The sequence below is a fragment of the Cygnus atratus genome, chromosome 1 (assembly GCF_013377495.2).
Source record: "Cygnus atratus isolate AKBS03 ecotype Queensland, Australia chromosome 1, CAtr_DNAZoo_HiC_assembly, whole genome shotgun sequence".
In the NCBI taxonomy this organism is placed as follows: Eukaryota; Metazoa; Chordata; class Aves; order Anseriformes; family Anatidae; genus Cygnus; species Cygnus atratus.
In genome coordinates this window covers 55,528,428-56,099,003 of record NC_066362.1, presented here as the reverse complement: position 1 = coordinate 56,099,003, position 570,576 = coordinate 55,528,428, and the positions used below count along the sequence as shown (strand labels likewise).

The 570,576-nt window shown below is 47.6% G+C and overlaps 12 protein-coding genes and 1 long non-coding RNA gene across 35 annotated transcripts; 5 read left to right on the top strand and 8 right to left on the bottom strand.

Moving 5' to 3' along the window:
• The first annotated feature begins 51,458 nt into the window (after window positions 1-51,458).
• HMGXB4 (HMG-box containing 4) lies at window positions 51,459-66,761 on the top strand. 5 transcript variants are annotated; one of them, XR_004779485.2, is made up of 12 exons: window positions 51,459-51,483; window positions 53,594-53,699; window positions 54,348-54,460; window positions 55,804-55,879; window positions 56,876-58,098; window positions 59,330-59,411; window positions 59,906-59,970; window positions 60,261-60,366; window positions 60,908-61,077; window positions 62,299-62,421; window positions 64,421-65,545; window positions 66,242-66,761. XR_004779485.2 is itself a non-coding variant. In XM_050708041.1 (11 exons), the coding sequence occupies exons 2-11, from the start codon at window positions 53,669-53,671 to the stop codon at window positions 66,245-66,247; spliced, it is 1,995 nt and encodes a 664-aa protein (XP_050563998.1). In that variant the 5' UTR covers window positions 51,459-51,483; window positions 53,594-53,668; the 3' UTR covers window positions 66,248-66,761. The 5 variants fall into 5 exon arrangements, 4 of the variants coding, with proteins under 4 accessions (XP_050563998.1, XP_035407695.1, XP_035407697.1 ...); XM_050708041.1 differs by lacking the exon at window positions 64,421-65,545; XM_035551802.2 differs by having other exon boundaries at window positions 64,421-66,761.
• A 66-nt stretch (window positions 66,762-66,827) lies between these two features.
• Window positions 66,828-87,781, top strand: TOM1 (target of myb1 membrane trafficking protein). 3 transcript variants are annotated; one of them, XM_035551913.1, is made up of 15 exons: window positions 66,828-66,966; window positions 73,947-74,031; window positions 75,752-75,830; window positions 75,976-76,125; window positions 76,231-76,365; window positions 76,672-76,818; window positions 77,837-77,953; window positions 78,428-78,561; window positions 79,225-79,258; window positions 79,814-79,922; window positions 80,934-81,054; window positions 83,605-83,680; window positions 85,851-85,910; window positions 86,257-86,293; window positions 86,387-87,781. In XM_035551913.1, the coding sequence occupies exons 1-15, from the start codon at window positions 66,915-66,917 to the stop codon at window positions 86,533-86,535; spliced, it is 1,485 nt and encodes a 494-aa protein (XP_035407806.1). In that variant the 5' UTR covers window positions 66,828-66,914; the 3' UTR covers window positions 86,536-87,781. The 3 variants fall into 3 exon arrangements, with proteins under 3 accessions (XP_035407806.1, XP_035407807.1, XP_050567334.1); XM_050711377.1 differs by lacking the exon at window positions 66,828-66,966 and adding an exon at window positions 71,870-71,887; XM_035551914.2 differs by lacking the exon at window positions 83,605-83,680 and having other exon boundaries at window positions 66,854-66,966.
• A 7,996-nt stretch (window positions 87,782-95,777) lies between these two features.
• On the top strand, window positions 95,778-102,311 carry HMOX1 (heme oxygenase 1). Its single transcript, XM_035551917.2, has 5 exons — window positions 95,778-96,089; window positions 96,406-96,526; window positions 98,907-99,398; window positions 99,999-100,107; window positions 101,550-102,311. Exons 1-5 carry the CDS (start codon window positions 96,058-96,060, stop codon window positions 101,684-101,686), a joined length of 891 nt encoding a protein of 296 aa, XP_035407810.1. The 5' UTR covers window positions 95,778-96,057; the 3' UTR covers window positions 101,687-102,311.
• Window positions 102,312-103,890: 1,579 nt separating this feature from the next.
• On the top strand, window positions 103,891-112,930 carry MCM5 (minichromosome maintenance complex component 5). Its single transcript, XM_035551919.1, has 16 exons — window positions 103,891-104,136; window positions 104,460-104,586; window positions 104,698-104,826; window positions 105,284-105,456; window positions 107,250-107,405; window positions 107,770-107,936; window positions 108,568-108,739; window positions 108,890-109,001; window positions 109,743-109,886; window positions 110,000-110,065; window positions 110,775-110,951; window positions 111,399-111,511; window positions 111,650-111,778; window positions 112,023-112,165; window positions 112,305-112,432; window positions 112,584-112,930. Exons 1-16 carry the CDS (start codon window positions 103,970-103,972, stop codon window positions 112,683-112,685), a joined length of 2,205 nt encoding a protein of 734 aa, XP_035407812.1. The 5' UTR covers window positions 103,891-103,969; the 3' UTR covers window positions 112,686-112,930.
• Window positions 112,931-166,322: 53,392 nt separating this feature from the next.
• Window positions 166,323-168,663, top strand: RASD2 (RASD family member 2). Its single transcript, XM_035551920.1, has 2 exons — window positions 166,323-166,593; window positions 168,134-168,663. Exons 1-2 carry the CDS (start codon window positions 166,323-166,325, stop codon window positions 168,661-168,663), a joined length of 801 nt encoding a protein of 266 aa, XP_035407813.1.
• A 29,105-nt stretch (window positions 168,664-197,768) lies between these two features.
• On the bottom strand, window positions 197,769-223,033 carry MB (myoglobin). Of its 3 annotated transcripts, none has more exons than XM_035551930.2 (3): window positions 222,947-223,033; window positions 199,282-199,504; window positions 197,769-198,585 (listed from the first exon to the last, which is right to left on the bottom strand). In XM_035551930.2, exons 1-3 carry the CDS (start codon window positions 222,961-222,963, stop codon window positions 198,439-198,441), a joined length of 387 nt encoding a protein of 128 aa, XP_035407823.1. In that variant the 5' UTR covers window positions 222,964-223,033; the 3' UTR covers window positions 197,769-198,438. The 3 variants fall into 3 exon arrangements, with proteins under 3 accessions (XP_035407823.1, XP_035407824.1, XP_035407822.1); XM_035551931.2 differs by lacking the exon at window positions 222,947-223,033 and adding an exon at window positions 215,881-217,364; XM_035551929.2 differs by lacking the exon at window positions 222,947-223,033 and adding an exon at window positions 203,073-203,463.
• RBFOX2 (RNA binding fox-1 homolog 2) lies at window positions 218,212-386,301 on the bottom strand. 8 transcript variants are annotated; one of them, XR_007708433.1, is made up of 15 exons: window positions 386,082-386,301; window positions 351,391-351,441; window positions 277,963-278,187; window positions 268,092-268,238; window positions 255,576-255,629; window positions 246,160-246,252; window positions 243,338-243,398; window positions 240,878-240,931; window positions 240,640-240,732; window positions 239,365-239,497; window positions 233,947-233,986; window positions 226,311-226,399; window positions 225,296-225,368; window positions 222,947-224,121; window positions 218,212-218,873 (listed from the first exon to the last, which is right to left on the bottom strand). XR_007708433.1 is itself a non-coding variant. In XM_035551921.2 (14 exons), exons 1-14 carry the CDS (start codon window positions 386,295-386,297, stop codon window positions 224,077-224,079), a joined length of 1,374 nt encoding a protein of 457 aa, XP_035407814.1. In that variant the 5' UTR covers window positions 386,298-386,301; the 3' UTR covers window positions 218,212-224,076. The 8 variants fall into 8 exon arrangements, 7 of the variants coding, with proteins under 7 accessions (XP_035407814.1, XP_050567319.1, XP_035407815.1 ...); XM_035551921.2 differs by having other exon boundaries at window positions 218,212-224,121; XM_050711362.1 differs by lacking the exons at window positions 351,391-351,441; window positions 386,082-386,301 and adding exons at window positions 298,561-298,691; window positions 300,109-300,295 and having other exon boundaries at window positions 218,212-224,121.
• Window positions 386,302-396,757: 10,456 nt separating this feature from the next.
• Window positions 396,758-466,069, bottom strand: MYH9 (myosin heavy chain 9). 7 transcript variants are annotated; one of them, XM_050711342.1, is made up of 42 exons: window positions 465,928-466,063; window positions 461,189-461,452; window positions 450,882-451,234; window positions 445,403-445,559; window positions 435,014-435,041; window positions 434,153-434,246; window positions 428,848-428,940; window positions 428,110-428,173; window positions 427,474-427,572; window positions 426,480-426,623; window positions 424,377-424,472; window positions 423,322-423,440; window positions 422,066-422,218; window positions 420,093-420,266; window positions 419,623-419,796; window positions 418,938-419,052; window positions 416,353-416,546; window positions 416,124-416,245; window positions 415,684-415,753; window positions 414,555-414,715; window positions 413,721-413,829; window positions 412,614-412,745; window positions 411,749-411,955; window positions 411,096-411,233; window positions 410,483-410,606; window positions 409,499-409,670; window positions 408,707-408,919; window positions 408,105-408,249; window positions 407,343-407,549; window positions 406,367-406,471; window positions 404,932-405,084; window positions 404,322-404,570; window positions 403,703-403,915; window positions 402,802-403,014; window positions 402,319-402,480; window positions 401,501-401,629; window positions 401,060-401,148; window positions 400,733-400,856; window positions 399,482-399,690; window positions 398,942-399,050; window positions 398,468-398,640; window positions 396,758-398,294 (listed from the first exon to the last, which is right to left on the bottom strand). In XM_050711342.1, exons 3-42 carry the CDS (start codon window positions 451,212-451,214, stop codon window positions 398,174-398,176), a joined length of 5,886 nt encoding a protein of 1,961 aa, XP_050567299.1. In that variant the 5' UTR covers window positions 451,215-451,234; window positions 461,189-461,452; window positions 465,928-466,063; the 3' UTR covers window positions 396,758-398,173. The 7 variants fall into 7 exon arrangements, with proteins under 7 accessions (XP_050567299.1, XP_035407826.1, XP_035407825.1 ...); XM_035551933.2 differs by lacking the exon at window positions 465,928-466,063 and adding an exon at window positions 465,510-465,651; XM_035551932.2 differs by lacking the exon at window positions 461,189-461,452 and having other exon boundaries at window positions 465,928-466,069.
• A 730-nt stretch (window positions 466,070-466,799) lies between these two features.
• Window positions 466,800-478,116, bottom strand: LOC126913336 (uncharacterized). The gene is made up of 3 exons (XR_007708429.1): window positions 476,905-478,116; window positions 469,531-469,742; window positions 466,800-468,762 (listed from the first exon to the last, which is right to left on the bottom strand). It is a non-coding gene; the product is annotated as an uncharacterized LOC126913336 (long non-coding RNA).
• Window positions 478,117-486,075: 7,959 nt separating this feature from the next.
• On the bottom strand, window positions 486,076-493,849 carry TXN2 (thioredoxin 2). The gene is made up of 4 exons (XM_035551995.2): window positions 493,717-493,849; window positions 493,451-493,611; window positions 492,251-492,374; window positions 486,076-486,828 (listed from the first exon to the last, which is right to left on the bottom strand). Exons 1-4 carry the CDS (start codon window positions 493,810-493,812, stop codon window positions 486,712-486,714), a joined length of 498 nt encoding a protein of 165 aa, XP_035407888.1. The 5' UTR covers window positions 493,813-493,849; the 3' UTR covers window positions 486,076-486,711.
• Window positions 493,850-494,808: 959 nt separating this feature from the next.
• On the bottom strand, window positions 494,809-502,087 carry FOXRED2 (FAD dependent oxidoreductase domain containing 2). The gene is made up of 9 exons (XM_035551951.2): window positions 501,959-502,087; window positions 501,142-501,669; window positions 499,371-499,622; window positions 498,400-498,669; window positions 497,501-497,667; window positions 496,682-496,847; window positions 495,925-496,166; window positions 495,395-495,565; window positions 494,809-495,133 (listed from the first exon to the last, which is right to left on the bottom strand). Exons 2-9 carry the CDS (start codon window positions 501,654-501,656, stop codon window positions 494,883-494,885), a joined length of 2,034 nt encoding a protein of 677 aa, XP_035407844.1. The 5' UTR covers window positions 501,657-501,669; window positions 501,959-502,087; the 3' UTR covers window positions 494,809-494,882.
• A 126-nt stretch (window positions 502,088-502,213) lies between these two features.
• Window positions 502,214-509,837, bottom strand: EIF3D (eukaryotic translation initiation factor 3 subunit D). 2 transcript variants are annotated; one of them, XM_035551958.2, is made up of 15 exons: window positions 509,722-509,837; window positions 509,358-509,492; window positions 509,023-509,068; window positions 508,495-508,631; window positions 508,305-508,390; window positions 507,729-507,801; window positions 507,483-507,598; window positions 507,131-507,263; window positions 506,368-506,515; window positions 505,972-506,102; window positions 505,392-505,477; window positions 505,086-505,215; window positions 504,480-504,622; window positions 503,218-503,498; window positions 502,214-502,335 (listed from the first exon to the last, which is right to left on the bottom strand). In XM_035551958.2, the coding sequence occupies exons 2-15, from the start codon at window positions 509,478-509,480 to the stop codon at window positions 502,322-502,324; spliced, it is 1,647 nt and encodes a 548-aa protein (XP_035407851.1). In that variant the 5' UTR covers window positions 509,481-509,492; window positions 509,722-509,837; the 3' UTR covers window positions 502,214-502,321. The 2 variants fall into 2 exon arrangements, with proteins under 2 accessions (XP_035407851.1, XP_035407852.1); XM_035551959.2 differs by having other exon boundaries at window positions 507,483-507,595.
• Window positions 509,838-522,012: 12,175 nt separating this feature from the next.
• Window positions 522,013-569,491, bottom strand: CACNG2 (calcium voltage-gated channel auxiliary subunit gamma 2). The gene is made up of 4 exons (XM_035551974.1): window positions 569,281-569,491; window positions 526,351-526,434; window positions 522,868-523,008; window positions 522,013-522,548 (listed from the first exon to the last, which is right to left on the bottom strand). The coding sequence occupies exons 1-4, from the start codon at window positions 569,489-569,491 to the stop codon at window positions 522,013-522,015; spliced, it is 972 nt and encodes a 323-aa protein (XP_035407867.1).
• Window positions 569,492-570,576: the final 1,085 nt, after the last annotated feature.

Below are 570,576 nucleotides of genomic sequence, written 5' to 3'. Positions count from 1 at the left end.
CACGCACCTAAGGAGGGGGGTGCAGAGCTGGCAAGTCGCTCTCCGAGGACAGTGTGATTCTCTGAGTCTCAACAACACCAATCAAGCACTGCAGATTTTAATCTTCGCTGTAATTAACTTTATCCAAACGAGCAGCAGGCTGACTGGCTTTGTTTGTGAGTCTTCTGGCAATTTAATGTGTCTTTAAAATGACTTGGCACTTCCAGAGGATGAGGAGAGGGAGAAGAAGATTGATGCAGTGCCAAGCATTTACTCCCACTAATGAAAAGGAATTGCTAGGGCTGTTTGATCGTATATTGTACCCTATTCACTAGGTGCTACTCAAATGGAGCTGTTGTAACCACAGCGTTTTCCAAAGTGCCAGCAAAATACCTTCCTTCCCAGCACACGTGTTGCATGTAGCACAAAGTGAATGGCACAGGTATTTAAAATTGCTTCTGCAGCATGTAAAAAAGTAATGCAGTATGAAATCTGTCTCGCTCAGACTGAGGCAATGGAAATGACAGTCTGCATTTCTGGGCAGCCCTTGGCTCCAAGACTTGCACGATGCCCTGGCCTGACAAGCTGCACGTGTTGACACGCAGAGGCCAATGTCAGGAATGCTTCTCTGTTCATTCAAGCCTTTTGCTTGAGAAGGGGATGTTGTATCCCCTGCTAAACAACTTGCTGTGGCTGCATCAGAGGCAATCTCAGAGCTTGGGGTGGAGCTGAGAGCTCTGGGAAAGGGTGTGAGTTGGTGGACAGGGGGTAGGAGATACTTGATGGCAATGCTTGGCCAGGCAGATGGATTAAATGGTACATACTTCCCTGTGGTCAGTGCTTCCTGGGGCTGTCTCTGACCATGGTCTCACTCCACGCCACAGAAAAATTTCTTAAAGGTCTTCAGAGGTATCATTTTTTTCCCCAATGAGTAGCACAGGAATTTTGATGAAATTTAGACCACCTAAGTGTGAACAAATTTAACATATTTATGAAAACTGCTTTTCTTTCTGCACGTATTTCTTTTCCCAGGAAATACTACGGTGGTACCAGCTCTTGTAAAGGGGGATACATAATGGAGTATGCTGCCTTTTGGATGGGATTTAGTGTCTGTGAGGTCAGGATCTTAACAAAGATCCTGCAATACCTCCTTCTAGTACCAGGACCTCATCCCCTGCATACTGTCCACATGTAAGCTGCTTGGGTGTTCTCGGTGTTTCTGCTGAACCTGGCATTAACTGTTCTCTGATGCTGGTGTTCAGGTCAGCCCTCATGGTGTTGGCTCAGGCCAGCCTGGTGTCATAGAACCATAGAATCATTAAGGTTGAAAAAGACCTCCAAGATCATCTGGTCCAACCATCACCCTACTACCAATGTCACCCACTAAACCATGTCCCTAAGCACCATGTCCAACCTTTCCTTGAACACCCCCAGGGACGGTGACTCCACCACCTCCCTGGGAAAACCGTTCCAATGCCTCACTGCTCTTTCTGAGAAGCAATGTCTCCTCATTTCCAACCTGAACCTCCCCTGGCGCAACTCAAGGCCGTTCCCCCTAGTCCTATCACTAGTTACCTGCAAGAAGAGGCAGTCAGCAATGTAAGAGTGACCTGGAACAAGCCAGAACTGTGCCCAATAAGTCTAACATGTTAACAGGATAGCCAACAATATTCCCACATCCAAGAACATTCCTGGGCACTGCTTAACTTACTACTGTAAATGTAGTCACTCTTTGCCACCCTGCTAAAACCATATTCCCTTGCAAATTATCTTTACTGATACCTCCACCTTCTCCCAAAGTTTTGGCAATAAACAAGCCAATTCACCACCTGTTACAAAGAATGCTAGGCCTGCAAGGATTAACATTAAATATATATATAGTAATGGTGTGTGTCTGAGATGAATGCATGACCAAAAACACAGGAAAAGCCAGAAGTGAGGAGGAAAGAGAAGCCACTGGCACTTTCAACCTGCAGTGTGCTAGGCATTGATGCTGTGGATCCTGTTGTGGTCAGGTGGGGATTGCCACGCTCCCCTGTTTCAAGGCAGATTGCCCATGAGCACAAGTGCTGCTGAGCACCAGGGTGGAGGAGAAATTTCAGTCCCCTTGAAGTCTGTGGAAAACTTCTCTGGGTGTGTTTTTCCAGGTATCCCTGCATACCCCGTTTGGCTCTTTCCTTCCAGCCAGCCACCTATAACACAACTCTCAGTGCACGCACCAGGCTGTTTCATCTACCCAGAGAGAGAGTTTCTGTGATGCTCAGATAGCTTAGCCCTGGGCTGTGGTCTGCAGGCATGACTTTGAAGCTAGTGGGAACCTGAGTGTACTCTCTTGGGCAGACCAACATATATTCGCTCTCCCTAAATCCACATTCCTCACTCTTTAATATAAAGGCTAAGGGATGCATATGCTCATCTGCACTGAGAGCATCACTGTGGGGAAGTCAGGCCTCTTTATTGCTCAACAGCATCTTATTTAGCAACAAGCTCTGCTGAGTTCAGGAGCTTTATCCCAGGGTAAATCACTAATTAAAAACAACATGAATATTGGGAAATCTAGCCCCATTGCTCCACTCTGTTTTACAGTTTATTAACTTAGCTTTGTTTTGTAGACAAATGTAAGGATTAACTCTTATTGTTTGTCTGCTTTGGGGCTTCTTTTTGTTTAAAAATAGAGCATTTATTGAGAAATCATTGACTGAACATAGCCTTGTGCTCCCTGTGAGAATCTGATAACAAGATGAATGCCTGGACTGCTTTGAAATGGACAGATCGATATTACAATATGAAAGTGAGAAAATGATTTAGGGTTAGAGGTGGCAAGCTTGGTTCTGATCTCACACAGGACATAAATCAGATATTATACCACTGGAGTCAATGCCAGTGCCCTGGGGTAGATCTATTAACACAATCCTGAATCAAGCCCAATAATCTTCAGGGTTGTGGAAAGTGAGAAAGGATGGTTAAGTGGGACAAAACAGCAAATGAAATAATGTATGGGGCTATTAGGAGTGTTGAAAGAAAAAGTCAGCTTTCCACTTGCTAAAAATTGAGATGCTGTGGATTTCTGCTGGGGTGTTAGGGGGGGGTAGGAAGGAGGGGGGACAATGGTTTGGAACAGATTTTTGCATTTTTTCTTGAAATGAGATGAAGTGCATCATCACTGTATGTGCACGTAATGCAATCAAAGCTCCACGGAGCAAAAAATGTAAGTTCTGTTTCAGCAGAAATCCTTCCAGTCACCCAGTGGTAGAAGGAGGGGGTTTCAAAGTCTAGCTAGCCTAGAGAAGGAGTCTTTGATGCAGCCTGCCTTTGGCCTGAGGAGCTAACTCACATCCAGCAGATTGCCTTGGGCAGAAGCTTTTGCTGTCTTTAAATATCTCTCTCCACAACAGCCTTAATTGCTCCTTCCAGAAGGAAAGGGTTGGTGACCCCTCAGCATCACCCAGGTGTACAATTGCTACCAGCCATCGAGTGTGTCCACTGCGGCACCAGTAACACAATCCCTGATTTCCAAAGCACTTGTCCTGTCTGTCCTGCTTACAGTATGATTTTTTTAGCTACCTCGTGGCAGACTTTTACCTAGCATCACTGCCCTCCCTTGCTTATTATCTTTTTACCCTCTACCATGCAACGCACACTTCAATGCAGCAGCATCTGGAAGGCTGTCTGTAAAGACAATCCCCTTCCTTCTGTAGACAAGCAACAGCCGTGCCAGGATTAAACTGTTCATTTAAGAGCGATCAAGTTTACATGTGTTGTGTTTTCTTTTATTTTACCAAAGGAAACACATGAGTGAGTGATTAAAGCAGACACTTGGGTCGGTGCAATTCATCGAGACTGCCGTTGTTTGCTTTGATGAGATTCCAGTCCGCAGCAAATTTCCTCCCTGTGATTAGCGTGGTGTGGAATACACAATGCTCGCTCCACTGGCACAAGACCTGGGGAGAGCACAGACAGCATGTTTATGCACTGATGTGCTTGATTATTTATTGCAGCATCATCTCGGCGGGATAGCACAGGTTAACTCAGGGGTTGCAGCTAATCCGCGCCGAAGCTACTGTTGTGCCTTTCATCAGGCACTGTGCGATGGTCCTGGCTGTGGAGACGGTGCCAGCCTTCACTGAGCTCATCACCCCCCTGCACCCCACAAAGGGCCCGTGGCAATTTTTAACCCTATTTGAGGGTCAGAGATTCTCACCACAGGAAAAAAACCAAGGATGAACTGTGACAATATGCGGCTGCCCACTGTGCTTTTCTCCCTCAGTCAGGGATCTCTGCCTGCTGTCACAATTATGCAGAGTTTTGTGGAGGAGGGAAGGGGGATCCTAGAAGAAAGCCCATAGGCCAGGCAAGAGAGAGGACTGGGCTGCTTTATCAGATTAGCAGCCTTCCAGAGAAGAGCATCATTTTGCTCTCCATCCTCTTACACCACTACCAGCCTTTCAGGAGACGTCTGGGTGAATCTGAGCATGACCCAGCCTTTCAACCTTTCCTGTGTGACCAGCCAGTTTTTGTTCAGGCTTGCCATATTTTCTGGGGAAGCCCATGCCTTGGCTGGTTGAGCAGCTCAGTGGTCACCTGCCCAGAGCACGATACTTTATTATTTATACAGATAATCTGTTTTTAAAAGCCAGGGTAGGGATGCACCTGGACTCCCAGGGCACAGGCTACAGCTGCTCTCCCTGGCAGCCTCAGCAGGTTTCCTTTGCTGTTACCTGTGCTGCAGAGTGGTCACTTGGTGAGGGGCACCCACTGTCCTTGGTGACCACACCACTTCCTACAAAGCAATGGGACCAACTCCAGCACTCCAGGAGGTGTAATAGGCTTGCATTTGGCTAGCAGGTCATGCAAAAGCCAAATCATATATAACTCAGATATTAATAATTAAAAAAAAAAAAAAAGGATTAAAAAAAAAAACAACTGCCGAGGATAAGAAAAGCTTTGCCAGCACTAATCTACTGCAGAACAGGCATGCTAAAATGCTGAGTGCATTATGGACTTTGCTCCTAGAGAGAGGGAGAGTTATTTTGATCTGCCATCCTGGATAGCACCACAAGCACCTTCACCTCTTTCTGGCCTCCCAGGAGCGTTGTCTCTGTGTCTAGGTCAGTACAGAGGGAAACCAACAGAGACAATGGCACATGGGGACACCCCAGCCCTGAAAGGGGCTTTCTGTGGTCCTGACCATGCTCACTGCAGTAGTCTGCACATCCTGCCAGGAGAGCTGCACCTCCCCCCCCCCCCCCCAGCAGAAAACAGTCCAGGGCTTGTCTGCTTGCATCCCCTACTTGCTACTCATTGTTTCTCAGCAAAATTTTACAATGGGTTTTGCATGAGCAGGTTTCTGGGTCAGTTCCTCACCACTTTGTTGCTTCTACCCCTGTCTGATCTCCCTCAGCATTCTGTTTATTTTCCATGCTGGAGCTTTTTCTCTTACAGCATTCCTGTTGTAAGCCAAATTAGTCTTGCTGCCCTTCTACAAGCACCTGTGCCCTTCTTTCACCTTCGTGGCTAACATTGCCTTCCATCTGCCTGATTTGCTGCTATACCCTAACCTTTTTGCACACCACAAACCAGCTGCCAATACAGAGTCAGAGGTCACTAAAAGCCCTGACAAGTGGAAGTGAGGGCACCCCTCAGCAGCTCAGAAACCCCTGGGAGCCCTGGTGCATGGCACAGCAGCATTCTGGCTATCCAGCTGCTACTCTGGAGCCAGATATTCCCCTCCTATGCCTTGTGTTGAGCAGAGCCTGGCCACACTGGCTTCATGCAACTGCTTTGTTTGCATGGAGACCCCAGCTTTGCCATGCCAGTGAAATAAGCTTGCAGCTCACCTCTGTATTAGAAACCCAGATCAGCTCCAAGCAAATATCCTGCCTCTGCAACAGCAATTTGGCCCCGCCTGCTCTGTGCCAACAGAGAGATCCTTGTATCCTAAGGGAGCTTCAGTAGAGCTTTATCCCTGGCAAACAAGGCAGGCGAGATAAGGGAGGAAGGCATTCCCTTTGGAAAGCAGGTTCATATAAATAACCAGCCCCTCAGAGTCAGATGGTGCTGCCTTCTCGACAGCATATAGCATGGAGGAAGCTGTGGGAGGGGGATCCTGCACTACAACAGTACCCTTTCCCACGTGCATTTAGCTTAGGCTCTTTCAGGGAGCAATGGGAGACCTCAACTGGACTGGGCTCAGGTTGGTGTTTATGTCTCAGGCACATGGAAAATTACCAGCATTGAAAAGACCCTTCCCTAAAAAGAAACCATTGCAGGGTTTTGGTTCTGCTCGTCTTCTGAGCTAATTTGCTGACAAGTCCTGGCCTTCAGTAAGGATAAAAGGCAGTGAGAACAAAGCCAAACCAATACAAAACAAGACCTGCACATAAAGCTGTCAGTCGTTCTCACTCTAAGATCTATTGTTTAATTTATTTGGCAATTTTATTTTTTCCTATCTCTTTGTAATTACAACATAGTACGGAGTGTAAGATAACATCCAGTCACTGTAAAATAAGATTTAATTATGTCATGATCAGATTCATTAGTTAATATTTGTATAGCACAATGAACATGTAAAGTGGTTAGCAAGTGCTAAGTACTAATATTGCTGCTTCAGAAAACAGAAGGTAATTCACTTTTGGGGGGCAGTAAAATCATGCTAAACATATGACTCTTCAGCTGGAGTACACCAGTGCTAGGTCTTTGCCTGGGCCACCTTTGCGCTTCTGGCAGGAGCCTTGCCCTCCTCTTGGACCATGGTTATAACACAAGGCCCTCAGTGTTGGGGCTCTGATGAAGCACAGGACAGGATCTTTTTCTACCATCATGGTCCGTTGCATTATTGAGCATATCCAGTGCTGGAATGCCTTAACTTCTCCACCTTCCAACTTCCAGGATTTCCATAGCTCCAAAAATAGTGTGAATATATGGTGAAAGGCAATCTCCGCCCCTAACCTAGTGCTTACAGTAGTCGGGATTTCATTTTCTCTGTAAAGGTCTGTGACACCACAAACCTAATTTGAGTGGCTGTATCAGGGATACAGACTATCAGCTTTGCAAATCTTTCGCTGGCTCTGCTTGCACTGTGGCACATTTAGCAAGGCAGGACACTTCTCCATAGAACAAAGAAAAGACAGCAGTCTGAGAGTTGATGGTCTATCGCTGTGCTCTGACATTATTCCTCACCTGCAGCAGTTACTGCTCTGCTATTGCTTTTTCTGTGACCTACAGCACCAAGCGAAATAAAGCCAACCTTAGGTATGTATTGCAGGCCACCAGTTCAGGCATACCAACAACTTTCTTTCTAGGCACTCTGAGACATGCAGAGCAGAAAAACAAGAGGTACTTTGCTCTGCTATCATGAGCCAGACCATTGTCACGCCAGGAGCAAAAGTGGTAGGTCTGGCCCCTGACACTTTTCCTTCAACAGTCTATAGAGAAGCATGGAAGACAGTGCAGAGAGACTGGCTTTTCTTTAGTGGTCCCTCTAGCAATTTCACTTTGGCTACTAAGTATAGCCCCTAGGAAGTAATGAATGTGTAATAAGATCCACCGAGAACTATGCTATGAAAATGTAAAGGCCGTAGGGAAAATGAACTTTTGGGAAGGAACCTATTAATATTTAATAATAAGCGTCTCCTAATGTATACACTGAAGGGACTAACCTAATGTTGTGCAAACTTGACTTATAGGAGCGTGTAGGAAAAAATGCTACATGGTCATGTCACTATTAGCTGACTAGCTGCATCCCAACCCATCATCTCTCTGTTGTATGAAATAGCACGGTTCACCTACTCTGAGAAGCAGCCCTGAGGCTGCAGTCTCCTGAAACTGGCTGCCCTGACCTCCTGGCTTAGCATCAACACTCAGGAGGCTGAAAGATTGCATTGACAGGGCCAGGCAGTACCCCCAGAGGTCTTCTTGACAAAGATATACAAAAGAAAACAGCCCTTAGGACATCAAATGCAGTGGGGTTGTCCCTGTCTGCCACGGGGGAACTTGGTGAGTTCCTCCCTGCATGAGTCCTCCCAAGGTTTGTATGACTGAGCTTGCGTAATTTGTCCCCTTAGATCACAGTCCTTCCTTACAGTTCTGAGAAGAGTGCTGTTACAGGCGTTCACTCATTTACATCCTCCCCATCCTCCCTCAAGCATGCAATGCAGTTTTCTTGCCAGAAGGCTAGTATTCAGCTCTCAGTGCCCAGTCCACCACCTTAGCTGGGTTGCATAAGCCACCAAAGCCATCACGCTGCAGTGTCCCTACCTGTGTGCACTGAGGTGTGCCACATTCTGCAGATTAACCCTCCAGACTCTCCACATTCACTTATTCTACCTTTAGGTACAAGATCGTCATGCACGGACAGACTAAACAGGGATGAAACAGAAGAGGAGTGGATGGTAAATGTCACGCAATGCAGCAGTCCTGTGAACCTTGCTGTGTAAGGCAGCTAACGAGCGAGACCGCACACTGGAATGTTTATTGTTGCTGAAGCACTTTAATTAAGTGGGAAGTGTTGGGAGAGTAAACACGGATGTAAAGCAGCAGCTTCCCGTGCAGAAACACCTCCCTCCACCAGCAAACCTGCCCCTTCTGCCTGCAGAGACACCCTCCCTGCCCTGAGAGAGGTGAGGAGGCAGTAGGCTCGGCACCTCCATGCCAGCAAGGCCTGGGGCTCAGGGAGGCACTACGATGCTGCAGGCTCTTCACAAGCTGAAACTCTCTGACCACAAAATAGCTCATTTTCCCCAGAATTTTTGACTTGCTGGCACAATATATGGATGTAAATGGACATAACAAGGCACCAGGACAGCATGGCAGGCCAGGATTGCCACAGGCTGGTCCCTGCAGCCAAGGCGGGTGGGCTGGTTGTTGTTGTACTCGTTAAGGCACTGGAATGAACAGATGTATTTCTCGAACTGCTGAGCTCAGCAGGAACTCTGCAGTTGCCAGCGTTTCTTGGAATCAGCTTCCTTATGGGGCTGCCTCAATGAGGTGCTTACACACCTCAATTTCAGTTGCAATTTCTTTTCTTTATTTTAATCAACAGCAAGTCATGAAACAACGCACCAGCGAAATGACGGCGCGCCTTCTCCAAAACGCCGAGTCTGCTTCTGGGCTGCCAGCACAAATGTCCCTAAAGGCAGAGCAAATGAGGAACCCAGGGCTTGCTCCTCTCTGAGCTTGCCATCTCCTGAGCTTGCTCAGCCAACACTTCCACCTAGTGGCCTGCCCACGTACGCTGGGACGATGGATGTCCTTGGGTGTACACTGGGATCTGAACTTTCTGCAGAGGAAAGGCAATAATCGTATGAAATAATTGGATTATTCGTCTGCTGGTGAGGGGGTCTGGATGGTGTCGGGCCAGTCACCTTTCCCCTCTAAAGCTTAGGGCTGATTATCATGTAGTGCTGTGCAGCTGCATACGACTAGCATGCACATTACAAAAGTAATCAGTAGTAAATTACTTCTGAGACAATATTCGGTGGCATGTAAATGATTACTTTGGGTAGTCATTTGGAATAGATGAGTTTTGCAAAGTAAGTTTAAACAACGCTAGCGGGGGGCTCTGCTCTCCTGGAAGGGGCAATCTGCACGGCTGAACAGACAGCTCAGAGGCGTGCATGTACCTGGGTTGGTCTGGGTGCTGCTCCCACCCTGCTCCCAGTCCCTTGTGCTTCCTGAAGTTATAACAGGGAGGAGAGGGGAGTCTGTGAGCTAATTACCACTTTACTGTTTTGCACTCTTATTTATAACCCACGCAGAATTCCCTTCAAGGTGATCTCTATTCCCCATGTGACACCGAGCCCATGGACCTCTAGGTCCTCTGCAGGGTAAGAAGCAAGAACATCACAGCCTCAGCAGAAAGCACACACCATACTCTGAAAAAGGGTTAGGCAGCAAGGAAGCTTGCTTTTAGCTTTTTTTTTTTTTAGCTTTTTTCTTAGCAGAAAAAAGAGGGTTTATAATCTTTGGAAAGAAGGGCGGGCCACTGAGGAGGACTACAAGGATGTAGCGAGGCTGTGCAGGGAGAAAATTAGAAAGGCCAAAGCTCATCTGGAGCTCAACCTGGCTACTGCCGTTAAAGACAACAAAAAATCCTTTTACAAATATATCAACGCAAAATGGAGGACTAAGGAGAATCTCCATCCTTTACTGGATGCGAGGGGAAACCTAGTTACTAAGGATGAGGAAAAGGCTGAGGTGCTTAATGCTGCCTTTGCCTCAGTCTTTAGCGGCAATACCGGTTGTTCTCTGGATACCCAGTGCCCTGAGCTGGTGGAAGGGGATGGGGAGCAGGATGTGGCCTTCGCTATTCATGAGGAAATGGTTGGCGACCTGCTAAGGAGCTTGGATGTGCGCAAGTCGATGGGGCCGGATGGGATGCACCCGAGGGTACTGAAAGAACTGGCGGAGGAGCTGGCCGAGCTCCTTTCCATCATTTATCGGCAGTCCTGGCTATCGGGGGAGGTCCCAGTTGACTGGCAGCTAGCCAATGTGACGCCCATCTATAAGAAGGGCCGGAGGGCAGACCCGGGGAACTATAGGCCTGTCAGTTTGACCTCAGTGCCAGGAAAGCTCATGGAGCAGATTATCTTGAGGGTCATCACGCGGCACTTGCAGGGCAAGCAGGCGATCAGGCCCAGTCAGCATGGGTTTATGAAAGGCAGGTCCTGCTTGATGAACCTGATCTCCTTCTATGACAAAGTGACGCGCTTGGTGGATGAGGGAAGGGCTGTGGATGTGGTTTACCTTGACCTCAGTAAGGCTTTTGACACCGTTCCCCACAACATTCTCCTCAAGAAACTGGCTGCTCGGGGCTTGGACTGGCGTACGCTTCGCTGGGTTAGAAACTGGCTGGATAGCCGGGCCCAGAGAGTTGTGGTGAATGGAGTCAAATCTGGTTGGAGGCTGGTCACAAGTGGTGTCCCCCAGGGCTCGGTACTGGGGCCGGTCCTCTTTAATATCTTTATCAATGATCTGGATGAGGGCGTGCAGTGCACCCTCAGTAAGTTTGCAGATGACACCAAGCTAAGTGCGTGTGTTGATCTGCTCGAGGGCAGGAAGGCTCTGCAGGAGGATCTGGATAGGCTGGAGCGATGGGCTGAGGTCAACTGTATGAAGTTCAACAAGGCCAAGTGCCGGGTCCTGCACCTGGGGCGCAACAACCCCAAGCAGAGCTACAGGCTGGGAGATGAGTGGCTGGAAAGCTGCCTGGCCGAGAAGGACCTGGGAGTATTGGTTGATAGTCGGCTGAATATGAGCCAGCAGTGTGCTCAGGTGGCCAAGAAGGCCAACAGCATCCTGGCCTGTATAAGAAGCAGTGTGGCCAGCAGGTCTAGGGAAGTGATTGTGCCCCTGTACTCGGCTCTGGTGAGGCCGCACCTCGAGTACTGTGTTCAGTTTTGGGCCCCTCGCTACAGGAAGGACATGGACGTGCTCGAGCGAGTCCAGAGAAGGGCGACCAAGCTGGTGAGGGGTCTGGAGAACAAGTCTTACGAGGAGCGGCTGAGGGAGCTGGGCTTGTTCAGCCTGGAGAAGAGGAGGCTCAGGGGCGACCTTATCGCTCTCTACAGTTACCTTATAGGAGGCTGTAGCAAGGTGGGGGTTGGTCTGTTCTCCCACGTGCCTGGTGACAGGACGATGGGGAATGGGCGAAAGTTGCGACAGGGGAGTTTTAGGTTGGATGTTAGGAAGTACTTCTTTACCGAAAGGGTTATTAAGCATTGGAACGGGCTGCCCAGGGAGGTGGTGGAGTCACCATCCCTGGAGGTCTTTAAAAGACGTTTAGATGTAGAGCTTAGCGATATGGTTTAGTGGAGTACTTAGTGTTAGGTCGGAGGTTGGACTCGATGATCTTGAGGTCTCTTCCAACCTAGAAATCTGTGTCTGTGTCTGTGTCTGTGTCTGAAGTGGAGGTAACAGTGAACACCCATGGCACAGTCCAGAACGGAAGTGAGGCTGCTGAAGTCTCCATCCAATGCTTTATTTCTTAGGTTATTCTTTCTCCTTCAAACACCTTACTATGGGATAAAGCCTCTGGGCAGCTGCAAGACAAAGCTCTGCTATTATTCTTTCTTTCAGGGCAGAACAGCTCTGCTTAATACATTTTTAAAGACTGTATTCATCTAGGAAGACTATAAATAATTAAAAGAAGAAAACAATATTATTATGGAAATTAAAACACCTCTGGGTCTGTGAAAACATGGTGTTTCCTGGTGACTTATTGGCATCCCCTCCAGCACTGGAACAAGCAGCACGGAGGGCAAGTGACACTGAGATGTTTGTTCCCCAAAGGGGGCCACCCTGCTCAGTCCAGGCTGCTGCACAGGGCTGATGCTCTGTAATGAAAGATACGCTGACAAAGGATTTTTCACAATTTCTTGCATTTTCTTTCCAGTTTGCATTAGGGCAGTGAGAAATCCTTCCTTTTTCTTGTCCTGTCACACCTGCGTCGCTGTCTGGGATGGACCAGCAGGGATCAGTCCTGCTCTGCCACGGTGGGACAGCGAGAGCTGCCAGGCTCTGCACACCTCAATACCCAGGGCTACATCGCTTACAGTGGTGGTAGAAGTGAACATCCTGCTGGGCGTCATATGTTCAACACATTTCACAAATATTAAATGGCCTGCGTTGGACCTGAGAAACTGAGGACAAGCTCTGGTCCGTGTAATTTGCAGGAACCAATCTTAGACATAGGGTCACACACAGTCATGCACACAGACAATGCAGCATATGCGAATACTGCTCCGACAGGAGTTAACTGCGACCTGAAGGAGTCCCTGCCATAAAATTGCTGTAGGCAAGACAGGCCCGGTCCTTCTGGAGATGTCTGTGCTGCAGGCACTAGTGCCTAGCAGAGAGACTTCAGCTGTTTTGGATGCCAGTAGCTGTGTAGCCTTGGCAACACGCGAGTTTCCCAGGGCCTGCCTGGCGTGTACTCACAACTGACTTCACTTTCATTGAGGGCCAGAGTAGTCCCCTGGCACGCTGGGATGTGCAAGTGACAGGAAAAGGCCATCGCTGCTTTGATGCCCGTAAGTGGAGGTTAAATACAGGGAATGGAGCAGTGCCATAGGATGAAACGGCTTACTTCTCTGAATTTCTTAAAAACAGAGAGTTTACTTTGGACTGAGCTAAGTCTGGCAGTAATCATCTAATCTGAGGAGGAAAAAGCTGCCTTATCTCCCAGCAAAAAAACACCTATGACCCAGCACCCCACCACCAGACAGGAGTGGAGGCACCAACAAGCTTTTCCTTCTGTATTTTTTTTTATTTTTTTCCTTCATATCTCCTAATTCCCTCTCCTTTAAAGCAATGGGGAGATGAGCAGTATATCTGCAGTATATAGGTGACAGAGTGGTCACCAGAAATTACAGCTCATCGGCAGATCCAGCATAAATGATAGAGCACAGGCGTTCCTGGCTCAGTCCAGAAGTAAAATATCTCATCTCAGATGACCTCCAGGAAGCCACTGAGCTACATTAACTCACTCGCCTGTGCCCCTGTATTCTGCACAGGTACAGGATTTCAACCTTTACGTATCAGCTCTGCACCTATGGAAACTTTTCCTGGATTCTTCTCTATATTAGGAGCTACAAATAAGTTCTATGAGTTTTTGGTTGAGTTTTAAATGTGGCTCCCTCCTCTCTAAGTGACGCATGTAAGGACAGGTGTGTCAGCTCTTAGGACCTTGTTGCCTTCCAGTGTCTCCAGTAAAAACCAGTGCCCTCAGCTCAGGCTGGTTATGCTACTAGGCAACTCCACTTCCAGCTCAGGCTTGTTTTCCTGAGGGTAAGCAAGAGTTAATGCTATCATACCAGCTTCTCCAGGGTGCACTACGTCTTTATCCCCATGCTCTGTGCTGTATGCTAGAGTGGGTGCTTTATGGTCGATGAGTGGCATCCGCACCAGTCTCAGTGCTGCTTCATTTATTTGCTATCAGAAAGATGAAGAAACAAATTGTGTGCCAATGCCTACCTATTCTTTAGGGTTCATCCTGGAGAGGGAAATCAATGACTCAGGCCCTTCTTGAAGCATCTACATCAAAACAGGGGGAGTGAAGTCTGACATTGTGTGTGTATGTGTGTGTGTGCATGCGCATGTGCTTCAGAATTGCCATTCATCTCCAGTCTCCAAATCAACAATTATCTGGAGTCCCCCAGGAGGGAAATGTGCTCCTCTCATAAGCATGGAGTAATGACTTGGAAGCAGTGGCGTGTAACAGGATCCCCAGTGCTAGGCTTTGCCTGATAACCACATGTACTAATAAAATAACCTGGAGTTGCTTCCAGCCCTTAAAGTTGCCTTATTACTATTCTATGGGGCCTGTGTTGGGAAGAGAAACGCCACTTGCGTGCAAACTAATATCCAGATGCAAGCCGTGCCTGGCTTCTTCACAAGCCCTCATAAATTCGAGCAAGTGTTCGGTGTCTCTTCCATCTCATTGACCTGACAGGATGATCGCTTCCTGCTACTGCGCTGGCTGTGTCCCTTGTCAATATCCCGTGAGGAAAAATTCTACATTGACATATTTCCTGCCTAATTTCTTGACGTGTAACTTTTTTTTAACCTTTTCTCACTTCAATCACACTTGGGAGCAAAGAGCAGTCAGCCTTGAAGGTTTTTTTTTTTCTCCAAACACCAACCCTCTTCTTCCTCAGAAGGGCCAAAGGAAAAATCAAAGCAGGCCAGCACAAGACGTCCATGGAGGACCTTGTAATAAAAATATCTTGGGTTCAGGATGAGGTGGTGCAGTACACCCAAAGGCATAGATCAAAAGCAAATGTTGAAATGCAAATCTAAAACAAACAAACAAACAAAACAACAACAACACAACAGCTATTAAACTATGGGTTGCATCTAACCTTGCTTGACATGGGCATTGCCTTCCAGTACCTCCATGTTCCTCCTATGTGCTGACTCCTTGTGCTTACATGAACAGGGAGAGCAGACACTTGTATATTTATTCTATGATGTTATTGATATTATTGATTATGAACACTTTCCTGTACATAAGTCTGCTTGCCTCCTGACAGAAGTTATAGTTATATATGCCAATTCTTATTTATATATTAAAAGATGTCTGTCTCTCACTCAGGGGACCTTGACATCAATTAAAATTGCAGCCTACACATATGAGAAGAAATCCAGAGCACGAAAGCCACAGCACTCATCTTGTGGACCAATATGCTGTGTATCTTTGTGCCTACGTGCGTATGCATTTCTTTCAGTCAGACCCTGCCTGGATATGATAACAGCAGCAGAAGCCCAGACAGAGACAAGGGTTAAGAAGCAGGCAGAAGCAAAGAACAGACTGTGGGGAAGGTGGGAGGGAGAAGGAAACAAAAAGGCAAAGAATACATTAACATTTACTTCCTCTCATTTAGAGACCACAAAGCTCCCTGCCAAGAAACAATCACCCCCATTTTGCAGGCCCCAAGACTCAGCATGCAGAGCAAAAGCCGTTTTTTCAGGGTCTCTTCCCAGGCAGGAGGCAGAGGGCCAGAGACCCCAGCTCTGGTCCCAAAAGCCCACAATGTGGAAACCAGCACCATGGTGTGGAGGAGAAGAAAGGCAGCATGTAGCAGTGCTGGGAGGAAAGAAGGACCTGTGCTCATGGAAGCCAGGCAAGTGAGAGATCATGGCCAAAGTCCAACTTTCCCAAGTATTTATGATGATGCCAGGGAGTCTGGGGGACATCTTTTAAGCATGGAAGGTGATGGGGAGCAAGAGAAGACAGCCCCATCTTGCCTTGTGCTGCCTTGGCTTCAGCTCCCTGTACTATGAAGGTTAATTTTCCATAACTCATGGAGCAGCAGGGAATTTCCACAGGACTGACAGAAAGTTTGTGTTGAGCTAATATTTTAAAAGGGTAAAGGAGATGACCCAGGTAATTATAGGCTTGTCAGGCTGACATCGATCCCAGGTAAAATAATGGAGCAGCTAATAGGGGGAATATAATTCATGCCCATCAGCAGGGGGTTATGGAAAACAGACCCTGTCAAATGAACTTAATATCTTTCTTTGTCTCAATTACAAGTTTGGTTGATGAAGTTGACAGGGTTGATGAAAAAACACTTTGATTTCTCAAAAGCATTCAGCTTGGTACCACACACCAGTTGGATTTAAATACTAGAACAATACAAAACCAACAGGGCATGTAGTAAATGGATTAAAGTGACCGATGATTCTGAAAATATGATTGAACACAGAGAGCTGTCATTCTGCGGATGTGGTGCGGGTTGGGTCCCATGAGGTCTGGTGTATGGTATGATGGTATTTTACATAAATACCTGTAATCTTCTAAAATCTGTTACTAAAAAATGGGCTACCACTAAGAATGGGTGGGTGGAAAATTGTACTAGAGGTAACTGATAAGGGCACATTTGTAATTTCTTGGTGAACTGGGCAGAAACAAGCATGGTAGAACTGGATAAACGTTTCAGTTGAGTCATATGTGAAGTAAACACACCTAGGAACATAAAATGTAGGCAGTGCCTACAGGACAAGGAACAGGCAGGGAAGTTTGTAAAAAATGAAATAAAATAATAAAAATGAGCTATGGTCCACAATTAGTCAAGCAGAAACATCCAGTGTGACACTGTGACCACAACACCTGATAAAACATTTGATTAGGGGCATCTCTGAGGGCAGCAGGGAGACAATTCCACCTTTTCTTTGAAACTGGTGTAACCATTCTGGAAATTCAGACTGCTGAGCTCAAGAACCACCCTGATGAGTTGGAGATGCTTTAGAGAAGATCCAGGAGAACGTTCCTGGCATGAGCAAACCTGCCTTTCAAGGCATAGCTCCAATAGCCAGCGTTTCCTTTGCCAGTGTGATGGCTGCAGGGGTGATCTGACCACCATCCATTGGCATTCAACAGAGAAGAAGGTTTCTTGTGGTCAACAGCAATAGATAACAATAGCAATCTTTCATTTCAGTGAGCTGGTCCTTGATGCATGATTCTGCTTCCAGTACTTATCTCCTGTGCCTATTGGAAAGTAACATTTACTCGTCCACTGCATCAGGACACTGTGAGAACAACTAAGGTAACAGTCGAAAAGTGCTGCCTTGGTGCCAACTCAATATACAGTTATGTATTTTATTATTGTGTTTACTCAGCACCAAGCAGACTGCAGTTTTCCTTTTACCCCAAATTTTGTTTTGTTTTGTTTTTTTTTTCACTTGAGAGGCACTGGGAAGGGCTCAAGATAGCTGGAGATGCTCTCACAAAACCTTAATGTTAGGAATACTAATGTGCACCACACACTGCTTAATTGCATACCCTGTACAATGACTTAAGCCATGATACCAAGTTGAGCTAGCACAGATGGTTGTGTGTTATTAATTGATTGCTAATAGTAATAAATGGCTCCACAGTGTGGACTTGTAGTCTTATAAATAAAGTCCCCAGCATCTGCATTGAGGTAGGCAGCATGTGGAAATGTTCTGGAGAGAGGTGAGCTCCCAGTCCCTCTGGAATGCAAGCTGCCAACCTGCATCTTAGCTGAGTGACTATTTATTTATTTCTTATTTCATTTAGCAAAGAGATCACCAGACCCTTTGGGGAAAAATAAATAAATAAATAAATAATACGGCTGACCTCTAAGCCCACTCTGGGGCTAGATTTTCATATTTGCTTAACATTTCCCATGTCCAGAAATAGAAGAGATGGGTGACTAATAGACATCTCACTCCTAGGTGAGATGATACTAGTGACTGAAGAATATGCATTAGCTGGCATCAGCACAGCCAGAAAAAGGAGAAATCCACTTAGAGCTGCATCTCCGGTAAGATAAGCCCCAGGTTCATGGAGTGAGATTCCTCCTCCCTGCTGCAGCACTGAATTAAGTTTGTCATTTGTTATTGTGTCTTGCCAGCACGCAAAATAGCAGCCCTGGGCTGTAATCTCCACTCATCTGAGTCTGCACAGTAATTGCTGGCAGCCATGGAAACCAAACTTCCCACAGTCATTTGTAAACTTGACCCTCCTTGCTTCCTTATTGCTGTATTCAGCCAAGCCCTTGATGGGGGTAAGTGAAGAGAGAGGAAATTGTAAACTGCATTTGCAAACTAACGTTTGGCGGCGGAGCACAGAGAACTGGCCAAAAGCCCATCCTGTGAGCAGAAGCCTTTCCAACAACACCTCTAGGCTCTGCAGTGGGCTGCCAGTGGAGAAGATGGAGCAGTGCCATCAGCTGCGATAAGCTCCAGTTAATGACTAACAAGCCTTTATCTGCATCACACGGGACGTGAGGATGGCCTCGTCCCCTCCAGATCCTGCCCCAGGCTTCCTGGGGGCCCTTGGCCATGCCATTGAACTTGCTTTCTTCCTGAGTTCCCCCAGATGGGGATGGCAACAGCCCCCTTTTTCACAGCATCCGATGAAGTTGAAATTAAGAAGGCCTCCAAGCAGCTCTATGATTCGGGCCATAGAAAGCCAAAGTACTCATGTTGTTGTTTTCCTCATGAAATGCTCAAGGGTACAATAAAACTTCCAAGAATATCTCTGGCCCACCTGAGCCTGGAGGACTATTTCTTCTTAATATGCTGCACCACGTTATTCTAACTTGTCATGATGCGTTAAGCCCGGCTGAATTATTTTTAAAATTGTGATACATCTGTAGCAGGTCAGGCATTCAAAGGTGGCCCTTCCTGGCACGGTGAATTAAGTAATCCCCCCTCATTCAATTTTTTCCTTTGGAAGCTAATTAAGGTATGCTAAGCCTGGTCAATTTTTCTTGAAGACAGACCTCCATAACTATTTAAATCTTAGTTAAAAGGAAAAGAATATGTTTTGCTATCATTATTTACCCAGGAGCTGCATGCCAGCCATAAAGTTTGGCTCTATAGTTTAATTTCTCTCATGTTCAGATTTATTCTGAGCCAAGGTTTTTTGCTCGAGCCTAATGCAATGTGTTACAGAGCTGGGAAGGATTTAGTCTCCTTTTTTCCTCTTTTTAAAGTACTGCCTGATGTAATGCATTATTTCAGGTCATAGGAAAAAAAAAACAGCAGCTGCGTAACACTCTTTTCTTTCCCCCAGTCCATGTAGCCCCTAGGTCAGTCCACAACCTCCTTATTTAAATTTTCCACCTCTCTCTGCTCTTAAAGTCTCTCTGGGGCTTGTAAGAGCTTTCGGACATCTGTGCTGTTACATCAGAGACTGAAAATGTAACAGGAGGAGAGTTCAAGCAACAGCATTTGCTGTGCCCGGCTGCATCCACTCAAATTTGGCCTACTAAAGACAGTTGAATATCAACCTTTCCCATCTGTTTTTCCTCTGTAGAGGTTGCTAGTGGCTGGTTACTAAACTTAGTTATGAGAAAAGCTGCAGAGGGCATAAGAAAAAAAAAAAAGAGAGAGAAAAGAAAGAAAAGAAAAAGCGTGTTATCATGTAATTAATGAGTGCACCAAAACGAACTTGCATGAAAGGGCAGGATTGAGCTTGGAGGGAGATCTTTAATTTTTATGTTTTCAGCCTTTGGAGTGTTTGGCTTAACAAGCTAGGTGTACCTTTAGCGTGCTTGGTTTTACAGAGGTACAGAGCTCTTTCTTATTAGGCAAGTCCACTACCCCTGAAGCTCTTACAATAGCCTAGAGTCTGTGCATGAGCTGACCTGCTTCAGCTGCACAAATGCAAATGAAACTTAAGCACCAGAAGTGCATTCATAGCTAGTAGTCTTAGGGGAGAGCACAGGGACAAACAAATTAAACAAATTATAAAAACAAATTATAAACAAACACACAAGGTCAGCAAACATGCTGAAAGCACCTTTTTCACAGGCTCCTGCCCCACCCAAACCCACCCTGTGACCTAGAACATATCAGGTCACCACCAGTGGTGTCCTGTGTGTCCCGGCAGGCAGCTCCATTTGGGATGGTCACTAACACCTGGATGGGCAAGGCACCCTATGATTTACCCCAATGAATTTACCCAGGTTTCAGATACAACACTGAAAGGAACCGAATAAACTTACAGCTTTCTCTGCAGCAGCTTAATTCAGTTGCTGTGATTTCTGTGTATTGACTTGACCTAAATTATTCAATAGGGGAAGTTTATTAACAGAAGCAGCACATACGCTTGCCCTGTTCCTATTCTTCCCCAGGCATCTGCTTATGGCCAATGTTTGGTTGGAGGTGATGAAAGGCTGCTGCTTCTTGTTTGTTTGCTTTGTTTTGTTGTTGTTTCATTTGGTTGTTTGTTGTTTGCTTTCAGGCTGGCACATTTACTAATGACTACAAAAGATGCTTTATGGGTGAGGAGGAGAAAGGCACACCAAAATGTTCCACAGCTGGCAGGGCATAGGACCTAGGTGGGCAGGATTGGCCCCACTCTTTCCCCTTCCTGGTGAGGCCCGTGAAGTTGCTGTCTTGCTGCCAGCCATGCCGGGGGACAGGATGGGTGACACAGTACTGCCACCAGTGCTCTGCAGCATGGTAGCTGCGCACAGGTGGGAGCAGGTCCCTGGGACTGAAGGGAAGCGATATGTCCCCAGACAGACAGAGGGGAGATGGGGGTCAGCGCCCCTGTTGTAGAGTCTCAGGCCTGAACAGCTGGAGCAGGACAGAAAAGGAACATCATCAGACCACAGCATCAAGCCCAGACCCTTGCTACGACATACAGAAAGTATGAGATGTGAAACTCTGAAATTTATCCCCAAAACTTCTTCTGGTAGTCTGCAAACCCACCCCAAACCACCATCCCCTCCCACAAAAGGACTAGCCATGAAAGAATCCTTGCCCACTGGGCTTAGTATAGCATTTGTTAGCTTCACTGCAGCTCTGTTTGGACAGCTAAACATTTTACAGCCAATCTTTTTGTAGTCACCTGCTCTATCTAAAAGCAGGATTCGACTTTTAAAAGCTGTTTCTGGGGGCACATAGCACCCTGGTAGAAAGACCTCCATGAGAGTTTGCTAATGAGCTTCTTCGGAACCTCATCTCTACCCCACAGCGTACCAGGGCTAGGCTGGGCTTCAATGCTGTTCACCCAAAGGATCCAGAGAGATGGGGGAAGATGTGGTGATCCATCTCAACCTACTCTCCAGCAGACAAAAGGAAAGATGCAGGTGGGAAACTGCTAGGTATACTTCCCCTAAAATCTAACTGTGCATGGGAAAATGAGCAGGCAGAGCATGGATTTTTATGTCATGTAGGACTTACGAGTATTAAGACTAATAGCCCCAGCACCAACTAAACAAAGAATTTTAGAAAACAGGGCTGGAAGGTCTCAAACAATATCTTGTCCACCTTGTTTCCATAAGGCACTATCTACTGTATTTATAGTCTGTTCTTCAAAGCCTCTCATGATGGAGATGGCACTGCCTTCCCAGGCAATCTACTCCATCTCTTTATCTGCCATTACCATCAGGTAGGTTTGTCCTAATGCTGAATTTAAATTTCTCTTTCTACAAATTAAGGCCATTATTTCTTTCTTTCACCCCATTCTCCTTACTGTGGCTTTCTGTGTGTTTAAAAATCATTGTCAAGCCTATCTTCATCCATCTCTTCTTTGGGTTAAGCCCAATTCATAGAAACATAGACACTCTTTCCTCACCCACCATGTTTTCCACCCTCTCTGCTCTCTGACCATTACCAGTTGGCTCAGACCTCTCTTGCAGTGCCTGGTGGTTGTCCCCATAGTATTTTACCGGGCCACATTCCCTGTTAGCCATTTCAAATTCTAACCCTGCCTTTGAGACATGTGTAGATCCCCTTTCAGCTCACCGCCATCTGCAGATTTAATAATTCCCTAGTCCATCCAATAAGCTGATAATGAAAACATGGGATTATAGGAGACCCAGAGTACCCACTCAATAAATCTTTACAGTCTGACCGCAAATCATTGAAAACTTATCTTTAGACCTGTTCATCCCTTTTTAGCTACACTATTTTCCAGTTTGCATAGCTTGACGGCTGTAGACAGGAGTCTTGCTGTTGCCACAGTTCATGCAGTTGAAGCACGAGCACTGGAGCAGTGTGAGAGTAACCCTTTCCGAGGGGGTTACTCCAGGTACACCCTCTCAAGAGATGGATTTTTCCATTAGAGGAGCTCTCAGTACAGGAGCACAGCTATAGATGGCTGAGCTCCACTTCTGCTAACTGCAGTAAATGAAAGACCAGGCTCCACAGTGTATTTAAGAAGGGAAACCTTTCCGGAGCCATTAAGTTGCTAACGTCCATGTACGCAGACCTGAAAGAAAGGTGCTGAGTTGATGGATGTACTTGTCATATTTATGGGTTGTAGCAGAGTGATGAATGTGCTTTGTGGTTTATAATGCGATGCTCATTTAACTCTCCTCTTTAAGATCGGGCTGATTTATAGAATCCAGCATCACTACTGCATTTCAGTGGGGTGACAGGGATAATATTATATCACAGAGGTTTGTCAATTAGTCTCATATGACAAAGCCTGGCTCAAAGGGAGGCTTCTGGTTGAGAAGATTTAGCCCTGCCAGAACTGGATTCCTTTTAAGCATGTCTCTGTTGCTGGACTGACCCACTGATTTATACCCTTACCCACCAACTCAGCATATATCAAGGACTGGGTTTAAAATTCTGCTTGGCCATGGAGTATCTTCTGACTTTTTTGGCAAATCTCTTTCTCCATCAGCCTCATCTTTCATGTCTTTTTAAAGCTATAATGGAAGTATGTACCTCAGACAAGTAATAAGCAATTGGACAACACTCTAAAACTACCAGGCACATATGTGTTTTGAACTTTTTCACCCTGGTAGGGAAACAATTGGGAAAATAAACCTAAATGTAACACAGAATAACATCATACTATTTTCGGTGGGATTTTCCATATTCATTTAGCTCAAAATATTTTGTGAGGTTACTGGAAATGCAGTTAGTTATCAAATTAAATATAGCAAAACATCAGAGATGGAGGCAAGAAATTTAGAAAAGTGAAAATGCATGCGGACAGAAAAGTCAAGACGGCCCATTTACGTCAGCCACCACGCCTTATTCTTCGTTTGCCTACTCGGACTCTTTGAATATGTTTACTGCTGCAGCTTTTGCAAGAGGTTCCCCTTGGAAGCCTGTTACACCCTTAGTTTAGTCCCTGGGACAGGGACATTGTAAGTGGCTGGACAACGTGGGAGCCAGAAGCCAGGTGCACCAGTCAGGACAGGCACCTGGAGGTCAGGTTGCAGGAGCACAAAGTGGGGGTAACTTCATTTTGGGAGAGGATCAAGCAAACCCAGAGATGCCATCAGGCAGAGCAAGCAGGGGCAGCAGCGGAGAGGTGCCCAACAATGGAGGGGTCCCGGGGGCACAGCTGGTACAGGGCTGGTGGGAAAAAGATGTGGTGGGGCCTGGGGAGGAACCTGGGCTGTTGGCTCAGACAGAACCCAAATCCCCATGATTTGGATGTTTTGAAGGTCAGTGACAGTGCCCCAGCTCTAGCACCTCCTGAGACAACCCCAGAAAAAATGCTTCCCTATCAATGGAAAATGCTAACAATAAACCATCTGCTGGCGATGATGTAGCAGTCAGGCTCTGTCACAAGAAAGGCCACAAACAGCCTATATATTGCTCTGATGTGGGTCTCCTGCTGGTTAGTTCTCACTGCTATTTTTAGGCAGAGGCACTTTATGCCTCTAACTTTCCCCTTTTTCTTTTTTTTTCCCCACCATCAAATGGCCATGAACTCACTTGCACTTGGCAGGAATTTGTATCCTTCAGCAGTAATAGATCCATCAAGAACAGGCTGAGGTAACTGAATGCAGAAATGCATATTTGAGTTGCTGTTCATTTTAATAAACTACACTGCATGAATGGAATAGATATTGAATTTAACACATACTGGCATGAAATAATTCTTCCTAAGTGGTGCCTGGAGTCGGTTTTCAATCTAATTTCCCCTTTGTAGATTTTGTTATAAATAGATTTTATAACAGATCAGCAAATTAAATTTTTTTAGCATGTAGCACTTTTTACCTATGATGAGGAGGTCGAGTCTGATTAAGCATCCACCTGTACACTTAAGGGACTGAGATTGTTTGTTGGCCCTGATAAGCTGAAATTCATCTGAATGCTCCTCATCAGGGGAAAAAAATATTGAATTTTTCAGAGGTCCAGCAGGCTTTTGGAAAGCTAAGGCTTGTGTCAAGGTTAATTGGGAGATAACATTGGAACGGCACCAAGGTAGCTGGCCCTACAATGAAGACAGAGCCGTCAGGCTGGCCCTCACCCAGCCCTGATGATACTGTTTGCACTGGTGGGGCCAAGAAGGCTCCTTCACATCCCCTGGGGCAAACTGTTGGCTTTGCTAAGCTTAAGGACATCTGTCCAAATTGACCCCTCTCAGCACTTCTGCCCTTTCTCCCCACTGCACCCTTCAAAACAGGGCTCTGGCAAGAGTGTATAAGCTCCATACAGGTGTGGTTTCCTTCCCCAGATCTGTTTTCTTCTTGTATCCCATGAAGTTTGCAGTTACAAAGCTGAGAAGAACATCATGATTATCCAACGTGCCCACAACAGGCAGTGGGAACAGAGGCGGTGTTGATCCCCAAAGCCAGCCTCCATAGATGCCACCCTCAGGCTGTATGCAGAGCAGATAAACACATTCAGTGATTATTTCCTATTACAACAAATAGGAGAAGGACAATATAATATGTCACAGTCATTAAAAAGAGAAAGATGCTGATTTCCCCAAAGGCCTTACTCCAGGGCATCAGCCCAAAGTATCTTGCACTTCATGCCACATGGCCACCATCCAGCACACTATTTCACCCTCTCACTGGAAGAGGAAGACCTTTCTGAGCAAATTCCCCCATTCTGGCTGTTGGTTTCACAATGAAATCTGAGCCAGCCTTTTCCTCCATGACAACATGCTGAATCCAGACCAGCCTCTTAGCAACTAGAGTTGTTGCCATCTGATGGGTGGTTGGGCTCAGTCCAGTTCCTTGCTGAGAAAAAAAAAATATATATATTTATATATAAGCATATATGTATATATATATATATATATAAAATATATATATAAGCATGCTTCACCACAGGCCTTCCCAGTTTTTGGCAGAACTCCCAAGATGGGACAGCATGGAGAGCACCCCCTCATACCCAAGAGATGTACCTCCAGGTCCAGGACACTGCAGGGAGTCAGTGCCCCACTCACCATCCCAGTTCTGTTAATAATCAGTTTTCTTCATAGTCCTGTGTGTAGTGACGGAAAGCTGGGAAGTTCGCATCTACCTACCTTCAGTGAGCAGCTGATCTAGAGACCTGCAGCCACCATCAAAAGGTTAAGTATAAGATAACTCTCAGTCAGTGAAGCGCATACCCATGATGAGTCTTGAACCCAAGCTCATCTGGCTTAAACGTTAAGCACTATCACATCCCATATCCAGGAGCTCACTTGAAGAGTGCCCACAAATATGGCACTCTCATATGAGACCCACACTCTCATTCAGGAGGTTGGGAATGACAGGGGAAAGAGCCAAGCACACCCCAGCTCTTCTTACCAGCAGATATTTCCAGGTGACTTCCTACGAAGAATGGGGACACACTGGTCTTAATCCACAGGTCATAGGACTTGGAGCACACTTAACCTCAACATCGCCTTGGCAAGTCTGAGCAGACTCGAATGGTAAAAAGTACTCTCCACTGCTACAAATTCCCCCAGCTCCAACCCAACCACAAAGCTGTGACAAGTAGCAGAGACCAAGCTGCAGGCATATTATCAAATAACTGCTGTACAGACTGTTTATTGTCCACTTGATGCCAGTCCTTGTCAGCATCAATATCCCAATTTCTCTTGCTACAAACAAAGGTTAAGTGAGTCCAATTACTCTAGTAAGGTAATATCAATAACGTTACTAATTACAGCAATTGCATTATGGATCATTAGTTAGTGATTATGACTTTGTCAAGTGCTTGGCAATTTTATGCAAGAATCACTCACGATGTGTCATGGAAAAGAAATATCTTTTCAGCATCACTAGTTTTTCAGTCTGTATAAATGTTCAGGTGAAGACAGGCAGAAGTTTCTTAGGAAAAGAAATATCTGCCTAGTATTTGTAGTTCTGCAATGCAAAACAGCAAGAGAGTGATGATAAGAGAGGTGTGGAGGGCTCCCACCATAGGAGAGGACTCATTTTGAGTCCTGAAGAGTTTAAGAAAGCAGTATCCCAAACAAAATGTCCCTGGTCTGTATGAGGTGTTGACACTTTTTTCTAATAAGAGACATTATTATCCTTACAGCCTCCCTGGAGAATCTTGGCATGTCTTATTTTATTTGAATAAATAATTAATTTAGTTTAATTAAGATCATCCAACAGCCTGGAGACAGGTTTTACTAATTCAAGATTCATGTGGGGGTCTAAGTATATAGATGGTAACCACAGAGACCATTTTTTTTCTTTAGATTGAATTGAGAGTGGTTAAATGCTCCCTCTGTCCTGTGAATTTTCTTTCTCTGTAGTTCTGCTGCCAAAGCAGTAGTGACCAAAGACCCCATGTTCCAGACCACTGGTAGGAGCCCTCTCTGTGACTCCTTCCTTAATCACACACAAGTGAGTTCCAAGTGTGTCTGGATTGCACTGAGGATCTCTCTGGCTGATTTGAATAGCTTTTCCAGGGCTTTTCACAAGACCCTCTCCACCTAATTGTAACCCATATTCTCCACCCCTTGCTTAGATAAGGAACAATGTCATTCCAATTCAAATTTTATGAAAGATAAATGGAAAATAGAATTTAAAGCCAGAGAAAAGACCATTAAGATCCGTTAATCTCACTCCTGCACTCAACAGAACGTAAATTTCACCCTCCACTTCTTGAACCAAGTAATATGCAGTAGGATTAAAATGCTTCATCTAGAAAAGGTTCTTGTCTGGAAGATGATGAGCTTCCTCAGCTCATCATCCCATTAACAACTTCAAGGACTCTTTAGCATTTTGAAGGATCTTATGAAGGTGTGGAAACCTTATGAAGCTAAGGCAAACAGCTGGAAGCTAGATTGATTGATTCACAGACAATCCCCAGAGTGCTGAAATATCCTTGGAAGATGTACTCACCTTTTCTTCACAGGTCTTGACCTCTATATTGTACTCCTAACCGTCTTTCCGCAGCTGCTGTAAGAGTCAAACTGGTAAAAAAAAAAAAGACCTACCTATGGTGAAATTCCAACGTACAGGAAAGCTATAATCTAACACCACTCAAAATATTTTCAGAAAAGGGGGGAAATCTGTGTGGCTGGACAAGTGGTTCCAAAAGCAAGTAAAATCCAGGGACCACAAAGAGCATGAGACAGTAAATCTGAGCTGAACATGACCGTAGAAAAGTGGTACCCAGCAAATGCAACCTCCCAGACCAATTTCTGTCACTTTCTGTCAAAACAAATCTCAGTAGACACCACCACTCTGTTGGCCATAAAGCTGTACCACAAACAATGATATATTTGTACCGCTTCTGTAGAAGGGTTAGAGCAAGCTGAAGAAGTAGGTGGGAAATCCAGCTCCTCGCATGCATTGAATGTACCACGAAGAAAACTGAGAAGACAAGGGCATGACCTCATTTACTGCCACACAACCCCTCAGACTTAGGGAGGTGGCTTAGGCTGAGCAGAAAGTCATGTTTGGTCTGTAATCATGTGAGATAGCTAACAGAGTGAATGCTTAGCATGATTTTAAATTATCCGTTGGAGGGAACCTTATGCAAGAGACAATATACACAAGCATATTAAACAGGACAGCATTGTGGGTTTTCCTATTCCCTTTTTAATGTAGAAGCAACCAACTAAAGAGAAAAATAAATCTGTAAACTGTTGTAATAATGCAGCTCCCATCCACATCATAGGAATACCGGCTGGAAATATGACAGATAATTCACCTCCATTTTCATTTGACAAGATCAGATTAATTGTGATGGTGTGCAGCTTTGGGTCACGAGTGTAAAATCTGTACTGTTTGTTCTCCACGGTCAGCATTGATTTACCCTCACTTGAACCAAGAGGTTATTTAAGCAGTAATTTCAGCTTCCTGCAACTCAGAAGCAATAAATGGATTCTCTCATGCATTTGAGACATTTTTACTAAGCACATTCATGGGGAGACAACTGTTGATTATACTCCGAGGCATCTGAAATAATAATTACGATAACAAAATGTCACAAGAAAAGCATACCTTCTAATGGCATTTTAGCGCTCTTGCTGCTAGCTTCTCTTTCATCTTCCTGATGCACTCATAAATATCCACCTTCCTCCTCTTCCTTCCTTGGGCTCCAGGCAGAGAGGTAACAGGGTGAGGAGAAGGGAGTGCAATTCAGGCAGTGAGGCTGTTGGTGACATCCCTGGTGACTGGGGTAACTGAGCCTTGTCAGTCATTAGTTTGTGTTCAGCAGCTTCATGGTGACTTCCTGGGAAGTGGTGTCAAACAAAAGCATTGGGAGTTAATTCCTTTTTACCTGTGGGAATTTTTGGCCTGTCCCACACAACAAGCATCCAGCACATTGCTTGGTTTTCCCTGAAGTGGGCCAAGAATCCCCGCCCAAGTCTGAAGTCCCCATTTGCTCCCAGTTTTCACCTGCCTCCAAGAGCACAGAGCAGGGACCACAGCCTAGTCCTGTGCATCAATGTGCCCAAAGTCTATGATGGGTGTCTGGAGACCGCTGCAACCGTGACAGCTGAAAGATGCGCCTCATGTAGCTGAGACAGGGATGTGAAAAGTTGCACAGCTGTCACTCCGTCCCCAGCTGGGACCATGTGCTGCACGAAACAGGACTAAAGGAGGAGGTGCAGCTGTCTGATTCCTGCTTCCTCAGTACATCCATCCTGAGCAAAGCATCCCTTGTTCATAGTGTGCTAGGACTAGTTCCCTGGCTGAATAAAGCACTCCAGGCTGCAGAGCTGTCATTTTGGCACCACTCACCAGCACTAAATTCAATTTTGAAAAGAAGAAAACAAGAGGGAAGAACATATCTGTTGGGTTTTTGGCATTAATCAACGAAAATTACTTCACTTCACTGGTAGCGAATGAAGATAAAGGTAATTGAAATGCAATGGCCAGCAGGCTGACCACCTCAAACTCAATAGCAGTATAGTCTTGTGCCAACTTAAGAATTATTTGGATTTTCTCGGGGGGGTTCATATGTATAATTACATTTGCATATAGAACCCCTGTAATATGCCAAGCCAACAGCCCTAAAGACCACAGTCCTCTGTTTTTAAACAAAACAGATTCAATCCAAAGAGCAGATGCTCCAAATGGCCTTCTCAGGGAATTTCATCCTGTCCATCAGCGATGCAACCAGTTTAGGTTAATGTATAGCGGCTGATCAGCACTGGGACATGTGTTAGGGAAGTTTGAGCAAAGAAGTTTATCACCATACCTGTTCTTTACCGCATCTGGCTTTAATCAGGAGCAGCCAACCTGTGATTCTTGAGCCAAGACTCCTGAGCAATTAAGTGCAGCTCAAATGCAGGACCTATCCCAAAAAAAGAGGCATGTGGGTAACCCACATCCCCAGCTGCAATGGGAAGTGAATCAAACCACCTCAGCCCTATCCTCATGTCTGAGTTAGACACATTGTTCAAACTGCTCATATGGGGGATGCTAGTGTTTCTTGGAGACATGTTCATTTGTCCACAGAGACTGTGTCTATCTTGGCTTTTACAGGGTTTCTGGAGAGATCCTATACATCTTATTTAATGGTGAGGACTGCTGATGTCTCAGGGTCTGTGAAGAAGACAGACATCTCTACAGCCCTTCAGCAAGAGCACCATTCCTATCCAGAACACCTCCCTGTAGCTTCTTCTCTGAATAAAAGCCAAAGCCACAGATGTGGCCCAGCCCTGTCCCCCCACCAGCTGATGGCAGCTGGGACTATTTCACCTCCCAGCCATGGTGCGGCCTAGCACTACATCAATGACTTTCCAACAAAGAGGCCCTGTGTAAAAGAGCCATGATGACTTAGGAAACCACACCACCTCTCCATGACTACAGAGGCTAAAACCACAGATCCCAAACACTCAGACAAGTAGTGGTGCTGGGGTCACTCAGGGCTGGTTCCTCTCCTTCGTGCACATGTGGATGCAGCCTCTTAGGATTTGACCAAACACACCTCAGTGATACCATACATCAGCTCATCTCCGGTGTCTCCCAACCAAGGAACTACTTATCTCACCCCAGAACAGAGCCAGGTGTAGCACAGATGCTGTGTGTAAAATGAGGAAACAAGGACCCAAGGGCTGACTACTGATGCAACAGGCTCATTTCATGAAAACTTACCAATGAGTGCTGCTGGCATTTGGTCTCCTCCAGTCTCCTCTGAGCCTGAGACATGAGAGCTTTTTGATTTCTCATTCTCAGTTCCCCAGACCCAACTTGTCTTGCAGTGAGTCTGCTTTTGAGATTGGGCAGAACGAGAAAAGTAGCTTGCTGAAAAGTAGAAACAGGAAGGTTTAGCTGCAACGAGCATCTCCTGTATCTGTAATTCAGACGTGGAGTGGAGGGTGCCACCGCAGGACATGGCAGAGCATACTGATTATTCTGTCAGGATGCTCAAGCTGGCAAATTTTAAGCTCTTACTTCTGATCATGAAACGCCTGCAAACACATCAAGATTTTAGCACCTGCACTCGTTATTCTGAATTATTTGATGAGCATTTTGTGCAAACATGTTTAACTGCATACAGATCATCCACAAATCATTTGGTGTGACCTTCACTCAAGAGCTCAACACTTGCAGACTGCCGAGGGACCTGCCAACCACGCTGCTCTTTGCAGCCTTGATTTCTTCAGGCTGAAAAGGGGAACTGTTCCCAGGAAGATGGAACTGGAGGGGAAGACAAGCCTAAAAGATCATGGGACGTTTCACTTTTCCATGAGATAAAATATTCCCTCAGACTGTGACGGAAGGGAATTTAGAAATATTTCCATCACTCCCTAACTGAAGAATAAGACGTAAGCCTGATTGATGAGCTGTTTGGAAAACAGCCTCCCGTTTTCTCCACGGGATCTCAAAAAGCAATCGCAATTGTATACGTGCTCTTTGCAGTTGAATCTCTCTCTCCTCGCCTTTCACATCTGCTAATTGCCTTAGCACCGAGGCTCTGGCTAAAGCTATTATGGGCCTGCAGTGTGGTGCAGCCACCTCTGTAATACAGCTCCCAGAGATGCACGCACTCACCTCCCCTCTCTCTGCTTTCTTTTTCTGCTAATTTTCCCCTCTTTCTCCTGCAGCCAGAAAAGGAGGAAAGACACCAGTGATAGTGCCTGATAAAAGGTGCTCCTACACTGTAGTGGTGGGTGAGAGGAACCTGGAGAAAATCAAATTTGACTGACAGCATCAGTGCTAAATCTCTCTCCTGGGGTAGTGGTGTTACGGTGCTGAAGGTCCCATTTCTAACACAATAATATTTCATGTACCTGCCAGGCACACTGATTTGAATGTATTCATCTCCTACTTTCTGTCACCGCCTATCATGGCTCATCACAGTCACCAATGCATTATTAATAACTCTTCCTCTGTGTGGATGTGGATGTTTGTAGCCCAGATGGAAAAGGGCTCCACCTGATCAACAGCAATCTCAGTGGAGGACAACATCTAGGGATTTGGGAAAAATTCACGACAAGTATGCCTTACCATGTCAGTTTGAGGAACAGTCCAACTCTAGTTAAAGTGACCCCTCCAGCTGGCCATGCACAATGCAAGTGAAGGATGGGGTGATGGGGAAGAGAAAAAGGGTTTATATATTGAAATGTCCTTTGAAACAAGAAGCTGGAAGTGATCCTGATAAGAGCAGTATGTGAAGAGTGTGCAGCTGTACATGGTGATTTTACTCCCAAACACTGCAGGAAAGCATAGAAATGACAGGTTTGCCCAGTCATAGTGGTCACTGGGAGGACACCATGCAAGATCCTGCAGCATTTTAGTGAGCTGACAGCATTGTCAGTGGGATGACACTATCCTACGGTTTCTGACTGGTGAGATGGGAAAGCTTACAACCAGTGGCAGAGCAGAGCAATAAAGAGCCCCAGGTATTAGTGATGTCTGCTATCGAGAAGACTAGCCAGAAGACCATTGGCACGAAAATAAACATTGGTGGCACTGACACTTAATGCCTACTCCAGAAAAATACCTGGGAAAGAGCGTCATGTTAAGAGTCCTCTGTTTCTCCTAACACTGGAAATGGCGAATGGCTCTCCAGGTCACCAGAATGTGACCACTGATGTTTTCAGTGTAGACTTCAGTGCTAATAAACTTTTCTAATCCATGTTTTGCTGGAGGACAAGCTCTCTTTCAAACAACTGTACATGTCCTATCAACCACCTTCCTTTGAAAACAGAATTGCAAATGAAACTGAATCCCAGCCCCCAAAAGTAAAAGCCCAGCACACATTATTTTACTCCTGCGTGAGGTATCTGTGGCACATTAAAAGGCTGTAATTTTATCCCTAGGGCCCAGCTGTCAAAATGGCTAGATCTCCATCCTCAGTAGACTCTCCCTGGGACTCACGTCATAGCAGATTTGCAGCCTTACCTGTCCTTTGTTCACTATGTTCCTAAACAGATGGAGTTTCATGGCCAATGAATAATGAAACCATCCCTTTCTAAAGAACAGAACATGATGTTTGCTACCTCGCTAAAGAAAAGACAAGGCCGAGACAAACCTGAGAGCTGAATCCATTCTTCAGTTCTAAGCCCTGTTACTCTTGAGAGCTCTCAAGAGCCACGTGCTGGGTTTGGCATGTATTTATTTCTTTGACACAGAGCTCATCTTGTCAGTGTGACAATAGTGCTTGATTCTCATGAGCACTTCACCAACCAGCACATGCATCATTAATGCCCCTTGGTCAGTTCCAACTTAAGCCAGCTGTGAAGGTGAGTTTTTGTTAAGACACCATCCCAGGAATGAGAGAGGCTGGGCTGAGGCTCGTCATCCCTTCATCTACCTCCACAGTGAGGCAGAAGCTCCTGGCAGAGGAGTGATAAACAGGGGTGGGCATGGATAAGCCTACCCCAGCCACTCGCCAAGCTCTGATAGGGAGGTTTCCATCCTGGCTCAGGAGCACTGAGGTTTTGCCCCAAAGCATGTGATTCAATTCCCATGCTTTTTTTTGCCTTGCCCCAGGTAGCCACAAATGTTGTAAAGGGTTGTGAAATTAGTCCAGCCTCTTTAAAATCTAGCCACAGCCTTTGCCTCCATGACCCCAGGGAGAGGGACAATAAATTCCATGGATAAACTACATGCAGTATTTTCAAAAGAAAAAAAGGTTTCTTTTTATCAGTTCTAAAGCTGCTGCCCTTTAATTTCAGCGAGTGACCTCTTGTTCCCACGTTGCAGGACAGAGGTGGAAAAAAAAAAAAAAAGAAATGAAAGGAAGGAGCAATCAATTTCACTTTCCATCTTTAATCATTGTGAATGTCTCAGACAAGTCTCCCACTAACTAGTCATCATTTCTGGCTAAAAAGACCCTGTGATCTCTCATCATCTGTATATTCAATGGCACTTCTATCTTCATTGACCTTCTCTGGACCTTTCAATATCTCCTATATTTTCCTCACGTGACAAACAATGATTTCTGACCCACAGCTCACAGGTGGCTCAGTCCTTCCTGCTCTCCTCTGGAACAGAGCCTGCTGCAGTATTCAGCCAGTCCCTGCCCAGTGCTTCTTTACTGCTTACTTTAAAGTAGTTTTCAAAGCAATGTCCTTCATTTTAGGCAGATATTCAGCATGAGAAGAAGTTGATAAAACCTCTGTGTAAACCTCAAAAGAAAGCTTTCAAAATTAGTTATCCCCTCATTCCTACTTCTAATGTATATCCAGAGCTGGAACCTGGTATTTCTGTTGACAAGCCTGAAGGGAACAGTGGAGTTTTCATTGCAATGGCATCTCTGGAAGCTGATCGCAGTTTAGCTCTTCTGAGGTTATTTGCCCTTAAAGGAGACTGTTGTTCTTGGGTAAAGCACGTTATAAAATAGAAACACATAGAAAACGTGGTATCTGTTTTTAGTGGAGACTGTGAGCGCACTGCTCTGCGTATTCTCATGCTTCATTGTCCCCCTGTATAAAATAATGAATGATGCTGTTGACCTGCTTTGAACAAAATTGATGGCTGCTAATGAGGAGCACTAAATGAGAACTGGCTGTTATCTCAGTGGCTTTTCCTTATCTTTGGACCAAACTAACCCAGCTTAACTAGTTTCTGCTGCCAGCCCTCCACAGGACAGGTCTCTGATAGCACTGGGATGAGAAGAAAGTCTCTTTGCTATGCCTAGCAGTTGGAAGTGGATGAAAGTGATGATTATCACGGGGATGATGAAGTGATGATTACCCAGGAACCTCCTGGAAATCTGGAGCCATATCCCTTTCATTCTGTGAACCACTGACCTTGAACAGAAAATAATCTGCTATTGAGCAATGTTACGATGGAGCACATGCAGCGTGAGCACCTCTGCTGATATTTGCTGTCTTTGTTTTACTATTTATATCTGTAATCGTCCTGGAGAGAGAAATTAATTACAGCCTGTCTCCCTATCCAGAAATTCTGTTCATATCACAAACCCCTGAAAGCGCAACTCAAGCAGTTTCTGATTATCAGTGAAAGCCTCAGACTGGAATACAAGCTTCTTAATTAATCTCTCTCTCTTTCCCTCTTTTTGACTGATGATTTTATGATGTTTATGGAAAAAAAAAAAAAAAAGAAAGAGAGGATGAAGAAGAAAGCAGCAGTGAGAAATCGAGAGCAGAAAACAATTCTCTTCCATTTAAAAAATTATTGCAGGGAAGAAGCTAGAGGTAGATGCTGGCAGGAGATTTCAGGCATTGTATGTTGCATTCCTCCTCCTGAACAATGATGGAAGTTGGACAAGGAAAACGAAGCATCCCATCTGCATGGTCCTTTACATCCTCAAGGCCCTCAGGAGGCTTCAGTCCATCTAACACTTGCTGAAAAATTAGAGGTTTTGATCCAGATTTTCTAAGGAAACGGTATTCACACAACTATGTTCTTTGTGCAAAGGAGTTAATGCATGTGTGTCTGTCCATTCAGTTGTCTACCTTTCCTTTCCTTCACTCCCCTGAACTCACTGTACAGTTTCAGCTGAATTTCACTGGCATGACAAGCTTAACTTAAATGAAAAAAAAAAAGTCCAGGTAGAGGACAGAGTCTCTGTGGTCTAAATGGTGGAAAATCTGAAGGCTGAACTCACAGGTTATTCAGGTTATTAGGCACAAGAGAGCCCACACCAATGAAGAGCCTTATAAATGTCCCAACCACAGGAAAAGTTTCAATTGGTCTGACAACTGACTGGGAGACAAAACTGTATTCAAACCAGGCCTCATTAGTTCCACTCTTCACAGACTATTTACTTCTTTCTTCTTGCGTCCCTTACAGGCTCCCAGTAGATTTTCACCACCTCCTGGGTCTATCAGCCATGTCCTCTCCGGGCATCAGCTCCTCCCCATCTCTTCTCTCCTTAATGGGGATGGGGAAGAGAATTGTCCCTTCTGCCCAGACCATGTCTACTTGCCCCTCTGGCTGCCTAGGCAGAGCAAAGGCTGTGTTTTCCCTGTTTCTTGTGTAATTATAAAAAACGAGGAGACTATCCTTTGCTCCCACCTTCCCCTAAACTGCCATTAAGGGAGAGGATAACTATTTGCTTTGTGATTGTTACCCCAAAGGTGATTTCCCTCCTACCAGGTCCATCCCCGAACCTGGTGAAATGTGCAGCATGGGCATCTCAGTTCCCGATGCACAACTCCTTTTTGTAAGCTGGCTGAGGAAAGCAGCCCAAAAACCAGGGCAACCACGTTAGGTCCCTCTTCTGTCACTGCTGAGCTGCAGCCAACGCTAGGGCCAGCAGACCAGCCACCCTGCACCAACCAAACCTCACTGTGGGACCTGCAAGAGGGAGGCTGACAGAAAGCCTCAAAATGGATGGCAAGCAGAGATTAACTGCATTACCTTTTCAGCTTGAGAAAATGGGCTTTAATGTAAGGGTTGTACAAAAAGAGGTGAAACAACTTTGCTATCCTACAAGCATTAAAACCCCTAGGTTTCCAGAACAGTGTGTTAGGTAGAGAGCCCTTTTGCAATAGAGAGCACCATGGGCCATTTATGTTCTGCACAGCCAGCCAAAACACAAGCGTATACAACTGGGGATGCTGGCGAAGGCAGCTGTCCTGGAACCACACCTGACAATCACAGTTGTAGAAGTAAGGCAACACAGCAAAGGGAGGGACTGCCTGCATCAAAGCAGTGCCAACAGCCAGGGAATCCTGCTTAAAGCTGCTGGGGCACCTAAGTAGGTTAGTTCAAGCTGTATTGCTGTCTGTTGCTGGGGACTTCACGCTTGACTGCTTGCTTTGGAGGGGAAGCTTGTGATGGAGTGCCTCCTAAGGGGTTCCTGTACAAAGCCCCTGCTCAGCACTCAGATAAGCAGCCTGTATCTGAAGGCAGTGTTTATTTTTGAGTTAATTCTTCTCCCTTAGAGGTTATGGAGGAATTTGAGCAGTTTAGTCCCAGGAGGAAGTAAGGGGGATTCTCTCCCCACAGCATTATACATGGGATGCCCTGAAGGAGGCTGGGTGCTTCTATCCATGCACTTGACTGAGCTTTAGCTAGCAAGACCTGTGCTGCTACAGCTAAGGGAAATTCATCCTCTGGTTTTCAAAGGGAGGGTTGAACTTGCTGTTAATTAAAACAAGAAGTGTAATTGGTTCTGTTGAGATAGTGTACATAGGACCCCACATGAGATCATAGCCTCGTTGCAAGGCGGGTTAGGAAGAAAACAAACAAGCATGTTGGGAAGGCCACTTGGGAAAAGCAAAGCTTTCTTGCTATCACCATTGCCTAGCAGAGTGTCTACAAAGTAGATTGAGACCCACAGGCACATGAGAAGAAACCAGATGCATCAGTATTATAAGCCATTTCTCCTTCACTGGTGGAAAACTCCATGAATCTGTACTTATTACCTTGATTTCCAATAGAAACAAGGCTAATAAAACCATCATTTTTCAATACCCCTGCCCTCTGTGAGTAAGTTCTGAACCTATTGACTGCTGTCAGCCAGGCTGGACAGAGAGGGCCCCAAGCTGTTATGTCCCAACAAGTCCCAACACAAAAGAGAGGATCCATAAGGGAGAGACACCTGAGAATAGCCCAACCATAAGAAGACCTTATGTGGAAGTGGAACTTACCACCACACAAAGCACAGAGCCCTGGGACACTGTCCTGGTGCTTGCAGAGTCCTCCTTCTCGCTGGGGTGCTTTTCCTCCAGCCCAGCCCTTCTGCTCCTGCCTCCTGGGGACCTCTCTTTCCAGCACAGGCCAGGGCCAGAGCCTCAGCACCCTGAAGGTCCAGTCAGCCGCCACCAAAAAAGAAAAACAAAACAAAACAGAAACAAAAAAGCACTGCATTGCACTGCAGTGGAACTTTATGAATGCTTTTCTCACAGATGTTTCTGACAGATGTGCTCAATACACCGTGTCTCACTTAATTTGGCTGCCCTCTCATCTGTTGGCAAGGGATTTTGATGCATGTAAACACTAGCAGATGAGAGCCTTTGGTGTCTGAAGGTGTTTTTCACCTGGCCCTTGGAAGTCTGAGGCTGGACAGATGTTTGATAAGAGACATCAAAAGAGGGAGGCCATGCCACAGCTTCTTAGCTCACCAACCGAGTAAGGCGAGCTGCCTTACCTTGAAACACAGCTCAGAGCACCGCAGCCATTCATGCCAGGAATAATTGTGTCAAGTTTAAATGACACCAAGCAGGGAAGGCAAAGTTGGCTTCTGTAAAAGGCAAACTCTGTGGTGAAAGCTTCAGCAGCTGTGTTACTGGGCAAAACAAGGAAGGCTGTCCAAGCACAGTGGGAAACATAGCAGGATGAAATCATTGGTGCATCACTTATCTTCTCTGAGTTGACATGGAAAAGCAATCCATCCTTCCTCTCTGATTCCACCTGGCAAATAGAAGAAACTGTCTTCTTTGTAGCTATATGATCTGATAAGGACTGAAGCGATGCAATAAACATGGAGCCACGCAGTGAGCTCTTCAAAGCCTGCTTTTCAGAGCAGAACGGCAATTTACGGCAAACCTCATGGAGTTTCACAGACCTGACAATGCAGCTGTTTTAATGCAGTGTGTGATGTTGTCTGTAACGTGCAGCATGGCTGGTTTTTGCAGTATGTGTTGTGTTTCAATGCATTAAATCGCATTGCTAATTGGCTCTGGATTTCTAGCTCTCTGATGGGTGGTCAAACAAGGTAAAATCCAGCTTTATGTATGGTTACTATCAAAAATGCTGTCATGAGCTATTTTTCTATACATTAAGTAAGTTCAGTTGAAGTGGACACAAATCAGTGCTATGATCAAAGCTTTCAGACTTTAAAACTTTATTTAACCATGTTTCCAAGCAGGCTCTTGCTTCCACATCCATAATAAACTGTTATGCTGGGGCCCTGAAGGAGCAGCAATTAGATTTGAAATCACAGCCAGTGTTTTGTTTTTTTTTTCTTCTTGGTGCATATTGTACACTGAGAAGGCTTCAGTTTGCCATGCATGTTGTTCCTCTGCATTTCAACACTCTCTTGTCCAGTGTCGCTCCCTCACCCCTCTTCCAGTTTTGCTTTTTGTTTCCCACAGCCAACTTGGCATCCCATTTCATAAGACTGCACCACAAGATTTCCCTTCCTTTCTGAAATGCTGTTGCACATGCCAATGTTGTCTGCTTACCTGTGTGAATTTGGAAAGACTGTCAAGGGAGCTGAGGTACGCAGAACCTCAGAAAATTTGTCTTTGCTCTCTCACCCCATCAGGTTTCAACTGACGTGCAAGATGGCAGATCCTCAAAGTTATTAATCCTCTGACTCCCTCTGAACCTGGCAGTATTTAAGCAGCTAAATAACAATAAGGGCCAGAAACACTATCTTTTTGCACATTTATAAAGCTTTTTGTATGCTTACTCATGATGCAGGCTATCAGACTCTGTCCTGGATTCTCACCTGTTATAAATCAATAGCCCGTCGGTTTGCACAACCAAAGAACTGAGACAGTGAATCAAACAATTTGATCTTTTTCTTCTTAATCTGAACTCTCTAGTAGAACAAGGAGTCTACACAGACCCCTGCCTGCATCTATTGTAACGCTTTGAAATATTAAGTAAAAAGTCTTTCTAAAGTCAACACTTTTCTTGTCCCCTATTTTCCCTTCAGGCTGAGCTGGAATGTAATACAGCAAAGCCCTGTAAGAGGAGGACTTGGTGCCCAGCAGCTGGATGAGCCTCCAGTCACAGCAAGTTAAGCCCTGAAGCAGAGACAATCAGTTTGACTTTTGAACACAGTCCATCCGTGTTTTATCAATGATTTTGCTAAGCTCACATCTGAAGCATTGCAGGCATTGACAAAGTAGTTGCTCGAAACCACTGGTTTGATCCCAAGGTGTTGACCCAGGAAAAGTTCTGAGCTTACTCTCAGGACTGGTCTTTCCACCGTCCCCATTGTGAGCCATCAGATGGGACTCACACAGGTGCCCCATGTACTCCAGGTGGGTTACCAGGCGGTGGGGGGAACAGGCACTGGCTGTCTGTGGGGTCCAGGGTGCTGCCAGTCCTCCCCCAAGCAGCTCCCACACTGCAGCAAGGACCTACAGCCATGGGAGGTGAGGACGTGGTGCCCACCAGCAGCTGTTTGGGCAAACTGTGTTGGAGGCTTCCAGGTGGTGGGAGGCATGGGCAAAGCTGTGCTGAGAAACATCGTTTCTCATGGGGGGGTCCTCACAGTCCCAAAGCGATGGTCCACATGAGGGCACCCTCCCCTGTTAACCCTGGAAACACTGGGGACACCACTGAGCCAGCAGGGTCGTGACTATGGTGCAGAAGGTGACAGGGGCTTCTATTTGTTCATGGTAATGCCGTGAGATGTGGGATTTTTCTCAACCAGCACTCTTTGGAGCCAGAAAGCTGGCAGATGGGTATCATGCAAACTTCTCATGCCTCTCTTTACCCAGGCTCACTGTCAGGCGTGACAGACCTCACTCTTCCTGTGTTTCACTTCTCCTTCTGTGGCTTGGTTTGTGCAGCTCAGTCCTCAGACATCTTGTCTATTCCAATCTGGCCATCCCTGCTCTGCAGTGACAAAACTCTCAGTTTTGCCATGCTCCCAGCTATCTTCATCCTGAGCAGAGTTTGCCACAGAGTGTTAACAGTGTGTTGCTTTCTCTCCTTCCCCCTGCAAAAACAGGTTATGTTGCAACAGGAAAATGTTCCACCTCAGTTTGAAGATCAGCTTCTTGTCATAAAGGGAATAACCATGGTCACAAGGCAGCTCCCAAGGCCCCGGTTCAGCAGTCCATCTCTGATCAGCAAAGCATTTAAGCACATGTTCACCTGTGGGCTGATAATTATATCCCTTAGCCTTTCCACAGCCATGCTTTTCTGCCGCTGATTTATGGACCCATAGAGGCTCATGAACTACTTCTAAGGGGGGCTGAAAGGCACTTAAGAAAAGCAAGCTTCTCACCATGAGGCTTGTTTGCTACAGAGAAGGTCCAGACTCCTGCTGAAGGAATGAAGAAACTGAGGACCACTGCCTGAGAGAAGACTAGGTCTGACGAAGCCAGCCCATAGGCTCTAACAGGCTGGGACACATTCTCACTTAAGAGGGCTGAGATCCCAACACCTCCAGGTACATCTTTGTTGTACCTTGCAAACCAACCTGAACTTGTTTAGGAACAAATCTGGAAGGATGCAGCCAGCTCCCCACTGAACACAGAGCAGCAGTGGCTGAGTCCAAGCTAATACACCGTGCTGAGAGATGGGCATTAACATGACAGCAAGCTTCTAGGTTGGGGCTTGTGTCCACTGGTTTGGAGCAAAAGCAGAAGATGTTTATGTCTGCCTGCAAAGTAGCACCTGCACTCCTCCTTTGAATGCCATGGAAAGCCTGCTGATTCTCATCTTCTCTGCCACCTAGACACAAATGTCATGAGCTGCTCATTTTTGCCTGGACAAAGCTGTATTAGATTGTTTTCTCACAATGCTGATCATGAAAAGGTGCCTGATTTCAGCCCTGAGGGCATTGTACCCACATCTGCTCCTGCTTCCACCTCCCATGCAACCCCAGCAAAATAAAGAAGTCCGCAAATGGTGGGAGGGACTGTCACCCTGTGACTGTCCCATGTCCCTCTTTTCTCGATCCATCTACAAATGTGCACATGAGAGTAGGTAGTTCGTGCTGAGATTCAGTAAAAATATATATAACTCACCTTGTGTTTTAACTGGCCATTCAAATTACTTTCAGAAATCTATTATGTGCATTATCATTTTTATTTTCAGCACAAAGGGGTGTTTTTTTTTTCCCAGCCAGTTGAGTTGCTGTCTACTTTTATGGAATAAATTGCTATAAATTAAGTTAGCAGCAGTATAAACAGAGGTAATAGATCCCTGTCTCTGTAGTGGCAGCTGACAGCATTATGGAAATGTAGAATGTCTATTTCTGAGTTTATTCTGATGCTGATGAGTTTGCACTGATGTTCATGTCTCTCATTTCTCATTTTATCACCTCTAATGCAGCTTTTTTTTTTCCCCTGTAAGCTTCTCCTTCCTGAGGTTTGATTTAGTCATGAAAATCCTAAAGGCTATTCTAAAAGTGAGCTACAGGAAAATGCTTACAGTTGGCATAGTGGATAACACTTACCCTTTTGTCTGAATAACAAAACTTTGTTGGAAAAAAAAATAAATGTTGCTGCAATTGAATGCATTCAGTCCAATAAAAGCATAATCCACTTTTCCCTTGAAATATGCTCATAATAAACCAGAGCATGTATTTCTGTCTTAAGTCCATTTCAAACTTCCAGCCTCTGCTGGAGGACAGCCTGGCTAAAGTTAAGTAGGAAGGAGAATGAGGAAGTGAATGTTTGCAGCCCTGAACGTGTGTGAGTCTGTGTGTAAATATATATATATAATGCTTTGCTTTTCTTTTCCGTTTACTATTTTTACACATCTCTGGCAATGTAAAAAGGACTTTAAAATGAGTGCAATAGCACTGGTTTGGGGGCTTCTTTCCACTGCCAAATTGTAATGAGGACACCCGTGGGAATAAGAATTGAGCTCTCGAGGAAGGCATGGGAAGAGCTATTGGACCCAGAGAGATTGGTCCCTGGCTGCCAGAGGAAACTTTCTCCTGGTTCTGGCATTAGCATCTAGACAGTTCCTGGAGACTGCTCAATTTCAACGAGTTATCTTGGGAAGGCAGGCAAAAGGACACTGGCATCGCCAGCTGGGCTGCTTTCTAGTCCGTGCACCTATCTCCTTCCCTAGCAGCCCATCCACCAGGCTGGTACGGAGCCTCAGTGTCTAATGGCTGTAGATGGGAAAAAACTTCTGGGGGATTATTCATTTTTATTGGAAATTTCAGACTTTGGAAACTTGAGGATTGTTCCATACCAAAACTATTCTGAATTTTGTAATCCTTCGGGGTAATTCTCTCCTTTCAGCATTATCCTTTTAGCATTTTATTGAGTAAAAACCACCACAATGGTGGAACAATAGAAAACAGAGATTTTAACAAGATTCTTATTAGCCAACTTCATCCCTGAGCCATTGATTCAACCTCTGCTGGTTCTGGAGACTGTCTCTGCTCTTAGCCAAAGCTAGGTTAGTTACTTTGCATTACCCTGACAGTTTACAACATACGATAAGAACACAGCCATTAGCATGTACATATATAGGTGTTTGCAAGCTATAAATAGCAACAACTTTGGAGAAAAATAGGGAACCATCTCTTAAAACTCAGCCTTCATGGAGGCACCAACTGGAGACCATAAATCTCTTGCTGAGAAAGAGGTGGGTATTTTCTCAGTAGGGATAGCTGCCTTTGTATACCCTGGAAACCTTGTTACGGTGGCTATAAAGAGCACCCCAGAGCATGCAGCTGTGACCAGGACAGAAGGAGACGAGAAATGACTCTGCTGCCATCTGGTGATTTTTGTAAGCGTTTGAGGTTAAGGAAAGATGCTGTAAATCTTGGCAGGTAGCACTCGCTAGCAGCACAAGGTAACACATACATAAACTGTGAACTTAGCTGCGGTAAAGAGAGGAATACGGTGAAAAAAATCAGTGCTAGATGTCTTGGGGATGTTGTATAGATCCATGTATAGATCCAGCCATGCCAGCAGATATCGCTGAGGCATTGTTGCTGGCAATGACTGGAGCAGCTGTTTCAGAGGAAGATTTAAGAAACGCTGCAGATGACATTTATGTGATCATTTGTCTCCCAGAAAGCATTTCTTGACAAGTTCTCAAAATCCAAATTTGACTTCTGTTCTCATACACGGTAGGTTCCTGCTTTCCAGAATGGCAGTATTTAAATAAAAATGTGCTTGAAACTACAGTAACTGCACTAGAGTTAGCATAGAAATTTCCACCCTTGTTTAGAGCTGTGCCCAGATCTTGGCCTTCAAGAAAGAGAGGTGTTCACAAAAAATCTGTGACTAGTGGTCACATCTCCTGCTCAGCACCTTGTACGGTCTACATTTCCAAACCCTTTTCTTCTTCACTTCTTTGCTAATGTTTCAATCTTTCTCTCTACAGTTTTTTCCATGTGTAGGCTCATTGTGGTGACTCAACCTCCCTCCCCTCCTCCTCCTCCTGAGGTGATCTAAATCGAACTGAAACTTCTGCTGAAGGCACAGCATCAATTTGTGTAATGGCACTGCAATATCCCACATCCCACACTTTGTGCATTTTGCTTTTCTTTAACCACTAATTTTGTCCATCTACGGAAACTATTCACTTGCTGAATGTGCTGAATATATGCAAACGCCCTTAATAGGAAAGGAAGGATGTTTTTTGCTCTTCTCCTTGTTTGATCTTAGATGCTGTCCTCATCCTCCTACCTATCACAGCTTACAATTTACCAGTCCTATTTCCAGGATAAATGTATCTAACGTGTCTTAAATTTCATCTCAGTAATAGGATTGCTAAATCCAAATATAGAATGATCCAAATAAATATATAGAGGTTTTAGCCCAGCCTTACTCATTTTACTAGAACACTGCTGTGGGGGTGTTTTGAGCTGTGCTAATTTGCAAATTTCTTGGTAATAATCATCTTTTCTTCAGGTTTCTTCACCTGGAAACTAATGCATTTCAAGGAGGAAAATGTGAAGGAAAACAGCAACAACTGAAATAGACTCAGTGGGGGAGGTTTTCAGATTTGCTTTTTATTTGGTCATTTATTTCTTCAGAAAAAGAAAGCAGCTCAACTAAATAAAAAAGAAAACTCCCTTCTTATGAAATCTAGCAGACAATAGAATGGTCTCTCAAGTGATGCGGTAAAAGCTTCCATTACCTGAGACATTTAACCGTGAATTGAATTTAGCACCATAGAACATCCCTTTCTTTTTGCGCTCCAAGTGCCGCACCAATACTCAATATCCTTACCAGGCTGGTAGTGTTAAAAAGAGAATGAGTAATGACAGGGGTGTACACTGATACGATCTTTCTACATCTCTTCCTATGTACACTGAGTGTTGTGTCCTTCAGAGAAACGAACAACAGTGATTTTTCTTGCTGGGGACTCCCTCAGTCTGAAGCTGAAATTATGAAACACCAGATCCTTCTGCAGGTTTCTCACCAATGCAAATGTGTGCTAGACAGGCCTGTGTGGAAAATTTGAGACCAGCACCTCTTGGGAGAGCTATTTATCCTCCCTATACAGCTTTGTCTGCTAGGTGGAAAGTATAGTTAAAACTCATTTCATAAAGGCCTTGCACTCCTACATCTTTCCCAGCATTAACTCAGTGATGGTTCAGACTGCAGACTTCCAACTTAGCTCTCTTGTGCCACCTTGCAGTGCCACAGGTCCGTATTTCTAGGTTCTGCAGTAACCCAGCAAAGTGAGCTTGAGGTAGTATTTATTTCAGCTTGTGGCACAATGAGAGGTGAGCAAGTTTACACTAGTAAAGCAGACACTAGTACAACCCCACAAAAAAAGTCACAGTGTCCCTGACTTATACTTAAGCTATACTTAACCCAAGGCCAAGGACTAATTGCTTTTAGGTAGCTGGGGAAAGGTGTGTTGATAACTCCATGAAGCAGAGTTTCTCTTTCCTTTCCACAACAATTCCAGACAGTGTCAGCACTTCAAGGTCTTTCCACTGTCATATGTACCCTTGCACAGATAAACCAAATGACAAGGAGAAAGATCCTCCCTGTAATAAATGTTATAACCACCTCCCATTTTTCTTACAGCTGTCATTTCATCCTGTGTTCCATTTGTGAATGCAACAAGTCTTGTGATCTGACCCTCTGGCACAATATAACAAAGTTAATTTTTATTTAAGACAGCTTAAACTGGTACCTGAACAGAAATCCAATCATCCCAGTCAGACATGGGTGAAACAGGCTGCTGTCCAGTTCATGGAGAGCAGTAAAAAGTCATAACTATGTGTTCAGTATTCACCTAGGCGCTTTTTCTGATACAGAGGTGACTGAGAGAATACACACTGCCACGCAGAGTATGCAGACTATCAGACTTCATAAGGCATTTTTGAGACACAAGATTTTGAGGTATTTGAGAACAGAGAGAGGACAGGAAAGGCAATGGTGAAGATAACAGAGGCAGCAAAGGTGAAGGACTACACTCCAAGTATGAAACAAGACGTGCTGTTACAATTGCTTCCCTTGCCTCTACCAGTCTGTTTTTCATCACAAATAACTGAAGCTGTACTCCAAGCAATAATATGAGAATGAAGGGTGTGATTGATTGTTTTTTTTCTATTTTTTTTTAGCAGAATTACTGGCCTAATTGCTTTACACCCAGAAGGGGCAGGTAGATAGTGCTGTACTGTCACTTGAAGAAAATGAGTCAGGAGGGGAAAAGGTTTAGGGGCAATTCTTTACAAGTGAACACAGATTCATGTCTGACAGGCACCTTGACTCTTTCTCTCTTTTCCTCAGCAGAAACAGTGGCGCAGGGAGGAAAAGAGAGAAAGAAGATAGGAAGGAGGTACAGCCCAGCAGTATCTAGGGCACACTGGAGAAATGAAGCAGGAGGAATGCCAGCTCCAGCTCTCTCATGATCATCAACCCAAAGCCACCAGCATGATGGTGGTGGCTCACCCTGCAATGTGACACCAGATAGTGCTACCTACCTGAGATGACAGTCCCCCCTCCACATTACATATGCTGCAGTCACTGGGTAACCCTAGGGCTGAATGGACTCCAACCTGGTCTCTGAAAGGCCAGGAATAAGCCATGTTCCTTGTTGCTGTAATGTTCCTTGTTGCTGTATCCCCTTGTAACTACAGGGGAAAGTATAATTAAACTGCCTGTTGCTGCTCTTTTAGTAGTATGTTAAGCTTTACAGGCAACCAGAAACCCACAATTGTTTTCAACATGGTCGCCTTTATGTGTATTTTATCTCTTAATACATTAATGCCATTGTAAAATTCATTAACCTGTAAAATTCATTAACCTGTGAGGATAGGGTGTGAAGGGAGAGGAAGAATCAGAAAGTAGCATTGAAAGTTTTTAAGAAAGTATTTCACCCTCCTACCCTCACAAAAAAAAAGGGGGGGGGGGAAGCATTTCCACTAGAGAAAGGGAAGTATTAGAGGTACTGCATAAGACCTTGATGAGACCTCTGAGCAAACTGTGTCCACAACCTGTCACCCAGCTTCAGGGAGGAATCTGAGGTGGAGCAAGCACAGCACAAGGCTGCTGGCCTGGGGAGAGGAGCGAGCAGCCCGCCAGCTACGAGGAAACTAAGAGAGCATGCCTTGTTTAGCCTAGCAAAATGAGAACTGAGAGGAGGTATGACGGCTCTCTATAAATACATCAGAGCAAAAACAGCAACAGGAGACAATAATTATATTAGCTAAAAGAAAATGTTGGCACAGAAACTAATGGATGCAAGCTAACCATGAATACATTTAGCCTGGTAATCAGAAGACGCCTTCCAACTCTCAGACAGTGACATTCTGGAGCAGCCTCCCAGTGGGAGTTGTGGGGGGAAGAGACTTGATTGCTTTTAAGATAAAGATCGATCAGTTTACAATAGGATTGAATGACAGCATGCCCACAGTAGCAGGAAACGGCCCTGGATGACCCAGAGCATCTTGTCTAGTCCAGTGACCCTGAAAGCATTGCAAATTACCTGCTGTGTGAAGGGCTGCAACACATAAAATGCTCTGCAGCACTACTCCTTGCGCATAGCACTCTGCAATGCAAATGAGAGGACAGGGCACCTTTCTTACTCACCTGGTCCCAGCACCAGTTTGTCTTCTTATTGCCTTTGCCATGCCTCCAGACTTTGGAAGTCTGGAGCTCTTTCCACGTGTCACCTCTTGCCATAGTATCTTTGCAGCAGCTCCGCAGATGCCAACAGCACACTGCAGCCATGAGGTTGGCGCTGGCCCAGTGGGCATCCCGAGTTTTGCAGCCAGCACTGTCCTGTTGCCAGTCTCTCTCTGCACCCTCCACTGCCACTTGGTAGATTTTAAGGGCACAGCCAGGTCTTCTGCTCTTCCCAAAAGTTCTCATCTCCAGCTGAGACATCCATAGCCAGAAGCAGAAGCTATACACATGCTAGGTTCACAGAAATAGCCACAACCCATCTACATTACTGGAAGACAATAGGGGTGTCACTTCTGCCAGTAGGCATCAAATGCAGGTCCCCTCAGCATGTTGCCTTTGGCCATTAAGAGGTATTTCTGCTTTAGTGTCACTGAGGTTGTTCTTATGTTAAGGCGGGGCTGGTAGGACATTTGAGTTACATCTTTGTGACTTGATGTGATTTGGGGACTCCAGGCAGGAATGCAATTGAGGTTAAATACCTGCACACCAATGACAATGCCAGCACAGTTCAGAAAGCCTTCAAAAAAAAAAACTGTGGTTGGCTTTTCTCAAAGTCAACCACAATTTCACAACTACACCCACCAGCCACAAGAGAGCTGGCAGCAGAGATCACTCTCACACGCACTAGCAGCCCATTCGCAACTACTTGCCAGAGCTAGCTGCGTAGCCTTGGAGTTGCAGCAGTCCCCAGTAGCTAACATGCAGGTGGCAGCACTTACTATTGACATGCCAGTCCGGTCTCCCTTAACTGCAGATCCTGGCATCTCTGTTTAAGCTTCCATTCTTAAATCTGGCTGATTCTCTGCATTTAACCTTTTCTCTATGCATATTGCTCAAGTATTGACCCCTTCCCTTCGGCTAACCGCACCGTGGGGCATGCTCTTCCTCTCTGGCCTCCACTACTCCTGCTGTAACACACGGTGTTGTTTCCCCACCAGATGTAGGAGGACACTGCCTTTCCACCTCTCCAGCAGCATGTGAATACAGAGGGTGCAGCACTGGGAGCAGCAGAAGAGGGTGTGTGTCCACTGTGACAGATGCTGTGGCTCCAGGGAATATTCAGGCTGTTGTACTGATGTTACAAATGAGTGGCTTTGTTAACGACTATATTCCCAGCTGAAGAGGCAAGAAAATGAATGCTTCCTGTGGAAACTGAAGACAAATGGGAAGTACTTTAAGTCAATCGGCAACACTGAAACAATGCGGATGACAAATCTTTTGAAGTTTGGCTTCTCCAGGGAAGTAGAGTACAAACAGTACTCGCTAGCCTTGTTTATAAATCAGACTAAGGAAATTATACAGCTGAGGTAATTGGCACCAAATGTCTATTTTACCTGAAGTCCGTTGTAACATTGTAGTCACTTCCTCCATAAGAATATTCATAACCTTTTAAAATGCATTTATTTCTCATAGAACCTATCCAAATGTAACAAGCCATGCTTCCTCAAGGGAGGTTTGATAGCTGGTGACACACAAGTGTTGCAGTGTACACAGAGAAGAGTAGCGGTGGTTGTACAAACCAGATTTTTCATGGAGAAGTAGGGATTGAAGGTTTTAATCCAGGTACCATTCAAGTTAATGCCAAATTGTATTGGAATCTAGGAAAAAAAATACAGAAAAACAAGGCAAGAATGAAAAAAAGGTTTCTGAGTTGCAAACTATGACAGGGAGAAATGTTAATTGTTCATAGAGCTCTGAGTGCTGTATCTAATTTTGTGCATAATTGGGTTGTGTTGTGCATAACTTGTATTCACTTTACTGTTTGTTCCTTTTATACTCGTTGCACCTGAGATTCACTGGGCTAAGTACTAAAAAGGCACGAAACAAAAAGAGGGCTACTGAATCTAGAAACTTGCACCTCAGTGGAGGCAGGAGAAAACAGGCAGACAGGAACAGATGGTGAATATACTGTGGGAAAAGCATGACCATACTGAATGGCTTAATGGGCAGTAGCCCCTAGCACACAACTCATCTCGCATCAAGCATAAGAAAATATATGCACGTCCCAAAATGTTCTGCACTGGCAAGTGCCCTTCATACAATATGTATCTCACTGCCAAGGAGACACCTGACTCTTTCAGCAGTTTCTCTCCCTGGCATGTAGACAAAAGAATGCAAGATGCTCTGAGCAAAAGGAATAAGCAATATTCTCACAACAGTTTGAGACTGACTAATGCTGCACTTCAGGTCTTAAAAACTGTGAGGGCTGTTTGCTTTTCCAATTTCCTCACCATGCACCTTTCCGATTCAAGAGTACAAAGAACGAATTCCGCCAGGTGTGAAGGGGTTGCAACTGTCTTAAATATCCTATCAGCATCCTGACATTTTCCCACCTGACCTGCATAGTCTAGTTATACACTCCGAAAATCCAGGGTCTCTGGATTTTCTAGAAAAGGGAAAGGCTAAATTGTTTGAAAGCAGTTAGTAAATGCCAGTGGCTTGTGCTGGTTGGTTCCCTTTATTAGCTCTGAAAAATGGGAATGATTGAAATGAGTTATTCTGAACATTTTTGCACTGATGAAAAGTGCAGTAGGAAGGACTACATGTTTTCATTGTTATTACTATTGCAATTCCTATTATTATTATTATTATTATTATGTGGGAGGAAAGGTGCATGGATAGATTTCACTGAGGGAAATCTGAATGACTGGTGCTTCAGTGGCTTTATATGCAAGTATCCTGCTATATGCTTATTTTTGCAAATTCGCCTGCAAATTCATTCTCTCTGCTCTACGTGCAGTCACTACCACATTCTAACATCCCTGAAACATCCAGCGCTGAAAACATTAAGCTGCAGGGGAGCTTGAATCCTTTCTCATTCTACGGTGCAGAATATTAAACATACCTTCCCTACACATTTACTAGCTATCATTATCAAATACTTGCCATCATCAAACACCAGGGTAATTTAGGCTTTTGATTTTCAAAGCGATCTCTATCTCTGCTCCTCCAGGCTTCACCTAGCCTCTCCCAGCCATACTAATGCCATTTTGATTTGCTGTCATTCTGTGTCCACCTAACCTGTAGGCTGTCAGGTCATAAATTTGAGAGGCACTTGTCCACTGATGAAGAGTGTAGCTCCTCCTTGGGTTATGGGCTGGAGGGCAAGGAGTGACTTCAGAGAGTTTGACCAGCAGCAGGCATGCACGTACATGTATGACAACATCTGAACAGGTCTTAATACTTATCCTAAGAGCTGGTGAGTTTTACTCTGTTGTGTTACAGCTGCTGCACTTGCAGCATTGATCTGTGTGCACTGCAGTTGGGTAACTGAGGGGCTGTACCCCTCACTTTGGATCACACTATATATTCATGCAGTGTAACAGTCATAAGCTTCTCTCCTCTTCTAATTCCTTTATGTCCTACTATAATGCAAATAATAATTGTCATCATTATGCACTTGTTAGGACACAAAGTCACTGGCAAGACCAGAGGGTGAATGTGCAAGAGCTGGGGAACTGGCATACCTGTGATGGGGCAGGTTTAACCTCAGGCATGGCTGGGAATTGTAGTCTGCAGGCAGCATATGAAGGAGAGCAGCCTCTGACAAAGAGTTATGTGAGTGCCTGCTGGCATCTAAATAAAAAGAAGACTCCTGCATTGGTAGAGATGATGGTCTTTAAGAGTCAGTCGAGGTTTGTTGAACGGGGACCTCTGCAGTGGTCAGAGAGCAGAAAGGTTATTTCTTGAGCATTTTTAGCTCTCTCTTGAATCCCTTCCAGGGGTGAACAAGGAATGAGCTCTTTAGAAGAAGCTGAGGGTAGCTTGCTTTGGCCCTGCCTGCCTGCCACCCTTGGTCAATTGATTAGGAGGGTGTGACAGCAGCATGATGCCTGCTCCTGCAGGAGCCCTGAGCACACTGCTCAGACACGCTTATCTCAGCGCAGCTGGTGGTCCCGACTCCATCTGCACCTCTGAAGCACATCGAGCCAATTCCTCAGGCAATCAGATAGGCTTGGAGGAGATGTGCCCGTTCACGTGTGTGCATGACTAATCACACAGAAGCTCTCTCAATAACAGCATTTCACTCTTTACTATTGATCCCACAGTAGCAGGCACAGCCACCCAAAAACCGAACCCCTGCTGGAAGCACAGCCAGCTCCCAGACTCTGTGAGGACGTGGTGATGAGAGAGGGGCTGTTGCGTCGTGACAGCACAACCACATGCACTGTGAGGAAGCTGCCTCGAAGGCAGGGGTAAGACGGGCACCTGCTCCTCACCAGGCACCCACCGGGTGCCAGTGGCTGTGGCAGTCAGGCTGCGTGTGCCTGAAGGGAACATTGCAGGCAACCCCTGAGCACAACATGGCTCCCCATCCTCCCCGCCCATCGACACTCTCGGCGCTCCCCCCTCCCTCCGCCTTCTCCTCCCCGTCGGAGGCGCTCGGCGCTCGGCCCTTGTCTCCTTCCCCAAGATGGCGGCGGCGGAGGGAGGCGAGGCGGGAAGCGGGGGCGCGGAGTGAGGCGGCCGCGGCGCCTCCTCCCCGTCCCCTGCCCCCGGGGCCGCGTCAAGCCGGGGCCCGCTCGGGTGAGAGGGGGGGACGGGAGGGGGAGCGGGGCGGCCGAAGGCGGCGGGGAGGCCCCGGGGAGCGGCCCGGCTGCACGGTGGGGCGGCGGAGGGGTCGATGGTGGGGTTTGCCCCCCCCCTCTCCGGTCGCCCGTGTGTCTCCTGCGGGTCGTGAAGGCATCGCGATGAGGAGAGAGTCGCGACAGGGCTGTGGAGGAACCTGGGAGTGCCGTGGGGGGCGCGGGGGGGCTTGGTCCCGCAGCCGTGGGCGGTGAGGATGGGGCACGCGTTTATAAATAAATCTTGTTTTCCTCAAATCATCCGTTCGTGAGGGACTGTCAGCGGCTTTGTGGTGCTGAGCAGTGCCTACAGCAGGCCCCAGACCTGAGCACCATGCGGTAGCATCGCCTGTGTTCCCGCTGAACTCCACCAGGCAACAGGGAGCTGAATATCATGAGGTGTTTGCAGGATCTCACTCAGGATTGTAAGCCCACAAGTGGCAAGATAGTTGCTTTTGATTTTTTTATAGTAAAGAGCAGTGCTGTTGCGCACGTACATAAATTCTGCCTACAAATCAATGTGCTTGCCACACACAACGTATAGTAGTCAGAATACTGACTTAAAACATTTTGTGGTGGATGGCTTCCCAAAACCTGAAGAATTCACTTGTATTCTTATGAATTTCAACAGAAACATCTCTGTATTTGTCAGCTTGAATTAGTCGTGAGTTTGTGCTTTCACTTAAGTAACCACCATAAGATGAATGCATTGTACTTTCTCAACCAATTATTTATTAAACTGATGTAAATGCAGAGACATAGCATAAGTTTCCTGCTTTCTAGGTATTCAAATGTAACTTAAATGTGGCGGGATTACTGTGAGAGCTAGAAAGAACAAACTTCATGATCTTCGTGGTTGAACCTTCACGTGTGCATGTGCACACATACACAACAACCACACAAAATCAGTCGGGTGCAGTTGCTTTAATCACTTATGAGAGGAGGTCATCTTTTTCATGCTAACCAGTTCACTGCCTGAAAAACAAAAGCAGTTTTCTCAGAGGAGTGCAGCTATTCCATACCTATTCCTGCATGCTAGCAACTGTGGAATAGACTGACTCAAACGAGACCTGAAATTTGGGAGCTTGCAGGAGCTTGGATGATGCAGAAGTCCTAGGAGAAAGGAGCGCTTTACTCCGTTTCCTTTCCCAGGCTGACATTCAGAATGGCTGCAGCGGTAGTGTCAGGAAACACATCAGAACGGTGTATGCCTTCATTACAAGATGTGCAACCCTTTAGTTCAAAAGATTTGAAATAATTCTTATATAGCACAATGATTCCTGCCTGCTTTCATCTTTTTCCTTCACTTCATCTGAGATTCATGGGTTTGGTACTTCTTTTTAAGTATCCCACTGTTTGCTACAGTGGTTTCTGATGAAACGTGTCTTGGACACAAGTTCGGATGAAGTTTTGTTTGTCATGAAAATCAAACAGCTATATTCTCACCCTCTTTCCGTTTTTGTGAATAAATTATTCTAATGATGCGGAGATTTTACAGTGAATAGGTGGTCTTGTTATATTGTTATATCTTTAAAAACAACAAACAAAAAAAATCTCCAACTTAATAAAAAAAAGAAAAACACCTGTCAAACCCAAAGGGTGAGTAGGAGCTGAAGAGGAGATAGACTTCTTTGTTTTCCCACTGTCTTCCAGAGAATCTTCTTTTGTTTCAGAGGAAGTTTCCCATTTTACATTGTGGTTCTTCTTTATGGGAGCGTTATTTTCATTCTCTGTTTCTCAGACCTTTTCCTTTAGATGGGAACGGGGGAAGGAGCCCAGACGTGGCAACACATTCTCAGGCTCCTGCAGGACCGCCATGGCTTATGATGACTCCAAGAAGAAAGAAGGTATGACTGCTTCATAATCTCGGAGGGAGTAGCCAAAAAAAGGGTGCCCTCTGCAGCCCTTGTCAGGCCACGGTGTCAGAGAGTGGGAAAGGAAGCTAGTCTCCCATGGACCATTGAAGGGTATTGGACCTTAAATTTAATCTGTTCAAGATTTTGCAGGTTCCCAAGCCCTTGACTTCCAGATGCACAGTACTGGGATTAGAGAAGCAGGTGGTATTTCCTAATGCAACCACCATGACTGGGAACTCTGCCACTGCAGCCTTTCTTCTCCCTGGTAGGTCAGTGTGAAATGGGAGACCAGGGGGACTTGAAGATCTTAGAGGCCTTTTCCAACCTAAGCAATTCTAAGATTCTATACAGTAAGTGATGATAACATTTCTAAGTCCAGTTAGGACTTTAGGAAGAAATCAACAAGGATTAGAAACGATATCTTGAGAATTCATGTTATAGCATTAGAGCACTGAGCCCTGTCCCTGCGGTCAGAGATTACAGAATGTTATCTTTCAGTCCCGAGTGCTTTTTGGGTTTTGTGCGTCAATCCATGCCAATGTCCACTCCTGTCTTATTTTGTGCATAGTCAATGTGTCTATTGTTCCTTAATGTGGTATTTCATTTCTTCATTTTTTTCCTCTTTCACATAAATTTTAGAGTTCCTAGAGAGTGACCGAAGTGATGTGGAGCTGGCTACGGTCAGGACACAGCGAGAGAAAAAACGGTCTTACAGGGATCAGCTGCAAGAGGAGGAGAGAATAGCAACACAGGTCAGGAAGCCTTCAGAGAAAAAGTATAAGGTGTAAGAAAGTGTGTAAAGCTTAAGATAAAATGGGATGGAATGTTTCAATGTTCTTTGGTATATAAAAATGCCTGTAGAAAACAGCAAGTACAGGTAATCACGTCCTGAATTGTTCAGTAGCTTTTTTGGGGAAATGGAGGGTGTTAGTCCCAATTTCAAACAATTCTGATTTTTCTGGCCTCAGAAAATAGGGTAGTAGAATCTCATCTTAGCCTTAATATGCAATGGTGTAAGTGCTGAGATAGCATAACTGACTCTTTACACAAAGAAATGGGATTTTTAGAATTTATAGTTGCATTAATAGCCAGCAAGGAATGAATAAAACGTTAACTGATGCACTGTTGTCTTTCTGATTCTGCATACAGCCTGAAACAATAGCTCTTGAGAGGTGTGAACTTGCCCTGTTTGTCTCCTTGGGGCCTTAACTCTGAAATCATGTTGCAACAACTTCATAACTTTCTTCTTTGAGCTAAAATTTCTGCTGTTAGCTCAAAGGTGACCATCTTGTGATTGGTTTTAGTTTTTTAAAATCTGCAAAAGAAGTTCAAGTTTAAAATGGAAATCTTCTGCCATGTAGATGGAATTCTATAGAGGAGCTTCATTTTTAGACCATAAAGCAGTCAAGAAACAAATAATAATAATGGGGTGTCATGAGTTATTTTGGTCAGCTTTCTGGCCCATCGTTTTAATTGTCACTTCTCTGTCCCTTCTTTCACTTCTTTTATCTTCTTCAGCACATTAAATATGAATTGCTTCAAGGCTTGACAGCCTACGCATGCTTAGTTATTTCTTAGCTTTATTAAGAGGTAGTTGTCGATCTTTTATCAACCTATCGGCTGATGTCCGAGTACTGGCTTTCATTGGCCATTTCTTAACAGTTTCAAGAGTGCTTTTTCAAGTTTTCTTGTGTAGTGCTCCTCTCACTGGAGGGGAACTCCTTGTAGAGATTTGTCTTTGAATTTCCTTATAGTCCTGTTGTGCTGCAGCGTCCACAGAAAGCTTGATGCCAGTTAGTTGTCTGATGTGCTGAAACCAATTCTGACTGTTTTTTGTATTCTCCCACCTATCCATAACCTGCTTTTTGTCTCTTACCTTAAATCTACACTGTGGACTTTGGGAACAGACTATGTTTCCTTTGCTGGTTTAGCTCCTAGAATGAGAATCCTGGTTCACACCGAGGGTTCCTTGGCATCGCAGTAGTACAAATGTCTCTTGATATCTCCCAGAAATTATAATCTATGTGACCAGTCCATGTGAACCTCAAATTATTTCCCTGTTGTTTATCAGCAACTTTTTTTGTTCTTATTCTAGGACAGTGAGCTCTTTCCAGGCACAGAACCTCACAAAAAGAAGAAGAAGCACTCCTCCGATGAGTACGGCTCCAGAGGTAAGACGGCAGTCAGGCAGCGGAAGGGGCTGGCAGATCATGACTTTGAGGAAAAGATGCTGTTAAACCAATGTCATCAAACTTTGTGGTTAGCACTTTATGGGAGAGAATTCCTTGTCCTAAGACAGATTGATGTAGTCAGAAACCTGGTTCTGATCAGGTTTCTGCTGCGCCAGGCAGCAAAAGATTAGGGAATGACGTTTTCAAAGTCTAGCATAAAAGTTACTGTTGTTAAGGCAGGGATCTTCCATGTCCCTTCTCATGGACAAGTTTGTTTTCTAACCCATGCCTTCCCTTTTTGTGTTTGCATTGTTTTTTTGCTTATTATATTATGAGCTGTAATTTTATTTGCAGATAATAATTAATTTCTGTAAATTTATAAAAGCAGAATGTGTCAGGTTACACAGTGAATGCTTTTGGGTTCAGTTTAAATACAGAAATACTGTTCTCACAATGAAAAACCTGGCCAGGAAATGACAATTCAGCTCATAAAAGCTTAACAGCAGGTTTAAGATTTATTTTTGTCCCGATTCCAAAAGAAGCCACATCTTTGGAATATCTTTATAAACTGAAATTTTGTCATAAGTCTGTTTTTAGAATGAAAAAGCTCATGTTCTCAATTCATTGGTCTCGGCTAAAAGTGATGTGACAACCTTGCACTTGAGATGTAATATTTCAGGTTCAGTAAGATGTATTTTCATCAAAATATACTGGTTTATGATAGAATACAAAGTTTGATGAAACTTCAAGAACTTTCCCACTCTGTCTTTCTGCATTAAATATTTTGATCAGCTCTGGTGTTACAACTCCCGATCCATATCCATGAGGACACGCTGAGCTGCCTGCAAATTTCAGAGACTTTCTTCTTGAGACAGGATGCAGATCGGTTAGCTGTAATAACAAGTTTTGCAAGGTTCCCACTTTGTTTCTTTTGACTAGCGTAGTAATGTCTTTAAGGGAATCATCTTGATGAACATTTCTCTTGACTTTTTCCAGATCTTTCATCTTTGGATCCACCATCAAAGAAGAAGAAAAAAGCAGTTTCAAGCCCATCCTCAGCTGATAAAAACATGGATGTACTCAAGGCTATCACCTCACCTTTGGCCACAAGCTCCAAGTCTTCAAAGAAGACATCCGAAAAATCATCTTATTCTTCCTCTGGCCATTCTGAAAGCAAAAAGGAGCACCACAAGAAGAAATTGAGTGGAAGCAGTGGGGAGCACTCAGTGGATGATGGCAGCTACCACAAAACTAAAAAAATGAAACCTCTCTATGTGAACACAGAGACCCTTACTCTTCGTGAACCTGATGGCTTGAAGATGAAGCTTATCCTTTCACCAAAAGAGAAAAGTAGTGCTGCAGATGATGATTCTTTCTCCTACTCTTCAGCACCAGCAGCTGCAAAGAAATCTTCCAAAAAATCATCTCGAGATGAGCAGGGCTCATTCCATCTGGGTCATGAAGTGCAGAGCTTCCAGAAGTCATCCCGGAAGAAGCACAAACCTCCTCCAGACTCACGTCCCCCTTCTGAGAGTTTTGGTGCCGACACATCCATGTTTTCGGAAGGCCATGGGAGTGAGTATGAGACTTCGGGTGTGGAGGCACCACCAGAATCTGGTTCCTCTTCTGGTGGGGAGTTGGAGGCTGGAGAGCTAGTGATAGATGATTCCTACCGGGAGATCAAGAAGAAGAAGAAGTCAAAAAAAAGTAAGAAAAAAAAAGACAAGGAGAAACACAGAGAGAAGAAACATTCTAAATCTAAAAAGAGTTCTGGGCACTCTTCTGTGGCAGTAGCAGAAGTAACAGTGTCACCACCACCTCCTTCCAGTACTCCCTATGTTCTTCCTCCACCTCATCCTACTATTTATCACTCAGATGGACAAAGTGAGAGGAGGAGGAAGAAGGAAGAAAAGGAGAAGGAAAAAGCTGAAAAATGGGAAAAAGAAAAAGAAAAGGAACGAGAAAAGGAAAAGGAACGAGAAAAGGAAAAGGAAAGAGAAAGAGAAAAGGAAAAGGAACAAGAAAAGGAAAGAGAAAAGGAACGGGAAAAGGAAAGAGAAAAGGAACGGGAAAAGGAAAAGGAAAGAGAAAAGGAACGAGAAAGAGAAAAGGAACGGGAAAAGGAAAGAGAAAAGGAACGGGAAAAGGAAAGAGAAAAGGAACGGGAAAAGGAAAGAGAAAGAGAAAAGGAACGAGAAAGGGAAAGAGAAAGGGAAAAAGTAAGGAAAATTTGAAGGGAAAATTGAAATTGGGTGATGGGTAATAGTGAATTACACACTTCCTTCCAAAAACTTCTTAAATTGAAGCATAATTAGTAGTAGCATTGATGGTTTCATTGCAGCATGTTTGGCAAAAGTATTTCAGCTACCGTGATTTCTGTTCGTAGTAAAAGAAATATAAAGCATTGGGTTTTTTTTGTGACACAGGCAGTCTTTAGCCAGTAAAGGTCCTTTGAAAAGGTTATACTTAATCTGCTTGGTACAGACCGTGCCACAACTACATTGTTTTCTAAGGTAACTGGTTCTAACTATTACCAGGCAGAATTTTAGTCTTGTCTGGGAGTCATCTAGTCCATCATCACAGTTCCTGTAAAAAAGGAGTTGAACTCTTTAACTTGGAAGAGTGAAGTTATCCACCCATTTATTCCTGTATTAAGATAAAGATCTAATTCTTATAGACTACCACATTCTCACTTTCATCCTGTACTCAGAAATTCGGGTTTCCATGGTTAATGCTCTGAAGTGCAAGTAGGAAAAATTGTAGCTGGAGTGTGTCTGAGATTTCCAGATAACGTAATTATAGCTATGTAAGTGTATAATAGGGTAAAACGGTTTCTGCCAGATAGACAAGAGTTGCTTTGTAACAGGAAATGGGTGGCCATAACCCAGATTTGGTCAGCTCTCACTGTGTCCTGTGTGGTAAGTTTTCTCTGATCACAGTCTGGAAGTTGATTGTGCCTCTGCTATCTTAAACGGTTTGTTTTCCTGCAAATATGAAGTGATCTGTAAGGATGCAAGGAATAGAACAAAACAGAGATATAAAAGAAAAACTGAACTGTTTTGACAGATCCATCGTAGGTACTGTGAATAGTATGACAGGGTTTTTTTGTTATTTTAATCAATTTTAAGTTCTAAAACTGAGATATATGAACAGCATTAAATGTTGATTGTGGATTTAGAATAGCAAAGGTGGTGGTTTATGAATGAATTGTATTGATAGACTTGTTGCAAGATAAGCTTTATGCTAAAACTGATTCTGGCTGGTTCTTGTGCTTTCATACCCACTAAATTCAGCCAGTAAACGTATGTAACACATGTAAAACTGCCATTTTACCTTCTTGATCTAAGTACAGTATCTTTCTTTAAGTCTGATAAATGCAGAATTACTAATGAAATTGAGTAGGTCCCTTTATAACTAAAAATGTTTGTTTCCTTTTCTTCTTCTGACTAGCCAAAGAAGAAAAACATGTCTGCCTATCAAGTGTTCTGTAAGGAGTATCGTACAAATATTGTGTCTGAGCACCCTAGGATAGGTGAGAAAATAATCTAGCCTTCTCTATTCTTGATTATAAATCAGTCTGATTAATTAACAGGACGTACCTTCTCTGTATGATATCAACCTCTTAATCTTTGAGGTAGCAAAAGGACAGAAATGGATTTCATGATTTGCTTTCATTGGATATTAACCAAGCTGTGAATCTGGATTAAGGAACTGCCTGCTCTTCCTGTCTTTTACTTAAAGAGTTGCCTTTGTTGTGTCATTTTTCAGCATGTGTGGTCTTACGGTCTTACATTCCCTGTATCAGGCTGTGGGGTTTTGTTTGTGTTTTTTTTTTTTCTTCATTTTAGACAGTAAGGAAAAAATCATTTTCTGGACAGTGTGGAGAGTTCCAGTGGTGGTTGCTTCCTAAATGTATATGTGTAGGCCAGTTTTTCACACTGTTGACATTCACATAAATTTCCTATGTTCTCACCACAACTTTATTATTTAATTTATTTGAAACATTTTTATTTCTCCTCCTATCAGATTTTGGAGACCTAAGTAAAAAGCTGGCAGAAGTGTGGAAGCAGCTCCCTGAGAAGGATAAACTGGTAAGCATGTGTGAGATATTTTTTTTTTTTAAATGATTTTTGTAAACTGTGTCCTTAGGTCAGAACATGCTAACAGTAATTCCACCATACCTTAAAAAATATTACCTCTGTCCCCAAAGTATGGAAAAGTGTGTTATCTTGCCCTTGTGGTCATAAAAGCATCCGTTTTCTTCTTGTGGCATTGCTTCACCACTTAACTGTGTAACATCATTTTGCCTCCAGGTCTTGGCGTCAGGTATGAAAATTACCTAATACTGTAAATCTCTCTTTTTGTACCGTGGTAACTGCAGGTCTGGAAACAGAAAGCTCAGTATCTGCAGCACAAGCAGAATAAAGCAGAAGCCACCACTGTGAAGCGAAAGGCATCGTCTTCAGATGGTGCTCCAAAAATAAAAGGTAATTGTTGCACTTTATATGCTCTACTTGTTTTTTTTTGGAGTGGGGAAGATGGTGTAGACTGTAAAATAATGAACTTCTTGTTCCTCATTCTTACCTGCTTTTTCACAAGTCTTGACATTTAACTCATAGTATTACTCAACAACAGTGTTCCTTCAGGAGCGAGAATGATGTCAGCACTTTTCTAAAAGATTTCCTTGTCTAATTAGTAAGATGGTATTGGTTTTAGCACTTCAGGGTTTGAAACATAAAGCAAGAAGAAGCAACAGAGAAGTTCTAGTGAGAGTAGCTAGGTGCAAGAGGAAAAAGGGTTGTTCATGGCTTGGCATCTCTGTTTACCAAATCTTCCAAAGCTACCAGATCGCAGACAGCTGAGGTACGTGCTTTGAAGGCAAGTTCTTTCTGTAAAGACAACAGGAGAAGATCCACAGAGCTATTTAAGCATCTCACATCTTTGAGATTTGAACTTTAGAAAGTAAATAGACTTGAAAGTAAAAGAATGAAAGTGGGTAATACGGAATTTTAATTCATGTATTTACAGCTTCTCCACCAGGAGTGATTTCCCCTCAAAAGAAATCCCCCACCAGCACTGTGGTGTTGCCTTCCTCACCAGCCAAAGTCCCTGAGACAGATCCTATAGATGTAGCTGCACATTTACAATTGCTGGGCGAATCTCTGAGCCTCATTGGACACAGACTGCAGGAAACAGAGGTGAGTCTGTAACCAGCAACGTCTCAGTGATGTCATATAATTTACACATAGGATCAGGGGGTTACTATTTTGTTTTACTTAAACAGTTAGGCAATGCTTTTCTACTAGGAAGAGAAATTACAGGTGGTGTGTCATGCTTCTTTGATGCATTGTTGTTTATTTTCAGCGAAATAAAAAGCGTTGTTTCTCAGTAAACAGTAGGCAGCAAAGAAAGACAGGTCCTTCACTTGCAGCTCTGTGTCCTTGAAGGCAATTGTCCTTGTCTCTACAAACCAATCTTTTCTTACTATATGTTCACCTTGCATCTGGTATTTTCTTGCTGTTTTTTATGACCTCTGGCCCAGTTAACACTCTCAAGCCTTCTAAGAAAACCATCAGAGAAGGCCATTACCAAGATGTTTTTGCATGTCCTGTTGTTTTCTGGTGGTGTCATGTTCCCAGTGCTTTAAGTAGTGGCTACTGTTGTTTCAACTTACATGGTAATCTAGAAGATGTAGTATTTTCCAGTGTTTTTCTAGTGTTACGCAGTAGTAATTGTACACACACACACAGAGTTTAGAACTCAGCTTAGCCTGTAAGCAGAACACATACTTGGCTCAAATATCAAATGTCAGTGAGTTTTATGGCTAACATGGTCAGCTCATCCCACTACGCTTGCTTGTTTTATCAGCAAGAAAATGAATCTTACTGCATTTCTGCAGTTTCTGGTATGACCTCATTGAGGTCATTCTTCAGAGGAAAAAGATTTGGAGTAAAAATCTTTCCCTTTACAGAACGACACACAAATACATTCCATTTTTGAAGGTATATTGATAACTAAAGTATTTTTACAGACTTAGTATTTCCTTAGGCTTCAGTAATAAAACAACTATTGCCTTTAGGACTCAGGTAATTGTCATAGTAGATAGTATCAAATGGGGCAAGAAAAACATATTGCAAAAATTGTGGAATTAAGTCATATATAAACCCAACAACTTTCTGACCTTTTATTTTGCTCCCTTTGTTTTTCCTACATCAGTATGTTACCTGTTTAATTCTTTTTTTTTTTTTTTGAGCCATCAGTCTTTCTGTGAACTCTGACATAGTTTTGTTACTGTGTAAGTAATGGAAGTGGTCGCTCAGGCGTGAGGATACAGCATCTGAGTAAGAATCAATATAGTTGTGAAGGAACTGTATTTTCCAGTAATTGTCCCCATCAATTTTTTCTTTCCTTACTTCCAGGGAATGGTGGCTGTTTCAGGAAGTTTGTCAGTACTTCTGGATTCTATCATCTGTGCTTTGGGCCCATTAACATGTCTGACCACACAACTACCTGAGTTGAATGGCTGCCCTAAGCAAGTTTTGGTGAGTTCCTTGTGGCTATTTTCATTGTAGCCTTGTTAATTTCAGCAGAGTCCAGATAGTTTTCCGATGAATCAATTTTACGATGCAATTACAATTCCAGTGCAATAAGAAAATTGTCTTGGTCATACATTGTTATAGAGGGATATTTCTTGAAATTCCTTAAGATGTTAACGCTGTAGGGTATTGTACAATGTTGTGGTTTGTTTGTTTGATTGTTTTTTTCCCAGTAGAAACTGACTTAATATTTGTTCCATTGGTTGCAGCGTGTGTAGGTCCTGTTTTAGGGACTGAATCGACCCATCTGAATCAAATACAAGCACCTGTACATATACAGTTTTTGAAAGTTCTGATTTTCCATTAAAAAAAAAGAAGCAACTTCCAGATTCTTTGTGTTCACACATTGTTTTCTTTTGCAACATAAAAAATAACTTGTGATCTCAGTTAGGATTCCTAATGTGACTGAGTAGGGCCTTTCACATGTGTAACCTCATCCAAGGAAAGGAAAGTAGTCCGTGTTTTAAGGAACTAGATAACTAGAGGTTCTTTTCCACTTTAAATTATACTTGTTATTGAGCCCTGATTTAGTAAGAGCTTGTGACCTCAATGTGGCATGATGTGGACATAGATTAATATGGCAGCAGTAGAAAAGGAATCTGAAGTCATACCTCCAACAGGGGGCGCAAATAGGCAGAGGAGAAGAGGAGCAAAAATGAGTAAGTATATGGTCTGCAAACATCAAGAGATTGCAAACCTATCTGAACGAGAGAACAACAAAAATGGGGTATGAATTGGCATGTTTTTATAGGACATCCCAAATATTGATTCATTCTGAGAAATGACTGTTAACAACAGCAGCAAATTTGGCAGCTTAGGCTGTGAGCTCCAACAAACTGGCTGTCTACACAGAAGCTGAGTCAGTGGGGTGTTCCCATCATAAGCCATGGAAAAACATCCTATGCTTTTCTCTTTGCTTGCCAAGTGCATTCAAAGCAAGTGACACCCCTTTTCCACATGACTAATCGTGCCTATCTTGGAAACTTGATCAACTTATTGTTTGTTACAAGGAGCAATGAAGCTTCAGGTGGATTAAGGCACTTACCATTCACTTCTGAAAACTGGTATCCAGGCTTGATAATAAAGAAACTACTCTGATTTTTACAGTCAGACATGTAAAAACTGGTATTCCAAGATGAGATAAAGTTGCCAGGGGTCGTGTTGCATATAGTATGCAATTTATATTTTCAGTCAGTAGGTGGCATTGTTAAATTTTAAAATCACCATCGTTAACAGATCCAGCTCCTTTGTTTTCAGCAGTTAAAAGGTATTCCTAAGGCCTTCAGCCATCCAGCCACAGATGTGAAGTTACTGAAATGCTGCATTTGAAGAACATAGAGATAGTAAACTGCTGCCTTTTGTTTTCTGATACGCAAAAAAGGACTCCTAGTCTCAGAAGTTTGTTACAAGTAGTAGTGAAAACTGGAAAGCAATTCTTTTTCTCTGACACCCTACGAGTTGGTGTTTTTGAGGGTTCTTCTCTGATATACTGCAGAATTTCTTAAAGGACTTGTGAGTGTAAAGTCAGGTTTAAAGTCAGTTTTGTTGTTGTTGTTTTTACATTCTACAGCGTAGATTGCTTTACGTAAGTCCTTTACCACATCTTCCCAGTGGTTGATGAGATACAGTCCATGTGGCTTCTTTCAAATCCAAAGACGGAGAGTAGGGTTCATTAGGAGGAAGTCACTTGAGGAAAGCCTTGAGCATTTTCTTTATTTCTAGGTGCTTCCAAATACCGAGGCTACCTTTATGTTTAGTTAAGTTTCCAAAAACGTGAAAATAAGTCTAGCTGCCGGGGGGCTAGTGGTGACTAGACAGTTTTGTTGTCGCACAATACAGTAACTTGTAAGACAAATGAATGTGTGTGTAGTACACTCATCTATGTCATTTTTTTAAGGATTCTGAGTCATTACCTGACATTAAAACATTGAATTTCTTTTCCCAGTCAAACACACTAGACAACATCGCCTACATCATGCCTGGACTTTGATGGGAAAAGATCCTGGGATTTACTCAACTTCTGTGTAACTGACCTGTGTACATATGCACTACACCGGCACTCCCAAAGGACTCTGTGTGTAGGGTTTTAAATTTTTTTAACTGTACAGTATACAAATAGGATTGTAACTGTCTTATTTTTTTGAAAAGTTGTGAAGTTAAGGTGAGAGAACAGATCTTCGCCGGTGGATGAAATGTCATCCAATCTAAAAGTATTTGTATGAAGAATTCAGAAAGGTTTTGAGATACTAGCCTTAAATTCAGATCCTTTAGTGGGGGAAGCAGCCAGAGAATGGACTTCTCAATGTAAGGAAGGACACATCACCATGAGAGTAGTCATAGAAACAACCCAGAGAGGTTGTTGAATCTCCATCCTTGATGATATTCAAATACTGAGTGAGCGGCCTTCTGTAGTTGGACTTAATTTAGAAGCAGGGGTTGGACAAGACGACCTCCTGATACCCTTTCCAGTGTAAAGTATTCTTTATAGTCTATGGGCATGTAGAGAAGGTAATGTAGGTTGGACCAAGAAATAGAATTGAACTCTTCACCTGACCTTTTTTTTTTTTTTTTTTTTTTTAATTTAAAATCCGCTTGAGGGGAAAGCTGGAGAGTTGATCAAAGATGCAGAGAGCTCTCCCTCTTGGTCACATCTTCTAACCCCCCCTCTTTGGTCAGTAATAACTAAAAGTTGTCAGTGTCAGCTTACTGGTCTGGTAGCTGGCATTTGTCATGAAGTTGAAGATGACAGAGAATTTAATCTTTTCTTTTCGACTTGCATCCAAATCATCATTAGCACCGATTTATCAACAGACTTCATTGGCTTGAGAGGATGCACCTCCTGCTGATTTTTCCAGGGCATGGTCAGCCTGTTTTGATGGAGAAGAGAGCGATAGCAGATGGGAAAAACTTGGATCGCTTCTGCCCATCTTGCCCCTGGTTTGTGAACAGACAACCTTGGTTTCTGAGTTTGCTGATCCCCCATCCCTTTCACCAGCAGTATTGAAAGAGCCATGGTGCTGCTGTGAGACGTTGACTAATGACCAATTTGAAGCAGTTGCAGCCGACCAAGGTACCTGTGAGTGGATAGGACTTATCCCCCTTCTTTCTAGCCACATACTTGGTGTTTGGCTTTCCGTTCCTCTAGAAGAGGAGCTGCAGGAGAGCATTTGATTTTCATATAGGCGTTTCTGTGTCTGTATGTATGTGTATGTGGTGTGCATATCATATGTATTTAACTTTTACCGATATCTGTAACAGATTTTAATTTATCCTGTATATTACTGTGTACATATATATATATATATACACGTAATTTAAAAGCAAAAATCCCTCCCTCTACCAACGGTGTGTGGAAGATACCAAGTCTGCCTCACCACTTCCTGCAGGAATCAGATGTGTGTACAGTAGTAAGCAGTGGCATTGTATGGGGGAATTACCAGAAAGATTTTGTCTGTAGAAAGTGGTTATCTTGAGAAGCTAGGTAGAACAGATGAAATATAATTTGACTTCAGGATATTCAGCCTTACAGCATAACAAATTTAGAATGACAGAAGAGCATTCATTTTTCCTTCCACGTTGAAGTCTAGATTGCCTTTTTCAGGGCAGTTGAGATTGAACTGACCCTTTTTATGGCTGAGCCCTAGTCTTAAAAAATTAAATCCTCAGGTGTGTGGGAGGATGTTTCTCCCCATTCCTCTTTACTGTATTTTCCCCAGGTGTGCTCGTACAAGGTACTCTGTCTCTTACAGAGCTTTTCTCATTTCAGTGTTAGGCTTTCTCAATCAGTTAGCGGAAGAGGCAGAAGCTTCTCACACCACCATCCACGTTCTCAACCCAAGCCTCAGACCAGAGCATCCGTGTTTTCACAGTATGTGACTAATCCCAGCGAGCCTGGAGTTGGAGAGGGCCCAGGAGGGAGGCGGTCTGCTGCTGCTTCTCATCCTGGCCCCTACCGAAGGATTCTGCTGCAAGGCAACCGGCTCTTCCCAGCCCTCTGCAGCTGAGAGCTTTGGGTACACGGTAAAAATCTGCTCTGCGAGGACCGGAGGGGGATCGGCTTCAGCTTTGTCATCTCTACAGTGGAAAACCTTTCCTCGAAGAGCTTGAAAACCTAACCCACACCCCCCCCCGTCCCGTGTTTGTACGTGAGATTTGTACACTTTGTATCTCGTGCTGTTCAGTACCAGCGGGAAGATTTGCCCGCGCCTCGCCGCTTTTATACTTTTGTGCTCCCGTTCCCAACGGCCCCTTTTTGTACCGTTCCGACAATATATTTTTGTTACACACCCGCAGCGCTGCCGTCCCTTTGCATCTCGCACCGCCCCGGGCACGCGGGGGGGGGGGGGGAGCTCGGCGGGGCCGGGCCGGGCGGCGGCCGCTGGCGTCACGGCGGGGCCCGGCGGTCACGTGACCGGCGCAGTCAGCTGACCGCGGCGGCGATGGACTTTCTGCTGGGGAACCCCTTCAGCTCCCCCGTCGGGCAGCGCATCGGTGAGACCCGCGCGCGCGCGCCCCCGCGCCTCCCCGCGCCCGCGCGCCCTCCCCCCCCCCCCCCAACCCCACCCCGGGTGTGCAGCCCGCTCGCCCGCGGCAGGACCCCTCTCCTCCGGGAAGCGGCCGCCCCCGCCCCCCCTCGGGGTGTCGGCCTATGAGAGGGGAGCTCCGCTCTGACTGGCAGGTGCTCTGGGCCAATAGAGAGCGCGCATCGCGAGGAGGCGCCGCCGGCGGCCAATCGCGGCGCGCAGGGGTCTCGAGGTGGCGAGGCGAAGTTTCCTCGCTTAAAGGGGACGGGGAGCGGGGGTCCGAGCCACGCCCCCCCCCCCGCGGCGCCGAGCTCCCTGATTGGCTCGGGGCCATTCCCGCCTGCACCTCGCCGGGGGTCTTCGCTGGGAGGAGGGCTGCTGATTGGCTGGGCTCCAGCCGCAACGACCTATCAGCACCTGGGCGGGAAGACCCCGTGCCCTGCCCGGGGGGACGGGGCGGCGGCCATTACAGGCCTGGGGGCTACCCGAGGAGGGGGCTTGGGAGGGCTTGGCGCGGCCATCTTGTGGCACGGCTGGTGGGCGCCGTGTGCCTACCCCCAGGGTGACCCCCAGGGGAGGCCGCCAGCCCTGAGCTTCCCACCACGGAGGTCTGAGAGAAAGAATAAGACCACAAACAGCTACACTGGTCTCAAAACAGAGATGCGGTTCTTAAAATGCTTACAATAAAGAATCTTCTCTTCCCATGTTGTATCATCTTAAATGCCTTCAGGTTGCGCTTGCAGTAATATTTTTGATGCTGCCTGTTCAATGTCTCCGTCCCATATAATGGCCGTTTGTACGTTTATGCAAATGCCCGCTCTTGCTTTCCGTCACTTGTGTAGACCTTTGTTCTGTTCCTCCATGAAGCCCCTGATTCATCGCGCTCGCATGGGTGAACAACATGCTGTAGATGGGGCGGGAAGGGAGCAGCCAGCAGCCGCTTTAGGAAACGCTTTTTTTAAGTGCTGCCTATTTCAGAGGCTCTCACTGACCAAAGCGATACCAGGGAAGGTTTGCAGTAAGAAAAAGCTCTAAACTATCTGTAATGCCTCCCCAGATGACAGTCACATGTTTCATCACACTTTCCAGCAGAAGCATTCTCCGGCCCTTTCCAGAATGACTCTCTTTGATTCCTCCAGCCAGCGTATCAGATACGTTGTTATGTTTGGGTACAGGCAAACTGAAGTCATCTTTTGGTGTTGCGGGTTACTACATGCCCTGCAGATCTTCTGATCGGTATAGTAGTCAGATTGTGAGTGGTTTCCTCGCTAGGCTTTACTTCTCTTAAGGGATTTTCAAGCAACAAACCAACAGCAAAGAAGAGGAGGAAAGTATTTCAAGAGTGTTGTCAAACAGGAGTTTAGAGTCCTCTGTATCAGAGGTGTGATAGTAGAGAAATCTTAATGATTGATGTTGATTGGGGTCATTGGAGTCCAATGGGGTGGAGGACTTCCAGCGTACGAGAAAGGAACTGAGGTGTGGAGGACTTAAAAGGGCTGGTGGCTGTAAATATGAATGTTTTCTCCTTTTGAACATTGCCTAACATGCCAGGGATACAGTTAAATGCTATCTTCTCTATTTAATTTGAGACGCGAACATGACTTACTAAAGTTGTTTAGTAGGTCTGTGGCAGCTGCATAGGGAACCTGTGAGTCTGGTCACCAAACCTACACAGTGCTGCTGCTGCAGGCTGTCTGCAGAAAGCTGATATGACATCATTGTAAATTACTTGGACAAAGTCATATGTGTCTGGTACAGCTTATAAAGTCTAAAACAGCTTTAGATCAAGGCTATGGAATAAAAAAATAAAAATAAAAAAAGACTTCTGTGGCACATTGCAGTGATGTTTTCAAATTCCTTCATTAATGAGAATGCAGTAAATCCCATGTATTTTGCTGTCAGGGAAATGGATACTCAGATAATCCCAGTAATTATGAGTCAGTTGCAGAGGAGTAAGTTTACACCTTCTTACTCCCAATCTTGAGATATAGTCATGGAATTTGCCTTTGCCTTATATTCAGACCATAACGTCTCTTCCTAAGTAAGATGAATACAGACTTATTTAATTGAAATAAAGTATTTCTGACCAATGGAGAAAGTTTCAGAGTGCTGAAGCATTGTAGTTTGGATTTTACCCTTGAAAGGGTAACCCACTTGGCCTATATCTAGGAGCTAAAAGAAAAACGGAAATTAAGTAAATGGAGCTAAATAAAGAATGGAAAATCTAACTTCAAGGAGGTGCTCTAGTAGTAACAAGGCGGAGTGAGAGAATGGAGAGGAAACCACCAGTGCTCTCTCCTCAACCCTGAAGCCTAGAATAGCTAGTAATTATAGCAGTACTGAAAGGGACAGAGAGAGATTATTTCAGTGAGTGAAGGCCGGCAAGGGAGAGAAGTGAAGGTATAATACAGAGATGGAGAGGAGATTTTGCTGTTGGGGGGTGAGCTAAGCATGAGAACCAGGGAAAGCTGAGACTGGAAAGAGGGAGCAGGTGAAAGCACATGCCTGTGCTCATGGGTGAGGGAGAGGAGCAGATAAAACACAGTCTGCCAGAAAAATCCCCACAGACATTTGGGTCCCACCTTGCGGATGTCCCTGCACCCTTCTGTGAGCAAGTTGTCTCCTCCGTCTTTGGAGAAGTACAGCAGGGCTGACTGGTGGAATCCCACCTGAGCTGGAGCTAAAGTTTCATTGTGGAAAGTGAAAGCATGAGGCTTAGCAAGGCAACTGTGCCGGATGCTGATTTGGGCCAGGATGCTGAATTGGGCCTATCCGTTGTTACAAATTGAAGGGAGGTTGGGAGAAAGGACTGTTGCATTACTTTCTGCTGTCTTGTGCAACAAAATGCAGGTGCCCTCAAACACCTATTGAAATTGGTGAGAAAGTGCCTGATGCTTTGCCAAGGAATTTAAAGCCAGCGGGATGGAGTGCTGAAGGCATCCTGGTTAAGGGCCTGACTTAGAGCAGGGCACTGGTCTCTGACGAGCTGCAGTGGAGCATGCCAGAGGATATGGCCTTAAGTTGCACCAGGGGAAGTTTAGGTTGGACATAAGGAAAAATTTCTTCATCAAACGGGTTGAGAAGTATTGGAGCAGGCTGCCAAGGGAAGTGGTTGAGTCACCATCCCTGGAGGTCTTCAAAAATCGTGTAGTTGTACACCTTAAGGACATGGTTTAATGGTGGACTTGCCAGTGCTAGGTTAAAGCATGGACCTTAGAGGACTTTTCCAACCTGAATGATTCTGCGAAGGGTTTCTGAACACTGCTTGGCTGGCTATGGATGCTTCAGACCTTTGAAGGAGAACAAAGGGAGCTGGAGCCTGCTTAGTATCGCCCCCAGTAATGGCTGGGTGGGATTGCCAGCCCGGCAGTGGGCTCTCCCTGCCACGAGGGAAGAGGCAGGAGGCTTGTAAAGGAACAATGCCACGAACTTCATCCGTGACACAAAGCAAGGTACAGCTCCGGTGTACCAGTTATGCCGAGTTCAGAATAGTTTCTTATCTCACGGCTACAGATAGCTTTTATGACTTAGTTACAGTCAGCAGGAGTGCATCAGATGCCGGGAAGAAAGAGCCATCGCTTTGCTTCGCTTTGACCCCGTACCACAGCCCTCAGTGGCTGTGGGTTGAGGTGAGCAATTAGCGAGGCAGCACGCTGGAAGCAGACGAACCCCGGTGCTGTCACACCCGGGAAGCCAGCCTGGCTGCCAAAACAACATGGCTTTGAGGCGGGCCCGTGGAGGGCCTCTTGCACTCTGCGTGGTCCACAGCCAGCTGGTGTCAGGCTTTGAAGAAGACAGCATTGATACACTGACGATAACCTCCCCGCCAGGCATACCCTGCAGCAGGTCGGGATAAGCTCGCCACATGCAGAAGCTGCCTGATAAGCCCTGCCAGGCAGTGCTGGGCAGGCAGCCATTCCCTGCTTCCAGTCCTCGCTGTTTTCAGGGACTTGTCAGCGTCCCCAGGCTCAGATTTCGTGAGGAGCAGACGGCTCGTGTGTGAATTACAGCTCATGAAACAGGGCCCGCTGTCCTGATCCTTCACATTGCTAATGAGTAGACTTTGTTTCCTTCCCTTCTGCAGGCTTTAGCAAAAGGGTGAAGTTCAGGATTTTCAGAGAAAACTCCAACATATACTAGGCTTGGGCAGTCCCTTAGTGCTTAGAAGCAAGGAGGATTTAGAGGGCATTAACTCCAGCCCTCCCAAGGCCAGATAGGCCAGGCCTTAATCTCTGCTGGTAAATTCAAGTGCTTCGTCCTTGGAAATGTCGTGTGGTCACGTTCCTGTTTTCCATATGCCCTAGTTCTGCTCTTCCGCCTCCATATTTTCTGATTGCATGTCGCATTTACGGCAGCTGCTCTCCTGCAGCTTTTCACCGACCGCTGTCAGAAGGGAGGTGACGGTCGCGGGATCACAGCACCGCTGTGGGGTGGCTGTGGGGCTGTGTGTCACCTCTGAGGAATCCCCACTTTCCCGTACGGGCCGGCCAGGTGAGGGAGCACACACGGTTTGTTTGCATTCCTTTCTGGAAAGCAAACCTGCTCCCCAGCCTTGGCAGGAGGAGCGCATTTGGAAGGAAAAAGAGGGCAGGGGAGCAGGTTGCAGAGTAGCACCGAGCACAGGGAAGTGTGTTTGCAGTCTGTTCACTCTCATATAGGGCAAAAAGGAGGATGAGAGGGGTTGGGGAGGTTTTTGAACAGTAAAGATTCGAAGGTTAAATTCTGTTTTAATTTCGTCCCTGGTTTCTTTTGTAGCTTGGAGCTTCCCAGCAGGCTCAACCGTGTTCCCAAGCTGTGTTTTTTCCTTCCACGTGCAGTGTTTTTCTTCAGGAGTGTGAAGGATGGATGTGGAATTCCTTTCGGTAGAGCAAAGACCATGCAATTGATTTGTGAGTTTCGTTGCCAGAGGCAACAAACAGTACACAGGAACTTTTGGGGAGGCTGGAGTTTAAACTGAGGTGCATCCTGAGCAGGAGGTGCCCCTCAGCATGCCAGAGGAGAGCGATAGCGAAGTGTGGCTTTGTGACCACATGCACCAAATCCATCAGAGTCCTGATCCCAGGTTTGCCCTGACAGAAAACATTTCCCCTGTGTATTGTATGGTACACCAGACAGTCACCCCTGTAGTCCATGTAGACCACCCTGAATACATTCTTCACCATATCACTCAATGTGATGCTACCTCATGTGCTTCAATGAGGAAGCTTGTATCTGCAGAGGCCAGGATTCCTCTGTGGCGTGAGTGACAGAAAGTTCATCTGAATGACCAAAGTGAGAGAAGTTCACCTGAATCAAGAGGCCTTCAGGATATTGCAGTGGTAGCCAGACCTACAGAAAGGTGGAAAACTCTCCTTGCCACTCTCCTTGCCTTGTTTGCCCTCTTCCATCTGGTTGTGGCCACAATGTAATCAACCTAATCACGGTGTAATCAGTAGGTTTTGCAGTCAACAGAAAAGGTGGCGTCTGCATTATGATAAGATTCATACAGGGCGCTTCATGCTGTGGTGTGCACTCTGTGGGAAGGACGAGTGTACAAGAGAGGCTGTGTTGCAGAGAGCTGTGAACAGCTTTCTGACTGATCCTCAAAAACATAACATCACAAAACATGATGGATGTGCTTACCTAGGCGGGAGTTAGAAATCTTTTTGCCATGTTTTGGCCCCCATCCCATTACCACTGCATGAGTGGGCACTTCGTTTCAGTCCCACAGAGGGATCTTTGGTTATTTGGGTCAGAAGCAGGAAGAGGCAGCTCTGCAGAGGAGGTTCCCTCTGAAGGGCTAGAGGACCCACAGCAGCAAGGGTCAGCTCCAGATTGTGCGGGGACAGCAGTTTTGAAAATGGAGGCATTGGGTCTCCAGAAGAGCACCTGGTAGGTGCTGAACTGGTCTGGCTTCTTTTGTTTGTCTTGTTCCACTGCTGTCAGGAATTTTATAGGATGGGAGAGCTTGGAAAGATGGCTCTTCCCCGCTGCTTGCCTTCTGCTATATCTCAGTGTTTCCCTGCGGTCTGGAGAGTGCCTGGTCCTGCCCACCCCACTGGCGAGTTCTCTTTCCCCCCAGCTGCCGGTGGTGTCCCTAAAGGCATCAGTCAGCCCATGTGGCTGGGGCCAAGAGACAGCTGATTACAGGGTGGAGGCACTGGTGTTCTCTACTAATAGCTGCTTGTTGCCCAAGTCTCTGCCTTGAATAACATCAAGGCTGACTGAGGAATTCCTAATTAAAGGGGGCACAGTCAAAGCTGAAACAATATTGCTTCGACTTCAGCCTGCAGTCCTCTTCTGCTCATATTCCCCAGAGGCCAGAAGTTCAGGGGAAAGAAGCAAATGTTAAACAAGAGAAGGTCCCATTTCGGTTGTTTATGTTTGCTTGTTTATTTTTGTAGAACCCATGTGAAAGCAAGGTGACCCATGTGAAACACCATATCAATGTGGTGATAGGCACTTTATGTATGTACGCAAAGGGACTGATTCATTTGTTTCATTAACCTGATGCAACTAAAAGCAACGCCGCTGACATTCGATCCATGGCAGTGTGAGCAGGCCAAACTCGTGGTTTCCTTTGCTGGCCGTGCAGCAGCAAAGCAAATAAGCCTCCATTTCTCCAGTTGTGGAGCTGAAGTCATGCATTTTCTGCTGAGGCCCTCCCACTTTGTGTGTACACACCAGGGATCATGCGGTGCATGTCTGTGGGTTCGTAGCATGCGTGGTGTGGGCAAAGCTGAGCAACTGCCTGTCCCAACACCAGCCAGCGATGTGCTTTGTGGTGGTGACACCTAGTGGGAAGCACTTGGTGGCTCAGACTTTGCAGCCTGATTCACCTGATTACATTTGATGGTGGAAGCCAGGGAGAAAGAGGCTGGGCTCTGGGGTGCAGTGACAGCTGAACAGCAGCCGTGAGAGTCCCAGGGTCACTCTTAGCATTGTCCTGTCTTGGTTTCTGTTTTCCAGAGAGAGCTACCGATGGATCCCTGCGGAACGAGGACTGGGCTCTCAACATGGAGATCTGCGACATCATTAACGAGACTGAAGAAGGGTAAGGGAGCTGGCAAGGGTTCTCCTCCAGCAGCAGGTCCCAGCACACTCCCTGTAACACTATATCTCTAGGCTACAGTGGTAGCATGCAGTGGTGGAGGTAATAAGCCAGGCTGCCCAGCAGTCCCTTAGATGAGACTCTGCTGGGAGATCTAGAGACACAGCAAAGCTGTCAAGAGCAGCTGTTAGAGGGCTCCCTGTAATCTTTGTGAGCACAGGGAGCCATTCAAACAGGCCTTCAGCGTCCCCAGAGAAACCTAGATCCAAGCCAGGCTGTCTCCCATCTCCCAAAGGCACATTTGCAATACTTTTACTTTGGTTTATTCCTCCTTCACATCCCCCTCTGTCCTCTGGGAATGTAGAAATCTCCAGAGCAGTGACTGTGGAGAGAGGAAAATCTCAGGCTGCTATTCAGTCCCCTGACAGTGCGAGTCCTGCTGGGGTTATGTTCTCAGCTATTTCCATATACAGTCACTAAGAAATGCGCAAAGTGGGTAGGAGAGCCCTTGTCTCCCTCTCCCTGGGGTGGGATGTTCAGAAATCTGCCAGCCGTGTTAATTCTGTACCTGGGGATTTGCCAGTGAATTCAAGAGGGACCGCTCCCTCTCACAGTGGAGATGTCAAGAACAGCATGTAGAAAAAAGAAGGTGATACATAGAGTAGAAGATGTAGGTTTCACTCATGTCCCACCCCACAGTGAAGCTGATAGAGGAGTAGCTAGCCCAATTTTCTGCTTCATAGTTGTATGTTAACAAAGTCAAATGTCTCTAGTTACAGATCTGTCACCCCTTGTTTTCCAGTCCTGCTGTCCCCATGGTGCAGATATGCCTGTCTCTGCTAACAGTTCTCAGTCCTGAGCTGTCACCACTTAGTATTTCAGTTCTGGGTTGCCGCTAACACAGCTGTACCCTCCTGGCGTGGAGGTCTCTCCCATTCTCCTGCTAATACCCATCCATTGCAGCCTTGCTGCCCCCTGATCCGATCCATTCCTGCCCTCCTCATTACCTCAGTGTTTCCATCTCACTCTTGCTCTGCAGCACTGCTGCTCTTCCAGCCCAGTCTCTTTTCCCGTGATCTGCTGGAGCATGTTAGTCCATTCATGCCCTCTCTCAGAACCACAGTGGGCTCAGACCACAGTATTTCTCCCCTCTGAGAGGGGTTAAGGAGGCCCTGCTATGCTGCTTCTCTCTTGTCTACCTGCAGTATATGCAAGATTTTGCCACTGCATCTCCCCTGCTTCTTTTTAGCTTCCTTTCCTCCAGGGAGATTTTGTTTAACAAGCTTCTCTCTAAACATAACAGGAGTTGTTTCATCTCTCTCTCTCTCTCTTCTTCCTGTTTCTAACCCATGCCAAGTTTCTTGTGTTCCTTTCTTGGCATCTCTGCTAAGGGATTTTGCTCTATCCCCAAACAGCACATTTCTATTTTTGTATTTACTCTCCCCTCTGTTTTGTCTATATACCTTGGATTGTTGCAGACAATAATGCAAAAGCCTCCAGTTTCAGCAACAGCACTCACCAGCAGGACCCCGCTCCTGTTGTAGTACCACAGGCAGAAGCCGCTTTACCAGTCATTGCTTCAGGCCACACTGAAAACGTGGTGGGGGAATGGTCACCACTGAGTATGAGATTCTAGATGCCAGTGGCTGTTTTACTTTGCCTCTTTCTCCCTAGGTGAGTCTCAACCTTCTGATGATCTTTCTCCATCTGATTTCTCCTGCAGACCCAAAGATGCCTTCCGAGCCATAAAGAAGAGAATTGTAGGGAATAAGAATTTCCATGAAGTTATGCTGGCTTTGACGGTGAGTGATCAGGTCTCTTTCTCAGCTCTGTGATATCCTGCTGTAAAGCTGAGTCCTTGACTGCAAAGACATGGGTACCCAAAGGCAACAAGGGTAACACATGCAGGCAGGGAAGGCTGTAGCTAGTGCTTCTTTGCCTTCAAAGGTCTTGGAGACATGCGTCAAAAACTGTGGCCATCGCTTCCATGTCCTTGTGGCCAGCCAGGACTTTGTGGAAAGCGTCCTGGTGAGAACAATCCTGCCGAAGAACAATCCACCTGCCATAGTGCACGACAAGGTGCTGACCCTCATCCAGGTGAGCCAAGAAGAGCGAGCATCTGCACCAGTTCAGAGAGTGTTTGCCTTTAGGTGTTTGTGCACTGTCAAATGACGATGGGCTGCACTGTCTCCTTTTCCCCAGTCCTGGGCGGATGCTTTCCGCAGCTCACCGGACTTGACTGGTGTCGTGGCTGTCTATGAAGACCTTAGACGGAAAGGCCTGGAGTTCCCCATGACCGATCTGGACATGCTGTCACCCATCCACACACCACGGAGGGTATGGGAGCATTGCTGAGGAGAAGGAAGCTGGGCTGCTACTGTTCTGGAGCTATGAGGGCACTGCAGCAGCTTTAGAGCGCATTTAGAGGAAATGAGGAGGGAGAAGCTGCAGAAAAGCCTCTTTGCAAGGCTATGGTGGCTACAGCTACAGGGCAAGATATGTGGGGGAGGTAAGGCAGAGAAGCTGGAAGAGCTGTTGAAAGCAGATGGGGAGTTGACATCAATGTTTCTTTCATAATTGCACTACCCTGTCAGCTGGGAGTGTCTAACATCTTTCTGCCACTTTTCCCACCTCTGTCCACAGACTGTGTACAACTCCAACTCTCAGTCCGGACAGAACTCACCTGTGGTCAACTCCCCGCAGCAGATAGAGTCCATCCTCCAACCTGTCACCCTGCCCGCTGGGAGAGAGACATCCAGCGAGGCGCCCATCACACCCACACCAGAGCAGGTGAGTTGGACACAGATCCCGTGGTGCTGCTGACCGTGCCTCCACCTCGGGGCTGTTTCACAAATGCTCTCCTGGGACTGCTGCCCTGGTCCTTCCCCAGCCTCTGTCCTTAAGGAGTTGTTCTAAAACGTCATCCCTCCAGGGCTCACCAGAGCTCCTTTGTGGTCATAGTGATGAGCTGGGATACCACACAGAGTGGTTTTACTTTCCTAAGACAGGGCTGCCAGCAGGTGTAGGGAGGATCTTCTGGCTGCAGGGAAGAGGGGAACTGAGACACACAGGCTTTGAGCGAGCTCTTTGCAGAGCAGTGCAGTGCAGTGTAAGCTTGCTCAGTGCGTGCCTCCTTATCGTCTTTGTTTGTCTTGCCTCACTGCTGAATTTATGTAAATCAACCCTATCTAGTTATGCGGCTTGCAAAGGCCAGGGCTTTCTCAGTTGTTTCCCCATCCTGTTTTCTCCTTCCTCACCCTGACTTCATATGACAGCAGGTTCAGCACTAATCCTCCAGCTGTTGGTAGGTTGCGTCCCCTCACAGAACAGAGGCTAGAAGCTGCTCTCAAGGGGCTCATTAGTAGCCTCTGAAACCAGAGAGAAAAAGCTTCAACTGCACACTTAGCCCAGCCTCACCTTTTGAATGGAAATTCATTTTTTCCCCTCTTCTGCTGCTTCAGAAATGAAACGATTTGAGTGGCTGCCACACAGGAGCCGCTAGCTGGGGAAAGATTGAATTAACAGCATCCTGTGATGGCTGTTGAAATTCGAGGTTAGGCATAGTGGCAGAGGTCCCCGGTGAGAGCCTGGCATCTTTTACCAGCAAATGAATTTGATGGTGAGTAATGGGGCTTCCTTCTGCTGGGAGCTCCCAGGAGCCAAACTAAGCAGTGACAAATGAGTTCTCCAGTGGCCGTTCCCTCTGGCTCTGTGAACACGCACATGCTGTGTGCTGCCATTCAGAGCTACCTTATCTATCCCCCTAGCCTTTTAGGCTGAGCTGTTACGCTTCCCCTCCCTTCTGCAGATCGGGAAGCTGCGCAGCGAGCTGGAAGTGGTGAACGGGAACGTGAAGGTCATGTCGGAGATGCTGACAGAGTTGGTGCCGTCCCAGGCTGAGACTTCCGACCTGGAGCTGCTGCAAGTAAGGAACAGAAGGCAGTGCTGGTGGGCAGAGGGCTGGCACATGGAGCTCAATTTAGGAATGACTTCATACACATGACAGGCATGGGGAACAACTGAAGTGGACAGTTTAGTGTGGGACTTATCGGGGTGTGAAGGGATAAGGGAGACACAGGGGAGGTGGAGTTTAAATGGCCAAGGGAAGTTGCACTGTTGAGGTTGGAGTTGTCTCACATAAGGACCTGTAATCCCTGAGGGCCTTTATTTCTGAATGATATGTTAAACGAGAGGCATGCAATTGTTGTGAGGAGAGAGCAAACCAAAAACCGTAAAGCTCATATTCAGTTTAAATCTCATATCAGTGTCTGTTCCCTCTCTACACTTGCTGATAGGCTCCCATAGGCTCTCGGGTCTGTCTGTCCCAGTCACACTTCCAAATCTGCGAGTGCTCAGCCTTAGTTTGACCTTTGTGGTAACTTTCCCTTGCTGTGAGCAGGAGCTGAATCGTACATGCAGAGCCATGCAACAGCGTGTGTTGGAACTGATTCCTCGTGTCCTCCATGAGCAGCTCACCGAGGAGCTACTCCTCATCAATGACAACCTCAACAACGTGTTTCTACGCCATGAAAGGTACCTGTCTCCCTTCTCTGCCCTGCTCTTCCCCAAGAGTTGACTGCCCTTTGGTTGCCTTCTATTCCACCCTTTTGATCTGCCCATGAATGTAATGCTTAAGGTGTCAGCCTGTACCACCCATCTTTGAAAAAAGAGCCAATTCTTACCTCTTGCTGACTTATTCCTGCCCCTTCTAAGATACCGTATTGTTGGTGGGATGTAAACCCAAACCAGAAGAAGGAAGGAACTGCGTGGAAAGAGACGGTTTTCTAGCTGTGAGGCAGACAGGCACAGAAAGGACTTAACCAGGTGGAATTTGCATCTTCTTTTGTCCTCCATTTCACCAAACTCATCTCTTTTGCTAGAGTGAAGTCTGGAAAATTTGGTCCCTTGAGTCTGTCTGAAGGAGAGCTAGGTTTGAACAATTTTGATTGGAATTAGCTTTGGAGTATCACAAGAAGCTTCCTCAAACCACACCTTTGGAGACATGAACTCTGTGGGCTCCATTGTGGTGTCTTCTGTCTAGGGGGGAGAATTGGGCCCTGAACCATGCTCCCCCTTTCCAAGTATGTAGGAAGAGGCAAACTATGCCAGGCCTTACTGAGAAATCTGTTGGGTTGAGGGTGAACAAGCACACACTACTGTAATTCATCCTGTCACGTCCTGTCATCTTTCTTGCAGGTTTGAGCGTCTTCGGACAGGACAGCCTGTTAAGGTAACTCAGAGCTATTGCCTTCTGTACAGCTCAGTTTGCATCCTGCAGCGCCTGCTGTGTCCTGCTGAGTTGGAAAGGGATCCAGTCTGCCCCACTTGAAAGCTGTAGGCTTTGTTCTTCCTGCTCAGCTGCACCAGACCACACTGGTGTGCAGGACAGTCCAGTTCCCGGTGCTAGCCTCTCCCTCCCTGGCAGTGTGCCCCTTCCCCTCACCCAAAGAATAAGGACAGACCAGTAATAGATGTGTTTTCTGGGTGCTGAGCATTGAGGGGACCAGTTTCCAAAGGAACCTCCCTGTGTCATCACTGCCCTGTTGTCTGAGCAGCACCCAACCTACGGACATCCAGCAGAGCTGGGAGGCTGACTGCCAAGGCGCGTTCTGCCCTGGGACACTATTCCCAGCCAGTTCTCCCATCACTGCCCCCGTTCTCCCAAGATGATATCTTTTGATGGGTACAGAAGGGCTTTCCTCTCCAGTGTTAATGAACTAGAACCAGGGGGTCAAGGTATCCAAACCTAACAAACTCTTCACCATCTTCCATTTTTTCTCCAAAGGCACCAACTGAGGCACAGAACAGCTTGATTGACCTGGGACCCAGTACTCCCTCTGCAGCGAGACAACCTGAAGTCACCAACAACCTCTCCTCCCAGCTGGCTGGAATGAGTATGTTGCCATGTAGTACTCCCCTCAGTCCCTCTCCCGTGCTGCTCTGAGAATCCTTTAATACCCTTGAATCACCTTCTAAAATGAATTAGCTATGTTTATACAGTAACCTAGAGAAACAGGGTATATCATCAACTAATAAACTCATGAAGAAACCTATGTATGTGCCAAGGGACACAAGCATATGTCTCAGCATCCACACCTCAGGTTGTGCAGGAGATGGACATGACTTAAGGAGGACCTCAGCATTAGGCTGTGGCTAAGGACTGGGCTTTCCAGCAGGGAAAGGGAGAAAGATGCTCCCGCTCCTATCCCTAGCAGCAGTGCAGTTGCCTCTTGCTTTGTGGTGTCCGGGAGGAAAAAAGCTGCTGAGCTGTACAGCAAAGGCAGCCATGAGCATCTTGGGCTCAGGACCCAAGTCTTGACAGGTTGTCAAAAAGCCTGGTATGTCCTGATGGCCTTCAGGACATACCAACAGCCTACACAGTGGTGCCTGAAGCTCTCTCACTGGCTCTGAGCACATTCAGTAGAGCTTGGGTGCAGCTACAGAAAATCAGGAAGACCGTATTTACAAACAAGCCAGTGGAGATATTTCTCAAGCCAGGGTTTTTCAGGTGACACTTAAGTGATGAAAATCCACTTGTCTGTCTCAGAGGTGCTTGCCCAGAAGCACAGGTTATTCTCTTCCACAGGTTATGGAGCAATTCCCTGTGTTGTCTTAAATGGTAAGGAACATCTGGCCTTTGGAATCAGCGCAGTAAATCGATGCCGCTGTTGCCAGACTGAGCTAAAAATATCCTGCTGAGCAGGTGAAGAAGAAACTGAGTCTGTCACTTCACTCACAACACTGAACGCATGCATACGCTGTTCTGCTGCCGAGGGGCAGGATTGATGAGTGGGCCTAGAGCAGTTCAGCCTGCTCTGATGCTGGCTTTCCACTTAGTACTCCAAGCACATGGCCTGCCATTCACTGCTGCGTCCTGCCTGCTCACCCTCCTCTGTCTCCCACAGACCTGGGCTCAAGCAGCGTGAGTGCAGGGCTGCACTCCCTCAACACCTCCGGCAAGCTGGAAGAAGAGTTCGACATGTTTGCCATGACCCGGGGCAGCTCGCTGGCTGAGCAGCGCAGAGAGTGAGTGTAGCACCCCTTCTGTTCTTGCCTTCTTGTAAGTGGGGAGCGTGCAGGGGAACGGGGGCTGTGAATTCAGCTAGCAGCAGTTCCTGGGAGGCAGTCGGATGTGACAGAAATGCACTCTCCCTTCACAGTGTCCTGGGCACATGGAAAAGGAAGTGGTCTCTGTGTGTACATGTCCCTGACCGCTGCATGGGGGGCTGCGTGTGCTGGGATGCTCAGTGTCAGGAGATGAAGGTGTGGAGTGGGACTGGCTGAGTTTTCTTGTCTCTCTGTGAACTCAGGAGTTGCTCTGTGCCCTGACTGGGGAGGTGTTGAACTTGGTTATCACTGAATATCGGTGGAGCCTAACGGACAGACTATTTAACTGGAGTGCAGGAAAAACACGATCCACTGTGGCTTGCAAGACAAGGCACTGCTCTGTGCCTCAGTTTCCCTGTTGGTAAATGGGACTGATGTTTGAGACCTCCTTATGGAAAGCAGTAAGAGTTGGGTCTTGTCCCGTCTGGACTGAAGAGGTCTTTGCTCTTCTGCAAAGAGTGGATTCCTGAGTCCTTGTTCTGGGAGGAGCCAACAAGACAGGATCCTTCTGGCTCACTGGATCTGTTTCGCCTGTCAGAATCACCCGCTGTTCTCCACAGGTTACCGAGCAGTAGCGTCCACAGGCACAGGGCTCCCTCCAGCCCTCCAAGACTTGTGCTCTTTATCTCCACTCCTGGAGCGCCTTCCTCTGCAGTTGTACAGTGGCAAATTAAGACCTCATCAGGATGTCTCCTTTTATTCCCTTGTCTCGGGCTGCTTCTAGCAATCCATGGGCAGCACACAGCTTGATTTATTCCTGGTCATCATGTCCAAACACTGAGCTCCTCAAGCCGATTACCCTGCTCTGTCTCCACAAGCCTGGCTGGCCTTGCACCTCCCTCACCACACTGCTGGGCTAGGAGCACGTCAGCGTGTTGGGAAGCCGTGCTTATACACACAGACAGCTCTTTTGGGCTCAGCCTGTTTGCTGAACGTGACTCCCACCACTTGCAGCTCTGAACCACTTCACTCAGGGCTGGGAACCCCTGGGTAGAGGATTGTGTGCAGGGTGCTCCCAGCACACGGTGGAGTGTGCTGCCTCAGGGTAGAGGCATTCCAGGGCAGAAACACTGGTGCCAACAGCCTCCAGTTTGGGGCTGAAATCTGAGCTTCCGGTATGTGCTCAGTGCTGGTGGCAGAGGGAGAGCTGGGCAGGGGTGGAATCGTATCCTCCCCGGCATGGTGCAATCCTTACCACACTGAGACTTGTGATCTTTGCTGTAATGAGGCGTCTTCTATTTATTCCTCTCTGCCTTCCATCTGCCCACATTTGCACCCGTGCCAGGTAGCCTCTTCTCTCACTGGCTCAGGTTTCCCATTTCACTCACCAGCCTCTGCTGTCAGCGTCTCCCTCCCTCTGAACCGAGCCATTTCCCTGCTGCTCCCGGACAAGACGTTCTTGCAGCTGGGGTCTGTTCCTGACTCCCCGTGCTTCATGAGTATCTCTGCGAAGCAGTGCTTGAAACACCTCAAGCCTTTTCTGCCGTTCTTCCTCATCAGTGGCATGATAGCAGCGTTGTACTTCATCCTTGATGCCATCGTCCACAGCGGCCCCTTCACTGATGAGCACTTTTTCGAGAAGTTTGAGCGTCGCTGGCCCAAGCCCCTGGCCCTCAACAAGAACGGATCCACGTGATGGTCTGCTACAGCTGCAAGGAGGGGCCTGGGAGCAGCTGGAGGGGAGACCTGCAGAGAGCTTCTGGGATAGGCTTCGTTCTCCCGGCATGGATGGACTTTTTGTTCCAGCCTGCATGGATCAGATGGTGACGTGTGGCGTTAGTGTGTGTGGTAGCTGCTTAGCGGGGACACAGAAATGAATGGAATAAGGGAGATGCGGGGTGGGACATGTCTGTGTGTGGAAAGAAGTTGCTGTAACGAGGCATTTGGAGACCCTGAAGCAACACCAGGATATTCTGATCATCCAGCCTAACCTCCTACGTGGCATAGGTCTGTGAGTCTTTGCCACCATCAGTTCTTGAGTGGTCTTGGTTAAAGATGTGGTTTTGAGCTGTGCCTGTGAAGGTATATGGGTACACAGGGGCTTCCTTGCTCAAATCTTTTCTGTAGCAACTGTAACCTGCTGGTCAGTCTGTGTTAGTCACCTCTGTTCCGTAGTCAACCCCAGAGAAGATGAGTGGCATGTTCAATGCACCTAGCTCTGTAAGACTGTGTTTTAGTCTGTTGGATGGTTGTTTTCAGACGAAGCCTTGTCATCCTCTTGTTGTATGCCTGGGCTATCCTCTGGTATCCCACAGTGATGTTGCAGTGAGCAGTTTGGTTTGTTTTGTGTGGGCCACGTTCGTCTTTAGTAGGGGTTTTTTTGCATACCTTTCTAGAAGCTCTTGGTAGCAGAGTGACAAGAGATGAAATGTTATGTAGTCAGCAACCCTGAGTATATATTTAGGAGTTCCTGCTCCCCACTCTCAGGCTTTTTATCAACCTGTCTATCATCTAACTTTGTGCTTTCAGGGTAAAGTACGAAGATCCCCAAGCCTCCAAAGGACTCGCTGGTGCCCTGGACGCCCGACAGCAGAACACGGGAGCAGTAAGTGGCCACAGAGCCTTTAGTACATCCCCAGGAGTGGTTGTGTCCTCCTTGCTCAGCAGCGCAATAAATGTGCAGTCTGTTTGGAAAAAAGTCAAGCATTTAACATGACTGATGATAACTCCTCACCTCCACCAACCTGCATTCACCCCCTGGGCTCTCTACCTCATGTTTTAAACCCCGGAGGTGGGGAACTATGGAAAGTCTGGACTTGACTCAGTCGGTAACAGGATAGCCTCCTTACATCTGCAAGGAAATTTCCACTTGGAAATATATGTTCTATTCCGCTTCAGCAGGTCTCCAAGTCCGTTTGCCTCCTCTCTGCAATCAGAGACGTGGGCCACCAGTAACAGCGTGTTCTTTCCACCACCCTAAACCCACTGCCTCCCCTCTCCCCCACCCTCAGCAAGAGCAGTGTTCAGTGCAGACTCTCTCTCGACCAGGGGGAGTTTGGTGCCTCCAGTGATGGAGCCCAGCTGACTAACTGGATGGTGCGGCAAGGAATGGTGAGACTGTGGGACGCCAGCAGGGAGAAAGGAGGCTGGGGCTGCTGAACTAGAGGTGCCACTGGCACGGCACATGAGGATGCACAGCAGACATCAGGAGACTGCAAACTGACATGGCACAGCCCTGCCCTGGAGACCAGGGTTGGGAAGGAAGCAGGCGGAGTGTCAGTCTTCCCTCAAGCATACATAATTGTAGGGAAAAATCCCAGGAGCTTGGAGGCCAAAAGAGCATGTGCTGCTCTTTGAGCTAAGGGATGCCCTGTTACGGGCTGGGTGTCCCAGGAGCAAGGGCACTAACGAGGGTAATAAGGGGAAGTCTGCCGCCATTCATTCCCTCTGCAGCCTCTCCTGCCCAGCATGAGCTGCCCCATTTGGAATAAAACTTATTTTGGCTTTTATCCTGTTGGAGGACTTCTCTTGTAGCTAAAGAGTTCAAGCCTCCGAGCTGTTGAATTTTGTCTTTCGGCAGCAGGAATTCCTGCATTGCACCACCTCAGGCATGCTGAGGTTTTGACACACCCAGGTCTGAAGTTTGCTAGCCTGCCTTCCTAAACTGGACACTGCCTAGGCTGATGTCTGCTCTCGGAAGTTTCCCCACAAGCTGTCCAGCTGGCTTGAACGCACTTCTACTCCAAAGAGTTCCTCTCTGGGTAGACAAAGCCACGTTGCTTTGAAACTTCCTCAATATTACGCATCCTCTTCCATCCCTGCTCACCCCTCTGCCAGCTGTGGTAACTCTCTGAATTTACTACCTGGTTTGGGGAAGTCTGCCTGTCCTTGGTGAGAAGGGGTTGCTCTTCTTCTTGATCTGTTTTCTGAGAGCTATAGGTACCAGGAGACTATTAAAAAGTTCCTGCAGATACCCTCTGGCACTTCTGCTTGTGAAGCCTCTAGCAAGGGCTCAGCTTTGCTTAGCTTTGTTCAGGAGCTTGTGACTGGAGAAAAGGATCCGGGGTTTTGAATTGGTCTTGGCTTCCTTCAAGGATATCTCTGTCCATTAGAAAGTTGTCTCTGCTGCTTAAATTATCCAGGGATGTAAAGTCTTCTGTGCTAGCTTCTTCCCTACTGGAAGTCAAACTTAATTTAACTGCGGAGGACTTTGTCTTTGATGGATCCATTTCTATAGTTTGGTGTGATGCCAGATTCTGCTGTGCTTCATGATCTTACCAGGGAATCAGTTCTTGCCAGGTGCCTTTTCCCCTCAGTGTGGTACCAGTCCTGGCACATTCGTTATCTTCAGCACCACAGGCTTTGATATCAGACCATCACTGTTTCGTGGAAGGGAGGCGGTGTGGAGAAAAACAAGTCTCTTGTTCTCTGGCTGCCTAACACAAGCAACCAGCTTCCACCTAGTGGGTTCTTACCGGAATGGAAAGCCTCATCCTGTACTAATACCCCAAAGCCAAGTACCAAACCCCAGATGCTTTTAATGGCATGCATCCTGGAAGCTATGCGTGCCTGGGTGTGTATGGGGCAGAGGAAGCAGGTGAGCCATGGGTAGCTGGGAGAGCTTTGCAGCTGCAAGTCACCTTTGGAAGGGCCTGAACTGACAGAATGGTGGTGCAAGAGGGTTAGATTTTGAGTTGGGCTTTCCTTTTGCAGAGTGGGTTTTAAGAACATCCTCTCTTCTCTTGGCCTCATTCCTCTTTTTCCTTCTGTCCCAGGTGCCGATTCCCCCAGCCAGTTTCATGGAAGACATCGAAAAGTGGCTCTCCACTGACGTGGTAAGTGAGGGGCTCCTTTCGTGGAGGCAGCAGTCCTGTCAGAGCTGTCTGTGGGGTTGGATCTTAGGCAGTGCACAACAGCACCGGCACTGCTAATGTGTGGCACAGGCTGCTTGGAGGGAGCAGGGGAGGAAAAGTCAAGGGCACAGGGCCTGGGATACTTTATCAGTATAAAAAGCCTTCTGGGAGGCACAGCTAATGAGCTGGGGCTCAGGACCACTTAAACATGTCTGTACTGCTGAAGAGGGGAAGCACTATCTTATTTCCCTCCATGCAGACAGAGAATCACACCTGTGGAGGTACTTTTGCCTACCTCACCTCTAACCTTGCCCTTCTTCTTCCCTAGGGGGAGTCCGAGGATGCAAAAGGTGTCACCAGTGAAGGTAAGAGTCACCAGCCAACCCCCTTCTGCAGCTGGCAGCACTTTGGCTTTTCCACAAACCTCTCTCCTTGCTGACGCTCTGCTCTTGTCCCAGAGTTTGACAAGTTTCTGGAAGAGCGAGCAAAAGTTGCGGACCGACTCCCCAATTTGTCCAGCTCTTCAGCAGGCACGTCTGTCTCCCCTCCTGCCGCCAGCCATCATCGGAAGCAAGCAAAGGAAGATGACGCTATGTTTGCCTTGTGAATGCTACTGACTGGTGTGCTGTGGAGCAAGAGGCTGTGTGTGCTGTTTCGCTCGCCTCTGACCAGGGGCCAGCAGGGGAAGGACTCTGTCCCCTTCCTCCACTCTTCCTGTTTTCTCTTTGAGTTGTTTTTATTTTAAAGCTGCTTTCAGATTCCAGATAACCATTGTTGTGTTTAGGGATGTCGCACTATAGGCTTGTGAAGGGGGTTTTCAAAGCTGCTCGAGAACGTGGAAGGTGTGGGCTTTTGGTTTTGGTACGAGGTGGGCAAAGCAGAAGCAGCTCCCCATCCTCCTCTCCAGGGAGGCAGTCAGAGATCTTGCCCAGGAAACACGAGAGGCTGCAGCCATTTGCTGAAATCGTGCCTGCCTGCTTCTTTCCTAGCCCTCGCAACAGAGTGGGTCCCCGGCCTGCTGCCTGCCACTGTTAGACTGGAAAGCAGCAAGGGTATGTGACATTACAGGTGGCAGAGCAAAAACACTAATGGTAGCGGGGCCCTCTTGCTCTAGCCTCTCTTGCACAAGTGCTTGTGGTATGCAACACCTTCCCACTCACAACCCTTCCTCTTCTCCCCCATCAGTTTATCCAGAGCCCTACCCAAGCCCCCACGTTTCCATTGCATGGCAGCCAGCTGCCAAAGCCCTTGGCTGCACGCAGGGCTCAAGCTGCGAGTGGTACCCAGTCTGCGGGCCGAAGGGGCTGTCTGCCCTGGGGTGGGGTGTGCCTTCAGCAAACTCTCTGCAGTTAATTTAATTCTCCCCGTATTATCCTTTCCTCCCCTCTTTCCCTGATACGATCCCGCCTCCCTCTTGCTGCTTCCGCTGATGCCTTCCACCGTGTCCTGCTGTGGTGTGGGGAGGATCTCGGAGCCTCTGAGCAGCCAGTGCTAGCGACTCCCCGTGTGCTGGGGGCAGAGAGCTGTTCTCCCTAAAGCTGGAGGCTTTAGGCACTGTTACACCACTGAGAATGTGCCGTTGCTGGGGTAGCTTGTTCAGCCGGTGAGCGCAGAGGTGAAGCAAGACTCATCCGACACCAAAAAGCAGCTTTGCAGCAGCCGGGAGCTCCTTTGCACATGGGGAGCAAAACCCTCCCGAGCAAACCGCACACGCTGCCTAATCCTACGGGGCGGCCAGGGAGGAGGGTGCTGAGCCTGGGGCTCCTGCTCGTGGGATTTCTTGTTGAATGTGGGAGAGTTGCCTTTTTTATTGCACATTAAAGGAGCAAACTCTTGAGCCTCCACTGAAGAAATGCCTGTACTGTCTTTGCCGGCGTGGGGAGGGGAAGACCCTGGGGGGGGAGAGGAGGGGTGTGACCATGCGGCCACATTTGCTCTCTGCAGGAAGATGAGGGCAGGGTGGTGCTGGGAGGAGGCAAGGCGTGGGGGCCAAGCGAAGGCAGGTGCTATCTGCTTTAGCATGGTCTCCTGGGGAGGTGGCTCCAGCCCATCTCAAAATAGCAAGAGGGCGAGCTACCTCCTCTCCTTTCCCCCTCTGCCTCGTGATCAGACCCAAATACACCTCACAGTCCATAAATCACTTAAAGACGTGCAAGAAACAGTTGCTGTGAAAGGGCTCCCTGGTGTCCTCAGCTGTCCCTGTGCCACCTCCCAGTGTCCGACTGGGTGGGAGCTTGGAAAAACAAATCACCACTTCCAGCTCCCGCGCACTCCCACGTTGACCTCACCCGCACAGCTCTGCTTCTGGCCTTTGCCGTCGTCCTTGCAGCAAGCCCAGAGCCGAGCTCAGCTGCGCGGGGAAGATCACCTCACGATCCACAGGATCCACCTCGCTGCCCCTGGCATGCCCTGAGCCCACCCCAGGGCGAGGACCCTTCACCCTCACCCTGTTTTCTCCCTCCGGAGCGCAGGGGAATTGGCTCACTGCTATTTCTGTCGGGGAGCGGACAGGTGGGAGTGCGGCTTGGTGGCTGCCAAGCTGACTGGGTTTGACGTGATGGTGGCCAACAGGTGAAAATTCGGAGTGTCGCTTGTGGCCAGCGTGTCTCCTCTCCGCCTCCTCACCACTGAGGCAAAGACTTGTCCCGGAGGGTATCTGTGGCTTTTCTTCAACAACTGAATAACAAGAGAAAACGGGGGTGAAAGGAGGGAAATCTTTCCGTGCCCACATTAATATTTCCATACTTGTTACAGATTATACCAGTAGTACCTTAAATAATTCTGCAAGGTTCCTTTTGAGGAGAAACCCGAAGAAACACCTGTCAGGTGCAAGTACAGATCACGCATTTTGCATTGGCAAAGACTGCTTTATGCAAAACGAAAATGACAGCATCATAAAGAATTCTTTGAAATATGTTTCCCCTTTTCTAAACTCTTTCCTAGCGTTGCTGTTCTCAAAAATAATGCTCGTTCCTGCCCACCAGATGGCTGTCGTCCCCTGCCCGCTCTCAGCCTGAGCTCTGCAAACTGCAGAGGAAACCCTATGGCTTTGCAGTGACCTGCTCAGCAGGCTGTGCACACAGGAAACCAAACAAGCCCAAGTTTTGCCTTATTCTAGGTATTATACTGCAGCCCTTCTGGCACGGACGCACCGGTGGCAGCCCCGAACAGGCACACGGACGCTTGCACCGTGCTGAAGCATCCATTAATAACCACGCTGGGAACGGGATCCTGGCCTGCACGGGCCTTTTGCATGACCCTGGGTGGTTGTTTCTGTGTAAGCTGAAGGAAGGAAGGCATAACTTCCTTGCTCCGGGTCAGATCTGCTCCATATCACTGAAAGTTAAGCACGTATTAAAAGTTCATGAGAATGTCCGTGATGTTAGGGCCGTGCAGTTCTTGGCATACCAGCATCACATTCCTAGCAGCAAAAAACCACAGGCTTCTCTTTCATCTAGTACAGACCTCCAAATAGTATATGAAATTTATTTTTAAAGAACAGCTAACAAATAAGTCTCCTGATTTCCCACAACATCATCGCACAACGGAGCAGAAGTTCTCCGTGCTGGTACGCTGGGAAAGCTGTTCGCCATCCCACAGGACTTTCATGTTGCTCTACCATGCCAAAACTTCCTCAAAGCTTATTTGGGACAAAAAGATTCCCCTTTCCCTTCAAAATGAGAATAAGGCCACTTCCATTTCTCTTCAGAACAGGATAGAAGATAGATAGTTCAGTTGGAAGGGATGTACAAAGACCATCAAGTCCAACAGCCTGACCTCTTCAGGTAACCAAAAGTTCAAGCATATTTTCGAGGGCATTACCCAAATGCCTCTTGAACACTGACAGGCATGGGGCATCTTTAGATCATCCCAACAGGGGAAAATCCTACCTCAGACTCTGCATGCTCCCTGCTTTCAGCTGGAGCAAACCCCCCAGGTGAGCCGAAGGGGTGCCGGGCATGCTGCTGGGCTGGACCAGCCCCCCGGACGAGCGTGGTGCTGCTTCATGGGTTGTATTTCATCCACCCTTGCTGCTCAGGGCAGGTGGAGTTGCTGGGACGATGTGCGGTGGGGACCCCGTGGGCAGCAAAGAGTGGGTTATGAGGAAGGAAAACATCTCTGTAGGGAGCTCCTTTTTATCTGGAGAGGGGTACGAGCAAGTGGAAGCGCAAGAAGTGAGGAAAGACGCAAAAAGGGAAGAAGGATGGGAAAATGTGCAAAAATAGAGGAGGAAAAAGAGGTGCCCCAACACTCGGGAGCAAGGCAGTGGTCACAAAGAGGAGGTGTGTGGCAGTGGCAGTGAAACCTGAGTGAGGGAAAAGGGATTTAGGAGCATGCATTTGCAGGCAAACAGCTTCCTTTTTCTCTCTGCCATCATCCCTGCAAAACCTTGTGTGTGCAGGAACCGCAGCTGACTCAGCCTGTGGCAGCAGTGGGCTCGCTTCCCCCTCCCAGCGGGGTTGGGAGAGGTCACGGAGCTGGGAACAGGGAGAGGGGCAGGATCTGGCACTATGGGTAAGGGAAGTTTTTGGCAGTGTGGGTTCCAGCAGTGTTTCACCACCCTCCCTACTCCAGCTGCCTGCTGCAGGGATCCAGCCCCAGGAGCAGAAGTTTCTTGGGGGGGACGAGTAACTCCCTGAACCAACAAAAAGCCACATGTGCCAGTCTCCAGGTGCTTGATTTTGGGCTGTAGTCTGCAGAAAGAAAATCATTGCTGAGGCACAAGGTGGATTTGATGGAGGGGTGAGGCAAGGATACGGATTTCCTGTGGCTCCCACAAGGACGCTTTTTGTGCAATCGCTCTCCCCATCAACCACCAGCTGCACCAGGGGAGCCCACCCCAGGCTGAGCACCTCTGGTCCCTCTCACCTCTGCCAGACCACACCTGGCAGCTCAGTCTTTAGTTTGAATCCCGCAGCACACTCACGTTGCCCAGGTGTTGCTGTTAATTATTATTTAGCTCAAGAGCCATGGCCAAAGTCCTGAGGGCTCGCCATGCCAAACACTGTGTGCACAAGGGCAAGGATGCTCTCTGCCTCTGGTGACTGGGAAGGCCATGGGAAATTCCCCCTTTTCCCCAAAACAGGGATGTTCTTGCTCCTTTGTACTCGTGCTCCCTAAGCACCACAGTGCACGGGGCTCTCTGAAGCTGAACACACCCTGCCCCTAAATAAAGGGCTTTGAAGAAAACTGGGACTCAAATGTGTGCTCGGTGCCTTCCCTGCTCCATAATTACAGGCATATGCACCAGCTGCCTTCTCGCCTGGGCAACCCATCTGGGGCTCATTCCTCCCCATTAGCATCTAGCCTCCTGCTCATAAACCAAAGCTCTCGCAAACAGCAGCTCGGGTTGGTAAACAGCCTTGCCTGCCTGCCCTGGGGTGATTTTTTTGTACAGAATGAAGAAAAAGGGAGGAGGAAGCGAGGACACAGGCTGTGCCTTGGCTAGCCTCTACAATAAGCTCCTTCCTACCCCCAGTATTTTCTGAAAAAAAACACCAGCAAAGGTGAAGCGGGGCGCTCATCCTGCACCCCACCTGTGCCTCGATTTCCCCCGTAAGGAGCAGGATCTGTCCCGGTCCCAGGGGCTGCAGCATCCCCCTTGCCCTGGGTCAGCCTCCAAACCCCCGGGCAGCCAGGGTGGGGGCCCCCACAAATGCCGACTCGCCCTTTCCCCGGTATGGGCGTTCTGCTGAGTCAGGGTCACACCAGGCCACTCTATCGCTGAGTAATGCTTTCGGGCTGCGGCGGAGGGGCTCTTTTTGCTGAGTCACGGCGCAGCGGGGGCCACGTGAGGCCGGATGTCGGGAGGGCGGCTTCAGGCCAACGTGCTGAGGTTGCAGCTGCTGTTCCTGGCCCCGTGCCCGTTCCTCGGGACGCCTGGAGAAATCTCCAGAAAGAAACCCCCGGCTGGCCACGGCGGAGGACGTGCAGCTCCCGTACCCCGGGGCAGGGGGATGGAAGCCCAGGGGGCAAGGGGGGTTCCCACTGCCTTTGCAGGACTTGGGTTCTGGTTCACCTCCTCCCCTCCCCTGAGAAAGGCGTGCGAGCTGCGGTACAAAGTCCTGCCTGGTGCCCACGTGCGGTTTTTCAAACCCAGCTCCTCACCGTTTGTCCCGTCCCAATCAGGGCGTGCTTTGCTTTATGCAGGGCTGTAGCACGGACACGATGGAGGCGGCTCTTTATCTGTGTGCTGTGGCATGCGTGTATCTGTGCATCTAGAAAAAATATGTATTGTAATCTGTGCTTCCTGTTTCCACCAAGCTGGTTCATTTATGCCTGAGACATGCACGTGCACATCCGTCTCCCTCCACGTCTGTCTCTGGGGTTCCCCTGCGGGGTCGGTGCAGAACCGCACTGTCCGTCTGCAGGACCCTCCCCAAGGCACCCCCACCACCACAGCCCGCGGGAGCCCCTGGGGATTTTCAGTGCCTTGGGCTCACAACCTCCGTGTTTCCACCTGTATCTTTGATCTCGGCTCGGATTGTTCTGTGCTGACGGCAGCGAGCACAATCAGTTCTGCCAGGGCTGGGCAGCCTCCCTTTAGTAAACACAAACTAACCCACAGCACGTCCCATACTCTCCAGCAGCGACTCCCCGCTTCAGGAAGCCACTTCAAGCGGATATTGCAACTTCACGTGTTGGTTTTTTTTTTTGTTGTTCCTTTCCCCATTGCACAGCAAGTCGTGGTTGCTGAGTCAGCCTCCCCTTCCTAGCCAGGCATTGCTGCAGCCTTTTGCTGTGTCACGGTCTCGGGGTGCTCACGGCCCCCCCTTCGCCAGCCGAGCCTGGCTGTCACCAGCCAGTGCCTCCTCATCCCCCTGGGGACCAGGGGCCAGAGCCAAGCGTGGCTCAGGGCTTCCTACGCGGGGCTGGGAGAGCTCTGCTCTCTGTGACTGATAGTGCAAGTGAAGTTTCTGACTGCAAAATCCACAAGGAAAATCTCCCCCACTTCCCTACCCCTGAAGAAAACACTGATTCCTCAACGACTTGTTGTTGTTAACTATTCATCTAACTGATCTCCTGACTTAAATATTTTCTCAGAGGCTGGGACAGGCAGACGGAGGCTTTAAAGCCCAGCAGGAGCTATTACAAATACCTGCCTTAGGCTACTCAATTCATCTTTGCCACAAACCTCCAGGGCAATCTCAGCGGTGCCCAGGCACATCACCTCCACGGCGGGCAGCCCTGGCACCACCCAACCGCTGCTCGGTGGCAGGGTAGGAGATGATGGATGGGACTTCTGGCAGCCGTGGGGGACACCACAGGTCAGGCACTGCCACTATGTACAAGAAAAATGCACTAGTGCCCTGGATGAGGACTGGCTTCTGCTTTCCAGTGGCTCACTGTACCCCAGGTGAGCTGCTCCAGGGGCTGGTTTGCTCTTTTCCACGAAAAGCATGCAGCTTCTTCCCCATCCATCATTCTTAAGTGTCCATTTCTGAGGTTTTCTTCTACGAAGAGCAAACCTCTGCCAGCACACGGGCACACACAGTGCCCTTAAGCTTCCCTACGCTGCACAGCAACAGCAGAGGGGAAGCAACCCAAGTCTGCGCTGCAGAGCACTGGATGGGGCCAGAAAAGCCCGAGGCGAGTGGCTGCAAATTGATGACAGCCCACTTTCAGTTCTCCTTCCATCCTGCTCCAGGGCCTCTGGGCCTTTCCAGAGAGCGGGGCCCAGTTTCACAGCCCCTTCATCCCGAATAACCCTGATCCCAAATAACCCCTGATTCTGGGGCGCAGCTTGCTACCCTGCACCTCTGGAAAAGCTCACAGCAGAGGTGAGCTGCAGGAGGGACCTTGTCTCCTGTGACCAGCCCAGGAGAAGGTGAAGCCCCCAGATTCGGGAGATACACTTGGGGCAACTCAGAGCAAAAAGCTGAGGCCCCATGTCCTGGGACTGCGTGACTGTGAACCAGGACTTCTTCCTGGGAAGAAGTACCCTACCTGGAATGGCAGTGACATGGCTGGGTACCCTCTCTCTTCCCCCCAGTGTCTCACATCCACAGCTACATCAACTCTGGAAGACAGGGAAGGAGGAGGACCTCTTAGATGCATCCCTTAAGTGCTTCTAAGCACACAACTTTTGGAGAGGAGGCAGGGGCAGGGGACAAAAGCACTCCCCTAAATGCAACTGGAAAGCCCTTGGGGAGGAATAGGGTACACTACCAGAGCTGCAGGACAGAGGTGTAAGGAGGAATAGGGCTTGGAGGTGTTTTGCCTTGTTTGTTTCTTTTTTTTTCTTCCCTATATTATTTCTTATTCATAAAATGAATATTATTGTTCATTTTCACATATTTCCTTCTTCCCTCCACCAGAACTGCAGGCTCAATCTGCGTTCCAGCTCAGGAGCTGTTTTGTGTCAAAACAGGACTCACTGAAAACAGCACATGAGCTTCTAGAGAGTGATGTCAGTGGAAAAAATCTCATTTTGGGGCCAGTCCAGTGACAAAAAAAGCATCAACATCTTCAGGCAGTACTGGCCATGCTGCCCTGTGCTCCCCGCTCTGCCAGCAGACCTCTGGGGCTTTGTCACACTTGCTTCGAAGCTTCGGACATCCCGATACGTTTATTTTATAGGAAAATAAGCAGGCCAGCAGCAAGTCATGTGAGAGGGCCTGGGAGTAGGAGAGGAGCTGCCAGTTTTTGCTAGAATGCTCTGTTGCTTTAACGAGAGGAGCCCTACAGGAAAACCCTGGCTGAGTCAGGGTGGAAGCGCTGAGTAATCCTTCCTGAGCCTGCGCTGCTCACCAGATGTCTGCCCCGGTCCCAAAGCAGGCATGGGGGCACGTTTCCTCTGGGACAGTTCTCTAGCCCCCTGCAGCTGGGGTGTAAGTGTAGGGCCAAGGCAGCACGTGAGGTGCACGGCTTGGATGGCAGTGCCCGCTGCTGCAGCGCTGGCTTTGAGTGCCCCGCTCTTTTGGCTTGAACACAAAATTTGTGTTTTCCCAAAGCACAGCTCGACGATGCATCTTCCATCCCGGCTAGCTGTGCTTCCAGCAGAGCTGCAGATGGAAAAGAAGGGCCCCACTTCATCTGTTGGCTGCCTCGTCGACCACCGAACCAGACAAAACAGCAGAGAAGCCAGCTACTGGCAGCAGCACCTTGACCAACTCTCTTTTGCTAAATCAGAAATTATTTGCCTTTGCAAATCTCTGCACGTTTCCTCAGAGTTTACCCCAAGTCTCGCATCACATTTGCAGTCCTCCACTCACAGCAGCTATTTCCAGCCATCTGGGTGTCGAGGAGATGGAGCATTGCCCTCCTGAAACGCCCTGCACACGGTTGAGGTAACAGCAGGGGCCACTTGCCACACAAACACGGTATTTTTGCCATCATACCGGAGAGCAGAAAGGATTTCTCCATGCATTGGTGCAGGCACACCTGTGCTGGCTCTGTGCAAGGAGACAAGGCGAATTCAGCAGGGTCTGGTGCTGTGCAACTGTACTTGTGGCACTTGCAGACTCGAGCTGGCGCACGTGCCACAGCACCTGCATCACCCTGGGTGCCCAGGACTGGTGCAAAGCCCAGCATCCTACTGTGCAGAGCTCCTCATCCCGTGGCCAGCAAGCTCTGTGTTACTTGAGAGGCTATGAAGGTGCTCACTGCCATGGGAAATGAAACATTTGCACCGGAGGCTTGCTAGAGCAGGTTAGGGCAGATGTAGTGTGAGCTCCAGAGGCAGGGCACAGCTGGGACACAGATGGGTGTAGGGAGAGGCGGCTGCCCACCCTGCCACGGGCATTGCCCCCATAAACCCACCCCTCCTTGCCCAACCCCGCAGCCCCAACACCAGGAGCCCCCCGGGGAAGGAGAAGCGGCCGGGCATCCTCTTGTTTGCGCTGAGCTGTCACGAAGCATCGGGTGACTTCCTCCTGCCTTCCGAGGCTGGCCTCCTTCTGGGGGCGAGGCAGGACGACAGCCACACTGGGAAGGGAAGTGCAGTGTGTTGCAAGAAGTTTGTGCTCACACTGAGGTCAGCGGTTCGGCTGCTCACGTGGCTCGTCGGTATAAAGCTGGATGCGGGAGCTGGGCTGCCCAGCTCAGACGCCTCACCGTCCCGGGAGCAGAGGGGAAGGAGAAGGGCAAGCAGGAGAAAACAAACAACAGGGAAACGACGTGGAGAAACATGGAAACTTCCCAGAAACACAGCTCTGAAAGGTGAGAGCAGGGCAAGGGAGAAAGGGTACGTTTTAGCTGAACGAGTAGTGCATTGCTCCTTCTGCTTTTAGGCACGCTGTTCCTGTTTCTGCTCTGCAGGGAGCAGCTTGCTCCTCCTCTCCCCTCTGGACAGAGTCTGTCAGTATTCCCCGCTCCGGACAGCGACTGGGATGCTGGCACCCCAGTCCCCGGCTCTCGGGATCTCTCTGCTCCTTTTCCTGCCGTCTCAGGCTCCCGGCTTTTCCTAGAGAGCTGAGATCTGTTTTTGCTGGAGGGGAGCCACAACTCTGATGTCTGTCCCGCTGCTTTTCCCCAGCATGTCTCAGGACCTGTCGGAGCTCTTGAAGGAAGCCACCAAGGAGGTGCACGAGCAGGCGGAGAACACACCCTTCATGAAGAACTTCCAGAAGGGGCAGGTGTCCCTCCACGAGTTTAAGGTATGATATTAACATCAGAGCAGCATAGCTTGGGTACGGGATTTCCTCACCAGGAAGCACGCTGTTGGATGGGACAGGATGGGTGGGGACTAAAGCAGGGTGGAGGGGGGCAGCATCAGCATCTCCTGTGCAAAACAAACCACAGCACCCTCCTATCCTACCAGCCCCTCCTGCAGGATGCAAGGCAGGGCTGTGCCTTTCGGGATGGGCAGCCGAGCTGAAGCAGGAAAAAAAGACAGTAAGACTGAAGGGATTAATCTAACTGCTTTTATCTGTCTTCATAAATGCCTGCATGTTAATTAGTGGCAAAGGCAGTTAATGGAGATGTAACAATGTGCAGATATGTGAGTGGCTTAAGTGTCAAGAATGGAGCGCGCTAAATTTAGAGCACTCTGAGCAGTTACAGCTAGAAATAATGGTGGGCTAGCGATAAAGTGAGGCTGTGAGATCAAGTCTGGCACCAAACCTTGCAGTGGTTTAGTTGTCACTTGGGTTATAGCAGGCTGAGATCAGGAACAATTGCTCAAAGGCACTGAACTTGAGCAAGCTGTATCTGCTGCTAGCAGGTAGGAGCCTGTTGCTTTTCTTGAAATATTAAGAGTTATTTGCAGTTACTAGTCTGTGTCTAACCTGGCTATAGGGGATGCCTGGGATCTGAGCTACATAACAAAGCCATGAGCCAAACCAAGGCAAACACCTGGGCTAGAAATTCCCGGCAGGCCAGAGGAACTGATGCGTGTGTTTGCAAATAACAGCCAGTAATCCAACCTGTGGCTTAATTACTTTGTTGTTGAATCGCTCCTTCATAAATAAATCCACAAGAATAGGCAAAAGACTACTTATTCCTGACAGGTTGTATTCATGATACTTAGTCAAGCATGAATTCAATCACAGGTGCTGACTTCCTGCTGTTAGGAACGGGGCTTTTGTTAGGCAGTGAATTTGAGACAGGTTGGCATTAACAACAACAACAAAAAAAAAAAAGCCAGAAATAGGCCTCTAAGATTCAGGAGCACAGCTCGGTTTCCCAGAAACTGTTTACACACTGTCAGGGGAAGTGAGACATGACACTGGGCTTTAAAAAGTAATGATAATTTTCCAAAGCCACGTTTCCCACTGACCCACTGGCTGCCACCAAAAACAACGGGTCAAGTTAAATTTTCTTAATTTGTTAGGCAATGTTCCTGTATTTGGTTTCTTTTCCAGTAAGCTGGAAAATGGGTTATCATTTAAAAACCTCTTTTTTTTTGTTTTGTTTACCCTCTTGGCAAACCCATGTATCAGCCCTGATGCATGACTCCCTAGAATTTGAATATCTGTTTCCACAACCAAGTCACTGCCTGTGTGTATATCAAAGTCCTGTTTGCTGACACAGTGGCGTAAAGTTGAAAAACGGCATCTCCTGTCCCGCAGAACCGACAGCTTTGTGGGAGAGTAAGCTGCTTTCTCTCCTGACATCAGTGTAATCCCTCTTCAAACCTGACTCACCTGTACTATGATACCTGCGTGTGTTACCCCTTGCTGTCAATAAGGGATTTCAGTGTAAGCAAGAGGTGTTGTAGGTGTAAATATGAATACAGCTTCTGCAAACAGAATCCCTGGGGAAGGGAAGAACACAGCTAGATTGTCTTATGCCACGTGGGAAAGTTGGCAGACAGAAGAAAATATCGCGTAAGCTGGGAAAAACAACAATAACAATGGTTTCAAAACAGAAGGATGAGCACAGAGCTTCACAGAGATCCTTCACAAAGGCGTTTTTCAGAGGCAGGCTGTGCCTCCAGCACCCTTTTAGCTTGTGTCCTCAGGGTAACCAAGAGGCAACGTCACTTCCAAGACCGAATGGGAGAGCCGGGGTGCCTCCATTCCCGGGCTGGTGGGCTGCCAGCCGGATAAATAGGTTGCAAAATTAGCAGGGTGGGTCGTCATCTCACAGGGCCCCACAAAAGAAAGCCACATCTTGAAGCATTCAGACTCTAACAATGCACCAAACAACGTACCTTTGGGAATGCTCTTCATATTGACTGGGGGAATTAAGAGAATAGACCATTGTATGGTTTCATAAGGCTCTAGTTTCCATTATATCAAGCTGCAAGGACTTTAAGTTGAAGGTGAAAGCAGCAGCTTTTAAGGGCAGGTAAGACCAGTAACTGCTGGAAATGGCTTAGGTCTTACCTGATGCTGCCTAAAGAATGGGAAGGGCTAGATTGGTGTCTCACTGTCCCTTGCAACTCTGTTTGCCACATAGGAAACCTGCACCATAACAGATGTGTGTGATTAATAGTGGGTGTGCACGAGTAACTTATTTCTTGGTGGGATTTGTCCCAAAACCCTGAAGAAGACAGACATACACCTGTACCTCATCCCCTTCCTTCTGTTTCAGCTCGTTACGGCATCCCTGTATTTCATCTACTCTGCTCTGGAGGAAGAGATTGAACGTAACAAGGACAACCCTGCTTACGCCCCAGTTTATTTCCCAGCGGAGCTGCACCGGAAAGCTGCCCTGGAGGAAGACTTGAAGTACTTCTACGGCAGAAACTGGAGGGAAGAGATCCCATGTCCTGAGGCTACTCAGAAATACGTTGAAAGGCTCCACTACGTCGGCAGGAACCATCCAGAGCTCCTGGTGGCCCATGCCTACACTCGCTATTTGGGAGACCTGTCTGGGGGGCAGGTGTTGAAGAAAATTGCCCAAAAGGCTCTCCAGCTGCCCAGCACTGGGGAAGGGCTGGCTTTCTTCACCTTCGATGGAGTCTCCAACGCCACCAAGTTCAAACAGCTCTATCGGTCCCGCATGAATGCCCTTGAGATGGACCTTGCTACTAAGAAAAGAGTCTTGGAGGAGGCCAAGAAAGCATTCCTGTTAAATATACAGGTGAGTAACAACCAGCCAGCCCTGTCTGCCCACACCCTCTCTCAAATAACAGCTACAGGGGTAAAAGGGCAAAGCCGGTATTTCTGCTGTGGAGCCTAAGGGAAGCTGTGGGTTATGGCAACCTAGTCAGAGTTGGATGGCTACGCTTGTCCAGACTGGGAGCCCAGCAAGCAACTGGTCTCTGAGGGGCTCTTCTTCCTCCTCTGGCATTTGAATTCAGGCCCTTCCATGTGCTATTATTCAGATATGAATGAGGGCTTATACCGGGAGTAGAGATCAACACCCTTCTGTCCTTCCTCTGCAGTGCAGCTTGACAGGTCTGTGTATTTTGACTAGCTGCACAGGTACACCTTGCTTTTCTCCCCATCAGAACAGGGACAGTAACCTTCACCTGAGCTGGAAGCTTCAGGGGAAACCTGTAAAGTGAACAGGCAGACCCCACAGGCAGATTGTGTTCTGGGCAAAAAGTACCGGAGACTTGGGTTGGAAGCTTGTAGGTTCCTTTGGTTCCTATAGTGCCTGGGCAGGGGCAAGGGGACCAGTGAAAGCCAAAGAGCAGATAATGAGACCACATAATGAGACACTGTTCCTTCTTCTCAGGTGTTTGAGGCGCTGCAGGAGCTGGTGTCTAAAAGCCAGGAAAATGGTCAGCTTGTGCAGTCAAAGGCAGAGCTTCGTGCTAGGAGCGTTAACAAATCATATGAGCACGGTAAGACATTTTGAAAGGCTGTTGTTTAGCATTGCCCTTGTAGTTTTGTTCTCCTCTGCTTCTGTTTGTAAAAGCCACTGAGAAATATGTGTGAGATGTTTGCCCCATCTCTTCACCAGCAGTCAGTACATAGTGCAATGGCAGGCATCAGTATGGGCAAAGCTTCTTCTAGACATGACTGAGCATGGATGACATACATGGGCTCTCCAGAAATAGTGTCAATGAGGGAGCTGTACAAGAAGACACTCCGCTCTCCTTCTCTAAGGTTTTAGCAATTCAACCACATGAGTTTCAACGGCAGGGAAACCTGGCCTTGAGTTCACTGAAGCAAAGACTGCAGTTTGGGGCCCAGCGTATCAGTTGAGGTGCTGAAAGAGCGTTCTTCCATACACGCAGCCTTGCCCAATGGCCCATCCTTTTGGACTAAATTTTCTCTGGTCATTTTCCTGCCTTTCAGGCATATTTATTCAAGACAGCTCCTGAAAGTGTGCGGGGTTTATAATGAGCATGGTTCTGGATGGTAAACTGTAACCAACTCAGACCTACCTGGTGAAAACAGGCTGTCGCTCAGTTTCGCAAAAAAAAAAAAGCTCCATCTACTGGCAAGTGCTGATCATGAACTGGGTATAGCCTGAGCAACTGAGGCAATCCCTTTTTATGCAGTCAGATTTGCCGACTGAAGTAGGAGCAGGCTCAGATGTTTACAGAAGAGGCTGGTTTCCCTGATAATGTGTGCTTCCCCTAAGAAAGCCCTTATGACCTACCCATTCTGAAACCAAAAGGGAGATTTTTTCAGTGCATACTGGATTGAAGCAGTTTTCCCATGGCAAAGAATGAAAAGCATCCTGGTCTTGCGCATCACCAGACAATGAACCTTAGAGCAAGTTCTATGAGAAGGGCAGTAAAAGTTCCCTGTGAATCTTTGTTGCTCCTTTCCCAATAGGCCTGCAGAGATAAGATTTTCAAAAGCGCTTGGTGTTGGATGAGGTTGTACTGGGACAAGTATTTGTCTGGTGTGCTAAGGACTACCTGTTTAAGGCCATAAAATGCCTAACAAATGGGAAACAGGAGACAAAATGCCTTTTAAAATTCGGTCTTAATTTATTTGTCTGTCTTCTGCACATATCAAGGGTCTGAATGAGTCCCTTGAGGAGCCGGGCAGAGCATTTACAAGTCAGAGAGGAGGCAAGGGAAGAAAGAGGCCAGTATCCAAGTACAGGCAGAGGGGTTGTGAGCCTTGTGATGCCCAAGTCAAGTCGATTGGTTCCCTGGCTCACCTGCCCTGAGAGAGAAGAACCTGCTGCCGCTGTTTCCCCCTGCCTCACAGGGCTCTGGGCCCTCTGCTCCTCCCCTCGATGGCTCCAGCAGGGTCTGCCCCGGCACACCAGCATCAACTTGCCTCAGCCCATCCTCATCTGTGTTATTTTCCCTGCTTGCTCTAGGTCCAGCGCCTGGGAAAGAAAGCGAGAGGACAAGCAGGAGTCAGACAGACCTGGTGGCCACCTCTCCCCTCGTGCGGTGGATCCTCGCGCTCGGCTTCATAGTCACGACAGTCGCTGTGGGCTTGTTTGCTATGTGAAAAAGCAGGACCTTCACCTTCTCTTCGTGCCTTCCCTCACCCTAAACTAATCCATCTTCCCCAGTCCTTTGAGAGAAATTCCCCTCGACTGGGTACTGTGATCTTGGCTCTGCCACTAATATTTGGAGACCTTTCTCCACAGAAAGCAGAGAGTGCTGCACGGGGGTTCAGGCAAAGTCTTTCCTGTGCTTGGTGTGAGCTCTCCTCGGAGACTAACTTTATCACCAGAACCAAGGGCAGGAAAGGCCTAAAAATGATGGCCAAGAATTGTGGTTGCTTTGCAGTGTATCAGCAAAAATCCTACAGGATCAGGATCAGAAATGCAGCTTTGACACCTGTCTTGACTCAGAAATGAGCAGTTCCCTGGAGCTCTGTTTGCTCAATATTTCATACTGCTAGATAATACTGTGATCACTGTTTCTGCGGAGCCGCGCAGCTCCCGTGGGTTATAGACTGTTTTATATGACACTATCAGGTCTTTGTTAAATCTTTTTCCAATCATTTTCTTTTTTTTTCTTTTTTTCTTTTTTTTTTTTTTTAAGCAGATGATGCTTGTTGAAGAGACAGTGTTGTTCTTTTGTCTGATTATATAATTTATATACAGAATAAAATTCAACGTAAAGTCTTTGAGCCTGATGTTTCGTATTGTTAAAGCCTTGCCTGGGAAGAAAGGAGGTGTCTTTCCTTCCTCCCCGTTTTATGTCTTTTGAAGCTGCTGCCTCCACAGACGTGGCAACAGAGGAAAGTGGGAGTTATCAGAGCCAGCCTCTGTTCCCACTCAATTCTAACAATAACCCGTCGTACAAGCTGGGGCAGGTTTCTTCATCTCCTACACGCTGGTCTCCATTTCTAGAAATGGAACGAAATTCTGTGGTTGTACAAAGTATCTTCAAGGGGTGGACACTGGATGTCAGAGCTGGCTGCTGTCCTATTAAGAGAAAAATGTGATGAGACCTTCAGCTGGTCCCAAAAAGGACAGCTCTCCCCAGCCACGGCCAGCTGAGGGCTTCATTAACCTGGCTGCATTTGTGAGAACTTACCCATGAACCAGAAAAGCAAGCATGTTTTTACCACTCGGAAATCAAACGCATGCCAGGCTTTGACCGTACCTGACAGCTAAATGGGGAACAAGCATGCAACAGCATGCCCTCACCTAGGTGAAGTTGCACCAACCCCAGTCACTCCCAGAATTTGGCACACGAGGCGGTGCTAAAGGCCGTCCAGCTAGGTGGCACTGCTGGAGCAGCCTGTGTTTGCAGCTCTCTTTTCCTGCCTTTTGCTGTATGAGGTCTGGAGGCTTGGGTTGGTGGCCAGCCGCCACCCTGCCTGCTTACAAGGGTCTTCAGATCCAGGAGTCACTGCAGGAGGGGCTGTTTTTCAGAGCCAACATGGCCATAACCTCTCAGCTCGGTCCTTTCCTCTCTTCCTGCCTGAAAGCCTCTGTGATCGACCTGTCCCCATGGCGCTGCCTGCTCCAGCGGTGACTTTAATCCCAAAGACATGTAGTCCTGCTGAGCTGCTCTGACGCCCAGCGCAGAACCATGACAGAGGGCAGGTCCTGCTGAGGAGCACCAGCGGGACAGGGGCTGGTGCTGTTCTCACCCACCCCGTATCCTTCCAAAATCCCCGTTACTACTTCTCCCTTTGGACCCGTTTGCCAACTCCTGGTAGGAAAATAAATGGGTAATTCTTAAAACAGGTAGCCAAATATTGAAAAGCAAGAACACAGACAAAAGAACTACTGAAACACAGCCATTTATTGAAATTCATAGAGTTCCACCTATCCAGTGGCCCCAAAGTATCCCACGTAAATCACTATGGTCCTGCCAGGCCTAGGAAGCCTTTGGAGGCTGAAGCTTTGTCCCTCTTTATGACCAAACCTACTTCCCTGCTACCCACCACCGCCCTCCAGCCACCCTCCACACCCCCCTGCCGCCATTACGCGCCCCTCGCCCAAGATGGTTTCACACACCCCCCCCCCACCCCCCCCGCCGGGCCAATGGTCCCGCCCGTCCGCCATTTCGCCTTCCCCCCTCTCCTTTCCCCCTGCCTCTCGCGCCAAAACCTCGCCCGGCAACCGCGGCCAATCGCTTCCCGCCGAGGGCGGGGCGGGAGGGCGCTTTGGACCAATGGGCGGCGGCGCGCCTCGGGCGGGCCAATCGGAGGCCGGGGGCGGGTGCCCGCCAGCTCTCCGCGGCGCGCGCTTTTTTTTTTTTTTTGCCGCGAAATAGCCAAGGCGCGGCGGTACCGCGGGGCGCGGGGGTCCCGGGGCAGGTGGGCGCCATGTCGGGCTTCGACGAGCCCGGCATCTACTACAGCGACAGCTTCGGCGGCGAGCCGGCGGCGGACGAGGGGCAGGTGCGGAAATCCCAGCTGCAGCGGCGCTTCAAGGAGTTCCTGCGGCAGTACCGCGTGGGCACGGACCGGACGGGCTTCACCTTCAAATACAGGTGCTGCCGGCACCCCTGGCGCTCCCCTATAATTATTATTATTTTCATATATATGTGCTTTTTATATGTATATATGGCTTTTTTTAATGAACCAGCGCTGTATCTCACGGTGCCACTGCAAGTGCTGCTGTCCCTGCTCTACTGTCACACTTTAAAGCCTTTAGGGTGAAAGGTTTCCCCAAATCCCTGCAGGCATCCCTTAATTCTCTCCCTATTTTCCCCCCTCTCCCCTCCAAGCGGAAGCCTCCTCAGCAGAGCCCAGGGTCCCTATGGGTTCCTGGTGCTTCCTGCCCCGCAAACTTTTCCTGCTTGCTGCCTTGCAGAGATGAGCTCAAGCGGCATTACAACCTGGGTCAGTACTGGGTGGAGGTGGAGATGGAGGACCTGGCCAGCTTCGATGAAGATCTCGCTGACTACCTGTACAAGCAGCCCGCTGAGCACCTGCAGCTGGTAAGGATGGAGGGAGTGGGCGGCTTGGTGTGCTGACGTTGGCACGTCGTGAGAGCAGCCCTGGCTACACGCCGTGACACCCTCCTAATAGCTGAGCTGTTCCGTTTCTAGCTGGAAGAAGCAGCAAAAGAGGTTGCAGATGAGGTCACCCGTCCTCGTCCTTCGGGGGAGGAAACCCTCCAGGACATCCAGGTCATGCTGAGATCAGACGCCAACGCAGCCAGCATCCGTAGCCTGAAGGTGAGGTGGTTCGCTGCCGCCTGAAGCAGTGGGCAGCGGGTGGCAGGGCTCGCCCCATGGGAGTGTGATTGCAGGGGAAGCCTTTGATGCTTAATTCCATAATTCAGCTTATGGGTTGTACGCTGATTTACAGGCCAAGGATACTTCTGCAGCTTAAATCTGGCTGCAAAGAACTGTTATTTCTAGTCTTGTTATGGGGACATCATTGCTGTTAGTGATGTTCTGCATATAGCGAGTGTCCTTTCCTCTCTTGCTTTAAAATAAGCATAATTTAAGTCATGCAACCACATCATGCTACTATACAGCAAGATATGCTGTCAAGAAACACAGGCTATTTCCTTCTGGCACTGTAAATGTGGGGAGTGTATCTAAGAAAAAAATGTTTCCTTGACATCTTGAGTTCCTTATCCATCTTCCAAGTGTTTTTCTCACTTCCCCTTCACCTTTTCCCTTTCAGTCCGACCAGATGTCCCACCTTGTGAAGATCCCCGGGATCGTAATTTCGGCAACCCCCGTGCGAGCCAAAGCCACCAAAATAGCCATCCAGTGCCGCAGCTGCCGGAACACCATCAACAACATCGCCGTGCGCCCGGGCCTCGAGGGGTATTCTCTCCCTAGGAAATGCAACACGTAAGGAATGGCCTGGGGCTGTGTGTGGCAGGGTGGTGGGGGAAAACTCAGGGGGAAAGGATCCCAGGAGGTCTTTAGTGCAACCTCCTGCTCAAAGCAGGGCCAGCTGTGAGACCAGACTGGTTTCTCAAGGCTTGCTGTCCCAGCGCAGCTGGGTTCCAAGCACAACTTCCGAACCGATCCTATTCGGATAAAATTACCCAGTGGTTCCCTGAAAAAAAAAAAAAAAAAGCAGAGGTTCCGTCGGTAGGTTGTTCCAAAGCATCCTGTGAAGGCTTCCGCATACAGTAATGTGGAGGGTGCCTCTGCCGTCTCGCATGTATGTAAATCTCACTTCAGCACGCTATTTAAGCTGCATCTCTTCCTCCAGTTCCTTTTGCACAGGGTTTTGTTCCTGTCTTGCAGAAGACAAGATCTTTCCTTTATATACTTGCATTTCCAGCGCCTCCAGCATCCCTGTTGCTACAGACACAGAAGCCTGTTTTCTGCTTTCCTTCTTGACCTCTCCCTCGCCCTTTTCACTTTCACACTTTCATCTCTTCCATTAACAAACAAAATGAACAAAAAACCCTCCTGCCTGTCAGGCTCTTGTGCTGGCTTCTGCTTATCACAGGCTTACTGAAGCAGTTTTGGTAGCTGCCGGGAGGTCCCCCTTCCAGATTTCATAGTGGCTTTGTCTTTGCTCTCCACTGAGTGTGGCTGTGCTAAAATCTCCTGTGATGGGGATTGTTTGTTATCACTCCCTAAGCCATCCGCTGCCTAACTTTGCTTTCCCCTATTGCCCTTTGTACCTAAAGTTTTGTTCCTGCCTCTAGTTGCCCCATAATACTGCTTTAAGTTCCTGTCCTGGCTTCCTTAGTAAGTTTTTATCTTACTCAAACTCCTTGCTTCCACGTTCCCCCTCCTGGTGGGCTTTTCATCAAATTCTGTAAGGATGCTTTGCCACTAACTTCCAAATCCTGCTTTACAGCTTTTGATGCCTGCGTGAACCATGAGCATTAGGCTGCTGCTGTGCTGCAGCTCTCACGCTAGCTGAGCCTGAAGGATTGTGCCTTTGAACTCGTGCCTGCCAGTATTTATTTCCTTTGCCTTATCTCTGATGCAGCCTGAGCGGTCTTGGGGATAGGCATCACTCCTGGCTCCCGATCCTTGGCTGCACAAGTGGGTCAGCACAGCTCTGGTGGGGCGGGGCTGACACTCATCAGGTTTTTTCTCCCTTGTGCCATCCCCCCAAAAAGCCCTGCTGCTGCCTGCATGGAGTCGGGCGCTGACAGCAGAATACGGAGGAGCCAGCAGGATGCAGAGGTGCTCCTCGTCCCCGAGAGCTTGTAGCCTCACAAGGCAGCTACGCCGAGCCGGCGTCTCGAGAGACTCAGAGGTTGATGGCAGCCTTGTCATGCTGCTAATTGCTTTCTCACCACGAACCACTTAACGTTTGCCTCGTGTGTGAGGTTATAAAGAAATATGTCCTGTCAAGTCATTGAGTCTATGCTGTTATCTTCTGCGTAATTAGTGAATTAGCTCCCTCCTTGCTTGTAGCTAGCAGGGGAGAGGGAGGTGGCGGGGAGAGTATGCAGGGGAAGCATCGCCGTGTCTTTGGCTTGTTCCGATACTCTGACCTCAGTACCTGCTTTTGGCAACTGCTGGAGGTGAGACAGAGGGTTTGGTGAGCCTTTGCTCTGGTGGCAGTGTCTTTCTGACCTGGGAGAGGTGGGCTGCTCTCGGCTGTGACCGCTGTCCCTTCTACAAGTGCCAGCCCCCAGCTAACTTTCCCGATTGATCTCTCCACACAGAGAACAGGCCGGCCGCCCGAAGTGCCCACTGGACCCCTATTTCATCATGCCAGATAAGTGCAAGTGCGTGGACTTCCAGGTCCTGAAGCTGCAGGAGTCCCCCGACGCCGTGCCACATGGGGAGATGCCCCGCCACCTGCAGCTGTACTGCGACAGGTAACAGCAGGGTCTGCGGGCGGGCTGTGGCCGTGCTGACAATGATCTCAGGGTGATTTTGGTGGCATTGATCTCTGCTTGTTTGCTTCCTCCCGTGGCTGGTGTTTCTCAGCCAGGCTGGATCACGTGTGATGTGACCCCAGCCTCAGATGGGAGCTTCACCAAGAAGGGTCAAGAGCTGTAGACTGGCTTGTCCTTCTCTTGGCATTTCTCAATTTAGCTCTGACTTCTCTTTTGGCAGCCCACATTGCTGAGTGCTGGGCCTCCAGATTCTTCTGGGTTTGGAAAGAGAGGGGCTGATGGTTGTTGGTGGGACCATCCTTTTCCTCACCACCATCCTTTGCTTTCACCTTTCTCCTCTTAGGTACCTGTGTGACAAAGTTGTCCCAGGCAACAGAGTCACTATCATGGGCATTTACTCCATCAAGAAGTCTGCCCAGAGCAAGAACAAGAGCCGGGACAACGTCGGTGTGGGCATCCGAAGCGCTTACATCCGCGTGGTGGGCATCCAGGTGGACATGGAGGGCTCAGGTGAGGGCTGCTTTTGGCACCTGCCTGGTCTTTGGGGATAGCCTGGTGTTGGGAGAACCCCCTTCCTGAACGGGGCAGTCCCTCAGCGAGATGTGTACGAAATCACAGCCTGGGTTCTTCTCTTTTGCTTATATAGTGAAAGGTTCAGTCCTGTCCAGGAGGTCTGGCTTACCCTGGGTGCTGTAAACTCGTGTCCTGTGTGACTTTGTTTCAGAGATATTAAATGAGGAGGCTTCAGCCTGAGTCCTCCAGGGTATTTAAGTACTTTCATCTTATTGATCTCAGTGGGAATTCACTAAGCCATCCCTGAGGATCTGGGCTGAAGTCAATGGTTAAAATTGAGCTATGAATTTAAAACGCGCTCCTGACTGTAATTTCTCCCTCTTGTTCCTTCTAACTGCTTTGCCCAAGATCCTTGCTTTTCTTCTTTCCTTCTCCTTCCTTCACCCAGCCTGGAAGCACAAAGCATGCTTTGCTGGGATAGCAAATGCTTGCTCTTCCCACCCTTCAGACCTGGTGGCATTTGGCATGATGCAAGAAGGGCTTTTGGTGGCAGTGGGTTTGAGGGATACAGTGTCTCTTTCTTTACAACACCCATTTGTTCACTGTCATTCTGTCCTTCCCCACATAGGACACAGTTTTGCTGGCTCGGTGACCCCTCAGGAAGAGGAGGAACTTCGTTGCCTCGCTGCCATGCCCAACATCTATGAGACGATAGCCAAGAGCATCGCGCCCTCCATCTATGGCAGCGCTGACATCAAGAAGGCCATTGCTTGCCTCTTGTTTGGAGGCTCTCGCAAGAGGTGGGGAGAAAAAAGTCATTCAGGGCACAGAGCCCTTGCTCAGTCTTCAGGCAGTGCTATCAGCATCTCGCAACTTGTCACAATGTGTTTTTACTGAAATAAAGGCTCACCATGTCTCCACCATCTCTTCCCTGCACCCTGCTGCTCTAGGCTCCCAGATGGGCTGACCCGCCGAGGAGACATCAACTTGCTGATGCTGGGTGACCCTGGTACGGCCAAATCCCAGCTGCTGAAGTTTGTAGAGAAGTGTTCACCAATTGGGGTAGGTGATTTGAGGTCTCTGCTCATGGTGTAGCTCACTTCTTCCTTCTCTTCCCCACGTAGCACTGAAGACCATGGTCTCAGCAGATACCTGTCCATGCGTCTCCAGCTAGAGCAGCTGGTGGAGGTGTGAACTGCAGCCTCTGGTGCTAGCAGAAGGTGGGGTACAGGACAGGAGATGAGGGAGGGAAGGGGAAACAAGTAATGCCTTTCATTACGATGTGAGCCGGGCTCTTTGCAGACGTCCAAAGATGTGACCGATGCTGCTGTTTGTTTTTGAGCCTTGATCAGCAGAGAGGCTGGCTGGCCAGGACAAATGACGCTGCCTGCATCTCGGGCACAGAGCTCCAGCCTGAGCTCAGGCATGAAATTATATTTTCAGCTGTTTTCTTGTAACCTCCATTAAAGTCAGCCTCTGACTGCGTTGTTTCCTCGGGGGGGGGAAAACACAGCTAATGCAGCAGCCCACCAAACAATGAATCACTCTGTGCTTAATACCTGTATTTGTGTGTCTACAAGCCCTCGAGTGCATCACAACTCCTTAGTCCGAGGCTTGGGACTGCACAGTAATGTTGTTCTGCGTGCTTTTGGCATGCCCTGAGGGGTTTTCCCCCAGGGCTTTGCCCTTCCTCCAGCAGCTCTGGCCATGGTGCGGGGCTGTCTCACTCCCCAGCTGTGGTCGTGGGCTCCCAGGTGCTGTGGTGGCTGATGTGCTGTCCCCTTCCTCGTCCCACACACCCAGGTGTACACCTCGGGGAAAGGCAGCAGTGCTGCCGGCCTGACAGCCTCGGTCATCCGCGACCCGTCCTCAAGGAGCTTCTTCATGGAGGGAGGAGCCATGGTGCTGGCAGACGGCGGAGTGGTGTGCATCGATGAGTTTGACAAGGTAACGTGGGGTGTGTGGGGCCCAGCGCTCAGTTGAAGTTCACCAGAGGTAACTGACAGTGGCTCTTATTTTTATTTTCTCCCCCTGCCTCATTTTCCACCTTGGGTGAGAAGATGCGGGAGGATGACCGTGTGGCCATCCACGAAGCCATGGAGCAGCAGACCATCTCCATTGCCAAGGTGAGAAGCCTTCTACAGAAATTGCCTGGCATCCTGGTGCCAGATCCTCTCTTAAATCAGGGTTTTGGTTCATTTCCACTGTCCAACTTGTTTTCTTGCAGCATCCCTCCCTCCTCTTCCCTCTGGCTCACCCCTGAGCTGTTCAGTCCCTTGTAAGAGAACAGCCACCACAACTTGTTCTTGCTGGTCACGCTTACTTACCACAGAGATGTTCAACTGCTGGATCTCCAGCCACCTCATCCATCAGATCTTCCCTTTGTGAGACCCTTTTATATCTCAGGCACACTCCTACAGCTCTTCTTTCCAGCATCACTTCTGCAAGTCTTGTGGCAGCAATGACCTGGGCACTGCCCCTCAGTGCCCAAGGGCACTCAACCTCAGTTTCTGGCTCCACTTGCAAACTTGAGGGTAGTCTTGTATGTCTTTACCCTTGACGTGAGGTTTTAAATGAAGTGACTCGGTGCTTGGGTCTCAGCAGAAGCCAGTCTTCCTCCAGCTGTGGGTCCAGCCCCATGCAGCTCCTGCGATTACCCTCTTCAACGTGGAACCATTGCAGAGCAATTGGGCCCTGCTTAAAAGGGCTTTATTTAAATGCTTGAGGATGAGTCCTTGCGAACTGCTTCGGAGCTCTTCCTATGAGTTAATAGCCTTCTAGCCCTGCTGTTTTGTGGACGTGACCTTGACCCTGTCCATTTCTCTTTCCCTGCAGGCAGGCATCACAACTACGCTGAACTCCCGCTGCTCGGTGCTTGCAGCTGCCAACTCCGTCTTTGGGCGTTGGGATGAGACCAAAGGCGAGGAGAACATTGACTTTATGCCTACCATCCTGTCCCGATTTGACATGATCTTCATTGTCAAGGATGAGCACAACGAGGAGCGAGATGTGGTGGGTTGGGGAGTGCTGGCTCTTGTGGTGCCATCGGTGTAATGGGATCAGCAGCAGGGCAAGTACGTGGGAACTTACATAGCTGTAGTGTGGGGCTGAGAACCTGGGGAAGAAGCAAAGCAAGGTCTCTGCTTTGTCTGATGCCAGCAAGGCAAGCCTTCAGCCTGCCTTGTGTCTCTCCGCCACCAGAACTGGGCACAGTTGTTGGGTTGGGTCATGGGGATGCTTTATTCAGTGCCAGCAAAGCTTGGTCCCCCTTGCTCCTCTGAAGCACTGTTATCTCCACCTCATGGGGACAGAGCTTCTGAGCCGCTGTGCTCACAGGGCTGCTGCCCTGGCCCTGTGACAAGCCAAGCCAAGCTGCCGCCCTGTTTTTTGGGAGGGTGGCATGCCGTGGTCGGGTCAGAAGAAGGTTGTCTGCTGTCTGACTACCCCCTGCGCTCGTAGACGTTGGCCAAGCACGTGATGTCCTTACACGTCAGTGCCTTGACGCAGACCCAGGCTGTGGAGGGTGAAATCGAACTGAACAAGCTGAAGAAGCTCATCTCCTTCTGCCGCACGTGAGTGACTGGGTCACACCGTGCTGCTCGAGCCCTGCCTCGCAGCGGGGCAGCCAAGCTCCTGGCTCTGGGCACACGAGGGACACCCTGCGCGGGACACCTTCCCAGCAGTGCCACGTCCCCTGTCCCTTCCCGCAGGAAATGTGGCCCCCGGCTGTCGGCGGCAGCGGCGGAGAAGCTGAAGAACCGCTACATCCTGATGCGGAGCGGCAGCCGCCAGCACGAGCAGGAGAGCGACCGTCGCTCCAGCATCCCCATCACCGTCCGGTGAGTGCCCTGGGGCCCGGCCCTACCCGGGGAGGGGAGAGCTGCCATCATCCACCCAAACCGTCGGGGTTGGGTTCGAGTCACTGTCACCTAGGATAACGCTGTGGGGTGTTAGCGGGGTGCTCGTGAGAGCCCCCTGTGAATGGGGCAGCACTGGAGGTGCTTTGAGTGGGGTGGGTGGTGGTGGGAAGAAGACCCCCTGTAGCCCCGGTAGAAAGCAAGGAACATCCCCGTCATCTTGCAGGCAGCTGGAGGCCATCGTGCGCATTGCGGAGTCCCTCAGCAAGATGAAGCTGCAGCCCTTTGCCACCGAGGCAGATGTTGAGGAGGCCTTGAGGCTCTTCCAGGTGTCCACGCTTGATGCAGCCATGTCGGGCAGCCTGTCAGGTGAGGATGGGTGATGCTGCCTTTATTTACAGTTTCCCTAAAGATCTCTGAGACGTGCATGTGTGGTGGGAGACAGGCGCTCTGACGTGGAGAATGATGTCTGGGTGGCGCAGAGAGCTCACACAACCTCTCCCCCCAGGGGCGGAAGGCTTCACGACGCAGGAGGACCAAGAGATGCTGTCCCGCATTGAAAAGCAGCTCAAGCGCCGCTTTGCCATCGGCTCGCAGGTGTCGGAGCACAGCATCGTCCAGGACTTCATGCGGCAGGTGGGACAGGGCTGGGCCGTGAAACCAGGCTCCCCAGGCTGCTGCCCTGGGGAAGACCACAGCCCCGCATTAGCGACTGTGGCAGCTTCCTCCTGGGCTGCAGTGAGCTTTTCCCTGCCAGTTTCTCTCACCCTGCTCTCTCCCTCTGCAGAAATACCCTGAGCATGCCATCTACAAGGTGCTGCAGCTGATGATGCGACGGGGGGAGATCCAGCACCGCATGCAGCGCAAGGTCCTCTACCGCATCAAGTGACCTGACCCTAAGTCCCCCACACAGGAGGGAAGAGACAGTGGTGGCTGCCTGACAAGAGCCCTGTGGGGTTGGTGCTGGTGCCTGGAAGAAGCTTTTCCTTGGGGAGCCAGACAGCCTGGGGCCCCTTTAACCACGGTTTGGGGCAGCCAGGCTTCCCCTTGGATGCCTCACTGTTGTGTCACTTCAGTGTTTCTTTAATCTCCAAAAGCTTTTAGTTTGTATTAAAATAAAAGCTGGTATTGGTACCCTCGCTTCATTGCCTGGAGGGAGAGAGGAAATAAATGTATCCTCAGCCCTTTGTGGGAGGTGTGAAAAGAGGGTGGGTGGTTTATGAGCTGTTCTTTTGTGCTTCAAAGCTGCAGTTTGCTCATCCCTCCTTACTGTCTAACTGTTTCAGGAGGCAAAATGCATTACTCTGCACTGGGGACTTTTGCGCAGCCCTTGAGCCTGCAGAGAAAAAAAACACAACACAAATAACACAAAAATCCAACCCCAGGAGCGCACAACACAGGCTTCCTTAGTGGAATAAATGTTCAGAACCAGCAGAGGGAACTCGTGCCTTGAGGATGCTGGGCTGCACCCTTCAGGGGCTTGACAGCAGCCTTGTGCTCTTTGGTGTGTGTGCTGGGAGAGGCACATCATGTGCTTGGGATGGGGCCAGAGCTGGCTGGGGAGCCAGGTGTCCCTTCTGAGGCTGTAGTGGCCTTTGTGGGGCTGGCTGTGCCCTGGAGCAACAGTCTGCTGCTGCTCTCTATCCTCTGTTTTTTCAGATGGGTCTGACTCTTGCAGAGGATGGGATGGGATGGGAGAGGAGAGTGTCCTAAAGGCTCCATGCAGTGATGGGCCTAGGGAAAGCTCATCCAGGCTGTCCCAATTCCTTGCTGTAGGGCCAAGGGGGCACAATGCTCCCAGCCACCTATGTTTTACCTTGCTTTGCATCCAAGCACAGCTCACGTGGAAGAAATCCTGAGCTTCAATCCCTCGTGGAGGAGGGAGCTGGAAGTGGGAATAACAGGGCTGCATCCTCTCCTGGAGCCCAACGTTCCCCAAACTGCCACTGTCCAGTTGAAAGCATTCTGCCTCCCTCACAAGCTCCCATGGCCCTTTTTAAGCAATGTCTCCCCTCAAATAGCCAACACAGCCCCAAAACAACGTAGTGTCGTGGTTATTTTCCAGCTATGTTCTCTATGTAGCCCATGCAACACCGTAGCAGGTGTGTCCTACACATCCTGCAGCCCCTGCCACCCCTCCCCAGTACCACCACCACTTCTTTGGTGTTGGCAGGTGTGGAGGTTGATCATATATAAATCTTTTTTGTTGTCTTTTTTTTTTGTTGTTTTCATGACGTGATATGGAGCGGGAGATTATTTCTGTGATGGGGATCAGAATGATTGATCTCTTCGTGCTACGAAATGTGTTGATTATATGGTACGAGGTTATGTAAGTGTACATACAGCTTGAAACAACACTATTTAGCAATTAATGTATGCAGCTCCATCACAAGAAGTGGAGCTGGGCTACGCACAACTTTGGCATTATCTTAAAACTCAGGATTGCTGATTAGTAAAGGCTTGTTTTGAATTCACACTGCAGATGGAAACTTTGGGGGTGGGGGGGAGGAATACCAGTTCTCATTTAGGTAGAGTGGTAATTCTTGGAAGTATCTACCTTGATAAGGGATCGGTGGTCCCCCTGGTGAAGAAGACCAGACCTTTCCTCGACTGTTAGCTACTTGATAAAGGACTAGTCACGCTCCTGGTGAAAGTGATTTTTCGTGGTCATCCCTGATGTTCTGGTGCACCGAGACTTGGGACAAAGTCATTGGGTGTCCTTGGATGACCAAAATCCCTGTCCTCCACACCAAGGCCAACAGAGCGAGTAAAACCAGACAAACCTAGCCACCTCATGTCTCAGCAGTGCAGTGTTCCTTCACCTAGCCTACAGAGCTGACTTTGTCCCCTTTGTCCCCCTCTTTGGGCCAGAGGAGCTGTGCCCTAACAGCATGTTTCCTCTCTGTTGACTATGAGAGGAGGCCAGGGCAACCAGCTCGGGTGGGTGTTTCTGCATCATAGGCACCAAACAGGAGGTGTGCAGATCCTCCCTCTCCTGTGCTGCAATGCGGTATCAGAGGAGAAGGGCTTTGTTGAAGGCTTGCTTTGGGCTCCTGGCTCTGGGGCAGCTTTGCTAGGCTTGATTCCCTTTTGTCTTGCACTAAGCTAATCAGAACATTTCTGGGGAAATTGTTGAGCTCCACTACTGTAAAATCCAGCACAGCTGAGTCATCACATCTGCACCACTCAGATCTGCTCCATCTCCGCGTGAGATGAGAGCTGTTGCAATGCAGCCACATAACCTCTGAGCATGTTGTGGGTGTCACTTCCTCCACAAAATAAAACAAAACCCAACTGCAGAGTCCTAGGGGCCATTGCTCAGGGATGTGAGATAAACAGTGGCAAGCACAATATGCTGATATGGGCAACGTGAGAAGCAACCTGACCTGGTCTACCAGGCACTGACCGCAGGCAAGCAAAGACCCCATGGAAAGGCACAGGCGTGTTGTAGCTTGGGCTGCCTGCAATGTGGTCTGATGGGGAGTGTATCATACTACGTTTCAGTCCCTTTTGGAGGTCTGAGTAAGTCTGTGATCCTCTAATGCTGGGCTGGGTTCCCTCAAAATCCCAAACCATTGTCCCACAGCCACAATGTACAAGTACCTGCTACTGCACTTCATCCCATTTTGCCCATCCATTTGCAACATATGCCCCACTCCCTCCTGCACACCTCTGCTCCGAGTCTCTCCCAGCAATGCCAGTTACTCCTTTTTCTCCTCCTCCACCCCACCTCATGCCTCATGCTTGCTCCCACTTTTCTTCTCCATGGCCATCCCCCCCATTCACCTTTCTGGCCATTGTAATCTGTCCCGGGCCACCTTGCAGAGCTCCCAGTGTGTCTCCTGCTTCTGTTTTCAGGTCTGCCAGCTTCAAAGGCAGGCAGGACACTGGGGTAATAATGTCCTGGATCAGCTCTCAGGGCGTTCTGGTAGAAATGGGACACCAAGGGACATGCATCAGAGAATGTCCCCTGGACCATCTGCTGCTTCTTGGCCATTGCTTTCCTCCTGCCCTTCAGCTTTCATCTGGCCAAACTGTTCCATGTCCTCTCCCTGGTCATGATCTTTACCTCACTTCACCAGCCCTATTTGTTAGTAATCTTTTTTTTTTTTTTCTTTTTTCTTTTCTCTGACTGCTGCGTGGGAAATTTGGTAAGAAAGCACACAAATCTCTGGGCAGAAAGGCCAGGAAATACCTGATTTATGTGCCTTTTGCACCACAATTTTGGGCTCTCAGAATTATCTGCCTGTCTTGATCAAAGTACCCGTGAAATACTTGCTCAGTGGAAAGCAGGTCTATCCACAGCTGGCCACATGCTGTGCGCTCATCAGCATCCAGTACCTCTGCGGTATAAATAGACACCTATAAATAGATGTGTAGGCATCTTTCCTGTCTGGAAACCTTCACCTGATGGAATCTGTCAAGTCTCAAGCTGCACCTGGTACTTTGTGGGCTTCAACTGATCTTGAAGTTGAACTTCATAGAATAAAGTTCTATTGACTAAAGAGTTCTCAGTCAATATTCTCTCTATTGACTCCTTAGTCAATAGAAATAAGCAGTTAAATGCACACTGCTTGAGATATTTTTCATTTTTTTAGAGCAACTGTTGATAGGTCATCTAGCATACAGGCAATATCACCATCCTAGACCATCATGTCAGAATAAGGAGCACAATCAAGATTCAGTTACCATCTACTTGTGTTTCGTGCTGAGGAGGTGTCTGATGGTCTGACCAGGATGCCATACCCAAATGCAGTGCAAGAGGCTGTCACCAGTCTGGAGGTTTGCTTTGCCATCTGTATGGGCCCAGACGGTGAAGGGTGATGGCCTGGGCTGGGGAGAAATGAAGGGTATGAAGGGGGAACAGCTTGCCCAGTGCCACACGGCTCTCACAGACTGGTCTGTGGCAGAGTCCTGCATGCCAGATCTTTTGGCAGCAGAGCTGTTGTTATGGGGGAAACTCAATGCCCGAATACCTGGCTTCTTCTGAATCAGGCAATTAAAATATCATGGTTTCCACAGCAACATTGCTACCGCCACGCTGCACCAATATTTTACTGCACTGTGTTCAGGTGCAGATGCAACTTACAGTAATAGGCGTATCACAGGGAAAGAGGGTGAAGCTTTCCCAGCACTGAGATGAACTGAAACTTGAGGTGTTGGGGGTAAAAAGCTTCTTTAGGCCCAGCTCACCTGACCTCCTGCAAGACACAGGCCCCAGAGGTCTGGCCAAGGAGTCCGGCAACTTCAGGGCACCCCATGGGCAAATGCAAATCCTCACTGGCTGCCTTCATCTAATGTACAGCCTTCTTAGTTTGCTTTCCAAGAGGGTGAAAAATAAAGACTCTGAAATGGCCAATAAAGGTTGATGACAACAGAGCTCGGAGTTTTTCCTGATGAACATCACCAATTGGCAGGGAGGCGAAGTAGCAGAAGTCTGCCTATTTGTGGACAGGTCACCACAACACAGCCGTGTGTGGTCCTGCAGAATCAGACAAGGCAGATCCACATCTGTATTTCATGTGACCTGGCAGGCATGTTGCCACAGTGACTCTCCATGGCATGCTATCCAATCTCAGTGGGGAAACCAGGACGTCTGCTCTTTTGTCTTTTGCACTGGACAAAAGGGTAAGATTAGGTCAGAAGACCAGCTCAGAGGGAGAAGCCCAGCATTTAAGTCCCTGCTCTATGAGAAAAAAACAGAAAACCTATTTGTTTGTAGCTCTTTCTGCATGCCCCAAACCCAGAGACACACGATTTACAGTTGTGACCCCTTCACCTTTCTTGCTCCTCAGAGGATAAAATGGTTTCCTGTTTATTCCAATGGGCAGCTGTTGTATCCACAGGGGAGAGCAGCGTTCATGGTTAACATGGCTTAGGTCCAGACACATTTTACAGAAGTTGCTTTTTTTTCTTTTTCTTTTTTTTTTTTTCTGGGCCATCCAACAGCTGAAAGTCATGCCTTTGAGAGCAGGAGACTCCCAGGCAATTCTCAGACGCCTGAACATGGGAGAGGACTCGATCTCCCCATACTGGCATGGGCAAGCAGGGAAGAAGTTCTGAGGGTTTCCTCAGCCCCTGCAGCAAATGTCGTGTGCTACCGTATGTCAGGAGCTATAGGGTCTCCCTCTCCTTCTGCACCTGGTGCAGCTGTGCTCCAGGGATGTTCTGCATCTCCCAGGGGAGAACACAGTGCACTGTCCCAGGATCTCATAACCTTGGCCAAAGCTGCTAGTAATGAGCTGAGATGCCCAAAGCAGTGGGACATCCAGGACTGGTGAGGAAAACCTCCTGTAGTCAAGTTCTCTTGTGCCTGGGCAAAAGAAATCTGTGGACATAAGCAACCCCTGGAAATCATCAGAGAAATATTATCACCATGGGAGTCCCTCCGCAAGCTGCTTTTGCAGTCACTTGGAAAAAGAAAGTGTCCCAGGATGCAGAGGATGCAGCCCCTGGGGAGGTCCTTGCCAGACGTACGATTGCCATAGGCCATTTCTGGTCTTCTCCATCAACATGGAAGGGTCAATTAAATTTCAGTGCCCTTGGGCAAGAAGCATCAAAGACAAATGCAGGAGAAAGACAAAGCCTGCTGCCTCCTGCGTCCATATGTTTCACTTTTGACATCAAGAGTACTTCTCATCTTTGCTTACCATTTTTGCTTCTGCCTGGCAGGGCTGTGTTGGCTGTTTGTATTTTTAAATGCTACAATGACCCAGATTTGAAACAGGCAAGTGGTGATCCAGGCAGCAGGTTTCTATTTGACTCTGCTCATGCAGTCAGCTATGAATTGCTGAAATGGATAGAAATCAAAACCTAATCTCCAGTGACCCATACACGGGCATCAGAGCCATCATTAGTCTGGAAATGGGGCACTGAGACATGGGCTGCAAAGTGGAGACATGGTGAGAGAGCCCAATGAATCAGCCATGCCCTCTGGAAAAGCCATAACTGGTACCAACTCTGACTGTACTCGCTGGCTTTGCTTTTCAGCAGCACCTACAGTGTGAATCTGCAGGTCAGGGAAGATGCTGGCTCACAGGCCATGAATGAACTGAGGGCCTGGGAGAACCCCTATTGAAGCGATAATTTGTTTTTAGCATGTAAGCCAGCTGCTGTTGAGTAAGAAAGGGTGTAAAGGGTTCTGTTCTGGGCCCCACAGCAAGAGGTAGGTGAGTTCTGTACAGCAAAGATTACTCGTAAGGTCTTCTCTCTTAAAGATGCTCTGAAGAGTTTTGCCTGGCTAATCTGCATTTGCTGCTGCTTCAATTATGTCTTCTGAGCAGCTTTAATGAAATTAAAGCTACTTTTCCTGCCTGTGCCATTGATACCAGTTTGTGACAGCGTGGTGTCCCAGGTTCCGCTTTCAGTCCCTGTATCAGCTATGCATACCTCCCATGCTGTTGTCTTACTGCCATCTCTTGTCTGTTTTCATCACTTCTTGTACTCCGTATGCTGCCTCCATTCCCGTGGCACATACATGGCCTTATCCCGTGCATTTGCTCATCATTCACCTTGCCACCCCCTTTGGGGCCTCCTCCACTACTTGTTTTTCAATTTCAGGAAGAGTGTGGATCGGGGCCCTGCTGCCTGGAAAGAAAGGAGTCCCTGCTTCGGTGCATTTCAGGCCAAATACGTTGACAAATAGCAGAGGTGAGGACTGTAATGTGTTAGCTAGAGAAAAAGTGATTGCAGTGCTTCTCTGTTGAAGGTAAATGGGTTTCTATTTAAGCGTAAGTTAAATATCAGAGGAATGATGATCTTACAAATGAAACACAACACCTCCAGGGGCTTATTCCTATATGAGCCACTAATTTACTGTGTGACCTTCAACAGTTCATCCAAACTCTCTCTGCCTCAGTCTCTTCTTGTGTCAAACCATCCCAGTGACAGATTCCTTCCTTGGGGAGGTCTTGTGAGGACTATGCATCTCCACAAGATCCTCGAGGGATACATCAGAGACAAAGCGTTACTTCACCGGGACTGCATTTAATATTCCCCCTGATGTAATGCGGCACATCAGCTCGCCTGTGCTAAGCCTGGAGCCTCCCACTCAGAGACTGTCTCACCTGCCTCGTGCGAAGGCGTGTGTTGCCCCTCTGTAGCCACTTCACAGCACTGTTGCTTCCTCTCGCCCTGCTTTTCCTGGTATCTTTTTAGCCTCCCTAACACCTCCTCTCTTTCTGTAGCCTGCCGGTCTTCAAAGAACAGCCCTTGCCTTGGCACAGAGGGGCACAGCCTATCACTTCCCTTCAAAAAGAGATGTTGCCTCAGCAACCAAAGTTTTGAAGTCAGGCAAAGTTCTGGAAAAAAAAAATACACCAAAAAACAACAATTGCGATGGGAAATGACACTCAGGAACAAATGTACGACGTTGCCATGGCAGCCTGAATACTTGCATGGAACTTGGTGTTTTGAAAATATAAAAAGACTGTGCTTCAAGTGAGTCCAAGTAACTTAATGCCTTTGTCAGGTAGCTGCACAATGCCAAGTGTCTGGTGTTTATATTTTATACCTGGTGTGCGAATGATTCTATTGCTTCTGAAATGGGAGCGACTTCTGCTCTCAGTTCGTTGGAGGACTATTTCAGACTGCAGGCTTTGCTGGGTTGCCTGGCCTGGTATTGATCTGTTGGGGTTATTTCTGTTGTTTGAATTTCATCGGTTCTTGGTTGTCTTGGTTTCCATGTCTGTGTTTTATCTGTTATTTCATTTGATGCACTTATCCGACAACATCTGGGCAAAAAAAAAACAGCAGGTGAATTGTTCAAAAACATGGATCTTCTTCCTAGTCCTGCAATAATCCATGCCTTGCCTCTGGGCCATGAGGTGCATGAGAGGCTTTCAGGGGCCACAGTCTGCTTCATCCAGCTCCTAGAGCAGAAGTGATTTTTCTCTGTTGGACAGGTTTCTTCCCCTATCTGCAGGGAGGAAGAGGAATAAGTAGCCTAGACTGTATTCCAGTGCCTGTTGGATGGATGGTGTTTGCAAACCCAAAGGAGGGAACGAAGGTCACCTGAAGTTCTGCAAGTCTGGAGGACCATCCAGATCTGGAGCTCATCACCTATCTCTAGATAGGCTTGAATCTCCTGGCATTTGACATCTACTTGGTAGGGCTCCCTATGGCCTGGGAAGAGCAGAAAGAGAGAGGGAAACTGCGTTTTAGTGACCCCTTGCTATTACAGAATCACAGAATCGTCTAGGTTGGAAGAGACCTCCAAGATCACCTAGTCCAACCTCTGACCTAACACTAACAAGTCCTTCACTAAACCATATTGTTTTTCACTGTCTCAGGAAGACAGCCCTCTGGTAAAAGCAGTGCAAGTGAGAAAAGTTCTGTGTGATGCAGAACCAGAAAAGGGCTGATATTATGTGGACCAGCCACTGATCCAGTACTGAGAAGTTTAAATCCTACATGATTCACAGGAAAGGGAGGGGTTCTCAGCATCTAACTGAGAAACAACCTGGGACCCTGACACCTCAATTTGTTCCTTGCTGGTAGACCCTTACTGAGAGTTGGGCATGGGGGCAGTTCTCCCAGCAGGTAAAATGCCTTTGGCAGATCCAACCCTCTGCTGTTGGCTGGAAAACAGCCTGGCTGAGGACTCACCATGCTGCGGGTGCCAAGAGGCCAGCAATGGCCCACTGCGTGCCATCCCGGGTTGGGTACGTACACAGAGAACCATGCCATGGGGACTTCCCACTCCAGGCTGGACCACAGCTCAGAGGTAACATTCCACTATCATCAGTGAGGTCTTTTTGTTTTCCCTTGTCTACTGGAGAGTACGTTTCTATTGCCCAATCCACCCTGGCCTTGCATCATCTCTGGTTCTCTCTTTATCTGTGCTAGCCTCCTCCCCATTGCCCTGGGTGGTCTGGTGTTGGCTGCTCTCACTTGCAGGCTGTGCAGGAGGGGTCTAATTTGGAGAGGCTGTGTAAGGAGCATCGGGAGGCCCATAAGAGAGCAGGGATTTCTGTGCAACTTGGCAGGAGCTCAAACCACGTGCCCAACGCCTGCATCTCCTGGGCTCTCTTCCCCAGGCCACCACGCTGAAATTCCCACTCCCCTGGTCCACACGCACATCTCACCCCGCGCTGCTCCTCTCCAATTAGAGCATTAAGGAGATAGTTTATGTCAAGCACTTTGGAGAGGACGTCTCTGTTCTTAACTTAATTATTTGGCGCTACAAAGGTTTCTAGTCTCTCTTTCCCCCTTGACAGTTTTATTATGGAAATATTTTTTACTCTGGGCTCTCTCTTTGTTTCTCTATGGCGTTTACAATAGGGTCTTCTCAGTGCTTGTTTTCAGGTAGCTCAAATGAGAGATCGGTTTCCGACAAAACACGCAGCTGGCTCAGAGGAGAGGAACGGAGAAATGCCGACTGTTTCATAGAGACATGCTGTGCTCAGCTCCAGCACCCCAGCATTCAGTCCCCACACCTTCCTTTTCTTCTCTTGGGCCTGATGCCAGCAGCAGACTCAAGGGAAAGGACCAATCCTGTGCTCTGTGCCAGGTCTCTCTTCACAGCTGTGCCCTCCCCATGCTATTTGGGACCATGGGGCTATGACCTTCATCCCTCGTGGGAATGCCCTGTGGGTATGAGTCTGGATCTGAGCCCTAAGGGCTTCTCCAGAGCCATACCCACCAGCACCGCAGTATGCTGAGCCTCCTCCTAGCAATGCCTGGCTGCTGGCAGGGAGGACACGCCAGCTTTCAGAGCTGTGCTAGTTTCTGCTTCTTACCTACTGTTGGTGCAGAGCCATGCAAATGGCTGGAAAGATGTGGTAGTGACTGGGCAGATGAAGATGGGCTCCAGGCAAGGGTAGGAGGAGAAATGGAAAGTGGGGTCACTTTAAATATTTACTTGAAATGGAGCCCTTGATCTGAGCTTGCTTGATGTCCATGACAGTTTTCCTGGAGATTAATTCCACAGTTATACCATAAAAACTGTATAAAATCCATAATCACCAGCACATTTGGGATTGTGCCACTTTACAAGAAGAACACTCACTTATGCTCAAGCCTACAGTAATTCCATTCAGGAGGCTTATTTTGTGCCATAAGGGTAAAATATGTTTCTGAGACCCATACTGTACAGATTTAGAGGGACAGAAACCACTTCTCAATCTACAGAAGAAAAAAGGAAAAAACTACTTTTGGCAAACTTCATTTACTGAAATTAAAGTATCACCCTGCCCATGATTTTTCCCACTGCTTTTTGTTATTTTACATACAACAGGTTTGGATAAGAGCATCACAGTTTGAAGGACGGTATGAAGGACAGGGCATTAAAAGTAGATGGTGTGGACCATGGCCTGAGCAGGTCACCCTGCCCCAGCAGTGGAAGCTTGAAGGGAGCAGAATTCATGCAGGGCTTTCAGATAAGGAGTGAAGGTCAGTTTCATGTTGGTGTTTTTCCTGAGGTTGTAGTTTCTCTCTGGTTTAAAAGGGATGAGTAAATCTGAATTGGTGGGAATGAAGCAGAAACGGTTTCCTAGAAAAGTCCCAGCGGATCCATGGTGGTTGCTTTGCTAATATTTTATTGCTCAGAGTTGACTCATTCTGTCCAGAGTGGACCTGATCAGCAGTGGCAGAGTTTGCCTTGCAGGACAGAGCCTGGTGACGTGTTTTTTTTCTGGGATGATGGAGATGGCCATGTGCCATTGCCTTTGACAGCTCCTCACAGGACCTGGAAGCAAGGCTTTTACAGGTAGGAGGTGTTGTGTTCCTAAGCAGTTGCCTGCAGTTTTGGTGCATTGTTTCATTGGCTGTGGTTTGATGCATCTAGCATGTGCAAGAGTGCGTGCGTGTGCATGCTTGCACTCATATTTAAGTCATAAATCACCATGCCCCTCAGCCAAAGGAAACTGTAACTCCTCGTTCCCAAATACCCCTGAGATCTGCCAGCTGAAGAGAACACTACCAGCATAAATAACCATGACTTTCAGTTTCCCACATCCCAACATAGGAATATGGCTACAATTTCTCACCATCCTTAATTTTAATTTTATTATTTTTTTTTTTTAAAAAGTACCCATGGTTGAATGAAACCCTGCTTTCTGGTCTCAGCAGCTGGCACAAACCTTTATTTATAGTGTGTGTACAGATGTGCAGAACCAGCTGTCAGCCAGCCCACAGACTCTTGCAACTCCTGGACTGCTGCTAAGCTGGAGCTGTAGAAATTAATTGTAAAGTCAGGGAAGGCAGAGAGGGAGGCTGAAGGTCACACCAGATTTTGGCACCTGTGGGACAGAGGGGAGAGTGGCATCGCTGATAATGCCAAAAAGAAGGAAGGGCAGATTCAAACATTAGGTGTTTGTTAGTGGTTGCCAAAAATTATGCAGGAGGAAATATGAGAAAGGTCATAGGAAACCTAAGTCAAGAAGGAAGATCGGGAAAAGGACATTGCAGAGATGTCAGAGCAAAAGGTGGTAGATAAGGGAAAAAGACCAGGGTTGTAGTGGAGGAAGCAGCCAGTGCAGGTTTTGGGTGAGGGGTGAGGCACGTCCAGCAGACTAAGGCAGGGGTCATTACCATGTGCCAGTAGGCTACTGCAGGGTTATCCCAGCTGTGGACACTCCAGCAGTCCTAGGACAGATGTCAGGACATAGGGCCAGTGCAGGCAGACATATATTTGGAGCCACGGGTCACGAACTGCCTTGGAGCAGCAGGAGGTATCTGGTAGGGCTTGGTATCCAGGCTGGGGAGGTAGAACTAGAAGACACAAGCAGTGACAGAGCAGTGTGAGCAGGGCTGGGTTGGGGCCAAACACAGCTTGCAACCATTATAAGAAATGCAGCTGCACACTCCACTAAACAGATGCCAATTTTGGCCAGCCGCATGGATGGCTGAGTTAGAAAAAGTGCCAGCATGCACTATAATAAGCACACCACCGAACAACATGCCTAGTCCCTGGCCTCCTCTACATCACTGGGTTCATTAGTCCTTAAACACAGGCACACTCTGGCTGCCAGGATATATGGGATCCCACTGGACATTTGGTCTCCACCCAAAATGTGTCTATGCTCCAGCAAGGCAGGATGCAATGCCATGAGGTAGTAGGGCTACATACAGAACAGCTCCTTGCATCTAGGGCACAGCCTTTATGGGTTGGACCTGACGATCTTGGAAGTCTTTTCCAACCTTACTGATTCTATGATTCCTGCTGCGTGCTTATGTTCCTGAGGGCCTCTCATTTGGCACTGTATTGATCTGTGCTTCATTTGCAACCATGTGCTAAAGGCCAGTGTGAGATGCAGTGATAAAGTGGGGTTTCCAGCAACCATTTCCTCAAGAGCTCTCATCCCAGAAGAGAGGCCAGCATCTCCTCTTGGGACTGGTTTGCATCCAGCACTGAGCCCAAAAACACTGTGCAGAGGTGGTGGCACCATAGCTCTCCACATCCAGGAGAACTTGCAGAACATGGCAGGAAAAGACCGAGGCGTGCTGATGAAGTTAACCTGCAGGAAGACCTGAAATCAGACAGGAGGAGGGAAGCATTACTGCTAAGTACCTAAGCCATCAGGATGGACCTGGAGTACAGCAGAGTGGAACAAGTTACGGCAGGTATACTAAAATAAATGACTCAGAAAAAGGTCAGTCATACTTGATTTGCCAGAGCCAATTTGTAGGCTGTGACACACAGCAGTGACCACTTTCAGATGATTCGTTTTGAGGCAACTGTGAATTTATTGTCTTGGGAACCATTGCCCTGAGAGGCTTTCAGGCAGTGACGTCTAACTGTGAGGAGAGTGAATTTCAGTACAAATGGGGTGGAGGGAGCACAGGCAGAGGCCTTTGCCTTGTTGGTAGGTGACCCTGGTCAGCAAATGAAAAATTTCACTGAATGTAAAAATAATTTTTTTTCCCCCCAAACCTTCACATTCCTAATCTTCGCTTTGTAACAGAGAAGAGAAAAATGCTAGGACTTCAGAAAACAAAAGAAAACAAAACAAAACAAAACAAAAAACAACAACCCTTTGTAATTTTCAATATCACATTTTCCACCAAAACCAGGAATGAAAATTGGTGAAGATGGCTATCCATCTTGGCAGGAAGAAAACAGCTCATCTCTAAGCATTTTAAAGGAAAACTCAGGTGGCTTTTCACAACAGTGTTTTACCATGCTGAGTCCCGGGTCTCTCAGCTTGCACGAAGGGTCATTCCGTGAAGACCCACTTAGGACACCCTTTGTTAACAACATCCTCCCAGTAGGGTCTTCCCAGGACAGCCCAGATAACAGAACAAAACATTTCTTCTAAAAACAGCTCTCAGACAGTCTCTGGGCACTCTCAGCCTGGTTATATAAGTGGCTTTTGAGTACAAAATGTGGTTTGGTCATTGCAAACTCCCATCCTTAAAAACAAAAAAAAATTACTTTCGTGCTTCATGGGGAGTGTTTACTCCTGCTTCCCTGAGTTCCAGCCGTCAAACAAATGGGTTTTGCTTAATGAAAAGCACTCCGCAGAACAGCTCCCTTAGCTGGGAGACGGGGGGTGAGGAAAGGAAATAAATAGAGAAAGAAGAGATGTATTTCTTCTTCTCTTTGAACTGCAGATTTGTAGCAGCATCCCCCATTCCGCAAATTTGTTATACATGGAGTTGTTTGACTGCAGAGTTAAAATCCATAAAACAAACTAATTCATTTTAAGCTTCCCACATGGATCTCGAAAAGAACAAGATATTCCTTGTGCGCTGCAGCACAATGGGGAGCCTTTTGTTATTTTTATTTATTTATTTATTTATTTATTCTTACCCTAGCTGTATGGGATGCATTCTGAAGTTTACTGTACCCCTTTCTTGTCTGATCAGGACTCTCTGTTTCATTGTAGAGAGTAAGTCCAGTTGGGTGGATCTGGGACCTTTAGGGAAAAGGGTCATGTTACCAGACAGCAGAAAACCCAGACTTAGCAGAGGGATGGTTAACATCAGAACTGACCGTCTAAATGAACGTTCTCAAATATAAATATAAAAGATTTTAAAAAACACAGGTCTTGACTATTAAATGGAGTCAGACTGTTTAGGAACTGTTCTGAAGATTGATGCTGATGTTGTAGCAACCTCCAGACAATGGTTTCCAGCCCTTTTTGCTGGTCCACTGTGTTTGCTCTGGCTCTATGAATGGTACGGCTCACACAACAGTCTCAGCACAGCCATACTGACAGAACAGTGTTCTCTGAGATCCTACATTCTGAAGACATGAGAGCAATTAATGATTAAAACTACATAAACTGATAAAGAGTGGTTGCATTCAAAGAAGTGAGATTCAAGATGAAAAGAACACCTTTTAGCAGACCCATTCTTCTCTCTCTATGCATCCGGTGTGGTGACAGAAGTCAGAGCCAGGATTTCCAAAGCAAGTTAATGTTATTTGTATTAGAAGAGTTGATGTGAATGTAAGATTGCACCAACAGCTGTAGTGGTGCAAACTGAAGACCCAACTTTCCTTCGTCTTTACCATTGGGCAGTTTTACATGTACATTTACATCCTGAGCTGAGAGGTGCTTCTGGGTGACCACATTTAATAATCACTGGAGAACCCTATAGCTTCCACAACACCTCAGCAAGAAGTTCCACTGTGAAATAGTGAGCATTTTTTGCCAAGACTCAGAGTATTCTTGCTGACATCATTTTAACTATGATTTTATATTTGACAGTCTTGAAAACATTGTAAAACTATAGGAGAGCAAACTGGAAGCTGTTCTGCATGTGTTGGATTGTGAACTGAAATCAGGGTTTCAGTTTAGACACTTTATTGCTAGAGACAAAAATATGCCAGGCTGAATTACCACCCAGAAGCCTGGTGATGAGCAAAAAAGCCTCGCAAACATCAAGGAAACAGAGAAAGCAAGTAACTTCAAATCCTGTTATTGTTACTCATAAATTAGAATATTTTCTAAGATAGAAATAGAATATTAGAATATTTCTAAGAAACAACATGCAAAGATATTTTCATAGGGTGGTTTTGCATAGCACACCAGTCCTTAAGTTTGTTACCAAAAAAGGTGTTTCTTGGTGCTTCTGAAGTGCTTTTCCCAAATCCAGGTAACACAGGATTTTCAAGTGGTCATAAACATTTATTTGGCCAGTAAGTGCACGGGATGCCAGTGTTATGGAGCCATATGACATTCCTACAGCTTTGCCTGGTACTGAGCTTAGCCATGAATGCCCATGAAGGCAGCTGTGGAACTTTCATCTTAGAAAATGTTCCTAGAGAGATGGAAGAAGGAAAGCTTTAAACAGTGTTGAGGAAAGAGGGTCATGTGGGAATGAAATGTTTCACAGGATAAGCAAAATCAAAATAATAAACCAAACATTAGAAATGAACAAAGCAACAGAAAGAAAAACAAGAAATATTTTGAAACAAATAAGTGCATCCTCATGGAGATGCCCTTTATACAACATAGTGCCATTGGTTTTGCTCTTCAGTCACCATTTAAGGAGCTCTTTGCATTATCTGTGCATCATTGCAACATTGATCCTAGTATGCAATGAGTAATTTTGTTTGCTTTCAGTGAAAACCTCCAGCCCCCTAGCTTGGTTACTACAGCCTTGTTCTTGTAACCACTCTTGAGATGGTGCCTGATATTGTTCCACTTATTCATTAATAACATGTGTTGTGGCTTCTTATGATGTAAACATTAGTAAAGCTTTCATGAAGTTTTTAATAAACTTATCCACCACTGCATGCATTAAAATGAAAAATTATCGATGACCCCTTTTGCAAGCCTTTAATGATGACATGCAATTTGGGTGATGAATCACAAGTTTGCTGTAGATTTAGGCTATGTTTGTGTCCGTCTCAGTGGAGTCTGTCCCCTACTTCTCCATGGTAACTGCGCTGTCTTTGACATCACTAGCCAAAATAGAGCATGGAGGTTATAAAATCCTGAGGGGGTGTGGGAAGGGGAATGGTAGAGACAGAATGAAAATACAATTCAATAAAGGAAACTTCTTAACACTTAAGGCACTGGACAATGTCAGGCAAGGGATGTCTGAAGTCTGAGAAATGGGGACATCAGCATTACAGAGCTAGAAGTTTGAGTATGGTTATTGAGACTAATGTGGAAAGTAAAACAATCAGTGACTCCATTTTGAGCGAGTCATGATGCATTCGATCCATATGATTTTCTTTTTTGGCATCAGAAATCCTCTCCATCACAATGAGGGTAGAGGGCCCCATGTTGGGAGTCAAGAAAGCTCTTTGGCAACTCAAGAAAAGACAAGCCGAAAAATCTTAGAATAAGTGCCCTAAAGCAGATACCAGTACTGCTCGATCATTATCATGAATCTGGTGGTCTGGGATGCTGCTGTTCTAAAATTTATACCCCCAGAAACCAGGAGCTAGATGACCATCTCAACTTCAATTAAAAAAAATAAGAAAAACAGGTTGTGTTGGATAGGAGAGACAAATCTGACAAAGACCAACTTACTTGGCAGTTCAAAATCAGAAAGAGAAGAAAATGAACCCAAAGTTGGTTTGGTTCAAAGTTGGTACTGCAATTTGGATGCTGTTGGGCAACAAACAAGCTTAGAAGGTGTAATGTGGGGTGGAGGAGACAGTGGGCACGGGAAAGGGCTGAGAGGATGGGAGGATGTATAGGCTCATCTCTGTTCACTTTATAAAGGCTGTCAGTCTGGGGAGGGTTAAATGTTTCCAGGGGAATGGAAACTCAGCTCCAGCCTTGTCAGAGCTCTGACGTGTCAACACATATAAAATAAACAGACATGGAGCGCTAAGATAATGCACATGCACCAGGTCTGTGCAATGTCGGGATCATTTTGGTTCACTTCACAAAACTATTATCCCTTTTTGACTTGCACGGTAAGCCAATTTAAAATGTCCTGTGGACTGTTTCATTTAGGAGAAAAAAAGCTGATAATTGAGCCCTGTATTTCCTTACTGCAGCCCTGCTTTATTTACAACGAAGGTACATGAAACCCTGTGTCCTTGGACAAAGCAGGAATGAAACAGCAGGAAACAGCTCCTTTGTTCACAATTCTGAGTTAGCATTTAGTCCGAAATCTTTTTCTCTTATGTTCTTTCATTCTTGTGTTTTCCCTTAGCACTATCTGTTTTTTCATAAACCAGATAAAAGTGGAAGTTTTGTTTACTTTTACTTAAAAACAAAAACATCTTCCAGGAAATTTAGGAAGCAAGCTGTCCTATGAACAGCAGAAGGAATGTAATGAGAGTTCCTATAAATTTGTACCCACTGTCCCCGTAGTTATTTCCACTCAGAGCCCAGACAACACAGACACTGAACATCCGCTCGCAGTTTGATGTGATGGTATACCAAACTGGAAAAAAAGCTGTTAAATGCACACTGTGGCATTTTCCTCAGCAAGTTCCTAGCTTGGATGCCTTTGTTTGGTCACTGATTTTCATGAAACTTGGAAGAATTTGTTGTCTTTGTGACTTTCACTGTATAAAGTAGAAACTTCTGGACAGACAGCTTTGTCTCATGCCTTATTTCCTTAGGACAGCTAGATGAAAATGGATGAATAAAAAATAAAACCACCTTTCTTTTTTTTATTATTATTATTTAAATTAGCTAAAGAAACAAAGAAACAATGGAGGGAGGAAGAGAGAAAGAGAGGCACAAATACAGGAAATGAAGGAAAAACTACATTTGATGCCAACATGAGAAGAGAGAAAAAAGCAACTGAAGAGAAATTGAGATGAAGAATCAAAAATAATCTACAGATATAAATTAGGTAAAATAATTTTACTCTGCTTATTTTATAAAATGAATTAAAGCTGCCTTGCAAATAGCGGTGCAATTAAATCACATTTTTCTGTTGAAGTCAAACATAAAAGAATAATAAAATTTAGTTGTGCCATCTGCAGAAACAGCTGTCAAATGTCTGCTATCTCTGTTTATTTTGGTAAAAATGAGCGAGTTGGGGCCATTGTCTGTAAGCACAGCATACATATAATTAGATTAAGAGGAAAGGTGTCATGATGCCATCCTTTCTGGAGCCTATTTTTGCCAGGTGCTTAAATGTTTGTGTTCCAAAAGGGTTTTGGCTGAAAGGATGCATCTCTCGCTGTGGTCAAAGACCCAGTGTCAAGGTTTGCAGCAGGGTCGAAGGCAGTGGCTTTGCCAGGAGCTGTCAGAGAGAGGCATCGGGTCCAGCACAGGTTCTCAGGTCAGCCCCAGCCTGATGGGCTGCGAGGCCAAGGGATCTCCAACCACCTCCGTGGCCCATCTTACTTCTACAAGACCAGGGCCTGCAAGGTCCTCCAGGGTATCTGCTGCCACAGGGCTTTGGATTCAAGAGAGGGAGTGCCACAACTGCTCCGTGGGGTCACAGAAAGCAGCACCTAACAGAGTAAGTGGCACGCCAGTACCTGAAAACCAGGTAGACTTCTAGACCGATCATTGAATGTCGCTGCCCATCTCAAAGGAGAACAGAAGGCTTGTAGCTCATTGGGGTAAGCTGTCTTGTTCCTCTTCAGTGTGGGCTTGACATAAAGCTCTCTTGAAGACACCTGGTTTCTTGCTGATGTGGCTGGTGCACTCATTGCCCGGAGATCTGACCAGCTTCATCAGGTCCCTACGTCCCATAGCAGCCTGAGGAGAAGGAGCTTCCAACTGCTGCTGCCTAAAGTGGCGGAGTCCTCCTTGTCCTGGGTGAAGATGCAGTTATCTCAAGTGATGAACGTGGGTGTGCTCCTGTCATGTGATGGTGAATAAACCCTGGCTGTATGATTCACATCGCTCAGATGCCGTGCGATGAGCGCTGGGATGCAGGGGCTGCTGCGTAGGTCAGAAGAAAGTGGGAGAACCTGCAAACTGGTATCCTCCCTGTCAGGTCAGGACAAGGGTGTTGATTAAAAGACGGTTGGTTTCTCAAGCCCAGTGGCTTCTCCCCTTCTCACTGCCTGTGCCCCCAGGTTTGTGATCTGCTTCATGAGATATGAGGTGATCCAGGTTTCACAGCATTATCACTTGATTTCGTCAGTGAGTGCCAGGCATGTCCTGGTGAGGAAGGTGGGGTGGGATTTGACCTAGTCCTACGTGAACAGCAGAGTTAGACACAAAAAAGGAAATGACAAAGAAGACAGTGAAATGATCTTAACTGTGGCGCTTATGGATTCCCTGGTGATTTTTGTCATCTGTGCTCAATATTCCCCTGAGGCAAAAGCCACGTTTCTGAGCATGGGGTGGAAACTCTGCTGCTGCCTGGCTGGGAGGAAGGCTCTGCGGCTGCTGAGGGCCAGATGCTGCAGCTGGGTTGTGGAGAAGGTGCTTTGGGAGGCAGAGGATGCCCACGAGCTGGTAGGCAGAGGATGTGATATAATAGCGTTACTCTCCGCCATTGGACCTAAGTTGTAGCAATTACTGCAGATAATTACAGGTGTTGCAATTTTATCAGTATGCTTCTTCCAGAACTGTATCTTAGCACATTTCAGAAGAAGCAAGCAACCCACAATCAGCATGTTAATTAGCAGGGAGTGCTGATAAGAAACACTGAAGAGGAGCTGGAGAAAAAAAAATGCTGCAAATATCTCACAGGACTGGGCATCGCTGTTCTCAGCCAAACCCAGGCACTGCGGTTGGTCTCCAGGCTTTGTGAGGTGAGATTGCTAGCCTTCGAAGTAACATTTTCTCTTGACATCCTTGTGTGCTTGCAGATGCACCCATGCTGCGATCTCTGATGTGGCAGAAATGGCTGCAGATAGGCTCACACGAACCATACCTGTGGCAGAGCAGAGCAGAGCCCTGCAGTGCTGCTGTGGCTGTGCTGCTGGCCTTTCAGAGTAGCTTTGAGCAAGGATGTCCTTGGGCAAGCCAGGTCAGGCACACACGACAGGTCCCCGTTGGAAACCTGGCTCCTGGGAATGCCAGGAAGCTCCTGGCTGGTGGACAAGGAACCTGGCTTTGGAAATGATTCACAATTCATGTTCCCATAAACCACACAAAACTTGCCCTTTCTTTTAATTTCTTCTGTTTTCTGGACTCTCTCCCAAATGCTTCCTCAGAATTTCCATGAAAACTAACTCACAGCATAATGGAAACAAAAATTAAAAAGTACATTATATCTTTCACCTCTCCCCCCCTCAGAATCTAGAGGATTTTTTTTTTGCTCACTGCATTTTTTTAAGGTAAGAATGTCATGATGAATGAACGGGGAAGCTCATTTTCATTTTAATATTAAACTGCAATGGAGTGGGGCTCCCACTTTTTTCTCTGAATGAGCCACCATTTGCTGAAAGCTGTTGTCTGTAGTTTTGCCTGTACTAAGAAGTGCATTGAACTAACTTCAAATCTATTCATGGTATAACTAAACTTCTACCAATCTCTAAGTGTGCCTACTGGGTGGATTTGCAAAGTCTAGTGTCAGACTAGCAAAGACTATCCCTCACAAGGAACTGACCTTATAGCCAAAGGACAAAAGCTCTGTTTAAAATGGTGGAAATCAAGGCTCTGACAGAGACTGGGTGAAAGAACATCCTTCTTAGTGTACGCTTTCAACGAGATAAGTACTGACTTTTCACAGTATTAAGGAGGAGGAGAAGTAAAGAGAATTGTCCGGGCCAAACTGAAGGAGAAAGTTTTACATATATTTTTCTTAACAAATAAGATGTAGGAAGATAAAAAATGGTGTTTCAGATCATTCTGCAGGCTTTCTGCTGAGCCCTGGAGGAAACACTTCACTTCTGTGTTGTGTCTTCTGAAACTCTTCCTTTCTTTTTTCTTTCTTCTTCATTTTCTTATTTTTTTTAATTTTCTTATTTTTGTAATTGACAGAGAAGCGAGTCAACAATTCAATCAAAAACAGCTTTGAAATTCAATGGCTGGAATGCTATTTGAATGTCTGAAGTCAGTCTGAAAAATGTTGATGCAATTTAGACTTTTCCAAAATGGAACATCTCATTTTTCACATATCTAAGTGACATCGCCTGACATTTTCAAAATTCCTCCTTCTCTTCACGCTTTTCCTTTCCCAGCCAAACTTATTTGCTGGATTTGACCCAAATTTGCAAGCAGTTCCATTTAGTATTTGCCAGAATTTTTCCAGATGATCTGGTTGTTCCGGCAACCAGAAGATGCCATGGGTTGGAATAACAAGGGCTGTGTGATAAAGGGTGAGCAGCCTGGGTGGTTGACCAAGGGTTGACCACTGCTAAGGGCCCTGGCCACCGTCCTCACTGTGGGTGCTCAAGTTCAGCCAAAGGTGTGTCACAGCATGGACACCTCTTGGGGACAAAGAACTAGGAGGAGAACCCGGAGGGCAGAACGTGCCTGGGGAAGAAATGAGGGAAAAGAGTGAGTTAACTGGGGACAACCAACACAAACAGTGAGTGTATTCTCCAGTGACAGTAAAGCTGTGATAATTTGTCCCAGCTCAGCAAGGAACTGAATGCAGCAGAACTGATCTAAAGCAGACTCAGGGTCTATTAAGATGGTTCACACAAAGGGTTAGGCTCAGCCTGTGGAACAGTATCTTCACCTGAGCTAGCCCAAATGAGCAAGGGGACAGGGTGAAGTCAGAATTGCAGGCTCAGGGATGCTCAGGGATGCAAGCAATGAGAAAAGCTGTGCCCTCTTTGTGGTGCCAGAAGAAGGCATGTAGACGGCACCACTCAAATCTTCCTCCCCTCGGGTAACACCGTGCTTCCTGAAGGTAAAGTCCTTGTATTCAGATACCAGCTGGGTTTCTTCTGACCCTGGGTCTTGGGCCAGCCTTCTGCAGTGAGGAGGCAGTGCCAGCCCCATGGCATGCAGCAGAGCAGGCTCGGGGAGGACAAGAACAGCTGTCTTTGATGGTGGTAAATGAAAGAGGGGCAGGACATCTGAAAAACATAAGGAGTAGAAAATCTAGTAAAGAGTTCCAGGAAAAGGTATCTTAAAAAACAGGCGATGAGTTTCACCCCCTTCCTTTTTTTCTGGCCACTCATCCATCTAAGCCTGCTGTCGAGCTGAAGGGTCGGGATGGGAGCATCTGCTGAGACTACATGGTGCTGGAATGTCACAGCAGCTAGAGACGGGTAAGTCCCCAGGCCCCTGGGACCTGTCCTCCCTCCTCTTATTTATGCATTGGGCTGGCTTCCATGGTAAATGACCGAATCTGTTTCTCTTCACATCGGTGTTGTTCTGTGATATTTAAGCAGAAGAGATTTATCCATGGGAAAAAGGACTCAGCCACAGGGCAGGGGGAAGCCCATATATTTTAAGTATTCTTCAAGGATACAGAAGATATCCAGGGATAAAGAAAGTCTGGCAGCTTTGGATTTGTAAGAGAAGAGGTGGAGCAAAGCAGGTCACCAAAGTCCTGAAACCATGAAATTCACAGCTGCCTCACTTTCCCTTGCTGCAGGACAGGTATCCCATGTACCATGCATAGCGCATGACACTCTGACTTCTCCTTCATCACATCCCTCTTTGTGCCAGGTGGAGCTGGACATCCTGGGTTGCTTCTGGTCCATGGTGCTTAGGATGGGAGAGGCACTGCAGTGCAGCACTGCTGCAGGGAGTACAGCATCTTCACAGCCCCCTCCCCATCCTCCCTGACACAATGGATATGTGCCGAATCACATAACGTGATCCATCAAGCATTACACAGGCCGATGCTCGAGAGATCTGGGCAAGGAAGACAGAGCTTTTACCGAAAGGAGGGGAAAAATGCTATTTGTCTCTTCGGGGTTAATTGGAGAGAGTTTTTGCAAGCTACAGTTTCCTCTTTGTATAGAGGAATAATGGGGCAGATCCTCAGCTGGAGTGAATCAGCATTGCCACACAGCCAAATGAGCATCCAGCACCATGTGCGGTGAGTTGTTTTCATGCAGAGCCTCCTCTGCCAGTAAACCCAAAGCACCCTTCTCGGTTCAACATACAATTAAATCTTTAAATCCCCAATGGTGCCATTGCTCCAGCTCCATATGGTATCCATATGTCCTATGTACAATGTCCTCATTTCCCTGGTCCTCGCAGGTCACTTTTCATTATATGAAAGCCTTTCCAGTGAAAACAACAAAACAAGTAAACAAAGAGCTCTCGGGAATGCTCAGAAGGGAAGAATGACCCCATGGTGAGGGCTACAGTTTGGCCACACCACACTTAAGTTTCTGCTGTAAACTCCCCAGGCAAAGCTTTTATTCCAAGAAAATAACCTCCTGAAAAACAGCAGCTGGAAGCACAAAAGCCCAGTGCTGTGGTACACTGGAGAGTCTCAGTATCTTCACTGAGTTGCCACCTCATCCTACAAGTATTTAAGTGCCGTTCTGCCCTGGCTGCATGGTGCTTCATGCACAGGTAAAGGCACCTTTTGAAGACTCTCACCAGCACCAGCTGAAATAAGGAGCTAGGCTGTGCAGAGATTCATGTTGCACAATGCTCATCTCTTAAGGAGAAGATGCTTGGCCATATGCTTGGCTTAAGGTGAGCACAGAAAACGATGGCCTCAGTAGGAGAAAGAGACAGTAGGGAGCCCAACCTGAACTACAATTGTCTGGAAATGTAGAATTGAAGAAAGACTAAATCATGCTGCATTCTGTATTTATGAGTAGGGAACACCAGGAAAAAAAAAAAAAAAAACCTGGTAGAAGCATGTCAAGGTTAAAATGAAATATCTGAGTGATGTGTTTGTAAACAAAGGACAGAGATCTGGTAGAAAAAGGTAGAAAAGTTTTGTTTCTGAAAAAGCAATGCTGCAATCCAAGCTAGCTACTTGCCTGGGCTAATCCCTTTGGTTAAATTCACAAAAGAGTTTTCTGTCATGACAGCAGCTACAGGCACACAAGCCCAGCATTGTGGTGTGGTGTATGCAAGGAATGCCTTCCACTGAGGGGGAAGTCATGATCCTCTGCAGCCTGTCCCATACAGTTCTGGCATGCATTGAACTTCCTGGTTTGCTAACCTGACTCAATAAATTGGCAGAAAATTGTTTCAGCCACAAAATAAAAATGGTCAATCTGCTGCTGAGGTTCCATACAGGACCTTCATCTGTATGAAGGACATATATTCAATGCTCCCTTCCCGTTCAGCACAAGACCACTGCTGTCCTTCACACATGCCTTCCTCCTCAGGCTGCAGTGCTTGACTTCACGCTATTCTGCTTGGCTTGGTCATGTCCCCTCCTTGTCGTGCCCCCTCCTTGTCATGCTGGGGTTTTTCTGTCAGTAAGGTTACTGGCAAGCATTAAGCCCTATTCTCTCTGGCGGACTGGGAGGATTTTTCTGTCAGCCCCAAACTGCCCATGTGCAGTTGACTCGAGACCTTGACGTGGTGCTTCCCATTCATCCTGCTCGTGCATCTCCTTGACAGTCTCGCTTTCCCTGGAGTAACAAAGAGGTGCTTCTCCCCCGCCTATTGCGTAGAGACACCAGGACAAAGCTTCTCAAACAGAAATGCCCTTAGAGCAGTTACACAAGCTTTTAAACCCAAGGACCACCTTTCCTTTCTGAAAGGGCTCCAAGGACATCTTATGCTGTGTGCCACCAGTGGTTTTCAGTCACGATCCAGGAACAATTAAACCATTACAATTGCTTCTGTTAGCTTTGTTTAGTCCAGCTCTGTGTGTATTTTCCAGCTCCTACAGCGGGAGAATGGTGAGTGGGAGGAGGTTAAAAAATAAGGTGTTTTGCAGTCATTTCCCCGGCCACAGTCTGGTCTTTCTCAAGTACCATCTGAGGATACCATGCTGTGTTTCTCTCTTTCTCTCCACCAACAGCTACCATCTCCTCTCCCCTCCTTCCCAATGGGACTGGGGCTCATCTGATCCTTCAGTATGCTGAATTAGAGACCAAAAGCAGTGGAGAACTAATATATATATATATAATAAATATTTTTTTTTTCAAAATGCTGAACAGCTAGTCTCGCCCATTTGCCAGAAACTGCTGAGGTTCCCTGACATCTTTCTTCCCTCTCTATAGATATTCAGCAAAAACAATCATATTAAAACTGAAGATCTGTCTTTTGAGAACAGTAATAATCAAACCCTCAACAATGCAAGAGATTACAGGTTTAAGAGAGCCCTTACAAAAAAAAAAGGATTGAATTTGGGGACTGCTAATACTTTCCTCTGCCAGCCACTCATTCAAACCCAGCCTTGGTCATTAGCAACTGGAACTGGTTCCTGTTTGAGGGATTTTTCATCGAGCTACATGAAAAGAGGTGGAATGGAGAGGATCCTTAGCCTGATGGCCAGATGCCAACATCACAGCCCCTGATGCCGTTTTCAGCAAAGCTGAATAGATCAAATGGATTATGAACAGCACCTTTTCCACTCGGTCTAAATATTTTCCTCCAGGGTCCTCTCCTGGTGGTGAGTAGCTTGCATCACTGCTACTGCAGCTGCAGCTTTTTTTGTGGATAAATGGAGGATTTCACTCTTCTGGGCTGCCAATTAGGTGGTTTTCGCTAACAGCTAGAGCCAGAGGAACGCTTAAAATGAAGTGCAGCCTTTTGTCCTGTTCTTTGCAAAAGGAACAAGCAGCCGTTCAGTGTGAGACTAGAGACTTCTCCCTCTTCCTGCAAACTGAACGATGGAATAGAATAACTTTCAAAATGTTAGAGATATATATTGATTTTTCACAATTCTTGTCTCCCATTTAAAGAAACTGCTTCTCTTTTTTATATGACCTCTGGCATTTTTATTTGACCGTTTTCCCTTCTTCCTGTACCTCCACTCACAGTATTAGCACAGTTTTAGCCTAGTTCTAACCCACAAAACAGCCATTTCTTTTCCTGTTACTCATTGTAACTGTACAATTTTCAGTTCTCAGAAATGCAATGATATCTTAAATTGGAAACTGACGTACAGGTATCAAAAGACCTTCTAAATTCTGACCAAAAAAATAAAATAAAATAAAAAAAGTATTTATGGTCATTTACAAACAAAAAGCACTTTCTCAAAGAGTAGCTGCCTGCTCATATCCTGACCAGATCCCAGTCTGGTAAACTTGAATTACAGCTTGGGCTGGAATATTCTTTTTCACTCCCAAGCCTAAAGCTTTCTGCAGGCTGTGAAGCAGATGCCACATTTCATACCAGATGTGAATTGCCTCAAGTAGTTCCTGCTGTATACAGAGAAGCTGAATCTAAAGCCTTTGAAGTAAATAGTAAGACCTGCTGTTGACTTTGGATCACATAACTATGGGCTGTAATAAGAAGGCCACGTAGATGCCGAACATTGCTACAGGCCTGTAGAAGAGTCTGTGATTCATTTAAAATGAGAATCTCCTGCCTGGTCTCTTCAATGGGAGATATATTTCAGACTAAATCTGGAGAGTACATGTAGTTTTCCACCCTGAAAAGTTTTTGGAGTTGCGAATGTTCTTCTCCTGCACTGATATAAATCAAAGGCATTTCAAAAGCTTCTGAGGAGAATGTGTGTGTCCCAACATGAGGGACAGCCGAACAGGAGCCCCTTTGCCAACACACAGGCTTTTCTGCCTTGCTTTTCCTGATAAATCTGGTGCCAGAGCCAGCAGGACATAGTGTCAAAAACAAATATTCAGCGAGGTGCTGGACGACAGCTAACTGACCCCAAGGACAGTTTCATCCCAAACAGCATATTCCTGAAACAATTCCCTCATTTTGGTGAATGGACAAGGCAAGATAAAAAGACAAATGCTTTTTTGGAAAATTCCTGACCAGAAGTTTTGTTTACAGACAGTTCTGAGTAGAAGCGACTACTGAGAAGGAGACTCGGAGGTATTTGGCTCCTGCTAGGCATTGTTTCTCGGTTTGATTAAGCTCTTAATCTTGTATTTCCTCCGTGGGTATCAAGCTCCAGGAAACTGCCTTATGATAAAGGATTCAGATGCCTAAAGGGAAATAAAATTCAACTTCAAACAAACAATAATCACCGCTCCATTTTTGATCGTAATCTGGGGGGAAATGTATCATGAAGCACTGCGGTTCAATACCTCCAAAAATCAACTTTGGGAGTCAGAATTTAAGAATCTGTCAAAGCTAATCACTTCAAATAATGCTGCAATAGAAAATCGGACTCGCCACAAGAAGCAATTGCAGCAGGAGATAAAAAGATTACATGCTGAATGATCTGATGTGAATAGGAAAGATGCTATTCTTAAAGCCCCGAGCTCCCATGATGCATTATTTCAGCTTTGGGCTGAAATGGCTAAAGTAGAGCTGTGCACTGATAACGTCAGAGCAATCAGCCGCTGGGATGGGAGGAGAATTCCTACTTCGAAAGCATTTTTTGTTGAATTGGGATTATTAGTATTTAAAACACAGCAGCAACTGGAGTCACTGAATCCAAGCTACATTGCGCTAGGCTTTATTCCATACATTATAATGCACAGCAATCACCCCAAGGATGGATGTGTAAACAGAGAAAGCAGACATATGGTTGGAGGGGACACAGAGAAGAGATGATCTGCCTAATGCTTCATAACAAATCAGTGTCAGGGCCAAAAATGCAATACTGGGTCCTAGTATTCCACCTGCTACAGCCAAGCCTCTCCCAAAGCTGTCTCCCACCGAGCATTCACATTTTACATTAAAGAGATCTCATCATGATGAGACTTAACCTTGGCAGAAAAGGGGAGGGAAATGGCAGCCACCGTGATAAGGTAAATCCCCTGGATTAATTACATGTGAGGCTTTCACCTCTGAAATGATAAAGCCTTTTGGAACAAAAGGCATTCCTAAGGGAATAGGGTTTGAGTCCAAGCCATCCTAGCATATATGTGGGCATCTCTTCAGGAAATTAAAATTGCATTGCAGATGCTCAAACAGCTGAAGGATGGTGGGTATCAGCTGTGGTGAAACCGGAGCTGGCAGGCTGCATGCAACCCTAGTCAAGCCATGTTCAGGGAAGATGAATTCAACGTGTATAGAGAGGAGTTTTGGGGGAAGGTTAGGGAAATGGAAATCCTGTCATGTCAGAAGAGAGCAGAAGAGCCTATCTGTTTAGCCTGGCTCCAGCTAAACACAGCAGGAGGAAAGAACTGGGTTGGGAGAGCAGCTGTTAAAGCTGAAGGATAATGTTAACAAAGCAGCAAATGAGCAGAAGTTTTCCACAAATGAGTTTAACCTTATAGCCATACCCACTGATAGGACTAGTAGGGCTAAAGCTACTACTGCTTTTAAAAATGGAGCTAGGACAGCTTGTGAAATGGGTATTTGATGTACTTTCTATGGAAAAGGAAACGGAGCTAGCTGGTCCTCCCAGGCCTTTTTTTTCTTAGAAGATGCTCCCTTTCTTTGAAAGGTGTGTCTGATATATCTGGGAGTATCTGATAAAGTCTTTGAGAGGCTCTTGTTATCATGAAGACAGTCTTTCTTTTTTTTTTTTCTTCAGCCAGACCTTTCACATTTTCAAGAGTTATACTTTTAAATCCTGAATCCTTTTGGCCAAAAAACACACCACCAACTTTTCCCCAAGTGCAGGAAGCTGAACGAACAACTATCCCCAACTGAAAAGCAAGCCGGTGAACCACAGTTATCCCAGAGTTTGTAATAGACATATTTATAGCAATCTTTTGACCCCCCCTCAAGATGATTCATTTTTTTTTGGAGAAAGTTTGAAGCCTGCCTTTAAAGGATATTTTCACTACCGCATACACCCATATCTGTTGCCTCTCGAAGAAAAAAACATACCTCTATAATACAATGTGTTATACTGGTATATTAATCACACGTATGTGATGATTATTCTTGATAATACAGCTCAACAATACAATGCAGCATTAAGGTAGGGGTCTGATTACTTGTCATTCAGCAAGGGTTGAGCCACTATATTTAGATGCTGACTAATTTGCGTGTATCTATGTTTCTGAGGGATTTCTGTAGCTCCCCTTTCTGAGGCATCTGAAGACTTGACGGTCTCCTGGGGGTTTCGCTCCCAGTGCTCCTGCACAGATGGGAGATGCTGACCTCCCCAGCCTTACACCTGCCTCCCAGGGCTCCCTGCCTCCACAGCTTGCAGGTATCACCCCTTTTCCTGACTTTCCTAGGGGTGACAAAGCCCTGGATGCTTTGCCCTCGCTCACAGGTGTCATCTGGATGCTGCTCTGAGGGCTGAACTGAACGGCACATCCAAGAAAGCTGTGTCTGTGATATTGCAGATCTGATTTCCCTGCTAGGGCATCACCCAGAGGTATGCTTGTACTGTATGTTCTAAAATACTGGTTTGACTTAACTAAGTCTGATTCTCGGCACTTTACTTTTCTCCAGCAGCGTGTGTAGGAGGGGAGGACTAGAGAGCTCTTGAGTGGGTGTAAATGCTTCCATTTACATTCCCTTCACAGTGCCCCAAAGAGTATTTCCAGCCCAGGGCTCTGTGTCTATCTGCATGGCAGTTCTAAGGAGGCAACCTTACAGATCATGAGGTCCCCATGTCCACACTGCTGCTGAGATAGGTTTGCTGGGGGCTGCCAAAACCACTGGTCACAGCTGAGATGAGGAGACAGGGCTGCAAAGCCCTCAGGGATGGGAGAATTCAACTCAAGCAGTTGCTTCCTCAGCCTAAAATATCTCCGTGCTTGGGACAGACCCAGGGACTTGTAGCCAAGGCCTTTTTAGGAGCCCGTGAGCTGACCATGCAGGCAGACCCATCAGCAGCCAAAGCTGGAGGAGGCAGCAAGAGGTCAGCAGGCAGGTTGACACGGAGAGGCTGCGGGAGGGAAGCTAGACCAGGAGAGCCAGGATCCGCTCATCACTCAGCCCAGAGCTATAGCAACGCAAAGAGACAAGACAATCAATCTTTCTAACTTACTTGGCTACACGATCAAGGAACATTAAGCACCACATCATAAGGTTGCTGTACTTGGAAAGGTATTTCAAGTCCACAGTGTACTGAGCAGGGCTGGGTGGGAGATTATTGAGTGCTTCTTACAGAGACAGCTACCTCTTCGGTGCAGCAAGAAAGGACCACACATAAAGATCATGCACACGACCTATGCAGCTCTTATATGCCCGTTTAATCATGCCCCAGGCAGTGAAACACATCTGAATTTCTCTGGCAAGAATGCAACACCACAGAGCCCAAAGACAGCTTGGTGCACACAAGGTTAGAGATGGCTGAGCCAGAGGACACGGGAACTCAATCTCGCTTCAGCACAAGGACCTGTCTGTCCCTGCTTTGTAACAGGTGGAAGACCAAATAACAGGATCATATTTGACAGCTACCCACAGAAATGTCAGGTCGCCACTCACAAGGGCAACTGGGTGAAATGAACGGTATTTTCAAATCACCACCTTTAGCTGGGATTAAAGCTAACAAACAAAAATATGTAATTTATTACTATTACTATTAGTCGTGGTTTTTTTTGCTTTTTTACTGTTAAATTGCTTCTCTGGGAAAAAAAAGAAGTTCCTTCCCTTTGGCTACTAGACAGTCAGATTTGCAGCTTGTTACAACTGGGAGAATAAACAGGATATTTACTTTTGCTAATCAAGAGAATAACCTGTATGCATGTTTAAACGTGTTAATATATTGGAACTGCCATTCATAATTGTCTGAATAGTTACTTTTTTATTATTATTATTCATAATCTATGTAAAGATCATTTTGGATACAGATTAAGAAACAGCTGAGAATCCAGAAAACTGACATTTAAATTGATATTATTAGCTAAGTCAAACGGCATTGCATGGACTACATAAAAGTCACTTATCAAAATATTTTACATTAAAACATACGGTTTGTTCTGCAAAGGAAACATGCTAATGAGAATCAGCTTCCTCTTGGGTTTCACCATGGTGTATAGTTAGTAGATTGCAGTCTGGTTGTTGGTCCTAGCTTGGAAGAAAAAGCAACCTCCCTTTTTCTGATGTCTATTCTGTCTCTTACCTTCAAAAGCACTGACTGCTGGACTGAAGTAAACTGGAAACAAAACAGAGAAAATGTTAGTCAGCTGCAAAGGGGATCTCAGTTGTTAAAGTGATCCACCACTTTGGTAAATTCTCATTCCTGGCAGTTAGCCAGTTCAGCCTTTTTTTCCTTTTTTTTTTTTTTTTTTAAAGTTATTGTTGCTCATATCCCTTGACAACTACCACTTTTAAACCTTGGCCCTTCACCCCTCTTAGCCCCAAGAGGAAACAGCCCAGGTCTCCCAGGCCAACAGCAGCCTTTGCAGCCCATCCCATCTGCATCCCCCACGTATTGCTGGCACCTCTTGTACATGCAGAGGGGAGGGGAAGGAGGCAGAAGATGCTATGGGCAGATGCTGTAGGAGAGGAGGGGACAGCTGCCCAGCTGGCCCACCCTGAGTGTGATTCCCAAGCAATTCATTGGGAGAATTAGGGTTTGCAACTGGTTTCCTCATACACTGAGCAAGATAGTGCCTGAACTAGCCCATACGTGCCTGAAAATTGAGGTACGGATAAATCCAACCCCTGTCAGATGCTTTGCTGACAAAGGGGCTGGCGAAATGCTGCAAAGATCAAGGTGCTCAAATACCACTGCAAGAAGCAGACATGGCCTCACTGCATTCTAAAGCGTGTACGTAACCATGACTTATTTTTGTTCTGAAAGCAACTTATGTTCTTCCCATATGGGTGTTTTTGAACACAGCCCCAAAATAACAACCTCCAGTTGGTTGGAAGTGAGAGTATGAGCAGAACAAGCAGAGATGCAAACAGCCACATTCTCCAGGAAAGTAAGTAACAGTTAGGAGGTCCTACTCAGAGGCTACTTCAGGTCTTTACAGGCACTATTAAACTCCTACAGGAGGAAGTTTGGCTTGGGAACTCCCCATCTCTCTGATTTCCTCTGGCAAGTAAATCTTAAGTGCAAATTACATGGTGTCTCACTACCAAATGTCAGATGCTGGGAAAGCACTGACTGTCAGCTGCTGAGGACATTGGATCAAAAGCAGCTCCTGCAGATTTGGAAGATGGATAAAACTGCTATGGGGACTGGCAAGAGTGCCCAGGGATCACCCCCAGGCTCATAGCAAACGTTCAACTCTCTGGCCAGAGAAAGGGAGCTGCCCATATGAGAGCGGCCTGGCTGCATCTACATGGCATGGCGCTTGGCCTTGAGCATCCTCAGGCACCCATGTGCATTAAAGACACATTTATTACTCCTCTTGTGTTCCCTCTTCCCCAGCCAACCCCTGAGCTTTGGAGTCTGAAATTATACGAGAGCTGTGCTGCGTCCCACCACAGTTTTTTCTTTTTTTTTATAGATCCATGCTGGGTGCATATGTTGCATGCCTTGGAAATTAGGATAAGGGACATGTAAGCACGTAGCGCCTGTGGGGACAATGCCCTTGAGGAAGCCAAGTGTGGTGCAGACACCACCACGCTGCCTGAAGGGCAGAGCTAAATGTCCTTAGAAGGACACCCAGCTTTTGCCTCAGAAGCAGCTGGTTTATCCATTGCAAAAGAGAGGCCAGGAGCGAGCTAACGTACGTGCAGTGTGGAGGATCCCATGGCCAGGACTCTGAAGCAAAGCTGGGAGCTGAGTTACTGCCAGTGCAGACACGCTCTCTGATGTCCTGTCCAGCAGGGTGGAGGGACCTGACCCAGAATCAAACCAGCCCTGTCCCACAGCTGCTCTGTGCTGCAAAAGGGTTGATGGCCAAAGCAGCAGACAGTTCCCCTGCTCAAATCTTGCAGCTTCCTGAAATGCAGCTTAATATTAAAACTTAAATTTTAATATTAAATATGAAATCTCTCCCAGGAAAGCTGCACATTGAAGCACCCTCTGCACAACACTGACTGGGAGATGCCGAGTCCTGTTTCCCCGCACATACATAGGCAGCACTCAGAACCATGCCAGCGCCGAGCAGAGCTGTTCCATCCATCAGCCTCATGTATTTATTTTCATCTGTCAAAAACCATATCCGAGCCTGAAGGCTCCCAGGAAGATCCTGGAATCCGGATCCAGGGTGTGATCAGAAGGAGTAGAACTCACAGGTATTTATATTAACATCCACAGTTTTGTGCATGTGGGAAACATTTTAAGGAAGCCAGAAGTATCAAACATCCAGCAGTTTTTTACTGTATCTTTAGTGTTTAACTCTGCATTTGTGTTCAAGTTCAGGCTATTTAATGTGCTTTGCTCTTTTTTTTTGGTCCCGGTGTTAGAAAAGGCCCTTTCAGTTAAAAAAAAAAAAAAAAAAAAAAAAAAAAAAAAAAAAACAGTCCTGAAAGAATAGTCTGATCTATTAGTGATGAGTACAGAGAGAAGGAATTACAGTTAACAGTCTTTACCAGTGAGGAAGAGATACAAACTGGGGGGGACTGCCTGATCCCCATGTCCTGTTTAGGACTGGTGGCAGGATTCAATCACCTCCAAATTCAAAGTGTAAAAGATAGCCTACCAGAGAGGACTATAAGAAGTGTTTCCATGTATCCGTGATATGTCTCTTCCCAAAAGCGTATGAGCCAGGCCCTGGCAGTGGTGCCAGGCTGCAAGGTTCATACAAGGCTTGCGTCATGGACATTGCTTGTCCTGATGGAAACCACAGCAATCTTTCACCAGTGGGTAGCTAATTCCCCACAGTATATTGGGATGTTTCACAGGTACTTTTGAGGTCAGAACTGGCTTCTGTACATAAACTGTGTCAGTCTGTCCATAAGTCCTGCATCCTGACTCTAAGAGTAAAATGAAAGCCTCTTAGTCCCTTGCAATTAACATCTAGTGTAAACTGTGAATTACAAGACTGCATATGTCTTCCAGGGTAGATTAGCAGGCTCTGACTCTACCTTCTTCTAATTCAGATGGGGATTTGCAGCTGTGTAAATGAAATGAGAACTGCAACCATATCTGTGCCAAGAAAATGTGCTAAATATACAAATAGGCTGAATTGAATATGATTTAATCTTCAAAGCAGACACATTTTGAAGGATTTGATTTCCTTTCATTTCTAAAAGTCAAACTCTTGCTCTGAGCCTGTATCTACAGAAAGAGGCTGTTTGCAGGCATCCATTAGCCCTTCCTTTGGCTTAGGGAGTACCACAACCCATACCCATAGAGAATGGAGCAGTCTCTGTCTCAAGGACCTAATAAAAAATGGGAGGATCTCAGAGGAGCTTGTTGGGCAATTTTATTCCATATCTCACTAAATATCTACCCAGGACCAGGAGCATAAACCAGACTCGCCTCCAGCTAAGGAAAGACACTTACCAGTAGGCTGTAATGATGTTCCCTCTTGCTGGTCATGATGGGAAAAACTGTCATTGCAGTAGTACATGTGCTGTGTTAACAGATGAGCATGTACAGATTTATTTTTTAATAAAATTCAGCTAGCCCTATTGCCCCCCTCTGGATCATAGAGGCAGTATTGGCCCATCAACTGTCAGACAAACTGTCACAGAGAATGGAAGAACCAGCAGGAAGACTTCAAGATCCAGACCCTGGACCTGAGCTAGAGCTGGAAGTAAAAGGGATGATATTACTGGGTTGAGTATAATGCGGAGCAGACTGTGATTATTTAAAACACAGCTCTCCTTGGCCACAGACAGTGATGCCTCTCTACATTCTGTGGTGCCTCTATATGTCCAGTTTGGTTTTGTGCCTCGATCCTTTAAAGGAGCAGAGAGAGAAAGTCTGTGAGACCTTACACAATGCCTGCATAAGTGGAACCTCCTTTTCTTTAGTGGATGTTACCCTGAAAGCTGGTACTAGGAGCCCTGTGGTCATTCAGAGACCTGATATCTTTGAGCAGCTTGCAAACGAGCAACCTACTTGGCTACGCTCTCCAGCCTGCTGTACCAGACAACCTGCCAGTGCCTACTCCAACAGTGATGGAGGAAAGTCAGAGGGAGATGGCATCAGAAGAGGAAAAGGAAGAGGCCTGAGACTGTTCATAAGAAGATGCATACCCAGGGGTAAATTGACAGCTGCCTGCTATCAAACACTGATCTGTGACTTTCCAGTAACATAAAAATCCACCCGGGTTGGATGAGAGACGAAAATCCTTTCAGCAGGTAGCAGAGTGCAAAGGGATGTTGCCAGTTCGGATGTGAACCTGTGACCAAAAGCTCGCAAGATATTATTTCTCAGATGAATCACACAGTGGGACGCTTAGGACAGACGTCGCATGCCTGGCCTGGATTAGCTCTGGTACAAGGATGCCTGTTTCTCTGTATTACAGTGTTTCATTTTCTAGAAGCTGAGGAGGCCGTGGCTCAGTCAGCCATGCTCTCATGCCCTTTCTAGAGACACATCAGAGCTGGGCTTGCGGCCATTCTGGCAGTGTTGGTGGCTTGAGTTAAATCTGTCTCTTTATTAAGGTGGCATTTGCCTAAACATCCTCCAGAGTTCTGCCACCCCTGTCTGCATGGACAGTCTCTTAGCATTTCTTAATTTTTGCTGTCTAACAAAGATTTTTGTTTGAGGATGTCCCCGTTTGGTTGGAGAAGTGGATGGGTGGGCAGGAGAGGGCTGTCACCCACCCACCAAAGTGGATAGGAGGCATTTAGGGGAGCTTCTACTGCATCTGTGTTAACGCTGCTTATGCCTGATAAAGCTTTTAGCTGTGAAATGTCACATTTCTCAAAGCCCAATGAGCCAGTCATGCTCTAGGCTTTAACAGCTGCAACTCTAATTGGACCATGAAAATTAATTGATCTGCAGCACAAAAACACAAGACAGAAAAAAAAAAAAAAGAAAAAAAAAAGAAAACAGACCAACCCTAACTGAGTTTGCATGGTGGGATGGTGTGTGCCATGTGGGTGCTGTCTGTCCCCACTTCATTGCCAGTGTGGCCTCGCCAGCCTCCCCAGCTGACAGCCCACTCTGCCTCCAAAATACTCCAGCCCCTGAGATGCAACAGGAACACCAAGCTTCCCCATAAATATATGCGGTTTGAATTGCTTCTATCAGCCAGCCAGTGAGCAGCAGGACAGCCAGCTTGGCCAGGATGATTTGCCTTCCTGCTGCTGGAAGGGCGCGAGGTCAGTGTCATCGAGGGACACAAACGTTGGCTGACTCCTTCCCACCCTCACCTGGCTGCTGCCTCCTTCCTGGGGAGAAGGGCATGCACCCCTGTGTCCATGCTGACAGCATCACACGTTATCGCTCAGCAAAACCTATCCTCCTGCAATATTCATCTCATGACACCAACGAGAATAGCTCCAGACTTTGGAGCGGGGAGGGAGCTGCACGGGGTCAGGTTTTAGAAGCAAAGAAAATTCTTCCAAGACAGTCAGATGGGCAGCCTTCCATTTTGAGCTGCACATTCCTTATTTATTTATCCTCACCACCACGGACCAAACCTGGAAACCTGTACTGGAGATTCACCCGCAGTGCTGCGTCTGTGGGCTGAGGTGTGCTGCAGGCTGCCCTGGGAGATCTGCTGGGTCCCCATCGTGGGGCTGTCCATCAGAGGCAGAGCTGTGCACGCTCCCTGGTTGTTTAGGGGTCAGGAATGAGTTCATGGCAATGGAGTGTTCTTTCAGAGTCCTAGAGATGGAAGAGGTGCTGAGATGGTAACTCCATGCCAGAAGAGGACTATATGTCCCAGCGTCTCAGTCAGTCAAGATGCAAAAGTGACAAAAAGCGATTTGTCTCTCGCCACTTCCCCTGGAGATTAGTCTGAAGCCAGCCAGCTCCCAGCTCCCAGAGACTGTCATAACATCAGACTAAATGTCCTGCTTTCAGATTCATGGCAAAGAGTTCTCATTTTTCCCTGATGTCTGCATTCTTGGGGTGTTTTTGGACTGTGGTTATATCCTCTATTAATCTGTCTCTCTCAGACACATCCCATGTGTGAAGGTCTTGCCACTTACAAAGGGATAGATTTAGAGCTGTTATGTCTTTTTGAACCAAAGGGGCTGGTTAATCTGGCATCAGGCAAAGAAATTGTTAATGTAGTTGAGGCTTTTTGACACGGTCCTGTATGTTTACCAACAAGGTATGAAATCCTGCTTCTGCACCCACAGCAGGCATTATCAGATGGGTGAGGAGAGCTTCTTTCCTCCTGGGTCCAAAAAATCTTTTAAAGAGCATGTAACACAGGAGCCTCTTTCTCCAGGCTTTCTTCACGGCCATTCTCCCCTCCATTTGTTTAGGCTAATGCCTTCAAATATTGCTGCCTGTTTTTCACTGGCATGCAGACTTGCACAAAACAGTAACAGTCAAAAGCCTCCCTGCTGGCATCTGTCTTTGATTTGGATAGAAGCACCTATCTGTATCTGAGGTAGTGGATGCTATTTTTTTTAATTACTGACTTCATAAAGGAGCTTATCTACTATCTTATAGGCTTTATGGGTGCCTCATATATAAAGCTGCATAATTCCTTGATTTGCTGAGGTATTACAAAGACCTTCATTGGATCCACATGAGCAGCTCAAGAGCTGGCCAGAGAGAAAAAGCAAAAGGAATTGTTCCAGGGTCTGCTGAAGAGCTGCACTGCTCTCAGCAGTACCAGATTTTTCAGAGAGGAGTAGCCCCAGCGGGACCTGGTGGTCTTCAACTCTTGAATTGTCAGGGATGTGAAAGTCAGGTCACAGTCAGAGGTTTGGGTTCAGTCCGTGCTCTAAACAGGGCAAAATGGGGATCTCAAATGGGGGTTTCTCCCTTTGCAGCTTCTTGTGGTGGATTCTGGCAGGGTGTAGCTGAGAGGACAAGGAGATGTGGCCCTCTGTGAGAAGAGGGTGATCTCAGTTGGGCTCCAGGCAAGGAGTCACAAGGCACTCCATCATTCCCCAGGACCTTTTCGGTAAGGGAAAGACCACACATGAGCTCATTTTTCCAACGGATGGCTGGCCAGAGTCATGTAAAGAGAAGGTAATGCCTTTCAAGGCTGTGACAGAAACCAATGTAGGCCAAATTGCTTGTGTTTTGTTTTCTGGCTAACATACATGGCCTGCATAGCCAAGATCAATTTGCTGTCCTTTATTTCTCTCAAGTGGCTCTTTAGCCACTGATGCCTTGCATTTCTCTCTCCCAGGGCTCATCTACGCTTTTTGCTGTTTCCAACAGCTAACATTTTACACAATGTGATCTTACTGTCCTCTCTTACACATACCTCCCCTCTCTAGGCTGCCGATGTAACCGTGGCTGATGCTTTCGAACCTGGATCACTGTGCACATCTCGGGGCTACTTGTGACTGCAGGCTGGGTTTCAGAATCAAGTGCTTTGTTGGGGTCCTTGCTGAGAACTGGAGAAGGGCCAGGTGTGTCCACTTCACCGTGCAGCCATCCATCTCCCCGGAGTTTCATAATAATACCCATCTGTTCTTCAGCTTGCTTACGAGAAAGGATCGTGGGGTTACAGTGGTACCAATTAGCACATCTTGTTGAGACTGTGTTTAAAAATATTCGCTGCCCATCTGTGTAGAGACAAAAATCCATTTCTGTTAATGAGGTTGTTTTTCTTCTGACGCTTGCTGTCTGCAGTACCCAAGTTGGTACAATGAGTCTTGGGAGAAACGGGGAGCCTTGCACCAAGCGAACCAGTGCCTAACTTTGAACGAGACTGGCCAGATCCAGCTCTGGGGCATGAGAGGAAAGTTTAGGGGGAAGGAAAGTGGCAGAAGATCATGAATTAGGGCAAGTATTTGTAATATTCCCCCTCCTCACCCCCAAATCCCACAGGAGACAAAACCTACAAAGGTACGGTGCTGTGCTCGGGGTGTACTATCAAACTGCTAAGTGCACGCTCACTCGCATCCCGCTGACAAAAGAGGGACCATGAAGAGTGGTTTAGTGGTTTTCCAGAACACAAATGCTACACAGACCACAGATTAGGATCTGCTTGTCTTACAGAGGCCCTTAAAGTTCTCATGGCAAGAATGCCAGCCATTCCCCACATCCACTGACTCCAGCTCTGTTGTGCTTGGGCGCTGAATGTATGACCGTCTTTTACTCCCCCTGACAATGGCAGGCTACAGAAAGCAGCAGAGATGTGAAGGAATTTGGCCGTCCTTTCATCTGAGGGCAGCCTTGGCAATCAGGCTAGGCTCAAGAAAATGGCTGGCACAGAGTGCTTGTAAACCACAGCACAAGCAGAGAGGCCTCGGGGAGGCAGCTGGCGGGGAGCAGAACAATGTCTCCGGTGCCTTCCCCCCTCCAGAAACTATTCATCCCTTTTTTAGATATATCCACTGATGGCTTCTTCCTCAGAACTGGAGCTCTCTCCAGCAGCAATGACGCACCATGAAGGCACCGACAGGGCCTCCTGTAAAACCTCTGAATGCCTGGGATTTGGCTTCCTAGTCGCAAACCAGGCTTGGCTGTGTGGTCCATGTCTGCCAGCCAGAAAACTAAACGTAAACTTGGCATACGTTATGCATCAGTGCCTGTCACAGCCCCGTGAAAAGCCACACCTCCTCTTTACAAGAGTCTGTCCTGGATGTCTCCATCGCCATACAGGTGATGTTCCAGTGGGACAGTTAGAGAATGCAAAATGTGTAGCTTAAGCAAGAGTTAAAAACTGGGTTGCTACATATTTCTTGGCTATTTATGACTTGTGTGATCTCAGGGGAGTTGGGAGTGACGTGCTTCAGCCTTCGGTCTGCTTAGCGTCCTTCAGCAACAAGCAGAGGGGAGGTGACAGTGCCTGCCATCTCACTCCTATGGCTATCTGCAGTTTTCTTCTTTGTGTCATAACACGGGCTTGATCGAAAAAGCGAGCTGAATGAAGCTTACAGACCCAAACTACTAAATCTGAGGACCTTTTGGTGCAGGCTGGCCTGCATGCGAGTATTACCTCACCCAGATCCCTTTTTAGGAGTCCTGTGTGCCCCAAGCAGGCTGGCTGTGAGACAGGAGTTGGGCAGAGCGTGTCCCAGGGCCTGGAGCATCTTGCTTTTGTGAGACAAGAGATTGGCTCCAGCCCATCACAGCAACCTATTTGTGATAGTATTCCTTGCATTGCATCTCAAGAGCCTCTTCAGCTGAAATCTCTGCTGGATTCGTGGTCTGCATTTCTGACAGCTGTTAAAGGACATCCAAGGTAGCTTGTGCAACCGTTCCCCTTCCACAGGCTCATATGGATTTATACTGTCAGAATAGCTGGGATGAGCTTGCCGACTCCTTCTGTTACCTCTCCCTACCCCCTCCTCTCCAAAGGATGAGAAATGCCTAGACATACCACACAAAACAAGTGTATGCATTAGCTTTACACCACCAACTATATAACATATGCCCTGAAGCTCAGTGTCTGGAGTGCTAGAAAACTGCACGCTAGCTGCAGGTAATTTTCATAAAGCTGCAGGTAATTTTCATAAAAAAAGCTGTCCAGCCAGAGAGGAGGTAGAGAACAGGCTAAGCTTGGCCCAACCAAATGCTCCTCATGCCCTCTGATGATCCACTGCTTAAAGAAGCTCAGCCAGGTTCATTGCAAAACGTAGCAGGGCATGTTTGGCAGGTGAAGGCACCGAGGGATAGCAAAACAGTACTATCTGAGCAGCCAAGTCTTTATGCTTATGTGGTGGCTACGTAGGAAGTCCTAGCACCTCTGACTAGGTGCTAATGGGACACGGAGGGTGTCTGCAGCCACGTTGGTACTGCCTTGCCAAGCATTTTGAAGCATGAGTCACCTCTCCCAGAATCATGAGACCTGCTTGAAAGTTATTAATATTTATTTTCCAATTGAAAATTAGAAGAACCGATCTTTAATTCCAAATGTTCGAGTTTGTAGGGTTAACTTAAATGACACTTACAGAGTGATGTTTCTGTAAGCACGGAGACTGGTTTGTTGTCTTCTATTGCTTTTCCTGCTTTAAATGAAAGCTGAGATTTCTCTTTCTCATCACACGGACCCAAATCTGGGAGGACTTGCATCCCATCAGCTGTTAGGAGATTTACTATGAAATCACAGGGATTTGCACTGGTTATTGAGCAGCCATATGCTAGGCTCAGAGCAGTGCCCTTTTGCACCTCTGGCCAAGCTGCCTATTTGTCCACTTTAAGCCTCTCCCTGCTGGCAAGGGTTTACACTAGTTCAGACAGAGTGAGGACATCAAATTTATTCTGCATGTGCCCTTTTCAGCATTCTCAAACAAGCATGATAGATACAGTTGCTAGTGGTGTCTAAAAAACTCATAACTGAGGATGCAATGAGCAAAGGCAGCTGATGAAGGAAGATCTCCAATCAACGCCAGAAACAGCTATATGATGGAAGAGCCACTCGGCAATTCATTCCACAAATAAAAGCCCTGGCTTCCTGCCACCTTTCGTACATGGGAGGAGAGAAAAGGTTTTTAGCTCTTCACCTGCAAATGCTTAGTGCCTAAAACCTCCATGCTTCCTAATGGCCACGAGAGCAAAAAGCTGTCATGCACACTCTTCGTCTTTGCACATACACCCTTGGAGCTGCAAAATTGAATTTTTGGGGGGAAAATTGGAGTGCTGGGATTTATAAGGGTGGGTGTGCCGTGGTCCACCAAGTGCTGCAGCAGAGCAATCGGGGTCCTGTCATAAATCCTATTTAGGAGTGCCCTGTGCATCTGAAGCACCCTTGGTGGGCTGCTGGAAGTTGGCAAGAACACAAAGCTGGTAACAAAATTTTCCCAGGTCTGGCTGGACTCTGATGGGCGACAGATGGGCTGAAGGGGGCTTTGGAGGTTCCTGATGTTGCCCAAAGGCTTGTGAAGCCCCCAGAAGAAAACATACAGCAAGGGCAAGACTTTTGGGGAAGCACAAAGCCCTGGCAGGTTGCTGATACCCACTTAGCTGCCCAGGATGTGAAGCACTGGCTGATGAAGCTCACCTTCCCAACCTGCACGCGGTTGCATAAGGCTGAAACCACAGAGCCTGAGGTTGCCATGCCAACTGGCATCCCGAATTCCTCCCATCCATCTCCCCTTCTGAAGGAGCAGGTGCCCACCCTCGAACGATCCAGACACCTTGCCCCATCGGTGGGACAGGACCTGGGAGGTGTATGTCCCTGTCGAGGCCAGCTGGCAGCAGTTCTGCTTCGTTACCTCAAGCGTCTCACCTGTGCTGCCGAACTGAGTTTGCCATCCTCGCCGGCAGCACTGTGCTCTCACTCACCAAAGGAATCACAAGCATGGCATCAATCTGTGTGCCTGGTTTCCTTTCTGCAACATTAAAATAGTGTAAAGTGTCTATCAGAGACAAGGAGGGATTGCTATTTTGGGGTGCTTATGTAAACTGTCTTCAAGTGCGAAGATGAAAAAAAAAGCAAGCTCCTTATGTTCTTCCCCTGCCCCCTCCCTTACAAGGGGAACTATACAGAATTTTACTGTATGTTAAAAGGGTCAAACCCTCGAGGCAGAACAAAAACGCAAGGTGGCTTAGGTCTGTACTGCATGGAAGAAGCTGGCAAACGAAGCAGCTCTGAGGTTTTGCATCCGATCCTAATTAGCAGTGATTTCCAGCAGTGAACGAATTCTTGTAGTTATCCCCTTCCCTTCCCTGCCTTTGTTCAACCTGCCACATAAATCACAAGCCATTTTCTTTGCACTCCGGCACTATCAGGAGTGGGAATCCTGATGGGTGAGTTTGCCACTAATTAAATTTGTCCCTTCTGTTCGTTTCACAGATGTAGTTGCCCTCTGCTTTGAAGCAAAGTGCAGGTCAGAGCCAATGGGAGCCTTTAATAATCTGGTCGTCTCATCCGGTGCTGAAGGCAGAAAGTTTTCTTGCTAATTGGATTGTTGTGCGATTATCTGAGGAGGAACAAGCTCCTCTGGACAGAGGAAGGCTGGGAGCACACGGAGTTGTGGTGAAGGTAATGGGCATATTTATACTCCTGCACACGTCCTCGGAGCTCTCAGCCAGAACAAACACATAGAAAATGCCTTGGGCTTGATTTCCTATGCCTCAGCAGCTTGCTTAGTCATTTGCACCGGAGTAAAAGCGACTTTGATAGGCTTCCATGTCAAAAGGATAGCTTTTTACATCACTAAAAGTGGTGTGCCAGGCTCATATAGTCTGCAGCCTGAGCGTGCTTGCGGCAGGGCCAGGCTGGTGCCACCCCACAGCACCCGTGGGGCAGGGCATCGCCCTGGCCTCTCGACCCCTGTGAAAATACACAAGTTTAGTCCAAGCTCTGATTTTTTTAGTTAACAAGTAAGATACCGCTCCTTTCCGCTGCAGAGAAAAACCTGACCCTGCAGCACCCTGAGGGCTTCGTTCCTTTTTCTTATTTTGTTTTAATCTTGCAGTTTTTTCAGTCCATTTCCTGGTTTTGAGGACCTGATATCCATTCATGGCAAGATTGCAGCAGGCAACACCACCTTCTAAAAGCCAGGCCAAAGCAGCTTTTGCTCTGGTTCCCTCCAAGGGCACGGACAAGGTTATCAACGTATCCATTAACTACACTTCCCGGGGAGGTTTTGGTGTTCCGCAGCCAGCGCTGGCTATGCACATGTCCATGTGTGCCATGCCACCTCCCAGCCCTCCCGCTGGTGCCCGGGAGGAGGAGATGAGGGCTCTATTTCCAGCCTGGAGGCTGTTATCTGCATGGCCCTTTGTAGACAGCCACAACTCATTCTGCTCATGCTCCGGGCTGGCCCAAAGCCATGCGGTCTCTCAGCAGAGCTGATTAGGCTCAGCAGCTCATTAACGGTGGCTGCTCAGTTTCCAGCTCGTTCGGAGTATGGGCAGAGAGAGCTCACGTCTGGAGATGCTCACCTGGGTCACCTGGGACTCGTTGCTAAAATCCTGCATGCATGTTCAGTTTTCTCATCTGTAAACTGCTGAAATATTTATGCTCCTGCTCCACGGGAGGGACAGAGCCTCGCTTCCTTGGTATTTGCAGAGTGTGTGGAGGTATTAGCAGAACTTACACCAAGAGTACGTAGTATTAGCATTATTATTATTGTAATGGATTTCACTTTGGATCTTGAGTACATGATTGCAGTCCTCTGAGAGAGGAAAACTGAACAAGAACAAAAAGAAATATAAAAGAACAACCTGTCATTCTCACCTGTTCTTCACTATGGAATTATTCTCATTCACTGGCTTCCTTTGATTATAAATAAAGGTGTATAATATCTCTTAGATCAAAGGAATAAGACATTTTTCAATCCCCCAAACTTCCTTTTTTTTTTTTTTTTTTTTTAATGAAAGCTGTAGTAAAAAAAGAACAACTACTGTAATTGCTCAGGCTCTAGCACAGGACTGGCCTGCTAGATAGAGGAGGGCAGAGCAACAATTAATCCTGTACAGGGGACACAGTGCCCGAATTCATACTGGTCATAAGCAGGTTGCTGTTGTTCTTCTGCAAGTAACCCCAGTGAAGCCCAGAGCCAAACAAAACCTGCACAGAAGATATAAAGCTGCTTCCACCATGAAGCTCCAGGGGAGGCAACTAAAGAAGACCTCTTCATACTTGCAGAAGCACGTCCCCATAGTTCCTCAAGGGGCAGGTGTAGGTGGAGGGGATGGTGCAATATGAACAGACGTAAGAAACCAGATCCTTAGAGAAGTGATTTTTGCGTGCCACAGATTGCAAAGCGAGGCGGGCTTCTGAATTGGAGTGTTTATATGGACCCAGTTGATCCCAGGTACAGGGGCCAGAGCCAGACTTGTAACTGCCATTTCTGAATGGAGAACAAAACAGAATAACTGGTCACAGGTAGCATCACGTGTGCTGCAGAGGGCTCAGGCTTGTCGGTCTCCATTTCATGCATTTTTCATGCATCTCCTCTTGTTTCTGTGCCATTTGTTTTGTCCTTGTTTTCAGCTGTATCTAATAAGCCTTCGCTGTGCTTCTGATCAGAGGGTTTGCTGTGAAGGCATGCAGGGCTCTCCTCCCCGGGCCTCTTCATCTTCCCCAACTCCTCCTCCCCCTCTGCTTTCTTTTGTATTTTGTATTCCCACCACAGGTAAAAGTCTTCTGGAGACAGTCATCAGCCCTGGTAAGAGGGTCAGGACAGATGAGGGAGAAATAAGGGTATTTCTCAGGGTGCCAAATAGCAGCAGTGAGGGCACAGCCATAGAAAAGTGCCCCAAAGGATCCTTTCTCTATATATTTTGGAAGCACGGTGATGGTGTCATCCAGAGGAGAGCCTTGGGGTCCTGCTGAATGACCCCTTCCTACTAGCATCATTCAGCAGGAGAGACGTGAACGGGCTGGCTCCCAGTTGTGCTGTTATCTGCCCGGACACAGGGTCCAGCAGCACCCGGTGAGACAAGGTGCTGAACGGGGACTGACATCGTGATTTCTCCCTACGCCCACTGCTTCCCAGAAGGCTGACACGGCACCCTGTAGTCATCGTCAGGTGAGTGCACGACTTGTCCTCCAGCACGGGCAGGTGTTGTGGGGTGGCTCTTCCTCCAGCTGGGCCTGGGAGACTGCACGCCAACCCCCTTGGTACTTGCTGAGCATACAGAAATGAATTATTACACTCATCATTATTTTTCCTTGTGTTACAAATAATACTGAATCCTGTTTTGTTGTTTGCTTTTGTTTTTTCCCACCTCTAATCTTGCTTTTTTAAAAGCACATTTCTTAAAGATGGGGAGTTTTAAAAAGTTTCAATGGCAGAATGAAATTGAAAGGGTGTGTGCATGTCTGGTGAGCAAATCTGGACGTGCTGGGTCCTTAGTGGCAAAAGGAAAGAAGGAAGCCCAGAAGTCTTTTCTGAAAAATATTTCATTAAAATGTAATTAAAAAATGATTCATAGCAAATGCAGCAAATAAGAGGTGACTTGGATGTCACCAGCTAAGCAATGCTTTTCCATTTTGCAGGGATCTCAGTAAATATTATTAACCCATTTTGCACCCTGGGATGCTGAGAAATTACAGTCAAACACAGATGCTGTGAAGGGAACAATAATACTAGCCAGACCACCATTTTCTCAAATGCGTGCCTCCTCCAGCTGTATTCTCCTAAGTGTTACTGCTCTCACTCACAACTGATGATCATTACTTATTTTCCTTGTCCCCATAATTCCCCCGGAGAGCACTTCGCTGAGTTTAAATGCCCAGGGGGGTACAGGTAATGCAGGGGCAGTAATATTTTTGTCTGCCCATCTACGTGCTGTTCAGAATATGACTTGGTACCTGCAGCTTACAGGCTCCCGAACACTAACTTTCCAGCATCTCTTGAAGGGAGGAGCACCACGCAGGAGAATTGAATGTGGGAGGGAGGGAGGGAAGGTGAGGGGGTGGAAAAATGAGCCTGCTTTACTGAATAATGAGCAGAGTGAAAATGAATGGGAAAAGAGAGAGAAAAGCTGGTTTAAATATTTAATCTCTGTTGCATTTGCTTTTGAAGAGGAGACAAAAGCCGGAGAACATCTTTTGTCTTGAACTAATTCTGACCAGAGCCGAATGGCATGTGATTGTCACTTCTGTCATTTTCCTTAAGGTGGAGAGAAACAGATTGGTCCTGCTGCATCAGCCCATCACAGCAGTCTCCACCGCCAGCTGCGGCCAGCACCTGGAGCTGCAGAAGTTGTAAATGACTCTGGATGGTGACATCTCAGCCCCAGGAGCCCACGCTGCCCCAGATCCTGGTGTTGGGTGGTCAGCGTGTGTGCCCCCAGGAGCTCACTTCTCATCAGAGGGGAGGGAGCTGTAGCTGCACCAGCAAGGCCATTTGCTTTGAGTTATTTCGTGATATCCAGTTGACGTAACTCATCTGCTACACTTTCTGCTTCTCTTGCCCATCACACAGATGGGAGGACCACACCACTGCCATGCCCCATGCCACCCAGCCAGGCAGATGCAGCCCCCAGTAGTCATGGTGGTTCTCCACAGCCACAGCCTGCAACTCTCTGAGATGGCATTAGCCGCATAAAAAAACTCATCTAGGCTTTCTTTATGTACTGGAGGTGTAGGAGGGAGAAATGCCTCCAGAGCATAATTCATTGTGTGCCTGACTTTTAAATTGGTAAATATCTGTAAGCCCTAAGAAAGGCTGATGGTCCCTGACTAAGCAGAGAAAACCACTGAGATTGGGAACTTTTTCTCTTGTTTTGGCAATGGCTTTGACACTGATTCATTTGTTCCCTTTACAACCCTAGAAGCAATGATTTGCTGCCATCCCTGCTTCTCCAGTGGGGGCAGGTACAGAGAATTAGCCTGACTTCTCCATCAGGGACCCTCAGGAAGTCATGGGAAAAGCATGGATTTTTGAGCCCCAAAGGAAGTCCTGGCCTTTTGTCAGTTCCTGAGCACAGCAGGAAGAAAAAATACCCAACAACAAAGCTACAGCAACATCTCAAGCCTCTGAAGGCTCATAGTAAGCAATTATCTTTCAAAGGCTTACTTCAAAAGTAATTTATTATTTTACTAGCCGATTGCTGAGAGATCAAATAAAGCCAAGGTGCCGAGGTAAGAATGTTCCCATTCTTTTTTGATACAATTTGAGGAAATCAATTGGCTAGTTTAAATGCTGGAGAAGACAGCTGAGTGGGCGTATGGGCTTGGTGAAGCCAGCTAGGCAAGAGTTTTGCATTTGGTTTACAAAAGAGCTTGAGTAGGCTGAGATTCCAGGCTGATGAGATGGTCTCTAGGATGACTACTCTTCTTTCTTTTTGGCAGAGAACTGATACATTTGTGTAAGATATAGGGATGAAAGAGTTTATTTTCTGTAACACTACGGGATTTGACTTCTATGCTAATTTTGCCAGCAGCAATTCCTCCCATGGCAAAGATACCAGCATGCTGATCATTTTGTTTGGATCTAAGCTATGCAAACTGTTGACCGGCCACCAAAGATGACAGCTTTTGGTCCAGGTTTGATGTGAACAAATGATTTAGGGATGAAAAGCATCATATTTTACTTCAAAAAAATTGTCTGAGCCATAAAAATTCTCCTCTACTTTGTACCAAAAAGAAAAGACTCAGGAGCTGACTAAAGAGTCCTGGTGCTGTGGTCTAAAAAGAGCTGGGTTCAGGTCATGCCCCGTTATCAGTTCACTGCCTCTTGGAAGAAGCCGGCAGTATTTCAGCCATGCTGTGCCAAGACGTGCTCTTCCTTCCCAAATTTAAAGCTGTCTATACAAGAAGGAAGCCAGGAGCTGCTGTTTCCCAGAAGTTACGAATCTAAAGAATTCCACCAAAACTGCAGGAATTCTTGTGGTGGGGGGTCTTAAGAAAAAATAGACAATGTAGTTGGAGATTTTTTTTCTTCAAAGAGCAAATATGCTTAAAGAAAAAGTGAGAACGAATTTTGAGAGACTTGAAACTATATTCAGATTTGGGAGATCATGCATCCCTTCTGTTTTTTTTTTTAATTGTCAAAATATCTCGAAAATCTTAGCGTGTTTTTCTTTTCTTTTTTTTTTTTTTTTTTCTGATTAGGAGTTTTAAGTGGGCAGTGCAAAACTACTTCATTTCAAATCTTTCTGAAATCTTTTGAAATAGACTTGCAGATCTAAACTATTACTTAAGCTCAAAAAAGGAGAAAAATTAGAGTCAATGAATGATCATATAAATTGCAAACACCATTTTTCACTGAGGGTAGAGCAAACTGCCTGAATTCAACCTATCTTCTCTTTGTTTCTCTTGTTTGTCTGCCTCAGTCCCCCACACTTTCAGTGTGCTTGACCTTTTTTTTTTTTTACATTTTTATTAGCCATAGCTTATTTAAATATTAATGAAACAGCAGCAGTTGCACATTATCCCTATTTCTTAATCAAACCAGCAATCCCAACACAACGTCATCAAGGTTGAGGGAAGAGGGGACTGTATTCCATACAGCAAAATAATTACAGGAGTGCTGGACAGAAAGCCCCTACTTGGGAAATGAGTCAGTCCACTTCTGCCTAGCAGAAAATATCAGCTCTGAAGTACAGAAGCAGCCTTTAGAAACAGCTTATGAATTTACAGCTTGCAAAGTAACTGAAGTCTGTGCATCTCGTACACGTACACTAACTTGCTCCCCACACAAGCATACATACAGGTCTCTGGTGGGAAGAAGGGGAATGTGCAGTCTGGAATGCATGCGAACTTTCTGCTGAAAGAAGGAAAAAAAAAAAAAAGATTTTTTCAATAGGCACAAAATCCCACCCCCTCAGCACCCCTCCTTCCCCTGTGTCTGACACTGACTTCAAGGGAGGAGTTGAGCCAATTATCTGTGAGTCCTACAGAAGGAAAATCTGCAATTTGCCAGTAGTTGCGAGAGCCAGGGAGAGAAAGGCAGGGAGGGAAGAGGGAAGACTTTAATTGGCAAACGTAAAGAAAAGCCCCTTCCGTCCTGGAAAGAGAACGTTGTAAAAGCGATCTCAGGTCAGAAGAAAAGAAGCTTGTGGGGGGAGAGGGGTTGTGCCAGGCAAGACCTGGGGAAACGTAGGCTCGCCATAGACAACTTCCCTGTCCTCATTCATTTTCCCCATAGGGTCAGAGGTGGCACTGCAGCAGGGTGAGCCAGGTGGATGCCCCCACGCCCCTGCAATACCAAGTGTCTCTCCAGAGAACCCCTGCCCACAGCAGAGCCTGCGAAGCACACCTGGCCAGAAGAGCCAGTGGGAGAGGGAGAGACCCTGCCTTTCCTTTTCTTCAACTGAGGCTGGGAGGAGAAGAGCTCATCTCAGCAAGGGGAAAAGCTGCCACTGGTTTGGAGACTCTTCTTTAGTCCTCGTCGGTCGCCTGATCTAGTCATTGCCATCCATGGGGGGACGTCCTCTGGAGCCCTGCGGTCCCTCCCATTCCTGCTAAGTTCCCAGGAAATACGGGTGAAGAAGTGAGCTCTGAGCAAGCGACGTGGGATCCAGAGAACCACAGCCTTTTACAGCAGCAGCCGCCTCTGATTAAAACTATCAACTTCATTGGACTTCACCAAGACCCAGGACTGCTCCTCCAAGGACAGAGAGGTAAGAAAGCAGCACAGAGTTTGGGATGAAAGTAGGAAACAAACATCCCGCAGGAGTGGTTTTGGTGTGCATGAGAACTGAGGGGGTACTAGCAGTGACTAAGAAGTGACAGGTCTGTTATGCACGATACAGCTTGCATCTGCCTGTGTTCTTTTTAGCTGGATGCAGTGAATTATATTTGGATGGCAAACAGAAACACAGACCATAGCTAAAGACCATGGAGTGCAAGAGAGGTACTTGGGAAGTCTGTTCATGGATGGGGAGTTGTAGGAAGGCTAACCAGATGTCATGCATCCCCTGATGGGAAGCTGGAGAGCTAAGGTGGAAAAGCTGTAGGCAGGTTGAACGAAGACAGTCTTCCTCAGATAGCCCTCTCCAGGTGCTCAGGACCAAATCTGTCAGCACCTCGCTGGAATTCAGACAAGCGCTCTTCAGAGCGTGCAAAAGCAGGTGCCTTGTCATTAGTTCCGATGTGTGCCCACGAAATAGGCAGCAGTGGTGAGCAGTTAGAAGAAGATATAGGGAATCCAAAGAAATGGGGTTTAATGCTGATATTGGACAGCTGTTTCAGCTCTCTATGGGCGTATGAGCCTTTCCCTTTATTAAGTGGAGATAACGCTGCCTGCATTTCTATGACGTTTTGAAATCCCTATGCTCTGTACCACTATAAAATACTAATGCAAAGTTTCTGCCATCAAGCCAGTGCATAAAGCAAAAGGTACCACTGGGAATTAATCTATGTTTAAGCGTTTAATAAACTGGAAGGAAAAGATGTAGATTAAAGCCAGCTGGAGGTTGTTTGTCTCTTCATTCTCTTCTGATTGATTTTGCTTTATTTAGTACATGAACATGTGGTCCCTTTCTATTTCTTTTCTTGTGTCTTTAATCTTTTTTCAATGTATGAGTGCCTGTGCTGGGAGTGAGGGCTGAAGTTTCTTTCCTTCCTGAGGAGGAAAGAAGAAAAATTGCACTGAACCAGGGTCAAAGTGGAGTGGGGGGATAAGAAGAGAGCACGAAACACAAACATAAGCTCCCGGCTCAACAGCATGCTCTGAGTCAGATTTGCAGCAGAGGGGCTGAGATGAGTAGAAACTCCAAGAATCAAAGTGCTGAAAAGCATCTTTAGACTCCTTGTCAAACAAAAGGCAGCCAGGAAAGCACAGGAGTCCTCTTGACCGAATGCCTTGACAGGCAGAGCGAGGACAGCATAGAGTGACTATTTAATCATTAAAATTTGCATGTTCTTACACCCCTTCCTCCTCCTCAGTGCATACACATCCTTGGGGCAGAGCGTCCTGAAACGAGCATGTCTGCAGTTAGGGTTTTGCCTTTGATGCGGGAGGGAGGCAGTGTGATTTAGGGACCAGAGATGCCATGGTGACAATCCCTCCTCCAAGGCATTCGGTGTCCAGTGGCATTAGCTGAGGTCCAAGGCGGTAGTGTTCATTTCCAAGAGGCGGACAGAAGTGCCTTTTGCCCTCAAAGTGCCAAACCAGCCCTCCAAGTAGCTGCAGGGACCCAGTCCCGCTCCCTTGCTGCACGATGGGAGTTTCTCCGATCACCAGCAGCTCGGTGGTTACCTGTCAGACAGGAGGGATTCACACAGGATCGGGTCCCCCGGCGTGCACGTCTGGATGTGGAAGGCACTTGCTTAAAAGTCAAGACCATGCTCACCCTTGATGCCGCCCCACAATGCTGGGTGAGACGTCTCTCCAGCAGGTGCGACCCACCACAGCCTGCCTGCCCTCCACACCAGTTCACCCCAGTCCAAGGAGCTGACTCCTAAGTCCTGAGCCCGGGCTGTAGAGAGCTTTGTGGTTTTTCCCAAAAAATCCATCTCCTTGCTTTTCTCTGTCAGCTAAATATAGCCTGAGAGGGTGAAAGGGATTGCCCCAAGGCAGCTCTGTTTCTGTTAGTCTGGCCCATGGATGCAGGACAGCGTTGGAGTGCTATGTAGGAGAGGACAGAGCCACTGTATGTGGCACTGTTATTTCAGAGATGAAACTTGGCGTTCCTGCAATATTGGAGATGGGTCCCGTTCTAAAGAAAAGTCTGGTCCAAAACAGTGTGCTCCTTGCTGTCACTCGTGCCACAGCGATCCCAACAGCACCGTACCTCTATGTGTGTGTATGTGTGCCCATCCAAAGTTATAATCTGACATTACCGTCTGCCTCTAATGTTGTCCATCCCTGCCCTCTGTATATAATTCAGCCTAAGACACTCTGAGGAAAGCACTGTGTTTTCCTCCATGCTTTATATAGGGATGAATGTGCTGTTAGCGTGCAGCAAATAAGAGCAATAATAATAAATAGCCGTGTTTTGCTGTTGCCTCAGGCTATAACACAGAGCTTGTAATGATGCTGGATCTGAATTCCAGAGACTTCTTTATTTAGCAGTGGCCGTATCTTCACTTCTGCTTTGGTGCTTAGTGCATGTTAAACAAAGTAAAAGATTTTAAGCTCTTGACTGAGATAAGTGTCAGCTGCATAAAAGCTTGGGAGATAAAATTCACTCAAGGGAAAGATAGGAATCCAGATCTGGACCCAGAAATGATCTTTCAGTGTACATAAAGTACTCGAATTGTAATATTAAATAAACAACACCTAAGTTAAATAAACAGCACAGTGGGAACTTGATTATTCTTTAATAAGATCCTAGTAACCAAAATAAACTCTGTCCAAAATGTGCTTTCTTTGCTTTAATGGCTAGCTTTCCCCACACTGGGGTTGTGTTTTTCCTTTCAGCGCACAATGTATTTGAACCGGTACGTGTGAAATGTCTGTGCAACCCTCTTTTTTTTTTTTTCCTATCAAAGTTTCTTGCATCTGGGTGCCACGTCAAAATGGGATCGCCAAGGTCTTAAGACTCATTTTACTTGTCAGGGGTTGGAAATCCTGTCAGACAGTTATTTAAGATGGCTGTCCTTCGTCCTTTTCCCAGCCTGTACTTACATCCTCAATGACTGTGATACCCATAACAGCTGTGTATGTGCAAAACTCCCACGAAATCTGCATTTCTGCAACTCTGTCCATTGCTGGCCATGCTGCTGCAAGGCAGTGATAACTGCAGTGCTGATAGCTTGTTGGTAGGGAGTTCACAAGCCACCAGTCCAACTAGCTAGAATAAATTCTGGTTTCTAAAAGGTCACCGAAGGCACAGATCTTAGAATTTATCACTACTTGATGCTATTTTGTAGCACAAACTCCCTGCATCAGCACTGTAGGCTGTATGGAACAAGCTATTTAAAATTACTGAGATGTCTATCTTCCACGGGTGTCAAGCACGGTTCCTATTTCTCTCTGACTTTCGGCTGATCTCAGAAAATGAATACTGTGAGATGCTCCTATTTAGGCAACCAAACGAAGTGGTCTAGATCCTAATTGGTAGCTGCAATGGATACAGTATATTGGGAAATCTGATGGTAGCCTCAGTGGGTGCAGTATATTGGGAAATCTGACCTCTGATCTCTATGTTTATGCATCTGACAGAGAACCAAGCTCTGCTGAAAAATCTGGTAATGTGTAAGTGACGCAGATGGTGGGAAGGAACCTGGTGTCCAAGTTGAAGTACAGCTGACAAAATTAGCCCGTAATGTTTAAGTGAAATAGCAAATTACAGTTCAAAAATATGCTATCTGCAGTATAAATGCTTTCATTTTGATATGACTTTAAAAGAAAAAAATAAAATAAAAATCACTCCCTGGAAATGTGACTGAAGAAATGAAGCCATTTCCAGTGAGAAGATTTCTGTTCAGGCTGTTGATCTGCTAGCCAGGACCAGATATTCTGCTTTATATCACACACTCATCCAGAGCACTCTGACCAACTTGTGGCACAGAGTTGTGCTTCAACGTCCTTCATCTAGTTTCTGGTCTTTCCTCCAACTCTGCCATTCCCTCTTCCAGGTCCAAGCAATGATGAAGACTATGTCCACTGGAAACTGCAACCTAAATGTGCCAGCCAAGAACTCATACCGCATGGTAGTGCTGGGAGCCTCCAGGGTGGGGAAAAGCTCCATCGTCTCACGCTTTCTGAATGGCCGGTTTGAGGACCAGTACACTCCCACCATAGAGGATTTTCACCGCAAGGTCTACAACATCCGGGGAGATATGTACCAGCTGGACATCCTGGACACCTCAGGGAATCATCCTTTCCCTGCTATGAGGAGGCTTTCCATCCTGACAGGTGAGAAAGTGGGGGGGAAGTTTGCAGAGAGGGAACAGTGCGTGAAAGATCATCATGACAGGCAGTAGCTTGGAAACTGTAGCCTGGATTTGACAGTTTCTTGGGGATAAGATGCATTTGGGAGGTAGCTAAATGGACTGTGGGGTTTTATTGCAAGATGCACTTCTCTAGAGAGATATTTCCTGGATGGTATGCTTCTTACGCTATAGGGAGTGCATTAGCCACAGAGGAGAAGTCCACTGGGTGAAGGTCTGAAATCAAGATTTCCCCCTAGTTTATTTCTCTCCTCTGCTACCTCCCCCTCCTACAACATATTTTCTTACTGCAGTCACAAATGAATGGTTGAATAAAACCTCGTGGGCAATAAAGAGCAGCAAGGGACAAAACAAGAGTGTCATTATAAGGCACAAGCGGTGAAAAGCAAATGTAAAATGTATAGGCAGGGAATTCAAACCAAGAAAAGCTCTTTTTTTTTTCCCCTAAAAGTTCCAGCCTGATTTTCTTGATTTGATATTCCAGTAAAAAATCTCTCTTACCCTTTCTCCTAAGTCTATGGTTAATCAAATGAGTTAAAGAGAGAAAATGGTGCACTCATTTTATACGTCCTCATTGTCAAGCAGTTCCATTTGTGAGCTAAGATGTGTTCTTAACCTATGAAAGTGACAGTTCAGCCACAGCTCACAATAAACCTACCTCCTGGATCTGCTATCTCACCTTCTAGCTAGCCAGTGAAACATGATGTTCACATCAGACCAGGCTAGCATTTTCATTCGCTGAGGTCCTAGGGCCAGTTTCAGGGATGCAGATGTGAGCTTTTGTCCCTGAAATCTCTCTTAGCACTTTTGACATGACTGTCATTCAACAGGCAATGATTTGTGTTATTTTATATTTTGCAAAAGGAATTTTAAGTCAGGAAATGTCAAAAGGAAATGCCAGGGGATCTGTGTCATTTATATATTTCTTTTTTTTCCATGGTCTATTTCTCTTGTGCAACTGAAATGGCAGCAGAGTAGTGAACACGGGGAAACTTCTCATTCCTCTCTTAGTCATTTGGGACTGAGTAGCTATAAATCTTCTGTTCAGGTGTTGCTTCTGTATTGTATAATCAAAAGGCCAAGGTTGAGTGGTTACTAGTTCTCCACTCTTCCTGGTGTCAGAAAAGGCTGTGTTTTACACATATAGATGAAAGGAAGAAAAAGGAAAACAATGGAGCAGAGTTGGATAGAAACTTGTTTACAAAAGAGAGTACAAATGGGCAATAACCTGCAAGTCCAGTGGAACCAAGGAGCACATAATCAGATATGGCTGAAGTAACATCAAAGCCATAAGCCTTTTCCATAGCACTACAGAAAGGAGTGGGGAGTGGGATTAGAAGAACTGGAACTAAAGTACAGCAGAGTGAACAGATTCAAAAGGACTGCACCAAAAAAAAAAAAAATACAGGGAGGAGATGGCAAATAAACCTACTGCTTTTTAAAATTTTCTCCTCCAACACAGGTTGTGATGAACAAACATTTACATTTTCATTTTTCAATTGCAGGGGACGTTTTCATCCTGGTATTCAGCTTGGATAACAGGGAATCCTTTGATGAGGTCAAGAGACTCCAGAAACAGATCCTGGAGGTGAAATCCTGCCTGAAGAACAAGACTAAGGAATCAGCTGACCTCCCCATGGTGATCTGTGGCAACAAAAATGACCACAGTGAAATCTACCGCAAAGTGCGTTCAGATGAAGGCGAGAACCTTGTCTCCAGTGATGAAAACTGTGCTTACTTTGAAGTTTCAGCCAAGAAGAACACCAACGTGGATGAGATGTTCTATGTTCTCTTCAGCATGGCCAAGCTACCTCATGAGATGAGCCCTGCCCTGCACAGGAAAATCTCCATCCAGTATGGCGACACCTTCCAACAGAAGTCCTTCCGGATGCGACGAGTCAAGGACATGGATGCTTACGGTATGATCTCTCCCTTTGCTCGCCGGCCAAGTGTCAACAGCGATCTGAAGTACATCAAATCGAAAGTTCTCAGGGAAGGTCAGTCAAGGGAGAGGGAGAAATGCACTATCCAGTGAAGAAGGTTTGCCCCTTCTGGCAGAAGTCATCATCCGCATGCAGTGCCTTAAAGAAAATGGTCTGTGGAAGCACAAGATGGGCTCACGGGGCTCGTGGAGAACACCCAACACAGAACAAGGACAACTCTTCCTGTGGATTCTGCTGAGTCATGAATGTAAATAACATCATCCTTGTAAACAACTGGGAAAAAAACGTATGTCTGAGAGTGCATTTCTCCGTCTTTGTGAGGTAGTTCATCTGCATTCCCCTTTTGGTCTAAAGAACAGAGACTTGAAAAGTAAAGAAATTTCAACTTCATCTTCACAAAGGAAGTAGGTCAAAAATGCACGGAAGACATTAGCAATTACCCAGTGTGCAGCACTTGCTAAGAGAAAGGAGGTTACGTCTGTGTGTGTGTGTTTTTGTGCGTGTGTCTGTGTGCATGCATGTGAGGAGCACTCCTTTTGAAAAATGGGACTTGCATTTCAAAGGACAACAGTCTTACCAAGGTTTCCCAGATTGGGAGCGGACTCTATGTATGGACACTTTACTGTGCTTCTGAGGGGACCTGCATTAAGAGAGTCTTGATTTTACATTTGCTGGGACAGCTACCATTTGACATTGACATGAATGTTGTTTTTGTATTATAGATTTTGTTTGGGATTTGCTTTTTTTATTGTCTGGGGGTGGGTTCTTAGCAAAATCAGGTGGCAAGTGTGCTTGATATCAAAACAGTGTCTACTTTTTAGAAGTGAAAGTTGTTTCCCATCTGTAAAGCTATGTAATCTGTACATTGATTGAAAGTGAAATTGTTCTGCAAAAAGCCAATACATTTGACTGCTTTGCAAGCCTGGTGTGATAGTTTCTCAAGGCAGCCACACCGACTCCGAGTATTGTAGTACAGACGGCACCCTTTGCCTGCTGGCCACCAGAGCAATGGCTCCTTCCCTCTGCCTCTATCAGCCAAGAGTGACCAGATCCATACGTTGGCTTATACCACTTTAAAGGCAGGACTTGGTTTTCCTCCAGAATTAGGAACTGAATTGTAGGCTCTTGGTCTGGGACCAGCTCCATCACATTTCTTCTGTTAACATACCTCTAATCATTTTGTTCATTGTTTTTCCCTGTTGTCTGATAAAGGTTGCCTTGATGGAAACCTTTGCACTGCAGAAGTCCTCCAGAAGTGAAGCTTTGTGCTGGCTGTCCAAACAGAGCTGAACTGGATAAATCTGAGGCCATCATTCACTTCTTCCCTTCCTCAGCCCAGTCCAGGCTTCCATGTCTTCAGCTCTCTCCCTGTCCTGCTTCTGGCTTTGTTGTTTGACATGTTTCTGTATGCCCTCATAGCCACATGTATTCCTTAGATGGCAGGGCCACTCTCTCTGACTGGAACAAGAGGTGTGCATGCATAACTGTGGGCAAACACGGCCCCAGGAGTGTACACAACAGCAGCGTATGTATGGTTTGTATACCTCAGAATCGCTTTCAGGTACCTGGTCGTTCCCTCCCCCTCAAATTCTGTTCTTGGCTGTGTCTGCCTTGCTGTGCCCTGGTCAGAGCTGTGAGCTAGCTCATGCTGTAATTTGACAGAAAACCAGGAATGATGGTTTTCTGTGAAAATTAGCCGCTGGGACTCAAAATCCCATATTCATTTATCAGCTCCACCCTTCACTGGTACTGTATATTAAGTGGTAAAATACACTGTTCTTTTATCCCCATTGCCAGGACAGCAACTTTCTGACCATGTCTCCCCTCCATCTCTAAATATGTACAATGTTTATGATTAAACCTGTTTTATTTATTAGTTGCGTCCAAGTCCATTTTTACTTTCACCAAGAACGAGGAAGGCCCTATTTTTTTCTTGTGCAGGTGCAGCTGAGCAAGTGAGGAGTGGGTTGAGAGCCCTGATGAGATCTCCAGTAAGTTCTGGAGAAGCCTTTTACATCCTCCACCTCCACCACCAGGGGAATGACACTAGTCTGTCTGGAACAGATGTGTATCTATATCTGTTTTCTTTTTCTTATCTTCTTTCCTTCTCTTTCCTTCCTTCTCTTTCTTCCTTCTCTTTCTTTCTTTCTCTTTCTTTCTTTCTTTCTTTCCTTCTTTCCTTCTTTCCTTCTTTCCTTCCTTCTTTCTTTCCTTTTCTTTCCTTCTTTCTTTCCTTCTTTCTTTCTCTTTCCTTCTTTCCTTCTTTCATTCCCTCCTTCTTTCTTTCTTCCTTCTCTTTCTCTCATTCTCACCAACACCTATACAGATATCCCCTCAAGCAAAAGCAGACAGTCTTCCCAGTGTAGCACTAGAGCACAAACACTCTTTTTCGTGCATGGAGCTGGCATGCTCATCCCTGGTGTGACTTAATGTGGTCTCTGCAGAGACATCACCTTTTCTCCCAGCAGTTTCCCCATCTCACCATCTGCATCTCTCCACTGTATGAGTCTCAGGTCCCCTGAGCACTTGCCTGCCTCCCTACAGTCTCTCCACCCAAGGGCATGACTACTGAACATGCCAGTGATCAAGCTCTGGGACTGATGTGCTGCAAGGACATGGGGGAAGGGTTGAAGATGGAGTGAGAAAGGCATGAGCACTGGAAACTGTCTGAGACGCCAGGGAACTAGAGGAGAACTCACTGGACTATAGCCCACGTGCTGTGTTATTGAGCCTACGTCTGTTCTCCCTCACCTGCTGGATAAAGCTGAGTTTTGTAAGAGCCTTCATAATCATCAAGTCTCTGTCCCTGTCTTACTATTATTTTCCCTACTGTCCTTCCACCTTCACAAAGACCCCTGCTTTTCTAACTCTTCCATGTTTTCCCATTCCTGTCTTTTCTGGCATATTTATGAAGCCACTGGGCATGAAAAAAAATTTGTGGGGACAGCAAAAGCACAAGAGTAAGGGAGGCAAAGGCCAAGGAGAGGCAACTGACAGAGATATGCTGGATCCCACAGGATGGCTAGTGAGCCCCAGCTTCAGTGTCCAGCTCAGTCCACCAATGCTCAGAGTGAGAATCATCTCTGAAACTCATTGGGAATGAAGGTGAAACTGCATTACACTCACCAACAGAAACGAATGACAAAAATCAGGTAATCTTATTAAAGTAATCCCAGTCTTCCCTCTGCATTTTGTTACTGATGGTAATTGCTTTTGAAGTTAGATTATCATGCTCCTGAGGACATTTATTGTTTTGCTTTTATTATATCATTACAGTCATTCTATTAATATTCATATATTATTTGGGCTCTAGAAGTGCTTACTGCCCCTAAGACAGGCAGAATGTGTCTCAGTTGTTTATTCACAGTTAGCAGCCATTATGTTCTGTGAAAAGGGCTCGGGCTGGAAGCAGGGCTACCTGTGCACAGAGGGCACAAGTAAGGCACGAAGAGGAAAGGCAAATTGTTTCATCTGTGCTAGCTGTTTGTACCTGGCTGTAAGATAGATATGGGGAGCTCTATTAAGTATGTGCAGAGACTGTGAGAGCCAGGAATTAGCAAAGAGCAGACCCACAGCCAGGCCGTGAAGGCATTTAAAAGACAGATGATTTTTTTCCCCTTGGGATTCAGGAAACCCGCACAGAACTTAGAGTAACCCAAGAAGTCACCAAATGCACTGGACTAAGGGCAACTCTGGAGGAAGAGATTCATCCTGCAAAGATGCTGCAAGCAGGTGGAGAAGTTTGTTCATAAACCATCTACCCTTAATTGGTCTCACCTAGCATAATTCAGTTGCTTTATTTCAACGCCTACCTTGTTCTACATTGTTGTCTATAAAAACCAGCATTAGTGATCCAAAGCCTCGCTGATGCTTTTTTTGTGTGCTCACTTTCAGGGCAAGGAGCAGGGACATATACCTGACTTAGGATCAATCACAGCCCTGGAACGAGACAGGACTGAGATTTATTTTGTACATTGCTCTACACAGCAAGAAAGTCCTTGTCCTGAAGAAATTACAACTCAACACATTATAGGAGCTCCCATAAATAATGAGGAAAATCTAATTAAGCCACAGGGTCAGCACAAATCAGGAAGGAAATAGTGGCTATGGTGAATTAAGTAAAAAATAAATTGAGGGTTGGAAGGGCAGAGTGAAAGCCTGTTTTGACATCCAGAGGACTAAATTAGGCTTCTGTTCTGAAGGATCCCCAGGAGGACTGCTGCCACCAGGCCAGCCTGATGCTAGAGAAAGGCTTTCAGGGTGCAGTCTCACAAACAGCATAATGTTCTCGAGACCCCAGGATGGAAATAGGAGGTTGGGTAAGTAAGAAGAGAAAAGTTAGGCTGTATGCTACGAAATGTAGTTTTTACCCTTATTTCATCTTTCTCTGCACATAAATGAAATCTGAAGACATTTTACTTAGAGTTTTGTCCTTCAGTGTCACGTAGGACACACAGCCCCACCTCCAATCACACCTTTTGCTGCCTTAGGTTCATCCTCCTGCTATGTTCCATACCTCAGACAATCTTGCTAGCTCTGTCCCAGTGTCTTGGCTAGGGTAGAGGGTTATGGGCAGAAGTGTTTTTGAAATAAGTGATGATGATTGCATTTTATTTCATATCATTGCTACTGCTTTTAGGGTTTTTATTAGCATTATTGTTTCTGTAAAAATACACGGTGGCAGGCTCAGATTAAAGGGTCTCCTTGGAACAAGATATAAAACGTGATAAAATGTACATTTTCCCCACTGGTTTCTATAGCAACAGTCTTCTCTCTGCACTCAGAAAGATCAGAGAATTTGCAGGGGGGAGATGAGTAGCAGCGGAGCTGCCCTAGATCCTTCTCTCCTCCACCTCTGAGTCCCCACAGGAAGTTCTCCTCCCTTCAGTTTCTGTGATGTGGAGAAACAAAAACCACCAGCCAGACCCACACTGTAGGCCACTCGTCATGCCTGGTAAAGCTGGGGGATGGATATGCTACCACATTTAAGTAATTTCCATGATATTATTGCAAACTGGAGCATTGCTTACGGTACAGTACCTGACGTGGGGAATACACATCACAAACTGCTATAAACCCACCTTCTGTACTCAGGTTTGGTGACTATGAGCCTTGCTCAACTTTTCTTTTTCCTGTGTCTTTACAGACTGCCATCTGGTAGAGTCAGAGCCTGAGACTTTCCAGAGAAATATTTCTTTTTGCTCTCATGACAACATCAGCCAAAGACCTTTCCCTGCCCCAACCATCATCAGCCATCCTCAGCATGCAGAGCTGCCCTGAGTCCCAGGCACCACGTTCCTAGAAAGTTATCAACTGTTTGGCAGGAGGCCGAGGACCAGAAAGAATAAGCATTTTATGAGCCTAGGGGGATCGACTTGAGTAAGCCTTAAGGATATGTCTGAAATTCTGCGCCACGTAGGTAAACAAAGTCTGAGAGAGGCTGACTGGAGACCCTGAGATGTGCTGGAAAGGTGGAGATGACAACTGAGACAGCACGATGTTTAGAGTTGGACAGTGGGATATCTCAGTGGGAACAAGAGTATTAAGTGGGAAGTCATAGGCGAAAGAGCAGGGCAGACTTTAGAGCAGAGGAATCTATTGGCAAATTTTCTAAGGGATGTCATGGAAGTCCCGTTAGGAAAACAGTGGGAGAAAAAACACTGAAATCTACATAGCCAATGTGGGTAGCTCGCTGTTGTCAGTGGGGTGGACTGGCTGAGACAGAAGGCTATTTTGACCCCCACAATTCACTTCTGTAATGGAGACAGATCCAAAGTCTCCTTCAAAGCAATTTCCCCAGCCTGCCCATCCTCACTGCACTCTCCCGACCCCCCAAGTGGAGGGTGGGTAGGTCGCTGGTCCCCGCCAGACAGATCACTGACAATAGACTCAGGGCTTCTTACGTCAGACCCGGCTTTTTAGACCATTTCCACAAAGATCCCGAGCTGCTTGCAGCAAAGAGCTCCTTCGGCAAATTATCCCTGAACAGTTTCTTGTGCGCTTGTTTATGGTTCAGATGTGTTTGATGAATGATTTATGCAAACGTGTGCCGTGCTGTGGCTGGGATGGATAACTGAGATTAGTTCAGATTAAACACGGAAACAAGGAGGAATGAGGTCACTGTGTTTCAGGACATTTTGTAGCAAAGTAAAAGAATAAATGAAAAAAAAATCCAACTGGAATATGTGTCCTCACATCACTTTGACCTAGAGGGAAGCAAGCTTCCTTTCTAACCCATTCTTCCTGCCTTTCAGGCTCTTGAAGGAGGGATTTCACATAGAGCATAATTATTCAAGAGTGTCCTCTCACACGCTTTTGACTTTCAGCAGTTAATATAAAACAGCTCACAGCTGAGAGCACTGAATATTTTAGATTGATTTCAGTAATGTCAAGCCCATATTTTTATATTACATTAAAAAGAAAAGAAAAGAGAAAAAAAAGGAAGAAAAATAAGCTCTACAGTTGTGGTGAATAAAAGAAAAAAAAAAAAAGAAAAAAAAAAAGGAAATTTCTGGCTCCAAGAAACAATTCCTTCACACACTGAGTGCTTATCTGGAATATCACACAATTGTATTGAACTGGGACTGGTGGTCTTTCTGGGTTAGACTAGGAACCAAAGCAACACAGAAAAATAAGATACATGCTCCCAGCAGTGGGGCCAGAGCTTGCATTTCAGATCCCATTACAGTCAGGGCTGTGACAGATCCCACCTAGTTCCTCAACGTCTTTGCAAAGCTCTCAAAAGCTCAAGTGTTAAATAAGCTCAAGTTGCTAAAATACCTGGGTGTTAGGTACCGAGGGTTTGTGTTCTGCTCTTTTGGCCAGAGACCTAACAGCCCAGAGGAACAGCCCTACCAATTTCCAATCTCTTTACACAATTCAGCATCTTGGTTTCCCATCCCTGACACGGGGCCAACAGCACTCGTGGGAGAGCTGAGAGAGGATAAACACCTTCTAGATTGTGAGGCACTTGGGTACTGCAGTGATGGATAAACACGTTAAAGGCTGAAGAGGCAGACCAGAAACAAATATCACCTCAATCAGGAGCTGAGCCGTGGCAGTGCCAGCTACACAGGGGAGCAATTACGTTTTGCATAATCCCTGATTTCTGCACTACCTACGGTCTTGTTCTGCTCAGCATCCACTGAGCCGGTGAGTCCCGGGAGCCCCAGGATTAAAATCACATGCTGGCCACCCTCTGCTCTTCAATCACTTCCCACCTGTGTGCTAAACAGTAGCATGCTGCAGAAACACTTTGGCTGAGGGAGCCTCGGATGGATGCACGGCATAAGCTCCCCTTTCACCCTCTCGCTGCTGGAGAAATGAGTGCCTCAGGGACACGCAGCCTTGTTAAATACAGCCTGGGGGGTTAGAGGACAGCACAGGGAAGATCAGTGGCATTGCTTTTGGCTGGTCCAGGGCAGAATGTCTCATCTTTTCTGCCACAAAACAGTTTGTTCCTTGCCGGGTGGCTCGCTGCCAAGGTAGTAAATATAAGATTCTAAAAAGAAATAAAATAAAAAGGAAAAATAAAGACAGAGCAACGACTTGTTCTGCAAATTGACAGGAGACCTGCCTGAGGCAATGGATAAGGGGTGACAGGGACGAAGAGCTCTCTTGCGGTGCCTTATTAGAGAGCAGACCAGAGCTCTTCATAGATACTCTTTATGAGATGTTGCCATCTGGGAGAAATCCAGATTGGCAATTATCAGAGAGAACAATTCCAGCTGGTCACAACACTGCCAAAGCAGAAATTATCCCCTTACACAATGGCACTGACTCAGACTGCTTGCAACTTTCATCAAGTCTGGGGCAGTTACACAAGGTCTGTCATTAGTCAGGGTGGTATTTATTGGTGTTACGGAGCCCTGCCCACAGGACAGGACCTAATTATGCCAGACAACATACAAACACACAACAAAAAGAAAGTCCTGTGTACACAAAAGCAAGGGCAGAATCTTAGTCATTACTTGTATCTGTCATATCCATCCTGTGCTTCACAGCATCTGTCTTATCATGGCTACCTACCCGCATCCTACCAGTAAGCCAAAGTGAAAAGGAGCTGCTGTATGGACTGCTAACCCATCACTTTCTTGATTACCATCTGAGAGCTAACTACCTCTGTAGAGACCTTGTAACTACTACTTTGTGGTAGTAGAAGCACCAAGACCTAGTATAAGTTAGCTGCGCTCTTCCTTCAGCTGGATGCAATGAAACAGAAAGCAGATGTAAGGGTTATGCACTGTTTCCAAAATGTTCAAGGGATGGGAACATTCTTCATTATTCTTGCACTAAGAGGTGATTCTTTGTCATCCTGGTGAGGAGAGATGTCTTAGGTAGAGGCAGATTCTTTGTGCCGTGTAGGTGGTCCTGTGGTTGTTCGAGCTCCAAGCCAGCCATGGCTCATGGGCAGTTGAGACCTGGCTCCAAGTTGTGTCCTGTGACAGTCAGTGGGGCTGCCTGAAACACTGCTGTAATGAAATTTGGATCTGGGCAGGGTGAGGAAGTCAGGTAGCTGTGCTGGCATTGCCAAGTCCTTTAGCCATTGCCTGTCCTTTAGTGACCAGGTGATGCTCCACAGAACATCTGCTTCTCTCCTGCCTGTGAGCTACTGTAGGACTTCTGATAACTCTCAGAAGAAATAAATGGGTCATATACTCCTAGGGGCAGGGTATCTACCCACCTCTGAAATACAAATTGATCTATAGCCTGTAGAACAGGAGGCATTTTTGCCACTCATGAGTTTTAAAGTTGAAAGCAATGAAAAAGCCTGGAGAGGATGGAGACTTTCCTCAGTGAGCCCTTTCTACTGCTGTAGCCCATGCAAGAACATTTACTTGCCCTTCATCTCTAAGACAGCAATAACTCTGGCACAGGCTTTGGCAAAACATTTTGCAGTATCCTAAAACATCCTTTCCTCCCTCCGTAACATGGTGGCTGGAGAAAGATCTACTCTCAAAAGGATGGTAAAACCCTTCCAAAAGATACAAAGCCATGCTGATGCAGAGGACCCCCTGCTGTAGCAGGACACTTCACTGTACTAGACAGTGAGCAGATGAAAAGAAGTGAACACCCTTAATAGTGGGAACAGCCTTAAGGATGGTTTTATCCCTTCTTCATGGGACTGGAGACATCTTCCACACTGCATTTTCTCTTGTCAGACAAGAATTCTGCCAAAGAGGAAGATTTATGAAAGCACCTCATTAATTAAGGAGTCTTGAGTTTTGCTGAATTTTCATAAGACTTTAGACTATGAATTGACTGTTAAAAAGGAGATAAGCTTAGGCTCACTTAAGCACTTTCTCAACTTTATCCAAATTGGTTGCCTGAAGAGGGATCATTTAAGGACTGAGATTTATCAGGAGGAAGCGTTGTTCTGAACCAAAATGCCACTGAAAGAAAACTGAAAAGATAAGTAATTTTGCATGAGAGGTGCTTGAATTGGGAAGGTTTCCTAAGTAAAACAAGAACTGTCTGAGAGGCCCTTCTGCTTTCCCACTAATTTGCATTAGAAAAAAGAGGAATTTGATGTTTCTTAAAAGAACTGAGAAAAGGAACATATTCCAGTGATGTACTGCCACATAGTGAAATGTTTTTGCAGTTTATTTCCCATGGTATTACAGAATCACAGAATGGCTGAGGTCAGAAGGAACCTCTGGAGGCCACCTGGTCCAACCACCCTGCTCAAGCAGAGACACCCAGAGCAGGCTGCCCAAGTCCATGTTCAGGCGAATTTTGAAGATCTCCAAGGACGGAGACCTCATATGCTCTTTGGGCAACCTGGGCCAGTGCTCAGTCACCTGCACAGTGAGAAAGTGTTCAAGTTTGTGTCCTTCACCTCTTGTCCTGGCACTGGGCACCATCAAGAAGAGCCTGGCTCTGTCCTCTCTGTATCCTCTGTTTTTCTCTCACTGGCTAAATGCAATTTTGAAGCAAGAACAGATAAAAGAGATGGTTTGTTTCAGACTAAAGGCATGTGGTGGGCTCCAAGACTTCCAGGCAGTAGGAAGAACAGCATTACTAACTGGGTGGCAAAAATTGTCCAAGCTCTAAGTCTTTGGTCAGCTGCTATTCTCCTCTAGAAAAGGTCCTGTTGTCTTCTGCCCTCCTCCTGCCTTTCACAGAAAGTCCAAACAGGGAGAGAGAGCCTCTGCTATTTCTAGCCCTCCAAAACTTCAGATGAAAACTTGCTGTTCCTTGCCCTTACCCAGAGTCAACAAAAAAAAAAAATCCTCTTTTGAGTTGTGTCAATACTGCCAGATATTCTCCATGTTGCACATCAGCCCTCATCCTCTGACTGTTGTCGAAACCTGCAAAAATGCAGTGCCACATTGGTGCCTTCTTGGTGGCTTTTAGCACATCTCATTCAAGGCTTCTACCAGAGGCTGCATGGATGTAGTTTCCAGAGCCTATTCCCTTCTGGCACTTCTAGGGAGGTGGCTGTGGTGACAAAGACTTTTTGTCTCCACAAGTAGGACACAGTGACTCCTATTGTCACTCTCGCTCTTCTCTGCAACCTATTGTGTCCCATCTCACAACGCCATCAAATGTCATCTCACTCCACGACAGCAACACACAGAATGACAAAAGATTGCCAGAACTGAGTTTCTTGCCCTGGTTTTCCTCCTTGTAAGTACCGGTGACAGGCAAAGCATTAGAAACTGTACTGTAAAGATGTAAATTGAGATTACAGGATTTTTTCTGAATTTCCATGCCAAGGTGCTTCTCCTATCTGTGTCCCATCTCCACATCAGGCACGTGCCAGTCATCCAGACTGTTTTGGTCTGCAGAGACAGGAGACCTGTGAGAATACCCTAAAAGGGATTTGTAGTACGCTTCAAGGGATGCTTGCTGTGTCCAACAAGTGTGTTATGAGCCACAGCCACAGCCCATCCCATAAATACATGTACAACCAGCCAGAATGACCTCACTTTCAGAAACAAGAAGTCAAAATGAGAGCAACCTGGAAGCTTTGTGGTGCTATGCCAGGTCTGTTATGCAAGGCTCACTGAATAAATCGTGCCGCATTCAAACAGCTTGATCCCGGGGTACTTACAGAAAAGCCCATCTGAATCCAGAGCTTGGGGTCAGTAGCCTCAGAGACAACACAGCGTGTTGGCACCACACTATGAAGCTAGCAAGGTGACTTTAAGGACACGCTGCTGTCTGCGTTGGCCCGCTGGAGGGAGACATCCAGTGACCTCGCACAGTCCCGTTCTTTGACATCACGCCAGCAAGACAGCAACCTCAAAAAGGCCCGACGCTTGATAACCCGTCCAACAGATGTCTGCTGTGACAGGAGACATCGAAGTGGCCTATGGCTTGACATGACTCCAGCTGAACATGGGCACATAGCCAGAAGCTGCTCTGTGGTGGGACGTGCTGCTTGCCTGCTTGCCAGGAGGGCCAGAGAGGGAGCGGAGGATTATATTAAACAAGGTAAAGCCAAGGGATGGCAGGAGTCAGTCTCTAGGTTCCGCCAAAACACATAGAGTCCATATATATTCTGGAGCCTGGAAGGGGCAGAGAAGAGAGATTTGAAGGAACAAGCGAAAACAAAAAAAGACAGAGCCGTCACTGGGTGAAGTCTGTCCTGTGGACAGGAAATGTTCCTTTGAGATTGTTTTAAAAGTTCCATTTTCTGCCTCTGCTCCAGAGGCCAGAGACAAGGAGCTTGACTATTTTTAAAGATAAGCCTGACGCACTCGGAAAGAGCTTGTGTGACATGATAGGCTGCTATAGTCAGGAAATGGACACCCTGACCCAGGGGAGGCATTCCAGCGCTGCGCTCCTGAGCTTGGACTCTAGCCGTCTGCAGGCTTCACTGCTTTTTTTCAGGAGGAAATAGGAAAAAAGAAAAGAAAGCCTTTAGTTTCGACCCAGCCTCACTCCTGAGGAAACCAGGAGGCCTGGGGAAGCAAACCCAGATTAACAAAGTGTTAGAAGAGATGAGGATGTCAGACGTCTCCTTTAACAGACTGACTGGTATTGCTGTTCCTGAGGCTTGGGAGTTGACACCCTGCCAGCAGTAGTAGTTGGGCACCCGTGACTTATGACTTGTTGGGTTGACATGAAAGCAACAGCCCACGCTAAGTATCACAGAAGCCTGTGCCTCCAAACTAGCTGTAAGAACATGTTGACAAGGTGAGCCCATACTAGCATGTAATATGATGCAAGCCCAAAAAGCTGGAGGTAGTAATCTTTGAGTGTCAACCAAAGACACTGGAAACTAATACTCCAAAGAATAGCTCTTTTATATCTGATCAAAAATTAAAATAAAATAAATAAAAAATAAAAAATAAAGGGAGTAATGGTTAAAGTGACACATTAACTGTTTGAAGTACAGGTCTCAGCATTGGCTAGATGTCTTGACTTCTCCCCTTAGCCTGGAGAGCACAGCTTCCCAGCTCCTGCCTCCTCACAGAAACAGCAAATGCCCCTTCACACAGGAGGAGACTAAGAAAGAGAAGCCACAAAGAAAGCTGGAGAGGTTCCCACATGGGCAGTTGCAATCTCTTGAGTGTCCTCCTGCAAGGAGGTGAAGCAACACAAGCCTCAGACTGGCAGACAGAGACAGACTGTTTGGGAAACTTCTGGCTGCTGATGGTTTTTGCTGCCCTCCAGCAGGGCATATCCTACCTCTATCTTCCTTCTTCCCTGGTCCACTGTCACCTCCCACCCCAACACAGGGCTTTGAGGTAGAGGTTGTGTTAGAGGGTTTACAAAATCAAATGCTCAAAGGCAAGAGGCATCTTGGACATGACTATATTAATAAATTAAATGGTTCCTAGGTTCTGGAACTGAGTCACCCATTCTGTTAAACTGCAAATTCACTGTCACAGTTTTGGCCCACACCAAGAGGGTTCCCCCAGACAATTTCCTCAAGCCATCTGGAGTTTAGCCCAGGCAAGGAACAATTCTTTATAAGGAGCTTACAGGCAGCCACCCACTTCTGGAGGGTAATGAGGTTTAATAGAGAGTCTGCAGACCCTCCCATTCCACTTGGTTTCACTGCCAGAGAAAGAGCAAGTCTGTAAATACCTCTGCTTTAATCTGCCCATCATGTGAAACACCATCTTCCTTCACACCTCTTCAACAAATAGAGCTGTGGATGCTTTCTTCAGCTCTACCTCTCTTTACAGAATGGTCCACTGGCAAATTCACAGGAAAAAAAAAAAAGACAAAAACAAAAACAACAGCAAAAAAAATACTAGAATAGGCATGAAACTCATCCTTTTGGAAGGGACTGCGGAGAAACAGCAAGTACATTTCTACATCTAGGTCTCTTGACTGGGAAAAGAAAAGTGGTAGGGAGGACGGAAGGAAGAATGCTTAAAAAGAAAACAAGGAGTGAAGGACTAGGCTGCTGACTCTAACCATGCTTCAAGGGTCTCATGCCAATTCACATTACCTTACTGATGCTACCCAAGAAGACTAAATGTAGTTGAACAAGTCAAGTTACAAACTTTCAGCTCCATTCATCTTTTGCATCAGAAATACTTGAAGCACAACAGCAATAAATTAGTGCCAGCCCTCCTGCTGAGATAATTCAAAGTATCTTTCCCTGCCCAGCAGGGCCTGATATTTCATGTCGATTACATATTGTTAATAATATAGAGGCATTTGCTGGGGGGGGGGGGGGGGGGGGAGGCTGACACAACTAAAACCCTCACCAAATAGGGCTTTGGGGGAAAATTTTTCCTTGTTTACTTCTCTCCACTCAGTGAACCACTAATTTCAATGAAGAACTGCAGGCAGCAATAGGCAGTGATACAAACAGATTGATAGAACCACTTTATTTCACACTCACATACCTATTGGGGTACGTGTAAATTCTGAGTGAGGCTTGTCAATCCCCTCAATGCTTGATATTGTCCCTACCTCCCACATCGCTGATTAGTGTCACTCACCAAATGAGCAGGAAGGGCGCGGAGGCAGATTCTGCCAGCAGTAAGAAATTTACTTCAAATCAAGTCTGCGAAATACAGCCTGAGAATTCGTGCCACGTAGGTGGAGGTGGGGGGAGGAGACAAAAACATCTTAGACTCATAGCTGCTTATAGTGCTTGTAAAAAAGAAATGGTCTAATTTACTAAAGGGAAAGAGAGAACATAGGATGACTTTAGGAGCACTGTGTGATGTCTTGGCAATTAAATGGTTCAGGGTCAGGGGGTGGGGATATATACTGGGAAATTATGTTACTTGGGGGGGGGTCCCTGTGAAGGCAGGTGATCAATATCAGTGTGGCAGAGAGAGCTTGGTCGTCTTTATGGGATTAGCTCCACGTGGCAGGAGTCCAAGAGACTCTGCAGTAGAACAGTGAGGCAGGGAAGGAAGGAGAAGGGAGGGGGGAGGCTGATTTTCATGTCTGTGTGTTGACAGCCAACATCTCAGAAACTCAATGCAAGAGGATTTTGCTGAAAGTTGGTCTAAGGAGAGGTGACATCCCATGGCTAGAAATGGTGCTGAGCTGCAGAGATCTGAACTAGAATCTCTCCAAAGCTTGAGTATGCCTGGGATAGGAGCTGTGGTCACCGTCCTGTGAAAGGGCTTATTTAGTTACTGTAGAGTTGGGAGGTGGGCTGTGGGGAGTTCCAAAAGAAACCTGGTTGAAGACAAAAAACAGGATTTTATGCCTCAGACCGGGGTGTGTCAGAAACATCTGTGTTGCTTAGTGGTTATTCAGTGCACTTGAGACAGGACTTTTGCAGCAAGAAGGGGAACGTCCTGTCTGCAACAGGACAGAGATCAATTGTATGGTATGAGTTCCATCTTCTGCAAAACTAGGCTATTAATATTGCTGAGATAATCACTGAAAGGCTTAGAAATGTTTACAAAAGGGTACAGGAGACCCCAAACACCAGTCCCAAGAGATACCTAGATGTCAGACAACAGGGGTTATGCCTGGTGTTAAGAACCCTATGATTGTGTTGGACAGGACTTTTAAAAGATCCCTGTCACTTGAGCCTCCTGAACTTTGCCATCTGTGGGATGGGGAGCCTGGACAGGTCAATTTCACTGTGGAAAGGGAAGAATTAAGGAGAGAGGCAGTGAAATGAGAAGGAAGGTTGGGAGAGAGAGCTCTTAAGGGTCGGGGTAGATGCTCCTACAGTCAGTCAGGGAAAAAAAAAAAAAAAAAAAAAAAAAGCAGTAGGGGCAGGAGCTGTTCTTCCTACCATTAGTCATCACCACCCACACCAAACTTTGGGGGAGCCCCAGCCAGCCTCACCCTCACGGTCAGCAGCAGAGGTGGTGCTGCCTGACATCTCTCCATCAGACTGCTGCTCAAGGCAGCTCTGTTTTGCCTATACCCAGATCCACCTCAACTTGACTTTCCTGTAACATCTGTAAAAGCAACAGATCCTCTGCTATAGATCCCTTTGCAGCACCTGGCACATGGGAGTCCACCCCCTCCTTGGGGCTCTCACTACAACCCACAAAACCTCTGCTACCATTAAAAGGCTATTATCTGATGATATAAAATTAAGCATTACAACAGAGATTGTATCTTCACATTCTGAAATTGCTGACAAAGCCTTGCTAGGGCAGGAGTCCTTTTCAAAGCTGTGATAAGGCTCTCCCACGTGAGATTCACACTTTGAGGAACTGATCATTTCACTGTCAAACAAAAGCCATACGGCTGGATTCTGTACACAAATGACTCCATGCAGAAATAGATGTCCAATTAAGGGAAAATGTTTCCAAAATCATTTTGTCTCCTGCAGTTTATAAACTTTTTTTAATTACTATTCTATTGACTTCTTCTGTCAGTCAATTGTTTTATTCTTAACTGAGTTAGTAAACTCCTATACACCAAAGCCTCTACTTAGAAAGAGCCGTCTCCACTATTTGGTTTTGTTGCTTTTAGTAGCAGAAAAGCTACCATTTTTTTTTCTACTCTATCTCTTGTCCACAAGCCTTTTGTGCTATTGTAATTCAGTGGACGTGAGATCTATTTTTAAGGAAACCTGCAGAGGTTCAGAAAACCTCAAAAGCAGGCCCTGCAAGCTTTCCAGTGCTGTTAAGGATGCTAAAGATAAGCCAAAAGATGAGATAAGCAAAAATTTTAAGATAGGAGGAGATAGTGCAATGATGTAATTTATACCACTTAGAAAGTACAGTCCCTGCATCAAATTTAAATGACTTCTAACGAGGAAAAAATGCTGAGTTTGCAAAGCAGATCTTTTTTCCCAGCAGAGATACCCATATACCTCATACATGAGCATTACTTGGAGGTGGTAAAGGCAACAGGATGCATGGAGAGAGAAAGGCAAAGGTGCTGGGAGCAGATGTGTGCTGGGTAGGTCTGGATGGCTGGGGCGTTCGGGTGCCACATCTTTCTTCTGGGCTTGTCCATCCCAAATACCTGTGTTACTATTCTGCAGTGAGTGCTGAAGTGATGATCCCCATCCTTTCTAGCCCTCGAGCATGACATGCCACATTTAGGCAGCTGCAGCTGACTAGGGTGAGAGGCGGGCACGGACTTTAGCTCATTTTCTTCCAAACACCATGTCCTGTTGCACACGGAAATGTGACATTATTTCACTACATGACATCACACAGTCAAGACAGCTTTACACTGCACAGAAGCATCACCAGTGTTGCAAAAGACCAGGAAGAGACCCAGCCACAGGGCAAGTGTGTGGCAGGACGGGAAATTCAGTGCAGCTTCACCAAGCTGAATATCGGCGTGGCAGCTCAGATGACATCTCTCACAATCTGCCTCTGGAAAAAGAAAAAAAAAAGTAATAAAATAAAAAATGTGATGACAGGCTGTGAAGCCCGCTGGGTGCTGCGGGTCTGCGGGTCGAGCTCTTGCCTGGGCCCGCTGCAGGCCCCTCCGAGGCTGCCATGGCTCCCCCCTCAGCGGCTGAGGCTGTGGCGGGCGGCGAGGCGGCAGGACGCCATCTTGCGGCGCCTCCCCACCTCGGGCGGTGGGCAGGCTCTGTCCGTCTCGTCCCTCTCTCTCCTCGTGAAAATGAACTCTTAGGCTTTGTTCTAAACAGTCCTGAAGTGCAGGAGCAGAACTGAAAGATAGGTCCAGTACATCCATTTCTGAATGAATTGTTCTTGACGATCTTAGTCATTGGACTCGGTGCAATGAATCAAGGCTGAGAGTGGGACTGCCTGTGTTTGAAAGTTTTTCTTCCTAGGGAGTGGTTTAATTCTGTTTGACTTCTCTAGGAATGTGGCAATTCAACCCATCGTATCTACTGAGTGGAAGCAAGTCAGCCGTGATGGTATCAACCAAGAACGCTATGTATGACTAAGCAGCCATGCCCTGGCACCTTTGGTGTACCTTACAAGTGCAGGTGTCTTCTTTGGATTTCCTTTCTAGTCCTTTTCTTCAAAGATGCCGATGTAGTCAAGCCAGAGTTGGCAAACAAATTTATTGTGACTCCGAAATGAACATGAGAGGGGTAATGACCTACGGAAAATAAACTCTTGCATTCAGTTTTCTTTCATCTGTTCTCCTTAGAAGTTTGTTTCAAATTCTTAAGGGAAGGCAAATTCCCTCCTGTCCATATGTTCCTCAGGTGGTGCTGCTGTTTCTGTCTAAGAAAATACTACCTTGTACTGGAAAGCAGCTTGCTATCAAACCATCATCCAAGTCTGGGTTCACATCAGTGCAAACGTATCCTGGACAAATCTTGGTAGGATCTTTTATACAAACGCTTGTGCTTTGTGCTGCATAGTGGACATACATGCACATTCTGGCATAGCTAGGTATGAACCTCATGTCTTAGTATATCACATCTCTTTGGACATGTTTATATTCCTGCATCCCACATCTCATAGTCACATTATCATGTTTTGAAAACATAAGGAGCTGCTCCACATATCCTGCTTTGTCTAAATCCGATGCTTTGTCCCCTTTAGGATAACTCAAATGCCAGTCACTAAGTGCTATAGTGGCACTTCGTGTCTTAAACTAGAACAAACAGGTTGTTTTGTTTTGTTTTGCTTTCTTTAGAAAGCAGTAGAGATCATCTGTAAAGTCTGAGGTCATCTTGTCTGTCCTTCAGTACAGTGTGGCTAAAGAATTTTCCTCCACAAACATTGAGTTGAGCCCTTAATAAACTAATGTTCAATGTGCTATGCTTGGTTTTTTTTGTTTGGTTGTTTTTTTCTTTTTATCAGCAACTGAATACCTGAATTCAGTATTATTGCAATCTTCACGTCCCTTCTTTGGCTGCTTCTTCTAACCACTTCAGGCTGCCTCTTCTGACACCTACCTAGCTGAATCAGTCTTTGAAGTCCTTTGTGTTATGGTGCCTATTCCTACAGATAGTGTTGTCTTTTATGACCACTCAAAGGAGTTGTATGAAGGACGGGCAGATCCATTTGAGTGTATTTTGTGTCTGAATGGTGTTGCTTCTCTACAGTTTAAAGCAATGACAAGTATATGTGGTAATGTAATGAAATAAAGTCACATTACCTTGAGCAACAGGACATAGCATTTGGAAAGAAATGAGCCAAAGTCTGTCTGTCGCTGAAGTGAATGGCCTTTCCTGGAGCACATTACACCTACAAGAGAAATGGTGGAAACCAACACCTGCATTTCAGGCAGTCTGTGCTTACACCCAACTTTCCTAAGGAACATTAGAAGTTGCTTTTCAAAACTGCACATGGCCTTCTGCAGCAGTTTTGTCCATGCAAAAGTGAATGCCCAGCAGAAAGCAGAAGGATAGCTTAGGGAATGACAGTCATGCTCATCTCATTTAATTTTACCTTTTTTCTCGTTTGTGTGGAGTTAAGCCCCTGGAGCATTACTAGCAGATTACTCTTACCTCATTGGGAAAAGGTCATGGTGCAGGCCTCACTGGCAAGAACAAGCTGGCTCAACAAAGTTGTCTTTGTCTCTGTGGAGCAGGGACTGTTTATCCTTTGTGTCTCGTACCTTGTCCAAACACACTGTCAGCCCTCCACTAATTGTATATAATAAAAGCAATTCTTCAAACAAATCAAAGGCCCTTCATTGAGGAGGGATGATGTTTCTTTCCTTGACAGACAAATGATGCCTTGTGGGAGGCTAGAAAAGATGCTGTATAATGAAATTATGCAGCCAGTCATCTGAACGCGGACCTGCATAGCCCTCTGCTATGTCTGTGGTCAAGGAGCAGGTTGAAACGGAAGATCCAAACTTCCTTCCCCTCACCCCGCTTCTCATTCCAGCGTAAGTTCTGGTTTGATGTTTTTGTGCTAGCAGCTGTCTTGGGACGTTGGACAGTAACAGTGGGAGCAAGAATATGAACCAGAAGTCCCATCTTAATAGCTGTCTTGGTTTGAAAAGGACTTTGGGGTTTACCTGGGGGGTCGGGAGCAAGAGGTCCCTTGTACTTAGGCCAAACAGTATCTCCTTCAGTAATGCAGCTGACAACATCCCAAAGAAACAAAGAGAAGAAAGGAGATTTCACTGCCAGAGTTCTTTCTATTTTCATTTATCCTTGCTTAGTGTCCCAGAGGACTGCTTCTTGAGTCAGCTGTGCTGTGGTGCCAGGTGTGACTCAAACTGCTACTTGACTAACGTTTGGTACATCATTCATAAGCTTTCTCTGAAGCTTGGGTGGGCAAATATGTTTCCCATTCCTGTCTCTGTCATAGGCCAAATCCCAATTATTCAGATATATTCTGGGGGAGAAGGGGGAGAAAAACAAACAAACAAACAAAAAACAACAACAAACAAGTGATGCCATGACAACTAGTTCAGGCTGTACTGAGGCATCGTATTAATTACTCAGTAAAAAGGAATTTTCTTAGGAGACAACAGTCTGCAACTCAAGAAGTGGAGCAACACTGGGCATCGTGTGACCTCAGCCTCCCCTCTGAGCACCCCACGATCTTAACCTGTTGTTTGGGAACTGCATGGCCCCCTCTAACACCATGGTGGGCATCATATCCAACAACGTGGCAGCAACAGGACAGCTGGCCCAGGGTGGCACTTCAGTCTGGTTGCATCATACTAACAGGAGCTCATATCTCCAGGCATTAGCCAGATAAAGCTTGGTAAAAGACTGCAGAAGCCCCTTTGGACTAGCAAAACCCAGATACAGAATATACCCTGGGAGGAAAATAGCTATGCTTCTTCCCTGTCGCCTACACCTCTCCCAAACAAAAATACCCTGCTGTTGCTATGGGCTTAAATAGTTGATTCTCAGCCATGCTTTTTTTTCCCTTTGAAAATGTAAAAAGGTCTTCATGGGGTGGATGTGCCTTTCAGGAACCTTTTCTTAGCGAGCATAAATTTTGTTTGTTTTTATAACAGCCATGTCACTATGTGGTCTACAGGAACAAGACTGCAGACGTGATGCGGTGGTACTTTATAGTAGTGTGTATGGTGGTTTAATTCTTTATTTCTTGTTTCCTGTTTGAGAGTGAGATCATTTCATTCATGCAGGCCCTGGTAAGATGGGCAGAGTAGAAAAGCAGAGTGACAAGACAGTGGGGAGAGGAGACACAGTAAGGACAAACCACTGAGGACACCACTCTGCCTTCACAGAGCACATACCTAGTGCCACTTTTGCTCTTTCCTCCATTTGCTCCATTCCCACCCCAATGAGAAAAGCTTAGCAGGCAACAATTCTGATGAACATGAGCCTTGGTTTAAATGGGAATTCGTAGCCAAGCCTTTACTATCCAGAGTTCTTAATAGCTCTCCATGGTATTCTGCCAGGCTATTGTCCAAGCAGAGAAACCCTGCACTTGGCAAGCTCTGACAGCGATCAGTCTAGTGCAGAGGACCAAAGTTAACAAAATGGTTGGTAAAGAAAAAAACAATGAAACGTCTCAGCAGTTTCTCCTATAAAAGGATCTGTCTGAGGCCCTTGGTTTCTTGCAGTATTTACCCACCCGTGCAGCTTTAAAGTTCATGCTTAAGGACCAACTGCTGAGCTGAGAATGAGTTTGCTGGTGTTAACTTAGGGCTCAGGCTGGCAGTCATGCCACGTGGATTTAGCCATGACGTCTCCGAGGATGCAGAGATAGGTCACAAGACCAGAAGCGTCTCCTTCTCCTTGAATGCCCTCTAAGGGGGGGAAGTGAAAGAGAGTGAATGAATATGAAGCAGGGAATATAAATTGCAGCATAAGTTCCCCAAGAAACCTTCCCTCCCTCCAAGCCCCAAACCACCGGAGAAGGAACCAAAACCCATCTTCAAGTGCCAGGAGCTGGGCAACTGTCAGTGACTGCGATGGAGCCTGGCCTTTGAGCAGCAAGACGACGAGTTCATTTTGCCTCCCTTCCATGGGTATCTGCTTCTACTACATCTGCTGCAGGGAATTGCAGTGTGAAGGCTTAGCACTTTAAATAGATCACTGCTATCGCCACAAAAGGCAGTAATAAAAGGGGTTCATACTGCAGCTGATGAATAGATGCAGAGCCGGTTTCCAGCTTTCTACTGCATCATGAGCAGAATGAAATGAGTGGTCCCAAGCCTGTGGCAAAGAATTTGCTGTTAGCATCCTGGTCTCTGAAAGGTCTCACACCCACTGAAATTAATGAATGTTGAGAGGCTGTGTACCTTTGGGGCTGCAGAACAAAACATTTAGTTCTGTGTACTAACTATAGGCTTTGTGCCGTACATACATACACACACCCCCACACGCACTCTCTCATCACAGAATTAATTGTAAGCTAAGCACTCCCAACAGGAATAAAATCAAATGTCCGAAGAAAGATAATACTTTAAATTTATTTCTAAGATGCTCTGCCCTCAAGATACAAGAGATGTATGCTCTCTCTCTCTCTCTCTTAATATATACTCTCAAGTAAATATTATCTCTTATCTCACCAACTCCAGTGCTTGAAAGGATGATGTACTCTGCAGCATTCACTTACTCTGTTTTGGTCTATTTCTAACGTTGAGAGGCCCTAATGCACTTTTTTTCCTCCACAGAAGTAATTAACCCCTTTACTGGTGAGATGGCTGCAGTATCGAGACAAAAGGTTTGTCTATCTCCAAGCTTACTGTAGGTGGAAAAGAAAAAAGCGTTACTTCCATTTCCATCTGTTTTTCCCTACTGCATGCTGCCAGCAGGATTGGTACGGAAATTGTCTCTGTTCTGAGCCACTGTGTGAATGAACGTGGGCATGGTGATGTTATGAGAGGAAATGTTTCTTGACCATTGTGCATGAGATCTGTGACTTCCTTCCAGGCAGGCACAGCTGCAAGCAAGGCTCCGAGCAAAGCAGTAAAGAAAGAAAACGCTCTTCTCCTGTTGCTCTCTTCCATAGAGAACTGTGAGTGCGGGTAGATCCAGATGTTACCGTCAATGAGGTAGGAGGAGAAGTTGCAACGTAGCTCAAACAAACAAACAAACAAAACCTCTCCGAAGGCTACTCCCTCAGAGCCTGAGCATCCCTGGGCTGGAATTCATCACCCATACCTGCTCTCCCAAAGGCAAGCCCTTTTCAACATCGACTGTGAGGCACAGCTCATTCTTAAAAGACCAGAGCTGGCAGAGTGCTCTGTGTGATGAAAGACACACACCTCAGCCTTCTTCACTGACCACACTGCTGGATGGGAGTGGCTGGAACAGCGGTTTTTTTTGGAGGTCAGATGTAGGCAAAGTATGACTGGATTCTGCTAGATTAGGCAGAGGAAGGTCACATCTGAGGATCATAAATGAATTTAGGCAGAAGAACACTGGCTTAGCCCCACCCAAGCTGGTAGAAGATCAGGACATAGCAGAAGCAGAATGTCAGAAACCAACAGGGTTTTTACTGATGAAAATGTAAGCATGTAAAGAATTATGTGGGAGGATTTAAGGTTCATACACTTGGATTTAGGGGCCTCATTTCTGCCAGTAACCTGTTTCAGATATTTAATTCCTTTATGATCTTGGTCCAGGGCCTTTTGCTGTGGAAGTGAGAAGATTAGCAGTGCCCCAAGTGATACCATAGTGCGTTAACCTCCAGAGCACTTCATTCCAAGTTCAGCCCAAAGGACTTTACACTGCTTTGCTTTGTATACAGCATCTGCAATCTGTCTGGGTGTTTGCACCACACCACCGTTTCAGCTGAACATCTACATACAGGATGTCCTTTGTCAGCTGCTGAAAAGACACCACATCAAAGCAAGAACTGCTTTCTGGCATATGGCACAACTTCACATCTCTTCCTACACAAGAAGCTCACCAACATCCTGTGTTGTAGTCTGCAGCCTGGCCTAAAGGACAGCTGAATGACCAAAGCATGAAATAGGGGATGTGCTGGTGCCCAGCTCTGCCTCAGTTTACCCTCTGTAAAATGGGAATAATTGCACAGCACTGTAGATGGAAAGCACAGGTGGGTCTCTATCTAAAGTCTAGGGTGAAGTCAGTATAGAAAATAACACTGACATATTGTTAGAAGTGTTCTTTCATACAGGACATTTTATAGAGTGATAGTTTTAAATTGGATGAAACAGTTCTTAATTAGCATTGAACATCAGAACAGAGTTTGTCCCGGATGACACTCGCAAACAGCCAACAAGTTTCTGATCTAAAACAGACAAGGAAGATACAGGATGGCTGAACTAGAAAAAAAAAACATAGGAGGAAATATGTTGAAGATTATTTTCTAATCATTCATGTTGTTATGAGCTTGCAATTTGTGACTGTTACAAAGAACTCCATTATGGGAGAGAGGATTTCAACTGGAAAGGAATGGTTTTATGCACTGAGGGATCATTTCAGCTGTAGAGGGAACATGCCAGAAGACACAGGGACAAAAGCTTAAACGTGACATGCTGCAATTAGCTGGGGGATTAGCTGGGTTAGCAGTACGTGCCATTATCAAGGCAAAAACAAAGTGCTCAAGAAGTTTTTTCCCCAGGATTTATGGGCCAGCTCTGAGAAAGCATCCTGCGCTAGCACCATGAGAAAACTGTGAGCCCCTCTTTCCTCCCATACAAAAACACACAATTACCAGCTTGTGTTAGGAAACTGCCTCCATCCCACTACAGCAAAGCAGTTGTCAGAATGATGCTATTACTCTTCGGAAGGCACTGACGGCCATAAGCAGCCTTGGGGATTAGGTGTCTGGGCAGGGGGTTGTGCCTCCATCTTCCCACCTGCGTTTCATTTGCCATTCCTCCTCGCAGACCCCGCAGACCCATCTGCCCGCAGAGAGGAGTGGCACATGGCGCACGCTGCCTGCTTTGCCTCTGTCGCTGCACAGCTTGCCTGAGCGTGTCTGGCACAAGCCCTTAGCTCAGTGCAGGCTCTCCCACAGACTCTGCAGGGACACTGGACGGCTGGTTTGTTTGTTTGTTTTTTTCCTCCTTTCTCCCCAACCAACTCACAGTTAATCCATGACACACTACATCCCTCAAAGGGCACCAGACTATTCCTGTATGTGTGTATCCAGCTGAGAGGCGAGTGAGAAGATGCAGACCCGCTTTGACACCATATCAGTTATCTCTCCAGATAACCCCAAAGCTCACCAAGAGTCAAGAGGACAAGACTGCCGTCGTGCAAGCCCTGGGCAGAGCAATGCCAGATCTTAGTGAGGGTATCAGCTCCAGGAATTTTCCACCCTTTTGGTGAGGGTTTGGGTGCTGGAATTTAGCTTGAAGACAGAAACAGATGGACATGTTAGGGAAGACAGAAAAACTTCATTGAATTAAAGCACCATTACTTACACACACTGAAAAGCCACAGGAGATCCACAAGTTAAGCATGGAGATACAGACAATTAAATGCTAGTAATCTAGAAGCTCTTCCAGCCAAAGCTATTCTATCACTGGAACATTTGAATCTGCTGTAAGGAGAATCTAAAATAGGATCAGGCACTCAGAGGCTGCATTCATACCGAGCTTTCCTCAAAGAAGAGGAACAGGCTTCATTTTCTTTATGCTGTTCTCCAGACATAAGGCTGCAGCTATGATATACATGCCAGGATCGGCTTTAAAGGAGCTGTCTGGGATACTAATAACAGCATAGCTATGTGGTCACAGCCCCCTTCTCAGCCCTATAGCCCGGATAAATTCACAAATTCCTAGACAAGGCTGTCTATGTTGTGCTCATTTTTAATACCTGAGGTCGTTACTGTAAAACTGGTTTGGGGCCATGTCTGCTGCTGGGTCGCAGGGCAGCGGTACCAGCAATAGCCTCCTCTCACCAAATTCATCAGGCCAGTCCCACAGCCCCATGGCACTTACCCGAGCCAGGGCCTCAGATGAAGTGGAATAGCTTTGCACCTAGGCTGGCCCCACTGACCTCGCAGCAATTGTGCTTGCATTTGGGCAGGCAAAACCCAAGTGAGCCTGCAGGCAGCTCAGGGCCACTGAACTGCTGCTTGTCTTAGCACGAGCTGCTTTTCTGGGGGCATGGCAGAAGGGGCAGATACTCCAATACCCTCCTCGTCCCAAATACACATTGCCTTGTCCGCCCAGCTTCCAGCCACACTGGTATGCCCTGGAGCAGGGTCTTCCTTGCCCAAGAGAGCCCCCAAGGTGCCCCTGTGTGCCACAGCTTGGCCTCTGCGGGGCTGGGGGTAAGGCAGAGGCTGTCTCTTCTGTCTGTTTGTTTACAGGGGATGGAAGCCAAGCTGGGAAAGGACCTCGGTACAGTGCAGCCAAGTGACTATAAAATAGCGCTTTAAAAAGCCACAAGGTCACCTTTACTGACATTTGGATAAGGATTTTATAGAAGTCACAGGACTGGAGATGGACTTGTCGTGCCTCTGATCACAGGGGAGGGAGAGATCTGTGTGCTGGCTGAGGAGGTTGCATTGTTGTGACTGTCGTGTTCATTAATGCTCATTTATTAGTTTCTTGGATATAAGGGGCTGATTGGGATTTCTCTTCTCTTTTACTTAGTTCCAGCTGGCTTTCCTGACTTTGCCAGCACACCTGCATGAAATTTAACAGTCCTCCCACTTACCTGTACTCTCCAGGTGCCGTGCCCTTGCACAGTCTGTCTTCTCACTTTTCTTGCTCAGACCTTAGCAAACCTTGGTCTTGCTGCCATATTTCATTTAAGCACAAGGTGAGAGCTAACATATATCATCCTCTTAAATGAAGAACCAGTGCACAAGCACGCAGGCATCTGAAGGATTTGGCCAGAGGAGCTTTGCTGATGATGTGTGTTGTGAGCCTGGTGCTCGTGTATAGATGTGTGTGTGTGTCTGTGTGCATGTGTGTGCTCAGTACGAAAAGAAGCACAGACGGTGAGCACTGAGCCCTGCACAGCCCAAACGATCAAGGATGCACCCTTGAGCAAAACTGAAAACAATGAGTCCAGGAAGGAGGAGGACATGCTCGGATCCCATGCACCTTCAGGAAAAAGACATTATAAGGCAGGCAAGTCCACATCAAAGAAACACTGGCTCCACTGCTTTCTGTTCCTCATAACCTACGGGACCGGTTTTGGTTAGCTGGCAGAATAAATGGGACTCGTGACAAAAATACCCCTGGTCTGAAAGCATGTGGTGTGACTATTTGAGTGTCCTTATTAAGCTACAGTGCCACACAGACATTACATACTTAAGACGCTGTCTGTGCTTCAGCCAGTCCCCAGAAAGCAGAGATACCTGTTCCATGACCATGACAGGACTGGAAACTTCTCGTCTCCTTCCTCACACTATCCCCACAGGGAGATGCAAGCATGAAGAGTGCCACAAACTTCATGCGAATGTGCTGAATATTCAACACAATTTGCTGCTGGAGCCCAATCCCTTTCTCCCACCGAGATGACCTAGAGACAGACCACAGGATTAATTGCGTGGTCCCCGGCACTTGCTCCTTGATGCCACTTGGAGCCAGGCAGGATCGGCAGCAGCAGTAAAGACAAGGGGGACAGGCAGCGCAGCCTCAGTATTGCTGCAGTGCATTTGGGGCAGGCTGACCTGTTTGTGAGGTCCTGCTCCCGGCGTCTGAAGCCCTGTTGTGTCTCCGGTGTCTGACACCACGGCCCGAGATAGCTCAGGTCACTGGCTGGGTGCCACGGGGAGCTGTGTCTCGTGATGGAAACGCACTGGGAGAAGAATAGCTTGTCGAGTGCAAAGCAACAGGGATGTTTTTCAACCCAGGTTGGGTGTGTAGCCCGTTTACTGCCAGAAACAGCTTTATTAGCATAAAGGAAATGGCGGGAGTGCATGGAAAGTGTAGGACAGCCACAAGGCTGACCTGGCTGCAGTTGATGTGTACGTGCCGGGGGAAGGAGGCTGGCAGCCGCACAATCTGCGTCCCGTCCTGTGACCGGGAATGTGTATGTGACACCACAGGGTGCTAACGGGGAGGGGGCTGGGCACAAGCCCCTGGGACCCATCCTCCTCGTGTGAAGCTATTCCTGGAAAGGAGGCAGGAGAATTTCTGAGCTTACGCTGATATGGTTTATCTCCACTAAGGGGCTTTGTCCCACACACGGACCAGAAAAGCTACATTTCCTAGTAGCACCATGGAAAGGGTGACTCCAGCGCAGACGCTCAATCAATACAGCATGGAGCCAAAAGATCTCCATCAACCCCTTTCCTCTAGGAAACTTCCCCTGCCCCTTAAGCAGGGGCTGTCACAGGAGCTTTGCAGACTCGCTGTATACATATACATACATCTCTACGTGATGCCGGGACTGCAGCCAAGGGCATGCTCAGGACCCCGAGCAGCAAAGCTGCAGGTGCCTGGATTTCACTGCAAGCATCCCAACCTACGGAGCCTGCCAGAGGTAGGCTGGGCTTGTTCAGCCACCATGCAAGTTTGCACTGATTTTAGACCCACGTTTACTGTTATCTGAACTTGCTCATCTTTACAGGGCCATAGGCACAAGACGTCAGGCCCCATGTCTGACCAGCACAAGTTTTAGGATGGTCCCTAGCAGATTGGCAGAGTGGATAAGGCAGACTGAGCAAAGGGTCAGTGCTCCCAAAGGCCCAACAAACATTCCGGGTACCAAATAACCAGTAGCTAGGCACAACATGTGTGCAAACCCTCCCTCCTCCACCATGCTGCCCTACATAAAAATATCTAGAGATGACTACAGTCCCGCTTGGACTGACAGAGGCAGCTGCCATAGCAGAGCTTTTAATCCCAAAGCAGAGCCTGTTGTCACTGGCAGGAAATCTTATTGTGTTGGACAGGCAATCCTAGACCTTAATTAAATAGGTTGCCCTTCCTGCGAAGCCAGACAGGCTAGACTGGAGTCAGAAGGAGCAAGTTGCTTAAGCCAGGGGCCACCTGGCTGTAACTTCATCTATGTGACACCGTATGCTTTTGTGACCCGCTCTGAAAGGTTGAAACCCCAAGCAAGCTCCCAGAGGTAAAGTGAGGATTTATAAAGAGCAAGAAATCAGAGATGCTCTGTTCTGGGAAGGAATTCATTCCTTCTCCTTTCAGAGGCTGAAATTTTGTGGCCTTTGCCCTGACCAAAGACCCAGCGGATCATGCTGGTTCAGGATTGATTTTTAAGGGAGCTGGCGGCTCCTGCTCTGTCTCCAATGCATGCAGTCCAGCGGGGAATGCTTTGAACCAGACCCTGCTGGTAGCTCCTCATTTTGTGCACCTCATTTTTCTTTCTCATGCTTGTCCTCACGCTGTCTCTGTGAGATAAACCACATTACTTTCTCCATAGCAGAGAAGAGCAGCAGTGTCGACCCCATGCATTTCCCCCTAGCCAGGACCCAGCTGCTCACCTCTGTAGCATCCCATAATGCTAGGGAGACCAAAGCTTGGGTCTTAAGGGCACCCACTGCTGTGGGCAGCTTCCTCCCAGGCTAAGCAACTCTATTGCTTCTTATCTCCTGGAGAGAGCAATGCAGAGTGCTATGGCTCGGATCTGAGGCTGCTTGTGTGTGCAACCTCCCCGTCATTAGCAGGACACAGCAACCGGCTCCCTCCTGCACGCAGAAAAAGGCAGAGCACGTAGGTGGCCAAGGCCATCCCCTCCACATCCCCTCCGCTCAGCAGCAGCCACGGCGTTGAGTCAGGGATCGCTTCTCGTGTGGAACGAAGGATGCTGTTTTGGCACCTTGAAGTCCAGTAACGAGGTCGTGACCCCGTGGTGACACACGAGTGCCCAGGTCCCCCCATGCCACTCAAGCTGTGGGCTGGCACCGCAGCATCAGCGCTGGTGGCCGGGTATGTACGCAAAACACCTCGTCCACTTCCTCCATCTCCCCCACTTCTCGCTGGGGCTCCTACGGAGCAAGGAGCGAACACACGACGCCAGTGCGGGAATTTTTTATTTTCTGAGAAACGCATACTTTACTTCCCAGTGCAACACAACTTCACATGCATAGCAGCAGCTGCCAGAAACCTACGGATCACAGGGTGTACTACTCTTTATAGTTTTGCTAATGTGAGTTCAGCGAGTTGCCAAGCTGGCAGACCCCGGAGACTGACATGCTCCCACCCCCACGAAACAAGGTAACACCAGTGACGGCGCTGAAAGCTCTCCACCGCAACCTGCTAACAGTCTCACCTGGGGGAGGAAAGGAACATGGTGTCCCCACTTCCCACCCTGACATCCCTTTTGCACCACTTGAGTCATTCCTTCACCCTCCTGTTCACTGCACTCCTCAGTACACCCCTTGTTCCTCCACATCCCTTCATGTCCTGCCGTGACATTCTCCTCTCAGATGAGACTGGGTTTTGGGGAGGGGGGAAGAAAAAGGGCATAGGGATAGGCAGAAGCTGACAGATAACCCCTTATATTATTTTTCCTAAGAAAACAGATTATTTCTCTTGTATACGTGAAGCCAGGAAAGGACAACGGTTTATCATGGACATCACTCTGAGTGCCTCTGCTCTGCCTGTGGTGACTCTCGGCCTCTTGTCAAAGCATTCCCACACGTCTTGGATGGCCAATCATGAGATGTCCAAAACAGTGCTGGGGAAGCTTCTCTAAGATGCACGGCCAGGCCTCCGTCGTGGTGTCCCTCTGTGCGTATACGCTAACCCTGGAAACCGAACTCCTTGTACTTGCTGGCCATGTCATTTCGGAACAGCTCCAGGGCCTTCTTCATCGCAGCCTGGGAATCAGCCCCAAAGTCTGCAGAGTGCTTTTCAGCAATGACCTTGATAATAACTTCAGAAATGAACTGTGAGGAAGGAGAGAGAGAGAGAAAAAAAAAAGAGAAAAAAAACAGAAGGGACGCTCAGGGTTTATTTTCAGAAAATCCAGACTAAGAAATAGGTTGCAGAGCCTGGAAATATCTCTGAGCTAATTCAGTAGCCCTTCCCGCAGTCTCTGGAGAGACACTGTGGTCTAGCATGCAAGGAGCCTGGGCTGGGCAGAAGAACTGGGCTCTGTTCCTAGCTCGGACACTATCTGCTTTGTGACCTTGAGTAGACCATGGCCCTTACCACTCTTTGCCTTGTCCATTCAGGCCCAAATTCATGCCTGTGTTTGTGCAACACTTAGTTTTGTGGGTCTTGGTCTCCAGTGGATTCTCCAGGGCTTACTCTAAAATTGTACATCCCTCGTGTCCAGCCACTGACAGTTCTTATGTCATGTAGTTTCCCAGGCATGCAGGGGCTGCATGGGCTGGTTTATTATTGTCAAGAGTGTCTCAGACTGCATATGGTGTTTGGAATGGGAAATCTAAACTTGGAGATTCACATACCATGAGCTGAGCCCTTTCTGTGCCTCTTCTTGCCTGTACACAGAGACCTTGGACTTGAGAGTTCACTGAAGTCCAACTAGACATCACTAACTAAAAGTGCAGCTCTCACGTAGCTGTCCTGCACACATTCATTACACATCAGACACCAAGATTCCCTGCCCTTTTGCATACCTCCAGATATTTGACAGGGATTTTGTGCTTTGTAGCATGGGTTTGAGCCAGGGGCTTCAACTCTGCTTCATGATTACCCTTCTGCTTCAGGATTTTGCCCAGCTGGGTGAGGACGGTAACTCCGTGTTTCTTCAGATCTTCAGAGCCCTTCATCTGATCAGGGGTCTTCAGGCCTTTGAACTTTTCAAAGCGATCCAAAGTCTCAGGGTGGTCCTGAAAGAGTCTGTGGACAGAAGCAGAGGGACTTGTGAGACTTGACAGAGCTGTCATCCAGAACAGAGCTGAGGTCCAGCTGCTCCAGGTGTATATGGACAGGAAAATGTATGATAACCTGCTTCCCCCCACAGAGAAAGCTCTTAGCTAGTCCCTGCTGGAAGCGGGTGCTTTCACCTGGCAATTGTGATGCTTTAGACCCTTTCCGAATTGTCACCATTCACAGTCATTCCATTTAGCGTGTATAGAAAGCCAGAAAAGCAGTTGACCCTATTCTAAATCTGTGTAGGTTGTTCTTCCTCTGGTAGGTTGTTCCACAGCCAGATGACATTCTGTGTGCAGAAGTTTCTTCTACCATCTGTTTTACCCAGGCTGTTTTTTATCATTAGCAAAAGATAAAATGCCTCTTGTCTTTGGAGGGCAGAAGGTCCTGATGTACCTCTCTTTGAATATTGGATCTACTTTAATCCCATCATTTTACACATGTCCTAAGGTGATCACCCCATCTCTTTTCCATTCCCTCTGGCTGAGATAGAGACACTGCCCTAACCATGTGCAATTGGTATCCAAAAAAAAATCCCTTTTAAAATTATTATTATGTTTTATTTTTATAGCTGTCCTAACTCTTTGGCACCAGTCCCTGGGCTATGTCAACTGCATTAGGACAGAGACAAGGGCCGAGACTGGTCATGGCAATGAGAGCTGTGTTCTTGCATTCATCTGAAGGCAAAACAAAACCAAACAAAAACACCTGTCCTACCTGGTTCACTTTCTCACTGAGGAGCTAGCCTGTATTTCCCCCAGCCTGTCTCCCTGTGAGGTACTGTAGACCCCAGACTCTCACCAGGACCCTCTTCCGAGCCCATCTCTGCAATGACCAGGAAAGAGGCCCCAGCCTCATGTCCCTCACTTTCAGGCTTGGGTGTGTTTGAACATCAGCTCAGTGGGAGACGTTACAGTGCCCCCACCCTGTGAACACAGACAGAGGGTTTGAGTTTCTGCCCTTTTCATGCATGCCCCAGCTCAGCGTGGTGCTGGCAGTGTGGCTCCTCCATCTGGAACCATGGCATCTATGAGAGTCCTTGGTAGCAAGTGGGTAAGAAGAGCACAGGGCATCAGGCATGCGGTGCCCTGCCATTCAGTGCTACACATAGGCACTCTGATCCCAAAATGGAAATGAAATCAGGAAGGCAGATAGGTGGCTAAAAGCCAGGCTAGTGCTGTCCCCCACTTCCTCCCTGCCGCATTTCCCAGGAGACAGGATGCTGACACCACTGGCAACCAAACTGGTAGGAAAGTTCATTCTTTTCCCTGCCAGAGTCCTAGAGTCAGGGTGAAAGGGGGACGCAGGCTGTCCTGGTTATTAGGAGCAGTCTAATAATGAGGTGTTGAGAGACATCGGCTCCCTTGCACAAGTTTATTTTCAGGTATTATGCGCTCTGATGGGCATAACCCAACTAGCTGAAGCACCAGAAGTGCAGTGGTTCACATCCATGAAGTAGCTCACTCAGGATGCCCGCTGCAGGGTCTGGACCCTTGGCCCAGGGCTTGCAGCCACCAAACCAGCCTCCTCTCGCAGGACCGTGGTTACTCACTTGCTCTGCCCTTGGGAAGGTGCTGGTCCTGTGATTTCCTAGGGATTGGTCCCATCTGGAACCAAACATGCCTCCTATTAAGTGGCCATTTGGGTGAGAGCCAGACTCTCTGACATATCATGTAAGCATAGGTTAGGCTACATTAACAAATACCTCAGCCATATGCAAAACAGAAGCTGTCCTGCAGCAAAAAGCTTCTATAAATGAGTGACCAGACTTTGCCAACATTTCCCTTCAAACATCTCCTAAGGACTTCTGTACTCTACCAAGTGCTGAGCACAACACACGCCTTCTCTTTTTTTTCCTGTATCTTTCTATGACATGGGTTGTCTCTCACCCGGGGAGATGAGGTTGCCCTATGCAATGGGATGGAGTTATTTCTAAAAGCCTCCCTCCATCGTGTCTGGCTATGGCTGAATCATGTTTGCCAAAAGCAAGATACTCCCGAGACCCTTGAATATTCTTCCACGGAATGTTTTGCTTGTTTGTTTGTTTCCTTTGGAAAACATCCACTTGGGTTGGTATTTTCTAAACATATTCCAGGATATGTCATCTACCTAAGAAGCCTTTAACAACGCAAAAGCAGGCACATTTCTAAACTAAGAGAAGCCTGCTGGGCTTTCCCTGCCTCTCCCCTCCCTCAGAAACCCCTTGAAGGAGCAAGAAATGACCTGCCAGTGTGCTGGCGAGCACCAAGTCACACGGGAGAGGGGTATCACCTTTAATGCCATGGATTGGCATTTAATGCCAATGCTCAGCCTTCAATACCTGAAGGAAAAGCAGTATTACCTGTGCAGTTTGGGAACTGCTTTTGTTGTCTTGTGGCACTTTCAGAGCCACCTCACAGAGGTGGTCAGGTGGGGAGGGCTCAGCCTTCTGCTGCCCACCACCCCAGTATACCTGCTCTGGATCATATAAGCTGAACTGTTCAGAATAAATAAAACAGCCCCCTGGTTTGGCTCACTTTTGGAAAAGCTTTGAATGGACTGTGGATTTGACCATTGGTGTGGGGTCCTCCCTTTAGCTGTGCTTGAGATAAGAAACCCCCTGTGTGAGAGCCACATCCCCACTGCTGTCCACAGCGTCCATACCCTCCTAGCATATGGTGCTGAGCACAAGCTGAGGGGACATCTGGAGAGGGTCTCCTTGACATCTCCAACCCTTCTGGTCTTTAAGGACAGGATAGGATACGATGCTGTTTCCCCCTCCACAGCCCTCAGACCCCTTGCAGGCTGCATTTCTGTGATTTGCTTGTTTCCCGGGGTGTTCCTCTCTCGGGGGGTCAGGAGTGCAAGGACAGTGTAGGGACAGGGGTCCTCTCATATGGGGACATCACGAGCATGCCTTCTCTGACCTTGGAAGGAGGGAAGCACAGGGAACGATGTGTCTCATTTGACACCCAGACCCCAAATTCATCAGCAGGGAATGGACAAGTTTTACTGCCTGGATTTCTGGGGGGTCTGGCCAAAAAGCAGGATGGGCAGGACTCTGCCAGGTGACATCAGGGTGGAGAGAGGGAAACACTCAGGTAATTTATAGTCAATTTTACTGAAATCAGAGATTTCAAGAGAATTGCCAGAGCTGATTTTCTTCCCCTCTCCATCCCCTCCTCCCCACACCATTGCTGCAGAGCACCTGAAGGCCCAGGACACACAGTTTGCTCCAGCATTTCTCACCGCAGTGCCTGGGCAGTGAGCATCCAAAGCAGAGCTTCACCTGCAGGTCAGGTAGAGGGAGCAACAAAGTGCCTCCATCCTTTGAAAGCAGCGCAGGCTTCCTCCTGCACTCACAGATGGAAAGACAGAATCACGGCCCCTTCACACAGTGAGCAATTTTTTAGCCAGAAACCATAGCCATGGAATGCCACCGCCCTACATTAAAAGAAAACAGCCTGCTGAAATGCACACTGCTGAACACGAGTCCCCGTACGCAGCGTTCCTCAGTCTCTCAGTTTTGCTCTTAGGACCAACGCTTCTTGCCTACCTCATCAAAACTGCATGCCCATGGCCGGCGAGGTCGGCCTCCACTTTCCCCCAGATGGTGAGGACGTGCTGCCATTCCTGGTCGCTGAGTCCCATGGTTCACTGGAGGCAGGGGAAGATGGGGGCAGACGGGTCCTGAGCGCTGCCTGCAGCAGTTGCCTTTCCCCAAAAGGGTGGCTGGAGAGCTCACCCGCGGGATTTATAGTCCCTCCTCACAGACCTACACCTGTTAATCGTCAGCTGGACATCTTGCTCTCTTTCAGGCTTGTCTAACCTAATCAGCCTCTCTCTTTTTTTCTAGGAAGCTATTTCGGGTCGGGTGGTATTGTGGGTGCTACTGATGGCATCATTTCTGCTTTTCGTATTGGACTGGCACACGTCCCACTCTCGACAGAAAGGGCACTGCCCAAACGCACTGCCAGGAGCCTGTCCCGGCTTCCCAAGGACAGGCGTCCAAAGATGTGGTGTCAAACTGTGCAGCGGGAGATTCCTGAAGAGCACTGTCATCCGCAAGGCCAGCCCGCCTCCCACGCCCCTGCCTGCCAAAGGCAGGGAGAAGCAAGGCCGGGATGGCTGGTAGCATTGCTCCTCCCCTCCAGAGGCCTCTCCTTTCCCCTGCGGGGGTTGAGGTCTCTCATGCCAAGTATCAGCATCAGGAGGAAAAGCCACCACGAGCCACCGTGGATATGATTTTGGACACCTCCCAGTCTATCTCCTCAGCCTCCCTCAGGACCGATAGCAGCCAGGCATGCCAGCAGGATGATTAATCCCTTCCAAGGGGTGAGTGCAGTCAGAGCACGGCCCGATAGCGAAGCCCAGCCAGCAGCACTGCCCAGATGTGCAGCACCCTGCGGCCTTTCCTAAGGGTAGGAAGGGTGGCCAGAGGCAGGTGGAGGTGTCGGCTGGCCTCCAAGCCCAGAGGCAGGAGAATTTCTCCCGCTGTGCTTAGCAAGCGCCTGTCAGCCAAGCCAACCAGCAGTTCTCTGCTTCTCTCCTCTATGCACCAGTTTGCCTCACATCCAAAAACCTGCCTCCTAAACTCTTCCAGGCCAAGATTTCATCCTGATTTCCCCATGCAAACACCAGGGCACTATCAGTTACCCAAACTAGGCTGAAGTGATGGAGGAGCGCTTGGGAGCCCTCCAGCAGAGATCACATCCCCGCAGCCTCGCTCCTCAAGTCCTTATCACACTAAACAAGCATTTGCGCCGCCCCATGCTCAGCCTTGGGTAGGATCCTGAATGCTGACCTTACAGGTTTACATGCACTTCAGACGCGAGAGAAATGTGTGCTCCTGGTACACGAGAGGCAGCTGCTTATGCACCGAGCTCTGTTGTATTCCCCGTGCTGAAACTGCTCAGTCGCCATAATAACCTCATTTGAGTTTGGTTGACTCTTGTCGCTCTGTAGCTATCCCCAGGGCCGTGAAGCCAACAGTCTTCGTACAGATATTAACAGTGAATGGACAGAGGCCTTAAAAAGGGCAGGGGAGCCCATATTGGTTTTTCCACAAGTGAAACGGCAATGAAATGAAATCATAAGCTCTTCCCCGTGGAGCATAAATAAATACAGCTTGCAAAGTGACTACAAGCCTTACAGCAGCCGTGTGGATGCAGCGCGTGCCTCAGCCCTCTGCTCATCCCCTAGGGCAAGGCCTACAGCTGGCACCACCATCCAGGCAAACGCCAAGTGCCGAGAGCCGACATCGGCCGTCACCTTCACATGGGCAATCGGGTGGCCTTTTCATATGGTCACGCCACACCTGCGCGCCCATGTTCGTACATAAAGCGCTCTTGTTAAACGAGCATTAAATCGTTAATATTTGGGGGCGCAGTGAAGCGAAGCACCAGCAGCCGACGTGCCACCATCACCAGGGGTCTCGCAATGCTCTGGCTGTGCTGTGAGGTCCGCAAAGGGGACGATGGCGATGACCAGGCCCAGACCCCAAAACCCCCCGGTGCTGCTGGGGGAGCCCCCGGTCGCGCTGCAGCAGCCCGGAGCTGTCGGCCAGGGCTTGCTACCATCTAGTGGCCACGGGCGACAGAGCCACGCGGAGGGGAGGCCACATCCCTGTCCCCATGCAGGATCCGCAGGCTGGAGGGGGCCTGTTGCCTTTCCTAGGGGCTGCAGGGGCTGGTGTCTATCCAAAAGGTGCTTAGCAAAGGATCCCCCCTCCCTAAAGGGCAGGGGAAGAGTCTTTTCTGGCAAAACAGCTCCTTCCTTGACGGACGGCAAACCTTGCCATAGGTATCAGTGAATTTAGACCGTGCAGCATCCCTGCAAAGGGAAAAGCTGCTTATTTCCCCTTTTGTGAGCAATCAGAGAGGTTCAGCCCCTGGGATAGCCAGGGGAAGAACGAGGTCTGGCTGCAGGGCACGGCACTAGGAGCAGCAGCCGGTGCCAGTTCCTAACACAGGGCACAGGGAGGGCCGGAGTACCCCGGCGGGAATTGCACGCTGGCAGCAGGGAGGCACCAGTTCCCAGTCTTTTTGGCCAAATTCAGTTTTTCTTAGAGTATCACTGTTGCAGAGAGAGAGAGAAAGCCAGCTGCGGCCTGTAAAACGAATGCCAGAGAGCCCAGCAGTCCCCCACGCTGCCTTGGCAGGTAATGTAGCAATGCTGCAATAATTTCCAGCTCTGTCTTCTCTGCAGCCAGGGCTGCTGCAAGGAGGGAAATGCATGCCTGAGAGACAGGCACTGGTAAGAATCATAGTGACGGTTATTTTCATTTTAAATACGTTTATGAAATGCACTTTCCAGCAGGAGGGAGAGAAGGATGCTCCAAAACCATTCAATTTTAACACCCCAGACCATCTGTGTTTGCACAGCAAAACAACTCAGAGAGGTGAACAGGGTTTTTTTTGACAGCCCCCCCCCCCCTTTTTTTTTTTTCCTTTTCAATGAACCTTTTCCCCATGACATAATTAAAAATAAAAACCCCACCTGGGAGCAGGGGACAGCTTGGGATGACGGCCGCAGCCCCGGCTATGCCATGCCCCTGCGCTGCACAATGCGCAGCCTGATGCCAGCCTGGCATGTGCTGCTCTGCCAGGGGAGAAGTCGGGGGGAGGCCGGCACGCCGAAGAAGCCAGGTGCGTTATGCAACTCCCAATTACATAATTAGGTATTGCATAATGCTGGGGAAAAGGCCCTCTGCAGCCCAGCTTCGGTTTCTATGGCATTTTGCTGATACATGGCTTCTTCTAGGACGGTGCGCCTGCGCTTTGCTTTCGGAGCCTGCGGCGCGGGCTGTGCAGACAGACAGACGGACGGACGGACAGACAGGTGGGATACTGCACTCCCAGCAGCACTAGCCAGAGAGAGAAGAGCAATAGCAAATCCTATAGCCATAGCAAGGCAAGAGCACTGTTTGTTTTATTTTCAGGATCAGAAGGCTGTCAAAGAAGGGCGCTTGCATGCATTGCATGTCCTCTGCCTCTTGCAGGAGACCTGGTGGGGGCTGACTGGTGCTGGCAGCGGCCAAATCCCTTCCAGGCTCTCTCCTCTCTGCCCCTCGCCCTTAAGCCCTATTCTTAGCAGTGCCTCCAGGCAGGGCTCCTGCATACTGATGGATTTCAGCAGCTGGGAGGTGACCCCAGCGCCTGCTTGAAAGGAAGAGGAATGATTAGGAGGAGATGGCAGCACAGGGGCAAGGTTTGGGCTGTAGGTTTGCAGAGCTGTGCTGTGCATGGAGCATCTCAATATGGGGTCAGGCCCTGTACCACCAAGTCAGAGGGCGCTTTACCTTCACTTCAGTACACGCAGGATCTGACCTCTGGTGACTATCAGACAGGCAACTGCATGACGCAGTCATTTTCTGTCCTCAGAGGGAGCACAGGGTGGCACAGAGCCATGGCACGACTGATCCACAGCTCCCATGCCCTCACCTGGGCAGCTGGGCAGTGCCTGGATGAACCACTGAGCTGGGCTAAGTGGGGTGCTCATTGCAGGCTGGCACTTGGATCTGGTGGAAGAGCGAGCAGGGAGGCAGCAGGGCAGTCCAGGACCAGAATATTTGGGCTGCGAAGTAGGAGCCAACAGTGGAAGCTACTTCTGCTCCTGTGGAGCTGCAAGGCTCTCCTTTGGGGCTGGGATACCGGAGTCCAAAAGGGCTGAGGATGTATGTGGGAAAATGCAGGTGCCATTAAAGGAAGGAGGAGGAGGATTAGAAGGCAACAAGCAGCTTTTAAAGCATTGCCTGTTCCGGGAGCAAAGGGAAGAAATGTTTTTTTAGGTAAGAGCATGGGTTATACCAGCAGGAGCCAGGAGACCTCTAGGAATCAGGTGGATTAAAACTCATAACACCATAGTGACACCCAGGGATTTCTGCACTATGTACAGAAATAATAAGAGGGGAATTCCTCCCTCGCTCCTCTCTACCGACACTCAACACCATACTGGCAGCTACAGCCCGCTGAGGGACAGCTGGAAAGGGCAAGGGCCAGAAAACATGTGCGAGGGCACCTTGCAGGGTGCCTCACTTTGCAAGAGGGCTCAGGCACCTGCAAATGAGTGAAATGGTGAAAACTTCCAACGCCAGAGCTGCCTCTTGAGGTAGGGGAACTAACCAGGATACAGCATAGATTGTGGGAGGAATCAGACCCACTTATTCATTCCCCTTGCCTCCAATCCCCTGAGCACGGGGCTTCTGCAAGATGAGAGCCCACGGGGAGGTCCAGATGCACATTTTTGTGCTGATGCTTGCACTTGCCTTTTAATGAGCCCTTGCTTCCAGCTGCCCTTGGCCACTTCCAAAGTTTGTGCCCCATTCTGCATTATCACTCCCACACGAGGAGAGCGACCACAAGATCTTTTTTTCCTTCTTTGGAAGAGCACCCATGTAAGCAGTCCCTAATCCAGCAGTGCTTTCTGCGATCCAGTGCTCTTACGGGGGGGAACCACTCCCTCTGCAGAAAATCCTGGGCAAAAAAATTAAATGTTTTCTTCAAGCAGATCAACACCTGGTGGCAGTGAACACCCTGAGCACAGCACTGGTGGCCTGGCTGCAGGAGCAGGGCATTTATGACTGGATTTGGGATGGGCTTTGTTCTGCAGCTTCTTCCTGTTACTGTCATTCTTGCAGTTTCGCCTGTCTTCATTTCCTGCAGATCTTTTGATTTTTAGTGTCCACGGAGGGGCTTGGTACTGACCACAAGCCTTGCCCAACCAACCAAGCACTAAAGCATCTCACCCGTGCTGAGCAGCCTGGTCCCGTGGTCGTGGTGTAACACAGCATCCCTGTGAAATGCTCAGTCTGCTGAGACAGCTCGGCTCTTTGGAGTCACAGGTGGGTGTCCCAGGCTTTTGGAAAGCTCACCTCTAAACATCTTACACACACAGGATCAGTGGACAGCTAGAAGCTCATCTTGCCTCTTCCCCCAACAGCATCCAGAGGCAGAGGCAGAGTGTAAGGAGCGGGAACAGCCCTACTCTATCACAGCAACCCGAGACTAAGGGATTTCCCAGGGCCGTATTTGCACCCTGTGTTCAACAGCCTTAGGCAGAATTCTCCATGGGTTCATAATTTTTTAATCCTCTTATATGTGCTCCCCCAAAACGTATTTCAGACGTGGTTGCAGCCCTACTGGGAGAAGATGTTAAAAAACCACCAGAGACTTGGTGACTCTGCAACAGATTAGCCAATGCGTAAACCCCAAAATTTGCTACTCGCTTTCCAACCCTTCACAAACAGTTTCAAGGCATGCCCATTTCAAAAGCAATAATGAAAATGGAAAGAGGAAAAAAAAAAGAAAGAAAAAGAAAAGAAAGAGAAAAAGAAAAGGAAAAAGGAAAAGAAAGAAAAAGAGAGAACAGTACCAGGCAAAGTTCCCCATCTTTCCCCATCTTTCCCCATCTTTTGTGCCTTTTCAATTGCAGGTTCCCCAGGCACCAGGCTTTTGTTTTTCATCATTCTCCTTCATCCACATGCCCTGGTGCTGGAGACTCAGCTGATCGGATCCAGCTAGTCTGCAGCAGGATCTGCCCGGAAATTGCTTATCGAAGCCTGGGTCCTTTTCATTCCTTCCCCGTTGGGTGCAGCAGAGGTCTCGCCAGACATGGCAGCTCTCTGCTCCAAGGCAATCCACGCTCCTCTGGGTTTGGCACTGGCATCTTCCAAGGCTTTCTGGTGAATCCAGGAGTTCTGGAGAGCCAGCACATCCCACCAGCCCACCGCAGCCTGCAATAAAGCCATCGGGGGCTGAGGGCTGCTCACCATGCAGGGGAATGTCCACAAGAGGGAGAGTTGGTGCCAGCCTCGGCCCTGGTATCACGGAATCGGCACTTGGCCTCCTGATCGTAGGAGAGCCATTCCTCATGCTTCATTTCCCCAAGCAGAAGTACTTCCTTCCCCTGACAATTAGACTTTCCACATCGTTTTCCCTCCTCCTCTCTCTCCAGCCGAACAGTATTTTGTCTTGCTTGCGTGGGACATGCCGCAGGACCACGACACGCCAGCACTAGATGGTTTTATTGGAAAGGCGCTGTGATTGCGGTGGTTCCTCTGCCCTCACTGCTGCTCTGCTCCTCTTCCCGTTCCTAGCAGCCATCCCTGCTGGGATCTGCACTTGCCAGTCCTCAGATGCCACCAGGACATAGGATTTTTAGTCTATTTTCCAAAAATAGTTGATGGCTACCAGCAACAAGGGCCTAGAGGTCTTGGGACTTCTGCAGGACATAGCATACAAGGAGGAAGCCCCAGAAGACACCAGTGATGCGGCAATGATGCAGGAGGGATGGAGCAGGAGGGGTGAAGCCAAGACACCCAATGGCCAGAAGTTGTTCCTGCATACACACTGATTTGTCTTCCTGGATCCAGGCCTGTGTATGCAGCCACATCCAAAGAGAGAGGGAGCAAGCACCAAGATCACAAGAAATTCACAGTAATGTGAAATTTATTGTACAGCGGGTTATTTTCCAGGGGAAAAAAAAGAAAAAAAGGGCAAGAAAACCAGCAGGGAGCTGATGTGGGAAAATCCAGAGTCCTGGAAGCCACTGTATGGTTTGGGGCTGGTGGGATTTTTTTTATCAGGTTCCCCTGTGGTCCATAAACATTTCAGAAGGCAGCATCAGCTTTATCTATAAGGAGCCCAAGCAGCAAGTGATCCCTTTTTGGAGCTGTTCTTATCTTCTCTTCATTCGTTTTTTTCCAAAAGCTATCCTGGTCAAACATCCATGTTTAGGAATATTTTGTGGTCTCAACCTCAGATCAAGTAGAACAGTCATTTTCTCTCTCCCCTCGTTGCTCCTCCACGTGTGTTTTTCTCCTGTTTTCGTTGCCTTGCCCTTTTGATCTTTTCTCCCCACCTCTCTGGTAACGACTGGAGCTCTGAGGAAGAGTCAGAGCACAGTGAAGCACCCCCACAAACCAACAGTGAGGACATGAACTGGTGGCTGACCACGTGCGGTAGGGATGTGCTCCTCTCCCCTGCACTGTGCAGCCCATCCCGGGGTGAACCTCCAGCCTGAAGGGTCAGTCCCCCGTCCAACTCCTTTTTTTCCCTGCTCCATCCAGCAGGAGGTTCGTGAGATCTTTTCCCCACTGCAGCCTCCGCAGTTGGTGGTCTCCTTAGTGCTGGTGCAGCACAAGCACCAGCAAACTCATCCCAACAACTCCACGAACAGCGTCCCTAAGCCACCAGCTCTGAAACCTTTCAAGATATGTTTCAAGGAGTTTGGCTAGGGATTTAGCAGAAACTTCTAATGCAGCTTCCAGCATTCCCGGGGCTCCTAACCTGCAAGTTTGGAAAACATGTCCAGAGAGACGTCAGACAGGACCAAGTAGATCCATAAGACCCACGTGGCCAGCACCACCACGAAGCCCCCAAGAGTGGCTCCCAGCCCTTTGCTTGTTGCGACGTGGTGGCAGCAGCCACCGGTTCTTCTGCAAGCACATGGGAGAAAATCAGCTCCGGAGGAGAAAGGGACAAAGCAGGGGAGCTGCTGGCAGAGAGGCAATGCCAAGCAGAGCTGGCTGGGTCTCTGGGGAGAGCCTGAGGAGAAAAGCTATGGGTGCACCCAACGCACTCCTTGGCATGGCTGAGACAGGAAAGCGAGCTTATTTACAGAACAGCCGGCGGATGTGTGCCTAGCATACACAGGATAAGAAAAATGAAAGCACCTGCTGCTAAGACAAAGTTATCGTATGTTGAGTGGCATGGTTTCATATTATACAATTACTTCATACAGATTAGGGTAGAAATAATTTTAAAAAGGTTGTGCTCTGAGGCGGAGCTCCCCTGGCACCACATTGAGGTCCATGTGGAAGCTCTCACTCACAGAGGCTCCCAAAACCAAATCCCCAAACTTCAGAGCATTTTCCCTAGCAGCTCAGCTACCCGCCATGCCCTTTGAAGTAAAATTTTAATTTAATTCCTTGTCCTCCTTTCTTACCTTTAGTGTCTCTCCCATTATCCACGCAGCCACGAGTTCCACGACTGCTCACCCTGTCAGTCTGTGACCACCCCTGCTCCGTCTCTCCCCGCACACCGCCGAGTGCCCAGTTTCACCAGTTGCCATCCCAGTGCCTCTCCCACCCAGCTGGGGGCAAAGGGACCACCACCACCACCCCCCCCCCATTGTGCCACCAGGATGCTGGCTGGTTGCTCGCTGCCTGCCCACACCTCTCATTTAGGGAGCAGACAAAGGGGTCAGGGGGGTTTGGGCTTGCCAGGAGCCAAAAAGAAATATTTTCAGGCTGAATGAGATTGACACCAATGTTTTATTTTGCTCTCTCTATTTTTTTTTCCACCTATGAACTCACAAGCAAACCAGAAGCCATGGTTTTTGCCATGTCTGCTCAGGAGTGAAATTACAACAGCAGCAAATGCTTTACAAGTGCCTCAGTGAAGTATGAAACTTGCTCCTTCCTTTCTATCTTTGCCCATGCATGCATGTATCAGCCTCCCCCCACCTCTGCCAGAGCATGACTTCAGGCGCCCTGGCGGCAGAAAAGCATTAACCCACATTTGCCCCAGACCTTCATCATTTTCCACAGCTGCGTGGACCAGGGCTCTGCCACAGGGATGCTCTGGCAGCGTCCCAGTTGTACCCATGTCGGGGGGACCTGGATGGGGATCGACGGCTCCGCGTGGCCGGACACCACACAGGGTCTGCGGGGCGAGGTCCAGCTGGGGACACAGCGCTGAGCAGTCCGGCCACGTAGGGCTGAAGCCTTTTCCCTCACCGCCGTGCACACAGCTGCGATATCCCAGCACATCCTGGCTTAGAAACTGATGGAGATGATTGTCACAGCGAGGGACCCAGGGAAGGAAAGAAGAGAGGGCATTTTGTGAAGGCTAGCTACCCACACCAGCTCCACAGACGTGGTTTGCTCGCCACCCGTGTAGTCACGCCATGCTTAGGCAGCCAAATACTGACTTCTTGTTCATAAATAATAAATAAATAAATAACATTTGAAACAAAACAATCTAATTACAGAAAAAATATTTAGCTTGAAACGAGCAGACAGTCATTCAAAACCACTTTCTGACATGACAGATGATCTGAGAGGAGCCGCGCCGCGGGCATTGTACGCTCCTCAAACCCGATTTAAAAATACACGGCGTGGCAGCAAAAATAGACACGACCCTCAGCGCAAACATCGCCGCTCAGACAAACATCTCCTGTAAAACGCCGTCGGGGATCTGGGTGGCAGCCGGCGCCGGGGACAGCGTCCCCAACTCTGTGATGGACCTGTGCGAACGGCACCGCAACAGCACCCGCTGGCGGGGCTGGGGAATTCGATAACTGAGCAACGCAGCGTCTCCTCAGGTCATCCTGATGTTGTACGACCCCCACGTTTTGATATCAGAAATAGGTAAAACCACAGCGATGGCAATGAAAACGTGAATGTGAATGGCTCCTTGCAGAAGTGATCTCTGGAGCACAAATATTGCTGAAGCCGACTTCCAGCGCGAGGTACTAGCTGTGATTTTTCAGATGGAGGTGAGGAGCAGGAGGCACCGTGTGGGGTTGTGGGCAGGAGGTGATGTCCCCAAACGGAGCCCACAGCTGGTCACCCATCAGCCCTTCCAGCAGAGGGGACCCAGGTGCCTCCACAGTGCCACGCTGCCATGCTACACCATCCCTGCATCTTTCAGTCACCTTTTGACTCTACTTTCAGTGTTAGGACCATGCTGGCAGCCCTTCAGGCCTCCAGATTTCCCACCTGAGGGCTTGTTCTGTTTGCACGAAGCAGCTGTGACCAGGCCACCAGCAGCCAGGTCTTAGCCCTGTTCCTCAGGTCCTGGGCTTGCCGCTCTTCGCTGGTCGGTGACTCTTGTAAGGCTGAAGAGGAGAAGCAGGTCCTGTTCCCGGTATCACCACAGGCCCCCAGCGATGTGGCACAGCTCTGGCTCTGGAAATGGCCATCCTGCACCTGGAGAGCCAGGAGATCCTGGGATACCGCAGCCCCAGGCACCTTACCATGGTGTGGAGAGATGAGGGCTGATAACACCAAGCTCTGGGACCTTTCCAAACTATTTGCAAACTATTAAAGAAGAGACTATTCAAATACCACCAAAATCTCCTGCCTTTGTGCTGCTCCTACCTCAGATCACCAGGTCTTCCCACGCCCCATCGTTCCCATGGGTCATTCCTTTGGGCACACTCACAGAGTGCACTTTCTCTGGCTTGGACTGTGAAATAACCTTTAAAAGTACATCTGGAGTGAAGTCAGGGCCAGAACGAAGCTGATGGAAACACCGCTGATGGCTCTGGGCATGACAGGACTGTGTCCTGTGGGGACAGCCTGGCTGCTGGAGGGTGCACGTGAAGGTTTGGCAAGGACAGCTCCCCCTCTGCAGCCCCAGGCAGTCAGGGCAATGTAGCAGAGCTCCGTGCTTGGGAAATGGCCGTGGGCAGTGCACAAGAGAGGAGATTCACCCCTCGCCTCTGCTGTCCCCACACCAAATGTCCTTGTATTTTGGGCAGGGGTGCTCAGAGCGGGGTAATTGAGAACTACATGGCCCCAGGGGAGCTGTGCAGCTGTAGCCACAGGGAGGCAAGGGGGTGGCTGCACGTGGTCATCAATCCGAGAGGAGCCCAGGCACACCATGGGCACGCAGCCCGTTGGCCCTGGTGGTGTCTGTAAGGATGCTGGCACCCTGCTTCCTCCCTACCTTTGGGGGCCGCTCAGGATCCCCGCTAAAAGCACAAGGACAACAAAGCCGCAGGAATCCACACAAGGGCACTGTGTGGACAATAAGCCTCTCTCCTCTTCTGAAGGAAACCCAAGTGTAGGCCCACCATGCACCTGCCCAGCTTCAAGTCCCTGCTGCCTCGCAGGGACAACCTGGCTCTGCACCATGGCTGCTTAGGACCGTCCCCAGGTGCCATCAGTGGGGAGAGACCTGCAGGCAGGAACAGCCAAAATCCCACCAGGGTGGGAAGTGAATCATCAAAACCTCTCCCACAGCTCTTCTCCTCGATGGCAGGCAGCGAAGAGGACGTGGGGATGCTCCGTGAAAAGCCTCCATCAGGGGCTTGCAAGCAGGACGTGGAGGCACACACACCCCGCTCACCAAGAGTGGGGAAGGTTCCAGAGCGTTCATTTATTTTTCTAAAAGTGGTTTTGTTGCCCACTTGGTGGGGAAGGGGGTTGATCGTCTTTTTTTGCCATTAAGAGAGCCCGGGGGAGGCCTGCCTGCCGCTCACCCCCAGCCGCAACGAAAACCTTCCAAATGTTTCCCCCCCCCGAAACGAGAAACATTTAGAAGTGTGGGCACAGAATGAAAAACAGCGAAGAAAGCTCTCTGTGTGCCAGGGGGTGATTCACCACTGCTGGGAGAAACCCTCCCCGCTCCCCGCTGCAGGGGAATGTCCCCCTGAGACCCCCTGCCCCGGGGGCTGGTGGTGATGCACAGGGAGCGCTGCCTGGGGGCTGGGGAAGGCTCTCGTGGCTCTCTGTGTGGGGTTTGTGTCCCACGTAGCACAAAGACACCCAGGAGAGCTTCCCCCAGCCCCACAGCACTCGGGCAGTGAGGACTGGCAGGACAGTTCCCCAGGCTGGGGGTGGTGGTGGGTCCCAACCCCAGGACCTGCACCAGGGCTGCGCATCGCTCAGTTTGGCCCCCTGGACACCTCCAGGCTCCTCTCCCCAGCACCACTCGTGCCATGGCATTAACAAGCCGGTGCCTCCCACCGCCTGAAGGAATAGGGATGGGATCAGGCCAGGTTTTCCCTTTCCTCCCCCGGGGCAAGCAGAAAGCCCCCAGCCCCAAGCGCTGCAGCAGCCCTTCGCTCTCGCCAACATGAGCCTGGCCAAAACCACGAGCTACTTCTGGAGAGCGCCGTCCCCGCCAGCAGCGGCAGCACAAACGGGGTGCACCGAAGGGGAAAAGCAAAGCCCTGGTGTTTGCACCACGCGGCGAGGTTTCCCAGCCTGCGGGCCGGGGAGGACGGGGGCACCCTTGGCAAATAACGGAGGAGGGCAGTGCTCCGCGGCACAAGGGCTCCGGCTGAACGCGAAGGCTATTTTAGCAGCGATGGAAACACGCAGGGGCTGCTGCTGCTGCTGCTGCAGGGCTCCGTGAAATCGGTGATTTCTGAGCCGAGTTCAGCTGGAGAGCGCTGCTGCTATAAAAAGCAAAGTGACTTTGCGCTTCGACGCTTCCTCCCGACACACACACACACACACACACACACACACACAAGAAGTGATTTGTGATTCAAAAGACGAGGAATTTATCATCAAAAAGAGCCGGGGCAGAGCTTGGTGTTTACACATGGAAGAACAAGACAGGCACCGAGAGCAGATGTATTTATATCCATCCATTAATAAAGAAAAAAAAAAGCCAAGTCAACCATACCTTTGTGCTAAAGTTAGAGCACGGCACTCGGCATGTCCTTAAAAAGGCAAGAAAGTTTCCGCAAAGTGGGACAGCTGCTCCGGGTGCCGGCCCCGCAGGGCTCCTCGCCCGCCCGCAGGCTGCAGCGAGGGAGCCGAGCACCGAGGGGCTTCTTCCCTCTGCTGCAAGGAACCAGGCGAGGGCTCGCTGGGTGCAGCACGCCAAGGCCAGGCTGCAAAGGAGGGCTCCGTTTGTGGGGCTGCCTCCACCAAGCAGCAGAAAAAGGACCGGCAGCGCTCCAGGGTTGGTGGCTGGAGGGTCGCTGCGAGCCCAGGGCGAAGGCCTGGAGCCGGAGCCAGGACCGCGGGTGGTTCACCCGCAGTGAAGGTCGAGGGCTGGCCAGCCTGAGTCTCTGGAGCTCCCGGAGCAGGATGACATTTAGGAATTCTTCGGCAATAACTCATCGCAGCAAGTCCCTCAGTCCATGCATGGGGCTGGTTTTTCTCGCCTCGAGTCCCGAACGCCAGGGTGTGTTACAACCCTAGGAAAGTCAGGTCTTTGCGCCTTGTAAGGTGCTTCCAGAGAGCAGTTAATTATCCTTCTTTTGGGGGAATAAACAGATAGCTCTTTTTATAAGGACAGAAAGGAAGCGTTCAAGTAACCCTCCCTCCCACAGCAGCTGCTAAGGTCTCCCATCAGAGGGATGCTCGGGCTCTCAACCCCGAGGCAGTGCAGGCAACAGGAGGCCAGCAGCAGACCCCCCGAGCACAGGTCAGCCCTGCCGCTGGCCTGGGGATCAGGGCTCCTCCCTGGGCATTAGGATTTTGGGCTTAAACCTTTTCACTGAGCAATCTTGTGACCGCCGGGACCACGGTACCTCCAGCCTTTGCAGACGCTGCCCACGCACGTGAAAACGCGCGCTGCGGCTTGCGCTCAGCCAAAACTGCCTCGTGAATCATCTATTATTTATTGTTATTTACACTTGCAGAAGGGAAACGCTTTAAACGGGCAGCACTCCTTTCCTCAACCAACCTGCAGTCTGTTCAAAGAACCGGTGTCAGCCTCCTTGGGCGAGCTCCGTTCCCAATAAGCCCGCCTTGAGCAATGCGACACCTTTAAGGACTTATTAGTCGATTCCAGGATCAGCCATTTTATTGCTTTGCCTTGAAATGAAGGTACGCTGAGACCTGCAATGCCTTTACTTCACTTTTTAAGATCACCCCTGCCTTACACCTTTGTCCCAGCACAGAGGGGCTTCGTTTCGAGACCTCTCCCAGCTCCCCCGACGCAGAGTCCCTGAACCAGCTCCTTCATGACAATTACCCAGCCCTGACTTCCAGGCGTCTAATTTTAGCAGTTACTGTTGAACATCCTCTCGAGTTATTGTTAGCACGAAATGAGCATCATCTGACAGGAACACATTGCAGCTCCTCGGTAAACACCGAGGAGGAATGCTTAAGGAGCGCGCGCCTCCCTGCAGCGCTACCCACAGTCCTGCCACCCGGGGGCACGCGTTATCCCCTTCCCTTTGCGCCTGGTGTCTCGCATCTCCAAAAAATAAAAAATAAAAAAATAATAATCCTCCGCTGCCCTCAACTGTATTCGGCCTATTCCGCTGTATCATTTCACTCGGCTGTGGTTCCATAATTACTTGCAAATTGCCCACAGGGATTTATTATTTGTTATTTTTAGGATCGTTTCAGCGGAAAAGGCATCTGATTATTTGTATATATATTTGCACGACATCTCTCACTTGAGGATCTCTGAGCACTCCACGGAATACGAATGAAGCTCCGCTCATCTGCCCCGATGCTCCTTTTTCAGGCAGGACAACGGGAGCGGTGATTAAAAGCCACGTCCGAGCTCCCGGAGGAGATTTCTGCCCAACACAAGAACGGCGGCTTCCAGCCGTGCGCGTTAACTATTAATCCCGTGCTAACGCCAACAGCGGGAGCCCGGCTACACAGGCATGAAAGAAAACACTGATACTGCCATTTGAAACGGCCGTGTGTCCTTCCAAGCTAACAGGTCCAAACACAGATTAGGCTTGGGGGGGGGGGGGGAGGGAAAAAAAGGCTCCCTATCACACGGCAAACACATGGCGCTTTCTGCTAACGGGCAGCAGGGATAAGAGTGGGGTTACTGAGAGCTGGGGGCACAAATGCACCAGGCTGAGATTTTGCTGGTGTAGCTTGCCAAGGCTTCACCCTTTCTTGCTGCTACAACATCTCCGGGCTCGTTCCTCAAACCAGCTCCCCCCTTTCTTCGCGTGGTGGCCAGCAGGGAGACGGATGCACCAGCGAAACTCACCTGGGGCACAGCAATACAGACAAGAGGCAGGAGGCAGCAGAGTGGTGTTTCTCTCTTTTATTTAAAAACAGTGCTTCATTACCATTTGCAAAGGGTTAGGAAGGGTTTCCCCCCTTGCTTAGAGTTTATAAAAGCCAGCAACATGATCAATAATTTATACACATGGATAGTAATACAAAAAAAAGGAATAAAAGCTAAAGATCTAACTACTCCGACCTTCACAATTCCAGCTACTTGATAATAATAGGAATAACCCAATGAATACTGTATGGTCTGAAAGCTACTATACAATATGATACTTAACGAGGGAGGGCGGGAAGTTAGAGGCTGTCACAAAGCCCTGGGATGCAGATACTGCTTCTCCAGAGTCGGCAGGGAAATGGGACCCTGGGCAAGCGGCTCGGGCGTCCTAGGAAATGATCCAGGGGAAGGAAACGCGTCCCGCGGGGGGACACGTCCTGCTCCCGGGCGGTACCTGGCAATGGGAGGTGCTGGGGAGACCGCGTGAAGGGGCAAGTCTGTCGCTGCCTTTGGAGGTGCTGCGGCATCTCAGCCTCGCACGGAAAATCTCCAAGTCTCAAGTAGATCAGCCTGTGAGGTCAGTAAAATGCTCCGCCAGCTCCACGTCGCTCTACAGCCCTGGTTCTCGTTCGCTGTCAGCCCCAGGTTTTAGCTCCAGCTATTTACAAGCAGGATTTATCATACTAAAAAAAAAAAAAAAAAAGGAAAAAAAAAAAAAAAAACAAAAGAAACCAAAACAAATCATATCCCCTGGGGTAAGAGAGGATTATTTCGTCACTTGATAACGCAGCCGAACCAAGCTGCCAAAACTACAACATGCGCGCACACACAAAATACTGTGAACAGAAAAATAGAAAAACATGACCAAACCGAGACTGCTCCTGTGGGAGGCCTGATTTCTGACTTCTGTAAGCAATTCGCTCCTCGGGGAAACAACAAGCCCCTCCACCAGCGGAGAGCTGGCAACCTGGCAAGAGACTTATTATTGACCCACTTCAGGGAAGGAAAAAAATTAAAATTAAAAAAAAAAAAATCAAGATTAACTGGCATTTTGCTGACTACCAGCCAAATCACTATTGGGGTGGACGGCTTCAGACACCAGCAATCTCCTGGAGTAATCAGGCGAGGCTCTTGGCTGGCGGGCCCGTGTTCCACCAGGCGCCAAGAGGCGGCGGGGGACGCGGGTCTGCGCTGCCGGTCCCTGCAAGCGCTCAGCCCAGCGCCCAGAGGACCATCGCTGCCAGAGCTTTCTGACACCACAAAGAATTGCCTTCCAGGGTCAGCAGCAGCAACGGAGACGGGAGTTGGGTGTCCCCGGTCCCGTTGAGTCTGCCGCTGATGCGTGTGCTGCAGAGGGACGGGGGCTGTCCTGCAAACTCCTGGCTAGAGGAACGCGTACCAGGGAGAAACCCCAGAGCCTGCTTGGAAAGGGCCCCATTTCGCACTCTGGCCATCAGACTCCTGCTTGCCTCGGTGACTGGAGTTTTCCTTGCAGAAGAGAAGTTTTACTGGGGTTGGAGGGTGGAGAGGGCAACCAGTAAGGTGGGGTGGAGGGAAGAGGCTTTTCAGACATTAACATCACCAAAAATAGTGTTTTATGCAACAAAGAATCAAGTCTCACTGGTGTATACTACAAAATGTTTGACATTTTCCAAGAGCATGACAAAATAAAAACACAAAGAAGTCTACATTGGATGTTCGTCGCGTTCACTAGGTTGGGTTGCTGCTTGTTTTTCCCCCCCCCTCCTATATCAAAACAGTGCAAACAGGTAACACACTTCACACATCACCCCTCTGCACCGAGGACAGCATCCCCCAACCCTGCCAGGCCGGCAGCTGCCTGCGGGCTTCCTTCCCCTTTGGAGCCAGACCCAGAGCTCACCCAGCTCGCCCTCGGTTTTCCCTTTATCCCATTTCTAAGTGCTCCCCCAGACGTGATCTCCTCTGCTCTACTCCTTCAGGGCTGGGTCAGGATGATGTGGATGGGGACGGGCTGGGGACGAACGGGGCAGGGGCTGGGAGGCTCTGCTTTGCGCTCCCCTATGCCAGACAACCCTCCTCAGCTCTCGCCGTGCACTTCCCACCCACAGATCTCAGAAGAGGCAAGGGCAGGAGACAAACGACTGCCTCTCGCTTTAGGGATGGGGAAACAAGCCTCAAGGAGTGACCCGACTGCTCCCACATCATCCTTGAGGATCACCGACAGAGCCCTGAGCAACCCACAGCTCTCCAGCTCCTGAGCAAGCCCTCGCCGGGCAAAGCCTGCAGCTCTCAGGCATTTCAGCAGCTGAGCGGTGGCTGCTTGAAAACGTGGCTTTGTCTACCCGCGCTCACCTCACGGGATCTGCACAACTGCTTTGCCTGGGAGCAGAGGGCTGCAGGAGGCTCGGCCTGGGCTCCCAGCTCTCCTGGTGTCCCCAGGTCCCGGACCCCATGGGGCAGCCTGCCCAGCGCGGGGACGGTCGCAACGGGGTGCAGGGGCGCTGGGCGCTGCTGTAACGCGTTCCTAGCAGAGGACAGTAGAGTTCACCTTTGTACCAGCACAACTATATCCACAAGGAAAGACGGACCAGCATATTAAAAAGAAAAATAAAAAATTAGCACTTCAATCCAAAATTATACCGGTATAATACGGTGTGCTGGCCAGACCTACTGCAAGACAGTACAGACAGCAACACTTAGAGGAACATCTTTTCCTCCACATCGAGAGGAATCCCGGTGCCACCAGACAAGGTCACAAGCAGCAAGCTATTTAACAGCCCGCCTGTGCAGTTTTTCCCTTTGAAAGCCAAGCCCTGGGGACTCGCGCCTGCAGATCCATCTCCGGGACAAGCACTAGCTGCTGTCTGGGCCCAGGTTAACTCGTGAAGAGTCAATCATTTTGCATAGGGAGATATAGGCTTTGTCCTCGCTTCTCCAGAAGACAGGTATATAACCAAGGCTCGGCTGCTCTGAACCCATCTCAAGCCAGTTCGCTACGCGTCTGAGTGAACCCAGAGCTGCTGTTTGCCAAGAAGAAAGCGCGGCGCTGCCGCCGTGGCACAGCATCTCCTCCGGAAACCTCGCTGCAAAGCCTCAGCTGGCGGGCAAGCTTTTGGGAGGCACCGCGCTCCGCAGAGCGAGCCGCCTCCAGCGCCCGGCCGTGCAAGCAGCCCGGCTTCGGCACCACGAGCGGGTGGCCGGGGACGTGGTGGCATGAACTGCGGGGCACGACGGGAGCTGGCCGGGCTCTGGGAGGCCCCAGGCTGGATGGTGTGGAGCAGCTATCACTCGGAGATCCTACAGCAGAGGACTGACTGACTGCGGCCCCCCAAAGGGTGGGCGCTTCCGCACGCAAGCCCTCCGACTCTCAGTAGCCGCGGGTGGGCTGAAGCTGCCGTGCATAGACTCGGCTGGGAGGCAGGGAGGGGGCCGGCCGCCCTGCGCCCGAGAGAGGCAGAGCTGGGGAGGGGGACGATTGCACCGCCAGGGCAAGGGAGGGCACGCGGGGAGGGCGAGCCCAGCTTTTTGGGGAGCCGCAGTCAGAACCAGCTGAACTGAACCGCAGGACGGGGGCAGAGAGGGCGAGCGTGACCGTTTCTACCACAGATCCTCCCTCCCCTCCCTCAGCTCAGCAAAAGCCCCCGCGTGCCCCGATTTCCCCTCATTTCCTAGATTTTGTGAAAGCCCCAACACCCTGTTCCCCCCTCCCTGTTTTCAATCTAACTAAAATATTTATATACAAACAACAAAAAAATTGTCATAACAGCAACAAACCAAACTTTGGCTTGGAAAAAAAAATAAAAACCAACAACAAAACCAGAAAAAAAAAAAAACAACAACAACAAAAGGTGGCCAACAGGCTGGCAGTTTGGTGTCCCCTTTTTCTAGCTATTCCTCCAGAGAATCAATAGCTTTAGGGTCTCTAGCTTAACTCATGGCTTCCCCATCCTTCTCATTTAGGTGCCTCCTCTCTGCTGCGCCCAGAGAGGCTACGTGTTTCGCTGGGGAAGAGCAAAAAATGCGTGGTTGTGCATGGCTGGGCCAGGACACCTCCTCGGGGAGCTCTGCTTGCCGACACCGCTTAGTGTTAAATGCAGGAGGTTTCCTATTCTGCTATCAGCAGTGGGTGGAGAAGGTGTACGGCAGGAGTTGGGAGAGGCTCCACCAACGAACCCATGCTCCAAGCAGCCCTTCTGGGGGTGAAAAGCTCACCCCAGTACCAATTGAGAGAGTCGAGGCAGAGAAGTGCGGTTTTGTTAGGCTAACGCAGGGTTAGAGATAGCACAAGAGCACCTGCCTCTGAGCATCGGGGTTGCTGGGAGCACTCGGGGCCAGCGGCTGAGCGGGGAGGGCTGGAGAGCAGCAGCTCCCTGCCACAGCACTGCTCCTGCAGTCAGCTAAAAAAGCCAGCTCTGTAACCCAGCCAGATCGCTGCTGGTGAGAGCAGAAGGGGGACGGTCTTGGGAGTCGTGGAGTCCTCCCCTGAACAGTCGCCCCACTTCCAAATCTTATCATATGTAGTGTCAATACGGCCCCAGCAGCCCAGGTGCGTTAGCTTTCTATGGCAGGCTGGGCAAAACGGCCCCAGGTCTCCAACGTGGCTCTGTAAGGGCCTTAGATACAGCTTGTGGTGGGAAGTTCCTATGAATTCAGAGCTTGTACAAGCTCCTTCTGCCTCCCCTCAAACTCCTGACCTAAACAAAACTACTTCAGGATCACGTTTGGATATAAAGAACACTCTTCCCCCCCAAGAACCCACATGCGTGACCCTCACCTCAGCAGCTTATACATGACTCGTTTGTCTCACTCGTGTTATTTGGAACAGATTACTTGCAGTAGTGCCTAAGCAGCTCAGGATGAGCAGGAGGAGAGAGACCTTGCAGGCTGGACCTCGGCGTGCCCGAGCACGGCTCTGATGGTTGAGTCTTCAGCCACAGCTTTCTTCGTCATCAAGGCTTCGCCGCCGCAATTGTAACCGCTTGCTGTCCGCAACAGAGGTACTCTGTGTGATGGTGCATTGCATCTGCCACTCCTCGAGGAAGAGAGGGAGGAAAGGGACAGCAAGGGAGAAAGATCTTGAAAAGGAGGATGTGAAACTAAGGTAATTACAGCCACCAGCAATGGACAACAATCAGCTAGAATAAGTTGTGTGTAGGGGGAAGATCATCCTCCTCAAAAACTCCTTTCAAAGTCTTGTCCCCTATACAGCGGGTAACAGCCAAAGTCTTTGGGCAGGTTGAGGAAATCTTCTCTTGCCAAGTCTAAAGTCCTGACACTGCTGAAACTGTCCCAAACCTGTGCGCGTCAGATGGTGATAAAAAACGAGGAAAGTCTCTGCATTTCCCCCTTTTCCACACGTAAATGACTATTTCCCACCAGCATTTAGGTCCCAGCCACAGCCAGAGAGTGCTTCCTTCTGCAGACCAGAAACACAGCAGGTGGAGACTTCTCCCTCACGTCCTCCTGTCTCCCAGGCACCAAGCACCAGACCCAGGGAAGTAACTCTGTCTGTGTGTTCCTGATTAATTGCATGATATTCGGTTTCTAACAGCTTTCCTTAATGCTAATCGCCTTTTCCGTGATTGGTAGGATAAGCTATGCACCAACATACAGACACGGAAATGCATTATTTTTACCACAGTTAAAAAAAAAAAAAAAGAAAACAAACAAAAAATAAAACAACCAAAAAAGCACAATCTTTGGAACAAAAGAATTAAAGGCAGAAATTTAAAGGAAAAAAAATACATATTCAAAGAACATAGTGAGGTATAAAAAAGTATTTTCTCTTTTGTTTTTTGTTTTTCCTCCTCATCTTGCTATAGAGTTCCTCTACTAGTAAATATTGCAATAGCCAGGCCTCATGAACTGGGGGGGCTGTCCCACTTGCAGGGGGCTCACGTCACTTCAGTAGGGGGCAAATCGGCTGTAGCCACCTCGGTATAAACTCGCCTGTAGAAATTAAAGGAGAAGAGAAGAGGTTGTTAGGAAGCGAACCTGGAAGAAACCTTCAGGGACAGTGCCCAAATGCTCTCAGAAGGATTAATGGATGTGTCCTGGCACTGACCCGCGACCATCAGTCCCTCTAAGAAGTAAGAGAGGAGAACCTTGCCTGCAAAAAACAAAAAATGTAGCTCAGGAGGACATGCTCACAGCTGGAAATGAACTTTGGCAAGCCCAAGTCACAGAAGTTCAGTACCAGAGGTGGGACTCACGAGTCTCAACCTCTGGGCCAGCTGTCTAGACTGACTTTTTGGATAGCAGACATGTACTTCCAGGATGCTCTTCACCTCACCTTAAGGTGGAGATCTAAAATAGACACGATGACCTGGTATCCTTGAAATACCTGTTTTTCCTCCACTGACCCTAAAGGGAATCCGCATGATGCGCTGAGGCTCAAAGGGAGGTGCTCCACTGCAGCCATCTATATTTAGGTGTCTTTTCCTCTGCGCACGTTTGCGTTGCAGCCTTTGCAGCAACACAAATACTGCACTGCCTGGAAGCAGATGGGCAAGCATGTGTTTTCAGCAAGCTGTGCCGCTCCCGTCCAATGCCAATATACCTCATCCCTGCCCTTGTGTAACTCCTGCTGGCAGGCAGGATGCCGCATCCTTCTGCTGGTGGAAGAGGGAACCAAGTGGAGCAGCTTTGCTGCAAGATGTCACATGAACAACTTACTCCCTCACTTTTCGTAGGGCTGATTTCTCATCGTGTAACAGAGCTCTAAAGGGCTCTTAATTAAGTTAATGAAAAAGGCAAGAAAGGATGTCCTGCATCTCCAGCCATTGCTGGTTCTTGCTCTATCCATCTCCTTGATACGGTTATACTGATTCAGCAACGACATTCTGGCTCCTGATGGTTCTGGTCATCCTTCAACCACCTCTTTTGTACAGGGAGATGTACAAGACTGAGTCATAACTGGTCTTCTACAACCTGGCTCCTTTCCTAGAGCACACAGACAGACACACGAATGCGGAATGGCTGGGGAGCCAGCACTGCAGCTAAGGACCTCCTCCCTCAGCGGAAAGGTATTTCTGGATAAAGTTTCAGTACCTGATACACACAGTGAACAGCTGATGCCCGTGCTAGGAATGAGAAACAGCACAAGGAAGAAAATCTCACTTACCACAGCGCCAACTCCGTAGCTAGCGGCAGGGGCAAGGGCATGGTAAGGATCTGCTGTGTACACCCTGCCATAACTGAAGAGAGGGAGAAAACATGAAAAAAAAAGTCACTTTGGAGGGGCAGAGAAACAGCCTTCTGACCACAGGTGATGGAAGAAGCAACATGCCCTTCTACACACATGTATGCATACATGCACACACATGCACACAGCCCCTCTCCGCAGAGACCCTATGGGCATGCTGCCATGCACCGTATGAGATGGGCGAGGGACCGGCCTGTGAGGAGGAACGTGGCAGAAGCCATGAGCTCAACCTGTAGGAAAGAGGTCAGCACCTTGACGAGACAGTTAGTGCATCCCTTACCTCGAGTGATGCAATTTGGGAGGAGAGTGGCTGCTGGTGCTAGTGCTACTGGCACGGTAGCAGCTGCTAAATGGAAAGCAGCAAGGGGTTCTCCAGAATGAGGAGGGAGTCTGAACTTTAAAGCTCTGACATGCGCTAAGATTAAAACACAGCCTTACTGCACACGAGATAAAAAGTCTTAAGGCAAGCACTCTGATGATGATAACCCTTTGCATTTACACAGAAAAGCATGTTAAAGCGCCCGAGAGTACTGTACGAGCTGAACCATTCTTACTTTATGGATGGGGAGAGAAATGCACCCAGCGATGGAACAACCTGCTCAGAGTCACAGAGCAAGGAGCCAGCAATGCAAACCAGATCTCTCAACTCTGAGGCCATAAGCACACTGCCTCCTTTGCCCAGAGAACCACCAGGATAAGGAAGAGGCCAGGATTTGTGCCAGCCCACACACACCGGAGGGCAATACTGCCCCAGGAGCAGAGAGACAAGTCGTGCACTCGAATCTTTCATGTTGGGTTGTGCATGCAAGTGTGCACGTGCGAGTGCAAGTAAGACAAAGAAACGGGGAAAGTAGAAGTACTGTAATGGATCAATGCTCCTCGAATCTCCAAGCACAGCAAGCTAGCCCCTGGGGATGCCTCCCCCTTTACATACCCATCGCTGTAAGCTGCTGCAGCGGCTGCAGCGGCCGTGGCTGCTGTTGCAGTAGCAGGCTGTGCATATCTGTAGGCTGCGTATCCACCCTGCAGGAGAGAAGAGAACTGACTTTACAGATACCTGTCCACCCACGCAGAGCCAAAAAAAAAAAAAAAGAAAAAAAAAAGAAAGAAAAAAAGGAATCACACACATCACAAAGAGAGGAAGTGTTTCAAACTGCATCAGCTCCCATGTCTTATCTAGCACAAGCATTGCCCATTAACTCCTACCTTCTTTTGCTCAGAAGGACTAGGGAGACTCTTCCATTTCCCAGTTTAGCAGAAGGAATAAACTGAAGTGAGCCTGAGAATGGTGATATCCCTGTAGGAAACTAAATTTGGCACAGAGGAACGGAAAATCAGAAGAGAGCTGAAATACTGTATGCAATGTAATTTCTATGTCCCCTTCCTTTTACGCTGGGGAAATCAGAGGTGGGCACTTTCTGTGAAGCATGTATTTTAGAAAGGGCATCATTCAGAGGAGCTCCTGTTTTTTTTTTTCTCCTTTGTCTCTTTTCTAAGCCTGGGAGACCCCAAAGGCTAGAATTTCTTTTGGTTCAGATGCATAAAAGCATCAATAGCCAGAGAAGCCAAAAAGCAATCAGTAAAAGAAGGTCAGAGAAGTCAATCTCTGGTGGTCTAAAGGGCTGCCAACAAGCAAATTGACACAGATACCAACCAGAGCATTCTCCTCTCCCTCAGAGTAAGAAAGAAACAGGTTGGGGGAAATTACGTCTGAACAGACAGTACTGCTGCTGCATTTACACCTATGTTACACATCTGTAGTAAAGATCTTTAAAATGCTTACAGTGGTAAGAGATAGATCCTAAATATGTAGTTACAGCTGAGCTGGCAAAACATAAATCCTGGCCCAGAGGAAGACTTGCAAGTGTCCTACCAACAGCTCTCAGGGCAGAGGAAGCCCGGACTCAGCCCCACTGCTCCACGCACCTCGCAGTAACGAGGGACGGACGCCTGCCACCTCTCAGACCAGAGGCTAAGGCTGTGTGGCAGTCACGAAAGAGCTCTGAAGCCCAGGTTAGATCTTTTCTGACTGTATGCTTCTGAACACGTTTCTGTAAACTCTATGGGGGAGCAATGGTAAATGAACCGTGGCTTTGATTTGCCAGAAACACAATGAGCCATAAATAACATCAGAAAACTCCAGATTGCTTCTGGCTTTTTTTTTTTTTCCTTTTAAGTGACATTTCAGAGTTGGAAGGACCAGAAGGCAGACTTATGCTATTTACCTCCAGAATCAGCTCAAAATATCTCTAACACTTTTTCCCCTATAAATCTTATGGCTGTATGTAACTAAGAGTACAAGATCAGCTCTACCGCAGGACACACTCTGTCTTTGCTCAGCAGTGCTGTTTTGGTCTAGACATCCTTTAAAATAGAAGTCATGATTTTAACTTCATTTTGGTTGCCCTTGTGGAACTGCCCCCACGATGGCTTGCGTGCTACCCCAAACATTCCTGGGGATGGTCTCTTACTCTGGAGGAGAGAGACTTGCAGACCCTTTAATCTTCTAGTTAATAGAAGAGAGTCATGCAAATAATCACCTGTGAAACATCACCACGCTGCTTGAAAGAAACGTTGTCATGGTTTTGTCCCTCTTACCTAGTGGTTTCAATCCCTGCACTTCAGATTGATGGTCTGGGGAGGTTTGGCTTCTTTCTGGCATGCTATCGTTGCGCCACCACTACCTCCACCTCCAGAACATGACAGAGACAAGGGGAAGGGGCAATCCAAATGAAACCTTTACCAACCTCACCAAATTAGGAGCTTGTGGCATTTCCTTAAGCTTGTGACCTTCCTGAACTCTTGGCATGGTCTGCCACTTGGGCATGGCGTGGAAGACATTTCCACTTGGCACTGTCCTTCGGCAGGGCAGGCTGCTGCAGCCCACCCCGATTCCCACCCTCCCTCCCACCTACCAGCCACATTTCACATCCAAAGCCGTTTCAAATGTGACTGGCACATGCTCTACACATGGCAGCAAGATGCAGTTTGAAACCAGAAAAGGGTTATCATGTAATTCTCTTTTAACTCACATCTCTTGTAAAGGAAAACAAAACCAAACCGAAACAACAAAAAAAAAAAAAGAAAAAAAGAAAAGAAGGGTTGGAATCAGGTGTGGGAAGGGGGGGAGGGATGGCGTAACATTTATTAATCAAAATTAAAAACTAAGCATGCTGACATCTGGAGCTAGAACAACCAGCAAAGTCACCACGTTCAGACTCATATTGGCTAGTTCTATCCATCCCAGCATTCTCTTGGGACAGCAGTTCGCCCTAGGCTCTACCACAAGCTCAGTGAAGTACACAGCCTCAAGTACTAGAGCGTGCAGCCACAACAACCTGCTATTACGGAAACAGTCAGTCACCACTGGAGTTAACATTCCAACCTCGACGACTCCCCGCAGCCTCCCGCCCTCGCCCCCCGGAATGGCTCCCACCCTAGCCCTGTCCCACACCACGATGTTAATAATTATAACAAGCAATAACCCATCTGTTATATCAGAGAAGGGAACAGAGACTCCACTGAGAGATTTAGAGCGGGATGTTAACATTTCTTCAGTCGACTGCACAACAAACAAAAAAACAAAACAAAACAAAACAAAAAAAAACAGGAGAAATAATTCATTGGAGAAATGAAGTTAAGAAATAGCTGACATGTGTATTGCTTTTTAACCATGCACTGATGCAAAATTGAAGCTACTGTTAATTTTAAAAAATGTCACAGGATACAGGTACACACTCCCGGGCAGGACTGCTCAGCTCAAAGCGGTCTGCAAAGTTTACTCGTGTGTACTTCAAATAAAACCAAAAATGGGGATTATAATGGCCATGGTACATTCCTGTCATAGGAGCAATGAGTGTGGACAGCTGGGGGATTTCTGACACAGCAATGTGTTTAGCATGACCAGCAGGCCCACCGAAACAGGGTGAAGGCAAGAGGAGGAAAGTTGCAGCTAGTACTCCTTCTGATTTCACAAACGCTTTTGCCAAGCTCTGGGAGCAGTACAGAACGAAGGAGATGCTGTGCAGGTCACCTCACCCAGCTGACGCTCCTGTTCTCCTTAACCTGGGACCCACATGGACTTCCTTCAATGCATCTAAAGCCCTACTCAGCTTGTCCAATGCACCAGGTGTTTTCTCCTGCCCTTCCTGCTCACACAAAACTGTAACTTGTATGCAAAGCTCGTCCGTAACCTCAGCTACAAGATCCTACCATCCCTAGTGATTTCTGATGCCACTCTCTTCGGGTACTCTCATAAGTATAAACTGTATCAGAGTAGAGCATCTTCACCAAACATGAGCAATTGTGTTTCCCAATAAAAGAAGAAATCATTTTTAAAAGGCCCTTGGCTAGCTGCACCACACTCCTCCAGACTGCAACAGAAGACACCATCGAGTGGCATTGTGCATGAAACCCAGGACAGCTACGCAACCTTCCCACTCCATCTATTTAAGTGAAGCCATCCCACAGGGACAGGTTTACCCGTCTAGGCTCAGTCTAAAATCTTTAGCCTTGTCTCAAAGGAGATGGATGCGTCTGAGCTTCTTGTGAAGACGTTAGCTCAGAGACATTTCTGTCAATGGGACAGTTTAAAAACAGCCTTGACTACGGAACAGGCTTATGCATTTTTACTGGGCCAGTCAACAACCAAAAGGACTGTCTAAATCAAGACTGGCTCTTTCTGGTACAGTCTTTTGGATTGTATGGGGAACACGTGAGAGAGGTGAACATAATTCTAAATGCTGCTTATCTTAACTCAAGTTCTCTTTCTCTTGTTAACCTGCCAGTGTTGCTGGGGCTGTGCTGAACCCCTTTTCCCATGAGAACGTGTAGAGAGCCTGAGCCTATAGAACTCAATTGGCAAACAACCGGATTTGCTCAGGTGTTCACAGAGCCCAAATTTCAAATGACTCTTCTGTGATATTATCATCCTTGGCTCATCAGTGAAGCAAGAAAACATTTTTTTAATCCCTTCTATAACATTAGATGATAGCATTCTCAATATTGTGTTATTTCAGGGCGTATGAAACAAACCTGGGAAAACAAGATATAGGAAGCTGCAATCCCAATTTAGAGCAGCATTCCAATTACTGAACGTGTTAATGGAAATAAATGAGCATGTAAAGGCTATACAGTTCAGCACAAAACAAGTCCCATCTTCTCTTCCACTCTTTGGGTCCATATTAGCTGACAATGCAATGGGAACATGAGGAAATCCAAACCTACAGCTTACTATGTCAGTGTATCCTATGATCATAAGCCTTCCTTTTCTTCTTTCCTTGCTGCCTTAGGCAGGTGCACAAAGCGTGTTGCTGGCACTCTTTACTCGATGCCACGAGCATCCCCATACCCTCAGAGAAATGTGCAACTCATGGTACCAGTTGGACACATTTGACCACCTGCCAGTTTAGACGGAGAGCCCAGTTTGGGGATCTTTAATTTGTCGTAACTTGAGTGTGTCTTCTCCACCCCCAAAGTGCCCTAGAGCAGAAGTTAAGAAGCAGAAAGGGCCAGAACCGTTTCCAGTATTTTTGTATTAGAAGGGTGGCATACGTGCACCAGGAATGAGCATGAATGAATTAAAAGAGGTGACAGGACAACAGCGTCCATTGCAGCAGGTGCTTCTACATGGTAATGGGACAAGCATGACCTTGTTAACCCTTCCGTTGAATTTACACACATATAGTTTTCGAATGAAATGCCACTCGGTGTGAAATCTGGACGCACGCCGCCCTGCTACGGCGGGGGCTTGGATCACACGGGAGTCTGCGCTGCCCTAAAAAAGCCTCTGTTCCCATCTCTAATGTGGTGCTGGAATGGTTAGTATAATTCAGTTTTTTCCACTGCAATCCACAATCTGATTGGTTGGCAGGTCACACTGGCACTCCTACCTGAGGTATTTTAGCGCTAATGATTGGTTCCTGTAAGACTATTCTATAACAGAACACAGGAAGAGCAGTTCAAAAAAACACAGCTGTGGAAAGAAACAATCATACAAACAGCCCGCGGCGGGGCTCACCAGCCTTTTCTTTCCGGTGGATGCAAGCACGCTTTTCACAGGCAGGAGTGGTCTTCACACAGGTGGGGTGGTTTGCGTTTGTTTTGGTTTTTTGGTTGTTTTTTTCTCGCCCGCCCCCCCCAGATTGACCCCATTGTAGAGGAATGATAACCTTTCTTAGGATCCGAAATGAAGCCCTCTGCAGCCTGGGGCTGGTTGTTTTATGGATTCAGGTGTCCTGCCAGAGTGGGATGCATCCAAAAAGAGATGGAATGCCTTCTTCAGAGAAGGCACGGCTAGCAGGATGGTTGCCCCAGGAAAGAAAAAAGGAGTGAGGAAGAGGAGAAGGAGGAAAACGAGAAATCGGTGCGTAGTACTTATGCAGAAAAAGCAGCCCAAACTTGGGACATTTCCCCTTCGTCTTGCCTACTGCTAGCTACTCCTTCCTAGCTCAGGGTCCTTTCCGCCCTGCCTTGACTCAGAAGCCCTAGGGGAACCTCAGTTTAATTTTCCCCCTAATCCGGCCAGGAAGGGCTAAACCTAACAGAAGACCCCTCTGCCTTCCCTTCCACACGTCCAACCAGACAGACGTAAGCACTCCAGGGATCAGCACTGCACATCAGTGGGGCACGGGGATGCTGCACTCATTCCACGTGTACCAATTAGCAAATTGCTTGGAAGGGTAACTTCACATCAAGATTACAATTTTTGTTTTTCTGAGCTCTGTTGGAGGGCAGTGACAAAACAGGAAAACACAGCACCATCTCCCTGGATGAGCACCCTGTTCTGCCGTACTGCTTTCTCACAGCGAGAACTAGGCCACTGAAAGCAAAGTTGCCAGAAGTTCACCAAGCGGTCCTAAGCTGACTTGGAGGTTTGGTCCTGCGTTACGTGACGCTACCACACTGCAGCACCAAGTTTTATGGTGGATTATGGGGCTTCTTCATTGCTGAAGTCTCTGTCCTTAAAACATGCTAGATAAGCATCTCCTCCCCATCAGCAATGGAAGCTCTGAAGGAGCTTTCTGAAAAGGAACAGGGAGTAACCCCAGCCAGTTTTCCATTTCAACATGACAACCTCTTATACACCATACTCCGAGGGAAGAGGCACTAAGGAGAAGGTATTGCTCGTTTGCTTGCCTGCTGTAGAAAATTCAGTGGGCTGTTGAGCTAGTGTTCTAGCAGTGAGATGAGAAAACCCAGAACTCTTGTGTAGTCCTTGACACCATTTAATAAAGGAACACTTGATTATGCAGATCAAATTTTGAGGGATGTGCAGACACTAACATACGTAAGAATGAAGAAATACACCCAAGATCTCTATGCTTAAAGAGTATGTTTCTGACTGCTGTAAACTACGTTGGGCAAAGTGCCTTTATAAGACCTGACCCTCCATATAAGCCAAGAAAATCCCAAAGCTAATTCCATCCATTATCTTCAGTCTAACCCCTCAGGGTCCTCTTCATAAATGTCAGTAGTAGCAACTTCAAAGGAGCAGGGACGTGAAATCCATGCTGACAACCATGCCACTACCAATACAAAGCATCCCCAGCTCCAGAGAGCTATTACCTATAACTTTGGGAGCTTTGCCAGAGCCAGACAAGGCCACAGGTTGTGATGGCAGTAGTGGACCTGAATATTTTGGCTATGAAGGGCACGCTCCTATCACAGCTGCTCTGCAACAGCTCTCCATTGGAGAGGAAACTGCTTTTCTTACTGGCCAGAGTCCCTTGATCCACGACAGCCACAACTCAGCTGCATATACAGATGCCCTGGAGATCTGCAATACCAACTGGCTGGGTAGGACAAAGGCAATGACAGACAACGTCTCCTGGGGTATCAGAGCTAATTCCCAAACAGGAGGAGGCTGCTGACTTCTCTAACCGAACACCTCCATGTATTTGTACTTTACAATTCCCTGAAGAGGTAAAGAGAATCTAGCCTATTTAGGTACCATTTTGACTAGCAAAATGAGATGTCAGTTTTCACTCTAGCATCTCGGTCTCCATTTTTAATCAGTCCCAGTGTCTTCCCAAAGGGATAATCTCCACGTCCCAGTGGCACATGAACATTTTTAAACATACAGCTTGCACTGTTTAGTGTGGGCTGCACAAATCAAACCTGAAAGGGCCCCAAGAGGGGAGAGAAAGGGGAGGGTGGAGGGGGAGAAGGAAAGGGAAGGTCTGAGGCTAAACCAGTCCTGTTATTTTTATATCCGAATTATGTAAACGAGAGAAGTGTTGAGAGAAATTTTAATTCGCTAATCATCTCTCAGGTTGATTAGTAGCAGTGTGCATGTGGGGGAGAGGACACCCAGTAAACTGACCCTGGCAATGATCAGGAAACCCAAAGGCTTAGGTCTTGCACCCAGGGGCAAGCGCAGTGACAGAGAAGCATGCTTGCATTCCTAAATATATAAATATATATATCCACAAGGAAGAAGAAAATTAAAGTAAATGATATTTAAAAAAAAAAAAACAAACCAAACCAAACCAAACAAACAAACCAAAAAAAAAAAAAAAGGCTGGCTTGTCAGGGGTTGGGGATGAGAAGGCTCCGGTGTGTGTACTTACATAGAGGTCAGCACCGTAAAATCCGTCCTGGTAAACCACACTGCAGAAAATCCACACAAAAACAAAAAAACAAAAAACAAAAAACAAAAGAACAGAAAACACATTCCGGTTATTGAGGACGGCAGCATGCACATGCGTTTTACACAGGCAGGTGATGTATGAATCCACAACCTGGGCTTTTGGCAGGAGCAAATCAGCAAGAGAATGTGTGCGCACGCACGCTAGACGGCTCCAAGTCATCTTCCATGGCATGCAAAGGGGAAGGGGCGGGCAGAAGGGGAGACAGTATGCGAAGGAGAGAGGGAGGGGAACAACCATGTTGTACAATAAAAATAGACTCAAAAAGATCTGATGTCCTGAAGAAGAGAAACAAGGGTTTAGAAACCTCCACTCTGTTTTTTTGTTTTGTTTTGTTTTTTTCTCCTGGAATTAAGTTACCCCCTATACACATGGAGACATTGGCTTCATGAAGTGGGCTTGGAAATCGAGAAGCCCCTCAGAAGGCATCCCACAGGGGCCGGAATCACCTATATCAGAAGCACGTTTCAGAGAGTTGTGTACAATGATTTATTTGAGCTCCACGGGGCTGCTTGACTTTGTTTCTGACATCCATACATCACCTGCTTTTACCCTGCACATTAGACATGCGATAAGATTTGGCTGATCACACAAGCATGCAAAGTATTATTATTCAGCATCTTAAAGAACCGATGCAACACCTCAGGAAAACAAGTCAATCAATTCTGATCAAAGTAAACACAGAGAAATGTAATTGAAAAGAAAAAACCAAAAATACCCACAATGCATTGCTTTCACAAGCAGAGATAATGAGCTAAAAAGGTTAGGTGACTGGTCCAAGGTCCGAGAATTGGAAGGTGCAGTGGGAGTCCCTGGTAGTAACGACATATTCCAGAGCAGAGAGGAGCAACTGGGAGGGTTTCCATGGGATGGTGCCTTTTCTGTTTTAAGCCATTTGTTTTTCTTTCTCTCAGAACTTCAAGCAGAAAAATCGATAAACCAGAGCCTGGGGTTCCCAGAGAGCCACCCTTACCAGAGCATTTGCTGGCGTAGGACTACGCAGCTTGCTTTGGGGATAGGGGTTGGGGAAGGATGAGGAAGGAAGACAGGGTATGCCCCCCACCCGTGTGCGTTCAAGCGTGTCCTTCATACTGAGGAATTTCCTCTTGCTTTGTCCTCTGAACAGCTCCGCACAAACTCACTCAAGGCTTTAAAAAGCGTTAGCCCCACCATCTGCAATATTTGTGGATCTAATGTGCATGACTTACCAGTAGCATTAAGGAAAAAGAAGGCATGGAGTGCTAGCTTCTCTTTTAATTATTATTTTTTACTCATCAGATGGAATGTGAAATGCTGCCAAGAGCCTGCCACCCTCAGACACCCACCTATTGTAAGGCACGCACACACAAAAAAAGCCCAGCATATCTTGCCAAATTCTGCATGCTATTACTAAAAAGAATAAAACTTAAAAAAAAAAAAAATCTGTTGCAGAGTTAGCTACTGCTTGAATAATTTAGTCTCGCTGTCTTCCCCAGGAAAAGTACACTCCATTCCCAATGGACAGAGTTACTGTTGTCTCCAAGAGCGCTGGGAGCAGATATGAAGATAGAGACCCTTGTTAGAGGAAGAGGGGAGCCACTTCAGCAGGGAGAAGCAGGCCATAAGATCATGTTTGTTGAAGCTAAATTTTTACAACCACATAACAAAGAATTTGGCTCCTGGGGCAGTGACTTACATTGCTGGGTTCTCTATCTAGGATCTGGAGTGTTTTAGCAGTGATACTCCACCTGCTCCTGCAGGAAAGGCAAATGCATGACAGAGGAAGTGACTTGGTTTATGAACAGGTTAGCAGTTTTAACAGTTATTCCAAACACAACCAGTTGGATTAATAAAAGCATTACCACGTTGGATCAGGCCACTGTTCGTGTAACTTAGAATCCTGTCAGCAAGAGATGCTAGCATCAGCTCTCCAGAGAAAACTGCAAGGAACACTAGTAACATGTCAGAGTAAGACTTCCTAAGTTCAAGCAACCAAGCACACGTGCATCCTGTCTCTCCTTCAGTTAGGACCTAACTGATACCGACCGCCACCACTGAAATTTAGCAAGGTTTATTTACATGCTAAAACATCCACATCTGTGATTCTTAACGTTGGCAAAAACTTTGCTTGAGAACCACAGAGGCCATTCTGGTTATGTAGACTGACCAGAGGCGTAAAGCAGCCCCATCAAATCTCAGTGGCATCTGTGAAAAGCCCAACAGATGAGCTAAAATATATCCACGAGAACCAGGCATATGCTGATTTTGTAAAGCAGCCATCATATCATTAATCTAGCTGTACCAACAGTTGACTGTGTTGTAAAAGGAACCAAAACCAACCAACCAAAGAAAAAAAAAAAAACACAAAGATCACTACTGCCTTATGTCTAGTCTGACTTTTATCTGCTTCTTTGAGTCAGAGAATCTTCTACGTATTTACACTCCTAGACTAAATTACACTTTACTATAACAGGCCTGCTCTTCATAGATGTACCTAATGAACATGAACAAGCCAACGCCTAACCTATGGCTTGAGAAATAAAATTGATTGAGTTGGAAGAATTTTACAGTAGGCATGTTTGGTTTGGTTCTTTTTTTCAGGCTTTGATTTAATTCTTACAGCGTTCGGTCTGAAGTGCAATTTGTCAGCTTTCGTTTAGAAAGCATGGCCACTGCAAATCAGGGCAATATTCCAGCACTGGCTTTAGTCACGCTATAGACTAAAGGTTATAAAGCCTCCATACTAGTATTGAATGCTGCCTCAGTTATACACTGAAGGTTGCATTTTGTGTTCTGAGGTCAGGCTTGGGTGACTATCTAAATGGCCTGAGCAATTGCTTTCTACCGTATGAATAACCTACCCTGGATAAACATCCATGTCTGTACATAACTGTACGTACCTTTCACATATGTATTAGTAAATCTTAGCTTTAGATCCTGAAAAAAAAGTGTGTATTAAGAATGATACCATCTCTTGCACCTTCCTCTGGAGCATCTAGCACTACAGATGCTGTCAAATATTACACTAACCTGAACAGCCCTCAGGTCTGATCCAGCATGGCAATTCCAACAAGCTTTTATTATTCTACATTCTATATTTTTTTTGGAATTCTGCTAAGCTCACACATTCAGTGATACTGTTACATTTTAAAACGTATTAAAGTATTAAAATATATTTTAAAAGTTTTGTGAAAATCAGTTCCCTCTACCAGGTTTGAGTTAACCTGCAGCTTACTTTACTGTCTTCTTCCACGAGACTCTAAACCTCGCTCATTCATGTGCTGCTGACTGATCTTACGGTGTCAGCTTCCCACTGGCCAGGAAGAAAGCAACTGATGCAGGATAAGGTGTCAGGAATGTGTGACTGCCCTGACTCGGCAGAGGTCAGCAGTGCCCACACAGAGCTGTGGCTGTCCTACAGGTTACTGCGACATAGAACTGAATAGCACAACTTACATCATTCCATAAGGAATCAAATGCCATCTACAAAATAGCACGTAGAGACTCAGACTATGATGACAATAAACACCAGAATTAGTTAACTGCATACCAGTGTTTGGGATGAGGGGCAGCTCTGGGCCATTTCTGAAGGCAATGTGTTTACTGCTGTCCCGCAAATATTTACTGGATAGCACACTGCCCATGAAGACATGAAATCAGTCAGCAGCGTCAGACAAACCCAACATAATGTAAGTAAATAGAGTCACAAGACAGTATTTGGAAGGGACAATCATTGGATCCTGGCCCATATTCCAAACAGAAATAAACCCTTTACAGGGGACTCAGGCTGGTTTTAAATCAAAGACAGGGCTTGAGTCCCTCCTGGTGCAGCCTGGTGACAGCCTCTCCCAGGAATGATCTAGCTGTTATGCCCCCAGTGAAGCATGCGACCCCCCTCCCCGGTGCTAGTGCTGCGTGTCCTCCTAGACGGCAGCACTTAGCTCAGCTTTGCTTCTCTGTTTCACTGTGGAGCATTTCCCAGTCAAACAGGGCTGGGTCATTTTTAGAGCAACAGACAGACAAGCTGCAGGTCAGAGGCTATGGTTAGAGGATGTACAATATGAACTAAGAGCAGCGGCAAAGAGAGGTGGATCTACGAGTCCAGAAGAACTGCTCCATTCAGAAGGCCTGTGTGTTCAGACAGGAGGTTTCATTTTAAGTCTCTGGGTGAATTAAATACAAACATTGCCAGATTTGTCTGAGAGCAAAGCTAGACAGATACGTGACCACTGCAGCTTGCTTCCTTCAGCTCCACTTCAGATATCAAATGGGACTCTAACAAGAAAGGGCTGCAGAAGCTCTCCCCACTTCATCTGCTACAGAAGGCACTGCAAGCTTATCCGGCATACATCAGGCCAGATCCTTACATCATGTGTGGCTTCCTCCTCTCTTTTTAACAAAAGATTTATCATTTATTTTCTTCCCTTTTGGGGCTAGTCTAAGACGGGGGAAATAAAAGGGTCAGTCCATCTTTCTGTGTTGGAGGATTCGTCCCTACTCCTATTCGTTCTGAGAAACTTGCCTGGAAAATATGGCAAACAAAATTCCAACAGGCAATATGAATAAACCAACAAAATCAGAAACAAAAAAGGATGGGATTTGCCGATTTATCTGTCATTCCATCACACTTAAACAAACAAACAAAAAACCCCAAACAAGACCCACATACAAACCTGGTTCCCTGTACTCTGAAGAGCAGAATACTCTTCTGTAACAGAATCTATTCCATTGCATTACTAGTGAAAGGTCAGAGGGCAGAGAAGTGTTCTGAGGCCACGCATTCACCATCGCTTCATACAACAGTTAGAAGAATGCTGCACTTTCATTCTCCCTGTATCCCAAACGCTCCCAACTTCAAATTAATGGACTTGATTAATCTTTGTTTTAAACCTTTTTAAACTGTCTCCAACAAAGAAAGCAAATCCATTGTGGGTAACTGGCTCTTCTGTATCCTACTGTCAGATGGTGAGGCATGAAGGTAATGGATAATATTCCTCATTCGTGGGTAAGAAAACCACAAGGGAGCGCAGAGAGTACAAACTTTTCAGAAATCTTCGACCTCTCTTTGCATCCTTCTCAGCAGCACTACAATGCATTGGGTCAATCGATGACAAATACCAGGCAGACAAATTGAGAAATATGAGAAGGAGTACATCAGCACTTTAGGCTGCTGCAAGAACTGAAAATTGTTTCAGGAAAAATTTAGATTTGCCCCCATTGGATGCCATTGTGTGCAGAACGCTCTTGCACTTGCAATATCCTGCCTCTCACCATCCGGACAATTTTAGTTACGTTTTTGTTAGCCAATCAGCTATTTGACACGGTTGTGCAGAGCACTCCGCTCTTGTGACCAGTGCTTACCCTGGGTAGGCAGGGATGGCTGTGGGAGGTACTGCCCGGACTGCCCCATAAACCGTCCTTCCTCGGCCCCTCAGGTGGGCTCCCCGAAACGCGGCTGCTGTGGTGGCTGCAGTTGGATAGGGGAAGCCTGGAACTGTAAAGACAGACAAGGTGGAGGGTGAAAAGGATCCGAGCTCCTGCCCAGGGAACAACCGCCTGCTTCAAACAAAGTGACACAATAGCTCCACAGCGGTGGGACGTTTTGCATCAATCCTGCAGAGGGGCATGCTTCTATCCCAGCAAGCATCGGATACATACGTCCTGCTACACCATGGCCTTCAGGGGAAGAGGGGTTGCAGAGAGGTTTGGCATGCAAGAGGTTAATGCTTTGGCATGCCTTGCCCACCACAAACAGGGTACAAATCCCCCCCTTCTGACACCGCCATGCAGTCTGGTTAGAGTCCGAGAAGCGCAGAGAGTTACTATCAATACAGCAGGCGGCTCTTCCAAAACTGCAGAGGCTCTTTAAAATAATTTGTCAAGAGGCCCTTAAAGTCAATCAACTTACATCAGTCTCTTCCCTCCTTTCCCCTCCCACTCTTTGCCACCCAATCCTCTGTATGTTCATTTTAAAGCCTGAAAGACAAGATAGCCCATATAACAGCAGCAGAAACTTCCCATAAAGTGCCAGCTTTCTGGGAGCCCCTCTTCACTTAAAAAGCGTGACCAGGACCCGGCCCCACGCCTAGCGGGGCCTGCTTTACTATGCTTTGCGCTGGCATTAACTGGCTCATGATGAAACGATGTAAAGCCCTAGAGGCATCTGCAAATACTGTAAAGAGCAGATGCCCAGAAGGGAGCGAGTCGCCAGGCACGAACCCAACCCAGCGCGCGTCCAGGTGCATGCCACCGGGGGCCCTGCAGACTCGTGGTTTAACAGCGTGTATAATATGTACTTTGTAGGGATTTGTCCGTTTGGTTTCTTTCATTTCAAAGGGGCCGGGGTTGTGGGGGGAGGGGGGCGGGGGGTGAAATCAAGGGAATGGCCTATTCCTCGCACACACCCTCCCCTTGTTCTGCAGCCTCCTTATCGCTCAGAGACCCATTCACCGGCACAGAAACACACTGCAGATGAACAAGTTACGGCCACTGCACGGTAGACTTGGGCTAGAGGTAAACTCCTTCCCAGCGAGACCCATCCTTTCAAGTATATATTATACAGACTGGAGAGAAGGGAAACAGGTCATAGTTAACTCAAGCACAGCAACAATACAGGGGCCAATGGGGGCTACTTACTGATTAAAGGAATGTAAGTGTTAATACCCCCCCTTCCTGACAGGGGCACTGCGGCGTCATTGCCCAGCGAGACATCTGCTTGAAAGCTGGACGCTAATTTAATTTTAGAAAGAATAAAAAAAAAAAAAAAAAAAAAAAAAAGAACGTAAAAAGGTTATAAAGAAACAGCAAATTGAGAACATAAACAAACACCACTGCAGTTAAATGGCAGAAGTGGAAGTGTCTACTTAAGCTCTACCTGCATATAACTCAGGGCCGTACACCGCTCCAACCACAGGACTCAACTTCCAACCTGCAACAACAAAGACTGCAGTGAATGCCAAAATCTACACCAAGAGAAGGAGCAGGCAGCATGGGAACGGGGAACAGTCTCTTGCATGCGCCCCAGCAGCTTCACATGCAGCAGCAGCTCTTTCCCAATTTCAGCTTCACCTCAATCCCCCTTGGTGTAGATGGAGGCCAACTGCCTTTTTCTAATGTCAAGTTCTAGGTACGGGTCGCTGTACTGCAGGGAACAGCCAAACGTCAGCTGATCCTCAGCAGGGCATGCACGCCGTTGAGGGAATGCCAACTACCTTATATGCATGTTTGCCACGAGCACCGTGCGACCCTGAATTCTCGGCGTGACCCTTGCTGTCAGCTCCTCCACGCATTCAGGGGAACGCCGTGGATCTAAAACCTCTCTAAAAGCCAGCGGCCCAGCCTCTCATCCCAGGGAGGTCAATTTACACCCTTAAATCCTCAAATCACCATTCTGTCACGTTTGCTAGAGATCTAAAAAGCGCCGGTGATTGAGATTTCCTCGCTAACTGAATTACACAACTATATCGCACAGAAGCAATTCACTCTATTCGTTTCACATTTGTTCCTCTCCGTGTTATTTTAGTGTTTCCTGCCTTCTTTATGCTTCTTTTCAGATGAAAGCCTTCCCAGAGAACTGGTTTTAATATCGTCTGGATAATTGGCAAGAACTGAAAATCATCAACACAAAAAATACAAGAGAGAACCCTTCAGGTTATTGCTGGCCTGCCACTGTAGAAGGGGTCTGAGGAGAAATATGTTCCCCAGTCAGATCTAGAGACCTGTCATCTCCCCCACCTTTCTCTCTGGGGAGAGAAGATGGATGTAAAGCTAACAACTTGATCTGGGCTGGCCTCCACAGAGCATGGAAAGGGATGGAGAGACCTTATCTGTTCAGCTAGCCATCACACAGGCATTTCTACTGAAATAAATCCATACCCTTCCTCTCTGTCTTGATTAAGGAGTCCTGACACACTCGCTGCACCTTTACCACCCCTACCCAGCCCAGAAACCACAAGAAAAACTTTGTGGGCTGCAGCCCATCAGCACCACCCCTTCACCTGCTGGCAGAGCATCACCGAGAGATGCAACATGCTCCTCCGCAAGACTGGGCATGCTGCCCTGTACTGCCACCTTGCCGGCAAAATACTGATGCAGTGGTGGCAATGACAGGACTGGGATCGGCCCCTGAATTTAACAGCTCTTGTACCACTGCTTATCAGTGTGCCTTAAGCCTGGCCTAATACCGAGCGCCCTTACATAGTTTTAAAGCAGACACTGCTGGCTGCTAAAGCAAAATACTCCTGCCTGTTATCACGTATCACAAGTCATTTGTTGATACCATTAGCCATACACGTTTTCTGTCCCTGTTTTCAAGACAATGTAATATAGCCGTGTTGCCTTTTACTGCAAAATTTCCTAACTCCGCTCAAACACTAAAACTCAGAATCCCAGTCTTTCTGCCTGTCCCTGCTTCCCCAGTTCTGTGACCAAAAAACGATGACATGATTTGCCAAGAGCCTCACGTGCCAGCAAATAAAATTTGAATCTTCTGACTTCTGAGTCTTACGCGGAATCAGAACAGATTCTTGCACTAGCAACTACCTATGCTTAGTTTTCTGCATTCCTGAAGCTGTTCAGGAACATTTTCAGGCCAAGAAGAATTTTTCCTGCCTGGTTCAGAACAAAGACTCAAATTCAGAATGTGTATCAAAGCAGCATTCAGTTCTGTCAGGAGAAGAATGATTTTTTTATGCTATATGTGTCTATGCCATAAAATTACTGCACAGACAGAAGAACCTAGATATCCCAATGAAACAGGATTCTTCATTAACCAAACAACTTGGTCTTTCTCTATTCAGGTTCACTGGAAAATGGCTGAATACCAGACACAGCCTGTAACAACAAGTGAACACATAAACAGTCCAATGCCTCTGCTTTCACAGCTGCTTGGGGACAATCGTACTTTTACTGCTAGAACCTAAACTGAGATATATCCAGCTCCTTGGATTATACTCCATTTGTATTTAGGTATTTAGGTGATGGCCATCCTTCTGCAGACCAGCGCAGCATCACCTTGAAGCGGTGGCAGGTGACACATCAGACCTTGGGCTCATTTTCTAGTTTGGCCACACTGGGCACGTCACTACTCCTCTCTGCCCCAACTTCTCCACCTGAAAAATGGTGTTCCTCCATAAACTTTTAGAGTTATACTGAAGCATAATGGCATAGATTAGGGCTTGGGAGTTGTTTTTTGATTTTGGTGGGGGCTTTTTGTTTTGTTTTTTCCTCCCCTGAGGAGGTCCTGATGAAATACTATGACATTCCCTTCACCAGGAAGCTTTCGTCCTCCTTCTAACCTTTCAGCACAACACTAGTAACAAACAGTCTCTCTTACCATTTGCGTATGGTGTGACCATCTTCTTGTTGGTCATCACTCGCGCTGTGGCATTGTTAACCTAAAAGCAAGAAAGGGGAAGGGGAGGAGAGGGAAGGAAGCAAAGGACATTAGGGAAAATGATGGAAAACTCTCAGCTGTCTCACACACACACACACACACACACTATACTTCTCTGAGCAAAAAAAATTAAATAACTAATTTTACAAAAATGCAGTTATTTAAATTACTTTTAACAATTGCCATTTAATTTTAAACATTACAGCTAAACATGGCATTTAAAAATTATGCATTAAACAAAAGGCCAACAAGAGTAACGTGCAGATTCTCAGACACCCTGCCACCCCTTGGCGCGTGTGGTTTTTCCCAGCTCACCGACCTCAAGGGCAAAACCTTGGTGATTCTGTCCAGGCTCTGTTTGAGTGGCAGCGACCACATCTGCAGCCCAGGACAGGGAAATTGAAGCAGGTGCTGCACAAGCTGACCTGTTCCTCAAGCTCACCACTGGACTGGGGCTCACAGGTCGCAGGCAGGTTGGCGGCTTAGACAGGAAACCTGGAGTCCATCAGCTTTAGATTTGAACTGCCAAGGTTTGAGGAGGTTTTAGGAATGCCACCAAGTGTTTGGACAGTCCTTGTTCACCAATTTCTTCCCCATCACTCTCAAATCTTTTTCAAATTATTTTATCCCCCCCCCCCGAGACACAAATCTCTCGGAGCGAAGAGAAGAAATGCATAATGGAAGAGCCGAGTCTGTTGTTGTTGTTGTTTTATGGTGCCCTCCACCCTCTTTACAGAGCTCTGCATCGTTCCAAGCGGTTTGATTGCTCAAGCAAGTGGGGTGTTACCACAGAGATGGTGCTGATAAAGAAAAGATGGACCAGTTTGGAAGCCAAGTTACTGCAGCCCCGTGTCAGACAGCCTCAAAGTTCTTGCAAGGAGGGTGAAGTTTTATCCAACATCAACAATTTATCAAAGCACATGCCAAATGGGAACCCAGGCTAGGGTTAAGACGAAAAAAATAATAATTACTATAAAAATAAAAGCTGCTCTAGGCCCTTGAGACTTACGGAAAGGTGAGCATACACGGGGTGGGGAATCTGGAACTACATTTACTCTTGCTTCAGCCCCAAAACAATAGAAACATTACACATTTAAAAAAGAAAGAATGGGAAACAACAATGATGAGACTGAGAGCATGCAGTTAAACACACACAGATAAAAGAAAGAAAAAAAAAACACAATTGATTCAGGGGGTGGGGAGGGAGGAGGGAGGAGATAGGGTCTCACAGACAATCATTAAGATGGAGCGAGTGCCTGAAATCAGCTGCTACAGCAAAGTGCAACACAAGCACTTAAAGGAAAAATTGCCAGAACCGATCAGAAACCACCAGTCAGCAAAGAGACCAACAGCTGCATTTAACCGAGTAAAGAAATAAACCGGGGAGGGGAGGGAGAGAGAAAGAAAGAACGGAAAGGAGCGGTAACAGCTACAAACAGGTCTCAGAAAGAGAGAGCGGCAGAAAGAAGGGGCAGGAGAGAGAGAAGAGGAAATGGGTGCATTAATAAAAACCAGCCAAACTGGAGTTCAGTAACTCTGAGTAAGATGTGCAAGGGGAAATCACCATGAAGTCAGTAATCAAACAGCTCAGACTGCTACAAAACGATATGTACATCCAAAGTCCAGGCGGCATTACTCAACAGCATTGAAAATAAAAGGGGGAGAGGGAGGAAGGAGGCGGGTGGGGACAACAAGTCAAATCACATTTTGTAGTGTTAATGTGAGATGGCAGATGGATTTTTTCTTTCTTATTTAATTTCGTTCTTTTTTTTTTTGTAATTTTAAGAAAAATTAAAAAAGAAAAAATAAAAAAAAGCTTCTTCTCTAGCGCTTTCGTTTCACTTACCGCCAACTCGTACCATCGCCAGCATTGTGTATAGTTACCATGGAAAGAGTGAGTCAAGTGGAGGGCCCTAAACCCTAAACCATCGAAAAGGGAAATAAAAAAAACAAAACAAAAAAAAAAAGCAAAATATGCAGACATCTTACTCAAAACGGCGGCTTTTTTTTTTTTTTCGTAATTTTCATACTCGTTCAATATTTGCACTTTTTTTTTTTGTTCGTTTGTTTCAAGAGAGAGGGGAGAGAGGGAAGGGCCAGTTAGCCTTCACCACAGTGGAACACCAAACTGGCCAGCGCCAGGCGTGCCCCGTGGCCAACGCCACCCCTTTAGGATCAAAGCGAGAGCTAGAAACGTTTAAGGACTGGCTCCCACCGTGACCGGAGCGGGGTGCGCAGCGCAGCCCACCCCGCGCCTCCTGCCCCGCCACCCTCCCCGCCCGCCGCAGGCATCGTCTCACACTTGCGTGGAGGAGAACTGGCCTCGGAGGAAAGAGAGGAGACTGGCTGGCCCCCTGCTTTCTGTGCGGACACAGAGTTAGAAGTCGGACAGTACTCTTTCGGTTAGTGTCGTTCAGGCCTGATAACAGGAGATCGGAGCCTCGCAAACTGAAGCAAAGGAAAAAATCAAGACAGCAGAAGGGCAAAAATTTGGAGTGGGTGGGAAAAAAAAAAAAAAAACAAAACAAAAACAACTCAATAAAAGGAAACGGAAAAGAAAAAAATACCCAAAACAACAATAAAAATATTTCGTAAGGGGGGTAAACTTTTATACATTTCAGTGCGGGGAGGTGAAGGACACAGACACAAACACACACGCACACACGAGACTGGGATCCAAATGTGAAATAAGTGAGGCAAGACACAAAAAGAAATCAAAAGAATAAATATAAAGAAGAAATTGAATTACTGAAGACATGCACCTCGATTTTACGGCCCTCTACCACGGTGCCGTGTAATTTCTCCCTGGCCCTGTCTGCATCAGCACTATTCTCGAAAGTTACGAACCCGAATCCCTGCATGCAGCGGGAGAAGGGGGGAAAACATGCACATCGTTATATATTGAAATACTGATCTCTAGGTAAATAGAGAAAAAATATCACAGTATGAAATCGACATCAGCACAACTCAGCAATAACCTCCTAGAGTCACATTGTTGGTTCATGCATGTTTCGTAAATGAAGGAAATTAAAATTCAATAAAATAAAGGAACTGTAATCATAATAAGAATAATAAGAGTAATTAAAAAAAGAAAACATAAAAGCAATTGAGGCCAGACCAAAAAAGAAGTACAAAGTTACTCGAGACAATTTTTTTAAAAGTTTTTTTTTCTTTCTTTTTTTTTTTTTTCTTTTTCAAGCTGGTTCGACCCACGCGGGGCTCCTGCCCTCTCTCTCCCTGACCACGAAGACGCACGCGGTGCCGCCCCCACCGCCCCCCCAAACACGGTACAGGACATCGGCACTGAGCAGCACTTCGTCCTCTTGAGCAACCGCTGCGAGAGAGAGCAGCGAGCTGAGTTCAGGCCTGGCACCAGGAATTCTGCGAAGCTTTGGGCAAATCAAAGACTGAACCTTGCTTTTCCCACCTGTAAAACGGAGACAATAATAATTACCTACCTTGGAGAACGGCTGAGAGGAAGGGCTGTTTGTAAAGCATCCCTTGCAAGCTCTTCAGGGAACAGTTCATGGCTACTTCTACGCCTGTAACCTCCCTAATAACGCGTGGGGCCCTGACAGTAAGGACTTCTAGGTAGCACCAGGAGATGAACATCACTCAACGTGAAGATTTACAATACTATGTATTGTTCTAGTTTCAAATTTTTCCTACCTATAAGCACCATGTTGGTCTTGAGGGTTAATCTGAACACCTAAATACGGATCTATTGGTAAATTATTTTTTTTTCTGACATTTCTACCCTACTGCTGCCTCCCTCAGAGCCTGCCACCCATCTCACTTGGCTTTGTTCTGAGATGGCAACCTATGTGCTGCGGATGACAAATCTCTGCCTAGAAACACTATGAAGGCTGAAAAAAAAATAATGTGCCCTGCTCGGCGCAGCCACAAAAGCTTGGGTACTACCAAAACATCCCTTTATTAGAGGGATTTATGTTTACTGAGCTCATGACGGCACATGCAATGCTCCCATCCCACATGCTCATACTGCTATCGATTCATGCGGTCGCATACGAGGGCAGGGGAAGAGATCATGCTCACTTCCACGGAGGTGAGAGCACTCATGGTCAAGCAGAGCCAACGAGACTAAGGGAACTAGGAATTAGCTGGTAGCAAACGGTATTTTACTATAGACAACCATGAGGAGGTATTCTTCATGCCACTGCAGAGAGCGGAGCCAACCAAAAAACTCAGCTACAGTCTGTTTTTAGGGTACCTTAAGAACAGGAGGAGGAGAACTGGCTCCTGGCTAGAAGGCAAATACCACTTTAATGCACGGACAGCAATCTCCGTTGGCTCAGGAGGAAGGAGAACAAAGCCTGCATTTGATGCAATGGAAACTCCTGATGTTAAGCAGAGCACTAGGTAAGGTGAGCGACCCAAAGCACTGGCATGCTACCCTGGCAGCCCCCTCCATGCAGCTCAGGGTCGGCATGCGTGGACCCCCAAAAAACAGCACCTGGATTTCTAGGCACCGTTAGCAACAAGACACAAGCAAGCTGTCATTATCTAAGTGCTTTTTTTAAAATCTGTAAAATAGTAGTCTTGAAAAGCCCCTTTGTGCATGCTGGCCTTTATCATCCACAGCTAGGTTTCCAGCACAAAACCATTACATATTTGCAAAATGTAGTGTTTTTTCTTTTAATTATTATTTTATTTATTTTTTTTTCTCCAGGAGCAGCAAGAACAAAAACTCCTTAGCTAACCTTACTGTCATGTTGAAATCAACAAGAACTCTCCTTTGGGCACCAGCCCCCTAATCTAAAACTTGGGATAATTTCATTTTGTCAGCTTAAAAAATAAAGGCTATATAAATAACAAACGATTGCCTTTTTCTGAACAACATATATGTTTTCTGCAGAAATCAATTAAAATCGGTGCTACAAGAGACCAGGTCTAATAAGTCAGTCCAACCACATGCAACTGTCAAACAGGCTGCATGGAACTGATGGGGGGGAGTGTAATAGCAAAGCTGATTATGAAGGGACAGTGTATTTTATCTGCTTCAAAGAACACCTACAGAGAAAGGGAAGACTGAGAAATAGAGTAACACGTTTCCCTCTGTTCGATATAATGGGGAAAAAACATCTTTAAAAAGGTTTGGGGAGGAGGGGAGGTAAAGACCGCAGCAGCAATCTCTATTTCCCTCTTCTCTTTTGACATTAAAATTTTTGTTTGTTCTAGACAATCCTGTAGAGCCTGAATGAGATTTATGTCTTCTGTGATGCTGTGAACTGAAAGCTGGAGAGCAGAGGGAAGGTAATTTTTTAGACATTAGCCTGTGCAGACTAGAACCAAACTAAGACTATTTTAATTCACATTTGTTTGCAATTAATGAAGTCTGTATGGGATTTTAAAAACAGATTATTGTCAAACACCTTGAAACTGATTTTGAATTTTCAGTATTTTTAATAAGTTAAATCAAGAAAGGGCACAATCCACACGCAGACTATACAGGAATGATTAACAATGTGAACTAAAACAGAGTTAACTTGATTCTGAACAACTTAACTAATTAACCAGAAGTTTTGTTTTACTGACAGATCAGTCCTTGGCTTATGCAACGCTTTGTTGAAAACCATTTAATGTCAACGCTGAATTAACACTTCACATAGCTGACTATGATAAGAGTCAATATTTGTGTCCACTTGGTTAGTCTTCTTAATGCGACCCTTAGACATTCAAATTTTCAATCAGGAAAAATAGGTGAACCATGCTTGACATTTCTATTATTACTCAGCTTAAAAACTAGCAATTAAATACACATATTTTTGATGTGGGAGAGAAAACAACACATACATATATTTTTAATTCCTTCTCACAGATGACCTGCAAAGAATAGGGATTAATTTGTACCCAAGTACATATACAACAAACAATTCTCAGTTTTCCCTCCCAAGGTTGTCTTGCCCTTAAAGAAAAAAAAATTTTTAAAAAGGAGGCAGATAACCAATATTTGCTAGCTCAGGTCTATAGCAAGTACTGGTTTGCCCCACAGTACTAGGTATGGAGCCAGAGGAAGGGAAGATACAATCCCGGGTTAAAAAAAGACTTAACGTTTCTAGAGTTTAGTTTATACAAATAACTCCCGTTTAATAAGGCTGTTATGATAACAAGGCTGAATTTTTCAACATTTCCCCCTCCACCAACTGCCAGGAACTTCTCCCAGGCAGAAAATAAATTTAAACCTCAACATACCCCACAAACACTAAATAAACCCTGCAAAAAAAATTTAGGACTTATGAGTAATTTGCAGGGCCAGACTAACCCCCTTTTTACCCAAAGGTTTATTCAAAGGGCCTGAAGAGACCGAGTAACTGTCACCCTTTTAGTCTGGCCTCAGACTCTGCAATAAATAACAAGCAACATGATGAGCAGTGTAAAAAATAAATAAATAAATGTATATAGAGAGAGTATTTGAACGTTTCCATCTCTGAAGAATGAGAAAGAAAATTTACCATGTAACCGTAAAGGGAGAAATCAAAAGCAGACGGTTCTCCTGGGTGTGGCCAGAACACAGAAATTAAACAAAAAAAAAAAAACAACAAAAATATAAAATAAAACAAAACAAAAAAAACAAACAGAAAATAAAAACAAAGGAAACTAAACAGAGCCCCTTGAAATCCATGCATTGTTAACCCTTTGTTTGTCATGGAGTTTAGACAGTCACCTCAGCAGCAGCGTTTTTGCCTTGTACCCCTAGAGCACGCAGCCAGCAATGGGCTTTGCCTTCCTCTGCTGCTGTGCTCTTTAGTTGTTGGGTTGTGGTTGGGTTTTTTGTTGTTTTTTTTTTTTTTTCCATTTTTCCCCCCACCTTTGTTTATAAATAAACTTTCAGGAGCCTGAAAAATATGGCCAAGGGGCAGAAGTTTAGGCTACCTGTTTCCAAGGCATTTGAGAGAGGAGGAGGGTTTCGGCTATAATCCACCTGAGATGAGCAGGACTGGGTGCACTGATGGGAACACTGCCCGAAATTCAGAAGCACATGTTATCAGAGTCACACGCGCTCACTTCAAACTGGTGAAGGAAGCGGTGTAAACTGAGGCTGCCATCACTCCATCACTTCAGCAGCCCTTCCAGCTCCCCTGTGCTGCTCTGGGGCATTAGGCGCGGATGGACAAAGCATCCACCCAGCTGCCTACCTGTGCGGTCTAGTGAAACAGATGCAGGAATTACTCTGGCTAAAGAAATCCAAATAAATAAATAAATACATCTTTTTTAAAAAAACAACGCACACCAAAGAGAAAACTCAACAGCGGGGCTATTTTTAAGCTGGATCACTTCCCCGATCCAGCTTGTTGCGTCGCTCCACTGCCAATCCCTCCTACAAAAAACAAGAAGGGGGCAGAGGACGGGGCTGAATGGTGGGATTGCAGCCAGGGCTGCAAGCGCTGGCAGCTCTGGATCAGCTCCAGCCAACTCGGAGCAGAGGTCGCGCAGCCCCACAATTTGCCGGTTGTGCGCTCCTCCTCCTCCCCTTCATCTGACATGGAGTTCACCTTGCTGTGTGGTCAGCGAGTTCGACACGCTAGACCAGCAGAAGATGAGCTCTCGCTTCTCCTTCTGGATTTTTCTTCTCCCTGCTGGATTTTTTTTTCTCCCTTTTTTTCCTTTTTTCTTTTTGATAATTTGGCACCCTAAGTTCAAGTCCCTGCACAATGACATGAGCACCACTAGGAAGGTGCCCCTTCCCACAAGGAGCAGCAAATCAGCTTACACTATCCCTCCATCAACTTCAGCCTTAATTATTCAAATTCAAGTAAACCAGTTCACAGTGTATGGACAAATTTAACTCGTTAACTTATTAGGATCACAGAGTTGAAGGTGACCAAGGCAATTCACCGTTCTTGACTGAACTCGGATAAAAGGTCACGTCTCTTGTAAACCATGAGCATTATAAAGGGATTTGGTGACCTGAGAAAGTGACACTGCTTTATACTTAATTTGTTATTAAGCCTCTTTGTGTTAATAACTTTATCTGAATTTCTGGCTCAACTGATGACATCTGAACAAAAATTATAAAAATAGAATTAAAGTGAAAACAAGCCCTCTGTAACAAGGGAAGGTACCTGTTTCCCTGAGTGGAAACTTAAGTTCAGGACAGCGTGGCTCACTCAAAGCACCTAGTCCACTCCAAGAAGAAATAAATGCACATGGCAAGCATACGGTCTTTTGGGTAGAGTTATTCAAACCTAAATGAGTATTATTAACCTGCGGTTAACTGTAAACATGAAGACTTCAGTGCTTCCATACAGCTTTCTGCACAAGTTTTTTACTTACTTTGGGTTTCTTTATGGACCTCCACTCACTAACGATGGAATTTCCTTGTGAAGACTACACATAAGCCGCTATATAACCAATTTTTCAAGCAAATATGAAGCACTTCTAGACACTTCAGTCCTATACAAAAACCTGTAGACCAACCTCCTTTTTAAGGATCTGGGCTTCCCAAGTGGAAAGCAGAGGGGAAAAACTTACGCTGACCTGAAACCTCAAGCTTGTAATCTGCACTAGTATGAACTCCTACCATCTAGAAATCTACAACGTGCTCCTTCCTCAGCCACGGTTTTGCTGTGTGCTTACTCTTTCTTGGTCTCTGAATGTCACCAAGGGCACATCTCAGAATGCCACCTGGCACGCGGCCGGCAAGCAGAGAGCTTGTATTTCCTTCCCCTGCAGCTTTATGAATGTCACAGGCTTCTTGTTTAAAGTGCTACATGGGCAGACTGCAGTAATTCTGCAAATGTGTCTACCCGGTCAGTTCAGCACAACAGTGTCAAAATATGCATCTGCAGGATGCTTCTCCGCTGACGAGAGGAGCAGGAATCCTATCCCTCGACTTCCTCTGGAGGTGTTTTATTCAGGGTTCAGCAAAGTGCACGGTGAGTTGCAGCCGTGAGCAGGATGTTATTTAAAGGCATTTATTTACATGGGTCAGAACTCGAATTGTTACGGTAAACAGGACAACTGCAGCAAACAGCTAGCTTCCAGGAAGCAAGCAAAAAATAATAAATAAATCAGGGGAAGACAGATGTCGTTCTGTCATACAAGCTAAAGAATAAAACAAAATGAAATTCAAGGGATGTTTAAAGTTTGTACCTTGTTTTTCATAGGTAGCAAAGCAGTATCAGCGTGAAGTCTACCAAGGCCCACATAATCCTACTAAACAGATTGAATCTAGGCAGAAATCGAGTTAGGAGACAAGAACTCACATTGCTTTCAGAGGAGTACCAGCAAAACTCATTATTAGCTGCCTCCTCCTCTGCTGTGATACAGAAAGCCAGCAAATGCCACTTCCTAAGCCAAACACAAGAACCTGAGGCGCGAGGCGGCCGTGACGTACGTACGCTGCTCTTCCTGTGGCCACCAAACTTCCTAAACACGTGGAGATCCCAAACCCGTAGCCTGTCCTCTACAGTTCCCTCGGGTGCAGCGTCAGGGCCTGGTCATCTCAGGTGGATTCAAAAGGAAGAACGCAAACCGCAGGTTTCCTCCAGGCCCTCCTGCCCGCCAGCGCTGGAGCGCTTCCAACAGAAGCTCCTGCCCCAGCCGGGCAGGGAGAAAGCGCTGCTCAACCCCATCGTACGCTGGGTGGGGGCAGGCCCGGGGCAGTGTGGGATTCACCGCTGTAACCTTTTAAATGTTTTCAAAACACATAGACAAAACTCTACACCCTTAGGAACCCAGGGGAGGGAAGGGAGCATTGAGAACACAGCACAAGGCAGGCAGCAGGAGCATCTGCTTTCGGATTCCCAAAAGAGAGGAGGAGGAGAAGAAGAGAGAGAGGTTTCATATCATTAGATTAGAATGGAAACCACAGGGCAGGAAAATGCATTCAGATTTTTTTTTTCCTAAGGTGGAGGAAGAACCCAAGAGTGAGTGAGTGGCCTCCAGAAAGGTCCGTTTCCTTTGCTTCACCATCAGATCACCAAACTGTTGTTTTTCCATTGTTATGTGAATACCAGGTGCTTCGTGCAGCTACACCCCACTCAAACACGGGGGCCTCCCATTTTCATGCTAAGCAGGAATAATCTTGCATTCTTTTTTAAACGTTAATTATTTGGGGTAGAGAAGGATGCAAGGATACCACAAAATTGTTCGTTGGGCGTTTTCTCATTCTGTTCAGATTCTGCCCCATCCCTCACATCGGCTATCAGTTCTGCAACTGCTTTTTGCTCTAAGATGACAAAAAAGCAGCAGAAAACTGCATGGTCAAGGACTCGAAGAACATCTCTTTGGATTGCTTTCGTTTTTCGTACGTTTATTAAGGGTTCAGGACGAGATTGATCAAGAAACTCTTCAGCAACAATTCCTGTTTTAACTGAAAACCAGAAGCCTTGGGCTTTAACAATTGCAGAAGAAAATGGTTTATGACTATGAAAACTAAGTCTTCACAGAAAGTCTCCAATGTTAGTGTTGCCTAGAAGGAAAAGGGCAGCCGTGGGCGTTTAATATAGGGCTGTATGGATGGAAGAGTGAGGGTGAAGTTCGTGTACACTGTGCTGGAAAGCACAAGCAGAGGGAGATGGGAGGATAGAGCTCACCACTTTGTCAGGACAGTTATTTTTGCTCTTTCTTTTGCAACTACGTCCAAAAAAGTAGAGATCTGATAGAGGCCAGAGGCTATTCCCAAAGCCAAATAGAAATGACTAAAATCGGGTCTAATTCGCAGACAGCTCTGGCCTATAAATATCAGAAGAACAGCAGAGAGCAGAATAAATATTTACAAACTCAGCATAGCTGATTGTTCTGGTAAAGCGTATAGATTTTTATCCACAAAGGGAAGTACAGCTCTCTAAGCCACATAGTCATTTACTTGTTCAGACTGTTTTATTAAAAAACAAAACAAAACAAGAAAAACCATGGTAGTAAATCCAAACTAAGGATGGGGAAAGGGCTAAATCTCATTTGTTTTGTATGCAGATCAGCTGCTTTCTGGTTTCCAGATAACACAGAGACTGAAGAAGTTCCGAATGCATCTTGGTGAACACATGCTGAAATTTGCAGAGGGCTCTGAACATGAACAGACCCCAGAAGATATGTTGAAGCAAAGAGGCCACCTTAAGGTTGTGAACCTCAAATTCAGGAGAAAGACATATAGACTCTACACAGAAACTGCTTAGCTGAATTGCAACTTCAAAATCTCTTGTGTGCATGCACACATGTGCACACACGTGTGTGGGGGGAGTAGGGAAATTTTGTTTTAATTGAAAATGGGAATCTTAGCATTGATTAAGTCAAGCAGAGTATAGACATGCACTGTGCAAGCTTCCCCCATAGAGCTTTGGCAATGCACCTCGCTCCTGACCTGCAAAACTCCCTGCTATTCCAGTGCTGAACCTCCTGGGCAGAGAGAGAATCACATCAATTTGTCATTGTGGTGATACTGGTTACGTGATGAGAACCAATTGCCAATTAGGACAAAGATCACTGAATCTCTCTGCAGCTGAACTAAGCAACATCTGAAATCTCACCTCCAGAGAAATAAATTACCATTAGCTCTCAATGAAACCTCCCTCTTAACACGTTTTAAAGACGAAGATAGGTGTGCGAATGCAAATTCAGTGGGGGGAGGTCCACAGGGGCAGGGCAAGGGGAATGAGGATGCTTTTACGAAGCATCAGCTATCTCAAACGTGAAAGGTCAGAATCTCAGAAATACCAGGCAAGTCTGCAAAAGAGAGTAAACAGAATCCTTCCACATTTGAGATATTACACTTTTTTCTCTGGAAGTATTTTAATGCAATGAAGATGTGATTGGGGGGGGTGTGGGGGGGGCGCTGTTAGGCTTCGTTTTTACCAGCTCCCGTCACATGAAGTTGTTTTTACCTTATTCTGCCTTCCCCACAGGGCACCCATTGCTAGTGCAATGAGAAGAGGTTGGTATGAGGGCTCAACTGACTCCCTGTTTGCTCAAAAGGCTGGGGAACCTGATCCCATGTTACAGACAGGAGCGTCTAGGAGCATTCGTACATGCTGCCCAGAAATGACCATGCTCAGAGTCTGGAGTCAGAGGGAACAGGAGACAGTCCTCAAAATAGGTTTTCCCTTCCCCCATCATGCTAATTCCTGCTGATCTCTACAGAGTATATTCTCTAGGCAATGAACTGCCTTTTACTCTGTGCAATCAAAACAAGAGAAGCAGGTACAGAAACAGGACTTACCTTGGAGCCGCGCTCATTAAAGATTATCTCTACATCAAGGATTTTGCCGAATTGCTGCAGAGACAAGGGGAAAGAAGAAAAAGATTTATTTTTGGCAATCAATTTTTCGTACCTTTTAGGTGCTGGCTTAACACAAGAAGGGAGGTGAGAATACTTCCATTTCTAGCATACAGGCAAAAGCATAAAATCCCAGTGACATGACCCAGTTCTCTCAGGTTAGGACATACAAAACCTCTTGGTCACAGACCCCAGGTTTTCTCATGAAAGTCTGAAGGAAGAAAAACAATCTCCAGAAGAGTTTTAGGGATTTGAGCTGGTTTCCCCCTGCTGGCTTCCCCCTCGCCTCTTTTAATCTAAACAGTTCTTTCTTTCCTCATTCTGCTATTTTATCTAAGACATGGTTATATGATTTCATCTAAGACCTCTAACAACAGTTCTCAAATGTAATTCAGCATTTCATCTTCCTTCTGAAGTGGCTATCACAAAGAAACTGAAAGGTGAGGATGTTTCTCTGGAGGGGATAGTCACAAAAGACTCCCAGCCCTAGAAATTCCAAACTCTAAATCTCCTCGTTTTTCCCCTTTACTTTTGGAAACTCAGCCTTCAAAAGAATTAATGGAAGATTCAGAAACTGTGAACACGGCCAAATCACAACAGGTCTTTTTTTTTTTTTTTTTTTCTAAAAAGGATCAATCACTTCAACCTGGGACATACAGGAAGCTGCTGAAAATCCATGTAACTTTGTCATGTATGATGATCCTGATTTCTGCTTTAGCCTGGAGACCCCAGGGGAGAACAGTGCCCCACTGCTCTGTGCTGTTTCAACAACTGGTTCCAAAGATCTCACCACTTAGCACAGAACAAAAAGTGGGAAATGAGGGCTACAAGCTAGAAAGGCAATTTGCCACACCATGGAACCATATATTGATCACATCCCATGCCTGGGAACATATTTTCGTATTTATATTGATCTGGCCAGATTCAAACCAGTATTCTATACATAAAAGTATTAGCACTTCAACAGAGCCCCACAATATTCTGTCAGCTAGAAATATCAGTGTTGTATTTATTTCCAAATTGGAGGTTTGCTCTCCAGAAAGACAGCTCCAAGATCTCATTCTCAGGGACTCACATATATGGAGCCTTCATTCCAGAAATGTCTATTGCTTTCAAATAAAATATGTTTTTGAGTGTGCCTCATACCCTATTCTTTACAAAAGCTTTCATCAACATGGATTTCATCTTACAGCCTGCAGAAGTTTTAAAGGAGGTAGGAAATGAAGGAAGAGGCAACAGGAGAAGAAAGAGTGGTTTCACACTTAGGAAAGATGGCGAACACAACCTCTGGGCATTGGAATTCTACTTTGCCACAGTGCTCTTAATATGATATTTGCCAGTTTTTTTAAATCAACATTTCCATATGTAGTCAAGTAGGTATAATGCTTATTTTCTGGGAGCTCTGCTTGAAAGACTTGTCTCCAGATTTGCAAATGTGGAACATTTGCAACAGTAAGCTATGATGACTGCAGAGAATCTTTGAATATGTAAAGCAGTAAAAAGCTATTAAGTCCCTTCAATCCTCTTTATGCAAACAAAATACTTCCCACAATTTTAGCCATAGTTTCTGTCTGCTCCCATCTTCCATTCTTAAAAAGGAGATAGTTGTATTCTTTTACAAATGCTGGATCACAGATGTTGTTTTTACTGTTCTATTGTTTAAGGACAATACTTGATCTTCTATTCATCTCAAAACAATTGAATTCACAATATCCTACGTTACCCAACGTTTGAATAATGCTAATGTAAACGTGAACAGTGATTGCATCTTCCTTGAAACCTCAACATCTCAACAGCTTAGGTTTGATCCATGCTGGATCCTCTTTTGACCACTGCTGTGCCAATCACAGCTAAAATACATTTTCTATTTCTATCCCACGCTTGGTGTGGGCTTGTCTATAAAGGAGATTAGCTGTTGATTGCTTTTTGTTGTCTTTGTTGTTTGGGCACTGCCATGAAAGAAATCAGTCATGATTGCTTTCTTGGTAGACTATTTCAGTGTAGTTACACGACAGGGGCTGAACCAATTTAACAGCTCATGGCTGCCAAAGGGCTGTCCCTGCTCCTTCATCCTTCCCGCCTGGGCTCCCCAGCTTCCTAAAGCTGGCCCCCATTCTCATTCTCACCCGCAGATAAACTGATACAGCTCATCAATCCCACAAAAAAAAAATAGCCCAACAAATGGAATAAATAATACATTTTTGACGCTTTACTGATCTGAATTGGTTCAAAGGGTCAGGAGAGTGTTAGGGCTCTGGGAAGCAAGGGAGAATGGAAAGCTGCACACTCAGCCCAAGAACAGGATCTGTCCCTGCCAGATCAGCTCAGCTGTCTAGCCTTGCCACACGCGCTGAAACAGCCGGGCTCTTGATAAATGCAAATGCCAAAATTATTTTCAGAATCTTCAGAGCCATCAAAAATCACCGGTTTCTTCTTCATTAGAATCATCTTAAAAGAGAACAAACTGTGCAGCTTCTGGTGCACAATTATGCCTTGCCATCTTCCCCTTTCTCCACACCCAGCTGGGCCTGGATACTCGGGTATTACTGCCAGAGCTGTTTGCCAGCCTCATTCGGCCAAGCTCACTGCTCAGGGTTTCCACACCAACAGGAAATCCTGCCTCGTGTGTTTAATTCCTCAGGAGCACTAAAAAGCTGGTGGTAATGCTGAATGTAAGCGGTCTGACCCAGCTCTGAGACAGGTGGTAGGGCTGTCTCTGTGCCTCGAAGATCAAGGAAATATCTATGTTGTTTCCTCGATCATAATTAAGATCATCAAATCCTACTGCTGCAGCAAGCACCATTTGAAGCCTGCTGCAATGGGCTACAGCCACCTGTGCAATCTGCCCCATCTCTTTTCCACCTAAAAGTTGTGAGGCAGGAGGGAAGAAACTTTTTGAGACAGAAGGGACAACAGCAGCTAACTGCTGAACTGAGGTTTGCTGGGGAGGGATTTCCTGCTCCATGAAATTCCCTGGAAGAAAGCAGTGTGGCTGCAAGGCAGGAGGACGAGTGCTGGACTCTTCAAGACTCTGCCGCGGCTGCTGCCACAGCTGCTCTGGCAGCTCCGAACATCACAGCTCTTGTCCTTACTACTGCAACGGTTACAGCAGGTCCAGGACTGGAGGCACTTTTTTATTTTTTATTTTTTGGTAGCGGAATTTTCCTGAAGAACGAAAGCAGGGGAAAAAAAGAACTAGTTCATTTTTAGCAGTTTATATCTCCTTCAAAGCTGAATCTAATTTAGTGGAACATAAAAAGGCACTTTGTTCTCCGATGGTGCTTCCCCTACCAAATGTCAACAGCTTACTGCAAACAATGGAAGTTTTAAGGGCTCCTTTGCAAGAGGTTACAAATTTTGTATGGAAAACGCTAGGCCGTGTAAATAAAAGGGTCAACACCAAATGCCCTCCTAGTAATTTTTTTAAATCATGTATACAGGCATGTTTGTGTTTTACAGCAGACAGAGGGTCTAGCCAAATAAAACAAGATCCATGCTTAGGTCATCCATGATGGGGACTAACCCTCTAATCTCTAACCTTGAAGACATGAATCACTGTGCTCACAGACCTGACTCTTTCACTCGATGATTACCATGAACATCTATTTACAACGCAGCACAGCAGCAGTGGAAAAAAATCCCAACCAGAGTTCACAGCCTCTGAAGAAAGCATTGTGGAGCTACACATCTCAAATGCTCCCCACCGTGACTTCAACAGCTTACTGTGTGACCAAGGAGCCAGCACGTCCTACTACACGTCAGGTTGTGCAAGAAGCCTCCTCTGTGAACTGGTTGTGCACCAGAACCATATCAATCATATGGCAGGTGGGTATGTACGTGTGGTTTTTTGCTGTTTTGTTCTTTCTGTAAAGCAGGTAAATGAGGATCATCTCCTATATGATAGCAGCAGGGGGTGCTGGAAATAACAGTTTTAAGGGGCATAAAGGTATTAAGAGACATCAGCTATGAACAGAACCCAATTTTCTTGCTTGAACATGACGTACCTTATAATAGATGCAAGGGCATTGTGCAAGAAAGAGCATGCACGCTGTGTGTTTCTTTCTACCCAGATGACATGAAGGCAGCAGACTTTTCCAGCAGAGGCCATAACTACATTACATATAATAAATTTGAGAGATCTGGCACCAGAGAGCTTTTGCCTTCCAAGGCAGTGACAGTTTCATAGGGCCCCTCCTGTCTGCTCCGTTCCAGCTGGCCCTACCTCCTCTCTGTCTAGAGCTTTCAAAAATCAGCTCTAAAACGTGCCAGACAAATAACTTAACCCTAAAGATGCCAGTAACAGGAAGTACAAGGTGAATTCTCTAGAAATTACGGAACAATAAAAGGTAACGTAAGCCACCATCTGACAACCTCACATCCCTACAACAGAACTTTGTATGCCCAAGCAGCTTTGCAATGGCCCTACACAATTCACTTAGAGGCGAGTGCAGTGAACTATCTAAACCTAGAAGATATATAACAGTCCATTTTCAAAGCGGGTCTAAATTCCACTAGAAATTCAGGATTGCCAAGAAATGGATTGCCTATGCAAGAAATAATTTCAGGATCTCAGGCTTGAGGTGCACGAGCAACGGTGCTTTGCCTGCAGGATAGGTCCCTGCTGCAGAGTGCCCTTACCACCCCAGCTCCCAGCTCCACGGGACGTCTTTCATCTGAGAACAGCTGTCTCCATCATAGGACGTATTAGTCAGTGCTTAGTTATGACAGTCTGGGGTCTGCCAGAGCTAAACTGCTATCAAGACATGAACTTCCTCACCTACAGCTGGGTCACTGCTCTTCAAAACAGTGGGGCCAAGCTTGCCGTGCCTTCAGCCAAGCTGCACCAGTATGCTTTGCTGACAGGAAGATAAAAGCAACAAAGATTTGTAAACCAAAGCTCTACCACAGTTTAGCAGCTGAATAGGCAGTAAACAAGCACCACCAAGCCCTTATTAGGATCGACCTGTTGCCCAACACACGTTTTCTAAGAAACCAGGCTTTAAAAGGAAGCCACACAAAGAGCACAGATTTCTAACAGGATTTACAGACTGCAGCCATTGCGGCAAACAAAGTGACAAGGAGCATGGTTTCCTCAGTCATTCATTTTTGTCTGACTCACAAAAGATTTTCACACAAAACAGTGAGATGCAGGTAAACAGTACCACAGGGTACTGCTCCAGAGATCTTAACGGCGGGCTGGCTTCCAGCGCACATTTCCAGCTACTTCTCCCTGCCTTGTGCCATCCCTGGAGATGTGCCTGCACCTCAGCCTGGCGCTGCTGCCACGTGAGAGGTGCTTGGAACCATGCCCACAGACATGGCATAAACTCAAAGCTCGGTTTGGGAGGACAACCCTCACAAGACAGAGGGTCCAACAGCTGGTGACAGCTGAAGTGACACACGTACCTTTGCAGAGAAATACCACGGTCCCCAGCTATTCAGACAAAGCAAGGCTGCTCAAGCAGCACTGAGCGCACCGTTCAGTCACAGAAGGTGAAACATCTGGAAAAACAGCACTGCCTCTTCTGACACTACTCGACAACACCAGCAGGAACAAAGTCCTGCCCTGCCACAGGGCCAGAGCTCTCCCTTACCACAGGAAGAGCGAGGAAAGAGGAGTCCTCACAAACAGCACGCACACCTCGTGTCACAAGTTTTGTTCCCCAATTTGTTCCTCAATTTTTGTTCCCTACACAGTGCTGTGTAGGACTGGCTACACGTGATCAGTGGTCAATACTAGTCAAAGACTAAAGAAGCTAAAACACGTCCTGATATACCGAAGATAGATTTCCTCCTTCACATGTCCAATCCAATTGAAGAGCACACTCCCTTTCCACAACTTTCCTACTATTCTTGGCCTATCGTGTTATTTGCCTGTTTACTTAAACACCTAACGAATAGTTTTCTGACATTTCCAATAGTTGTGTATCATAAATTACTTGTGGATTTACATTCATTTATTGGCAAATACAGGCTTAAAATCCTACCAAAATCTTGGTAGGAAGAGCTGCAGTCTAGTTTGCTATTGCTTCAGCCTCAAAGTGTAGGCCTCACAGAGGTGTTTGGTACTCTCGACACCAGAATGAAATTAGATGAGAAATTATATCCACTGATATATTTTACGAAATGCAATGTACCAAATTGTTTCCCCAGAAGCCAAGACCTTCAGGTTACGAGACCTTCCAAGAATATCCATTATAGAGCTCCCAGAGCTGAGTTGTTTGGATCGTACAAAGCAGTGGTCTACCACAAACATGAAGAGTCTTGCGGCAGAGATAAGAATTATGCTCAGAGAAGGAAAATGATAACATTGCCTTCCTTAAAATCTTATATTTAAAAAAAAATAGTCACTGCTCTGTCACCTTTAATAGGTAAAATTATTAACAACTTAATTAACTAAAGTTAAAAGTAATAAAATGGTCACTTTTATATATAACAGCTACGCATTATTGCTGCTGTAGCTGATAACCCACAAAACTCCTTTATCATCGGGGCTGATGATGCTCCCCATCAGAAGCAATTAACAGCCTAAAGGCAGTAGCCATGAAATGATCTACGTGAAATGTTGCTAAAAAAAATGAAATAAATTTGTAAACCAAATTCTTCTGGCCTCCTTTTGAAGCCAGAGCCTGAGAAGTTTCCCACCCTCTACACTGCTATCCCACCTTCATCTACAATCTTCATCAATGTATTCCTTGTTTTTATCTTATACTTTCTCCTGTTTTAAAAATAAGAGAAGATTTGTAAGCACTTGAGAGTGTTTCACCAAGGTAAATTCTGAGAAAAATCAATTCTGACTACTTGTGCTGTTGCTCTCACAACAGATAAGTAGGATTTAGTACACAGTTGTCCATACGAACCACCAAAGCAAAACTTTGGTTGTTTTTGTGGAGGTAATTCATGATTCTGCCTGCAAATAGACAGATTTTCCTTTTGCAGGCACTCCAACCCAGCCTCCATCTTCCTCAGGAGACTCTGAAGGCCATCAGAACTGACCATATTAACTCAGCCAGTTTTATAGTGGGAGGCAAATTGATTCCTGAGGCCTAAGAGCGAAGGCATCAGTCATGAGATACAACCACAGACACTATCACAGCACAAAGCTGAAAGGATTGGGAACACACTGAGGGGAATGAGCTCTTCTCCTCCATACATAGTCCATTAAGGAAGGAAGACAGCCTACCAGCAGTTAAGGAGAAGACTGCTACCATCATGTGAGAGGCCTTACACAGGTTGTAGAACGTCCCTCAAAAACTGGGTAAGATTTTGAAAAGATGGGCTAACTCGTTTTTAACTCTGAGAGCACTCTTTCACTCCCCCGTAAGATCCTCCATTGTTTAAAATTAGCCTAAATTACTATGACTTTTACCTTTTATTTCAAAGTTAATTGTGAAAATTCTCAGTTTCCAACTGGAAAATCTTGTTACGAGTGTAAACAAGATTTAAAACCCTATTAGAAAAAAACCCTTATCATCAATGCATAAGCACACGGACAGCACAGACTAGTCATCTCCCAACCTCTCTTTGAGAAGCTGAATAAATGAACCCAACACCTTACACACCTAAAAAGCCACTCATCTTCAAAGCTGTAGATTATTTGTATGGTCCTAAATTGAACTCAGAACTGAACAAAACTATGCAATCTTTCCAACGTTGAGCCAAGACGCATCTCTCTCCTTCAACCCAATATTGCCCTTTGCATTGCTGAAGCAACTATCTTCAGTGATCACCAGTACTCTCCCAAATCAGCGTTTTCCAAATAAAATCTTCTATCCTACAAGCACAGCTTGTTCCCAAATTCACATTACTCTGCACTTACCTGTATCAAACACAGCTTTGTTGGTGAACTGATGATAAATCCAATCATCTCAAGTCATTCTCTAACACTAACCTAATCTTCCTCCTCAAACAGGTTTTTTTTTTTCCTTTTTTTTTTTTTTGACTGCAAACCTTACTGGCAAGATTTTAATAGCACTGTTTCCATGGGTTGATGTAGATAGATACTGAAACTGAAACAGATCCCTGGGGAAATCTACACTAGAAGCAGTCTTGATCACTAATGTCTCACCAATAAATACTGCTTTTCATGATCCATCATTAGAGGTATTTAATACAATAACAGAGGTTCTTCTAAAAAATAAAACTCAAACAGAACACGTTAAACAGAATTGGTCACACAAACTAACTCAATTGGCTAAGGGATGTTGAACTTTCCCAATACTGCTTTGTACAATCTTGTCAAAATAGACAAAATGTCTTTGAAAGACGTATTAACTTACACAAAATCATACTGAATGCCACTGAACTCTTTCTTCAGATTCTGATGTTTTTTAAAACTTTCCAAAATTATTTTTATCTTGGATCAACTTATCGATAATTACTTTGTAGCTCTTTGGGTCATTCCCCACCACCACCAATACTGAATCCTGATGGGCAGCATTCCAGTCTTCTCCAATTCCCATAGCTTACATAAATTGGCTAAAAATTAACATTAATGAATAAAAAAGCTCCTTAGTTTGGCTGTTATCCTTGGGCATATCTTATCTAGATCTGCTGGTTGTTTGTTTTTTGTTTTAATATTAGCAAGCACTGCCTCATCCTCCTTTGTTATAAATTATATGCAAAACCATATGGTACAAATACCTTCTGTTACATCAGAAACACAGCAAGTACTAATCAAATATTTGAGGTTTGCTTATTTTTTGTGCTTTGTTTTTTCAATGCAATTTTGAACGCTATTTTATATTGGACCTTAGCCTATATAGGACCTTTTATCTTTGCATGTAAATAATTGACACCTTCTCCTCTGGATTTTCATCATCAATATCTCAGTGATTTAGTACATTTCCTTTCTCACCTGCTTCTTTGTTTAAGTTTGTAATTACATCCACTGCCATTTACTTCATCCTCCCTGCCTGGTGTGCAGATTGCTTTGTGTTTTATTAACACACTTTCTGCGACTGTGGAATCATGCCTTTTGGGCCACTGGTATGATTTTATCAAATATTTCATAGCTTCCATTAACACTTCCCCTTCTAAATGTACCTTCCTGGTTGGTCATCCTTCCAATTGTTTAAACTTGAAGAAACAGACTCTTCTAAAGCTCCTTGCATTACTGACTGATGCCATATTCTGTTTGCACAAAGTAAATACAGACAAATAACAATCACTGGTACCTAGGCAACCGTGGGATTTCAGGTCAGCTATTAACTCTTCTTTATCTGCTAGAACAAGGTCAACTATTGATTTATTCTATGGTGGGTGCAGAACTGTGTGCATTAAAAAATGACCTATTCCTTCTAGAAGCTTTCTTGAAGTCTTTTTATTGGCATCATGAAATGTCAGGTAAATATTACATGTTTTAAGCAGCCTATTTTATTTGCCACCCTATAAGAAGCATATACATAAGGAAATGTTTGTTCCATTGCTGAGGGTATTTCAGGGACCTGTTAGAAACATGTGACAGGTGAGAGATGACTTGAAACCTGAATAACTTCAATTCATCAGGAAATCCTTATGTCTGCAGCTCTCCTGGATGGCAATGGTTTGAAAAGCGTTATGTAATTTCCACTTAATCACACACACAACAACACATCTGTAGTCCACCTCTATTCAATACAGGATGAAAGCATCAGCTAATGTTCTACGCCCCAGGACGGGGCTGACCTCTCGCATGCTGTTGAGTCCTCAAGGGATTTCTTTACTCCCTCCCTACCATCACATTTATTTCTTCCTCCTCTGCTGCTTTGCTGTCTACCCAATTTCTCTCATTGTACAGTAGTTTGGGAAAATCACTCCAGGCAAGGATTTTGAGTCTCTCAGATATGACGTTGAGGAGATGTGACCTGACACACAGAAGGGAAAGGGAGACGATGGGGGTTACAGGCCAGCCACAGCTGAAGACTCAGACAACCATGAGTCCCCTGTAGGAGAAAGGGTTGGTTTCAGAGAGTCACTCAAGGGAAAGCATCCTGATCCTGAAAGAGAAATAGGAGCAAGGGGGAATTGGATAGAAATGCTCTCCTGCTTGAGGCTCTGAACATGCTGAGAGAAGCAGCACAGAGAAAAACAGAGATCTGCAAGAACTACTGATTTTTTTCCTTGGCAAAGCAACAAAGTTTTCCCTTACAGAAAAACATTTTTTTTTTTTAATGCCCCAAAAGATGAATGATCTTCTGGTATGTGTACTTCTCAGCAAAGACAGTGCTAGGTGAACTAGCGAAAGGTTTTACAGGGAACATACCATTTACCTAAGTTAAAATCACATCACTGTGGCAGAACTCAAGATGATGATTAGACTAAAAGTAAAGCTACAACAGATAACCTGGGCAACAATGGTAACCCACTCGTTTAGTGTATAGATGGGGATGGGAAAATGCATAAGTGGCAACGTTTGGGTCACAAAAAAGGGTGGGAAACCTTAATGCAAGCAGTTAGGCTGTATTTTCTACATATCTCATCTCAGGATGGGAGTTCATTCATAATGTCTGGGTCTCTCCACCTGCAAAGCAGGCATAAAATTCACCAGGAGAGGGATGTTCTTGCCATTTCCATCTCATTCCTGCCCCCACACCAGGAGCACAGGGAAGAACAGTGTCAATATGAATGAGTGTGAAAAGGTCCAGTTGTCAAGCACCGGTCCCAAGGGAAGGGGCAGCAGCAACGTGGAACAGTTTATGTAAGTGATGCAGCTCCCAGGAGAGGGGAGCAGCAGCAGCAAAGAGCAGGGTGTGCTAAATACAGACTGTAGCAGGTGGTCCAAGAACTGGCTGTGATTTCAGCAACCGGTTTATCCAAACCGGACGGAACTGCCTACCGCACGGCCCTGCAACAGCAAAAACCAAGCTAAAAAACACAAGCGGAACAGGCGACTGAAGATTCAGCAATCACAGATTGCCAGGAGATGAGTTTCACCCTGAAAACGTTCCCACAGATGTCAAAAGTGCAGCAATCTAATGCATGAACAACAAGAAATGCAAACCCAGGCCTCCAGCAACAGAATCACAGAATCCTAATTTTGGCTGGGACCTATTTCCAGAGGTCATTTAGTTCAACACCTGCTCAGAGCAGGTCTAATGAGATCAGTTTGGCTGGGATGTACGCAGTCAAGCGTTAAACACCTCCAAAGATGGAGGTGTCTGGAGACCTGCTAAGGTCCCTCCGAACATCAACCCTGCCTTCTGGTATTTTGACAGCTTCTCAGTTTGGTCTCATCCACAGAGTATCTTCTTATGGACAAAAACAAACAACCAAAAAAATTTTTCAAGAACAAGCAGTAAAGACATCTCTCAATATATACAATTTAGACTCTTGCTGAAGACCATTAGTGAAAGTTTTAACATCTCTGCACACTTTTTTCACTTCGTATTGTTCAAGTAATGAATAGATAATCCCAATTCTTCTTCTTTCATTTTAAGTTTAATCTTGAAGTCCATGAATTTGACACATTTACAGCACCGTAACACTACTCCCCACAGGTGCGTGCGTAGACACACACAAATGTCTAAAGAGATGCAACAGTTGAAACTACAAAATAGTGCAGAATCTGAGGGAGCAGATGGCTATGCATGTAGGACCAAGGTATACATAGATCCAAAGCAGCATGGTTAAAGGAAACTTTACTTTGGTCTTTCCTGACTTGATTGCTCTGCACTGTATCTCAAACAGGCAGCAACATTTTAAGCCGTTTATACAGAAGAAATATTTATAAAGGCTATAAAACACATCATCTGCCAAGGACGCTAGCATCATACCAACAAGCCACAGATTCCTGACGATGACACACAGCCAACTTCACCTGAAGGTTAGGTCATGAAGTACCCAGCTCATCTCTGTGTCCATATGGAACAAGTCATCATCTATACTCATGTGAACCAACTCTTCGGGGAAGAGTTTATAAATTGAGGAGCACACGAAGGTTACTATTAGGGGAGACAAACTATTCAGTCAAAAGAAACAAAATATATATCATACACGATGCAAAATGCCATCTGACTTGCACCAGCTTTTCCATATGCAATTACTAGTTGGCCAATTCCTTGCAGCAATTTTTCATCACAAAAGTGGATCATGAGGATCAAGACATAAATATTTCAACAAGTTTCTAAGCAACTGAAAAACAGTGCTTTGCAAGGGATATATTAAGTCACTGTTTAATCCTAGTCTTCACTGGGAAATAAGGTGAAGTTTTGTTTTGTTTCGTTTTTTTCCAAGCCAATCGTTAGCTTACCCCAACATCTTGATATGAACAACACAATTACAGTTTTCATGTGTATTTACCAACTGAGGTAAACACTACTAATTGCCTTACTTCTGCAAACATTTTACAGTGTGCTGAGTAAATTAGGGCAGGGGCAAAAGAAGGAGAAGGGCTTTTCCTCCACAGGAATACACCAGCACCACACGTTCCTCCCGTGGTGAAGGAGAGCTGCCATGCCTTGAATGGCTCCAGTAACTTACCCCAAACATCTGTCGAAGGTCCGGATCTCGAAAGCGGAAGGGAATGTTGGACACATGAAGCCGTTTTGGAGTGGATTTGCTCTCGGTGTTCTCACTGCTCTGTGTCTGTGATTGCTGTCCATCTGTCTGTGCCCCTCCTTCTGTCTGCTGAAATCAGAAAGGCAAAATTGTGTTTGTGAATAGAAACCATTCAAATTCCTTTCGCAGGCTTTGCCCATCTCTCTTCATGTATTAGCACTACACTTGTGATTGCAGTATCTGAACACTTGACAATTACTTTGATAAAGCCAGTAACACTTAACAATCGATCTGTTGTTCTTCCCCTCCCTTTCCATGAGTAAACACTAACAAGATCTCGGCTTCCCTCCCCTCATATCACCTTTTAGCTTAGTAGATTTGCCTTTGGTTTTCTTAAATTGCTCTCTTTTCCCCTGCTCTTCCTCACTTCAGCTGCCACTATATGAAAGCTCTAATGAAGAGGCGGATCTTCCGCATCCTGAAGCTGGGAGGTAGTACCGCCACTCTAATCTCATGTGGCAGGATGTTCATGCAATCATCAAAATCCCACAGCTGAAGTGGCAGCTCTTCACCGGGCCAATACCAGAAATGCATCCCCAGGCAAAATGGCATCTGCTCTGTCAAGTTCCCTTCAGAGAAACACCACCCCAGAAGGTCTATAATTAAATGGGAAAAATCCACATAGCAACAGCTTACGGATGTCTTTGATTAACTTTTCTAGTACACTTAAAAGTCAGCCCAGGGACAGGAAACAATCATTACCACTGCTGGGTTTATAAAATCTCCAAGTGCTACTTTCTGCTACTAGCTCCGCAACCAAAATGAGGGAATTCATTCTGGCATTCCTAAACACTGACTGGCACAGCAAAGCCAGGGCAAGGTGTGGGCTTGGGGCACTTGTGCACAGCAAACATACAGCAGGAAGGTGTGTCAGTGGGCCAGAACAGAGAAAATGGGCAGGGAAGAAGAAAGGAAGAGAGCCTCAGCCACCCATGCTGGGCTTAGAGTAAGAAGTGGCAATACCTGAGGCAAGGCACTAAACTTAAAGGCAAGCCACAGCCTGGTTGCAAAATGCCTTGATGAGAAAATAATTGTGTTTTTTTGTACTTTAGTCCAAAAAAATGCCCTCAAACACTCAGAGCTACAGACTAATCTGGTCAGTTTTAATGCTCTGTCCCTTTCCAAGAGCAAGCAGACAGGTGAAGGCGTTCAAAGAGCACGCACCCACCCACCCCCGTCTCCTGTTGCTTGCCCCAGCCTTGTAGGACTACTGCTCTGACACTTGTAAGACGCACTTTGAAGCGTCATTTCATTTCTTTAGATGCCAACCTGACTTCTTCCCTAACCCACTGAGTGAAAAGAAGTTCTATGAGAAGGCAAGGACTGCATAATTGCTAGTCAGCTTTTCAAGGCACCTTCAAGAACATATGTAGGCCTTAAAACTTACGATTGAAGAGTAGGGGGGTTGATTTGGTTTGGGGGGTGCTCTTTTTATTTTTTATATACATAAATTGTCTACCAAAGACAGAAAGAAGTCTCAGGGGAGTTGCCCACGCTGACTCCCCAGCCACCGGCTGGGCATGGCAGACTGCTCTGCACCTCATTTGATATACAGCCCTTCGTGAATGTTTGGAAAGAAACCTCCCTCCACAGATAAACTGACCTGGCAACATCAAGAGCTTCTTCTGGCCAGAAACATCCCTTACAGATATGACCTTGAACTTGCACGCTGCTTATAAAGGACTGACAAGAGCCAGCTAACAGTAAGCACCGGGGCCTTGTCGTGCTGAGCAAAGCAGTGGCAGCTTTCCATTTTATTTTAGTAGGGCAGTGCAGGCAGCACAAAACATGTTTGATCTGATTAATATAAATTAAGCTGTGATAGGAAGAACGGAGATACTGCCCTGCAATTATCTCTACTCCCCAGAGCCACTCAAGTCTCAGGAGAAGCGTAGCAGGATGAAGATTTTTTTATTTGGCTAAGATTCATCCCCCTCCCCCCGCCCCGATATCAAATTTTCAAGAACCACCTCACAAACTTCCCTTTGATCATATCAAAAAAGTTGCATCCCCCCCCCCCCCCCCAAATTCCCTGTCTTCTAGCCTCACCCCTATGACAAAATGCATCTCCAAACACACAGAGTGCACCCTAGGGGAAGAATCGATGCAGCTGGCTTGTGATTAAATCACACCATGCTATTTGGTGGTTTTGTTTTTATTACTCCATCAGAGTCCTTTGCTCCTCAGGGCAAATCCGTCCAAGCAGGACAAAACACAGGGGTAGCCCATCCATCACTGCACACAATGCCTGTTTTGGAGTGAGTGCTCCAAAACAACTCCCCAAAATCATCAACTCTCCTGCTCAAAGGGCACTCACCCCATCCCATTTTCAGGCACATTCTGGAGCTTTGCGAGAGCGATTTGCCAAATCCTAAGTTTCCTTATGGCTGTGGCATGGAATTGGCAAGTGGGCAAATGACACAGGTGCATCCCTAAGCAAACACACCAGCACATCTCCTGCTGGAATTAGGAAAGGCAGAGATTCTGAACAGTGACGACAAAAACATGTTAGTCCCTAAATTCAAATATTGGCTGCCCAGGACTGGATCTGCTGCTTCCACAGGAGACAAAGGCTTGCGCTCCTCTCCCAGCCGTTTGTTCACGAGCAGAGGGCAGAGCTCCTTTCTTTCCAAGGGTGCAATATATCATGTACAGTGGCCTGCCCAAAAACGCTCACAGCTGTTCCTGCATATGGCAGCGTGCTGCCACCACACGGGAGTCAGTTTTCCAGCATGTGAGACGTGTACAATAAGACAAAGGCTTCAAACTGGAGAAGTAAAAGAAAGAACGGGGGGGCTCAGCCCAATCTTACCTTTCTGACTACGCTAACACTCCCTGGATGTTGTGCTGCCTTCCACATTTCCTGATTTTTCAGCAGTAGTTGAACATTAAATACCTTCTCTCTCTCTGGATGCTGCAGCTCCCTCGTTTCCAGCATCCAGGGCCCTACGGTAAGCTCTGAACTTTCAGCTACTATAACATGAGCTCAATACGTTTGTCCACTGCCACACATTCAGCTACAACATAAATGATAGGAATAGTCTCTTCAGGTCTTGCTGCCTTTTTTTTTTTTCCCTCTTCCTTTTATAGTTATTCCTTGTCTCAACTCATTAGGAAGGAGATGAAAGGAAGGGCCTGGAGCCTGTTCTCCGGCAGCACATAATGGAGACTGGCAAAGCGCTGCCCTGCCCGAGCCCGATGATAACAGCCCGCGATTCACCGAGCGCCTGCTCCTCACCCCGACCCCATCTCCTCTCCATGCCAGTTCCAGCTCCTTTTTTCTGGCCTCACGTCAGCACCTCGCAGCTCAGGGCCGACCTCCTCCCTTCGCTACGACAGCGCCGAAGGGAGCTGACGGCTGTCCCCTGGGTCTCGGTGCTTGCGACCGGGGCAAAGACCCCGCGTCTGAAAACAGCATCGGATCCCCGCTACCTCCTCGCCGTAGTCCGGGTAACGCACACTTATGCAGCGATAATGCCATTCGCGCCTGCACACACAAGCTCTGAGCTGTTCAAGGTCACCGGGAAATGGATCGGAGCTCAGCACACGCACGGTATTTGCTTCACTCAACCACTTGCTCGCCGTGCCCCCGTGCCACTTCCTTGCACCCGCCAGCAGTGAAGAAACGCCACGCAACGAGAGGCAGCTGCGAAGGGAGGCGTGCACATGTACCTGTGCGCATGAAAAACTACAACAAAACACACAATAAACCAACCCCCTTGTCCTCCTCCCCCACGAACCAGGTGGTCCGTAAGGCTGTGAATCATAGCGAGGAGGTTAAGATCCATAAGTCACTGCAAAAAAAGAAATATTTACAAACTGTAACTAACAGCTATATTTAAAAGGGGACCTGGGCAGTTCATAGCATCTGGGAGACAGACTGTGCTCACTGCTTCTAGACCAGTGTCAGGTCCATAAAAAAAGGGAAAAAAAACCTTGATTGGATCAAGACCTTGACGATCTGTGTGGAGACAAGGACTGAAAACTGGGGCTGGCAGAAGGCAACCTGCCCACTGCCAAGGAGTGCAGTGATAACAGAAGATCTCTGCACTTGCCAGTGAAAAGCCCGTGTCAAAACAACCAGTCATCCATCAATAGATACCCACTAAGCAGGTTTGGTGGAAAAATGAGTGAAGAATTGGATTTGGGGCACAAAACCCCTCTCCTGCCTCACCATGGACCCCACCAGAGTAGCACGGATCTATACACCTGAGAGCAAAGGGCACAGGAGCTTGTGCTGCTTACACTACACTTGCTTATCACACAGCACAACACAGGGATAACAATCACCTTTCAACAGCAGCAAATTTTATTTTAGCATTGTATCCACGCACTTGATTTTTCAGAGACGCCAAGCATGGTTATATAAAAAAACTGGGCTACGGTACAGCCACAACTAACAATGTGCCCAAGTGCTTTGTATGCCAAAAGTTTCACAAAAAAATGGCTAAGGATGTACCAAACCACTTCTCTGGGCTTTTAACTGTTTCCAATAGCTAGATTAGTTTAGGGCGTATTTCTTCTGACTGGGAGGTACATGTTTTCAGACACGCTAAAACTTAGTCTTTTTGTCCCCTTTCCTTATTGAAGACAAAGACCACCTGGCCAAACAGGGCAAAAGCTCAGTGATGTTCCTCCAGCCTCCCAGCCTCCAGAAAATTGAGCCGGTTCACGTCCTCTTCAGAGCTGCTCGCTGGCAATGAACCTATTGCCCGTGAAATGTTTAGTGAGTTTTATGAGCCTGTTTATACTCTCAACTTCCAAAGCATCCTGTGTACAAGATTTCCACAGTTAAAATCTTCATTATATGGAGGGGAAAAAAACAACAACAAAATGGTTTTCTGGTTTTGTGTTTTGGGGTTGCGTTTTTTTGGTTTTGTTTTGATGCATGCCACTTATTCCCTGTTTGCATCCTAGTAAGTGAAAATGGGAAAGTTCCCTATTTTGTTTCCCATACCTCTCAATATTCTATATACATCATATTCCTTCACTTATCTGTCAGCTCTTCTCCTCTGAAGATTTCATTTCTTCTCGTAAAGAACCTGCTATATCCTTTTCATCATCACTATTATCCTTCTCCGTACTACTTCTAGATCTGCTCTAACCTTTGAGAGAAATGCAGAACTACCACAGCTGCATACTCTAACACAATGGTATTTTCTGATTTATTCCCTATTTCTCTTTTGAAATCATTTTTAAACCTGCCTCACTAGACATGAGTCTGCAAGTGCCGACAAGCAAAATAATCCGCCTCATCCTCAAAGCAAATTTCTGATGTTAGATGTCAGAGTTTGCTACCCCAAGACAGTGATTTCCAAGCTGCTGTACCTAAACAATCAGCAGCTAGATACTTATTTGGAGCTGGTTCCTCCTCACATCTACCTGCTCAGCAGTATCAAAAGATAAGCGAGGATATTCATTAAACATATTCCTCACCTGCAATACCTTACATGAGCAAATGCTTTAATTACCGAAGTGATGAAAAATAATTACAGAGGAAAATTCTGCTATCTCAGACTAGGCAAAGAAATACCCAAGGGAAAGTCATCCTTTTAACATCATCCATGCATTGCAAAAGTAAGTTGAGGAAGCCCTGTGGTGCTGTTGGCTCCCTTCCTCCTAAACCCTTACTAGATGCCTGGGCCACAGCCAGATGACCGAGCAGCTTCCCCCTCCTGCTTCTGAACGTGATAAGCAGGGGTCCCCCACCACAGATGTGTCTTCTTTAAGAAATGTGGAAGTCTGTAGCCCTTTATGGTGCAGCAGTCGAGTTAAATATGCTTCGGTATGGCACGTCAAAATGCCTAGAGACACGCTGCTCTGTAATTAAATAATGCTTTATATTGGTTCACGACAACAACACCAAGGCGACAGCACCTGCCATTTTCATGCAAAGTAATTTACATAAACTTACTCCTCTACTTCCATAGCTCCAGCTGCATTCGGTAATTTATATAGACACACAAATTCTTCCCTCTGACATTAACAAGAGAAACGAGTTGAATAATCAGCTCACAGTATTAAGTGCATTGCATTTACTATCAAGCAAGCTTTTTTAGTTCAGCGGATGATTAATCTCCCCTCTGTGGGTAGAGTACCGGGAGCTGCAGCGAGCTGACAATTGCTCTCGGCTCCTGGCCACGCGCTCCGTGCGCTTACCTTGGGACAACAGCATTTGCTGGAGTCCTCCAAGAGCCCCTCTAATTCATTAACCCAGCAAAGGAATCAGACAGCTTTCTGCCAGGTCAGTGAATTAAAGTGGCTCACGTAAGGAACGCCAGAGCCAGAAAATAGGAGTGCTCGGAGCCAGATCTCTCCTTTCTGACAGCGGTGCACCTTCAGATCAGATCAGCTGCCGGAGGAACCGCAGCCTCATCGGCATCTCCCCTTGGAGCTGTCTGCGCCGGGCGTCTCCATCAGAGAGAAGCACACTAATGTAAACCAAGAAGGGGGAAGAAGCCAGGCGACCCGGCACTATAAAAAGTGAAATGCAGAGCATCAACAGTGTAAGAGACGGGCCGCAACGGGCAGAGCGAGTAGGCCAAATATGGTCCGCTACACCTCAGTCTATTTTTAAGGCAGGTCTTTCAGCTGTGCTTTGGGACAGTATCAAGAGAAAGGACAGATGCTCCGAGATGACGACCGGGAGACCCACACGCCAGACGAGAAACAAAGCCCCACGGATGAGGCCTGATCCTAAAATAAAAAGATTCCAAAATATTAAGCTGTTTGTATTACGCCACCTATGTGCCCGTTCCTTTTCCATGCCCCAGCTCGGAGAGCTCGGAATGCTTTCCACCACACTCAGAGCTCCAGAACCGAGCTCACCCTCAGCTGATGACACCAAGCAGCCACTCCCCTTCGTCTGGGGGTTTTGCACAGCCCAGGGGAGCACTGAGGAAGGTATGGACTTCGACTCCCAAGGTTTATTTGGGACTCAGCCTTCCAGATCACTGTGTATTAACTCGGCAGGCACCGCTGCTAATCTCAAGTCATTCAGGCTGACTTTTCAATGGGATCCAGCCAAGTTCCTATGAAAAGGTGCTCCCACCCTGTGTTACGGGCCCCACTGCAGACCCCATTACACCGCTGTATAACCTGATACCAACCAGATGAAATTCCCCTTTCCACGAGGGATTTTTAAGCCACCTCATGCTCTGTTACTTTTGCATTTCCCCTAAACACTACCAGCCTGAAAAGGCAGAAACCCACGCCATCTGAGCACAGCTTTTGCTATCTCACTCTCTCCTGCCAGCCGGGCAGCAGCAGAGGCCTTGTTCTTAAATGCGAGGAGGGACCTAATCCGCCTGGCTGAAGGAATTTCTGAGTTATCCCATGGGAGCACAGGCTTCAAGTCAGCAGCTAAAAAATCCACCAGCTATTCAGTCTGGGGTATCGCCTTCGCACACATGACAGCAGCTGCGCTTGTCAGTCGCAATAACGGGAGGGGAGGATCACGTATCACCTGCAACGAGCTTTTACTATGTTAAAGTTAGCGCTGTCATTTAAGCAAGACAACAAAATGGTGAAGGGAAAAGGCGCCTTAAAGCACAGCAGCCTAGCTCGCATGGATTGGGTGTGTGCGTCGAGCAAGCAATAACCAGCATACGGGATAGCTGAGATGCTTGACGTTGACGTTCGAGATGAAACAGCCATCCTGTGCTGCTGTATTTCAACAGCATGCTTGAGCTTGAGCAACTGCTGAGCCTTCTTCCTTCCCCTAGTTACTACATCATTAATCAGCGTACTGAGAAAGAAAAGTTGCGGGCAATTACATCCCAAGGCACCCCACAGAATCAAAGTAACTCGATACAGTAGGATTCCTGTACAGAACAGATAAAGGGACCCAGAAGATCCAAAACCCGATGCGTGTAAAGCGTGGGAATGCCCATGCGAGGCGCCTTGCCTCTCCCCCTGGACATCTTCACATGCCACCATCTGGGATGCTCTCAGTCCCAGCCGTAGCAGCAAGAGCCAGGCTGCACCCTTACCCTTTCCTGGCCAGCTGTGGTCTGCGAGCCCGCCTTTGCACGCTCGTCCTGCACATCCTTAACCGCGTTAAACGCTCGGACCAGACGTGCCCACCCGCTCCCGGCAGCCAGCACGACGGCTGCGCGCTCCCCTGCCTGTTTCTCGCATAACCTCTCCCAGTCACGCTCCCTCCTGGCAACACCACCTTCTCCCCGCAGTCTCCCAGCAACACTCCCTCCCACGCACACGGGCTGCTCTTCCCCCTTCCCCGGCTGGCGAGCCGAGCCGTGCCGTGATGCACCGTGCCGTGATGCACCGCACTGCGCCGTGCCGCCCTGCCCTGCACTGCCCTGGCAGCGCGCACATGCGGCGGGCTCCGCGGAGCCGGCGCGCGCTGACGAAAGGCAGAGCTCGGCCCTGCAGCGCCCTGGGGATGGCTCCTAATATGGAAGAGCAGAGGGAGGTTTGGCAGGAGCTTACGGCCGGGGTCAGGGCCCACAGCGTTGCCGTTAGAAAGAAACGCTTCCCAAGCTCTGGGCAAAGATGGGAGCAGCAGAAATACGCGGGGGGAAAGCCGCCGCCGCGTTTTGCTCCCCGTTTCCGTCCTTCTGGTCAACCTAGCTGCTGGGTGGAGACAGGCAGCCCAGATCTTACGGGCTGGAAGGACACAAGGCTGTCTGGTACTGAAATGATGGCTTTCATTTCTGCACGCTGCATCAGCCTTAAGTTTTATTTCCAGCCTGATCTCTCCCTCTCTACATTTACATTTGCCTTAGGCTGAAGAAGTTACTTTTATGCACTGCCAACGTGCTTTCCCGGGCTTGTACTCTTTTCTTCTCCGAGACATCGAAGTTGTGGCGTTGCCAGGATGAACTCAAAGGGACCTTATCAAAGTCATAACCTGCGTTGTCAACCGTGCAGCCACTGTCCAGTGCAGAAAGAGCAGAGCCACACGCTGGGAACCGTGCACACTTGGGCTGGCACTATCGGTTCTTCACATCGTTGGCACTAAATTTACTCTGTACTTACAGGGGGAAAAATAATCTCTGTGAGCCAAACACCCAACTACAAGCAAAACTGAAAGCATTAACAGATTAAATCCGCCCCTGAGCACCGAAGGCTCTCACCATAAGGCTCTTTATTAGGAAGTTAAGTCTTAACAAGTGGCTTAAGGGGTGGATAAAGCTTTTCCTGGGATAATCTGCCAGCATGTTGCCCAGTGCCAGTTCCAGGCCATGGGAAGAAGAAAGCAAGAAAAAAAACTAAGAAGGTGAAAATCTTCGTTTGGTAAATGGATACCTAGTAGCTAAGAGGTCCTCTCCTATCTTTGCCCCTGGAGCTTCCTGCCATCTTCAGAAAGTCAAAGAAAAGTGTTTTTCTACTCTGTTAGCTTCCTGAAAGCAGAAATGTATTGGGACTACACCTACAATACATGTGCTCTCTCTAATCCTCTGTACTGTCAACCTTCCAGAATTTGCCACCATCACGTTCATTTGAACCACTTGCCAACTGACTCAAGGTAACTAATCCTTTTCGAAAGGACCGTCTTTGGACAACGCCACCATGGTGAAACACCACGATTCTCAGGTATGACTCCTCTTTGCAGAGACCTATTTATAAGGAGAAGAACATGAACAAGGGGAAAGACAAGAAGATAGCAACGGATCATCAGAACCTCCGGCCTTTTGTGACTGTCTCCTTTCCAAGCCCACCGCCGATGTGCTGCGTGCTTCAGAAGCCGTCAGCCACCTACTCCGTGGCTGCCTCTTCCAGAAGCACCACCCTGGCCGGAGAGCCCTGCGACCCTGCCCCAGGCACTTACTGCGAGAGATCCGTTCTGCGTGCTGGCCGTGGTCGTGCTCTGCTCTCCATGCGGCTGCGTGCTTCCGTAGAGCGTCAGATTGTGCTCGCTGGTCTGGCCTGCATAGTCCTGAGTGTGTGGCACCCCGTACTCTGTGGGAATCCCGTTCTGTGGGGGTGGCGGAAATGGGATTGTGGTGAATGGCTGCACCATTGCATCAGGAGTTGCTGCTGGCTCCTGGTTACCCTGGAGAAAGGGGAAAGCAGAAGGCGGCTTTACTACACCACGGAAGACAGATGGAAACATCACCCTGAGAAGTTATCCACAAACACGCTCCGCACAGTCCATGTAAACATCCCACCCACTGCCGCTGTAATACTGCACCGTCTCCTATTATCTTCTCTATCAAAAAGAGCACGCCTTGCTCCTCCGAACTATGACACTGGTTTTTAATCTCTTTTGGGCAACTTCCTCGCTGCTGGGTGACATGGAGAACACTATCGGGCTTGCAATTTGCACACCCCTGTAATCTCACAAAATGTTTTGCGCACAGTAAGGCATTACTTGCTAAGGAAAACACAGATACCGACTGCTAAGGACACAGAGGTGCTAACTTTTAATATCCCTTAAAAGCACCACATCTGAGTCCATCTCCTCCAGCCTGACCTTCGCAGCCCTGCACTCGAGCACAGGGTGTGCCTGAGGGCACACTCTCCTCCCTTCTGTTGCAGTGAGAGTAAAGAAGCACGCATCTGGGCACCCATCTGTGCAGCAGCCTCTTCCCTCGCTCTCACTCTGGGTACAGAGCACGGGTCCAGCTTTTAGCGCTGCCTTGCATCCCCAAGAGGGAGCGGATGTCCCACCCTACCTTGTCTTAAGCGTGCCTGCAAGCCCACCAGGAGCAAAGGCCAAAGCCTGCAGGTTGCAGCCACCACAGGGTTCTCACGGAGGGGAGAGGGGGGAGCTGGGGCGACCTTCCCCAGCCCCCTGGGGTGAAGGAGAACAGCCTTGGCATTGAAACCCAACCCTAGGAGGCCCAGCCTCCTGCACCGCTCCTACCGCTTTCACCGCCGCAGCAGCGAAATCCACCGAGAAGATTTATGATAGCGTGGCTGTTTGATTTATGTGCGTGTCAACAGACTAATCCTGATTTTAAATTTTGGCTGCTGTTCCAACCCCAGGTCCTCCCCCACAAAGCCCAGAGGTACTTGAGCCTATTCTGACACCAGCACACTTCAATCAATGGAGGAAAAGGGGAAAGGAGCTTGTCCTGCAGACAAGAGAGGCAGAGGGGGAATTACCGAGCAGCCTTCAGCAGAGAGTGCGCCGGGGCTGCGGGGCCTCCGCTGCAGCTGGACAAACTTCCCAGTCCCTTTATCAGGCTACCTGGGACTTTCCCTTCCTGGCAAAGGGCACAATGACAGCATGCCTCTGGCCAGCACCAGCTCATTCAGATGCTGTCCGAGTCCCAAATCTGCTCGGACATCAGCGTACCTGGCCTGCCGCCCCAGGGCCTCACAGTAGCTTGGCTTTGTCTCCCTCAGATTAGGCTGCAGAGCGCTGCCTTCACGCAGGCAGCGAGCCTCTGCGTGGCTGGGCTCAAGTTAATGAAACCATCCCTTGTTCGGTGTGGGCCAAGGCTCCGCGTTGGCACTGAGCGCCCTGCCCTCTCCTCCTCCCCAGCACGCACGTGGTGGCTTCTCACACAGGGAGCATGTTTTCCAAAGGAGTGGGTTTTTGCCCCAAAACGAGGACTGCTCCCTCTGCTTGTGCTCACTCTGTCGTCATTCCCAGTTTTAGTGGTGTGGGGCTGCTGAGAGCCTCAACCCCGCTGGAGATCTGCAGGGCGAGCTCCAGCTCCACGTTGCCGTCTCTCTAAGCTCTCTGCTCACCACGTTTCGTTATATCCAGCCTCCTGCCTGTTTCCATACAGCTCACGTTGTCAGCCCATTTCTTTTGTTTAACATTGGAGCTAAATATGAAACTGATTTTTTTTTTTTATTTCAAAAATTGGTAAGATAACCCCAGGAAAGACGCCATAGCAGAAACTATTCCTAATTTTCTTTGAACAAACCAGATTCACAAGCCGGTGGTATCCCTGATTGGAGGAAGAGAATGCTAATTAGCCACCAACAAAACCTATTATGCCATCTTCTCAACAGTGCAGAGTTGCTCCCTGAAGGACATACTCTAGCGTTTTGTTTAATCTCACTCTTAGGCTACTTAAAATGCCAGCCCATAAACCTTGTATCGTCTCATTCTCAACATTTCCACCCCCCTCCCACCCCCAGTTAATACTGCTCCTTCTGGTTTAAATGCATTTCAACCTTTTAAATATTTTCTCTCCCTTCTTCAATTATCTACAAATGTCTGAAAGATGAAAAATGCTATCTCTCTCTCCTGCTTCTCATGGTGTTTTGATAATACATATTTATTTGGAGCTTAATCACATCTCACAAGCCAAAATAACCTGGCAACTTTATTTATTACTTCTCTCTGACCTTCCTAAGATTTTTATATAAGGAATTTTTGGTGCAGAATGCAGTGTTTTAATACCATTGTCACTTTGGTTTTTAGTAATCTTACTAACATGCAGAAATCATATTTTTTATTACAAATGTATCTTTAATTTAATGTCTCAGGTTATCTGTAGATCTATCACTATTATGCTTGTCCAGGTTTCATCATCCGAAGGAGTATCTGGATCTCAAATTATTTTCTCTTGATATGATTATGTACACATTTCCCGTCTAAACTTTTTTTTTTAATTTTAATTTCCTTCAGTGCTTTAGAATTACTGGTCCTGTCTCCACTACTGTCTACAAAGAAGAACTCCTGAGGTGTTCTCTGCAGGTTTCATGGCATACTGATATCCTCCTCTTCTGTTACTCTACCTAATTTCAACATTTACCCAACACTTCATATTTTCAAGAACTAACAAAAAAAAAAAATCCCATTTATCTTCAAACACAGAACCTGAACTCCTTTCCCTACCACCAACCCTCAAGGGAAAGTCCTGCAGTCAGATGCATTGCTTTTCCCACTTCCCAGGAGGTCTAATGAGCAGCGAGAAAACCCTTGGTGAAGGTATGCGGGGGGGAGAAGCAACCAGAAGAGCTGAGCTGAAAGTATTTGGTCTGTCCTGTCTCGACAACATACCTCACTGCATCGCCAGTCCTGCCCGGTTTAACTCATGAAGTTCCCCACATCGTGACTCAACATGGACAGACTGAGATGGCTATGCCAAAGAGCGGTCACCGTTCCCAAACGCACGCACAGATGCCATCGCAGGATGGAGAAAGCCCAGCAACATTCCCCCATCAACTACAGCTATTAGCGACTTGCGTGACAGGATGAAATGAACCTGATTGTTCAGGAGCAGACAGACCCTTCCTTCAGCTGCAAGGTAGATGGCAGCCTCAGCTCCCCTGCTCCCACAAAAAGCACTTATCTGCAGGGTTCAGAGCAGCTCCCTGGGGCCGAGCTCTGACACCTGCCCCATCAGCTCACACCACCCAGGGCACCAAAGGGACAGAGGATACAGATATCAGCCTGGGTTCCCAGCTCAGGGCCCTGCGCTCAGCCCCACAGAGCTAAGGCCTTGCCCTCGAGGTGCCAGCTTCCCTTCTCCGGGTGGGGGTTTGGCCTACACAGCTCAGCCCGCGTTTTGTTTGAAAACCAATTTAGCTAAGGCAGTAACCCGCCCCCCCCCGCCCCGAACGGGGACACAACTCCAAGAGGTGATGTGGCGTTAACTTAATTAACGAACAGCTAGGCAGACGAGCAGTAAGCAAGCACGCGTGGCGGCACCTCACAGAGGGGGGGAAGCCTCAACGAGAAGCAACGTGGCTCCGCAAGCGGGATTTAGGGTGAATTCTGTCAGCAGACAGCAGGTGGTGATCCAAGATCGCGGCACCGAGCGCGAGTACCACAACCACACACACAAAGGCCTCCTGCTTCCATAAAACTGTCAGCTAACAAAGGTCGGTTTATTTTGTGAGGGGCCGGTTTTGTTCTGCCTGCTAGAGAAACGGGAGTAAGAGGGATGTGAAAGGAGCCTCAGAGTAAGGCAACCGTCTAACCCTTCTGTAGCAGTATGTCAATATTTGCTTAGATAGCGAAGTGTAACTAAATAAAATTGTAATTCTGGTAAAACTGACCTGGCACAATTTCTATAGACAGCTCCGCGTGAAGTACCACAATTTGTGTGTTGCCCGGTAGCTTATGAAGAGCCATGAGCTTCAGAGAAAGGTGCAAGAAAACGTTACACCACATAAACACGAACCTCTTCAAAGTACCTTTCACTGCTGGTAAACCCCAAAACATTGGGATAGACGTGAGCATATGCCTGCTCAGGGCACGGGGAGGGCCAGCCCGTTGTTGATGGGTAAGCCTTTGCCGTGCCTGTGTTACTAAGGCTGGAAGTAGCTGCCTCCCGGCTAGCTGAAGGCAATTAAGGTGTTTGTGACGACTGGTGTGTTCCCGGCTACGGCTGTTTGCTCTCTGCGCCAGCCTAATCCCTTTCGTAAACAGCAAAAGTGTTCGTAGCTCGGATCTGCAGAGCCCAACGCGACAGCTCAACCTGCCCCGTGCTGCCCCACAGGAGGGATGGCTGCCCCACAGAAGGGATGGTTGTGAAGATGGGGAGGAGAGAACGGCGCCGTCCCCCTCTGACCAGGTCACAGGGGCCCTTGGGGAGGCAAATGTGCCACGTGGCTCCCGCCGAAGAGGCCATGCATGGGTCCTCGTGGAGCAGAGGAAGGGCCACCATACAACCCTGCTGTAGCAGACCAAGAGAGCAGTGACAGGGAACACAGACTGCTTTTTCCCCTTCTCGTCATGAATGCGAATTAAGCTTGCTGCAGCAGGCTCACCTTCCCAGCCCTCCCAAAACAGCCTCCTGGGGCTCCGTGGGTGCTAAGGCTCCAGCTGGAGCTGCTGCCCTCTTACATCCAGCTGCACACCCTGCCCCGACTCCATCACCGTGCTGAGCTGTGTCAGCACGGCTGAGCTTCTTTTCCCAGAAAGAGAGGGGAAAAAAATAAGAAAGACTTTTTATTATCAGGTTAGTTTTGTTCCCAGTTAAGAGCGCTGAAACGGCTTGGCAGAGAGCGAGAGGAGAATGGGAGCCAGATGGGGGGGGGGAGGAAAGGGCTGGGGCACCAGCAGTGGGATGAGCTGGGGTGAGCCGCAGCCTGCGGCACACGTTAACTCTCTCCCAGGCCATCCCAGATTTGCCCGCTGATGATAACGAATGTATCAGGGAGCAATGCTTTGTGAACGGGAATGGGTACAATGCAGCGTGAGGGATGCTGCAAGACCCAGCAGGAACGTGAGTGTGATCCCTTCCAGAAAACCAGGGGCAGGGCTGTCACACCAGGAGTAACCCCAACCTATAGCAGTGGCCCTCACGGCACGTGGAACCACTGCCTTGATTTTCTAAACTGTGCCTTGCTCTTTAGGGTCAGTTTGTGTTGAAGACAGACAAACACGCACCAAAGTGATGCACCGGATGGTGCAGTGATGTGGTTCCAGGTCCCCAGTCCTGCTGAAACTCAGCCACATGAACCCTTCAGGTATCTGGGAACATCATACAAGCCCTTTACCCCAAAACATAGTAATAACACTTTCCACGTCATAGCCATTTCATTATTGACCAGCTTCTGAATGAGAAAAGCTTTAGAACTTAGAACTTCTATTCTAAATCAGTCCTTTAGCACCAGACCCCATAGGTACAAAGCCTATGGAAAGAAAGGTTAGGAATTAAAAGAATATACAAAGCTAAAAGGAAGGGAAAAGACATAAGGAAAGGAAAACAAAAAGACAAAAATTCAAAAATACACGTGGCCTACAAGGCCAACATGCCTTCCCAGCAAGTGTTATTGATTACAAGACCTAGGACAGCACAAGGTAACTTCTGAGTGCAGTTACTATGTCACCAGCTCCTGGCATTCTTCACCTCTGGACTGGGCTGGGTGCACGACCCCAACCTGACACCCACACCTGCAGCCTGCACTACAAAGGCATTTCTGAGACTCCAGAGAGAGAGGCCAGCACGTCTGTCTGTCTGTCGACCCAGACTGATAAAATCAACAATTTTTTTCCTTGATGTGGGTCGATCGTAAAAGCACCTTGAGGAGGATCACAAAAATAAGGGGGTTGGGATTTCACCTCCATGCCTGGAGCTTGCTTTTCATTAGATTTATGATGCAGTGGGGATTTTGACTCTACTACCACGGGCACAACAGCAATGCTTTCTGAACCCCCCCCCCCCCCCAAAAGCAGTGCTCTACCTAGAGGTAGTTTTGCAAGAATTTGGAGTTTTATGCCAGATTCGTTAAGGGAAAGTTTAGAGGCACACTTTTTTCATTGTTACTTATATCGGATGTAATCATTTGAGGACACGCTTTTTCAATTGGCTTAGCTTAAGCCTAAATAAGCTACCCTTCCACCAAAATAGATGTCCAAGCACAGACCTGCACCTAGCTCACCATTTAAAGGCATGTTTTCTTCAACTTCCCGGTGCAACCTTGCACTAGATTATCTAATCTTGTCCTTCCTTCTCCTAGATATGTAAAGCAAGGGAAGAACAAGTTATCTTCCAATATGCGCACTATCACTCCAGGCCACCGAAAACTGTTTGGTAAAAGAAAACAGCTGTCTTTTTTTTTTTTTTTAAAAAAAAAAAAAAAACAGAAGTTCAAGCCCCTCTTTTGTAGGAAAGGAAGAAAGAAAATTACAGTCTTATCTTACCCTTATACACAGGAAGCACTCACTCATCCCCACACTGTCATTATTTCCAGTACTGACCAACATTTGCTCCATCCCTATGTGCAGATGCGGGCTCTCGGCGCTGAACATGCCCTCCTGTAATTAAGAAGCCCCTGGGCAACCTGCAGAGAGGCTCCCTGCTGGATACAGCCAAAGCCTGAGAGTAGCACAACATTAGCAAGGCCCAGAGCCACAGCCTGAAATGTACCTGCCCACTCTCAGATTTTAAGAACACGGATTTCCTCCGCCTGAAATCTACATTATTCCCCTTTCAAAAAAATAAAAAAAAAAGCAGAAGTTAAGTGTTACTGGCAATTAAGGCGTCCCAACAAATGCTTTCAATCAATTCACGCTCTCTGGGGTTGATTAGAAAGAGAATTGTGCTTCATAAGACTCCATCAAGGCTTCAACATCTGTTTCTATTCCGTATTAGGAATGAAACTACTTCTGAAAATTATTGGGGAGAAAGGGGGTTGGGAACAAAGGAAAAAGTCGCCAGGATGGGTGCTTCCTAAGCAAAAAAAGCCAACACGAATGAAAGGCCAGGCTCAAATTTCTGTTCAAAACCAATCTTTAGCACCTACCCTGGTGGTGTTCTCAGCTCTGCAATACTCCACGTGAATACTTTCCACTTTGCATTCATAGTCAAATGTTCTTGGGAGAGAGATTTCCATAAGACAGCTAGCTTTTACCAGATTGGTATGAAAATAAAGCCTCAAAATACAGTGAATCTAGTCACACACTAATTCAACAGGCACCCGGAGTGGCAGAAGCATCCCCCATACAAGTGAGATTACTTCGCTGTTGGGTGAAGAGGGTTAAGTTTCTTCTTCTGGACCAGAATTCAAATGAATCACAGCTAAGACTCAGTGCACTGCAGATGTGTCACGTATGTTTAATCCAAGCTAACCACGATTAGCTTTTCGGCGGATTAGCAAACCGATCACACTCACAGTCGCACGAGTGCGGATTCCCATGCAGGGAGGCAGCAGGAACCAGAGGCCAGCAGCGGGGAAGGAGCACGGTGATGGCTCGTCTGGGAGCAGTCCGTGGCTGCATCAGATCAAGCGCACCCTCGTACCTGGGTGCTCACGTACACGACTGCAAGGCGGTGCAGAGGACCTGCCAGCACTGCTTTTCTGCCTGACTCAACCACTAACCTGCAGATCCCTGGTGCCGCTCAGTACGAGAAGAGCCGCACAACACAGGGAGGTAACAGGGAGGAAAACCCCCCCGGCCCCACGGTAGCTCTCTAGCGGGACAGCAGGGTATTGGCACAGCTACCGCCACCTCAGCCAGGTCTGCAGTCAGATTGCTCACTTCAGGCGGCTTTGTTTCAAGGAAGATGGCAGCTTTCCAGGTGATGCTGTATTTCTAAAAAAAACAGCATCTGCCTCTTCAAACCCAGTCAGGTACCTGAGCTGGACCGAGAAGCGGTTCTTCATCCCACATCCCTGCTCTGTGAATGGGCTGTCTCCTCGTACCTGCGAGCACATCACCGAGCCACACCGTGGGGCGGGTTATCCCCGCAGCCTCAGGAATTCATGCTTCTTTCCTGAGGGTTAAACCCTCCGGATGCTCATTCAGCCCCTTAGAAAGATTCAAATCTACTTTAGTCACAGGAATTTCTCAAAGCCCTTACTGCGTGACATACCTGTATGTGACAGACTCCTCCAGATCTCTCTCTATATCTGGTGCTCTCCTAGGAAGGATTTCGAAGATGACTTTTGGCATCTGGCTTCCCTGCACCCCCTCTCCCCTGCTGCCAGCAGCATGAGCTGCACAGAGGTGCTGCTCTGAGCTGGCTTGGCTACTGGATGAAGGACAACTGGTGAGAAAAATAAAACCTCAAAGCCCAGACAGCTTCATTTATATTGTACTCACGGAGGCCCCTTTGATCCCCCTGATCTCCCCGGCCAGCAAGAAGCCCTCCCTCCTGCCCGTACCGATTCCAGCACCTCACACGGAAAAGCAGCCCTGCCTCCGCTGCCAGCTGAGGAGGAGGAAGGGAGAAAACGCCGGGAAGGCGAGCACATCTGGAATCAATTGGGAAGGCTCTGAATGCCTCGGAAAGAACTGCAGAGCTGGCAGAAAGCAGAGCGAGGAGCTGTGCCTTCAGACGTGACTACGGAGCAAAGGTGGGGGACGAGATGGATGCAGCATACCGAAACACAGCATCAGAGCTCCTCCTAAGGTTCTCTTTTGTGCTGTTGGCTGTTTTTTTTTTTTCTGTTTTGTTTTTTAAATGCAGGCAGTTAAATCTCTCAGCCCTGTCACATTCTCACCGTGGGTACGGCCACAATGCAGCGCCGAACAGACGGGCTCAGATGCACGCAGCCTCAGCCAAGGCAAACGAGACTCATCTGTGACTCAAGTGCCAGGACTCGATAACAAAGCAACAATATTATAATCAAGCTGCTCTCGGGGTGCGGGGTGGAGGAAATCTGTGACTTGGCATATGCTCGAGAACAGAATTTTGACAGTTTAGAAACGTAGATTTCTTCCCACAATGACTTTCCATTCCAGTAATGCATTCTCCTATCTCGTTATTCAGTTGTTCCAAGATGAGTTTTCCATTTTCAAGAAAGCCTTCGTTATGTATCCTGGAAAGCAGGGATGCCGGAAAGGAATAGAGGGCCACAGAGAAGCAACGCACCAGAGCAACAGCCTGGTAACAAGCATGAATAAAATCATTTGGATATGTTACCAACAAGAAGAAAATGAGAGCAATATTACTTCAGCGTGTGGCCTTGGCCAGATGAAAAATAAGATACGCGCTTTCAAATATGCATTTTAAAAAGGGAATTAACTCAAAAGGGAACAGGAAAGAGCCACAAAAGTGACCACAAGACTGGGGGGGAAAGACACAAAACATGGCTGTATACCGAAAAACTTGAAAACCCCAACCTATTTTGCTTATCATCAAAAAAATTAAGTGCCAACTCATTATTTTGTGAAAGTACATTAATGGTTAGGAAAAAGAACGCTGGGCACTAATAGTATTTAATCAAATGAGCAAAAGCATCGAGAAAACCAATAGCCAGGAGCTGAGTCTGATGAATTCAGCTCTGGTAAGAGACACCATTTTATTTTGTTTACTGATTTTCTAAATGACAGTCATTAAGTCAGCTACTGGGAAGGATTCGGTCCTTTCCATCTCTTCGTGCCTTTACGCTGCAAACATTACACAATTCAGAAGAGAGGTGTCAGGGTGAGATATAATGGCCTACAATGCCCATACCATGGACAATATTCTAGAAAGCTATGAGAAGCTGGTGGTAGTCAATGAACGTAAAGGAAAGCAGATTACACCAAGCAGTAGACGCATTTATAAGCGAAATGACCTAATCTTATTGAGAGAAACAAGCTATTGAGGAGCATGGGTGCAGTTATGCGGACCAGCTAATGCGATAAACCACCAACCGGCCTCGGAAGAAGCGATTCTGCTTCCTCCCCTGGCTGTTGCGAGATCTCGTTATGCCACGGCCACAGCCAGAAAATTAATCCAAACAATACTCTTCTGTTCAGTCCCAAACTGAGCCGTCTCGCCTGCTATCTGCCCAAGCAGGGCGCCCAGGCTGCGGCATATGGCCAGGGCAGGCAGGCGAGGGCAGCCATTCTCCTCGCAGCAGCCCGCGGTCGCGCTAGATTAAGCGCAACGTGAAAGCGTACCTGAAAGCAGCTTTAGCCCCGAACAAGAGGCTACGTGGACGTTTAACATATGCTATTGCCACAACCCTGCTTCGCTTGTGCCTAACTTTTAGAGCGTCCCCGCGTAAGCTAGCATAATAGTGGTTTACACACCGTGAATGTCAGGTATCTCAGGAGAGGCTTCCCCCTTTGTTATTGAATCCTCTCACAGAGCCGCTTGCCCCCAGGCCTTTCAGCTAAGGTATATTTACCGAATTCCTGCTGCAACCGGGAACCAGCGCAGACTTCTCCCCTCCGCGGGCCACCTGCACCGCTCGCAGGTGGAGCCCGAGGTCAGCAGCGCATCTGACGGCCGCTCGGGCAGCAAACCCTGGGCTGGGCGGCATCCGCGCGGGTGCTGAAGCCTCCAGCACCTCCCTCCAAGCGCCTGGAAGCAAGCTGCTCGCCCGCCTCGCCGCCACTGAACACGCGCCTCAGTTTAACGGCAGCCACGTAACAAATATTCTCATTGAACTCTTGCTGATGACTGGCAGTCAGACTTTTAAACTGCTCTGTTTTACCGGAGCGGAATCGATAAACCTGAAAAGCTAAATTGATAGAAGAGCAGCTGATTTCAGCACCTGCAGCCCCATCGGCGTGCTGCCACACGAGCTCCTGTGATATTCACCCCTCTGACCGTCACCTGGCACATCAGAAGGCGAGCAGGTCCGAGCAGGTCCCTTCTCCCTCTGGGCCCCCCTATGGGCCCCGTTGTTCTCCTCTCACCTCCAGAAAGAGGAGAGAAGAAGCTATGCAGGACTTGAAGCCTTCCTGCCCGCCTCCCTCCTGCTCATCACTTTTTGGGCTCACAGCACCAGGCTAAACAAAGCCGCTTGCCCCAGGACGTGGGTCTGGAAAAAAGTGTTAGCATCTGGCAACCAAGAGTAGCACCCCAGCATACGAGTTGAGGAGAAAGCATGAGGCCCTGGCACGGAGAGGAAGCACCGAGATGCACGCCTGGCTGCTCCTGTCAATCCCGCAGTGGGGGAATGCCCGATTATTTTTTTTTTCCACGTATATATATTTATCGTATTACTGAGAGGAAATGCCAAGGACTGCTGCAGCCCCTGTCCCTTGAGGCTCTGCTGCTGCCATCCGGCTGTGCTGCCTTTGCAGCGATGAATATTTAAAGAGGGCACTAAATATTTCAGAGCACAGTCATCCCGATGAGAACTCTATTAGAATAAGAGAGGAGACACAAACACGCAGGGCCACGGCCGCTCCCTGCTCTGTCCCTCCTGCCCCGACCACCTCCCATCCCTCCAGCCCTCAACAGGCACCTGGGCACCTCAAATATTCATGAGCACAGCTCCAGTTACCATCCAAACAGGCAAAAACACTGCAAAAAGGTAAAAAGGTGCTCTACTTTCCAGTGAGGTGTGCTTTACCCCTTCTGGGGCCGCTGGCTTTGGAGTGTAGTGATGAGGGGATGAGAATTTGCTTTAAGCCCCCGCAGAAATGAGGCCACTTAATAGCAAACCTTGAAAGAGCAACAAAACCAAAACCACCAAACCCAAAAGCTCACTGCCCGGTTGAGCAAGACGACGTGAAAGCCCATCTTTTTCCCCTGCAGCTCCTCTCCTTAATTTAAGCGGTACATTCACGCTGGTGCTTCTCCGTCACTAGCAGCTCTGCTTGGCTCTCCCTGGGATGCTAACAGATGCACAGAACTTTGCCATCATTGGCATGGAGAAAATTGGCTAGAAAACCAGTTTGGGACATAGCAGAAAATGCTTTCATTTAATCAGCTGTCATTTGCATGCCATTCATATTAAGGGAGGCTATTTTGACTACCACAGTGCTAAAAGCTTGGTTTTCTTTTTTTCCCCTTAATTGCACCTATAAAGGAACTTTAAAAAAAAAAAAAAACTTGAGGGAGGAACAAAAATTTTGCAGTGGATTTTGAAGGAAATCAAGCTCCCTTAAGGCACTTGTTCAAGATCATACTTACAAGGCCATAAAATCCACGGCCATGCTCAAAACTGGACTCTCGTGCCAGCCTCCACCACTTACCTCACCAGACTCAAAGGACATAAAACATTCACTGGTCACACAAGGCAGGGAAGCCTTCAGAAAACCCAGCTAAGCCTGCCCTGCACAGAGGGAAGCCAAGAACACTGGCACAGGCTGCCCAGAGAAGCCGTGGGTGCCCCATCCCTGGCGGTGTTCAAGGCCAGGCTGGATGGGGCCTTGGACAACGTGAGCTGGTGGATGGTGTCCTGCCCATGGCAGGGGGTTGGAACCAGATGGTAGTTAAGGTCCTTTCCAACCCAAACCATTCTGTGATTCTGTGAAGAAGACACCCTCACAAGGAGAAGCTAAAGGGTTCCCCTAAGTGAGAGAGGCGCTGGGCTGCCGCAGCTGACCAGTGACCTGCACCAAGCCCTCTACTTTCCAGGGACAAGAAAAGAAGAACATCTCTGCCATCCCTGGTGCCCAGATGTTAAAAGATGATAGCAACTAAACCACCATCTTCCACGTCACGTGCTCAGGAAGATGCCTACAGATGGCACAAGGAGCAGAAACTCCTCAAATCTGGACTCTGGCCCAGGACAAGCTGGGTACCAAAGAGTTCAGCCCCATCAGCAGGGTATGTGCAAGGTTATGCGACTGCTCAGCGCCGTCTGTAGATGTGCAGTCTTGCGTTTAACCGCTGCATTCCCCTGCAGCCTCACTGCCACCCCTTTTAGGCCTTGGAAGGGGATGGTTGGGTCTTACCTACACAAAGAAAGGGCCTTGATAGATATCAGGAACAAGCTTCCTACTGCAAGCCGGAGCTCACGCTGTTTCACGTGGTTCTTTCCCCTTGACCAAGGCAGCACCCAACCACTGCACGGCCTGCTCGGGACAGCCAGGTTCGTATTATTCAACGTCTCTCTCATCCCCCTGCTCTACAGCAGGAATTGGCTCCAAAGTGAAGCATTGAGCTGTCAAATGGCAAAACCTCTCTCTGGATAGTATTTCAAGGAAGAGGAGCTGCCTTACAAACGGTGAGATCAATCGCTCGCTGCCTTCCTCCGTCCCTCCTGGAAGACCAGCAGCAGCACCACCAAAAAGACACAGTTTATATTAAAAATATAAAATAGCAATCACAGCAGCCTAGTTCAGACAGCGACACCAATCCTGCTGCTCTGCAAGCAGCGAGTGCCGGGATTTTCCATCCCCGCTCCCAACCACCACAACCGTCCTTCACATCGCTGAAGCTAAAGAAGGATCCGCTCAGAAGTCAGACTCAGCCTGGCCCCAAAAAACCACCTTGTGCTTCTTCTATCCTATTAAGAGACCTCCTGCACAGCGCAAGCAAAATATACTGGAAGACAAGCAATTACCTCACCAAGTAATTTAGAGCAGGAGCCACCATTTTGCAGCAGACATCAAAATAATGAGTGCTCCTCTGCTGACAGTGCAGCTGCCGATTATTCCCATGATGGGCCCTATACCCACCAGCACACTAATGTGGAGAAAAAAAAGGCATCTGATCCCAGGCAAGAAAAGGAAAGATAAAGTTTGTTAGAATACAAAAGGAAAAGTGTTAGGAAGGAAAACAACATTTAATCTCGTGGCTCCCGCAGACCTCTCATGACTCAGAAAATAAATGTAAACAGATGAAGAAGTTAATTTGGATCATATCAGCCCTAATGGCACGCAAATGGCAGAGCAGGCACCCTGGGGAGAGGGAGGGAGGGATTTGCCACAGATCGGGTTACTATCACTGACAGCTGACCTAAAACACCACAAGATTTCATCTGCCTCTGCCAGTTTTTCCAATTTTCAGAGGTGCAACCACCACCTTTAAGAGACGCGACGTGTGAAACGCATAACACTGACTGAGGACAGGGAGGAAGGAGATCCTGAAGCACGAGTGGTCAAGATGTCGATCCTCTTTGCTTTAGAAGCAACACAATCAGCTGAAAGCAAGAAATACACTGGTTTGAATTGTTTCTTTGAAGATGGAGAAGTTTTGAGACAAAGCAACAAGGACATAAAGAACTTGGATTGCTTCTCGTTGGTCTGAAAGCACTGCATGCAATAGAGACGGGCAGTTGATCTGTCTCACGAGCGTGTTCCTTCAAAAAAAGACGTCTCTGCTTGCTGGATGGGCTCCACACAGTCGTCCCCCAGATGGACCAGCACGGCCCACAGCCATACTTCATCGCTGCCAAGCTTGAGAAACATCCTGCAGTTTCTTCAGTGCAAGCCCTCAGCGCTTGGATTTAACTTTATCTCACCCGAGCTGCCCTGCTTTGCTGGAAGCGACAGGGTAGGCAATGCTGAGATCTTCCAGGGCTAGCCAGGCGCTCAACAGACCCACGGAAGATCCGCTGAACAGACCGTACCCAAATACGAGCCCAGGAGGCTCAGCACAGCTCTGCACGTCAATCTAACACGGGTCTTTCCCCCCACCAACTTCTTTTTGCTGAGATTTACGCCAGGGAGCATCTCAGAAAAATTGTATGGCAACGCACCGAGCCTCACAGCTAACCTAGAGCCCTGGTAGGATTTTGAAAACACTACGGTCCTCTGCAAACGCTCTCCCCAATACGGTTTATCTCCCTTTATGCTCCCCCAAAATATTAAGAAATTCCTATTACTCGGCTCTAGCTGTTCCTCTTCCCTTCCGTGTGACATACCAAGTAGCTCAGAGTTTCCTACCAACCCTCTGGCCTTCTGGATACTTCTGCTTTCAGCGGAGGACCGGCTGGGAGATGCATTACTGGCCGTGCGGTTCCACGCCAGGCGGGGAGGCTTCGGGCCGACAGAGAGGGAACGGGGCCGGCACGGACCTTCCCAGGCGAGCTGGAGCCCGCAGCCTCCGGCGCAGCTTTCTCCTTACCTCTGCACCACGCTCGCTGCAACTCCCGCGGCTCGTTGTCAGAACTAATTAAGAGCATTGCTAACAGCAAAAAAAAAAAAAAAGTCCTAAGAAATCACATTTGAGCCGCGAGCCAAGAGGGACGGCAACGTCACCGCCTCTGCTACCTCCGCACAGAGGGGCTGATTTCAGGAGCCTTTCCATTTTGGCCGAAGTTGCCACGAGGCTGCCTAAAGCTACGAGTTCGGAACTGCTGAAAAACACAGCTCAGGGACCCTTAATCTGATTTAACCTGCCTTATTTAGATTCGTCTCATTGAACAAGACAAAGCGCACAGAAGTCCTGCTTTCTGACGGAGCACCAAGACCTCAGCAGTAATTTTTTTCCTACCTTTCTGAGGTTCACGTTACCAGATAAACGCATTCTCACACCCCTCACAGTATTTTAACCAACAACAGCTTTGAAGACTCAAGAGACCCTCCCAAAAATTACCTCTTAGGATACGGGTTCACAGCTGGCTTCGGATGACCAAAGTTCTTTCTGCCACCAAGAGGGTCGGCCAGTCCCCCCAGTATCGTACCACAAGAGCAGCGATCTAGCTGAGAACTAACCCTACCACAACCGAACTACAAAGTCTGTTAGCTGAGCAGCCCAGGAGCAGCACCACCACATGGGAATGGGCTGCAGGGAGCATGGACAGCGCCACTTTCAGCAAAGTTTAATGTCAACTTGAGCTAATCCTGAAATTGCTTTTTTTTTTTTTCCTGAATTCCCGAAGATGGGACCCAACGCTGAACGCAGCACCAAGCACGCGTTACTCTTAAAACACCTCTTCATCACTTTTACCATACACTTGTTGTTCACAATCTCTTACCCAGGTCCCAGTGAAGGGCACCTGGAGCACAGAAGTCTCCCGAGGTCCCACCAGAGCCTCCAGTCACAGCCTTCATCGCTCCCAGTTCTCTCCACACCATGCCCTTTAACTCAGACGGGCTCCATCGTGCAGGTCTAAACTAAGCCAGCCCCACCACCAAAACACAATCCTCAAAACCAAACGTAAGAGGGATTCCTAGAAGTACTTTTCCTCCCTTTTGTGATGCTTTGAAACAGCTTCATCCTGCAACGAGGTCAGGGGCTGATCAGGGAATGGTTTAGCATACTAATATTGTAACCAAATTTAACAGTTCCTTCATGCACACAAAGGAAAGCAAGGACGAAGTTAAAGCAAACTAACGCGCGTTAAATATTTGAGCACAAAGCTAACACACCACAATGCCTTACAGTCCAACCAACAGTTAACAAATTGGCTAATTCACTAATTCCACCAAATTGCCCTGCTCTTTTCTCCTCTGCCTCCCGATTCAGGCTGGAAGGATCCTTTGCAGGATAACACAGATTTAAAACTCTGCCTATTGAAATTCTCGAGTCCTTTCCCCTGCTGCCCTATTTATCTAAATGACGTTTCACAAAGCTGGAAGGGACACAGGCTGGAAAACAAAAGCCCTTCTTACTCCTGCTCCCTAATATTCCAAAGCCCTTTGCATAATCGTTGAGTTTTGATAACCTTCCTTTCTGTGCCACACTGAACAGTAGCGAAAAATAAGAAAAGCTACAAAGAACAACAAATTAAATGAAGGGTTTCTCTATCCGTCGAGGGTACATGTGACACAGGAGGACTAACACTATCCAAGAAATCAGACCTCCTCTCTGGGGTGTTTTTACATCTGTCTTTTTAAGGAATTTAAAGCAGATTTTGCTCTGAGGACTGGAGGGAGACGGGAGCCTCCGCATAAGGGGCCTCGGTAAGACCCCAAGAGGTGAACGACGGTCTGTAGGCCGTATAGGTCAACCTCTGATTATCTAAATCTTGGTTAATCAGAAGCGATTGTGTGAAAGTCAAATATGCCCTCCGAGCCAGATAGCTCGGTGAGACCAGGACTTATAAAGCACGCAGAAACCCTGCACTCCCCAGGACCACAACTGCAGAGCCCATGAATTTTAAGCAGCATAACTGGGAGGACAGTTCAGAGGGTTTTAACCATCCTCAAGCCTCCCACCCCGAGGGCAGTCTTCAGAGGCAGCTAGATGATTACCCTCGCAATTACTCGGACGTTTTTGGTGTCTCCTTGCACCCTCAGATTACAGGCTACTTAGAGTGCAATTCCACTTAGGTATTTAGAGCCTGACTGCTCGGGGAGAGAGTCTCCATTACAGGCAGGGCCAGTAGTGCCACCTATTATTAAGGCTGGCTGATACTTCCCACTGTAAGACCCTGTTTTCAGTCGTTTACCATCCTGAAAAAACATCCAAACTCTTTTATTCGTGCTATGTGCATTTTATTTGGCAGTTGGTAATTTTCGTTGCTGTTGTTAATTTCAGCCACATCAATCCAACCTGAGAAAGAAGTAGGGAGAATATTCTGTCTTATGATTGGGTGGGAAAAAAAAGAACAAGCTTACTTGAAAACCCTACTAGGGCTTCATATTTCGCAGAAAAATCTTCATTTCAGGGATCTGCATTGAGCAATAATACTGAAAAGCTACCAAAATCTGACCAATGTTATAACAAAACTATGGAAAACTGCATTTTATTAAGTACATTTGCTAGCAAAGCTATATTTGATGGTCCAAAAAAGGCTAGAAACAATAAAAAATTCCTCTATGTAAAAACAGTCTCAAAAGGAAGAACAAATCTGTTCTTCTTGTTTATCATGGAAAGAACAAAGAGGGACAACGAGTCTGACGTTAAGCATTAGGAAAGACTTAGTAATGCACAGAAAGCAAAGGACTTGGATGGTCAAGGCAGGCAGTGGCACCACGAGTGTTTTTAACGCAGGTCACCCGAGACCTCCGCCAGAAACGGTTCAGACATAGCTGACTGTGCCAGGAAACAGAGACACTCTTGAGGACTGCTGGCAGTGCCACTCACGTCCCATTATCTGTGATTTCTTGTTCTAGTTCAGGGCTCATCCACAGCTTCACAGGAGACACAGGCCATGCCAGATCCACGTCCGGAGATAACAGCAGGAGGACGACACACGTCCTGTACTTTCAGCTATCCTGTACTTTCAGCTATCCCCTTTGTAGGGATACAGTAACAGGGCACAGCAGTTACCCATCGCAAAGGCAGAAAGTAAAATAACCAAGAAACCAACCTGTAGGTGTAGTAGAGGGAAAGTAAATTGGGACAAGGAGCCTGAAAGCCAAGAGGACAAGGTTACTGGGGGAGAAAGGGATAGATCGGACAAGTTTGACTGCAATAGGAGCAGAAAAAGGCAGGTGGGAAAGTTAAAGCATACGACAAGGAGACTGCAGTGAGGAGGAAGAGGAGAGCAGAGGAAGAACAAGCAGACCTTACAGTCAGGTGAGAAAGAACTGAAGCTGTCAAGGCAAAGAAGTAGCATGCCAAACTAGGATGTCATGCTAATGCAAAGGAAAGGAGGCAGGGACAACACAGACAAGGACTCGGATGGGACAAACTACTGACTGGACATCATGAGGAGGAGAAGATCCGTCTCACCTCAGCCATCCACGCTGGGTGGATGGGAGAGGTCAGGCGGGGACTGAAGAGAAGGGAAAACGTGCCCATTAGCGTACACTCCCAAAACCTAAAACTGAACCTAACGTTGCAAAAAGTCACCGCTCGCCTGCTGTCAGCAAATATATAAAACCAACTGGCAAACACAGATCGAGCTGGTCTGCACAGAAAACGACAGCTAATTACACACTCAGCGCGAGTGACAGAGGTCTGTGGGATGCAGCGGGGATGGCCAGCCCTGCTACCGATACTTGCAGAGGTCATCGTGGTGCCACATGGACCGGAGTCGATGGGGATGGAAAGAGGGCTGTCTGGTTTTTCTTTCCTTTTTTTGTGGGAAAAAAAAAAATAGCAGGCAATCGTGTGATTAAAGACTATCATAGAAATACAGAGAACAAGAAGAGGTTTCCTTCCCAACTTAAAACATGGAAGTGCCCCAGAACTGAAGTGCATTAGCATCTTGATACTCTCGGTTCAGTTCATGAATAACGTTGCTGAATTGTATCGATGGACAGTATTGCAAAGCCAGATAAATAAATCAGTCGGATATTTCAAACAAATCACACCGTTGAACAGGCCCAGCATTTGTCCTGTTTTCTTTCCCATATGCAAAGCACACTTTTTTTTTTTTTTAATATTATTTTTGAAAAAGCTTTCAATTGAGCATTAATTGCTCTAGCTTCTGTGAACCCTACAACAGCAGCCTACGCATCTCCAGCCTCTGCTGGTCACAGCACACCCACCTCGAGCAGCCCCACAAAAACCATCCTGCACAGCACGGGATCATACGTGGCTCTGCCGGAGCAAACCAGAATTTGGTAGGAAAACTAACATTTCTCTACTCAGATTCCAGGGAACACGTCAAACAGGGAGAGTACCTGACTACATCCTTTCAAATCACATTTGAAACCACACTGAGGCAAATTGACCACTTCCTCGCGACTCCTCGGAGGGATACGCTTTAGTGAATCCTGGGATTTTGCAGCTAGGAGGCAAACGGGTCAAGCATTTTACCTGAATACAGCAAGAAGGTCAAAAAGACCTGACCCAGGTCTTAAAATAAATAATTAAATCCCCTCTCACCCCCACTCCCCTTTGCACTGGCGTTCATTTTATAGTAAAAGGCTGGTCAATACTAATTAAATGCAACGGAGCCATCATAACTGAGTAACTTGCAGGGAAAGACATTACTGGTATTAAGGGCTCCCCATCCTTCTCAACCTCCAGCTGACAGTATTTTTGGTAGCTCACTACAACCCTTTGCACTAGTCTGGATACTCCACAAATTAATAGCTCTTAAAATAGCAACGGAACAGTATTTTTACATTTACATAGCTTTTTCATCTGAGTATGACAGCGTGAATTCTGGCATCCTCATTTCTCGGTTCCCAGGTACCTGGGATTCGTTACCTAGTCACCTGCAGAAGAAAGGCACTGGGGAGCAGCGAGTTTATTTCTAGGACAGGGACTTAAGGAAATGGCACTGCTGTATCAGGTTCCCTTTTACATTGCCATCCTGCCTAGGCAACAGCAAACGCAGCTTCTGCCATCCCAAGGCCGCCCTGCAAGTTTGCTTCTACTCCAAGGCGTCCAAAAGTGCTCAGGAGAGGTGGTAAAGAGAAAAAAAAGCACATTTAAGAGGAAAAAAAAAAAAAAAAAAAAAAAAAACAACTCACTGGGCTCTGACAGGCCCCATTGATTTTTAAGCCCTTAAGAATAAGCCCTTCTCAACCAGCAGTTAAATCCCTGGGTATCATAACAGTTACAGACACAATCCGTAGGCCCACATCAAACAAACATGTCCTTACATCAGGGCAAGCGAGCTGCAGATCCATCCTTCAATCTCCGGGGGAGATTCTCCTGGAAAAGGGCCTGGCCAGGACTCCTCTCACACAAACCTCTGCTGCTGACATGGTGCCTGCAGCCCTAAAACGAAGTCCTACGACAAACAGCAGAAGGGAAGCAAGAACTAGGGGATACACAGAGGCAGAAAGTCAAGTAACGCGTAAACGAGCACCACTTTCGGAGCGGCAAAGAAAGGAAAAAGAGCACGAGGCCGTGGATGGAGTAAAGAGCAATCCCCCTCAGACAGCTCATGCAAGTTTGCAGGGTGACACCAAACCACAGAGCAAACAGCAAGGACGCCTGGCCAAAAGGAAAGGGAGCTGCAATCCTCTAAGCAAGGGAAGGGGACGGGGAATAGTGATAGCTCCAGAGAGAATCCCTCAATGCACAAAAAAAAGCTTCTTTTTTTGGGGAGGGGATGGTAGGGGGAAGGTGGAGGAGATCCTGGAGCACCCAGGGAAGGGGAAGAGATCCTAAAGCAGACCTACGGGACGGGAGGAGGAGGCTGTCCTGGCACTCGGGCTCCCTTGCAGGCAGTTCAAACAAAGGAGGACGCTCTCGTACAGCAGGATGCGTTGTACATCTTTAGCTAGCACAAGGTAGCCGCTGTGACGGCGCTCCCCCTCTCCTGTCCCGCCAGGTCCCCAAATATACAGCCCCCTCCTGGTCCCACGGTGAGGGGCAGACAAAGATCCATAACTGTCACTGGGTATGAAGAAAGGGAAGGGAAGAGAATGAAGCAGAGGAAAGAAACGGAGACAGAGAGGCCTTTAACGAGTCAGCCGCTGCTCTGATTTAAATACGATCTCCATTTAAGGAGCTCTGCGTGTGGGTTTTTTTTTTTGTAATTTGTTTTTTGTTGTTTTATTTTTTTAAACCGCTGCCTGAGCGAGCGGCAACTTTGGGCTGCACACGGTCGTCTCCCAGCTGCACGCTGGCTCTGGCAGGGAAAGGGTTATGGAAGGGGGAAGGGGAAGGGAAGAAAACCTCTGGAAAAAATGAGGCTGCTCGCTGGTTCGTTTTAACAAGGACATAAATTAGTCTCAAAGCCACAAACGCCATCACCTCCCCGAGCCCTGGGCAGAGCGTAGCGAGGCAAACACGTGCCAAGATAAACGGTGCTGGTTGCAGCCTCCGGGGGTGCTGGGGGGCCGAGAGGGGGCATGCTGGCAGGCAGGGCGGCCAAGGCGCCTCGGACGGTGCCGCAAAATGGAGCCCGGTGAGCCCACGACCGCACAAAAGGGGACCTTCAGATGTTCCTGCCTACACCCACATCAAAAGGCAGCGAGCGAAGGCAGAGAAAGAGGGAAAGCGGGGTGCTGCAGCCTGAAAATAGCAGCTCTCCCTGGTCTGGCTTTCATTACCGCCGGCAGCCCTTCCTCCTCCTCCTCCTCTTCCCGTCTTGGAAGAAGGCCCGCGAGCAGGCAGCAGCCCAGGTGAAAGGCTCCATCGGCGGCGGCAGGGAGGGGAGCAGACAATGGCGGGGTGATTCATTACAAAGGCATACGTACATCCACACACAGGCACACACACAGGCTCCAGCGCTGCTGCTGCTGCTGCCGGCTGCCACATGGGCTGGCGGGACTCCTTAAGGAGGCAGCGGCTCCCTTCCCACTCTCCGAGATGCTCGACACCTTCCCCCTCTCCCAGCCCTGATGGGAAACAGATTCGGAGGAAAACGCCAGCAAGGCACTGGGCTGTCCAAGAAAGGGAGGGCTTTGTGCTCCACGCAAGCCAGCAACCTCCCCGTGCACCGCGCAGAGAAAAAAAAAAAAAAAAAAAAAGCCTTTTACCGTATAATTCCCATCCACCCAAGACTTTCTCTTTTATCTGCAATTAGCACATGATGTACCGGGCCCCGTTTAACGCTCATTTTGCCTGATTTAGGATTAAGGGGGATCAGAGCAGGGTACTTTCTGTTAATGAATCTGAGCTATTGCTCTCATTAGCAATTTTGGTTTCCTATTTTAAAGCACGTTTCTCCCTTCCAGCACCTCCCGTCTCTCCCCATCGCTATTTCTAGTCTTCCTCCCATCTATTTTGTTTTACCAGCCCCCAGGTCTACACGGCAGCTAACCTCCCAGATTCCCAAAGAGAACGGGTGAGCTCGCTCCCTAAAATGCCACAGAACTCAGCCAAGGCATCCGGAGCTCGAAGCAAACAGAGCAAGATCCTGCCGACAGCATCTCGCCCCGTTTGGTTCAGCGATGCTGAATCCGTTCAGCAGCAATTACCAGCTGAAGATACCAGCAACGTTTACTTTTCATAAACGAAACGGAGCCCCCGAGAAGCGGGTCTGCAGGCGCTGAGCAAGGCCACGGCGCTGCCTCCAGCAGCACTGCAGAGTGCCGCGGCCGGGGGCACGGTCCTGGACGTGCCTCTCTCCCCGGAGACCCACACGCTCCCCCTGCGAGAAGCAGCGCTGAGGCGGAGCTCACCATCACCGTCTTCCTCATCTCCCACGTCTTCCTCATCTCCCACCGCGGGGGCATCAGCCACTCACCCCGAGACCCCCGGCCGAGGGCAACCTGAGCTCTCCTCCCCTACTGCTCTATATGCAGCTTCTTCAACATCAGCACGTAAATACACAGCGCAAACCCCAAAAACCTATCCTGGGCAGCACGCGCTTTTACGACAGTAATAATTCAAGGTCAACCAACACTAATAACGCGTGCTCCTACGAGGGTATCCCCAACCTTTACGCGAGTTTGTGCCCTCCTGTGTTTCACCCAGCGCCCCTGCAGCTGGGCACCCCGTCCTTCCCGGCTCTACACAGCCCCAAAGCAGCTCAGGCTTTGGGGTGCTGGGTCCTGGGCACGCATCAGCTACGCGCCCCCATGTGCCGAGGGCTCGGGCTCCCTTCTGCACCGCACAGGCACGGATTATGCGCAGAGCGGCCGTGGCAGGGAGCTTCCAGCACACAAAGCTGCGTGGAGAAACTCCGAAACGTGCACGCGCCAAGCCGCAGCTCGGGGGCATACACCTCCATCTAACCGGGCGCATCCCGAGCGAGGCAGCACTAGACAAATGGACCCCGCCTGCAAAGCCACGGCTTTTCAGCATCACTCACGGAACTAAATATAGGTATTGAGCGCCTCGGGAGGTTTCTGTAGAGCTCTTCTGTCTCAAAACAGAAAGCCTTGGTCCGGGTGAAAAAGAATCGGTAATGGAAGGGACTAAATAGCAGGAGCAGAAGGTGGGGCTTGGGAGCAGGGGAAGATACCTCGCAGTGGACAGAGACCTATTTTTCAGCCACTGACAATCAATGCGGGATGAGAGACGGCAAGGGTCAAAGCGGGTGTCACTTCTCGCAGCAGATTCATGGGGAGCCAGGCAGTAGTGGCAGCATGGCCCCCGGCAGCGGGACATGCAGCACCTCAGCGCGGGCAGGCGAACGGGGGCTCGGCGAGGGATAAGGGAAGCCAAGGCTCGTGTGTGTGTGCATCCATTTGAAAAATGATGCAAAGCTCCGCAGAAGGGGAAAGGAGGGGGGTGGGGGGAAGAGCTTGTAAAACCCAGATTTGAAGAAAAGTTCCTTCCGAGAGCCCTTCCCTCCACCCGCCTTGGGAATATCCCCCGAAAGGCTCCCAGCTCCGCAAGGCACTGCAGGGCATTATATAATGCCCCGCTCCCAAGGCTTCCAGCTCGGCGATGCCGCTTTCCCTCCTCCTCCCTTGCAGATGCCAAACCCAGAAAAACCCCACCGAAGAAAAAAAAAAAAAAAAAAAAAAAACCGTGTAGAGACCTTAATAAAGCCACCACTGCCCGACCTCCACCGGGCTAACCTCCCCGACACCGGGGGCGAACACCCCCCCCCCCCCCCCCCCTCCCCCGGGTCCGCCGGCCCCGCCGGGCGGCCGCTTACCTTTGTGCGGGGCCGGGGCCGGGCAGCCCGGCAGGGGAAGGGGCCGCCCGCTGCCCTCCTCTCCCTAGAGGGCACTGCGAGGCCGCCCCGAGCCCCGACCCTTCCCTCCCCGGCTCCTCCCGGCCCAGGTGAGCGGCGCCGAGCCGGGGGGAGGCTGCGGGGCGGCCCCGGCTCGGCTCGGCTCGGTTCCCCCCCAAGCCCCGGAGCTCCCCCGCCCAGACAAAGCAGCCTTACCTGAGTTACCATTTTCTTTTTCTCCATAAACCAAAATGGGGGAAAGCCCGGCCGCGGGGAGGGGGGTGAAAAAAAAAATTAAAAAAAAAATAAAAAAAATAAAATAGCGAAGATTTTTTTTTAAAAAAAAAAAAAAAAAGAAAAAAAAAAAGAAAAACCCCCGCGGCTCCGAGGAGGCGGGTGCCTGCGCTGCGCTGCCTCGCCGGCGCGGTGCCCCCCGAGCCCTTAATTTTTTTTTTAATTATTTATTTATTTTTTTTTTCCTCCCTTTCTTCTCCCGTGTTCCTCCCTTTCTTCCCCCTTCCTCCCGCCGCCGCCGCCCCCCCCGGCTCGGCCAGATGGCTGCGGGAAGCGCCGCCCCGCCCGGCCGCGGTAATTAATGCGAGCCGGGACCGCCTCCCCCGGCCCGCCCCGCCCGGCTCGGCCGAGACCACCACCCCCCGGCTCCCCTTCAACCTCCCAAAAAACAGCGGTGCCCCCCCCCCTCCCGCCCCCCCCCCGCACCCACCATTCCGCGGCCGCCCGGGGCCGGGGCTCCCCCGCGCCGGAGCCCCGTGAGGGAGCGGCGCGGCGGGGAGCTGCGGGCCGGCCTCCTCCTGCCACAAAGGGGAGCGGGCTGCACGGTCCATTCGCTGACCCGGAAGCACTAGCAGCGCCAGGAGCTGCGGCTCTTTCATAACAGAGAGCGCAAAGAGCCGGGAGCCTTCCCCGCTTGCTGGGTTTTTTTCCCCAAAAAGCAAATAGGGGGGGGCAGCACCTGAGCGGCGCTGGTTCCGCCGGGGAGCTCGTAAAATGGCCGGCCGCGCCGCGGAGCCGCTTGGCAGAGGGGGACGAGGGGTGCACGTTTACCCGGCATCGCACCCGCGAAGCCCGCTTAGGGCTGTGGTGATGCTGCAGGGCCCTGACACGAGGACGAAACCAGCGAAGGCCAGCTGCCCCTCCGACACCTCTTCTTGGCGCCTGGGGCTCCAGAGACCCACCAGGCTTCTGTGGCAGAAGAGCCAAGTTACACCGCAGCAACACCTCTCATCCACATGCACATCTCCACATTGCACCCGTATCCCCGGCTATAATTTACACTAAAAAGATACCGTATTATAGCAGGCAGCCTGTGCTGGCCCCCACTGCTCCCCAATTTCACTGCAAACTGAGCTCTGCCTCCCGCCCTCCCATCTCTACCAATTCAGCCGGAGGGCAGCAGGAGCACACATCACAGCCCTCCTCTTTGCTCCTCCAGTATGAAAAGCCCAAGATGCCAGCAAGCCATGATGTTCCAACGGAGCAGAGTCCACATTTTCCAGAGTTACTGCGTCCTCTCCACTAACTTGCTTCTTATGACACTACACAGGTCTGCCGGCGGTATTGCACAACCAGGGAAAGAATTGGAATTATTTTTTTCCCCTATTACAAACCTGCGATTCTGGAGCACAATTCTGGGTCAAGTGTGAATTCCATTTCAAAGCGGCAGAAAACACGGTGACCTCCTTATACCTTTGCCATGGCAAAGCACCAGGCTGTAGCTACGTGCATCTCATTCACCAGACCTCTGCAAATCACTCAGCGTAATTCAGCTTAAGTTAATGGAGATTAACTGTTGCATTCCCCCAGGCTCTACGGCATAAGTTGGCAATTTCTTGTCCCTGATCAAAGGACATAGCGCAGACCTTTAGGGTTGAGAAACGGCCTGCCACATTCGCCCCACCACTGCTCACCCAGTGTTATTTTCTAACCCGCTCTGGCCTTCACCTCAGGAACCTCTAGAAATACTGGCCACCAAGGAGCCCTCTAAGGAGAGAGAGGAAGGTGTAAGTACCTACCCATCTGCACCACCCTGCTGCTACAACTGCTTTGCTTGTGTGCCAGGAGAGTGGGAATTCCCATCAGTATGATCTCCTGCTGGTCTCCCTCTTTCATCTGCATTGTAGAGTGGAAGTATCTCCTCCCTCTTGCTTGGAATTCACCCACCTTTGCTCCTGCTTAGCCAAAGAAACCCCCCAGTTTCTAACGGATGTGCTCAGGCAACAAGAAACACGGGTCTGCAGGAGCTCCGATTGCCCTGAACACATCTGACATGAACACCCGATACAGAGATTCAAGAGCTTCAAGAATACCATGGAGAACAAGATCAGACTTGATAGCACAAGTCTTGGGCTCCACTGGAGCCAACAAAGCAACACCTGATGATGTACAAGATCTATAAAATTAACCAGCTGATCTGCACGACTCACCTTTCCCCCCGAGGACTGGGGGAATTGTCCAACAGTCAAGTGAAATAAGCTTGGTGGGCCTCCACCTAGTGTCACCTGTGTGCCAGTCACGGAACCGCCGCACAATTTACCATCATGGCTTGCCACCCTCCACCCAGGAGAGCCAAAGCCTCAAACTGCAGAGCAGACTGCTGAACGCGACAGGGATGCACAAGCAGAGCCGAGCACGGGAAGCCTGAAGAACACACAGCTCAGAGCCATGAGATCATCGCTTCCTACTTACTGCGTTTGTTCAAAAAGCGACATATTCAGAACAGATCTAGATGCCAGGACTTAGGAGTTGCCATGATTTTTTGTGCATCACAGGCACATATGCAGTGAAACTTCCTTCCCGTACTGTGAAAGCAGCACTAGGAAATAACCCGGGGCAAATTAACCTCGTCTGCCTCCGCAGAGCTCATCATCCTTACCAAGCCAGGTAAGGCTTATTGCTCACACCTGAGCACTTCGGCACCTCCGCTACATTCTCTTCTGTGCTCACCCGGACACACACGATGGCGTTTGTTAGTTCCTGTCGTTCGTATCCTACTGGAAAACAAGCTGGAGAAGGCTCTTCAAGCAGCAGGTGATGGGGCAAGGCCGCTGAAATCACACTGGTGAAAGCACAAACGAAAAACTAACCTGTAGTTGGACTAAGTGGTCTACACTTCCAAATGCTTTGGTTAGTTCAACACTCATAAGGCTGGTAGAAATGAAGAGAAAGCCACAAACACTCCGCTTTAAGCAAGTTTCAGGACTTTTGCTTTTTCTTTCGCCATGCCTATACTTCCCCTGTGCTGCTAGGGCAGAAAGAAAGGCCAGCCTTCGATTTTAACATCCCATTACCTGCATTTCTGTGCTGGCTCAAGCTGAGATGGAGCAAACCTGCCAGCTGGATCAAGGCCAGAGGGAGGGAAAAAAAAAAAAAAGGTTCAAGTGCAAAGAACCAATTTATCAGGAACAAATCTTAACAACCAAAAGACACACTTCTGGTGGTGGAGTCTATTCATGTACGTAATAAAAAACCCAGTACAAGGTAACCTAACAAAATACTCTTTAGTGGCTATCTGAAGCATCTCAGGGTAGATAATCCTCAACTGTTAGTCTGCCTTTCACGTTTTCTGGATGAATTTGGTGCCTCGGAGGACAAGGAATGCTGACACTGAATAGTCAAGGATTGCGCAGAGAACATCATCTTTCACTTGGCTCCGAAAGTATTTGAGCCTGACCCAGAGCCCCTGGCTTCTGCAAGGCCACACGACAGGCCAGGAAAGCTCACGTGTGCTCCAAATATAGCCCCCTCCCCAGCAAGGGCTGCAACACGCCCTGCCTTGAGCAAAGCCCTCTGAAACCCACCCTTTCCCATCGCCCTACTGGATCTCCAAGAGCAAAAAGGTGACGAGGGAGACTTTTAGAGGCGTTGTCGCTGGTTTCAGAGGAGGGAGGAGGAAAACGGGCGAGGAGCCGCTCCCGGTGGCTCGCCATCCCTGAGGGACAAGTCGCAGTCACACTTACAAGTCACATGCCCCGGGCAAAGCAGCAAGGCACTCGACAACACAGCAGTTTGCAGAGCGCGGCATTGCTGTCAACTCAACCCCCCTAAAAAATATGAATTAAAAAATAAAAAGCCAGAAACGCAAATGCACACGGGTCTCAAACAAGGCAGTCCGGGGAGCTAAAGCGTCAGACAGGACCACTCGCATGCAGGGAGGCTCAAAGCCCTCGGCAGAGCCTCTGGGGAGCCGAGGCCTGGCACGCGCCGAGCGTAGTGGCAGCAGTGTCCTACAGGACCAGCACACAGGCTCCAGCCCGCCTGAGGAGCGCACGGAGCAACCAGCACACCTCTGCCGAGTTGCCGCTCTCCTCTCGCTTACCTGGACGACTGGGTATTGATAATCCATACAATACACACCATACATAGCCAAAGATCCTCCAGGTAGAGGCCAAGAGGACGCAGGACTGGAGGCTTCAGACCCGAGCCTCCGTCTTTCAGCCTGGTGGGAAGGACTCTGGCAGCCCTGCGCAGTGCTTGGCTCAGGCCTCTGGGGCCACTCAGGTTGACACTGGCTCAGCTGAAAATAAAAAGGAGCTGCCTGGCTCGGCTCGGCTCAGCCCCTCTCTTCTGGGATCCGGCGAGGCAGCGCTCGACCATACGCAGCAGGGGCTCCTAAAATTAGAAATCCCGTCCGGAGAGCGGCCCTGGAAGCCTCGAGTGCCGAGCGTCCTGCAACGCCCGAGCGGCGAGCGGCGCGGCTGCCAGGGAGCGGGGACGGCAGGATCCTCGCCGCAGCCGCCGGGGATGGGAGGAAGCAAACAGCATTTCGGATCTGAAGGGAGCATATGTTCTGGGCTCTAGGTGCGTCAGAGGGAACGCTCCCAATCCAGGACAGCGAAAAACATATGGGACCGCTCCTCCCCCACCCCCATACCCTTCTTGCCGTCCTAGGCAGGGACAGGTGCTGGGATTAGCGTCGCAAAAACCCTTTGGTGCTGTGGAGGGGGGGGGGCCGAGGCGAGCAGCCACGTCGATGCCTCGAGCCGAAGGGATCTCTTTCGGGACCGGGTATGCGGCCGTATCGGCTGACGCCTCGCCCTCCCTCCGCAGCGGGCCGGGGCAGCTGCCAGGGGGAGCCGGGCCTGGGGACCCCCAGGCCAGCAGGTCACCCGCTCTCAGCTGTCCCACGCCACCCGGGGGGGATTAACGCTGCCCCCAAGGCCGGGGGGCAGTGGGGTGAGGGGGGCAGAGCCAGTTGCTCTCCCCCTTTTGGGAAGCGGCCCCCTCCCCGGCACCTTCTCCTTTGGCCCAGGCGCGTTCCCAGGGAGGAATAACCGACGGGGACAGATGCCGGGCTGCTCTGACAAAGGGCGGCAGGTTCACCCGGCCCGGCCCCGCGCGCCGGACGTGTTCCCGAAACCCGAGAGCCCACGGGTGATTCTTAGAAGACAAAACACGGCCGGGGGGCGACCGCCCACGGCAAGGCGCGTGAGCTCGCAGCCGCTGCTGGGCCAAACCCCGTCGGGTCCCCGCTGGCCTAGGCCTGGCCTCTCAAATGGCGAATGGCCCCAAACTGCAAATAATTCTGGCTGACCCCCAGGCACATGAAATGCCGTCCTCCAGAGGGAGAGGCCTGTGACAGCCCTCCCTCTGGGGCTTCAAAAGTGAGACTGCTACACTGATCAAAACCAAGGCATGCTACCCAAATCCCCCCTACTGCTTCAAATGCATCTTGGGAGGGGGGGCACTGCCTTGTTTCTTCTTCTTTGAACATGTCTGATCTTTAGTTTCTGCGTAGTGTGGCTGGGCACTGCTAACCCGCTCTGGGGTGGGCGGCTGGAGCCCATTTTCTGTACGATGGACCTTCGCAGGTTACCAGCATCAGCACGAGAAAGCTGTTTTCCCTTTTCCTGTTCTTTGCCCCCTTATGTTTTCTTGCGGCACCTCCATTTTCCTTCAGACACCAAAATAAAAAAAAAAAGAACTGAAAACTATCAGCTTTGCATTTGGCACGCAGATTAGGTCCCTTCAAAAAGAATTAAGTTTACTTTTTCATCCTCCCCCAAAGGTTAAAGGCGTGGATCATTTCTCTCGCACCCTTTACATGGCACTCCACAGTTCAGGGAAGGAGAACCCACGGCCTCTGACCTATCCACATGGCAGGTCAGATCTTGGCTTCTCCTCTGCTCCGACCGCCCCTTCTTGCTGAGCTGCCTCGGAAAAGGACAGCTACGAGCTGGGTGAGCAGCGACGGCAGCTGCCACCCACTCTCATCATCTTTCCTAGGGCCACTCCTGCCTGACAAAAGGAGCCTGGCCAATTTGGGGAGTATAAAGCATGCCATTTTCTACTTCTTAAACAAGAACAGCAAAAAACGTTTCTATAGCCATTGTTTCTGCGTGAAGATTGGCGCAGACAACAGAGAAGCTAATTGCCCATAAATGGGAAAGCAGCTATGCCTCTAAACCTCTTTGCCACGGAAAAAAAGGATGATTCCCAAAATAAACTTCCATCTTCTTCTGCCTTTGTCCAGTTGACTTCACCCCAGACTCAGCCTGGCTTTCTGGAGCTCACGCCATGCCTCTTCCTCACCTCCAGAAGATTGCGTGGCTTCCCCTCCTCACTCTCCCTGCAAGCCCCGCCACAGGGCACTGATTGTATCTGGTTTCCTCCGAACAGACAACAATGCTTATTTATTTATTTTTCCCCTTTCTGCAACTACATGTTCAATAGGTGTCTGCCCTTCATTCTTTTGCACAGCTCGTTATTATGCACTCGGGCAATTTAGTATCTCCAATAACATCTGTTTATGAAAAGGCATTAATTTATAAAAACCTGAAGTCTTTTCCACTGCTTGTTTTTGCTACTTCATATTACTGCCCCAGGTTTTAAAACCAAATCCCTAACTAAGTTAAAAACCTCACATTTATTTCACAATCCAATTTTTTTGTTATTTTCAACCAGGCCTCCAGGGAATAAAGCATTTCCAAATCCTCGTGCAGATATCTTACTATCTATAAATAACTGTCAAACGGGCAAAACAAAACAAGGAGGGGGAGCAGGGAGGATCACCCAACCTCTCCGTTGCTTTAGCCATAGCGGATAGATCTGGATAGAACCGTGATGTTTTAAAGTTTTTGATGCAGATTTAAGTACTTTGCCTTAACCAGCGTTGGGATACCCGGGTGACACTTCGGTAAGGAAGCACCACACCTCCCGTGCCCCGCAGGAAGTTTAATTACACAAACTACTTGTAAACTCGCATGTGCCAAGATGGACACAGCGGGACTCAACGTACTTCATTGACCAGTAATCAACGACTGAATTGTCTACAGTGAAAATTCACAGTTATAGGGGCTATAGTGGCTGGTCTACTACTGCATGTTGACTTGCAACGAATATTAGTCAAATATAAGAAGGCTGCGCTCCATAATTTTATTTGGAGATAAATGCCCGATTACATTACCATATAACCTGCTCTGCACATGCATTTCCAGTAACACAAGTTGGGTAACTGTTATAAAACCATAGCCTTGTTCCTGCAAAGGCTCACACATACAAATAATTTTAAAATTACAGCAATATTAAGTCTCAATCTGATTCTTTGTGTCGGAAAGTCTCTTCAACTGCTATCGTACAACGCAATCTGACCTTTTCAGAAATTTTACCTAGCTACACCTCAGAACCGGGTTCTGCAGCTACGGTCCCCTGGCCCAGAGCCTGCTCTAGAACAGCGCCCGCCAGCAACTAGGAGCTCTGCACATCTCCAGCTTCACCTTATTCCTGAGCAATTTCTGCTCGTTCTTTGTTCTTGTGCCAGTGCTGTCCTCTGGCTTAAACGTTTTTTCTCTTTCCCTAACAATTAACCTCCCTGATGTATGCCCCCTCTACCCCTTTAAACAAGCAGCTGTTCCAGTCTTTTCTCACGACAGGCTTCCTAGTCCCCAGTCTCCAGAAGACCTTTCTTCCACCTGTTCTAGCCTGTGTTCTTCTTTTCTAAATAAAATAAAAAATAAAATTTAAATATATATATAGCAGCCAGAACAAGACGGTTGCTCCCAATCCGTTTCACAGTTCCAGCACTAAACTGCATCTTCTCCAGCCTCATTTGCACTTTCCTCTGCAGCGTCACATCAGATGCTGTAGGACCTGTGCTACAGTAAGGCATGTCAACCTGGTAAGAAAAACGCACGTTGGCAAGTTAAGAAAAAAAGAAAACCGTTAAAGACAGATAGGCTGACCTGACACAATGCTATTCTGATGAATTTGCGTTGCGTTTTATCCCATTTTTCATTTGTGTCCAAGCCTTTAATGGCTGTTTTCATCTCAGATTTTGCACCCAACTGAGGCTGGCCCAACAGGTCTGTACTTACTCAGGTCATGCCCCATCATCGAGAGAGCTACGATGCTTCCTGTTCTCCAAGCAAACTATACCACTCCTGGTCTGATAGATTTATCAGAACTTGCATTAGATCTGCAGTTTCATGAGGCAGTTCTTTTGCTTTCAGAAACAGAAACATCATTCCCCAGGCAACCCGCTTCCCAGCCCAGCCTGCACACACTGTGGTCTTTGAAATGTCTAACTTGGTTGCTTCCACAGTAATTTCATGCCCGTTACCATCCTGCCTTTACCCCCATTATCAACTCTACTTACAACAACAACAACAAGGATTTGTTCAATTCTGCCACAACAGGAGCATCCTCTTTAACTATCCTATCCCCAACACTATGTGGTCCCACATCCTTCCTTCTCTGCAATTGTATTCTGAGAAACTGTTGCCCATTTTCTTAGTAACATTTGCAAGGTTTAACTCAGCCTGTTTTTTGGCAGGTCCCCATTTGTCCCCACATTTCCTGACCATAAAGGCACAGCAGTCTCTGCTGATTCCTTATTATATCCCTTATAAATTCTTTTTGCACCTAGCATCGTTTATAAGGTGATTATGCCTCTACTTAGGAGGATGTTTTTCCTTACAAGCTTTTTCCCTTTCATTCGCATCATCAGAAATCTGCACCCGAAGCATCTCTGACAAAAAAAAAAAAAGGGAAAGAAAAAACCCACCACACACACCCCAGCGTCTGAGCTTTCAATCCAGTTCACTGACTTCACTAAATACATTGCTTCTTGTATCAAAGGTTGTATCACCATCACCACCCAGCACAAAGCTGAGGACATGGAGGCTTCTGAGCAGCTTGTTTTCCCGCACTAGTCGTATCGGCTGCGATACGTGCACTGTCTCAACAATACGTGATGCTACAGTGAAGGAGTCTTTTGACCCTATTATTATTAGCAGCATTTGGTCCCCCAGCTGTATCTGAGAAATTAAAGTTTCTCATACTAATATTTATCTCTATAATGGTGCTGGGAATAATATCATTTCAGAGACTCAAGTTTGTATCTGAATCCAATCCTATGAGAGATTACAGCAGACTCACGGAGCTCCCTCTGGGACCTCTTTTACCATTCCTCCCCACAGCAAATTTGACCAGAAATAGATCCTGTGTTATCGGTATTGCTCTTTTTTTCTTCTTTACAGTCTACTGCATACAATACAGCCTATCTCCTTTCACATCTACCCTATCTGAACCACACATAATCTTGAATACATGTTAAAGTCAAGATTACTATTCTTGCAGATTGATATTATCCCTATAATACCCAGTTTCATGTTCTGCACCACTAGCTCTGGTTCCTCTACCTGCTATTTCTAATGCCAGGAGCCCAAGAAAAAAAAAAAAAGCACGCAGTATGTTTGCATATTTACCGATCACACAGCACACAGCTCCCTCAACTAACGGTATCGCCCATCTAGTTACTGCTGGATTTTATTATTCATCCTATAACATTGAATTTTAGTATTTTCCATCTCCTACCAACCCATCACTTTGCCTGGAGACACTGTTTTACATGCCACTCTCGCAGCATTTACCTAATTTTCCTCTTTCTGTGTACAGAGCAAGGCACGGCGATTACACAAGTTTTTTCCCAACGTTCTCCAAACCCAGGATTTTACTTCACATGCACAGCTCTCTTTGATGTCTGCAGACTGAGGAGCACTTTTGGAAAACGCAAGACCACAGCCCTGGGCTTTGCTTTGCCTGCTTTCTTCGGGCTGCTTAGAGCAAGCGTGCTAAGTCACAATTACAAGTACAGCTATATGAGCAGAAGCTAGCTACAGTCTCCCCACGCTTGAAGTGCATCCATGGTAGCTGCAGACATTTTCCAAGGGCTTTTTTTTTTTTTTAAATTGATAAAAAACGTAGTACTGGGGGGCTACAGCCATATAGCATGGAGCCTGAGATATCTCCATGCTGCACAGTTGTTATACCACACTGATCTTTACTAAGGAAATTACACCAACAGTTTCATTTTATAAACTGAATTTATAAAATCTTTAGCATAATTCTCTGTTCTCCAGACAAATTAATCCAAGCCTTATCTAGTTACTCCCACTAAAGAGCTCTTACCTCCGCTGATTCTAACTCTTCATCTCTAGAAGCCTGGCTGATGCTCTTCCTCTCACCCACCAAAAATGGCATCTTTAACAATTAGCCAATCACTACATCTGCTAAACTGGGTCATCAGGGATCTGATGAGCAGCTTACAATATGTCTCCGCTTTTTAAAGACTGATGTAAATGTAGGAAACACGCCAGCAAGCAAGGATGCATTTTCTGGCTGGGTATGTACTGATTTCCATAGCAGCTAAATAGATCAAGCAGCTCAGCCAGCTCGTACCGGTGTCAGACAAACAGCACACGGTACCAAGATTACATCTTTGAAGCTGCAAGAGATTCTTGTTTTGCACCAAAGCAAGTCCCGCATCTTGAGCACAAAGGTGCCTTTTGCTCACTCCAGGTGAGAATTATTTTGGAAAGCCATCGCTCCTATGCAGGGCTACATTTTCCAGTCTGTATCTTTTATTTGTTCGGTGTGAAGAGGCATAACTTTTTTTCAAAAAGCTGCGCAATTTTTTTCTTCCAGTTTTTAATATAACCAATAACTAGAACAAAGAGCTGGTGATAGATCAGCTATTCAGGAGAGTGAGCAGCTCAGCACCAAGCCACTGTGTTGTTTTTTTTTGCCAGTGAAACACGTTAAGCATGCTAATGCTGGAGATCAGGATGGAGATGCAGTAAGCGGGAACGCAACCAGCAGGTCTGGGAGATGAGGGGTGGCAGCAGAAGCAAAGAGGAGTGTGCTGGATTAGCGTAATGAGGGCATCACAGGCAGGAATTTGAATGCGCTGGTAAAGCCATAGGAACCACTGCTTCCCTGAACCTGGTCTGATTAGTTAGTGCTACTGATTCCTCACATTCATTAGGATTAATGTTGCTAAACCACATTAGCACAAATGAAATTACCAAAAATACACTTTGAATCCAAGGAAATTAAGATCCCTCTGTCAGAAGAGCTAAGAAGCCCAAAGCTAAAGAAAGAGGCGAATATCAAGTTACTGGTAGCAGAGAAGACAGCCCCATCACACACACTGCTTCTGCCAAGGAAAGATCTCAGGCAGACAATGGGACCTCAGTCACTACCTCCTCCAGCTTTCATGGACACAATTCAAGATTTCAAGAGAATGTAAAAGAGAAAAATACCAAAGACCTTATTTAATAAAATGGAAGCTCTGAAGTAGTTCCTGTTCATTTCCTTTCCCCTCAAAGCACTGGAGATTTCCCTTTTCAATCATCTTCTGCTACACATTCTCCATTCACAAGGCAACGCACCTAAGGAAGTGTTATGTTCAACTTTCAGCTTCCCTCACAATACCAACTTTAATATCTGTGCCTGGATTTTAAAACTAATAAAAACCCACTTTCCCTATAACCTCAAACTAAGGGCACTTAAAAGAAAAAAGATGGGAAAAGCATTTAAAGGAAGAAACCAGAACCCAGCCCAACGTTGCCAGCACTGACTGCAGAACTGTCGACGCCTCATCTCAAACCCTTTGCAGGCATCTGTGCAGTCAGCGCAAGCAACCAACCTTCCTAAAGGCATTGTGCCACCACTGCGCTCCGCAGGCCTTTGTGGACACGTCCAGCAGCCGTCCTCTCCCCAGCTGGAAGCAACTTGCTGCTGCCTACCTCTGTAAATCATCTTCCGAATTGCTCAGACGTCCTCATTTCTACCATTACACGGGAGGCGAGGTGGGGAGAGCACAAACTCTGCTCCTACAGCCGGTGCAGCATCTTTCCTCGTGCCATGGCATCTGCACGCAGGTCAGACAGCTGAGGAGACTCGGGTGTCTTACGAGGCCAAGAAACTACTGGACAGCTTCAAGCCAAGGTTTGATGGACAGTAAGAGACATTTACTCACACATGATGGAGTTTGTTTGCCTCTAGTACTCTAAACACTCCCAAACGAAGCTTTGTGGTCCTGAAACTGATCTAAAGGAGCTTAACAGCTAGGCAAGGTGCACACCCTGAACTGTGGTCATAAGATAGCTGCATCCTGTTACTGTCCTCTGCTCTTCCCTTCATCAGCTACGCTTAGCTATTAAATATTAATGGTTTGTCTAGACTGGAAAACTAGCACAGTTCTAAAACACAATTACAAATACACAGCACGAAAGGATAGGTCAGAATTGAAAATTATTTCTTAAGTACCACTTCTTTTCAAAGCCTAAACAAATTCTGCTTTAGGGAAGGACACGGAAAATGAAGGCAGAGCCAGGATACCATGTGGGCCTGCTAAAGCAGTATATTGCGAGACCTCTGCCTACTGGACAACCGGCTTGTTTGTTCTGGAGAGCTTTCTCGCAGCCAGCCAGTGGAACAGTAGCATGAGCAAACTCCAGAAACCTACAAACTAAAACAGGACTCATGAAAATGCTTGGATCTTTCTCAGTCAGAAACCAGGATTTCTGCATACTCAATCTACGCAGTTATGGTTGTCAAGACAAAGCTCTTGGTGAAGTTGCAGAGAGTGAAGTCTCTTGATCCTGAAGTTAGATCCGTGTAGGCAGAATCTTCCTGAAGTTGGTGAGACCCCATCCAAGTACAGATCATGCCCACACAACCTCAGCTGCCAAACAGGGACCCAGAGTCTATTCAGGCAAAATTCAGATTGCCCAAAGTCCACCTCTGAAATTATTACAAAGGAAAAATGTAAGGCAGTGATGAATGCCCAGGTGAAGTTTGAAAAATCCTCTGCCAGAAGACTGTGCTCCCAAAACTTACATTTTATGCATCACGCTAGCTAACGGAGCCAGCTACCAAGGAAGGCAGCTTCAACAGAACAATAACTCACAAAAATATAATTAGTGATTAAATTGCAAAATAAAGCTGACAGCAGGCTGGATATACCAGCGGCATACATAAGGCAACTTCAACTTTCATTCCTACCCCAACCCGCTGCTTTACGCACATTACAAAACAGTTTTTAATTATGCTATCTTGAGAAAACACCGGCACATCTGAGCATGACACGCGACAAGCCCTAAAGGAGCTTCTAAAACCAGACAGACTCCATCACCTTAGTTATTACCAGAGGCACAGTATAAAGGGGAAAAAAGAAAATATACACATATTTTCCAGAAAAAAAAAATACCCATGTGTTGGGCCCGGGCCTCCTTTCAAGGAGAACTCTAAGTGCTTGGCATTGCTTCAGGAAGAAAATAAGTGTACTTTTGGGCTAAGCCATTTGGCAAAGAAGGTGATCATAGCACAGCTTTCTTTAGGGACCACTTGTGTATGCACTGATCTTGGTAATGCTAGATGTCCGTCAAAATGCTTTTTGCCTGTTACATGAGAAACAAAAGGCTTCCAGATGCAGGATTTCAACATCAAAGAAGGGAAGGAGTTTTCTCCTGATAGTTTAGACATTACAGGACAGCTACACTGCCTTTCTATATTCCTTGGGGCGGGGGAAAAAAGGGGAAACAGAGAAAGAATACAGCAAAGAGGTTTTCATCGCTGTAGAGGCGTGTTAAATCTACCAGCTAGCTCCAGATCCTCAAACAGAGAACAGCTTTGCCCATTTGGAGTGCGGATTTGCCAAAAAATCCATACTCCCACTTGGATTCTCCCTTAGCAGGCAGCAGCAGTTCAATTCGATCATCCTTCGAGGGACAACATTTACCTATACGGTAACTGGGAGATCTAGAAGAGAAAGACCTCGCTCTTCTACAAAAGGAGCCAGCTTAAGCCTGAGGGTTCCTCCAGATCTATGCTAAGCCTACAGAAATTAAGGTTAATTCCTTAATTAAAGAACTATCTTCCTAAGAATAAATATTATTAAAAGTCACCAGATGGTAATATCGGAGATACTCTCGCCGAGTATTTTTAATTGAATGAATCACAAACTAGGTCTGGGCTACGCTGGAGGTTCCTCAGGCGCTGCCCCCTTTCCCGGTCCTCGCAAACGCTCGCCGGTGGCACGCCGGCTCAACCTCCGCCTTTCGCGGCGGGCTGGAGCCAACACGTCCCACCTCGCCTGCGCCTGGGGCGAAGGCAGCACATGATCGGTTATCGCTGAGCGTTTCAGTACGCGGCGGTGTCTCGCTCGTATCGCCCTAACGGAGAGGGGTTTTGGTACGGGCGGTCCTCCCCCCGTCGCCTCCCGGCTTATCAAGTTGCTCCCACGTGACAAACTAAAATAGAAGAAGGTGCTTGTGTCAAAAACAAAGAGCGTCCACACCAGAAATCGCACTGGTGTTGGCTTAGATCAGCACGGCTTCCCTACCGCGCGCACCAAGCCAGAATTTGGGGGAAAGGTTTTCCCAGGCAGCACTTTGTTCTTTTTCTGGAGGAGCAAAGGCATTCCGTACCCAAATCGGTTCAACCAGAATAGAAGAGCAGCTGCCCACACTCTGTAACCACGCAAGCAAAAGACAAAACATGTCAAAAATATTATTTAAGCTCAGCTCTTAATTGAGTGGAAGTAAAAGAGAAGTAAAAAACAGGCAGCACGTGAGATACTGGGGGGAGCTGAGGAATCGGAGAGCACCGTGCAGGCAGGTCCTTCAGCTGCTGAAACAGCAGGTCCCGAGTAAATCTCAGAAAATCGTTTGGAAACGGTTCCAGCATGGCAGCATATAGAATATGACACCTTCAGCATAATCTGCAAAGACAATTTCATGAGAGAGGAATTACATCCGTCCATTAATTTCTGACAGCCCCTATTTAAAATCTTGCTCGACGGCTAAGCTCCCGATGAATCCTGCTTTTTCTCCATTCCGATTTAAAAAAGCAAGAAAACCCCAACCTCTTCAAACTTGCAGCCAGCTTAGAAGAGATTCGAGAGCAAAATAGCCGAAGTGCTGCAGTTAAGAGTTTGGTGCATTTGCTGAGTGCACAGAAAGGATCCAGAAATAGCACGCAGAGCCGAGGTTTGGCAAGAACGACGCAGTTTACCCTGAAAGAGGAAAGTCAGACTTGCTAAATGAATGGTGACAGCAGCAAGCCATGCCTTAATGCAGGGAGTCACCCCAGGGACTGCTCTTCTCGGGCAGAGGTGCTAGTTACTGCTGTGGATGTTGTGTCCCCACTCTGGTGGTTTTACTCGAGAAGCACAAAGCTGCGGCGAGGAGAAGAGGTATGCTGAGGCCACGGCAGCACACCGGCAAGGAGCAGTCTTCACATCACCTTCTGTCTCAAAGACAAAAATAGCAGAAGGCAGCGAGGCCTAGATTTTGTTTGTTTGTTTTGGAAACCTACTTATTCCTGAGAAAGCAGGAACGATCAAAACCCAAAATTCTGGATATCTTCTTTTCTCAAAATGACCCAAGACGCGGGCTTAGCAGTCTTCTATTGGCATGTAAGGCGGCGGTTCCACACGCTTCTCCCCAAATAGCCAAGAGGACAGAAGGCAGCCTGATGCCCCTCAGCCCAAAACACTTCCCCACAGGCTGGCTCTGCCTCCCAGCCAGCTCTAAAACAAGCCAAAGCACCTGAAGTCCCCGCACAACCACCACCGAGGGCCTTCTCTGGTTGTACCACCTAGACACAGCCTCCTCAGCAGCTCCCCGTGACCTGTACAACTATTCTCACACGTTCGTTCACCCTGATTTACCACCATCTGCCACCACTCCCCCAAAAGCCGGATGGTGTAGGGATGGTTCCCTGGCTCGCATGAAAACCCTCACCTCTGTTTTCTGTCCCTATCAAGAAATCTTCACCAAAGACTTGGCTCGTGCTCTCCGCACGCCTCTCCAGTTACGCCGCAGCGGGGCTGCTCGTGCCTCGCAGTAACTGGACTGCCGCCGCAGAAATTAACTGCAGCCCCACTGGGTTATCAGCTTGGGTATCGGCAGCGCTCAGGCTGCAGCCTTACGGGTCTCTTAGCTCGAATTTAAGAGAAGCACTTATCTCAAGCTAGAGATTTGTGCGTGGGCCAGAGTCAAACTAGGGCAACACTTAAGCTGCATCTCAAGCTCACACTGTAATGAAGCGAAAGCTGCAACTTCAGCCTCTTAAGGGGCACAGTAGGCACACCTTCTGCAACTGCTCAGAGTCAGATAGCTTCAGAGAAACGTATGTGAATCTTCAACATCTAATACAGCTCAACTGCCTGCGACTGAACGGCTTTAGCAGGCAGGTCGAGCTGCAGTGTCCTTTTCCGTATACATTACCCGGTCCTCAGTGCAGCCCTGAGAACAAGACCCTTTTCCGCAGAAGAGGAGCATGGGGGATGCAGAAACCCTAAAGGAAGCAAATTTCAGAATGCATGAATGCCAAAGGCATCTCTGGACAAAAGGAAGGCAAAACGACACTGCCACCCGACTGCCCCAGGGTACCTGGAACAGAACGGGAAGATGCGTGGCCACCCTAAGACGCAAAGAAAATGATGGTTAAATGAAAAAAAAAAAAAAAAACAAAAAAAAAACATGCTATCTGCATGTTCTGTTCCCGACCTACCTTCCCTACAATCACAGGGCAGATCCAATAACAGCCCCTAAGAATCCAGCTGTCGCACCGTGATAGTTCAGGCGATGCCCACAGAGATCCAGTTACCTCGGCCAGTCCGTACGTGCCCGAAAGCTGGCACGGGCAGGGCCGTTCCTCAGCCTCGGCCCGCCAGAGGTCTGGAGAGCGGAGGTGAGGGCGACGCCGTGACGCTCAGATGGGGTTTGGAGCTGCGTGACAAGGTCACAGCGTAGGGACGAGGCGGCGGCAAACATCTGCTCCAGAGCTCGAGACAACAGGATGCTTAGAAACCTCGAAAAATAATTAAACCAACTAATGAGCCATAGCTGGCAAAGGAGCCACGGGTCAAGGAAGATACAAGTCCTCGGTGGGGGAAGAGGCTCTCCCATTTCGAGGCAGAAAGGGACCCAGTTACAAGCTCCGCAGCGGAGCTGTGACAAGGGGAGGGAGACAGGGACACGCCGAGAGGATTTATTCTGGAGCTTCAGGGTTGGAACAGGAGGCAGAGGACGAACAAAAGGGAACGGCTGTGGTGGATCCGAACAGGGGCCGGGGGTGGGACAGCAAAGCCAGCGAGTTTGTTTTGTTATTGTTTCGCTTTGTTTGTTTTAGAAGGAAGTTAATAGGAAAACGGCGGCAGCTTCAGAGGCTCGAAGCGCCCAGCTCCTCCTAGATTACGGCGAGGAGAAGGGCTGCTGGGGATCCTACAGCCCTCCTACCCTCGCCCGCGGCCAGGGGCGAGGGGGTTCCCATATCAGCGCCTCGGCAGCACGGAGCTCCCTGCACCGGCACCAGCCGCCCGCCCAATTCAGCCCTGTAATCTCCCTCGACTTTGATTTAATGCGGCAATTACTGGTAATGTGGTTTGAAGGAGATAAATGCCCAGTACAGGGCTGGCTGGCACTGACGCTCATTCCGCTCATGATGCGAGAACAGTTTTAATTAAAATCCCCTTTATGATAAAGGAGCTGCTTGACTGGATGTTTCTGTGCAGCCCTGATACGGAGCCTCCTCCAAAGCGGATTAGAAATCAAAGTTTCCCCCTTCTCGCTACTGGCAACCCGCAAAAATATGGAACACAGTCACCGTGTCACCCTCCTGCAATTCCCTTAACCCTACAGCTGCTGGGAAAACGCCCGCGTTTGCTTAAAGACAACTGCCACCTCTTGTCACGGCTCTAAGCGTTTTCCAAAAACCAAGCACTGGGGGAGAGAGCTCATCCCCCGCGATCCCAAATCCGTTTCCCTCTCTCCGGTTTGGAAGGGATTTAGCTCGGCTGCTCGTGCCGCAGACCTGCCACTGCCACCCGCAGGGAGGGAGATGAGGCCCGCGGTGCTTTGGCGAGAGGGGAGGAAGCCGGGAGCTGGCCGAAAGGGTGGAAAAGCAGGAGATTTTGCTGCGCGAGGCAGAGCAGGGCTGCGAGATAAAGGAAGAAAATCTGGCAGGGTGGTCACGATCCCAGCGCGGGCATGTCCCGGCGATGATCTGTCAGCTCTCGATCGAGTTACAACAAATGGAGGTGCAATTTGGGGTTGGTTTTCTTCTTTGCAGCATAGGAAATACCAGCGATGAATACATTACGCGCAGCTAGTTTCTATTATTGAGAGTGCCAAGAGCAGATTGTCACAGTGAGAAATTGGCCTTGTGCATTACACAGAAAAGGCAGCGCCGGGTTCGGAGGCCTGCAGACGGTGCGAGGGGAAGATAAAGAGCCTCGGGTCTGAAGGCACATCGTCTTGCTCCTTAAGCCACTGAACCCGCGTATGGATAAAAAGGCCGATTTAAGCAGCTGAATTCCTCCTTGACCCTCAGAATAGATCTGGAGGCCGCGAGACCACCTTGTCCCAAGACAGCCCCCCCAGAGCCTTTGCCTCATCCCCCCAGGATTGCTCTATATTCCCAAAATTCCCTTCTCCCCAAAGCCCTCGGTGCCAGTTAACGGTATTCCGTTCAGATAAACCTTTCCCTTTCCATTTTTTAGAGGTTAAAGTGGCTCTGGTGTTCCACAACTGCCCCCCTCTTTCAGACAGCACAATATCAAAAACAGATGGGGCCAAGAAAAAAAAAAAATAAATCCTGATGGGAACCAGGAAGGATTCGGCGCAACACGGTGAGCACCTCGCTTTGTGGGAGCCCGAAGCAGCAAGCAGCAGCCCACAACGCGCTGATGTGGCACAGTTGTGACGGTGAAATCAGCCATCAGCTCCTCAACGGGACTGGCAAAGGGTAAAAACACCAGGTCAGAGATGGCAACGTGGAGTATAATGCGGTTTTGCTGGTCCACACGGGGAAAAAAAATGAAACCAAAGAAGGCCTGGTGTAATTAACAAGATTAAAGGGGGATTTAGGATCAGGACAGAAAAGCAACGGGCCAGATTGATCCTTACAGGATTAAAGCTGGAATCCTACTAAGAGTCCAGTGGTTGAGAGATCAACGTAATGTAATGGGATTAAATCAGCATCAGCTTTTGTTTTTGCACAACTCAGCCCCAGCGCCCGCACTTTCACCACTGCGGATAAGGAGCAGAAGGGCTGACCAGGATCCCTGGGCCGTCCGCGTGCCGCTCAGCCGGGCACCTCCATGCTCCAGCCCTGCCACCCAGAGCAGCGTCACCGTTTCAAGAAATAAAGGGTGAGAACCTCGGTGTGCCACGAATGGCCCAAATGGGCAAGAAAGCTGAGGATTTACCAAGGCAGGGCTCCGGCCAGCTCTCCACGAACTGGTATGGAGTGCGAGGGGATCACGCGGTGACGGGCGGAGGGGAAAGCCAGGAGGACGGTCCCAGCTGCAGCCAGACACGCCGCAGACGGGCAATTGGATTTTGATATTGTCTCTTGCCGAAGAGGAACAAAGGAAGCAGTATACTCCGCGGGACGTATCAGCAAACACATTTAAAGACAAATTGTCGCACGTCCCCATTGCACAACAATATCCAAGAATTACAAAAGTAAGAAAAGCCTCTTTCAGAACGTAGCATTTGCATTACAGCTGGTGCAACACATGCGGGCCAGCTGCACCTCGATTCCACCGCCCCGAAGTTTCCAAAGCTTGCCGGTAATTTGAGTTGGTAGCGGGGGGGAGGGAAGGAGGGAGACAGGACAAGGCACTCGGTTCTTTCTAGACACGTGTACTATTTTTGAAGTCCTTCTTCTCGTAGGAGAGGAAAAACACGTATGTTTAAATTAGGCGGTATCCATCACCACCCTGCTCCGCTGAAGAGGGAAGGAGTGTTTATCACACACCTGTTCCCAACAGCTGCATTGGAGAGCCATGCTCCACATGCAAGGAAAAAGCATTAAAGCATCTCATATTTCTACAGCGCTTCTGAGGCCTAAAGATGTTTAAAACCAGTAGTTATACACGCACTATACACATTCCAGCAAAGTCTGTCCGCTTTGCGCTGGACACTGTGCTCCATCTGAAGAGAAATTTCTCCAACACCAAGACTTTAAGGCCTCGATACCATTCATTTCTTGAGAGATGCCACAATCAATAGCCTCATCTATGCTGAACGTGCTGCTCCTTTTCAGCTGGTTCAACAAAAACGGTAATCATCATTCACTGCTCCTCAAAATCCCAGTGTAATGAAGTGGGGAGCATTACTGAGACGGTCCTGATGGAGCTACGCACCCAACCTGGGCTGCCAAAGAGGCTTTGCCACCTTCCCAAGAGGAGCTTTGCCTTTACTCAGAAGTGCTCTCAGCCCAGAAGGTACGGCACAGATGCAAGCAGACATCATCGCAGTGACTGAGGACGGGACTAGAAAGGAGGCTGTTGTGACAGAAATTAAAAGTTAAAAAACAGCAGCAGGCAGATCACACTGCACGCATTTTCTACTTTTGAGCCACGTATACATATTTGAACTTCAGCATTTTTATGCATTTAAACTCTGTTTCAACACTAGATGATTTATAAATCATAAAAAAAACAAAAAAGTACAGAGGAGTGTTCCAGTATCATCCAATGCCAGCTCCTTAAATCACGATGAATAATAATCCCCAAGAATATCTAAAAAATAATTGTCATCTGGTCAAAATATTTTCACATCATCGTTGTCTTAATGTCCAAGACTCAATTAGAGCATTGTGTGGGGGACAGCATGTTTCACTCGGGTAGGAGAAAAACTAACTGCCTTTGCCCTGGATTCAGCTACAGACCCAAGAACCATCTGGTAAAAAATCATCAACAGCATTGTGCAGGCAGCATATTAGTCATGAGACGTAGGACTCTGAGAACAATGAAACCTAAATTTGAGGGACAGACAAGGGAAACTTAATTACTTGCTTAAGCTTCTTCACAGCTTTGAGGAATCCTTAACACTTTCGGCAGAAGAATTTAGCACCAGAGGACACAATGCAAATGCTCAACTGATTTCTTAATTTTTGGCAAACCTGTTTTCACTTCCAGCGTGGAACTATCTGCACTGGGCCATCCACACAGCCAGCCTCCCCGGTGAACAGCTGCAGGGTGTACTAGTACTGCATCTTGTACTAGGTAGAGGGGCACCACTCAGAACCGCCCTGCTGCACACAGACTGCAGATCCTCCTCCAAACAGACAGCTCCCTGAAGAAAATATTTTGCCTGGCCCTACAACCTGACTCGGACTCCTGCTGCACCAAGAAGCCCTCACTGAAGGACTGTGATATCTCCTCCAGCTAACCACACAAGTCATCTTTTGGGGAAGCATACACACACATGCAGCTGATAACCAAATGGACTGCTTGGGACTTTGCAAAAATGTCGTCCAAATCTAGATCCACTCAAAGACCTTCACCGTAACCTTGGCAGTTTAGGACAGGAGTGAAGTTCTGGTGCTGCAAGAATTAAGATTTGCAAATAAGCACCATGGGAAGTGCAAGAAACACAGATGTTCAGTCTCAAGTCGCTATTATCTGTGCTTTTCCTCAGGCCTTCAGCTGGGAACTAGAAGGCTGAGGTTTATTCTCTTAAGGTTTCCTCTCTTCCTTCCAAGATAAACAGGCTGTTTGTGGAAAACTAACACACAGAACTCAGTCCCTATCAGTCTCACAAGACCTGGGCAGTTTTACAGCGGAGTCCCCCGTGCTCATCGCTGTTTGGACAGGAGGGAATAGAGCAGACAGGCAGAAGAGCTGCAGAAGAAATTCACACCAGCTCAACCAGCCTACATCCCTGCGATTCTTTTGGTTAGACTCATCAAGGAAGTAAACTCCTGAATGCTATGGCAATGTGACATTTTTACCTGGCTTTAATATTAATCAGGTGTAGTGTACAGAACACATCATCATGATTCCCAATCTCCCTTCTCTGAAGACGGTATCTTAATGTGCAATGCCTTCTCTCTCTGAGCTGCGCTGGGCTTTCTTGTCTCAGTAGTGACCTTGGCATCTTCTGGGATTACAGGCCTGCAGGAACACTGAACTGGAAAAGATCGCCTGGATTATCAACTCCAGTCCCCTAATAACACTGTATAATGCGACCGCCTGTCTCTTTCCTACAGTCTTCTTTCTCCGTTTCTCAGATCCCCAAAGCCTGCATAAAACCCTAGATGCAAACAGACGCAAGTTGCTTTGTCACACCACCTCCCAGGGCAACGCAGCGCGGACGTCCCCAAAGAAGCCGTGCACAGAGCAGCTCGGGTCTGGAAGCAGTACGGGCGTGTTCACGAGGTGCTGCACCAAAGCTAATAAACCTTATCGAGCAGCAGAACTCATTATCTCAGTTGCAGTGCTGGACAAACACAACTATATTACTTCTGGATTCAAGCTGCTCCATATGCATGCCACAGTATGGCACCGCAGGGACGTGCAGGCTGGGGAATCGGCTTACCAGCTCCTAGCTCGGGGATCTTTGCATGAGCTCCAATTTATTGTTTTCCAGGGCTTCCCTGCTCTGGAGCTAGAATCTAAAACTGGCGTTTGTATGAAAAAGAAGTGCTTTTTGCCACCTTCACAGAAATCCACCCAGATTTGACCCCTGAAGAGCGCAGTACGCAGGGAAACCTCCGTGCAGTCTCCTAGAGGCCACCACATCTTAACCTCTTCGCGCTGACCACACTGCACGTTCTCCATCCCTTCCTGGCTTCAGTTTACAGCTGGAGCATTTGTTTGCCATTCCTACCAAACAGGTTCCAGCCAAAGACCTACAGGCACAGCCAGACTTCCCTCGTAATAGCTGCCCCAGGCTTGGCACCAGAACAGAGCAGGCAGGACATTTTCCCAGATAGCCACTTGCTCTGCTGCTATCAAACGCATGCTTTGAAAGCCACGGCATAATGACCTGACTTCTCACCGGCAGCCTCTAGCTCGCATGAAACAAAAAATAATAATAATAATAATAATAATAATAACAGAAGGACGTGGCGTGAGGAAGAGCACGTTGCTAAGACCCAGGTTTGGCAGCAAGGTTGGGTTTCCAGTCCCTTGGTGGTAAGGCTGATGAGCTCGGGGCCTAGAGGGAAAATTTATTCCAGTGAATGCAAAGGGAGGCTTTTAAGTGACAAAACGGCAAGTAAAAGGCAGGTCAAGAAGAAAACCAACAAAAATAATTCGAAATGCGCTTGGCAAGGTTACTAGCCCTATTCTTGCTTGTACAGTAGATAATTAGTAGGTCTAGGTAAGATCTTCACTTTCACAGGGCTCTGGAGAAAGAAATCGTTTCTAGTTGCAATAGGCAGGCAGCCCTCTCACAAGCACTCAGCATGTACTCTGTACATGGCTGTGAGAAACGAGGAAATTATCTATACCCACTATAATCTGAGATCAGAGGGACGACTCCAGCGCTTTCCTATCAGAAGCCTAGCAACAGCATGGACCTCCCCTACCTTGGTCCCTCCTGGCTTTGATGGTTTCAGCAGCCTTTGAGCACGGGAGAAGGATGGTTGATAAATTGCTTGCTAGGGCTGCTGCCCCTTCCTTTTAACCTTTCTTGTAACAACAGACCTCCAGCAAGGCAACATTCAAACATGCAACTCTCAGAACACATCATGCTCTTTAGAAAACACTTGGAATGAAATGACTCTAGATTGTATCTTATGACTCACAGTACACAAAGATTCATCTGCTCGCAAATGAAAAAAAAAAAAAAAAAAAGAGGGCTTTCTTATCCACGGAAGGGCTGAATGCTTTTCCCACACCCAAACCAGCCTGCTCCTGGCTGCTGCCAGCAGAACGCCTGCCCCTGCCTCATCAGGATGCCTCCTGCCCAATGAGGACCCTCTCGCCTTCCCATCCCGAATTACCCCACAGCCCATCCACACAACTGATGAGTAGGAGCCTTTTTGAGCAACTCAGGAGCCCAGAGAGCTGCAGACGAAGGGAGATGAGGGGAAGCAGAGACACTGGTAGATTTAGGTGGTCCCCTACAAACAAAACACTCTGCAAAACCAGAGCTGCCATATGCAAGAACTTCCCACCTTGAGTTTCAACACGGATGACCGAATGTACACACTTGAACAGTTTGCAACATCAGAAAGAGACTCTCATACCATCTCTGCCTCAGAAAGGCTTCGTACAACTGCATCCTACACGACAAACGTGTTAAGATAAATAGTCTCTCTTGATATTTAATGGCACAGCTAGTCTGCCGCCTTCACTTCCCGCACAATGCCAAGCATTAGGTCACCGCAACAGATATTTTTAAAGTTTCCCACTCTCCAGGTCTGCACAGCCCACAATCCCCTGCAGCCTCCAAGGCCCTCATTTAGAGGATCCTGCAACGAGTTTCACTCGAGGGAATACAGTTCAGCAAGCAGGAATGTCAGCCTGAGCACAGGATGCAAAGCTGCTTCATTTTAGAGAACGAGCGTTATAATTAAGGGGCTCCGATGTTGCAGGCAGTCTGTACTTTTAGGTCGAGTATCCGCAACGTGCTACAGCTGCAAAGAAAGGTGCATTCTCCTTTTTATTGTAGTCTTTGTCAAGCGTGACAGCCTTCAGTATCGCACGGTCTCTTCGAGGAAGATAATTCTGTAACTTGCACCCCTAAGGGGGGGAGAAGCAGTACGGTTGCTGTGGGAACCTTAATTCTGGATTTCAGGACTTGCATATTTAAAACCTCAAATTTAACATTGCATTAATGTAGCTTCATGCACTGAATTAAGGAATGACTCAGTACAAATCTCCATGCATCTACCGAAGTCCTGACGTCCCAAGGGCAAGAGGCTCGGAGCAGGAACACCGCAGCACGGGGAGCGCGAAGGGGAACCTGTGAGCGTGGAAGCAAGAAAGCAGCACAGCCGAGGCACGGCAAACCCCACACCAGACCAGATACGCCGCTCGGGGCTCCTTGTTCTCACCACGAATGGTTACGTGGCCCATCGGGACAAAAAGAGCTTAAAGCAGAGACACAAACGGGCACAGAGGAAAAGGTTCCTGAAAAGAGCCAGGAGAGGAAGATTCCCCGAAAGTAGCAGGATAACTTGTGCTGGGAAGAGAAAGATCTTACCCAGATAGCACGGATTTACTAATTTTTTTTAATTATCATGGCACAGTGCCCAGATGATGCCCTTAAAACCCGTTCAGCTATTCTAGTATTTAACACTTATTTTCCCCACTCCCCTGGAAGTTTAACTGCAACGCGAGCAAGGCAGAAGTGCTGCCCAAAGTCTAGGGTGCAGGGGGTAGCAGGGGGCTACCCTCCTTTAGTCAATGGAAAGTGCTCCAAAACCCGATTTAAGAATCAGGACAGCACTTCATCTTTTGCACTGAAGAGGGTCTCTCCTGGCTGACACCTCTGCTTCACAGCAGGGCTCTCACACACCCCTTGCCAGCAGTAGGAGGAAGGACACCCGGCCGGCATCCTCCGCTTCTCAGCCCGGCGAGGAACATCTCTGCTTATCTCAAATCAGCAGCAGCGTGGCTGAATTACTCCTCTTCTCACCCCACCCACCGCAGTAAGCACAAATCTTAGCCCAGCCACAGGGGCCTGCCCAGCCAGCCCCGATTAAAACCCAAATCCAAACCCGGGGTCCTGCCTGCGAGGCTGCGGGGGGGGGGGGGAGTTGAAGAGGCGACGTGCCTGCCAGCAGGGCTGCTGTACACGAACAAGCAACTGTGCATACCCCGGCGCAGAGTCAAGTTACCCTGCAACAAAGATAGAGTGTGTGCACGCAAAGGAGGGAAGTAAAAATCCCTCTGCCTGCGCTCCAAGGGCTCGTTTTGTTGTTAAAATAAATCCCTGATTGTTCCTGGGAGGGGAGGCTCTGCGAGCAACAGCTAGCAGAGCCCCCAGCTTGGGAGTTATGGACAGGTTAAAAAAAAGCAAAAACTTTGGAATTGATTACTCGTAACCCCGTGTATCTAGGTGAGGAGCCCAAGGGCAACCTTCTGATCTCAAGGGTGCCCAGAAGCAGACAAAGCTATGCGCAGGAGACTGACTGAGCAGCCTAACAGCTGGCTGCTCCAGAGGAAATTCCAGTCCTTGCTCAAAGGCTGAAAATACATATGCTCCTATGTATGCTTTTACTTTGCTCGCTGGATCTATATAACATTTTACACATGTTTTTCCTGACATTATTTTCCATATTCCACCAGAAACTCGAGCAAACGTGCCACTTCTGGAAAAACAACCTTGCGTCCAACTTTTGTCAAAACAGCTTCTCCCTCCGCCCCCGGGCCCCCAGCTCACAAAACTACCCGTGCCCCGCTCCTCTCCTCGCACCCGGCGATCCCAGAGCCCCTTCAGCAGGGCTCTGCCTCTACCTGGGATGTCTCTCAGCAACACCAAAAGCCCAGAAAGCAGAGGCGTATGGGTGCAGTCTCATGCACGGGGGGGGGGGTGAGGGGGGGAAAAAATACATACAGGTCTCGGATGGTAGCCAGTGACCAGCATTATACAGAAAATTTTGTCTGTGGGGCACCTGCCCAAAGCTGTTCTCTCCAGAGGAACTTACTGCAGGAGAAGCCTGCTCAATACCCGGTTAACAGTACACACTATTTATTTTTTATTTTTTTTTAAAGGGGAAACTAAAGCCCGCTGTGTGTAGAGGCTGGGGAGAGCTAAGCTGAAGAGAGAAGGCCGCTCGTGTTAGCGCGGAGCCCTTCAGCTTTCCATTCCTTATATGTGCAAAGTGTGCAAGCCCGCACACACAGCTCTCTACTCACCCAGAGGTACATCATGTTAGCCTGGGTCGCTCAAACCCAGCAGTGAGATGATCCGGGAACGCGAGAGGCACTTCAGGAAAATTGTCGAGACTGAGATTTAGAAAAAAAAAAAAAAATCCGAACGGCTCAGTTTGAGGCTTAGAAAGCGTCTCGCCTCCTCCTCCCCCCTCCTCCAGCTCTGGCTGCTCTGCGCTGCGCTCTCGCACTTAATCTCTCCCTGGGAGTTCCCAGCCCGTGTGTCTGCACTGGCGTGCACAGCACACACTCTGCATTTGCCTCCAGGGAATTTCTCTCTGTCATTCTACTTCTGAAAACACGATCTCGGCCTCGCAAGATTCTTGCAAGAGGCAGGGATGGGTGGGGTTAGCAATAAATGCAGCCCAGCTCCCGGCGCCCAAGCGCGCTTCCCTTAGGAAAGGGCTCTCTAAGCGTCAAGGAGGCAGAAAGCCGTCCTCTGAGGCTGGGGGACGGACCCCGTCCCCATGCTCACGCTTCTCCGAGCCCCGTCCCCGCAGCCGGGCGCCACGTGCAGCACGGTACGGGGCTTCTGCACGTCTTCACCTGCACCGGCAGCCACCACCCAGCGCTCCGTCACGATCCGGTAGCCGCACTTAATCACCAGCCCCTGGCAGGGAGCGAGGCGCTCCTGGCGCTGAGGGGAAGGCTGAGGCGCGCCGCTCGCCCCCGAGCTGCCACGGGCGAGGCGAACGCCATCGGGGCGAGCTCGGAGGGAGAAGCGGCTTTCAGATAAAGGGGTTAACCTGCTTCTGCAGGTGGCTCTGCCTGCAAGAGTTTTACAGGCTCCGTACCGCCGGAGGGAAAGCAGCAGCTGGCTCCGGTCCCCCCAAGCATATCGGGTGTTGGCGGCCGGGCGAGCTCCCCCGAGGCAGCACCCCCTCACCACACCATGCTCCCACCCTTCTCCTTCCCACCCCTTTTCCCCTTTTGGCTCTGCCAGGCGCTGGCAGCCGGAGGAGCTCCTGCCCCAGGCCGACAAGGCCCGACATGCCCAGCCCTGCACCCGTGAGCCCTCGGCCCACACCGAGGGACAAGCGTCGCCTGTCGTCCCCTTCGTCAGCCACACACACGGCTCTGCCACACTCAGGGAACGGGTTTCGTGACCCCTTCCCTCCCTGCCTCAAAATGAAGAATCGACTTGCCTCGCTGGGCTCTGAATGCTAAGTTAAAAGTGGCCTCTCCTCAAGTGGGGAGAGAAAAAGAAAAAAAAAAAAAATATCGTGTTTTCATTGAGGCACTGGTCTCCTTGGAAATGAACGTTGAAGCAATATTTTTATCTCCGGCAAAGAGAGAGAAGGGGTGCTCTTTCACGTCTCACCTCCACTCCTTTTGCTCCCAGATTACGTCATGGCAGCGGGCTGCGAGCAGAGGGGGCAGCAACGCGGCCTGCCCCGCTCCAGTGGGCTCCACTGGGGCACAGCCACAAGCAGGCGATGCCAGCATCTCTCAGGCCTCCCCATCTGCTCTCACCTCTCAGCACGGCAGCTCGGGTCAGGAAGGTGAAAAGCAATGTTCCCAAAAATCATTTACTGCACCAAAGCTGATGCACGGTCTCCAAAGAGCGACGCATGTGGCCCACATGTCTTTTCTTAAATGCTCCAAAAGGAGCGAAACAGCAGCAGGGCTGACGTTTACGCCATGACTAGACGCTTCAGTTAACGTTTCAGCAGCAAGCTCTCACGCCAGTGGTAGCTCCTAGTTCAGGTCACCTGCAGACTCAGGCAGGCACTTCTGCACCCAATATACTCTGAGATTTTCAAGATTTTCTTCTGATCCAGGATCCTGATTCAAAAACGATCTTACTATCATTTTAATGAAAGCTGAGATTCCTTGTGTGCAGAGAAGGAAGTGAGAAGACACGTGGACTAGGCAAGCAAACCCAAATTAATCTTACTTCATGTGTATTTCCATAAAAGACTTGAAAAAGATGAGTGCTTAGAACTGAGCTGAAGAGTGGGCAACAAGCTCCCTAGCACACGCACACACACACACACAGTCCTTCCCCTTTCTCTCATCCTTTAGGCTCTTCCAAGGGAGAGAAAAGAGAAAGAACAGCCTTACTCTGTAAGTTTAGTTTCAGCTTCAGGGACTGGTTAGAAGTCATCCCAGCTGCTCCACAGCTGGACAGGTTGCACTCGGGCTCCCCAAAGTGAAGCAAGGGTTATGAACTCTCCTCGAATCATGCAAATACCAGCTTAGAACTCACCTGCCACCACCGCTGGTGAGCCATCACCTCTCCATGGAAGCTACAGGAGATTACTGAGAGCAGCACTCATCTGGTGATGAAATACCCCGGACCTGGGGCACTTGTGGATGAACTGCAGGAGCAGGTTTCTCAACGCTCAATATGCTCAAGCAATGAGAGGGTAGCGACCGGTCGGGAAACAAAGCTGCAGGATGCCTCCAGCAGCACCGCTGCTCTGATTCAGCCCAGCACTGCCCAGATGCTCAAAGCAATACCTAAGAACACGGAGGGTGCTCCCAAGGCTGTCCGCTGCTGCAGACAGCATTGGTGGCAGCTGGGCAGCCACGCTAGCTTCAGATTATAAGCAAAATAAAGCATTATTTGGCTGAGAGTGGGGGGAGCGGATGAGCTAATAGGCCAAACTTAAGCTTTTTTTTTTTTTCTCCCAGAGTATACTGAATTTCAGCTATATTAGCTGGTCTGTAAGAGACACCCACGGAAAACCTTTTTTTTTTTTTTTTTTGGCTGGAAAATTTATACTAAGACACAAAATATTCTGTAAGTAGCAAGAGGACAACACGATGTTAATGAGTCTAGTTCCAGAAAAACACAAAGCAAGACATCACTAAGACAGGCTTCAGAAACAGGTAGCTAGGATCCTTGGCAAATGCTTTGTCTTAATCCTAACGACAGCGCTTTACAGGATGTATATGCCAGGGAACTTGGAAGGCTGCTGTCTGTGGAAATACACATGATCTCTTGGGGGTCTTTCCCGTCTCAGAAAGGATTAAAAAGAGAAGGAAAAACATTTTAAAATTAATATAGACTGAGCTAAGAGAAGAATGTTCAGAGAGCTTTAGCCTAATGAAACATGAGCCCATCTCCGAGGGAAGGCTGTTGTGTAAATCAAAGTGAAAGGGGAAAACACAGCCTGCAAAACACTAATGCTTGCTAGGGAGGTAAGGAAGGTGTTAGCAAATAACAAAAGGGGAGAGAGAAAGAAAGGGAGCAAGTAACCAGACATTTAATATTATAGTATTTGGCAAAATAAGAGGCACTGGTAAAACAACAACAAAAAAAAAATCTACCTCCTTCTGTATCAAGAGCCCTGAGCATATAGAAGAGTTGTGGTTGCTCAATTATGTGCATACATTCAACCCCAAGATACTGCTGGTAGAGAAGTTTCAAATAAGCCAAAAATATAATATAAATAATATAAAAAATATTATTAATAATTAATATATATAAATATATATTTTATATATATTAATAATTAATATATAAATAATATAAAAAATAATAATTTTAATAAGTTCTAACCTATTCAGGAACAATCTGAGTGGGCCAACGGGGAGCAGGTATGGCACCATTTCAAACTGACATTATCTGTTTCTAGCTGATTGTGTCTCAGAGGCATATGATTTCGAATGCTTGTGGATTAACATTCTAGCAGATAAAGCTCGAGACAGGGTATGAGCTAGTGTGTCTGCTACACACTACTGAAATCACATTAGATAGCAAGCAGGATGAGTGGCTAGCTAAGCGCCTCTTCATAACGGAGGAAAAAAACCCATACGATCACCAACAATTTCAAATGGAATGACACACGCAGGAGGCGTCATGGAGCTAATGCCAAAGAACACCCTTGAAATTTCTAAATTATAGAAAACAATTTCTTAGTTCAAGAAGTGTTACATTCAAAATGAGCAATTTTGCATTAGATTTCATCTTGACAGAAAAGAGCAATCAATTGTAAAAATAGAAATTAGTGGCAGCTTAGGTAAAAATGATTGTAACAATCACATTTTGATATATGGAAGGAGAATAGAGACCAAGCCAGTGCATCTACTTACATACTTGGCATTCGAGTGGGACCAGAGATACATTGGCATGTTTTTTCCTGGACAAACAGATCACTTATTGGGCTTCCCAGTCACATCCCCACACTTGACCACTGCTACATATTCTAACAAGTGAAAAAAAAGAAAAGCTGAGACAAGGAAATAGAAAGGAAACAAGGAAGGGCAAGAAAAAAAAATTGACAAGGGAGCCCTAAAGACAGGAGGAGAAATTCACAGCCAGAGCTGAAGGACAATAACAAGATTGTCAAGGGTTCTCAGGAACAGCAACCCCAGCAATCAGCTTGACCTGCTACTATGGGAAAAAGGTAGAAACATCACCAATACTGAAGGAAGAGCTAAAGCATTCAATACGTATTTCTGTTCTATATTTGGAAGAAAAGTCAGCTGTTGCGGCCCTGTGATAACAGAATGCTTTCCATTCCAGCAGTAACTACGGAAGATGTTCCAACAGCTTCCCAACAAACAGCGCCGTTGTCCTCTTATCTAGCTAGAGCTTACAAACAGGAGGAATGTAACCAGATAACAAGTGGGTTTTAACCAAACTACAGCTGTGAACATTTTCAGGTGTGGACACTTCAAAAGGCCTGCAGTCTGCGTCTAATTGCTTGGTCTGCGTTCCCAGCACTAACAAGCCCTAACTCTGGTACTAACGTTGATCTTGCTGTAAGGCCAAAAGCACAACCATGATGCAATGACATCCCCAAACGCAGGTGTTTGTTGGAACCTGCATTGTGAAAGCCCTGCTGCAGTTAGCTGAGCCTGGCCAAAAGATTACTCCTCTGTCAACTCCAGAACACTACATCAGGGAAGCAGTGCTACCGATGAAGTCACCAATACAAATTTTCACAGCATCTGAATTTTCCTAGAAGCATCCAGTCGGGAACTCTTCCTCTAATGAGATCTCAAATAACATCCAAGTGCAAAGCAAAGCAAAAAAATACACCAACGTGGGGTCTGATAGCAGGAGTTTCACAGAACGAAGATGCAGGCTGAAGGCCTGTGCACCTGAACACATCTAGGAGGGCGCTCGGATACATGAATGAAGAATACTGATCATAAAAATATCTACTCCTGAAGTTTAATGTGTCTTCTGGCAACCTGTCCTATAAAACAGAACTGTAAAAGAGCTTTTAAAAACAGCCTGAACTCTAAGTTAAGATGAAGTTCTTTTATGATCGATAAGTGCTACTGAATGCATGTGTTCCTCTTCATTGTGCAGCTCTCCTTGGCTAAAAAGCGGGAGGGGAGGTATTCTGAGGTTGGGACAGGCTGAAGGAGGAAATTTCATTTCAAACCAAAGGAAAACAGTTGTTTTCAGCCAAAAGGCAAACTGGGCATTCCCGTTGTACGCAGAACATGAATTCAGACTGAGGATGAAGACTCGCTCGCTGTCCCACCACGGTAAAAACTTCAAGGGCTACCCACAAAGGTCTGACTAGAGATGGGAAGGGAGACGTGCTCTGCGATGCTCAAAGGCAGACTTCTCTGACTAAATGGCTGTGTTCCACCGCTTATCTGACTCTGGCAGAATGTCCCGGCCAGAAAATATGGGAATCTGACTCCCGCTATTTGGGGGGTTTGGGCATGCCTCGTGTTTTGGTTTTTTGTTTGTTTGTTATAAAGAAGATTAGAGATGGGGCTGGGAACTACCCGGGGGGAGGCACAGAAGGCTGCTCTGGGCACACTTGCAGTTCCTATGGAGATAAGAGGATCTTCTTTGAGGTTGGTTTACTCCTTTGGGTGCTGCTGGAGACTACCCTTGTGACAGACTACTGCTCATTTGTGAAGGTTCCCTCCACTCAAGATCCTGGCATTATCTTTGATTATCAGAATTGCTGAACCGCAACATAGATTTCCTCTCAAAACCCAAAAGGACTCCAGGAAGCCTCTTCCTCCATTATCCTGTTTGTGAAAGGAAGTAACACAAATACAAAATGCATACAATAAATCACCCAGAAGAACACCACAATCCCTTTTAGATGTTTTGCCAAGCAAATGAGCCCAACATTGGCATATTACAAGAAAAAAAAGCCATTTTGTTACAGAGCAACTCACTTATTTACTGGAAAACTGGATTCCCTATTCCACCTCCAGCAGGTATGGTTTGGCTATGCTCAAAGAGGCTCCTGAAAAGAGATTACTTGTTTAAAAGCAAACGATCAAGGGTTAGTTTATCTTCCACACACACACAAAAAAAAAAAAAAAAGATAAAAAAAATAAGCAGAAAGCCTGAAGCAGTAAAACACCTTGACATGCAAACAAAACCAACGATTCTCAGGGACTGTCCTGCTGCTGACTTCACGTAGTAATTAAATTTAAGTCATTAAACAAACTTCAGAAGGTCTTAATTCACAGGCGAGTACATAGCAGAGAAAAAGGAAATGGGTACCAAGAAAAGCTTTTTAGACTTTGTTTGGGATTTTCCTCTTCTCACAAGTATGTTCAAGAGCACTATTCTGGAAGGCACTCTCAATCCTTTAAGAGAAGCCCTATGAGCTCAGTAACTATAAAAAGTATTTTGCTAAGAATGTGTTCCCACACAAAAATATGCTTTTGAATTAAAACAAAGAACACCCACATCAACAAAACTAAACCAAGAAGCCAGAGAATTCAAAGTTAAACGTTCAAGACCATGCAAACTCTCAGATATCAGAAAGCTGTGGTATACTGGTTTGGACATTCATCAGCAGAAATGAAGTCGTGATGCAACTGCTCCCAGGATACAGCAAACATGAGTTTGGGCAGCCACCTGGGAACTTCCATGAATTACACCTGTCGGTCTTACCATGGAGGAGCAGGATCAAAATTTGCAATCCTCCACCACCTTCTGAAGAAAAACTAGCAAGCTTAAGGTCTGCATCTCTAAAGCCAAGGGTGGTAACACAGCTGTATTTTCAAGCCACATCTTTATCCTTCTCTCATTCCTGGATAAAGTCTGAGGTCCATATTGAATTGGCATACGGCAAATATATTTAGGCAATCTTAAGAAGGAATCAAAATAAGCTCCAACACTTACTTAATCTTAAGTTTAGTCAGGTAAACTTTAACCCCAATGTTTAATATCTTCACTAGCAATGTCCAGAAATCAAAGATTCATATCCCTTCAGTTTTTCCAGCCGCTATGAAATAGCACAAAGTATTAAACAGTATCAAACTCTGAAAAAGTCATTTTTTAGTATCAAAGCGGGAGTACAACATCCCATTGAACTGATAAAGAGCAGAAAGATTCTTTGTGCCCCAGACTTATGTCAGTGCTAAGTAGGATACCTATTGGTTGTGGGTTCTGAAGAGGAAGCCATAATTAAAAGCCTGAACTCAGCTCCTGCCTCATCGCAGTTCACAGTGGTAGTTACACCAAAGGATGAGCTGATGGCATCCAAGTGTTATCCTATTCAAAGTATAAGGCTCCAAGTAACAAGAAAAACTGCTTCAAGTATCTCATCAATAGAGCTGCAGCATCGTTACGCCATTTTTTGTCTCCGCGCTTACCATGTCAAGTGGCTGTACCGCGTGAGCGATCCACCAGCACTGCAACAATCCAGCAAATTGAGAAACAATACCAAGGTGAGAGTATTGCAACAGTGGGAAAAGGAGAAGACGGGGCATAGCTCCCTTCCCTAGACCACACAGGGGCTTATTAATATGGTGAAACTTTGGGTTAGGCTTGCTGCTGATAATGGGAAATGCAAACCAAGGACAAAACCCTGCAGTCCCTCGCAGAAAGGGACTCCTTTTGGCTTGTTGTGCAAAGGAAGGTTAACAATATTAGCGAGTTATTCAGGAAGTAATGGATACTCTCTTGCCCTGAGCAAATTCCTTTTCAATAACAGTAGTAATTTCCTAGACAATACAACTATATCAAGGTATAATGGCTACTATATTTATCTACATAGGCCCTGTACTGCTGGGATCTAATTTAGTACAGCTTAGAAAGCAGTTTACAAATCCTAGGATAGTAAAATTGCTAGAGACCTGAAGAATGAAATTCTCTCTTGTACCACTTGAAGACAAGATTTTAACATCCCTTTTTTCTCCTAAAGAGTATAAAATGCATTCTCTCCAACTCAGAAAAACTGAAAGACTAATAAGCCCCACAAGGAGACTGCAAATACACCGATGAGAGTGAAGGAATCAGCTTAACAAATTATACATCGTGCAATTTTTTTTTTTAATCTTGTCATCATAGGAGCTTTATTTCTTCTTTTATTCAAATAACATTATTCCAGTTGACACTGTGAGAAGAAAAATAATCCTTAACATTACATAGGAGCCTTATGCACCTAATGAAGATAAAATATCTTAAATTTATGATGTTTTTGTTAGCTGAATGCCTGAAGTACGGTCTCAGTACGAGAAATGGCACGAGCATATCATCAGCAAAGAAGAGAGCAATGACTCCAACTAATGAAGAGGTAACACTGATAAACACTGAAAGACATCTCCTGAGAAACAACAAAACTAAATTGCTAAAAGACTTTGGTGGAACACAGCATCAGCAAGATAAATAAGGGTGGGTGAAAAGAGACCAAACACACGTGTCAGGGGACTGCAGATACTTCCATTACATAACGGCAGTAAGAAAATCCAGGCGAAATCGCCATTAACAGAACTAAAAGCAAAATATTTCAGCGGGAGTATCGGCAGTTGTCAAACCACATAAAGGAACAGCAGGCTGCTCAAATGTAAAAGGCATTAATAAGGCCTAAGACAAAAGGCATAAACAAATATAAAATACAGAGGAAGATTTCCAGAGGACAGAAATGCTACTGGAAAAAAAAAATGTTATAGAATAGAATATCCCAAACTTCAATTCAGAATGATCAGAAAAGGTCAGTTGTCAGAAAAGCAATTCTGCTTCTGATCTCATCCTGAGCAAAGCAGTCCTTAACAATACCTCTGCCACCACCATCGAGCCGGATTATTCTAATGGCTGCAGAAAGCAGCTCCTGCCATCCGCCTGGCTCCTCGCTGTATGATAAGCATAAGAAGATTTAGAAATCTGTGTGTGTATGTATAAAGGCTAACTATGTTACTTGTTTTCTGATAGACCCACAAAAGATACTCCACTGGTCAAAGTCTTTTTAGTGTATATATTTAATATGGGAGACTTCCAAAAAGACACTTTGCTAGGCATCTACCTGTACCTTTTAAGAGGACATTGTGCCATTCTGCAGATTTCACAGACACTGGGTACTTGAAACACCCAGAACTGGTAACACAGGATATTCCATGGGATATTCAAATATATAGTTGACACAAGTGCCAAGAAAATGTACTTGCATCAGGAAGCTTTTGGCTCTTGTATGAGCAGACTGATCTGGTCTTCAGCATCATTGCAGTCTGCCGGGTACAAACATACTGGGCCTCTCAAACACTTCCAGCTGAACTCATATTAAGGTTGTTCCACCTTCCCTTTTTCCCCACTCCCTACCATTACAAAAAAAAAAAGTACTGTAAATTCCATTCTGCTGCCTTTTCTGACGAAATCCTGGCAAAATTAGGCTCTTCCATTACAGATTGATTACAACTTCCTTACTCTTCTAATCCCTTTTTAAGGCAGACAAATTGCAAGAGTAGCAGCTCTCTCACATTCAGTTCAGATGAGATGAATGGTGTGAAGTGACTATGACCAGTCAACGCATGGCATTATTGTGCCAAAGGTCCTACGCAATAGATTCTCAACTTCTCTTAATCCAAATTTAAGCTTTGAAGTGTAGACATACCCTTTGACAACTCCTGTACCATTCACAGAAACTATTTGCTTTGTTATCAAAGCCACCAGCAACAACAGAATACGAAATTCCTCTCTGCTCCCAAATTCCCAGAGAGCAACAGTGACCAGAACAATCTTTTTTTCATCCTTGTGTGACCTGAAGAATGCATGTTTCCTCTCACATAAAGGCCTCGCTATGGTTATCTAATGCTAATGTCACTACAAACTGGATTAGAGACGCCCAGAAACCTCGAAATATGTACATGGATAGTCAGCTGTATCCTAATTCTAAGTCTGAAGGAAATCAAATGCTCCAAATTGTGCCTAATGTAGTTAACTTTGCCCTTTAGGTAGGATAGACCAGTAAGAACATATTACACAGTGATTAGATTAATTCTTGAGTGAAATTCAGAGGGCTGGCTCTATCTGTCTATTGTGCCAGTATATTTCAAATTATTTCAGAGACTAGCACTCTTCCCCTGCTCTGTTCCACAGCAACAGCTGCTCAAGAAATACAGCAGTTCTCTGTCTGGGGTGAAGTTGGCAGCAACTGGGGACAACACTGCTGTCAGAGTTCAGCTCCCAGTTCTGAAATGCCATTCTACTGGAAATACCAGAGAGCCTAAATCCGGCTACATATACCGCGGGACGTAAAATATCTCTATCTCAGCTTTCAGCAGAAAGCTCCGGAGTCTCATGACATTTACTCCTTTGGCCCCGTCAGTCTTTCTGCAGACCCTGCAGAGGATTGGAGCTAGTTGCCATAAATGGTTGGAAAACAACATGTTCTCCAAGCACTTGAAATTGAGGAGCACTGTTTTAGCTTAGGGAAACAGTGGCGAGGAGCCAGGGTGACAGGTGCCCCAGAAATGGAGATGATGATGAAGCTGTTGCCAACATTAGCCACTGCTGTCCTGTTGACCTGTGAGAAAGGGCAGCCTGTGCTCCCCAGGTGTAACAGGGAAATGACGGATCAGAAAAGGACAGGATGTGTTTGCTGGCAGTAATTCAAGTCTCTCCTCATTAAAACCCAGCCGTGAAGGAATTTAATGGGTCTCATCAGAAACAATCCTACCAGTAAAACTTTATTAGGCATCGCGGAAAGCGCAGCTCGGAGCTGCTGTCACATCGCAGAGCGGCTCGTTGCAATCCGCAGGCACCAGAAGAGTTAAAAACGCAGATTCCTGCTAAAACTGCCAAGAGCTACAAACCTTCTCCTGTGTGGGCGGCAGCAGCAACTAAATCCACTCCCCAACAATTGGCTGGCCTGCGGAAAGAGAGGCGGGGAAGAGACGGGTCATGGGGGAGCCCCCCCACCCCCCCAAGTAAATAGCAGCACAGCATCTGCTCAGGTTTTCAGCTGAAATTTGTCAGTCGGGTCCCTTCATTTCACCACCAGCCTCTGGAGACAGCAGCCTCTGACCTTTATCAGGAAGAGCACCCTTGTCCTCTAATCACAGACTTCCTGGAAAATGCAATCTAGCCAGCAATTAATACAAAATGAAAAAAAAAAAAAAAAAAAAGGCTCCGTATCATCGTATTAGCACTGCAACATTTTTAAATACACCCCCCACCAAAATGGCAGAAGAATTCAAGCATGTTCTCACAAGCCATCTCACTCCCACTAGCATTACCTAACAGTACTCATTAAAAACATTTTCCTCTCACCTTTCCCCCCACCGACAAGCCTGCCCTTCCCGCAAAGCCTTCTCGTGCAGATGTCGCCTGCAGCAGCACAGCTCCTTGCTGTGCAAGTTTCAACACAGGTGTGCAGAGCGTGACCTAGGCAGAATTACATGTGCCATTTCCACTGGGAAATCTAAGAGACTTATTAAGCCAGGACAGTGCCGATTAATCTACTAATGGAATGAATCAAAAGTGTGTTCCTGGCCCTTCTCCTTTCACATCCCAAAGCCTCCGGGGAGCTGAAACCATCTGGCAAATGCCTGCTCCAAGCAACGTTATGCTACTGCTGGAAACACCTCTCCCTTAACACTGAGGAGAACGAAACCATCTTCCCTCCACCAGCTATTCCGGGGAGTATCTGCTTAGCTTGCTGAGGAAGCCTGCTTGCCTGCAGCATCCTTCAGCAGCGAATGCAGAGCTGCTCACTCACCGTGCAGGAGAAGTCGGCAGAAGAGAGAGCGATCCCATTCATTGACTCGGGGTCCCGCTGAAGCGGCCAGCACGAGCCGGGCAGCGAAGCAGTTAACGTACAGGCTGCCCTCCCACAGCACTTCCCGACAGCAGGGAGGCTCCTGCCCAATTCTCTCGGTCCTCTTTTAGTGCAGCGGGAGCTGCAGGTAGGGTAGCAAGAAGGTGTTTATGTAAAGAAAACAGGAAATCTCTAAGCACCAGAGAAGGAGATCTGGCCAGAGAACTTAAAGAGAAATCAAGATAGCAAACAGCTCCGAGGCTCATACACGATACCTGTTATTACAGCGAGGCAGAGGGAAGGACTGACTCAGAGATGCTGAACATCCTGCACCCTTTGAGTAATAAGCAAGATGAGGAAGAAACAGAGCTATGAGACAGATGTCACAAAGAAAGGACCTCTGGCACTTGTAAGATCATACAGCAGCACAGAAGACTCCTTATTTTACAATTTAGACCCCCCCACAAAAAAGAGAAAGAGAAAGGTCCAATATATCAGCAGTCATACAGCTGTGGAATTATGCATGTGGTAACAACTGTTGTGTTTTTTTTCACTGTCACAGAATAATATGAGTACAGGGCAGGGGAGACGAGAGGTCCTCTGTGCTTAGAGGCAATGCAGAGCATGTTTAGACAAGCATCCATCAGGAATTGCCTAACTTGTTATTACAGACTCCAAGAAGCAGGAACTCTGGTCCCCTAAAATTACCCTGCTTCAGTGCTTCACTACACTCAGAACAGAAAATGTTTCACCCCATAATATACAATTTAGGTCTTCTTTAATGCAAACTATGCTGTCTTTAATGGACACAGTAAATAATCAGTCCCCATCCTCCACACTTCTCTGTTCTTTCTTCTTTTAATTTTTTTCCTGCTTTTAAAAAAATGTTTTCCCTCATATATCATGCTATCGAAGCCTCCTTTTTTTGTTTCCCTGGACTTTTTCCAAATTCTGCCTGCATCTTTCCTGAAGCACCTATAACTGGGTACAGTGCTCCACGCACCGTGCTGAGCTCTGAAGAATAATTACCTTCCGTAGTTACTTGACACACCTGGAAATACATTCCAAATTCTTAAGACCACAAAAAACAGCACTGCGTATTCAGTTTGTTATCTCCTGTTACCCCAGATGTTTCCTTCAATACTACTGCTTAGCCAGCTACTCTCCATCTTACATTGTGAAGTCAGTTCCCTTCATTAATACAGCTTGGTTTTGTTGAAATTCAAACCATTTCTTCAATTTACCGTGATCTTTTTGACACCTACTGCTGCCTTCCAAAGGCTGCCAGACCTCCATACACGCATGCATGTGTAAGTATACACACGTATATATTCAGTCACTGAACTACCCTGATGTTTGATGAGAAGCACAGAAGAGCACAGCAGCCAGGACAGACCATGTTAAGACTCCAGATACCACACACACAGAAAAGTATGACATAATTACTCCAGACATAGTTTTCCAATGAGGTGCTCAGCCGCTTCTTAATTTCACCTTTCATTTGCCTAGTTTATGTAAAGGTCAGGCCGGACTAGATCCGAAGCCAGTAGCTTTCTCCATCTGCCAGGCCTGCTGCCATGTCAAAGGAGAAAATTAAATTCATCTGACATGATTGGTCCTTAAAAATTAGCAATCTATGTCTGCTGTTGCCTTAATTTCCTTTGGTAAAGCATCTGACTGTAAGCATCCGATCTTTTTCAACATCTTCCTAGGTTCTGTAACTACGCTGACTGGTTTTATTCCTTGAGGTCTCTACACTCCCTTTAAAAAAATAAAAGACAGAAAGAAGGATGGAGAAATAATGTTTATATATTTATACATCCTTCATTTCCCTGAAGACTCTGAGATTGAACAGCTTGCCCAGAGAGGCTATGGACTCTCCTTGCTTGGAGACCTCCAAAAGCCACCTGGACGTGGTCCTGGGCAGCCTGCTCAGGGTGGCCCTGCTGGAGCAGGCCTTGAAGCAGGGGGCCACCACGTCCCTTCCCACCCCAGCCATCCCGTGGTTCTGTCAGATTTCCTGCTCTGCAGAACAGAGACCGGAGACAAGCTGCACCCCTCATCAAATATCCCTCCGTTATTTCCCCCAGGTGAGATTTTTGGAATGGAAGGAAGACTCGCACTATGAAGCCCCTATCCCCTGTGCCTCTTCAGCGGGACGCCGAGCAGAAGCTGAGCACTGGGCGAGCATCACGATGGGACACAGGGCTGGTCGCAGCGCTCAGCCACACGTTCACTCCCCAGCCCTCCCAAGGGATCCCTGCTGGCCGAGGACGACAGCCTCCAGGGAACACGGAGAGGCCAAAACCAAGCTGGACACAGGGCACCGAACTGCCCTCCCCTGCTCTCCCCAAAGCACGAGGTGTTCCTGCTTCACGGCAAGGGTTGGAAACCGCTGCCAGGAGATAACCCCAAAGACACTCTCTGGAAAACGAGCGGAGGCAGGAGAAAGGCGCTGGCTGAGCGCTGGGTGCCCTCTTCTGGCAGCCCACAGCCCGAGCTGCAGGGCCAGCCCCGACCCGGGCACCCAGAGGCCCTGGGCCCGGCCAGGCTGCCCAGGTACCGGGGCACCCTCCCTGCTCCTCCTGGGCCCTCCACAGAGCCCCAAATCCCATCACTCACCACCACACCACACCAGGATGCTTCAGAAACCTGGCCTGTCCTTCATCAGCACGTACACCTGCCTGGGGGGACCTGGGAGTCGCTTCTGCAAAGGCAGTGCAGCCTTTCAGGAAGAAAAAGGTGTTAAATACACACAAACTATTCACATTTTCTTTCTGCTCTCTGCTGCGATTTTTTTTTCCCCCAGTTAAGAAGAAAATCCTAATCCGTAGGTATCAGTGCAGCTGTGGATGCAGTAGGAACTGAGGCCTTGAGCCCACAGGTTGTTCCACTCCCCCCCCCCCACCCCCGACAGCTCCCCAAACAATTCAGTTTTAAATTAGCTGTGCACAGAAGGACTTTTTTTCCCCCCCCTCATAAAACGTACCTAAAGTGCAGGACTCGTTGCCACAGGATGTTGTGGATGCCAAAGACTTAGACAGCCTCAGAAATCATTTAAACAGGTTCAATAAAGAAAAATCTATCACAGGTGACCTTAAAAATAAAAAAGGAATCTATGGCCAGGAAATCCCAAAGCCACCAGACTGCTTAAAGAGTATATAGTAGGGGAAGTATCACCGAATCTTGGCGCTGCTCCCTGTGCTTTAAGTACTTGCCATTAGACACTGTCAAAGACACGACGCTGGAACGCAGAGACCTTCTGCCCGACCCAGAATAGCCGTGCTTATGCTCTTCAGTATGATCTAATACCCACAAACTAGCTGTTTTCTCTACACCATTTGGTTTTACCGTGCAGTCCTCCAACCGATCATTTTACTGACTGCTTCTAATACACACGCCATAGGCTCTAGCACCCCTGTAACTGTTCAGAGAGGGAAATCTAAAAAAATACTGCCCCTCTAGCCCAAATACCTCAGGGGGTCGGGAGTCTCCAAGACTCTTGCAGGCATTGGGTAACACTTCAACGGTCAAAAAGTACATCAGAGAACGAAAAAGTGGTCTCCTGGTCCTCTCCCAAGAAGGATGACTCATATCTCCTCTCTTTAACCCCGAGAAGAGATGAGAAATCGCTTGAATCGGACAACTCAAACATGAAAGGAATTTATATTACATCATCCAGCCCATTTCCTGCCAACGCCTTACAGCCCCAGAATTTGGCCGGACTATTCATCAGCAAGGTAATCGTTACTTCCCTTGAGAGACTGCTTATAGGGCTAAAGGATCTTATTGTCAGGAAGTCTTCCCATGTATTCGAATTAGATGCACTCCCTTTCCTAATTTCATCTTCTCATATAACTTTTCTCCTTTCTTTGTTTTTGTTTCGCTATTGAGTAACAGTGAGGCACACATTGATATGGAGCTTGCTGAAGGAGTTTGTGAAAGATATTCAAAGTTCTACAAGAAGCCGATTCCCTGCCTTGTATTCAGAGGCTAGGAAAGCAACAGACATGATGGAAAAGAGAAATAAACATACAGTCTGAGTGATCCATTTACAGGACTTGTGACAAGTGCACGACAGTACGCTTCATGTACTACTTAACCCTTTGGATGGGTCTTGATAGTAAGAGATCAGCTATACAGAAAGGAGAGATCTAGGGAATGTGGCCATCATGACTCAGTTCAGAATATAATTGTAGAAAGCAGTTTTTTAACAAGCTCAGTACTTGGCAGTGTACACGCTACAACTTTTTCTAATCCCAACTCCTGTATCTTTCCTGAAGTTTCTTATAAGGATATAGTTGGACCTTGAGAAAGAACCATTTCTTATCACTTCAAATGACCAGACAAGTGTCTTCCCGAGACGGTTCTGAATTCGGAGGACAGAGGTTACTAGAGTGGTCTTGGAGCTCATCTTTCCTCTTCCAACTCATCCGTGATTGGATCTGCTTGAACTTGAGTCTGTAACCAACTCCTCCTTCAACTTTGCTTCCACTCTGCTTTCTTTTTTCCTACCCAAGTATCTCAATTTACGTTGCTTTTCACTAAATTCTTTCCATCATCAACGTTTTCCCCTCTGAACACTGAGAGTTAGAGTTGGATGCAATTCTGTAAAAGACGTCTCTGCAAGTCCCCCGCTGCTGCAGTGGTAACCATCTTCCTATAGCACACCTTAAACTATCCCCACACTGCTTACTGCCTAGGTGCTAAACAGTAACCCCCAGCAGCTACCCCAGTACACATCACCAGATCCCTCCATGTGCAACTGCTTCACAGATACTTCCCATCTCTTGATTATCTTAGATTTTTGCTCAGACTGCATTCTTTAAAATGAAGCTTGTTATTTTTTATGGGACATTGCAGTTAGGCCAATAACAGAACATCCCATCGGTCCCGTCTAGCACAGAGTGGAAATATTTCACTACTTGCCTGAAGAGAGGTTGTGGAAGCCAGGAAGCAGATTTGGCAGTCTTACCCTTAATTCACCCAATCTTAGACATAAGAAAGATGTTTAGACCAGTCCCCCCTCATTAGCTTGGTTCCATCCCAAGCCTTGGGTTGTTTACTTTCAGGCAAAGAAATACTCAAATAGAGTATTCTCAAAGAAATACTCAAAGAAATACTCAAAAGCACCAGGAATACCAAGCCTTCTCCATTTTATACAGAGGACTTCAGACACTTCCTGATCTTTGTCCTGGCTCTTCGCTCAAAGAGAACGGTTTTAAAATTTTATTGAAGGCCTTTCTCCCTCTCTCTGTCGCTCAGTTTAAGGATTTGCATTAAATATACTTCATTCAAACCAAAAGTGCAAATAAGGTGGCAAACAAACTAAAAACCCACAAACATTAACCCTCCCTTCCAGCTCCCTAATAACAACACTTCTGCTGCCACAATCTTACCATTTACCCAGCAAGTTAGCATACTCACTAGAGGGTGTATTTCCATGGCCAGTTACACGGAGGGAAACAAATTAAAAACCAAAATGCTTTTCAGGAATACTACTTAAAGATTTGAACTCTTGAGACAAGAAGTCTTTATAACTGGAGAGACCACGACTGGTGCAACCATGGTACAAGTAAGAGCAGAGAAGTAACCAAGCCATTTTCCTCCAGAAGGTTACTATTTTATGACGAAGGCAGCTTGATATGTTAACACTGCACTAAACCAAGAGATTTTTGTGGATACCCTAACCCATGCTGAAACTCCAAGCTGCTAACCAAGTTGAGGCAACATCCCCAAATTCATGCTTCATCCATGTGATGGAGAGGAGGGAGACAGACAAAGAAGACCCAGACCACCCAGAGGAGAGGACGGAGGTTTCCCTGTGTGAGCTCCCTGCCAAAAGCCTGCTGCTCGGGGCAGACAGCACCAAGGGAGGGGAGCAGCAGTGCCTGCCTGCAGCCGGCTGCAAGAGGAAGCCCCTTGCCCACCATCCTGCCTCCCGCAGGGGCTCACGCACACCCCTCACATCTTGGGATGAAGGGCTTCCTCGCCGAGCTCCCCACACAAGCAAAATGAACAGAAAGAAAGCAAGAGGGGAGGCTTCCTGTTGTCACAGCCTGCCGGCACCGCTCACCCAGAGCAGTCCCACAGCCACAGTGAAGGAGCGCATGCAGCCTGCTGCTTCCCGCGATGCTCCACCAGATAGGCCAAAGCAGCAAGCGAGCAGCAGCCCAGGGGAACAGGCTGACAATTGGAGAGGATTTAACAGCATTTCACCTCAAGCCTGAACTCGAACTGAGGGGCTAGTGATAAAGCTGTTCCTAGTAGTTGCCATGGGCACCCAGGCTACCCAGGGCTGCAGGCTCATCTACATAGATGAGAACAACAGGTCAGGCCCAGTGAGTGCTCGGATGGCAAACCAGCCACCGAAATTACACCACTGAAGGAAGTGTCATTTGTGACAGGTAATGACATTTCCACCACATTAGTACCGAGCCAATGGCCCAGTTTAATTTAAGAATGGCACTCACAGAAGTGTAAGCTTTAAAAAGAGGCTTCAAACCAACATTCTAACCTGTTACGATAGCTGCGGATCACTTTCCATAACAGAAGAGGTGTAACAGCTTTAACATCCTGACCCAGTTCTGGTGTGTGCAATTACCTCCTGCTTGCATAAACTCTCTCTCCTCCTCTCGTCCCTTCAGTGGGAGCCGAACAAGGTGTTCTTGCTCATTTCATTTCCTGTTGGAGAACATATTTATTTTGTGCAGCTGCCAAACGCTGCCACAGAAGTGCCAGTATTCAGCAGCAATTCAAATGAATTTTAGATATCACTTCTAATACACATGAAAAGCACTAGAGCAATACGACATAGACCTTGGCTATATATAAAACAAGCTGGCATAGTTAGCACGGAATAACTTTCCAGAGCCAGAGTATTTATTCTTGACAAGTTTGTATATAAAAGTTGTGTCAGTATAGCTGTACTGGCCATTTTCCACACGGAGACAAACTCCTAGGATCTCAGAGCTGTTTGTCACAGCTTGGGAAATGAAGCAAAGAAGTCTTGGTTCACTGCATTTCAGGCAGGCACTCATATCACAAAAAAAGAAACACCATTTTGCTAGCAGGCCCAACAGAGGGATACAGCACTGAATAGCCTCCAGAGAATAAGCTCTCCTCACCAAAAGACTCAGTTCTCATCTCGGTTAACAGCCTTACGTTAACGCTTCCCGTATTCTCCCTTTACGGAGGCCTTCATTTGTGCTGTCATCCTAGCACTGCAGAAATGCAGGGACGTCCTGCTGTGCCTGCATGGGCATTACGGATCCACAGAGCAAACCTCGAATTCTTGAGAACAGTCCCAGAGAGCTCTGCAGCTCCTTATACAGCTGTACCAGCCCCAGCAGTGCCGCACTAACAGCAGCAGAAAGCTCTCTCATTTTAGGCAAACTGTTACCATACTGATTTAGCACACATGCTCCTCGAGCCCTGCCACCACAAAAAGCCCAGCAGGACAGCACCCTGGCAGGACAGGCAAGGAGCAGGGGGGCTGTGCTGTGCGTTATCATAAAGCAATCATGCAACACCAAATGAAGAGAAATACAGCCTCGACATGAACTCATCTCCCTTGCCCCAGCGCTGCTGCCCATGCGTGATGATGACAGAACACTTAAATATTTGGGAGAGCACACACGATAAACTTTGGACTGTAGACCTAAGCGCTCCCAAACGGCCAAAGCAAGGACTCAAACCAATCACACATCCCCGCTAGCAGAAAGAAAACTGTAATAATCTGGAACATCTGGGTACGCTTTAACCACTAGAGGGTGTAAAAACAGCATAGTGAAAGGTTTGCAGCCAGCAATTAGTGGCAAAGAGAGCTGGAAGGAGCGAGAAGGACTTACAAATAAGTGAAGGAGTAGGATGCTAAGTAAGGTGAAAGAAAGGGTAGGTTATATCCAGAGAATTTCTAGTAGGACTGCTGTGGTCAAACGATGAGGTGCCTGAAAATAAACCTCCGCTCTGCTACTTCTGCTAAGGAAAACATTGTGGTAAAAAGCACAGTACAGGGATTTGCAATAAATAAGTGCAATTGCAAAGAGCACGATACACAGATTTACACTCTCCAACTCAAATCCAGCTCCTAATCTGATGAAAAGGAGAAATCTGACACAATTGCTCCTGCATCTCGTAATTAACTTTGTTACAGGGTCAGGATTACTGCACACAATCCCACACCACTTCCTTCCTCCCTCCCCAGTGCGGAAAAGCAGGTGATGCATCAGGCAGTGCTCCCTCTCCCACACCAGCCCATCTGTAGCAACAGAGGGCTTCTTTCTGCTGCTATCGTGTTAGAGGCTCCCAATCAGATTAGCTAAAAGCCTTGAAACCTCATTAGTGAAAACCAGACCTGAACTTAATCCGTTTCAGGGCCAAAAGCAAGAAGGAAGGAAAAAACCTTTACCACAGATCAAGATGTCACCAAGAAGAGATTTAATTATTTATCTTAAACAACTATTTGCTAAAATGAAAACACCCAAGTGTTGCTGATGGTGTTTGCCCACTGGGAAATCTCTGTGAAGCTACGTTCCATCTGAAATACATATGGACACCGGCTAACATCCATCCATCCCTTCCTTCTCACCCATACAGAGCCCTCTGGAGCTGCCCAGTCCATAGCACAGCTTCCCGTGCCTGTCGCCGCTGCTCTGGCGACCCGTCAGCAACAGCAGCTCTGGACTTTCACATCAGAAGAGTTATTAAGGGACGAAAAAGAGGAAACTTGTGAAGCAGGACATCAAAACGAAACACCAAGACAACCCCAAACCAGCCCTAAATGGGAACAGCAAAACACAAAATACGGTGCAGACGGTGCTACCAGAATGGAAAAACTGAAAGCAGATAGGAATATTCCTAAGGACCTGGGACTGGCTCTGGCTCTCAAAAGTTGTGTTTCTTACTTAGCCTGGACAGAGTAGGAACCCAACTCCCATAGCACTGCAGCACGTATTATCTGTTTCTGCTGGTTAACAGTTTAGTATATCCCAATGCACATTCTGAGCAACTCCCCCCATACAGAAATTCATACACACATTGCAAGCACCAGAGGCTTAAGCTCTTCAACTTCTGATGCTGCAGTATACTGCCCTACCTTCGTAAAAACGTCTCCCTTTGAGCTGTTGCTACACACACACAGGCCTCACCAAGACGGAATAAAAATCCCTTTCTTTAGACAGGAGTACCTGAGTATTAAAGAATTTGATTTTAGCTTTGCTGTTTGTTCATTACTGAAACGTGACGCATTATTGATTTTCTTTGCATATTAATCTCATGTTACACTGGCTCATATCCTGCTTCGCAGTAGCAGTGCATAAAACTGAAAAAAAAAAACCCTCCATTCCAAGAAGGGAGATTTAATGTGTGACAGTTGTATCTTGTAATCCATTAAATTTCATTTGTTCCAAAGCATCTCCTCCTTCCTTTGCACAAATCCATCAACTGGGATTTCTCTGTCTTCTGTTAGGACGCGAGAGAATGCTTACAGATGCAATGCACTAAACAGTGTAATTTTTTACTGCTGTAGAATGAGAACATCCTGGATAAGAGCAAGGGGCAGGGGCCCTGAAGGACTTGAAAGGAAGGCAAGAGAAGTTCACAGACACTAGAAACAACCCAATGGGGCACGTCATTCCCCACCACACTGGCAAAGCTAGCAAAGCAGGCTCTCACAAAAAGTAAATGTTGTTTTGCTCCCCAGATGCTAGAATTACCGCAATAAAACAGGGCCAAGCATGCACTGGCACTGAACATCTACATTCATTAACGCTGAGGAGATATAGTGGGAGCTTAGGATAGGGATTTTATGTTACAAGATTTTTTAAGAATAAAGAATTTCCTGAGCCGTTGGTAATGTGGAACATTTTTAACCCCTTACTAGGCACATTGCCACATAGTGCTGGAGGCCATTAAAAAGCATTCCGCTCACCATATGTATCTCCACAAGCATTGCACAACAGAACAAAATTTCCACTCCTTAACAAGATGGTCAGGAAGCTATCGGACAAAACATCCCTAAGCGTACAGATTCACGCAGACACATTTACTGCAATCAAACTCTTACTTGATTGTCTCTTGCTGGGTATCCATGATAACCTGAAGTCAGAGGCTCGTTCTGCAAGACAAGAAAACAAAGATTGAATGTAGTGGTTACAAGGAATGGAAAGCAAGGAATTATAGGTCTGTCTTAACTCAACCAAAAAGAAGAACCTGCGTGAAAGGGGGGAAGAAAGAGCCAAGATTAAAGCATTCTGCTAACTTCCTATTATCCATGTAAGCCAATACACCTAAGATTCATTTTCACCTTTGTATGCCAAGTTGTGCAGAAGGAAAAGAAAAAAAGAAATCAAAGCCATAAAATAAGTATAAACTAATCCTACCTCACCCCCTATAATTTCAGTTGTGTATAATTCTTGTAATTTTCCAAAGAATTTTTTACATGCAAACATCATTTACCATCATGAAAACTGAACAAAATAGAACAAGAAATTACAGAAGCTGCTGCCCACCTCGCCAGTCCTGACGAAATGTTTCCCTAAACATTAGCCATAAAAGTGTTAATTTTCCCCTTTTCAAAACTAGACTAATTGTTTAACGTGAACTTAAAAAGCAGTCAGCGTAACTTCAATTACCCTGGCAAGCCTGAACAATACCTCACACGATAGGAAACCAATCCTTTAGATTTTCTTCCTTCACCCCAGAAGGGACCCTAAGCCTACGCTCCTTGTGTTACTGGCAGCCCTGTCACCCTGCTCTTTGGAGCACGTGAACCTCCAGCACTTCTGGAATTTCTCCACGAAATCCCCAGATTCTCCTCTATTTTAGCAGTGCGTTGGAGATTAAGATAGCACAGCTCATAATAATTTCTAAACATTCATTTCTGTTTATTTCTACGTCTTAATTTCTTCTCTGTTTCTCTCCCTCCAATGCTCCCTATTCAAAACAGGGAAAGGGCACTCAGGTGCCCCATGCATCTTCCTCCCTGGGTAGAGACTAAACTAAACCAGACAAAGCCTATTTCAATTCCACCCTGGTACCCCTCCTCACCCGTGAGCACCTCCCTGCAGAGGGCTAGGAGGAAAGGAGGCCAGCAGTCCTCCGCAATCAGTTTTTAAGTCCGTTCCTATCTCTTGTTATGGCTGACAAGGAGGAACTCCTAAGCCAGCCCTGTGCTTTCTCCAGCAGCTCTTGCAGAGGGGAGAGACCCTGACAAAACACAGCAAAACAATCCCAAATGATCAAAAGCAAAGATATGCTGGGCCTGCAGCTGACAGCGATCATGTATCCCAGCTACCTTCAGACCCTACGACGGGTTTTGGTTGAGATGTTTTGGGTTCTGCTTTTAGTGTTGCTGGGCTATTCAGCTCAAAGTGGCCAGCTCCTACCAGAGAGAAGTCTTCTGCAGGGCATGCGACCATGGGGATAATTTCAGTTTACACACGAACACTTAAGTGCAACTTCTTCGAAAAAGCAAGATGCAAATAATCCAATACAGGGCCTAGCAATGCTATTTTAAATTTGTATTTGTCCTCCCCTCTCTTCCTTTTTACCTCAGACCTGCCCAGGGGATTCTCCGCGGAAACTTGCCAGGAAACATCAAACTTCATCTCCAGGCTCTCACGCTAAGCTCGGGTAGCGCAGGCGGTATGAGAGCTTCAAGGACAGCACAACTCCTGGCAGCCGGTTTGGGGGATTAACAGTCATTAAGTTGACCACCCTGCGAGTACATTCTTCTCAAGCACTGACAGCCAACAAGCAGGTAAAGCACAAAACTCCACGAACACAGAAACAGCAGAAAGCACACTCAGGCTGGAAGAAGCAAGCGGAGACTGACAGCTGCGGTACTACAGTGTAACCTAGCTTCTGAGTTTTACCCGTGAACCTAATTAAAAACCAAGCAACATCACGATGGAAATGCACAGCTATTACTCCCCCCGCATCCTCAGTGTAAGTACACATTGTAAGAAAACACTTTGATTGCTGTTCCTCCCACACACAACAGTTTACCAACCTAAATGAGTGCAATAAACGTCCACCTCCTATTTCTCTTCTCCTGCTAGATCATTCCAGGTCTGGTTTGAACGGCACGTTGTACACGTGTATGCAAGGTCTGTACCTTAAACATGCTCGTGTGCCAGCAATCTCTTTCAACAACACCTTGGAAACCAGGAAGGTTTCCACACGGTGAATAAGGAATAAGTGGAGAAGGTACCACTGCAGATGCTGAAGATATGGACGGTGAACATAAGCAGAAAGTAATAATGAAGAAAGGAAAAAAGAAATCGCTATTTTGAGGATGCTGGTCTTCAACACATCAGGGACTAAGGAAAGGACCTGTCACCACAAAGCAGTGGCAGAAAAGAGACAAAACTAAAAACTTTGTGGGTTTCCTGAAACCAAAGGCCCTGGATGCACAGAAATCACCTCCAGAAACAGAATGGTTTTATAAGTACAAGCAAATCACAAGAGTGTGAAAAGGAAGAGAAAGATGACTAGAGAGACGTACGGACATTCTGTAAGATGTCTGAAAGAAACAAGAAGAAAAAAAAAATTACGAGGAAGAAAGAAAACACAGCTGGCAAACCCTACTTTGCTTTTTGGAGGACAAAACCCACAAACTGCAACTAAAAATGTTTGAGGGATACCATTTCAACAGAAGGTAAAGGGAGAGGTGAAAGAAGGTTACTTCAGGAAGCAAGAGCTTGGAAAAAGTGGAGGTTAGAAAGAGGGTAGCAGCTGGAGCAGTCAGGTCACACAAGGGCCAAAGATATCTCTGCCTTTCGTACAGCAACGCTGCCACGAAGTACTGGGCTATTTGCAAAATCCCTGCTGTGCATATCATTGCTCTAATTGAACTTCGCTCTCCAAGAGAAGGCAGCGAGCGCCTAGGGAAACCGTCTCCCGCCAATAATCTCCAGCGCTGCCAATTTTACAGGTCACTAATGGTGAATCCGGGGCCTGCTGCACGATTATTCCATACGGGGCGTGCTTTTGTTGAAATCTAAACGGAGCAAGAAGTGAAGGAGTTAAACTCACGACTGGAACAGGACAGTCCAACACACCCAGAGAGAAAGGGGATCTGAGGCAGCTGAGACTGGGGATACAGCAGCATCTCCTCCACCTGCACGCACACAAAACTAATCTCACAAAATGGAAGTGAAAAGAGAAGGGGGGAATATTTATCACAGATAAATACCCTGCCCTCAAGCACGCAGGGACTCCCCCTTCCCCTAATGGCCTGGTGGGAGAGGGAAGCTCCAGCTAACTCCATTTCTCCCGGCAACTACTTTTCTCTTTCGCTACCAACATGCAACCAGACGTTCATAAAGAAATTGAGTTAGGCAGCGCTAGCCTGCCAAATCAAATCAAGCTGCCACCGGGATGTTTCATTACTTTGTTTACCACTGAAAGGCATTTCTCAGGTACTTGCAATTTGCTTTAGAGAGAGGAGAGAAAAATAGATGATAATACAGCAGATCAGATTTCTGCAGCTCACGTTGTGATTTTATTCAAACCGTACTGACAACCTCACACGTGCTTCCACACTTCCATAGGACATGTGAGCATTGCTGCTGTACTCTGGTAACAGTCTCTCTGGGCTGGCCAAGGGGATTTAACAGGAATAAAAGTCACAACTCAGTCAAGTCCACTAAGCCTTAAATGCTCTCTTCACTTCAAATATTCCCCAACTTTGAATATCCCAGCGTCATTAACACAAGTTCAATTCCACTGGCATTTGCAGTAGTAGGGTCTGCCACAAAGTGCAAGCCCCTGGGTCATGAAGTAAGATCAGCACGGCCGACTGCCGATCACTCAAGAGCAAAGGAGATGATCCTGCACTGCAGAGCACCCGGCCTTTGACGCTGTTAGGGTTTGGACTTTGTTGTGGGTGGGTTTTGTTTTGCTTTGGTTTTTTGTTTTTTGTTTTTTGTTTTTTTGGGGGGGGGGTTGGACAATGTCTGTTTTTTTCTCTCAACTTGAGAAATTTTAGAAATCACTGAACTCAACAAAACTTGAAAACAGATGGAGTTTTCCATCAGCCAGGACAGCAGTAAGAAATGACTGGCTCTGCACGTTCTGCTGGCTTATGAAAGGCCACAGAGGACCGGAGCATAGTCAATCATCTAGAAGAAATGTCATAGCTGCAATGGATAATGAGAGGTCTAAAAGTCTCCTCACCCGTTCCTTAAAAGTAAAGCTAAAATTTAGCTTAAAGAGGAAATAATTCTCTTTGACCTAACTTGACCCCAGAACAAATTAGTTTTACATCTCAGAGTCATTTTGCTAGACTCAATCAGAGAAGCCTGATTAGCAATTGTCTCTTGACTGCCAAACTAAGCCTAAAGCCTGCAGGTTAAAATTGCACTACTAGGAACCATTAGCTCAGTAAATTCATCCATATTTCTCCAGCCAGAGAATCAATTCCTGTTGAATCCAAACTTCAACTCGAAGCACTGAATGAGCCCTTTTGGTTGCAAAGACAGCCTCAGAAATGAGACCAAGTGATCTCTCTTCACTGGGTTTGCAGGATGCCTGGCTTCATGACGGTGCTGGGAAAAACTTCAGAGTGAAGTTAATGCAATTTTTTTCAAGTTTCACAACCACCTCCCAGGGTCTGGGCGATGACAGCAGTAGATGAGAACAGCTCATTCCCCTCTGCTCTGGCTGCCCCCAGGAGTTACCACCAGCACAGCAGCCTGGTGTCTTGGACAGACACAGAGAGGGAGAGCTCCGGGAAGCCAGAAACCTTGGAGCTACACAGAGCAGCGAAATAAAGGTGACAAAAAGTTACTTGTTCCTCCTGAAAGCAAAATGGGATTTTGAAGTGGTGAGATAGCACAAGCTACACATTTATCAGAGACTTGAGCTAGGCAAACAGAAGCCACTTTTCCAGAACACCGAGAATAAGATGTTTACAAAAAGAGGCTGCAAAAAAACTGGCAACTAAGCTATTAATCTGAAAGTGACAGCTGCGAAAAAGTAAAGCTTGTGAGCCAGGCAGAAATCCCAGCACTCCTCTCCGCAGCTCAGTGGTTTCACTGTCCTTTTTGCTATACATCTTGCATAGCACAAAAGACAGCAAATCTGGGCTTTGAGGGGGGCAAGCTCTAAAAAGGCATTTTAGTACTTCACCTGTGGCAGTGCACTAGTAAAACTGTAAATACCTTGACCTTATTACCAGCTCCTGGGAAAACAGGTATGTCTTCATTAGACCCTTCCCTGTACAGATCACTGCATATAAGCAAACAGAAAATAGCTGTTTCTTTGCCCAAGTGCATCTGATGCAGTCAGTTTGCCTCCGATTGTTTGTGCCGTCTCCCTACCTCAAATTATCTGTGGATAACATTAATGGGAAAAGCAGCATCTACGTCTGAACTACCGATTATTAATGAAAAAAACTGAACTAAAGTAGTTTTTAAATGGATCTTAATGTCACCCTTCTCCCTTGATACTTACCCTAATTTGATATATAGCTCTCGCTAATCACTCTGCAGTTCCAATAACTGCATCTATAGTGTGGGACACTTCCCTTCAGCTGTCTTCACTTTCAATTAAATTTGGTTCTCGGCTTTGGCCGGGCTCCAACCACGCAGACGTCATCCAGCAGAGGACTTCCATTTATCCACTTCCTCGTTAGCGTCCCGACATCAACAACCCGTGCTGACGGAGACGCGAGTAACAGGACTTAAGTCTTTACTCCTTGCTCATCCTCTTTTATTATAGAGCGTATTTGGGGGGCTCAAAGCAATTTTGACAAAAGATTTTGATAAAAGGCACCACGCCAAGTAGGCTGCGCACTGCTGTCCTTGTGATCGCTCGGAAAACTCGTGCTGGTTGGCACGGCCCCATCTTTCCACGCCCAAATTACCGAGGCCGTGTCTCTAGGGACAGACGGACCTCCAGGGGCACCGCCACCAGCGCCATGCTCCAGCCGCGAGGGCCCGGAGGCTGGCCTTGCATCCCCAGGGCCTGGAGGCCGGAGGCCCATCCGAGCCCTCTTCCTTCCTGGAATTCTGGCCCCGTTGCCACGGCAACAGCAGCCTCCAGCTGGGCCCCCCCTGCAAGGTTTCCCCTTTTCCTAAAAATATGGCATTTTCAGGAGGAGCCAGAGAGGGTGGGAAGGGAGAGCAGGCAGCGAGGCTGCCCCTTGTGGGAGGAGGCTGCAGCAGGTCTCCTGCCTCCTCACAGCGCCATGGCTCCCTTGGGGAGCAGCACTGGGGTCTTCCACCTGGGACAGGCGTTTTTTGAGATTCCCAAAACAGCCTGAAAAGGTATTTGACCTTCCCTCTCGTCCCCGGGCACTTGGCTGGGAAGCGGCGCCATGAGGGCCGTGCATTTCCCCCGCGTGGCGGCCGTCTCGCCACACACTTCCCATCGGGACGCAACTCAAGGCATGCCGAAGGTGGTAGGCTGAGACATGCTGCCAGGAAAAATAGAGAAAATAAAATAAAAAGAGGCAGCCCCAGCCACTCACCTCCCCCCCTTGGTTCCCTTGTGCCAGTACAAGCACTCACTTTCCCTGCGCGCTGAGTTGGGTCAGGCAACTGAGGCAGATGATAAATAAAAAAATAATAACCATATAGTTTTCTGCCTGTGTGCTTTCAGCTGAATCTGCTCCTTATCCTGGCTGACTGTATGGCCATGGGGACAGCCAGGGGATGCAGACAGAGGCATGAGGAGGAGACAGTCCCTGCTGCAGACCCACATGGTGCAGAGGCTTTAGCAGCCTACAAGCCCATCGCCCGCCTCTGTGATCACCGTACAACAACCCGGAGTCCCCTGTAGCCCGTAACTCGCCACGGAGCTCCCAGACTCCCTTCTTGGCCATAATCAGCAGGCAGGACATGAGTCGGGGCCAGCAGAAGGGAGCCCAGTCCCGCCAGGGCTCCCCGAGCAGGAAGCAGGCTGTGAAACAGCACGCCAAGAGACACGCACTCTCCGAGGCAGAGACCCAGCCCGAGGTTGTTTTGCTACCCAGTGACATAGCGTAGACGAGAAAGGAAGGTGATGTCAGATTAATAAAAATAGCCTTCTGCCCTGATCAGAATTTGAATAGTTTGGAGGAATTAGCCAGGCAAGCCTATGAGATAGACAGTAAGACAAAACAGGGTGAGTTTCAGGGGAGCACAATGAACAAAGCAATGGTGAAATCACCCAAAATTGGTGCGATTTTCTGGCCAGAAGGAGGCATTACCACATCTTTGCTATTCCTTGCTTTACCACGGCATTTCCTCCTGTCTTCCTAGCTTCCCTTACCAAATCCTACAGCTACAGATGGATCCCAAATAAAAGTAAAAGCTTAACTCCCTGACCTCTTCCCCCCCGCTCCCCCCCCCAAAAAAAAAACAGCCCCATGATTTCTGCTTCTTAAAGTCATGTTTTTAATCATACTCATTCAAAATATATATCTTCATAGCTTCAACCTTGGGGCACTTCTGATTGGAGAAATCCTGCATATACTAAGGAACAGCAATTAGCTGGTAGAGCAGAAGCTGCAGAACTAAATGCACACACATATGTTTGACCAAACCATACATAAAGACAGCATTTAAACTTTTGAGTCTTAAAAACATAGTATTCAAGAAGTTTACAAATACACGTGTGGGTTTTAAGCTGACAGCATCTATATGACATTACAATACAGACATCTGTAATTTTGCAGAATGGAGACTTTCATACACAGAAAGCACTTCCGCAGCTAAAATGGAAGAGCTAAAATCGAAGCATATTACTGAGATTTATAACAATTCAGATTCTCCTCTGACTTTTCTTTTTTTCTTTTTGAATAATCGAAGTGGCTTTCTGAAGGTTAGAATCCGCTTTCCACCAACCAGGTTTTCATCTTCCAGATCAGCCAAGGGGTGTTTTCAGCTTCTCAAAGAGATGAGATTTCATTAATTTAATGTAATTTAATGTAATTTAAGTAATTTAAATGTTGAAAGTGTACACTTTTTTTGGATGACATAAGGCAGCATCTTCATACTGCTCCGGGCATAAAGGAAATACAGCCTGCCTCTGCTGCTCCATGACCTATGCTGGCAACAATAGATCCAGTGCAAGTTAAAGCCCCTGGGAATACTGTGCACAGCGTGACGTCTATGATCCAGCAAAGACAAGGACAATCTGCATGCACAGAAGTCAATAGCACAGAATATTGATTTCCCTCTTTTAGTAGGCAGAAGCATTTTAAAATGGCAGCTCATCTTCCCTTCCACTCCTACTCAACAGGAACCGAACAGGGCTCCTAGTAAGGCTTTAAAATCCAGCAGTGGGGGCACCTTTGCATGCCACAATTACCACATGCAGCTGAGGAAGCATTTCACACATGCTAAGCCACTCATTAGAAGGCAACACGCCCATGGCATGAAAATCCAGCTTGCTCTAACACGACAGCTGTAAGCTTTTGCAAGGTAAAGAGAACGAAAGAGTTCTGCCTTAGCAGACAGCTTCACTGCCCCTGCTTTCTCAGAACCACAGGATGGAAAATATGGAAGTAAACAGAGCAAGGGAGAAGACAAATCTCAGACGCAGAAGGGAAGCCAGCGGATCACAAACTTGTTGGTTGATTTTGCAGATATTCAGAGATTGTTGCTCAGAGGCTAAAAGGAAAGAGGTCTACTCTTACTTTGCAGAAAGAAATTATAGTTGTTATATTACCTTCAGAAGAGAAGGCTGAAACTAATTTTTTGGTTGGCTGTGAAGAGGCTGCAACATAAAATTAAATCTGCCTTACTTCTAGGGAAATTGGCACGAAAAAGAGTGGCACAACAGCACATGATTTGGCCAAAATCATGCTGTATACCAAAAGTCCTGGAGGCTAATAGGTGCAAGATAAGTTTTCTGTGCCCTGGACATCCTGACCTGATTGCATAAGCTGCCCTAGATAGCTACAGAAATGATTTTCCCAGGTTTGCTTTACAAACCGGCTTTTCTTCCCCACACACATCATTGCTAGGATTGCCCAGGCAATCACAGCTCCATCTCCCGGATACCGGTGCCTGCAGCCACTGGTCAGCCCAGGAGAAGGGCATAAGCCAGAAGGGCCAGAGCTGGAATGTTGAGGGGTTAAAAATAAGCCCAGGGGATGCAGGCAGCGGGACTCAGGGTGAAGAAAAGGCGGGCTTCATCCGAGCCCCGCGGCCACGGCTGGTTCTGATTAAGCCTGCACGATTGTGGAGCTGCACAGGAAGCACTGGGGGTGGGGGGGGTCTCAGTCATCGCCATCCCAAACACACTGGTAATCTTTGTGTTCCAGCAGCACCATCTGGAAACAGTTAGAGAGAAACAACTCCCAGGCCTTCCCTCAAAAAAAAAAAAAAAAAAAAATCACTCTTAAGACCATTAAGCCTGGCCCCTTCATCCCCCTCCTGGAAAGCTCCTCTCCCTGCAACAGCAGTGAACAAAAGGGCATCCATAATGGAGAAGGAAACCCACACACATGCAGCAGCTCTCCCTGCTCACTATAGGTGTCCCAAGGTGGCATCGCAAGGGGCATGGGAAGATCCAACCCCCCCAGCATCCGGGCAGCACAATGTTTCATGAGCAGCACTGTGAAAGAGTACCCAGGGCACTAATCATGCCTAACGAGACTGGCTTGGGCACCCAGTCCCTCTGCAGCTAGAATATCCCCCAACAGGAGGGATGCCGACAAATACTTGAGAGGCATGCATGAGCTTTAATCCCCTCTGAAGAGGAAAGGAAGACATCAATGCAGAGCACACCCTTAGGGAAATGCTCCCCCTCTGCCTCGGGGGTACCAGGAATCGTGGGGGCCCCGGACAGGAGGAGCAGCTTCCACCCTGAAGGGCTGCCACAGCCCGCCCGGGCCTCAGCACATGCTCTGGAGACAAAGAGGTTGTCTGTCGCCTAAATGACACGTGCTGGTATTTCAAAAGGGAAAAGGAGAGGTCAGGACTGTTGAATTTTACCAGAGTAAATCACCCAGGAACGGTTTATTACAGAGGTACGCCCCTGCACACAGCTTGTAGCGGCTGCCACCTCCACAACCAAGTAAAGCCCGCGGGGCTCCTACCCTTCCTTCCTTGCCTTTACCTTTATTCGCCTCTCTCCCACACATCAGCATTTTTCAGGGTTTTTCCTCTAATTAGACACCCAAGTGCTACACGCTTGCCTACAAAAACGTAGAAACATATCAAAACAAAATCAAAGCTAACCTTTCAACATCCCAATTAAGCAATTACATACGAAGAGTAACATGACTGATTCCTGCTACAACACAATGCCGTTGCACTACAGAAAACACGCCTTTGCTTTTCGTCTCACATCCACCCTATAACCCAGTGCCAACTCTTTATGGGCCGCAGGCAGGCTGGACGAGATGTGGCCACACGCCAAGGCCCTCTATAATCAGGACAATTCATAAAAATAAGAAGTCTTAAAATAACAGGTTTTCGCAACCGCTAACCGAGGACTCCTTGGAATCCACTTTTTATACAAACCTCCTCGCTGCTCCTGCAAAGCTAACTAACACAGCTAAACACAGCTGCCCTGAGACGCCAGCATGGTAGATGTGGCCATGCCTCTCTGCCAAACACATGAAAGAGAGAAATCCTGCCTAAGTCACCAGAAACACCCATCCTAGACAAGTTGCCCAGTGTGGCAGACTGTAGCCAATGCCCCAGCCCAGCTTGTCCTTGCTTTAAGGGAAAAACAAAGCGTCACAGTGCAGACAATAATCAGAGGGAGAAAGGGGTTAAAATGAGGAGGAAGGGCACATTAAGCCATGAGCCTCCTTCCCTCCCAGAAGGACACCTCCTCTAGGCTAGTTCTGAGAGGAGTTTCAGTAGATGCTCTGTTTCGAAACTTTAAGAGAAAGGAGGAAAGACCTGCCCTTCATTCGGAAGGCCGCATCCAAAAAGTTTGGAGAGCACTCTGCAAAGAAAGGAAGATGAAAAACAAAACAAAACCCAGCCCTGCTAGAGGGACAAAAGGAGGGAGTTACAGTAAGTTGTTCCCATTTCGTTGCACGCAGACACGAGGCAAGCCGCTCTGAAGGCGTTCCTAAGAAAGATCGTGTTACTGCGGAGAGCACAGTTATCCAGAGAGGTGTCTGTAAGGGGTGTGAATTCTTACGTTTGGCCCAGATCAGAGCACGAGTCCTGCTTATAAGGGAAAAGCTGCTGCTGCTCGTATTCCACCCCGAAAGGCCAAGAACCTTATGTATTAATGGAAAAATGAAGTGAGAGACTGCCAGCAGTCTCAGGCACTGGATATTCTTATACCATTATTGTACAGCCCGAGTTTAAATGCAGCCATCAACCACAAAAATAAGACTGCAATTAAACAAGAGGTCAAGCCCTGGATAGATCAAGGCAGGTGTCAGAGGCCTTTGTGGCCATGGCAGCGCTGAAACACCAGGCTGCTGCACCCTGCGAGGCCTACGTCTGCTGACCAGGCAGGACACGGACACAGCTCTTGCCTGCAGCACCCCGCAATCCTGCAGTGCGTTTCTCTCTCATTTTAACAGCTTAAAGGTCCGTTAGAGTCCAGGAAGTCCTCAGAAACAGCGGACAGCCTCCTCAGAGAGCCTCAGCTCCACCCTATTGCCTCTACAGATCGCCTAAAGCCACTGGAAAGAGACACGCACCCCCCAGAGGAATCAACGCCCCGGAACCGCACATTCCTGCGAGCACCACACAAAGGCATCAAAGCCCCATCCACTCCCTGCCTGCGAGACAATGCCATAAACCAGCTGCTGGTCCAGCAAAGGAGCTAACCCAAACTAGTTCCTCACAGACCCGTGCCCTCGGACTAGCCAGGCCTCCTGCAGCACTAACCACAGCCCCCAGCACGTCTCGTGCAGGAGCCGGACCAGGAGCATAACCCCCGATCCCGACCGCCTTTCCCTCAAGGTCTCCCCGACCCCGTCTCCATTTTTTCCACAAAGCTTTTAGGAGTGTGGCAGCATTGCAATTCTACCAACTTGTAAATGCGATGGAAATTACCACTTGGTTCGCAAGCATGCACGCGTGGGAAGGGATTATCACGGCACATTCACGTAAATCTTGTTTCCTTCACAATTTAGTCTAAAAACCTCTCCCGTGTGCAGTCCCGGGAGACTTATTTGCATTAAGAAGTTCCATCTCCCTCCCCAAGTCTAGAGATGAAATGCAGAACAGCAGAGATCTGAAAACACTCAGCTCCCGAAATCACCGCATCGCATTTCTTCCTATGCGGCACATCCATGTGAAGGAAACAAAAAAGGGAGCTACCCTCCCACCACACACAAACATCTTAAATTAGGTAGAGAAAGTGTCAGTGCAGCAGTCTCCTGAACCAGAGCAGACCAAAGGAACCACGACAAGAAGCAGACAGGAGGGCTAGTCAAAGTTTCAAACCGTGCCAAAGTACCATTGCCTTTTTTGTTTTGTTCTTTCAAGGTTTCTTTGTAAACGCAGCCAGCATTTGTATTCAGCGCTCTCATTGCAGCCCCATGAATTCAGCTCTACTTGTTCCTTCTTGCTGCACACTTGGTAACAACTGCTCGGCCCAGGTGTAAAGAGATTAAGCCTCGGCCCTCTTGAGCTACACAGTGATATGAAACACCTTCTTCTAAGAGCATGGTTTTTAGAGCCAGATTAAGCCAACCTCAAGATGATGCTGCCAGGAAAAGGGATCGCCCTGTTTTTCTCCTCCTGCTCTCAAGCGTGCATCCGCACTTCACCTCTTGCACGTGTGTAGATACAGACCACATCAGAATACAGCAGATCAGATCAGCTTGCACATCCTCCTGGACTCTAATCCCTCAAAAAGGAAAAGGATTAGCATCATGTACAAAGGTGGTCGCTAAAGGCCACGTAATCCCTCAGTGGACACAGAGGGTTGTAGGTCTACATGGTTGGAGACAGGGAGAAGGCAGGGCTTCTCTTTCAGTGAAAGAAGCATAGTCTTGGGCCAGGTTAAGCCAATAATGAAACTGCAACAGAGTGAGCTGCCTCCTTACAAATTATCCATCCTGACCTCCAAGCATTTCAGTCTCACACACAGGCATCTTTAACAGCCCTTTAAGACTCAGAGGTTTTATGCTAATGAAAAGCTGATCACGAGCAACATCAAGCACTCATCTGAGGCGGCAGCAGAAAGTCTTGTTTGTGGTCACATTTCACGGCTTCTCTTCCAGATGCCAAAACATCCCCGGTACTGTACAACCTAACTAGATAACAACTATCTAACTAGATAGATAGATGGTGATGTTTGCTCACTCACACTCTTCTCCTGTCTTCATCCCTCAGGAGGCAGCAACTCCAGTCTGCTGCCATTCTACCAAAGAGTGGAGGCGTTTAAGTGACTTTTCCATGAGCAAAGGGGTGCTACATAGATAGTAGCAACAGGTATGAAAAGCCAAGCCATCGTGCTCATTCCAGTAGTTACTGACAAAGCAGGGAGAATCCAGGAGAAAAAAGGCATTTCTATCAACTAAATCCATCCCCACTTGGTGGCTAGTTTTCAGATCAGTAATTACTAAGGACATATAGAAACAGATGCTATTTTTTTTCCCCACGTTGTATTTAGAAAAACGTGCATAAGCCCATTTTTAAGGGCTTCTATTTGTGACTTTCAGACCAAAGTCATTGGTCTTCACAGCAGGACCACACACTACTGTCACAAAGAGGTGCCAAGGATTTGACGAGCCCAACTGCAGAAGCATTGGCTGACACTGATTCTGGGGAGGATGTTGATGGTAAAATGAGGCATGTTGCAGATTTCACTATTAAGCACTCTAAAAGTACACATCTCCAGTCACCAGAGCTATCCTTATAAGTATTCCCACATCTCTTCCTGATGCCACAGCCTCCAACAAGATCTGCAACATCCAAGAGCCACACACATCCTAGAGCTGAGAGACTTAACCTCAACACAGAATACGACCCGGCTTCAATTATTAATGCTTTCATTACCTCCCAGCAGGACTACATACAGTGTGGTGACACAGTGACAGCACAAGGCTTCAGCTTTTAGGAAACTCCAAATCTCAAAGGAACTGGAGCTGACAACTTCATCCCCTGGCACACTGTGGTTCTCCATGCAAATGGCTGAGCACATCTCAGTGTGAGCTTTCACACAGTTCGTGGTGCAAAACATGCTGCTCTTGAAGCCCAGGAGCATCGCAACCTTCATCACTTTCCAGGAGTGGTAGTCACCTACAGATTTCACATCCTCTAACAAAAACATGTAGTGAAACCTCGAGTTCACATCTTAAAAAGTGAACAAAAGTTCTTCAAAAAACAAATCTTGAACGAACATATACTGCTTTTCCTAGAGAGGAGAGGAAAACACAAACACCTTCTCATGGTATTAGTGACATCGCTTAATGCATTACAAGAAAATACCCAAACTATGACTGCAGAAGACAGTGTTTGTGTACATTAAATACACATGTGCATACCCATATTGAACATATCTGCAAATAAACGTGGCCAAAACTGAAACATAACAGATCCATGAACCTTCTGGGCAACATCCAACACCAGTGGGGATTTGCAGCTAAAGCCGTCACAGAAAAGAAGAAAGGCCTAGAAAAGCTGCCCAATTTACAGAGCATCTTCCCAGTGCCAAAAATCGAGTACTGAAGCACCAACACTACCACTTGCAGCATATAAATGTTTGTGTCAAAATGAAGCTTGTAATCCTCCCGGGTGAAACACCAAACCTCCCAAATCCCAACCAACACGAAGACAGCATTGCATCAGTCTGAGTCTATTGAAAGACAGCGCTGGTGCCTGGAGGATTACTTGCAGCTTTAAAGCAGTGGCAGCGAAAAAAAATTAGAAGATGCTGGAACGTCACACAGATGCTGCTGCTGCTGCATGGGAAAGCTGTTGTCAGCTGCAGAGAAAGGCACTATACATATTTGGGACAGAAGGGTTCAACACATGCAAATCACAGATTGACTGAGCTTGCTTTTCACTCCCATTGCTCTTCAGTCAGATCAGGAGCACAAGGGAAGGAGCTGGAAATCTGCTGCTTTCTGCAAACAGTCAAAAATCTCCTGGGGAGAAAAAAAAAAAGAGGGAAGGAAGAAGAAAAGGTCTGTTTCTCTCACTGCTGTTATCAAAGTCAAAAATGGATATAAATGAGAAGTTCCAAAACTTTAAATCTCTACTAACAGGAAGATAATATAAAAGCGTCTGGACCCAAATGGGGGATGGCAAATTCTGGCTCCCAGGCTGCAGGAGAGAGCTAAGTGTTACAACAAGACTTAGCTTCTCAACCCACTTTATCTAGGCCTTGCCATCCAAGAGCCCCAGTCCACCCCCTTTTATGTTTGCCTCTGGATGGACTGAATGCTTTTGGCCTCAGCAAAACCACGCTTCCATGCTCTGCGTGCTAACAGCGAAGCACAGCCCCACATCACCTCCTGTCAGCTGCTGCACAGCCACCACCACAGGCTTCACAGAGCCTTTGCAGCTTGCTGTCTCCCTTCCACTCGCCCAGCGTTGTAAGTATTTGTAGGAAGCTTGCTTCAGACATTTCCCTCTCCTCTTGCTCTTCTCGGTCGACAGGGAACACATCGCCTCTCTGGCTGCATGAAGGACATAAAGGGCATCACCACCCTCTGCTCCCTTGCTTCCAGCCTTTTTGATTCGATCACCGGTCAATGTTCACCGACACACGCGATGATCCAGGCTTTCCCAGGGTTTGTGATTTGCTTCTCGCTCCACGGAACCACGCTGCGTCCCCTCTGCCACTTGCTGCAGAGAAGTCACAGCAGGGACGCTGCGACCATCTCTTCAGCATGCCCCACGGCTCAGAGGGGGGAAGGAGGAACAGCACGTCCTTCCTGGGCTCCCACCGCAGCCACGTACCATGAGCTGAAGCTGGGGAGACAAGCAGTGACTAGGGAAGACCTCACCTTTGGCTGTGTGGAGCATTTTTGGCAGGGAAGGATTTCCCCCCGCCCACAGAAAGGCTCCCTGCAAGCACCCAGCATCCGCGCTGGTGTGAAAGGAGCGGGTTTCTCCCTGGGAGGGAGCTCCGCTTTCCCTAGCATCTGTCAGGCCCAAGGGACCTCAAGACACTTTATAAAACACTGAAATCCCAGCAGACTGTAACAGCACAGGATTTAAAAAACAAAATGCATCTGCCATCATTTATCACCTCTACTACATAAGTCAGTTTTTGAGGGAAATTATTGGCTACAACTCTATACTCTATTTTGCTCTCATCGGATATACTAGTTTTTAAATATACTAGTATACTAGTTTTTAAATATCAACAGAAGTAATAGGGAAAACAAAAAAGGATGCTGATTTATTCAACAAAATCACCAGAAGGAGATTCTGGACAAAGAGGAAGAGATAAAGAAAGGGCTGATTTACATGATCCAATTAGAGGTGAAAAAACATTGCTCTGTGCAGGCAGGAGGACGACCTGAAACTCCATCCCAGCACCATCAGCCAGGACCAAAGAGCACTCTGGTCACAGAAAGCTTCCCCAGGGACCCGCCACCTGCTGTAATTGTTAGGGGGGAAAAAAAAAGAAAAAAAAAAAAAAAGAAAAGACCAATGCAGGGCTGGGATAAACGCACTGAAGATGGTGGTAACAAACAAGCATCCATCCAGGAGTTCTTACAGAAGTATAAAATACTCCTCCAAAAGTATAAAGAACTCTTTATGAGCTCTTAGGAGTTGAGATAACATGAGCAGTACAGATTTTTTAAACATTTAATAATAAAATTATTCAGATTAGTAAGACTAGTATCTTGGGCAGATGGGAAACGGTTTCCATTAGGACAATAAAGGAAATGTTTCCCCTCAAAAAAAAAAAAGGTGATTGCTTTTTAGCACCAACAGCCCTGATAATGCAGGATATGCAAACGAAGAGAGGCTTAAGTTGGATGTAAAAAAATAAGGACGTGGCTTACAGTGAAACCCATGCCACACAGACAAAATATAGGCAGGACAGCAAATGCCACATGCAGAGAGAGGTCAAAAAATGATTACAGCGTGGGAATCCATGCAGGCTCCAGAAGGAGGGGAGCATGAAGGTGGATGGAAACCGAAGCAAACCTGCTGACAGCTGTTTAAACAGCAAAAAGGCCACAGACGGACAGACCGCAGGGCAACCTGCTTTCATGGACTCAGAGCCACAAGGCTCGCAGATGCCCCAGGGCACCCACAGCCCTAGGGAACTCGATACCCACAGCAGTGAATAATTCAGGCCCCGATCACTTACATGGAGCTAAGGAAAGGCAAAGCCACCCCGCGGGTGCCACCAGCAGAGCGGGAACCACACAGGGTCGCTTGTTCCCGCACACAGCTCCCTGTGTGCCGCTGCACGGGGACCGGTGCCGGGACCGTCATGTGCTCGCCAGCGGCCCGGCCCCCAGGCTGAAGCTGACGAGGATACGGGCAGATCTCCGGCAGCCTCGTCTTCTGTAGGAGTGGCCGGCGGTGGATTATCAGAAATGGGAAAAGCTGGGGAGGACGAGGGGGAAAGGGATAACAAAAGACAATACAAAAGTGTTTGGGGACATGAAAAATGTTAACCTTCAAAGAGACGCGGCTGTTGACTCAACGTTGTGTCATGCATCAGAGGAAACAGCTTTTGGAAAAAATCCTCCGTGCTGGTCAGCAACATCTACAGATGACCACAGACACACAGGCAGCAGGGCCAGCCCTCCGTCTTCCCCACCCAGGCTGAGAAAAGACACTGACAAAAACTCAGCACACCCCAGAAGCACATTTACTCTCACCACCACTAGGAATGGAAAGACCTCAAGAATCTCTTCAGGCTCCCCCAGCCCCAAAAAACCACACCTAATGTCAAAACTGCTGTGCTAGGCTGTGATCCTCAAGGCTAGAGAAGTCCTGGCAGACCCACCCGGTGAGCTGGGTGCTCCTGTTTTTAAGGCATGACTCCCGCAGCACAGGCTGCAACACGACAAAGATGCCTCGGGCACACCACCGGAGCTCCCTCCTACCCCAGCCCCGCGGCCAGATGTGCCCCGACAACGGGTACCCCACATTACCACGCCGGCTGAACAAAAGCACGCCGAATCAGCCGGGGCACGAGCAGACGGCAGTTGCAGCAGCCGACGGCAAGAAGCAGAGCCTCAGCACATCCCGGGCAGCTGATAACAGCTCTGAGTCAGCCAGCACCCAGCGCGGTTCCTTCCACCACCACCACTCGTGCTCCCAAGGACTTCCCATCTGTCTGAGCCAGGGCTGGGTGCTGAAACCGCAGTGGCAGCACCCCCATCTCTGTGAGATGGGCCTCTCGGGCCCTCCATGCTGCTGCTGCTGGCTCTGGTCCATGCTGTGGTACCGCATGAGTTCTGCTGGACAGGCACATGGAAGCGTATAGACCAGGGGGGTGAGTGGAAAAAGAAATAAAAAAAGATATCTCACTCACTAGCACTCTTTTTGCTGCAGGGGCAGACGGACAGGGCGAGGCATCTTATGCACAGATGTCTGTCCCGTTACAGATCTCCCTGGGGCCCGCGAGGGCTCAGACTGCAGCTCAGCAGACAAAGAATTCCAAACCCAACACGAAGCCGCAAGGAAATCCCTGCAAGCCGGGGCTCCAGCAGCAGCTTCATTATCCTCACTGCTTTTCTGATTGTAATTTTTGCACTCTGCTGACTGTTGCAAGCGTAAGGTTTGAAATGTACAAATCCATGCAAAAAAAAAATGCACAGAGGGAAAACTTTAACTGTATTTTAGCTGAATACAAACTTGGTTCAGGGCATATTTAGATCAAGCCTTTTGACACTTCAGATGGCAGTGCACCAACATACGCGTGCCAGTGGCTCTTCCTTTGTAAAAAGGTGGGAAGAGAGAGAGCGGAGAAGAATAAGCAGCCTCACTTAGCCTCAATCACACGTCCTTTTTAACAAACAAGAATTACTGCATCATTAGATTTGGCGGCAGTACTTAAAAACAAATCGGATTTGGTGAGAGGAAAACAAAGCGATTGACTCCTGACATTTGCAACCTGGAGTATATTAGACCGGCTCCTCCATTTATATTTAGTACAACAGCAAAGATAGCAGTGGTCCCCAATTAAACAGAGGCAGAATAATCTTTACCGAGGGATCAAACACACTGGTGCCTGGGCTCCCCGGGACGCCAGGCTCCCGCGCGCTGCGGAAGCCACCGGGTGAGTCGCCGCCGCCACCGTCCCAGCGGGGCACGATCCCAGGGCAGCTGGAAACAGCTGCTGAGATCAACCCAAAGGGGCAGAGGTGTTCGGACGAGATCCTGACGTTGAGCACCCAGACAGCTGGTTTACCCCTCTCACTTCGACAGGACCGTACACCTCCCTGCACCCCCAGCACCGCCTCCCCATCGAAGGGGACTGAAGGGCACGTTTGAGCTCTGCTGGTGGTTCCCAAAGCTGGGAGAAGCTGAAGCAACGTGCTCGTGCTGGATGGGGAGGCCCTGGGATGAGCTGCCCCACAGCCAGGTCTCAGGCCACATCCCATTACATGGGGAAAGGAAAGACACACAGACTGGAAGGGACAAAGGGATGCCATCTGGGCACGCACACTTTGGTATCCCTGAGTTTTAACATAAGCAGGGGACTTAGAGCTCTCACCAGGCTCCTGACTGAAACCTTTCAAGGAATTTATTGATTTCCCAGCAGCTCTTCACTATATAATTTTCCCCACGCTTGCATTGTGTTTGCATTGTGCTGTTTGCACTGGTTGTACTTTAGCACACGCTACCTGATTGAGCGAAAAAAGATAAAGGATGCAGCTCTCCTTTAGCTTCGGACGCACCGTGAAAAGCACAAGAAACCAGCATCTGCTGCCTTCATTACACCCTGACACCTGCAGACCCACAGAGGTCTGCACACAAGGCAGCAACCGTAAGGTTTTGGCCTTCTGCTAGCGCCACAGCAAAGAAGAATTAAGTGAGCGTCCTGACGCAGAGCTAGCCTCCGTTTCCGTAACCAACCCTCTTCGCTCCAAGAAAATAGGAGTTACTTTACACCGTGACCTTCAGCCTGCAGGAAATGGCAAGGTAAGAGTGGAGAAGGAATATTTACAGAGAGGAAACAGCTGGCAAGGGGCCAGAGGAGTTTCTTCAACGTGGAGGAAGTTCTCCAGCTCCCAGTTTCGGTTTCTGGGACAGCTCAGAGCCACCACGCGGATCTCTGCTGCCTTCAGCTGCGAACATCAATCTAAAACGAGACACCTCCCCGGACAATAAAAGGAAGGGTGTGAATCCCTCGGTGAGCCTGCCCAGGAGGTGGAAACACGGCGTGTTTGGCCAAACCTTATTACAAGCCATGTTTGGCCTCTCTGCCCCCCGGCCCCGCACACCCCTCGGCCACGGCGAGTAATTGCCTTTCCCCTTCGCCCGCGGCGCCATCGGCTGCCATGGCAACCGGGGACGATTTTCCTAAGTTCGGTCCGTTTTCAAGGGCGGCACGCGCGTGCCGGCGCACGCCGAGGGGGCGACTTCAAAACTCGGCTCGTCGGGGCGGGCGAACACGCACCCCCCTCCTCGCCCCCTCACAGCCCCTCTCCTCCCGCCTGCTGGCAGGGGACCTGCCCGGCCACACGGCATCCCCGGGGACACGGCAGCTCCCCAGGCCCACGCTGTCACCTCACAGCTCCCCACACAGAGCCCAGCCCTCCCACACCCAGCACAGCACATCCCCCAGCACTCTGCTGGGAGGCATCACAGCTTCTCCATTTCAGGTCTGCTTAAGTTGTGTGTGGGGAAAGCTTCACGTTACAGACAAACTAGCCCAATACCTAGCAGGAGCCAGAAGGCATGGTCCTACAACCTTCCCCAAACAAACCGCAGGTTCGTGAGCCATCCCCTCTTTTTACAGGTGACCCAGCAAGCAGGCAGCCACAAGACCCACCCCAGCAGAGTCAGCTGGATTTGAAGGCAAATTCATCTTCATGGAATCATGTCTCAGGTTGGAAGGGGCCTTGAAGAACACCTAGTCCCATAGGCAGGGATGCCACCCAGTAGGTCAGGTTGCCCAGGGCCTCATCTAACCTGGCCTTGAACACCTCCAGGGATGGGGCATCCACAGCTTCTCTGGACAGCCTGTGCCAGTGCCTCACCACCTCACCAGGAGTAAAGAATTTCCTCCTAACCTCTAATCTAAATCTCCCCTCTTTTAGTTGAAAACCATTCCCCCTCATTCTGTCATTATCTGACGCAGCAAAGAGTCGCTCTCCATCTTTTTTATAAGCCCCCTTTAAGTACTGAAAGGCTGCAATGAGGTCTCCCTGGAACCTCCTCTTCTCCAGGCTGAACATCCCCAGCTCTCTCAGCTTTTCTTCATAGGAGAGGTGCTCCAGCCATCTGATCATCTTTGTGGCCCTCCTCTGGACCTCTTCTACCAGCTCCACATCCTCCTCGTGCTGGGGGCCCGGACCTGGCCACAGTGCTCCAGGTAGGGCCTCACACCTTCTCTGAGATCACACCAGAGTGGGAGCTCACAATGGACACAAGCCCTGACTCGTGGGAGAAGGCATTAAAAAAAAAGAGAAATCTCTACCGCCTTTTCCACTGTACCACTTATTTTACACAAGAAATCATGAAGCCACGTCTAACAACAGGATGCAGACCCCTACCTGTGTTTCAGTGAGCTCTGGGGCTAGGGAAGGATGCTGCAGTTGAAATGCTGCCGAGCGTCCCTCCTGTTAAGGCACGGGGCTGCTGCAGCACAAGATGGTGGCAGCGAGCAGCTCACCTGGCATTCCCAAAACACCCTCTGAGGATTATCCTCTTTGACGAGATAGGGGGCAATTAAGCAAGGAGGCCATCTAGTTCAAACCAGAGGAAGGAGGGCCCACTGAACCAGCGCTCTAAGATCTCTGCTCCTCTGCAAACGGCCCAGCGGAGTTGTTTCGTCCCTCTGTGCGTGATCTCTCACCATAATTTCTCTTCCTAGCATCGGTGTTATGTGATTACATGCACAAGGACTTAGGAAGGGCTCAATTCTATGATAACGGAGGCTAGGCTAAAGAATACAGGGATGTTTAACTGCTAAAAACAAAGGATTAAATCTATGGACAGGAACCAAGAGATCTGCTTTGATTCCTGTAAAGCTATCTGCCTTGAATAAACTCTGTGGATACATTAGTCTCCGTCTAGCAATACATGACAAAAACAACTCAGGCCACCTACTGTCTGACCACCGTGGAAGCGGTGGAGGAAAAGGAGTCGTTGGAAATGTCCTCTGTTCCCTTTTCCCTGACATCCCAGCTGTGACTGAACCTCTCCCTCAAGCAACAACACTGCCTCATTTTGCTGTACATCCTCCCTTTCCGAGCAGCACGTGAAAATGATGCTGCATCCTTGCCAGATTCATTGCTGCCCAGGGGGTTAAATACAGCAACAATGAATTGACCAGTCCTGTTAATTTAATTCAGCTACGTGGGAAATCTGTAAACAGTAGCAGAAGCCATGACAATGCTATCAGAGGGCTCTGAACACACCATTGTATAATTTGCTTTTGGTTACTGCTGCCAACCGCGCAAGGAAGAGGAAATTTTCCTGCCGGATGTTTTACTTTTTTACTGTTTAAGCTCCTCCAGGTGAGAGGAAAGTATCCCACAGGCACGTCGGGTGCTCTACCCAGCCAACTATATTCACATGTAAGCCGCTGAATTAGTATTCGACAAGATGACTTCCAGTGACTCCTGACCCAGGCGTAATTCAATAGAGGGGGAAGTCGCCGTTGAGGCCCCCGGGGAAGCAGCACCTCTTCTGCTGGAACGGAGATCAGAGGTGCCTCATCCCATCCTTGCTTCCCAGTGCAGCCTTATTTCCACACAGCAGCTGTTCGAATGCAGCCTGTATGAAAATCACTGCATTTTCCGGCAGTAACTTGGTGCAGAGTTGCCTCCGCGATGAGCACTACGCAGTAACTACATAGAAACAGACCTTCCCGAGGGGGAAGCTGCTCACCCAACAGCCTCTGCACCCCAGGAGCACCCTTACGAGACAGAACAATACTTACCTAGGAATTAAAGTTGAGCAGTGGCCTATTAGAAAGTTCTCCACTACTTAGTGTGACCATATTCATCATCAAAATCCTGCCCAGGAAGTCAGAGCCAGAGCGAGCCTTACAATGGTAGGAATTCACCCATAGCAGAGAAACAATGCCACATGTTTACTCTTGCTCAAAGGGCCCAGAGATTCAGGGACGGTCTTTAAAATCCCATTCTGGGAACAAAAGTAAAAATTGCTAATCCCAGAACGAAGCAGACAGATTACGCAACCCCTCAATCTTCATTGGAAAATCTCAGAAATCAGGATTCAAACCGGCAACCTGCAATAAGAAACCGCTCAGTAGGATGGCCACGTGAACTGCATTTCAGACAAACCCTGACGATCAAGTAAAGCACACAAACCAAACAGAAACACTTGACACCACTGTGCCATCAAGGCTGGTCAATTCCTCCACTGTACTACATCTTTTTCAGAGTTTTTGCACCATGTCCTTACCAAGCATCAAATCCAAGAGAAGAAACCCCACATGCTACCTTACAGTAGGATCCCAAGCATAGAGATTTTCCGTTTATTTAGAGACAGACACACTACAGAGATCACAGAAGAGCTTGCTAAGACCTCGTCAGCGACAACAATGAAAAGGCAGACATTTGGCATCCTGGAAAAACTGAGCGCACACCGGAGCTGAGAGCCCCGAAAGCACGCACCTCGCGTAACGCCTGCTCCCGGGGACTGGTGCTGCTTCGGGCAGCGGGTTGTCACCACGTCCACTGCACCACCAGAGGATCCTCGCTCTGCGGGGACAGGACCACCGCCACTCGACTGCAACACCCACACCGACAGCTACTGAAAGCCGACAGAAACAAGAGCTTTTTTACCATAGGATGATAAAAAAGACCTGGCGAAGCGCTGCGCATTCCCCACCCACGTGTTAAAATATGGGCTGGCTAGTCTTTTCCTTTTACGTCGATTTTCAGATGCCAGCGTGAAAAGGAAAGAGAACCGGATGACCAAAGGTGAAAAATAGCAGCTGGTGCAGGAAGGATGAGCAGACACACTACAGAAAGCTGCACTGCAAAGCAAGCCAATCCCCCTACCAAACTCCAAGAAACCTGCCAAACCCTGTCCCATGAGGCTACCAACACTGGAAGTTACTTCTTCTATGGTAAGTGCCTGCAGTAATCATGAATTCCAAAAATGAAACAAACGCCAAGCTCAAAAAAAAAAAAAAAAAAGCAAAAACTATCTTCCTGTTTTCACTGGAAAGGTCATGCCTATTTAAGGAAACCTTCCCAAGCAACATGGACATGCTCCATCGACATCCATCAACTAACAGCCCAGAGTTAACTGCAGTCACTCATCAAAAAATTCCCGGTCCTTAAAACAGTCGTGGTCCGAGCTCTGAATCCAACCCGTGCTCCTCCTGGCAAGCAAAGCAGTCAGGAATAACTGATACTACTCAACATCAACACGGCAATTCACTGACCGGTAGAGGAGGAGGAATCTTTACTTACCCCCTTCAGCCCTGAGTAATAGGAGGAAAAAAAAAAAAGAAAAACACAGAAAAAGCCTCACAGTGCCTCCATCTATTCTAGTCAACGCCTTCCCCATGGAGAACACCCATCCCTGAGAGCATCTGCACATTCGTCAAAAAGTCTGATTTAAAGAAAGCTCAGATATGTTCCCAAGCCCACAGAGAGAGAGATTGCAGGCCAAAACATAATAAAGCACCAACAATTTTTAGTGATGTAACTTTGTGATTTATCAACAGATAGAGAAGAGTTATTCTTCCAAATCTGCAATATTTAGCACGACCACATGACACCCCTGTTAAACTTGAAAAAAAGACAGAAGAGATGAGAAGATGGTGGTGAAAGGCAAGAATTCCCTTCTGGAAGGATGCAGTCAGCAGGTAGTGACACACCGACAACACAGACCTAATTATATGCATTATTTCAACTTCCTGGCATGTTCCACACACACACACATACGTCTCATAAATGGATAACTGGAACACACACTCAAATGTTAGCCTTGGTCTTGTTCACCACATCCAAGCCCATCACAACAGCCCAGTTCTCGGACACACTTGTGGGTCAGAAGTGGGAACTGGAAGGATGGATGGAGAGATGGGAACGTTAAGACAAGTTAAGTCACACTATAACCTTCTTTTTTTAAAAAAAAAAAAAAAAAACAATCAAAATTGACTTTTTTTTCCACTCCCTCTCCTCTTTTATGAAGTTTCCTCTGACCCACAATGGATGTTTAACCACGACGTGGCCAGCACTATTCACGAACGCTGCTGTCACCTCCTGCTGAATCCATCCCACCCTGGCAAACGATGGTCTTGCCTCTGTGACTGGTGGCTGTGACATCTCAGCCCACAACATGAGGTACTTGGCTTGAAGGCCTTTACTCTTAGGGGACTTGAACTAGCCCAGGAAGTCAGAAGTCTCCAAGAAGTGCTTAGGTATAAAGGGGATGGGGAGAAAAAGCTGTTAGATACCCCTGCTGACATTAGCAGGTGCCAGATCTTCACTCACTGGCTACACACGAGCACTGGGAGGCCTCCTGCCCCATCTTCTCCTCTTCTCTTCAAGGCAACAAGAGTTCCTGAAACACATGTTGATGCACAAAGAAGGCACTGCCAGGTTGGTCTTTATCTCCTCCTGGGAAAAGGCAGTGGGATGGGGTGGTTTTTCTTCCCTTGCAGCTTTATACTACTTTCAGTGCTGTAGTCTGACAATCCAGGCCACAAGAGCAGGCATCCAGTCCAAAACCCTCACCCTGTTCTCCAGGGCTCTCTGCAGATGGCAGAGTCCCAGCCGCACGGCACATTTCTATACCTCATTTTCTCAGTACCATCCTCAGGTAACAAGAAGAAGAGAACAGAACCAAACGCTCGCGCAGAGCAGCAAAAAGCAGGCACTGATGGGATGCGCCAGCAAGGAGGGAGATATCAAGTCCATGATCACTCAAGTACTCCTCACCCAAGACATCCGAATCCCAAGTAGTAGAATCGTTTTGCTGTCTGAACGTGCTTCAGATCACTCCCGTCTCCTCCTGCTAGCCCCACAAGCACCCACGCCAGGACCTGGGTCCCCACGGAAGAAGCACCCATTGCTGGCACCCGTCATGGCCAGCTCAGAGTGCCCTGAAGACCAGAGGTGCCGGTCCTGGTCCTCCTCGCAGCCAGGACGGGGAGCTGGTCCCCATCCCTCCTGTCTGCACAGCAGCTTGCTGCTCATTAGAAGAGCAAAAAATATTTATTTATTTATTTGGTTTACTTAAAAGGCAAGGTAGCTACATTCTCTGCTAGAATAGCATTTCAATTGCGAAAGTCGAGAGCTCCGCATTTAAAAACACCAGTTACAGCTATCCGTGCAACTCCATTTGGTTTCCTGTAAGCAAATAAGATTATATGTAATTTTTCCTGACTCACACCTGATTCAAGCCCAGCTCTGAGAAGAAACAGTGGCTGTGCAACATGCTTCTCCATCACTGCAGAAACTGAGAGCCACAGGGGTTTGGAGCTAAAGGCCAGCAACATCCCTTCTACTTAGAAAGTTTGATTTCAAACCTCACTCATCCTATAAGGTCAGTTTCTTTACAATGCTGACCAAGTAACTTAGTTCAAGCTTTTCCACTTTTTTTTTCAGATGAAGACTACATCACTTTTTATTTGCCTAACATGACACGTTTAGAGATCAGCCTGTGGCAATGGTGGAAGCTGTAGAGAGCTGCAGATCAAGTGTTTAAACATCAAAAGAAACCCATCAGCTACGGTAAAAACAAATAAAAATAGTAATGAAAAAAATCAGGTTGCAGGTGTCAATAGGATTTTTGCAAAACTGGCCGCATTACCAGTACCTCGGCTCCTCATTTCCTACAATAAAAGATAATATACCTTTCCTACCTCTGAGGAAAACAGCAAAAATAAGATCATTAGTATCTCTGAAGCACCCACGCTACAGTGGTGAGTACCACAGAAAAGACCATTAAAAATTAATAGTTTTGTATTCAGCGCATGGTTTAGATTATCTGCAGCAAATACGGTTTGGGGTCATGCATTAGATGAAAAGAAGAAATGAAATATTGAACAGCTCTCAATCCCAAGCCTGAACTCACACCCATTTTAAGCGATAACAAAACTCCTGCTAGATTTAATAGCGCTTCGGTGAGTGCTATCCATTTGAAGCCCTTAGAGATGAAGTCATCCACAAAAACCTAAAGCGTGCGACCGCAAGATTCAGACCCCACGCGGTGCCTTCTTGTCACATCACAAGAGACATTCAGATCTTGACAGAACAGCAGAAGCGAGGTCCATGTTTCACTGCCTCAGTTTCCCCCATGATCTGGACCAACATCACAGAAGCTCCTGCTTCCTCTCCTATGTCCCACCAGCCCCAGGACAACATCTGCCACACTGTGCAGCCACCTTCCATGTCCTTTGCGATGCCCCATGGTTGAATCAGACTCTGCTGTGACCACAGCACGACCCAGTGCTCCTTCCCCAGCCGAGCCTTTTGGATTCCTACGTGTTACCCCAGGTTGTGTGCCTGGTCCCACTCACGGGACCAAGAGAAGCATCACTTAAAAGTTGTCTTTGATCCCAGAAGCCACCACAGCTCCCTCAAAAGCTGAGCTTCCCCAAGTGCCTAGAGCCCAAGGACAAGGCGAAGCACCTACAAACTTACTCCATCCCCACCCAGCTTCACTCCAAGGCTACGCAGGGCTTTGGACTGGAAGCAAACACAGGAAAGGGGCCTCTTGGAAAGAATTTTAGTCTGGGATAGGAGAATAAGAAAGGAAATGGAGAAGTCCTTTAACGCACGCTCTTCCCTTCATTTCTTCTTCCCATGAGAAGGATGCAAAGCCACAAAAGAGAACAAAAAAAAAAAAACAAAGCGGGGCAGGAACTGCTCAGAAGCACCCTCCCATGTGCTGCCGTCCAAGAGCAGCATCCCATCCGCCTACACCGCCTACAAAACCCAGGGCTGGAGGGAGAAGGCGCTCAGCAGAGCCCGGCTCTCCCAGCGCCTCGCCAGCCCACCGTGGGCAGCAGAGACTCTCGTAAAACCGACATTTCCCACCCCGCCGCCAGCGCGGAAACGGCAACCTCCAGCAGCAAATTATAGGCCCGGGATCGCAGCTCCAGCCCCTTCCCAGCCCACACGGCAGTAAATCAGGCCTTGCACGCGAAGCCTTGGCGGGGTTTCACTCCGGGGCATCGCACCCCGCGGCGAGGGCCGCCCCGGGTGCCCGCGAGGATCCCCCCTCCGGCAGCAGCAGGGGCAGAGCTCTGTGGAAAGCCGCGGCGAAAAGGAGCGCGCTGCAAGAAACCTGAGCTGCATCCAGATCCCAGGGCCTCAAAGCCTCAAGGGAGAATATTTTGATACTTGCAACACGCAGGAACGCCACATAAGGTTGCTTCTTTAGCCTCGCTATTAAAGGAAATTTAGCTACATACAGCCACAGGGTAAAAAGCGCCGCCGCTTCTTTTTTTTTTCCCCCTTCCCCTCCCCTTAAATGGCACGTGTTTTTCCCCATTTCTATGCTAAGCAATACTTAGCATTATTGCCGAGGTAATTACGAGCAGATAAAACCCAAGAAAGTCATAAAGAAAAAAAGCAACAACCGCTTCTAGCCCACACTCTTTGAAGCAAGCATCCAATTTTCCTGCACAGCGAACTCTCCTAGACAAAGGCGGCGACAAGCAATGGCAACGGGAAGGCGCAGCCACTTTACCAACATCCCACTGTCCTACACAAGAGATGCGAGCGCGAGATCTCACGGCCTCTTTTCTAATTGCTATGAATCACAGGCCCGCCTTGCCCACGCTCCGAAGGTTAGTAGGTGGCAGTGGTAGAGCTGATTGAACATCAATGCCTCGCCGGGTGAGCTAGCGGAAACGGCACTGCTCTACCCAAACAGACGCTGGATCGGGCTCAAATTCAGCTGCTGTCCCTCATTAAACAACGGGACTTTTGTATACAACCTTTCCTACTTTGCAGCTACTTAAATGCATCACATCGTAGAGTCCCGTTTCCCTCGGTCCAACCTCCGAGCTGCTGCGGGTGGTTTCAACACATGCCATACGTACGCATGACGAGCCAAATGGGAACGGCTCACAAGCGTCTTCCTAAACATCCCGGGCATCATCCAGAAGCGAGAACTCATCCTGGAAATGTCAAGATGCTATGGCCCCTTCCCAGAGAAACCAGGGACACGGTCCCAGAGGTACCCCAGCAGGATTTTGCAGCACAGCACAGCAACGGCGTGACAAGGGGCGCTGCGGGCCAGGATGGCCATACAGTCCAAACCCCGCAAGGACCAAGGCCTGGCGTGTTGCAGCCTTTCCAAAACGTCCTGCAGGAACATAGGCTTGCTTGTGAAAGAGAAACAGGGGCAGCAGGGAGCATCCTGGGGAAGAATAGCTCGTATTCTCAAAGAATATCACGTCTCTCTCAAAATAGCACTTTCCTGAGTTTAGAAAAGATTGCAGGCAAAATTAAATTTACTGGAGAGCAAAGGCAGCTAAGGCCCAAAACACGGTCAAGCAGCTCTAATCCCTAAACATCGGGATTATCTCATGACAGCTACACTCCAGCCTCCATTCAATAGCACTGTAAAATGTAGATCAACAGGATGCTTCAATGAACTGGAACTCGTTACCTCTAATTGCTTCTCTCACTTCACTTCTGGACGTCCCTCTGATCCCTTAGCCACATCGTTTCAAAAGCACACACGGAGAGGTCAAGTAATACGCAAGACGGGCAAATCAAATAACAGGTTTCCAGTCGGCCAAAACACCGGCCCTTCTCTTTTACTTTGTATGAAAGTTTGGGTTTGCCCCGCGTCAGGAGACAAGCCAGCAGCACACACCGACGGGTTTTAGAGCACTTCCAACCGATGTGACCCCAAACACCCTCCCGAGGGGCAGAGGTCCCTGCCCAGCAGCCCAGCAGCTGCTAGCGATAGGCTTATTTTGCAAGCTACCAGCGACCCGTCCTTCGGCTGCAGTCTCTGGGGGGCCTGGACCACACGCAAAGCCCAGCTCAGTATCACTTCCACACGTCTCCCACCACTGCCCAACCTGGCTTTGGCTTCCCTCCCACTAATGCAAATGAAGCAGTTAATTTTTTGTTTTATTTTATTTCTATTACCGCTGCCCTCCTTTGCCTCTCCTGCGCCCTGGTTTTCCCGCTGCCACCAGGCTCCCTGCAGGAGAGCGGCTGGCAGCCCTCGGTGCAGCCACCACGTAGCACCCAGCTGCCCCCCTGAAAGCAGAGGTGTGAACCCCAAATGACAAAGGACGAGGTGGGAGGCCCACTGGCGAGGTCGCTGGGTGGAAAAGAGGACGGAGAGTACTTCATGGGACGTGCCCCGGAGAGCGGCACGCCGGTCTGAGCTCAGCTGCGACGGCGAGGTCGGCAGCCCCAGCAAAAAGGGCAGGGAGAGCCCAGGCTTTCTGCACAATGCCAGCACGCTCGTGTTTCTCAATGGGAACTCTGAAAAGGACAAATTAACCAGCATATGTGTACAGCTGGTACGCGCGCTCAGAAGGAAACCATCTCCTGTAGAGCCAGACCTCTGTTCGGCTTCCAGCCTCTCAACTCCGGCCATCACCTTTGAACACAAACCTCTGAAACCCAAAGAGAAATACCGACAGAGCCTGTAGGGGTACTAAAGTATCCTGAATACTTTACTCGAGCTTTCCATTTTCCTGAGTATGGCAGGAAAAGAGCCAACTTTAAAGTGCTCTCAGCATCTCTGTAATCCCAACTCCAAGCCTGCGCGCCAAAAGTTTTCTTTGAACTGGAGATTTTCTAAGTCCTCCCAGACTGTCTCAGGTAACTCCTAACACTCAAATATTTAGGAAAAAAAAAATAAGTAAGACAAAAGCAAACAGAGAAGCAACAACAAGCTAGAAGGTGATTGATTCATTATGCCTCAGCACCCTGGCAATAGTCTACCCAAACAGCATCCCAGGAAACCTCATCCTGGGTCCGAGGCAGGGGTCAGCTTTTAAAGACTGGAACTGCATTTCTTTTCTGAAATGTGGCTCCACATGTCTTTATGAAAATGGCCACACTGTGAATAATAAGAGGGAGGAAAAACTAACCTGACTGCACAGCGTTTCAGTGATTTACTGGAACTAGACGTTCTCCTCCGTGAGATTTAAACATACAGATTTCCACAGGGTCACTCGCAGTGCAAAAGCTGTTATTCACAGACCCCTTCTGCTTTATGGTCCCCGTCAGCCCTCAAGTAATGTAAAACCCAAACCCATCTTTGGAAACTATTAGCGGATTTGTTTCTTGCCCTCCTCTGAAGCACCATTAAAGGGCCATAGCTTGAACTGGGACAACAAGTGGAGCATGCTGGTGCTCTTGCTTGTATTGATATCCCTCCTGGGTATGTAGCTAGTGTGCTTTGCTTGAGGTTAAGCAGACGGCTAGATTTCAGACCAAACAGGAATTTTCTCCCCAGTCAAATTGGCAATAGCTGCTGGATCCCTGCCCTCTCCCGCTGCAGGAGCCTTCGCTCTCATCCTGGGATCAACCAGGAATCTCCATCTCCCCAACCTCCCACCACAGCACCGGCAATGACCCTGCTCCTCCCTTCAGTCCAAGGTTTCCCACCTTCATCCTAGAGGGATTCAAGCTGGTAGAGGGTGTTAAAGAGCATCTTCTGGCTCACAGCAGGAAGAGAAACAGCGTGGATTTTCTTGCAGAGCAAAGACTTATGGTCTATTACATCATTATTTACAGTCGCGGGGGACTGATCTCAGCAACACCAGTCATTTTTATGAACCCTACGCAGACCTGCCTGAATGGCAACACAAAGTCACTCGTCACTGCCTTTAGAAGTTGTCAGGGACTAGATAAGGTATAGACCTGAAGCTGCACTAACAGCCTTCCCTGACCAGTCATGTTTACCACTGCAGAAGAGCAATTTTCCCCCAGCTACTCAAGGGTACCAAACACAAGTCATTCTTGGAAGAGGAACAAGGATCGGCTCACACTTTGCATCTCAGTCCTACCACACTGCTCTCAGACACAGCTTTAATTCACCAACCAGACTAGACCTCATAACAAAGCCAAATCAAAATTCACCTTGGGTACTGAATGGTCAGTTGATCAACTCGTTCAGCCTTGTGCGATACAACCAGAAAATAATTCAATAACAACTTCCTACAGCAGCGTAAGCTGGCTGGTACGCTTCCAGCACCCTGATGGGGAAGGTGAACACTGCACCGAGGCATGACACCCTCATCTGCAGCTCCAAAGAGAAAGAAGGGACCCGTTCCAGCTAACCACAACATTTCTTTCCTCCTCTAAGTCTCCTCCTCTAAGAGACTCTCAAAGACGAGATCCTCGCAAGGGTACTTCCATCTGTGCAGCAGTTGACCTCTTCCGAAAAGCAGCAAACACAGCTGCATCAACAACTGCATTTGGGTGCAGTGACTTAAGCCAATATAACTTTCTTCCCCTCTGTTAGGGTCTATTTTTACCCAGACCAGCAAGCTGATCCAAATGATTCAACTCATCCAAGCCAGCAAACAGAGCCAGCACCTAGCTAGTATCTAAACAGTTAAGAAGCAGCAGTACCTTTGGGGCTGTTCTTTTCCAAAGCTTACAAACACATCCAAATACTTCCAGGAGACATTCCTGGCTGGTGGTATTCGATTTTTGCCACTTACAGACCTCAGGGAGCTAAAAAGCAGCAGCTTGTGCTGGACCTATCCCTCCCACGCCACGATTAACTAAAGTATGTCCCAGAAGCAGATAGCAGCCATGATCCGATTTGTCCCAATCCCAACTCAAGCAGCTTTACACCACCCTCCTAACAAGATCAGCACTGGCCAAGCACTGTTTATCCAGCCTGATCAGAGATGGATTAGATAATGAAACCCTAACTGCATAAGCTGTCTGAGCACGCTCGCCTGAGACAGCAGAAAACAAGCAGCCCAAAAAATTTAAGGGATACTTCAAGCTTAAAAGCACGCTTTGCTCCAAGATCTTAGTAACCAGCTACTACCTTGTCTTCCTGCGGGCTAGGTTTGATATTTCATGTTAACAGACCAAGAAAACACCACTATTAGTCTTACAGTTGCATCACTAATTGCTATAGCTAAACGATTTCTTTCAGCAATAGAAGCCGTACACATGTCCTGAGCCATCAGCATGTACGAGTTATGCACGGAAGGAACCGTAGCAAGCATGGCACCCCGGGATTCCTCCCAATCAGCCTCGAAACACGAGGTCACGGAGTTTACACAGCAGCAGCCTGTGGCTCTGGAGCAGGAAGTAGAAAATTGACAGGATCTGCAGGAAAAACAAGGTACAACAGTTGCTGGTGTTATTTCCAGCTTCCAGAAAGCCTCTAGTACATATGAAAAAAAAAAAAAAAAGAATAGGCTCTTTATTCCTCTCGTAAGCATTACATACAGTTAAACGTAGAGAATTTGCTAAAAAAGAACCCGTTATTTTCAAATGAAGTACTTCTAAAGTCAACACTATCTGAACAGAAATCCTCATGAAAGGCCACCTTATGTTACGCTTTGACTTTAAGGTACAAAGATATAGGATTTCAAAACATTAGAGAACACATCTTCCTGGCGCAGAAATCGTTCGTACGACTGGCTTCGACTTCGGCGTTTTGTGCTTACAACCTGGACCAGATTCTCCAAACAAACCAACCACTCTCCTTAGCCCTAAAAAACGTCAAGTGAAACTTCTGGCCAAAATAGAGCGCATGGGTGCTCCATTGCCTATGTACACATACATATCAGATGTTCATCCTTTACGTTGAAAAGACTGAAGAATCTTTTCATGTGCATACATACAGAAAGATGACAATTACACCAAGAACATCAAGTAACTACAGTATGGGGATCCTGGTCTGAAGACCGGTTATATTGACCATAAACGTTTCATCTTAAACCTGGACTTTATTCATTGCGTTTCTCTGCATAATTTCTCTGCTGTTTACCAGCGTTTGACATGGAAACCCAGCCTGATGTTCTGCTCGGAGCCACAATTAATCCCTGCTACTGCTAACAGGGCTGCACACTGCTGCGTGTGCCTGCTGTGGGAGTCCCACGTCTGAACGCTGCGATCTTACTACCGCGTAGCATCCACAGAGCAGAGAGCAAAACGCTTTCCTTCGTTTCAGTACTGAGCAGAGCCTTTGCTGGGTATAGAAACGGTGCCAGCTTACGTGGAAAAAAAAATAATAATTTTAAGACCAGTTGAAGTCCCTTTGTAGGGATCTCCAGTGGATGTACCGGCCTGTGTCGATACCAGAGGGTTTAGCACCAGTTGCAATAAATGGGTGCATCTCCTCCGCAGGTCAATGGGTGCATCTCCTGCGGGATGCGTGCCCCCAGAGCTGGGCAGACCTCACACCACCGTGCTTGTGCCCATCGTAATTCCCAACTGCACAAGGTGTGGGTGCTCCCTGGGCTCCTTCTGGGAGCGGGGTGTCGGAGAAGCGTTGGCTCCAGGGACGTCGGAGCCGGGCGAGCTCCACGCGGGGTGGTGTGAGGCCAAGGCGGGACGCGGCGATGCCATGGGGACACCCGCCCTGCTGGCACCTCCAGCGGGAGGTCTTTTGGGTGGCACCTGGCCTCGACCTGACCCAAAGGGGCGCAAGGAGCCGGGATGGGCGAACCACGCCGCATCCCTGCGGGCGAAGCACCCCGAAAGCGGACAAAGGCGACACCCACCAGGGGTGCCCGGGGGGGGGGGGCCGCGTCTCCGCTGCCCAGCCCGATCCTCCCCCCCGTACCCCCGGCTACCTGCATGCCGCCGCCCTCGGCCTCCGCCTCGGTCCGCAGCCTCTTGCTGTGGCCGCCCTCGGCGCCGTCCCCGCCGGGCATGGGCTGCTCCGGCTCCGGCTCCCGCTTCACGCCGCGGGCGGCCCCGCCGTTACCGCCGGCGGCCAGGAGCTGCGGCTGCTGCTGCGGCTGCTGCTGCTGCTGCTGCTGCTGCGGGGGCTGGCCGCCCTCCGCCATCCGCGCCGCCGGAGCCCCGGCCGCCCCCCGCCGCGGTGGCCCCGCTGTCAGCACGGCGCCCGGCCCCGCCGGAGGACGACGACGACGACGACGACGACGACGAGGAGGAGGAGGAGGATCGGGGAAGGGGACGGGGAGGGGGGGGGGGGGCGCCGCGGCCCCGGAGGCGGCGCGGGCGCGGCGGGCTCGGAGCCACCGGAGCGGCTCGGGCACGGGGAGGGGCCGAAGCCCCTCGGCAATCTCCGGAAGCGCCCGCCCGGGGAGCCGAAGCCGCGCGACCCCCGCTCGGCAACCTTCGGAGGAGGAGGAGGAGGAGGAGGAGGAGGCGGGCGGGGCGAGAGGGGCGGGGCCATAGGGAAAAGGGGGCGTGGTTGTACGAAAGGGGGCGGGGCCTCCGCGGGGAGCAGGGCGGCCGGGAGCGAGGCCGCGAAAATGGCCGCCGGGGGCCGGCTGCGGGCACGGCGTGGGCAGGGGGAGGGCAGCGGTTAAAGTGCGGTGTTTATCATTAAAAGGCGCTTAAAGTGGGGTGTTCCTGTCACGGGGTGACAGAAAACAGAGGCTCGTCTCCTCCAGTGGCAGGGGAGTGTCTTATTTGTGCCGCTCGTTCAGGGAAAAGCATTCCCATCCTCATCCTCGTGGGAGATGGAGGTTGCAGGGGACCCCCCAGAGACCCCCAGAAACCTCGGCTGGTCTCTCTGGGGAGCCAGCCTGGATCAAAGCCAGCAGTAAACGGCTTGGAGGCACCACCCAGGGGCACTCCTCTCGCCCCGTGATGCCCGATGCTCTCCTCGAGGACCGCTGGAGGAAGGCATTTCCCTCTGTCCTCTGCTCCCACCTCCGCCAGCCCTGGTGGGCGCCCAGAGCACGCAGGTCCCTCGGCGAGTTGTTTTCGGCTGGTGTTCTCCGCACAGAGCCCCCAGCTCTGGGATGGGGTGCCCACAAAGAGCCGAGGAGAGCTGCCACGACCCCACAACCAAACAGACCTGCAGCTGCTGCGCGCCTTGCTTGCTCTCTGACATGACCGCCGTGATACTTCATCTCATTGTTTTCTCTGGCTCTTTCCATTTCCACTTAAAAAAAAAAAAAAGATTAATGAATTAATCTTCACAGTATGCGCGTGGGGTAGGTATTATCTCCATTTAACAGAAGGGATATGAGGCATTCCTGAAGTCACAAAAAAGCTTTTGAGCTGGGACTACAAACTTAATCTGTTGGTTTCCTTTCACACAACCCAGCTGCCTTTTAGGTATTTGTATGTGACATCTGAGACATACTAAACAGACAGCTGACTCTTCTCTTAACCCTTTCTCTCTGCCGCACAGTGCTCCTGCCTACGACTCCTACTCACCATGATTTTATGCATGAGTTTGCAGAGCACTTGTCAGTGCCTGGACTTTGGCAGGTCAACGAGAGGCAACTATAAGAAATATTACCTCTCAGAAGTTGATGTGAAGAGCGTCTATATGAACAAATTCATATCATTTTAGATTAAACCTGATTTGGTTTGGTTTGCCTTTTTTTTTTCCCAGAAAGGCACCCTGTGAAGGGATTCCTTGAAGGAGTGAGTATGTGCTGGTGCTCCCCCTGGGCTGGAGTCCAGGTGCCATCAGGGCTCGGGGTGTGAAAGGTCCATGGAGTACAAAGAGCTGGGTCCACTGCATGCTCTGATGGAGCTGAGGCGATGACTCATGCGAGCCTTAAGGCACGGGCATGAAATGAGGCACAAACGCAGCTATTAGTCTTTGACCCAAAGGCATAGAAATCATTAGGAGACACTTCAAAGCAAGCCTCTCCTCCCCGCCACCACAACTGAGAAAGGTTTCTCGCTGCTGCTATGGTCTACGCATCACGGCTCGTCCTGCTGACCGCAGCGGCTCCCTCTCGCCCTTGCAGCCTCCTTGCAGCTTTGCCCCTCTCCTTCCCGCTGGGTCTGCCTCTCCGCTGAGCGGGTCGGGGAGATTCAGCGGCTTGCCCAACCCTGTCCATTTTTTCTGTTTCTCTCCTGGCAGCCAAGCTTCGGGAGCCATACTTCCCCCCTGACAGCCGTACTCCCACAGGTAATGAAGTGCTGCCAAGATGCAGCTCCAGCCTGCCCTTTGGTCCTGGCTTCGCAGGAAGCGGTGATAGAGCTTTCCCTAGCAGCGAGCGTTTCTCCTTGCTTATCTCTGGGCTGGCCCTTTGGCACGAAATTTTGTTTGCACAAGTTGCTTTTTTAAAAAAAAAAATACGTAACGTAAGTCAACAGCAAGCAAAGGCTTTGTCATTTTGTTGCCAGACTTAAACCATCTGCCTGAAGGATGCCTGTCCTCAAGCGGTGGCGGGAGGCCAGTATCGATCCCGGGCTCACGCAGCCATCGCGCAGCAGGTCAGCACCCACGGGGCACCCGGTCTTTTGCCAGTGCCGCTGCTTGCACTAAGGACACCTGGCTTCAGCGAGCACCCAGCACCTCAGCGACCTACCTCCATCGCCAGGAGCTCAGAGCAAACCTTCCCTGCCTCGCCAAGCCTCGTTGTTTTCCTGCCTGCTTCGGCTGGGCTGTGCTTCCGTGGGGTGTCATCGTGTACTAAGTTTGTGTTGTTTTGAGTACGCCGATGCTGCTAAAGCTGCACGACACCTGCAGTGCAGATGCAGTTATCTACTTCCACGCGGATAACATAAAAATGTCTTCTGCCTGCCCTGCTTCTGCTTGTAAGACGAAATAAAGCAGGTGCTTCAGCATCTCTAATACAAAGGGGCCTTATAACTGCTTCCGTGAGAGCCATGGTCTCCCTAAAACATATAGGAAACTGTGTGGGGACCATGCCTAGGAAACAAAAGGTCTTTTGCTTTCGTGTTGAGACAGCGGGGCCAATAAATAGCGCGACCTGCAGAGGTGCCGCAGGGAGCGCACGGGGACGCAGACCAGCAAAACAACATTGGCTCTCCCTGGCCTTCTGGGTGCCAGCGCTCGTGCAGCAGGGAAATACCTGGCATTTATTCCCCCGGCTGCCTGTCAAAAGCACAGCGGAGCCTGTGGGGGTCTCAGGCTCACAACAAGAGGCTGGTGGTGACGGCTGGCGGGGCAACGCCTGGTGCGGTGTCAGCACGGCACGGCTGGGACCCCCCCCAGCCCTTTGCACAGTCTGCAGCACTGGAGGGGCTCCTGCCCTGCTGCTCTGGGTGCTGGGTGATGCGGGCAAACAAGCAGGCAGTGCTAATCATTATTTGCAACTGCTTGTTTCCACATGTGCCGGAGGCTGTGCCGCTGAAGAAGGGCAAGTGCCCAGCCGGGGACAGCTTGCATTCGCAGCAGAGCAGGCAGACAAAGCAAAGGACAAAGCAAAACACCCATCCTGGGAACAGAATGGTTTTTATCGTGTAACTCCTGTTTGTTTTCGGCGAAACGCCCTGTCTGTTAGGGCCCCTTTGCTACAACTCAGCTTGCTACATGGCTGATCTCCGGAGTCGAGGCTGATTCTTTCTGGTTTATGGATTTATTGAAAAGCACCTCGGAGCGCATTGTTAGACACAAAACGCCAACCTAAGGTGCTCCTTAACAAGGCCGAGCCAGCGAGAGGAGCGATGCCCCGGCACCGAGACAAGCCCACAGATATTTCCTCCAGCAGTCCCCCTCTCACCTCCCGCTCCCGAGGCGGGATAAGGCAACGTGTGCGCCCTGATGCTTCCCAGCTGTCTGAGCCTTCCCTCGAGGCTGTGCGAATTGCAACAGCACGGATTACGCCTCGGGACGCGAGCCGCAGCCGTGTCTCCAGGCTTGCTCCAGCTTTTCGCCATTCCAAACATTTTGCAGGCCCCTCCTCTGCTGCTGCTGCTCAAGTTTTAGCCCTTTGTGCACTCGGCGCTCGCATGCTTTTCCAGTTCCATTCCTCAGATTTTCCTTGGTCTCAACTTTCAACTGAAATTTCCACGTGTCCAGGCGGGCTTGCTCAACTTTCCAGCTCGGAGCCCATGCCTTATGGCTGACTCCACCTGCTGGCTGTTCAGCAGTCCAGCATTGCTACCGGAGGGACTGGGAGATGTTTCCCGCACGCTCATCACAAACCCATACCCTCGGATTGCGTGTTTTCTGGAGAAGATTATCGGTTTTCCCTTGAACAGAGAAGTGCCGCGTGAATTTATCATAGCACCACACCAATATTGTACTGACACACCAATAAGCACTTGTAATCTGATTTTACCCTTTCATAAGGCTATTTGTCGCTGGCACAACACATATTTCAAATAAGATTTGAAAGCATACTTTTTTTCCTTTATTTTTCTTCATGGTTTTTTTTTTTTAATGTCTTTTCTCCGCACTAGAAATAGTTACTGCCTCTTTGGCTTCGTATCCGAGTCACAAAAACACAATAAATACTCCGCGTACAAGCCAAAAGGATATTTTCAAAGTTAGGCAAACCCCTCTTAATAAGGAAAATCCCCTGTACGTGCTACATCTGCACGGATCCTAAGAGTTCGCATAAAAACCTAATGTGTGCATGAGCACAGAGCCAGCTGGGTCAAGAGGACCGATTGTCAGTGCACAGAGAAATCCTTTTGTCGGGATTCAGCGTGACATTTAGGTGCTTCCCTAACCCAAGAGATATCATTGCAATCAGTGAGGTTATTGGCAGGCTTCTGGGCAAGGTGGGTGCTTCGATACTGGGCTGAACCGGGGCTGTGCCTCGCGTGCAGCGCCGGGTGGGTTGCAGGCTCCGAGCACGCCAGCCTGCCCTGCTGATTGCCAGGGCTCTCTTATCTCCAGGAAAACGCAATTATTTCAAATGCGATTTGGAGCCCCCACCGCAGCAGCCTAACCCTCTCCCCGCGAGTTACAGAAAACCCAGACGGCACATAATCCACTGCAGGAAACATAAACGCCTAATGCAATTTTATAGGCGGCCGAAGGGTGCCAAGTTTGCTAGCCCAGACAATAGGCTGCGGATTTCTGCAGGGAAAACAAGCCCCAAAAAGGGGCGGGGGGCTGGAGCCGCAGCTCCTCTCGGTGCTCCTCAAACCTCGGGAACCTCAGCTGCGGCTGCTGGCGCCGCGGGCTGCAGAAACCCAGCCATATTTAGGCATGTTTTCCAGCCCCGGCTCCTACTCCTCCTGAGCAGGAAGGCGAGCGGGGCTGTAGCTTCAAACCAGAATAAAACACTACCCTCCTGGGTGAAATGCAGGAGGGGACACCCACGGCTGGTGACAAAAATGTGGTGGATTCCCTGACCGCGTGGGGGACACCCGAAACCCGCGGCGGGGCTCGGGGCTGCCCCTGCCCGCTCCCCCTGCGGGCTTTATTAATGCTTTATTAATGTACTTCATACGAGTTACGCTCAGATGGGAGCTAGGGTGGGTTGGGTAACGGGCCAAAATGTGGAACAGAGAAATTGCAACAGTCTCCCAAGTCTGCGCTATAAATTCAGGCAATTTAGGGCGGAGGGGAAGGCTGGGAGCAATCCGAGCGCATTCCTCAGCAGTGGGAGCGCGCAGGTAGGGCACCTAAATAAAGGTGCGTGCAGCACCAGCCCATAACCGTGTCACTCTGAGGGGGGGGGTCAATGCTGTTTTAGCACCCAGACGCACTGCTGCTGGTTTTTTGAAGAGGTTTTCTGCCCCCGGTTTCCATTCTGCAGCCGCCGCCAGCTTGTTGGGGTGCCCCAGCTGCACGCCCGCCTTCCCTTTGCATTTGGCCTCAGCGCTCCTCCTGCAGTGTTTGCTCAGAGGTTAATCACAATACCCGCGTGACGGACTTTGCCCTGGATGATATCCACGCAACGCAAACCTATGTACACGTGCCTGTACGCACGTATATATCCGCTTTCATCTAGTCCAGCTGGGGGCCAGCCGGCAGGAAAGCAGCTCGGCAGAAAAGGAGCTGGGGGGCCCGGTGGACACCGGGCTGGACATGAGCCTTCAGCGTGCAATGCCACAAAGGCTCGGGGTATCCCGGGCTGTGTTAAGGAAAGCACGGCCAGCGGAGGAGGGAGGCGCTCCTTCCCTTTGCTCGGCGCTGGTGAGGCCGCACTGGGAGCGCTGGGCCCAGCTCCAGGCTCCCAGGGACGTGCTGGGGAGAGGGGACAGCGAAGGGCCAGGAAGGGCCGGGCAGCCTGCGCTGGGTGGCCCTGCTGGAGCAGGGCTTGGTGGCCTCCAGGTCCCTTCCACCTCAGCCACCGCAGTGCTGTGACTCTCACGTGTACGTGTACGCACACCCAACGCCCCTGTGCACACACGTACCTGTGAGGGTACAAAAAGCCTTGTGAGCTGCCTTCCTTTCTCATCAATGCTCTCTCCTCCTCCTCCTCAAGGCCCAGCGTGGTGCCCACACCTCCAGGCACGCTGCTGGGGCCTGACCGAGCCCTCAGGTGCTGCTCACAGGTGGCTGGGGACATGGGGACACGTCCTCAGCAGCTACCCCCTGGCCGGGGGCGATGGAAACCCCCGCCCAGACGTGTGGGTGGTGGTGTCGGGCTGCTGCAGGCCCCTCAACAACATCCCTGTGTCTGCTGCAGGGGGATGGCCCCCTGGAGGCGGCACCCCTCGCCCATCCGCTTGTTATTTTTCCCTTCCCTTTTCCTGCAGCAGGAACTTTCCCCTGGGAGCCATTAGTAGGAGAAGGGCCACGAGGAGAAACGGGAGCCAGGGGCTCAGCTCACAAACAGGCACAAATTCACCCCTCCGCTGCCAGAACCTCATCAAACAGCCCCGTGCTGCTTCTCGGCTGCCACGGGGGCCGAAGCAACCCTTTGTGTGGTGCTCCTGCAGGGCGTAAGGCAGCACATTACCAAAAGCAGGTGCCACAGCTCCATCTTTCCCTTACCAACGCTCAGATTTGCTCTTTAGATGGGGCTGCGACAGCGAGGAAGAGCGTGCGGATGCCTCCCGCCAAGGCTCTTCCCACAGCTGCGCCTGCTCCAGGCGGTTTCCTTCCTCCGCCCCGCGGCCAGGAAAGGCGTTGGCTGCGGTCCAGCGAGCAGGACCATGAAGGATATCTCCAGACAGCACTGCCTGCTTCCTCTGGATGCCCCCCAACAAGGGCACATGGAGCCAGGGTGGCTGAGTGCCCCAGGAACCCCTCCAGAAGCTCACCCGCCCTGCCCTGGGACCCCATCGGTCCCCCAAAAAAGCTGTGTGATCCCAATCCCGCTGTGCCTGCTCGCAGGTATGCTGGTGGCGGGGCCGGTGCTGCCCTGCGTGGGGACCTGTTACAGCTTCTTCGCCACAGCGTCCTCGCAGTGGCCTCCCAGGTGACAGAAAGGGCGAGCCGTGCTTCGGGCCAAAGCTGCCTAAGATGTTTTTATCTGTGCCTGACCCACGAGGGCACATCAGCACGAGGCAGCTGGGCGCATCGTGCTGCCAAAACAGATGAGCCAGCGGCACGCAACCACACTGACAGCAGAGGGGATCAAAAGCCCGCACAGCAAATCGGGCTGCCCACTACCTCGCTAAAACCTCTTTTGGCTGTGCCAATGCCTCCGCTTCAAAGCCTGCTGCGATTCCTAATGACGACTTCAGCGCTTCCTGCGCGAGCCGAGCGCCTCGCCTGGCGCGGGGCCGCTCTGTCCTCCCGAGCTGAGCTCCTCGCACGTGCGCTGCATCTCAGCAAATCTCGCCCAGAGCCCCAGCAGCCCCCTTCAATGGGGCTTTGTCCCCACTGGGACTTTTTACGTCCAGAAAGCCCTGCTTTAGCGTGGTCTTGTGTGAGATCAGGGTGTGGAGCGATGGCTCCCTCCCTGTAAAAAGGCTTTAAGAGAGCAATCCGTTTACCCTGAGTGATAGACCCTGCCATAACACCCTTTCTTCCAGGGGGTTTCACACAGTTTCCATCAAAAGTCAATTAAGGCTGTGCTGAATGAAGCCACCCACAGCACAACTCCAGATTAATTAGCAGCACAAAACTAAATTATGTGTAACAGAACGGCGAGGCCAGCCGCTCCATCATCATCACTTCTGTCTCCATTTTTACTGGCTCAACACGGCAGCAAGGTCTGGAGCATCACAAATTTAGGAGTGGAGGTTTGGTGTGTTTTTGTTTTTTTCCCCCCCCCCCCCCCCTCCTTTTCCTTCTGCTTTCATTTTAATTATTGGCATCAGGGGAAGGAAAAAATGGTCCAGACAGACAGCGAGCTGTGTTAGCTGTCTGTCCAGGAGCTGGGAACGCTGCCTCCAGCTGTGTGTGAGGACGAGGTTCAGCAGAAGGTGCCCCAGGCAAATTTCACATCCAGGGCTCTTCGGGGAGGCGGCACAGCTGGGTCTTGCCAGCAGGGCTGGGACGAGGCATCTCCAGCACAGGTACCTGAGGCAGCCTGGGGAGGAAATGGAAGAGGACAAAAATGGAGCAGGACAAAATCCCTGCCCTAAACCTGGCAGGTGGCTGCAGCCGGGGCTCGGGGAGCCCAGCTGGAGGCTGAGGGTGACGCTCAGCTCCCCTGGGTGCAGGATGAGATGCTGCACGTTTAGCAACTCGCCTCCAGCACCCCGAGGCTGTTTGTCCTGCCCGCTCCGCCACCTCTCCGTTCTGCTGTTACAACAAGCAGGTGCTGTAACCCGCATCGCCACAAGTGCTATTTTTAGCCAGGGTTATTATATTTAATCATCTGGTTTACAGCACGGGCCCACAAACCTTTGTGCCGGCACAGCAGTCTGGTGCGGGAACAGGAATGCTTGAAAATAATTTTACCACCAGCCCCTCTGTCTTCTCAAACCACACCCACGTGAGTACAGTTTCATTCAGCCCCTTTCCGATGCCCGCTGTGGTCAACCCTGAGGTTGGATCACGCAGGCAAGAGCTCCAGCACCGGCTTTCAGGAACAACCCTTTTGCAGGGCCAACTTAAATCTCTTGGCTATTGTGGCATTTGTAACCACTGAGCTGCTCAGCCCATCCCCAGAATCTCAGGAAAGCCTGTGAGGGGTATTTTAAGCTTTGGAGAGCCACAGAAGAGCAACTAACCGGGGCCCAAGAGAACTTACTAGCTCAAGGCTGCACTCCACCAAGCAGAAAATGTTGTGGAAGACTGACTTCTGCCCTTCCATGGGGATGCACAGAGGTGGAAAGCTGAAGGAAAGTACTGTGCCAGTGGGAAAAAAAAGCACACGTGCATCCTTTTCCATCTCGCATAGGACAGGGCAGCACCCAAGCAGCACCCCGAGTCACGCACAGCTACACAAAGGACACGAGAAGCAGCCCGAGCTTGTAGGGATCAGCAGGCTGTCAGCACACAGGTGTGCAGGCGGCTCTGGTCCGCATCACAGCAGCGCCTGGCGTTATGTCAAGAGGAGCCTATGATGCAAAAGCAATTCCAATGTGATTTGAAGGGCACGCTGTTCACAAAGCTGGATGTTTCTGCAAAATACTTTGGAAGGAGACCAGAGAAAAGTATCTGAACGAGTAAAATTTAAGTAACTCAAGTCCTGGTTTTGACAGTGTCTGTCAGTGCAGCAGTGTCTGTGTTCCACGAGCCGTGACCACCTCTGTCCCTTTATTCTGTTGCTTTACAGCGCCCCAAGAACCGCACCTCGTGGGCCGCTGCTTGATGGTTTGGTTCTCAGTGAGACTTTTTCCCCTTCTCAGCATTTGCTGAGACCAATGCACCCTCTGGGGGCAGCAGACTTCTGTGCTCGCCCGAGCTGGTGAACACCAGCAGCCTTTCCCCACTGGCTGTTGCTCAGGCTTGGATTTTCTCACCAAGGCTTAAATCTCTGCCAGCTGGGGACGATTTCAGGCCCACGGGTGAGCTGTAAGCCCAGGTCTTAGCCCAGCTACAGGCGTGATGCTGCAGAGACAGCGGTCAGGGCCCCAGAAGCTGCTCCAGCATCCTCAAGCTTCAGCGCAGCCTTGAATGAGGAGGTCACAGGGGAAGGTGCTGGTGCCACACGCTAGGTTTTTATGCCTTTCTATACCAAAATTCAGGGGTATCTGGGGCAGTTTAAGGGGCCTTGAACCAGAAGACGAATACAGCCACATGTTCCTTACTCAATTCTAGCCAAAATGTTACAAAATTCAAATTTCTGCTGGAAACAGGCTGGAAGATGAATGAAAGGCAATTTTGCCAAACCATTGATGCAACATACTTCTAGACATCTATCACCTCCTCCACTAACTTCAACTTCCAGTTAGTCTAGAGATATAAAAGGAAACAAAAACAGGAGAATTTGTTTGTAGTTGTTAGTTACTGAATCAAAAATACCGTCTTCAGCTCAAGAACCAGCTCAGCCCAAGTTTGCAGCCTCATGTTTTGAACAGTTAACTCCGAAAGCACACCCCCAAGGCGAGTTATCTTCCTCCAAAATCCCCGGTATTGGCCACTGCCAGCTGCCGAGGTAGTACACCAAGGACACGGTGACATCCCATTTCAGCATCAGGCAATCCTGCAGCTCTGCTGCCCGGACAGGCTGCTGCTCTGACGCCACGACCTTTGGGCAGCTGTGCACACGATTTTCACGGCATCTAGAGAAGGAGGGAACGGCAACACAGGCACACAGACTGCAGCACATGGATAATCTTTATTGGTAACATCAGTGGAGCACCAGTAATCCATTACTGACTGTAGTGGTGACACACAGCTGAGGCACATGCTAAGGCACTTGTACTATATAAAAAAAAAAAAAACATTTTTTAATTTTTTTTTGTGACAGCAATTGGGACATGAGGCTCCTGCATTTAGAGCGCTTCAGGCATACAGTATGGCGCTTCATATTTAATTATTTTTACTTTGCTCATAAGTAGGTCTAAATGCAGCATATACAATACGGTTAGGAATACACGTAAAATCCAGCAACCAGTGTACGGTGTAGAAAAGTAAAGACTATCTATATATAACCATGGTCCCAATAGAAAGGCAGTGATAAAGACCTTTATTTTTTTCTTAATTACTTATTACGAGAGATACAAAGGCCTTACATATATCTGTGCAGATTAAAGTTTTTTTTTAATATACTCTTAGTCAATGGTGCACAATAACTAATCCCAACCCCTGGTTATAGAGCAGGTGCAAGAGGCTTGGACATGTCAATAAAAGAGGGATTTCCCTCCCCTCATCCCCACCCCTCTGCCCACTACCCTATTAAATTCCCCTAGATTCTATTACCATTAAATATATTTGGTCCCCCAGAGATTCTCAGACAAGCACAAGGACACTGTTCTGCTTCCCCAGCCTGTCATTAACTACTGGTCCACACTACCTTAGATGAAACCGCTCAGAGGCAGAGACACTAACAGGACATCATTGCACTTCAGAGATCTGTCCAGACAGTAAAATGAGGAGAAAGGAAGGGAGGAGTTTAAAAAAAAAAAAAAAAAAAAAAAAAAAGACAACTTTGGCAAGTCTGCCAGGGAGACTTGTCCCAAGAGGAGCTTCCCTCTTCACCTCTCCCTGGAATCATGTGAAAGAAGGGTGAATTGCCATGGCCAAAGCACACCGTTTTTCCTGAAACTGCTCCCAAACCATGTGGGTGGGCAGATTAAAAGTCTGAGGTCACTGAACATGATTGCCGAAAGCAAAGAGGGAGGGGAAAGAATACAGGAAGGAGCTTCCCTGCAGCTAAGATCTGAAAACAAAAAGGAGATTTACAGCAAAAATCTTTCCCTCACCCCGCTCCCTCCAAATCGTGTAAGGATTCACCAGCAGACATGGCACAGACAGTTCTAGGGGACTTTGCAGTTGCCAAACTGCTGGTCAGATTTCAGAGCACTGACTCTTTGGCATTAAATACAAAGAGGATTAGGAAACTGGAAAGAGGAGGAAACTAGGAACACAGATGCCCAATGGCTCCAGATACAAAGAGCTGGGCTTACTCTGCTGATCCCTGGCCAATTAAAGAGGGTTTGCAGAAAGTCCAATGAAAGAGGGGAGGGTGGATGGGTCACTCCATCATGCGTAACTTGGGTAAAATGAGAGGACTTATTCAGTAGCTTTGGCATCACCAGCATCTGCCTTGCCATCCACTTCCTCATCGGAGCACTCCCCTGCTGTACCCTTCCTGACAATTCGACGTGTCACAACAAACGGCAGGTCCCCACGCCTAGGGAAGGACAGACAGCATGTCAGTAAAACAAGATTTCACTGAACTTACCAGACATGGCAGGCTTTGGAAAAACTAGAGGAAGTCCCCGGCTGCACCGCTTACTGTGGACAGCTAGAGCAAGCCTGTGCTGCGCTGGCTGCCAAGGTATCGCACAAAACGCTCTGCCTTACCTGAGTTTGCTCTTGAGGGAGCTGACCTCTCTATTCATCGCATCAGCTGTTTCAGTGGCATCCTCCAGTTCACGCTGCAGCTTTCTGCGGGATGCGTTGGCTCGCTGGGCCTCCTCCTCTGCTTCCTCAAGCTGGCGTTTCAGCTGTTTCAAGCGCATGTTTGCCTTGTCCGCCTGAGGACATACGGGAAAAGAGATCAGCATTTAACCAGAGTTACAGCATAGTAGTTACACAGCAAAACAGCAGTTTCCCAAGCCTCCCTTCCCTTCCTGAAGGCAGCTGCCTAAAACTCCACAGCTCCAAGCTTTTCCTTAAAAGCATTACATTTTCATCTTATTATAGTGAGGGAGAAAGAAGAGAAACCCATCAGAAGGTTAATGCTAGAACCCTCTTAAATACAGACGATGCCTCGATCATAGAAGGAAAATCTTCCCACCAGAAGAGTCAACAACGCTGCAAGGTAACGATACGCACCTGATCTTTGAATTGCTCAGCATTACGCCTCTCATCATCCACCTGCAGCAATATATCTTTCAGCTTCTTCTCGGCACGGCGCACCTGCTTGCTGGCAGCCTGGCGCTCCCTGCACAGAAATACAGCGACAGCTCAGACAAGAACTTTCTCCTCTTGTGCCCAACCAGAAGACATGGGTAAGTTAAAAAAAAAAAAAAAAAAGATAGCAGAATTCTAACATAGAAAAGAAAAAACTAAAAAAGAGGATGGGAGGCAATTTTTCCTAGAGATGACAAAAAATTCTGATGTCACAAGACACGACTTGATACTGAAGCTACAGAGGAACAGCAAGAACGTATCACAGCTGCACCTTTACAAGTTTGGTCAACGCTAAAAGTCTCTGTAGTGAGAAACAAGGAAGGTTTGTCAAGATCTTACTTCTGCACTACCCAGTACCTACGATGAAGCCCTCGTTCAGACAAATCAGAATTTGTTCAGAAGGGTTTAAAATCCCAGAGGGGAAGGAGACTCAAAACAACTGGAGTTTCCGCTAGGACATACTTTGTCTCCATGTCCAACTGCTCTTCCAGCTGCACTATCTTGGCTTCCAAGGCTGTGATGGTAGCCTTGTACTTGGACTTCACTGCGCTCTCCATCTCCTGCAGTTTAAGCTTAAGCTCCTTGTTCTGGCGCTCCATCTGCTGGCGAGCGTTCTCATTCTTCTGTGCATTGCTACGCTCAGCATTCAGGTCGGCATTCATCTGGTCAATCTGTGGAGAGAAGTAGTACTTAGCATATCGAGTGCTCCAGCCTGAAAGCAGGATTTATTGCTCAGACACATGCTGACATGCAAAGGAAAAGAACCCTCAGGGTGAGCTGAATATGTAGAATAACTCTGCTACAGAAGGAGCTGTCTGTAAACAAGAGATACAGACTACATCTTAAAATACCTTATTCAGATTTTCAAAGTAATTACTTGAAAAACAAGCTTATCAACCTTGTCTTAGGACTAAATTTGCCAACCTTGTACAATGCCCTCTTGGGTGAAGGCCATGGTTTGGCACTTAACACAGTAATTACCAGTCCCAGTGAATTGCATCCATCCTGAAGGCAAGTGGATTCAATAAACGTGCTTTCCTAATTTATCACTTATTTGCTCTGTTTACTTTGACTACAAAGAAGCAGCCTAAAACTACTGACTTTCAAAGGTGAAAGGGCAAGAACTCAATCCACTTCCAATCCAGGACTCTGGCTGACAGTCAGTCAAGTAGAGGACTATGCTCTCTGGTGCAAAGAAGCCATTTGGAAAACCCTCAGCCTAGCTCCCTGGCTTTAGAGAGCTAACAGAACAACACGCCTGACCCTCAAAGTTGGACAGATAAAATAGAGCAGAGAACAGGCAGATTAAGATCATGGTTTCTATAGCAGCCTAACAAATTCCATATGGTTAATCCGTTTGAAAAAGCATAGAACTGGCAGAAAAGTCACTTTCCGAACACATTGTGGCACTTTTCAGCATGCCAAGTTGGGAAAGCATACTTCAGATCATATTTCTCATAACTCCTTTAAAAAAAGGGGTGGTGTCTGGGAATTCCTGATAAACTCTGAAGATGGTTCCAGCTACCAAAATCATTTAATACTCCACGATCAAAATCAGTGAGTTAACATTACTCTGACTGCCCATCCTATTTGCTCTATTGTGGTATTCAGGTGTTTCACCTTGCTCACGTCTGTGGACATTTTTCAGAGCACATTTTGGCAATTTACACAGATCAGTGAGCCTCTGCTCACACAGCCAGCCTGAGCAGGTACCTGAAGATTTGCCTTCTTGAGCCGGTCATTGATTATCTCAGTGTTGCCCTGTTCCTCTTCCAGCTCCTCCTCCAGCTGTGCTATCCGGGCCTCCAGGCGTCTCTTTTCCTCCATGGCCAGTGCTCTGTAAGACACACAAACATTAAAGTGATGTTGGCAGAATTGATGCCTTGGGGGAAAACCTGCTGCTTTTAATTTTATAGAATGAAGTCTGTCTTTCAAAAGCACAGAGAATACAGCACATGCTTCAGTCTGCAGAAAAATAACAGTCTGCGAAGTATTTTCTTAAACCAGCTCCTCCACCCTTGAGCAGGGAATATTACTCACCCTTTACCACTGTTGTTGGCAATCTCATCAGCCAGCTCATCCCTTTCTTGCTGGGCCTGGCGCTTGGCACGCTCGGCAGCTGCAAGTTCCTGGAATGAAAACGAGACGGTCAGCGATGCAATGGGAAGCGACCAACTAAAGCAGCCTAGGAAAAAGTAGTTACTGGTAATGGGTGGTACAGTCTCTAGCTAGATCCAGACTTAATTAAAAGACAGTTTCCCTTCCACCCCACAACTTCCTTTGTTTTGCACCACTCCTATTGCTGCTGTCAAGAAAGGGCCAAATTCTGCAATTGGAAGGGGACCCTGTACTTGAGCAGAGCAAAAAATAACGCAAGAGAAAGGAAAAGAAAGGAAATAACCACTCGAGCTTAGACTGCCACACTTAGTTCTTGGCCAAAGAAAACGAACAAACCCTCGAGCTGCATGCATATTCCATTACCTCCTGCAATTGGATCATCTCTGCCTCCATGCTCTTCAACTTCTTCTCGTTTTCTTTGGCCTGTGCCAAGATCTCTTCTCTGGAGGTGCGCGTGTCCTCCAGCTCCCGCATGTAATCCTTCATTTGCGCCTAAAAAGGGAGAACAAAAAAAGGATGGATTTCCAAGTCTGTGCACGAACAAATTCAATTTATCTTACAGGAAACATGGGCAGGAAAAGTAGAAACAGGGACTTCATTAGTCTTCAGCAACCTAAAAGGCTGCTGTAAAAAGAAAAAGAATCATCCATTTTTCATTTGATAAGAAATGAGGAGATGCAATAATGGAAGCAAACAGGGCCGCTTTTTTTTTTGTAAGGGGAAAAAAAGCCTTGTTAGACTGGGGGTGGTGATGGTACAGGAAGCTTTCCAGTGAAGCAGCGGAATGGATAGCCTAAGGGAGGATTTGACATTTTTCCCAAGAACAGATCAGACAAATGCCAACAGGAATTAGAAAGGTATAACAGAACTGTCTTGGGGCAGAAGGCCTACATCATCTTTTTAAGTCCCTCTAGCTTCGCGACTCCATAATCCTTTCCAGAAACACTGATATGAGGCAAGCACTAGAGTGGACTTTCCCTACAGCTTGTCTCCGATGGAGATAAAAAGGAAGACCAGGGTTAGAAGGGTATTTGAAATGCCAATAAATCTTTCCTGGTAAATTGCTACAAGGTTGCTGCTCTTGTGACACTGATGCATGGTTCTCATGAGGTGAAATCTTGTATCCCATTTCCCTGGGTAAAAGCTTGAAATGGATTGCTAAAACAATTGCAGCTCCTCACCTGCAGTTTGCGGAGCTGCTTGATGGCTTCCTCACGGTTCTTGTTAGCGGTGTCTATATGGCTTTCCAAATCCTTCAGGTCCAGCTCTAGTTTCTTCCTGGCAGCCATAGCAATGGAACGCTGTTTTCGCTCGTCTTCTAATTCCACCTCCATCTCCCGCACCTGTACAGAGAAATTCAGGCATTCAGCTCCTCAATTTCCCAAAAGCCATTTTTCACATCCCCCTTACAACCTGTACCCAAGTGCAAGCACGTGACTTGTTTTCATTCCTCCTGGCAGGGGGACGGGGCTAATATTCCCCACTAATACATCAACATGAATTCTGTAGGTAGACAAAGGCTGTTTGAACAATCATGCACACAGGGAAAAGCTTCTCGCAGCTTTGCAGAGCTGCCTGCAGAATCACCATTAACAATGATCTGTGGATCATTGGACAGAAGTGCCTTCGCAGAACACTTTGAGGATTTACAAAGCAGTTCTTACTTGTCTAATCAGCTGTTTCCTCTTCTCTTCGTTCTGTTCATCACGGCCCTGGAGGTCCCGATCAAACTGAGCCTTCATGGCCTGTTGGTTCACTTCTAGCCGCAGTTTGGCATCCTCTGTGGCCTGAAGCTCATCCTCCAGCTCCTCCAGCTGTGTCTTCATCTCCTCCACTTGCTGCTCCAGGGCTCGCTTAGCCTTCTCCAGCTCATGGACCTACAACACAGCACCACACATGAGGTTTCCTCAAAAAGTACAATTTCACCTGTACTAAGAGTAAAAAGTCTGACAACAGCCACTCACAACAGAATACAAGGACACTGTCTGTCCCCCTTATAACACAGGGATATTCCTCAGTGCCAGTTGCTCACATATCCACAAGCTGCCAACTTAAATCATGATTACCTCTTAGTGCTAGTCATATATGCTTGGTGGTGGAGAGAAGGGGAAAAGTATTTGTTAGCTCAAACCTGACCAACTTACCTGAGGTGGATACCTCTGCTTCTGACAGAATTCAAGAAAGTACTTTTTAGCCTCTGATTTTTTTCTTTTCCTTCCTGCTTATCACCACCTTTCCTGTCTTGAAATATTTGGGTTACTATGTCCCATTGCCTAGCTACTCCCTGCATTTTCCACTCCAGGCTCACATCGTACTTTCTCTGCCACAACAATACTAGACAAGTCTCTGTTTACCACTACCTCGTTCGGGTCATTTCCAGGCTCTCCCAATCCATCTTTCCTGCCTACTAACATAATGCAAATATAACGTTCACAAACTCACTATGTGCTCAGTTTGCTCTACTACATTCACCTGTGTTCACACTAGCATAACTTTTTGCAGTATTAAACTAACAGGATCACCCACGTGCCATTTCCTGCCCAGACATTTTAACTTCATACTTACGCTTTTCCCAACATCATCCTTGGAACTCATCAGGTCTTCCATCTCTGCGCGGAACTGCTTATTGACTCGTTCCAGCTCAGCTTTCTGCTCTATGGCTTCTTCAAGGGCCCTCGCCAGGGAGAGGGCCTTAGTCTCCTTCTCACGGGCTTCAGCCTCAGCACGGTCCCTTTCTTCTGCATATTTGGCAGAGATGTTCTTCTCCTCTGCCAGTAGCTAAAAGAGAACAGCATTGGGATTTTGAGAATTTACTCACAATTTTTACGAGGGTAAACATACATCTTTTCTCTTTGTGCATTCTAAGTAGCATTCTGCCATGGACAAGAGGAATCAAGAAAACATAGCTTTAGTGAATGAAGCGTGCCACCTCACCTTTAATAAATAACTGTGCTGACCCCAAGTGAACAACCTTCTGATTCCCTAGGCCTCCAAGCTATTGTTTCCATCTATGCCTCAAAAATGAGTACTATACCTCTATGAGAAAATATATTTCTGCACTCAATATGCTATGCTCGGTTCAGAAAGAAATATGCATTCTCCAAGCAGCACTGCTTAGATACTCTTAGAGGTCAACTTGGCAAGTCAGATGTACCTAGTCAATGGCCTGAGACAGAAGTCATACCTGATCAAACTTCTTCTGCTTCTTCTCTAGGTTGGAAACTGTCTGTCGCTGATGATCCAGATCCACAGTGATGTCATCCAGCTCTTGCTGCAGGCGAGTCTTTGTTTTTTCCAGCTTGTCATATGCAGCTATCTTCTCCTCATAACGCTGGTTTAAGCTCTCCAAGTCCTTTTGCAGCTTCTTCTTGGCTTCTTCTGCTGACTCAAGGCAGCCCAGACCATCATCCATCTTCTTCCTTGCATCTATTGCCTGAAGGACAGAAAAGATTGCAAGTGAAGCCTCAACACAGATAACACTATATGTGGCTTACTGACACCAGAGGAGTTGAGGAAATAAGTTTGCTCACTTCTGAAGGAATCATCTATACCCAATAATACCATATCAATGAATTCCAAATGAATTCCTAGGTAGAAATCTACAAGCAGTTCATATGATTATTGTCAGAGGCCTCAGTTTCCTCTCAGTCAAGTCAGCAGGAAATCCCTTGCCCATGAAAGGTTCTGTTACTAGATGTCAATCCTGCATTGAGATTTTACTTTCTTCAAGTCAGACTTGCACTTACATTTCCTCTCCTCTCAAAAGTGTTTGGTTTATGGGATGGGGACTGTACCTGTTGCTGAAGAATAGAGATTTGTTTCTCCAGGTTTTTCTTTGCCTCCTCCTCTTCTTCCAGTTGCTCTCTCAAAGCGTTCTTCTCATCCTCTGTTTGCTTCAGTCTGGTGCTGAAGCTCAGTTTTAGGCGAGTCTCCTCCTGCAGCAGCTCCTACAAAGGAAACACCACAGTAGAACTCAGGACCTCTCCTTGGATTTAAAGGCTCACTATCTTTACCTGTTCTGTGCAGGGTGAGTACTTTTGAAGTTGAGTTTAAGTATGCAATTTATTTCACAGATAAGACAATCGAAGACAGAATTTAAATAACTGTCTTCCAGTGAGTCAGTATAAAAACAATATCAAGAAGGGTCCTATTCTCTCATACACTCTCATGATTAAAGTATACTTTGCCATACAAGAACTGTCTCCCGCTTTTCTCCACAGCCAACTGCAGTCCCTTCTGGAGTCCTCCAAGTAGCATATAAAGCATTAAAAAGCTTTCCCAACAACAGCATGACTGCGCTCTCCTACGTGACTCTCTCATACTCAAATATCAAAGAAACAGAGAACAGGCTAAAGTGATTTAGCATGGTTAAAGACAACTTTGCTCTTAGCAGAATTCTAAGACGGTGGCCATTTACCAATTTAGGGCACCAGCAACATTTGTTAACTTTTACTGCCAGTACTTGAGCTGAGTGACCTGTAGAGACCAATCTTCAAACCAGTGTATAATTGTTATACTGTGCACTATGTCTTTGAGTCTGTTTTTCAAAAAGAATCCAAAGTAGAGAGAACATCAATGGCAGTTCAAGGGTACTTAGTATCTAAGGTTTGGCACACTCTTCCTTTCCTTCCCAACCTTCTGCTTGGTACTCCATGCTTTGCCAAAAGACTTGTATTCTAGTAACAGTAAGCTATTTTTTAATTTTATCCCGAAGATTATGTATGGTTTTTCCTAGAAAAAATACTAAAATATTTGAATCTATCACTTTCCCATTATCTATTGGGAAATAGAGTATTCTATTTAACTTTACAGTTAACTTAACTTTAAATTTACTGGAAATCACACACAGAAAACCAAAACAAAAACCAAAACCCTGTCAAACTTTATGAAGATCTAAGACAAGAATTTAGCATTGCAGTTCAGTTCTAGCAATAAAGAACTCTCAAGCAGAAAGGTGAAGGAAGAATCCTGAGGAATCTTAATCCTAAGATATGGAACATTGCATGCGTTCCACGTACTAAGGAAGCAGAAGGAAGATAAACAGCTTGTGTCTGTAGAAATGCTCTCAATACCATGCAGTACAGCCCCTTAGCAAAAAAGCGTGACCCAATCTTTTGAAGTGCCACATATCCAGTATTTCACGGTGTCCAGGGTGCTTTCTCACTTCATGCATTTGTAACAGACAGTGGATGCAACGCATACAGATGCCTTGGCTTCCCAAGCTCTCACCTGTGTATCCTGAAGCTGTGATTCCAGGGCAGAGAAGTCCTTTGCTAATTTGATTGACTTGCTGTCAGACTGGTTCAAAAGGCCTGTGACATTGTCCAGTTCCACCTGAAGGAGAGATCAGAGTACCAGTTTAGTGCATCATCAAGAACAAAGCCAGGTATGGCTACGAGACCTGAAAGTGAAAACTGAGGCACTTCTCAACAGTAAGGGATGTGTATCGTTTCTCAGGAGAACGAATGTGTCATTTCCCAAGTCCCAGGGATGAAATACGAAGAGTCCAAAAGAGATTTTTACTTGGGATCACCTCTGTTGCAACAGCCTTCTGTCTTTAAATTGCTTTATACGATTTGCTTCAGGACTGTATTTAGATACTCCAAAATACATTTTCATACTCCAGAAGAGTGTGCATGCACCAGCAATGCTAGATGTCTAATGACAGCCTTCAAAAAGAAGGCAGAAGACAATGCTTGATGCGAATCAAAGGGATTTGCTGTTTCTCTTCAGGAGTGTATGAGAAAACCCTGAATTTCAACATCGTCCTTCAGCCCTTCATCACCATCAACCCCATTATAAAGCATCAAGATGGGTTCTTCCAAATCAGTCACATATCACCAGACCGTTTGTGTCATGCTAGGTTCACAAGCAGCTGAAAGGTTACACAACTGCTGCATACTGAAGGGGACCAGACATGCTGATACTCCAAGGCTTAAAAAACTCGAATGGCAGCTGGTTACTACACCTTTTCAGGGCTGCTCATGGTAGAGTGACATCAATCATGATGGCCTGCCCTGGCAATGAGTTAAGGAGTTTGCTCAGTCCTTGGGAAGCAAACTGTGGATGTGCTTTTTGTAGGAACTTCATCTCCTGGAGGAACAAGAGATTTTTGAACTATTCATAGGGAGGTACCACCCTACAACCTTCTTTTCTCTCTAGCCCTGGACTGCAACAGAAGCTAAGGAAAACCCATGCCACTCACCTGCAACTTGTTAACCTTCTCGGCCAGTTCTGTCTTCACTCTTTCACCTTCTGTAAATTTCACCTGCAGTTCTTGGAGCTGAGCATCTACTTTTTTCCGCTTGTGCTCAGCATCCCCTTTGCCCTGCAGAAGCACTTTCACCTCATTGGACAGTTCAGCCCTTTCACTTTCCAGAGCTTGTTTTGCTTTTTCAAGATTTGCTTTCACCTGGAGGGGAGGAAAAATAAAACATAGCAAAACACTTCAGACTGAAGATACAGCAGGATCCTTCCACTGAGTTTTTTTTTTTCCCTCCACGATATTCCAGCAAGCAAGCTAATATTGCATGTTTAACAGCTAGCCTGAGACTGCTTACTCAGAAAAAAACAGTTTGAACACCTTGTCACTGATAAGCAGGAAACAATTTAACAGTCAGAGCAGACAACAATAAAGGAGATAGTCTTGCGCCATCAGATTTCCAAATTAAAGGTTGCACAGCTCAACAAGTGCTAGCAGTGAAAAGAACTAGACAACATATTGGCTAATCAGTATAACGTCTGATGAAAAAAGTAATAACTGCAACTATTTAAAACAACTGCATATATGCTTCATAGTGCAAAATGATCTACCAACGTAAGAAAAGCGCATGCATCAGAAACCTAGTATCATGAACACTTAATGTCCTTCCGCAGCATTAAGACATTGTTCCAGAGCAGCTATCACTTCAAACACTTCAGAAAGATTGAATGATTTATTTGGTCCTGAGCTTCCTGTTCCACTTACCCGTTTGGTTTGTTCTAACTGTTCTGCCAGCTCTTCAATGGCTTGTGAATGTTTCTGTCTCATCTCTTGGATTTGAGCCTCATGAGTCTTTGCCTCATCCTCAAGGGTCTTCTTCAAAACCGTTACTTCTTGTTCTCTCTTTGACCTGCAAAATTCACAGCCTTCATTTAGATGCCAAGGAACGAATCAAACAGACGTGCATATCCACAAACAGTATCTAATACAGAAAAACACCAAGGTTTGGTTAACCCTTGAAGCTATAAAGACACTTTTCAAAGTTAGAACTTAGCTTTGTAAACCTTTAAATACAATCTCGCAACATTATTTTCAGCCTAAGATGTAATGGTCTGAAAGCATGAATGTTTCAGGGTATCACTACCACTAGGGTTAGGGATCAAATTAACTTTCTTGCATCATACCAGAGAATGCAGTCTCGTACTACAGCTTGCACACTACCTCTTTCTGTAGTCACTGAGGCTGCTAACCAGCCTGCTCTGATAAAGAAAAAGACTTGCTTTGGTGAGAGACTGAATGCATGAACTTTCATTATAAAAGTCAAACTCAAAACTAGACAAGACAGCACAGCCACATGTTGGAGTTACCTGAGCTCCTGCTGAGCAGCTGTAGAATCCAAGGTGTCTTCTAGCTCTGTTTTCAATGCCTCCAGCTCCTCTCCCAGATCCCGCTTCTGTTTTTCAGCTTTATTCCTGAATGCTCTCTCTGACTCCAGGTCTTCCTGTAGCTCAGTGATCTGGGATTCGAGTTCCCTGATCTTTTTCAGGGCCATGTTCTTCTGAGCTGCCTCTTCTTCCACCCTGTGTTCAACATAGGGTTCTGGTCAGAGCCAGATTTAAACCATACATAAATGAAAACCACCTGTCCTACCAAGAACAATCAAGAAAAAAGCTGGTATTGGTCAGCTCTATGTGATTACATTCAAACTTTGATCCATACATCATCTACAAATTCTAAGTTCTAACTCCCAATACTTGAGAGAGCACAATTACTTACCTTAAAGAAGGGGACAGAGAAAGACTGACAACAGAAGAAAGCAGAAGAGAAAGCACCATTTACATTGGAAATTGGACGCTTTACTGAATAGATGAATATAACAACTACCACAGAGAGATAACATGTTGCCACTACTTTTTAAGCCCCTCTGAAATCCTACTGCTCCAGTGAAACATGCACAGCACACACTGCATTCATAGACTAGCTCTGTAAAGACAGTGTGGCAGTAAACAGCAGCCAAAGAATTCTGATGCCAACGACACAGATCTTAACAGTCTGCAGACTAAAATACGCAGATTTCACTTACTCCCAGTTCCAAAGTAGCACAAGACAAGAAGAAATACTTCCTAATAATCTGGCAGGCCCACAGGTCAGGTTCTCACCTAGCTAAGGCTGCCTGTAGCTCCTCTTCCTTCTTGGCCAGCTGCATTTTGAGTTCTGCAATCTGAGCCTGCAGCTCAGCAATCTGGTCATGCAGATCAGTGGAGTCTCCTTCAAGCTTTCGACGAGTCTTTTCCAATTCTTGCCTCTGCTTTTCTTCACGTCGCAGGCGTTCTGATGGAGACGGAGACACAGTAAGTTGCACAGACGACACACAGTCATTCAAAGAACATTGTACAAGGCAGAGAAAAAGCTACTTAAGCAAGTATCTTTTCCAGTTATAAACCCATACAAACTAGCTGCAGTGCACTATTCTGTTAGGATCTATACACGCAGATGGCTCACATATCTTGTACTTAAAACATACCTGCACACAATTTTCCTCTCCCTATTCTTACATTCAAATTTCCTTCCCCACTTCATTGTAATAAACAACTAGCACAAAGCCAGTCTCTCCCAACACCCACACTACACAGGCACTCAATAAGTGATGCTGAACACACGGTCCACTCTCCCCTTACTGCAACTGAATCAGCTGTCTCCTGCTGTGTTAACCTAACCAGCCCTATGATAAAAGGTGCCTCTAGCTTGAACTCTGAAGAACTTGCACAAACAGAGTATCAAAACCCACACTAACCCTGACAGATTGATGCTGCCGGAAGGAGAAAGGTACAGACACTTCCACAGCAGGAGAAGAAAGAGAACCAGCCTCTCTTCTCCATTGGCCTGCTGCTTTGGAGAGAATTTTTATTTAGACCAATGGCTCAGCTGACAAGGCATATAACCTTCAGCCAGCCACCGAACAGCTCTGTCGAACTGATCAATAGCACGCACACTACAGACTAGTTTTTAACCCCTAAAAACTGTAGTGAGACTAAAGCTCTGGAAATGAAACTGAAATTCCACAGATTTTTAACAAGAAACCACCTACAACTGAACAAGCAAGTCCTCTGCAGGATATGTCTTATTAAATAAAAAAGTACTACCTTCCAGGTCTGTGATCATGGCCTCATGTTTGTTCTTGAGTTTGGCTAAGCTCTTGGATTTCTCCTCTTCCTCTGTTAGGTTTGTTGTAAATTCAGACATTCTGTCTTCCAACAGTTTCTTTTCCTGCAGAATTGAGAAGCCAGTGTCAAGGCAGTTGCTGGAATTACAGGAGGCTTTCCAGAGTTGACTGTGCTTAAAGATGTTAGTGTCATTAGTGCCTACTCCTGCTACAAGGAAACTTGGAAGGAAATAAATCCTTTAAGGATTACAGATAGTATCCCAATAAATGGTGATGTACAGATTTGTATGTGACAGCCCCTTCAAAGCTTAAAGGGAAGTCTGTTTATGAAATAACTGAATAGTATTTGGCATAATGCAAGAGAAAAATATTTCTTCACTTTTTTTAGTTAGTCAAGGATATTTAAGTATCATAACAATACCTGTAAAGAACACAGGCAGCTAGTTTCATAAATGCAGGTCAGATCTGCCAATCACCAGACTGAATTCATTCTTAAGCTTCCCATAAAAAGAGGAAGGTCAGCCTTTGGTGGGTAGCTCCAGGAGAGCCATCAAAACATCTTTAGCCTGCATAGGAAGCAGCAGAAGTCTTACCTTGGCCAATTTGAGATTCTGATCTTCCAGAACTATCATATGTTCTTCTAGTTTCTTCAATTTGGCCTCTGTGGTCACTTTTTCTAGCTGCAACTTCTGCCTTGTGCTTTCCTCTTCTTCAAGCTGCTCCTCTAGTTCCTTCACAACACCCACAGAAAAGCAAAGAATTTGTCAGTGCTGCTCACTGGTCAATAAAACCAGCACAGTGACGATACTAGAACTTTGAGTGTTTCTTTACCCTTCCCTTCAAGGTAATATTAATGCTTTCCAGAAGTGACTTCTATCATGACTTGATGCAACATATGGTATTCTAGTAAACAAATTTTATAGCAGAATAAACAAAACTATTTTTCAAAGAATAAAGCTATTGTTCTCAAAACACCTGGTTAAAGCAAAGACTTGCCCAGTTATTTGACAAGTAGGTATAACCTTCATCTTCAAGAATGGAAGAGCACATTCCAGCTGACTGTCTGAACGCCCCAGGCTCAGCAACAGAATTGCTCTGCCCTGTTAATTCCATGGATAGAATTTTCTATGCTACTTCTTTTATTATTGTTCTCTCTCTCCTGATTCCCTCCAAATGAAGAAAAAATAACCACTCTAACCCTTATTATCCTCTTTCCTGACAAGAGATGGCATTCTTAGTGTATTACCTGAATGTTCTGCTGCATTTTCTTCTTTTCAGCCTGCAGATGTTGACACCGTTCTTCCTCTTCCTCTACCCTTGCTTCCAGGTCATGACATATCTCTTCTAGTTCTTGTTTCTTGGCTGTCAGGCGGGCTCTTATCTCCTCAGCTTCAGCACAGAGTTCAGTTTCTGCTTGCAACTGTTCTTGCAGTTGCATCTTCTCTGCCATTAGCTAGGCACAAGCCAGAAATGACCATAAGACAAGCTCCAATTTACCAAATCACTAAGCAATCTGTATTAATTGAAGTTATGTGGTCCTGTGTTCTGCAGTTATATCTTAATGATAACTGGCAGCTGTCTTCTGCTGCTATTCTAAGGTTAAATGTCAAAATATAGTTTTTAAGTGTTTGGTCGTCTTCACAAACCATGCACAGCAGCCACATATTATTACATTAGCCTTAACAAACTTCTAGAGACTGTGCCCATTTGAAATAAGGAGATTGTTTAGTTTTTCCCTGCAAGAATAGCATAAACATCATCCCTACAGAAAAACAACCTTGCTGCCACCTTCTGGGTTCCAAACAAAAAGGATTCCATTAATAATGAGGTTGAATTCAACCAGCCTGCTATAATACTCAGCCAAAGGCGATTTTTCTTCACATAATGGCTGTAGCAGAACAATAGTTATTCATTGTACAAAACGATATGCCAGAGGAACAGAGCTGGAGAGAAGGGCAGGGGACATTGAACAAGATGGCAGCTAAGTCACATATTTCAACTAGCAGGAATCCTGCAGCTTGACCATTAGACCAGTAAAGCAAAGAAGGAGCTCTTAAAGCAGTTGACCTGGTGGAGGGAATGAGGTTTACACATGACATTTGCAAACTCACCTGGGCCTGGAAGGTCTCCATCTCACTCAGTCTATTTTCTGCAGCTAGCTGCTTCTCCTTAACCTTTATTAGTTCTTCTTCCTTGGCCATCATCTCTTCTTCCTGCCTGCTTACTTGCAAAAGGGGCTTCACCTGAAAGGGAAACCAAGGGAATGAGATGTATTTCATGAACATAGAAAACATGAAGAAATGCTCTTGTACTTGATGAGCATCCTATTAAACAACATTTTTTGTACGTGTCGTATCTGAAGGACTGACCAATTGTTTTGTCATGAACAATGGAAGACTCACAGAGGACTAGATACCATCTGTTCTGCCAGTAACACCCCCTCCTCCTGCCCAACCTTTCCTCCAGGATGGGATGCATCAGGAAAGGCATGGGTAAATTCCATGACCCCCAAGGACTAAGTAATAACAGCAGGATATCGATAAAGTTGCCATGCAGGGGAGCAATCCACAGCTCACAGGTAGGTCAATATAAACAATATACAAACACCACCCATCTCTGCAATCCCCCATCAAATAACATTAGAAGTCATTTCACAGGAAGAAGCAACCTCTGCTCTCAACTCTGATATAGCTGCAAACTCTCCATATTTAAAAAGTAAGAAATCCCATAAATCTAAATTAAATTAAAAGATAATTTCTTCACGTGTTCATTGTCTTTATAAAGATAAAATACATACAAGTCTAACAGCAAGATCAGATCTCAGTGCTTTCATTTTACTTTTACAACTCTAGAGAAAGAGACTGCAAACCACTCCCCCCTAACAATTTTTGACTAGTCAAATTGATTACCAAGTAGTAAGGAACTCGTTGAAGTTGTATACCACCAAAGAAAGCAATCCTCTTCTAGGCATAAAATATCAAAAGATGACTTCTGCTCTCCTACAACATCACTTGCACATAGCCTTGCACTTGGTTTATGCAGGCATACTGCACAGATATAAAATTTGTTATGATATTCTCCCCCTAAATTAATCAAGGTGTAGTTGCAAGCCAGCCCAATTGTAATGGAAATGGTTTTTTTGCTCTGGTTCAACCTGAGAAGCTTAAATCACAACCATAACCTCTTGCCAAAATTACAAACGAAAAAAAATATATTACCTTGGTGAACAACCTCCACCATTGCCAGTTCCGCAGTTTCAAGTAGGCAGCACAGTTCCTCTGAAGCACTTTCATGGCTGTCAATTGCTGCTGGCGCTTGGCAAAGGCTCTGCAAGAAAAGTGGAGGTCAGACCACAAAGGAACCCGCAATGGCATGCAATTCTCTCAACCAAGACCTCTCACAGATACCTCTAGATTATATTTTTAGAAGGTTCTCTCCTAAAAAAAGCGAAACAAAATTTGCAGTGAACTTCCCCTAGCTTTTTAAGTCTTCTTCTGCTTAGGTAAGACTGATAATCTTTTCCTTTATTCAATTTTCTCTTTATTTAATAAAGTTTTTCTCCAGGGCCTTCTGATCTTAAAAGCCTCATTATTTTCACTTCACACAAGGAGAAGTGAAACAGAGGTGTGTTTTCCCGACAGGTATTACTCTTGTTTTTAGAACTGTACCATTTGCAGACCTATCTAACAGCTTAAGAGAAATCCCTGTACCTCCTGGATCAGTACTGTGCTAAGACCTTTTCATTGTCACATCTGTAGCTTGCAGCTCTTCCACTAAACGTTGCCTGCTGTATAGTGTTCCTACAGAGGGGAACAGACTTTACTGCTCTAGTAGTACGTAAGATAGTAGCACATATAGTTTCTTGCAGGTGCTAGAAGTCAAGCATTACAGGGATTGGAAAACTGTAAACCAACTATCAGCTGTTACATAAATCCAAAAATAATGGCTCTTCTGACCAAAAAATTAATTGGTAGTCTGTTTTTGAGGAGAAACTTGTACCTGAATAAGACAAGCACATGTTTACAATGTACTTTATAACATATGGTCCTTACTTCCTAGCCAGATAGCCTCTGCAACATGCTTGGAAACCAATAATAACATCTGTGATCTTCAGGTCTCTCTCTTCCTCAAGATGAGCAAGGACTCCAGCTCTGAAAAACACTTTGCTCTGTCCAATTCGGTAAAGGTTGGAATCCAGCTCTAATGCTTTGATCTAAAATGAGAAAAAGAGAAGAATATATCTATTGCACAGACTGCTTCACGTAAAACATCATAGAATACATGCCTCTCTCCATTGTCAGATACCCCTTCTTCCCCACAATAAGCCACTCTGGCCAGCCAAAGCTGCTAGCTCCTCAAAAGCCCTGTTCCAATTACGGGATTTGGAGCTCAGCCAAGCACAGCATGAAAGAGAGGCAACAAAAGACAGAAAGTACGATAGAAGGCATTGTTTAATACAACAGCACATCTAGTATCCAGAACTACAAGGATGCAGTGAGGAACATACGCCTCATCCCAAGGGTACTCTTCTTTTCCTAAAGGGAACACATCTGTTGATCCTTCCTATTTAATTTTTCCCAGTCCTAATTTTAAAGGAACCCCAACCAACTCTCCCTTCCTTTAAAGGATTTATTGTCCATGCTTATACTAGTTAAGAGGAAGAAAGTATATTCCTTTGAGACAGAATAAAAGGGAATCCCTTATAGTCAAATCCAATTCAGTGTCCCCTAGTCATCAGGCTACAAAGCCAAAGCTTTCCCTTTGAAGCAGGCAGTTCTGCAGAAATTAATGACAGACTTCACTGAAAGCACTTGTCAGCAGCAGGCCATTACAAAAAGTTTGTTGAAGCTTGTACTTAAAGTACATGTCTAAAGATAACAATGCTTCTAAACATTTTGATTCCATGAACACTGTTGGCATCTCAAAGTATATACATCTGTGGAAACAAAAGGATCCACTTTGCCTATGATTATTAAATCCCATGCTAGTCAAGAGCCTCCAACTGTGAAGCCAAGACACAGCTTTCTGCACCCTCCTTCTCTCAGACAAAACATTTGTCTTTAGACTTTCGGTCTGTGAGTAGAAGACACATTTAACATGCCTATGGAATGCACAACTCCAATTTCCCCACCACATGCATAAAGCTTATTCTATTCAAGTAGAGTTCATAGAATGTCTTACCATCAGAACACAAGCCTGCTTTCCATCCATAAATCCTTTGGGAATTGCATTTGGAGTTAAGATTTCGTATCTGAAGAGTAAAAAGTATCAGATTAGTTACACAAATATTTGAAAAATAAAAAGTGTCAGTAATGAGTTCCTATGGCATTTTGAGTTTGACAGCTTATGGTCTTGTCAAAATTCAAAAAAATGCACATCTAGACAACAGAATATGAAGCAGTAGTCTTAGATGGGGTCCTCTACGCCTCACCTTAACTTAGTAAAGAAGACAAAGATGCTTTGGGGAGGCTTTGTGCCAGGAAATAGCAAGGGACAGATGTTCTCTGCCACTGTTTTGAAAGGCAGTAACAATCTAGTTGCAATAAAGTACTTCAGTTTTCAAACTTATATCTTAACTTTGTCAAGGTAAAGACTAATTTAGGTTCTTTTCCAGTCTTTACCTTTGCCTGAATTCCTGGAATACAACTCTGTTGGGGAAACCCTGGCGACAAATACGGATTCCCTCCAGCACTCCATTGCAGCGAAGTTGATCGAGTACCAAGTGGGAGTCTAGTTTTCCAGCCTGGTGAGGGGAAGGAAAAAAAAATATAAATACCATTAGGGCTTTACAAAAGGGACTTAACACCTCATTTCCCTCCCCCCCCCCCTTTTTTTAATATTCTCCTTTACCTTTTTCTCGTGATTGGGAATAATGCAACGGACGAAGTTGGGGTTGGTGTTCCTCAGGGTAGCCATCAGTTTAGCCAGCTGTTCTTTGTAAAGCTGTCCCACAGTTCGGAACATACCCTTCCTGGTCTTAAAGGCTCCTGGCAACGCTGTTTCTGACATACCAGCTACCTGATCCAGCCCAACAATACGGTCAACTAGAGAGAGCACAAGAAAGTGCATTAAGTTCTGCCACAACCAAAGAAAACATTGGAATGTACAAAGAACATCTGGGTAGAACAGGATAAATGAGAGGAGCTGCAGGATCCTTTTTGCTTCATCTCTACACAGATGTTGACTCCTGTACAGAATTTGTGCAGGGATAGGAGCAGGAAGGAAAAAAAGCAACAGCTCACTATAGGAATTTTGAGTGATGGAATCAAACTTATTCCCAAACAGTCTACTGATGCTCTGGAGGGCAGATCTGGAAGAGCAATCTAGAAGTGTGTTTCAGATGCTTCCACTTGCTTAGGTTATAATGAAAAACCAACAACAAAGAGTTCCAGCTGCTAGCCGAGCAGAGTCAATTATTAGTTAACTCTGATCCAGAAGGGGCCACAGCTAGAGAAACAGCTCAATTTGATTCTTTAGTCACAGGCAGAACCGCCGTGACTGGTGATCAGAAAAGCCACATCTACTTGTCAACTGAGCAACCATGGTAAAAGACATGAGAAACACCAAACCTCAAGATACCACTGTTTGAGTTATTTTGGAATACAAGTATTCTATAACTTACAGGCATGAATAATACCACTAGGAGAAAGTCACAAGTCCCTGCCCCAACAGTTTCTCCACTATGCCACCGTGACATCCAAGCACTGATGAAGTACTATCGTCTCGATGGGTGGACTGCAAGATCCTTTTTTTTTCAATAGAAGCCATCTAGATCTGAGAGTAGCATGGGACAGAACAAACTAAAGCATTCCTTTTTCCCATTGCTCTACGACACTGAGATAAATATTCACCTACCCAACCAAAACCAATTGTATCACTATAAATTCCCACACCCTCAAGTATATTTTCTTAATGGCTTCAAGCTACTAGCTCACTTTACTTTCAGTGGTTGGCTGATGGCCACACTCAGGCTCCCGATCTTCACTTCGGAAAATATATAACTTGTGCTCAATTGGCTTCTGATTAAAAAAAACTGTCCAGAGAAATCCCCACAAGTGAAGAAATAAGAAAGGATAGATGCTCTCATTTACAGCTAATGTTAGTTTACTATTACTCACTTCTAGATCAGCTATTGGAATAGGGTCAAGGTTGACTTAGAAAGAAAAGAAGGTTATGTTACTAGATGACATCACAGGGAAATCCACAGAAGACTGTCCCAGATTCTGTCTGGAACAATCCTCTTAAAAACTTGAGCCCTGCAATCTACATCAAGATAGCAAAAAGGACGGTCACTTGCAACAGAAGATCCAACTGAGAATAATAAATGAGAACTGATCAGCTGTGGTTCAGTTGACATTTCAGTTCCAAAAGGCATGCGTGTCAACCTCACACAGCAAAGGCCTTGCTAGGCACAAGTTGCTGATGGCCATTTTTCATGCAGTACAAATGCCTTTGCCAAACTAACTTTTCTTTGAATAATCAGCAGCTGAAGTCAAATCCCAGCACCACAATCAATATTAAACTGAATTTCAGTTTAAACACAGTCTCAGAAATCTTCCTTCCAAATCCTGCAATGAAATACAGCCTTGCTGACTCTATGTTCAAACAGTTGACAGGGATTTGGTTTTTAGTTGTTCCTACGCAAGACTTGCAGGAGCACCTTTAAGCACCTGAATGTGTCCAGCTGTCTTGTATCCACTTGCAAAGTGAGAGTTTTGCTTTAGTTTTACGTCCGTGAAGAGCTACTAGCACAAAGCGAAGGAAATGAACAAGAAAGACAAGCAGGTATGACAAAGGGACAAAGATAAGTTAATGGAAGCATTTCTTGCATGGCTCTAGGATGGCATTACACACGACACAACAGCTGGGTTTCTCAGTCACCTGGTTCTAGATGAAGAATAGGAAAGTGTTGATAGAAATAGGCTCTCTGAACGTTCTGCATCTCTGCAACAGACAGAGACGTCAAAGAAAACCCATGACAGAAAGTGACAGCAACAGTAAGACTCAAAAGCAGATAAACCCAGAGAAGATAGAGTAAAATACTGAACAACACTGCAGCAAGAACACACTAGTTGCAGGACTGAAAACCTAGATTCAACCTCAGATCTTATGTTTGAGTATTGCAGCTAAGCAAACTACTGGGACACATTAGCGCGTTCATATTTTATCCTAGCATTCTTGATTTGGAAAAATAATTGCTATATACGCAGTAAGCTTAGTGCAAGTTGATGTATGTGAGCCCTTCTCTTGAGTTAGAGTGATTTTTTAATGCGATATCATGGTATAAGCAAAGGATGTACCAGATAACTCTCATCTTGGTGGCTTAGTCTTCAAGGAAAAAAGCAACATGGGTCGCAACAGATTTTTGGTGATCCAAAAACTCTTCCATATAAAAACGGAAGAGAAAACATATAAGATTAATTTTAATTACATACCATCTTTCCACAACTCAGACACAAACTTATCCGACGACTGGTGGAGAAGAGTAGCTATGTTATCATTCAGTGGATCCATGTTCTTCATCAGCCACTCATCTGCTTTATAATCCACCTGCAGAAGATAAATATGTCAAGAAACTTTCTGCAGCACAGGATGCACTACGTCATGCAAAGTCTAAAAAAGCAGCATCAAGGTTTGCATAATCGACAGATGACTTAATCATTCTTGGATTTGTCATCTGAGCAAGCATACCTACAAATTCCAAACCCTAACAAACTGCTGAATGTTCTGTTCTGTCAGTAAAGGGAATGGATTTGCAATACCAGTGTGCATCACCCTGAGCGTGAATCAAAACACAACTGTATCACCATTTTTGGTGATGAAGTCTTGATGCAAGGTTTATAAAAAGTATCTCCAATCTCAACAAGTCAAAGAGAACATACTTAAATTGTTGTCAGTTTGTTGTGTCTTCAGCTACACATACATAACTTGCAGGCAAATCTCTTTAGGCTCTGTAAGGTCCACAGCTATGGGACAGCTTTGTGGGGTTCCCCAGTGGTTTCCCATGTTCTCCCATACTTAGCCACTTTGGTAAGTAGCCATTTCTAAGAAACAGTAACTAAGCAGTGGAAAATACAGCAGATATTATTTGTGTTCACATTTTAGCTACAAATTCTTTACCTTGCCAGCATAATGTATGATACAGAAGTCAGCTTTGTCTTTCAGCTGTTTTGGCTTCTGAAATTTGGGGTGGGTGCCTTGTTCTTGTACAACTTTTTCCACAAAGCTTTTGTCTGTTGCTTTTGGGAACCAGCACTCTTCATCCAGCAGGGCCAGTATACCAGGTGGGCCAGCCTTAAAAGGAGGAAAATATCAAATCATCATTAAATACTTGACTACATCAATGATTAACAACTTTGAATGGCTAGAAAAAAAAAAAGAACACTTATACTTGATTCCTATCACATTCACCTGTTCTGTGGTATCAGAACAGCTACTGTCATACTAATAGAAATTATTAATAATATCTCAAGATCCTCATCTGAAATCTGATCATCTTTATAGAAGGTCTCTTTCATGACATTTGTCCCACTGACACAACTACTGCAGCCATTTCTTGCTGCTCAAGAGTAAGAGAACAAGCTTCTTACCGGCTTCTCTATGAGGTCAATGCAGGGCTGCAGATCCAGGCCAAAGTCAATGAAATTCCACTCTATGCCCTCCCTCTGGTACTCCTCTTGCTCCAGAATGAACATGGTGTGGTTAAAGAGCTGCTGCAACTTTTCATTTGTGTAGTTGATACACAACTGCTCAAAGGAGTTCAGCTAATGGAGAAAAAAGGTAGAAAGAAATTTGAACCGTTGCTTTTGAGGATGCATCTACTATTCCCTTAGCAATAAAGATCACATCTAGAGTTCAGCAACTCTAAGCTAGTGTTCTGTCAAATCTCTGGGGTGGACAGCCCTTTGGCAATAACCCCTCTTGCTTATGAACTGTATTTCCTGTCACATGCTGCTGCATCACTGCGTCGATCCCCAGGGAAATTCTCAGACACTGTTCCTCATTCTTCGCAGAAGAATGTTCAGTTGTAAACAGCAGCAGAATTACTGCAGCTACTTAACCCAGGAGCAGAAAAGCTTCCGCTTTTCTCACAAACTTAGAGCTGGAGCATCCTCTTCATATCATGAGGAGGCAATGGAAGCCTGAGGACAGATTCGTAACAGTGTATGGACTGGAAAGTCTCTTTTTAATCTTCACATATAAAATCAGAATGAGAAAAGTGAAGGAAACTTCTTCAACACATCCTGATTTCTTCAAACTGTATGGATATGGTTAATAACCAAGGATGTATTTTCATGTTAGACCATACTTAATCTAATGCAGCTGCTGGACAGAATGGTTCTCTTCTACTTCCTCCATCTTCCAGTAATCCCTAACCATGCATTTCCACTCCCTTCACATTTTTATGAGATCCAGCAAACCATTAAACCAAAGGTAGAGTTAGATCAACAACCTGATCAGAGAGAAACAAAGCAACTTTCCTGTGGCTTAGTTTTCCACTTCATGAATAAATTGGTCCAATTAACCTTGCAGCTCCACATGAGCTAGATTCAGCATAACAAAGGTGGACAGGAGTTGCCTGACTGGGATAATGGGGATGGCAGGACAGATCTTTTCTGGTGGCAGCCTGTGATTACTCCAGACTAAGCATAATGCAACGCCACATTCTGAAATTGTAGTTTCACAGACAATGATTTGGCCTAACAGTTCACTGCTACCTATAGAGGGAGCTCTCACTTCCCCTTTTCCACCTCTCCCTCAACTTTCCTTCAGCTGTTCCTCTGCCACATTTATCTTGCATCAACTTTTGTGCTCAGATCCCCCTTTACAGACTGACTCGATTATAAGCCACCCTAAGAAAAAAATAAATTTCTGCAGTGCTAGAGAGGTGAACAGTACGAGAAAGTGCAGCCAGGAACAGGAGAGTGGAAAAGGTGAAAGATCACCCGTTTTCTTCAAGAAACTGTTACATCAGTTTAGCTGTATGTGAAAAAAAAAATCTGATCCCCAATTTTCACACTTCTCACAGAATGGAGAATACACAGGTCAGAATATGTTGATTATGTTTTGGTCTACCCTGTCTTTGTCTTTCCAAAGCTCAGCAGCAGGAAGAATTTCTAACAATTACTTATGATGCCAATAGGTTTCAGTGGATTATCTTTTAAATGTTTTGGGACAGACTAATAGGACAAAACTTTAAGTCCAGTGGTGATCCATAACTCTGTGACATGTTTAAAGACTTTTTTTATAGGTTAGCAACCTCTTACTTAGTAATTTTGTTCTAGAGAGAATCATGAACATCTGAAACTATGAAGTTAAAATAATTGTGATGCGCATGACAAATATAAAGTAATGAGATAAAATATTTGCAGAATATGCAAAATAAGAAAGAACACATTATTAAGTAACCTGACAATTCATATTGGCAGGGATCTCAAATAAAAGCAAAATATACATTCTTTCCAAAACTATCGTATCTTCTTCCACTTTTAAAGCAATTTCCCTCAGTGGTCCTTGTTCCGTGGTAAACTGTGCTGAGTGCAAGGACCTGACATCTCCTTACCTCAAAAATCTCAAAGCCAGCAATGTCCAGAATCCCAATGAAGGATGCACCCTGTCGCTTGGTCTTATCCAATGCCTTGTTGATACGCATAACCAGCCACCGGAACATACGTTCATAAGTGGCTTTAGCCAGAGCCTCAATGGCAAAGTCAGCCTAAGCAGAACAAAGACAAAGATCACAAGTTGCATTATAATCCAAAGGTGCAGATTACATTGTTTTGACATATAATTGCCTGTAGTCTGAGATCATCTCCCCACTACTGAACTCACTGAAGAAAGCTCATTTCATAGATTATTCCCAATAAAAAGCAGATGGCACAGCGATACTCCATGAACAGGCGTGAAGAATTTCTCATTAAATTAGCATGTCAAAGACACCTTTCAGGATCCTGTCTATTGGAAAAACCAAAGCCTAGTATTCAAGAAAGAAAAAGTGACACCCAGTCCCTTCCAAACTAATACAGCACATTTACGTATGACCAAAGAAAAGCATTAGAATTATTTTGCAATTTAGGATTTGTGAAATTTACTTCCCCCCCTCAACGCTGCTACCCTATGATTGACACAAAAAATACAATATACAGTAAATGTCAAAACAGAAGGGCAGTTAGTGACTATTTCTACATTTCACTCTCTTCCCAATCCCTTTCATGTTATGGCGGCATGTTTATATACACTGAAAATAATGATGTTTTCAAATAATGATGCGTTCAAATAATGATGCGTTTATGAAAAAGCCATGCAGGGAGTAAGCACAGAGGTTTTGCTCCTTTTAGGAAGCTACTTGTTCCTAGTTCAGGCTTCATTTAGAACAAGCAGCACAGTCTGATTCAAGACTATTAAGAAACATACAATCAGTCTCAAGGGTGGGCCACAAGTTCTTCCACCCTAGCAGCTGACCTATTCAAAAATGATGTTTTCTATATTACAGCAACTTGAAAATGTCATCCTTGCATAGAGCACTGAAGCAGCTTACTCCCCTGGGACAGCCAGTTACTAAAATTATGGGAATTGCACTCTCGTTTTTCCCTCAGATGAGAAAGAGCGCTACAGGGGCAGGGTGACTTCTATTTTTATACAGATCAAGAGAGCTAATACTAGAAGTAATGTAGATGTTACTTCACTCAAGTATGGTTGCCATACATTGCAGCCATGAAGATGACTATTAAATGCTATGGAAACTTCTTACGCATTTGTTAGCTTTGCGGCAGCAAAATTAAAGACAAAAGTACTCATTCACTTATACAGAATGCGTACCTGTTCTTTGGTCTGAGCTTTCTGGACATAATCTCGTCCCACTTTGATACGAGGAGTCAGGATACCTCTGGTGAAATCCGTCACATTGATACCCAAAAGATGAGACACTTTCTGAGCAGCTAAAGAGGGGAAGAGGAAACAACAAAGATATTAACTTTCTTGTTGTTATTGCTTTTCTTAAAGAAAAAGAGAAAGAAAATCATTCCTGCAACTGTATTCCCAAGAGAGTCATGAAATTGCTTTTAAAAAGCCATTAAGTGAAGAGCAGGTTAATGAGACAAAGAAAGTTATCTTCAAGAAGAAAATCTCCCCTAAAAACTCTTGCTACCCATACTAGAGGTTAATGAGTTTCTTTGGAAACCACAGGAGTAAATTTGACACAGTATTCTCATAGTGCTAAGTCATAACCTGGAAGCTTCAGAAAGTTCAGTCTACAATCAATTTAAAGACACCACAAGTGACTGACTTCTTAATCAAGCTAATTGCATTGTCTTCATCTACTAATTAGTTTTTGAGGCAACTCTTTCCATTTCAGATTACAACTCTACTTCAGATTAAAGAGCCAGAGAAATCAAATAGCTTACTCTCCTCCCCAAGATGCCAGTTAAAGCATGTTTTCTATAATAGTCCAAAATATAAACACTTGAAGAGCAATTAGCCACCTCTTACACTTCTGCAGTACATCTACAATGATACTCTAAGATAAGTCTACTCTACATATTCCAGTAGAGTAATCCTTTTCATCTGGTCACCATCAAGTGTACTTCCTGCCTGTGCTTGTCACAAGAACAGTGCCACATTCCTGCCCATGGGTGGCTGCAAACCCATGCATGGTAAAACAATATGTTGGTTGTGGTTTTGTTTTGTTTTTGTTTTTGTTTTTTTTAATATTTGTATGAAGGAGAATGTCAGCTCCTTTGACAAATAATTCACCTGCAGAAAAATAGGACTGCAGCATTCCTTACAAACTATAATTTATTTTTCTACTTGCAAGAACTTCCTGTAGGCTTTTTTCTATGGGGCTTTCTTTGGGGTGAGGACAGGAGATAGGTTACCTGTATTGTCTGGCATAGAGGCTTGGTCTGTGTTGCGCTCCTTCTTGAAGACGATGTTGCCAAGTTGAAGAACACCTGAGATAACCTTCAGCAGACCTTTTGAAACAATAATAGCTCAGTGTCAGACATCAGCAAAAGCCCTGATATGACCTAGTTAACCATGTCAATAGGCAAGAGGCTTCTCTCAAAGATCTATTTGGAATTGGGAAAAAAACACCACACGTAAGTAATTTGTCTATGACTCCCATTCCGGGCACAGGACTTTCCCTGTCCCTCCAATGCAAGACTATGCAGCCTGGGAACTTAACCACTCTCAACTTCACTACAGCAAAGCTGGAGACAAGATCCAGGGCCATGCCCCATCTTATAACATTCACATTTTTCGTGAAGATGTTTGTTCTGTTAAACGCAGGAAAGAAGCAGTTAAGAGTACAAACCAATTAAGGGAAGGAAGATTATGTTCCTTGAACCTCATATTACTTTAAGCTACCTGACCAAGGTCTGTAGTCCATACAGACATACATTACAGTTACAATATATGAAGGGCAGCAGGATGTGAGCAAAAGTGCCCATGCCGTAATTATTGCTAATCACATGCTGAATCATCCCTTCCTTTGTTACATGATGTATTCATGTTCTTTGATCACTGCACATCACAAAAGCAGCATCAGATGCTGGGACAGGAAAAAGAATTTCAGTGTCACAGCATCAATTCAATTTTTACCACATATCAATCAAAGCTCATTGCATAGCAGCTTCTAGTTGCCTTGAGCAGAGTAAACTGCCAGTCACTTGCAAAGAGATCTTGGGCCAGTGATTTTTTAATCCCCTAATTTCTACCTATTACAGAAACAGCTCCTTTAAAACAGTATCATTTTGATGGCAGAGCAAACAAAGGCTCCACAGATTCTGTATCAGGACTAACAAAAGAGAAGCATATATGCTCCTAGTGATGTATTTTGAAATCCAGTGTTTTGGCAGCTGAAACTGGAGTCCTGGCACTTGGACATACACCTTGTTTTGATGGTGTCTCATAGATGAAGATAGATAGCATTTAGAGGCTACATCAAAACTAAGCAAGCTTACTGGCCAGCCAGTTACTCCATGTATTTTTGTTTTCAGCCTAAAGGAACATTAGTGCACTTCACACCTTGAACGGCAAGAACAAAATACTAAAGTTATCTTTGCTGCAGTGGTTGGAACCAATAGCTCATCCATGTGGCAGCAAAGACATGCCCTAGAGCATACATAAAAAGAAACTCAAAAAACAGAGCGTAGCAGGTCATCTGAATGAGAAATTGGGCTGCCAATTATTTAATTCTGTTTAGGCAAACATGTCTTCACCTCCATATAGCAGTTTCAGTCTCAGATGACTCAGGATTTCAAGAATAGTATTAAGTTATGAATAACAAAAGAATGGATTTATAGCAGACTGGACTGTGAAGAGCAATAGCTAAGGCATAGGCACATATCCCCTACAGCCACAAGAGCTACAGCATCCAGCAAAAGAAGCAGTGACCTTTAAAAAAAATGGATGCTTGCAATATATGGGAAAAAAGTCCTATTTTATAAGATCTTATACATTTAGAAACTGAGATTGGGCAGAACACTGGTTCCCAACCAGTAAGGAAGGTTATAAATGACTGGTGAGTAAGCATCCCTGCATTTTGTGCTGGCTGCATAAAAGGCACTATAACCAGGCCATTCTCAAAGTACTAATCCAGCACCGGCTGGATTTGATACTTAAAAGGCATTATTTAGGAAGTGGGGGAGCACTCATATCTTGGAAGTATTATTCATAAACTGGATAGACAGCCCTCAAACTGGGAACAAAAACAGCAAACAGAAGTTCGTTTTTGTTGGCTGTTTCACTTCTAAGATTAACTGTGTTGGTACATCCTGAGGTGGGTCACTCCAAAGCTACTAAGTTCATCGCTTGCACGCTGTTCACACTTTGTAGTGGGGGGAGAGTTAGGAGGAGGGGGAAACCAAGCAACAGCAACAAAAAAAAAAACACCCAAGAATGAAACCAAACCAAAAATAAAGCTCCAGAAAAATGCAATCTGTTCCCTTCTTCATTTCCTCCCTTCAGAGGACTCATACCTATCTGCTCTTCATCTGGGATGCCCATGATCCTCATTGCTTCCATGGTCTCCTGAAACATATCTTTGTCTTGCTGACCCGGGATTGTAACGTGCCCATTGGACAGGAAGCGATATTTGTTGTAAGGCTCCAGGAGCAGATCAGCTTAGGAAAAAAAGGAGAAAGAAGTTACTACGGCTTTTTTTTTAATATATATATATAAATAGACAAGCTACCACTGAGAGCAAATTTCTGCCTTGCACATGCTAGCAGATGCTGGAGGAATCGGAGATTAAGATCAATTTTACTAACAGATGAACATTTTTCTGCTTTATTTCTTTCAATTCCCTCTTCTAGAATACTCCACCAAAGAAGTGCCAATCATCATTATGCCCTAAGTGCATAAAAAGCACAGATAACTTGAAAGTAAATTTGCCTTCATTTTCAGATACCTCATTTGTTTCAAGTCACAGGAAGGTTAGTATATAGCTCTTGAAATAGTAGCAACTATGAGAAAAGTCTTCTCCTTCTGTTGTTCCTCCAGATCAATTTGCTGCTCTCATACAACATGGACTCCAACTACTAAAGAACAGATTAGGCTGAGGCTTTAAAACTAGGTGCATCCTAGACTTCTAGATTGCTTAAGCGCCAGACACTTTGCTCCATTCAATTAAACACTGAGTACATCACTGTAGGACCATTCCTGCACTAGAAGGGTTTACATCATACAAGACGAGACTAAACACAGGACAGTGATTTAGATAAGGAAGGGTGTAGAGTCATTGCTGGCAAGGAAACAAGTACAGGAATGAACCAGAGAAGCAAGTTTTCAGGAACTGAGAAGTGTAGTGGGAAGGCAAAGGGATATGTGCACGTGCAGAAGAGGAGGAGGAGTGACCATACCTAAAAGGGAGAGGCAAGAAACTACGAAGGAACAGGTGCTAGCATACAAGTGTTTTGGACCCTCTGCCACAGTGCTGAGGAACCCCATAATTAAAACAACAATCAAACTTACTCTTCAGATGTTCCCCTGCCCCAGACAGCAGGTAGTAAAAGATGTGGAAGGTTCTCTCCTCCTTGGCTTGACGGATTGCACGTGACTTCTCCAGGAGATCTTCTGAGAGTCAAGGCATATGGCAGGACGTACAAATCACTTCCTATTCTATGGCAGGAGAAAAACTAGCAGCACCTGATGTTCTTGTGCCCATTAACAGGGGTATTGATTTAGCAATCATTATCAGCCAACAACCCACTGAGCTTCTGGTCTCAGTTCCCTGAACCTCTGACTGATGGCTATGATACGAGAAACTAAACTGATAAACAGAGAAATAGTGGCCAACTATCCATACTTGCCCTGCACAAAAGTGAGAATGGCATGTGAAATTCCAAAGCTATTCATCTCATCATGGTTTGTTGCTATCTCAGCCTCCTATGATTAGAACTCATTCACTCAGAAGAGATTTCCACCACAGTCACAAAATGCGATATGAAGAGACGGGAGACTACCACAGTAATCTTGCTAGCATAAATTAAAGTGCCTCCTGCCACATTCTCAACCTGGCAAACACAAGTAAGGTCTGATGAGATTGCTAAACATCATTACTGCCACACTCTATAGCCTGTAACTTTTAAGTGGCTACAGAAAGGATACAGGTCTCAATATTGGCTCCAACAATGTAGCCGTTGACATCAAAGTTGATTCTGATGAACTTGCCCTGAGAGGAAGATATTAGTAATAACATTAGTATTCACTCTGTGCATAACAGCAGTGAGCAGCAAAGGCAAATCTGGTGTTTTTAATCCAGGAAAGGAAATATAGAACAGGTCAGGCAAGTTTTATGCAAAACATAAGGTCAGCCAGTAAGCAATGCCTGCTGATCATGACAACGATTTAACAAACAAGACACCAAATACTTACCTGTAAATAAAGACAGGCAGCCTACAATTCAGCTTAATTATGGTTTGACCTAGGTTTCCCACAACCAGAGCATTTTCAGTTTCATGCACTATACATTTTGGATAGTTCTCCCTCCCTCAACCAGCATCAACCATTTCCATTTAGCTCCAGCTCTGGCTTCTCAGTCTGTCTCTCTGCCACTGTCTACCTCTCCAGATCATACAAAATAAAGATCCCTGTTTGCTTGACAGGATAAAACTGACCGTAATAAATTTAGAATAAAAATTGGTGCAGATGACTTCTCCATACTAGAAACCTATCAGCAGCATTTTCTGGATAATGCACTGAATGAAATTCTCTTCCCAGATTAATTTGAGTTAAGTCTCACAGACAGTTGCCCTATCCCAGGATAGCAATTCACCCAAAAGCATAACAAGTCCTTCCCCTGGAAAATTAAGGATATTGGCAACCATGCTGGATAGTAATACTCACAAATCTGGACGAGTTGTCATTCTTTACTGTCTTGGCATTTCCAAAGGCCTCCAAGATGGGATTAGCCTGGAGTAACTGTCTTTCTAGTTCTCCCTAGAGGGAAATCAGAAACGAATCAAGTAGGCAGCAGTCTGCTGCATTATGCCTGGGTCAAACCAGCGCTGGAGTTTCAATTCACACTAGCTTGGCATGTTGTAGAGAAGCCATTTTAAACCTTAGGAGACGATCCCTTAAACCTTCAAAAGGAGACTCATCAGTTATCTGGGTAAAACACGCATTTGCAAAAACACTTTATTCCCTTCTTCAACACAAGGGTGTCCCAGTGCTGTCTTTCTGTTAAAAGGCAGCCTTTTAAAGCCACTTGGCCACAGCATCCCACAGACTTCCCAGGATCAAAAACATCATTCCATCCAAGATCAGGCCCCCATCGCAGAAATGTCTTGCCATCTAGGCAGGAAGGGTGAAAAAAAAAATGCTTGCTTGCTACTGTGTGACAGCTCTGAACTCTGCTACTAGTAGGTTAAGAAGTTAGTCTGAAAAGATCTAGTGTTTGCAAAAAAACAAAACAAAAACAACAACAACAAAATTGCACTAGGAGTCTAGGTCTTCCACAATACAAACAAGCAAAAACCTCCTTTGTAAGGAGGCACACAAAAAAAGGAGAATTAGTGGTATCCCACAAACTGCATGATCGCTTGCATTCTACTGCCATATTTGCACACTCCTCCTACCCTCCAGGAACACAAAATGCTGGAGCTGCAGGAAAAAAAAAATCAGAACCTTTATCCCTGCCAAGTGCTAGATCACTGGAGCATATACACCTTTCCCTTCAGGCTCTAGATGCCTCTCTCTTTGCTTTTAAAATCACATGTCCTCTGTGTTAAGGGTGTGGAGCATATTTCAAGACTAGTTGAAAAACTTCTAGAAACAGCAAACGATGGTTTAGATTAATGTTTCTCTTTTTAGCAGTTATCGCTAAATACTCAAGACTTTCTGTGCATGAGAGATGGAAACTGAGTTTGATCTGTGAAAACTGGAATGGCAGGGACAAAAATAGTTAAGGGTATGTGTAAAGGAAAATTGTTACAATTCATTTTTAAAGTGTTTTATAGAACAGGTCGGTCCTTACACTGTCCCTCTAAAAATACATATTAAAAAAAAACAGCACTTTTTATTGCATAAATAAAAAAAAGGAGTACAACAGAAACCAAAGAAAGAACTAAACTGTTTCTAACTTCCACAATCACCTCGCTTCATGCCTGCAAAGTGCAGCACCAAACGAGACTGAGTCCCTGCAGAACTGCAGACATACAGAAGAGGCAGCTGCTGCAAACACTTTCATTCAGAGTGGAAGTATACATAACAAGGGGGTCAGCCCTGGGAAGGCAACCTAAGCTAGGACATCTGCCCTCTCACAACAGAGCCAGTGTGTAGTTTTGTAAAGGGAACACCCTGAAACCAGGGTTCAGTCCTTGAAATTGGGTAGCAGCCACATTTCCCACTCCTATTCTGGCACATGTACTGATGACAGAACACTCTTCCCTCACCCACTTCTTCCTCTCCACCCTGCAGTGAAGTCCCTGCCCTCTCTTTGTGACTTTGATCTGTTGCTGTGCAAGTGAGAAGTTTCAACAACCTAACATTTAAACCCAACTAACAAACAAAGGGGAAGAAGATCAAAAAGCTCATTTTTTCTCTAAACAGAAGTCAGGCTGAATCTGTTTTAATAAGTTGGCTAAAAATAAAACTAAGGTCATGCTTAGCTACACGAAGATCAAAAGTTTACAGAAATTTTCACTAATGAACCTCCTGTTAATAACTCCGCAAGAGAATGTTATTAGTGTCAAGTAGGTATCGATAAACCATAGTTCAGAAGTGATTAGGTCTCTTGAACTACCATGGTAGCAACAGGTGTAAGACAATGCCAGCTCAGAACATATGGCAATACAGAGCTGTAAGGAAAGGAGCAGGCTAAAGAGTCGGTCACATCGTTACTTCTCAAGACTTGCCTTAGCCCTGTGATACAGTAGGGAGACCAAGTTCTTAGCGTGCCCTGGCAATGGCACATAAGATAAAGTGCTTGGAATTACTGTGATGTATCCATTGGTGTGCACTGTACGTTGTCTTTGCTTAAAAATACAACCCCATTACGTTTAAAATTCTATAGAAGTTTGTGTTTTGGTTGTTTTTTAAACTTAAATGTTGACAGTCACCTTTCATTGAAGAGACTTCTTTATCATTACACAATGGGTAGTTTTCAAAGCAAAAACTGAGTACAACAAAGCTGTCTAGAACAAGCTCTCTAGAAATTAATATTCCTATCTGCTGCTAATTTTCTGAGACCTGTAATTGCTAATCTTTGACCTGAAACATTTTTTTTTAACACCTGGCATACATTTGAAGTATATAGAATATTCCTCATGAAAGCAGAATCAATAACAGCCACTGGCTGCTAGTTTTCCAACTGGCGGTTGAGCAGCGCACACTCTCTGGTATGCTCTGTTTTCACTGCTCCGAAGTTACAACACCTATTTAAAGCAATTAAAATCCTTGACATCTATCTTGTACTCTGAATTTCTTTTTTCTCACCTCATACAATTTTTGGAAATATTTCTGTGCAAGAGAGAAGTTTTGCCAACTATTTCTTCTTCAGAATGTACAGAGACAAGCATCCAGAAATCACAGCTACCTTTCACAGCATGAAATTTCTATCCAAAAAAAGTTAAAGGTGTTGTTTCCCTTACTTTTTTTTTTTTTCCAGTTATTTGCTTTTAAACACTTCAGGGATTTGCTTTTGCATTCTTCTCCACAAACACAAGAGATTCTCAAATAACTGGATCCCAATAATACAGGGTTGGTTGGGGAATGAAGAGAGATCATCGATAACCCAACCTTCATTACAAAGATTTAAGCATTTGCAACCACTATGCATGAATTCATGATCAGCTGTGAACGTTCTCATCTTGAAAAGACTATTGCGTGATTTAACAAGTCAGTAGAGGAACAGAGACTAAAAAATGGGAAATCATGAATCCTAACTTCCATAAATAAAGTCTGACTAAGTGAAAAAGTATTTATATAATTCAATTCAGTAGGCTCCAAAAGCAACTTTAACGTGCTTAATATTCACACCATGCAGCTAAAAGCTATTAAGCTGAATATACTAATGCATTGGGATTAGTGGAAGCAGCCACTGCCTCCAAAACAAAAGCATTGGAAATAAAGGATATGCTTTATATAAATCAGATTTTGCTCAGATACTTGAAAAACAGGAGCTTACACTCAAAATTTCTGTTAGAAGACAGTCAAGAAACCTTCCTGGCAAAAAAAAGCTCCACTACTTCCTATACCGTCACTAACAAAGTTCCATGCTTAGTCTTGCTAATCAGTGCCAGCAGTGGGTTTTCTGTCTTGCAACATAAAGGCTTGACACTGTTATATTCTATCCCAAAGAATAAATCTGCTGTGACCCCAGATCCTCAAAAAACATTAACGTATAATGCCTCATAATCTGGTTCCATGCTTAAGGTTTGTAAAGAATTGTTGCACAGAGCACTCATTACCACTTAACATTTAAGGATCCAGATCTAAGTCCTCTCTGGTACGGCCAGTGCTACTGTTTAACCACAAAAGTGAAGTAACACATGAGCTGCAGGACTTCTCAGAAGAACCTTTGAAAAATCAAACTAGAGCAAATCACCAGCAAGCCCAACTCAGGACTGTTTTGTTCTCCTATGCAGATCTTTGTCCTGCTTAGGTAGTAGAAATTTTGCGCAAGGATGCACAGTGGAAGAATACTTAGCTCAAGCCCATGATTCTATTTTCCACAGTTTAAAAAAAGAAAAAGAAAAAAGGAGAATGTTGCTAAATACAGCTACTGACAGACCATGGAAAAAGCCTTCATATGTCTGAAAGTTTGGCACGTAGAAAGATTTTTTTTTGGTTGCATTCCAGAAGTTACTTATTAGAATGTGTGCACACAAACATAGTATGTCTGCGCATAGGGATGCCTTCTTATTCATATACTCTACACACATAAAATATGCCTACACATTAAGCTACTACAGAAAAACTTTTATGTAGAGATACAGTGGATGCACTTGGCATCTGGCTTTTATTACATGGCTCACCAGTGAACATTTCCAATGTGTTCAGCACTGGCTAACAAGCTCACTGTCTTGAAACATCCCGTCTGGAGGGCAGCCTTCCTCACCGACCTCTCTCTGCAACCTACAGCCACATCTCACTGCTGGGAATAGAAAGCTAAATGCCAAGCTACATATATCTTACTAGGAACACCACACATGCTAGATATTCATGGTTCTAGGAAAGCCTGGTCCAGTCATATTGCCCTGGAGGAATACTTTTCCAGATAAATTGTTCATGAAGTCCTGCGAGAAAAGTCTTAAAATGCAAACCAGTATTGAACACAGAACACAAGTATTCATTATAGTACTTTAGTCTCCGATCGAACATCCTGATAAAAAGATTACTGTGCACCACACAAAAAAAAATTGTGAATTGTCTATGGGTTTGGTTTAGCTGCAGAAAGTGATATTGGTGTGGAGTGAAAAGCTGCTCAAAAAAAAAAAATCACACAATGGGACAGAAAACGCATTCCTGGTGCAGAACGTGCAGTAAACGTGCAGCTCACCTACGAGGATACAACTGATGAATTCGGCAATAGTCCATCGGGGGAGAGGGAGGGGAAAAAAATATAAGTGAGACATCTTCAAAGTCCTCCCACCATCACCACCACCCTCCTTTCATATGCTGCTACACCTGGCTCTTTTCCACCCATTTCATGTTTTCCTACAATTTTCAAGTTCTCAGCTGAGGTTCACTGACTATCCCTGTGTTCTCCAATTTTGAATCAGTATCTATAATAGCTAGACCTAACGTATAAATGTGCAGAAAAAAAGAGACAACTCCTCCAGGGAATGATCAGTTCTAAACTACCTGGACTGGTTATAGGCATTATGTCTGCATAAAAAGATCGGTATGGGTGACGCTTCTTTTATAGTGTCTCTTGCCCATGAATCCAAGAGGTTATGGATGAGGTTATTCCCACTGTAGCTCGACTGAATTCAAAGGAGTTATGACTCTGAACAATGTCCCCTGACTCATGGTTTTTGACTAACTTTTATTATTTCTTAATAAACTGTCCTCCTCAGTCCCCTGATAGCTGTTACCATCCAGACTTTTATTGAGCAATATGGTTTTTACCAAGGGCAGCCCATAGATGTTTATCATCCACACAGCCAGCACAGCAATAAAGCATCATTAAATTAAACCTAGGTCTTACCTGGTCTTTTTTAGACTTGTGTGAGGAAGCAACATGAGCCAGGTACTGAATGACCTTCTTGGTGTTCTCTGTCTTACCAGCTCCTGATTCACCTCTGTAAAGAAAGTCTGCGATTCATTCACAAAAAACACATAGGGGGACATGTTTCTATCTCTAATTCCCAAAGGGCTACAGAGCTCCTTAAATCCACTCTGGCTCTCAAAGCCAACAAAAACTGAGTGATACTAGAGAGTGGTATCAATGTAGGCTGGGCTGCAGGATAGCCCTCTGCCAGTTTGCCAGTGGGTATGGGTTCTATATGAGGGCACAAAGGACGGAATGCAAACAAAAACTATGTTCTCTGGTCACTTGGACAAGAAAATTGCTAAGTGGCAGAGGAATAATCCAAAGGCAACTGTAGAGCTAGGGGTGAAAGGAAACAAAATGAATCTTTCGAAAAGAAACCTCCTGACTGGGTGTCAACTGAATTTGTTGTGTCTAGATAAGAAACTGCTGTAAGAAATAAGAGTATCTATTTGTTACTTATCAGCCTCATCAGTGTGAATACTCTTAAATACAAGAGCTACATCAAATCTTAAGGAGTTCTCGAAGCCTTTTCCATTGACAAAGCCTTAATTCTTCAGAATTTTGGGCACAAAGGTCCTTTCAAAACCTCCTTCCTTCCTGCAGTTCCCATGAAAATTATTCTGTAGAAAGGATTAAATACATATTGGAGGACCTGTAGCGGGGCCTTCCTTAACTCTTCGTTATTACCTGATTTACTGAGCCCACCCCAGGCACTTATTATCAAGAGAGTCCTCCAATCAAGATTTTTAACACAAACCTTTACATCCACACAAGCTGGCAACTGTATATACTCACGTGCAAAGGATGGACTGATCCTCTCGGTCTAGAATAAAATTTAAAACAGTAGTCAGACTAAGACTTGAACAGCAAATTTCTATGACAGATGCATATCAACATCTGAGACATAAACAGGAACTAGTAAACTCAACGAGCACTGACAGAAATATGGCCAGGTAAACCCTTTTTGGGCAACCACCCTCCCACATCTGCCAAAGTTAAACTGCAATGGTGCCGTTAGGTTTTCTTCATCAAAAAAGAACATAAGTTGCATCAGTTTTTCTACAAACATGCAATAACTCTCCCAGTGAATGTTTCTTTACCACAGATATATACCTGGATGTACATCTCCTAGTTATTCACCCCCATATACCTGGATGTACATCTCCTAGTTATTCACCCCCCTCTCCCCTTCAATTATTCTGGACCCATACTGATGTTCAAAAGCAATCAGCAGAGCAGAGAAAACAGAAGGGAGATAGAGGGCAGGTGGAAGCAGGACATGAACCATTAAAAATTCCAGAGTACCAAAAGCTCACATCAAACAGAGGCTTTCACCCCAGAAAGAAACACTGGAAGCTCAGTGAGAAATTGTTGTTACTTGCTTTATACAGGATGGGCTTGAAAGCTAGAACACTGAACAGCAGCCTAAGTGCTGTACAGCTGATATATTTGTGGCACCATCCCCTATAGTATTAACTGAGCAGCTGATAATAGTAGAAACCTTTTCTTTTTCATATTGACATGCCACAAAAAACAGGAATGGGGATGTGGTATTGAATGCTAAACAGTAGACATACTAATTCCTGGGTTCATTTCCCAGCTGTGGATGATGAAATCTTTCCAGTCACAGAACTTCCTTCAACCAGCTTATCCACCACTATCTTCTCCAACATCTGTAACCTCCTTTCAGCTTTCACCTATGATTCTACTTTCTCATAAGCAGCCCCGACTAGTCTTTCCACCATGCCTTCATCCTACTGCTCCCCCAGCACTTTGTAAAAACGCTCCCCTACTTCTGCCTTGATTTCACTTTGCATCCACCCTTCCATCCTGCCTCCCCCTCTGACTGCCCCCAGTCTGCATCGCATTCTCCTCGATGCCACCAGGAACCAGCTAGGAGCACTGGGCAGATGTGAGAGTGCCTGTGCCTAGCACAGCTTTCATAGCTTCTTGTAGGAATCACAGAAGAGGTGAGACCTGTCCAGACACTGAACCCTGAGGAACTGCAAGTCATGCACATAGTCCTGCATCACACGAGAGCTACTGAGACACTCACAGAACAGACTAAGCCATCAAATTTATTTATTTTACTTAAGAGCAGAGAACTATCAGATCATCCAGACTGAGAGCCTGAGTATCACAGCAGTTTGATTTCATCTCCTTATTGTTCTTTTTACACACTGAGCTCCAAGTTTGTGTCAGACTCGACTCTCATCTCTTAAAAGACAGCAAGCCTCAAACATCCACAAGGAGAAAATATCGCTGAATTCCTCCAATAAATTATTGCAGCAATTGGTAGCTTTCATCAGTATGTTTATGAATGTGACTGTCTCCATATTTTAGCTACTGGTCCTTTCTCTTCCTTTCTCCAGTAGCTTAGAGAAAGGAAGTGCACTCAGTATTCTCCTCACCAGACACACACTTGGATGATATAATTGAGTCACCAAGCTCAAGACTTTTTGTGCGAGATAAAGAGACTGAACTCTAATTAGGGAAGGCTTTATAGTTTCAAGTACTTGGGCTCTACATAACTACTTTCCATAGCCTTTAACACTGCCACCGCAAGTGAGTTTAGCATGAATGCCATATTCAACAAGAAAAATCTCCTATAAACTCAGTTTATATAGAGAGAAGCAATCCAGCTTTTGTACACATTTTCATGGAATACACAAGGCGGGAGAAACTACCAAATTTGAGATTTGGTCTTTTCTTAAATTATTCTGCAGCTGCTAATGGAGACATTAGATTCATACACTACAAATAAGTAATTCCTGCTCTGAACTTTCTTTACTGGAAACTCATTATATGCAGATGAGCACAAAAGTTTAGAGGAAAATAATCTGCTTTACCACAGATAATACCTCTCTCAGAAAGAGCTGATCAGCCCTAAGACTGGAAGTAAGCAAGCAGAAGAAAATTGTCACTCAAATAGTTTGGGCCCAGCAAACAACTAAGCATCCAAAACCAGACAATGCAGCTTTGTTAGCACTGTCCATTCATTTTTTTTCAAGTGCTGAATTTTATTCATTGCCTTTAAGATACGTACCCCTTTTGCTGAAGGGCAGGTGAAGAGCAGATGTGAGCCAGCCCCAAAGGCCTCACCCATTCAAGGTTCCCAGCGGGTCAATGGCTCAGCAGGCACACGCCAGCCCTCTGTGTGACTGGGCACTTTGAGGGTGGATCGGGGAATAACTAGTGACTCATTTATGGATTGCCTAAGGAAATGTATTCTGCAGTAGTGCGACACCTGGGTGCAATTCTCTACCACAAAGCAGTTATGGTAAAAAGAAAAGATTGTGCCTCTGCATAACATTTGACTTTCGAAAGCTTGACTATAAACAAGCAGCTCATTTGTCCTAGGAAAGCTTGTCTTTGCATTCAGGTACTACAGAGGCTCTTCTAAGCCTATTAGAGAAAAAAAAAAAAAAAGAAAAAAAAAGAAGAAAAAGAAAAAAAAAAAGATGTCTAAGGATGACACTCCTCACTCCTGGTAGCCAGCTTCGGTGTTGTAATGATGAGCTGGAGCTCCTCATGCAGGCAGTGGAGCCCTAAGTACCTACATACCACATGCCTCCCTCCCCCTTCCTCTCCTCCAAGATAGGATCCTCATTCCAGCAAAATACATTGATAAGCAGGCAGGCAAACCAAGTGCTGAACAGAAAGAGAGATGACCAACATCAGATAACCCTCAGAAGCTCTTTGGCACCGAGCACTCTGGATCACGACAGGTTCTGCTGTAGTTAGCTGAGAAGCTCTTGTAGAGCCTCACTGCAAAGGGAATAAGAGGCACCAGCTCTGTGGAGCTACCCAAGGAAGTCACAAAGGGATGAACACAGGATCTTTCCACACCCCAACACACAGCGAGGTGTTGCAAGTCAGGAAGAGCCACAGACGGCGTTCAAAAGCCCTCTCACATTGGGCTTTCCTCCCCCAGAGCACTCGCCCGGTGGCCTGCTGCAGCTGCATTAGTCACCTCCGCTGTAGGGCAGCCAGAAGGTACCTGCGAGTGCAGGCAAGCCACCACCGGCAGCGCGCAGACGCTGCCATAAAAGGCAACATTCCTGTTTGCAATCCGGGGGAAATTCTTTCCCAGGACGGCAAAGCAGCAGTCATTGGGATTGCTGGAATTCTTCTAATTGTGTACAGACAGACAACTGAATAATGCGTTGAGCAACAGGAAATTGGAGCCTACCAGAGGGCCAAAGAGCTAACAAACACAAAAGCATAACTTTTAGACACGCTTCCAATTAAGACCTGCCGTAAATGCCAATATTTATTCTCCATACAATACCGACTTGTGCCGTCATGAATCTGAACGCTATTGCCCAGACAAGAGGCCACCTCCAACTCCCCCCCCACCTGTTTTTTTTTTTTTCTTAGGGGATCATTCAACATGGGCGTACTGCACAGCTTCAGTCAGCACTTGCCTTTACTCCATTGTCGGTTGTGCAAGCAACCTACTCAGCAGAAGAGACTGTGCTGGGCACCATAAACTCAGCTGCTTGCAAGAACACAATCAAGGAACGCCTGATTAAAAGAAATCTGCATCTGCTTTTCCATCCTAAACAGAGTCACTTATTAAGAACAATCCAGAATAACAACTCATTAGTTAATTATAGCAACAGCTCTGTATTTCAGACCAGCTGGCAAGGAAAGCTTTTTATCTAGGGCTCCTCTTTAGCTCCCATCACCACAGTATTCAAGTGATCATAAGAAGCAGCAGCCTCAAGCACCCAAAAATTCAGGAAGTCTGACATCCTTCAAATTTAAGCTATACAGCAGTATGGTACAATAAGATCACTAGATTAATTTTACTGTATTTTTAAAAATATGATATCTAACTTATTATCGACTTCCTTCAGCCCTAAAATAAAAGACCTCATTTTAGACTGCTTCCAGGACTTCTTGGCACACATTAAAAATTCAAATTAAAAGCCAAAATTTAAATTAATTAAAAGCCAAAATTTGTTTTGACAGGACAGACATCTCATATATTGGAAGTCCTCAGCCAAGGACTCTAGTGCAAAATAATGTATCGGAGGGAATTCTGAACTGCTGTGGTGGAATATATTGGCATAAACGATAAATGAACAGAGCCCCAGACTCCTGAATTTTGTTTTTGGATGTCTTGGGATGGGAGAAGGAAAAGGTTGCCAGGCTAGAACTGTGCAATGCGGGATGTTCTGTAACTGAGATGTGTAGCCTAAGAGGCCTTTATCAGCCACTTCCTCCGCCTGAGTGACTGGTTCCAGGCCTGCTCATGGCCATAAAAGGAGAATTAATATAGCGCGCACGCTGCGCTGACATCATCTCCCCGGCTAAGAGGAAGCCTAGCTGAAAGGCAAAGGCTTGGCTTGCGATCCCCTGCCTATAGCTGACTCATTAAGGCTGAGAGCTTAACCATAGCGAGGTGGTACCACCCACCGCCTAACCGCCGCGCTCTGGCGCAGGGGAGGAGCCTGGCCCTCTGGGTTTCCGTTACTGCAGCGCGCCCCTGAGGGCCCGCGGCCCAGCTGAGGCGTCTGCCTGCTGACCACCTCCAAGCTGACCTGAAGCGAGGAGGAGTCGAAATGTGTGCTCCAGCCATGCTATAGCTTCAGTTCTCGCTCTCCTCAAGCTGCTCTTCTGACCTCAGCGTCGTCTAACAGCCAGCGTCCTTCCCTCAGGGCTCTGGGGCATGAGGAGCTGCAGGCACCTGACACCGCTGCGCTACCCGGAACAACCCCACTGGCATAAAATCAAACATATTCACAGCGGTGCTTTAACCTACATGCTGGTTTGAGTTCCTGACACTGGTTTGAGTGTCAAAAACGCTCCTGGGGAACACCAGAACAGAGCCCGAGAGCTTGCTTTTGCACTGTCATTTAAGGAATGCATTAGAGAAGAGTTTCAAAATGCTAATAACCTATCATTAAGTACAAGGGGAAAAAAATCAAATGAAGGATAAGCATAGCGTATGCAAGACAGCTCTCACAGAGTCGAACTTCTAGATATGAAAAAGGGAAAAGTCATTTGATTTGGCAGGACCACTGCAGTGCCAAGATTCAGCTTTGCTGTATGTGAAGTTTGAGGACAAGCACAAGGAAAAAAAAAGTTTCATTTCAAAAAATGAAACACATCCTACTGGGTCAAATGCAAATATTTATTTCCCCAAGCCATTTCTGGACTAAAGCCCATACCCCTTTCTGTAGCATTCCACAACTGAATCTGGAGATAGCAAAACAGGAAAACAAGTTAGGCTGTAATTTTCGGTTACACAAATGTTTATGAAGTTCTGACAGGAAAGAAAAACTGGTATACGGCCTGCAAAAGCTCAGGCGGCTCACGATACTAGAACAGCGTACAGCAGAGAAACCGACAGAAAGGGCTAAACTATTACATAAGTGAATGCCAGAAGGCTCCTGCTCTGGTTTACAGGAATGAAGCAAAAAGGGTGTGGTAACTACTAAAAAACAAGCGGGCAATGGGACTCTTTTAGCTCCTTGTTCTATTGAAAACCACATTTCAAGACAGATTTTTTTAGAGTTGCATTTAGAAATCTCAAATGATTCAAAGCATGTAAAACATCTCAAGAAAATCAGAAACTACATGCATTTTCTTGCAATTTGCACACAAACACCATCAAATGAACATCTTCCATACTTAGTATCCAAATTTAATACTGCCCTTTGCATCAGAAATTTGGACAGATCTTGGAAAAAAAATAATGAAACCACATGCTATTTTCCTTCGGTTTTAGTGGAAACAGAATTTGACCCTTATGTGCAACTTGAAAGAGACACATCCCCGCCCCTACCTAATCTGAACAGCTCTCTCAATCGGGTATCCCTCAATTGGTAGGCATGCACAGAATATTGTAGAGAAAATAAAGACACATTTTGGGACAGTGTAAAACACAGTGCAGTATAGCAGACAAGTGCTAAGAAGCAACCTGAGAAAGCAGAACCGAGACCCAGAAGTCAGAACAGAAGTCTCTACTAGCTTGGAAACTTAAGAAACATGTAAATGGCTGAGAATTACAAATACTTCAAGATCATGTTCTGTAGGAGCAGATCTAAAGGATGGTTTCTTGTGAAAGTGACAACTGGGTCTGAGGTGCATCTGAAGACCTACAAAAGCAAGCCGTTTGTCTTAAAATAGCTAGCACTGTTTCCTCCCTGAATATAACAAGGCCAGTAAAGATCATGAAGGTGCTATACTTCAGATTTTTTTCTTTTAAACACCAAACCCATAGACTGCCTAAATTCTAAGTGAATACCAGCAAGTTGCTGGCCACATAGGCTCCTTTGCAAACTAATCCATCACAGTCAAGGAGGATTTAATCACTGCACAATGATTTTAAGAGTTTTATTCAGTGAAACATTAGGAGCTCTATACTGACATGTGGAAAAACTGGATGAGAAGTGAGATAGAGTGAATTCACTAGCAACGTACAGTCTGTTTTCTCTCCTACCTTTTAGTTGAGCTCGTTGAATAGAAGCTTAAAAAAATGGGCAGAGTACACATACAAGGGAAGAGCTCTTAAGAAAGCATTCCAGAACAACCATACTAATCCAAGCTATTACAAAGAAGTTTCAGGCACTGACAGTAAAATGGTCATCATGCTCCAGACACCAATGAAACTTCTAGCTTATTTCTAGCCTCAGTATTTGACATTAAAAATTCCTTGTGTGCGCTCTGAACAGACAAACAGGTGCTATTTGATAGCTTTAAAATGTTTTTCTTAATAGATCCTCTGGAGAACGCAAATTGAGGTAAAGAATTTACCCCTTCAATGTACATCTGCTGCTTTAGATTAATGATTTGTCTGCTCAAGACACCACTCCACTTACAGGCACTATGCTTCTTCAGTCATCAGTGCCAGAAAAGTAATTCTTCTGAAAGCAGTCAGACCTGAGGCTTCTGGCATCCAGGTTACCCAGGGAACAAAAACATTAAGACAAATGTGTTGTTTTTTTTTTCTCTGAAAACAAAAATGTTTTTATTTTCTTCAGAATTCTGCTCTTGAAACACAAGAAGCATCTCCAAGTACCATTCAGCAAAATAATGTTTTTACCTCATTTCTGAATCTTAATGTCTTTGGTTGGAGAAAGAAGGAAAAAAGAATCAAAAAAATTACTTTTACCACATTCTCCATTATCTTATTGCTTCAAGGAAATGCTTCTGGTGAAGTTTAACAAAAACAATTTGACCTCTTAGGATACATGAATACCACACGACACTTTTGCAAACGGAATAACCATGGTAAACACAGAAAGAGGACCAAACTTTGTGCATCAGCAGAGATGCCTGAAAAGGGTTAAATAGTTTCTGGATTAGCAGAATTTGGAATAAAACTCTCATCTTCCTCTCCCTTCCCAATTCCTTTCCTGAAGAACCTCCCTTTGAACAGCCTGCTTATTAGAATACCATAAATTGACTGGGGGAAAAAATGTAAAACAGTCCGTATCAATTAATGTGAAAAGCTTTTCCAGTCTGTCAGCTTAAGAGATAACTATACCCCGTGCTGGAAGAAGTCAGTCTCTAGCTTGCTACCCTCCTTCAGACCATGAAGGACTCCTTGTCTTTGGGGCTCTGAAAGTATTGTAGGGAAGGCATCCTAATCCTAAATGCCTCCGGCTCATGTGGAGCACTGGACCCTTTCATGTTCTATTCTCTGTACAGATTCCTGCCATACCGCTGGCTGCTGTACCAAGCCTCCCCCACTGCTAAGCAGAACTGAGAAAGTGGAATAGGAATGTTGCTTTCCATTGCCCTAGAGGCTAGTCAGGGCCGGAGACATTGCAACAACCTACTCACCTTTGCTCCCAGTAGCATACACCAGAATGCTGCTGTTTTCCCTTGAAATAAGGCAGCAAATAACCCTATGGTGATCTCCAGGCATTTTTGATATCAAACACATACATATGAACCAACACACACAAAATTCTACCAAACCTAATTAATTGGTCAAAGCAGGCTACTTCAAAAGATAAGTGGGAATGATTTTCATGTCCAACAAGCATTCCAACTAGACAGCAACAAGGTATCTCAAGCCAGGCAGAGAAGAGCTGAGACAAACCTCTAGATTGTCAGGACTGTTGAGAATATCATGTAGCTAGAACTGTTCTGGAAAAGGTAAACACTCCAAAAGAGCTCATAGCAACTTTCCAGTGCTAGGAAAACAGTGGCAGGGCTGCCAGTCTTCAACTTTGTACAACAAAAAATTCAAGACTGGGATTTCTGAGCTTTAGACACCACGCAAGGAGTGGTCTGATGGAGACACCTCTTTTGAAAAGGAGAGGAATTATCCATGTAGACCAACCACTAGCTCTGACCCATTATCAGACAAGTAGATGTCATCTGTTCCTTCTCGCAGAATTGTGGCTGTCCAGATATCCATTGCCACATCCTGATGGTATATGGTAGGGATAAAGGACAAGATGCAAAACTGTGCAGTTCCAAATGGTTTAACTGTTGACTGTGGAAGAAGAAAGACTTATTTGGTCTCTTACAACAATGCCACAGAGCCTGTTTCTGATGCTATGTAGAAAAGATCTTTTTAGGGAACAATAAATTTGGTAGGGTTTAGTCAATACCTCGTTTAAGGAAAATATATGTTGGTACTTCAGCTGACAAGGAGCAGGCAAGAGAGAAGGAAGTAATAAAGGAAGTGAAACACTGATAAGAGGTTTATAGACAATCGTGCTGCTCAGTCTTTGAAGGAAGTGAGGGCATACGTAGATCCAGGTTCAAGGGTCCCCACACACACACTCTGGATACAGCATTCCTTTCAGAGCAACGCTTAAGTAGTATAGGAGTATTTTCTCAAAAGCTGTCATATCTTCCACTAGTTGCCCTCAGTACCCTGCCACCGGTCCAACTGCAGCATGTCAGTATGGCTCTCCCCTCCACACCCAAGGCTTTTACCAACACAGCTTAATTTATCCATCACGTTAGCTCTCCGGTGTGCTCTGATCCACATGGCACCACACCTTAGCAGCCTTCTTCAGCGTTGCTCACATGGTAAATTTGTTTAAAGCCATAACTCAGGCAAGTGGAAGAAGTTTTTCTCGCTCCCTTTCCACTCTGGATAATCACGTTGTTATAGTTTTCCTATGCTTGGAAGTGCAAGTGGTAGTGAGGGCAGGGAAAATGCAGAACCTTTTAGAACTGAGACTAATTAGAATTGTAAAGCATGTTTATATCTGGCCTTTGTTCAACACCTGAGACTAACGACAAGACATAGAGACACACACCTTAATCATCATTGCTATCTATCAGAAAATACAGGAGTATCTAATTTATACAAACTATGCCAAATCAAACTGTCCTTTAAACATTACAAAGCGTGCCTCTGCATATAACCTAGCTAAGTACAGGAAGAAAAGCACAGAATACCTCCACACCCGAACACTTTCCAAGTAACCCATACACAAGCACGTTCTCTGTGAAAGACCTCCTCACAGAAGGAGGGATATGCACAGGACCTTCAGAGCTCCATTTTTAAGTTCTCAAGTGACAAACAAGAAGCATGTATTTATGACTCTTTACTTCCCCATGGTATGCACAGCAGGGTGGTGGGGAAACAGGTCAATCTGCTTACTTTCTTTTATTCTATAAGGAGACAATGGATGTATTTAATATTGCCTGATAGAAAGTTTTATTTTTAACAGAACAAGAATGTAACCAAACAACTCATCATCAGTAAAACTATCACTGATCATCACATTTCAAAATGTAGGGCATACTAAGCTTGTTTCTTCCAACCAAGCTGTATGACTGGGTTTTAATAATTTTGTTAAACGACTCCATCAACCAATACACACACTTGCCCATCTACAGCTATGATTCTGTAAGATCATCACTTAGAGAAGGAAAATTTACTACTTCAGTTCTCCTTGACTACTTCTCTGAACCACATGCATTCACACCATTCTGTCCTTTATGTCCAGTTTAGCTCTTGCTAAAGAATATCAGACCCTTCTTATATTCTGAAGCAAGGTTCTTCAATCCACTGGAACAGGAGAAAGCTATTAAATCACCTGAGCACAAGAGCCAGTACCAAGAAGGTGTCAGGCGCCTGTGAACAAGGAAGTAGCAATGCCTTCTGACAGCAGTGAGCTGTTGTTCTCCTACAGTGTTTTGACTGCAACCTTGATTTGTTATTTCAACAAAAAAGCCATTACCTCAGTCAGCACTCACCTTGCATCATACTCCTGTAGGCTGTGTCTGTGATGGCATAGATATGAGGGGGCATCTCATGTCTCTTTTTGCCTTTGTACATCTCCACTATTTCTTCTGAGTATATGGGCAGGTTCTTGTAAGGATTGATTACCACGCAGAACAGGCCTGAGTATGTCTGGGAAGAAAATGCCCCAAAAATAAAAACAGGAGTTAAAATTTTGTACACTCATGCCTTTTAACAGTGTATTACTTCCAAAAAAAAAAGATGCTTTTTAAGTGCTTCTGAGCGATATTAGAATCTCAGCGACACCTGAAGTTATATTGACTTGGATGGTACTCAACCTTTCCAAAGTACACAAAAAGCATCGACTGACACATTAGTCACACTGATAATCAAACTAGCCAACTCCCTAGCTAATTAACAGTCCACTAGGAGTGGCTTTTCTTCATCTCAACATTTTGATATTTAAGTGTCTATTTCATTACATATGATAGGCGCTCAGCTCCTAGAAACATGCATTTTATTATGTTCTGCCTAATGTTTGTCATTCTACTGCATATATTTATCCAGTAATTGCTCAGTTACAACTTAATAAAACTTCACGACAACAAATCAGTTTTCTTACGTCCAGAAATGTTACAGATGATGCAGAGACACAGCAAGATATTACAGTAAAGACAATACAGAGATGCATATTCCCTTTCACACATGGCACTCATTAGCAGGATGTACAAGATCTTCTTGCCCGTGCTCAACAGTTTTCGTATTAACTCATTGCAGGGGAAAGAACAGATAACACAACCCCAAACACTTCCAATGGATGAATGTTACTGGTGGCATCAAACTACTTTGTGAGGTCTTAACGTATTCCTTGAATAGGAGTACAGCTTGCTTATTTTCAGTTGTCTCCCTGCTCACTCACACTCAGCGTGCAGTAAGTAGGCAGACGCTGCTCTAGCTGGGAAAGACTAGATGGGTCTCCTTTCTAGAGGGTAGAATTTTACACAGGTTTATTTGAAGAGATGTTGTTCCTCCCTCCTACCCTTTTAATAAAAGCACCATTCCAATGTAGAGAATCAAGCCAAAATAATTCCTAGAGAAAAATAAGACCAGTGTATTCCTTGGAGCTTTTCAAGATCACTGGGCTAGGCTGAATTCAGAGTTGACTCTGCTGTGAATAGGAATATTTCCTAGATTCCTAGATGTTCTAAGAATAGCATTCCGAGACTTGCTCTTGGGGTTTAGAGCTCCCTGATAATTTTAGAGGCAGCTGTTTGAAACATCTGGATATAAGAAGCTTTCTACAGCAACTTGCAATGCTACCAGAAGAGGACATTTGGCACTTTCTGTTGCTACCATCTCTTCTATTGTTTGCTCAATGAAGAGTGCTCTGATGTGGGTAAAGAGTTCTCCACAATGAGCACAGAAAGCAATCAGGTTTAGCCTCTTTAGCTAGATAAAGATAAGGACCAGACTATTGTGATAAGAAGGGTGAAAATAGCATCTACTACACAGTCTTATATCCAGAATTTCTAGGTGCTGGTTTAACCTCAGGCAATTAGCCCACTCTTCTCACACAGCTGATTCAGAATGAAAAAATGATTCACAACAAAAAAATCTGATACAACTTTCACCCTACTTAATGGGCTGTCTTTTTCTTTAATTTTTTTATTTTACTTTTTTTTTTAATGAATTGAGGAAGATTTAAATAACTTAGAGAAAAGCATTTCTTTCCAAAATGGGAAGCTATTAAAGCTGGATGAAACCCTTTCACATAGGACTACAATTCCAGGAAGCTAAACTTCAGTTCAATTCTAGTCGGGTTAGGTTTGAGATAGTGCTGGAAAGGAACTGTTTAAGAAGTTTGCAGAAACAGTCTTGGCAATGCTAGTTCCTTTAACTTCTGCCTCAGTTCTCCAACATAGCAGACCATGCTTTCATAGTACAAAATAGCAGCTGAAAGCCTTGGTCTTTCTTTCCTGATCTTTGACTACACTACTGGAAGACAGGGCACGAACAAGAGGTAGAAAGCAGTCTACTCTAGAGCACCACATTCGCAGTTCATACAATATACCTTTTCCTTATTTTAGGATGGGAATAGCTCACGTTGATAAAACTACAGGTTCTCTTCTAACACTTCATTTGACTCCACAGGAGACCAGATGTGAAAGCAGAAGAAAAGCAGTAGCAAGTGCTGCGGTAATATTCCACATGGAATTTAAAGTCTTTTCATCTGTATTTGTATGACTTTTTTGGCAATGTTTGCTGACAAAGGAGAAATGTCACTTTTCAAATACAAATGGTGTAAGGGTCTGGCAACTGGACTGAAGCAGTCTGCTGGAATAGAGCAACAGTTCAGAAAAAGGAAGGCATTAATTTTGTCAGACTGATGAAGCAGGTTTGGAGGAAAACTCCATCACCTCCTGCCAGCTTCCACTTGCCAGGAGAAACACCTGAGGGAAGTTTCCTTGCAGTACAATGATCTCATCCAGACAGATGCATGAGAATATTTTTGTCCAATAAAGAGACAACTAATCAGCGCTGGGATAGGCAACTGAGGGTGGCCACCGTGTCAAGACAGCTGGTTAAGCACACTGACAGAGCTATGTATAGGAAGCAAATGAGTTACGTTGAGCAGAAGCTGTCGGTCCTACCACAGGGAAGACGAGAGTCATCTTCATCTTATTAAAGCACAAGTAACGGCTTTTGTGCCTAAATACCTGAACTGAACCCAACACTCCAATTGAAAGGCTAATCTATTATAAGCACAGCTGGCTTGGAGATGCGTATTTGTTTCAGACATTACTGGCTCAAAATAGAACTCTGGCATTAACTTAAAACTACTATTTCAAATGACACACTGGAGGGCCAAACAGGAACTACTTTTATTTTAACAGCTAAACTAGCTCTGAAGAGCTGAAAGGACCTTCTTCAGCATGGAACAAAGCTCACAGCATCAGAAAGGATATTTTCTAGCATCTGTTAACTTCAGTGACATAAGTGAAAGACTTAAGGTTGAGGTTTGAGTTTCACAGTGAATACCAATAAGGCATTCGTGGTAGTTTAATACAGAAGTTGAAAACGATCTTTTGATAAAAGCACTTGGAATGCAAAAGGTTAATATGAAAATCTGCCTATCAGCAAGTCATCTCAGCACGGAACCAATGAGCACACAGAAGTTGCAATTTGGTGTCACATTCGAGTTCTTAGCTCTTGAAATACTTGACCCTCCCTGCGCAAAATTTCTCTGCACCAGCCACAAGATTTCCCCCTTCCTTTGGTAGAATGGGTAGATGGAAAATTTAAATTTGAGGAAAAAAGCACACAGGCCCGCTGGCAAGGAAGGCAGAAAGGCCAAGGACAGAACCCAATTATTCTTATGATCTTTCCATAGACCTTTATACTAGAGATATATCGCATGTACTATTTTCAAGAGGATTAATGATCCACCAACAGCCACTCCAATGAAAGTATTTTAAGCCTTCACGTTAATCCCCCGACTTGCTGAGAACTGCTGACAGGTAAGATCAGTCCGTTTCACAAGTGCACAGTTTTGTGCAACTGTTTTGGCAAGTCTAAGACTCTGCAATAGAGCGTTACTATTGTAAGTTTATATGAGTGGAGGGTGTAGGCTTTTTTTTTTTTAATACTTCTTAAAATCTAACTAGAAGAACTCACTTTATTAGAGTCACAAACCATTTCTGAAGTTTTAGAGGATATCTTACAGGATATGTGAAAGTTTATTGCATAGTGTGCAATAAACTTCAAGATGCTGTTATTTTCAACTTATTACATAACTTAGCAATGTTTCCTGTTCTAAAAATGTTACACACATAATCTTGCACATCCTATTTCAACACAAGACCAAGATTCTTCCCTCTGACAACAGGTTTTGACCAATAGTCAAGAGTTATTCAGCTACACAGAATAACTAACTGCATCAGCCTCTAATCGTGTTAAGTCTCAAAATTTTGAGATCAGACGGTAACCAAATTTGTATCAGCTTTGCACCTTTCAGATGTTCTCTGATGATTTATGCAGCAGTTGTCTATACGTCCTCATGCACTCTAGAAGAGCAGTGGTCACAGCACTAGACAGAATTTCTTCTAGTTTGTTCGCATGTTCCCTAACTTGGAAGGCAACAGTTCAGAGGTTTCTACCTGAGGGTGAATTCCTGCTATGTGGTGTCACAGATACCACCAGTCTCTGTTAGGGCAGAAGAGATCGTGTACAGCTTGCCTCATAAGATGACTAGGTAAATGACTAGATTCCTTTGGGCAAGATGAAGAAGTAGGCATTCAAAAAAACACCCAAACATACAGAAAGATAGAGCAGAAAGTTTTTATTTATGGTGCCTTTTCCATAGGAAGAAAGAGGCAGCTTTTAGGCTTTGGAATCAAAATGAGGGGAAAAAAACACCTAGACATATTTTCATCTAGGACCTAATTAATATACATGTTTATATATCAAAATCTTTCTTTAATACATCTTATTTTAATAGATTTTCTAATTTACTGTGAAAAACATTTCACAATGCCTTAAAATATTGAATATCCGGCATTTCTACATCCCTCGGGATTTTACTTCAGGCAGATCCGTTTTAATTCTGTAAGCAGTGGGTAGTTCGAAAACAAACAAACCAAGAAACGCTGGTTCCTCTTTTAAGCAGCCACTGCATCCAAACTTTGTGTTACCATCAAGCTTATTACTCATTCTATGCCTGCAGAGTATTAATAAAGTAGAGGTTACCAGGACAGACGTCTGAGGCCACCCAAAGAGGAAAATCAGAATGGAACTGTAGAACCAGTCAAGGTTCCAAGTTCTTCTTCCCCACATTTCCCTATTTATTGCTTTTGGTATGCAGCGAAGCAGTTGTTGCATGCTTTAGAGGGTACGGCCTTTGGGCCCACGCATGGTATCTTTGTCATTTCCATGGCTGTAAGAAAAATCTCTGCTCTTCTCCATTTTGGGTGAAAAAAATACAGGAAGTATTTCCCATCTGTAAGCTCACATATGCACATGTCCCTTCTCTAGTAGCACATTCTGAGATCCAGAATTTTTGTAAAAAACAGCTTGGCATCAGCATTCTTTCCCACTGAAGCTCCAGACGTGGGAAAAAGCAACTCAGATGTTAGGTATATTAGGACCATGTTTTTATTATTTGATTCGGTTCAGACTTCCTGTTTACCACTTTCCAACTGCTCTCACTTCTTGGTAAAAGAAAGCTAGATGGCATTCAAATCATTCTGCAAATGAAGACGTTAAAATGTTAAAGACAGATTTACCACAGCATTCCTTGAAAGCTCCAACATTAACTAGAGAGGGATTGGCATAGTTTAGTGAAAAAATTTTAAGTAGAGAGAAGAAGCTAAGTCACATGAGAATTGCGTATAGGGGAAATGAAAGGTTAACACACACTTTAAAAGCAAATTGATTACAGTAAGTTCTCATACTATGTAATCAAGAACTCTTACCCCCATGGAGAAGATTACTTACATAGATCAGTCCAGAGTAGTATCTCTCCTTCAAGTTGTGAAGCACAGAAGCCTCATTCAGGCACGTCAGCTCTGCCATATCTTCCACTTTAGAGAATTTGGGAGGGTTCATCTTCTGGATGTCATCCTTATTCACCTTCACTTTCTTCCCATTCTCTGCCAACTCCACGATGGCCTCATCTCCTACTTCTTCCTTCAGGCTAGCTGCCTCAAACCCATTCTTTTCTGAGGGAACCCATACCAGCTTCTTAGCTGCCCAGTCAGCCTGAGTCAGGGGGTTATTAATGATGTTTTTGTCCACGTAAAGGTACTTATCTGCATCTCTTTGTGCCATTGTGTTTTAGAATTGGGGACCTGCAACAGGAGAAAAAAAAGAAAAAAGTTTTTAAAGCTTCAAGTTGCCTTGCAAATTCCTTGCAGACAGGCACATGCTAAGTACTCTGAGACCCTGGCTGTCAGAGCATGCCTCCCACTCCTTGAGTTTCATGTTAGTAAGCGCACTGGTAAGTTGTCAAACTTCCAATAAGGTCAAGGTTTTGCCTGCCAAGAGGATGTGAAAAAACAAACTAGCAAGCAGTTAAAGAAGGAAAAAAAAAAACAACAACAAAACACTGACCGTTAAGCATTTGGAAGCCGTTATTTGGCAGAAGAAAGAAAGCACACTAAATGGCAAGCAACAAACAATTCATAAGATGTGCCAAGCATCAGATACTATGTCAGTAACTTTCAGGTAAGATTAGCCCCTCACTGCTCTACTCAGTAGAGCAGAAAAATCACCACAGAAGTTTAATTATCATTTTTACTTCCTTTCTCCTTCTTCTGATAAGCTATGAATCAAAAAATCACAACTTCTTAGAAATGACATATTCCAGTCTAGACAATGCAAGAGAGACACGTTCCTCCTAAAAGACGCCACCAGTAATCCTTTTCACCACCAGCTTAGTAGCAACACCCAGCCCACCAGCTGGTATCTCTTTCCTGGTCTACGTTCTGTAGCAAGATAGCTCAAGTCAGTAACAGAAAAAAAAACTGTGGTCAGGAAACTTTACAGCCAAAAATCCTCCACAAAGAGCCTTCTATTTAGTACTTAGAAAGCTGTGGCTGGGTAGAAGATAGAGCTCCATCACCACGTGAAGAATATTTAAGCAGCATACTCAGAAAATGGCACCATAGATTTATTGCTTCATCAAAACCAGAGCACAACTGCCAGGGATTTTCCAGTTAATAAGACAACAACTTTATTGGTGCCATTCAGGAACCCTTTCAATCAAGAGACAGAACTGCGTTGCGTCAAGGCTCATTAACCATGTAACAACAGCCTCTTTACAAGGTCCCATAAACATTACTTCTTGGATCCTTCCTCACAAATATATCAGCATCCTTAATATGTTTTTCATAACTTGGAGAGAAGCTAGAGTTCTTAAGCAAAGAAAGAACAGGAAATTAAAATCTCAATATTTGTGTCATAGAGGGCTGTCAGGACCTACTGGGGTAACTTTTCTACAGAACATACCCGTATTTACACGCCAGCCTACAAATCAAACAGGTGAAGTCTGTCCATAGATAACTCCAACAAAAAGATATCGAGGGCAGAACAGAAGCAGGTCAACTCCTGAAACGTGTGTGAGAGCAACAATAGGTTTTGGGTCCCAGCATTCACAAGCAATGAAGCCAGAAAAGCATCAGCTGTAATAAAGATGGACACAAAATGCCCACACCAGTCATTTGTAAGCACGCAGGGAAATTCATTTTAACAAACGTATCGCAGTAGGTGGTATGCAACTTTGTGCCAGATGCCATGGACAGCTGTATATTTACAGTCAAAAGTTCTTCAGCAGACAAAGAAAAAAAAAACACTCTATAAGTAATTGCTTCCTTTAGCTTGAGTTTAAAATCTTTGTCTTAAGCCTTACAGGAAATGCCAAACAGCTATCCCACACTTTACCTCATCCTTCTTTCCCCAGAGGGTCACTGACACTTCCACCTCCATCACCACAATGGCGATTCTCAGAGCCACTCCACCTCCCTGGCTTTCCACATTTTTATTGAAAAAAATCCAGATTTGGATTGGTACGCATTGAAAAGACTTGCTGCAGGCAGAAGATGTAGCAATCAAGAGCTGATTGAAACGAAAAATCTAATTTGCCAAGAGAACCCCAAAACCAGACTACAGCAGCTAGCCTGACAATGTAAGTAGGAAATAGAGAAGGATAACAATTCAACAAAAGATGTCAAGAGTCCCTGAGAATGCAGAGTATCTTCTGCAGGTTGTGGCCAAAGGGTTAAAAAAAAAAAAAAAAAGAGGAGGAGGAAAAAAAGAAATAAGAATTCAATTGTGTTCAGAGTTGTATCAGGTTTGGCAAGGCAGCAGCTGTGCTCTACCCTCCATTACACAGTTTCCTGCCTATGCAACTCCCAAGAATCTAACCAGTTGCCTTTTTTGGCTATAATCAGGCAGGACACAGAGGCAGCATGCTTCAGCTCAATTCAGTTTCATCATTTCCTGAGGAATCCTAAGTAACCAGCCATCTGAAGTGTCCTGTGTTACACTCAAACACAGTCCTCACCCCCTGGCTGTTAAGAGTCCATGCAGCCAACAAATGTTGGAGATTTGTTCTGGGATAAAGCTCTTTATGGATGTCAAATAAATTAGACCACAAGAAATCTTTCAAGGGGTATCCCCAGCCAGTTCTAGATCCTAAGAACTAAGGAACGATGGTAGCTACAGAGATTTGTCAAATCATTTACAGGAGGAGACCCCCTGAATTATCCCCCTCCTCCCCCCCCCAAAAAAAAACAACCTGAATTATCTCAAAAACAGTAAGAGAGCATTCTTCAGCCCCTAAGAGATCACTCTATAGCATCTACCCCTTTCTTCTTCCCAGGACCGAAAACAACAGCTAGCCAAGTAAGAAGACAAATGGCCTAACATGGCTGTTCTAAAATCTCCCCAAACACTAAGTTTCTTTTAGTGTCAGTGCTACTAAACAGTGAGGAGACTAAAAGAAGGCAGTCTGCACCTCAAACAGACTTGAGAACTACCCTGTGGCATGGCAGCAGAAAACAAGTTTTATTCTCACCACCTCAGACTGGTTTTCTATGCTCCAGGATGGAAGAATCCTCAGGTAGCAGATGTAAGAAGCCGGAGGATCACGCTGAGATAACCTGCTATTAGAGCTATCCTCAAGGCTGACTTCTACCCCACAGGGCCTCTAAACTAGCAATACCACAAACCAACCATTCATTTGCCTCGTCCACAAGATCAGCACCAACGGAGGAATCAGATTCAGCAAGCTCTGTCTCGTGGTCTCCAAAACTTATCCTCCTAGTTTGGGCCACGTGTCACTGGGTACTTCTAAGGACTCCGTAAGCAACAGTTGATCCAGTAAACACCTGCAGCTGACAACAACCCTCTTTTAAATATAAGTTGTTACCATTTTAGGAACAAATTAGGAAGCAATTTGTTTGCCTAGGAGGTTGCATTTTGGGTGTAAATAATTGTATGGGGCAAGGACATTTATCTTCACATGGCTATTGTGCAACCGTCAGATGAGAGTACTGTTAATAATATTATTTTTAATGCAATACCAGTCTACAGGTAGCAGACAAAAAAAATACAGAAGGAAGACAGGTTATCCTTGTTTTGAGTTCAAATGCCTCCTTCCTAGTATTGTTTCCAAAAATGAAATACCAGAGTCACTTCCCTATTAACCCGGCGTGCTCCCTTAGTGTGCTTCCTAGCAGTCTGAAGAACAAGGTGGTCAGGCAGTGCTGCTTTTCCCCTGTTTCAGGTGCCCAAAGAGGCAATTAACTAGCTACAGAGTTGCCCCAAAGAAGCCATACAGATGAAGGAAAAGTGATCCATACAGTCATGGATGAGAGGGGGCCAAGGCATTATTTTCTAGTCCACCCTTTAAAAAAAGGAAAGAAACCTTTGCACATGCACTTCCCTGCAGATTCTTTTGAGATGAATAAACTAAATGGTGGCTTTATGTTGAGATGCTATGCATTCCCTTTGAACTAGGCAGAATTACCCCAAACCCTCATTTGAATTCATCATACGAATAGAAGTTTGCTTTAGACTTCCCCACAATTTCATACCTTTAAGGCTCAAATTACGAGACACTTCACACGCTCCTCTCCCTACTTAACGCATCAAGTGCTCCCCAAAAACCTAGAGGCATGCCTTGTCCAGCTTGGAAAGCCCTAAAAGCTGCCTCTGTTAAAGGTCCTCTCCTTTGAGTTAGTGTTTTGCAACTGCTAAAAGCACTGAACGTTATCTGTTTGCAATTTAATTTTCCAGAACTATTTGTATTATCTCTCCCCCCCCCCCCCCCTTGTTTACTCTGTCAGCAGCCACGGAATTGTTGTTTCTGGGACTGAGCCCACTGCTCAATAGGATGAGCTCGTGCTAGGCCAAACTAGCAAGGTAAGGGCTGAAGTGGATGTAGAATTCCCAGTAAGAAGAGCTTTCATGGCAATAATTATAGCATCACGTTTACTAACTGTGTCAGGGCACTAGGCAAGGAAAGGACCTGAAGTTCCCCAAACTGCTGGTGAAGTTGAGATAGCCATGCTGTTCTTTGTAGGTTTCAGACTTTTCTTCAGGTGAGGGTAATGAAAAGAACGAACACTAAATAGCAACGCAAACACATTCGGACTAAACCAAGTGAGCTCTCTTTGTTTACACATCGCACATTTTGAAGCATTTCAAGAACAAAGTCCCCATGTTCTTTTCCACGCTGCCTTACCTTTAGCAGGTTGTGACAGAATAGGCTACAACACAAAAAGCCCTTTCACAGGGTGAAGGAATGTACACCTTTTCTTCAGGCAAGACAAGACTTTTACACTAGGAAACTACAGCATTACCAGTCAGTTATGCTTCCACTTCAATTACAACTAAACTTTGCTTGGTTGAAGAAGCTTGATTCTTTGTTAACACACAGCATTTTAAAATAATCCAACTTTGAGAAGAGGCTGGTCATTCACGCTAAGTTTGGTCAGGAACATTCATCCGCCAGGAATCCCTGTTAATGTGCAATCCGAAGAGCTAATACTCGCGTTAGTTTTGCGAACTCAACTATTTCACTTTCCCCAGTCAGCTGAACACAGTTCACCAACAGAAACAGTTGCATTAAACGCAACTAGAAAGTACAGTAAGTTGACTTCTTTGGGCCAGGCTGACAGCTGTGAGCACAAACCAACAGCAATAAAAAAAAAAAAAATCCCACCCCCGACTCGTTCCCTTGGATTCGCTAGGAAACTGTTCAGTTCTCGCCTGCTTAGGACATAGGAGACAGCCACTTCACAGCTCCCCTTGCCAAGACGTTGGAGGGAAAGGAAACTGTGAAGTTTGCTAGCACCAACTACTCCGCTTGGTAGGTGACACCTAGACAAAAACCCGAGTCTGAATCGCTGCGGGTGAGAAACGAATCTCGGCGGGGAGGAGAGGAAGGGAAGGGGGCACTGAGGGACTGGCGGTATCTGCTCATTTCTCAGTCGCACTGTGACACACCAGAGCCCGATGGTTCTCAAAAAATCCTCGGGGACCATGAATTTCAGCTAGCCCACTGGAGAATACATCAGGCAAATTCACGAATTCACAGTTAGCACTCCCTCAGATAGCCCCCTGAGCTGCAGAGGCATTCGGCTACGCTCACCCTTTTTGTTTAGCACGCCGCGCTGCCACACTGACTCATTACTTCTAGTTCAGCTTTAGTTGGGATTCATAATGGTTGCTATTAGGCTTACTGTAGCTCGCTGCTTTCCTCCCCAGTCACATTCTGACGCACAGAATACATTGTTGAAAGACACATTTCACAACTGCAATGCAGATTGCTGGCAATTATTGTTGCACATTCGGTTTGACTGTAGCGCTGCCCAGACTTGCCAGCTCCCCTGTTTATTCCTGTAAGCTGAACACAAGGTAGAGCGCTGAAGCGCCTTCTCTCTAAGCACAGGGCTCCAAGAATGCAGAAAGGAGGAATCCAGGTATCTAAAGCACCAGCGATACCCGTGTTACACAAGAGTGACCTACTGACCAGGCTGCACGTAAGACAGAAGGGAATCGAAGGGGATTCTTTCTTCCAGGTGGCCTAGAGGTAGCTGGCAGATACCAGAACAGCGAACGCAGAATAAACATTTCTCAATTTCTGCACATTCAGTTCTTTTCATCAGCTGTCAAGCACCACTCTCTGGTGTGTATGAGGCAGCATTTGCACATTCTGCTATAACAGCTGACACAGGAGGTTTGCTCCGCAAAGCCAGGACTTTTCACGGCAAATTGCAAACACCACAAAGCCACACACAAGGAAGACACGGTCTTTACAAGCCAGCTTAGTCGTTGCCTTTTCTCTCCACCGTTCAAGTGGAGAACAAGATCAGGCCCACATTGCAAACAGGAGCTACCGGTGAAGTGCACAGAGATGTAACACAAATCAATGCTAATCTGAAAAGGCTGGGCTTGGGTACCAAACGTTGGAAATGGGACAGCAGAGGTTTCACCACAGACCATATAAACACAGAAAAGGTCTTGGGCAACTACACTGCATACTCTAAAGAAATTTAACCACTGCAGGTTATGGGCAAATATGGCCAAGCAAGGCTCCCTAAGTTAATGCTACCTCGCATTTTAATGGCACCTTCTCACTTCAGTGAGGCACTGCCACATTACAAGGTACGTGGCACCAAGAGAGTTAATCAGTTTTAGCTGTTTTAACACCCCAAACGCGGGTTTAGGGAGGGGGAGGGCAGCCTTCTGTTAATTTCAAGTCCAGTCTTTAGCATGACAAAGCTCGGCTGGCTGCCACCCAACCCCATTCACTTTGAATAAATATTCGAAGTTTACAATCCTGCATAATACACTTTCTGCAACTGTTGTTTCTCATTAGCGTGTGTACAGTAAATGCCTTCTCAGCAGAGGAGAGAATTCCTCTTCCAGAGACAGTGTGCCCACAAGGAAAACATTCCAGGGGGAGAACACATTCTTGGTGACCACTCAGCAAAGTAATCCCACTTAAGGAGACAGCTGTAGCTCAGAAGACTGCAGCCCATCCCTGCTGTTCGGGCTGTTTTGCTGGCTGACTTGTTTTCAGGAGGCAGAATGGACTGCAAGAAGTTCTGAGCAGGCAGGCAGAATTCCCCAGGGGTGCTGCAGGAGAGAGGGGGGAGAACCTGGAAAGTTTCAGCCCGTCCTTGTTATCTCCAGGTCACATTTCATCCCTTCCCTGATACTCTGATTTAAGGCTAGAAAGATATCTGCCAAGAGCTCTCGGGGGCACAAGGCAGACCCGCCAATGGACAGCTTGACATCAGCTAGCACCCCTATCATCTCTGTCAACTCCAGCTTTCATCACAAGAGGGAACAAGGAATGAAATAATTACATCTAGTTAAAAGACAGGGGAGAAAGATACCGTTTTGGTCCAGTCTTTTGGAGACAAATATTTAGCATGTGTGTGGCTAATACTATCAAGTTATCCTATTCTAGTTATTCTTGCTTCTTTTAACTAAGAACTCGCTTTGGTCTCAGCATCACTAATCGGAATTTTCTTCCAGCTCATATCAAAAAGAACCAAGAAATACTTCCAACACGCCTGGAAACCATTTCAAAAAGGGTTTCTTTCTGGAGAACCAACCTTCCCCAGACACCAACAGCCCAACTTACTGTGCAAAACCATGCCTGTGTACAAACAGCCTTCTGCCATACCTCCTACTTCCTCATTTCAAAGTCTGCTCCAGCAGTAACAGCAGCTATGGAAGTGGGAGGAGAAACCCTGCCACAGGTAAGTCTTCTACCTCTGCAGGGTCAAAGTTTGACATTCAACTCCTGTCGCTGGCAGGGAGTCATTAATTGGACCCACTTCTGCATACGAAGGCGATCTCGGAGGTGGGAGCAGGAAAACAGTGACTCTTTCTGGACATGAAGACAGCAGCAACTCCCACGCAGCAAGCTGCATAGCCTCAGGCTTCAGGTATGGGTAAGGAGGGCAGGCTAAGAACCACCTCGCTGACCCTAACCATCAAGTGGATGGAAAGCTTTGAAACGCTGCGATTGCAACATTTCTCTCTTACAGCCAAGGTCTTGCACAGCTTCGTGGCTCCCTCCTTAGCTTTCCATCATAACCAGCGTCCTAGAGAGAGCCCTCTGAGGCAGCAGAGCGCCCGAGGAGCCCTGCATGCCTCAGCCTCATGCTCATTTTCTGGTTTGTTTGCTCTGTCCCTGACCTGTGCTTTCTTCCCTAAGCGTCAAATGCATCAATCTTTAAGAAGGACCAGTGCTAAGTGCCTCTTATTTTAGAATTCACCCAACTGTGCTCTCCTCCGTGGATCTTCTAAAGCACTGATCTTCATATTAAAGGGCAAGAAAGGACTTTCATCTTTCTACATGAAGTGAAAGCAAGGGCAATCGAAGCAGGAACCTCATCTGAACTGTTACAATTATGGCTATAAGGAACAAAGATTTCTCCCTTCTGGCATTACGGGAAAATAGTTTTTATAGGAAAAAATTTATCCCATTCTCACTGGAGACTGACATTCATTGACATTCCACTCTCCCAGTACGAGGAGGCACATAGGGTTTGGAAGCTTCCACCAAAGTTCTGCTTTCTGTTGTAACAGGATAAAAAACAAGATGAGGAAACACCAACCACAGAGTATCAGAACTGTTTCATGCGTTTCCAGCATCATTAGCAACATTGTCCATGACCATACACACTACATACAGTACTGCAGTGGCTCAGGTCAATGCACTACATCCCCTTATCTACACAAGCAGGAGCTGAACCATTACTGCAGTTGCATTTCTTCCCCGATATAACTGGTATCACACCACAGGGTAACATTCATCAGTTAAATCTACATCAAGTTCTAAAAACTCAAATTACAGAACCCAAATCTAAAGGACTAAGATCTCTACACAGTTCTGCCCATTAAGAAAAACTTAATATTTACCACATTAAAAAGGCCAGCTCCCACTGTGCGGATGAAGATAAACTGATTATGCACATGTACAGCCAGTGTTGTAGGGACAATGCGCGCGCTCCTAATTCTTAGAAGTTACACCACTTTGTCTAACAAACTGACAATCCCACATTTAAAGGGAAACTATGACTACTAATGCATCTTCCTCTGCATGTTTGTGTGTTCTTGTTTTACATTTTCCATCACACACTGCAGTAAACTGCAAGCTCAAGTTCATCTAAGCAAAACTCAGACTGGGGAAGGGCCACTAAAATAACTCAAAATATTTTTACTGTGAAACAAAAGGTCAAAGACTTCAGTATCTGCTAATAACATTCATACTGCAATTTGACCCAGAGGATGAAAGCCACATGATCTGGTTTGTCACAAACCCTAAGTCACGGCTCAAGCAGTTTTTGTGCCTGTTGCGTTAAGCCTAGTTCTACCTTATTTTGTACTTATGCTCCTCGTTATGAGAATTCCCTTTGTCAGTAAGATCAGACATGCCTATGTGAAATGTGACAGTGTCAGTTATCTATGTACTTATTATTGTAAATATTCCACCATATACCTGGATCCATATACACATATTCATGTATTTAAACAGTTCTGTAAAGTCTGAATACATTTTACTTGATGTCAGACAGGAGCAGAAACAAAGGCATCTGAACATCTAGGAAGAATAAGATATTAAGTGGTATTTTGCAAATGTATCACATTCCACTTATACCTACAATTGTTTTTCTTGGGCTACTTTAGTTGTTTTTTGCTTGTAAATTTAACTAAAATTGTTTTCTAGACAGATACCCACAATCAGTGATTTAGGAATTATATTGCCTGTTTCTGGATACCTTCACCATCAACATTTTGGATCTACCAAAATGCATGCCCTCAGATTTCTTTCACTAATTGAACAGTAAAACACACCACCAACACCCCAAAAAATGTACATAACCTCCTCTACATTTTAAACTATGAACAACTTAGCCAGAGCTGAAGCCAGAGTATTTTTCTTCATCCGCAGAATAAAACTGTTAAAAGTCAATTTACCTCATCAAGTGCTTAGCTAACAACTTCTATATCCAGTTCATTCATACGACTTCAGATTTACATTCAGTACTTCTTGTCGAGTTCTCAAATTAAAGCATCGTATACTTAATCAAATATACTTAAGTGCTAATACAGACTATCAATTAAAATATGAAAAACGTTTGTACTCATGCTTTTCTTATAATAATCGATTGCATTGATTCTGAGCACAGCAAGACTGAAATCTCTTGCATTAAATGGCAGGTAGACCTACAGTGTAACAGTCCCTGCCAAAAAGAGCTTACTGTCTAAAGAGTTACCTTCAAATTAATAAGCACGTTGTTTTAAGTCACATTTGGAGAAGGAGACTGAAACCATTGAAATTAAGCTTTTGGTTGAAGTTTTGCTGTAGGTTCAACTGGGTGTTTCCAATTTTTTTTCTTGGATGTTTAGATCAAGCCTACATATGTCAGTAAGATTAGTGTTGAGTGTTGGACACATTTGACTTTGGTTAAAGTCAAATCTTCTATGCCTCCAACGTTGACTGAGGAGCCTAAATTCAAGTAAACTGGTGAAGTCTTGACCTTAAAAGAAAAACAGAGACAAATGTACTCTGATCACTACAAACAATAAAACGGGAAGTAAACTATTACAAGAGCATGCTTTAAATCTTATATTTTAAACAGGAAGCTGCCCAACAGAAAAAAAAAGATCTAACTGCACAAGACTATCAAAGTTAAGCTGTAAAATTTCTCTAAACCTCTTTTTTTTTTTTAATCAAGTTTGAACATCTACTTTGCTTTCATTCAAATCAGAACTCCAGTTCAGCGTTAAGGCATATATCACAATGGATTTCCTGCCGAGACTCATTAAAATGGTAGCTCTTGATGAATAGAAGTATTCATCAGTTACAGAGACTTTGATACACATTTCCAAGTTCAGTTTCCCTCCACATATATTGATTATTAGCTTGAGTTTGCTGAAATCACTCATCCATGTGGTTTTATTTACTACCCTCAGTAGAGTTAGTACACACGCATTAAGAGAAATTTAAACTTGTAGTCATGAAGACAAGAAGAATCCAAACCCGATGTACAAAACTCCAGAGGTATAAGTTTCATAAAGAGGTCACAGAGTCAAACCACAGTATGCAGAGTTATATTTCATTATTACTCTCTGCATCCAACAGCAATACATTTGTAGTACTTGTAAAAGAAATAACTTGCAGTAGACAAGTATGCTAGAGCAATTTTACAGTTTCCTCTTTGCCATGTCTAAAAAGGACGTGACTTCGCAGAGCTCGCTCCCGATGTACCATACAATGAATTCATGCATAGTTTCATTACTGGAAAACTGTAGACACTACTATTTCTTCAGACTTTTTAGGATGCTCAGAGAGGTGGGATACTGTTCCAAACAGCAACGAACTGAATGGCCATTACCACAGGGACTAAACGCATTATATTGAATGAGACTGGGTTGGAGGCCGGTAAGAAGATGTTAAAGTGCTACAGTAACCTAGCACAGCGAGACGAATCTCAGCTTTGAGATTATTACTGTAAGTACTCGGAACAAGTTCTCACAGCTGCAAAAAAAAAGTAAAGGGGATAAACCATAATTAAACACTGGCATGAAATTAAGATGAACTTGTAAACCAATGCATTTCATTTAGTTGGACAACACCCATTTGCATTAGCTTCCAGGGCAGGAGTTGCATTTGTTTTTTTTTTTGTCTCATCATACTCTACTTAAATCAGGTTGCTCATTTCCATATCTTTTTACACTAGGAAACTCAATTAGAATCATGGTGTGCCTTAACTGAAAAGAAATTTAAGGTACAAGTTCACCAAGCCACCACTAAAAGCTAGAGCAATTGCCAGCAAAAACAATGCTGCTGTAGGCAATCCTATGCTATTATAGTTTTGTTCCAACCCACAAAAGACTTAACGTCAGGCACACAATTTCTCTACTTAACATGCAAACAGCTGTGCCTCAATTACTAAGAAAACAAAGACTAAAAAGATATTTATACAAGAAATCAGAATGGATGTTAGAGGGCACTGGGTGCATTTTTCAACCAAACGAACAAAACCATTCACTCAGGATGAAAGTCCTGGACACCTTTTGGTGGACGCGAACCGACTCTGGGCCTCTAAAATACACTTTAGTCATCAGTATGTTACCCAATAACCTGAGGTTACTAAGCAAGAAAGCAGATGTAGAACACAGGGGTGGGGGATAACACAACCTTAGCTTCGACTTCCCCTTTCAGTAAACGTTGCGTTAACCAGAAGGGTTCCTGTAGCTCCAGTAGGTCCACTTACAACCTCCCCCTATCACAGCCACACCAATAGGTCAGCGACATAAATCTGGGCAAGACACGGGGCCTAGGGGTGGAAGCCAAAGATTCAGCCGATTTCCAAACCCTAAGGTACCAAGTGATTCCTTCCACCCAAAACAAAAGCAGAACTCCAGCATCAGCTGGGAAATCACAATGCTTCTGACAGTGCCCTCTCCCAGCTGCTCAGCACCCTGGGAGCAACAGGACAAAACCTGAACTTTGGGGTATTGGCAGACTACTTTCATCTCACGGAGCAACCGAAGTACTTTTTCATGTAGTTAGTAGCAGCCATGTCTATAAACATACTCTCCCTTGTACCTGAACGTGACTAACCCGTGAATTATTCATTATAACGCACATTTAGTACAGCATTTTTTAAGACCTGCCAAGGCAATAACGGTTCAAGTTCTCAAGACAGCTTATTGCAGTACTAAACGTAAGTCTCAGCATTTGTACTAGAAATATTTGCAGTGCCAAATACTGCTGAGAAAAGTTTTAAGCACGTGTGGCATCTGACTCCTGTAGACACGGTTTTCAGCTCTAAAGCGAGTATTTGAGTCACCACCTGCTACACAGCTGAACACACCTTCACCCTCTGACAACTACAATCACCATCTTATCACTCATTTAATACTGATTCACTTAAATTTGGGTATAGTTCTCTCAACTTAACGGCCCCAAAATTTTGTAAAACATAACAACCATTTAGAGAAAATAATGGGGGGGGGGGAAACTGATTATTCTTTCTTCTTCTCTTAGGATGAAGATACCATCCTGGCATATTTTTTTTTTCTTGTGGGGATAACTTGGGGGGGAAAAAAAAAGAAAACCCGGAACCATGGTAGAAATATCCTAATAACCTTTGCAAACAAAGTCCAATAAAAGGCCTTCAGTTTCTACACCCATTCTTCTGAGACTGCCATAACGCAACAATTCAGTCATCCTGTTTATACAGAAACAGCCACGAGCTACCTGACTGAGCAAACTTCAGGGTCGAAGTCTCGAGACTCCAGGGAACTTCCAAAATCAGATCCTAACAATACAAATCAATCATCCAAGAGATGACGCCGTATTACAAGAACCACCACAAACTTCACCAGCTCGGTGCTGGTCATACTCACTTTGAGGTGCCAAGCCAGGAAATATGACAAGATCTGATCACTACCAGTTTTGCAGTTATGTTAAAGCTACTGAAAATGTTGCCCGTCCACCTCCAGAAAGATAGCACATGCTGTGAATAAGCGCGACCAATAAAGCCATAAGGAAGGGGTACGCATCAATTTAAACAGTCCCACCTGACATGGAGCTTCATGGAGTCATGGCGTGATTTCACCCCGTTGTTATTTTTACAAGGTCAGATTAGCAATACAATCTTTATGCATTTATACCGTTTTGGTGGTTGTGATCAACAGCTTCAAAACCCCTTTGTGCTATGAGCAGTTTCAGTAACGTTTATCAATTGCTCCCCTCCCCATTATAACTTTCAAGTTAACAAAAATATTTGCTTATCTCATTCCAGCTTCAGGAAGGAGAGCTACAGTTGCAGACAGTGCATCTGTGAGTCAATAAATATCTGCACCATGGTTTGCCATTTTTACTGGAATGCCACGGATAAGTGAACTTAGTCACATTGTTACCTAGTGACTAATTTCAAAAGCATCTTTACACAAGCAGTAACTGATTAGAGCGCTGTTATTTTGGAGTTAAAACTTTACCATATCGAGGCTTCCGGACAGAAGACGTATACGAGAGTTAAGGACTTGCAATTTAACCTTTCAAGCCGTGGCTGAACAGCCTCCATGCAAATTACCTTATATTTCTTTATAGCATAGGGCAGAGGCAAGGAAACCGGTCTGCAGAGCAAAGTCCATCTACTACAATCTCTCTCCAAGGATGAAGCGCAAGTTTCCTATGTATTACTTTGCAGATTACTCGGTTTCGAGCAGAGCTTTTCACTCAGAAAAAAAGCTTACACTCTTGCAGAGGGATACAGAAGAAAAATTCGTGGAAGAGCAAGGTTGAGGGGTAGAAATAGCGATTCTGGAGAAAACCAAGAGGACAGGGGTTGTAAGGAGGAAAAGGAAAGTGAGTTTAGCTTTGAATGCACAGGGAGCTTCTGAAGCAACGCAGTTTGCTTGTGGGATATCCCACTTGGTTCCCAGAAGCACGGCGTTGCTTCCAATCTCCTTTCACCCCAATTTAGGGGGACGAGGGGCAGACGAGGAGCAGCTCCGAGCGACGAAACCCGTGGGGTCCCCACCGCCCTGGGGGCAGCCCAGGGACCCTGGGGCTTTCCCCACCTTGCAGCCAGGTCTCGTAGGGCCTCCGGGACGAGGCAAGGGACCGCTCCCGGGGCCTGTCGGAGGCTGTGCCCAGGAACACGAGCTGCCTGCGAGCCCTTCTGCTGCAAGCTTCGTCTTGCCCTGTTACTCCCTCCTGCCCCGCGCAGAGGAAGAGGAGGGCTGGGGCGGAAGCCTGTCAGCCCTGACAGCTGCCCGGCGGCCCCATGTCCCCTGCCCGTTACCTCACCGAGAGGGGGAAAATGGAGGGAGGGAGGGAGGGAAAGAGGGGGGGGGAAGGGAAAAAGGCGACCGGAGGAAGGGCGGCGGGGATGGGGAAGGGGCATGCGGGGTGCCCGGGCGGACAAAGGGGGCACCGGGAGGGAAGGGGAAGGCGGAGGGAAGGGGAAGGAAGGGGAAGGGAGCCCCCGTGCTTCACCTGAGGCAGGCGGAGTGCGGCAGGCGCCGAGGGAGTGTCGCGCTGCTGGCGCTGCCCGGCTGCTCCCGCAGGCACCGCGACCGCCGCTGGCTCAGCGGCACTGCCAGCCGCCCGCCCGCCGGGAGCCGCCCGCCGCGCCGCGGCCCCGCCCCCGCCGCGGCTTCTAGCCAATCGGCCAGCCGGCAGCGGGGAACTGACGGCGGGCCCGGCCAATAGGAGCCGCCCGCGGGGCGGAGGCTGCGGAGCCGTTGCGGGAGGGGATGGCGGCCTCGCGCCTTCGTGCAACGTTAGCGGAGGCGCACCCGGCGCGGCGCCGCCCTGAGGGGCGGGGGGGGCCCGGCACGGCCCGGCACGGCCCCGCTGCCCCCTCGCCGCCTCCCTTCGGCTCCTGCCGGGCCGAGCCGTGCCAGGCAGGCCCCACAATGCCCCGCAGCGGCGCCGGGCTGGGCCCCGGCGGAAGCCGTGCCTCGCTGGCGCTGCCCTGTGCCCGCCCCGGGCCGGCGGCCTGGCGCTGAGGGGGCCGTGCCCGGCGGCCTCACGGGGAAATGAGGGGGGGGGGGGCGTAATCCAGGCACCGAGAATATAATCCTGAGGCCGCAGGGGCTCGGCACGGCCTGAAAATGCTAGGGGAAGGGCAGAGGCACGGCGTGGCCGGGCCCGGGTGCTGAAGTGAGCCTGGAGGGGGTCGGGGGAGGCCTGCCAGAACGGGAGAGGTGTGAAGGCACAAAGCTGAGCTCATGCTTCCTCTCTACATGTGCTGCAGGCTCCAGGAGCTTCAGGCAGAGCGCAGGGGAAAGGAGGAAGCCAGAGCCAAGACGTAAGACGAAAGTCTTCCAAAAGTGAGCGCGGCATATACGAGTCCAGATGTCAGATCCAGCTGTAAAGATGAGCTTTATTGCTTATTTACAAGCACCCAGAAATGCAAGGCTGCCTCCCTTCAGGGCTTCCTACCTTCGATAAGGAGGGCAGGTTTGCAGACGTAGGTGCCAATGACAGAAACTACAGGGTGAAGTTTACCAATGTCGACTAGTATCAAAGTTACAAGTGAAGCAGGCTTGAATCAAGAGAGACAGAGATGTTAGCAGAGAATTGTATTGAGTAAGCATCTCTTGTCCAAGTGAAATGCTTTTGGCTCAGATTCATTGCGGCAGTTTGGAAACAACGCTAGACGTGTATGTCTCAAGACACAAAAGGCAGTGGGTGAAATCTCTGAAAGCAGTGAAAGATTTGTAGAGCTGAGTATCAGGCATACAAAGGTGTCATTGTTAAAGGCAGAGGTGAGAGGTGTAAATATAGGTACAATAAGAATTTAATTTGGCAGTGGGAAGAGAACGTACAGCATAGGTCTTCGCTAGTACATTAAGACAGAGAATGAAAGGAAGCTGGAACTGTGACAAGAGGCAACCAAAGATACCTACATAATCAGGTGCCTTAAATGGGGACCTAAGTCCCCATTTAAGTGTCCAATAACTCATTCTGATCCATCAAAAAGTGACAAAAAAAGATATTTACTGGTTGAAAGGCAGGGTTTTAAATTCTCCCATAAAAATGAGACGGAATGGAAATAGTGGAGATTACTACATACATCAAAGAAAAAAGAGAAGCTGTGTCTTCAGCCAAGTGGCTAAGAAAGGTAAACAAAAGCAAGCAGACAGTATCAGGTCTAAGTAAAGTTTTTGAAGGAGAAAAGTAGCAGAGCTTAGCTGGGCAAGGAAATAGAAAAGGCAAAAAATTGACTGACAACAGTAGTCGTGTGGGAAATAAAAGGTAACGACTGCAAGTATGAAATGCAGACATTAAAAGGCTGTCAGTCATTTTTAAGGTCTGCATGGTACAGGGCATTTCAAATTTTCTTACTCTCGTCTGCCTCTCATACTTTCATAGGTAGTCTGCACTTCCCAAGACTTAAGTCTAAGGTCAGGCTGTACTGTCTTTCTCAGGTTTGTCTTTCTCTATTTGTTTTTCTTTAATAAAGACATTTGAGAAGTTGGTTCCACTCCTGTTTAATCAATGGCAAAACTTCCCTGATGACTTCAGCAGTAAAGTATCAAAAATGAGCTCAAAGCAAAGATAGCTGCAGTTTTCTACCAACCTCTCCCTTACCAAAAAGTATCCCACTTCTTTTGAAAACTCTGCATGTTTCCCTAATGCTCAGCTTGGTAGGTGCATGGTAGTTGAGGCAAGTGAGATTTGAATTGTCTGTTTTCTGCAGCTTGACTATTCTGAAAATAAGTGCAAAGGGTTTTTGTGTTGGTCTGATGGCAGGAAGTTACCCAGGAAAGGAGACACGCCTCTGAAAGAAGTATGAGTAAAAAAGCTATCATATTAATTTTGTACATCCGTTACTTTCTACAAATTCGTATGATGTTTATTTGATCCTTCTGGTCAACTTCACTCACATTTTCCATCGATGCTTGCAAGCTAGCATCCATTGTAAGAGCAAACTTGTAATGGTCATTGAATTCTGAAAAACAGCATCTCAAGGACCTCAACAGCAGCCAGATTTACCAGAGAAAGAAAAAGAAAATGAAACACCAAGCATCCAGAGGTTACTCTTCGATTTGCCAGCCTTCACAACAGACCACACCAATGCTCACTTTGCTGAACTACGCTGTTTTCCACTACACTGGCCTAATCCAAGACAATTGGGCTTAAGTTTATTGGCAAGCTGCAGTCCGTGGGAGAAGCCTGCACGTCTGCCACGAACACTAAACATAGGCACGTTTCATTTCTGTTTCTCACAAACAGGTAAGGTGGCTAAATTCACGTCGACAAATCATTTCCAAATGCCTTGCGAGGCAGAAGAAATCTCTTCCAAAACAAGTTTCTTCCAGGCTGAAAGAAGAGTGACAGGAGACAAAAGGTGTTTACTTTATCAGAGAAGTCACATTGCTAAACGCTAACCACAGTGACTTTAGACAGAAACCGCACACATGCAGATCTGGAGAATGTCACAATCTGTTATTGCTAAGAAGCCTCAACTCTGCTTTTGCAGAAGCCTGAAACATCAGTAGTTTCTGTGCAGACTCATAATTGGAATTAATATATAAAAAAAAAAGCAGCTGTGGAGTCACTTTGATATATACACCCAGCTATAAATGCAGATGAGAACTTACAAGGTTTTTACACCCTGTAACAGAAGGAAAGGGCTCTTTGGAGCGAAGGAGGAGAAAGCAACACATTTTGGTGGACTTCACCATTTACTGCCCATGTCCTCTGAACAACGTGAAATTTGCCTGGAATTTAGGCACCGTCTATTAGCATAGCTTCCTTTTCCCCTTGTGCCAATCCTTTATTGATCTGCTCCCATAACAAATGCCGAATCCGAACTCTGACAGCACAGAAGGTGGAAAACCATGAACTTAAGATGTGGAAGGAGTGAAAGCAAGTGGTGTTACCACTGGAGCATCAGAGTTTACAAATTTAAGCCTAAATTCTAGCTCTGTTCATCCAAATTATAACAGGAGCAGCTGATGTAAAAGAGCTGGGACCACACTAAGGCAAACGTGGCCCAGTAACCTGTCTCAGAAGCAGCAAGCAGCAGATACTAGGAAGCATATAAGGCCTTTCCTTACCAAGAGAGGTTACCCTTAGCATGCCTACCCAACTTCTGGTGTGGCTGTGTTTTCATAGCTTCATTGTCTTGTTTTCGTGTGTCAGGGTGCGATTCCATAATGCTCTCTTCATCAGCAAAACTGGCTTGAGACGTCATCTGTTCTCCCCCCAGCCGCTTGGTCCTAGTGCTGTGTCACAGCCACCGCTGCCTCAGTGGTGCTGATGCAGACGTTTCAAAAGCCATACTGTAAACTGGATCACTGGAGTTAAAAAAGAAGGTTAAGAAGAAAAGAGCAGTTCGCTGATCTAGTTTATAGGCCCACAGAGAGACAGAGGCATCAGCACGACTGAAGAGATTGAACCACGGGACTGCGACAGGAGTCTTTCACACTGACTTTGCTGATGCAGAAAATAGGAGGGAACCATACCTGCACCCCAAGGCTGGCAGAAGGGCAGGAGCTGCACCTGGCACGCTGTAGTATTTAAAACAGTTATTCTCCCCCTTTCCACCTCTCCCCAGCCATCCACCCACGCAGTCTTGTGCGAACAGCCTGCTGAACTGCTTCATTGTGGTTCTTGCTTCAGCTTCAGTAAAAGAGGAACACGTTTTTACTTTCTTCACACATTAGTGACAAGATCTGCAGCTAGAAAACAAAACATTTGCACACGACGTCTCTGCTCAGTTGGGGTACGATTTACAGGCATAAATCTCTATCTATCAGTTAGGTAGCACAATAAGCAAATTTACTTTGTGCTAGAGACCCTCCCTGCAATACAATGGGAGTGACACTACGTTGTAAAAGTATGTACGTATCTCAGTTGGATAAGCAGGTTGTCAAACAGCTGTGCTTTGACTGAAGTCATGGGACGTGTCCTCAGAAACACACCTAAATGAAAAATTATGTCTTGCGCAGAGGAAAGCTCTCCTTGGAGCTTGTGAGTTCGTCCAAGCCCTGAGATGGGATTGCCACTCCATTATGCATGGTTGCAGACACCGCATTCCTGATCTGACATACCAAGAACAATGGCCCAGAGCTCTTTACCTCCAAGGAATTCAAATATAATCATCACTGCCATCTAAATGCGAGCACAGTGCTAAGCAACATACATTTTTTGGTTCAGTATATCCGCTTCCTAACCTTGTTTCCTCTAGCCCTGTTCTCTTGCTGCTAGCTATTTTCTATCCAGCTTTAAATGCTGAGAAAGCTGGCGTCCAGCACAACTATAAAAAAAAGGATTTATACACCAGGAATAGAAGCCATCCAGCAAAAGTATCCTTGCCCCCAAACCAACATTTGGGACCTGAGTTTTCTACCTCAGGCCTACCCCAGCTTATCCAAAATTCCAGCAGAGCACATCCTGTTACCTGCCTTAAATAAGCATGGCGATTTCTTGCTGCGGAAAACAAACTGGGCATTTTCACACAACCCGTTGTGGTTTAGCCCCTTTAGTGATAATTCAATCGGTACCAGGTACGTAATTTTTGGGCTTGTCTGTCCTGGCCTTACAGCTCTGTGGTTCAGCAATTGCTAAGGGTCCTTTATTACCATCTCAAATACCTCCTTGTCCTTCTCCCTTTCTCAGGGGGTTAAGAAATGCTTCAGATTCCTGAGTTCAGAAGGGCTTGGGGGCATTCTTTTTACTCAACAGAGGATAAGCTGAAAGGGGAATAAACATCCCTGTCGCCCTGCAGCCATCGTATGCTTGTGACACTCAGGTAGCAAATATACTTGCCAGGCGTGGAACAGATATTGACAAAGGGAAAATACTTGCAAGAGATTGCCAAAGCCATCTAAACCCTGTTTTCCTGCTTAGGTGGGGCTGTGGAGAGCTTTACACCGTCTTTGCTTCTCTTTTCCTACTTAGGTCTCAGGCTGGGCCTCATTTTCACAGAACCAAGAAGTGAGTACCAGGGTGATTTTGCCATTTGGAAAACAGGACCAAGTTCAGAGAATCCACCAAGGTGAACGGTGGTTTGCTACTTCACAACATTCACCTTTTTTAAAGTGCATTTCAGCATCTGTCACCTTTAAGAGACCTCCAAACAAAAGGCATCTAGCTGAATGTTCGCTTCCCTCTTCCTCTCCCCAAGCATTTTCTTCCTCCAGCAGGAATTGAGTCTCCCTTCTTTCCTCCCTGCCAAACACGGAAGCACCTCTGCTTTCTGCCTGCTGCCTTTCCTGAGATTACTACGTGAGCTTTCACTAATGGTGCCTCTCAGCTTACCTCACATTTGCTGTTTGGTTTTGGGTTCAGCCTGCAATAGTAATCAAGGCCAATATTTGCTCACATGAAGTGGCTCTGTGCTTCTCATTCCAGTGAGCTGGCCGAGGCCAAAGTGAAACTAGCTTGAAATATTCTAGTATGCCCAAGAGATGCTCGGAACAAGGGATTTTTCCAGCGCTGTAGAAAGTCATCCAGATTCTCATTGCAGCTTTGTTGTGGGAACTGCAGGGGAACTAACTAGTTAATAGCCTGCCACAATTAAAGATACTGCTTTTGCCTGCCAGAAACCAAAGTCGGTCCGGTCAAAGCCTAGCTTTGGGCCCATTCTGCTGGGCGAGAGCTCCGCAGCCAGAAAGAAGACTTGACGTGAAGTCTTGCAAGTATTCATCCTCTTCTGCGAGCCTGAAGCCCACATTTTTCTGATAAGAGGAGGCTACATCCTTTGTGCATGCAAGTCAGCGGCAGGTCTTATAAACACACCCACAGATTCTCAGTGTAACATATTGCAAGCTCTGTGCGGCTGGAGCCAGCGCGTGCTTTGCTCAACAACCCCCCCTTTCATTTCTGCCAAGATTCCCTCCCACATTTGGGACTTTTTCTTTCCCCTACTCCCTTGAGAGCCTCCTCAATTCTCCCAGCTTCTCTGGCCTCCCACTGCCAGCATGGTCCGTTCTGTATGATTTTGCCAGCTTGCACAGCCTTTGGAAACATATGGGGCAGCACAGGAAGCTGGGTGCGTCGCCCTTATTTTCAGCCCCCCTGTTCGGGTTGGACAGATGGAACAGAAGGCCAAACTGACAGTACTGGCACAGAAGGCAGAAAATGAGCCCTGGGGACTTCCTGAGGCATTATCTTTGTAGGATGTGAGAAAATACTGAGATACATGAGGTGTCATCAAGGTGGGAAATGACTTTTTAGGCAAGGTGCAGGCAAGAGCCTCGTGTAACGCAGGCATCTTCTTTCCCCTTCATCAGAGCATCGTTTCCTGGGATTATTCTGCAACAAAGAAAACAACTCATGGGGCACCCTGTGTTTGTGTAACAAATTCCTGTCAAAAATCAATACCTCACTGCAGAGCAGCAGGCTGGTGGGCTGTCAAACCTCAGGCTAGCACCTGCTCTGCTGTATTTCTCAGCTATCAAGAGGCAAAAAAAGTGTTAGAGGAACCAAACCCATGGAACAGAGATGTTTTCAGGGAGGGTTGTGAAATCCCTCTGTGTGAGGTAGCAGCTTTTGTCAGTCTGGGATGGAAGGAGTCCTGCAGACACTCATGCCTTATGCACCGAGGGATATAAAAGGCGGTTCACGGAGAGAATATTTGGACTTGGAGTTAGAGACCCAAGCACGATACAGATCTAAAGCACAAAATAAGATAGCTCCACTCTCTTTAACTTATGATAAATCCTGTCCACTCCCTCCTTGTATTTTCTGTTCCCACACAAAGCAGAAGCATCCTTGCTGTTGTCCTGATTACTGCTGCACTGAACTTTAAGCGCACACCTGTATACGCACTTGCGGCTGGTAGCGAGACAGCACAGAGACCTGTAACTCTTTGACTCTTTATAGGGAAATGTACGTGTATAAAAGCCTTTTGAATTTTCATAGGCCGACCCTTAGATGTGGGATAGTGAAACACAAAAAGATGAAAACAAGATGCTCACCCGATGATTCAGCTTTCCTGCAAAGCTTCTTCTAGCAGCCATCATAACCCTGAAAATAATCACCCCAGTCCCTTTTTCCTGTGGGTTAAAAACACATCAGCCATGAGGATCATAATGATAAGTTTTTTGTTGTTACTCAGAAACCGTGAGAAGGGGTTTTGCATTACATGAAGAGAAAATGCATACAGGAAAAGAAGGTATGCATATTCTTGTTATTATTTTTGTTACTTGAGGAATGCTAAATCAGGTTTGGCTTTGCTAGGGGACATGCCAGCTGTCTCCAAGCCCTTTTTATTTTGATCTCTCTTGTACCTTAATTGGAAAAGCAGGGTGTGGAGCCTCCAACAAAGGCTCCCCTTTGTAGTGTGTTAATTAGGCACAGGAGTTAACAAAACCCCTCGGTTATAAACAATTACCTTTCCCCAGGCTTACTTTCATTTTCATGCTACCACGTTTTTACTAATTTTCTATTAGTTTTCCAGAGTGGACAAAAGTAATTTCTAAAAATTAGTCCTCTAATTAGCAAGGAGGGGAAAAAAAAATCCCAAGCAGGAAAATATGTAAAGCAGGAGGGAAAAAAAAAAAAAGTATAATTAGGAGCACTTAAAGATGTCTTATTTGTGCTTCTTCAGGATATAAGGTCTCTTTGGGTCACTGTAAAGTCTATTTTAAAACTGAAAATCTAGACTGTGGTCCCCTGGAGGTGACTGTGGGTGGAAATGCCCAGGGCAGGGAAGAATCAGGTGTGGGCTCCTGTGTCCTGAAGTGGGTGCTACCCTCACCCCAGGGAGCAAGAAGCGCTCCTCCTGTCCCTCTGCTGTGATTCCATTTGCAAAGCACAGTTTGCCTGGAGCAGGGCCCCGCCTGGCCTGCAGGACGTCTTTTTGTGTGTCCTGGCTGCTGGTGCACACCGAACAGCTGCAAAGGGAGAGGCCTCTGCCTCATCCCGATAAAAACAACCTCGCCCGCAGCCACCCTGGAACTGGTACCTCTCTTCCTCTTCCTCCTGCAAGGGGAAGGATGGAACCGAGGGGCTGGGGGTCTTTCTGCTTCCAGCTTTGAGAAACTGGAAGAGGCAATCCCCGTGATGGGAAACCGTGGTGTAAGGACAGCCGTGGTGTCAACGCTAAAGGTTTTATGTCCTGTGATGGCACAAAACTTCATGCTGCTGCTCCCTGATCTTGTTTTCTGTTGAGCTTCTGGAGAAAGGTGGAGTGGGGCACTTTAACCCAGAGACCTGGGAGAAGCACGTTATGATTCAGAATCCAGGTGAAGTCAGTGTCGCCACCTGTGATAGTGCTGTTTCCTTAAGACTTTTGCAGCACAGAGGGCACCCACATACATCAGCACAGACGAGGGGCTCCCCCGTGTTCCCCAGAGGTTGCCTTTGTGCCCGGAGAGTAGGGCAGCAATGTTTATGTGGGACTGGGGAAAGAGTAGCTCAAGTCCATGCAAACCCAGACCCACAATGTGGAGAACAATGATCTCCCTACAGGTACTAAATCCCAATAGGAACTGCATCTCTGGCCAGCCAGCGGACCTGGAAAAGGCTGTCTGGGGGAAATCTCGTATTTCCCAATGGCAAATTCCCAAGCATAGCAGTTCTCTTTGGAACAAACCTTTCTCTCCTCCCTGGAGGAGACATCTCCTGAAGGCATATCCCCTTTATTGCTGCACATCAAGCCACAGTCCCCCTTTCTCACTGCACTGCAGTAGCACACATTGCTTCTCAAGCCAAGAGCAGCCCCTGTGCCTTTCCCCAGAGAGCTTTCAAGCCCAAACGGAGCAGGCAAACTCCATGTGAGAGGGCAATCAGAAGTGAAGAAAGGCTGAGGCTGGCCCCAGTGCCCCCCAGCAGGTCCCAGGAGGGATCTGGGGACAGGATCCTGCTCCTGCTGACCAAGCAGGTCCAGGAAGCAAGGGTCCCATGGCAGCACGCAGCCACTTCACGTACGATGGAAAATGTTTAAACTGCTGTAGCTGGGGCCCACAGGAAACTTTTGGGAAGTGTGTGCTGGGTCTAAGACAGGAACCAAGAGAGTCAGTGTTTAAAATATGCACTGACAATGAATTGCCTCATTACTTAGAGAAAAATTGAGAAGGGGGGAAGGAGTAAAACTCAGCCACATCCGGAGACAGGCAAATAATTGTCTGATGGATACACCACGTCTCCTGACTGCTGGTCTAGAGCGTTGCTGCTGTTCAAGCCCATGGTGTCTTCTTCATCATGGCAAGCTTCTCCCTCCAGGAGACAGCAAGGTCTCCTCTGCATTTGGGTGTTCCCTGCTGGAAGGCACTCCACCTCAGAAAGGCCAACATGCCCTCGGATCATTTTTTTGAAGGGTGGGGGAAGGTGGCCATTTGAAGGCTCACCCCACAGTCTCCCCCTGCGTGCACCCTCTCCTGCAGGATGGAGACCTACCAGGGTCTCACACCCTGCAAAAGCAGCAAAAAATAAAAGGCGGTCGGAGATGTGAACCTCCTCCTGAAGTACTACATAAAGCAAATGAAGACGTCTCAGAGCGGAGGCCTCATAAATTTGGAGCGCCCTGAGGCGAGGCCTCTGGGGTGGGAGCCCCGAGGCCGCGCTGGGCTGGCAGCGAGATCCTGCCTGGGGAGGGAGCCCGCAGCAGGGCAGGTAATGCTCACGCAGCTTTTTATGGCTTTTCGGTTTACTACATTTCTTTTTTTTTTTTTTTTTTCCTGGCCTCTGTGACAACCGCAGCCTTATAAGGGCAGGAGCGCGGCGTTGGAGGCTGAGAGGAGGTGGGGCCTCCCGGGGCTGGAGGCTGCCTGGCCCTGACCTCCTTCCTGGGAAAAACCCTGGGAACCCTCCCTTGGCCCAGCTGCTGAAGTGGCGAAAACTGCACGACGACCCCTCTCCTCTTCCCTTTCTCCCCCGCACCTCCCGGAGGAGCTGCGGTGGAGCCTCCGCTTTCTGCTTTTTGGGATGCAGGGGGGATCTGGGAGCGACGGGTCGCGGGGTCCCCCGCATCCGACATGGGAAACCTATTCCCATCTGGTTGGGGTAGTTCTGAGAACCGGAAGAAAAAAAAAAAAAAGAAAGGAAAAACAAACGATCCTCCTCCCAGCGCTGCTGGCGAGTGTGTGAAAAGCCGCAGCTGGCAGGTCTGCTGCGGGATGTCTGCTGCAGACCCCATGGCTCCGTACGTGTTTTGGGATCCCCCCTACATCTCTGGCCAACTGCGTGCATTGGGTTCCTACACGTATCGACCCGGTCTGATCCATCCAGCTCCGCCAACCGGTTACGAATAAGGCCAAACATAAACATGCTAAAAATGTCACTGTCATCAGATAAGGTCGCTATGCACACAGCATTCCTGACACGGGTTCATTACACCAAGGACGTGGAAAGCTAATCCACCAGATCACATGCGTGTGGTGGCTGGCATGGGGAGGGGGCACGGGGAGCCATAACTCTGCTTTTGAGCCTGCTGCCAGCCTGGAGGACATCATCCCTGTGTGACTCAGTTTCTCTCAGCAGGGGAAAAAAGAGGGATGTCACGGCACCCACCTCCTCCTGCGAGCGCTGACGTGTTTCGGGAAGGAGCGGCAGAAGGGGAGGCAGGGGATGAGTGTGCTTGCGAGCCGCAACAGGCTGGCCTTTTGTGCTGACCGCCGGCTCGCAGAGATCTTTACCAAACACGATCATATTTATCACTCCAGGAGGCAGTTATCTCTATTTTGTAGGAAAGGAAGCAGGCACTGAGAGCTTCCTCTGTGATACATTTGTAATCGTGACTGTGTTCAAGTCCCAGCAGCACGGGGCTGAGCAGGCTAGGTGCTCACCATGTTTGTCAGATGCCCAGGTGAACACAGAAGTACACGAGCTGCCAGATCTAATGACCTTCCCTGCCATGAAATGAGTTTTTATAGCTCTCAAACCATGTATTTTAAGAGCTGAGGGGAGCAGGAGCTGTGGCTGGGTCACCAGTGGGAGACCAGTGGGATCATGCTCCCTCTCCTGAGCTTGCCACCGCATCCACTCTTTAACTGCTTACAGGCTGTGTCTGGCTCAAGAAAGAGGTTGTGGGGCCTTTCCCTCGGGATGAGTGATTTGGATTAGGTCAGCCAACAAGGGAACATCCTGTTCCTTCTCAGCCTTGGGACTGTCAGGGTTGTGGTTTGAGGACTGCACAAACCAGCCCGAGTCTGGGCAGCCCCCAGAGGAAGAAGCCCCCTTGCCTCCTCTTCCCCTCCGTCCTCCAACCTTCACACTCCCACTGCCAGCCCCAGATCTCACAGTCTGATCCAGCTGGAAAACAGCCTGAACCGAAAGGAAGAGCTGTTTCTTCAGCTTGCCCCTTTCCTTGGTGTGGTTGACTGCCTGGGTGCTAGAGAGGCTCTGGAAATGCACAGTCATGGGGAGGACTTTCTGGTGACACACCAGACACAGGCTGGTCAGAAACAAGGAATGAATCACAGCCCTGGGAGGGCAGAAAGCCTCTTTTCCAGGGATACCATGGATGAATTTACTCCAACTGCACATCTGGCCATGGGGGTTGTTACAGCATCCCAGATGCAAGTGGTTGTGACCAGTATCTGAATTACACAACGTCCATTGCCAAATGTATAGGGTTACCAATCTCAGGGCATTACTCAGTGTAGAAGGTAATTTTGGAGGTCTCCAGCCCACTCGGGGCCATATCCAGCCAGGTTTTGGAAACCTCTGAGGGTGGCAAATCCAGGATCTGTCATTGCCTCTTGTCCTCTCACCGAGCACCTGCCCTGCAGGTGTTGGCGTGTGCGTTCACACTACCAGCGTGTGTCAGTGCATGTACAGTGAGCACCCCTGCCTCCACCTACCACATTAATATCATCTTGGAAGTTCAGTTCATAAAAATGGGTGCAAATTCACTCAAGCTGTGGTAGTTTCTGCAAGCAGTTTTACTGCACATACGCTATGTGAATGCCTTGTGCGCATGTACTCAGGGATGTCTGGGCACCGTCCTCCTCCTCCTCCAGCGGCTCTGCACTTCGGCAGTCGCAGATCTTCCTCTTCATTGTTATCAGAGAGGATGTTTACAGCCAGGTCTAGATCTGGTCAGGTAGCTTCTCGATTACTCACCTCTCAGCTATTGCTCTGCTCCAGTGGCTGTGAAGCTGAGGGAGACAGGGTGTACCAGGCAGCAGCTAGGGCTGGAAGACAACAGAAATCAGGTTCTGCTCCGGTGATATTGCCGGAGGGCAGTGCATCACTCCTCTGATGTCATACCTGTGAGGCACGGCCTTCAGAGCGTTAAAAAAAAGAACACCCATTGCTCAGTGGGCCAGAAGTGATTGAAAAGGAGGCAAGCGAGAAAGGAGACCTCAAAACTTTTACCTGCTTGCTGGCTTGGGGACAACAGTAGGTGAAATGACATACAACTGCTACTCAGTGGTGTCTTATGTGATATCAGGAGCGTGGCGTGATGAGCAATCCCTCTGCAGTCTTCACAGAGGATGGGAAATGGGGAAGGCTGAGATGAGCTCCGGGCTGCGTGTCGGGGAAAGGTGTGAGGTGCGAGGCTGACCAAGAGGTCGAGGCCGTGGCCGGGGGGAGGCAGGGACAGGGCACCTCTGCACCCTGACCACCTTCCAGAGCCAAAATCCCCATGAGGAGGGGGCTCTGCACCACCATGTGGAGAGGACCCTGGGCACTTCAGTGCAGGCCATACTCTAGCTGGTGCTGCGGAGATGGGACGGGCAGGGCAGGGCTCGACGTGGACCGGTGGCTGCCCTCACCTACAGGCCGGGCAGGAGGCTGTGGCCCAAAGAGAAAGTCTGAGCGTGCCGGGTCTCAGCGTGGGTGAGGTGCTCAGAAGATTATGACAGAAATGCAATAAAACAGGTTTTCACTGACAGCCAAGGACGGGAGTCACCGACTGTCGGTGTTACTCGGCTTCTTTTAATCTGAGGCGACTCGAGGGCTGCCTGAGGTGCCACAAGCAAAAGGAGGTTGGGTCAGGTTTGAAAAGCGAAGCTCATTCCAGGGATCAGCCACTCCTGCTGACTCCCTTTGCTCAATCCCAAAGCGAGGCAGGGAGGTAAAATTCAGGCTCAGCTCAGCCTCACCCAGCAGTTCCACCTCTGGACCTACTGGGCCCAGTGGGGATAGGCTGTGAAGCTGCATCTGGTAGAGGCCTGACCCATCCTGCATCACCATCACTGCTGGATAGGGGTTGGAATCACGTAATCAGAGAGCAGCTTGGGTTGGAGGGGATCTTAAAGACCACCTAATTCCAACCCCCTGCCACGGGCAGGGACACCTCCTACCAGAGCAGGCTGCCCAAAGCCCCATCCAGCCTGGCCTTGAACACCTCCAGGGATGGGGCACCCACAGCTTCTCTGGGCAGCCTGTGCCAGTGCTTCAACACCCTCATAGTAAAGAATTTCTTCCTAGTATCTAACCTAAACCTACACTCTTTTAGTATAAAGCCATTCCCCTTCTCCTATCACTACACTGCCTGACAAAGCGTCCCTCCCCAGCTTTCCTGCAGGCCCCCTTTAGGTACTAGAAGGTCGCTATAAGGTCTCCCCAGATCCTTCTGTTCTTAGAGGACCCAGCGCATGTGCGCAGCCACCATAATCCACGGGACTTTGTTCTCAGCCCATCCCTCCCAGCTCTGCCACCCAGCATATCTCACCAGGCTTATCTGGTCGCGTGCCCTCCTCCCTCCCCAGCCGTACCCCGCGGGCCAGATTTCCCTGCTTCACCCCAAAAGCTTATTTTTATTTTAAAACAAACAGAGTTGCATCTGTTTTGATTTCCAGCAGGAGGTTAGAGGGAGGTCAGAGCCGACATCTGGGCTGGAGATAACATTCCCGTCTAATTAGCAAGCCCTGAATAACGAGGGCCTTCCTGTCATTCCCCCCCCCCCCCCCCCCCGCCCCGCCCCAGCCCAGTGCAGGAGAGGGCAGCGCAATGGGGCTGGGGCAGAGCCAGGGCACCCAGCTGGGAGAAGCAGCCCCGTCGGGTGATGTTTTATTTCCCCTGTCCTCCTCCATCTCCAGGTGGGCACTGTTTGCAGGCACCCAGCCTTCACGACCTAAGTGTGGTCCCGGTGCAAGCTGTTGATTTTAACGCTGTCCCTGCTGCCATACTGTGCATCGAGAGAAGACACCACGGGACTTGACACTTGCGGGACACATAAATGATCTCTGCTTTCTCACATCCTCTGCTCTCTCCTCAGCCGAATATTGGCAGCCCTGACCCTGTTTTTGGGAATTGTGCTGTTTATTGGGGTGACAAAACGCAGCTGTCAAATCGAGCACAGCGACGCCGCAGCGAAGGAGCAGCCACGGCTGGAGCCAGCTCCAGGACAGGAGGGCACACACAGCGGCTGCTGGGTGGCAGTGACAGGACACGGGAGTGGGCTGAGCTGCAGCCTGGTGCGATGACAGCACCAGGCACTTCCGCCCCGTGCAAAACCCCACTGCCAGCTGGCACCTGCAGCAAAACTGCGGTGGATTTACTGAGGGAAGCTGCCGGCATCAGAAAAGCCGCAGCTGGTCAGTTCCTCAGAGGGGATGCAACATTTGCTCCTGGTCTTGGTGGAAATCCTACAGGAAGGAGAAGGCAGGGGGCAGGCTCGGGGCTGAGCACTGACAGAGCTTGGCTTGAAGGGACAAGGCTGGAAACTCGGGTCGGCATCACGGGCAGGCACAGAACAGCAGGAGAGCGGCAGCAGCTGGAGATGGCATCAACCTACAGAGCTTGCTTGCGGACACAGCCACATCCAAGACCCCAGAGGGGTCTCTCCTGCTCCTGCATCCCTGAATCCCGAGGGTGCTCCCCCCTGCACCATGCCAGCTGGGGATGACTCTGAGCGTACTTCCTCTGAGTGTCACCAAGGAAACCTGAATTAGGAACAGAGTTGAGCTCCAGGGAAAGAGGAAGGGGAAGCAAAGTCCCAGACAGGTACCCAGGGCTGGCGTGCTGGGCGACCGCACAGTCTAGCGCTAGAAATGCAGTGGCAGGCTTGAGAGCAGCACCATTTAATGATGCCCGGGCTCTAGGGAAAAGCCCAGTGGTTGAAACCCGTCACACCCAGGCAGGCTGGCAGGGGAAAGCTGGGTGTCCTCGGTGGCGAGCCCCCAAGGAGCCAAACCGAAGGCTCAGCCCCTGGAGAGAGAATCTGGCGCAGGAGGAAGAAGAACTTGAGGGTTTTTTGTCTCACCGCTTCCTGCCGAAAGCTGGCACGGCTGTAAAATCGCAAGCCCAGAACAATGAGGTCTCCTGTCCCAGCAGCTGCTAAAGCAGTCACCTGGGGAGCTTCCTGCCATCAGCCAGGGGCAGGACGAGAAGTTGCTCCCGCACGCTTTCCTGCAATCCGCCACACGCCTGATTTATGCTCGGCTACATCCCTGCCACCCCCTCCCCCAGAGCCGGGCGTCTCACGCTCGGAGAAGAGGATGTGGTTGCTGAGACCAACCTCTGACAGGGAGCAGGCTCATCTTTCAGCCCTGCTTCCCCACGCAGCAGGAGGTGCTTTTCTTTGCGGCTTTTGAGCCACCCCATAGCTCCCCACAGGCAGTGGGGACAGTGCAGGCACTCCCTGGACATCCCCTGTACCCGGCGCCCTTGCTGCTGTGCCCCAAAGCACCCTGCGAATGCTCTGTGGCTGACACACGCTGCAAATCCACTGCATGCAGTCACCGAAGAGCTGGCACCACGCTGCCACCAGCTTCCTCTCAGGCCATCACGCCTTTCCAAAGCATTAGTCTGCTGGTCTGAGCCACGCCGGATCTCGCCTCACGGGTGAGTATTTTTAGAAAGTTGGAGCTAAGACCATGCAGTCACTCCTGAGCTATGCCAGGATGAAAAGAAAACAACCACTTCTGCCCAAACAATGCAGCCTTGGAACAAAAAGCCGCTGCAAATGGCATTTTTCAGCATCACTCACAACTGGCCGAGCTTTGAAAGACGAAACTTGCAGTCAAAAAAAAAAAAAAAAAAAGAAAAAAAAGAAAAAGAGAGGTTCCCGTTGAACAGAAAGGGCTTTGACAATTTACTTAAAAAGCCAGATTAAAGCAAAACGGTGTTATATAAATACTGGAAGGCATGCCGCGGCTTGCACGCGGTGCAACCCTGCGTTTGCATCAGCTGCTGCTGCTGGCTGCGTGGCGCGGCCCCGTGCTCGCAGCAGCCCAAGGGGATGGAGGTGAGCAAGCCCCGAGCACCCGCGGGCTGCAGCGTCTCTGCCCCGAGGCACAACCGCCCTCCTCGTGCAACGCGAGACCGGCACGAGAAGCAGCACGGAAGGTCCCCGGAAAGCACCGAAATCGCTGGTGCATTTTGTACCCGCTGGACGACTCGGAGGGGGTGTTTCTGAGGGCTCTGGCTGCAAAAATTTCCTGTTTTTCTGTATTGCTCAAGCACTCGTCTGCTGAGACGGAGGATGCAGCTGGGGTGCCCGCAGGGGAGCAGCGGTGCGCACCAGGAGCTCGGCAAAGAGGCCGGCTCCGGTCCCCTTCTGCTGGCAGCAGGTGTCCCCTGCTGCTGTCACCTCCTCCCTTCCCTGGAGCACACCCAGGCTCGCGCAGCACCCACGGGATGAAGCCGCCCGTCCCTGTCCCCGTGCACAGCCTGAGGCAGGGCCCGGGCGCTGCCAAGCAGGCCCCGCCCTGGCTAACGCGCTGGCGGCCAGCTGCAGCCTCCGGCTTCTGCTCGAGAAAGGCTTCGAGTGGAAAGTGCTGGCAGAGGAACCACAAGGCTCACGAGTGAGCCGAGGGCAGAAAGACAAGCGGCGGAAAGGCCGTGGCGAAGCACTGCTGCCTTTTCCTTCTCCCTGCTCTCGTGCCTGCCCTGCTGGCGGAGGTGGACTTGGGCCTGGGTGTGTTGCAGAGCAGGCGAGGAGGACAGGACGTCTCACCTGTGATCTAATTTGATTTAGGTCCAGGACTCCAACCTTCTGTACTTTGCCTTATCGTTTTATTGCTGAGGATATTGCAGCTGGCCAAGCTACGAGCAACTTGCAATTTAACCTGCAGAAAACTGAAACCGACGATGAGTGCTCAGCACAACTCAGCAAGGCTTCGGAACGCCGCTGAGCTGAACGCTGCTGCTAATGGCCTGCCCGGGTTCGAGATCCGAGTTGCCAAATCCGTGCGAATCCTGTAATTAGTTGAGAAAAATGGGGGGGGGGGAGGAGGAGATAAAAAACAAAGCCGAGAGCAGCCAGGCTGGGTTGGCAACTGGCCCTGCTGAGGGCAGCGTTAGCGGCGGCTGCTCTTGTTGACATGGGCCCGATGCTTGCTTTGTTGTAGGACTCGCCGCCTGCGGAGCCAGCTGGAGCCAAACGTGGCCACAGCTGGCCCTGTCCACGCTCACAGCCCCCGTGTGCTGCGCATCAGGCAACCTGAGTTCCCCATCCCCTACCGGCACGTCGTGGGGGCTCGGTGCAGCACGCCGGGCACGGCAGCAGCGCGGCTCTCACCCTGCGAGGTTTCAGCAGACGGAGCCGAACGGCTCAGGAAAGCAGCAGCTGCTGCTCTCGGGTTCGATGCAAGCCAGCAGAAAGGGATGAAAAAGCTCTGCTTGCTGCGAACCGGGTGCCTTCAACCAGACCGCGCGGGTGGAGGCGCCGCATGTGAATCGTGTTGGGGGGGGAAATCTCAGCGCTGGGTTCGGAGCGCAGCCGGGCAGTGAGCAGCGGGGTCAGCTCGGCTTCGCTCCCCTTGGAGAGGCAGCGACCGCCACACGTTCCTAAAATAGCAACCGGGAACATGAGAAGCAGAGAGCACTGCTGTAATGCTTGGGCGGGAGAGAGTAAATGTTTAACAGATCAGGGGAACGTTGGATGTGTTTAACTCCGAAAGGGAGGAACAACGGCATCCTTGCCCGAGTGAGAACAGAGACGTTTTCTCAACTGACATGTACAAAACAGCTGTTTCTGAGAAACAACCTACTGCCTTGGCTCCCTGCTCTCAGGAAAGACCAAGATCACATTCAGCTGGCATGAAAATTGCTGTGCAACCCCTCTTTTAACCGCTACATAAACACGCTCCTTGCAGTGCTTCCTGCTTGCACCTCCTGAAGCCTCCCTAGCCGTTGCCAGCCAGGCGAATTCAGATCGAATTCAGATTCGAATTCAGATCCCGCTGCAGAAAACATCGCTGTGCTTTGAGGCCTGCGCTGTGGTGAAAACCATGCAAAGCATCACGGTGCCCCCAACCTCCTCCTCTTCCTCTCTGCCGGCCAGGCAGTTTCTGGAGGATTTCTCCCTGTGTACGTGGGTCTCCAGTGTTTATCTCACAGAAACAGTTGTGGCTTTCATATAATGCACCCTAAAGCACACTGGCGCTTTAATAGCCGACTGGCACGTTAGCTCCACTTTTCCTCAGAAGGAAGTGATAAAATAGCTAATTTATACTGTCTCTTAAACGCACAATGCAAAGTCACCGTGTTTTTTCCTGTTCTGTGGGATGGTGAAGCATAAAAGTTGGCTATTGTTGGGTACGTGACGCTGTTCCCCTACTTTTCCTGCACATGCAGGAAAGTGGAGACAGTCTTCACTAGAAGTGTTTACAGAGCAGCCAGGAACACCGAGGCGCACCAAAAAGGCAGGGCGAACCGCTCGGCCCGAAACAGGAGCGGGACACCAGCAGCACAGCTCCTGCGGTCTCCGCCGTAAAGCCGAATACCATTTCTCTCTGCTCACAGCTTCCCAAATTACATCCAAGTGACATCACCGCATGCAGCGCACCGCGCGGGCGGCACGCCAGGCCGTGAGCTCAGCCCTGACGGGAAGGGAGGCCGGCACCGCTTCTCGCTGCTGCCCGCGCCCCGCGGTGCCCGGGCGGGTGAGAGCAGGTGGGAACGGCGACGCCTGCAGCGCCGCGGTTGCGGCGGGACGCACGGGACGTGGAGCGCTGCTTCCTCGCTCCTTAAAAGGTCGCAGCTCGTTCCTGCGAAGGTGCAGGGAAAAAAAAAAAACAGAAACCTAACGACCTGTGCCAGGGAGGCGAAATGGAGCAGAGCCAAGGCAGAGTTAAGACTGATTGAGGGAAACAGAAGCTAGGAAGGGAAAAAAAAAACAACAGCTCTTACACGGTTATTAGGCACGTACAGTGTGCTCATGCGTGAACTGAAGTTAAGCGTTACAGTGGGCACCAGCCCCGATGTCGTACTCTGCCTACCAGCGCAAGAGGAAGCTGGGAGCGGGGCACTGCCAAACTGGAAGTGTTCGGAATTCAGCCTGACTGTAATCAGGTGAATGTGGGGAGGAAGCGCTGGGAAAGGATGGAGGCTGTGTGTGACACGGGCACACAGCTGCCTCCCTTAGTCTAAAGGTCGGGGCAATTACCATCACGAGACCGCCTGTTGTCAGGACTCACCCGTGTGAGCAGATCTAATTATTCACACAAGGGACAGGGAGGCTTCAGACTGCTTGGGCAGGGAAGGAGGTGAGAAAAGCATGGTGGGGAGCGAGCACAGGGGAGGCTTCTCGCGTGCAATGAGCCACTGCCCCTCTGCGCACGCGAGGTGCCTCCTTCCAGAGGCCTGGGTCCAGCTGCACCCAAAGGGGACACGGGAGCAGCACTGCAAGCCCTGTGAAAGTAATCCACTTGTTTGTTTTTCGGAACATTACCTTTTAGTAGGGATCAAGTCGTAACCTGCTCTCTCCCAACCCATCATTAGAAACCAGCCACTGCTCTGCCAGTACTGCCTCTCACCCCTCTGGACAGACAAGGGACTTCCCTGTGATTTCAGAGAATCAACTTTTATTCTCCAGCTAAACAGAAGTGACAATAAAGTTCTCTTTATTACAGACCTACAAAAAAGGAGATCCATAAAATACTTCTATTTTCTCTTATGAAATTATGAGAGGAGTCTGAGGCTTTGCAGAGCATTTGTACCTGCCCCAGGGACGTGAGGACAGCGGGATAAAAACACAGGTTTCACAGACAAGGCAGAGGCATTCCCAGCTTTAAACAAACCCGCCCAGGGCAGATAGGCACCCACATGTTGTAGGGAGCAGCTGCCCTCTGCTCTGGGCTATCAGATGCTAGGCGAAGGAGAGACATTCCTCCTCTTAGCTCAGCAGCAGTTCTACACGTCATCTCTTTGCTGATAAACGTGGGCTCCTGATCCCAGCCACATTCCCCATTTTGAGAAAAAGCAGCCCTGCTCCTCGACACTCTTTACAACTACTGCTGCTCGAGAGAAGGGGGGAGCAGGAAGGAAGGGTTACAACACTGTCCATCTCCTAAAAACCCCCAAACAAAAGAAAACCCCAGGCTGTACAAGGCAGGCAGCCCACGTGCCCCTCAGCTCTCCCAGGCAAGGAATGCACAACATGGACACAGCGGGAGGCAGAGGTACAGCCACCATTTTACTTCAGGCTCCGATGAGTTTCTTGAGGAATGCTTCCAGCTGATCCTCGTCCTTTATCCCCACAAACTTATCCACAACGTCTCCGTTCTTCATAGCCAGCACGGTTGGCACTGCCGACACCTGGGGGCAAGAAAAACACAGAGATGCGCGTAAGCAGAGTCTGCGAGGAGCCCAACTTCACCCAGATCCCAGATGGAGCTCTGTAGCTGTCCCCCTGCTCCCGGGGACAGCAAGACAACTACAGCTAGCAAGGGACTGAAAGCTTTTCTCTTAGCTAAAGCTTTGCTTCCGAATTTCAGGGACTTGGCTTTTGGAAGCTGAGGGAATCTGTTTGGAAGCAGCTTCGAGGGCCCTACCTGCAGGTCAAGGAGCTGACCCCACGCTGCTCAAAGCTGACACGTGCCCTACAAGTAACACAATTTAAAAGGCAAAACCAAGCCTAACATAAAAGGAAAAGGCAAAGCTTTTTCCCCTCTCCAGTACAAATTCTGCTTCTCTTTCCCTCTTATCCTATCATAAGCAAACAAACCCAGTCTTTTGTCAGGATACCTCTCACACATGATGATCTTTAGACATTTTATGGCCAGGGCAGTACCAGACTGGAGCCGTGTTCTTCTCCAAATAGGACAGGAGCTAGAGCAGGGCTCCCCACCCATCACTGAGCAGGCAGACGTCCTGCTCTGGCCGACCAGAGTAATGACAACCCCAACCCATCTTTCATTTTCTGCCTAAGCTTTTAGCTGTTGAGCTGGATTCCCGATGATCGGGTAAGAAGAGAAGTCCCTCCAGCCAGTGCCAGCAGGCAGCTGCACTGCTCTGGATGCTATTTTTCTGGTCCGAAACAAAAATTGCTGGGAGTTATTGGAGAGAACAGCAGCGGAAATGACGACGCTCCTCAGGGACTTGCTGGGCGTACAGCGACAGAAGAAACCTCGTAGACACGATCACGAGAAGGAGCCATCAGAGCTCAGAGATCTGATCCTGTGTGCTGCTGAACAGACAGCTGGCACGACCACCCTCAGCTCCGGTGCTCTTATCTCTGCAAAGCCTCTCCCCCCAAACACGTCCTGTTCTTATCTCGCTTGCTGCCCATCTGCCAGCCTGCACGGCCTTCCCCCCGTGTGCTCCCAGCTGTCCCAGCCCCGCTGCCAGCAAGGATCTGCCACACTCGCAAATCCTTCCTGCAGGAAACCCTCCAGAGGTCTGGCTTTCCTCCCAGCAGGAGGCGGAGATGAAAGGGACATTTTGTTCTTCCCTTCCCGCCCCGGCCCAGCGCTGCTCCTGCAGTCTGTCCTCGGGGGCTTTTGTGCACTCTGATCCGAACGGATGGGAGCGACGGGGCTGCTGCCACCCGGCCGGCGCTGCGGTGACGCAGGTTCTTCAGCTCCTCCTAGTGACCGGCTGGAGCAGGGCTCAGAAACTCAGGCCCCAGAGGTGCTGATGGCGCCAACGACGCGTTCCTTCAGGATTTTAGGGGTGAGAAAGGACAAAGCAGCGCGGCATTTCACTGGCCTCCTCCTCTCCCTGATGGGCAACGCTCTGCTGAGCCTCCCCCTGGGTTAGTAACAAGCGCGGTCACCCCAGCTCCTTCCTAAAAAATAGCACATCCAACCAGCACCATTAAACATCACCCCAGTGAGGGCCAGGAGAGGTCCGGATGACTCTTCAAAGCACTACAGAGGACCAGACAAAAAAAACAAAAACAAAAACAAAAAAAAAAAAACCACGAGTTACTGGGCTCTGAGCAGCACACCCAGGGGCTTCACGCGCACTTGCTCCCTCCATCTCCTCCCACGCGTCCCCGAGTTGGGCAAAACATCCGTGCTGGGGGCAGCGTGCCAGGGGGCAGCAGCAGGGCCCGGCTCTGCGCTTTCAGAAGTCTCAGAAACACCCGGCAGCCTCCGGGAGAAAAGCACAAAGGCAGTTTTAGACCCGCGCACCCCAAAATTGGAAGCCGTGAGTGGGCCTCGGCTCCCCTTTCTGTGGCAGGGAGGGAATCCTGAGGTTCTTGGGTTTGCTGCTTGCGAAGCAATGTCCTGGGAATTTCTAGAAGGGAAAGTTTAGATTTCTTTCTTTTTTTTGGGGGGGGGTCCAGTCTGCACTGGACCTAAATAAACCCTCCTCTTACTTCAAAGCATTTACGGAGGAAATAGTCAGGCTGCTTTTGATCAGCACTGACCAAGCAGATAAACAAATAAAAGCAGCCATGCGGGCTATTCCTGGCAGCACTCGCACTGAGGGAATTCTCTCCCATCTGAAACTGGGGCTTTTGTACAACCCTGGACACCAGCGGGGGAAGGATTTCACCCGGCTTCAGGGACGAGGCGTAACAGGAACGAGCTCTGTCGATGAGCGATGTCCCCGTGCCCATCAGCTCTTCGGGGCCGCCCACGGCTCACGTGTCCACCCGCAGCAGCAGACGCAGGGGCTGCCCTTTCCCAAGGGGCATGGGCAACGGGCCAAGGCAAAAAAAAAAGAATTAAAAAAAAAAATGAATTTAAGGAATTTCCAGAGAAAGCAAATTAAACAAAAGCACTCCTCCCTTCCTGCTCTCGGGGCACGAGGTCAAGAGCAGGCTGCGGCAGCAGCAAAAGGCCGCAGCTGGCGCAGGAGGGTGCTAGACAAAAGGAGGAATCCTCGGAGAAAGAACTTCTGTGCTGCGCTAACCAGACAGAGGAGGGTGCCCGGATTTTTCTGGTTGCAGGAAACACGTCTGGGCTTCGTGCTAGCCGGAATTGTTTGGAGCCAAGGGCAGGGAGAAGCAGGCGTGAAGGCATGCAGCGACATTCCTCAGCTCCTCCCGGGGGCTCTCCGTTCTCTCCCCAGGCTGAGGAGCCCGCGGGAGATGACGCCGTGCCATCGGGCAGCGAACTGGGGGCCATGCACGTGGCAGGGGAATAGGCACGGACGGAAGGAGACTTCCTGGCGGTGAGTGGAGGAGCTATGAGGGTAACACCTACACTGAAACTCGCAAACCAAATCCTTCTCAGCCTGCAGATAACTAATCTTAGTCGGAAAGGCTTTAAAAAAAAGATAAAATCCCTCTGGATTCCCTGATCTTTCCCAAATACCATCTCTGGTCTCTCTTTGATCTCGACTCAGCGTCTTCCCATCAGCTCTCGTGCTCCCATCTCCTTAGCTGGCAACTTCCCAGAAGAAGCAGCAAGACCGAGCACGTGCCCAGTGCACGAACCAAGCTTCTGCCTTGAAAAGGATGCCCCAGACTACGAAGATCGAACCAAGCATTTCTCCTTTACCCATTTGCAGCTATCCTACTCGCCAGCACTACCTAGGGCTGGGGTTTAGCCGCAGGCAGAAGGGTCAAGACTGGGTGCAATCATCACTGCAAAATGAAGGGGACGCAGGGATGACCCCCAGGACCTCCTGCAAAACAAAACTTCACTGTGTTTGTGTGGTGAGCTCCAGAAAGAAGCCAGCCCTTGCCTGCTGCTTGAATCCCGCCTCCACCTATGCCACCGGGGCTGTACGACAGGCAGACCCTGCAAATAAATGCCTGCAGCTGCTCGTCCACCACCCAGTGGATGTGCACGCAGTCAGCACCACACTGGAGAAACGAAGGAGCTTTCAGCCTCTTTTTCAAGACCTTTCTTCCCATACACGCACTCTCCTGCCGTTTTCCAGTCATTTGAGATCATCTTCTTGTGAAGTGAGCTAACTGGACCTGCTGGAAGGCTTGGGACAATACGGGAGTTAAGCCAACAAGCTCTACTCTCTTCTCCTTAGGACAGCTGCTACCAGAACCTTGTCTGCCCCTATCAGGATTTATCTCCTGACCACCACTGAAAGAACCTCAGTCTCTTCCACTCGTTCTCACCGGCACCCTCAAGCTGCACAGCCCTCAGGCTTGTAACACACAGCCCTGCTAGTGAGCCAGCACTCGTCCCCCTCAGCCCTGGCATGCCTGAGAGCACGCCACCACCTAAAAAAAGCACGGGAGGCTCTCGTGCTCAGCCTGTGGGAGTTGCAAGTGACATTTGCAGGCAGCAGCCGGGTGCACGCTCCACCACAGCACAGGCAGAAAGTTCTCCCTGGGAAGGAGAGGGAGGGAATGAGCTGGTTCGGCCTCTTCCTCCTTCCAGCACGGCAGCGTTTGGGAACAGGACAGAGCCATCTCCTCCAGGCTTAACACAATGACAGCCTGCTCAGGAGCTGGTTCGGTTTGCTGGGCATCTTGAGAAGCTTCTTGTGCTAGCGTCAGCCCTGGGAGCAGGACTTCACCTGGGAGAGGGAGCAGCTCCATCTGCGTGCTACGCAAGTGAAAATTAAGCACTTTCTTCCCTGTAAAGCACAGCAGCGGGATGCCCTGACTCCACAGACTGACCTGTTGTTTACAAGGAGAAGTAACAGGGGCCAGCACAGTTGTCAAAGGAACTTTTGCATTTCTTAAACCGCCTGATCACTGACGGGGTAGGAGCAGGGGGAATCACGTAAGCCAAGGCCACGGCCTTCTCCAGTCACTCTGCTCGTTCCTGGGAGCGAGACTGCAGGGAGAAACGCAGGGCAAGCGTGTGAAATACTGACATAAGCACCAAGGCCCACGCTTGCCAAGAGTGGGGTGCGTGCTCCTGCTGCACACAGGCGCTCTCCGACCTGCCTTCCACTTGTCCAAACACAGCCCACGCTGTCCCCTTGCGATGCAGCTTAAGGACGGGACACTGTCACCCAGCAAGAAATCCTCAGCGAGGGAGGGAAAGAGAGGACGGGCTGGCTGCCTGGAGAACCGTGTCAAGGAGTGCAACAGCCTGGGGCTTATTACTTCATGTCCCTGCCCTACGCCTGAGCAGCCTGCGCACGCAGTAAAATGCTGCACAGAACTACCGGAGTGAGCACGGAGGGCTACGAAGATGATTAGAGGACTGGAGCACCGGTTGGACGAGGACAGGCTGAGAGAGCTGGGTCTGCTTAGCCTGGAGGAGAGAAGACTGAGGGGACATCTCATCAATGGTTATAAATATCTGAGGGGAGGGTGTCAAGAGGATGGAGGCGGTCTCTTTTCAGTTGCGCCCAGCAACAGGACGAGCGGAAACAGGCACAAACTGAAGCACAGGAGGTTCTGGCTGAACATGAGGGGGCACTTCTTTACCGTGAGGGTGACAGACCACTGGGACAGGTTGCCCAGAGAGGTTGCGGAGTCTCCTCCTCTAGAGATATTCAAAACCTGCCTGGATGCCATCCTGCAACGTGCTCTAGGTGACCCTGCTTGGTCCAGGGGTTGGACTAGCTGATCTTCAGAGGTCCCTTCCAACCTCGGCCATTCTGTGATACGCTGTGTTTACACTGACAGATTTCTGCACGGCCTAAAGGACACATTTCTGCAGATTCAGAGGTGGGGACGCCGAATATGAGCAGCAGAGCTGGAGGAGGGGCATGCAGTGAAATCCACCCACTGCAGTGACCCAATGGACCAGGCACAGGCAGGCAGCAGCCCTGGGCTTCCCCTCCCTGCGCAGACACCTCTCCCTGGAGAGGGACCTGCTATGGACTACCACCACCGGCGAGCCCGTGCTCTTCCAGCTCCTACCTCGTACTCAATGGCAAGGTCTGTGTGATCATCGATGTCCACTTTGGCCATCACCACCTTCCCCTCCTGCTTGGCCACCATCTTCTCTAACCTGGGGCCTAGGATCTTGCAGGGACCGCACCACCTAAGGAGAGAAAGAGAGCAGGCATGAGGGGAGGCAAGTGCAGCAGCAGCCGGCACAGAAGGCTGGAACGCCAGTGCCTTTACCACCGTTTTACCTCTCTTGCCTTCAGCCCAACCTCTGTGCTACGGGACGCTGCTGGCATTGAACACCGAGCATAAACATTAACCAGCTCCCCCAGCCCGGGCTGTCCTCTTTCTTCTGCTGCTCAACCGTTCGTCCGTGCCCTGCTCACGTGTCGAACTGTAACCCAGATGACCACAACGCTGCCGTGGCGCAAGTGTTACTGTCAGGCACGGGGGCAGCCACCTGCACACCTATCGGCTCACGCCGGTTATCACAGACTTGCCCGTGTACTTACCGCAGAGTTAGCTGCAAAAATTGCAGACATAGCAGCTGTTTAACGCACGAACATGGCAGCCGCGGCAGATTTTGCAAGGCCCCGTACAGGGAAAACAGTGCTGCACCTAAACACGCTGGTTAGGGAGCTGTGAACTCCCTCAGGCCAAGGAAAACACAAGTTAAAGCTCTGAGTGCCCTTTCCATGTAAAACATGAGCTCATGTAAAACATAAGTTTTGTGCCTCCTTCCATGTTGGGTTTCAGGCTTTCCATTATTTGTCTTTTTCTCCCTGGATGACCCCAGTTAACGTTGGTTCTGGTTCGTCAGTTTGGTCTGTTTAGTGCAGCTGTTTGGGGGCTGCTCTGTAGCCTGTTTGCCCAGAATCAGCCACAACTCCTATGACAGCGCTACAGGACCGGGAAAACACTTGAAAAAGCAGTATAATCGGTATCGTTAATCCAGCGGGTAACATCCCGGAATATTTTAACTGGCAAGAACACAGCAAGAGTTTTATCGACCACAAACATTGCTTCTGGTACCGTGAGGCTGTCAAGAGCTCTGGCTCAAGAGCGCACGGTGCTAGAGCTGCAAAGACACAGCGTGAGCCTGCGGGAAGGTACAAAACGCGCGTTAACGTGGCTCCGTGTTTTTCTGGGGGACGTTTAGCCCTGAGAAGCGACGAAGGGCGTTACCGGTGCCTCGCCGTGCCCCGGGGCTCGGCGCTGCCGGGCACTTACTGCGCGTGGAAGTCCACCACGACGGGCTTGGCGCTGTTGACCACCCGCTCCTGGAAGTCGCCGCCGTCCTGCACGTTGAAGGCGCTCGGGCGGCCCGCGGAGGTGCCCAAGGCCCTTCCGGGGACCGCCAGCAGCCGACGGAGCGCCAACCTCTGCGCCATCTGCGGGGAGAAGAGGGGGGGGGGGGGGCGTCAGGACGGAGGGGGCCGGTCGCGATCCCCGTCCCGATCGCGACCCCGCTCCCTATCGCGACCGCGGCCCCGCACCTCGCCCTGCCCGCAGGTGCCCAAACCCGCTTCCGGCCGTCTCTGCGGATGGAGCCGCCCCGTTTGCGGGATCTCAGTGGCTGCCGCCGCTGTCATTCGTACCCAGCCGCCGGCTTGGGGCGGAGCGGGCTGCTCCGCGGAGACCTTTCTCGTGCCTCCTGGGGGAGCTTTTTCGCGCACCCCCGAAATTCATTGGGATTTAGGGGACTGCGGGACCGGCCCCGCGTGGAGCCCCCCCGAGGGGACGCACACGAACGCGTGGGGATAACGAACGGGCAGGAAAGTGCAGCCCAGCACCCAGCCAGCCCTTGGGAGAGGGGTTTTGGGGTGAGCGGAGGGGAGAGAAAGAAACAGGACGAGCGTTTTGTCACCAAAGCGCACCTCGAACTTTCTTGCGGGGACGCAGTGCAAACAGGAGGGGTGGCGGACATGCTTTATAAAACAGGGGGGACCTTTTGGGGTGTTTGGTACCGGAGAAGAAAAATGTTCAGACAGCAGGGCCACGCGCAGTATGAGTCTCTCTGCCCTAGGACTGGAGGCAGGCTGCTCAGCCTTGCAGGGCAAAGGGTCTCTTGTAGTGCTCTCCTGGAAATGAGAAATTATCCCAGCCAGACTTAACTAAAAACCCACCACCCCTCTGTGCCCACCTCCGGCACTGCCCTAAATCAAAGGCAGCAAAAATACCGTGCAGTTTGCCCAGAGAACCACTTCTGGATTCGGTACACAAACGGATCTCGAAGCAGATGCAGCATCCAGTGAGCAGCGCGCCCGCACCAGGCTGCCCCAGGACACGAGCAAGTCACCTCACAGGAGGGAGGTGACAATGTAAGTCACCCCAACGTCCCTAAAACCTCCCCTTTTTGACCCCTGGACGTCGCTGCAGCTGCTGGCCTAGGATATAAACACCACCTTCAGGCACCTCTGAGCACTGCAAGGACAAAGCAGGCGCCTCAGCGCCGCCGGATTTCAGGCCCTGCCTCGTCCTTGGGAGCACGTCGGTCCTTTCTGCAACAGCAAGATCTGAGCAGGTCTTTGGCAACTCGCGAACGCTGGAAGAAGGGATGGGGATGGAAGAGGCGCGGGGGAGAGGGGAGAGTCCTGCCGGGGATCTCTGTTACAGTACTGTCACAACAGCACCCGTGGGTTCCCGCGCGGCGTGAGAAACGTTAGAGTTCGTCCTTGGCGTTAACGAGATGCTGCAGCGGGCGGACGGGCACGACGTGGTCCTTCAGCAGCTGGTCCCCGTCGGGGAGTTTGTCACCTGAGAAGTCCGCGGCAGCAAAATCCTCCAGCAGGCCGGCTGCTACCGCGTGGCGCCGGAGCCTCTCGCTCCCCGCGAGTCCTTGCATCCTCGCGTAGCCCTGCTGGCAGAAGGGAGGCAGCTTCTGGCGGGTGAGGGCGAAGAGGAAACAGGATTCTGCCAGGGAGAGCACAAAAAAGTAAATGAGACTCACCAGAGACACCCCGTAGAGAACAACTCCCAAAGGCTTTTGGGAACACGCACGCAGCACCAGCACTTTTTACTGTCCGGGGAGCGCATCAGAGGGGTGTGACTGACTGTGAGAGCGCCAGCGCATCGCAGGGAGATCTCAGCTATTTGCAGAAGAGCTCGCTCCCGTCCCGTGTCCCTCACGTCCCTCCTCCACCTCCTGCCACCTCAACCCGAGCCTCAAATTACCTGCGAAGAAACTGCGCAGGTCGGTGCTGAGGCAGTTCTCCAAGAAACGCCTCAGCGGCAGGATGTGAGCGTTTGGGGCCGTCCAGTCCGTCAGAAAATCCTCCACGATGTGATGGATGGCATCTGGGCGGGGGAGAGGCCAATCTGGGGGACGAACTTTCATCTCACGCTCTGCCAAGAGAGCATTAAGGGAAACTCTCGGAATCAAAATGGAATTAGAAAGGGGAAGCAGAAAGCAGCCACAACAGCTGTCGCGGTTTTTGCCCTGACCTAATCCCTACCTTACTCTCACATTTGCAATCCCCTCTGCTAGCTCTGTCCCGAGGAGCCCTGCCGCCGCAGCATTTCCCATCGTTTCACTCTGGAAGGGACTGCCCATCAGGCTGAACTGTGCTCAAGCTTTAGTGCTGCCACCCACCAAGCTGCCTTCCTTGCAGGTCAGGCTGCCCCCTGAGTTGATCTTTCCAGAGGTGAAGATTCAGTACACACACTTGGCTGGACAGAGGCTTCGCAGCGGCTGGAACGCTTACCTGTTGGGAGGCGTTTGTAGTAGTAAACCACAGGGTGCAAGAAGTTGGACTGCCAGGCATGCTGCGCCTCTCCCACAGCCCGGTTGTAGTAGAAGACATCCTTGTCAGCCCCCGAGAAATTCCTCCCGTACTCCATGACGACGACGAACAGCCCCTCGGGAGCATTCCTCCCCGCCTGCGTTTCCAGCTCAGCCAGGATTCCGACCGGGTACTCTTCCAGGTATTCAAAGGCTGTGGCATTCCTAAGAATTGCAACCACAATCGTAAGAGTTTTCTGCCAGAGAAAAGCCAAGTGGGATCCAACACCCCCGCAGCCGATCGAGGCTAAGGCCAAAGAGCCATCATCAGCTACCAATTATTTTGGTAACTACAGATCTGGGCTGGACTCGATGCAGAGCTTAGGAAGGCTGCACTTACTGTTACAAGACTCCCTTACGTTCCCAGACTCTGTGATCCCTCTACTAGCACTGCTCAGGGAAAACTTTCCTGTGGGGACAGTAAGAGTGCTGCACCTCCGAGCCCAGCGGGAACGCCTGGGCCGTTTCAGCCCTTTAAGAGAAGGAAATAATTGCCACAGTTGGGTACAGGGGCACCAGTGGTACAGGTTTTGAGGTGTCTGCCTAAGGGACGGCAGCGTCCTTAGGCAGCAATGTAAAGATTTGTGCGGTGGCACCACGGGCAGTGATAGAGAAGAAAAAGGAAGGAGATGATGGAGCGCAGCGCTGGGGATAAATCGCTCGCTCGCTCGCTCACTCACTCTCTCAGCAGTACGATGTCAGCCAGGACACCGAACATCTGGTAGAGGCCCGAGGCCTCGTTCACCCGCTTGATGATGGAATTGGTCAGCTGTGTAACAGGGCGGACTGCGGATGGCCAGGGGACGCCGTGGTGACGGTTCTCCAACAGGCGGTGGACTGCGCGAGCTGAGGCATTAAGAAAAACACAAGGCGGTTTGTTTAAAAATCCAGGCTCACATAGAAAAAACCTCATCGCTCCGTTGCGCACGGATCGTGGCCGGGCACGATAAAGAAGCTGAAGAGCTCCTCTGTGCGCAGCATCTCCCACCCAGCTCGCTGGTAACTGCAGTGGAGATGCCCTCGGAAAGCTGATGTGATGCTAAGCGGCTGGTGAGGGGGAGAGGGGCCCCAGGGGATGTTTCGTTACTCCTGAGCAGGCCTTGCACGGGAAGGACGGACGCACAGACACAGAAATTCTCCCGACTGCTCAAAGCTGCCGGGTTTTAACACCGCAGCGCAGACCTCTCACCCACAGCCTGTCACCAGGCCGAGTATCTGGCAGGCAGAAATCTATTGTTACGCAAGAAAGAGACAATAGGGCAGCACAAGTACACGACAAAACAAGGACAGACAACCACAGGCTCCAGATATGACCCCGAGTCACTTCCACGGCCTCTCCTCCCCTTCAGACTGTGCAGCTGCAGCTTGGCTGCGTCTTGTTTTTCTTGCTGCCAGCGGAGGATGAAGGGTCATCCCTTTCCAGCAGTAAGCTCTGAATTGTTCCTTCCAAGGGAGCGCCGAACCCCAACCTCTGCCCTTCTGTACACCCCAGCACTCACTTGTGTACCGGAAGCCGTGGATGAAACCCCCAGCGGACCTCCTGAAGTCAATGGAGTGGCTAGCGGTACCGAGAACAAAAAGCCCCCGAGTGCCTCTGGACTCGTAGCTGGGTTTGATCTGAGGATATTTGTTTTTGTTCCCTCTTCCCGGCATCATTCTAAGAGATCTGACGTGCAAAAGAGAAAAGCAGGCTGTCAGAAAGGGCAGGGGTGGAAAAATAAAACGGGTTTCTGATATGACATACTTTCCACTGCAGACACAACAAGACACCGCTTCATGTCCCCGCTGCCTTCCGTGGGATTCACGAGTCTCCCAAGTGCATGAGGTCACCAAGGACCTTCCAGAAGGCACGGGCTCATCTCAAGCTAGCTGTGGCCACGATCAAATTCCAGCCTGAGCCACTGGCGATGAACTTCAGAAGACACTGAAGTTAACAATATCATTTTCAGCTGCAGGATGCAGTAGGAGACAAACCAAGGTGGAGCGCAGGTTGCATCCTCAGGAAAAAAAAGCAGACAAAACCTTTCTGTAGCGATCTGCCCATCCTCACCCAAAAACCGCTAACCTTCTCCAGGTGACCCGGCAGCTCAGCGCCTTGAGCTGTAAAGGCACAAACTTCTTCTGCATCGCCCAAGCCACGGCACTGCCACCTGCTCAGCCCTGCAGCCTGTTGGTCAGAGGGCAGCACACACGCGCTCGCACTGGGACACGAATGCAGCTGCAGGGCCAACACAGCACTGTGCGGCACCAGGAAACCTGGAGCGCATCGAAATCTGGGTGGCGCTGCCAGCAGAGGAGCTTCAACTACCCTGCTTGCCCTTCCCTCCCCTCCCAGGTCGGGCCCTTCAGCGTCTTGCTACAAACACCTGCTTCCCCCCGGGCCCTGGTCGTCCCTCACCCGTTGTAGATTGAGAAGTCAAACTTCCAGCCCAGGCAGCGGATGACACGGTCGTAAGGCGCGCGGGTAGCAAAATTATCCAGCTCGTCCTGGGGGAGGGTGACGGAGTCGATGCCTGCACTCGTGTTCCTGTTCTCCAGGTAGAACCGGAGCGTGATGTGCAGCTTCCCTTTCTTGTCCTTGACGATGGCCAGATCTTCCAGGTCCCCCTCCAGAAGCCCATCCAGAGATTTCAGCTGGTACGTATCCAGCAGGCCGTTGTTAATTGCTCTGTGAAGAAAGGGGAAGGTAAGAAAAGCTGCAAGAAGGAAGGAGAGGTGGGATCCGGGGCTTGGGGTCAGCTCCTGGGAACGGGACAAGTTTACCAGGAGGGGTTTATCCCTTGTTCCTCACCCCTGTGAGTCGTGCGTGTGCTCCCTGGTGTGCCTGGCACAACTGAGAGGGCAGCTCGGCCTCCTCTGGCCCGCTCCTGAGCGCTCATTAATGCCTTAATTCTCACCGCGTTCCCGCTGGCTGCAGCGGCGCTATTAGCCTCGCTGAACGACGGGGCGGAGAGGCACAGAGCGCACTCGCAGTCAGCCAAGGAGTCCGCAGCAGAGCAATTAACCACACGTGGGTCTGCCGAGCCCCAGGCTTAATCTCTGATCACAGCGCTGCCCTTGCGCGAGGCATTCAACATCTGAGCGCTCTTCTGTGATTGCAAGCAGGGGAACAACTCGGGAGCCAGCACTTTTCAGTGATGCAAATTCCACAGGAACACTTTCCTGTTTCACACCGACCTTGAAGAGCTCTCGTAAAGCTCCTGCGTTCAGCAGCTGCAACCTGGGCTGCTTTAAACCAAGGACCTAAAGGTAAAAGGCCCCACGTTCCCTCAGCAAGCCCCAGAACTGCTGAGCCTCCTGGGCACGCAGCCGCTCTCATTTGTTCCTATTCCAGCTCCATCAGGAAGAAGAAGAAGAGCAGTTTCCTACCTCAGATCCCCGACGTAGTGCGTGGCCCAGGAGAGGCGCACGCGGGACCGGCTCACCATGTGGATGAAATTCGTGACGCCCAGAATGTTCTCTGCCGTCTCAAAGGCCGAGTTTCCTCGGCCCAAGATCAGCACGGTTTGGCCAGCAAAATCCTCCGGGTTGATGGACACCGTCTCGTAACCCTCCACGTACTCTGAGCCAGGGAAGTTTACCACGTTGGGGACCCACGTGCCAGTGGCAACCAACAAAGAGCTGCAAAAAGAGGGACAGCATTAGGGAACACAGGAACTGCACGAAATCAAAACTGCCTTTCCATACCATTGCTCCTACCACTGGGGACATGTCCCCTCCAGTCACGCTGAGTCGGCTGACAAGGTCGATCGGTGCTACGTATGCTTTGGTTTTGGGAGAAACCTTTCCCAAAACCTCTCCCCAGCTTCACCTAACGACCTGCTCCCACCTTCCCTGGCATTAGGCCAACGAAGAGGACTCCTGGTGTCGTTACGTATGGCAAAAGTCAGTGCGGATGCAGCACGTGTAAGCTGCACTTGTCTCCTAATCTCCCTCAGTCATCTGTGGATGTGCGGACACTGCTAATGTGTTTCACAGGTCGATGACACGCCGCTTAAAAAATTACTTTGATTTAAAACGTGCGCTGCGTTTTCATAGAATGGAACAAAAGCCGCTCTTAAGAGGGATGGAAAACGGTTTCAAGATTTTAAAATGCAACTCCTATTCATAAAAATATGCCAGCTACAATTCTAACTGTTAACACTAAAAGCAAACACGGTAATCCTTTTATATCCTTCCCTAAGAGCTTTTGCTTAAATATTAGGGAAATCTTTGCAACTTGGAAAGAAGCAGCAGGCAGCCGAGGCTCGCAGCAGTGCCCGCCGTCCCAGCCTTGCTTACACAGCTCCCGCGAGGAACTCACTCACGCTGCGTGGGTGTCCGATACCGCATTCTGTCCCCTCCAAGCCTGCCAGCCAGCGCACCTCCGAGTGACAGCCAGCACGACCTGCTGGCGTAGATCTGAGGCTCTCAGGAGAACTGAGAAATACGCGCCGTATGTTCACATGAGTAACTCGTAGATGTTTTTGAAGAACGTAATCGAGTAACAGCGCAGGGTGCGTGTGTGTGAGCATGACAAGGGGAAGGGTGATTCGGGGATCCGTAGTAGCCTTGTCTGTGATTTCTCGCAGTCCGCTCCCTCTCTCGTGGCAACCCCACTGTTCCCCCGTTTCCTCCTGCTGGTTCTGTGCCAACTAAGGGCTTCAGCTAACTGGGGCATGCTTCTAAACACTGTTTTTTTCTAAACACATGCAGGTTAACTGAGGTTAGGCATCACAGCACCAATTCACACCATCTTATGCATCAGGCATGGAAATCACGGCAATGGCAGCCAGCTCGTGTCAGCCCTGCCAGCTCCCCAGGTACCTGAAACATAACATTGAGACGCTTTCCCAGGAGCTGTTACTTCCCCCACAAACCCCGCTGAACCCTGTGAAATGTTTTTCACCACGATGGTGGGTAAGGGCTGGGACACAGCCTCTGAGAGGCTGTGAAACCTCCACTCTTGGAGATGTTTATACCTCAACTGGGCAAGGCTTTGAACAACCTGATAGAGCTGGCTCAGCTTTGAGTAAGGGGCGTGGACAAAATGACCTTTAAAGGCCTCTGCCTTTAAGGCCAACCTAACTTATTCCATGAATCTGTTAGTTTAAGAACACCTGTGGAAAGCTGTGTGGCTGGCCCCCAGTTCGCCCACTACCTGCATTTGTAGTTCTGCCTGTTCTGGTCCGTCAGGACAAAGTAGTGGCCGTTCCAGGCCTGCGGATCCTTGTCCAGCGTGACGTGGACAATGGCCGTGTTGTACTGAACCCGCAGCTCCAGCAGGGCGGCGAAGTCCTCTAGGTACTGCACCATCGCATCGGCATGGGGGAAGAACTGGCGGGAGTAGCGGCGGAAGAGCAGCCGGGGGTCGTGGCTGAGGAGCGAGTTCCAGTCGTGGCGGAGGTTAAACTCGCCGTTCGACTTGCCCGTGTACCGCTTGTTGATGCTGATCAGCTTGCGGTGCCGGGGGTAGATGGCGAAGAAGCTGCCGGGCGCGTGGCTGCGCTCAAAGACGAGGTAGTCGCGGCCGGCCCGCTGGAGGAAGTAGGCCGCCTGCAGGCCCGAGGGGCCGGCCCCCAGCACGCAGTAGTCGTGGTAGAGGAAAGCAGCACCACAAGCTGCGCAGAGGGCACCAACAGAGAGGGCGAGGCGCAGGAGGGTGCCACAAGCCATGACGGGGCGGCCGCTGTGGGGAGAGGAGCGGGAGCGTCGTCGGGGGGGCACAGGGACACGATGGCGCCGCCGCCCAACATGGCGCCTCTGCCTCACAACATGGCGCCGCCACCCCTCAGCGCCTCGCCCCGGCAGGCCCCGCCCCCCTCCGGCCATTAGCCAATAGGGCCGCGGCACTGCTGCCCCCGCGCCCTCCCCCGGCCAATAGCGTGCGGGGCGTGGCCGCCGCCCGCGAGGCGCCGCACGTGACGCGCGCCTCACCTGGCCCCCACCCCCCCGCCCCGCCCCGCCCGCAGCCGCACCTGCAGCGCGCGCCGCTCGCCGGGGGGGGGGGGGGAGGGGGCGCAGCCGGCGGGAGGCGCGCGCCGGGCCCCGCCGCGCGCGTAGCCTCCACCGCCGCCCGGCGTCACGTGACGCCGCCGCCGCTTCCCGCCGCCGGCAGCAGGGCGCCGCCGCGCGCGGCCGACCACGTGGCCGAGGGGCGGGGAGGGGCGCTTAAAGGGACAGGCGCCCGGAGGGGTTGCGGGGGGGGAGCGACAGAAGACAGGAGGCTGGCGCAGAGCTCAGTGACTTTATTCCGGGCGTGCGGCCCCTGGGCCGGCTCCTGCGGAGCCCGAGGTGCGGCAGGGTCGTCCGTGGTCCTCCCCGTGCACAGCGCCCCCCGCTCAGCTCTCCTCCTCTGGAAGGGAAGGGAAGGGGTAAGGGAAGAACGCGGCTGGGTGGGGGAGAGCAAAGTGCAAACCCCGACCCCCTGCGGCGCCCTGACCCCACAAACGCTCCGGTTCCCTGCAGTTAACGGGCCACCTCCCGCCCCCCAACCCCCCCGCGCCACGGCCAGCCTTTAAGCAGCAGCCTACCACTGCTGTAATGAAAGAGGTAAGAGCCCGGGTAACGCTATGGCAAAAAACCAACAAACGAACAAACAAGAAAAGCCCAGCTGTACGCTGTTTTTCTGATCAAAGACCAGAGGCCGAGGGCAGCTGCCGTCCCCCAGGTGACAGGAAGCGCCCGCAGAGCCCCCGGCAGGGCTGGCCGCCGGCTCTGTAAGAAGAGCAGCGGCAGCCGCCCGTTCAGGCGGGCGGCTCGAGCGCAGGCGGCAGCCACAGGCTGTACGGGTGGGCGTTTTGCAGTCGCTCCTAAAACTATAGTCAAAAAGAAATAAAACAAAAAAAATCCCCACAGCAGTTGAACTCAGGGCCTGCTATTGACTGAAATTTATTAACGTCACCCCTAATCCCAGCAGCGCTCAATGAGGCTCTGCGGCAACCTTCACCCCCTGCAGTGCTCAGGCCCTGCGCTCTGTCCCACCTCCGTTAGCACCAGCACCCACCAGGCACGGCCCCTGTGCCTCTTCCTCTCAGCTTTTTACTCTCCGGGCCTTCCACTTCAGTCCCCCGAATGTCCCCAACACCCCCTTTTTCTCCCACCGACTAGAACATGCCCCAGCCTCGTTCCTCTCACCATTATCCCAGCCAGATCCCATCCTTACCGTACGTCACCCTCTTCCTCCAGGGCAGCGGTACATCATTTAAAAGCATGAACCACCAACCACGCTACAAACCTTCCTCCTCCTCCTCCTCCTCCTCGTCCTCCTCGTCCTCATCCGAGCTGAAGGTGCCGTCAGGCAAGCTGTAGATCCGGATCACCTGCTTGTTGGGGTCTTTGAGGATGAGGTACTTGCCCTCGTCCAGTTTCATGCAGATGTCGATGACGCAGCGCAGGATGCCCCAGGCGTTCTCTATGCTCAGGTTTATCTGGCTGGCAAACTCATTGGGCTTGAACTGCTGCGTGCCCAGGATCACGTGGCGGGCAGAGTCCTTCACGTGGTAACGGGACACGTACCTAGACAGGAGCAGCAGGAGGTTAATTCCAGCCGCCAGAAGACCACCACCAAGGAAAGAAGAACGATGGGTTTGGTTTTCTTCTCTGGGCTGAGCGGCAAGAGCCATCCTCATCCTGCGACACTAACAGCTAAGAGGAGCTGCTGGCTGCAAGCGTACTCCATCACCGACATACCTGGAATCCTTCCCCTAGCCCAAATCAGATGGGACAGCACAAAAGAATTAGTTTCACAGAAAAAACGTACGCAATGGCATGATTACCAGGGAGTTTGGACTCTAAACAGAAGTCCCCATATCCAAAAAACAGAATTCTGAGTTGCAGAACCACCAGAACTGAGCCTTTTCCGTTACGCTCGTTACGGATAGGTACCAGCCGCATCACCTGTGGTGAAACCTACCGCGGGGAGTCCCAGCTAGGGGCCCACCCGCTGTGCTGTGCGAAGAAACCATCCAACAAGCACTCAGACCAGGGTGCCTGGAAAACTGGATGAGTGGCAGAAGCTAGCACACCAAGCGGTTCATTCGGGCCATCAATAACGCGGCACATTCTCGACTGATTTTAAGCTGACAGCTCCAAGTGGGCTGTGGTGATACCTCCTCTCCACCCAATTTCTCAGCAGCCGTGCACCGAGGATTTCAATCAAGCCCCTGACAGGTAGCACGGCCACTGCATTTATTTCCCTTGTCGGCGATCTCAGCAAATAGGCTGGGAACGGTGGAGGCTGCCTGCCTGTCACAGACAGGAGGTCTGCCAAGGTCAGCCGCAACGGAGGGCACATCAATCAGACGCTGAGGAGAAGCAGCTCATGCTAAAGCCTGGGTCACCGGCGGCACCGTTACTGCAAGCTTCCCCCGCTGCCGCTCAAACTGTGAGACAATTTTATGATTGCTTACATTCTACCGATGCTTCACTGCGAAACATACCACGTTAAATCATGGAAAACGCACCTGAAAGACGTTTGGTGTGAAAACCCTGCCTTACCCGAGTTTAAGATACTCTGATCCAGCCAGCAGCGCGCAGCACGTCCAGCGGGCTAATTTGTAGCTGTTGTTTTTCAGCTCCGTGGCAATCACAGCTCCTCTCTGCGAGTCAAGCTTCTGGCGCCAGTCTACTCCATTGCAGTACTAAGAGGAGAATCAAAACCAAGGTGAACCTAACAGGCCAGCAGCAGTCACCTCTTCAGCCGCGGTGCAGGGAAGTTTCTTCTATCTACCTTACGATACCACGCAAGGGAATGCAGACTGCAACTTGCAGGGCAAGCCCCTGCACTGGGAAGGGAGAAATGTGAACAGCGTGGGTTACGTAGCACTGGTTAGGAGGAAGTTTGCGAGGGAAGAGTTCGTGAGGGCAGCACTGGAACACACTCACTACAGCACACAACACCTGGGGGCAATGATAGGGTTCAAACCAACTACCTTGCACCTGGGGGAGACTTATCAGCGCTGCTAGCCCACCAAAATGTCTTTGATGGAAGGTAGCAACCCAGGGGACACCACCAGATGTTTGTCTCGTCTTGCCTGCTGTACCTGGCGTGTCAGGCAGCAGTGAAGCAGTTAGAGCTAGCTTTGGGATCCCACTCTTCCTCACCCTGGAATCCCATTCGTTCAGCGTTTTGATGTTGATGAACGACACCTCCCCGTTCGCTCCCGTCATCACTCCGTCGTGCTCACAGCGGACAATGAGATCGATGTCATCTCCCAGCTTCCACCTTCGGTATCTGCAAACATGCAATCCAGCTGGTTATTTCTCAGCCTCGTTCTCTCCCAGATGCAAGAACTCAGCAAGATCCTTTCACCCTCTGTCTGTTCACTAGTTCTGTCTAGTTTTGTCTGCAAACCACGCCGACATCCTGCATCCTCGCCAAAGCTGGGAGTCAGAGAGAAATTCACATACCTATATGCAACAGAAGCTACTTCATTTTTATCCATGTCATCCTCCACAAAAGGGTTTGGGTTGGGAAACTTGTATTTCTCCTTTCCCTGTGAAAGAAATCAGAAGGGTTTATTAGGGGGATGGAAACAAAAAGAAAAACAAAACAAAAACAACCACAAGAGCTCTCCTATCGGATACTTATGCTATTACAGCAACAATAACTAAACTTCCCCTACGTAGAAAAACACTAAAAAATTAAGACGGCTGACGAGAATGCTCCTCTCCACAACGCTTTGCTGTAAACATTACTTCTATCAGCATTTCTGCTTTAATCAGTGTACTCAGAAGCCTGCCTCCTTTACCAATGGGAGTGGGATTTCTTCTTTGGGGGATAAAGGTGAAAATCGTTCTACAAAAAAAGTTGTGCTGCTCACCATAAGTAATCCCACCTCTTTCAAAACTGAAATAACATCAACGTAAAGTATCTTTGTCAATTATAACGCTTTTCTACCGAACTGCTTTATTCAAGAAGTCTGAATAAAGTCTCTTCTCCAGACTCTCCAAAACACAGCCCCTACTAACCAGGGCTGCTTGGCCTTACCATCCTCAGACACTGCTGGGAGAAGTTATGGTTGATGTAGGTGGCTTCCATGGCAAGGTTGCGGGGAGAATTAAAGGAGTTGCCCTCTTCCTGCGGTGGTTCGTTAGCTGTTTCACTCACTGTCAGGAGGTCTGGGAAGAAAACCAGTCAGAAACGGTTATACTCGGGCAGTAACCACCTCAGCTTCAACAAGTTTCTAGCTCCACACTAAAGCAGACCAGTACTGAAAGTTCCGCAATGTACTGCAGCAGTCAGGTTGTTCCAGGTGTCTCAGTTTGGAGACCGAGACACAGAACCAAATAATAATAATAAAAATAATAATAATAATAAAAAAAAAAAAGCATAAAGAACAGTGAGACTACCATAACAGAAATTACTTTCAGGACTTTTCCTCACCAAAATCTGAATTGTCCCTCTTGTCAAAGAAAAGCTTGGATCCAACTCTCTGGACAATGATGTCCCAGGAATACACAGAGCGAGTGCAACTCATCAGGGTGGCCAGGATGGCATCTGTGGCGAACACGTTCCCCTGGGTCTTGGCCAGCTACGGGTACAGAAGAAGGAAAATGCTGCGCTGAAGCAATATTAACTGACATCCCCTTCCCTTTCACAGCCAAGATCAGAAGTGTTGGAAAACCAGGTCATGAATTTCTTCTCCCACACTCGGGAAGCTACACTGGCAGGTACATTACCGACTGCTAGATAAATCGTGAGTGCTACCCAGCAATCCCGGCTCAGCCTGGATTAGACAAAGGATAAAGTAAGGAACCCATTATCAAGTGGGAATCTGTTGTGAAAAGACTCGGTTCCTTATTGCTGGCAGTCATAAAGGGGAGTCTGAGACTCTCATCTCCAAAGCAGAAATCTCTCAAAGCAGGTCTCTGACACAGAAGTTTCTTTTCCATCATAGCCCGAGTTTGGTTTGCCTGCCCTTACAGAACCGCAGCTTTTCCTTGGCCAGTATTCCTAGTATTTCCTTAACCTTGCTCTACTTTAAGAAAAGTAACGATACCAGCTAATGCTTTTTGTCCTTTGTAAGCTGAGGGACGTGGATTTTTTCTGCTCACCTCTCAACTTTGCTCTGACCGTGCCAGCAGGTCTCAAACAACAGCAAGCAATGAAAAGCACACTGCGGGGTTTGGCAAACCAGTGAGCGTACCTTTCGGATAACTGGGTCATCAGTAGTGGTGACGGTATGGAAGATGCGCTTAATGCTCCTCAGCAGCTTCTCATTCCTTGTTGTAATGCGGTCAAAGGCTTTGTCGTAGTATTCTAGGGCTCCGCAGCACTCTCTACAGAGAGAAAAGGAGGACCATCTCGATACCCTCGCGCAAATACCACCACCCACAAACCACACAGGACTGGGGGGATGGGTGGGTGTTCCACTACCACTCCCCACTTTGAGTACCTCAACTAGAACAACGGGACTAGGCCAGGAGACCCTCGTCCTCCTGCTTGCCAAAAACGGGGTCGTTTCAAGAAGCAAGCCCCTGGCTGCTTTAGGAACTCACATGTCCTGTGGCTCTGACACCTCCAGGTAGCGCATCTTCATCAGCCGAGGGAAATCCATCTCCTCCTTCACCTCCCAGTCACTGCGAACTTCCACAGAGGAGTCACGAGGCTTCTGCTGTGCGGCCAGAGGCGAAACAGAGAGAGAAACAGACACAGCACATCAGGATTGGTGCAGGAGAAGCTTCCCCACGAGCAGAGCAGAGAAACTAAGCCACCACAGGGAGTCAGAAAGCTAGCCAGTTTACCTGTGATTTTTGGTCCCATTTCTGCCTCACTCCAAACTGCTTCTGAAACTTCTTTTGTAGACGCAGACGATCTCTACAGCGATATGTGAAAAGCCATGAAGACAATTTCTCGGTTCCTACATGCCACAATGACTCCTACGCTTCCAAATTACCACCAGAGGAACAAGGCTTTTAGGCACCAAGCCACTGACACATTTGCTGAGTGTTCTGTTGATCAAAATGCCTGAGGCACTGAAAGCTGTTCTTCACTGTGAACACTCCAAGTATTTTTATCCTTAATGACTACAACACAGTTTTCAGAAAGGGCACAACCTGCTTTAAATTGTCACGTTTACCTTCCAAATTCAATTCAAAATTTCTCCTGAATTCTTAGGAGATTCTCCTAAGGATTCTCCTGCTTGAAACCCATGCTTATAACTACCGGTCACGTCAGCGAAACACTGGACTCAAAATACCCTGAAATTCTTCTTTGCTGTTAGGTCTAGTGGATTCCGCTGCAGTAACTAAACCAATTTGTCGACAGCACCTTTGCACACTCCAACACAAGCACAGAATGCTCATCTCTGAGGCCCTCACCTCTCCTTCTGCTTGGCACTCTTTGGCAGTGTCTGCATGCTGAACTGCAGCATGTTCCGACGGTCCTTGTCTCTCCGCAGGTTCCTCTGTGGAAATGCAGGAAAAAAAAAAAAAGAGGACATTTTAGTGACGAAGTAATTCTGTATCTCTCAATCTCTCCTTTGAGGCTGTTTCTGAAAACGAGCATTACCTGTGCAAATCGCATACGATTCCTCTGGTATGCAGTTTTCTGCGTCCGGGCTGTGTCCACCAGCTGGAAGCTTGTCTCATCCTCCTCGTGGAAATACGCATATTGACTCCCGCCACCGAACTGTGACGAGTACTTGTCTAGAAATAAAGAAGTCCATATTGCTTCCAAGTTTCTAGGAAGAAAAACACCTGACACTCCAACCCCCTGAAATTCCCCCCAAGAGCCTTCGCTCAAGCCTGATGCACAAAGTGGGACTCCTGCCTTACGCCACGCTTCCTCCTTGCTTCAGTCCTCCCGGAGAAGCGTCGGCCATGAGGTAGAACAAACCCCTGAGAAAACCCTAAGGACAGGGAGAGTCCCAGGGAGCTCTCCCAGTGGTGAGACATGCTTCTGAATTTAAGGAGCCTCTTTTGCTGAGGCGTGCAGGAAGCCACTACAGAGCCAGTGCAGAACATGAAAGCAGGAATGACGTTTGAAGGAAGCTTTGCATAAAATAAATGAGAGGGGCAGCCACCGGACAACACGTACTTGTGTATCTCTTATCCTGATACGTGGCTCCAGTCCAATCAGCCACCTGAGGACAAACACAAGAAGTCAAAATAAGTAAGTATTAACATTATGTTTTTCTGATTTTATATATGCAGGACTACAAGCAGCAGAAGCAAGCATTGCCGTGGTCTCCAGAAGTAACAACTCCCAGCTCTGCCTGCCAGCCTTACAAACAGTTCACACTTGCCCCAACCGGCACACACCACAGAGCAGCCACGGCACAACGCGAGGCAGGCCAGCAGCGTGCAGGGAGGGCTGTTTGGGGGGGGGGGAGGGCACGGTGCCTGTAACGCCCGACGGAACGAGGCCGGTACCTTCCCCAGGCGGTCTCCTTTGCTGAAGGGCTGGTAGGGCATGTCCCTGAACTGCTCGGGCACGGCGCACGGCCCCCAGCCGGACGGGTTGTCCTGGATCACGGGGGTCACGAACTTGGCCATGGCTTACACCTCCTGTGAGGGGAAACAAACCGGGAAAAAAATCCCTTCAGTTACCGGGCCCTGACGGGAAGGACCCGGGGAGGGGCTGGGGCCCGGCCCACCGGAACCGGCGGCGGGGCCGGGGCGGGGCCGGGGGTCCCGGTGCCCACAGGGGGGATCCCAGGAGGGTTTCGGGGGGGTCCTAGGAGGGTTTGGGGCGGATCCCTGAGGGGTTTCGGGGCGGCCCCAGCGCCCCCCTGACCTGCGCGGCCCCGATGGCGGCGGATGGCGGCGAGCAAAGAGGCGGCGGCGGCGCCCGGCCCGCCCTTAGCGCGTCATCGCCACACGACTGTCGCAAAAGGGGAAGAGGAGGGGGGCGCGGCTGCCGTAAAGCGCGGAAGTTGGGGGTTGGGGGGTGGGGGTTGGAGGTGGAGCCGTCATGGCGGCCGGGTGGGGTGGCCTGTCGAGTTATGTGGTATAAAGTCTTGTAGAGGAAGGATTCCGACCCTGCCGTCAGTAAAATAAACACTTCAGTTAGTAAAATAGACGCTAATACTGGTAAAATAAACACTTAGTAAAATAAACACTTCACTTCCCATCTTGAAGCCAGGGATAGAAGGATGGGGGCTTGTTTAATCACATTAATGATTTCTAAATAAAAGAATCGTTATTATTAAAGCCAGGAATGGGAGAATGGGGGCTCGCTTAATCGTATTAAAATGGATGTTGCTGAGTGTCTTTGCTCACTACTGTGCAAATTAACCAAAACCAGGAGCCTCGGGGCCCCTTACAGAGGATGTGTCCTGACAAAAATGGGGAACCTGTCTCAAAAACCAGCTGAGACCGACCTTGTGGTTTGGACAAGAGCCAAGGAGCAGCTGAGTCTGTGCAAAGGCAGGCGGTCAACTAGTGGTGATGAAGAAGAGTTACCAGCCTTCGTCCCCACGACCCCCCGACGACCACCACCAGAAGGCACTGCCCAAGCGCAGACGGGAGGAGTTTATGGAAATGACTTCTTGGAGCTAATTTTAATACAAAGCGGGGATAGGTTATGCATATGTATAGGTGTATTGAGAAACTTCATGCATATGTAACTCTTTACTGCATATAAAACTCTTTACTACATATAACCAAGGCAAGTTGCCGTGTTGGGGTGTGCATGCCTTTGGGAGCTATCCCGCATGCGCCCGGCGCCGAAATAAGCCACATACCTACTTTATAACTCATTTGCTTTGAGTTGTAGAGTTCTTCCATGAATCAATCTCACATCCCCTCATACCCCTTAGTAAAACCATCTCGCATCCCCCCCGTCTGGTTGTGCCATGTTGTCCTGCAGACAGGTGGAGGACTCACCATGAAGTCCGCTGGCCCAAGTCCTGTTTTCACAGATAAACGAGGAGGAGGAAATTAAGAGATGTATGGCTTCGATAGAGAACAGACAGGACGAGGAGTGTATCAGGCCATGCGTCAGGATAGGAAGTGTAATTTCATGCGGTGCCTCTTAATTTTCTCAGACCTGCAGCCTCATGAAATAAAGATATATTCCAAACTATGCAACGCTTTTGTAGGAAAGCAAATACTATCGTTTCACGTTCTTACAACTCACTTTGTGTTTTAGAGGTTGTTACAAAATACTTGACTTTGTGGGGCAAAGATGTGTGAAGAACTGGAACGGTGGTCGTCCTTGTGTTCGCAGCGTGGTGTTCCGTGTTTTGTATTGTCCCTGATGGCTTTCCTCGACCTGCTGGAGGGGAGACGTGGGGCTGGAACGGGGGTTCAGCTCCACAGCTTCTCGAGGAGGCCATGGACAAAGCATTTCATACAGCATGTGCCTCAGATCCCTCTCTCTATAATATGGAAAGTGTTTCTCTCCCTTCCAGGAGAATAAGAACAAAAATCTGTCCATAAATCTCAGCTGTTCATGTCAGAGAGACTGAAAGTTTCTCTACCCTTAAAAAGAGCAGGATCCAGTTTACAGATGTCTTTAGCTCACAGGCTATATAGCCCAACTCTTTAGAGCATTTCAGTGGTCATCTTTCACCTAAGAAGAGTCTGGATCAATATTTTTCAGGCAGAGTGCTGTGCATTTCTTCTTTTATTTACCACTTTTAATTCCTCCTCAAGAAAGAACCGAAGCAGTCTCTGCTTTGCCAGGAGGCTGTGCCATTAATCAGATGTAGGATTATTAAAGCAGTTTTCCCCACTAGCAAAAAAAAAAAAAATCCACTTACAGAAACATGGTTTATAAAATACCATTTGTAACTGTCTCACCCTATACAGCCTTTGCGGAGACAAAAGTTGCCAGTGCTGGAGCAGCCCCGGGGTGGCAGCAGGTGCGGTGCTCCTGCAGCACCCATCCCTCATCCCCTGTCCTGGACAGGGCTGGCTGGGCACAAAAGGGCTGTGATGGGGAGCAGGAAGTGCCCTGTGTTTCGCTGGAGTGCTCCAGCTCGTGCCCTGTGTGGGACAGATAAATCCATGCTGTCTAACTGGATGTGTTAGACTCAGCCTGAATATGGCTACATTCATGTCCTGCTTAGGAGATATAAAAGGAGCAGGAACACCCAAAGAGAAAACTGGGCTAGGGAGTGAATGAAGAGAAAGCAAGCAGACTGAAAACAAAAATCCTTTATTTTCCTCGCTTGCCCGTTCCTTCCCAATCCTGTGTGAGGTGCTAAAAAGCAAGCACAATGCTGCTGCTGTCTTCCGAAGATGAGAGATATTTGCACTTTGGGCCCAGCCCATCAAGCTACCTTTCCTGGGAATGGAGCTGGGTGTCAGCGTGCTTCAGAGGAGAAAACATGCACAGGGAGCAGCCAGTGAGGAACAAATACTCCTCTGGGCACAGCATAACCCAACAGTTCCTTATCAAGAGGAAAGCTCTTAAGTTCTAAGAAGAACATAGTCTTTAGGAGAGTGAGATTCGACGCCCCATTTAGGTGAGAATTACTAGAAGAGGGGACGGAGTGGCCTTGCTTCACTTTTTTTTAGCACCAGACCTTACCCCGGCATCTCCTGCCCCAGCACCATTTCTGCAGATGATCTGCTGAAGGGCTTTCATTAACGGCACGTGAGATGCGCAGTTTCCCAGAAAAGTGCTGACTTTGCCCAAAATACACTTGCTTGCAATCACTTAATCTTTGATCCGTAATTTCAGTTAATCAGTTAATTAATCAGTTAATAAGGCTAATCACTTTTCCCTGGAAGATGCTTATGAAACTGCTAGGATAAATTGCTCCCATCTGGTTTTACACTCTTGTTTCCCACTTCTCTGTTTCTGGAATCTGCGCTGATGTTTGCAGATCCATAAAAGAAGGGGCTTGTTCCACCACTGCTCTGGTCCAAAACCCTCACAGCCATAACCCAGTGCTCTCCCTCTGGAGCTTCTGCATCCCACAGCAACTCGGGGTTTGCCCCTGAGCTGTTGCTCTGTGCTGAGCAGCCAGCTTGTCCTGCTGACTGCAGTACGCAGCTCAGGCAGTTTGCTTTTCATCTTCCATGACTCCTCCAAGAGGCAGCCTAGTACTGGAAGACGTATGTTCACATTAAACCACTCTTTTCCAGTAGTTCCTTTCCTAATTCTTACAACAAAAGCACCAAAAATAGCCAATTATTTCTAACCAGACAATAAATGCATGGTATACCTGTACCATATTTAGTCTTCATGACGCTGCGCTCCTTGACAAGCCCAAAGAAAATAATCTTCAGCCTTGACACCTTCCCACAGCTGAGAAGCCCAACAGCTCTCAAGTCAGATTTCTTTTCTAAAGTCTTTGTATTTAAAGCAGCAAAGCTCACTGCTGGCTCCTGGGTTCTCATTGCAGCCAACCATCCCTGTGTGTGCAGCAGCTCGTGCCGTGGGTTGCCCACTGCCTGGCTGCTCATCTGCTCAGGAGGTTCATTTCCACCAAAAAAAGCTGCATTTCCATCCCTCTCCCTCTGTTCACGTCCAGGGAAGCCCTCCTTCCTCCCTGGCATTCCTCTTCCCATTCCATCCTTCTCATTGCACTTTTATCTGCCTCCTCAGTCTGCTGTTTTCTCAGGCCAGGTGCTTTGCTGCTACATTTTTTCCTGGAAAAAAAATGGCCATAGAGCAACTTCCCTGTGCCATGAATCCGGGTTTAAATTTGCTGCCTGTGCAGCCGAGCAGGGCTGGGAGCAGGTGGCACCTGGCAGATTTGCTGCGTGTGCTGGGAGCCATCATCTCCGTACAGGAAGGTCCGAGCGGGGAATGTGCTGAGTTAGTTCTTGGCGGGGGGATTGTGCTTTCAGTGCTAAGCTTCCTCCCTCTTCTTCCTCCAGCCCTGCTGAGTGCTCCCCACGTCTGCTGGGACAGACCTTTGAGGGTGGACAGAAACCTGACAAGCTTCCCTGTCTGTAAACTGTATTTCTTCTTTGGATTCAGTCTTGCCCTACATTATCTGCTCCTTTCATGCTGCTAAGAAAAGGCTGTCAGGCAAAGCTTCCTGGAATTTAGGGTGCACTCCAAAATTATCTCAACTAGCGCTGTCTCTTGCCTGGCTTTGGCTGTTTCTATCACCAGTGTCAGACCTCTCCCAGGACATCTGTAACTTTGACCACCGGGGCTTGCACCAAACGCGCCATCAAAGAGGCAACGTGTATCACGCTCCGTCCTCAGCTGCTGAACGCTGCCCCTTCCAGAGCAAAGCTGCCGGGGAGATTGTCTCCTTTGATCTGCATTCAGCGCTGGATTTGATCCCGGCAGCCAACAGGCTAATTCCACGAGTTTATTCTACAAAGCTCAATGAGAGCAGCTGGTGCCGGCAGCGTCCCTGCTGGCTCCGAGCCTGCGGGAGGCGGGGAGGGCTGGGGTAGGAGCCTGGCGCTCCGCAGAGCGAGCTGCGGATCCTCGCTGTGCTGCGGTGCTGCTGGAGACCCTGGGAAGGCTCCTCCGTGGGTGCCTGGGTGCTGTGCAGGGTTGGGGCCGGGGAGCGGAGCTGCAGGGCAGCGTTCCCCTACCTCACCAGGAGGAGAAGCACATCAGAGACAAGAGCTGCTCCCGAAATCGGGGTGATGGGGCTGGGTAAATAGAGGCAGAAACAGACCGCTCCCAGACTGCTGCATCTGGGAAACCCTGCACGGACCCAACTGGACCAACACGATGTGGCCCCAGGTGATGGCGGGCACGGGCATGCATTTCCTTCTCTCCATGGTGCCTTTCAGCTGTGGGAGCCCTGCTCCCTGCCCTGCAGCACTTGGTGCCCGAGTCACGTTGCTGCTTCCTTGGCCAGCTCTTGGTGTGCACAGAGGGCTTCAGGCAACAAGGGCTTTCTTCACGAAGGCCCTGCAAGTGCCCACAGCTGCTTCCTTCAGCATCAGCAGTGTTGCAGTAACCTCTGTGAAAGAAATCGGCATCTTCTGGGGTTAAACGTGCTCTGCAAATGCTCCTGCCCAGCTGGTCCCTCCTCTGGAAAGCTTGCTGCTTATGCCAGCTGGGCAAAGAGGGCTAAGCAGGACTTTGCTGGGAGCTGAGGCAGATCTGGGTCTGCTCTAGCTTTTTTCTCCTCCACTCCCTAAAGCAACATTACGGGACAATGATGAAGCCACAGGACAGCCCCCTGACCTCTGCCCCTTGGCTCTTGGAGCAGCTGGCTTCAGCCTCCAGGAGGTAAAGACCCCAAAAAAAGGGAGCAGGGCAAGGGATGCAGAGCAGCCCTGCATTGCCATCCCTCCCCTGCCCTCGGTCAGCCAGAGATGCTTGGATGGGGACAAATGTGCGTCTGGAGGTACGCGGGGAGCTGAGCCCTGGGGCTGTTCCTTTCTCTCCTCTTGAGCAGATTTCAGTGCCATCTGCTCTTTGCTGGCTTCGGAGGAGTCAGCCGCGTGCTTTTGTCTCCTTGGGCAAAGCCGTGCCGCGTATGTCTCCCGCCGGGCCGTGGGTGCTGCGGGGCAGCTGGCAGGGATGCACACCCTTAGCCCTGCTCCTGGGAGCTCCCGCTGCAGCAACCTGAGGTGTTTCTTTCTCTCCTTCTCCCTGCCTGTCCCTCCAAAGTTGGCACCTCCCAAGGTCACCGCTGACACCCAAGGCTGGTCCCTGGTTTTGCTCCTGAACCAAAGCAGCCTCGGCTGCTGCAGTTTGGGGATAGAAAGGGGCTGGGAAGGAACAGAGCTGGCACCTCATTGTCCTCAGATAGGCCAGCAAGTGATGCGGAGGGTCTCAGAGCCTTGTGTCTGCTCTGCCCTCCTAACACCGTACCTTCCCTCTGTCTGGATGGAGCCTGTCCCATCGCGGTGAGCCGAATCCCCACATCCAAATGGGTTATGACCTTGGGTCTGCTCCCAGATTGCAGCAGAAGGGAGAGAAAGCAGGAGCAGGGAGCCTAGAAAAATGGAAATTGTCCCCAGCCACCCCCATGCAGCAGCGGGACACCGGTCCGGGTCCTGCTGCCCAGGGCTGGGACATCCCTGCAAGCCTGCGCTGCCGCCGGCTCTGCACAGCGCGGTTTTGGGACTCGGCTGCTGTGCTGGGCTTATCCCACGGGATGGCACTGCCTGCTCAGCTATGGGCACGGCCCCGGGCTGCCAGCAGCCGTGCATTCGGCAAATTAAACGGCGGTGGCAGATTCTGATTGACGGGTCCCCAGAGAGCAAAGTCCCTCGTTTCCTCCATCCCGGAGGGGATGAGGAGCAGCAGGAGGAGCAGCAGCAAAGCAAACCTGTTCCCTAGCCCAGCACTTTGCCCTTGCAGATCTCTTTCTGGGACTCAGCCCGCAGCCGTACATCCTGACCCCTTTGCAGAAGCTGACGGCTTCTTCAGTGCCGACTTTGCGCAATGTCGAGAGCCGGTGGCTGCAGAGGGCACCGAGACCTCCTCACCTTGGCGCACAGGCCCTTGCACCCTTGCTGCTGCACATCTGGGGTGCATGGTGCCACGGGTGGCTCCACACCCCACCTCCTACCTCTGCACCGACCCAGAGGTTTCAACAAAGGGCAAGTGAAAGGAGGCCAGCAGGGTTTGGCGTCATTTGCACGTTGCTCCTCTCGGCGTTGGAAAACTGGCACAAGTGAAACACTCTGCCAGAACAGCTCACGTTGGCACCGGGGCCAGGTCAGGGCTGGGATTTGTCACAGGGCTCCTGTCCCCGTGGCTGCGTCCGTGGGAAGCAGCACGGCCCTTGATCCTCTGGTGGGGTCCCTCTGCTGTCGGGAGCTTGAGCTCCTCAGGCCTGTAATGGCAGCAGCAGCAGGACAGCACAGCCAGGCACTCCTGGTGCTTGTAACCTCTGGGTTATATGTGGAATTATATGTAGAATAACCTCTGGGCATGCTGCTTGCTTGCCTTCACGTGGTGTTCTCCATGTGGGGCCTCCTGGCAGCAGCTGGAGATCTCCTGGTTGTGGAGGTGGCCTGTGCTCTGCTGGGAGACTCTGAGAGAAGGCCTCTATAGAACCTGTCCTGGGCTCTGGGGGCAGGTCCCGGTCCCCATCCTGGGCTGGAGGCGAATTTTTGCCCTCTTTGGGGGATTTTGGCTCTTGGGGCACCCCACAGGACTCTCATTGCTGCTGCTGCCACTACTCAGGGAGGATGGGAAGAGCACACGGTAGTCAGAGCCATGCATGCCAGCAGGGAGAGGATGGTGGGACAGGTCACCCAGCCGCGAAACCCTTCCAACCTTACTGTCCCCTTACGCTATGCAGGTCCTTGGCCATGCTTACAGTTTACCCTCCCTCTGCCTCCCTTCTTTACTGTGGTGGTTTTACTCGGGTGGGCGGCCGAGCTCCACCACAACCGCTCTCTCACTCCCCCTCCTCAAAGAGGAATGGGGAGAAAATACAATAAAAAGGGCTCAAGGGTTGAGATAAGGACAAGGAGATCGCACAGTAATTGTCGTGACGGGCAAAACAGACTCAGCATAGGGAGATAGTAAGATTTATTGCCTATTACTAACAAACTAGAGAAGCGAGAAACAAAGGAAAGAAACCAAAAGCACCTTCCCCCCCAACCACCCTCTTCCACCTCCTCCCCCCGAGCGGCGCAAGGGAACAGGGGAATGGGGGTTATGGTCAGTCTATAGCGCTTCTCCTCCGCCGCTCCTTCTCAGTCACTCTCGTCCCCTGTGCTGTGGGGTCCCTCCCATGGGATGCAGTCCTTGGTGAACTGATCCGGCGTGGGCTGCCCACAGGCAGCAGCTCTTCAAGAACTGCTCCAGATATGGGTCCGTACCATGGAGTCCATCCCTCAGGAACAAACTGCTCCAACCTGGATCCCCCACCGGCAGCAGCTCCTGCCAGGTCACTTGCTCCTGCGTGGGCTCCTCTCCACGGGCTACAGGTCTGGCCCGGAATCTGCTCCGGCAGGGGTCTTCCACAGGCTGCAGCCTCCATTGGTGCAGGTCCACCTGCTCCACCGTGGTCTCCTCCACGGGCTGCAGCGTGGAACCCTGCTCCACCGTGGTACTCCATGGATTGCAGGGGGACAGCCTGCTTCACCATGGTCCTCACCACAGGCCGCAGGGGACTTCTGCTCCGGCGCCTGGAGCACCTCTCCCCCTCCTTCTTCACTGACCTTGGCGCCTGCAAGGCTGTTCCTCACTCCTCTCACTCTCCCAGCTGCTGTGTGTCACAGCGTTTTTTTTTCCCCATCTTAAATATGCTCTCACAGAGACGCAAAACAACATCACTTATTGGCTCAGCTCTGGTCAGCAGTGGGGCCCTTACCAAACATGGGGCAGCTTCTAGATCCTTCCCACAGAAGCCACCCCTATGGCCCCCTGCTACCAAAACCTTGCCACGTAAACCCACTACATTTACCCAAACCTCTCCCCAGCAGCTGGGAGGCAGCAGGAGGGTGCCAGGTGCCCTGGAGCCAGCCCTGTGCTCAGACAGACCCCAGAACACTTGGCTGGCCTGTCCTTGGCCAGCCTCACTCACCCGGTGGCTTTGTCATGGCAGCACCCCACACAGACCCTGTCCCCACCACTGCTCCTTCTCCATGCTTGGCTTCAGCGTGTAGTTTCTGAAAGGTGAGGTTTTTTTGAAGGGAGCAGCTGCCTTCCTCCCCCACCGAAGTCCTCCCATACAAGTACGATGAGCGGCGTGCGCGCCTGGTGCTTGGCCTCTCCCTGTAGTCATTTGGCACAGAAAATTATCTGCAGAGAAAAGCACCAGGCTCCATACCTGGGTCTTAATTTCCTCCCTCACCAAACCATTACTACTAATTAGCGCTCCTAGGTGTTTAAACCGTTTCAACGATGCTGTTAAATGCCCTGTGCTAATTTAATCGCCTAGGAGCTGGGTTTCCCCATGCGCTGATCTCCTGCGGAAGCAAACCCAAGGCTGTCATCTACGCCGGAGAGCAGCAGCCGGCAGCCCCACCACCTCGTGCTGGTCCCCTTCCTTCTTCAGGGGACCAAATACTATAGCTGGCCTCTCTGTCACAGGGTGGGAGGCCTCCAGCATCCATGGTCCTCATCCGGCATAGCCAGGGACTGGGGGGAGCAAAAGGGTGGCAGGAGGAGCACCATGACCTGGGTAGGGGACAGGGCTTGCACCCACACAAAATGTCCGTATACCCCAAGGGAAGGGGGCGATGAGGGCTCCCACCCATGCACAGGCCCTTCGCATCCAACGCAGCCCCCCTTTCAGACATGGCTTGTGACAGTTAATTAGCAAATGTCTGTGAAGTGCTTTGAACGTGAAAAGTGCTGAGTCTTGCTGTTAATTGCTGTCACTCAGAGGCCGGCCCTGTCTGGGGCACTTCGCAGGATTCGGCAGGCCTAATTTCCAGATGTTGCCTTCCTCCTCCATTACCCCGACCTGTAAAAGCGAGGAAGAGGAGGGACGAAGCAGGGGGGAAGAAGGGAGAGCATCTTTTGTCCTTGTCCTGGGTCACCGTGCGGGACGTGGGGCTGGAGCCACGTCTCCCCAATGCCCTGCTTGCAGGGGGAGCAGGCAGGGGCCTCCACTGGGATGGCGGCCACATCCCGTCCCGCTTTGCCGCCTCCCCCCTCCCCACCAGTGCCCTCATTCTGTGTGGGAAGGGTCCCCCGGGAGGAGCTGAAATGGGGCGGCAGGCGGAGGGAGCAGCGTGATGCCTGGGGGGGACCAGGGGCTCGCTTGGAGATCTGGGGAGGAGATAGGGAAGGCCTGCAATGAGCCCGGCCTCGTGGCCTCTTTTCAAGGCCAGATGAAGGCATGGCTGGGGTTTACCTGCGCTCGCTCCACAAGCAAGTTGGCAAAGCCACCTCCTCTTGCTGTGTCCGCACTCGGGGCGAAAGCATCTGCGGTAGTTGACCCTGTTGCTGGTTTTCCAGGTGCTCTTCCAGCGCAGTGGGATGTTTTCCTCTCCAAGTTCCCCACCCTCCACCCCCAAGAAATCCACTTAAACGAGGACCAAGTTATAAAAAAAAAAAATCTTTATTTCATGTACCAGGATTTTTTTTTTGTCATTTTCTCTTTTTAAAATTTTTTTTCTTTTTAACAGTCTGAAAAAAACCCACAAAAGAAAGAAAATGGAGGTCGGTTTTCTTGTACTGCTTTGAGCTGGACATGAGCAATATCCTCGGAAAAAGGCTTCCCTGCCAGCCCTCGTCCCTTCCCATCCCTTGCATGGGGGGTTCCTGCGCTCGGCCCCCGCCTCCCCCTGTGAATGCTCCCCTGCTCCATGGAGGCTTTGGGTTTAATCCCAAACATCCCCCCACCCCCAATGCCACAGTCTGGGACACCGAGCTTCGCTCATCCCCGTATACCAGGGGGGTCATTTGAATTTTTTACCGCTTTATTTATTTTTAAGAGGAGGGGGTTTCAGCAGGGCTCTGGACACCCACCTGCTCCCCTCGCCCTGCCAGCCCGCCTCGGGGGCTGAAGCTGAAGTATTTGGGGGCGATGGGGGGGGGGTCAAGATGTTTTTAAGCAGAAACCCCACTGGGAGCCGAAGCGGGAGCCTGCCAGGCTCCTGAAACTGGAGCAGCAGGGACGGGAACAGAAAAAAGAAAAAAGAAAAAAAAAAAGCTAAAAACCAAAAAGTCGAAAAAGTGGGTCTGAGCTGCCCCAGGGCTCGGCGCACCCATCCTGTGCACCGTGCTGCTTTGGGGGGGGCAGGGAGCAGCCCCCAGGGGTCCCCTCCCCACAGTTCCCTCCCCCCATACCCCCGTCAGGGTGTACCAATTCCCTCTTAATTCAGCTGAATCCAGCCAGGATAGCGGGGGCCCAAATGGCCGCGGTGGAAGGGACCCCCCATGCGGGAGAGATGGGTGTCCAGGGGTCCTGGGGGGTGAGCTGACCACATTTTGGGCCCAGGGAGCCTCCGAGCATTCACAGGGGGGGGTGTGTGCGTGCCCCCCGCCCCACAGCAGCCCTCGGGGATGGGCTCTGGTGCCCCCCTGCAGCAGCACAGTGAGTGGTGGGAGCCCCGCACCCCCTCCCGGCCCCCCACCCCATGGCCCCCCACGCCCACCCCCGCTGCCCGCTTTGTTTTTTCACAGTTTAAAGCTGGAGAAAATAAAAATGAAAAGAAAAACAAAAATACTATCTGTTTCTCTTGCAAGTAAATCCACTTATTATATTTACATTTATTTATAGTTGCTGTTTTATTAAAAAAATTGCCACTTTTTTTTAAGAAACCTTTTTTTGTCTTTTTTTTTTTTTCTTTTTTCTTTTGTCATTGCGTGTCTCTGCTTTTTGCACTGTCACTGCTGACCCCAGGGTCCCCAGGGCTGGGGTGGCCCCTGGGGACCCCCAGGGACACTGTGGGCGGTGACTCGGTGGCAGCTCCTGCGCTCCTGGGGACAGCGGCCACCCTTACCCCTGGGGACCCGCAAGGGACAAGCGGCTCCCCAGGGTCCCAGGGGGACTGAGCGGGCTGTGGTTGCCCCCCCTGGCACCCCAGGGTCCCCCGCAACCCTTGGGAGTCCCAGGACAGGGGAGTTGCTGCCAGTCCAGCCCCCCCTTGCTCCCCCAGGAGCCTGTGTTGGGATAAAGTAAGTGGGAAACAAACCATAAAATTAATGACCCCCCCCCAAAATCCAAAGAGCTGCCTCCTCCTCCTCCCACATGGTTTATTGTCGTTTGCTATTTCTTGGTTCCCTTTTATATTTTTTTTTTAAATCTGTTTTTATTAAATGTTAAAATAATGGTACATGGGAAATCATGCATTTTCTTTTAAATTTATTTCTATTTTTTAAATCTCTCTCAGTTTTAAAGTTTTTCTTTTTTTTCTTTTTTCTTTTTCTTTTTTTTTTAAAGATTTTTTTCACTGTTGTTCCTTTCCTCGCGTTTCCTTTTTTTTTTGTTTGCTCGCTTGTTTCTTTGTTTGTTTTTTGTTTTGTTCGCGTGCTTGTTTGTCTGCTTATCTGTTTGCTCGTCGGCCGTTCTTTTTATTTTTTTGTTTCCGCGTGTGTTTTTTTTTTTAGTTTTTTTTTTAAACTTTTATATATATATTTTTTTTGCGATTGGAAGGGCCCCACCCCAGGGGCGCTCGTGCCTCCTCCTCCTCCCCACCCCGCCGCCCCCTGCCCTCGCCCCCCACCCGCACCCTGTCCCACCCCCCATCCTCCTGCCTCCTCCTGCCCCGCTTCCAGCTCCTGGCGACGGCTTCATACCGGGGTGGTCCGGCGGTTGGCTGTGTTGGTGTGGATAGAGTCCTTGTTCTCCTTCTGGATACAGTTGTGAACCTGGAGGAAGCTGTTATCCCTGTCGGAGTTGTAGGTAGCGGTGGGGGTGGTGGTGGCCTTCAGCGGGTCCCTGCTCAGGGTGTACATCGAGATCTCTGTTGATGGGAGGGTGTTGAACCCTTTGATCCCGACGGGAGAGGCATCCCTGGAGTGTGAAGGCTCAGTGGAGCGGGAGCTGGAGCGGCTGCGTCTCTGGTAGCGGTACCGGTAGCTGGGGATGCGGGTGATGGCGGAGGACTGGAGGTAGTCCGTGGCGCGAGCGTTGGCGCGCAGCTGTTTGTGCCGGTCTATGAACATGTGGACGGCCAGCACTCCCACCATCTCAGCTATAATGAAGGACAGGGCCCCAAAGTAGAAGGACCAGCCGTAGGAGTAGCTGTTCTTCTTGGAGTCGCTCTTCGAGGGGTCTCCAGCGTTGGCTGATATGTATACGATGATGCCAATTATATTACTCAGACCTGAGAGAGAGGCGGCCATCAGGAGGACAATGTGGCAAGAATGACCCGGGGAGGGGGTAATGGGGGTCCCCAGCCTCCCCACTACTGATGGGCTTCACCACAGCTTTCCTCAGCCATGACCCTGCTCCTGCATCCCTGCACCGCTCTCCCATGCCAGTCCCCAAAAGCCACCAGACATGGGGACACCCTCTCCCCACCACGGTCTCATGTACAGAGAGGTTCCTCGGAGGTTGTTGTCTGCACCCCTAGGAATGCTCATCAGGGCTGGGAAACACAGCCCACCCGTGCCCCAGAACCCGTCCCGTGCATGTCCCGTTACCTGCAGACACGAAGAAGATGCCGGCACTAAGAATGATGTTGTGTCGGGTTTTGTAGAACTCGCTGGCTGCAATGCAGAGTCCACCCATGAAAAGCAGAATCACACTCAGGATCGGAAAAATACTAGAGGCTCTAACAGCCCCTGTGGAGGAGAGAGGGAGAGGGACAGAGATAACAGCGCACGTGTCAGAGAGAGGAAACGGGGGTGAGGAGGCAGCATGGGGCGAAGGGGGACCGGAGGGCGCGAGTGCGTTTTGTAGGTGTGGGGAGAATGAGGGGAGTAATTCAGGAGGGAGTAAAAAGGGGGAGAGAGAGGAGAGAAAGTGTGCCATAGGAAGAGAGCGGTTGCAAGCAGCTCTCGCTGAAGTTGTTGTGGCTGGAGCAGGGAGATGGAGGCTGGTGGAGCTGGGGGCCTCCCCTCGCTGCCTGCCTCCCGCCTTCTCCCCAGCTTTTGGTGGGACCATGGGTGGAGGAGAGCCCTGGCACTGACGCTGCTCAAGCCTGTTTGTCAAAAAGCATCAGCCCCACTGCATCCTACAGCACCACTCGGTCTCAAAACATCCCCAAAATGCACCATCCTCTCAGGGGAAGAGACTTTTTCAGGGCTGGGAAGCAGCTCCTGGTGCCGTGTGCTGCTCTGCAGCTGCAGTGAGGGCTGAGGAGCAAAACTCCAAGCCCTGCGTGCCGGCACACAGGGCTTTATCCTGGTGATTAAACAACTGGGCTCTTTCCAGAGGACAGGGATGGGTGCATGTGTGCCAGCTCCCACACACACGCGCGCCATCGGTCGATACAGAAGAGCTCAGCCAGCAGAGGGCAATGGCACAGATGCACGCAGATGCTCGCACAGGCATGCACAATGTACCCCAGAGCTTTGGGGGGACTTGCACGTATTTGGGCAGTCTGCATCAGTTTGTGTTGCTGATATCCTTATTTTTTATGACGGAGGTTTTCCTTCCTCCCTTCCCAAGAGAAAATAAGCTGTGAAGTGTGAAATGAAGCCTTGCTTGGTAAAGAAAGGTATCAGACACGCTGGTGCAATTCTGCTTGTGGAGCAAAGATTTGGAAGAGGGATGAAAGCCAATCCCTCCTTGCCTACAAGAATGAACCTTACCGATGTTACTTTTCATGATGCAAGGAGAGATTGTGCTTCAAGGACCCTGCTGGTGTCGGGGTCCCACCAGGCAGACAAAATAGGCTTTTTGTGGGGGGCCCTAGCCCCCTGCCTGCACATAGGGAATGGAAAAGACAGGGAGAAAACCTCTTGCTTGCTTTCCAGTTCTGCCTGGCTGTGTTTCAGGGAATAGGCGAGTGATAATAACCTTCTTAATAGCTTCTGGAAGGCAAGGCAGGATTCGACAAGGCGAAGCTAAATGGCGGTGAGCAAATATCAAGCAGACATCCTCTGTTCGGAGGGTTTCTAGAGGGATGCTCACAACCCCACCCTGACCTCATCGGTTTTAATTGGGTCTGAATTCTGAAATTCCCATCTGCTGGGAGAACTCAAGTTACTGGCTGACATGGGGAGCTGCAGGCACCATGTGAAGGGTGAGGGCAGCTCCTGCCTCCTGCCCCTCTGGAAGACCATGCAAGCAAGAGAGGGGCAGGATCTCATCCGGTCTTCTGGGATCCTTGGGGCTAAAGAGAAGAGGATTTATGATGGTGTTTGGATACTCCCTCATAGCATCTGATTGTTTTCTAAGTCAGATTCCTCCTAGCAAAGAAGCACAGAGATGCTGCTGCTTCCTCTCTAACTGGTGTTTAATTTCCAGAAACATAAGACACCTTCTGTAGATGGCTGGCAGGCATAAAGTCTAAGCCCTTCTAGATTGACCATGGACCCTGTCCCACAATTATGCTGGTCCTCCAATCAAAGGAATCACCTAGTTTGATAATAATGAATACCTTCCCAGCTGCTCATGTCAGTACCTCCAGGCGTCACAGGTGCAGAGCACCCGAGGACCCCAATTTAGCAGTAGTCCTGAGAAGAGGCTGTTCGGTGACATCCCTGTCCAGCCGGGGCTAAGGCAGGAGAAGCCCCACTTCCCTCAGGAGTGACCCAAGGAGTCCTTAACTGACCAGCCAAATCCCCATTTGAACCCAGTTCTTACATGAAAAGGGTTCTGCCCTGGGGACACTGGGGACTGGTCCTGACAGTTTTTGCCTTCAGACCTTCTCCCCTCTGAGGGAACGGATCCCTCCTCTTGGGATGCTTGCCCCCTTCCCCCAGCTCTCCCTTCTGAAGTGCAGTGGATGCTTGCAGCTTCCTCGCTCCCAAACGACTGTGCAAAAGCAGATTTGTCCTTGGAGGCAGCCTGCACAGCTGCTGTGCCAAAACAGATCACAGCCGAGCCTCCTGCTCCGCCATGCAGGGACCACACAGCCATGAAGAGACCAAGGCTGCGGAAAGGCAATCTCCCCGGGTTATTTACAATAACAGTGGGCGAAGGAGCATTTGAGAAACCAAGAGGAAGCAGCATAAGAGCCTTCTCTTTTCACATACAAATGAGCTTTCCAGAGCCTAAATTATCTCTCTCATCTCTGCCGCAGGGCTGGGCCTCCACAGCTGGCTTCCAGCACACCTGGCAGACAAGGAGCAGTTCTGAGAGGCTGCAGGCCTTTGGAGACCTCTGGTGCTTCACCTTGGGGGGTCAAAAGCTCTTGGCTCAGGTTCCTGAAGGGAGAAGATCTCATGTTGTCAGAGGACATTGAGCTTGCAGGGAGAGGAACGGAGAGTGGGGTGGGGACACAGGAGGAGGTTTCAGCCGAGCTTAAGGAAGAGCAAGCTCTGCTCCCAGGGTGGGAGGAAATGGCGGCTTGCCATGGGCCTGCTCTGCAGGCAAGTGGTGTCTGGGGACAGGAGGCACATAGAGAGAAATGGGTGCTCCTCAGACACAGTCCAGGGAATTTCTTAAATCTGATGCAACCGGAGTATCAGGCAAGGGACTATAACCTTGCTCTGCATTAGGTGGGTGCACACATTTGGCATTCAAAGTGGGGATGCGGAGGGGAGTGCTGGTGGTCCTGTGCCCAAGCTCTGGGTGCAGAACCAGCTGCAACCATGACCTGCACTGGGGCATAGCCCCTGAACCCACTCCATGTCCCCAGGTGGCTTGTGCATTGGAGAGGGCTTCAGAGAGCGTTGTTGTCATGTGTCAGGCTGTGCTCTGCATCTCTTTGATGAATTTGGGTTAAAAGACTCCAGATTTCTTTCATAATTGGTTGCCATTAATAAAAATATGCCATTGGTTGTCACAACGAGTTAGAAACAGCAGGTCCCAGGGAGGTGAGAGTGGAGACAGCCGGGGGAGATGCAGAGGCTCAGGGGCATGGAGGGGCCCTGCCCACCCCTCACAGCCATCGCTCCCCCGGCTTCCCCAAGCCCCTCAGGGCCCAGAGTTACATTGCATTGCCTTCAGAGAGCAAAAGGCATCCGACGCTAGCACCTACAAGCAGTTGCAATGAAAAGGGCCCGTGGACTTACGGAGGAAATATTCTGCTGTATCGGCTTCATAATCTGCATCCTCAGGGAAGTGATCGATTTGCTTACACAGACCTTTAAAATTCCCTAGGGAACAAGAGAGAAAAAAAAGAACAAATGAGAACACCAGAAACCTCCGTGAAGGAACAACTGCCCTCTGCATTGCTCTTTACACCCTCCCTTCCTTTCTCCCAGGCAGCACCCGCGCTCATGTATCGACCACCAGATGCTCTCCTCTCATGCTCATACATAGATCTCCCTCTTATTCACACAGGATGGATGCAAACTTGTGTACACCCAGCGCTGCATCCCTTGCTTGGTGGTGGGCAGCACTGAAGACCTTGGCCATGGATAGACAGGAGTTGGCTGCTCGTCTCTGCAGGGGGCGGAACAGGGGTTGCAGGCTGGGTTAAGCGGCGAAGCACGCGGGTTAATATCCCTTCTGTTAGCATCCACTGGTGCAACTTCGGGTATTTGTGTAGCTATAGAAAAGCCCACTCTCCATTTGAATTTCACCTGGCGTGGCCTCGGTGGATTCCAGCAGTGCTGCATACAGCGGGCTGATTGTGTTTGTGCGGAGAAGTGTTTGTTCTTCTCAGCTGTGAATTTGCTATACCTATTCATTTCACTGGTGGGATATATTCCATTGTTCCAGTGTTGTACGAGAAGAACAAAAGCTCCTAATCTACTTTCCCCATATGACTGCTTGTTTTGTGTACCTTTACCAGGCCTCCTCTTGTGTCCTCTCACAGATTAAGCCTGCAAGAAGCTTGGCACGAGTGTGTGGGTGCAGCTCTGTAGCCAAGCACCCCGTGCACTGCGGGAGTCAAATCTACCTTAGATGAGAAGCTGGGCCGGTCACCTGAAGATTCACCAGTCTGATTTCCATACAGGGTCTTCTCTGAGCCTCTCTGCTTCTGTGGGTACCCTCTTTCACACACTCCATGACCAGCAAAGCCCTCCCACCAAGCCAGAGAGATCTGGCCAGTCCTTCATCGTCTGGGATTTCTACAAGTTTCTTATTTTCACCGTTCTTGTCGTTCTCCTCTTGAAATCAGCAATACTGCTTGAGAATGGTGATCATCAAGCATCGTCAGCATCACGACCACTGGTTGACCAGCCACTGGTTGACTAGTATCTTGAGGTATCAGGTTGTTCATGTTGGGACAGGGGTGGCTGTTTGGAAAGGAGGGATGCAGTGTCCACATGTGGTGCGTGGCTGGGCATGGTGGTCCCATGGGTCCCCTAACTGGGGACAGATGGTTTGGGTTAGAAGGGACCTTAAAGATCACCCAGTTCCAACCCCTGCCATGGGCAGGGACACCTCCCACCAGAGCAGGTTGCTCAAAGCCCCATCCAGCCTGGCCTTGAACACCTCCAGGGATGGGGCATCCACAGTTCTCTGGACAACCTGTTCCAGTGCTTCTCCACCCTCATAGTAAAGAATTTCTTCCTAATATCTACCCTAAACCTACCCTCTTTTAGTTTAAAGCCATTGCCTCTTGTCCTAACACTATGCTCCCTGATAAAGAGATCATTCCCTGATCTCTCAGGTATTTGGGCCTATCTGCAAGAGGGACCAAGCACAAAGGGTTCCCCCTGGGTTTTTCTCCAGGCCAGGCCTTGCTGAAGTCAGGTTTGGGATGCTCTGGGAGGATACACTGAGCAGATAGCTGTAGATCTGCTGGGTCAACCCCCAGGCTCGGCTCTTCTGTGTCCTGTTGGCTTGTGTCTGGTACTTCTGAGATACCCATCGCCTTTAACTGCTAGTTCAAAGAGCTTCCGTGAAGAGGCTAGACGCAACGGAGAGGAGTGTGTGTAAGAGGTAAGTAACAGGAAAAGAAAGTAGGAGCAAAGCCTCTCTGTAGACCTCTGAAGTGTTGTTCCCACAATGAACCTGTGGGCTGTGAAAGGAGGTTATTAATCACCCTTCCGCAGTGCAGTTACTTCATCCAAGTGTCTGCCTCTCAGCCATGGCTCTCCTGGAAGGAAAGCTTCACAGCCAAGCAGATTTCCCTGCCACACTCCCACCTGCTACTTGCCCACACAGTACCAGCAAGGAGGGCAGATACAGAGTGTGGCACAGCTAGCTGGAGGCTCAGGTGCTTAGACAAGGTGAGGTGACATGCAGGCTCTTTGAAAACTTGCTCCTGGTGCTGGATGTCCCATGGGTGTTACAGAAGTGGCTCAGCAGGGTGCTTGGTCATTGGGGTGTCCGACCCCAGCTTGTTTAAAATGCTGTGGCACTGAGGAGCTGCTCTTCATCACAGACCAATGTGCTGCTCTGGACTGGTCCACCTCCTGGTTCAGTCCTGCTGGTGCGTTGAGGGCAGGGTGGACAGTGCTGGTCCCACTGTAGCTGCTGCTTTGTGTGTGATACCAGCACAGAGCGCCGTGGCTCTGGATGACAGCAGTTTGTCTGTGCTACCACAGCCTCTTCTCCAATGCCTCCTAGCTCATATGGGCGATGGATGGAGAAAGGATGTAGAATTTAGGTCATTAATGCAGTGACTGGGAATAGGAGAGAACAAGATTCATTTTCTGCTCTGCCACAGGCGTGCTGCTAAAGCCATTTCTTATCTCTGCCTTGGAGGCCCACCTTGTGAGACAGGGGAACAGCACTGCTCTGTATGACATGCTATGGGGATGCACTCCAGAGGCCACGGGGTGGCTGCACGGGTGTTGGGGGCTGAGCAAGTGCTCAGGGTGCTCTGGGGATCCAGGAGTTGGACTCGATGATCCTTGTGGGTCCTTTCCAACTCAGATATTCTATGATTCTAGGCTAAGTGGTGGCAGCTCAGAAAAGAGCCTCAGGATGGAGAAGTCACTTCTGGCACCAAGGTGGCTCAGCAATTCTCTCATGGACATCCATGGCCTGCTGGGATAGTGGGACAGCCTCCCCAGCACCTGTGCCGGTGGAAAAACCTCAGCCATGCATGGGGAGGGGGATGAGGCTGCTCAGTAGTATTTAGGAGGTCTGATACAAGGCCCTTCTATTCCATTCATTTGCAGAGACCGGGAGGGAAGAGCCATGTGCCACACTACAGCTCCTGAGCAGGAGCACATCGTTATTTGGAAACCCCACTTGACACACCACTGTGGGGCTCCTTGGGGCAGCCTGATTTGGGATGTGCAAAGCAACCAAGCTCTGACTTGTCTCAGGAATGAAAAGCTGAGGATGCCTGGGTCCATGGAAAATACCCCTAATCCTAGCTCTCAGCCTTCTGACACGACAGCAAGATACCAGAGCAGCCCCCAAATCCCCTGGGTGTTATCGTGAGTCCTTCAGTGAGATCCCCAGCGCTTGCCTGTCACCTGCCCGAGCTTTGGGAAGCTTAGGAGCAGAGACAGCACGTTGGGCTGTGACCTGCCGTACTGCCAAGAGGGGCCGAATGTCTAAGGTGCACAGACATCAGCTTTGACTGAGCTTTTAGTCTCAGGGACCTCCTCCGATGCAGCCAGGCCATCGTTTGGGTACACACTGTCTATCCAGGGCAGCTGGCAGCCGCCGGCTCTGCTGCAGCGTGAGCCGGACCGAGTTACCCCCGATGAGAGCCCGGCTCGGTGCTGTTGATGGCACGGTTTATTTTTGTGCCGCTTTGTGCAGCCCTGGCTGTTTCAGAAGTCTTGCCTGCCTGCAGAGCGCAATCCACTGGCAAATAGTAAGTTCCAAAGAATACAAAGCTGCTCCCTTCCTGCAGGGCAGGGAGCGCTTTTAAACGGCCGGGACTGTACATCTGAAAACTGGGAGCCAGAGGGAGAGGAAGAGACGTCCAAAAGGAGAGAAGCAGACAAAGAGGGAAGAGAACAGAAAGACCTGTTTTCCCAGAATGATTTGTGATATTTCCATTTATGGGAAAAAGCAATCCACTGAAAGCTTTCCTCTAGCCTCCCTCTCTAATTTAGCAGAGGTTTTGGCATGGTGGCTTCTGGAGAAATAAATAAAGTGGCTGGATATAGCTGTTGTCTCTAAAAGCTTGGAACGACGGCGCGGTGTTAGCCAAGGATTCAGCACCTCTTGCTGCCACATGCTTCCTGTATCATTTTAGCAAGTCACTTAACCCCTCTCTTCTGTCACTGACAGTGGGAATAATGGTATTTCCCTGCCTCGGGGAAACAGCCTGAGGATATTTGTATTAAAATCATGAAGGTGATCAGACACTGGAGTCATTTAGGCCAGATAATTCTCCCCACCTTCCAGTTCAAATGTAACGTGCTCCTCCTTGATGTGACCTTCTCTCAAACAAATGCTGAGGCTGTGCCCATGTGAAAGACCTCCCAAATCCACCCTTGTGATTCCTGCCTTAGAAGTAAACCTTACTGCAGATTAAACTGATACTTGGTATTTACCTGTGAAACAAATGCATGAAATGACCCATGAAGGGCAGGTGGACAGTCAAAAAGCAAAAACATTTCTTTCTGCTCCAGGTCCCCATTTCTGAGCTGAGTCCCTTTGGTGCCAGGTGGTGAAGCTCAGAGCCAGCCTTCAGGCTGGGAGGACAAGCTCCAGAGCTGTATGGCAAAGTGTTGGCATGCCTGACACATATTGGCAAAGGATTTCCAAACCAGGAGTGGAAGTTTGTCATCACCATCCAGAAATGATGCTAGTGATGCTGACTCTCTGGTTGATGATGCTCAACCCGACAATAGCTTCAAGAGGAAGGAGTGAGGTTTCATGATGTGCCAAGAGAAGCACAGGAAACACCCTTTAAAGGCATTTTGACTCAGATCCACCCTTCCAAGGAGGAAGCACACAAAAGCACTCATCATTTGGGAAGATTTGGAGCTGGTGAAGAGTGCAGTGGCAGGGAGCAGAGAGAGTGCTCATGGGCATCTGCTTTTACCTGCCTGTGCTGATGCACCCTAAAGAAAAGCCAGTTTCCCCAAAGTGCTCTCTAGCTCCCTAGGATGGCAACTTATGAAAATTAGGCCATCTGTTCACATGTCTCAGTATGGATTTAAAGGCCTTGGTTACAGGTTGTAGGGTTATACATGAGGGATGGTTATTTTGAGGGATGGGGGCTTGAGGAGGTGCTGCTCTAGCAGCTCTGACCCTGCGCAGCAGCAGGTGATGCTGTGCCAGTGGCAATGCCTTTTGATTCAGGTGGGTAGCTTTAAGTCCAAAGAACCCACAGCTCTTCTCCTTAGGGACAGAGGAGCTTTCTACTATGAGGTGAAACTCAGTGGGGCGGCAAGTGGGGTCTGCAGGGCTCGCATCTGGAGAAATAGCAGAGATCCCATGAGGACAAAGGGCCATCCGAAATCTTGCCACCTTCCCATATAGCTGCAACGTGCCTGCTTTGATGTGGCCTCCTCCAACATAAACATGCAGCAGTGCATATGTTAAAAAAAAAAAAAAAAAAGAAAAAAAGAACACAAACAAAACCCTAGCAACATAACCAGTATGTTGCATACATAATTCTCTCCCTGGGGAGAGGATAAAAGAACAAACCACATGTGACTGATATCAAGCCCCATCACTTAATGTGCCACTGGAAATCATTCAGATATTGTGGTGAAGAAGACTGTAAAAGGACTGATGCAAAATAGAAATTGATCTTATAGTTATGAAAGAATATCCCCCCTGCCTACAAGGGAGAACCATTATACCAGCTCTCCTCGACGTGTTATTAATAATCATGTTTATTACAGCTGTTGCTAAGGATCAGATAATAACGGGGTTTTACTGCAGCAAAAATGGTACAAACACTACCTTACAGTGCCTTGATGAGCCCGAAGGAAGGGCTGTATCGCAGCGCATTAACCATGACCAAAGCTACAGCAGTGAACGGCCTGACAGTACCAATTCCGGCGAGATGACTTTGGTCGGGAGGCGGTTAATAGAAAGAAAAATGTGGACATCGCTGGGCAAGGGACAGAAAGGTGGGAGACATCAGCACTGGGGAGGAGAGGGTGAGTGGTGCCCTGGCCTTGCAGCCTCTTCCTGGGGCAGCAGCCTCCTTGCATCCCCGCCCTGCAGCTCCATCCTCCGCTGCCCCCCGGCTGGCTCAGGCTCTGCCACATAGTGCAGCAGTAGCAAAAGCAGTTATTAAGATTATCCGAAGATTTACGTTTATAAACACCCTCTTGTTACAGGGTTGTAACTTTCAAAAATATCCGCGGCGGCGTTGCTTGGAATTTCCCGAGCTTTGTTGCAGGCAGAGAGGGGGGTTGGCTGGGGAAGCTGTGCAAAGGCTCTGGAAGGCGTTTTGGTGCAAAGACAAATCCGGCACGCTTGAGCTTTACAAGCTGAAGCATTGCGGGTGGCTGGTTTTCAGGCACTGCTAGACATCTGTCCAAGTTACAAATTAAAAACCTCAACACAGCAATAAGAAAAGTCATTCAAAAAATCCTTCTTTTGCATACATCCAGTACAAACATCTCCCCTGGTAAGCTATTGACTCTATTTTCTAGATGCTGCCAGAATCAAACCTGAGCTGAATTTCTTCTGAAAACAGTACTAAACACAAAAATGTAGTAGGCTTATCTAAAGCTACGGATGTTTTCTTCTCCTAATGTTGTATTTCTTACATTTCCCAGCTGCGATGGGTTTCTGGAACTGAAAATAGTTTTACTTCTACATACATAGCAAATGCACGTTGTGATTTCATATATACACATCAATGAAAGTGTTTGTGTTTTTCTTACTGATATTTTCCCGTGTGGTTCGATGGATGTGTAAAGCACTGACGAGACCTCTGATTCCTCAGCAGAGAGGTTAGGAACTATTTCTGCAGCCGTGAGAGTGTCTGGTGCACAAAACCATGTGAACTTTCATGCGTACAAGCCCTGTCACAGAGTTTTCAAGGCACATCAGCTGAGCCAGTAAAAGCTATTACCTCTGCCTTGCAAGAAGAGGCAGAACTGGTGTGTGAATGAGCTGGGAATCAGAAAAGAGATTGAGAAAAGGGTTTGTAAATAGTTGTGCTCAGATGTTGCAGTGTGATGTTCGGGTTTAGCCACCCTGGAGCACAGCCGGAGAGATGGAGCTGCTGGAGGGAGGGTGGAAGAGTGAAGGCAGAAGATGATCAGGGCATGGAGAGAACTCCTGACAAAACAGAAAGGGCAAGTGAAAGAAATCAAGATATTCCGGATGGATAAAAAAAACAAACAAACAAAAAAAAAAAAAAACAAAAAAAAACAACCAACAAACCACCAAACTGGCAATTTGTAGCAAGAACATTTGTGTGTGTGTGGAAAACGAGTCAAATGTGACACTACAACTGCGAGCCGAGTGACAGGAAGGGTGATGCAATTATCTGCAGTGAGAGAGAAATGATGTGCATAAGGTGTGGGAGGAGAGGAGCTGCTCCACCGCTACCACAGGCAATCCCAGGCTGCGGCGGCACATCCAGATGTCAGAGGAACGGAGATACTAATGGAAGCCTGGGGGGAAAAGGGTGGATGGGATGAAGGGAGAATTTAAGAGCTGTTGCTTCTTTTCTTTTTCTTTTTTTTTTTTCTTTTTTTTCTTTTTTTTTTCTTTTTTTTCTTTTTCCTTTTCCTATCATGGCAGCAATATTGTAACTAGGACAGGTTTTGCATACAGGGTTACAACATCAAACTCTCTGAAACAAGAGCATGTAAACACTGTCCCAGCTGTTGGGGATGTAGGGACTGAACAACCCCAAACTTGAGCTTGAAGACTCAGAGCTCAGCTGGGCTGGGTCCTCCACAGAAGCACTCAGAGGATGTCCTTGTGGCAGAAAATTTGTAATTCAACTCATCTGGTTGGGTTGCATTTTTTTTTTTTCTTCCCCAAAACTGTGGTGCTGATCTTTGAGAGTACATCAGAGAACAGGGCCGGGCTCACCCTGGCGGGTCATGTTTTGGGTGGGTAGTGAGACCATAGCTCTAGGGGCGATTGGAAGTCATGGTGCACAGGCATGGATGCTTGCAGTTGCAGTGCTGTGGTCAGAAGGCTTTCTGAAAGCCATTTCCTTAGTCATTTTCAAATTACCAAGGAGGAAAAAAGGCAACTCAAATCTTTCACCTCCAACCTTAGCTGCATTTGTCTCTGACATATCCTGCTGGTTCTATAGGGAGAGGCTGTCCTCGGTTAAACTGGTGCAAACCCAGTGTGACCCTGAGCTGTACCTTCAGCTGATATGGTCACAACCAAGCAAGGAACTAGGCTCACAGCTGGCAATTAACTTATGAAGTATGTGGTGTGCTTTAGGGTCCTTCAGAATGAAAAGTGCTGTATAAAAATTAGTTATTAATAATAAAAATACCCGAGTACCCCAGGGAAATAATCCAGACAATGGAGAAAGACAAGGACAGTAATAGGTTTTGCTCCATCCTGCCTGTCTCCTGCCCCTTCCCCTCCAAGGCTCGGACACACAGGGGAAGGGTGAGACCCCATCCCACTTACTTAGCAAATTGTTTCTTTAATGACCTCAGGGTGAGAACTGGGGGACTGTCTGTATTGCAAGAATTGGGCTGAGTGGCTTCACCAGGGTTGGAAAACCTGTTTTATCTCTTCCAGCCTAGAAGACAAGTGTGGAGATGATTTTAGGCAAGGAAGCAGAGCAAGAGCAGTGCTGGGTTTTTGCCAGCACGTCTGACACTGGGGGAACCCAAAGCCCTTCACGCAAGGCTGAGGAAGGTCCCCTGGCGCGGGCCCGCCACAGACGAGTGCTGCGGCCATTACGCGCTCGCTGAGCTCGCCCAGGCTTTGCCCAGCTGGGGAGCATCGCTCATCCCTCGCTGCGGTCAGATAAAGTGCCCTGGGGGGTTTTGCTGTCCCCTCAGGCAGCAAATGCCCCCAAAGCAATAAAGAAATGGGGGGAGGATGAGGCAGACGTGATGCACACTGAGCCTGTTCTTGCCAGCCGCTGGGGACAAAGCCATTGGTGTCCCCAGCAGTTGGAAGGGGAGCCCCCTGCCCTGGCAGGCCCTTCTGCAGTTCAAAACATGTTGGCAAACACAGATTACACCCCACGGGGCCAAACGGGGTAGGTGACCCACATGAATCCAACCAGAGCATGCTGCCCAGCTGCTCCATGTCTCCTGACACCTCCAGATGAGTGGCTGCTGCTCCAACTCACTGCTCTGCTCCCAGCCCACGTCGAACACTGGCTGTTGGAGCAGCTATTGCACAGATTTAATTTCAGGTCCCTTCTTCATGCAGCCCAGCAAAAACAAATGCCAAGCCTTGCGAGCAGTGTTAGCTTTTGGAGGCTGCTTATAGAACGTTAATAATTTTATTAATGTTATTTCTCCTGAGTTGCAGGCACCCCTGTGCTTTACAAGGAAACAAAGTGCCTTGGCCCTCTCCTGAAGCACTTGTAACAAAAGTTAGGCTTAAGCACAGCGCTGGGCTTATTTAACAAGCAAACAGTGCCAGCAGGGTGTTTGGAAGAGGGAGGTTTATTGCAGCACAGTACTGTGAGACATTTACGGTAGCGCGCGTGTGTGTATCCTGTTAAGTTTATGTTTGCTTTTAAAAAGAAATCTGTGGAGAGGAGAAGCGTGCCAGATTTAGGGATGGTGCCTGCAAGAAAGGTGAGCGGAGGTCGGCGAGGGGTGGATGATTTGGAAAGGAGCAGACAGAGGGGAGGCTGCGAAGGATGAGCGTGAAAGCCCCTGCGGTACGGCTGGAGCAGGTAGCGCTGCTCAGCCACCAGAACCCCTTTGAAGCTTGACTGCAAGCCGTGCTGCTGCACCAATATTTTTTCATCCATTGAGCACACTAATTCATTACAGAAGAGTCTGGAGGTGTGAGCTATGTGCTAGGGCTAATCTCTGAAGCGTTTTCAGCTTCACTACATGTAACATTGCTCTTGCATCCTGGGGAGGAGGCTATTCATAACGGGATAAAATTTACTTGCAGTACTAGACTGGAGAATATTATTTCTAACGTGACCTGGTCCGGTTACACTCAGTTAGAAACCTGAAGGGCCGTTTCAGGGGTTTGAATCATGTCCAAGCCACCTTGTGTGGCTGGGATCGCATCCCCTGGAGACATGCCCAGCAGAGCTTCCTGCACCAAACTGCGTCTCCCCGCCTGCCCCACACGTTGGGTAAAGTGGGTCTCAGAGCTGAAACTCTGTGGAGTCTGTAAAACAAGAACCTGACTCCTGAAGGCTGCCGAAATTCCTTCCAGGTCTGCCCCCTTTTCCGTGAAAAAAATCTCAGTTCTCCACTGGAAATGCCGATAGGAAATTCCAGCCCCTTCCCCAGTTTCTAATTGACTGCTACACTTCCAGCAGCCTGTGAAGCAGCGGAGCCTTAAAATGCTGTGCTGCACGTTAGATCTTACCCTCGTGATCTTATCATCGCGCTGGAGCTGCCTGTCAGGACGTGTGCCAAGATCAAAGAACTGCAGCATTTCAGCTTCACTTTGTGTTTGCCTTTCCATGAGTAAATCCTTTTTTTTTTTTCTCTCTCTCTTTTTTTTTTTTCCTATGCTACAGCCACTGCAGAAAGCCTTTCTCTCTATCAGCTGGTCAGGGTTTTTCAATGAAATTTTTCTCTGAGGGGTACAGAGGCTTTGACTTGATCCCAGATGAATGAGGTCAATACACGAACTGCTGGCTGACTGACAATTTCAGTGCATTGAACCCATGATTTTGGTCTAAAAAGTAATACATATATATTTTTTTTGTCCCACCCCAGTGTAGAACAGGAAGCTTTATAATTTCAAAGTGGTGTGGGACGTAAAGATAGGTCTCTATGTTCTGCTAGCCCAGCCTCTGAATCAACCTGTCTTCACGTTGGCTGCCGCGCACCTTTCCCCCAGTTCCTGGCATGTGTTTGCAGCTTGCCTGTGAGGCCTGCTGGGCCAGCTGTGGCTGCTGGTCCACTTAGCCCTACCCACAGCTGCTGTTCCTCAGCCCCTCAGCCCGTTCCCTCAAAACCAACTCTGAGGTACGCTGTGCACCAAGGCCTGGTTCTCCAGGCCTCTCGGTTAGCCCGGCCTCCCAGGCCTGTGGCCTTGGTTTTGCCAAGCTGGCATGAGTCGTCTGAAACCCAAACGTGAAACCCGGTCTGTCTCATTCCTCTGTGCACCAGTCTCTGGTCCAAACCATTTTTTCTGGAGCTACTTTTAGTGAAAAACAGAATGAGTTTTGGCCAAGCTAGGACTCAAACCGTGCTGGTTTTCCTCTTGCTTCCCCTGCGACCTGACAACATGGGCACTGTGCAAATGCCTCTCAAGGGCTGGACTCCATCACTACCAAAGTATTCCTCTCTTTCTGCAGTGCAGTTGACACTGTGCTGTGAAGCAGAAGCATTTAATATATCAGAGCGAGAACGCATGGCTTTGCCTTGCCACCGGGATCCTGTAACAACCCTGGAGCTTGGAGATTCCCTGGCAGGGGGGAGAAGAGAGAGCATTTCTTGACTAGCTGGAAGCCCTGTGTACAGAATACCTGTGGAGACTGGCAGAGCAAGCGCGTGAGCTGGGACTGGATGCCTTCCAAGCATCAGAGCAAAACTGAGTCTCTCGGTGGAGGATGGGATGCTAAATTTTGACAACGGGAAAGAAGCAGATAGACAAAGGGTGAGTGGGAGGGGAAAGCCTTTCCCTGCTAATGCTGTCTGTTCGTAGTGTGAGGCGTTATTATGTATTTCCACATGCCATCAAGTGTACATGGCATTTTACTGGCAGCTAAAAAGGCAGGATCTTGCCCCCTGGATTTCACAGTATGAATACCCCAGCCTTTGGGGCACCAGCAAGCAATGATGCTTGGCTCTTCCAAGGATGCTCTCGGCATCTTGCAGAGTCAGGCCACTGGGCTTCATCCACAAAGCCTGGATCCTGCTTTTAGTAAGGTCAGTGGGAAAATACTGGGAACACGATTAGGTCTGAGACTTGCAGGCTGGAAGGAGGGAAGGAAGCAGCTGAGAAAGGTCACAGGCTGAGCTATTGCATGTTCACATCTTGTTTGCTCCTGGCTTTAGCCGGGTATCTCTGAATCATTCCACATTCTGAAGATGCAGTGTAGTAAACAAAGTTAATAGTCAGAAGGGGCAATGCTTGCCAAGGGCGTAGGCGAAGTGGAAGTCATTAGCACAGGAAGACTAGCTGCAGTGAATGAGCCCTGAGGGCAGGCGGGAGGGAGGTGGACAAGGCTGGGTGGTGAAAAGGGGAGAGAGGGGGCTGTGGGAGAGAAGGAGCAGAGCTGTTGCTTTAGGGAGATGGATGGGGCTGGGGAGGGGAGAAGTGCTGAGCTAGCGCAGGGTAGGGTGGGAGAGGAAAGGGGGGACGAGCCCCAGCAGGGCCACATGAGGCCTTGGAGATGAAACGAGGAGCTGAACTTTGATGTAGAAGGAGACTGGGAGTCAAGGCAGGGATTTGAGCAGAGAGAGTGACACAAGTGGAACAGCAGGGAAGGAGAAGATGCTGCTGCTGCACGCTGGATGTTTTAGTGTGAGTATTAAGCCTACCCTATACTACCCGTTGAGCTGCAGGGGTAGGCATCTCCAATCTTTGCCCGCAGGTGTCGGGCACAGAGCCTTTCTACAGAGAGGAAGGCAGTGGGATTGCCTCTATCCTCAGACTTTTCCATTTCCCACACTCTGCAGGGTCCCAGGTAGATCAATGCCACTGTCTCAGCTGCTTCTCTGGATCATATCTCACCAAGGGTGGTCCCTGAAGGACAGAACTGCTAGCACGTGCAAGAAACCTTCCTGTCCCTGTGGCTCCCTTGCAGGAGAAGCCCCATCTCCCACCTTCTGCCCAGCTTAACAACTGGGACAGAAGGAGCTGAAGTCACACAACAGTCCCTGAACAACAGCCTCTTTTCCTGAAACACATGGGAAATAAGAGTGAAAGGAAGAGCACCATGGGAGGGGGACAGAGGTCACCTCTGCGTGGTAGCCAGGAATGTGATGTGCCAGACCTGGGGACCAGGTTTTGGTTTTAAGCTCAGTTAGGTCATTGTGAGAGCAAGGACAGCATCTGGACCACTAGGCTATGAAAAAAGATGGATTCACGTCCTGAAACCCTGAGTAGATCCTATGTCTTTTCTATTTTTTTTTTAACAGCTCAGCTCTCCTTTCACTCCTGAAACAACTTCCTGCATGTGAATTTCTTCTGCTTTCTTACCTTTCACGATGCTTCCTCACACTGCTCCTTCCTCTTCCTTCTCATTGCTCCCCAAATATTGGCATGCAGTTTCTCCCCTTCAGCTTCCTGACCTCTGTCACTCTGTCCTAATGAGCCCACCTTTTCCATCCCTACCCAGTGCTGCCGTCCTTGGTTTGCACCACTTCCCTGGTGTCTCTTCATCTCAGGATCACACTGAACCTTCGATTCCCTTCAAATATTTTCCCACATGCTCGCTAGTGCTTGTCTGCTGTGTCACTGGCTCCCTTCTTTCCTCTCTCAGTTCATTATGGCAATACCTGCAGGGTTGGGGTAATCTCCATTTCTGTCCAACACTGGCTGCAATAAAGAGCAGGAAAAAAAAAAAGTCCATCACTTCAAGATCTTCTTCAGGACAATTTGTCCAGTCTCTGATTTTCAATCATTTGGGTTATACCTCCAGAAATAACAGTATGAATCCCTTTTCCAGGTCCAGCTGGAGACTTAGGGCAGTTCATTATGGATAGTCCTGTTCCTATTCCTCCATCGATTCTCTAACTGCTTTTAGCCCTTTCTCAGACACTGCTATTCTTCCCAACATACCCATGTTGTTTTCACCTCCTAGCCCTTTTCCAGACATGTACAACATACTTTTATTTTTTTCCCCAGTCACAGATTGCCCTGATTTAGCTCACCTAGACTTAACACCTCCCTTTCCCGAGTCTTTCTCGTGCCTCTCCTCCTACTCTCTTTGCGGCCCTGGAAACATCTGACATAATTCAGTCACTCAAGAAAACAACTACTTCCCTTGACCCTGCTATCTCTCATCACTTAGGCCTATCTCCTTACTCCGTCTTTTTACTTTACTCCTGTATCCAGTAATTCCTTAGCTTCTGGTACTCTGCTCAGCTCTTTGAAAATAAGCCATTATCTGCTGTGTCCTCAGGCTCCTCCATCGACACCGGCTTTCCATTTAACAAGCACCAAGAGCCTCCTTATTCTTCATAGAGTGCTTAAGAGAGTCACTCCTTCTTATCTCTCCTACTTGATTGTCCTCGGCCATTTTTGCTGTAGGTTCATGTAGACCGTAGTGCAGGAATCTAATGATCTCCTTGCTGTTAATGATGCCTGGTCCCATCTCTTTTTTACCTCGTGGCAGCTTTGTGAGATGGTTGCCCACTCCGTCCCTCTCGGGGTATTCATTGGGATGAAGGTACTCAGGTTTCTTAGCAACTGTTCAACTTCCAGGCAGTCCTTCGGACAGGGATGCCTCTTCTGTGCTGGGATCCCTTCTCCAGGGATAAAAATCCTTTAAACCTTTTCCTAATAAAAATGATAATCATACTTAACATTCATTCTGCTTTTCATCTGTAGAGCTCAAAGCATTTTGAAAAATCAGTAAGCATCGTTTTCTCCATTGTAGAAATGGAAAAGCTGAGTCACAGAGATATTAGGGCCAATATTTTCATGTGTTCATTCACTTTATGCATCTCCATTTCTGGGAATACAGTCTGAAATAACTTAACCTAATTGCTTTGCCGTAGGCCTTGAAAGGGAGCAGTAGGTCTTCAGCACCTTTGAACAATACAGAATAGAACAGGAGGTGCAAAATATCTTAGATGAGGCATTCAAAAAAGAACACCTAGGAAAATGTAGTTGTACGCCACCTGATCGGGATCACATACAGCTCGGTTACTTCTGGCTTCAGAGCCAGAGATCTCCATTCAGGAGGATACTGCCGCTTCATGGTATTCTTTCTGCCTTAAGGCATGGAGAGATGGTGATGCTGGAAAGCACCCGGCTATTCTAGAAGTTTCAAAATAAATCTCCAGTTTGTACTGTGGTATATCCGGGTTCATCAGTTGTTAATTTTTTCAGTCTGAGGAAGGGAGAAAACCCTGCCTTAGAAGAACTAGCAGTCTAGCAGCTGGGCTTGCTGTTGAAATTGTGAAAACATCGGTTCAAAATTCTTCTTCTCACCCGGAAAAGTCTTCACCCTGGATTTTCTGTATTCTAAATGAGTGAAGTAATTATTTGGCTCCTCTGATTGCCTCTTCTCTTTCTTTTCTTCCAGTTAGTGATCCCATTTCAGGTCTAAGCAACCTTTTCCGCTGAGACTAGAAAGTATGTTTCAGCAGAGTGCCAGTTTCAACAAACTGATGTTCACAGACAAAAAATGTATTTTGGTAGAAAATTCCTGTGAGCTCTACCAGCAGGTTTTGTGTCAGTAATGCTCAAATACACCCACCTTTTATGACTTCAGTGGCTCTTCCCTGCTTACCTGCAGTCTTGCTTGAGAAAGCTTCTGGATTTGTATCAGCTTTTCTCAGTTAACTCCTTCACAACTAGAATACTTCCCCTTAATCTGAATTTATTCTGAATTTTTAATTCATCTTCTCAACCTAGTCATGTCCCAACTGCAGATCTACCACTCACCTTGTTTACAGCACGGTCTGACCTTTGCAGCTTTCTTACTCCATGCTTTCCCAAATTTGTGTGCACAACAAAACACAACTGGTATTGCATCTTTGCCTGATCACCTCGGACCCTTGGTTTCCCATTCATTTAAAGGCAAAAATTCAAATTCCTCTCCTTTGTTTCCAAAACTGATTTGCTCCCGTGTGTGTCATTACTCACATTTCTCTGCCAGTGCCAGCTTCCTCAGGGTCCCACAGCTTCAGCGGTTGACCTATCTTTTTCCAATACTGTTTCTTTGGCCTGGACTAATGTTTCCATCTGTCTGCTTTTTTGACTTTCTCTCTCTTTCCCTGTCTTGATTTCAATTGATTTTAGATTTGTTTTCAATTTTTTTAAACTTCATTCTTGTATTTTTCCACTGTGAACCAGACCAACTTGCGTTCTTCCAGCACACGGTACAAATGTTATAAAAGACAGGATTTAAAAGTAAAGTAAAAGTACAGTTCTGTGCATGATCAACAGAAAATCCTTCTCTTTTTTGAAGAGCTTAGGAAATATTTACTCCCACAGAACTATTAATCTTTACTCCCATCTGTTTTCAAATCATTCTTGGAGGAAAGTCATAATTTCCCTTAATTTGTTTGTTGATTGACATCTTTTGACAACACAAGGTCAATTCAACCTCTGATTTGTTTGTTAAACTGTTTCTGCCAGCATTACTTTAAGTATATGAGATGTCAAATTCAGTTGTTTTGTGACTGGAGTGACTTTTAACCTATGCCACCACCAACAAATGCAAAATGTTTTACTTTCCATTGCCTCTACCCCCAAAAGGGAAAAATGTATAAAAACATGTCCCAAAAAAACAGATATTTGATAACTCTTGTCATTTTGTGTAAATTCTCAGTTTCTGTCAAATAAACATTTCCAGTAATAATTTGGTAGTGGCTTTAACTCATTAATAGCAGTGTCTTATCAGAGCAAATACTTTCTGATTGTAGATTCAACATTTTCTTTTTACAAATGTGTTCACTTAAATGTTGCTGTTTGAGTGAAAATCTGTGCCAGTAAATATGTTGCTGGAACATTCACAGAAGGCAGACACAAATGGAGTGGGAACACAATCGAAGCAAATTTGTTTAAAGTAAATTGAACAGTCACACACAAATATTTAATGTGCTGTTTACCAAAATCTATCTCCTTGTGCAAAGTAAGAGGAGGTCCTGTCGACAGGCCCATCGGAACCCAACCCGCCCTGCCGGATGGTAGGAGTTAACCAGCGGCAGGAGATGCAGCGCACCGAGTTTTCATTAGAGGAGTAGTCTGAGAGGCTACTCCAAAATTCAGGTCACATACACCCTGCACTCCAAATGTATGCACGCGCTCAGTCCCGCTTTGACTGCAGCTGCAGAATACCTCCTTGATGAAATAAGCCATTTAACAAAGAAAATGTGACTGGGGAATCAATACTTAAGGATAATGATAGGTAGAGGGTATGAATTGCTACCTTCTCCTGGTGGAAATATATCAGCTTTCTCAATTACTGGTCTACCCAGCTACGTTTCTTTTTCCTGGCTGCTCTAGGAACGCTTCTGCTGTGGCACAGGGCAGCCGTGCAGGTGCTATTACTAGCACCACATCACTATCCGGTTTATTGGACGGCAAGGGACAAATGCGGGGGAGTCCGTCAGCAGTTAAGATAGTTGGAGTTGTGTGAGTTATGTGCCGGCAGGACAGAGAAAATGACATATTACAGCAGCTCACACTGCCTCCAATTCACTTAGCTCAAGCTGTGAATGCAGCCAAATGTATACGATTTTGCTGGCGTTTTTATTAGTTATAAACTTCCATCTTCTCCATCCCAGCCAGTGAAACTGCTCTTGTGGCTCACCGGACGAAAGGCCTTTGCTCCTGGGTGGGGAAGTCCTGGAGCTAATTCCCAGATGTTGTGTGCAGTGAAATGGCTGCAGTGCAGTCATGGCTGCGGGTAAATCAAGGTGGTACAGGAGCTTGCATTGCAAACATCTGATGAAACATTTAAAGAGAGCTGACAGAGCCGGCAGTGCTACCACATCTAGCTCTGGATCAATCAGCTTCCTGCACACCATTACATGCCTAACATATAGATTATAAGCTGGCTATAAAACCGATAAGCAGCCCTTGAAAACACTCACATTCTGAACCCAACAAAACGCCAAGTGCTCATCTACCATATGCAGCGCAGCGATGCTCTGTGCCACAGAGTGAATACAAGCAAACAAACAGGGGGCCATTTGCAAAGTCGTTTGTCTGGGTTCCTCTGGCTACATAGTGCTGAGTTTGGAGTGCAGGGGCTGTCTATAACACAGCCCCAGCTCCCAGCTGGCCTGGGTGTTTGACTCCAGGAGAATGGGATTAATTGCAACCGATACGGGTGCATGCAAGGAATGAATGGAGGTGAGAGTAAAGAGGAGATGTCTGAGACCGGTGCAGCCACTGATGTGGCACATGGGAAGGTCTGTGGTCATATAAAAGGGCTCAGCTGTTACCGAGGGTCTTCAAAAACCTGGTGGCAGCCCAATGGCCCGTGTTTCTGGAGCATCAGTGGGCAGCACCACCCAGAGGTGTGGCCCCTTCCAAAATTTGGGAAGTCTCCTCTGGCTGTGGGTTGTCTGTTTTGACTGAACCAGATCCAGCGGGCCGGCTTAGAGCCTTTTTCTGTGCTTATCTAACATGTATCACAGCAGGAGATACTGCTTTATGAAATACTTACTGTTTCTAATTACAACCCAGGGTTTTGCAGGACTGTGGCACTGGCTGACAGGCGGTCACGTGGCCTCAGATTGCTTTTTAGTGTGTTTTTATCCTGTCGTTTGTCCATTGGGCCATTGAACTATTGAGCAGAGCAGCCCCAGCTGACACAGTTTTGCAGCCCTGGGACTTACAGCAGCAAATCCTCAGCACATGGGGACTATGAACCCGTGTCACATTTAGGGGGGGGAAAAAGAGCGACTTTGAATCTGAAACAGCTAAGTTCATTGGTGTTGTGGTTAAACCTTTCCTGTCCAGTTTGCACTACACAATGAAACTAGCAAAATCCCTGTGCTGCTGCCCAGTGTTCTGGATAAGGTGCCAAACAAATGAGATTTCACAAGGATATTTTTCTCCTTGTTCCTCCTGACATCAGCAGGGCATAGGATCCTGGTGCGGGAATCCAAACCCAGCAGCCAAGCTGACCGAAGACAGTTGCACAGGGTTCAGATGCCTGCCATGGCTCCCAGGACTCTGAGGATGACCCTGATGGCTGGCAGTGCCTCCAGCCTCACCCTGAAGGCTCTTGCCAGCAGAAAGGCACAAACTCCTGTTAGGTACTCACCTCACGTAAGAGGTGACTCACAAAGAGGAGCCCGCTCATCCCCAGGGCAGGGGAGAGCCCCACGTGCATCTGACTGCAGGGACAAGACATGGGGTGTGTGGGATTTCATCTTCTGGTCCAGAGAAGCACAAGAGATGTTCCCATGGGTTCACAGCCTCTGGTGTGCATACACTGAGCAGTTGTACTGCAAATCATGTTTTCCTACATGTCACACTCTCTGGCCACTCTCTATCTATTGTGATAAGGAAGATGAAACCCTTCCTTGATCTTCCAAGTGAGACCTCAGGACTGGGAGTTCATTTTTCCACCACCAGACACGACAAAGCTCTGTCTGAATGTGTGTCCCTTTCTGCCTACTCGTGTGCACCACCTAGAAGTCACACCGAGTGCCTTCTTTGGCTTTCTTACAAATATATGGCCCACGTAGGACTTACAGAATATGCTGGTTTGAGATCTAAGGTGGGCTATTTTCAGTCTTTGATCAGTACCTAAGGAGGGCTGCTAAAGTGAGGAGCTAAGTTTCAAAGGTGTGATGCACAAACCACTAAGACCAAAGTACTATTTTTTAAAAAGCCATATGCCTCTGGAAGTTTGAGCATCACTGTTCTTCAGTGATACACAACATCCATTTGAAGTTCTGCTGAGATATGATATCAAACCTATCTCCAGCTCTATAAAGCCCTGAGCAAACTGGCCTGGCCTCGTCACTGACCCTGCTTTCAGCAGTGTGTTGGACGAGAGACTTTGTGAATTTCCTTCCCAGTGAAACGCTTCAGTGATCCTGTAATTCAAACTTGACTAACACAGCTGCCTGACCGACCTTTTCTTTCCCAATTCCAACTTCCCTGTGATTGGAGGGTGTCTATAAGCAAGCACAACGAGAGGTGAAAGTCAGTGTTATGTCATTGCAAAGCCTGGAAACCCAGTACTAAAATACATACACAGCATGATAATGGCCGGACTATAAATACCTACAGAGCAACTGTAAAATTTCGTCCTGTCACGGGATCCAGCTGCTGAACTTGTGCTATAACTAGAACTTACAAGGAGAAAAGGAATGAGATTGAAAAACATGGATAGGGAAAAACAGACGTTCCCAGACTAGCTGCATGTTGACAGACTTCTGCCAGTAAATCATATATTAAAGAAAAAGAAGTGTCCATGTTAGTCTAAACAGAGGAAATGGGTGAGTGCTCTGGCCGATCCACTCCGTTGGCTGGTCATGATGTTTTTCGTAACTGATAAGTCTTTGGGATTGTTTGGGATGGAAACCCAGACATAACCTAAAATGCAGTATTATTACCATCTTACCAGTGAAACCAAATCAGAGAAAATGACAGAAAATGAACTCTAACTCATGTCGTGGGTGCCTTTTTTGACTTGGGATAACCATGGGTCTCACTACACGTGAGAAGTGCCATGGACAAAGCAGGAAAATGGGATCCTTGAAATTCTGATGAAGCAGCCTCAGCAGCCAAAATGCAGTACACTTCACTGGATGTTGCTGCATTTAAGTGGAAAGTAAAAACTCAGCTTGTAGTTCATAAGAAACTGCAGCAAGAATCCAAAACCCGCTGACTCTTCAAAAGACCAGTAAACCCCAGTTCCTTCCCTCTCCAGCCCTGGGCATAAGTTTTCCTCAGAGGCTTGCCAGGTCATTTCTGGACATGTGCTTGATGTAGAAGAGAAGATTGGAGTTATTAGCTTTGTCCCTTCTCCAGTGGGGCTTGTACAAGCTCATTCCATTATCGCAATGATGAGGCTCTTGCAGGCAATGAGGTCATGACTGCAGTTACCTTGGACCTTCGAGGGTCTCTGGGGAACTGTAGCCCTCTTCTCTAGGAATGCAGCTGCACGCTTTCAAGCTGCATTTATCTTACAAAGCAGTGTGTCTGGAATCGAAGTTCTGCACAACAGGATTCTTTATAATGGACTTGACAAATCTGGGGCAGTACATAGAAAATCTCCTTGCGAGGGAACAGGTTCAGGTGCACTGACACGGATTTTCACTCTTCAGCAGATGGAGGGCTATTTGGAGCTGGAACATTGATGATGGCGTTATTGCCAAGACTTGCACCCTGGGGCTGTGGGGAAGGGAACTGCAAACAGGAAAGTTATGCTGTTAAGAAACTCCCAGATCATCCCAACTCCATTCCAGCAGAAGGAATGAATGATCAGTGACCTTGGGCAAATACTTCTATTATGAGGGTTGAGGACTTAAATAAAGAAAAGATGTCCTTGAGGAACGTGTCCAAGGAGACATATGAGATCTGTCTGAAGAAAGAGATGAAAAAAAAGTAAACAGCCATCCAAGCAGATGGAAAATGGTAGTGCTGACTGGCCTGACATTTGTTTGTATGTGTATGGTGAAGCCTGGAGTTGAGCTGCCAGGGATGACTGAGTGTGTTCTGTCCCTGAGGACTTCTGCACAGGATCCTCAGTCTGGGATCTCCCTGTGGACTCACTGGAGTGTTCACCAGTTCCAAACTGCATTGCCATGCTCCACAGCCTGTGGAAGAGTGGTGTACAGACAGACTCATCACCTGCACTCCTCTGCTGCAATGAAGGAAATGCCCAAGGCAGGAATAGAGTCCCAAGGGAGTCTGAAAGGATAAAGCTAAGATGGGCACGCTTCAGCAGATGAATGGCAAAAGAAGAGGGATGAACAGGTTTTTCCTGTTGTGTGACCCATCCCGACAGTAGGTTTTGGACTCTGTAAGACTAACTCACTGTGGTACAGTCTGCTTGTAACTCCCATGGATAAAGAGAGGAGTGAGGGCTTATTTGTAAAAAAGCAAAAAGAGATGGAGTACAGAATAGATCTTGGAAGGAAACCCAAGGGTAATCAGATATAGTCATGATGCTTTGGCTGAGATATATATTGAATAATACTTCCGAGTTGCCTGTAAAGTCAAGAACCTGGCAGAGGATGGCTCTGGATGCTAGCTCAGCATTTGTGTGCTGAGAATGTGGTGAGAATACCACAGGGACTCAGTCCATTTTCCTCCATTTTCCTCATTGAAACGATCAACTTACATAAAGTGAATTAACTCAGTTTCCACCTCACCCAGCCTAAATCATCCTCCTTTGAAGTTCTCCTTCCTCATTCATGCTATGCCTGTGCCCTATATATAAAATCCAATGCGTCTCAAGGGCAGCTGGAGTAGAAACCACAGAAGGGACAGAGAAGGCTTTTATCCTAAACGGACTTACACAGAAAATTAATCCTGTTTTGGGACACTGTAACAGCTCTCAGATTAGAGAGGCAGAAGAAGGGAGCATGGTTGGACTGCTGACTATACCTCTGCTTGCTGCCCTTGAAAGGGGCTGTTCCAGGGGACTTTGTTCACAAACACTGAAATGCTTGGTGAGTGAGACGGAGGTGGAAAACCTTGTTCTGATGCTACCTAAGCACATCGTGTAACTTAAACTGAGGGATCAGTTCAACCCTGTAACTGTGAGCAGGCATAACCGTGGTGGAGTGAAATCACTATAAGAAGGAGAGAGAAGGGGTTTAGGGACTGACTTTTCTGTCATATCTCTCAGGGAGAAAATCTCAATGAAAGCCACCAGTATTAATGAAAGCCAATTGGAACTTGATAGGAATTATTTTGCTATTTTGTCAGCGTTGGTTGGAACACAGGGATTTAGGAAGATTTCCTTTGTAGAGGCACATCTAGGAACACTGTGCTGTCTCCTCTGGGCTGCGAGATGCATGAGCCTTTGAGAATTTGTATTTCTCTTAGGATCTGGTTTGTGTTCAGCTTTTCAGATTTTTATAGGAGAACAACAAACCCACTTCACTGGACCCATTAACTGGATGAGAATGCAAGAGCACAGACATAAGTCCTACCTGAGCTGCTAGGAGGGAACCAGAAGAGAGGAAGGGAAATTCAGGTTGCCAGCTCTAAACGCTGTTCCTCTTCTACATATCGCCCCCATGAACTAAAGAGAGGAGCACCAGGAAGGATAAATATGTAAATTTTCACACTGGAGTAAGCTGCCAAGTCCCAAAGGATGGGCTTCAAGAAATTCCTTCACAAATTATTAAATAGGTCATATCAAAGAAATGGCACGCAGGGAAGTGGTCTGTATTGCCCACTGCTTGCTTCTGTCATGCCGAGGCATTAGATTCACATGTCTTGCCCTCCACACTCACAGGTCTGCCATGCCCAGAGGGGGATCTCCAGAGCAGAAATTCGGTGGTGTGTCATGATGCTGTGAGGGTCTAGGGACTGGAGGGGGCAGGGGACATGGTAAGTGGGCGCCAGCTCAGCTTGTAGGGCTCCCAGAGAGAGGTGCCTGCTTCAGCTGAGAAATTTCCTAACAGTGTTTGCTGGTGTTACACCTGGGCTCTGACCAGAGCCATTTGTTGCTCCTTCTTGGTAGCACACAGATGCTCCCTCCCATTTAAGAGAAAGAAGGAAGAGCTCAGCTGCAGGGGAGAACAGAGAAATCAGAGAGTGAGGGAGGGAGCAGCGGAGGGAAGAGCAGGTGTAATGCGCGTCTGATGATGTCCATCTGTTCCTCATTAACCAGATGTCCCCCACCCACCTCCTGAAGTGCCATTGACTGTACATTGTCAGGACAAGAAGGGGATAACAATGCCACCATGGTGCAGACATTCATACACCAACAGGGGTCCTGCCATGCAGCCATCCTTCTCTCTACTACCCTTCCAGATTGGATGCCAAGTCCCTCTTTTCCTAATCAGCTTTTAAACAGTTACATCCTTATAAAGCTTCTTACATTATAATTGCCATGCGTTTCATCCTGCTCAGAAAATGGCAAGTTATCTCAGACCTGTTTAGCAGGGTCAGATCTTACTTCCTGTAAGCGTGTCACCACTTCCTGCAGCATTTGAAGGAGGGCAGAGTGAATCCTTGATCTAAAAAGTGATTTCTGCTTGCCCAACTTCATCATTTTAAGAGTCAGAGAGTCCTTGAATTCACACCTGTATCCAAACAACAGCAGATAGATTTATGGATAATTCAACCCACTAAGGATTATTCAGAAACGCAGGAAGTGCCATAAATTACTTTGTCTCATGTTTGTAGCCAGGAATCATTTGTAATAAGAGCCCATCGAGCCATCTTTACTCCAAGGGTGATCTGTGCGTTGGTCTGTGTGTGGGCATGTCAGTGTAGGAAGATTCTGCCTCACACCCTAAGCTGTGCTCACAGCTTTTTGCAGAAAGCTTTCCCTTACCTCCACATCCCCAATGAAACCAAAGCACTCTATCCTCTAAATCATACCTCATCGTGGCTCACAAATTGTAGTGTGCAAATGGAGCACCTGCTGAGCCACAGTCGCAGATGATGTGATGCTTCTACCTATTTCCCTTCCACCTATAAAAACATGCCCTGGGTCCCTGACTCACACGACATCTAGAAGATGACCTGTGTCCTTATCTCCTCCTCATGCTCTGAGCTCCTGTGCAAGGAACTTGAATGGCTGGAGGAGACCCAGGTGAGCAGTTATCCTCCAAAACCAGCCAGATGAGGAGCTGAAGGGCCCAGTTGCTTGTTGAGATAAATGCCTCTACCTCTTGCAAAGCACCTATCAAACCTTTGGTGCTACTAGAACAGCACTAGGTTTAAATGTGTCTTCCCTGGGTGCCAGCTTTTGAGCAGCTGGTCCTGATCCTCATGTTGACTTGGGACCTCTGTATGAGCTGAGCTTGATGTTACGGTGTTGCTACATAGCTTTTCCTCTGGGAATGGTTTCAGCGCGGATGTGTGCTCCCTGTTAGACAGAAGAGACTGTGGAACCCTTCACACACCACTGGTGGTAGCTGGTCCTTGAATCCTGGTGGGTGATGACTGAGATCCAACACAAGGACGGCAGGATTCCTGAGGACTGTGCAGGTTATGAAAAGCTGAACAAAGCTATGTAAGGGTGGAAAGGATTAAAGAAAGGCTTGGATGAGGAACAAAACAGCAAACTTCATCAAGAGGCAGGAGAGTGTAGATGGCGGAGAGGGGAGTGAATGTTCTTTGAAAGAAAAGCTAAATTTAGTGAAGGGAATAACCACGTTCAGAAAAGACAAATTATGAGCTGGCAACCTGAAGGCAGGAGATCCCCCACAGAGTCAAAGAGAGAGGGAGCTGTGCGTAAGGCATTGTGTTTGTTGTTTTCCCATGATCTGTATTTGCCGAGTGATGCTGGGTTCAGGCATTATGTACAAAGTTCATCTTTATTGCATATTTCTTACATCTAGCAGTGCCTGATGAATTAAAGCTTAACCCAGAAGGCTCATGCCTCACAATAACAATCTGTGAGAGGCTGCTTTTAAGCTACCTGGAGAAGTTGTAGGAGCCTGCAGGAAGAAGTAACTGTGGCAGGAGGTCAAGCTCTTGGGAGGGGATGGTCAATAAAGGCTCTGAGCCCCTCAGACATCCCTGGAGATGCCCAGTCAGGTGTAGGACTCATCTCTCTTTATGCTCATGGGCCTAAAGCACACTGGAAACCCAGCATCTGCATTCTGTGGTAGCAATCTGATGGGTGTCCGATGAATGGCTCCCAGCCAGGTTTGTGACAGCCTGATCAATCAAATTCAGAAAATCCCTTTTTAGCTCCACAGCTGACATTGGAAAAGATCTGGGAACATGGCTGGGGACTGAAGGCATCTGCTGAACATGAATGAGAAAGAAAAAAAAAAAAAGAAAAAAAAAAAAGATAGGCAGGTGGAGAAAGAAATGAGAGATGATGGTGAAAGTGATTCCTCATGCTGTTGCATGGAAGAAGTACAAGGTGCCAAATTGTGTCTTTGCCTGCATCATGTAGCATACATGAGGCTGCTCTGCTGTGGCAAGCTAATGTGGATGCATAGCCATGGCTTGCTTTTCTGTCAGAAGAACACACCTGAAAATGTCTCCAGGTGGGCTACAACTGATATGGGAAGCCTCAGGAGGAAGCTGGAATCCAGCAAGAAGTGGAAAGTCATACCCTCAGTGACTGTTGTTGCTATTAAACACCATCTGTTGCAGATGTACACAGGAACGCAGTATTGGGTCATGCTTACATCATACAGGTTAAATGAGATAATCTACTTCCTAGCCTCACATGCATTACAACGTAAGAATCAGTGGTTTATGCTCACTTGTTCCAGCCATGGGTTTGATCCAGTACATCAACTGCAGGCCTCACTTCCCTGACAGCCTCACTGCCCTAGACTTCAACAGCAAGGATTTCCTTTCCTTTTTTCCTTTAATTTTTTCTTCTTCTCATTCAAAGCATCGTAGAGTTGGTTTGTTTTTTAATAAAATCTCTTTTAGGTACCAAGTATGTCTGGAATTGCAGCAAGAACAATACCCCAGTGTTCTCTCCTTCCCCTTTGCTTTTAACAACCTCAAATGGGTTCAAACGGGCTTTGCTTTGGAGAGAAAAAAGATAATAATGAATGACTTAAAATAGCTCTGCTGAGGAAAATATGAGTTTGATTGGAATTGCAGAGGGGATAAGATTTTTTTTTTCTGGCTCTCTCACTGACTCCAGTAGAGGACCAGCAAGATCTGATGCAGTTCCTGCAGAAATCTCCTGTGTCTGAAGAACCCAGGAGCTTGCAAGAAGTTCTGTAGAGCTTGAGTCAGCTTTAACAGTTTGATGATTGCAATCCCTAACATTTTTGTGGTTCTTTAGAGATCATCTACGTTCTTCACACTTGGAAAACAGGCCATGTCCTTCAGTGGTGTGATTGACGGCAAGGGCAGGTAAACTGTGTTCTGGAAGGACAGTCGAGTGATCTGGATATGGACTTAAGAACTGGAGAAAAGTGAGTTCAGCTCTGTCACGGTCTTTGTGTACTTGGCAAACCACTCAACCTTCCCGTGTCCCAAATTTCCATGTATATCATGGGCCTGGGAGCATTTCCTTGTTCTCCAGGGACGCTGGGTGCTGAAATGCATCAAAGAGTGAGAAATAATGCACTAGCAGAATGACTTCAGTTGCCCTGAGCAGAGGACAGCAATGGTGTGCATAGAAAGTACAAGTTGAAACCTCACCAGCAGCATTGTTTTTGCTGATGGAAAATGGGACATTTCCTTCAGTAAATCATCTGCTAGTCTTTGTTTTCCTGACCAGCGATGGCACCAGTGGGCTGGGCATGTCATGCTGATTGGTACCAGTAAAAATTTCATGCCACAATCTGCCACTGTCTATTCTGGAGGTGCCATATGTGTCATGGAAAATAAATTTATTTTGAGAGGCTTAAAAATGTTATTGAGACTATTCTCGTGTTCCTCCTCTGTGAAAGCAATCATCAGTTACTACTAAACTAACCACACAGACCTCACAGGATGCCATAACGATCCTAAAAACAAAACAAAACAACAAAAAAAATTGAATTGCCCTTCTTTGCATAAAAATGTCATCATTTTAAACTCCTGCCCTCTGACATGAGTTCTGTAGAGAAGCTGAGAATTTCCAGCTTTCTCAGTGGTATCTGAAACAGGATGTATTGTGGGGCCGCTAAAGGTGGCTTTATGCTGCCTTTGTATTTTTCTGACCATCAGACCAGAAAAGATTGGCTTAGTCTCTGATGCAAGTTAGAGACACCTCAGGGCTGTTCTAATACATACCTGACCAAATCATAACTCAAAACAAGGTATCACTGAAGAGGGGGACTGTTGGAACAAGACGTCTTGTTATCTGTGTTCTTCTTCCCTTGACCAGGTACCCTAACTGAGGAGAAGTTTTACATTTCTTGGCTACGTGGAGATTTCCCTATAACAGGGTGATCCCCAAGCAGCCACTTAAACCAGTGATGTGCAGCAATGTTAGCAGAGGGCAGGATCTCCTTCTGACTCTGCGGAGTCAGGCAGCAATATAATCAACTGGAATAGCATGATGTTTTCTGCTCTGAAAAAGAGGTCACTGGCTCAAGACTAGATCTTGCCTGTTTTGGGCCTAGGGCAGGTAGTGTTTTTGGGGGGACAAATCACAAAAATCTCAGTGGCTGTTCAAACCAATAAAGGAGACTAATGCAGATTCTCCAGAGAAGAGATACCTCACCCATGAGAAGAGGCAGGAGCCAGGTGCACTGAAGGCTAAGCGGCACACCGTTATCATTCCCCGATATACTCCAGGAGGGCTCCTGGCAAGTTCAGGCGATGCCATCTGAGGAACCAACCCAACATGACCCCGTGACCCAGCAAAAACCTGTATGACACAGCAGTACCTGATCTAACAGCGCACAATCGCCACCATAACCTAGCGTGACCCGCTGGATTGACCCTGTGACAGGATTTGATTTATTACAAATGACAAGAATTTAATCACTCGCCAGAGAATGCCGAATGACGCAGCACAGCGTTGCTCACTGTGGCTCTGCTGAACTGGCGTGTTCGGATTGGCTTAGGGAGCACACCCATTGGACGATTCATCCAATTAAAGAGGGGCCAATCCTCCCAGCGCTAACGAAATACAGCTCTATTTTACTTGGAGCACTTTCTAGCAACCCATTTAGGCTTTTCTGCTGCTCTCATCACCCTAATGTATGAGCACGTTGCAGTTGATGGACAGTTGGTTTGCAGTCGGGATTAAAAGGAAAACCTGGCTACTAATAGGATAGAGTTGAATAATCTGTGAAATTATAATCAGTATATAAATGTTCAGCTAATTAGTTACTATACTGACTCAGAACAGGTTGGAAGTGGCCCCAAAAACACTGAGGTAGAACTTTTAAGGACTGTGTGTACCAAGCCAACCAGTGTTAAAACATTGCTGTAAAGTGCGTAAACTGTATCTCGAATATAGTGTGAGATTTCCTGCAGACCATGAGAACGATGTTGTGGTTCTTCTCCACTGGAAGTGAGAGTGTAGATAGCTTCAAGGTACATAGCAAGCTGTCCACTGAAATCACTAATGCATTAGCATATGTCACTCAGAGCATAGATATGGGACTCAGTCCCCATATTCATTCCAATTGTTTCACGCCACTTAATTACACAAATCAGAAAACACACTTGTTTAAATTCCATTTGAAGACATTCTGACTGGATGGCATAAATTCAGGGACATGCAAATGCGAAGGTAGTGTAAGGCTCTCTTTTCTCCTCCGCTGTCATTCTGAATGGGGTGTAATATACACAGTCCAGGTGGTCTAGTCCAAATGTGAAGGATGGCCAATAGGGTCTGTCATGAACTGCCCCAGTTCCATAGTACTGTTCAGCCCTCATAATAGATCTATTTTTTTTCTGTAGAACCTCAGTTTCCCTTACCCTTTTTTGCATAACCCTTGGTCTAATACCCATGAAGTCCCAGCTCACTTTCTTCCCTGCAAGAAAATGAAATCTCCCCTCAGTTGCAGACCCTACCCCAATCCCCCTTGGTTTTTGTTGCTGTACAATCCAAAACCAGATTCTCCCTCACTTGTTCTCACCACCTTCCTAATCTGATGCCCTGGTGTTATTTCCATAACAGCATGTAGAGATGTGAACTGATCTGCTTGTCATCTTCTCTCACATATCCGACCCAGTTCCCAGGGTCTGATTTTATAGAATTATGGGCATTTATTCTTGAAAACTGATGACTTGCCCAGAGGCTAAATATTTGTTATCTGGAAAAAAAAGACAACATAACATTTTTTTTCTTAAATTAGGTCCTGAAGAGGACAGAAAGTCCTACTGCATTAGCCAAGAAAGGAACAAGGGTGGCTTAAGAGGGTCTTGACAGGTTCATGGAGTCACAGCATTTGAAAGCAGAGTCCACATTTGATCACCTATCAACCATTTATCAATAGCTCAGTGATTAAAAACAAAGCTCTTTCACTTCATTAAACACATTCAGTGCCATTTGCTCAACATTCCAAATGGCTGAACTGATGTTCCAATGCAGCCTATTTTTAGTTTTTCTGATTAGTTCATTATTTGGGAAAAGCTACTGACTGTGTATCAGTTGCAGAGATCTAATTCTTCACATGGATCCCAAAGAAGAGTGGTGTTCCACGTGGGTTTTAAGAATTTGTTTGCATATGAGTTCAACCTCCAACCCTGCAGTGGTGCAGCTCAGCGAAGAGATGTTCATGGAGTTTTCCTTTCCTTAAGCCCTTTTTTTTTTATATATTATTTTTATTTCTATTTTTTTTATTATAGGGAAGAAGCCATGTAACATATTATACTTTTTTTTTTCTTCAAGAAAACTAAGATCAACAATGACAGAAAATGAGCAGTCTCAGTGAGAATTAAACAAGATACTCAAAATAAGTGATCTCTTGGGTGTCTGAGTAAATTACCACCCCCAGATCAGATTTTTATTTATTTTCAGAACAAACTATTTCTTTGCTGGTAAATCCTGCAGTTTTGTCATGAATCCAATGAATTTTCACTGGTAAGTGACAACCCTAGAGACAGAAGTGGCCATGTATCCCCAGGGCAGCTACCACATGGGCAAAAGCATTCCAGCATTGCCTCTTCAGCAAGCTTCAGCCCTCATATGAAAGGACAGAATCTGCAGGTCACATGGAGATTAGGCTCTGTGTCCTTCAGCCCTGCCTGCTAAAAACGCAAAGGAGAAATCCAGCTGTGATTGTGTCTTCTGGCTCCAGATCTCCAAAGCATTCAGAGAAACACCAGGGACCACATTCCCTTTCAGAATCCCAAATAACATGGTACTCCTCCCAGAGGAACTGAAATGCAATATGGACCATTCATTTCTTTCAGACTACCTGTGGCTACCTAATAAAGGAAAAAAACCTCCAAGCACACAGTCATGCCTGTTTGGGGATATGGGAATTAGATTGAGAGCTGAGAGAGACTCCTGCTGTAAGTCTCCATGGCACAACATAATGTGACCTCACATGGGTCTTGGAAGCAGCACACCTGAGTAAGCGCTGTGTCCTGACAGCTCTCAGACACGCTGCTAATTCGCCTGTGCAGAGCACCATGCTTGAGTAGCCAGTAGGGCTTGAAATACCTAAGCTAACTTACTTTGAACTATTCAGGTATCTTTTTCTGGCACTGCCTGGTGCTGGGCAGATGTGTCCTGATCTGCATTATTCTGTTCTCCCTACTCTGGAGAAGGAGATGAAGTCAGGTCTAGGTGTAATAACCTCTTACTGATGTCAAAAACAACAATGCAGAAACTAGTTTTACACCTTTGCTGCATTTTGCTTTGCTGCCTTTCATATGTCTTTTGTCATCTTAGGTTATCACTTCTTTGACGTAGGGATGAGATCTTTTGTGTATGCACAGTGTCTAGCATAAGGTGCTTCCACCATACATGAAGCATGTTGGTGTAGCTGCAATACGCCAGTGGCAATAACAGATGACATGCTCAGAACCCTCTGCTGAAGAGCAGCAGCCAGAGAAAAGCATTAAGTTTTGGTTGCCTTGCTTTACCAAAGATAATCTGGCCAAACCTTAGGTTCTCTGCCACAAAAACTACCCCAGGCCTCCAGAAGTACAAATTCACGGGCTTACAGCTGGGAGACCAGCAGAGAGGCTCAGTGTAGGAGATGTCAATGTCTGCTTGAATTTGCTTGCATGGATAAATTTCTTGGCTTCACCAAGAAAGAGCTGGGACAAAACAATTACACTTCAGCTCCTTTGACTCTTCCTCTTGCCAACTCTCCTTTGTTAGTCTTTTATTGCACAGAGCCATGACCAGTGGTCATGCTTTCCACACTGGTGCAGGTCCGTGGTTGGTTGGTGTGATTGACCCTGCCCTGTCTATGTGTACCTAAATCCTTCTTTATCCCAAGGGATGGAGCAGGGAAAATAGGGACAAAAGGCTTCACTGCACCACTGAGTCAGTCTGCTCCCAGTAACAACCCAAGTCCCCAGTTTCTGCATAAGGTGGTAAATCTTTTCTGGCGCTGGTGCCTCCACATCCTCACGGTGTTCTTTCTTGTGGTCTTGCTTTGCTCTGAATACTTCCTCCTCACCATTCCTGTAAATGTGGGCCAAGCTGTAATGATGCAGCACACAGAAAAATGCCTTTCTCTTGTGATCTTAGACAGCCCCTGGAATTAATTCCTGGAAAGCTGCTCTTGGCCTTACTGAGATACTCTTTCCTGTGTATGCAGGGACGAAGTGATGAGTGAAGTGGGGAAGAGTGGTGCAATGATTGGGGAAGAGTGCTGCAATGATTACGCAGTCACCTGAAATTTAGGAAAATTGTCAATCCTAGTTTTTCCTGTGTGCTGTGCTGCTCTTTGCCTTGCATTTCACTCTGCAGGGCAGACATATTAGTTTCTCTGTTTCTCTTTCTCCCAGTAGTGAAATAGCTGCACCACTCTGCTCTTTATTTTTTATTTTTTTATTTTTTTTCCTTCAAGACTATGAGGTGCTTGAGTACAGTTGCAATGGATGTGTCTTAGCTAGAGGACACTGTGAAACCTTCTGCTCCATTAATCCCAAGCCTGTCCACAGCTGCTATGTTACCCCAAACCCTTACATTTCAAGACAAACCCTGCAATCCTCTCTGGTTTCTTTCCAAGCCTCCCCTTGTCTTTCTCTGTGAACTTTCTCTTCCGTGAAAGGAATACATGGCTCCTACTTTCGGAGACACGAAGAGAGCAGGAGAGATGTAAACATGCTCATTACTACAAGAGTTAGGGTTTAGCCCAATGTGAAATCCCTCCCAGCCCAGAAGATAGGAAAAATCCTAGCTCTGGTAATTTTTTGAGGGAGCTGCTTCATGTCTCCACTTCTGTTGTTTTACAGGTCAACTTACAACTTCGCTTTGTGCTGGGTACAGGCAGACTCCAGGCTCCAGGCAGGCAAATCATTTAGGGAGTTTCTGGAACAGAGGCTTCTACACCAAACCATAGCACCCCTCATCCTGAAAGCACGCGCTGCAGGGGTGATTTGAAACCAGCTGGAGGAGACAGGAGCCCAGAGTTGGCTACTCCTGGACATTTCCTCTCCCCTGGGCTGCATTTCCACAGTGCATTGGAAATCGGTGTCTCACTCAGCTGTTTCCTCTGAACATCAGCTCTGCTTTCTGTCCCCCAAATAACCTAAACCACCTTCTTCACCCTGCCTACAATGTTCCCACTGTCTGTGTCGAAGAGTGAACTCCCAAACACAGGAAAACCATCCATCCTCCAGTCATGTCATTTAATAAAGCTTTCTTCAAACTATTCCCTGTACTTTATTTTACCTTTCAAGCACTATTCATTACTCTGTGAATATTTGATTTCTGCCTCCCCTCCTTCATGCAGGATGACATTCTTTTCTGCTTGAGTCCTTTCAGGCACTGCTGATCTTGAAGCTCCCCAATTACAACCACTTTTCTTGTGCTGGTGACACCTTAAGAGACAACAGCAGCTGCCTATAAAGGGCCTCTGCCATCTGTTTCCTCTGCCACTTCTCTGAGACAGCTCTAGCTATATACAGAAAAATATTTATCACAGTTCATTCATTCTCTCACTCAAAAATGAGCAAGAGAAAAAAGTCTTCTTTCATGATTTTGCCACTGCCCTTCAAAAAACCATGACCCTCAGCCTAAGGAAAAGGGCAATGCTTGAATCTAAAAAGAAGCAGCAGAAATTCTTAATGATTGATCCCTTGGGACCCTGTACTCTGAAGGCAATTCTGAGGGGCATCTGCATTCAGAAATGACTCCTCAGGGCTCTCTGAAAGGTGAAAGTCAGAGCCAGGACACTTCGTCTCAGCCACCAAGCTTTCTAAGTGACCACATCTGAAAGGAGATGTACATATGTGCACACACACATGCACGCGTTTAGTTTCAACCCATTTTCACTACATCTCCATAAAGGCTGAATGGGATGGGATCTGGGGTAGTTCCTACCCAGGACTGAGGGATAGAAATGTAGAGGGAAGAGAAGAAAAAGGGGATAAAATGGCAGACCCGAGAACTAAAGTGGAGAAAAAGGAAGAAAAGAAGAAGCAGTGAATTCTGAAGGGGCCTGGTGGAAGGAGTATAGAAAAAAAAAAAAACCTGGAAAGGAAAGTACGAGGCAATATCTTCATGAGGAAATAAAGCCCCCAGAACAGGCTCTCAGAAATGCACTAGTTGCAGTGGACAGCCCACAGCTAGGTTGCAGGAGTCAGCAAACAGGGTTGGATGAAAAGTGTTTTGAGTGACAATGCTTGGTCTATGATACTGAATGAACATGACCATAAACCTGGGAATTATTCAGTGTTCAAGTGTGATCCATAGCACTGCAGCTACACTGCTGGTATAAACAAGACCTGAAGGAAGAGGGAAGTTCTCTGAGTGATAGCAAATTTAAGAATGAAATGTAGTTATGAAGCAGTGGGAGGAGAAAAATAAAACAGGCACTAAAAAAAAAAAATCATGTTCAGGGGGAGAATGAAAACTGAGAAATAGGAAGAGAAAAATCAGAAACATAGAAAATCCAGGGGACGGAGGTGGATACTGTTATTCTTTATTTGACAGAATGTATACTTTATACAACAAGCTAAATCAGAAATTTATAGTTGTTCTGCTTCTAGCAAAAACACACATCAGAGGAATTCCTACCCATGGATAGGATGGCACTGCATTCTCAAGTTTTTGTATACCATCCTCATTTTCTGTTTTTCAAAGATAGCAGGTAGAAGTATATGCTCTGGGGGAATAGGAGGTGTAGGATAAAGTCCATATGCTTCTCTGGGGAGTTATAGATTTGATAGGAAGCTGGTATAAAAACTTCAGCAGCCTGTGCCACAGAAACAGAAGTGGATTTCACCTATCCTGCAGGGCTTGTTACGGAAACTGATTGTGTAGTTGGGAATTTTATGAGGGAGGCTTTCCGTAACACAAAGGGGATAAATGGGGCTGGGAGACAGAAAGCTGTCAGTAAATGGAAGAGATCTGGTGAAAGACAGAAATGCAGAAGGAAGAACAAGAGAAAGTTTAATGTCAGGGGCTGCACGGTCCCCTCTGCTATTTCACACTTCCACCAACCCAAGGTGAGGAGCCCATAAAAGGCCTTTTCCCCCACAGGGAAGGATGCCAACTCAAATTTTTCTAGCAAGGATGAAAAACGATGAAAATGGAAATAATTTTTAAAAAGGGACTGCTGGACAGCAGAACAGCTGGCATAAATGAGTGCAGAATGTCATCGGCTTTGGGGCTGTCGCACCCCCACGCTGGAGGTGAATCGAGCCCCTGGGTTTTCGGGTACGGCACTGGTGAAGCAGGGCACACTGTGACCTTTGGGGGCACAGCTGTTTAAAGCAGGCACAGCCCTTTCTCATCCTGATCCTCCTCTTGCCTGCATGGACTGTGAAAGCAACGCAGCTCCATCCAAGCAACTGAGGTTACACCAGAGCAAACGAGGGGAGAATCGGGCCTTTATCCCCTGTGCATAGAAACACTACAGTGCTGTACGTCATCAGATGCCAGTTCAGTAATCATTTCCACAGATGCAAGAGGAAAGAGACAACCTCGTTTCTAATTTAGTCATGATAGCATCAAAGAGACCCAAAGCCTATTGCTTTCTGGGAAGCAGGGACTTCAACAATAATAATTCTTTGCACATATATAGCACCTTCACTGCTAACTACTTGCTTTATACCCTGGGGTGTGAAGAAAAAGGACTCCACTTAATTCCATATGCTCTTAATTGCTCTGTATCCCAGATCCTTCCTAGCAAAATATGATAGAAATACCTAAACTCATAGTTAATTTGTCAAATTAGGGCAGTCATTGACACCAGCAGAAACGCAGGCCTAGTTTGCACCTTATGCTGCAGCTGCATAGCATAGCATCTAGAAACAAAAGAAATGCCAGACTAAGTAAATCTGAGCTCCATTTAATCCCTGACAAATGTTTCGGGGAAGAGGCAAGAAGCACATGGCGGTCAGATAGGGGATAGGCTGTCCTTGTGAAATGTTACCCTAGTTTTTATGGAGCCTGGCTTAATTGCCGAATTACGAAACACCCAAAACGCTGTTCACATCCATTATGAGGACGCTTAATTTTCGTGAACTCTGTTGTAAATGCCCACTTGCTTGCTAAATGTGGTTAAAATCTTGGCCACGGGAGCTCTGGTGGCAATGAGATCCACAGCCCTGATACGCATCAAATGAGAAAGCTTTAACTGGGTCTCCGGTGACTCACGTCAGGTCCTCTTGTCTCTGTGTTACAAAATGGGGAAATCAAGAGCTACTGATCCATCTTCTCTAGCCCATTCATTATTCAACACAATCCAATTGCTTTCCCGCTCATTCACCTCCTTTCTCAGGCAAACACATCTAGTATTTCAGGCTGTCCTCATACACATGGTCTTTCTTACTCCTCCTTGTCCCTGTCCCCCTTTTATGAACCCTCTTCCGGCTTTGCATTCCCCCCCCCCCTTGGACAGCCCTTCCTCCTTGTGCTCTCTGTTATCCCCCTGCTCTACTCGTGCTGCCTGGGGAGTTGCTGCTGGTGGGTTTTCTGTCTGCAGCCATGCTCTGCCCTGGGCCACTGACAGCAGTGTTCCTGTTTCTGGGATCCGAGGAGCTGCTGCAGTTCATTTAGAGCCCTGCACGCCTCACAGCTCCCCTTTTCCCACCAGCCAGCAGCATCCTCAACCTGGTTCGCTGAGATTCATTCACCTAGCCATCGAGTCTGACTTTGGAGACCCCAGCCCCATTCCCCTCACCTCCTTGGGTGATCCTGAGGCTCTCAGAGAAAATCCTCCCCCTGTAAACAGCTTGCAAAGGATGACTGTTTGCTGAGACACTGCTTGCTGACAACCAGAGATCCCTCCCTGTAGTGCACAACAACGGCCCCAGGGCGACGGCTACAGAGACCCCGATTTTCCCTTTGGACCCCAGCCTGATTCGTGTCTGAGGGCTGCCAGGGAGGGTATTTAGGGCTGCCGGGAGCTCCTTCCAGCCCAATTGCTGGCTGCATGCAGATGAGCCAGCTCATCAGCTGCGCTGCCAGTGAGCCCTCCGGCCACGGGAGGTTGGAGGCAGCAAAGTGGAGGGATGTTGGCTTGACCAAAAGGCAACTAGCAATGAGGGGAGCAGAAGGGGGGGCCTGTGTCTCATCCCCCATCTCAGGGGGAGCTGTGGTGCCCTGGGGTGAGAGCAGACAGCGACAGCAACCAGTGTCATAGGCTGCTTTGAGGAGGGGGGCCACGGGCCAGAGAAAGGAGGAGGGGGACATCCATCATGTGGGGCTGCAGGAGGGTTGCCTTAGAAAGGAGCTCCAAAAGGATGGGGTCGTCAGCTGGGGGAATGACTGTGTGTGAGATGGGGGACAGCCAGGGGGGTATGACGGCAGAGAGAAGAGGAAAGAGGACAGACAGATGAGATGGCAGGAGCAAAGGGGACAGAGGAAAGCAAGGACAAGATAATGTAACAGAGGAAAGAGCAAGGGGGATGGGCCTCGGAGAACTTGGTATCAGGGAGAAATAATGAAGAGGAAGCTGCCTCTGAGAGAGAGCACAGAAGAGATGTGAAGATGAAAGAGAAAAATAAAGAGGAAAAACAGGGGAGGGAAACAAGAACAAATTAAAATGGAGATGGATAGAATGAGTCAAAGATGGAGGGCGAGGAAAGATCTGGGGTCAGGCAGGCAAGGGAAAAATAACTTTGGGGTGCGTTGCATTTGCGGTCTGTTCCATGCATCCCCGACCCCTTCCATGCTCTGCATTTTCCCCGCAGGGCAGCTGCGGCCCTGGGGCTGGGAGCCCTGCTGGTGACACTTCCTCTGTCAGGAGACCCCGTCCCTCTCCGAGAGCCCCTGCAAGGGGTATGCAGCAGCACGTCCCCACAGCCAGCGCGATATGGAAGGGGGAAGCGGCACAGAACGGAGCTGCGAGGGCTCCCCCTGGGATAAAAAGGGTATGCTTGGTTGGGAATCCTGCTCTTAAAACAGGGGCAGGGGGCAGAGCCATCCGGCAGCCTGAAATGTTCCCCACTCCCCCTGGCAACCTCCTCGCTCTGCTTTTAAATTAGATAAATATGGAGATGCTGCTGGCGAACCTCGGCAGCCCTCCTCCCCCAAACTCCTGATGAGGTGGCACCAAACCGCAGCCAAGAGAGACAGGGGCTGGAGGACCTGTGAGGGGAACGGGATGAGTTAAAATGGAAACATGGGATAGGAATAGCTCCTGGTCTCCCTGGCAAGGAGACATTTGTTCTATCTCTGTGTAATTTCTTTATACATTACTGCTGCCACACTGCATCTCCATGTCCCTCCCACTGCATTTCGCTCTCACTCTCTTCAGCGAGGCAATTTCTGGTGCATTTCAGGACAATATTAACCCATTCCTCTTTCTCTGTCAGTAGGAAGATTCAGAATTTAAAAGCAATTTAGAAGTCATTTCTAGCAACTGACTGGTGAGAAACAGCTTCTGCTTGTCAAATCTTACAGATGAAGTGAGCTTGCAGGTCTCAGCCCGTCAAATCCCTGGCTCCCCACTGATGTACAGCCAGGTGTGAATTTAAGCTGAGAGGAGAACCAAACCCACCCGTTGTCTGAGATCCCAGGTACTTCCCCCTCACCACCTGCCACCCCACTTTTGGAAATCCTCTGCCTTCTTCATGCCAGGCCCGTGCAGCTGTGCATCCTCCTGCTCCCCAGCAGATGCAATAGCGGCAGCAGTCAGCGCTGCGCTGGGCCATTGCCTCCTGCTGCATCTCAGGGCCGTGCTGTGGGCTGCTCCTGCACCACCAAGACGTGGAGACCCTCACTTAAGCTACTGCTATTTCCACTGCATCCTCAGAAAAGCCCCTGACATATGATATAAAGAGTTGGGGGAAAGGACCCTGGCGGATTTGTGGATGCTTATAAGTAGGACGGCGGGCAGTTCTGCAGGGCGGAACTGGGGATGCTGACAGAAACAAAGGGTAAAAGAAAGATAAGAAGGGAGACAAGGAAAAAATGCTCGTAAGATCATGCAAAAAGAAAAAGTGGCTCAGAAGCAGCCAGGGATGGGAGAAGGCAGCGCAGGGAAGAGACGCAGTGCCAGGATTGTGTCCAGTGCCTGTGCCCTGCCTCGCTTTGCCATCAGCTCTTCGTTTTTGCAAACACTGAAACTGCACTTAACTCTCATGCGCTGTTCAGATGTAACAAGCTGGAAAGGGAACAGATCAGCTCATTAATTTTCCTTGGGAAGGGTCTCTAGGCAGGAATTATTTTCTGCACCAACATCCATTCAATTACTTGCCTTCACACCAGTCAGATCTACAGGGATGTCTAACCCCATGCGCATCACTCATGCCTGCCTGCCCTGGACTCCTCTCTCCCTCCTTCTTAGTACAAAAGCCTCCCAGACCTATCCCTTTCCTAATAATAATGACAACATGACAAAACCAATAACCTACAGATATAAAATACATTTCATTTACTTGCTTCATAAGACCCCGATAAGGCATCGTCACTCACTTTTTGAGATCCTGTAGGAGATCTACAGGAGCTAATGAAAGAATTAGACAAGGCATCACTCATAATAAAAAAAGTGTTTTAAAAGCATTTGGTGCCAAGGAGGAATTAGGCTGGAAGATCCGCAGCCATTTCAAAGTTGTAAGAGGTGCAGCATCCATACGTGGCATGAGCTTGCAGATCTCAGCTGCTGGGTGTATGTGCGTGCGCTGTGCATATGCAGTCAGGGGTCTGAGAAAGGCAGTCACTCTGCCATTTTTCTTGAAGGGCAAAGACTTTTGAATGGCCCAGGGACGCATTTAGGCAACCCCAAAGCCTGAGAAAGAATTATCTGAAGGAAGATTAGGAAAGGAATAGGAAGTGTAGTCTGCAGTAATGTGAACAACTACCACCTTTCTGCTCTAGCCTCAGCACTGAACAGGGGCTCCCTTTAGGACTCAGGAAAGAGGGGAGAGTAATCCCAGTGGAGGAGGAACTCCCAAAATGACACTGCTGTTTGGAGCAATGCAAAGATCTGAAAATACTGACTGAAAGTGTTGAATGACCAAACAGAGGGGAACCCTGAAACTGAAAGCCCAGGAACCTAATTCTTTGACGGGAACTCACATTGTGATTGCGGTGTATCTGTGTGCACAGCCTGAGCTCCCACATTCCTCTTTTGCTATTGGGCACCTTGGCCAAGAAGAGAAAAGACAATCTACCACTGCGCTTTGAACACAAGGAGTCCACCATTTCTGACAGCCTACAGTGCTGGCTAGTGCCAGCATTCCCCCACATGCGCCAGAATGAAGGCAACCTCATCAGAGGCTTCCTACCATTAGCAGAGGAATGTTTTGGCTCCTTCTTTGATTATTTTATCATTAAAAATCCTCCTGCCCTCCTCTGCACTGCCCCCCCTCACCCTATGGGCCTGCCCTGATGCCCCCCCACCCCTAGGCACCTTTTTTGTTCCACACCCTTTGCCAGCCGCCTTTGCCACACTGTGGGCAGGGTGAGTGTGAGCAGAGCCCATGGCTTTGGCCAATTTCTCAGCTTCCTGGGAAGAAGCCCTTCCCTTCACAGACCTGTCCACCCCCTGCACCATGGGGACAAGGAGCCCAGCTTGGAGCTTTCAGTGGGGAGGGCGAGTGACCCAGGGACACCTTTTCTAATTCCTTCTGCTGAGAAGGAAGCTAACTTCTGGCTGATCAGACACAACAGCAAGAGTCTTGCTGTCCAGGGCCTGCTCCTGGCTGCCCACTGGGGATATTTGGCTGTGTTGTCCTGGAAGCAAGGGGGTGCCAGGGCTGTGCTGCCCCACAGGGCACAGCCGTGGCCTGGTCCTGCTCGGTGTGTGGCCATGGGGCTGCTTCTGCATCCTGTGGAGATGTTTTGCTACCTTGCTCATACCGAAGTTTTGGTGCAAGCTGTGCCCTCAGGTTAGGGATGCCCTGGCTCAGAGCAGGGCTTGCTCCTGAATGGTTCCTTGCACCCTCCAGCCCTGCTTGCTGCTCCTGCCCCATGTCGCATGGCAAGGGCCCAACCCTTGCATGGCAGGGGCAAGAGAGCATCCCATGGGGGTACACAGCTTGCTCTCAGGCTGCCTTTTGTAGCCCTCGTGCAGGGCTTCAGTGTGAGCCATGACAGCACAGGCAGGGGACAGGGCTGGCAGCTGGGGGGCCAGGGGCACGTCTGAGCTTTTAATTGGAAGCATCCTGGCACTTTCCCCTGCCACACAAACCACTTCTGCAGGGCGCCTGTGGGGTCCTGTCAGATGTAAAGGCGAAGGAGCCCCAAGCTCCTCCGATCTGACAAACCTCACCCGCCCCTTCCTCCTCCCCCTCAGACCGCGTCCCTCTGGATCCGGCTCTGTGGGCATATAGACATGATCTGAATTCACTGCCTCTCCCAGCCGGGGTCCTCATACCTCTTGTCTCCACCCCAGCCTCCCTTCGCCCTCCGGCTCGGGGACACAGCTCAGGAAAGGAGTTCTTCCCCGCAGCCTCCCTCCCTCCCTGCATGGCTTCGCATTTGGGCTTGCTTTTTTTTTTTTTTTTTCCCTTCCCTCTCTCATTAATTTTTAATTAAGGAGATGTCTTTTTCCCTGGTTGTAATGAATAGCTGTGTGAAAGGCTTTTCATTCTTTATTAATATATATCTCTATATATTTATCTATTTGGAGGAAATGTGTGTGTGAGTGAGTGTGTTTAAAACATCCCCCATTAATTTACTGCTATTGATTTTCTGGCGTGGAGACAGCATATAGTATTCAGCATAGAGCTCCTCTGCAGGATATGTTAAAAGGCAGCAGTTTGGGTTGACAAAGGGCACTAAATGCAGTATGCGTCAAATAGACCATCGCTCAATGAAGTCACTTAGCTATTCAAAACATGTCCAGCCATCACTCAACCGTTTGCACCAAGAACAGGGGGGAAATTCGCGCTTCTTCCCAGACACAACCATTTCTAAACAGCGGCTTTAGCTTGCTTTGGTGAGAGACATTAGGACATACACAGTTTATTCTCCCCTCCCCCCTGCCTTCCATCTCCCAGTGCCGGTCTTTGAAAATCCGTCCTGCGGTACCCACTTCCCCTTTTCTCCCATCGGGGAGCTCCAGGCACACCCAGCTCTGGTGGACACCGGCAGACACATACGTTATCTGTGGATGTCCATAAACCCCCGGCAGCCCACCCTCCAGCTGGGAGCTGATTCATAAGCAGGGGTTTTACAATGGGCTGTAATATGCGCTCTTGCTCTCGCTCTCTCCTCGCTACGTGTGTAACATAAACCATGCGTTTCCATCAGTTGCCCCTATCCCTCCAGCACCGGCTGAAGACCACCTCCCCAGCCCACACGTACGCCAATAGCAGTACGGAGCAACACATATTTAAAAGCGAATCACTGGCCCCTCTCTTCTTTCCCCCTCCCTTAGGAACGTCTGATTCCAGAAGTTGGCTGCGGCGGTCTCTCTTCTGCCATCAGACATGTCACTGAGTTGCTGTTCAGTTTCTCCACATCAGACTTAGGCTGATTTTTCTATTCAGGCACTTGTTTATTTTAAGCCTTCACCATAAACCTTAAAGAAAAGCCCAAAACAAAAAAACCACCCCCAACAACAAACGAACGGGGGAAAATTCCCAGCCCCCAAACAAACCAATCAGCCGCCAAATAGACCCCTCTGCACCCAACCCAGTGAGATGTGGTTGCTTACAGACATTACGAAATGCTCTGAACTCTGCTCAAGATGACTGGAATCATCAGATTTACCATGTGAGGCATTTTGGACATAACAGGGTTGTTTCCATTTCACTCTTTTTCCCTCCTAAAGTGAACTAATAATTGTATCCGAATTGCTTTGCAGTCACCCTCTCCCCACATTGCCTCTCACTCCCAGTCTTGTCTTTGCAAATAAGCTGTTTGCAAAGAGACAAATGATTTCACTCTGTGGTTGCAGCCGGAGCACAACAATAATACAGCATTTTGGCATTGCTTTCCCAGGCAATACAAACAATCTGAAGACAGGCAGACCACAAGGTTGCCTTCTGAAAGGGTCTCTTGGTGTTTTTGTAACACACACATCATTCCCATCAGAGGGGGGAAGTGAATTTTTGGGGAGGGTGTGCGGGGGAGGGTGAGGAAGAGGAAGGGAGAAGGGAACAGAGCAAAGAATAATTTTCCTGTCTTCTCGCCTCCATGCCCTGAGTAACTGAGCCCACCACTCTCAGTCGTGAAGGGAATGAAGTGAGAAAATGGTGGAATGCAAAGGGATTTATTGGGGGGGGGGGGCATGGGGTAGTGGGATAGGAAAGTGGGGGGGGGGGGGGGGGGGTGTTGGAGATCCAGAATCAAATACCTTCCAGGCAGCAGGTTCTCCATAATCCAGAATGGGTCATGACTTCCTCGTTCTTTTTGCTGGTTTCGTTCTCACTGACAGTTTTAGTCTTGCAAACCCCTCTGGAGTAAAGCCAGTAGTCGGTCCCCACAGCTATGGTCATCAGGCTGAAGGCAGCGAAAGCACCAACGGTGGTTAAAAGCATCTGAACACCTCTGTCAAAGAGCCCCATAATTCTTCATTATACAAATACCCAACCGCCTTCTGATTCTTGGGGTGTGTGTGTTTAATAAAATAAAAGAATAATAATTCCGACTAATAATATAATGGGTATATATAGAGAGATAGATATCAAAAAAGGGAGGTAAGAAAGCCCACGGAAAAGAGTGTAAATTAGAAAGACCACACGGGAAGAGGCTTGCCTTTTAAATCGGAAACGTTCTGGTTGAAATATAAAAAAAAGGAAAAAGGAAAAAGAAAAAAAAAAGAGAGAGAAAAGAACCAAGAAAAAAAAAAAAGAAACAAATAAAGAGAGAACCCCCCCCAAAACGAGACGCCTTAATCCCTTTTTCTAAAATTCTGGTCTCCAGTTTCCATATGTAATGGCTAATTTGGAGATGGCTTCCACAGTGAACAGGGGAGCAGCAGCAGCATCCTCAACACAATCTCTCATTATCTGGACCTAGACAGTTAGAGACTGTAAGAGCAGAGATGCAACCTTCAGTCTTCTTGCTTAGCTCTGCAGCCTGCGCCATGAAAATCCTTTTCCTTCCCAGTTATCTTCCTTGGGTTTTTATTTTTTTTTTCCCGGCAGCGGCAGTCGCTCCAATCCTCTCTCACTTTTTCTCGCTCGCTTCTCCTTCCTTTCGCTCGCTTCTACCACCAAGCCAGACTGCCCAGTATACTGTAAGCCCTTGATTTCAGCTGAACAGGTGCCGAGGTCTCGCCTCCCATGGCTTTTCCGCACAGCCGCGGCGCTCGCTCCCGGCGGAGGTGGGCGAGGAGAGAGGGGGGCTCCTGGGGGTGGCGATGGGGAGGGAGGCGGGGGACAGGCGCGGCGCCCCTCCCGGGCGGGGGTCTCGGAGCTGCGCCCGGCTGCGGCACCCCCTGCCCCGCGGCGTCCCCCCGGCGGCTCCCGGGCCCGCTACTGCATCAAGGCGGCGGCGGCGGCGGCGGCGGCCGGAGGTGCTGAAGGACAGCTCCCCGGCCGGCGGGGCGGGCGGAGCGCAGCGGGGCGCCGGGCGCCGCAGGGCAGCTCGCCGGGCGGCGGTGCCGGAGGAGCTTTCCGCGGTGCTGCAGGACAGACCCCCCCGCCCG

Bases quoted from the DNA above. Each gene is read 5' to 3' on its own strand.
- HMGXB4 (XM_035551802.2), top strand. From the start codon at position 53,669: ATGGCTTATGATGACTCCAAGAAGAAAGAAG. The intron at 53,700-54,347 runs GTATGACTGCTT...CATAAATTTTAG, and splicing joins TGACTCCAAGAAGAAAGAAG to AGTTCCTAGAGAGTGACCGA. The intron at 62,422-64,420 runs GTGAGTTCCTTG...TTCTTTTCCCAG, and splicing joins GCTGCCCTAAGCAAGTTTTG to TCAAACACACTAGACAACAT.
- TOM1 (XM_035551913.1), top strand. From the start codon at position 66,915: ATGGACTTTCTGCTGGGGAACCCCTTCAGCTCCCCCGTCGGGCAGCGC. The intron at 78,562-79,224 runs GTACCTGTCTCC...TCTTTCTTGCAG, and splicing joins GTGTTTCTACGCCATGAAAG to GTTTGAGCGTCTTCGGACAG. The intron at 81,055-83,604 runs GTGAGTGTAGCA...TTGTGCTTTCAG, and splicing joins CTGGCTGAGCAGCGCAGAGA to GGTAAAGTACGAAGATCCCC.
- HMOX1 (XM_035551917.2), top strand. From the start codon at position 96,058: ATGGAAACTTCCCAGAAACACAGCTCTGAAAG. The intron at 96,527-98,906 runs GTATGATATTAA...CTTCTGTTTCAG, and splicing joins TGTCCCTCCACGAGTTTAAG to CTCGTTACGGCATCCCTGTA. The intron at 99,399-99,998 runs GTGAGTAACAAC...CCTTCTTCTCAG, and splicing joins CATTCCTGTTAAATATACAG to GTGTTTGAGGCGCTGCAGGA.
- MCM5 (XM_035551919.1), top strand. From the start codon at position 103,970: ATGTCGGGCTTCGACGAGCCCGGCATCTACTACAGCGACAGCTTCGGC. The intron at 109,002-109,742 runs GTAGGTGATTTG...CCACACACCCAG, and splicing joins AGAAGTGTTCACCAATTGGG to GTGTACACCTCGGGGAAAGG. The intron at 112,166-112,304 runs GTGAGGATGGGT...CTCTCCCCCCAG, and splicing joins CATGTCGGGCAGCCTGTCAG to GGGCGGAAGGCTTCACGACG.
- RASD2 (XM_035551920.1), top strand. From the start codon at position 166,323: ATGATGAAGACTATGTCCACTGGAAACTGCAACCTAAATGTGCCAGCC. The intron at 166,594-168,133 runs GTGAGAAAGTGG...TTTCAATTGCAG, and splicing joins GAGGCTTTCCATCCTGACAG to GGGACGTTTTCATCCTGGTA.
- MB (XM_035551929.2), bottom strand. From the start codon at position 203,167: ATGGGACTCAGCGACCAGGAATGGCAGCACGTCCTCACCATCTGGGGG. The intron at 199,505-203,072 runs GTAGGCAAGAAG...TTCTGTCCACAG, and splicing joins GGGCATGCAGTTTTGATGAG to ACTCTTTCAGGACCACCCTG. The intron at 198,586-199,281 runs GTATGCAAAAGG...CCTTCCTCACAG, and splicing joins TCCCTGTCAAATATCTGGAG to TTCATTTCTGAAGTTATTAT.
- RBFOX2 (XM_035551921.2), bottom strand. From the start codon at position 386,297: ATGGCGGAGGGCGGCCAGCCCCCGCAGCAGCAGCAGCAGCAGCAGCAG. The intron at 351,442-386,081 runs GTAGCCGGGGGT...CTTGTCTTGCAG, and splicing joins CCGAGGGCGGCGGCATGCAG to AACGAGCCTCTGACTTCAGG. The intron at 243,399-246,159 runs GTGCATGTCTTC...TCTTGCTTTTAG, and splicing joins TAGAGGGCCGTAAAATCGAG to GTTAACAATGCCACAGCGCG.
- MYH9 (XM_035551932.2), bottom strand. From the start codon at position 451,214: ATGGCACAAAGAGATGCAGATAAGTACCTTTACGTGGACAAAAACATC. The intron at 419,053-419,622 runs GTAAAGAATTTG...TATCTTCTGCAG, and splicing joins TCATACATTATGCTGGCAAG to GTGGATTATAAAGCAGATGA. The intron at 398,641-398,941 runs GTGCGTATCGTT...GTATGTCCTCAG, and splicing joins CTGAGCAATTCAAAGATCAG to GCGGACAAGGCAAACATGCG.
- TXN2 (XM_035551995.2), bottom strand. From the start codon at position 493,812: ATGACAGCGGCGGCAGCCACTGAGATCCCGCAAACGGGGCGGCTCCAT. The intron at 493,612-493,716 runs GTGCGGGGCCGC...TTCTCCCCGCAG, and splicing joins GCACCTGCGGGCAGGGCGAG to ATGGCGCAGAGGTTGGCGCT. The intron at 486,829-492,250 runs GTAGGAGCTGGA...TCTTGCCCCCAG, and splicing joins ACCTTGCCATTGAGTACGAG to GTGTCGGCAGTGCCAACCGT.
- FOXRED2 (XM_035551951.2), bottom strand. From the start codon at position 501,656: ATGGCTTGTGGCACCCTCCTGCGCCTCGCCCTCTCTGTTGGTGCCCTC. The intron at 496,848-497,500 runs GTGAGTGCTGGG...TTAATGCCTCAG, and splicing joins CCACGGCTTCCGGTACACAA to CTCGCGCAGTCCACCGCCTG. The intron at 496,167-496,681 runs GTGAGTGAGCGA...TGCAATTCTTAG, and splicing joins GACATCGTACTGCTGAGAGA to GAATGCCACAGCCTTTGAAT.
- EIF3D (XM_035551958.2), bottom strand. From the start codon at position 509,480: ATGGCCAAGTTCGTGACCCCCGTGATCCAGGACAACCCGTCCGGCTGG. The intron at 505,478-505,971 runs GTAAGGCCAAGC...TTTCTTTCACAG, and splicing joins CCCAGCAGTGTCTGAGGATG to GGAAAGGAGAAATACAAGTT. The intron at 503,499-504,479 runs GTAAGGCAGGGT...GCTCCTGTCTAG, and splicing joins TCAGAGTATCTTAAACTCGG to GTACGTGTCCCGTTACCACG.
- CACNG2 (XM_035551974.1), bottom strand. From the start codon at position 569,491: ATGGGGCTCTTTGACAGAGGTGTTCAGATGCTTTTAACCACCGTTGGT. The intron at 526,435-569,280 runs GTATTTGATTCT...CTTGTTCCCTAG, and splicing joins GAGAACCTGCTGCCTGGAAG to GGAATTTTAAAGGTCTGTGT. The intron at 523,009-526,350 runs GTAAGTCCACGG...TCTCCTCCACAG, and splicing joins TACAGCAGAATATTTCCTCC to GGGCTGTTAGAGCCTCTAGT.